Below are 454,827 nucleotides of genomic sequence, written 5' to 3' on the forward strand. Positions count from 1 at the left end.
TTGTCACAATATTTCACTCTGAATGCAACATCAACCTCCTGGTGGCACTAGAGGTAAAGTCAGGGGAACACCAACGTCAGTATGATTCATCCTCTGAGGACCACAGACATCTTTGCAAAATTTCATGGAAATCCATCCAGTGGGTGTTGAGCTATTTCAAGTCTGGACCAAAGTGGTAGATCCTTATGTCAGAGGGTTAGGGTTAATTTATTATATCAGGACAAACCCCTTGAGATGTATCATCTTGTTTTCAAGGGGGTCCCAAACAAACACTCACAAAACAAATGGAAAACAGAACATTACAAGACACAACAATAGGCTATATAACACATCAATGACAAAACAAACAACAAACTAAATAAGAAAAAGAAAAAAAGAAAAGAGTTACAACCTTAGACTAGACACAATCAAAAGAGAAATGATCAATCTATAAATAAATAAAGGAACAGTCATAGCATGACTGAAAGCAGCCAACATTTTTAAGTAAGCAAAATGATGTCAGAAACAGATACTAACTTATTGCAGTCAGACTATAAACCAATGTAAATTCAATTGACCTAAATCTGCATTTGTAGAGTATAACTGAGTATCAGTTATCAGTATAACTGACATTGTAGGCTTACAGATGTACATTGCATTGAATCTGATTGATTAGTATTTTATTTATTAAATACACAGTTTATGGATTGAATATGAGGCCTTTTAGGGGTAAATATTCCTCTTATTATTATTATTATTGTTATTATTATTGTTGTCATAACTAGGCCTATAATTATTATTATTAAAAGCATTATTACTATCATCAGTTATCATCACTATCTTTAATCTGCCATCTTATTTATTTAGTCTAACTTTTTTCCCCCAAAGTTTCTTTATTTACAACAAAAAGTTACAATAACAATTGTCATACTAAAACAGTAAAACAGTGAAAAGCAACTTTGTACAAGCCAGATGAGTCCAAAGTTCATCATTTGTGAGTCCTTTCAGAGTTCAAATAAAATGTAGGTTACCTCCTTTAAAATATGAAAGTATATGTAGTTTTTTTTGTTCTTCACATTTTCGATTAAAGTGCAATAAGTTGCTGTTCAAATTCAACCATAAACCGATGAAAGCAAGTTTGCAGCCAGACCATTTAGATTTGTGGACGCGTAATTTACCAAGAATGATCAGCAGCTGAATTATATAGTTGATATTAAAACAAAACAAATGAAATATTGTTTATCTATCTGAATTGCAAAAAAACACAGGTAGAGTTTATCTTAAGCTTAAATCTTTCCAACACTTCTTTAACAGGGTAAAGTCGATGTAAAATCTTGAAGGATATGGTTCAGTCTAAGCTGAGGCATTGGTTCGTGTGTGCAAACACTACTATGCTGAAGTATTTATGGTTGATCAACAAGCGCCACTGCGCGCGCCGTGACGACAGCGACGGATTATTTTCTCGCTATTCAAAATGGCACCCTCTCAATCAGGAAGTGGAGAAAACAACTAAGAAGAATAAGTTGGATAAAAATTCCTTATTTCTGTTTTCTTTGACGCGAGTGTTCGTTCAAAATCAGCCAGTGTGCTCGGGGTTTGGGTTGAGATCAAGTAACACAGTAACGGTAAGTCTAATTCGAGGATATTGTGGAAAAGCAAAGCGACACATCGGCAGTTGGTTTATAACAAGACGCGATCAAGGCAGACCTCTCCTAGGAGCGCATGTTATTGACGACGGGCTGTGCCGGTTCTTAAAGCGGCTGTCCCGAGTTCAGAGTTATAATAGCAGACGTTATCGGTAGACTTTTGCCGACTTGAGGTCAAGGGAAGTTTATGCAGCTGTAGAGCATAAAAAGAGACGTAATGTTATTGATAAACTCAGCATTGTTGTGCTACCGAGAAGAAAGGCCAGTGTCTGACTGAAGCTAGCCAGTTACTTAGTAATAAGCTAAGTTAGCCCTATTGCTTTCACTCATCAAAAATATATACCAATGCTACTTTTGGAGTAACATGCTCGTTTGTGTGGTAGCTACATAACATTAAGGAAACGTCATTTTAGAGTCAGAAAACCATAAGTGGATAGCGACGTTATTCCATTAACCTAAGTTACACATACAATGTACGAAAACGAACGTACCCAAACGCTATGCTAACTTAGCTAGCACATTTAGCTATTAGAAGTGCGGCTGGTATGAGCAAACTATTAAAGGATCCTCCTGTGATATTTTGCCTTCCATGATTACTGACCGTAAAATGAAAGCGGGCGAAGCAGACAAGCTGTGTAGAAACCGTCAGCTTGCTCGCCAAGTTACGCTTTTGTTAAATGTATCGTTTGTCGTCCCGGTGTCAATGCTAACAGTAGTTGTAACGTAGAGCTTTGGCTGCCTTCCTTTGTGCTGTGTGTGGACCAATGTGCCTCTCAAAATTTCCTCAGAGAAAGACACATTTCATCTTACTACGGCATTTGATTGTGTGAAAACGTTACACCAAGTCCGGTATAATATATATGTACTTTAATCGCATATACATGCGCACATAATGAAATCGTAGTATCGCATTAGCTGGTTGAATTACAGGAAAGCGAATATAAGGACTGAGTTTAATCCCGGGACACCTTGAGTTGGTTGAAAATATAGTTCTCGCAAAGCTTTGGGGAAACTCCATTTTGTGTTTCATACAATATATTTTCATTGCATTTATTTAGGAGAAAGGAAAGTCGTAAAAAAGTAGTGTAAGCATTCCTTGTAGAAATGATAAACTTTGGACAATGTTGTAATGGAAGCTAAATGTAGGCTATGCATTGTATGAAATATTTGCATGTATCTGTACCATATCTTTTCTTTAATTATACAAGGTAGTATACGCATCAGTGGTGACTGAGAATTAAGTGCTTACAAAGAAATAAGTGTCTATACTTGTGTACCCTGACCAGTGGACCACAATCTCTTAAGAATTATACAATTTGGGTTTACAGTAAATGTATCACTGGAGTTTACCTGAATTCCATAGCTTCTGTATTTTCCGATTCAAAAATAATGCATGATCTAAATGCTGAGACAAGCAAAACATATCGGGATGTTTTGGGTGATTCAAAAAACTGGAGGAATGACCAGGAGGAAATGAAAATAGCTCAGACAGAGTTGTCCCCTCTAGTTCTTTTTCTTTTCTGAAATGTTCACTCTTTAAGCTCCAGTGTTGTCTGTTGCCTGCAGCCAAGGCTAGTCGAGCTTCATGCAAGCCTTGACATAGGATGCCATGGTGTCTGGCTATTTTTCTAATTATGTAATTTCCCCCTTGTTGATGGATACCATTTGGAGACTGTGAAGCGAATAACATGCTAGGTTCCTGTCTCCGTTTTAGACGAGTGCCCTTAACCCCAGTGACGTGGTCAATGGCCTTGGTGTCATTTGCTGTCAAATCCCTCATGCAGCCACATCTGTCTCTCCTTCCACATATAGACTTTAATAGCAATAGACAGGCTGTTTAACTATAGGAGCGTCAAGCAGAAATACAAGGGAAAAACATATTCCACTGCTCTTTTCTTTTTGCCTACTTTACGTACTACAAGATCTTTAAAAGCAAACTCATGAGCAGGAAAATGGCTTCTTCAGTTTTTGTTTTTGTTTAAATACTGCAGTTTGGGTGTAAAAAAATAATTACAAATAACAATAGTACTTTCTGAAAAAGTTGATGTAATTCACTGATATAATAATGGCAAGTTTTGACAAGAAAAAACAAGTCATTTTTAAAGATATGTTTAAATTCCTGCTTCTGGTCCAGGGATGCAAGAGCAAGAATAGTAGAGGTAGTCTCTGAACAGTGCTTGTGTGTGTTTGTGTGTAAATGCACAAGAGTTAAGTTGCATGCTTGTGCTCCACAGCCCCCTTCTTCTGATTTCCTACTGTGTCAGACAATTGATGGCTGCCTGCCCTGCAGGGACTCTGAGGGTCACAGCACACCGGATCTGTTGATACTGTGTTTGTGCGTACAGGAGCAGCAAGCATGATACACAGAGAACATGGGGGTATTTCACAAAGCAGGATTAGCAAGTTAGCCAGATAATGATTGCGACATATCCTCTGCAATGTTTTCATTTTCACTAATGTCCATAAATCTAATGTTCAGGGTTTGTGTATTCAGAAGAATATCACTTGGAAATATTTTTTGTTTTGTTTCAGATATTACTTTTTGAACTTCCCTGGTGGGATGAGCTCAAACAGCCATGATCCATGGTACAACCATGGCTCATGCCCCCCTGCTCTCTATGACTTGGCCTCTATTCTCCCTCTCCAATCGGTGCCAGTGATAAATCTTATTTATGGCCTGAGGGCTGATTAGAGTGAGAGTGAAAGATGTGGAGTGGAGGAGGGGAATAGGGTCTAGGTAATACGTTTGATGCAGTTCCTGCTTTCCCAGAATCTGGCCTTTATTAGATAATAGTTCATGTATTAAACATAACATGGATGTTCGGTTAGAAAAGAGAGATAGAACAATTGACAGTTGTTGGGAATATGTGGCTGTTGTCTTTGCTTCTACATTGTGACAAGAAACAAACAGGTCTTTTATGATGGGCCGTTTGAGTATCCTATGTCCCAACTAGTATCCAGACCTGGAGGCTTTGTGGATCCCTCCCAAGCCACATAAGAGCTCTGTAAGCAGGCCCGGCTCTAGACAACAGGGGGCCCTAGGCAAGATTTTCTTTTGGGGCCCTCCTTACTTTGCCTGGAGCTGAGAACTATGAAATAAAAAAATAAACTGTACATATACAATAGTTTAACTATATATATAACTATATAAAACTATTATTTGTTTTATGAGGACAGGGGCCTGATTGGCTGTATGTCTTCCAGCCAGCAACTTACTTTATTTAAAAAAAAAAAAAAAAAAAAAAAAAGGATCTGCAGGGGCCTACACAATTGCATATTCAGCATATAGGGCGAGCCGGTGCTGTCTGCAAGAGATGACTGAAATGCAGGAGAGCATGGCACTCTTTGGCATCCCTCACTGCTTTTCCTTATGGTTTTCAGTGGAAAAAGCTTGTCAGCATCCTTCAGAGAAAAGCAAACAGTGATTTCAAAATGTGACTCATCCAAGGAAGGAAATATGAGAGAAATATTAGTGTCGACATTATGGATGACTGAGTACCTTGTGTGTCATTGTTTTGAGTTATCAGCTAGGATTTATAGCCAGCCTTATATAATAAATAGGGAAGGACAAAGAGTTGTTTTAAGGCCTCCATACACCCTGCACTGTAAAACCTTAGTGGCATGTGTATCAGACTAGCCATATATGCTGTATTTTACACCTTATTACACTGGAATAGAACATTAGATGTAAGTTTGGCTGTATGTCACCTTGTTGTTTACTCCCAGGTCTTGTTTCTCCCAATTTGACCCTTTTTAACTGGGCAACCTGTTATACATGCAGGGTTGACCCTCAAAGTCGACATAGGTCACTGGACATGGGACCTTTTTCCCCAGGTGTTGGTCCTGCACCAAATGCAAATAGTGGTATAGTTGTATATTTATATGAGAGGCTAACAAAGATATTTACAAATTAGCAAACTCACATCTTTTATTTTCTGTCTCATCACATTTGAGTGATTGACTACGAAGATTTCAGCCTTCTCGTATGACTGAAACACCTGCACCTCTCTCTTTTTCTGAGCAGCCATGATCAAAATGGAGCAAAACAAATAACCAAGGCAAGTTTTTTATTATGTTGGTGCTTCAAAACTAGTGAAAGGTGAAGCGTGCCTTCTCTGTATCTCCCAGCTTGACTGTGCATGTTAACAAAATCAGTTTACTATAAGAGCAGGTAAGTTGAAGGTGGAGGAAGTCGCAGTTAAACCCAGACCGCAGCTATATATCACTGGCCACCGTAGTCCCTGCCTGGTGTGAGGCACAGTGTCAGCAGATTCGATCACTGCACACAACATCATGGACAAGCATGCTGCGTTTTTAAAAAATTAGCTTTTGTCAAAGGCTGGCATTTTTCCTAACAGTAATATTGAATTGTTTGGAATATCTTGTTTTTGTGTCTTATAAAAAAGCAGAAAGGCAATTAAACTTTTTTTTATCGGCTGTGTCTATTAGACATTAGTGTATTTACCATTTCAAATTGACTTATCCTCGTCCTTCCACAAACATGTTACACACCCTAAGGCCTATGGTTTGGTGAAGCATATGGGGTTGTTAATATAAGTAAATATTTGCCATTCTTGTTCTCTACTGGACACTAAACTAATCCCCAGGATATTTATTTTAAACGTGTCTGTTAGTGAGTAGGAACATCTTGTTTATCATAAAAGGAATCTGTATTTGTCATTCTGTTTTGATACACAGCTGCTCCTAGCCAGTAACTGTCTTTTAAACCCAGTGAAAAACATGCTGAAATCTGATAACAGTGTTGACTGACGTCATATTTTTTTTTTTGTTTTTTTAAAAACACAAATGCAAAAGATATTTGATAAAGATAACTAAAATATTTTTGACAAAGAATTGTGACCAAGGTACAAGCTGAGTGGAACATTTTTAGAGTTTAAATTTAAATTAAACTTGTCAGTGCTCGCTGATGAACTAACATTAATGTCTCTAAACATATAATTTCTTTACTGCAATTTCTTTTTATTTATCAGCGTACAGACACCCATGCCCATATGTCGGCGATGAGCCAGTATACTGTGAAAACACACATGTACACACGAATACCATGTAGTGGAAACATACTTAGCACATTCACACACATGATGCAGCTCTTATTTTAGAGATACTTCCAGCCTCAGGGGCAAAAGCTCACCAGCAGGGGAACTCAAGAATTTTTTTTCTCTCCTATACTTGCACGTACACACACCAGCTGGAAAAAGCAAGAGAAAACGAGACACATTATGTATCTGCGATTTAAAAACTGATAACAAATTCTCCGGTGTACTGTTAATGCATGAACTCAATAGCAACAATGCACAACACTCTCTCCAGCAGTTAATGTCGTCATGACAATGATGTCAGCATGTCAGTGATAGGGAAATAAGCCACATTAAAACCATATTCATCTGGGGACAGGATTACTTTGAATGATCTCCAGCTACACTGTGTATTCAACATCAGTAACAATTTATTGATCAATAGAAAATGTATTTCAAATTAGAAAATGTTACACTTCATAACATATTGTAATCATAACATGAGGTATGGGCCGGGTCCGGATTGATTTGAGGTCCGAACTTTGAGAAGCCCTGGTCTATACAGTACTGTGTTTGTTTGTGCATTTGAAATTTAAGCCTAAGGACCACTAGAGGACATTTTGTTGGTAGACACCAGAGTTCACTGCCACAATTTCTGTCTTGGCATCTAGTATTCAAGATGTGCCCCAGACGCATCTCTGATGAGTTCAGGAGAAGGCGAGGGTAATTAAAAGGCATGTGGGCCATCCTGTCTGACTAATTTTCTGCATGGTTTACCGGCTTGCAATGGTGCAATTGTTCAAGAAAAGGATAGCAGCCTCAGTCAAACCGTCAGTCAGCCAGCCTGTAGCTCAAACCCACAGTTGAACTGAACTGAACTTAGCGTACGTAAGTGGCACAGACAGACAGACACAGACAGGCTCCCTGACGCTGTGCATGTGGTGCAATATTCTCACGCCTGCCAGAGAAGTGAGGTCAATCTCAGTGGAGTAGAGAACTGTCTGGATTTGAACAGCGTCGGTGAAGAATTCAGAAAACTGGATCGTTTTTGATGACAACTAACCTCGGAGAATTTCATCCTCCCATATATTTTTACAACATGGAACAGAATAATGAGAGAATTATTTGGTGATTTAACTTGTCATGAAATGTAGATTCTAAGATGCAGTTTTGCTCCAGTTCCCAGTCCACGATAATGCCTCCTGTTTAGATATGTAGTTTATATCAGGATGGTATAACAATACTACTTCATATGCGGTTGTATTTCTATTTGGACTTACATTTTGTAGTTGTAAGGTCACAACAGCTATGGATTCTCTTGTTAAGTATTTTTAAATCCTGGCCTAACACATCATGCAGCGCAGACTTTTGCTCCTCGTGCTATGTTGTCTGCTCCTGAAATGTGCATCTGATAGTTATGGTGTTATGACTGAGTCTCTGAATAACCATGGCTGAGAGGGGTGGGTTGGGGGTGGGGATTCATAGGCAGGGAACCAGCTGCCTCCAATCAGCAGCAGAATCCATATGGGGTCAGACTGGGTGAGAGGCAACAGCGAATGCCACTGGCTTTTTCTGGCAAGAGGGAGGGAGGAAAGAAAAATGAACATAAGGAAAATAGGCTAGTTCAAGCACAACAGGGACGTGGAGACACATAGGGGACCAGCACGTTGGAAGACAGGGATTGTGATGGAAATAAGAAAACAAGAGGCTATCACAAGAAGACAATGGATAGTGATGGAAATGGGGAACAAGGCGATATCAAAGAATATGGGGGCTGGTAATAGAGACAGTGAGAACATACAGTGGGAGTGTGATGGAAATGGAGAAAAGGATGGTCAACACATTGAGAATCAAAAGGGCAATTGTGAGTAGACTAAAGTGAAAGAGGTGGGAAGCATCTGATGTAGAGAGATAAAGTAAAATCTGTCACAAGGAAAAGAAGGAAATGGAGGAGCAGTGCAGTAGTCTGATAATATTTGTTTGTTTTTAAGACCAAAAGAAATGACCAAAATTAAATGTGATTTGAAGATCACATTACCAAAATCACATTATCAATATCACCAGCAGTTTATCACTTAAAAAACATATCAAAACTCAGAGCATTCATATCTCAAAATGACTCTGACAAACTGGTTTAAGCATTCATATCAAGCCGGTTTGACGACTGTAACGCTCTATTTGCAGGATTACCCAAACAGTCGGTAGGCAGCTCCAGCTCATTCAAAATGCAGCAGCCAGAGTCCACGTACATGGAAATTTGAAAATATTACTCCGGTGCTGAAATCACTTCATTGGCTCCCAGTACAATACAGAATCACCTTCAAAATCCTGCTAATAGTCTATAAAGCACTTATTGGTCTGACTCCTCAGTGCATTTCTGACTTGCTCACTGATTATAACCCGATCAGGCCTCTTAGGTCATTGGGCAGAGGTCTTCTAGCTGTACCCAGAATTAGATCCAAATCTGGTGAGGGTGCCTTCAGTTACTGTAGTCCTGCTCTTTGGAACAAGCTGCCTGCTGACCTGAGGTCTATCACAACTGTTTGTTTGTGTGTGTGTGTGTGTGTGTGTGTGTGTGTGTCTTGTTTCTTATACAGTTGGTTACATGTGCAGGTATGTGATACGGCAGGGGATTCTATTTGATTGTGTTGTATTGATTTTTTGGGGGGTTTTGGGTGTTGATGTTTTGTGTTGTGTTAATGTTTTTGAGTTTTTAATTGCTGTGTGGTGTGTTTAATGTCATTGGCTGTATGCTTCATGCTTATATTTTTGTATTTATATTTTTTATGTTACTTATGTTCTCATGTTTATGCCTATATTTTTATACATTTTGTTTTTCAAGTTAAGCTCATTGAGTTTACTTGTAATGAAATGTGCTATATGAATCGAGAACAGGTTCCAGTTGAGAACCGGCTCTAAATTGTCCAATCCATCAGAATCGTATGCCTCCGAGCTTATCAGTTCCTCTTATCAATGCCCAGGCATGTGATTTTTGACAGAAGGAAAAAGTTGGAACTCAACTGTGAGGGCAGTGCAGCACCCGGACTGTCTACAGTGCAGACACACTAGAGTTGTCTTCAGCTATCTTGTAATTCATCTCCAGAAAAGGCAGCGGTTGCAAGTAATTTTTGATTTAATGAGAAAATAATTACCTTTGCGAGATGAACGTGAAGTATACTGTGAACTTTCTACGCTGTCACTGTAATGTTAGCAGACTAACGTTAGCGGAGCGGAGCAGCATCAGCAGTAACAAACGAGACTGGCTGACCAACACACACTGAAGCATTAAACAACTTAAATCAACTCTGAGGTGAGAAAAAGAAAAAAAGAATATAAAATAAGAAAATAACTTGGTGCTCAGTCTGTTTCACTTCAAAAACCCTGCACCCATTCAATGTCTTGGACAGCGATGGCTTTCCCCAGAGCTAACAGTGCAGCAGAGAGGCTGCTCTCCACTGCTGGAAACATGACGTTAATAACAACACAGCGGAGCACTCCTCCTCCCCCTCATTTTGTTATTCACATACAGGCAGGAGACTGTAAGATGCTTTCAAATTAATTCATTAATTCATTAACTAATGGAGTTAACTTTTGGTTGCTGACCATTTATCTTATGTACCAGTTATGATTCATATATTCATCAGCATACAAGGTCATTGATAAACAGTGGAGATAATAAAACAGTTATGCAAACCTTAAAAATGACTCAAGAGCATAAACATTGCATAATTGTGCTTTACATGAGTTGAGACAAACACAAAGCAAAATTACACACGCTTTGCATATATAGCTGTGAGAAAAAACATCCAAAATCTACATATTACATTATGTGCAATAACAAAACTTCTTCATTAAAATACTGCTATTTCCAAATTCAGTGAGCACATTGTATACAAATTTGTTTAGGGAAAACAAGCTATCATCTTTTCACCTTACTAGTTGAACCAGAGCAATAAATGGTGAAGAGTTAGCATGTGTCATCATCCTTCTATTCTGAGGAAATTAGATGAGGAAAATGGGGCAAAGACAGCTAAGTGGATCGTTTTCTCTTTGATCTAGTCAGCCTTTGATCTATTTATGTTGGGTGGTGGTAGAAGTAGAGGGATTTGCTTAAATGAGTGTCATCAAGCCACTGTAAACCATTGTTTGCGATCTTGTTCAACGTCTCTGCTCTTTACACTTCTCTGCCACAACCATCATTGTCAAACTCTTCTCTGCCCTCACCTTTCCTCCTTGCTCCCCGGCTGTCTCCCTTCGCCTGGTCTTCTCTTTATTTACCACAACAAAGGCCTCCTCGATTAAGTTCCCCCTTAATGGCTAAATCACTTTTAATGTCTCATTCAGCTGGTGTTTGTGGGTATAATGATATTCATGATCATGGCAAAATGGTGCTGAATAGCCAATCGAGTGGGCTGATGAGGATCTAATTAAGAATAATCGTTATCCCTTTGTAAGTGGCTAAATCTTTGAACCTTGCCTTTCAGTTCGGCCAAATCATTCAAATGACTGCTCATTTATTCAGTGTGTTCTTGTGTGCTGTCTCAATCCAGAGAGCCACTCTGATAAATATTTGAACGGGCGAAATGCAATAACAACAGGCTCTTAAAACCCAATTTGTTTCCATTTCCCGGCTTTTGATAAGACAGCAGATTCGGTTACACAGTCATTCGATCATTATTCTCTATCCAGTGTCCTACCCGGTCACTGGGCCTTTATGGCAATGTCTGTAATACTGAATGGAAATTTTGTATGTTGGGAATGGAATGGGAATAGACAGATAGGTAGCTAATAACTTCATCTTTCCATGTTTCTCCTTAAGGGTATGTGTTCGTGTGTGTGTGTGTGTGTGTGTGTGTGTGTGTGTGTGTGTGTTCATGCAGTGGCAAGTAGAGGCCTTTTGTGTCGAATAAGGTGCTGATTAATAATGTAGGCTGTTTTGAATGACTGAGCCCTGTGTTTCCCTGGGAAGTAACTTGTTCCTTTTATGAATATTTAATCACAGAAGCTAATGAATCCAGCCAGTCTAGGCAATCATAACCAACTAACAGCCCCCTTGCTGCTCTGGAGTAAGGCAGCTGGGCCCTGATCATTTCTAACCCGATTACTGGTGATGCTGATGGACTCAGATTGGTGATGAGTGAGTGTTGTGTGTTGGATTGAATGATTGCCGTCAGCTGGCTTGTTAGTAGTGAAGACAGATGCAGAAAACTGCAGGAGAATGACAGATGCCAACAGACTTACTGTCACATGAGAAATGTGTGTAATGAGTGCATCTTGTTATTGTACATGCGTGTGTATTGAAAGTGCAGCTCTGTGTCAACACTGGCGTTGCAGTGACAGCAGAAGTGGACCTGTTTTTTTTTAATTTATGTATTAGATTATGTAATAAGAACCATACAGATAAATATTGTCACATACAGATAAGCAATGCAACAGTATATGCTGTAGTTCAGCTAGCAATGCTGTGCACTTGGCAGAGCTTATAGGGCACTTGACTGATACAAACATATATTAACCTGTGTATGTGAAACAGTAAATTGACTTGATGAGGTTTTGAATATTGTCTCATGCAATGTAGACAGCTGCATTGGATTGGAAGTTTTTATCAGTTTGGTCCGAAAGACAGATGACTGGAAAACATGGCTGGAATGCTTTTGCTGTAGACACACTGCGTGCCACAAGGAGCTGATTGTGCAAATGTTGTTAATTAAGATGAAACAGAGCTGCGCATTGAAGCGTTTTCTCAGTACCTTAGGAAAGATTAAAGGTTCAGTCATTTGGGGGAAAGATTGTTGATATTTGAACTTAACACAAATACACCCCCCCTTTGCTTCTTCAGAAGCTCTGTTCTCCGAATTCATGGACGTGCTTTTCCCAGGCAACGACCAACAGAGAAATAAGGTGGAATTCAGAGCAATGCGTCAGCTGCGGAGTCACTTCTGTTCCCTCTCGCATATTATCATGAGCAGCGTGAGCACATGTGAGCACAACAGTTCATCCGCACTCTCCGCCTCTCTGCGGCCTCCCCACATCTCACTCGACCTGCGTTCAGCGTCTCTGTCCACAGAAGCGTCCGTCTGTCAACCGTAGCTCCTGGGGAGCTGAGAGGACAGCGACCAGATTGACTGACACAGAAATTTACTGAACCAAAATAGCTTGCATGTCAGCAGGAAGAAGTCGACAGTGTTTGTATTTATTGATTAATTAATGTAGTTAATAAGTTCAAAGCAGACACAGAGGGATATTTGTGTGATTTGAACAGCTGCCTGCTCAGATTACGCTTCACTAAACACACTCTCTGATACATTTAATAAAATGGAAGCATATCTGTTCGGTGAGAAAACACTTTCTATGTGAACTGGACGTGGTCTCTGTCTCTCCAGTTCGCTAGCACTCCCCTACCATTCAGTGGGTGCTGGAGACGGGAGACTGTCCTCACACAGACAGCTGCTCTGATGACTGAGCATGAGCACAGCATGAGCATGCGTATGAACTCCGATTTTTTTTTTTTTTTTTTCAGCACACACACAGACAGCTAGCCAAGAGGAGATTTACACAGAATTTGACAAAAAGTGTATGAAACAATCTTTCTCCAGAATCACTGACTCTACCTTTAAGTACGATGCCCAAAGAAAAGAGATGGGATGAGAGACGGGGAGTAAAGGAATACATATGAGAGGTGAAGAGGCCACAGGTGTCAAAAGGACAGAGGGGTGAGGATAAGATGAGGATCTGCTACAGATAAGAACAGCAGACTCTTGTCTCTCACAGTTATTCATCCCTGCCACCAGCAAGAGAAATAAAATATAAAGTGAGATAACGACTATGCTCCTGTCATGACCGTGGCAAAAATTCAGCATTGCCAGCCTGTCATACACTTCCTTTTAGCAATGCACTGGCATTAAAAGAGACACACACACACGCACACATGCAAGCGTACATATGTGTTTTATAGCCAATAAAACACATGTTCACTGTTTTGTGACTTTATCACCTAAATGCTGGCATTGTAAATTCATGTTTGTACATGGCAAGATTATATGTGCATAAACAGTGTGGATGCAAAAAAAAAAAAAAAAAAAAAGTAGTTGTATGTGAAAGTATGAGTGCACATTTGTGAGCGAGATGGCACACGCGAGAGGCAGGGTGGTTGTTCTCCTCGTGAGCATTAATCGTGACTTACCAGCTTAAGGAAGTCACACTTCCCTGGATGATCCCCATGTGCTCTGGCAGCCACTGATACTCGCCAAGGCCACCAACATGCAGCCAAGCAGTCCTCCCTAGAACAGACTGCATTTACCTCTCACCTAATATGCTTGAGAGCACATGTTGGACGCTGCAACTAACAACACACATCTTGTGTTTTTGAAGTGACAGAGGCGTGCTGCTTGTTAACCTCTTTCTCGCTGAGAGACAAGCGCAGTGACTCACGCTACCAAAAGGCAGCAACTGGCCTAGAATGTTGCCACATCGCTGGAAATGCTGTTTATAACATCACTAAATCGCCATGTTTGCAGTCCTTCTTCCCAAATTAATCTAACAGTCTGTGTGTTTGGCATGTGCAGTGTATAGTGTGTGGTTTGTTTCAGTTTTTAAAGATTTTAAAAGGTCTAATCTCCCTGCAGTGAGCTTTTGCATCAGGCCACCCAGAGAGAGAGAGAGAGAGAGAGAGAGAGAGGGAGAGAGAGAGAGAGAGAGAGATGGAGGGAGAGAAACACATGGAAGGGGGCTGTACAAAAACCAGCGGTAACCTCTGAAGTAATTAACAGATTTAACAGATTACACTGCTGCTAAGAGTTTCTCTCTTTCCCTCTCTTTTAAGTAACCAAGCAGGGTTATAAAAATGACTTATGTGTGTGCTGCTTTTTGTTGAATGAGCTCCTTGTGTCCCTAGTGCAGCAGTGGGCATGTTTTTGTTCTCTACGTTTTATTTTCCCTTTTTCTATCTCCCATATCTCCAACCCTCTTCTCTCTACCGATAGCTTTCTTCATCACCTTCCCAACCCCGCCCCCACCCAGCGGTTTTTGCTGTTTTCCGGTAACAAGAGGCCTTACAGGAAGGGGATATCTGGGTCCACTCTTACAATGATCAGTATCGATTATACTCAGAGGCTTGCTGGAGGGGTGGGGGTTAGGAAAGGGACAATAAAAGACAGACATTTTTCTGTTGCTAAGAAACAGTAACTGGCATGGTGCAGGTGGGTGATGTGGTAGGGGCAACAGGGGATAGGGCGCTATGGGAAGAAAGTGCAGGACTGTTATTGCATATAATGACTTTTAATGACTAAGTAAGGAGAATATGCAGTGGTGGTGGTAGGATGGGGTTGGGTGGTGCAGGGAACACTTATATCCCTTTCAGACGTGCATTTGACTTGTGTAGGACCTCTTCATATGAGACAGCTGTCACCCTTCCTCTCACAGTCCGCAGTGTAGTCCCACACACTTCACTGAAAAGCCTCAGAATTGCATCAAAAATGAGCAGATAAAAGATAAGTTTCACCTCTCACTTGTCTGGCCATCTGCATGCTACCTCGCTCTCAATCACACATGCTCATGTGCTTTCTATTTCTCTCTCTCTTTCTTTTTTCAGGGAGTTGGATAAACGGCCTTTAAACACTGATATCATCAAATTAATTTCCATTCTTAGTAGCAACACTGGTTATGGTATGTGGTCGGGAGTGGTTGGCTGAAAGGGGTATCGGGGTGATGGAATGAAAACAAGGCTGAAAAAAATCAATTTTCCTATTCAAATCAATCTTCATTTCAATTTTATGACATCAATTTATAAAATCCGACATCAATCATTTATTTTATGCCTTTTCCTGTGGATTTTTTTGAATCTGAAATGAATCCAGACTGCCTTTGAGCTTGGCGGTGCCTTCAGTGGAGCAGCTCCTGCCATGTTCAACAAGTTCACAAAATCTCACGGCCAGATCTCGCTGTGCACGAGATCTCGCATGATATTTCGTTGTGCAAGATCTTGTGGCCAGATCTCGTTGAACATGGTGGAAGCTGCTCCACTGAGGGCACCACCAAGCCTCTTGCACAAATGCTTTTTGACACAATCACAGCAAAGTGTATATTTTCCCGAGGTACTAGTGATGTTTACATTACAATAGGTATGTTTGTAGCCACCTTATTTACACTGGCTGCCTAGTGGTTCAATTTAAAATCTTGAGTTGTTTATACACCGCACTGAAGAAAGCACTTACCTGCTCACTCAAATCTCACTGACTGTAGAGTCTGTAGAGTTGAACTATATTGTATTGACTGCTGCAGTGTGTTCATGTTAAATAAAAAGTACATTAATGTAACTGCTTTGGGGTCGATTTTTAATGTACACATTAATATTTTTAATAATGCACCAGGTAGAGGGTTCCTTGTATAATTTACAGCATTAGTTCTCTGAGAATCTCTTTCATATCAAGCAAAATTGTTATTGTAACTGAAAAGAACCCTAACCAAATCGATATCCAATCAGGAATTGAATCGAATCGAATCGGGACCTCGTGAATTGGAACGGAATCGACACCTGGCCCTAAATCAAAGAAAGCTTGTCCACTGAGGCTAGTAAGGAGAACTAGGTGTGTTTTCAGCTGTCACACTCGCTGATCAAATCATTCTTATAATTTAACACCAAACAAACCACTCTCCACCACATCCCTGCTATAAAACAGCACAGCCGGCTGCATCGATGCATTGCATTGATGGGGCCGTCTGGGTTTTTTCTTTTTCTTTTTCGTTTTCGTTTTTACATGCAGGGCCAACGTTGGTCTGAATATGAACGCGGCCTTAGGACGTCGTTTTAGACTTTGATGATAGGTTGCAGTTCATCTGCATGTAAGATTACTGGGCGATTCCGACTCTCACTTACATTAATATATTGCTGTAGTTTTGAGCTTTCACAATCACCCCTTTCATACAGAGAAACTTTTTTATGAAAGAATAATCTCTGGATGACATTATGTAGAGACTTGAGTCAGTAACTTTAGTTTCATAGACATCACTCCTGAACCACAGAAATGAATAGTATTACAGAAGATTGAATAAAGTAACAAAATTAGGTTTCAGTTTAATATTTCTCTCTTGCTCACTCTCGCTTGTGCTCGTATTCTCTTCCTCTGTGTTTTTTTTAATAGTAGTTGGTTAGTAAATTACTTAAAACATTTATAATGTTAAACAAAATTGCCATCTCTAATATCCTTTTGCTGAAGACCTCCTGCCTAGAATGTTTATTGGTTTGGTGTTTGCGTTGGGCTTCCCCTCATTTGCTTCTGCCTATCCAGACAGTATCACACCAGTAGCCTGAGGGTAAAATGGCCTCCCTTTGTGTGCATTGGCTATGTGAGAGGTGAATATGTTGGGTCTCTGTCTCTGTCTCACACACTTATATGCACACACCCAGACACACAAAGGCCCTCTTATTTAGACCCTCATGAACTCTATTAGGATTTATTACCTCAGCTTTGTCCCCAGTGACTATGTCTGGCCTATGTTCCAGATTGGGGGCAAACTGGAGGAAGGAGTGAAGTAAGGGAGAGGGGAAGGAAGGTTACAGTTTGATTAGTTTGGGGCAAGAGAGTGTTACTGATGTTACACAGGCGTGCATTGTGGAGTGCTGAGAGATTGGATTGATTCAGCTGTCAAACTGGTGTGATTTGTGGGATATTTGCTAAGCTTTCAGTCTGGAACATAGGAGTGGTCAGTTATGCTTCATGATATTTTGATCTCAAAATGCATTTAAAATCACTAGTTTACAAATTGTGTGCTATAAACCTCAGAGAGGCAGATGTCTAATGTCTAAGCACACATACCATGATAGTGAGCGAAAGGTTATTTCATACACTTTATTTTAATTTTCTAACTTTCATCAAACCTCAGAGTTATGCAGTAGAAGTAGAAGCTGCCAGCTTTTAACTCAGGGTAACTTAGTCTCTGTGTGAAACCATATCAGAACAAAGAGGTCATTGTGGTCAGTTTCCCAATTATAGCAAAGTGTGTCTAATTTGTTTGGACAGATAAAAAGAAAATTCTGTGATCCAAATGTAGACGAAAGGATAGCCCAACTATAAAAATTATGATATTTGCAAACACAAATGCAACCTACAAATATGTCCCTCTATCTATCTATCTATCTATCTATCTATCTATCTATCTATCTATCTATCTGTCTATCTGTCTGTCTGTCTGTCTGTCTGTCTGTCTGTCTGTCTAGTGTTAATTTTGTTGTTGACTTGTTATCATGTCAAATAGCACTATAAGTTTATGTTCAGTTGCTGTAATAGGCAGCTCAGGCTGTTTGCTGTTTGTGGACCTCGTGACGTGATTTTAATTAGTTCCGTAATGAATGTGAAACCTTCAGTGATGTCAGATGACAACCAGCTAATGAGGGCTGTCAGTCAATAAATACAAGCTCACCCTCTGCATTATGAATAAGGTCTGAATTCATTTTGTGGCGTTATAAAGATAGCTATAATAAGGACGGCATGTCATAGGTTAAAAATAATGGATTTAACAGTCACTGTAAAATGTTAACTATTATTTCAGTATGTATTATTCTTTTTTCTCATGATCTCTTTCAGGAGTGAATATGTCTGAATCTCAACCCCTTCTCTCCTCTCCCTGCACATCCCTCCATCCCTGCTGTCTTCCACAGGTCATGGAGAGCCATTGCCCGTGTTAGAAGAACTATCTCAGACGCAGCCAGCACGTGGGTGGCAGTTTGAGGGTGCATAGCCTAAGTCAGCTGGTGGTCATGTGCGAAGCTGTGGTCTGATGCCCATCCTCCCCTCAGCGCTGGCCATGGACGGGGAGAACTACCTGCATCCAGAAGGCCCTCAGCTGGACAGCAGCTTGTTCCCTGTGGCCTCCTCTAACATGGAGGTATGCTTTGGCATTTATTTAGATCTACATATATATTCACTTAACTTACATTGCTAATATTTTTAATTGGTGAGTTATGTCCCTGTGCCTCTACTATGCTTACAACTGTGATTTAAAAAAAATGAATTACTTGCTTCTGTGTTAGCCCAAAGAACTCAAATAAATTTATTGAAATAGTTTGGGGTAGTTTAGTTTAGTGTTTCAGTATTTTCAAGGTTACTATGGCTTGACAAGCTGTTGCTATAGGATACCATTTCAGTAATGTCTTTTGAATCATTAGAGACCATCTTAGCAATGACAGCATGACAAGTAAAGGCACTTCAGTTGTACCTGACCTTAATGATACAACACCTCCTATATTTACTGTTTGATATCTGAGAACTGGTGTATTTGAAATCTGTGTTGCAGAAACTGCGTAACAGTCCAGTCATTTAAAGATGTGTAAAGCACTGTGAAAGGAAGTGATCCTAGTTGTGGTATTCAGTTGCTTATGACTGATTTGCAATTCCTGTGAAGATGAGCCAAAAACATTAAAGTCATATCATTAAAAAAAACTTACTCATCCCTAGTTGTATCTTTGCAATAAAGGTGAATTTTGTTTGTGATTCTCATAATATTTAAAAATTACATTGAAAAAGGGTTTTAATTGGAAGCACTCTCTAACAAAGTAATAGTCCCAATGCTCTTTGAGCACTACAAACAAAATGCCATTCATCTCCATTGTAATGTGATAGCAACAGAAAGTCTGCAGAAGAATTACTCAACTTCATATCTAAGTACCACCAGGGATAAGTGGAAAAAATATTGGATGTGGCTCAGCTGAGTCATGAAGAGCTTATACAATTTCATTGAAACAACATTCACTTAGCTTTCTAACTAGCTAACTTAGCTTAGCCCATCAGTTACAAGTGGTTTGTAGTTCTCAAGACCTTGTGGAACAAAGATGTGGATTTTGTTAATTTGAAAGTCCTATATGTTCTTTTTATCAGTAGTGCATGATAAAATGCACTGATGTGAGTGATGGCAATGGTAGTATTCTCTTGCACTTAATTTAGAACATAAAACCTATAATTTGATAAAAGGTCTTTTTTACTGTAATGCCAAAACATACACCACTGACACATAGAGCCATAGATTTAAGATGTTCAATGTTGTATTTATATGTTTTTCCTCAGCATAACAGATTTTTATTTTGTGTGTTTTAGAGTTCAATATATACCTCCCCTGGTTCCTGGGGATCCTTCTCTCAGCAGGCTGGATACAGCATACACTGCCCTATGCAATCTGGAAACCAGTAAGTTAATGCACACATGTTTGACAACATATTGCATTATCATGAGCTGAGAATGGCACCATATTAGCAGAGAACATTACACGTCCAGATGCAGTGAGTTTGAAGTAACTTTGCACACTGTGCACTACATACATGGCTAAAGATGGACTCAAAGATAAAGCAGTGTGTTGGTGGTATTGAGGGTGATTAAAATATTGCACAAAATGTACCAGTATCACTGGGAGTGTCTTAACAGAGCTGAAAGTGTCACAGATACTACTTTTTGAAATCTTATGATGATTGATTATGAATTGTTAAATATTATTTGATTCCATAATTGCATTGTCTACACCTGGAGTGAGGTAATACAATACAAATACATCACTTTTACCCTGAAACTAAACACGTCAGTAATAATGGTCTCCTTTATCAGAAATCCTCCATTTCCTGCTGCGGGTAGCCTGGCGTCAGCCTTACAAGGAGGATCAATCTCAAAATCTTGCTCTGCTTTTTATGACCTCATAGCTAAAGTAGAGGTGTTTGTCTCTTTCCACCCACAGAGGGTGTATGTGTGTGTGAGTGAGACAGAGAGAGACTGTGTTATTCAAAAGTTGTGCAACACCTCATTTACACCTGCCATGTAGCATAAGTAGCATGTCAGCAGCGCACAATCAGCTTCAGTTCCCGTCAGTGTCTACGCTGAATCAGTTGAGCCACAGCACTACTGCACATGCAAATGCGGTTTAACAGTGAGCATAAGCCAATACACAATTATTGTAGTTTAAAAGTGTAGCTGAAACATCTGCATTTTCCTGCCTAGCTCTACGTCAGTTTAAGAGGGCTGAGATGCTGGTCTGACAGATTTTTTTTTTAGGGAAGGGAATTTCATTGGATGTTATTGGCACTTAAACGACATGTAAATCATTTCTGGACTAATTTCAAACAGAGGAATAGTTAGGGAGAAAGAGAAAGCAAGAGACAGAGAAGACAAGTATACATGAAAAAGAGAGATACTGAACTGAAACTATGGTCAATATGAATCGGTCATTCATATGAGTAAGTGTGTGGGAAAGGACAGCAACTAAATAATTTTGTTTTTTAGTATTTTTAATTATTGATTATATAATTATTTTGGTGCTACGATGATACACAGTTGTGAATCATGCATCACAGTTGTAATATGGGCTTTTCCCTGTATCAGAAAGCCCTACCATAGTTCTGTTTGAAAGTTGTCAATGTCATTATGGTATTGTTTATAATTATTACTCTCTACACTAATCTGCAAACACAATGTGTATGTGGGCTCAATTTGAGATTTGTGTGTATCTGTTTTTTGTATCTGTGTGGTTCAATGGACAAAGGCTTATTGTTAAGATCAAATTCAACCTTTCATGCTTTTGCTTATAGGCAAAATGACTTGATTTTAGTCATCACCAAACCTGTGTGTCATATTGAATACAACTCAGGAAGTGTTAGTTCGGGTGGTAGTGTTTTTTATTGTCATTGCTGTCTGCAGTGTTTCTTTGAAAGTTCAAGCATTAAGTGACGTGAGAGCACGGCCTGTGGTTTTCAAGTTCACTCAAAGTGGAATTTTCTGACATCAAGCTGGTTTTTCAAGACCCCTTATCTCAATCTCGGTCTTACAGTGCACTAATATTATGATCAAAATCACAAAGTGTTTGGGTTTAGAACAATGTTTAACTTCTGATTTCTTGACCAAATGAACTCTAAAGGCAGCTGCGATTTTTGGATCTCTACCTAGGTCTGTTTTATTTTCTACGTTCAGTCCTTCTGATATTCAGTCAGACTGTTTTTCACATGACCCTGTATTCGTTCCTCTTTTCTTCCAGGATCTGCAGGCAACAGAGCTGGCTGCTACTTAGTATGATAGACTTATACAGTACAGTTGGGATGTAATTGATTGAACTTGAAAGCCCTCCGTTGTCTGCTCACATGGTTATTCAGAACAATCAGAAGAGTTGACTAGATCACATGATAACAGTGAGGAGAAAATGTGAATGGACCAGTGCTGTGCTTTCACAGATTGAGGCACTGTCTGACATGCTCTTTCCCCTGCACAGCAGAAACTATTCTTATGAGTAGTGATAAAAATGTCACTGACACTGACTATGTAGTGTTAGCACAACAGGAACAGATTTATTCTACGTCATAACACTGGAGTTTTCAGGGCATTGACGCCATAACACCAACTTCATAATGCAGTTCAATACACTAGCTGAGCTGTAAATACTACCTTTCTTCTGAAAGTAATCATAAAAATGGATCATTATATTCATATTATTTCGTTTTTGTGGAAATGGTGTCAAAGAGGCTCCATCTGTGTCATTTGGGATTTAGTTATGTTTAGCGTGAAACACTGATGAATGAATGACTGAAAGACAATTTCTCAGCTTTTTTGTGGGGCCTCACATGATGTCACTTAATATTCAGATTAGATTGTGGCTTTAAAGCCCATCAACAGGCAATGGCCAAAACAACCATACAACACAGTGCAGTATAATACAGATTAATAGAAATGCATTTAGCTGTGGACAAACAAAAACACCTTACAAGATAATGCGATCCAGTACAGCAACACCACTTACAGTGTTGGACTTTACTGCTGAGTTGAATCAACACCTGTCTGGCATAGTGTTAATGTTAGATTTAAGCTTCAACATCAACTGAAGTCTACAGCTGCTAAACATCACCACATGACTAGTACTGTCTCTGGTGATTCTCCACCAGCCTTGTACTGCAGCCATCTGCATGTTTGTTTTGTGTGTTTTTTGGACATTTTGGCCTAAGTCTGGTCCTCAGCAAGTGATACACATGTTTGTTCGGATTCAAGTGACTTATTGTGATGCACCTGTAGTCAAAAACATTGCACTGTTGCTCTAAAAACATCTTGGTTATCTTGGCATTATGTTAAGCATCATTGTACTTCAACTGTGTGCTGAAGTAACACGGCCAAAACAATGAAAAGCGTGTCAGTGTTCAGCTACTTGCAGATCACACTGTACACCAAAAAAAGGTATAATGCTGTAGGTAAAAAGCTATGCACTGATCATTATATTAATGAACTACCTGAAAAATGTTGGATTTTCTTGTTGTTCTCTTATTCATTTTTACAAACAATTTAAAGAGAGAAGATTAAAAAAAGTAAACAATCTTTTCAGCAAACAGCAGTAAGAGTTTGGTAGTATGTGGTTAGGTCTCTCCCACACAGCTGAGTCTTGGTGTTTGTTTACAGCAGTAAAATCAGAAACAGACCACTGTTCCTGCTTCTATTTTTATGTTGTGTTTGTTTCTTATTGTCTGTGACAAACTCGTAAATTATTAATCTAAAGGGTCAGACAGACTGCAGTATTTAAGGTTAACACAACTCTGTAATAGGTAATATATTGCATTGCCTGTATCTAAACACTCTTTCCTTACTGTAAGCCACATTTCATTGAGATTAGTTTTTACCAGTTTCATTTTGATGCAGTAAGTCAGCTTTTTGACACTGCACAATTAAACATACTGTTTACCTTATCTGCCTTACAGTTGATATTGCCTGCAGCCAGGCTCTCTGACTCAAAGTTCACTTATTGCTGATTGTTGATAGCATGAGAGACACATTTTATGATTGTGCTGGTTTAAGGAAGAGTCCTTCCAAGGAATTGGGGGTAGTTGGGTGTAATTGTTTACTGAATAGTTGTTCAGTAAACTCTGAAGAACGCCCTTGTTTTTCTATGGAAGAAGCATTGCGCTGTTGCTTATCTTGCTGAAGGGATTATGTTTCCTTTCCTTTTTAATTAACAAACATTTTTTGCAAGTTGGACTAAAACTTAAAAATGCATAGCGTATAAAATGTATTAGCCCACTACCTTTTTAAAAAGCATTTACTTCTTAAAACTGACAGAAATGCATTGCAACATGCTGTTTGTTGCATAAAGGGGGTTCATTCTCATGTTTTTTCTAACTGGTGAATACTGTTAGTGCTCTTGCTTTTACTCTTTCAACCAGTACATTGGGTGAAATTTTGCTTCAATAGGTTGTGACTTTGTCTATACAGTCACTCAAAGGAAATCTAACCAAGTAAATCTGTGCTCTGTTCCACGTCCTAAATGTATGCATTATTCATGCTAATAACATTGCAGTGTGGCTGTTATTGTTATTGTCAAGAATGTTGCCAAGTTGCTTTTGGGGTTCAACTTGTAGAAATTACATTGGCTTGAATAGTGTTTTGAAGATCAGCACTCCCGATGAACTGTTGCAACATAAAACTTTTTTACTGAACCACATGTTGGAAAGATACAGCCGTTCTGACACTTCAAGTTCCTAATTTTAAGTCGTGAGAAAATGATGTAGACTGTCTGTCAGGAAATAGGTAATTAAAAAAACTGCAGTGTAACTGTGTAAACTCCACTGATTGGAGTCGAGTCTAACTGAATAAAAAATAACATTGTTATATGCATGTTCAGTATATTTCAGCCTCAAATAAGAGATTATAAAACAAAAACAAGGTTCAAATGATGATCTGTACACAGCTTCAGGCTTAGTATTGGAAGGCTACATGTAACGATAATATTAATAATACATTGAATTTGTACAGCACTTTTCATTCATAGTGAAACTCAAAGTTTTATTAATAACATAGAAAACACATAAAGAAAATAGTAGGTGTTGAGATGAAAAATCCTTCCTGAATAGAGAGGTTGTTAGAAAAGACACTAGGGTCTGTGCCACCCTCAGATGGTTACGAAGGCGGTTCCACAAGCGTGGTGCAGCAGAGCAGAAGGCTTGATCCCCCATGGTGCGGAACTTAGCATTTGGGCCCCAGAGGAGCAAGCTGCTGGCAGATCTGAGGGTGCGGGTGGAGGTTTGTGGTGTGCACTTTTTCAGAAGGAAGCATTGGACCCTTCCACTTTTTATAGTCCGAAAACTAACGTTAGATTAAAAAAAACAAACAAAAAAAAAAAACAGGAGATACTTCATGCACTAGGGCCAAGCGGAAACAGCTCCCACTCAAGCTCCCAGTCCCCCTTCTAATTCCCCATCCTCCCCCTCCTCTCTCCTCTCTGTTGGTGTTAGGCTAACATTGACTGAGCCAACACATGGATGTATTATAAGAGCTGGATAAAGCCCCGCCACTCAGCCTTGCAGCCAATTTTTTTCCAGTGGTCACTCGCAGTATTGCAGTGAAAAATCCCCCTGCAGCCCAAGAAGCATTTTCCCCATAGACCACCATTGTAAAAGAAATGTCTGTAAAATGTCTGTTGACTTTCTATTATGAATTTTTGACCCATTGAGGTTTTATATTCATAAAACTTTCCTGGAGCAGAGAAAAGCGATTTTTAAAAATCTGTGACATCATCACAATGTAAAGTCTATGGGCTGAGTGGGAACTTGTGGGCGGGGCCAGCAGGGGAAACACCACTGCGCATATTCAGTGGTCAGCACTGAATACGGAAGCAAACCTGGAAGCTAGAAACTTTTTTGGGCGTATACACCAGCAGAGCAATTCTTATTGGACTGAATGGGTGCCGTTTCAGGTCCAGTATCCAGCTCTTATAATACATCCATGAGCCAACATTGATACACTCTTGCTAGGTGACTTTTACTATTACTAATGTTGGCTGGTGAGCAAAGTAGTCACCAGCCTGTCACATATTTCCAAAGGGGGGGAAAAGTTATTTGACAAGCTAAATATTTAAGATGGTTGTAAAACAGTAAAAGAGTTTCTCTTGCTGCTAGTTTACTTTAGCGTTAGACTCAAACACCACGAGCTCAAGAGAGTAACTCGACTCTGCTTTTGTATCAGAGGTCAGATGAGGTGGAGGCTCCTATGGAAGACAGAGAAGGCGAGGCAGGAAGAAGCAGCACTGAGTCACAGGTAGGTTATATGTGCTGTATAAAGGGTTAGGTCATTTGGTTCATTGATAATGACAGGAAGGCGTTGCAGGTAGGTTATACGTTACTGTAGTCCCTAAATGCATGTAGAAATGCAGGAAATAGGAGGACCTACAGCCCCCCTGTTTTATTGCGTCCTCCCTACGTCTCAAACCAAAGTTACACCCTTGCCTGTAGGTACATCTACACAAACAGTAAGTCAATCAGCTGCTTTGGCTGAGAGCCTTAAACCAGCTTTGTGTTGTTGGAAAGCAGCTGATGCTGGCCTGCCAAGACTTCTACTGTAATAATATCACTGTCATATCACTGTTGGCTAAAGGGCCAGGAAGGGGATTTCCAGTGTGGGTGATTGTTACCATTCACAGAGCTATGATCTTTCTGAGAATTAAAACCGATTCTTCAGTCGTATGATCTCATGATCTTTTTTTTCTCATATTTGTTCATCACTCATGATTATAATAGCTAATCTGTTTTTTTCCAATGTGTACAGTAAGATTTCTGGTAGAATTTCATTTTAGTTGCTTGATTGTGGAAAAGGATCAATAGCAATATCACAAAAGGTCTGTGATTTTTGACCATCTGTGCATCAATGATCAGCACTTGTTTAAAAAGTAGAAAGTGCTGTTTACATTTAAAGCCTTTGGTGTTTGTGTTTATCTAAAAGAGGTATCAGGAATTTTGTAAACAGATACTCATGATATAACATTTGAACATAGACATGATTAAATATTAAATTCTGCTGCATATTAGGCAGGGATATTCAATACAAAAAAAATCACAGGAACCATCTTTCATACACTGGCCTCTACTCACTGGCTTGGGGTTGCCCTTTCATCCTCTTGGTGTGTTTTGAACTTAAATCAATCATTCTCCCTGATCTCTGGCCCGTGGTTGAGGACACAGAGCCAAATCCTGTGAATAGCTTTGGCCAAGCTCAATCCCTCTGAGCCTGAGCCCTGGCACATGATTGGATGAGAAGAACATGGGACGGCACTGTTGCAGTTCCACCTTGTCATTGTTTAGTTTTACTTTTGTTTTGAGTGTTCGTCCGACACTATTAGCATAGTGGGTTGTTACATTATGATGACTTCCACTCAACAAGAAACTGAAAATATCATAGGTTATGTCTATCGAGGTCTTCAGACTTGTGTCGGATATTAACATTTGGCAAAAGGACAATGCTTGGTATTAAGGAAAGCTGGACCGTAGATCTTCAAAGCAAGTATATATTGTTCTCCGTGACTTTCTGTAGACTCCTGCGTGTGTTTGTGTGCGTGTGTGTGTGTGTCTCTCTCTCTCTCTTTCTCTTCCTTGCCTTATTTAAACCTCAACTTCTCTCTGTCTGTCTGACCTAAGATTTGTGTTCATATTATCTTTCTTGTATCTTCAACAGTTGACACTGCTACTTATTTGACTTTGAACACCTGGATTTAGTAACAGTTATTCATTTTTATACGCCTTGATATAACATAAAGCTCTACTTCACTCACCTTTGATTCTATAAACGAAACTGAAAGTGTTTTCTCCCGTTAAGGTCATGTGCTAACTCAGTATTATGTTGTTGGGTCATATTATTTGAGTATTACAGTGTTAGATCACCATCTTCAGAAAACATCACCCTCTGTTCTGATTATAACACTTGATGACTTAAGTTTGGGACGCTTTTCAGTGCTCCAGTTGTTCCTCTAGCTGAGCTGCTTATTGCACAGTAGTGGTAATAGGCTGTGATTGTACTTGGCAGCTCTAAGGTGTGAATTTCTAAGGTATAAACTCTATGTGGGCTAAGTACATCAGTGTTTAAAAAAACAGCATGCATCAGTTTTACTTGGATAAATACTGGTTAAACAAACTTAACTTCTCTCTCTCCTTCAGGCAATACCACTTGAACAGCAGCACTACCACCACCACTCCGGATGTCCCCATGGACATGTACTCGGGATTCTCTGATGTGGACTTTTCCAGCTTCAACCTTCCTAGGAATGGCGATTTCTCCCAGGTTGGTTTCACAAGTCTTTGTGATGTGTTGGCATGGTCATATTGATAAATTATAATGTCTATAAGAGCCAGTATGAAGACATACTTACTCAAACAAAGTTAGATGCATTATAGTTTTCATTCTCAAGTCTCTCTTTCTGGTACCGCATGTCCCTTTCTCTTTTACTTGACTATTAGAGGGAAGGACCTTGCCTCCCACCTACTTCTTTCATCCTGTCTTCTGTCCGCTTAATGTACCATAGAGCAACCTGATTAAAGCCTAGTGTTGTCTAGACTGCAATACTACCTACCTCATTCCTGTCAAGGCATGTCATTAATAAGACACTGTAATTTTGCATTCCTCTACACTTCCACAAAGCATCCTCCCCTGGAAACTCTTTGTAATTCTCCATCATGCTTGGAATTGTGTCCAGAAAAGGATATGCTGCTGTGTGATTTAGAGATGTAAGAAAGTTCTGAAAAAGTATTTTCAAGCTTTTGTGACCTATTTGAGTGTTTCTGGGATTATTATCCCCACCCTGGGGATACAATAATGAGACTAGGATATTCATTTTTCAGTATGGGAAATGCTTACATGTGGAGAGTGAAGTAAACATGCAACCATCCCTTCGCTCACATATTTAACCCAACACTCCAGTTGAATATGGTTACAATCCATCATTTGCATTTTCTATTTCTTTGCGCTTTTGTGTCAGTCCTGCCAGTCTCTTTTAGTAAGCCAATTGTTCTGACACAGACCAGTGAGTTTCTAATCTGAAGCCTATTTGGGCTGAATAGATTGAGTGCCATTATGGAACCATATTAAAACACAATGTGCTAAGATGATGAGTTTTGAAGAAGGGCAATCATGGGTTACCAAGCAGACTGGCGTTATTCTCCACATGATTAGCCTGTCTGACAGTAGAAAAGGTATAGCTATCAGGATTTTTTTCTTGGTTCAACTTAAGGCCAAAGCAGTAAATGTTAATGATGTTAAGGACAGGATAAGGTGCAACAGCACTGGCAAGGAAAAAGGCATTTCTTAACTTGATTATACGTTTTTTAAAATCTTTTCACTGAATAATACAGATGCTAATGACCTGGATTTCATGTCCACACACATTCAGAATATATGATCTTGTATTTCTTGTTCAAAGAGCAAGGGTAAGTTTTAAGTATACAAACATAAAATAACTACTAAATTATTTATTATCCAAAGTAAAAGGGGCATTGTTTCTGAAAAGGCAAGTTTTAAGGTTTTTTTTTTTTAAGTGTTTGAGCACCCCCACAAAACATTCTCAGCGCAGCATCTCGGTAAGAAATTTATCAAAACCCAAGCTGATAAAACCCAAAATACTCCTATCCGCAAGGCTAGATATTTCTTTTCTTTTCAAAAAACACTTAATAGCTGAATAATGAAACCCACTGAATGGGGAGCAAGAATTTAGCCTTAAAATGTATATATTTTTAATGCAATATTATTGCATGTATCTGATGCAGCAGGACTGCAGTGTAATTTAGTTAATTGTAATGCACAAGGGAATCAAATATATGAAATAAACCACTTAAAAACAAAATACAATAAATGAGTCAATTTCAGCAGCTGTGTACAGGGACTCAGTTGAGTTTTTTTGTCTCTCTGGAAGTTAGTCTTATAGCCTAGAGGTCTGATGAAAGCTAAAGGCTATTTGATGTTAAACAAGGTTTTGAGAGTAGGACAAAAGTGTCGCACACTCTGACTCCATATGCATTTCTCTTTCATTCAGATGGCAGCCCTCAGGCCTTCTTCAAGATGAACAATCATAGTAGGACCCAGGCACTGGTATGTTATATATGCCACACCTTAGTAACACATCTAATGGTGATTAGATAATCATGTTCCACCATAAGGGTGAGAAAAAGCAATCAAGAGGCCTTAAGCGAATCAAAACTTTTAACAAACAGTGACAGGAACTGCAGCCATTAAATTTTCTTTAAATAAACGTGACAAAAACCAATATGTTTCATACCACATATAGAGATTTAAATTTTACATCCAATTTTTTTGGTTAAGTATATTCAAATATGTTACAGATACATTTATTTTGAATAGATTTCTAATAGATATACAGAAAAAGTTAAATACCAGAATACCAGAAACAACCTTATCTAAATATCCAATAAATAGAGGTACATTACAGAAAACACTAAAAAAAACAACACCCTTACAGTTATGGTGGAACATAATTATCTAATCACGATCAGATGTGTTACTAAGGTGTGGCATGTAAAACATACCAGTGCCAGGGTCCTACTATGATTGTTCATCTTGAAGAAGGGCTGAAATGTCATCTGAATAAAGGAGAAATGCCTATTGAGCCAGAGTGTGCGACACTTTTTTTTCCTACTATCAAGGCTTCTTTCAGTGATCAGCACATCACTACAACCCTTGGTGTGTGTAACTTTTCCATTATATGTTCAGCAAAGTTTTGCCAAATTAAGTTAGGTCCTTAGAGGTACACATCATTATGTAGCTGGCACAGGAACACTTGCAAGAACAAAGTAAAAGATTCTGGTTTGAATACACCGGCAGTCACTTTTAAACACATTTAAAAACGTAGGTCATTCTCAGTTAATATTAGTCCATTGTTAGCTTTTGATGTCTATTTTGAAGCTTTGTTAGACTTGTCTGTATATGCAATATTATTTGCACTACCCCTTAGTAGTGGTAATCCAAGTATTAGTCTCTATTAAGATATAGTTGACAATTATCAACATTTAAAGGGAAACACAAGTAGACAGAAAAAAACTACGTACAAGAGTTTCACTTCATGTTTGTGGCCAGGTGTGTGGATGAGTGTGATGGTTCTGTGGAATATAAGAAGACTTTTAGAAGGTATGAAAATATTTTGTGTAGCGGTTTAAGCTGGGGGGATTTCACGAACAAAGGATATGCATGAAGGCTTTTATAAAGGAGAGCGATGTATCTTCCTCATCACATGCATCACTGTACTGGCATGGATTTTGTGATTCATGTGGGGTTTCCCTACTTTTCCATTAGCCTGTGTCAGCGTGTCTGACTATCTCTTCCTTACAAGTAATTACGAGGGGTCTCACGATCACGTTGGATCTATTTGTCTTTCTACATATTTAGAACAGTATGCCTCGACGGTTGTCTTTTTTATGTGTTTTAGATTAAACTGGCTGCTTCGTCATTGGTGCACTCATGAGAAGCAGGTTTGGTTTCTCGGCATTGGAGACAGGGAATGTTATGGTGTGTTGTGTGTGTGTGTGTGTGTGTGTGTGTGTGTGTGTGTGTGTGTGTGTGTGTGTGTGTGTGTGTGTGTGTGTGTGTGAGAAAGAGAGGGCTTGTGTTGTGCTTTCTCAGCTGTTCTTCCTGGTTTTGGACACTCCCTGCCATGTGAGGCATGCAGAGAAAATGTAAGTCATGGGGTCATCATGACTAGTCCACCACTCAGCTCCCTTTTTCATCCTCCATTTTTTTTTCTTCCATCACCACAGCATACTGACCCTACCCAATTTTTCCCCTGTTCATCCACAGCCATAAAGCAAGACTTCTTCTTTTCTTTGTACTGTTGAACCGTGACAGTACACAAGAAATTTAGGCAAGTGTGACTGTGTGGAATCATTGATCGTGATTGTTTTAGCTGTCAGGTGACTGACTGCCATGTTTACCTCCAGCCAGTTTCAGTTACAACTGTAGAGTCATTAGTGAAATCTCTCTTGGTTTGCACAGTTTCCCACAGTGTGATAGTTTGTTTATGCACTTCAACAGAGCTCAGTTGGAATATCCTCATATTGTACGAAGGCACAGTGTTGCAGCATGCAGACAGGATGTCTGTGTCTAGATTGCTGGTAACTGGAAAACTAGAGTCGAATGTTTGTTTGTATTAGAATGAATAGACTCCCCTTTGAGAGTCAGTATCTTTCTTAGATTATCTGACAATTACTGTATATCACTAGCAAACAACTGAAATGGAATACATGGCAACTGTACAATGATGTGGATAAAATTGATGTCTCACATTTTTGATATGGTTTGAACATTTATTTAATGTAGGCTTTCTAAATATGGTTACCACCATTATAGTAATATGTTTACCACACACATACGGATGTTTCTAATGTACCTAATAGAGCCATTATGTTGCACTGCAATGGCTTTAAAAAATATCATAATACATTTCATAATAAACACTTCCACTGAAATCTAATGGATCATAAAGTAGTAAATAATGTTGCAAGTATTTTGTGTAGGCAATTATTCTATTCATATTTACTAACTAGTATTTTATTTGTCTTTTAAGTTATTAGATATTTATATTGAAGAGATTAAATAGATCTAGACAATGCCTTTTATGAAAGGCTTTGTACTTACAGTGATCAATCATTTGATATGTTAGCGCCAAATTACATGGTTCTTTCCAGGAAACTTCCAAAGAAACAACAGTTCCACATTAAATTCTTTCTTGGGAGTTACTGGGGAACTCTGGACTTGTAAAATAAAGTACTATCAAAACACTCAGCTTGGGCACAATAAAATTAAGATAAACTGTGGAAACTTTGACAAAACCAAACTGAGATTTTATTATATTTACTGATCTACAATAATCTCAGATCTATACAAGAATTAATGGCAGTTAGTGGCTTCTTTTATCTTAATTAAAATGAACCCTGATATCCCCAAAACTAAACTAAATAAACTAGAAAAAATGCTTTATCATCAATACCATCAAAAGACACGAGCACTGCGCTTTAAAAGACGCTGAATCTTAAAGTCATTCCCTGGGGTTTGAAGGAGAATTATACACTTTGCACCACAGTGACACGTGCACACCTGCCTAAGCTTATATTGGGTCATTGGTGAATCCAAAGTATGCAAAGTTTTATGCAGAGCATAAGAATGAAAACAAGACTTACTGGAAGACAAAAACACTAGAACTCATTCACTAACCACTCTGGCTAACCTCAAAGAGTGAACAGCACTCTTCAAGCACGCACATTAACACACATACTGTATTGTCTATATACTCATACTGTACATGTACATACACATATACATGCAATAAGGCATGTTTAGGCACATTTACGGTCTTAGTCTCTTGCCACACACTTTCTCTGTGCTGTTTCTCTCATTATTACACACATGTATTCTACTGTGCACAGTGCACTTCTAGGAAGAGTTCATTTGCATTAAATTGTTGTGTGCATCCCTTTCCAGCTTTGCTTTTTGTAAAATTGGAATCCCTTCACTTGCCCTATATGGGCCATGAGGTCCACTGATTCCACTTGTGCATGCATTTACATATGAAACTTTGCAACTCCACTGACCCTATAACTGATCCCTCATTACACTCTTAGTTTTTGCAGACAAGTATAATTCAGCAACCACTAGTCCCATGGCTTCCAAAGATACTAAATATGTCATGCTGAATTACAAGAAAATATATGCACAACACATCTAGAAATGTCCAGTTGATATAAGCTTTTAAATGACCCAAAATGTGTTATGAAGCCACTTGAAGGGGGAGAAAAAAGAGAAGGAAATTTTGATAAAGTGAAAGGTGTTTTGAGGTTGTATTTTGTTGTCATAGAAGATTATCTTGTTTTTCTTGACTTATTTCTTGTGGCTAGTCAGTCAAGATAAAAATCAAGTGGTTTTTCTCAGTTACTTCCTTATAAGAAGCTCTGCCGTCATATGGATGGCCTAGTTTGAAAGGGGAAGTTAATGGTTAATTTGAAGGGTTGTTAACAGGTGCACTATTTTCCGTGGGGAGTGTGTGCTCCACCTTATCCACTTTCGTTTTAGGTAAGCATTGGATGGTTCAGCATTGTCTATTTGCTAAAAAAAAAACCCAGTTTGTCAAAAACATTATTGAAAGTGAAGTTTAGACCGACTGCACTTCCGTTTACATTGCGAGCTACTCGTGGCATCAGTGCACATGTGTGGTGTTTACAATACGCTAGCACTCACAAAAGACATCAGTGATACAATAAGAAAGATAGTATCAGGTGTCGATGAGAACTGGGATCAATTTTCAGAATTGGACATTGAATCAGCATCACTAAAATCTAAACAATAACAGTCTCTGCTAGTATGTATACTAGTATATATCAATGAAGTCTTGTGTTGTTACTGAAATCAGGCATGGATCCTCCTTCTTTAGGCTGTGATGCAATAAGGTGTGTGTGTGTGTCAGAGCATTCAAAAGAAGCTCATCAATGATTCATCCCCCCCTGATGACCCTCCACAACCCACCAAATACACAGACGCTTACACACATATGCACATACATTATCCAGAGGATTCCCACTTATACTATGATGACACCATGGACAGGCGCCACTCCGTCTCTGAGAGTCTGACTCCCTTTCAGTCCAGCAGAGATGGACATTACAATACTTCACCATCCTGGCGTGATATTGTGTATTCCTGGAAGCTGGGGGCGCAAATGGACCCTTCTGTTTCACTAGTGAAAGAGATAGATCACGTTTTTTTTTTTAAATACCACAGTGTCCTTGCTTATGATAACCTCTTAAACAGTTAACACTGTCTCTTTATCAGAAAAACTAATATTATGACACTGTCTTTGATAAACATCATGGAGTTGTTGAAATAATCCATTTGCCATCAGATTCCCAGAACACTCTTTTTTTAACAATCGCACCCCTGATTCCAGTAAAGAGGAATGACCTTTTTATAATGAGGTATTTTTGTGTAATTGTGCACAGATAGAAGTATTGGCTGAATGCTGAAATAACTTCTGAATAATATGCACATGTGCAGCTTGCACTTGATCTGTTAATACATGTCTGACCACTTCAGCTGTCTTCTTGTTATTTTTAAGCTGTCCTCATTGTTTTTGGCATAACATCTGTTGGGGGACCATGTGAGGACTATAAATCTGGTTTGTTAATTTTTTTCCTATGCAGATAAACATAACACAGTTAAATTAATAGAGAAACATTTTGACAGGCTGACTGACAAATCAAGCCTGCTGGGATCTGCACTCTCACGAGTGACTATCCTCCCTAGTTAGGTAATTAGAAAATGTGTTTGCTTCCCTCATATTAGCGTTTCCACCTTTTGGCTATAGATCATTAGATTAAATAGAAATCATTACTTGAACAGCTGTCTTGAAATTGAGCCTGCACAGACAAATAGAAAGACAAAAGGCAAAGTATGAAGTAAGACAGGCAGCCAGGCAGGGAGTCAGTCTCTAAATATAATAATCATTAGATAGTGGCCCAGGCCCATTAAATATAGCGGTAAGCAGCAGGGTGTGAGGAGCGGCCAGGTCCAGAGCGCAATACTGTTTACACTACAAATGCGGTTGAGTTACACCATGTACAGTAAAATGGGCCCGACTGCCAGTAACTCTAGTCACTTACCAACAAAAGCATCATTTCCTGAAAGCTCCTCCCCTCCTCCCTCCCTCTTCTCCCCACCTCTCCCCTCCCCTCCCCTCCCCTGTGCTCTCACTCACTCTCAAACCACCTTTTTGAGCTCTGAGGAACTAGTCCGCAGTCACTATGACTAAGCCCTCTATGCAAATACGTGACAGCCCCTGGTGAAGCAGGAAGCATGTTTTAGAGTTGTCTGTGTCTCTGTTTGTGAGAGAAACAGAGTTTGTATGTGTGAGCTCATTGCCCAGAGCGTACCTGCGGTAGAGCGTAGATGTGTGTGTTGAACCAGGGAGAAACTGTGAAAGGGCTAGTGAGAGTCCACTGTTGGGTGGAAGTGCACCAGCTGTAAGGTGAATACCAACACATGGAAGAAGCTGTCGCATTCAGGGATTCAAGGTGAAGCAGGAGTGGATGTGTGTGTGTGTACCCCCCCCCCCTCCCCATACTGCAGCGTTTGGACCCATGTCTCTCATGCAGTTCTGGACTAAATTGTATTCACAGCTGGGACGACCACTTCCCAAGGTACTGGTACTGTTTGATTTGTTTTTTGCATATATTACACTTTGTGAAGTTTAAAAACTCAGTATAAAAGTCTCTTGTTTTAAAGGATGATTTTGTTGGAAAACTTTTTTTTTTTTTACTTGTGATGTCATGGTCAGTAACTGTCACTAACTGAAAGCTGCTTATGTGAGCAGTGCTTATTGTCCTTATCAGGAAACTATAGATAAGACTAAGCACTTTATTACTTCAGTGCGGCTGTATTTTTAACTTAAACTTCCTTGAATGAATTTTGAAAATACTTCCTTGTAAGTACAACACTGATGGAGCCTGGCTTTCATTAGAATTGATCCTTTATTACAATCTTATGTTAAAGTTATTGGACAGTAACTGACAAGTGACATGATTAAACTGTGAAAATGGATTTTAAAGCAGTTCTCAAATTAGTTTCTCATAAGTGCCTGTAAGAGCTGGCTTCCCGGACGAGAACTGAGCCACGTCTCAGACAGGACGTTTTTTAAATTGATGTCTCCATTGAACTTTAAGATCAGACTAGACTTAATCCCTGTTAGTCCAAATATTATCCAGTGTCCGTATTTTCATCTGTTTCTGACACTGGTTCATCTGCTGTTTGTTCAGAGTGGAAAATGTCAAAGAAGGTAAACCAGGCTTAGAATTTAGGCTCACAATTGAAAGTTTGCCGGTGAGCAAGTCAGGCTGTGAATTTCTTTGCTGGCAGGTCAGGGTAGTCAGTCTCCCTGTGCACCACTGAGGCTCTAATTCCCAGCCAGGAAATATGACAAATGATTGTCTGTCTCGCTCCTTGCTGTTTTCCAGTAAGTGCTAGAATCTGATATCTTGCCAGGCTAAATAGCACTCTTGTCTGTTTTCTGGATGGCCATTAAATATGTGCAATGGTGTACTGCACTGTAGATAGAATTGCGTTGTTTGGTTTTTTTTTGATTTATCAGTCATCAGACTGCACAGTGTTGATAGAACTGTAGTTCATATCAGTCCAGTGACTTCATTGGTGCAAGGCTTGCTGGGCCTATTTCTAGTGAATTTCTGACTAATTGGTTAATTTCACTCTGTCAGCATTTCATAGAATTTTAGAAATTACACAATCCATGGTCTCATGTAATCACTGTTTTAGACAACAAAGCTTTATAATACTCTATTAAATTATTAAAATACACAATTTTTTACATTGGATGGTAAAAGTTACTAACTGGTAGTGAAATTGAGTCATGCAGTTGTGTGAGCCCATTTGCTTTTGTTTTGTTTCTATCCAACAAACCACCAGTGAGCCACCTCACTGTGTTATTTCTTTCCACAGTACATGTTGCCTGTGTTAACATCAATGCAACAAAATTGCAAGTGTGTAATTCTCATGTGAAAAAAACTCATGTGTAAAAGACCTGAACTAGTTCCTGAAGGCCAGGGGCACAGCAGGACAGCCTCTTGGTGGGCACATGTTGTCAGTTTCCTGGTATTACGTTAAACCTCAAGCATGATCTAGTCGTGCAGCTTACGGGAAGTGAATAAACAATGATGGTGGTGATGAGTGAGTGCATGAGGAGGGGAAAAGAACGGGGGGTAAGAAAATAGAGGATGGGTGCCAGCAATGCAGGTTTCATATGCTGCAAAGAGAAATTTTCATCTTTATCAACATGTAACCATGCCCGCAATGATTAAACCTTTTATAAGAGTATTGCATTACATGTGTCAGACATCAGTGCCAGTTGTACTTGCAGAAGCGGAATAATTCCAGGGTGGTGATAGTGAAAATACAAACATATGGTGATATTTGAGCTAGTTATTGCTGGTCATTAAAAGTAATTTATCCTTCATGATACAAGATGCAGCAAATCTGTCAGGCCTGACAGTAGACAGGAAACAGGACAGCCGCTGCAGGAGGAAGAGACTGATTATTAATATGTCAGAGTGCAGGTGTTAGAGATCATCTAGTTTTGCTGTTAACGAGTTATTTCAGCTAGTTTCCATGAGCCATAATCCTGTAGTGATGGCAAAGCGGGAAAAGTCCACTTAGCTGTCCTGGTTAATGTCTTATTGTTAAAAAAACTTACATAAAACATACCCATCTGATTCTTTTGTGGAGTTCCAAATGTAAGTAAAACTTAAACACAACAAGAAGTAGTAGTCACATTTTTTGAATTTTAAAAATACAAAAAAATACATCATAATAATAGAGAGCATCTCAAGATTTTAGTGCCTTTCATATTAGGCTGTATATATACACACACATCAAATAGTCATCTGTTTTGCCATATCAACTTGTGAATACTTAACATCCATGTACTCAAAACAATCATTTTGTTTCCCGTTAGAAACACCTTGCAAACTACAAGGGTTGAATCAAAACCTGAGAAACTTTGTTAAAGGTAGGATTCATTGCAAGGTTGTTCTGTTACATTAGGAGTGTCATTGTGGCTCAGTAGAGAGCAGTCGTCTCATAGCGAGAAGGTCCTGTGTTCAAATCTGACAGCCGACTGGAGCCGAAGTTGCACATTCTCCCAGTATCTGCATGCGGATTTCTCCCCACAGTCCCAAGATATGCAGGTTACTCTAAAATGTGCCTGTAGAAAGCCTGTGAATGTGTTTGTCTATATGTGTTTGCCCTGTAAATAGACTAGCGACTTGTCCAGCACGTAACCTGCCTTTCTCTTGATGTTTGGGTTTATTCTAGGAACCTGACACAATCTATTCCCTATTTTTAAAAAATAAATCATGGGGCGCCCTTGAGCGGTTTGGTCAAGACACATATGTAATCACCACATCCCAAGTTTAATTTCAGCCGGGAACCTTTGTTGCATGTCAAACCCCTCTATCATCGCCCTTGTTTTACAGTCTGTATCTATATTGTAATCTAAAATAAATGGATAAATCAAGGTTCAGTAGATCACAGTTTAAGTACCTCCTTTGTCTGATCTTGAGCCAGGAAAATTCCTGTACTTTTTTTTTTTTTTTAGTTCTTTCAGTTTATTACATATCTATAGCATATTGAAGGCAGTCATAAAAGTGACCGCTCAATAACTCTCTCTTACACTCTTGGTGGGACATCATACTCATCTTTCTAACTAGTGTTATGAAAGTTGATCTGACTGATTTGATGTCAAAGCACATTCCCTTTCTCTCCTAACATGTAAAACATATTCACTAAATGCTTGTCGTAAATGCTTTTAAAATTCTTTTAACCTGAGATGATTCACAGTGAGAACGTGAAGACATTCATTCGGAGTAATCGGGTCTGTCAACTATCATGGGATGATGCCACTGTGTTTTTAAAAAAATGAGTAGACCTGTGCCCATGGTTGTAAAAGAGTAAATTCCCTGCTCAGTTTGCAGTTGATTCTTGGCTAGGAACCAAATTAGCAACTTACGGGCAACGAGCCCACCATCATGACTCACAGTATGATAGTAGTCCACTGACCACAGGTGTGTAAAAGCGTGGGTGTGTGTCATGCACAAGACGAAAGAGAGCAAGGTTGTCAGAGGTACTAAGAGAACCTGTGAATGTAACCTTAAGATGTGGTTTTATTTCCTGGAACCTTCTTGTAATCTAGTATTGTTCTCTACTCTCGCAAATAAAAATAGGATCTAGTATAACTTTGCCTAATTTCAATTTTAGCTCTAGATAATACCAATTTAAACATATATATCAGCATGAAATAATGTACTCAAAACTCAACCCCTATTAAAACGTGAGGTAACAAAGATAAAGAGACATCTACATGTTTTTGTACGCTGATGAAAATATAATCTTCTTGGCTATGCAGAACTGGAGTTCTTTTTAAATTTATGACCAATTGACACAGTCACATTATCTCATTTATTGAAATAATAACATTTTAAATGATCGTCTTGGCCACATTTCATGTGACTGTTACAAATGACAGTTTATCCCTTTTGCAAATGTTGTGTGGTATTCTGTGTTGAAATTTCTGCATAACTGAGACGTCATCTTGCGTCAACACTCACTCACACACACGCAATTAGTTTCTCACACATAAACACAAATACGCACACACGCAACACAATACTGTGTGTCTTTTTTTTTGTGTGCGTTGTGTTTTTTTATGTTTCCTCAATTTTACAAATCCTTTTCAGAAGCCCACCATGTTATTTTGGATGCATACAGTTCTTTTCTTTATTTCTTCTAACTAGTTCAAACTGTGGACTTCAACTATTGAGACATACCTTTGTGAATGCCAGCTCATCCTCATGGCACCTATCCCTGGGCCACTTCCTCTTGGCACCAAACCAAATAACAGCAGGGATCGTCTTTCTTGCTTTCTTTTCTGGCTCTTTCCTCCCTCTTTTTTTCTCAACTTGTCTGCTTTTCACTTGTTAACATCTGCTTGTTCTTTGGTGGAGAAAGACATGTGGATTTGCCAGGTAGCGTAATCTGCCCACAATATCCTGAGCAGACTAGTATTAGCATATTAGTCCGCTTTAGGATCTCCTACACATACAACTAGAGGAGCTGTTCTTTGAACCAGTCATTTGGCTGCTAGCTGGGACACTTGACATGGCATCCTTTTATTTTCCAGAACATATGAAAACACTGGAAAATTCCAGGAGGCTTGTAAGCAGCAAGCTGTCCCTGGCTTGTTTTACTCAGACTTGGCACAACTTGAAAGCCTGCCTGTCAGGAGGTTGCTGGACTGGGTATACTGCTTCGGTTGGCCTGGGATAGTTGTTCTAGACATGGTTGTCTGTGAGCTGGACAAGAAGGACATAATTATTTTCTATTGACCCCACAACTGTAAACATGTAAATACAATGACAATTGATCAGTTTATATTGTTTCTCAAACCATCCCCTCTAATTAACATTTACAAATTTAACTGTAGCACAGTTGTCAAGGAGAGGCAATCTAGTTCTTTGGAACAAACTCATTGAAATTTCAGCAGGAAGCACTGATTAAATATTATTGTCAGAGGCCTTTTTAGCATCAGCTTTGGTTTGTGGGGTCCTAAGTGGAGCTCTTTGTGGTCAGTGGAACTGCTAAAACTACTGTGAGTAGGTCTCTAGACTTGAGACTCTTTGCTCTATCAGTTTATTTCTTTGGTTGTAGGTTGTGTGACTAAAGGATCTTACAGACCAAAGCAAGATGTAAACATGTCCATGTGTACTTTTGAAAATACAGTGGCTTTTTAACAAATTGGCTTCTTGATCAAAGATCTGTGATGGGATACGTTGATTTGTCTGTTTGTCTTCTAGAGTCGTACTAAAGGCCCAAACGCACTGAAAGCGTCTGGCGCGTGTGTTTTAAAGTACAACTATTGTTTTAAATGCCTGAACACGTACCAAAAGGGTTATGAGGCGTATCAAACTGCCTTGACGCCCCTACTCCGACCTTGTTTCGATTTTGGAGCGTCAAATGAGGACCCAGCGACCAAAAACTGTATTTTCAGCAGCCAAAAAAGAGAGAGATGGCGTGAGCGAGCCGAGAACATGAGTGAGTGAGAAAGAGAGAGGGAGACAGCACAACGGTGGTCGAGGGAGGAGAGGGAGCGGCGGCAGAGTGAATGAGAGAAATGAAATGTTATTTTCTGATTGTTTCACGGCGGTTACGTTCTAGAGTACAAATAACCATCAAACACTCAACAGATGATTTACTGTGGAAACAGACGCTCTTAGTTTAATTTTCCTCCTCTGCATTTCTCCTTTTCATTCATTCATTACATCCAACTAATGCAGCAGTAAATACAAAGAACAACAGGTTAAATCTGTGTTGGTTCTGTGGTGTTGGCATTTCAAATCTGATGTCTGCAGCGCGCTATAGGACCGTCAAATGAGGCACGTCAATCGTCGCTTTCAGCGCGTTTAGAGCTTGTGCTGTCTACAAACACTCAATGTACTATTACACACCATAATAAATCAATTTAATCCTTAAATGAAAAGCGGTCTTAACTCGTACCACTCCTCTCAATAGCAGGTTAATCAGAGAGCTAGTTTACCAAAAAGGCAGTGTCTGCTTCAAGTCTGTGATAAGGTCACGGAAAGGAACAGCTTAGAGCCGTGCTATTAAAATCACAGCCCAGCAGATATGTCAGAGATGTAGGACATGCAGACAGCTTGGTATAACATAATCCAGACAGAAAGAGAGACACCAGTGGTGGCTTTTCAGTTCCTGGCCCCAGACCCACCTCTGTGAAATCACACACACACACACACACACACACACACACACACACACACACACACACACACACACAGGCCATCAGTCAAGTTCTGTTGACTGCATGGACAAGGTCAACAGCTGACACCAGAGCGGAGAGCCTGGGGTAGGGGTTGTTACAGTCAGCTGATCATTGGGGCGGGGTGAGTGAACTAATAACCCTCAGTTCCTCCACTCTAATCACATATACACAGAAAGCAGAAATTGGACAGATAAGACTGCTGCTTTCAGTGCACTTTTTCAGCTTGCACACATGCTAGGTCGAACTGTCACTGTACACTACCTACTTTACAAACAAGAGTCATGGCACTTTATTAGCATTTATAGCAATTAGATTCCCGACTGTTCATTTGACCTACACGCTCCCATCCCTACTACTGTTGTTACAGATAAGTTTTCAGGCGCAGGCAGTATGTCTGTAGCCATTAAGTGTAATAAAAGAGGATTGGAAAGGGCCCAGTGCCTAAGGTGTTGCAGTTGCTGCTCTAACAGACCACAGCCGTTAACGACCTTTTGAGAAACACTCTTAAATTTTTGTTGACCTTAGTGAGTACTATTCTACAGTGTATAGTAGTGAGTTTAGATTTATTTGTCAATTATCTACATCATTTAGTGCATAATGGTGTTTGTAATATGATGTCCTCTTTTATCACTCATATAACTATTTGATAGTGATAATATCTCCCAAAACGTAATATCAATGAAAAATAAGTGTTTGGTTAAAAATATCCTCTTCCTGCCGCAGAACTCCGTGGGAAAACAAAACTAGGATAAACACACAATGAGAGGCTGAAAGGGCAGAGAGAGGAGATGGCAGAGATAGATGGGAAACAAGGGAGGATAGGTTTAAAAGACTGGGAGAGAATAAGCAAGAGATGACAGAAACGGGTGAGATGGTGAGGTCACTTGAGACTTGTGTTTGTGTATATATACGTGGGTGTGTGAGGTAAGTGGGAGGGCAGGGTGACTTGTTTCATAGCCTTGGAAAAGCAGCCAAGCTGGCAGTGTGTAGGAGGGGAAAGCCCTGGGCCTGGCCTGCCTGCCCGGGGGCCTCAGCCTGTCCTCGCAAATCATTGGGTTATTGAGTTTAACAGGATGTGGCCTAGGACTAAATAAAGTTCTTACCTGCTTGCTTTTACGATAGCAGGGGAACTATATGGTAGTAACAAACTGTTAAAGGCATGTAAGTCATTTCTTAACATGAGCACACGAGAGGTTGGTTCAACAAATGGTCAAGCTTTGACTTGGTCATGAACTGCATCAAAGATAATTGGGGGTCTTTATGGGCGGGAAGTCATTAAGAAATCAATCGTGCCCCTGTTGTTGCACCATCGAGAATTCACAACATTTCGTCATGTCAACTGTTGTCGACATTTCCAACATGCCAAAGAAAATGCTGGGGAAAAGTAGCAGCTTTAAACACCATGTGGCTGTCAGTTCTTTCCCCAGGACAACAGTGGAGTTAGCAGTGACCAGAACTACAATACAAAGGATTCGTCAGTACCAAAAGTGATGGGTGGGGGGGGTTCTAATAACAACAAAAAAACCAACCCTATAATCTGTTCATCCCACCCTGGTGTGGACAACTGTCATTAATTTGATTTGAGAGGAAATGATTCCAACACAGTGGAGTTTATCAGGAAACACAAACCACATCCTCTGAACATATTCTTTTAAGGACATGTTCTGAAGAATTATTCCTATCTTATAAACCTTACTTATATTTCAGCCCAAATTATCTTTTGTCAGTGATATACAGCTATCGTTGATGGGATTTTGTGATCAGAAGCTGTTTTCCCTAAATAGTAACAGTTGAAGACAAGAGAGGTAGACTAGCTAATGCAAAATAACTGTTTAGAAAGCAAAGTAAAAGATAGGGCTGCTTTACTTCCTTGTATGGCAGTGCATGAGCTTATCATAAGGGCCGTGTCATCACCAGTGTCATTGTAGTCGTTATATGAGGAATGGTTGTTTCTTACCTCTACCAAGGCAACTGTTAAAGCTGCATGAGTAGCACAGATAATTTCTTTTTTCAGCATTTTCTGTGTACTAATATTAATTTTAACCTGACTGTGCGTGGCAGCGTTTACCTCATGACCATGGCAACGCTATTATTTTTTTAGGAGGGGGGTTGTATTGCATGACTTTGTTGTAGATTATTCATCACAGAGTAAATACATTAACCATAACAGATGATGAAGCCAGGTTGTTTGTGGGTGGTTTATTTTTAGAAATGTATTTTTCCATTTAGTCCTGATAACCTTCAACCACAACCATCAAGTAACTCTCTTCTGATGAGTTGGAGGGGCTTTTTGCAGCCATTTTTCATTGCCATGTGCCTCCATTAATCATCCCCAGGCAGACAACTGTCATTATCCAGACTCTCAAATGTAATTTACCGCTTCTGTGGATACATGATGTGATGTACAGTATGTGTATTCTGCTGTATTCTTCTATATGGAGTTTCTCACAGAAAGTCCATTTGAGCAAAAGATTTTTTAGATTGCACCACGCTATGCACTAGTGGTCAAAAGGAGGCTTGTATTTGGTTGTGGTTGCGATGGCAGCGTGTATATTGTGTGTGTGTGGGGGGGGGGATATTATGCTGGTTCCAGCTTTTAGAGCAGCGGAGAAACTGAAGTGGAAGAGGAACACGTGAAAGACTACTTGTTCAAAAACAGAAGGGTGGATAAATAACAGGAAAAAACCTGCACATGGGCTTTCACATGTCCTTTTGTGTACATGTACACACACCAGACACATACACACACAGATTTTTTTTTTTTTCTGGATATTCCCAGAAATAACAATAAAGATTTGAAACAGATTTCATTCCCTGAAAGCAATTTTCGAGAGAAAGAAACACTTGCACACACACAAACAAATGCACACACAGTCAGATTTTTTTTTTTTTTTTTATTGTGTGGCAGGGAAAAAAAAGAGAGTTAGAGAGAGGCAGGATTAGTAGTTATACGGCTGTGTGGCTGTGTGCTGTGGAAGGAGCCAGATTACCATCAGAGCAGTTGGAATTCAAGCCTTATCTCTGCTTGGCAGGGCCCAGTCTTAGGAACAGTAGATGAACTTGCCCTGGGTACGGGCCTGCCGGGGGGACAAACACTGCTGCCTCTGTTACGCTCTGCTTAACAACTCGATTAGCATGGTGCTGAGGTCGGCCATGTCCTGGTTAGCACTAACCTGCTGCAGTTTTCTGTGATTCTGCTGTATCAGAACTGTTGGTCGTCTGGAAAAACAACACTGCATCAGCACAGTGACACACTGTGTTACATGAGTTTATATGATGCAAACACACACAAACGTCAGATCTAAATACGTACATTTGCAGAACAAATTGATTTAGGGCTGGTTTCAGCCAGAGCTTGAATTAATCCAATGTGATGCAGCACATTGAAGTTATTAAGATTTTTAACATTTCATAGCCATAACCATTTTTACACGCAAAACTATTATGACAGCTTAAACTGTAACCCAACTTGTGATGTATTTTCAATTATTATCAAATGTGTTTTAAGTAGATTTTATCAAGTGATGGATATCTATGTTTGGATCTAAACTAATCCTTCTCTCATCAAATTGTTTGTTATTTACTCTGCAGCAAGAAAAAAAAACTATACTTTTTACCATGGTAGACTGCATGTCTCTATGTGCTTATCTGTGTGTTTCCACAATTATGCTTCTTTGGAATGATGCCTCTGGTGACATGGTGTCCCTTTTCCGAGCCTCATTGTTTACTCATCTGTCCTCAGCCAGATGATCCAAGAAAGGAGGGACGTGAGCGAGGGGTGAGACAGAATAGAGTGGGATAGGAAGACACGCAGCTGACAGCACGCACAAACAAAATGGAGAAAGGAAAGGTGGTAGAAAGAGACAGGTTATATGTTATGGAGTGGTAGTGATATTTTACAGGGGCCCTCTCTACATCTACCCTTCTGTCACCCTAGAAAAGGCAGTTGCTCCAATCAGCTGTCTGAAGGGCAGAGCAACTTTGGAGAGCCTGTTTTCAGAGCTCATGCCTGATCTTGCCCTCAGGAAGCGCACATACACATACACACACACACACACACACACACACACACACACACACACACACACACACACACACACACACACACACACACACACACACACACACACACACACAGGGAGAAAAAGAAAGAGAAACGTAGGGTGAGAGAGTTGAAGAGCGAGACGTAATCATAGAGCTACCAGCAAACTCTGATAAGCTGAGTGCTGTACCCTTGAAAAAAAGCACTCTTTCCAATACGCAAACATGCCCACGTTACGGTCAGCGAGTTGCTTTATTCCACAACATCAGAGGGCGAAAATATACACATGTTCACGTAAGCACATACAGGACTGAGCTTGTGTTTGTCTGCCTGCTGTTTACCACCCTCACTAGGCCCCATTCCCACATGATGTAGTCATGTTAGCACTAAGAGCCCTACATCTTGTCTTCTCACGCCTGTGAAACATTTTCAGATGAACTGTGAGTAATGGCTAACAGGCAGCTATGACAGAAGTCAGAGCAGCTTCTCAGCATTAATCAGTAGCAGCATATTGTTGAAACTGAGTCAGCATCACAACTAATCATTTATCTCTGTGTCTCAACAGTTTTTCCTTTACATTCTTATAACACAGTATTCTTCCACAAGTTATCTTTAGTCCTAATAGCATTTTGTGCTTCAACCCCACTCACTACCAATTTATATTTTTAGTATTTTTATCTGAAAAATTGTGTCTCTGGATGTGCTACAAGAAAACAATGTTAGCCTGGTGAAAGTTATAGAAATATGTAATGTAACAGTATGGATATTGCTGTATTGAAGTTCTTTAATACAGCGCTACACAGCACAGACAACCAGACCTTAAAGTGTGGTAAACTGAAAATTGCTGAGTTAGCAAGTTGGACCCTCTGGTTCTATTTATGGCTTCTCCATAGTCCTACTTGCATGCATAGTACAGTAATGCACATTGAAGGCTAGACACACAGACAATAAAATGACCAGAGCCATACTCATTTCCAAAAACAGTTCCTCTTCTGTTCAGCTCATTGTTGTCTACTGTGTTTTCTCTTGCCCCTCCCCATCACTCAATCCCTATCTCCCCACATCCATGTTTATAAGTCTCAGGGGGCCCAGGGGTGCCTGTGTGAGGCTAGTTAAAGAACATGGCATGCTAATGGCTTGGAAAGGATATGAATAGAGGGGCGACTGGAAGGCAGCCATGGCTGAAATGACACACACACACACGGACACAAGCACTCTCATTATGCCTGCCCCTCTCTTTCTATTTTACATGCTCACTCTCACACATCTGTGTGTGATTAGATTTTGTTTAGGCTACTCGTGTTACTCCCAATAGAGTGCAGAATTGGCTGAAACCCAGAATGAATGTGCCACCTTTATGTTTGTGGTTTACTCCCATCCATTCTCATTTCTCACCATTTGTATTTATTATCCCTGTGCTGCACGCACACTGTGCTTTGTCTGATGCAGAATATGTTGCATAATATGGATTTATGGTGCTTCTCCTTCTCTCATGAGGCGTGATAGTGAAGGGCTGAGGTTACATTTATTTGTTTTAATTTGAGAATCTACATGTTAAACTTCCTTCTTTTAAAGGAAAAAAATCTGTAGGTTCTACCATTCAACATGATTTCTTCCCTATTTCAGAGTTGTAACTTAACACATCCTCTCTTCCTCTGCCTTCAGGACCTGTCCTGCATTGATGACCTCTCCACAAACTCTCTGTTCTCCTCTCCGGCTGACTCACTGTCGGAATATGCTGATGGCCAGTCCTTCATCAGCACAGACAACCTGGACACAGTGCCCACCCTCTGGGACGTCAACACTAGTACCACCACCACACCAGCACAGAGCCAGCTAGAGGTCAGTAGCAGGCACTTTCTCTCACACACACACACACACACACACACACACACACACACACACACGTCACTAACAGAAGCATTGATTACCACACCAACAGCTCATCTTACAGCTACTATGCAATACACACTTTAAATCTACACATGCATGTCTGCGCTAGAAGACATGGGCAATAAATACCAAGCAAGGGTCAGATTGTCCCTCTGTAAACATTAGTGCTGCTGCATTAGTGCTTTACCAATTTGTATCAAGTTAGCTTAATATCTTGTTAGGAAGTAATTATTACCACCATTAATTTACTGACTTTTTGAATTGTGATATATGCTTTGTGTTGACAAATCTTTTTAATTACCAGACATGTAATGATTCAATGACACTACAACTAGCTCTGTGCTAGTTGTATCGTGCCTTACCTTATTCTTACTGCATATGTCTAACCAACTGCACGATTCTTCCAAGCATTCATTCTTGGAGAATCTGTACAATTGTGAAACCTGAAAGCACAAACAAATATCATCAAACCAACTGATAAAAATGAGTCTGTGGAATACGCCTGTAACACTGTGAAAAATATGTAGTCCATTGCCGAGCTAAGGCCATTATACAAACAGTCTTGTCCAGATTTGTTTTTATTCCTCTGCACCAGCGACAGCCGTGGCCGGAGGCATAATGTTTTCGGGTTGTCCGTCGGTCAGTCCCATTCTCTTGTGAAGCTTTGGCACAAATGTCCACTTGGACTCAAGGATGAACTGAATAGATTTTGGAGGTCAAAGGACAAGGTCCTCACAAAACACGTTTTTGGCCATAACTCAAGAATTCATACGCTAATTATGACACACGTCTAGTAGGATAAAAAGATGAAGTGATGACATTTTATATCCAAAAGGTCAAAGGTCAACTTCACTGTGACATCATAATTTTCTGCATTTTTCTGGCCATTATTCAACACCATAACTCAGGAACAGAAGGGGAGATTGTTACTATATTTCGCATTTGGTCAGATACTGAATTGATGACACTAATCCTCCCACTTTGAAACTGTGTTGATTGTAAAGATCTTTTGTGCTTCCGGGTTGAAGATGTGTGTGAAGCATCCATGTTTTAGAATTTGTAGCTTCTTTGCAGCAACATTCATATCTGAAGCTTTGTCTACTGTCATGACTACAACTTGTGTTGTATCAGAATCAGCTTTATTCGCCAAGCATGTGAACACATACAAAGAAAATACACTTAATACCTTTTTATTAAAGTGCTTCAAAGTCTTCACCACAAATATTATATGAATCTGGACAGACATGGATGTAAACAGCAACTTGACTGGTTGGTGGAGGCATACAACAGCAAGGTGGTATTTCTAGCTTAACGATCAAAGTTCTGAAATATCTGAGAATTGAAAGATTCTTATTCCAGACATAGAGACTCTTAAACTTTTGATAGTTTCTCTATGTAATTCAGAGGATACTGCTGAATTTCTGTAATTCACCTCACAAGAATAGAGCAGAAAGGATTTTACTGCCAAGTTTTTACTTGCAAATGTATTTCAGTCATCCATTATGCTCACAGTGTAAATAAAATAGATTGAATTATTGCAACCATGTGGAACGCAGCTATTTTGAACCTCAGGAACCTTTATCACACTGGCTTCCATGTGACTGACCACCTCTACAGCTGCACATTGACATTGTACAGAAAGATCCTTGAGAAAGCAGTCTCTAATCAGTTATGTGACTTTCTACATAACAATAGTTTACTTGAAGATTTTCAGTCAAGACTTAGAGTGCATCATAGCACAGAGACAGCACTGGTGAAAGTCACAAATGACCTCCTAACTGCATCGGACAAAGGATTTGTCTCCATACTTGTCCTGTTAGATCTTGTGCCGACACAATTGACCATCAAATCCTTTTGCAGAGACTGGAACATTTAATTGGCATTAAAGGAACTGCACTAAGCTGGTTTAAGTCCTATTTATCAGACCGATTTCAGTTTGTCCATGTTAATGATGAATCCTCCATGAAGGCAAAAGTTAGACACGGAGTTCCACAAGGTTCTGTACTTGGACCAATACTATTCACCTTGTATATGCTTCCTTTAGGTAATATTATTAGGAAACACTCCATAAATTTTCATTGTTATGCAGATGATACCCAATTATATTTATCAATGAAGCTAGATGAAACCAATCAGTTAAACAAACTGATAAATAAAACTGAAGTTATCGTGCTTGGCCCTAAACTCCTTAGAAACACATTATCTAATGATATAACTACTCTGGATGGCATTACCCTGGCCTCCAGCACCACCGCTTTATCAAAAAGGAAAGTTATATAAATAAAAATTGATTGATTGATTGAAATATTAAAACAGTCTTTCACTTTGACTTTCGCTTTATTTTTTCTTATACCAGGTGATAAAATAATATCTCCAAATTAGCTGCCACTATAGACTAGACACACATATGAGATTATGTAAATCAACTTTGTTTTTGATGGGATGAAACCCACTGACCTGCATTATAAGACGGTCTCCAAGTTGTGATCTGAGGAGAGCAACTTTGTTCGGATGTGTTGTTCTTTTATCCCTGCTCGCGTTGCTGTTGAGTACTCTTTGAATTAGATGGATCTGAGGATATCTTTTCGATATGAATCAGAGTACATTTATTTCTCTTGCCTTCTGAAAGCCTTTTATGTTTTCCTTTTCATTCTGCCCTCATTTCATCCATTATGTTTCCCAGACACACGGCTTTATCTGCCTTTTGTTGTTGTTGTCCCTGGCTTTTCACAGCCAGACAACAAATTGCATTTTGTTGAGTGCAGCTCCATCAAACATCCATGAAGTGCCCACACGCTCTCACGCACATGCATACAAATACAAACACATGCACACACAGAGTGATTACTCATGTTTTTTTGTTTCTATTTTCTTATGCATTTGCCTCTGTGTTTATTTGAGTTTGTATTTCTTTATTTTATGTTTTGTTGACAGCTGAATGGCACCAGCAGGTTTCATGGCTTGGCCAGTTTGGATGATATAACTGCTATTATCAGCAACCCACCTTTAGGAGGATTTCAGGTAGTTACAAGAACCTCTCCAATCTGATGTAAAAATGAAACCAAGCTCTTTAACTATATCAGCCTAATCACTGATGGTTCCCAGTAATGCAAAAATATGCTGATCATGTTATATGTCTGCTTTTGTGCAGCTGATGATTGCCCTGTGTGTTTACAGTACAAGATAAAGCATATATTGTTTTGCATAGTGACATGATATGCTACTAATCTTAAAGTGAAGGCCACATTTTGACAGTGCAGTGCATGAAGGTAGTAGAAACTGCTCATACTTGAGCCTACTTTGGCAAGTTTCCGCATTACTGCAGATGATGAAAGAATTGCTTCATATTGCATATATTGGACATTCTGCAATTGCATAGAGAGATGATCATAACATATAATGCATTGTCTCTTGACTTTTTTATGTGACAAGAAGAGAGGCTATGTAATATTTGTCACTGACCTCTCTTACAAAATGGGACCTTTTGCATTTTTTTTGCGTTTCTCAGATAACATTAATGTGACATTGCCTGAATATTCAAAGCAGTCTTTTTGTCTACTGTCGACAAACATGTTTTTAAGTTCTCCTTCATTCTGCTTCAACTGGTTTTATACACCTTTCACTTACATTTGGTGTAAGGCTGAAAAAAGAACTATAACACCAAATGTGGCTTTTAATGTGAATGACATTACTGTCGTCTCTCTGATGTTAGCAGGCTCAGAGAACCCAGTCACCACCAGTAGAGGAAGAGGATGCCGAAGAGGAGGAGACAGAGGAACTGGGACATGTAGACACATATGCTGAGTACAGACCTTCCAAATGTAGGCCGCTAGACTGAATGTCAACATCTAGTTACCCATTCATTCATCTACTTCTTGCTTTTTAATTTTAATTTTAAGTCATTATGCAGTTTTTTCTCTCCTTTAAAACTACCCTCTCTCCTCTTCAGCCACTATAGGAATTTCTCATCCTGACATAGTGGTGGAGACCAACACGCTATCCAGTGTCCCTCCTCCTGACATTACATACACTCTGTCTATCCCCGAGTCAACTATTAACAGTGGCCTGCTGTCTGCTCTGCAGCTAGAGGCCATCATCTACGCCTGCCAGGTACACACATTGGTGCATATACTCACAATATGCAATCCTCAGTTTGGAACTATGAAGATGAGTGTTTTGATTATGCGGGCATCTTTGTTCATGCATTTGCTTTTTGTCCGTCCTCAGCAACACGAGGTGATCCTTCAGAACAACCAGAGAGCAGGCTTCCTGATCGGAGATGGGGCAGGGGTCGGAAAGGGACGCACTGTGGCGGGAATCATCCTGGAGAACTACCTTAAGGGAAGGAAGAAAGCACTATGGTAAGAAAGGAGGTGTTACAGTCATCTGTGTGTACTCATTCAGGGATCATAAAAGCAGTGTAAAACCCAAAAAAAAACAACTGTAGTTTCATTGATTTATGTGATAGTGATGTATCCAGTTATGTGCCAGGATAAACTGAACATGTAGTGGCACGTTTGTAAAGAAGCTAGCTGAATTACTAATTTTCCTGTTGCTGCCCTCAGGTTCAGCATATCCAATGACCTGAAATTTGATGCAGAGAGAGATCTCAAAGACATAGATGCACCGAATATTCCTGTGCATGCCTTAAACAAGGTGAGTCCAGGTGGAGTTACTGTGACAAGCTAAGAAATGTTTACTTAAGTGCATCCGAGCAGAAAATTGAAACAAAGCAAGCCATGTTCTAACACCATTTTCCTCTTTTGAATGTCTCATTTGTTGTTGTAGATAAAGTATGGAGACACAGCTACCTCAGAAGGAGTCCTGTTTGCAACGTACTCTGCGCTGATTGGAGAGAGCCAGGCAGGAGGCCAGCGCCGGACGAGAATTAAACAGATCCTGGACTGGTGCAAGCCAGACTTTGACGGAGTTGTATCCTTTCATTTGAACAACCTCACATGCAACATCCATCTAACATAAGCCGGCATTCCATGTGTTGTCCCATTTGTTGTCCTGTGTTGTTTGCCCTTGACCTCTCCCCTTTACAGATTATTTTTGATGAATGCCACAAAGCCAAGAATGCCACATCTACAAAGATGGGCAAGGCAGTGCTTGATCTGCAAAACAAGCTGCCGCGGGCCAGAGTGGTGTATGCCAGTGCCACAGGTAGGCTGACACACAAATGCACACACACCTACATGCAATGCAATACAACAGGGGATTTTAAAAATACATATTTCTTTCATCCTTGTTCCAGGTGCCTCTGAGCCAAAGAACATGATTTATATGAGCCGCCTGGGAATCTGGGGTGAGGGCACGCCCTTCAGAACCTTTGATGACTTCCTGCATGCCATCGAAAAGAGGTTTGTAGGGTGACATGTTGCAGAAATTCCCTCCAAAGCATTTTGTCTGTTTGAAGCCTTTGAATCATGTGGGTACATATCTTCAAATCGCGGTGCTTACTGGAAAACTCCTTACAGTCAGGTTGTGGTTTTGGCTGGTTGACCCATGATTGAATTATGTCGAATAATTTATATGCTGTTTATATACAGAGGTGTTGGTGCCATGGAGATTGTTGCTATGGACATGAAAGTGAGCGGGATGTACATTGCCAGGCAGCTGAGCTTCTCAGGTGTGTCTTTCCGCATTGAAGAGATCGGATTGGACAGCGACTTCAAACTGGTCTACAACAAAGCTGCCAAACTGGTGAGCGTCATGCCTCTCACATATAAAGATAAGCTGCCTGCCTAATATTTGTGTATGCCTATCTAATTGCATGCAAGATAAAATCACTATATTTTTAACTGACCATTCACATTTGTTCTCCAGTGGGCGGAGGCGCTGCAAGTGTTCATGCGTGCAGCTGACGAGCTGGGCCTGGTCAGCAGGAAGTCTCTGTGGGGGCAGTTCTGGTCATCTCACCAGCGCTTTTTCAAATACCTCTGTATCGCTGCCAAGGTCCGCTGCCTGGTGGAGCTGGCCCAGAAAGAGCTGGAGGCCGGAAAGGTCAGCACAGTACACTCTTAAACGCTGAGTCATATAGTGTATATATAATCTAGAAGACTAGAAATTAACCAGAAAAAGATCCAAGCAGGAAATTAAATTCTATATATGTTGCATAAGTGAGGTGTGGATGTTTTTATTGTGTCATCAGGGGTCCAAGCAGCGAAGCTGGTGGAACCCTGTTGTTTTTGTTCTCTTTCTTCTTCTTTTTCTTCTTTTTTTCCACTAAAAGTGTGCAGCAAAAACTGTAAGACCTAGAAACACCAAAAATGGCAAGTGGGTTGCAAATTCCACCCACTACTCAGGCACATAAATTGACACTCATTGACCTCAAGGTGGCGCTGTAATAATCAAGTTTACATTTTCCCAATTATCTTGAAAATGGCTTGGCCTACGGTCAAAATTCTTTCACCATTTAATCTCTCAAGTCATCTGCATCTTTGCTTCACTGACCTTCTGCTCTAAAAATGTCAAATTTTGCGACTTTTCCTCAATTTTCGTCAGAAATTGCTGGGCCAATCGCACAAAACTTACTCAGGATCGTCTACAGACTTCACTGATCTTAAGTCATTAAAGAAATTTCGATACGTCAATCCATTTTGAAATTATACATTTTAAACCTGTGCCTTTTAGTTCATTTTTACATAAATGCTCGTAAATCAAAATTGTAACCAAAACCAGACACGCATGTGTTCAGATGCTAAGTCCAACCCTCGCTGTGCAGTCGTGGGATATTCTGCCACTTGGGAGCGCCAAAATCTTTAAATTTTTACATCTCAAAACTGCCTGTGATTTTCAAAAATCACCAGAAGGTTGTACAGACTTCATTCTTTTTGCAACACATCACACAATATATGAAGAAACTGCTCTATTGCAACTTATACTTAATTATGAACACCTTCACTCTATTTTTTTTCAAAATCTGCATAATGAACTCTCAAATCTTTTTAAGTATTGTTGAAATGCTACCAAAATTGAGTCACAGATTGTTTAGACTCTGGAGATGAAAAGTAAAAAGTTGTGCAGTGGCAATAAATATTTTAGTGTAATGCACTGTGGAAACAAAATGTTTTAAATTGACAGATGTTTGATCAAATTTCAGAAACTATCAGAAAAACATCTCTTTTTTGATAACAATCGTGTGATTAGTCTTTCAGTTATTTATCTGTAAATGTGTAATTTTGGTGAATATTTTAATTTCAGCTGCATTCAGTCCCATAGACCTTTGTTGTATTCAACTTTGCATGATTATGAGAAGAGCCGATAGTCCAGGTTTTACGGTGCTGACTGTGAACCACACCGTCCCAGAGGGGACCTGTGCTAGTTGTCACTCCCCCTCTCTCAACCTCTTACTCCCTCTGCTGTACACTGGGAGTTAAAGGCATAAGAGACCGCTATAATAACTCCATTTTAAAAAATCACTATGACATAGTGATCAGCAGCAAAAAAATTTCATTAGGGTAAAGTTGTTGCATGTTATTGATCATTAAATTATTCACTCTCATTGACTTCTACGCAGTACTTTACTAATTGTATGTAGAACTAAGTTAATGTTTAGTGTCAACTACTGTCAGTGACATCTGTGTTGTCCTGATGGTCTAGTGGTCTGAACACCTGCCCTCTAACTGTAAGGTCACCTGTTCAAATCCAGCCTGGCACCAAGCTGTGTGTATCCTCCTGTTTCTGCCCAACTGTTGTGAACTCTTGTGGTTTAATAGTTGTACAATACATGTACGTCAAATTATGTGCTTGGACCCTGCTTTTCACTGCTTGCTTTTTTTGTTTGTTTTTTGTTTTTGTTTTATTTTAGTTGTTACAAAATTCCACAAGGATGTTCCATCATGATACAGGAATGAGTTCACAATGAAGTTTACTTCAGGTAAAACAGTAAACCTGTTTTGGTTGTTGATGTGTGTTTGTTTCTCTCCACAACAGTGCATCGTAATTGGCCTACAGTCTACAGGAGAGTCCCGCACCAGAGAAGTCCTGGATGAGAATGACGGACATCTTGACAGATTTGTATCTGCAGCAGAGTGAGTGAAATAAAATATGTTGTCTGTCAGTTTAGTTTGTATGTGTGTGTTAAGATGTGTGTATGTTATTGAGTAATTGATTTCTGAGCTTCTTAGACTTCTGAGGTTTGCTAAAAAGAATATTTACAAAAAATGACTAAATGTCTGCACAGCTGAAAGCTTACTTTCTGTGGATTTTTCTCAGCTGAAAGTGAAGAGAAATACACACACTACTCAGTAGTTGATTATATTCTTCACAAAATAGTTTATGTCTAGTACATGGCAGCACTGCTGGTGTATTACTTACTTCACAGACAGAATATTTGCTGATTTGGAGCCAGTTTAATGTCTGTTTGCCGGAATACATACACTAGCGGTCTTTTGGTTTCTTGCATTTCATTTTCTTGCTTCATTAGAATGTCAAATATTTTACCAGGCCTGGGGAGAACACGTCCTCACCACAAACATTCTGTAAAATGATAAGTATTCAGGACATGTCGTTCAAGTCCTCTGCATTTATTCTCAATTAAACTAGGCAGTCTCTTTACTTATTAGCAGCTATTTAAACGACAAATGACTCATCCAAGGAAAACGAGGAGGAGAAGGTAAAGTTCTGAGTGTTCTGAACTTGTTTGACCTTAAACCTCTCTCAGCAGACATGCCTGAATGTCTGAGCATATTAGACCACACACAACATGTTCATCTGCCTGTTAACACCTGACAGCTATAATGCGGCCAAATCAGGAATGTACAGAGTGTGTAACTGTCCTATTTTGTCCTGATTGCTTTGCCGTCAGGTTAAAAGTTTCTTCTTTTTTTTTTCTTCTCTTCCTCTTTCCTTTAGGGGAGTATTCCAGTCTCTCGTAACAAAACATTTCCCTTCAGAGAAACAGAGAAGAGAGAAGGCACCAGGGAATAAGAGAAAACGTAAGTGAAGATGATGCATTTGTCACAAAATATTATGTAAATAGTATTAAAATAATTTCATGTCATGTTTTTCACTATTTTTGTATGTAGCCAGCGTTCGGCTGACATGTCAGACATTTGCCCTGCAGTCTAATTTAGCAGCTAACAGAGTGTTGTTTGTAAGAATGTAAAGAAGTTGTTGGTATACCATTTGACACCCTTGATTCAGAGTGAAATGCCCTTTTTCATCTTTCTAATCATCTCAGTCACTGATAATACAGAAAGTGTTGTTGAGCTGCACTTCTTGTTTCTTACTCTAATATCCTGTTGTGGCCACAAATCAGGGAAACCTCGAGGTCGCCAGACCAAGGTACCCAAGCACACAGTGGACAGCGGTGGTGTGATCAACATCAGTGATGACACCAGTAGTGACTCCGATGGCATGGACACCGACTCCAACTCCTCGCCAGACTCCCTGCTAGACAACGACGATGTCATCTTTGTGAACCAAACTAGCTGTCAGACAGGTAGGAAAACTAACGAGGTGCCTTTTTTCTTTGGTTCAGTGTTGTCATCAGGAGTGATGTCTAAGAGGATCATCCAATTAAAGATATTTTAGTCAGTAGCTGACACCGTAGTCCGCCACGCCCTGTTATTTTTATAACTTTGGCCTTCTGGAGTTACAAAGTTAATGTCCCCTCTGCTTTGTATTCACAGCCAGGATAGAGGAGATGAAGCAGGGACTCCTCAACAAAATATCCGAGCTGGGAAAAGAACTACCTCTCAATACGTTGGACGAGCTCATCGATCAGTTTGGAGGACCAGATAAAGTCTCAGAGGTATGAGCCTAATAAGCCTAAATGGTGGTGGTGGGATTCACATGTTTGTCACCCTTTAAATGATCGAATGAATGTTAAGACATCAGCACCAAAAATATGTAACACATTTACATTTTTCTAATTTTTTTTTTTCTGCAGATGACTGGTCGTAAAGGTCGTGTGGTGCGGCGTCTTGATGGCAGCGTCCGCTATGAGTCACGGGCTGAGCAGGGTCTTACCATCGACCACATCAACCTCAAGGAGAAAGACCGCTTCATGAGCGGAGAGAAGGTCAAATACACTTAAGAGATAAAGATATACTGTAGCATGCAATTCAGAATTGTTGTTTTCATTACTTGAATGGCTGGACCGAGCTATATCTAAAAGAAATTTACTGCTTTATAAACTTCAGTAATAATAATGCAGACCTTTCTTTTTCCTCCAGTTGGTGGCCATCATCTCAGAGGCAGCCAGCTCCGGGATTTCCCTTCAGGCGGACAAGCGAGTGAAAAACCAGAGGCGCAGGGTCCACATGACCCTGGAGCTGCCTTGGAGTGCAGACAGAGCCATTCAGCAGTTTGGTGAGCCAGACAAAATGCAGTTACAATGAGTCTTTCAAAGGTTCAGCAGAGTAAACGCTTGAGAAGAAATTAAACTATAGTTCACATTATATCCTATTTTCTCCCCCATTCGTAACTTTTCATTTCTCTTTTCTTTATTATGGCATCAAGACTTCACACATATGTAAAGTTCCTCTAAAAATGACTTATTGCGACTCATCACACAAGTGTTAACCAAAATTTTTAGAATGGTGTCATCACTTGTTTGTCAATGAAGTGCAAGTTTTTTACTGTGTACTTCATGTTGTAATAGGTGAAAACACAGGCTTATCTCTGCCCTCTGCAGGAGAGGGTCACTCTGAGGAGTCCTACCTAGGTTTTATGTCTCATGTTTAGGCCAAAGATGACCAAATTATGACAAAATGTTATGTTTTCTCACTGCAACACTGCTGGTAATATGAGGTGTTGATAATTTCAGTCATTTCACTCACAATATGTAAACATTTTGTTCATATATGCACCTTGTTTATTCCATTAGTTAATAGCAATTTTTTAGCTTCAAAGCACATGGATTTAGTAGGCCAAACACACACACACACAAACACACGCCATCACAGAGTAGCTGATGAATTAAATGTTTATAGTAATTAGCAAACTGCTAAAGTAATTCTGTCCATTAGTAGCTCTCCTGCTTGATGTGAAGCTCTTCATTTAAGTGTGTGTGTGTGTGTGCGCATGTCTGCATGCCTGTTGTTGTACACATTCACGCATGTATTGCAGCAATACATACACACACACACACAGGCAGTCATAGTTATTTCCTCTTAAGAGATTCTTCGGAGGTCGAGGAGACTTCCACAGAAAAACCTTGTGGAATTTTTTGTTGTTTTTTGGTGAGCGAAAAACACCCTGTTCAAACTGATCTTCTCTTAGAGTGTTAGGATCACATTTCTCAGTCATTTGATGTTGCTGATCTTATCATGTCACCAATAATATCCCCTTCTTACTTCTCTGTTTCTAATGATTTACTCATTTTACCAGTGAGGCTGAAATCAGTAACTTGTTTTTGTTAAAATATATTTTTTTGTCTGTCCAGCTGTTGATATTATTACAGCGTGTTGAAACAAGAGCCGTTACACACAAAATGACATAAACATAAGTTGGAGTGAAATTTATTTTTGTATCACACAATAAGCATCATCCTATACTACTCGTGTGTAATTGAATCACCTCAAGACATAATATTTTAAATCAACTAGATCTCATAACGATTCCCACATACTTTGATATTGAATACTAATATACTGATTGGTCACACAGATTCTCTCTTATCATCATCTTTTCTTTTTCTTTCCAGGTCGTACCCATCGGTCCAATCAGGTGACGGCCCCAGAGTACATCTTCCTCATCTCGGAGTTAGCTGGGGAGAGACGTTTCGCCTCCATAGTGGCTAAAAGACTAGAGAGCTTGGTAAATATCTCAGCCTTGTAGATGTGTGTGTGTGTGTTGCACTGGCATGTTTTGTATGTGCCACATTTATTTCTTATTTTTCCTTTAATTAAGTGAATTCTGCCTCATGAGAAAATAATACTTTTGATCTTATTGTCTTATAGAGTGTGAGAACAATCATTCTACTGTAAACAGAGAGAATCTGTGTTTTGTGTTTATTGATTTTTATGCTCTTGGTTGCCATCGACTCTTTGTCGTTTGTCTCTTCACCCTGCCGTCACCTTCTGTCCTTTTTGTTTTCTGTGGTATTCCATAATCAAGAGACTCTCCATAGAGTCTCTTTTATTGTTGGTACTTGAAGTTACATCAACTTTTCTCCACAAACCTCAAGAGATTCTGGGTCTTTCCCTTCTCCGACTCAATCATGGAAAACTGAATAAGCAGAGAAAAAAAAAAGACCATGCCTGGATAATTTATAAGTCGATGGTCATTTTCCACAATTATCAATGCATTTCAGCACCACCAGTCATTTATTTCCATAGTGACACAGCATGACAGTTCTTTTGGGGGGAAAATAGGGCAAGGAGGGCAAAAGGGGACGGCAGTTCCAGGAAGTCATTCCTGTGTTTGCCAGCTGTGTACGGTAAATCCATGTTGACAATAGGTCACATCTCTGCTCGCCAGCCTGATAAAACCTGATACAACACAAGTTCACACACTGAGTCACTCAAACTAGACCGTTGAATACCTTTGTAACCGGCTGACTCCAGATCAGCAGTGAAGTCATATTTGGCTAAGACATCCCTTTGTTTTGGTATCTCAAGGCATTTTTCTGTGTGGGCAGAGCCAGCAGCTGGCTACAAGGCTGGTCTGCTGTCGAGTCTGCTTCCTCTACATTTCCCATCACCTCCCTCGCAGTTCCTATGAAAGGTTGATAAAACGGAAAGACAACAGAATACGGCTGTGGTCAAACAAAAATGTTCTCTTAATTGATTTCTGTCTCAGTTGTCTCATGTCTCAAGTTGTCATCGTGCAAAACGTCGCCTGAGATACAAAATGTTGTCAGTAGGCCGCAAAAGAAGTTCTACCTCATACATCATGCTCATTGATTTCCTCTGACACCCTGGACAGAGACCAGGCTATATAATCACACTATCTCGTGTATGGAGTGACACTTTCACATGCTGCTGTTTGATGCAGAGAAAATGTACCTCTGTCTAAAAAATGTGACCCTTTCATATGAGATATATTGTCAAAGGTTAAATCCTTGATTATTTGACAGATGTTCATGACTGTACTGTTCTATACCGTATCACTGGTGAATTACAGAATAATATTTGCTTAGCGGATGTGTGAAATCTCAGTTCATTGAAAGTGGTAGCCGCAGTGTTAACCATTGAGATTAAACATGTGAATGAAGTTGTATAATTTTTTACACTTCCTTAATTTGGCAATGTTATAAAAAGTTAACACAGTGATTCTACAATCATGTCAAGTATCTCTCAGATTGAGAAGAGTAGAATTGATGGTTGAAACGACTGGAAGTCAATGCTATTATCTGCTCTAAGGTCATATTAATCCCGCAATAATTGTATAGTAAGTATACAGTAATCCTTTTATAAGATGTAGGAATGCTATCACACAATGACCTGAGCAGTGAAGCCAGGTTGGATAATGCACGCTGGCCCATTCCTATCAACAGCAAACACAGATTTATCCCATGTCACTGTGTCAATCTGTATTAGTGTGATGATGCTCTGAAGGCTGTAAACCTAATACTGCTAATACTAGTAATAATACTGTTGCTAATCCACTTTGCAGGGTGCATTAACCCATGGAGACAGAAGAGCCACTGAATCCAGAGACCTGAGCAAGTACAATTTCGAGAACAAGGTAGGAAAACTTAAAAGCCCCCCAAGTGTGAAAATAAGCCTCTTTTTAACTTAAACAATTTAAGGTTTTTTTTCAGTCTTAGTGGTGTACATGATCTCTTGTTGTTACATTCATTGTAAGTTGCCAAATGAGCCTTCTGAGAGAATTTATCGATTACGTTTTCCTTTTTCTTGCAGTATGGTACCAAGGCTCTGGATAAAATCACCAAAGCAATTCTTGGCCACATAGATAACAAGGTGCCCCCTCCCAAAACTTACCCTGGGGGTGAATCCATGTTCTTCAGAGGTATGTTTGAGATTTGTCAGCATCTGTGGACAGAGAACAGCTTCACCAGCACAACGTTTTCTGTGTTTGATCCTCATCAATATGTTTTTCTTTGTTTTTAGATATGAAACATGGAATGATGGACGTGGGCATCTTTTGTAGGGAGCCTCGCTTTGGGATCAATACTGAGAAAGGTAGAGTACTCAGGAGCATGCAGGCAACTTTTATGCCAGTGGTGCCAGAATGCGTCAACTCAGGCCACCTCCTGTGAAATTTAACTCAGCTGTGTTCATCTGTCTGGCATTAATTGTACTGTGTTGTGTTTTTATCCCAGACTGCAGCATCACCAAGTTCCTAAATCGCATCCTGGGCCTGGAGGTTCACAAGCAAAACCATCTCTTCCAGTACTTCACTGACAATTTTGACTACCTGATCGAGAAGGACAAGAAGGAGGGCAAATATGACATGGGAATCCTAGGTATGGAGGTCAAGTGCAACCCAGAAATTTTTAGACATGGTTTTAGGTCTCACTAAAAAGCACCAGTTATAAATCCATTATTTCAATAACCTATGTTATAATGACCTATGTTTGCTGTTCCTTTCTTCAATTATCTCTGTCAACATCCTTCATATTGGATTGTTTTAAGATGATTCTTAATCATCAAATGTGAGTAATAGTTTTAGTTAACTTGTTCTTTCGTGTCCCTGACAGACCTTGCCCCAGGTAACGATGAGATCTATGAAGAGAAGCAGGAAACTTTCTTGACAGTCGGAAACCCTCAGGACGGACAAGTTGTTCTCTATAAGGTATGTGGATATGTGGGCAGCTGTATTCTGATAGCCATGAGAGGAGAATGATGTAGCAGCTTCAAGAGGGGCAGCGGGCAGTCTGATGAGCACAGGCACATTTACAGATAAAGGCTGATCGTGGAGCATCACACATCACACAAATGATGTGACCTTTGTCTTGGTCAGAATGCACACTTCTTTGTTGTACCTGCCAAGAAAGCTAGAGTGACCCAGAAGAGATTCTTTGAATATATATGATGTCCAAAAAATGAAAACCATGTGCTTTCTCATGTGAGTTGAATCCAGGAGAACATGTAAGATCCCAAAAAACCAAAACAATGAAAAGTTGATGATCAGTGGCAGTTAGGCAATCTTCACAGATTAGATAACAAATACCACTTATGACTTGTATAAGTCTCTTAAGAATTTTTGGAGCGCCCTGGTTGCCAGATGGCTGCTGCGCATGCCTCATAATTGCAACATCCCCGGTTTGATTCCAGCCAGGGACCTTTGTTGAATGTCATACCCATCTCTATCTCCTCTCATTTCCTGTCTGCCTCTTCTCTGCCCACTATCAATTAAAGGCAATAAAAAAGCCAAAAAAAAAAAAACTTTTAAAAAGAATTTTTTGATTTTTTTTACACTGCAAACAGTTTTTGTATACAACTATATAATTCACATAACCTGCACACCGAGACGTAACTCAAGTAGCTTCGGTGTGGGATTTTATGATTGATGTCACTTTGTTAGCAGTTAGACTGTGATCATACAGGCTTAGCTTGGGGCTGAGGAGCCTAGACACTAGTGGGAGGTGAGAACAGGATAATTACTGGTGTCTTCTGCTTTTAGCTGTTGGCTGCAGGCTGCAAACGTAACCTGCGTTTGACATTTCAAAGCTGGCACCCAAACAGAATGCTGCACAGCTTGTACCAGTTTAGCAAGTATTGAGAGAGTGTTGGGAACATGCATGACTGATGGATGATTTATTTTATTGACCTATACTGTATATCTGTGTGATTGTGTGTTTTTAAATTGAAATTAGATTGGATTGGGTGTCTATGCAAGAGTCTCTCACCTACATGTCCGCAGTGTGTGTGTTTGCATGGCTGCTTGGCCCCCCTCCTGTTTCACAGGACATCTGCTTTAATCTCTTGATCTTTTTGCCCCTGTAGATCAGTGTGGACAGAGGTATGCCCTGGGATGAGGCCTACAACAGGTCACTGAAGCTCAGCGGTTCTGAAGAGGGATTCTACCTGTCTTTGAAGGTGAATCCATGTTATAATAAGCAAACTGGATGTATAGGATTTATTATGTAACCCAGACTTCACAGAATAGCAATGAATGTCCACTGAAAGGATTTTCTTAGTACCTAAGACTGTGAAACACTTAGCAAGAGAATTCACTGTCTGTACTGCTTCCCCACAGCTGCGAGGTAACCACCCATGTGTGCTGCTAGCTGAACAAGGACGAGGCAAGAACTTCATTGTCTACAAGCCCAACATCGGCAAGCAGACCCACCCTGAGAGCCTCGACAACCTGCAGCAACGTTACCGGAAGGTGACGGCTTGATTGTCATTGTATTGTTGGGTTAATAGTTGTGTCTGTGTATATTGGCATCTAGTATATATTATATCCACACAGTATATATATATAAATAAATATTTGGAGTCTGCTGCCCCCTTGTGGCCATGGAAGAGTACAGAATCTGTCAATGACTAGTACAGTGTGGCAATGTTACAGACTCATTAACAAGAACATAATCAATGAAATGAATAAGAATTAAAAGTATGGGTCAAAGTAGGTGATGGAGTTCCTTTATATTCATGTTTTTTTAAATTAAAGCTAAACTCTTTTTTTAACAACAAAATGATTAATGACCTTTCATTTCATGACCACTGAACACAAGAGTCATCTCCTCTGACACACTGAATGATTAGAAATGCGATAAAACTGATATGACCTTTAGTTGTAGTTGGAAGTTTAAAGCAGCTCATAATTATTAAAGATTCTCTGTTGTTAAATATTGAACAAATTGTGGATACAACAAGTGAGTTCTGAGCTGATTTCTGTGTTTTTTTTCCCCCTTTTCCAGGTGACTCCAGAGGACGCCAAGGACGTCTGGGAGAACCAGTTCAACTTCTCCTTCAAGAAGTGTAGCCATGCCAACTGGTAAGCAGGAATCCACAGCCTCCCTTGGGATTAATGGCTCTCTAGATCCAATCAGGCTAGTACTTAGGATCCTATGAGGGAGGTTTTAAGCTTAGATGCCATTCCCAAGGATTTGCAGATCACCTGAGGAACTAGTCATGAAGAAATAACCTCCAAGTCTCACATGTGCTCTCTAATGATTATTGAACTATCTTTAAAATGTGAGAATGGAGCTGTCTCTGATTTAGATAGAGCATGATTGCCAGTCAGTCCCTCAACCTGTCATACAGTTTTCCTGAAAGATGCATGTGCAAGAAATGTACGGCTCTTTAGGTGTATTCATAAAAGAGTTAACTTTTTCCTCTCTGTCCTCTCCCTAGGAATGGGAAGTGTAAGATAATCGAGGAAGGTCAGGTGTGTCTGCAGGGCATGCGCCTCCGTCAGTACCACATGTTGTGTGGTGCTCTGTTGCGCGTGTGGAAGCGCGTATCTGATGTGGTGTCCGACATCACCAGCTCCAGCATCCTGCAGATTGTTCGCCTTAAAACCAAGCAGCATAACAAGCAAGTCGGTTAGTACACAAGTGATCTTTTTTTCACCAATAAACATGTACAAGTTTTTAAGTTTTCAGACTTTATATGGGTAAGAATATTCTGCAAATACTAATGTTTAGCCCAGAGTTTTTCACATTAGCCCAATGTGATGCTGATAATGTGCTGACACTGATTTATGACAAATTGAGGAAATGAAAATGTCATTTCCTTTCCTTATTTGTCCCCTGTGAACTCTTGTTAGCACGACATTAACAATAAGTGACACTTGGTAGACCTGCAACACAGTTTCAATTCAGCTTGACCATGTTAACCCAACAGTAGGAGGAGGCAGATACAGTGCATGGTCTATTTTTCTTTGTGCACTGGACCATTTTCATAAACATGTAAAAGAAAAAAATACACCACTGGCATAAATATGTTAATTGTTATTCATCATTCATTATCAAGTTTAAATGAAATAGGTGAAGTAGGAAGATCTGGTTTTGAAAAGTGTTCAGTTCACAGATAATTTGGTAAAGTCTCAGTTTTGACCTCACTTACACCTGTAACATCAATGTGCTTCTCATTTGTCCCAGGTATCAAGATCCCAGAGAACTGCGTGGCCCGCGTGCGCGACGAGCTGTTGCAAATGGACGATGAGGTGAAGAGGAGGCGCAAGGAGAAGGAGAAGCAGGCCGTGGAGCAACGGCAGGCTGAGGAGCACAGGCGTAAAATGGAGCAGGAGAACAAACACCTCCTGGAAAATCTGTTCAGCCAGAAACCCATGCTCAACCAGTCCCTCATTCTCGCCCAGAGCCAGATCCTCAAACAGAAACTCAACCAAAACCCTCTGCCAAGGACGCAACCTGCGAATATATCTCAGCTACTGAGAATGCAAGCCCAGCCCACTTTACAGCAGCCCTCCCAGAATATAATGTTGTCCTTACAGAGAAATCCCAGCCAAACCCAGCAAAGGACTCATAACAGCTGGCCCAACAATTCCACCAACAACAACAACAACCAGGGCCGTCTGCCCAACACGGTCAACCCCAACCCCAATTTCACCCAGTTTTACTCCCAGTCCTTCTTACCCTCTATTCCACAACTAAAGAACCAGTCTCTTCCACTCCATCAGACCGCGCTGTCTCCCAACATGTCTTCCAAGAATCCCCTGGATGATATCTTGGATCTGACTGTGGGCTCACCGTCCTCTTCCCCAGACACCACAGAGGGCGGGCTGAATCTGGACACACATCTGACACACGCAGTGTTCGGAGATGACTTAAATCTCGAGTCTCTGATCCCTCAGAATGCACCGAATACCCAGCATGCTGCACAAATACAGCAGCCTCTTTTGCTACAACAGCAACAGCAGCAGCAGCAGCAGCAGCAGCAACATCTGCAGGCCACACAGCAGCAGAACCACAGCTTGATGGCCAATAACCACCAAGACATACTAGATTTATTGAACTTTGCCTCTGTCCCCCCAGATACCCATACAGAAAGCCCCTCATCCTCTACCTCCTCCGGCTCTTCCTCCACGTCCTCCTCCTCTTCTGTGACAAACAACCTGGTCCCTCACGCCTCCCCCAGCCTCCTGCCAGCACCTACACTCGTCCCACCATCATCGTCTTCCTCTCTCTTCTCCAGCCCGTCCCCCTCCTCTTCTCTGTTCTCCAATTCTTCCTCTCACTTCCCCTCCAACTATCTCCTCTCCCAATCAGACTCTCTTTCCTTACCCAACGGCCACTGCAGTTCCGGCGCTCTTGACGTCCGCGAGGCTCTGAACAGCATGCTACAGGCCGGACCAGACCGCAAGTCTGTCATTCACTACCGGCAACAAGACTAAGACCTTTGAACAGCAACAGCTCATCCGGACTTTTTGTTTTCCTTTAGGTATTTTTCGTTTTGTCTTTTAAAGCAGATCGTGTGTCGTTGGCTGCTGTCTATGATCGCACCCTCGGACCTACTCCCTCTCCCCTCAGGGCCTATAGTCACGTCACTGCCTGTCCTGCGCTCGGCTCACCTTTTTCTCTGTCCACCTGTAGCGTTCAACCCGCTCGAGGCTGTTAAGGTGATAGCGGGCTCGATCAATATCAGATTTCTGCACCAAAGTGTGTCCTCCACAGTGAAAGGCAGCTGTTTAAAAAAGGAAAAAAGAAAAAAAAAAAAAAAAAAAAAAAAAAAGGCAAAAAAACCCCATTATAACTGTATTTTATTCATTCGACCTGTCAAAAAAACAAAACAAAAAAAAAGCTCATTCATCGAGGAAATCCTTGTGTTAGAACAAACCTCCGGCTGCTGACTTTACGAGGTATGATTGGTGAAGTTGCTGGAAGCTCTAAATGCCTTTCACCAGTTAAAACCACATCTTTTAGACTTTTTGCTTTACCGTTACTTCGCTTCATGGCCGTCTGTCTTGAGAATTACAAGGCTGTATGCAAGGCTTGGTTTGAGTGAAACAAAAGATAGTGCTGAACTGGAAGACAAGAGAAAAAAAAATCACCTTTTTAGCTGGTTAGCCATGAAATGCCTCAGTTTTCATTTCTTCTACATGCTCCCTCTTGTTTCTCTCCCTGCTTGTATGAACACTAGTGTGAGGAAAAAGGGAGAGGAAGAGCAGTCTGCTGTTGCAAACAGTGCCTTTGGAGAAATCTATAAATGCAGTCTTTAAAAATCAATGTAGCCTAATGTATAGATTTGTACTCTTGAGCGTTGGATTTCATTTTAATTTAATATGGTATATTTGTATTTAACTTTTAGCCCCCTCAGTCAGTCAGTTGTCGTTGGTGTTACACTATGTTGGTGGTGTGTTTCAGGAAGAAGCCTCCATTAAGCCTGTATGTGCTCGTATGATTGTCTGTGGAGCCAGACTTGTCCTTTATCTGTGTCCTCCTGTCTGTCCCTGGTGAAAAGGCGATGTGCAAGGGTCAGTATGACATGGATTATTGAGCAGCATGGATAAAAAAAAAATGTCCAAAAATATATCTCACCCTCCCCCCCCCTTTTTCCTTTTTTTAGAGCTGACGATAACATTTAGTGATGTGACTCCTGGTTTGATTTGATTTTAAATTTCTCAGGAAAGTCTCGATTGCGTAGTTGTTTTTGTGTCATTTTGACCAACATGGATATAAAAATATTTGTTTTCAGTCATTAATTACAGTGGATAACAAGGTATTAAAAAATGTTCCAGTTTTTATTGTCTTGAGTCTGAAAAGCAAAATCCTGCTGTTTTTAAACTAAAATCTTGCTTTGATAATAGCAGTAACTTTTGAACGCTGGGTACAAGAAGAGTTCAGAATTGAACAAATGTCAGATTGAATGTTTTCATTTCAGGCGTCAAGGCTATAAAAACATCTGAAACGTGCAGATTTGTAATATTCACTGTGTATGATGATACATCTTTTAAAACCTGTAAGATCTGGCCATCTTTGTGTGAAAACAATGCACTGTAGTTCATTCATGACAAAACGCCGGGATAAGTTCAAGTGATCAAAAAGCAATAAAACCGTATTCTATTTGTTATGAAACACAAATGCCTAAGTACTGTTTACGCTCAACAGGCAAAGCTTTGTGGTTACCTTTGCATGGTATGAATCTTCTTATTTCTGTTGTGCTTCATAGTTTAGTTAATCAGATTCTGAAATGCATAAACCTTTGTATAGTAAGTTTTCACGAGATGAACGCGATGCGTTCTTGATGTTTTAGTCAGTTGTTATAAAAATTATTGTTATTTATATTTAAGGGATATTTAGATTTTAGATATGTTATCCTGCTTATTATTGGAATAGTTAATGAAATGTTTGGTCAGGGAAGTTTCTAGTTTTCAAGATTACTATAAGACAAATTCTATTAAAACCTGCCACCAAATAAGATTGCACTGTTCTGTACTGCTGTACAGTGTCTGGATTCATTTCTGCTCATTTCAGTTTTGCTTTCCTCAAGTAGAATTGTTTCTCCAACTTGTAGACCTTTGTTAGGCCTTGAGTTTGCAGAGAGATACCAAAGTATTCCACAGACACCCCTAAAGTTACTTGTTCTATAATATCAGATCTTTTATCAATCTCAGGAAGAAACCTACAAAAGGTGTAACGGTGGGGCGTTAGCAGAAATATATCATTTCCCCTTATAACAGTGGTGAAACTAACCAGTACATGTCCTATGTTTTTCTTAACTCTGTGCTGTGATTCTTGCTGTATTTATGTTCTAGACTTAATGTGATGGGTTTGTCGTTTTGTCCTTGTGAAAATGTCAGTGATTCTAAATGTTTATGCCTTCTTAGGGCAAAGATCAAAGTTTGTTTCTTTTTAAGGAACATTATTTTCTGTGGACAGTTTTATTTTTATTTGTGTTGCAGTTGTTGGACGTGTAATTCATGTTAAAGCTGACAGATATTTTTTGAGTCAATTCGCACCTGGATTAATACTGAAATGTGCAATTGATCTGTCCAAGCCTTCAGCCTCCCTCAGTGCAACATGTTTTGGATCAGACTGACTTGCTCACAGTATCTCTGAATTCTTGTTCTTGCATCACTTTTTATTCGTAGCATCTGATAATAGCATGTGTTCTTTGTATCCTCAATAGTTTTGCTTTTAATATTCCTCATCAGGCACATTCCCAGACATCACAGTCTACAAAAGATTTGCCTTCAATTTCTGTTTTATAGCCACGCAAATAAAGCTTTATGCATTTGAGGGATATGGACCGCATTTGTAGGAAAAAAAGCGTTTTTCTTTTAAAGAATCCTTCACTAGTATAGTTAGGCATTTTATCATTTTATTATCATTTTGCACTAAGAATGGCATAATCAAGTTACTGTTCTCTGTTGGTTATGATTGAGCGTTGCAAGCTTGTTGTGTTTCTGATGATCTATGATGGATTGCTCCGTGTATACTGTAACCATCTTTCTCGTTTCTCCACCGTTTGCATATTCTATAAATGTTATCACTCTCAAATAATTTATTGCTAACAAAAAAATGAAACAAAAAACATGCTACTGATTGTATGTATTTTTAAAACAAAGCCTATTTTTTCTGTAAAAAAAAAAGAAAAAAAAAGAAACTGTGTTCAGCACTTTTATTCTGGGTTGTGCTTTTGTTTTCTATATATTTATAATTTAGATCCAAATGTATATATTGTAAAATTTGTGCCTTTTGACTAATTCTTTAAAAAGGTTTTCTACTCATTAAAGGAAGGACTATATGAACTTGCAATCTTAACTTTGTAAACAAATAAAAACTTGAAGATTGCTGAAACTGAGTTTCATTTATTCATGTGGGTTGTCCCGTTCTACCTCGTCCAGCTCAGGAGAAGACCTTTGTCCCAACTGCTGGAGGTCTACCGGCTGGGTTTGTGTGTGAAAAGCCACCTCGTGTGACATCACTCTTCACTTATTTAAACACGACATTAAAGCTGATCGACTGAGGAGATTAAATGAAACTGCAATAAAATGCATTGCTGGAAAGCAACTAAGTACTTAAGTACAGCTTAGACACAACAGTTTATATAGAGGAGTTTAAATCAGCTCCCTTGACAGCTGCAGTGCTACAGTTAAAAGCTGCTTACATGCATCAATAATAATAATCTAATGTATAGTCATATAACACTGACAGAGGCCATTCTGCTGTATAATAAGTACTTTAAGCGTCTCAATATGTCCTCCATCACTGATAAAATGTGATGGCTGAAATGTTCAAACATCCACTCAGCAGCCAACCACAAACTTTATGTTCACACCATATATGAACATATATATGAACGTATTAGTTTCTTCCTCTGATGTGCTGCAGTGTCACATTAAAGAGTGTGGTTCCACTCCAGGTTTCTTCCCGTTAAAAGAGAGTTTTTCCTTGCCACTGCTGCCAAGTTCTTCCTCACAGGGGAATGTTGGGTCTCCGTAAATGAAAGAGTATGGCCTAGACTTGCTCTATGTGAAAAGTGCCCTGAGATCACTTCTGTTGTGATTTGGCGCTCTATAAATAAAAATTGACTTAAAATTGACTTGACTTAAACACAGGCCTCACTTGATGAATGTTGCACAGTAGATAAATTACTAAACAGGCCCACCGTGCACAGACCCTGGGGCTCTACAGCCTGTGTGAAGAGACTGTTATTAATACTTCTTACTGGGGAGTCAAAGGATTGACTCAAAAGTCATCTGAAAAAAATCTTGACTTTGAACATGTCATAGCAAACACATAGTTTTGGGGTGGGGGCTGTTAGACAGGACAAAAGGCCTTTTAGGTATGTGTGTCCAAAGGGCCCCTCATCTCAAAATCTAAGCATGCATACACTTGCAAAACATGAGCCTGAAACCAGGTCACTTAGTTACCAGACACTACACAGTAGATTGCTTTTATACAAATGTGTTCATATCTCATAAAGTTCTTATAATATAACATAAAGCACAGGGACATTATACGATTTAAGGTAGTAAACTGTTATAAAAGGAGGTTTATGTCAGTGTTACTGTATCATTTGTGAAATTTCTGCTGCCTGTTGTAAATCAACTTACCTGGGTAAGATGGGGGAAGATGCCCCCCGGGGCCGTTGATGTCTCTGTGTTCAGTAAAAGCTTCTATTTGTAAACATCCATCTTACTTTCTTCTGTTTTAGAGTTCAGCACATGAACAGATTTTCAGGTAACTTGATCTAATTTTTCCTTGTTGGATTTTAAGGATCTGTGTGTTTTAACAAGGCCAAACAGAGTTTAGTATTCTGTTACGAGATTAATGTGGGGAGTCATTCATTAATTTGGAGCAAAAAATAAGATGGATTTTTATGATAATTATAAAAATGTGGGGAAAAAATCACTTCTGAGGCAAGATGGCCCCTAATGGATTGTGGCCAAACGCCCTGGGGGCATCTTCCCCCGCCCCATATTTTTCAGTGCAGTCTTAATGCTACTAGCTTATTTGCTGTTAGCAAAACCTAAGCTAACTACAATTAGCATTCAGATAAAAAAATATATATAAGTGAAGAATATAACTACAATCTACAGTAATCTAGTCATTGACCTGTCTTCAAAATGTAGAAATGTTGACAAAATTGAAAGACTATTTGTTATTTTGCTTTGTTTAAGGCCATTTAAAGCTAAACCTCATTAAAATTGCCAATTTAAATAAACTTGGTCTTTACAAAAAGATGTTATTTTACTTAATGTATGAGAGAAATGAGTCAGTAAGCATTATGTTAATTACAGTCTGTAGATACTTAAAATCAAAATGACTCGTATGGGGCATCTTACCCCAGATAGGGGGGCTTTGTCCCGGTAGGGGGGTAAGATGCCCCTTTAGCTCATGTTTTTGTTTTTAGAGCTACATTTAATAAGCTACCAATATATTACTCAACAAACTATGTTGGTTTATGCATAATACTACTGCACACGCTAAAATCACATTCAAACACTTGGTGTCTTTTCAGTACATTAACAATGTTCTTAAGGGGGTCTTCTTCCCTCATCAATCTACAACTACTTCTCTTTTTTCTTGTTTTCAAAGCAAAACAAAGCCAGAAATTCACATATTAACTGTAAACACGCCTGAGAAGCCTTCATTCATGTTCAGTTAAATATCACTATCATAAAATATATTGTATGTCTTATCACAACCAAAACTGGGAAGAGGATTTATGAGAGGGGCAGGGTGCTTTATGCGTGTGACGTTACAGTTACGTGATGACGTTATGAAACTCACCTGTACGTTTACCCGTCAACGCCACGCCTCAGGAACCTGTCAGGAAGATTTAGGAGAAAGTTTTCTATTACAGAAATTACAGACAGCAGTCAAGACGAGCGACTGAGACTTTGAAGAGGATTTTAGAGACGAGACGTTTTGAACTTGGACGAAAACAGTTTAACCCGCAGACAGGAAGTTTACAGGTAAGATAGTTTCACTTCTGTCAGGTGTTTCTAGGTCGACATCATCAGGCTGTCGGCAGGATGGTGAATATAAATATACTCTTAACTATTGAAATATTTTACCGAAGTAATTTCAAGAAAAACTTAAAAGCATGTGTGTTAATTAGCTGTTGTGTCTCAGAGCTAGCTGCGAGTTAGCTTAAGACTGGAAGTTTAATTAACTTCAATGCTTTTTCCTTCCTCTTGGCTGTGGGCAAGTAGAGACTTATGTCTCAGCTATGGTTGTTTTCACTCACATATTTTGGCGCGTGGCTGGGTGCACTTAGTGTGTGTGTGTGTGTTGGTGACAGTCAGCTGCTAGCCCCTCTTTCTTTATCCTCACCTTACTGGTTCTGCCACACATGCAAGTTTCTACCTGCCTGGCGGAGTTTCACAATAGTTTCGACTCTACATTCCCAAACAGCTGCGTCTTCCTTTCACTATGACCCCAGTGTGTGTTTGCTGATATACGTAGTAGGTCTACATGGTTTAATTACAGATGACTCATCCTTTAATACTAGAAAGTTCCCTGTGACATTGTTGTGATGTCTGGAAATCGCCTCACAAGGTTGACACAGTTTCTATGGCTTTATAACCACATTCACGATCACATCATCATTCATAACGATCATAAAAAGTGCTTGAGACATCCAGGTATTGCACATGGTGCACTTGTGTATTACATTTCACAGTAAAAGTAAGCCAATCAATTAGTTGCTAACTATTAAATCAATAGCCAACTATTTTGATAATAGATTAATCATTTTGAGTCATTTTTTTAGGAAGAAAATTTCCAAATTATCTAATTCCAGCTTCTCAAATGTGAATATTTTCTGGTTTCTTTAGTCCTCTATGACAGTAAACTGAATATCTTTGACTTGTGGACTGTTGGTCGGGGCAAAACAACACAATTAAGGATGTCACCTTGGGCTCTGAGAATTTTATCTTTTAAGTTTTATTTGTCTTTTTTGTGTTCATTGAAGCTGAATTGTTGATCAGAGAATCAAAATGCATCTAAGAATTTTTTTGTACTTGGTTTTCACATAACTCAAGTGAAGACATCTGTATGGGAGTCCAGGTAGCTATAAAGTAGGTGTTTGCAGTACTTAAACACTGTTGACAGTACATGCCATGAGTAAGTCCACTGTGAGTGGAGCCTGTGTAATTATAGCCACTCTGTAAACCTCTGGAGTATTTGTCCTCCAAATCTCCATATTTACACAGAGAAGCTTTGCTATTCCTCATTAACCACAAACCTCTAAATGTTGATGTCTATTTAAGGCTGTATGTCTATCAGTCATCAATATTTATCAGAGTAGCTTGTTTGGATGATGCAGTGTTGACAAATTCCAGTTGTGTCTCTGTGTTCATGGTATAGCTTTAAGTTTATCTCTCAGCTGAGCTGCGGTGGAACAAGGTGCTCCGGAGTTGAGCACTTCGATAGTTTGCATGTTGGCCAACATGAGTGGCTGTAATCTAAATGGACAGAAACACATATAGTGGCCTCTGTTGGAACAGACTAAGTCCTAACACAGGAATGAGTGATTGTTTACCTACTTTAGGGAGCACACCTACGTTAAGTGTTTGTCTTAGTAACAGTAGTGGTTAATTTTATACAGATCCATAAATAATTCAGCACCGGAGCTCTGGCTGACCAGCGGCCAGCTGTTACACCCAGCTGAACCCAAGCAAAGGATCCTGCATCTGTTATGTAGCTGCCACTTATTTTCAAACAGGCCCGTTTGTATATTCAGTCTGTGGATGGTGTAGGTTTACCCTTTTGGTACAAAAATGCTCTCTTCCTCCTGAACAAGTTTGGCACAAGACACAGTAATAGTTCAAACTGTAATCTTGACAAAGCAGGCCGCTGATAATCAGTCAACAGAGAGAGATTGCAGCACGCCCATGCTTTGGGGCGTGCATAAATGTTAACCATGAAGGAGAGATACCATCTAAGCTGTGCTATTTCCTGATCCTGAAACACAGCAGGGCCTGTGTAGGAACCCAGGAAACTTTACTCAGGGCAAGCAAACCTATAGTGTAGCAAACACCCCGTCAATTATTAACAGCCCAGTGCTCTCATACCCCCGACGTAACCATAGCAGCCAGCAGACTGAAACTCAGCCAGCAGCCTGGGACCTGCTGTTGCCTTGTAGGAAAGACTGCAAGTTAACCAAGAGGCACACATACCACTGACGGTGGGAGCAAGTGGACCTATTTGACCCTGTGAACCCATCAAAACTGGAATAATTGAGGAAGCAGCATAACTCTGAGGAAAACCTGAGAATCTGTTGGAGGGAAGGAATGTCAACTTGTTGTTGTTTTTATTTTTATCTTTTAGATTTTAAGTTTAATACTTTTCAGCGTCTTACTGATGACGCATCTTCCTGTGGATTGTTTGTCTTTTGGGGACTTGCAGACGTGACCGTGTGTGACAGAGATACACACAGCAAGGTCATTTAGTGGCCTGCGCTGATCCATTTCACCTCTGGAGTTTTTTTTTTCAGTACTGTATTTGTCAGACATCAAGTGACTCAGTTGGTCAGCCGGCGTTTTTAACAGAAGAGGAACCACAACAGTATTATCAGCATGAATCTGACGCAGCGAATCAAATTAATGAAGCACTTTGGCTCTGTGCCCCCGGAGTCTCCGCCACCACTGCTGGTGGTGCCTGTAAGTGGATGTATAGTACCGTAACAACATATATTCTTGTATCCATCCTCTTACTACTAGCTACTGCTGTCTGTCTTGTTATAGATTCTGTTACCAGAAAAGTGTTTGTGCATCTTTAATTTATTTGTATTGAACTAGAGCAGTTTGCAGTTACTCTTCATAGTTCAGTAACAGAGCAGCAGTATTAACCTCAACCATTTAAATGTTGTCAACCCCACAAATCCTTTGACATCATTACAAATGTATGTTGGCTGGTCATGGTTTATTCAAGCCCAAAGAAGTTAATTTTTAATTTTAAGATCTTAAAGTTTCCACATTTCTAGTTAAAAAAATCTGACAATAACGTATCAGCCTGTGTTTAGTTTCTACATAAACAATCAACGAAATAAACAGGAGATTTAAGTGTGAAATGTGTACATTAATGCAGTCTATCTAGCATTTCTGTGCTGCAATTTCTATATCTGCTGACACATAGTATACGCTAGTAATGACCTGTGATAAGTTATCTATAGTGATACTGGCTTCCCACACTTTAGTCTGGCTTTATTAAACATGTGAGGCTATTGGCTGCTTATCAGCTGAGAAACTAAGTAATCCTAAATTAAAATTTGAAGACTTCTGTTTGTCATTATTTGACATTTTTTAGACCAAATGATTTAAAGATCAATTGATTGTTTGAAAAAAAAAAGGTCTGAAAACACAAAATAAATTTGATTTGCAGCCAAACAAATGAGGCATGTAGACATTGCAGGAACTGTGTATAAAATTTTGCATAAGACGTCGTGAGTTTTGTATAACAAAATACTGTGAAATTTCAGTGAAGCATTGCAAAAAGCAGAATATATCATTTTACATGTAAAAAAATATATTTTTAACTTAAAAACGGTTACATTTGAACTTTGTGGTTCAAGAATCAACAACAATCATCGATTTCTTTGTATATAGCCTTAAATTTCCAAAGTCTTTTTTTAACATGTGAGTCTGATGTAGGACTTCATATCTTCCTGTGATTACACAAACTGTCACATTTTTTCACTGTTTGTGAAGACAGTGCAGCTCCAGCGTAAATCCATGTTTATTGGAGGGCACCAGAGAGTGACTGTGTGAGTGGGCAAAGGCCAGGTGGGGGAGGAGCGCTCCAGGTGAGGTCCCTCCTAGATGTTTCTTTTCTTTTCTCCCCGCTGAAAAAGAAACACCACAGCTGGTCATATTACAATAATTTCAGCAGGATGATCAGGTTTCTGCTGGACAGCAGCCACCATCTACTCAGAGCTGATATGAGGAGGAACTAACTGGAGTTGGATAACTGTGGGATCTGTGGTTGTTTTGCTCTTAGTAATGCCATATGGAATATAAAGAACTGGCTGTTTGTTGAGCGCTGAGGGCCGCAGGTGTTTTGTTCAGCTTAGAAATCTCAGTGGGAAATGGAAGTAAGGTTCAAAGACCAAGCGGTAAGTGGAGAACAAGGAATACAAAGCTTTAATGGGCTTACAGTATAGCAGTGTGCAACCCGCCTGAAATAACGTAACAGTTAAATGAATAAAGGACATGATGTGTTACTGAGCTGTGGGAGCTCCCAGCTGACGGTGGCAGGTGCAGGAGTGTCAGAGAGGCTGCGGATGTAAACCAGGCATATATCAGCAAATCATTGTCAACTTTGACATCTGTGTAGTTGACCTGTCTTAGCTTTGTGCTAGTTATTATTGGATATATATCAGATTTATTCTAGATCTTGTACAGTCTGACAGACTGATTCATTGAAATGTTTGTTTTGGAAATTTTTAGGGGATACCACAGAAACAGGGTTTAGAGTACAGTAACTATTTGCATGTTATCTTTCTTTACCTTCAGCAGTAGATGAATATCAAATACACGTCAACACTCACTTTTTGCTTTTCCGTATCCATCCATCATTTAGCTTTATCATCGTGTCCTAAATCCAATGTTAAAGTTAGACATATTGTATTGTGTGCTGTGATTCAGATAAACCTTTTTGTTTACCATCCAGTTTGAGTAAACGTCCGCTTGGCAGCTACGTGTTGCAACAGCATATTGACTTTTGAGTTTCCCTCCTTCAGTTTCCTCAATAGGACAGTTATGAAGTAGTTTTATGATCATGTTTACTCTTTGCTCGTCTTTTGATTCAGTTGTTACCTCTTCTAATCCGTGTTTATTTAATTTGTCTTTACTCTTTTTGTCTGGAGGAGCTTGTGATCCAGGCTGCTGCAAACAAGATGCTACTTGGTTATTTCATCCTTCACTGACTTGTGTTGACTGCTTTTCAGGCACGGCCAGTCCATGCTCACTCACTCAGCTCATGCTGGCCTGTACACCCTGAAGCTATGATTAACTGCAATGAAACTACAATATCAAACAACTACAAGTATCAGTGGCAGGTTAAACGATAGCCTGGCATGCAGTTAGGAACTCTACAGCCAGCTTTTATTTGAGCAGTTTGATCAGTAGCTGTGTCTGGTTTTTTTTCTTCTTAGGTTTATGATTAACTTGGTCAAACAAATGGCCTACTGTTCACAGGTCACACACACTGTACACCTGTACTCGTAGATGCCTCCGTCTGCGAGTTTGAGATTTTTGTGGTGATCCATATGTGAGATTTCTACGCCTCAAATATTAGTGTTGTTTTGTTTTTTTTGCTACAGCAATACCAAACTATGATTGACTTGATATAAAAAAAGTTGTTTGCACTATCAATAAATTCATATTTTATTTTTTGATTATGTGTTTGTGTGTGACAAGACAGAGCTTAGTATGGATCGTACTCAAAAAAGTGTCTTTTTTTTTAGCTTGTAAAAGTTGTGCTGCCAACATTGATACTCGTTGTGTGACCTACATATTCCACGATAGTGTTTGAGTAAAACACTGGTTGTTTTTCATCACTTGACAACAGTGCATCTCTGTGTGTTTGACTAGAGTATCTGGCTTTACCCGTTCCTGCTGGACAAGGCGGGAATCTTCTCATTCTGTGAAATATAGTTTGTTTTGCGTGGTTTTGAAAGCAGCAAGTATGTTTAAAATGATAATCATGAGAGGCATGTTAACATCTTTGGTTTGTTAATTAGTGGTTCATGCAAAACACTGCCATTGGGGGTGAAAAAAGTACCGGTCTCTAGGATAATAAGACAGAAGGAGGAGTGAAGGCGATATCACAAGGCCACTCTGACATTTATAACAATTCACACATTAAGATTTGTGACGCTGATAAAACTCTCAAATGAAATCAAGATGTTAGTGACCCACAAACATTAAACATCTTTCTAGAGATTTTATGATGGTCTACAAAGTGTTCACACCCCAGGGCCAAGTGATTTGACTTGTGACTGTTTACACAGTGTCCAACATAGAAATGTGACATGTAGAACAGGCACAATGCGTCTGTGTCACTGGAAGAGGAAATGCTTTAGTCTCTCTTCATTGTTTTTCTTTGTGTACGCTGACTGAACAAGCCCTGGGTGTTATATGGTGGCAGCACCAAAGGGACATAACATTGTGCGCGCACACACACACACACACCCACACACATACATGTACCAGTAGCCCCTCCTCCATACCGGTCAGGCAGGATTGAGACAGGTGAGAGCACGCTGAGATCAGGTTGAGTCTACACACACACTCTTCCTGCTCGACTCAGGCTCACCTGTTCTCCTTGTAAGGGGCCGAATAATATAATAAGATTAATCAATTATGATTTAATATTGTCAAAGTTAAATATTCCTTTGATAATGTATAAAATCATTCTTATAATTTGTTGTTGTTTTTTTATTTCCAGAAACCAGGCATGGAGGAGTTAACGATATGGGAGCAACATACAATAACACTAAACAAAGTAAGTGGTTGTTTGTTTAAGAGTCAAATTATGATCTACTTTATTTGAGAAGTGAACGTGTTAGAGGTTATGATGAAGATACCGATGTGTTTTCCTCTTCCACTTGTAAAATCTACATGAAATTAAGAAGACTAAATTTGTGCAGACTGTTTGTCTTTGGTCCATTAGTGGTGCTCAGTCTGTGCTTAAAGGCTTCTCAAACTAAGAAGTCGAGCCACAATGTGTTGAACAGACGCACTTTCAGTATTGTTTCGGGGGTATTGTGAAGGACTTGCGGGGGCAGAGGTGGACTGTACTTCAGACCTCTCAGTTTCACAGCACAGACTCCAGGAGGAATTCAGAGTGACACACCCTGCTGCACCCCACCGCACCAGCCGGCTCTTCACTCTCCTGCTTCACACTGAAGGCCGCTGGAATGTGCTCTTCCTCCCACTATCGCTCTATCTCCCACTCACACTCTACCTGCCTACTTCCCTGCATTCTTTCTCTTCATTTACGTCTCACTGACCGTCATGTACTCGCTGTCTCTTTCTTTCTGTCTCATCTCCTTTTTTTTTTTTTATGTCGTTCTCTCATAATGTCAGGATCCCAAACTGGGGTTCGGTTTTGCCATATCAGGAGGCAAAGACAAACCTCATCCAGACAATGGGGATACAGCTGTGGTGGTGTCCGACGTGCTGCCAAATGGACCGGCCATGGGACGACTGTTGTAAGTGGACTACAATTGACAGTTTTCTTGCACATGATTGTTTTAGACTTGACACATGAGCACCCGACTGCATGCATATGTAAACACACAAAGTACATGAACCTGCTGACAGATGCAGAATCATGTGTGTTTGCTTGTGTCTTGCAGCACCAAAGACCAAATAGTCATGGTCAACGGAGTGTCCATGGAGAACGTCCACTCTAACTACACCATTCAGACCCTCAAGAGTTGTGGCAAGACAGCCAACGTTGTGAGTATGGAGGAAGCACCAACCAAAGCACCTAAAGACTTTGATGAGCTTTTACTACAGGTGAAAACTACTCTCTCTTAATCTCGGATCCTCTCCATGTTTTTCCAGACAGTGAAACGGCCTCGTAAGATCCAGATCCCGGCGACTGCCAGGCCATCTCGGGCCGCCTCCCACTCAAACCTGCTGGACCAGGACCCTCCCAGACGAGCACGTCGCTACTCTGATGGCAGCGACAACCGAGATTCCAACCGCTACCGTTACCGCGCGCGCAGCACCACGCCTGACCGCAACGGACATGGAAACACACTACCCTTAATGTCAACAGGGTACAAGAGGCTGCCGCAACAGGACGTTGCTGAGAAACCCATCAGAACGACTCTTGTTAAAAAGAAAATCACAGATGGTAAGACTACTCACACACATTCATTACAGAACTGATGTATGATGTATTTTTCCAGTGCTGATTTATTCATACTGTATTTTTATTGTCTCCCTCTTTCTGCAGAGTATGGATTGAAGCTCGGCAGTCAGATCTTTATAAAGCACATGACAGAATCAGGCCTAGCTGCAAAGGAAGGCACGCTGCAGGAGGGAGACCTCATTCTCAAGGTGAAGATTTGGATCAGCTGATTAATCTGAAACCAGTGTCCAGTACATCTTCTATGTTATTTCATTCAATCTGCAAAAGCCTTGAACACTTCAGAATTCATCAGTTGTATAAGGAGGAACATAATCCTCAGTCGACAACAAAGACTAAGTTTTTTATTTTTATGTTGCATTTGTTTCCTTTGATCAGATCAATGGCATGACGACAGAGAATCTTTCCCTGCTGGAGACCAAGCACCTGGTGGAGAAGAGCAGGGGCAAACTGACCATGACAGTGCTCAGGGACAACCGCAAGTTCCTGGTCAGCATTCCAGAGGTGGAGGACAGTGCCCCCAACAGTGAAGATGACCACCGCCGAGACAGCAGCTCTGAGCTGGAGGGTGAGGGATGGGGATACAGAGGGATGGAGAAAGTAAAAGGAATCATGCTGCAAATCACCTTTCACAAAATTCCTGACTTCACTAATTGTTTTCTGTGTCCCATCAGACATTTCAGACCTTGACATGCCCTCTCACAGAGCATCTCGTCAACCCACCAGAGAGAAACGGACACGCAGGTACGCACGACTACCCCATCACCTATACTTATAAACCTACAGTAGAAGTAGTAGCTGTTAATCTATACCAGTTCAGTGTTTTTTATTTTACAGCAATATAATGTCATATTTTTGGATGTAGTTTGAATCAGATTCATTCTTTCAGCTCCTAATGTAAAGCAGTAAAACTTAAATTTAATTTAATTTTTTTTTAAAAGTCTCCCTCTTCCTGTTTCAAGAATAAAAACACTGATGAATTCCTGTATCTTCTTTTTAAAAATCCAGAACGAGAGCTGAACCTCCTCCAGCTAAGTCTCGGGATTCATCACCTGTGCGCTCCACCTTGAGTCGACCTGCTCCAAGAAGCTACGCCACTCGCAGAGGTCAGTCCTGCAGAGCATTACTTTCTCCTACCAGGGATGCACAGGAGTTGTGTTGCTTATAGAAGTATTTACAGACAGAAACATTAATAATTCCTGAGTGAGATGTAACTGATACTGCGTTAGCATACATTTCCTTTGGAAAGTCACACTGAGATGTAGATATACATATACAGTGGGACAATAAAAAGATCACAATGATGTTCACTGTTGATTATTGTTTCTTCAGCTCTGTCTGACTCGGAGTCGGACCGCAGTGCCTCTCCTCCTCCCACCAGGAGAGAACGAGACAGTCCGGAGATGAAGGACCAGTCCAGCAAATACAAGTCAGTTCAATTTCTTTATTGTTAAGGTGACAAAATGTTTTACGTGTGTAGTCAAATAATTGATCATGAAATTCAAAATTGATCAAGAATTAATGATAATTTGAGAAGTTTGACCGATAAAAATGATCAGGTTTGATATGGAGTAAGATCCCAAAAAATTCTCATAAATTTTTCTGGCAATGTAACCAGAGTTATTATTTTATTTCATAACCTTGAAACCTGGCAAAAAAGCATTGTAGTTTGAACGTTTTACAATGATTTTTTGTCAGTCTCATGAGGTCTGTTTAAAACTACAAAAACATAATTTTTCACCATACTGCACATATTAATTACATTTACATGCACTACTTGATTTATTGGAACAAATCAAGTATTAAGTATATTAAGTGTTAACGTTTTACTGAGTTGAATGATCTGAAGTGCAGCAGCTTGAAGATATTTTGGACTGACAGTGAGAAAGCACTTTTTTTTTTCTTTTGTACTCTTGTTTTTGAATTTAATATTCAACTGTTCAGCTGTGAAACCACTGAGACTTCTTTATATCAGTTTCAGTTCAGTTTAGTCTGACTGGTGACACAATTATTATAGATGTGAGGGAAGAATGTACCGCTTTGAGTAAATATCCTCTCTGTGCACTACTGTCACAGTTGATACTTTCCCTTTATGAAGTCTTCGTCAGAAATAAATAAATCTTGGTTTTGCTCTTTCTGCAGAACTCTGTCTGGAGTGTCAACCCTCCCCAACCCCAGATCCTCTCCTGTAGTTCACAACTGGACCACCTCTCGAACTTCCTCCTCCGCCTCACGGCCCCGAAGGCCAGTGTCAGATTCAGACTCTGACCGCAGCGCTTCCCCGCCACCACGCAGTCATGGCCCCCGCCCAGACAGCAGATACAAGTACGGACAATGAGAAATCATTTGATGATTTTAAAAAATGCTGATTGTCAACATGAGGAATTAAATCTAATCAATAATCATGAGTAAGATAAAAAATATATATACCAGAGGTTATTACACATCTGAATACAACAAAGACATTTACAACAACCCAATCAGACAGACAGAATCTTCAGTAATCCTAACTGTCTCTTCTTCAATGTTGTCTCTTCTCCCACCAGAGTTCTTCCTGACCTGCCCCACCCAGGGCTGAGAGCTTCCCCCGTCCACGTTCGACAGGAGCCACCAAGGAGGGTCAACTCTCCTGTCAGAGCCCCGCCCCCAGGTCAGTACACACACACACACACACAACTTCCTCGTGATCCATCCTGGATTTTGTGTGTCACCTCTTTGACAATATTTGCTTAATCTTTGAATGTTTGCTGCTGAACAGGCCTCAACAGTCAAATAAAGCAAAACATGAAAGGTGCTCTATGTAGGAAAACATGGTGGAGATGGCTGAACCATCTACATGAATGTTGTTAATATTTATTAATAATAAAATACTGCATGTATCAACTTTAAAGTGGGAGTAAAGCTGCTATATGTAGGATTTAAACATTTCTTGGTATCAGATGGTATTTTAAAACACTGTGGCAGGAGGCAAACAAATGTGACATATTTTAACTTTCTCTTTCTTCTCAGACTCTGAGTCCGAGTCAGATAGCAGCTTGGGGCCTCCTCAGAGGCAGAGCACCACATACAGCCAGGACTCCAACAGCAGATACAGGTACAGATGAAGGTCCGCCCGACCCCATCCTCCAAACCCCCAACCCCCTCCCCGAAAGAGCTCACCGACCGGGACTCTGAGCAGACTATGCACACCTACTAAGTTATTAACATTAGCTAATCATGTGTTTTTAATTACTTTTAAAATTTCAGTTACCCCTTTCTGTCTTGTGATTTTCATTGATTTGCTCATTTTTTGCCTTAAGCCTCATTTTATAGCATTTACTTCTCTTTTGTTTTTGACTGTGTACAAAGTGTTTGTGTTTGTTTTGGCATTATGTTAACCAATGAAATAAAAGTGACTTTGACTGAACACGTCCATCTCCTGTATGTGGCTAAGTGTTGATTAAACAGAGGACACTTATCAATGAAGCAGCAATATTCCGATCAAACATTTGTTGAATAGTTCCCCCTATTAATCGATCAGTTCTTGAAATTCTGCATGTTTTATACGTCATGTTTAAAACTAATTATAAACATGACCAAATAAGATCAAGTGAGACCTCTAATTCCACCAATGGTTAATTTTGTAATACTACTGATGGTTAATTTTGATCAATCACAAAGCAGTTAACCATCAAAGAGAGAGCTTCCCTCACAGATACAAAGGTGAATATTCAACATTTCAGTCTCATCCTCTCATCAATAATCATCATATTAGCCACGGATCCCCCTCCTCAAACGTAACTGATGTGAGACTGTTGTCTTCCTCCTCCCTCACTCCCACTTCCCTCTCTTCTCTTCCAGAGTCCTGCCAGATGTTTCCCAGCAGCCCCAGCTGGAGCCGCCAAGATGGAGTGCCGCCAGCGTCACTGCCAGCAATCCACCACCAAAAGGTTGGTGTGTGTGTACACAATGTTTCAATCGATGTGTGTGTTTGTATTGATTCGGTGAGCATTGAGCATAGTTGTGGAAGGAGCATCCACATGTTTTTATTTGTATTTAAAGAATTTGGGGCCAAAATGAAATGTATTGTAAATCAATAATGTGTTTACCTTTATGAATTTATGGCTGAATACATCAAAAAGGATGTTCTGAAGTATGATATGTTTTTTGTGAAAGCGTTTCAAAATAACAGCCTCGATTTATTGATCTTCACAGCTCATTCAGAGTCTGAATCAGAGGCCAGTTACGCATCTGTCCCTCGCAGAGAATCTACAGACAGCGGAAACTCAGCCAAAGACAAGTAAGAGACTTACGTCAGAAGTTCACTGTTGACTCTCTACAAGATGTCAGCTGTCTTAAACACACAGCATCATACTCTTAAGTTTCACAACTCAGTACACTTAGTTTTCCTTTGTACTAATCAGAAACCTAACCCTAAACTTAACCAAGTACTTCCGAGAGTCTAAACTCAACCTCAAGTAACACTGTTGACAGTAAACTATCAGTCTATTGATGGTAACCTGAGCAGGTGTACAATCAGAATATGGGCAAATTATGTAATGTGCTTCATGTTTTGTTAAACATTTGTTGATAGTCAACTGAAGATGATTGAATAACTATCATTGTAGAGTGATTTCAGGTCTGTCAGACTCCGTTTGAGTTATCAGGTTTCACAAAGACTGATACTGGTGATCCTTGATAACTGATCTAAAAATAGCTGGTTACCAACACACTCAAATATTTACTGTAAGTCATTTAGATGTAACATCAAGACACTGAAAGTGTAAAATAAAATAAAAGTATTTGTTGTTGTGGGGGAAATTATTGCTCAAGGAAAAGCAAGTACAAGTATACTGTGACAATATTAAAAGATGAGACTGTATAGAAATATAATAAACAATTAGTCCGCAGATAAACAATTTTAACATGATTTGCTGTAGTTATTTGGTCCAGAATACACAGTGAAAAATGTGAAATGTTAGTGCACCTTTTGGGTTATTGTGTCACTTGTGTAGACGTGTAAAATGATACTGACAGGATGCCGGACTGGTTCATCTGCCTGTGTCGTCTCATTGTAAGATACTCTGTACACACTGATGCACATGACATGACTTCCTGCGAGGATTGCATCAGCATAATGTTTCAGTTCAGCTGCTGAAAACATTATGACAAGTTTCATAGTTAATATACCAACCACTGCTTGTTTTTGTCTCTTGTTATGTATCACAAAAATGATAAAGAAGATGAAATGATTTGTTTCATTTATTTTTCTTACATTCCTTGTGCTTCTATCAGAGTCCTTCGTGAGATAAAATCCCCCTCAGTCGCTGTGAGGCAGGAGCCCCCTCGGCGAGTCCCATCACTCACCAGACCTCCTCCTGACGGTCAGTTTACTCATCTGTGTCACACACTCATATCTACCCGTCCTTTAAAAATTTAGAGCAAAAAAGCTGATGTCAGTCTTCATCACAGTGTCTTTTGTTGTCTCTTTACCTCATTCAGATTCCTCAGAGTCAGACCAGCTTTCATACCTCAGGAGGTCAGGGAGCTCCGAGCGGGGCGAGACCCACCGCAGGTACGGCCAAGCATATCACACAATAATCAGTTAATTAGCTTTCATCAATACTGTCTCCTTGCTATTTAGAGTGTAGTCCCTCCTCAGGAAGTTTCTCTTGGTACTGTTGTAAGTGTAAATGTGTTATTACACAAATATCACAGATTATGTTTTTTCCACCTCGCAGTGTTCCCGCTGCAGCTAATGGATCTGGCACCTTGAGGTCTGGCATTTCAGTGAAGAGCAACCCACCTGCCTACTGTAAGGCTCAAGACTAGAACAGATGTGATAAACTTGACTGACAGCAAACAAGTTTTGAGTTTGATAATTGTTCAGTTGTTTGAGTAATTGATTCCAATTTTTATTATTAATTTATTGTTGTAGTAATTTATCAGGTAAAGATGCTCAATTCTTTGCTGGTTACAGCTTCACACATGAAACATGCTGCTCTGCTCCAAGCTTTAATATAAACTGAATACGTTTAGATTTTATTATTGTTTATATTTAGCCACCGGCTAAAAAAAATAATCGATTTTAAGACATCACTTTGAGATGGTAAATTGTATTTTGCTTTTATGATAATGATTCTATAGACTTAGATAAGTAAATGATTAATATAAATAAATAAAGATAATGAAAATCATCATCAATAGCAATAAGGAGTCTCACCATCTCTGTCTCTCTTCCAGCCAAGTCTACAGAAGAGCCCATTTACTCTTTACCTCCAGATTCTTACCCATCACCAGCCAATCCAGGGTGAGTGACCTTTACTCACAAATGTTCATTTATGTGGATATCAATCTACAAATCTTCATCTTCGAGCTGGTTTACTCACAGCAGCAGTAATCAATGTGTGGCTAAATTTGAATTCCTCTGCTTTACTGTCTTCTTCTCGCTCTCTGGCGTTCTCAGGTACAGCTCAGATGTGCACACAGTGGCATTTGTGAAGGAGGGCAGTGTGGGTCTGAGACTCGTGGGGGGCAACGATGTTGGTATCTTTGTAGGTGGAGTTCAGCCAAACAGCCCTGCCTATGACCAGGGAATGAAGGAGGGAGACCAGATCATGCAGGTGAGATAATGATACTTTACTGTGGGTTGCACACATGAAATTAGTCCTTTATTATCACTTTGCTTAACAGTAATGAACTTACCAAGCTTGTCTTGTTTTCTTAAGGTAAATAAAGTTGATTTTGGCCATTTTACTCGTGAAGACGCAGCCAACTTCCTCCTGAACATCAAGAGAGGAGAGATGGTTGAAATCTGCACTCAGAACAAGATGGACAGTAAGTGAAGCTCAAAACTGCTAATTGGATAACTTCAGTCGAGTTATGAAGTTGCTTTCAGTCAGTCACAGAACTTAATCTTTACTCGATCTGTCTTCAGTTTATAAGAAGATCATCAAGTCCAACCTGGCAGACAACTTCTACATCCGCACCCACTTCGACCACGAGGCAGACACTCCCATTGGTCTGAACTTCACCAGAGGAGAGGTGTTCAGGGTGGTGGACACGATGCACCGTGGGAAGCTGGGCAACTGGCTGGCCATCCGCATGGGGAACGACCTGCATGAGCTGGATAAAGGGACCATCCCCAACCAGGCCAAGTGAGTGAGAGATGGAAAAGATTAAGATTTCTAATTCAGTTTGACTATAAAAATGTCACTGTTATGACAGTATTAGTTTTCCTGCGTTCACCTCTGTTGATGTTACGTCATCATCTCCTGCAGGGCGGAGACGCTGGCCAGCATAGAGCAGGCACAGCGGGGGACTGGAGAGAAACAGGTGACGGGACCCAGAGCTGAGTTCTGGAAACTACGAGGGCTCAGAGGGAACAAAAAGAACGAAAAGAACGTCCGCCGGTCTCGCGACGACCTCCTGCAGCTCACCATCCAGGGCAAATTCCCGGCCTATGAGAGAGTCCTGCTCAGAGAAGGTCTTTTTCATCTTTACACACAGATTATGTTATGTGGTGTTGTGTCTGTTGATAACTAGTTGAACAAGTTTTAATACGGTTTAACTGTCTGTGTCTCCAGCTAATTTCAAACGGCCCATCGTCATTATGGGTCCCCTTAATGATATCGCTATGGATAAGCTGGCCAGAGAGATGCCCGATGAATATGAAGTGGCAGGTCGGTTTCTACTGTTTTACACTTTTTTTTTTCACTTGATGTTCAAAAAAAGAAAATTTGTTTTGTACCATCTTTTTCCCAACTTTTTGTTGATCTGCTGTTCATATTAAACATTGTTTTTCTGCCTGTTGCATTATGACAGACATGGTTCCTCGCGGTGGAGGAGACGGTGGCTCCACAGTTATTAAACTGGACACTGTGAGGAGGATAGCAGAGAAGGTGAGCAAGTCTTACATGAACCAGAAGTGGAAACAATTTGATATTTAGTGACTTTTAACAACCTAAATCCTGTTGTCTTTGTGTTTTTCTTTTGTCTCCTAGGACAAGCACCCTCTGCTGGACATCACTCCCACTGCAGTGGAGAGGCTGAACTACATCCAGTATCACCCTATGGTACTGTTCTTGGACCCTCACAGCCGCAAAGACGTCAAGACCATGAGGCAGAAGTACAACCCCAACTCAAACAAGAGCTCCAGACGCCTTTACACACAGGCCCTCAAGTTGAGGAAACACTGCAGCCACCTTTTCTCAGGTAATTACACATGAACAAAGTCTGTCCAATGTTACACTTGTGGGTGGGGTCCTTTTCTGTCCATTCACCCATGACGGATGTACTAGTACAAATTGACATGGATATATTCTTCTTGCTGGTAGTTTCACACAGTTCAATCTTCTTCTCTTGACTTTCCCTCCAGCACGTATCGACCTGCAGCCCAGCTCCAATGTTTGGTATGAGATTCTGAAGGATAAGATCCGCCACCAGCAGTCAAAACCCGTCTGGGTGTCTGAAGTCACGGTAAGACATGCAGCTCCTTCTGTCACACACACACACACGTCTCTGACTTTTTCACACTGAATCACTTTTCCTGACTATTGTATGAAAATCTTGCCTCTTCATAAAGGTCAGCTACTCAGAATTAGTAGTTGACCTTTAAGAAGAGTTATCTTTCTATTTAGATTTATGACCTTCCATTTTAAAGGTTTTTTTTAGTATGAGTAGTTGATGTAGTTGGTGATTCACCATTCTAATGAATTTAATATCTCTTCAGCCCAAAAAGGATGAGATCATGCACTTGAAATTTACAATAAACGGAGCATTTTCTGTGAAAGCAGTAAAAAAATAAATTGTTAAAGATGCTAATTTTTAATGAATTTTAACTGCAGTTTCTTTTTTTTTTTTCAAACTAAATCTATAATAATTTCATTTCAGAGTTGTCATCTGTGTTTGACTGTCTTTCAGTCTGTTAATCGTTTCAATGCTGAACCACAATGATTTCTCTCTCTGTCCAGTTGGAGAGCGGTGGAGAACAGGACCTGGATGCGCTGGACCAAACCCAGTCTGACTACCTCAGTGCTGCTAGTGACCTAGAGGACACTGATGGAGAAGCCTTCACCGATGGAGAGGCCTACACAGACAACGAGGACCTGGAGGAGGCTTACCCCGGTCAGCAGGCTGCCAGGCTCCCGCGAGGCTCCAGAGTAGCTGGAGCCGCTTTAGCCCGATCTTCCGAGCCGGCGTCGGGGCACCACAGCCCCGCCATGGACCCTGAGCCTGAGCCTGACTCATACTCGCTCAGAGAAATCCCACCTCTGATGCACGTACCTGAACCCAGGTCGCTCCACCGGGAGAATCCCAGCCCACCTCACAGCGCTGATGAGGAGGAAGACCCCTCTCATCGCAGTTTTATGGACTCAGATTTCAGCGCCCTTGATAGGGGTACACCCACCACTCCATCAGATGGACCCCCAGATTTTATAGCCCCCGACCCCTCCACTCGATACTCTGTAAACGAGCCTACATATGCTGAGGTGCAGCGTGAGAACCCACAACACGCCAGCCTGTCTACTATTGAAGATAAATTACAGGAGGTAAATAAAATGTGGCTCCTATTTAAAGAACCATAACTATGTTTTTGCATATTTAAGGCTATTTAACTTTAAAAAAAAGTATAATTTACATTACTGTAACTATTATAAATGCTGGTGGAAAACAGAAACTAATGAAAAAGTTACTGAATTCAAATGATCATGATCAATTCACATGATCCTTTTCAAAGCATCCATGTTCATTTATTGGTTATCTTCTGGGGTTGATGATCTAACAAAATAACTCCTGAGTGTTTCAGTTTGGCAGCCTGCTCTTAAGTTAGATATTTTGATTTTCCCAGCAGCTTTGGAGGACTGGTGCATTCAAAGTTGTATTATTAACATAAGCACTAAAATGAGTGAATCTTCACTGCTTCAGCAAGTTTATATGAGTTGACTGTTCTTACTGAAACCAGATGCTTGCTGGAATGTAATTTAAAAAATAATTTGTTCATATAACAATGACTGCTTTGGAAAATGGTCGCCAGTATTTTAAAGTATAAATAATTTGTAGAAAATGGACTTAAAAACCAGGAACACCAGTATAGTCTTAAGATCACCAGAGAAACTAAGATTTGTCATGCTGTTTGTGTTTGCATTATTAATTGTTAAATAAGGTCGTTTCACCATTTTTTCATTATTTATATTATATACAATGTTATACACAAGATTATCAGAAATCATAGTTTAAAATCGTTCTCGTCCTCTCTTCCAGGCTCGGTCGGCAGAGCCACAGGCACAAGCTGAGGAAAAGAAGGGCCCTCAGTTCATCGTGTAAGTGTTCCTTTGCTGTCTGAGAGTTTTCAGAGTAGAGCCAGACTCAGGCTGTGTGGTGATTCTGACCCCCCGTCTCTCTCCCGCTCTTTATAGGCTAGCACATCATCACCAAGCGGTCCAGTACAGACGCACACAGATCCGAGGAGGCAGCGACAGCTCCGAGGATGAAGAAGATGAAATGGATGACATTGAATGGGGTCCAGCGACAGAACTCTAGACAACCCCTTGTGTCGAGGATTAAAGCTACGGTCTACTGATCTGACGAGACATTGAAACAATTTCACTCCCCTGTTCCCCAGAAAGATCTACATGACAAGAAACTCTGGGGTGGGATATCGGCGACTGCAACACATAAGATTACAACTTTTAACAGATTGCTACAAGTTTTTAACACTCAAAGAAAGCTTCTCGGATGAATGTTAAGATACAGGTGCCTGATTTCTTTTTAGAGTTTTTTATTCAAATAACATCATGTAAAACAAATCAATTTGTCATCACCACTGTCTTTAAAATATAAACAAATTGTAGTTTTATTAGATATCATTCTAAATTGTACTGCCCTCACATTGAGTCTCTTTTTATGGAAATTTGCAAGGACATTTATTGAATATTTGGATGCCTTTTCAAGTTTTTCTACATTAAACTGTTTTTCTGATTTTGAAAAGTGGTTTGATCAATCATACAAAATGGCAAAAAACTATAAATATCTTTTATGCTTTGTTTAGTCTGATCAGTTTCTGATCATTGATAATTACATTCATGTAAGTTCACTGTAAAAGATTATTGGAAAAAAAAAGGTTTGGTAATACGCACCACTAAAGCACAATATAAATAGATGTGCTGAGCTGCTTCTGCATTTTTACCTACTGTAATCTTGAGGTTTGCTTTGTGCAAGGGCCTTGTGTCAAAATCTAGTTTTAATACATTTAATATATCAGTTGACATTATGCTATATGGTGCATATTCTTAAAGGGCTTTGTGTGTAATCAAATGATGTCAAACTAACAGAAAGAGAGGTTTCATTCTGTCATTTCATCACAGCAGTTCTCGTTGTCCAGTCCCCCTCTGGTGGTCAAAGCCAAAAATGTGTAAATATCATTTTGATGTGGCACTCACCATTTAAAAGCCAGTATTATAAATAATAATAATAATTTAAGATTGATTTGTGTACCATATTTTTTAATCACAAATGTGTGAGAAAGGAAAAGTATAGAAGCAAAGACAGAATGGAAAAAAAATACATTTTAGATACAACAGAATAACTTCTAATTATGAAATTTAAACACTACTGAATATTTACTGTTGGAGACTGAATACTGAAGTTAGAGTAAAAACGTAAAAAGTATTGAACTCTTTTTTAAATACATTGTTTGTTTGTTTTTAAATATTGAAATATTTTTTAGTTTCAAAACAATCTTTATGAACTGATGTGCTTTGAATACCACCCTGACATTTCTAGATGGTCATTTAAATTTTTACAATTTTAAAAAATGAGTTTTTCTTTTTTCTCGTGTCCAGAGCTTCTCATCTGCTCCTCTCTCTCCTTGATTGCTTTTTCTATTCTTGGTATCCTTTAAATTTTTCATCATGACATTTTGGTGTCTGAATTTCACCAAACCAATCTGAGCAACTTGATTTTCTTTTCTTTTCTTTTTTTTTTTTTTAACTTGACAGTTCTTTGACATTGCACAACTAATTATTAAACTAATTATTTACTAGTGATTTCAATGAGGGGAATTCAAACCTCAGAAATAAATAAAAACATTTGTAAATCCATTTTAACAAGAAGTATATATTTCACCATGATGTTTTCAGCTAGTAGAGATTCACATCTTGAGGGTATTTCTTTGCTTTCATAAATGACAGATAAAATAAACTCGAGAGACCTGCGCAAGCGCGAGGTTTGGTGTCCTGATTATCCACTGATATGACTTTGATTGATAGGTCTTTTTTTTTTCACTTGACTTATAAAATAGAAGTCAGTATAACTCAATTTCAGAGTTTTGGGCTGCATGAGCCCCTCAGGATTGTAGTTTACTGTGTGGAGCAGGTGCACAGGCAGGCGGAAGGTTACCATGAAAAGCTGGAGGTCACATCACGGAAACACACGTGTGTTAAGATGAATTGATTGCTGTCAATTTGAACAAGGCGAGTTGTTTGTGTCTGTTAGGTTTTGTCGCAGACATTTCTCATTTCAAGTCTGTTTTGTTTGAACGAGGAAGTTTGAGTTCAATAAAACAGTTTCTTCAGTCCAGTTTAAACGGATGCAATCTTCCATAAACTTTGTCAGAAAGTAGTATTGCTCCCGCGTGTCTCTCCTCCCCCCCTTGAGGAAACAAACGCGTATCCGCGCGCGCGCAGAGCGGATACAGCGCACAGTTTGCGGTGAGCTGTCTGTCTCTCTGTCAGTGAGCCTGCGCGGCTCAATGTGCGACAGCAGGAGGAAGACAGACAGACAATTATCGTGGCTTAAGGTTGGCCTGGATGGCACCGACGTCCCGCTGAGCGCGAGCTGCAGAGCACCCAAGTGGCGAGTAGGGGGGTGGGTGGGGGGGCTGTACGTGAAACTTAAAGAGGTCGGGATGGACGGAAAAGGCACCCTGAAGATGTTCAGGAAGAAACGGGAACTCATCAAGACGCCATCCATCTCGAAGAAGAGCCGAGCAGGAAGCCCTGGTCCGCAGAGCGGCGCCCAGTCTGTGAGTAGCGCATCACTTCTGGTTTGTGTGTGTGTGTAGTGTCAGATGACCTTCAGCTGGAGGGGACCGGCTGCAGACAGAGCTCAGTACCAGGAGTGACAGTGTGTGTGTGTGTGTGCGCGCGCGTGCTTGTGTGTGAGTTTGAATACTGTTAAATCAAGTTTTGTTTAAATCTGAAAGATCTGAGCTGGTGTGATGAGGGTGAGAAACTGAATAGTGTGAAACTATTTGTGCCATTATAATGCCACACAGCTAAATAATTAAAACTAACTGTGTGTGTATCTGGCTCATTTCTGGCACATAGGAAGTATCTTGTGTGGGGTTTTTTAACACCAAGAGAGGCAGGCTACAACGCGTGTGTGTGTGTGAGTGTATGCGTGTGAAAGCTCTTGCCCGATCAGTTTCAAAACTTGACTAGTAGAATGGGGACAAAGCTTTAGAGGGAAGGAGCATGCTGAAACGTGGTGGCAAAAATAGCTACAACCCTTACTCTACGAGTCAGAGAGTTAAGAAAGCCGAGTCTAAAGGCAAGGACATACTGGACATACTGCCTAACAAGCACAATGTATGGCTTAAGCAGGTACGTGTGAGCATATACAAATGAGATCTTATCTGTCTACAACTGATGGCAAATACGCAGGGATGCTTTGTTGTGAAACCTTGTTGTAGAAATGTGAAATTCTTCAACCAGTGAAAAGATATTTGCATTATTTGTCATAGTGACAAATAATCCTTTGCTTTGCCTCATATTTCAGGCCTACATGGACTATAATCTAACTTTATAAGTGTGAGATGAGTGAGATTAACCGGGCAAAGCAAACATCTTCATGAGCTTTTATGTCTGTTTTGTAGACACATGAGAAGGTCGTTTCCACTCCTGCAAATATCACTATTCATAGTCCAAACAGTAAATGACATTTCTGTGTTTCTGCGCCGTGCTCAGTTTGCCACACCCGTCAGCCGCTTGGAGTGAGGAAGTGTTGCACAACGCGGCACAGGATCTTGCGAAAGTCTTCATATGTGTGTTTACCAACAACAGCTTAGCTTGCATTTACGTTGGTCATGTTTGCGCCCTCATGCCATTCAGGTGGAGGCGGATACCTTAAATCGCGTGACCTTTTTTGCTCTTATCTTCCTGTCCTCCCCCAGCTGTCCATTCTCCAGGAGCAGCCCCGGAAAGATGCTGGTGATGCCGCCCTCTCCTCTTCGCCCTCCTCCTCTTCAATGCTTACCCCAACGTCAGACCCCTCCCCATCCTGCCCGGGCACCCCGAGCGCCCAGCAGAGTAAGATGGCAGCGATGCAAGGGGTGGGCTGTCCGTCTCCCATGTCCACCCTGAAGAGACCCACCAGCCTGAGCAGACACGCCAGCGCTGCAGGTCCGGCTCAAAAACACCAGCACCTAATGGTCACATTGTTTATATAGTGAAATATACTCAGATACAGTCTGATACCTCTCCGCTGTACACGTGCAGGCAACACGTTCACACCTGCGCCGAAACGGAAACACAAAGCCAATCTGTAGAGAGAGACATCTCAAGGTGTCAAATGTTCAAAATACCTTTTGTCTACTGGAAATTTACCAACAGGCAACTGATTTTTTTTTTTTTTAAATTCAAAAAGCCACTTGAGGATTATAAATAAAGTGTGCAAAGATTAATTTTGAAACTTCAATACAATTTAAAGAGTCAGCTATGGTAAAGTAGTGTTCCAAGGACTGTTTTTCCTATCAATAGGCAATCAAGATTAGCATTGCAACCAATTTTTTCAATTTATTGTGGAGAAAATGATGAAATGGCAGTTTACCAGAGGATAAGGCAGCAAATTCTCATATTTCAGAAGCTGAAACTAGAGAATGTTTGTTATTTTTTTCTTGATAAATAGCTTAAACAATCAAATATCAAAATCATAGTCGATGAGTTTTCTGTTTGTGGTTTCAGCGTTACACTGGACGTTAAACGCTTGAGTCATTGTGCTCCGTCGTGTCTCCTCAGGGTTCCCCCCTCTCCAGTCGTGGGTGTTCACTAAAGGCCAGGGGAAAGGAGCCTTGACCCCGACCCCTCCGTCCGATGGTCCTGAGAGCACGGCCATTGAGGTTGAGGATATCCCAGCCCTGCTGAGGGACGTGGCGCGCTTCGCTGAGGCCGTGGAGAAACTGAAGGATGTCGTGCTGACTGAAGGTAAGAACTGTGAACGATTTAAGTTTTTTTTTTTTTTTGTCCACAAACTTCCACCAGCCAGGCACAGTTCACAGAGGGGTGAGACGCAGGCACAGATATTTCTGAATGAGTCGGGCTCCTGTCTGTCTTGAGAGATGGGTCCATTTTTGCCAAATGACAAGTCAGAGAAACTTGTGAAAGGAAATGCATTGTGGGTGGATCTGGGTTTGGAACAAACGCTCTGAGAATGAGTCCTGATCCTCCTTTTGCTGCGCTGTGATCACAGAGCTGAAGACATGAATAATGCCTGTTTTCACAACATAAAACACTGTTGAGCGATGATGCCTGGTGACAGTGTGTCATTGTTTCTGATTGGTGTCATTGTTGTATGTACATGTGAACTCCTAAATTATGGGAACAAGTTATCCTGCAGACAGAACAATAGTGTTTGACTTCTCTCTTCTCCATTTTGACACAAAGAGGACAAAGAATCCACAGGAGGCTTCTGTCACTCCTACATCAGTCCTGTTCGCCCACTAGGGTTTATAGATTTTGATGGTACAAGTATAGTCTGGAGGAAAAAAATCACTTTTTCACAATTATTATGCATTAATTTATTTCACAATACTACAAATGGATGAAACCACATGAGTTTAGAGCTGAACTGCAGCATTATCAGAGGTAGTCTCAGGCTAAAAGTGAAATAAGAAAAATGTAATAAATAAACCACACCAAGATAAACTTCAACTGGACATTGCAGTAATGACTTAAATTGATTTCTAATATATAAAAAACAGTATTTTTTATTATCAGCTCAAGATGAACTTTTTTGAAGTTAGTAATATTTTCCCCTGGTGGAAAATATTACTAATGTTGGTAGTAAACTGAAGTGTTTTTATTATCAACTGTCATCCATGCCTATTTTCTAAAATTAATTTTTAATAATCTATTTTAATAATGTAATTTTAAATGAGGCTTGAAAAAAAATCCTGTTTATTATTGTTTATTTTTTTTGCAGTGTTAGTGAAAATGAAAGAAAGAAATTGAGAATATCTCTTACGCAGGTGTTATTAACCACTGAATTGCGACTAATTAGATCAGATGGTGTATTGCTGGAAGTCTATGTCAACACATGTGCGTTGCGTTTGGGGGGGGGGAGGAGGGGTTCGTGGTATAGAAGGGCGGAGCCACCCTGCACCAGCAGTTTACAAGTGGCTCTAAGCTTCCTCTCTCCAAATGAAAGGCTGCGTTTCCGCTGCGCCCACAGTGTCGACCGCACTCTTGTCTCCAGCAGGAAGCCAGCTTCTTGTTTACTGCAGCCTCTTATACACATTCTTCCTCCTGCGCAAGGCAGCAACGCTTAAAATGGAAAAACACCTAAACTTTCCTTGTGGACTAGATACCACTTGTTCAGACATAACGCCACCTGCTACACACGTTTGACCTAAAAAGAACAGGCGCTTTAGTTTTGAGTTTCAAGTCGTAAAGCTCTCGCATCAGGTTGTTTTCTCAGGTTTCTTTTTTCAAGCAGAGATACGTGGTGAAAAGAAGAGACAGAAAGAGCTGTTTACGTGTCTTTCTGCCTTCTGTTATCTGACTCTGTTCTGTCACGTTCTCCACCCAGAGTGAGCTTTCTAAACAGGAAGCCATGATGGATAGCCTCTGACAGAAAGGCCTCGTCTACACTTCCTCCTCTGATAGGCTGGCTGCATCACGGTGACGCGCCGCCACCCCTCCTCTTAATCAGCAGCACAATCAAGAGTTTTAGCCACGTCTCCTGCCCACTGCCATCCAGGGACCGTTAGGTTCCACTTAATTTCTTAAACATTTTACCTCCTAAATGTTTTTTTGTAAAATTAAGGTGATTTCCTTTCATGAGCTGCAGAAAGCAGATGTGGTAGAGTACCAGAATTAGTTTCTAATCTTGCAAAACAATAGAAAAGACCACATCCTCTCTGGCACAATGTTCAGGTCACTCTGTTCTTACTGTGCTACTGCTGCACAGACACTCTGACACACATTTTCTGACAGACAGTGGAAGGATGGAGGATCAGCTGCCCTCTGGCCTTCTCTGGGAGCGAGCTGGCTCAATTAGCAGAAGGCCATACGGAGGATTATGAGGTTGCAGAAAAAAGTTAACAAAACCAGTGTGTGTGTGTGTGTGTGTGTGTGTGTATGAGGAGGAAATGAGACTGCAGATGTGTCACCAGTTACATCAAAGCAGAGAAGCTGGCACGGCGCTCGACTCGACCTGTCTGACACTCAGACTTATTTGCTCGTTATCGCTGTCTGCACTCAGACACTGTTTCTCTGCCGCTCCTCTCCACTGCGCACCAACTTAAAGGAGCGTACTGCAGATTGTTGACCATTAACTCTCTGATTTTCACATTACTGATGAACATTTTTACAAATGTACCACGATTCTTTCGGGCTGACGTTCACACCTTCCATACCGCAGCACTGGACAAACATTGACTTGCAGAGACTTAGAGGATGGGTTCACAGTTTTTCATGCCCTAAAACGATAGTCAGGTGGCCGAATGAACATTGAAATAGGATTTTCTTGCTGTAATCATTCCTCCTGATCATACTGACCATTATGAGATCCCTTCATAATGCACCTACAATGTAAGTGATATGGGGGGGAGGGGATGAATTTAAAAGTTTATCTGAAGCTAATATGAGGCTTCAGCCACCAAATTAGTCAAATCAAGTGGATATCTTTTGAAAGTTAGTCTTTTTAGTGCCAAATTCCCTCTTTTGTTACGGTCTGTTACCACATTTCAACAGAGAAACATCGTCTGAGGAAACACAAAGAGCGAATTTTATACTAAAAAGACAGTAACTGTGGAAGATATCCACTGTATTTGACTAATTTGGTCAGCTGAAGCCTCATATTACCTTAAGATATTTTTTTTTAAATACATTTTTTCAAAAAACAAGGACTGTGGATTTTGTCCCCAATCACTTACATTATAAGTGCATTTGGAGGGATCTTCTAATAATCAGTATGAACGGGAGGAATGATTACAGTGAGCAACACCTTTTTTCAATATTCATTTGGACATCTGACTATTGTTTGAAGACAGGTGTGAAAATTGTGAACCTGTCCTTTAAAGGGGGTACTCTACTAATTTAGTACTTCACCTCAATAAAGTTGGGATGTTCAAAGACAAAGCAGCAGAGACTCTGATGCTGACTTTTAGTCTCTTTGGGGGGTCAAACTCCAGCAACCCTGGATTCTGTGTTTCCCAAAATGCAACTTGATAGATTCTTTAAGATTCTTTTAGATTCTCCTTATTAATGCTCAGTTGTTTGTATCATAGGCTTTCTGTTATAAATTTAAAGTCTCAAGCAGAAACTCAGATCTATTTTTTGGGTAAGGCTTAGAAATCTCCCTCCACAGCCACAGAAGACATTATACAACCGTTTTGACAGGCTGAGTGGTACCTCTCATGACCAGGAAACTGAACTTGCCCCTTTTAAAACGGAGATGCAAAATTCACCGCAGTGAACACTTGATGTACTTTATTTTTTGTCCAACATTACCATCCAGTTGTAATGCATTTTTTTTAGTAGGGACCATTTCAAACTCTTCCTTGTTGCACTCATGGACACTCTGGACATCTGATCAAGGATTGTATAACTCCCCTATCAGTGCTGGTCACTGGTTTACATGCAAGAGCTTTCTACATCGAACTGAGACATGTACTTTCTTTATCCTTTCTGTTGTTGTTGCACTGCTGTGGGCTGGGAGGAACAGCATTTCCACATTTTTTGGGAGGGGTGGTTTTTGGGGGGTTTTTTTGTGTATGCAAATACACAAGAAAATGACAAACTAAATCTTGAATCTTGAAATATGAGTAGGGGAAAAAGAATCTCAGATGTGAGAGCCTTGAAGGCACAACAGAAGAGCAATTTCACAATGGTCCCTGTTTGCAACTGTCTTATCATGCAATGATAACATGACACAAAAAAAATAAAGGCAACTAAATACTTGTGATTGATTGAACCAAACATCCAAAACCAGTCCTACTCAGCCTGTTCTGTCTCTTCTGGTTTCCTGCTCGTCTCACCCATCTCCCGTTCCCTCCCTCCCACTCTTCCAGGGAAGGAGAGTCAACGGCCCGTGGCCCATGAGTGTTTGGGAGAGGTGCTGCGTGTGCTGCGCCAGGTTATTAACACCTACCCTCTGCTCAACACCGTGGAGATCCTCACTGCAGCTGGCAAACTCATATCCAAAGTCAAAGGTCAGTCAGTTGTACAGAGACGCCCTCAGCCATAAACACAATGTATGGAAAACACATGCAGAGAGAAGGATGTACGAAAAGAAGAATATGTTTTTTTATTTTACTTGTTTATTCATAATTCACTTGGGGAAATGCTGATGAAATAAGATTTAATATTCTATAATTTAATAAATTCATAAAATCTAGTTTTATACATATGCTGTAAACATAATTTAACCTAATTTAAATATATTTTCTGAATATATTTCTAATTCATGGAATAGAAGTAGAAATAAAACTGATTAAGTCATGCTTTATGTTACATGGATTACAGACTATTTATTTATGACCTGAATCTTAAATACAAAGCTGACAAACAGATGCACCTGTAGATGTTGTTGTTGTTGTTGTTTGGTTGATTAATGTGTCTGAATAATCCCAAGAGGGACGGGTCTTATAAACGGCCAGACAGGAAAATAAAGCTGTTGATTCACAAACATAAATTTCATCCATCATCCTCAGTCAACATATACAGTACCAGTCAAAAATTTGGACAACTTTTCTCATTCAAGTGAACAGGATGGTGTGTTCAAACATGTGACTGGTACTGTACGTCTGGCAGTTGGTCACCACTGTTAATCAAACCACACCTGAAACCTGAACACATGCCTGGCTGTGATTTTTTTTTTTTTTCAGGTTTCCACTACGAGGCCAGTAACGAGGCAGACAAAAAGGAGTTTGAGAAGGCAATAGAAACCATTGCAGTTGCTTTTAGCAGCAAGTGAGTATCTGCTACACCTTTTTTTTTTACAATAGGTATGATCATCAAATTATAACCTTTTTAAACCTATAATAATCCACTGCTATTTGATCTTGCTTGTACCTATAGACGGTTATTGTCCTCGCTCCAATGACTGTATGAGAATGTCAGTGATGTGTCAGTTGATCCATATCAGTGTCTGAACAGGCATTACTCATTTTACAGCCAGAAGACGCAAGTATTACGCACGTTTGTATGTGTGTGTTAATGCGTACAAAGTAATCCGTTGTTGGGAATTGGAGAGAGAAGTGCAGCGATGGTGACACATTTGCATGAGGCAGAGCTGAAAACAGGAAGTGGTTTTCTTTCTACCGTATGACACAAAACCAAATCTTGAAAAAGTTGTTCACTACCTGGGTGCTAAATGAACAGATTGACAACAGGGAGAGGATAAATCATCGAGAACATTTTCTTTATTTGGACATTGAGATGCTTAAAAAAAAGCAATGGAGACCAAATAAATTATTAAATGTAACAACTATGAAATCTGTTTTTCTAAGATGAATAATTTTTAACTGAATTTATCCATCTTTAAAAAAAAATAATGACAACAAAAGTCAACATTGAGAAGACAAATTTGTCAGTATTCTTGTATATTTGCAGTATCACATGCTTGTGATACGGGCCTGTTACGGGTTTAGACATGTCAGAGCTTTAGGAGGAAGTGAGCTGGCAGAGACAGTTGAAATCTGCCTGACGAGTCTGTTTCCTCATTCTCTTCTCTGCTCTTCCTCTGCTTGACCCCTTTCTGTTAACAGAAAACACACCAAGATGGAGATTCCACTTCCACAAGTCAACCACATGAAAATGAGAGCTGGCACAAGGGTTTTAGAAAAAAATAATTAAAAAGTAATTTTGAGGACAGAGAAAAAGAGAGTTCTGATAGACACAAGTAACTCAGATCAAACTGTCATTTCCTGTCTCTGTACCTGTTGAGATTTCCTACAATGGCTTCTTCCTCTTTTTCTCTTTCGTTTTTGAAAATCTGCTCAATGCGTCCCCTGTCGGTCAATTTTCACAAACACATGCTTATCGCTGAGAAGACGTGCATTCTTCTCACCATGATCTCTCATCACAACCCATATTACATGTCCAGTATATTTGTGCTTTTGCCAAAGTTGCTGATGTCAAGCTGTGTCTATTGTGTTTCCTATCAGTGTGTCTGAACTGCTGATGGGAGAGGTGGACAGCAGCACGCTGCTCTCCCTGCTGCCCACTGAGAAGAGCAGGGTGAGTGCCACCACTGTCATCCCATTTGTACATTTCAAAAACTGTAGGATTCATACACAGTGATTAAATATCTCTTCAATTCCCATCTTTCCTCTGAGTGGAAATAAAAAACTCCCTCAATTGATGACGAGCCTAGATCTGTGCTCGTCAGTAATGAATCATCTTTGTGCTTTGTAGTCGATGGAGAACTTGTACGCTGCGACGGGCCAGGGAGGAGACGGCAGCCACTTCAGGAGCGACATGCAGGACATGGGTAGGCAGTGACTCACTCTCCCTCTTATTAACTCTTAGGTGCCATTTGTGACACCTGCTGCTTCTCACTTTTTCTCCCTTTTTACACATTTTTATAAAAACGCTACTTCTCATGATTAATCTTTGATATTTTCATATGAACATCTGTAAGTTTGTGCCCTCAGTCATCTAGATTGTAGTGACCAAACCTTTTTTATAAGATCATGAAAGCTTTTACCTTTGTTGCTTCACACACTGGATGGCAAGTCTCCCCCCACAGATGTAAATACTACTTTAACACTAATGTGTTAAACAGCAAGATTGACAGCTGATGGATTTGACAGCCATATCCTTCATAAACTGAACAGATAAATCCAACAGGAGAACCCGCGGAAAGTTTATTTCATTACAGAAAATCAAAGAAATAAGTTTATAAGTGAGCTCAAAATAAGTTGGAGACAGTCGCTTTAACTCTGAATCTTCACACCCTAGCTGCAAACTCTCGCCTCCTACAAGTCATAATCAGCCAAAAAAGTGTTTGTTGTCATAGTGATGAGTTGTGCAGTGACCCATGTTTGTTTATTTGACGCACAGCCAAAGCTGAGGAAGTGGACGTGATCCTCCAGCGCAGCGAAGGAGGGGTGGACTCTGCTCTGCTTTATGCCAAAACCATTTCCAAGTACACAAAGGACCTGATAAGCTACGTGGAAAAGCGAACCTCACTGGGTGGGAGCGCTGAGACAATTTGTGGATTATTCGATTGGTCATTTGAAAGAAAATAAATTTGTGACGATATTTATCCTGTAAAAAAGAATATTGCTCGCTAAACAGTTTTATATCATTGTAAATATGATAGGTTTGGGTTATTTAACTGTCGGTTAGAAGAAAATAACACACTTTAAGATACAGGTTTGTTTCTTTGCAGCTTGTGATTAGTATTTGTAATTATTTAGATTTTATAAATAATTAATCATGAATTGATAATGAATAGAGTGAATGATTAGCAAGTGGTTGAACTACCCGTGACATTTGATTCTGTTCTGTTTTTACCAGAGATGGAGTTCTCCAAAGGCCTCCAGAGATTATACCAGTCCTGCAAACACAGCATAACACATGTAAACCTCATTTATTTCACCTCTAAAGATACTATTACAAAATTTTTTTTTAAAAAAGCAATATGACATTTAATCCCTCTGTCATCGATTATCAATCATTATCATTTGCTCCCTCCAGCCCCATATGCCCCTCTTCTCCATCTACTCTCTGGCTCTGGAGCAGGACCAGGAGCAGAGTGTGGGTCTGCAGCAGGCCACCACCACCCTGCACAGCCAGACCTTCATCCAGGTACTGAAGTCACTCATTACCTACCGCTGCTGGTGATACTGGAGTGTTTTATTGCATCAGTATGTGGTACCTGAACCCCCATGCACCGTTTTGCTGTGCTGCTCTTACTTGAAATGCACCCACAACATTTGAACTCAACACACTTTCCATAATGTGACATCTCTTCCAATCAGGACTGCCCCTGCACCCCTCATGTCTCATATCTGTCTGTATGTTTACTTGTTCCTGCAGCCTCTAATGCAGCGTAAACAGGAGCATGAAAAGAAACGGAAGGAAATCAAGGAACACTGGATCCGAGCTAGGAGAAAACTGGTACGATCCGTTCTTCTGTGTACGTGTGCACGTTGCGCTATGTGTTTACACTGTTATGTTTGTCTGACTCTCTAGTAATAATAAGAAATGACCTAAGACCTAACTTTATTTGCTTTATTTTGTGTGTGTGTGTGTGTGTGTGCGTCTGTCTTTAGATGGAGTGTGAGGCAAACCTTCGGAAGGCCAAACAAATCTACATGACCCGCTGCGAGGAGTACGACAAGGCCAAAACAGCAGCCAGCAGAGCAGAGGAGGAGGGAGGAGGATCCACAGCCAAGTCTGTGGAGAAGAAGAAACGATTAGAGGAAGAGGCTCGCAACAAGGTTCTTATCACTACCTACGACTTGATTTTATATCCGTGACTGTTGTTTCACAGCTACATCATCTAGGAAGTATATGTAGTTCTTCAGCAGTGTATGATTATGTGAAATTGAAATGATGATTGAAACTTTTTTTTTTTTTTTTTAATCAGTGTATTAAGGTGAAAGATGTCTCCCTCTAAACAAGAAAACAAAACACACGAAGTAAACTGAAAATTAAAAAATTGCAATGTGTGTCTTTGTGTAGGCAGACGAGGCGGAGGCCACCTACAAGACCTGTATAGCAGATGCCACCACTCAGCTGCATGAGCTGGAGCACACAAAGGTCACAGTGCTGAGACAGCTGCAGGACGTCATCAAGCAGAGCGACCAGACCCTCCGCTCGGTCAGAACAAACACACACACACACACACACACCCTCATCGCTACGACAGCATATTCTTAACTTTTTACCTTCTCTCGACTTATACTCTAAAGTTTTTGAGCAGTGATGGAAGCTGGAAATTTTTTTCTTGCTCCTCCGCCAGGCGACCATCTCCTACTACCAGCTCATGCACATGCAGACAGTAGCCCTTCCCGTCCATTACCAGACTCTGTGTGAGAGCAGTAAGCTGTACGACCCGGGCCAGCAGTACGCCGCCCACGTGCGAGACCTGCAGCTACCAGAGCAACCGATGGTCCAATACACATTTGAGGCCTACTCCCCCTCCAGCACATCGTCACAGTAAGAGCAACAATTGACAGCTGTAATCCTGAATTACACGTTTTCTGAATAGGTTTCCAATTGAAATCGTAATAATTCAAATAAAGATATATTTCATCCTCCAGCCATGGCCACAGACCAAGGAACGACAGTTTCAACACAGAGCAGACGAGCAGCACAGACAGCCCCACTGTCAGTGTGGATACAGCAGCAGAGACGCACCACAAGAGTAAGAGACGTCTAACGCTACTGCAGATGTTACTACACTGTGGTTTTGTCAAAACGATTATCAGACATCCAGTCTGTTGCTGAGCTTTTCCTGTAGTTCATTTGTTCATTTCAGTGCAGATTTTAAACAGCAGTTTGAACAGCAGTGAAAACACTAAGCATGTTTGTATCTAAGGTAAAATAACTTTATATATCATGTAGAGATAAACTGAGAAAACCAGATGAAAGTGCTGATGTGGGGCTTTCACACACAGTATTTCATGTAGACCATTAAAACATTTTTTTGAGCTGAAAAAAAGATACCATGCATGAGGAGTAAGGACAGTTTAAAAAGTGCTCAACAAAGGAACATGAATGCATAGATAGTTTTACAAGTGGCAAAATGAAATAGAAAATATCAGTGAGGATTGTATTTAGCTGAGCAAACCCACTATGTTTTATACTCACTATTCCCATATACTTCTTTTGTTATCCGCAGGGAAGGGCCATAAGTCCTGGGATTCAATAGTGAGCGATGACAGTATTGGAGGAGAGGGAGGCCTGGAGTCTCCCACTGCCAGCACAAGTAAGCTACAGCTCAGTGCTGTTGTACAGATTCACAGTAACAAACACCAGAATATCTCATTTATAAATAACAATAAATGAGAATTGTGTCACCTTTTCCTCAGCTCATGTTCTTAAAAGCACACATAGTAACATATTTAAACTGTATTTATTTATTCTAGGTGACATCAGTAAAATGGCTCGGACGTCATCCACTGGAACAATGTCGTCCAATGAGGATGCAGATGAGAAAGACGGGAATGTTGCCTCATTTGAAAGTCCAAGTAAGATTTACAGATTGTCCTTAATATCATGTGTGAAAATGCATTATCAGTCTTCACATTGCAGGATGTGGGTTTTGTGTGAGTTTTCTGGAGTGTGTATGATGACGGTCATTCTCTTCAGATATGAACGGCATGGATCCTGATGGGGTGGCTTCCACCAGGCCTTTCCGTAACATCGGCTTGTCTAAAGCTGCCCAGACCCACCGGTTGAGGAAGCTACGCACCCCTGCGAAGTGCAGGGAGTGTGACAGCTACGTTTACTTCCAGGGAGCCGAGTGTGAGGAGGTGAGCTCTTCATCATGTCTCAACCTTTCGAGAGTGATTCACATCCCGGAATGTATTTAAAGATAGAAATGTGCAGCTTTTGAAGCGTCTCATTGATGATTAGATGAGGTCCATCTGGTCAACACCTTCTTCTCTGTCTTCAGTGTTTCTTGGCGTGCCACAAGCGTTGTCTGGAGACTCTGGCCATCCAGTGTGGCCACAAGAAGCTGCAGGGCCGCCTGCAGCTGTTCGGCAGAGAGTTCACTGCGGTAGCAAGCTGTGCCAGTGACGGCATCCCCTTCATCATCACCAAATGTATCTTTGAGATAGAGAGACGGGCACTCAAGATGAAGGTGAGAATTTATTTATGCTGCATGTTTGAATCTTTGCTTCAGGTACACACAGAGGCATTTTAAACCGTCTGCTTCCTGCTTGCAGGGCATCTACAGGGTGAACGGGGTGAAGACTCGTGTGGAGAAGCTCTGTCAGGCCTTTGAGAATGGCAAGGAGCTGGTCGAACTGTCCCAGTGTTCGCCACATGACATTAGCAACGTCCTCAAGCTTTACCTCAGACAGGTACACATCACCTCATCAACCAGAGACGTGCGCTAACACATTCTAAGCAGCCCATGATCACAGTTTATGAGAGAGTATAAGTAGTTGTAGTAGTAGTAGTAGTAATCTTCTACTTGTTCAAAGTTTTAGTGTAATAAAGCACATAAACATCCATATATTTATCTTGTTTTTTTAAAAATAATATTTTATTAAACCTCTAACTATCAGAAACATGGAGGACCAAAAGACTGTTGCAAATAATCATAAAGTAGCTCATTATTTTATATTTCACAATTAAGAAGGATTAATTTTAAAAAGTAAACTTGTATGTGTATGTATGTAAAATGCATAAATCAGTCCAGCAAAGGACAAATCCAATTAAAACAGACATACAGTTGAATACGTAAATCAACTTGAAAGTTTTTTTTTTTTTTATTTGCATATTATCTGAACAAGAGTTCTCACTGGCAATCGTCTGGACTTCTTACTGATTGGTTTAATTTGTTCATGAAGTCTGTTAATGTAATTAATTCAATATTAAAAAAATAAATGTTTTATAGTTACTTGCAAGTCTTGCTTCACCACACATTAAATGTTTTGTGTTCATGCTTATTTTAAACCCTCTAACATACTTTTTCCCCGTATCCTTCACCCTCAGCTGCCGGAGCCAATCATGCCATTCCGCATGTACAACAGTCTGATGGGATTGGCCAAAGAGAGTCTGCACAGTGGAGACACACAAGGAGACACACCAGAGGGAGAGGAGGCAGAATCGAGCCGTAGTATCCCAGGAGTGAGCAAGGGGCTGGTGGACCGGGGCCCTGACACAGAACCAGATGTCCTAAACCTAGTGGACAAACTGAGGCAACTTGTGAGCGAGCTGCCCAAGGCTAACGTTGCCACGCTGCGCTACATCATTCGCCACCTTCGTAGGTCAGTAATTATGCCGGTTCTATCTAATAACAGCAGAGACCAGACTGTGCTGAATTGTCATTCATCCCTGACCCTCCTCATGATATATTCCTCCTTCCTTCCAGGATTGCAGAGCTGGAGGAGGATAACAAGATGAGTCCCAGTAACTTGGGTATCGTGTTTGGACCCTCCCTGATGCGTCCGCGTCCAACCGGGGCCACAATATCCCTGTCCTCTCTGGTTGATTACCCCCACCAGGCCCGCATTGTGGAGGCCCTCATAGTCTTCTACTCATCCATCTTCCAGTCTAAAACCTCACAGTCACACAAAACCAGCCGCTCTTCTTCCACCTCCACTCAACAGGTAGCACCCTCTGTCTTCTGTGGATGGATGGTCGTCTCACTAATTATGCGTTTGTCCCAGGAAATATGTGTAACATTTTATAATGCGGGTAGTAACTTTATTAACTGCAGTATTTTTTTATACTGAAATAGACTGCTGAGCCTTTTTAAATTACCATGGGCTGAAGTTTATATGAAATATTGGAGGTAGATTACTGTTTGTAAACCCAAATGATTTGCCTACAATGACAGCTAGAGTAAGAAATGAATTTGACTATTGTTTTCCTGTAGATTACACTTCCTCATTTCTCATTTGCATTGCAGCACATTTTTCAGTTGAACTGACCCGGGCCTGTTATGTGATGGCTCCCCTTTATGTCACTCCAATAGTCAACAGGCAAAAAACAGAAGTGTTAAAATGTCAGTACATCCATTTCCCCATCCAGAGTTATGACCTATAATCTTCTCTTCTGACTTGCATGTTCAACATGCCGTTAGTTATAAAAGACCAGCATAAAAGAATACTGTGATAGATTTCATGTTGAATGACAGTCTTTCCATTTCTTTCAGGGTAGTACTGCAGACAAGACAGGGAGCTCCCCTGATGGAGAGGAGGATGGAAGCAGAGAGGAGCAGAACAAACCAGATTCTGACAAGACGGAGGAGGGATGCAGTAAGTCCTCATGAAGCCTAGATTGTATAATATTGTTATTGGGGCGGCTGTGGCTCCGGAGGTAGAGCTGATCGGCGGTTTGACCCCCAGCTCCTCCAGTCTGCATGTCAAAGTGTCCTTGAGCAAGATACTGAACCCAGAATTGCTCCTGATGTGTCATTAGTGTGTAAAAAGTGCTTTGAGTGGTCAGAAGACTAGAAAGGCGCTATACAAGTACAGTCCATTTACCATGTTGTAGATTCAAATTTACAACTTCTTAGTTCTGTGTAAATAAAAATCAGATCATGATGTCCATGTAGCTCCCATTAAGTTCATTGTATTTAAAAGTTGGCAGAATCACTTCTAAATATATAATTATTATATCAACAGGCCTGTGTTTGAAATGTATGAAATGTATCGCCATGCAGGTAGTTCTCTGGGGTCGCTGGGCTCCAGCGAGCAGCTTCCCGACTCCGACTCAGAGCTGGACGAGAGCGGCCAGCGGACCGCACACTCCCAGATTCTGATAAAGCAGGAGAGCGAGGTAAGCATGGACGACGACCAGCTGAGCTACAGGGACAGCCTGGACCTGTCCAGCCACTCTGCAACCCACACCGATCCAGAACAAGACACAGATCAGGACCAAGAAAACCCAGAAGGAGCGGAGCCGCCCGCGCTGCCAGACAGCGGGCCCCCAGATGACGAAACAGGGACAGAGCAGGATCTGAGCGCCTCACTGGCCGAGCTCAACGTGAACCAGTCAAACAACAACTACCCCTGCTCCCCTATCTTAAGCCTGTCGGGGCATCCGCTGGCACCTCTGTGTGGGAAGAAGTTGCCTCTGACAAGAAACAGGGACAGTGAGCCTGAGTTTGTCTGATATCGTTGTCAAACTCATGACTTGAGCAGCAAGAGTCAGTTTACAGTACAGCAAAATTGAAACAGGGGATTATTTTTAAATGTAGATTAAGAGCAAATTTAAGTTTTTAATCTGTTGCAGCTGTATCGAATTGTCAGAGGAACAGCTGCACGCTTACTGCTGTTTGACGCAATTACTCTGGTCGTTTGAGGTGTCATCCCAAATGATTTAAGCACTCTTGGTATTTTAAAGTGTATTTACTTGTTACTTGCTTGAGGGCTAGTGAGTAGCAAGTCACATCAGAATGCCTGCAAATTCTATTAAAGTGCTGCTGGTTTTATTTCAGGAGTAAAATTAAAAAAATAAAAAAAAAATCAGCCGTTTCTTTTAAATGTTGCCTGTATTGCCTTATGAATGTTCTGTCTATTTTAATAAAGATTCTGTATTTTAAAGTCATCGAAGTCTTGTTGGTTCATTATTGTTGTTTATGATGTTTACAGGTGACAGAAGAGAAAAGGGGAAGTAGGGTTATCAAAAGGTGAGCGGGTAAAATATAATTTAACCAAATGAGTAATTGGTAGCACTGACAAGAAAGCTATGATGTATTCACTTCCTCACAGCGGGAGGGACAACAGAACAATTCATAGCTGTGGACGGTAACTTTGATCTGTGATGTGAGGCAGAATCAGCCGGCCATTTTTAAAAGCTTCAGTCTGGCAGCTACAGCATGGCTTTCAGATGGAGAAAGAGGAAGGTAGGTTTCTAAAAAATCATTACAGCATAATGTCTGTAGATTATAAAGCAACAGATTTGTGTTGTGCTTTAAATTAAAACCTCCTGTTTGTTAAATGGTGAGACTGTGAACTGCATAGGTTAAAGAAAACAACACTCTGTTACATTTTGAATAGTTTATTTTACAAAATCAGTAATTACAAGAAAAACAATTTAAACCACATAAGCCAAAAGCAGAGAGATAATCCGTGGATGAAGGCTGTGTAACATCTTCAGTTTCCTTCACTGGTCCAAAATGTTGATCAGAACAAAATCTGGGAAATAAACACAAACAAAATACTTCCACTTATGTTGGCTGATGACTCCTGTTGTGTCAAATGTGAAGGCATGTAAAAACACGGTTTGACACCTCCAAGACTTTCCAGTTAATTTTGATAACTCGCAACAACATCATCATCATCATCACACTTCATGTATGAACACGTCTTGTTTACACATGAAGTGTGGTGACCTCGCCTAAATCCCAGAACAGACACAAATTCAACACATGCAGAGGTCTTTAAATTTCTAATGCTTTCAAGTACATGAATATAAATAATAGTAAAACAAAAATGACAAAAAGTCTAATATAACACACCAAATTTCATCTCTGATTGTCTTGACCTTAATTAAAGTGTTTGTCCAAGTAACACTTACCTAACTGTCACTGCACCAGTCTGTATGTGATGTACCTTCCAGCTGTTTCACTAGGTCTGATGATCTTTACTACCTGGAAAAGTAGAAGAAAAATAGCAGAACTTCACGTACTTTGACAGCCTCCTGTCTCACTGTTGACAATTAAATTAACATCACAACTAACGTCACAACTATACAGTTTGAACACAAGGTGCTTGTTTTTGTGGGTTGAGTAACATTCAAATGAGAGCTGCTATCTAAATCTACAGGCACGCTTGATGTGCAGATAATAGCCATAACCAGAACGTTGCTACTGCGAAGTCTGATGGGGCAAAAAAACAATGCGGCCAAAACAGTAACAAAGTGGAAATACTCTTAAAACACCTTTAAAACATCATATGACAGATCATGGAAAACAATTTAATAAATGACCGACCCAAGATAAAACACACAGCACCATGCAGCGATAAATGTTTCATGCATTATCTCAATTAGAAGAGTCTACCTGTCCTCTTTTCAAGCCGAAGTAGCGAGCCACAGGGTCCCCAGCTTGGATCCTCGGCAACTGACTTTCCTTTAATTTACTGAGGTAAAAACGTTAAGGAATGTTTCATAAAGACATTAAATACAGCGTGATGGCGGTCTTTAGCTAAATCACCAATTTAATTCTTTATGACAAATAATAAGTATTCTGAAAAAGTGAGTTTTTCATAATATAGCCCCTTTTAAGAAAAATCTTCAGTGCTTGTGACTATGTATTGGGGTCTCGGATGTGCCTATTAAAGCACAAACTGTAAAATGAGACCACCCAAGCCATTCAGATTTGATGCCCATTCTTACATCACATGGGGCAAAGCTAAGGGAAACAAATTTCAGGGCTGGAGCAGGGGACAGCCCCATGCTGACAGACAGCTGATCAGCAGAGCAGAGCTGGATAGTCCTGCGTCACTGCTGCTGCTGTCTCATATTCAAGAGGAATAAACACCTGATCCTGCTCTGATTAGGAGCAGTTTACCAGCAGGAGGAGTTTGTTTATAAAAATTTTGGGATTAAGTGGGTTCATCTTCAATTTAGCCGAACACTATAACACTAGAATCACACACCACCTCCGCTCCTGTCATCGGTAATAAACATCTTAAATGCTGGTGAGTTTGTTGTCGTTGCTGCAGTATTTGTGCCTTTAGATGACCTTATTTTGAGTGTGGATGGAGCAGCTACAATGTTAGCATAGCTCTGATCGATCTGAACTCCATTCAGAAAACAGTTAAGTAGTTCTTTCAGCATCCTTTTGATCCGTTTATTGCAATTAAATCACAGCAAAATCTACGTTTATTTACACTCAAAAAAGCAGTTCTGAACGGGGCTGTTAAGACAGGATGAGACGGCTGCTGTGGTGCTTGATCCTAGTAGTATTTTGACCAAAGCATGTCAGATACATTTAACCCCAGGGAAGTGTGTTAACTTGTGGAAAAGGGGTATTAATATGGCCTCTTTAAGTAATAGTAAGGATACTATCTTGCCAGAAGTTCAGTCACTTCTTCTTTTGTCATGACAATGTGCTCTGGAACAAGCTGAAAGACAAAACAGAAATGCATCAAAAACAAAATGTAATCACACTTCTGAAGCATAGGCTGTAGGCTCATTTAGAAATACATTATCAATGGGATTTTTATACAGTGGACTTCTGAGTATTTTGTTTACCTCATGCTCTGTGATGTTAATAAGCAGCTCCTGTTGTAGAAACTGTTCCAATATATATTTGGGTGCCATGTCTACTAAAGACTATAGAGAGCAAAATGCAAAACAGAGACAGAAATACATAAAGACAATATTGTCACAGCATAATTACAAGAGACATTCAGAAATCATAAACTTGATCCTTTTCATCATATAAAAGTATGTATTGGCATTTAATGTAAATATAAATTCTGCAAATTAGGTGTTTACCTGTTTGGCAGATGGTGTCATACCCATCTGAACAACAATGATGGCTCGTGTGATGTTCTCCTCCTGCATCCTCTGACAGTACATCTTAATCGTTTTGATTCCTACTTTTGGCTCCTCTGATAGGGGACAGAAAAAGATGACTTTATAATTTCACACAGCAGTATGGGTCATACAAATAGATATAAAGTCTGGGTTCATCAGTTTAACTCACAAGTAAATATACTATGCTGGCCTCATTAGCTACAGGACAATTTGTGTAATTAGGTATTCACCTACCAGGAAAGAAAACAAACATCTGGTCGGTGGGGTCATCATTGTGTGCCACCAGCACAGTGAGGTCTGTGCGTCTGGGGCGACCCTCGCTGGGCTTGTCTCCGAACTGACTCTTGAACTCGTCCAGTGTCTGGTCCAACTCGTCCTGTGTCACCAGGTAGCCTCTATCGTGGCAGAGCTGAGGAAGTCAAGGTGAAGCAATAAAATGAGTGAGTGTAACCGTAATGGTAACACAGCAGGCCAGAACAGGCTAGAGATTACAAACCACCATTATTATGATACTGAAGTTAGCTTCCGATTCACAGCTTCTGATTCAGGGTTAAGGGGAAAGTTAAGGGAAACAAAGATAGTGATTTTTATAGGCAGAGTCTGCATTTCTTTTTTTACCACTTACACTTATGTAAAAGTGTTAGACATCATAGAAACCCACTTTCAGATTGTGAAACCTTTATTTTGCTTATGAAAACTGAATTTCACTGCTTTTTTCCCCCATCCAGATCACATTAGACCAGGTCCAGATCAAAAACCACTACACTTAGACCTGTCCAATCTGGACTAGATTGAAAAGAGACTCCAGGGAGTCATTAAAACACAGTTTCAGATTTGTGAATCCTTTATTCTATTTGTGAAAAATATAAAGGAAAGGTGAGAGAACAACGACCATTTTGTATTTAAAAGAAAATTTACCCTATAAAGATATTGTGCGATTGTATTTCAAAAAGGTAAAAATAACTTTTCTACCTTTATTTTTAAGTGAGAAAGGGGAGCTCTACATAGCCATGAGTCGTGTTTTTTTTTCCTTCCATTTTTTACAAATAGAATAAAGGTTTCACACATCTGAAAGTGGGTTTAAACAGTGTTGATGCTTTTACTTCGATGTCTAACATGTTTACAAGTGTATGTGGGGAAAAAACTGAGAATCAGTCGCTAAATTTCATTATTAATGTTTCCCTTAACTTTCCCATTAACCCTGAATCAAAAGCTGACTTCAGCGTCGTCACTACCTGCAACTGTAGGTGTTTACCTTTCCATTTTACATGAAAGGTTGGAGTTAGGTCTATAGTTTGGGTTTATTTCTGCCATTTCTGCGGAAAGAGGTTTGTATCGTGTCGCAGCCTGAGGGTAATTTACAGCTTCCTGAAAGTGTAAATTCAAAGTCTCTTGTTCTCAAAAACAAGATTAAAAAAAGAGCTGCAATTGTACCAACATCAACCCTAAACTGAGGATAAAATCAACTACATCGCCGAAGCTAACTTACATGCTAAGCTAACTAGCGAGCTAAACTATTCATATGTAAATCACCTGCATGATGGTTTTGCGAATCTTCCATAGTCTGTATGTTTCCTCTTCGTCATCCATACTCTCTCAAATGCTTCACTTGTTCTGGATTTAATTCAAACTTCAATTTTTGGTCATCTATCAGATCAGAATATACAAAAACCCTTCCGGCCAAACATGCGACGCACGTTCTCGTTTACCGCACAGACTGATGACGTCCGCTTCTTCTTCTTCTTCTTCTTCTTCTTCTTCTTCTTCTTCTGCGGTGTTTGCCGGGATCCATGTAGTCGCATTACCGCCATCTTCTGGCGTTACTCAGCTCTTACAATGTCCTGATTATAATCTTTGCATTTCCTCCCTTTTTGACGTATACCTATTGCAGTTGGTGATGACATGTTCTACAGTTTCTGGCTCCTGACAATGCCCACAGAGACCAGTTGGTTGTTTCTCCCCCTGACCCCAATGCTGTTGCCGCTCTGTGTTGATTTTTCTCCATACAATGCTCTTTCTCTCTTGTTTGGATAGTTTGATGCAAATGTCTATTTTTTCTTTCCTAAGTCCTTGTTTAGCCAGTTTGTCCACTTTTTCATTTCCCCCTGACATCTATATGAGCTGGGACCCATAAGAATATGATCTTCACGCCTTGTTCTATTGCTCTTAGGTGAATTGTCATTATTTTGACTAATAAAACCTGATGACTATTGGACATACCCAATTTAAGACTAGATAGTCTAGATTGATCTTTATTGTTCAATCCATTCTAGAGCCATAAAAATGGCCTACAACTCAACTGTATAAACAGCTGAGAAATCCGAAGTGCATTTAAATATTTCAATCTTGTGGCTTGGTACTACAACTGCAGACCCTGTACTGTCTGTAGCTGGGTGTCTGACAGTTTCTTCTTCCTTGTTGATTTTTAAAGGCAGTTTGCATCCAAAATGTTGCATTACCGCTGTCTACTGGATTGAAAATAAACCTCAATTCTCCTATCTAATCTAAATTATTATGTAATAATTAAATAAATAAACAAACAAACAAATAAATAAAGTTCTTCCCCACCCATCATCCCAATCTATAATATTGTGTAAATTTGAAAACCCAATAAATATAAATACATTTAAAAATCCTACATAACATAAATCCCACTAATGTCTTAGTTTCACGTTTTGTTGATGTAAATGCTAACTGAAACGTTTTGTAAAAATGAAAATGAATCACTTACTCTCAATCTCTTTTTCAACAGTAACTTTGTTGCCACATTTAGGTCAGATTTTAGCTGTCATTTCCACTATAAACGTAATTTTAAACGTTCTGTTAAAGATGTTATAATATATTTTGAATGTAAAGACCCTAAAATGGATTTCACTGTTAATGTGATGATTGTAATGGGTACGTTTTTTATTCACACATGTCGTTTTTCAAAGAAATTACCATTATTTTCTATGTTCCCTAACGATTTCACATATTTTTGAACTCGTTAAAATCTCTTCAAAACCAAAAGAATATATGTAGAATCGATTATTATAATTACATCTTTGGAAAATGCCTTTATTTTATTTTAATATTTATTTTTATTTTTATTTTATTAAATTGATTGTTACGATAAATAAAGTTTCAATAAAAAAAAATTTGAAAAATGTAAAAAATGTAGGTGAAATTTTAAAAACAACTACGTTTATAATAATAATAATAATAATAATAATAATAATAATAATAATAATAATAATAATAATAATAATAATAATAATAATAATAATAATAATAATACACTTTATTTGAATTAACTTTCTGAGTGATTCTCACATCGTGTTTCATAACAGCCTGCAGGGCGGAGTCTGCAGCTACACTCAGAATGTAGCTATTGATCTGGCTAAATGTAGCCTCTGTTTTTAAAAAAAAAAAAAAAAAAAATGAAGCCGCTACATGTGATTTTGACATTTGGGGCTGTGGCGAGCAGTGGAGTACTACTGGCGATGGTACTGTACTTTGTATTTTCCACAATGGTAATGTAAAACCTCTACGGTGTTTCGGTGTAACGACTGACCGTGTTAACTGGTGACTTTCGGCAGATGCGTCGTGGTTGCTCCGAGTGACGGACGATAGCTGTTAAGAACACAGCCTTTAATTTTACTTTAATCATTTTAAATGCATGCTTATCTGTGTTTAATAACTACGCTGACTATTTAGGTTAAATTGTGCACAAGAAGAATTCACGTCTCGTTTCTTATAATGTGGGAAACAAACCGTAGCCTATAAGTTGGCAGTGCAGCTGTAGCCTATTTTGGGATTTTATACTGTTATCCTCAATCGGAAAGTGACCCATATTCAACCAATATATAATGTATATAATGTGTAACCGATGTATAATAATGATGACTCCTCATTAGACGCTAGCTGCTCTGCTAATCCATGTTTGTCCACATTAGAAGTCACTTCAAGAAATGTGAATGCTTCTTGCTTCCGTTTAATTTACACACTGTAAGACAAAAAAGAGGGCGAGACTAATATTTATCTGTATTGAACATCTAACTTCATCTCGACAGCTGACGTCACTAAGATAACGACGGACTCTGAAGGTCACCAGTTAACACGGTCACAAGTTAAACCAAAACAGCGGTACATACATGTTTGTGCTCCTGTGATTTGTAATTTGCGTAAAAGTGATGTCTGCAACTGCCTGTCTTCAACATCTGTATATTCAACAGCTGTTTTTCATTCATAAATCCTCCACGTTGTGTCTTGAATGTAGTTTCAGAGTTTCTACTGGTGCAGTTAAAGTCTGTAATTTGCATTTAACTCAAGTACAACCACCTTCATGGTTGTCCCATGCAGTTCATAAATTGGTGCAGGGTTACACTGTACGAAGAGAGGTTGAGCTACCACTGTTTAGTATTTGCACATCACTGAATTGAAGGTAACATGAGTGTTGTTTGTTTCTGCAGCAGCACTCCCTCCTCTGGCTGGTCGCCTGTATCAGCTGATGATCAGTTTATCATTCTGGGAAATACAGTGACAGGCTCAGTCATTTTAACGGTTTTGTAACACAAGGTCATATCAGCACGTTTTCTGTTAGGCTACAGCTGATATTTTATTATTCCAGCATTTCTCTCTGCAATGTAGTGGAATAGAAGTGTTAAGTAGCCTAAATTGGATATTATTTTATATTATTATATTGAAAGCTGTATTTCTGTTCTCACAGTTCTTTTCACATGAATATGAAAAGAACTTTGGCTGTGTACTCCTGCTTAGCCATATTGTGCAAAAATATGTTTGTACTGCCCATAGAAATTTCTCTTAGTTTATTTAATATATATAGTTGTTCACAAAACATATAATGTATCGTTTGTCATTTTCATTAACATATACTTGTGGCTAGTTTATTGTATGTTTTGAATCATATAGGCTATCTATAAATATTTAAGAACATATACATTGTAAATTTTTGATATTGATACTTGTTTGTAACTATTTGTCAAAGCCAAGCCATGAAGCATGACTCTCAAGCACACCTGCCAGAAAACTGAGAAATAATCTGATCTAATCAGATCAGCAATTTACCTAATCACTTGGTTAGTTATGCAATGTTTTGCTTGGCAGTTCAGCCAGTATTACCAGATTTTAATTTGTTGTTTTGTCATGGAAAAGTAACTTGGCCAGCATTCTCTAACTGTTCAAAACACTGAATCTCTTGTTGTCTCGGATTATAATTATCTGGTAGTGTGAACAAACCATTGTGACTTTTATGTCTGAGTGAGATTTGGAAGTTTGTTTTTGTGCTGCAAATTATTCTGCTGCACTGATGTAACTTTTATTTTTTCTTTGAGTCATCGAGCACATTATGTAACAAGGTTATGAGTTTCTACAGACAGCCTCCAGCCCTTTGCCCCGGCCACATGGAACTGAACCCCTCATGACCTAAATGTTTTGCTTTTATAAGGAGTCTGTAACAGTCTGTATGAGGTGATGTTGTGGACTGTGGACCGCAGTACACCTGCATTTCTGATGTGGATTCATTAGTCATCAGAGATAGACCTATTGGAGAATCACAGCCTATCTATTCAGTTAATGATCACCCGCTGCCTTTACATGAGGACACTGGAACGTTTGCTCTCTCAGTAGTGGGATTGTGGTCTGACAGTGAGGGTGAGAGGACCTTACTGAAGGGCAATCATGCGCCTGATAGGGTCCGCTGTCCTTTTCTCTGTCCTGCTGCAGGCTATGGTAAGACTGAATGAGATGAGAGCTGAAACACTGGTTTATGTTGCAGTGCTGGAATTAGCTTTTGGACAATGTCAGGTTGTGTAGCCCTCAATTTATCACTTGTAATAGGATGTGACATCTGTAAATTGGATGCATTCCTAATAGATTTCATTTTAATTTATTTTGTTACATTTTATGTATCTATTACGTAATATAGTTGCGTATTTTTTTAATGATTTGCACCCAGCAGAGACTCAACCCTCTAATTCTCAAAGATAACTTTTCATCGGACATGTGTATACTGATTTCTAATGTATTTCTTGTTATTTAATAATCACACAGCAGGATAAAAGTGTCCGATTCTGGAAGAAAGCTCCCATCGCTTAACTCTTTTTTAATTTTTTTCTGACAGTCTGCACCGACAGAGGACTGGCAGACGGCCACGTCTATTTATGACTTCTCAGCGACAGATATCGATGGCAACCTGGTTTCCCTAGAAAAATACAGGTGACTTTATGACATATCCTCTCCCTAAATGTGCAACAGCATCCTATTACAATCCACCAATCAATGAAACATTTTGTTTGTGTCTATTTATATTTCCTTTTTAGGGGGAATGTTGTCATCATCACCAATGTTGCCTCTAAATGAGGCAAAACCCCAGTAAACTACTCTCAGTTTACCCAGATGCACGCCAAGTACGCTGAGAGAGGTTTACACATCCTTGCCTTCCCTTCTAACCAGTTTGGGAACCAGGTACATTTCACATCACTCTGCAATTAACCAGTCTGCTCATAAATCACAGATGCAGAATGTAAAACAACATGGTGATATGACAAAGGTCTTGATGAGACCTCACAGTGTATCTTTAACAACCAACATGGAAGTTTGTTCATTAATGCCTTTTTAGTTATTATATCTGCAATCTGTGAAATCAAGGGAAAGACATCTTGGATTACATTATGTCAACCTTTCATCTTTTTTTAATCAGCCCAGGTTTTTTTTTTCCATTTTGGAATAGCAGCTATTTTATCTATCATTTGATATTCTTATCCTTTGCATTAAAGGAGCCTGGCAATGAAACTCAGATCAAGCAGTTTGCTCAGTCCTACAACGCTCAGTTCGACATGTTCAGTAAGATCGATGTGAACGGGGCCAACGCCCACCCTCTGTGGAAGTGGATGAAGGAGCAGCCCAACGGGAAAGGCTTCATGGGAAAGTAAGTGGCAAACAAATTATTGACTAAAAGCAGGGTGGCTTTCACCTGAATATGAAACAAAGGCATTTCATGACCAGTTATCGGTATAATGACATGAAACTGGTAAATATGTTTTTGATTGAATTACATGAAGATACTGTATATCAATTATTGACTAACTTCTAACATGATTTATTTTTTTAATTCCTGCAGTAGCATCAAGTGGAACTTCACTAAGGTAAATATTTCAGTTATTTATTATATGTTTAGACATCAACAGAGTTTATAGAGCTGACAGTTACTCAGCTGTCCTCGTATTCTTGTGCGTCAGTGATAAGCCAGTGTTATCTCCTCTGTATTATCAGTACAGCTATGAATGCAATATAGCTGGCTAAACCATATTTGAAGATATAGAATTATGTAAATGCTTTAAAGTGTATTCTTAAAAAAAACTATTGTTAAAATTTAATGTTTCCTCCTTTTCCTTTTCTTTCCAGTTTTTGATCAACAAAGAGGGGCAGGTGGTGAAGAGATACGGACCCTTGGATGATCCAAGCGTACGTACAAAACATCTCACTTTTTACACAAATGTTCTAAATTTGGCTGGTTTAAATGTTTTGATATCCTCTCTTATAATCATCACTCCCATGTGGCCGTGTCATTATTTTTCCTGGCAGAGCTACATTGTCTAAACATTGACAACAAATCTTTGCATTCGCTGTCATAAAACCAGTCCGATATAAAACTGCGGACAACTGAAAACTCTGCTGTTGTGCTGTGAATATGAGACAGGAAAAAATGAGATTAATAACTGAAATGAATCAACAAACGAGAGAGAATTGGAATTAATTATAACTTATAACTAATATTGTGTATTGTTATGTATTTCCAGGTGTTAATATGTTTCATTGCCACATGTAATAAATGTCAACTTCTGCTTTTGTTTTTCTTCCAGGTGGTGGAGAAGGATCTTCCCCAGTACTTATAATCCCCTAATGTATGACTGATCATTTACTGATACTCAGTCCAGTTTGTTAATCCATAGCCTGTTTCCCTCCTTTCTCGGCCTCTCCAAGCATCAGTGAATATATTTTTTGGGTCCACCCCAGACTAGTGACGGTCAGCTCATAAACCCGCATGGCGGACCGGGCAGACCTGATGAAAAATGGCGTGCAAACCTCCTGGGAGGATTACCAAGCTTATATTCATGTAGTTCACTGGAGAGAAAGAGAAAAGGATCCATTAAGTCTCTGATTAATGTGTAGCATTGTTTCAATAATAAACTGCACTAAGGTTTTGTTCTAATGATATTCTTGTCTACGGTGTTTATTGTCTGTCAGTAACACATTGGCAATTTTCAAGTGTAAATACTGGTGTTGGTTGTAGGATAGACGTGTGTTAATGTTTTGTCACAAGATATTGATGTGCGCAATGATTCATTCACTCATTATGTATAATGGAAATGGTTAAAAGTGACAGAAAATCCATTTCTATCTTACTGAGAAGCGTGTGTATCAGAAAATCCTTAACAAGTGAGTGGTAGAGCTCAAAATGAAACTGTGAGATTTGTCCCTCTGGGTAGAGAAACGCACGACAGTCTTATCTATTGGACACTGGATGCACAGTACAGCAACTCAATACTTATAGGGTTTTTTCCCTTAGCCCGGGTTGGCCCACTTTAGCTGTGCCGAGCCAAGCCAACCCGTGATGAAATGCGTTTCCACTACAGCCTTAGATGACAGACACATTTATGATGTGTTGCTATCTTATTACTTGTAAGGGGGTGAACAGTACACACTTCTAGATTTGTACATTCCCACACTATAGAGCTGTTGCAGAGACACTGATTAATCTATTAAACCACCCCATACAAACTATAATCTCATAGATGCAGAATAAAAACTCACAAAGTGTTGATTTTGGCAGAGGCCTAGATCAGTGGCTCTTAATCTGAGGGTCTGGACCCTACAACAGGTCAGGAGGTTAATCTATGGGGTCGCCAGATGATAATGATGGTGGGAAAAAATTAAAATTGTATTAAAACATTATTATTTTGTAGCTTTTTTCTCATCTTTGTGTTTGCCTTGTGAAATAATGTAATGGTTAAGTTTTTCAGCTTCCAAAAATTATTATAATGAAACACTGTGAAAAGGGAAAATCACTCTCTGATTGAACTGCTCACACAACTCATGGACATGCAACCTGTAAGCAGTGTTCACAAGAAGACATAACTTTGTTTTAAGGGATCACAAACAAATAAGGTTGGGCCTAGATGAGATAAAACTAATCTTTGCAAGAATCCTTATAAAGCCATACAGTTTTATATGAAAAAATCCCATCTACCTCCTCACGTTTTCCCCTGGAAAAAATACAACTGCCTGCCAATAATTCTATATTAGGCTGTGATTAAAATAAGGCAAGTTAAAGTCTAGAAACAGGCAAACTTGAGGTCTTGTTAGAGTTGTGTTTTGTGCTCTGTGTGTATGATAGATGAAGAAAACAGTTGTTTGAGATTTTAATCAAGTTGTATGCATATTAATACTCATTAATCTGGTAGTAGAAATGACAAATGATAATTATAACCTTAGTTCTGGGTCATATGGGCAGTACATAATAGTGTTATTATCACTTAGCCTTAGATTTTGGAGCCAGACAAGTTTGACATTTATGTATAATACTGTATGATTGGGATGAGGTCAAAAGGCAACAACCAGGATGATAATTTGAGAGAATAATTACACTTTAATTTTGCATCATTGGTTTGCATCTCTCTGGCTCACCTCTACTTTTCTGCTAAAGTGTTTGAAGCTGAAATTAATTAAAATACATGACAAATAGGCTACGAGTGTTGACTCACCAGAGGGGATTAAGAGTACAATACAACCACTCAGACTGACGCCCATCAGCTTTAGACTGACTTCTGCATGTGAATCAGAGCATCCAGGCGAACAAGCTGAGCTCCGGGCTGCAGCTCCCCGCAGCCTCCTGCAGAGGGAGCCGCAGTGTCCACCACAAAACCAGGCAGCAGCAGCAGCAGCAGCACAGTATCAGCAGCCAGACAGGAGCGGAGCGGAGAGGAAACACCGCACAGATGAAGGGACCATCGCGGAGAACTATCACATATCCCTCCGTGTGATTATTGTTAAATATCAAACAACACACCCATCCCTCCTTCCTCCCACCGGGGTCGCGCCGTCGCAGTGGGTCTTTCAGTCAGACGGCTTGCCTGTTTTTCCTCCGGGAGGCTGAATGGAAGCAGCAGCCGAGGGAGCGGTCGGGCTGTCGGAGGCCGGGGACGGGAGCCCGCTATCCGGGGCCGCAGCATCCGATGATGCGGACACGGTCGTTGGAGTGAGCTACGGGATGGACGCCGCAGATATGGGTACGATGTCACTCATCACATAAACACCTGTCCGTGTCTATTTTTTATTTTACATCATTATCCTTACATGCTGCTCCTGCTGTGAACCAGAAAGTCCCGACTCATCTTTGCTAGCAAGGAATTGGTAAGCTAGGCTAGCTGCTAACTTAGCTGAAATGACGAGGAAAGCAGGTAAAGTCCTACACATATGTATTAATGTAATGTTATACTGTACATGTATGCAGGTGCAGTCGGTACAGTCAGTAATACAACACACCATGGCTGGGAAATGAATAGACATTTGAATGGGTAACATGATATATAGTATAAGTTAGCTGTAAATATTTATAATTACCTGACTTGTCCTATAGAAATAGCCTAGTAGCTATAGATTTCTGATTTCTGAATATTTTCTGGGTAGAAACATGTATATTTTACATATATGACCTTCTCCCATTATAATTATCACCACCTGTCACCCACACACTGTAAAACACATGGATGTAGCATTTCAGACATCACCCATCAAAGAGACCTTTAAAGCTACATTTTGGGCTTATCAGTTTTAACCATGTTGGCAGTTGTAGCTAGAAAATTAAAAAAAATTGGGCAAAAGAGGGGGCTGACAGTTGTATATGCTCCCGAAAATTATTATAAGTCTTTATTGACTCACATCAGAAGATGTGAAATAGGCCTTTTTTTACAGCAGATATTTTGACTTGTCATAGCAAGAAAAGCAGAGGTATTACTAACAGTAACAAGGCTTTTTTTCATTCACATGTCCCAGTAAGGTGTGACAGTGTAACAATGAGCCAGCATGCACAATACCTGGACCTTGAAACTGAAGCAGCTAAATGGGATTCAGCCTTCTGTCAAAATGTATTTTTGTAAAAAAGGCCTCTTAACAATTGCTGTCATGATGTATTGTGGTTACCAAGTGTTATATCAGCCAGGATGTTATGTCGGCAGATATCATCTTATGTATTTTGGTATTGTGTATGTGTCAGCCGATAAGTAACAAGAAATAGCACTATAGAAATGCCAAAGATGTATATGTGGTAAACAGCGTCTCTATTACATTTTTTTTCCAGCAAACACTGACAAGTTTATTACTTGACCCACTCGGTACATATGTTAGCTACAGTTCTTTAATAAGGAAATTTATGGATCTTTATCAAAAATTATGTTTAAAATGATGTCTTTATGTTATAGAAATATTGTTCATTATTCATTTTTATCAGATTTTTAAAATTGTCAAATAATTGAATCTGCACAGGAACAAGTCAGACAAGTTAGTAATACAAAATTTATGTATAATAGCTGCTGAAGATACAATTTACACCTGAAGGGGCTGTTCAGTTGCACCATAGCTGTGCATTGCTGGGATCAGTGGTATGTACTCTCTGGCTGCAATGGAAATGAAACCAGTAACGTCACAACATACCTGATTAGAAGGAAGTGTGTAGTCGCCGTGTAGTTGCTTTTGTGCCCTTTGAAAGTTGTAGAAAAGAGTGAGGTGCCAATGCAGGTGGTCATGGTTAAAATTAGACAACAGTGAAAGTTGGTGAGGGCTGTGTGAAAGCAGTTGTTACTCTGAATTTTTATCAGTCTCAGCATTCATAGTTTTGTGCTTTGAGTAGAACTGTGATGACAAAGATGAGGAAGGTATGTCAAGATGTAAGGACCTTCCCCTCAGCTGTTGTGTAGGTTGTGGAACTCATCGTTGTTAAAAAAAACCCATTTTGATTAAGATGGATCGTGTCCTTAAAGAGAGAAACTACTCAGAGTCGCCAGAGGAAAAGTCTTACACAATATGTTGTAAATTATTCCAGGAAGGTGGAGCAGCAAATGTGACGGCAAACTTTCCAAGATAAGTATTTACCTTGTGCAGCTTAATCTGTAGAACAAGTTTGGAGATCTTCTTTGTGAGGAGTAACGTTGGATAAAATGATGAGGTCTATTACGAGCAGGTTTATGAGTAAATATCAGCCAGTGTTCTTCATCATGGAGTCACATTTTGATAGAGTGCAGTCAAGTGTACAGGGATAGACTGTGTGTAGATGTTTTAAAGTGGAGGTAGACACGTGCTTATAGATGAGATCACTAAAATCTTTGCATTATTAAAAAAAAATGCCTGAACAAGTCAGTACCTGCAGAACCGACGAAAACAGGCCTGGTTCCTATACCAGAGGCACAAGTTCACCTTTATACTGTCAGTCTGTACTAGCGTTAGTTATAAATGTGAGTTTATGTAAGTTGTCACCTGTAGTTACTGAGCTATTCGCTATTTCAGTGTCATCCAGTACAAGTGTCACTGAGAGTGATGATTCTCAAATGGAGATCATCAGTTCTTACTTCGGAAGTCAACATAAATTTGGTTTTGTATGCAAATTTTAGTTTAAAAACGTTATCTTGAGAGTGTTAAAAGCAGGTTGTTGTTGTTCAATAGCCAGGTTAATAGATAAAAGACAGCATCATCTACATAGAGATGGGTGCTACTATACAAATGACACAATGTTATTTTATATAGCAAAGTGATGACTTTATAATGGATGTGTGGATGTGTCTGTAATTATATGTGTGTATGCTTGTAGCTGAACGTTGAGCTCTTGTGTCTCACAGCTGTCAGTCACGTTGCATTCACTGTACTGTCATGTTCACTGTACATTCACAGAATTTAGGGGTGGGGAGGGGTGTTCAGGGTCCCTTGTGATGACAGTGCTGACTTTGACAAGCGAGCAGTACCTCCACACAGGAAAGGCTCACGAATCAAAGGGCTGTCTTTTGAGAGTTGCTAGTCGAGCTTAACTGTAGCTCAGGGGGTGAAAATGGAAGTGGGGTGCCTTTGGCTGCAGATGCTTTTTTTTTCCTGGCCTGCTTGCTGGCGCGTGTCTCATGCACCCGGGGTAATTTCACAAGTGTGTGCCTGCTCAGTGCACCTTCATATACAATGAAAAACATGAGCCTTAGTGGAAAGAGAGAGAGAGAGAGCTTGCATGTGCAGATGAACAGCATTAAACAGATGCATTATGGAGTTCACCTCTGCCAAATGTACTCAGGTTGCCTGTTTAAAGGCATCCAGTATTCACCTATCTGTACTGAGAGAGCAGCAAAATATAATGTTGATAAAAGCAACAGAGGACAAGTTTGATGAAATTTGTGGTGGGATTACATTGGATAGAGGAGAGGAGGACACCGCTGACTGTTTAAGCTTTTTGTTTTTAACATACCACCATCTGTAACCTTGTTGTTACCCAATTTAACCTCAGCTTTATTCATTTCGGAATAGGCTAATGCTGTAGGTTGAGTTGATTTGAAGAGTTATTGATACAAGGCATATTTCATTATGCCCAACACCCGTGCTTGGCTATAACATGCTATTAGAGCAGCATTTTGATAGCCAATACCTCTCAACAAACCTGATTATGTGAATATTTTCTAGTTTTTTCAGTCCGCTATGATAGAAAACTGAATATCCTTGGTTTGTGGACTGTTGGTCAGACTTTTTACACCTCGGGCTTTGGGAAGCAGTGATTGACATTTTTCACCATTTTCATTTTATAGACCAAATGTTGAATCCATTAATTGAGAAATGAATGAACAGATTATTCAATAATAAAAATACTCATTAATTATAGCCCTAATTCTATATAGCTATTGGATACACATACTATAATCTATAATCCAATTAAAATTCCAAAATTCTCCTCATCAGGTAAACACTCTGCTTGTGGTGTAGCAGAGTAAATAAATAGGCCACTACATCTGTGTGGTTTTTCTCATTAATATTGGCAACACTTGAGCGACTGCATCACCATAGTGTGTTATTCCAGCCCTGTGAATACTGATGTTCCCTTGAATATATATTCCTGACCAAGGCAACCAAGGTTGTCTGAGAAACATGTGACAGTTTGAATACAGATAAATGCAAAATATGAGAATTATGCCTGAAGGCTGGACTGGTATGTTGTAAGTTAATGGGTTGGAAACCCACCTTAAAATCTGTTCTTGTTTTCCATAATTTTTAGTGTGGAACAGAGTTTGACAAATGCTTATGGCTGACCTACAACATGTCAAGATGTCAGTCCACAGGGATGAACATGAATGACAGTGAATGTGTGAAACCATCAGCTCCAAGCTGTTGGTATTGTCAGAAACTACGCTGCACTACCACAGTTTCTATCACTGTTTGAATGAATTACACTTACAACGAGCCATGCAAGTTGTTGGATGATTTTATCTGAACATGTGCCACTACAATATTTTGGTTTTCCACAGTTGAGGTGAGCATACATTTAACTTGTAGATCTTGTTGTTGTTTCCTAATAGTGCTGCGTTAACCTCCTCTCTGATACAAAGCTTTTGTAGGTGAAGCTTTGTTGTCTGATAAGCCCTGCAACAGGGAGGGGTAGGTGTGGATCACACTATGACTCCCATGTAACATCTCTCAGTGAAGATTCTTAAAGGCACAGTCCATTACAGGCTTTTTTAGCAGAAATGTGGTTAACGTGTGGGTTTCATTTCTATGACAGTGCAGTGGTCAATGAAAATGAATGTAAATGTCAGCTGTAAAGGCTCTGCTTCATTCCCATTGCCTCCTGGAGTAGCTAGATGTCCTTGTAACACGTCAAAATGACCTGAGAGCTTGGTTAACGTCAGATCCTGCGTAAGTGTAATTGTAGGCTGCAGCGTTCAGCTCGGCTGCTCTGGACGTGTGAATACAATGTTGTGTGGGTGTCACAGCTGGCTGTTAAATATCTGTCTGAGCATTTAGTCCCATTCAGAGCTCCTCATTCTCAGGCAGCCGTAACTTCTCCCTGTAGTCTTCTACCAGCACGATAGCATTAATCTCTCTTATCTTCCCTCCACACTCGTACTTTACTCCTCTCACCTTCAACCTCTCCTCTCCTCTCCTCTTCCCTCATCTCCTCTCCTCTTACTCCAGAGTGAGCTAAAACTCATTTACCTCCTCCTCTGTGAGTGATTCCCTTGGCTTAGCCACTCATTTGTCACTATCCATCAGTCCTCGCCCCTCTCTGTTTTTCACCTCAGGCGAGGCCTGTCAGAATTGCTGACGGAGGCACAAAGGGTGGTTGCCTCCTATGGAATACACCATCCATCTGCTTTGTCCTTATTCGTTCCTTTGCTTTTACGTGGTCTCTCCATCTCTCTCTCTCTCCCTCCTTGGCTGTGCGTGCCACAGTATCACAGGAGCAGTTTGTATCCCAGTGGCCAGTTCTCAGAGCTTGTATAGGGGCTTGACCCTCTGCCAGGTTATTTGATGTCATATTATTCAACGTAGATGATGACGCAGTTCAGTTACATCTTGCATGCTGCTGATTCTCCAAGTGGGGGATGTGTGCTACAGCAGCTATTTTAAACAGGATTTACAGCGAGGCAGGAGTGTTGTGTTTGCTGCTTTCTGTTCTTGTGCTCGACCAGGGTTTTTGATTTTCTGAGTGATATCTGCTGGGAAGAGAGGAAGGATATAGAGGAGATGGAGACAGGGAAGAGAGACATATGCATTTATATTCACAATTTTAAACTGTATTTTCTTCTGTTGTGTTGACTTTGCAGCTGGAAAAGGCTTGTATGTGCCACTGGATGAGGCTCTGGCTCGGTTTTACACTTGCAGTGTCATATTGCCCCAGCTTTCCCTCAGAGGGTAAATAAGGCAATGACCTGCTGTTTTCAATTAAAGGAGTCACTGTGCCTAGCCCACTGTGCAGGCTATTATTATTTCATAATCAGTACCTGGGGCATGAATGCAGACAGACAAGAGTGTGAGGCTGTCAGACTTTTCTAAATCGCCCACCACATATAATTAATGGTGATTATTTTCAACAGAGAAAGCATTCTAGTGGTGCCTGCAGGTAGTAATGTCAGGTAGTGGTTCTTATGTGGTTAAAAGCTAGTATTTGACTTCATCCATTAAAGCATTAGGTCCCTTTTTTTCTACAAGAACCTTTGAATATCAAAGTTCTGCATATTCAGAGTTGGGATAAACACAATATCATCTAAAATGTTTTATTTCTGTGTTTTTGCCTTGATCTTAGGATGGTTGTGTATTAGAAGTCATTGAATTGAAATTGATTATTTGTTGTACATCCATCAGTCTTTTTAGAGTATGTGAATAGTTGAGTTGCTGTTTTAAAAGGTCGAGCCGAGTTAGACTTGATCCTTAAATTGTCACAGTTAGTTTACAGTCTGCTCGAAGCGAATGGCAAGCAAAGCCTTGCAGAGTGGAAGAGAGAGATGCTAGAGGGTTTATGTAAGTTTAATGCGGTCTGAGCAGTGAGAAAATGTATTCATTCATTAAACAGTGTGGGCCTAGTTGGCAAATTCGGTCTCCCCGACCCTGGTTTAAGCAATAGTCTACTTTAATCTCATGTGATGGTGAATTTGCAAGGGATCCAGAGAGCACGCTAGACTTAGATAACCAAGGCTACATTTCCAGTATCCATCAGTTTTAGTCACTGTGTGGCTGCAGCACTGATTTTATCTCAGCAAAAGTTTCTGTGTTAGATTTACCTGGTTGGTACATGTTTGTCTCTGTGGGCATGATTTGCTAAGTTTCTGTCGTACTCTGTACCTAGTGGCATGAATGTTATTTATTCTGCAGTCAAATGGAGGTAAAGCTTGCCTGTCATATGTATTGAAGAAAGGATCAGGCAATTAATGGGAGGAGTAATGGACAGTGTGAAGGAGCGTTTACCAAGCTTCACTCAACTTGCATAGAAATTTTGCACGGCCATATAAGGGAATGTTATGAAGAATATAGTTTGACTTGTACACTCTGCTTTTCTTTTACACACAATTTTCTTCTCTGTATAACTACCCTGTATATGCTGTAATAAATGTGCTTGTCAATTGTAACGTGTTGTTCTCCAATATCCCATCAGTGTGTGATTATTGCTTTCCTTGTGTTACAGGGAAAAATATTCATTCCTTTCCAGGCTCTCTCCACAGATGCCTTTCTGTTTCCTCCATGTTTGGATATTCTGTGGGCAGCCTGGAGAAGAGGCATCCTTTTCTATACAGTTCTGAGCTAGATCAGCAGCTGCAAGCTGTGTTATTAGCTGCATTGTATTTTACAAAAGGCCAAGGCTGCTGCCTGTCAGTTTTCCCTGTGGGTATTCATCTGGGCCTACAGTAGCCATGGAAAGGATTTATCTTTGAAACCACTGGCAGTGTAGCCTCACACTGTGTATGAGAGGTAGAGCACGAAGAATTATATGCATTGGGGACGGATTGTGATCCAATTGGCTGAAATACCTCCGGAGGTGGTCAGGGGCACATTGTGACCACATTGAACACAAGTGTAAATGCAATTCCGTTGTCAATCCACATACAACAACTACATGGGCGGAAACACATAATCATGTACGACTTCCAAACCAGCGAGGTAGCAACCATTAGCCAGTTAGCGAGCTAAGCTACTAGCAAGAGAGCAGCGAGAAAGCTTATGGACATTCAAAACACTCATGGATGGAGTCAAGACAAGACCAAGTGTCGGCTTCTTCCCCCATGTTGAAAAGCAAGCAAAAATCCATACAATAGTGCAGCTTCATGGGTGACTACCCTCTTTTTTTTTTTTTTTGGACCCCCGCAAACGAGGGGAGAGTGTGACATTCGGTTGTTTGAGCCGGACAGAGCGATCAGGTCTCAATCGGATCTCAATGTGGACACTGGAGACACATATTAATACCAGGTGTAAATATAATCAGGTTAAATCATATCTAGTTACAATCTGGATACGAGACACATTTTAATGCACAATTGTATTTACACTTGTATTCAATGTGGTCATTCGTCAATGTGTCCCTGACCACCTCCGGAGGTAGTACGGCTAATCGGATTACAATCCGTCCTCAATGCATTTTAGGTGCATTAACACCTGCACTGTCATGTGGTCAAGCACTATCCGATTGCAATGCGATCACCCAAAACACATTTTAATGCAAAGTGTAAAGGGGGTCAGTGATGGTGTACGTTTACCTGAGGCTGCTACTCACAACAGTGTAGCCAAATCATCTGCACTCTGTGTATACATTTAGATGGCAGCCTGTAGAGGTGGTAACTGTATGTAAAAGGCATAATGGGATAAATGCAATGGAATAGAGCATTTGATGCCCCCGTTTTGACTGAAGATGGTCTTGGTAACCACTAGTTTAGGAGCTTCATGACAATAATTTAATACAAATGTTTGACACATATAGTACTATGTAGTACGGTGCGTTCATCTCTGCACTGAAGTAAGATGAGGAATTAAATCTGCAGGTGTCTACATCGATTTTTCTGTGTAGGTATGAGATTGACGGGAGAAGCAGTGACCCACGCTGTTGTTCAACTGTACTCCTTCAGTAGTTAGAGCAGATTACCATCTACTGAGTCACCAGAAGATGCTGCTCTCAGCAGTAACACAGCAGCGCACAGGAGTCAGGCCGATCACCACCCTATTTTTGTATTATCTGCTCCACCCTCATGACTCTCTCCTCTCCTCTCCTCTCCTCTCCTCTCCTCTCCTCTCCTCTCCTCTCCTCTCTGCTTCCCTCCTCTCCTCTCCTCTCCTCTCCTCTCTGCTTCCCTCTCCTCCTCTCCTCTCCTCTCTGTCCGTAAAAGGACCTTTTTCACTTGGCTGACAGCTTTCACTGCATTTTGAGGATCAGCAAGGATCACTAAGCTCGGTCCTGATCTGGGAGCTCAGTAATGAAAAACATACTGAAATTGCGTAAGAGTTTGAGCACTTGTGTGTTTTTTGTGTGTGTGTGTGTCATTTCGCCGGTAGAACTGAGCCATTTTTAGCTTTGCCCAGAGAACAGGGTGCCACTACTCAAGACTGCCAATCTCCTCAGGAGCAGCAAGACCTCCCTGAGGGACACTTTTGACATATCAGTCCAATGGTATAAATACATTATTTCCAGGAGAAAAAAACGTTTACTGAAACTGTAAATATAGAAATATTCATTTCTGACTGGATGGAGTCATGTTTGCACTGGCTCAGTCCACATGTTGACTCACAGTGTGGGCAGGCATCACAATCCCGCAACACGCAGGTAGACGCCTTACAGTTAGGAGCTGATGTTATATTGACTTTTGGTGGTGGATGCATGTGTGTGTCTCCCTCTGTGTTATGTGTAAACACCAGCTACTATTACTATGGTGTTCATAATATTCTGTCAGGACTTGCCCCCTCCTCTCTAAAAAAGACACCTCTGTCTGTATCCAATCACTTTGAATTTCCATTTCAAAGTCCACTGAGCTTTGAGGCCTTTACAAGGTAAAATCATACTTTCATACCCACCTGTTCCATTAGTCCAATCCAGTGAAAAATGAAGATGTAACTGTCCGAGCCTCTTCTGTGCAGCGGCGAGATTAGACTTGAGTCATTAGCTGTTGTCAGCATCTCATTTCAGCCTCTTCTCATTTTCAGTTTGAATGTTAAATAAATGGATTTGGACAGTGAAGACAGGAGGTTGACACAAGGTACTGGCAGGTGGGGCGTTTTAATGATGATGATTTACATTTTTATTAGAAACTTTCTCTTGTCAACCTTTCACCAGCATAGAAATGTGACTGTACATAATTGCATACCAGAAATACAGCCATTCCTGCACTCATCACTGTCTCCAAAATGTTTTAATAAACAGATTGACTTTTATGGTCAGTTGCTTTTGTCCTAATGCTGAAGCAGAGCGGAGACAGGCAGCAACCCAGAAAAACAGACAGACGGTCTTGTGACTTCCACCTGTCCTTGCAGGGGCGCCATCTGATCCTGATAATCCAGACAGTTAGTCTAGTGGCCTGGAGAGAATGGGATTGGGATTAGCGATAGTAAAGTAATAGTGACTGGGACTTGGCTGGCTTTGTATTTCGGCCTCTGTCTGCCTGTGTGACGCTCACAAAACCTCACAAGATTCAGATTTTGTCTGGGTGAACCCCAGTTAAGCCAACTGAAGTTACGGTAGTGAATGTGTCTGTGTTTCTAGCTCTCAAATGCTGGAAAAGGCCTGAGCGGAAAATGATGGGTGTTGGTCTGTTTTGAAATGATTTGTGCTATTTTACAGCTCAGCAGTAGCTGGTCTTAAGAAAATCATTGCTACTTACTCTGTTATTATCTGCTTAAATGGCAAACATACTCTTTTGCAACCAATACTTTTTTTTTCTCCTGAAAAAAGCCATTTTTAACTTGTCTACAGGAGAAGGGAGGCATATTAACTGACTGTTCAATTGTCTGTTTTATGTGAATTGTCACAGTATTTATCTCAATCAGCTCTGTTACAAAATTAGCAAAAGTGAAGATAACAGCAGAAAAACCCTGGTTCAAATTTTTAATGATATGAAATTGAGAAAAGCAGGTCATTTTTGTTGTGTTGAAGCTGTAACAAATATAACTATACTATAGCTATAACAATGAATCAATTAAAAATAACATTTTTGTTTCCTTTTGATTGACTACGCAATTAATCAATCTGTCCCTTGACTTGTATAAAGAAGACGTTCCATATTTCTTATAAAAACTCTCCAATACATGTGCTAGGTATAGAACCAACAATTAAACAAAATATCAGAAAAGCAACAGTCCACAACCCAAAGATATTCAGTTTACTATCAACGAAGACTAAAGAAACCAGAAAATATTTACATTTGAGAAGCTAGAACCAGAGAATTTGGACTTTTTTTCTTAAAAAAATGACTCAAAACGATTAATGGATTATCTTAATAATTGGCGATTAACTTAATAGTTGGCAACTAATCGGCTAATTGTTGCAGCTCTAAAATGTGCTTACATTTGGACTCTTTGCCTGAACGCAGACTCTATTGTGCGTTGATGACCTGGCTCCAAGCTAAATGTCGCAAAGGGAGGTTTTTTTGAGCCAGCTAAAGGCAGGAAGCTTTTTATTAAGCCTGCCTGCTTGCTTGCCTGATGCTATTGATCATAATGGATGACTTGGCATGGTGAAAAGCTGTCCTCTCCAGCCACTGCCCCCTCCACACACTCACTGTATTATACAAAGTGTATGATGTGCACTGACAGCAGAGGACGGAGCGGCTTTCCCCCTCTGTGCACACCGCTTTGTTTAGTAAATCAGAGGAATGCTGAGGGGAATGTAATTTAGGGAGAAGCCTGTTGTGGATGTGTGCCGACACCAACATGCCAGTTTAAGACGTGCTAAACGTATTTAGAGCTGAGTGCAACCGTACTTCCATACAAGTAGTTGGCTGTGTGTGTTTCTCTGACCGTGTCTGTTGCTGTATTTCTGCCTCTGTGTGTGTGTTTACATGCAGAAGCAGTGAGGATAAGCTGAAAGGATATTATTCTGCCAGAGCGCCGTAATTGCAAGAAACATTTAAAGCCTCTTTGAAAAGCTTAGCATTATTGAGTTGATGACTCCTTAATTATGAGTGTTGCCACCCAAGTAGCTCTGTACTAATAATAGAGGAATGATCAATTGAGAGGAATTATTGATGCACACCCGGATGTCTTCCTCTACACATGAGTAGAAAGAATCAGTGAGTATGTTTACATGCTCTCAATACTATTATGATTGGGTTTTTGGAGTATTGTGTTTATGTGTTTTTGCATGGTAACATTATGTCCTAGTTACAGAAAGATGGAGAAGCTCTTCTGCTGGTTGGGTTGGGCTGGATTACTATTATAAACCAGTATATTGACTCAAATCACATTAGAGTTGGTCAGAAAAACAAAAAACTGATTTTAAAAATATAATGATTATTGAAATGTTGTGAAAGTCTCACTTGTTGCTTCACCATGAAAAGTGATGAGATAAGACAGTTCTTGTCCAGCAGACATTGTTGAAACGCAGCAGTGTGAAGGCCATAAAGCAAAGTGAGTTCACCTGTTAAGTGTTAGGCATTACAGAAACAACAGACACATGTGGAGACGTCAAGTGTCCAATGATACACCTGCACAGACACAGTTATCAGAAACCTGGAGATCAGTATGTGTGTGCCAAGTAAACATCATATCCTGAATATCATCAATGACAGGATGACAATCATAACACTGGTGTTCATCCAGATGTACTCAGTTCGGCTTTTTTACTGCCTCCGCTTTTCCACTCTAGGCTGCGGCCAGAGATGGAGGATCACACTGGCTGACTGCTGCGGTCATGGAAAAATACACAACCTGCTGGCTACTGAGACTGAGGGCTCAAGGGTCAAATGGCCTGATGACACTGATTTAGGATCAGTTTGCCATCCTCAGTTTAAACAGCGCTCATTATTGTTGCATAACTCTCCTAAGCAAAGCGAACTAGGCTGAGGTTAACCATAAATTAACATGTTCTAAAAAAAGGAGTCCGTCTGAACCTCTGCAGCATCGTGGACAAGAGAGTCTCCTCCTCCGTTTCATCCTCACGCTGTTGTCAGAGATAATATTACAATCCCGCAACATTGTTCGCTAAGCAAAACACTGACATAAGAGATGACTGTGTTTTACTCCACAAAACATCCCTGTCTGTTGAGTAGGCTGCCTTGTTGTTTTTTTCTCTTGTTTAAATTTGACAGAGTTATAGATTTCTGCTTTCTGTAGGTCAGGTCAGGCGCACTTTGACACAATGAGCAAATGCTGCTTTGTTGTGGCATGAAAAATTAACACCCAATCGATAGCTGGAGCTCCATCACTTAGCCTCTGCCAAGATAATAAACAATAATCTCGGAGACTGCCTCTTACTTAGCTCATCCTCAGGGAGTCTTGGTATTGATCCCCATCTGGGTTAGACATCACTGTCAGTAAAACACTTGAATTCGTCCTGTTTCTTCAGTATTTGTTTTAGATTTATTTTAATGTTGAGATTCACAAAGGCATCATGTTTCAGTTAAGCTTTTCTCAGTGAGCGGGCTGGTGGTTGTATTCTTTTTTTTTCAAATGCTTAACTATGAGTTGCATCATGTATCGCTGTGTGGCTGTGCTAATGCCCCATTTAACAGCAGCGTGAGAGGACATGTGGAAGGCAGCATCTGTCTGTTGATTCCAGGCACACGTGTGTTATAGTCATAAAAAAAACGCTGGTTGACCTCATTGGGGCACCATGGAAACAAGAGGGAGAAAGAGTGTGTGTTTGTGTGAGAGAGAGATGCTATATAAACACAGAGGACAGAACGGATATTTTTTATATATTTACTGGATTCTGCTTAAGTTCAGCACATGGAAAGTAATACAGGTTATTATAGCAACTTGGTTCTCACATTATCATGACAGATTTTAATAAAGAGTTCAGTAAATTTTAAAAAGTCACTCACATAAATGATTTAAAAAGGGGCCAAAATCAAGAAAAGCTTGACTAGTCATCTTTTTTTTTATGTAGGCCTCCTTGGATCTGCACTGTCCTGCACACCGTTAATAAGTTTTAAAGCAGTTTTAAAGCATGTTCGGCTTTTTATGGTTGTGTTTAGTGTTGCAGAGATGTCATTTCATACAATTTTGTGTGAATGAAGAGCCTGTACACTTGAGAAGAAACAGCAGGACAGGGGATAATGAGAAGCATGGAAGCTCAAGACATTGTACTTGATATCTACATGGTCAGTGGGCAGTGAGGACAGTGTTTTGTCAAAATTTTTATGGAAACACAGAATTGACATGTTATCTACCAATATTGACCCTTATTAAATAGATCAGGTATCAGCCAGGTGTCACCATACACATAAAATACAGTTTGTTAGTCACTGTTGTTAATGAAATGACCTATAACATATGTCATATGTACAATACTGGTCAAAAATTTGGACATTCATTCAAGTGAATTGGAAAGTGTGTCCAAACTGTTGATTGGTACTGTACATGTAGATAATCTAAAATAATCCAATGTTGGTGCACGAATGTCTGTACTTGTAGTTGGTAAGTGATGTGTAGTTACTGCCTTATAGACACTGAAGAGGGATACCAAACAATGATACATACAGTGATGAATCTAACTTGATTTTAAATTGAAAAAGAAAAGAAATCCATCCTGCATCCATCGTTTGGAGTCTTGGTAACACTAATGTTTAATATTTCTTATTGTATATTCACTGTGTCCAATAAGAAACAACGTGTTGTCAGTGTTGTTGTTTACTGGCTGTGTTTAGTTTAGCGTTTAGCTGTTGTGTTAACATTTTGGGTACCATTTTAATAATTAATGATGCTGTTTAGCTACTGTATAATATCTGGTGTAATTCCATGGTTTAGCAGCAGTATGCATGGATGGCGACAAACAGGGATTAATATTAGACAGCCGTCTCATATGAACGGGTCAAATATGGGTTGAACATGTGATCATATTCCTGCATCAAAAAATTATATAAATAAGCTTATGTCTGGCCTCGCCTCCCATAGCTATCACCAGCCGGTAATGGACCGCTTTCTTAAGGATTTTAAGAGCCATTAAACTAACACATAGCAGTCTGGCTAGGCAACAGTCTCAGCTAGAAGCTATTTATTTGGATGGGTCTATTTGTTGTTCCATCCCCTGAAGAACTCCACAGCGTGATGGTGTTGTATTTTTCATCATGTCCTCATTCTGCAGCTACTTAACATTGCTAAGGATAGAATCAGATGGGTACCTGTTAAAGGTAAACAGAAGGATGTTCAGAGTGATAACATATTATCACATCAAACAGCTGTGCTGCAGGGTAGAGGCATATATCAGTTTTTACAGGAATGTCAACATGAGATATGTATAGTAGCCTAAAATTAAATGAAAGGAATGTGCTAAATGGTAGTGGGTAAAATAATGTCTTTATTGATAAATTTAGGTGTTTAATATACTTCTTTTTCTAGATATTAGAGAATATTTTCCTTGTTAGGACAGTACTTAAGCATTGGGTTTAGTTATCACAGAGGAGATGATGTTTTTTCAGTAAGTTATGATGCCCCCCAGTTTCTATTCATTATCCAGAGTCTCCCTCTGTTCTTCCCTTGTTCACTGTAATATACTCTCATCATATTTATGTCTCTCCCGTTCTTGCAGTCACAATTGGTTGCTTGTAATCATAATATAATTACATCTCAGACTGTCACAAACATCAGTGAAATGGCTAAAATATCAAGGAAGTTCTGGCTCTTGCTCGAACATTCACACATCTCTTCTCCTCACAGAGCCTTCTCCCTGTTCCCAAAATTGAATTTATTCATTTTAACGGCTTTCTTGTCTGGGTTTACATTGTGCTGCCGAGGACGGTGATAATAGATGAATACATGACATGAATACACTAAATCAGATTACATTTTTGGATTAAGGTTTCAGATATCTGAGAGATTTGGGATAGTTTACAGATGTTTCAGGAATTAAAAAGCCTCATCTGTACCTCACAGTCAGGCTGCTGATTACTGCGGCGTCTGAACACTTTTAATAGATTTTACTAACTTAATAATTTAATTAATTTAATAGATTTTTATAGGTATCTCCATGGTTGTTAAATATCTTAGCACAGTAAATAACATCTTTAAAGGTCAAATGCATTGGAAATATTAGTGATAGCAACAGCATTATCATATGTTGAAGGCTAAATACTATTGTTAGTATTAGTATTAATACAATATATAGGAAGCAGAGTATATCATAGTTTTGGAGTTTTATTTCAATTGGTCTGTTGCTGGTTAAGCTGTCTTGGTGATGGTTTGCGCTGAGACAAGCAGGGAGAGATGGAGCACATGCTTGGACACACAGCCAGACTCGTACATGCTCATTCACTACACACACACACACACAGAAGGGAAAAGACGCTACTGCAGTAAGACACGTAACACACACTCACACATACGAAGAACCAGGCACGGGGAACCGACAGACGAGATGTGAAGAAACCATACTTAGCACGCTCACACTTGGACACAGACACTAATAAATAGTACGGCGTGGTCTTTAATTATCTGCATTGCAAACATTCTTTACCACAAGGTATTTTTCTTTTTTTTTCATGAATTTTACTCCCTGAATGTTCCAGCTTGCAGGGAGCATTGCCGGGATTGCACTGGCACGCTTTAGCTTGCTCATCCCGGTGCGAATCTGTGTGACCCAGGGAGAGAGAGAGAGAGAGAGAGAGAGACAGAGTAGGAGGAGGGGTGGCAAGTAGGCTATTCTGTTGCTCAGTCACATGCGCATCCACGAGAGGCAGGCAGACACAGAGACCAGAGAGGCTGGATATCAGCTCAGCTGCAAACACGGGCTCAAACTGTGAAGATGCTATCCCACTCATCATGAGTGACACTGGGTTGTGTAGGTTAGCTGTTAGTGTCTCAACTGGTGAGAGACAGACTGAAGCATGTTATACTGGTCAGAGGTTGGAGCCTTCAGAGACTGCAGCCGGAAATTCATGTTTCATCTCCAGTCAGCCTTATTTAGCCTGTTGTGACCAGTTCACAACATGTCTTAGGGGATCACTTGTAGACTATCTTTAATATCTTGCTAAAGGCACTTAGACAGAAATCAGTGGCTGTGAGGACAAAAGACATTTTTCATGCCAGATATGACATATTACAGCCAGAAAAGCACAGATTTAACATGAATATTTCATAAATAGCAGTTCCAGGGTCATGGTGTGCGTGGTTTACTGGAACACGTGAGCACATGAAGCCATCATTAATGTTATTAGATTCACCTGTGCTTTTCCTGCTCTGACAAGTCAAAATGGCTGCTGTGAAAAGGTCTATAGTGGTGGCAAATAAAATGTCTTTTTCATGGAGGACATTTTGACTCGTCACAGCAGGAAAAGCACAGGTGTAAATGATAAAATGAATGATGACTAAATTCCATTTGGCAGCTTTCAGGGTCCTGGTATTGTGCTTGCTGGCTCACTGTCATACTGTCGTGGCTTACTGGGACGTATGAATAGAATGGAGCCGTCGCTAATGGTAGTAACACCTGTACTTTTCCTATTATGACATGTCAATATGTCTTAGAGAGCTGAGGGGGGCTTACGTAGTTACAGCAGGTGTAAATCATGTGTAGTGTGTCCTCATGTTTTTGGCGAGCCGAAGACAATTTTCCTCCCTAGTAGACAATAAAGACATATTCTATTCTAATTTATTCCTAATGAAATAAATAACAGCCATCGTATGTATGGATGTGCTTCACTTTGATGGTGACTGACTGTGTATGTCACAAAAACATACACCAGAGCCAGAGTTCAGTTAGACTCATTATTACTATTCATCCATGCAGAAGCAGCAACACATTAAATTTGACAAACCGTAGCAAATCATTGAGTGCTAAAACATTTCTTACAGTTTCTGACAAAAAAACAGCCACACTTTCTGTCTCACATGTTTTGCATGACCAATCAAAACACAGGGCCCTTTTTTGCATGAAATAATACAATAATTGACTATACAGTATATTTGTTATAGATATTAAACTATGTTATGTTCAGTTTTTTAAAGATAAAATAAAATTTTAAAATTATATTTTAATGAAGAAACGTTTCAGTGGTGCCTCAGGAGAGATTGGGGCATCTATCTACTAAAAGAAGGAATCTCTGTATGTCTGTGTGTCTGTATGTCTGTATGTATGTCCTTCGCGTTACAAGTTAAGTTATTTACTTGAAATGAGAAAAGAACATTTATTTACTATTATAGTACTTATAATTTATATCATCTCTGTATAATAAAATGCTAGTTTCTTTCCTGTTGTTGGTGTATATACTCATTCACACCTCACATCAACTGTATTAATTTTTCTATACATTGAAGTAGCGGCGGGAGGCCAAACAGTCGGCCTGTTCTGAACAGGCACGTTTTGAACGGGGCTGCACTAGCTCAAGAAAAAGCTCAAGTACTCTCCTCTGCTCCCTTCCAGCAACTCCTGGATGACATAAATATGATTAATGCAACTCAAGAAACTCCACCCGACTTACGTTGGTTGGCTCACTCTGTGGCGCCACTTGCACCGAGAACAATCATTATGTCAATTTACATGACATACGGTAAATCTTTCACTCAGCCCCATTTCAAATTAATTAATGATGGCTGAATTCCATTTAGTCCTGGTGTTGTGCATGTTCACTGCCATGAGGACAGTGAACAGAGCCATTGTTACTCTTATTAGTAACACAAGTGCTTTTCCTACTATGACAAGTCAACATGTCTGCTGTGAAAAAGGCGTCTTATGTACTTTTAAGTATCATGTATGTGCAGCAGTGAGCTACAAAAGGAAATGTTATACATAATATTAGATTTGCTCTTGTAATCTTCTAATCTAGCGCACCAAAATCTAACCTACTGCCACGTAATAACAAATAATAAATCTGCTATAGCAGCATGACAGATGTTATGATGTAGTGTCGTTCTGGTAGCAGCAATTGCCATAAAGCTAATGTCCCGTCCAATTAGGAATATCTTATCTTATCACTTTTTGTATGCTCATTTATTTATTCACAAAAGCAGATTTTCCATAAATTCCACCATCTGGGCGGCTGGGTACGATACAGGCTACAGTCGGGGAATTATTCAGCCTCCCTCTTGTGCTGTCTGAAGCCCTCTCTCATCTCCTCTGTTTGAGTCTTTCATCTCTTTCATTTGTTCATTTTGTGTTCTTTCTGTCCTGCCCTCCTTACCCTTCTCTGCATTATTATGCTGAGTGTTATATGTCTATAATTATGCATCTATTTCAGGCCTTCCTGGCAAAAACAGTCCTCTGATTGCCTTTCTCTACTGCCCACATCCTGTTATTAGATGAAAAATTATCACAGCATAACAGATGTATCGTTGTGGTGTTCCTGAAATTTGTTAGATTGGCACATTTAATGTGTTCAGTTAGAATATACTAGTTTCTTGGTGTAACACATTTCAGCCTGCATAATATTAGGCTTGTAAAACCAGAGTGCTAGTATGTACTTTACTCCCACTTCAACAAACCCACAGCAGAATAATTTAAACTTAGCAGAGCTGCTCTTTTCATATTAACTCAACTAGAAAATGAAGGGCTTGTGACCAACACAATAAGAAGGTGCCTGGGCTATTTTCACTCAAGATTTATGTATATTTACATTGATTGTTACACACTAAACTAGTTTTACCTAAAATGTAACTTTGATTGGATTTTACTTTTCATCATAGGTGGGCATTGCTAATCCACCATGTTCAACATCTATAAGGTTTTTTAATCTTAAATCATGTAAAAATGCATTAAAACACACACACACACACACAGTACATTGGGGTTTAAACAAGACTTGGTGCCCTTGTAGCTGATGTTACGCTCTCCTGCAGTTCCTCTAGCTGACAGGCCCCTACTTGTGTTTGACACTGTTATTACATAATGTTGGACTGCTGTGTCCACCCTTTGGGATTCATCCTTGTCACAGAGAGCACTAATGATGCTGAGTAATGGAGCCTCTCCATCTCAGAGCGACTAACACAGCCATCTCTGTCTTTCTTCTCTCTCTGTCTCTCAGATGCTGCTGCTAGGAAAGCCTTCATTACAGAGGTGAGCTACCATCTGTCCCTGTGCACTTCTCTCTTAAGTCCCTTTTTGATTCTGTTCATCAGTATCTACTCCCTCTTTAATTTTAGCCAGATTTTTATGAAATGCTAATTGAACCCAGAGCTCGATCTGAGGATTTCGGGCAATTAATTTTTGCAGTACATAATTTTACTACCTCGTGCTATGAAGGCTCAGACTGCTACAAGGTCAGCACAGGCTACCAAAAGTATTTAAACATCAATTTAGTATCTGTGTTTTTGCTAGACAGCTCAAAATATCTTAATCCTCCCTAATTTGGTAAATCCCATCCATCTGGCACTGCAGGGACTGTACTATATGTTAAAACAAATATTTAGAAGTATTGCACAATTAGTTTAATTTGACTTTTTAAATGTCAATTTAGACCCAAAAGCTCAATGAACATTACTTCCAACAGCACCAGAAACATTTACGTCAGATGTCCAGGTTTGAGATCTGAAGTATCCACCGCACCTTCCACCTTTTAATACGTTTTCTAAACCAGATTAAATTATAAACTGTGCAGTCAGACGTCATGCTATGCACAGTGTGAGTTTAATCAAGTTCCACTAATGAAAGATCCTTAAAACAGATCAACCAAAGTTTGTATTTTGCTTCAAAATGAACAACTGGTCTGCTCAGTGAAAACCACCAGACAAGATCAAAGCATGATATCGCTCTAATGTATTCATATTGTCCCAATCTTTCCATATTTGAATAATCACTATTAATGAACAGGTGCAAACCCTCCTGTCCCCATAAACACAAGTCTCTCTCTCTCTCATCAGATGCCCTCATCCTCAGGCCTGCCTGGTCAGGGAAAGAAGATTGGCCACAGAGGGGTGGATGCATCGGGAGAAACTACTTACAAGAAGGTAGTGCGGACAGTACACGGCTGTGCTGTGATGTATTTTCTGGTTTTAAACATGTCAAGACCTATGAGTTGATTTTGCATATGGAGAAACGAAGACTGTTTTTGTTACTGAAGTCACACAGTCACTGTTTTTACTGTGGACACTAAAATTGTAACTGTAGGTGACATTACTACACCATTACAAGCTAATGATATATTTAACTCACCACATCACCCTCTGTCTCCCCCCACCTCCTCTGCAGACCACATCCTCTGCCTTGAAAGGTGCTATCCAGCTGGGCATCGGTTACACAGTGGGCAACCTGAGCTCCAAGCCTGAGAGAGATGTGTTGATGCAGGACTTCTACGTGGTGGAGAGCATCTTTTTCCCCAGGTCTCTACCCTGAAACATATGTGCAGTACACTTCTGTTGCTGGAATTGATTTTTACACTGACTACCTTTTTGATATTCACTGGAGAAGATATGAATGTGGGTATCATCTCATCGTCTTACATGCTCTGTTGTTGTTCTGTACTGTAGTGAAGGGAGCAACCTCACTCCAGCTCATCATTTCCCGGACTTCCGCTTTAAAACATACGCTCCCGTGGCCTTCCGCTACTTCAGAGAACTGTTTGGCATCAGGCCGGACGACTACCTGGTAAGATTCAGCATGTCATTTGATTATAACTGTACCAGTCTGTGTCTCCAAATTAAATGAAATAAAGTGACCAGATGATGGTTGTTTGGTCATCAGGAAATTGTCATATTGGAACTATGACACTAAGTGAATGTAAACGATATATTCAGCTGGCAAATTTAAAAGGTTAAACAAATAGAAAGATTTAAAGACTGCCCATCACATACATCCACAATGTCAATTACAAATAATGTATAAATAATGTGACTCAGTGGCCACACAGCTGATTGGTCTTTAGTACATGTTTCAGTCTGGAGAGATAATTAAAAAATAATGAATAAAGATTTGCTTGGGAAGTGTAGATAACAGCTGTGATAACAGGCACAAGAGAGGGCAGAGTGGAGGAGAAAGGATGGTTGTAGAGAGGGAAGGACGGTCTGCAGCTTGTCGCTCCCCATCAGCATGGCGGACCTTGAGGCTGCATGATTCATCGCTCTGCCCTGAGCAGTCTAGCAGCATATACTTACACTGCTTAGTCAGTATTTATATGTGTCCTATGTGCGCTTACCTTTAATGCATCAGTAGCTTAACAAGTGTTTCTCTGCTCATGCTAACATTAGAAATACACAATCACAGAGGGCTCTAATTGAATCAAATTGGTCTACTTGATCAGAGGATTCAGGTTGTGACAAGTTTTTGAGGTAGCCACCAAATCTCTTCCAGATGCTGCTCTCTAGCTGATGTTAAACCCAGAACCCTTGTGGAGGAGGAGAATTTAAAAATCATTAATACATTAGTAGAAGCAGGTTCTGGGCTTCTGGGTTATTTCCATGCCTTTCCAAAATCAATTAGTCTACCTTTTACAAAGTTTCCATTGAGGTCTTAATGAGGTGTTTGGGCTAAGCTGAGCACTGTGTTCATTTATTCATTCATGTCGAACATGTCTGGCATGCACTCTGCTCTGGGTGTAACCAGGATTTTAAGTAGGATCCAGTAGAGGCAGGCAGGTGGAAACAAAAAAACATGGGCTGCGAGATTCACAGTCTGCCGCTGGTTTCACACTATTGATTGAAAGTTGGTGGCAGTAAAGCGACATGAAACGAGGTAATGCACCAACAAAAGCAAGGAAGAAGACTGCCAGCTAGTAAACATGGATGCAAACAATTTATGATTTAAAACATAAAAAAATCAGCTATGCAAGTGTTTCATGAAGAAGGAAACACGTTCAACATGTCTGTTAGACGCAATACATTTTGATGGAGTTACAATAAATATAAACAAAACTTTCATTTGTTTAGAAAAAAAACTCCACAGGGCACCTTTAAACACACCGCACTATTTAAGTAGTCTGTTAAGCAGTCCTTTTTGTCTCAATTATAAATAGTTACTGCAGGAATTTGGTGCTAACAGAATTGTCAGTGTCAATGAATTCATCCATTAAATTTCTCAAATCAACCTGAGCACCTTTAATGTTGCTTAGTCATGGCTACATGTCCCTGCTGTTAAATGTCTGTAAAAGGCTGTTGCTACCGTTTACACGCTACCATTTCTACTCAGCCATCCCCTTTGAACATTTTCCCTCTAACCCTGTTCAGCTGTGTTTTGATGTGGAGAAAAAAAAAGGTTACGAAATTAAATGTCAGGATCTTCCGAGGGGGATGTTTGAAAAGTGAGCCATTAGCACAAAGTAGGAGGGGGCAACTTCACCTATTTCAAAAATGGTGTCTGTCATTACTTGGTTTAAAGATGTGGAGAGAAAGAGAGAGAAGATGCTAATAAGCTGAGCTAACCATTTCATTATCAGGAGCTGCAATTCAAAAGCTGTTAGCTGACATTTATATATGTGTGTGTGTGTGTGTGTGTGTGTGTGTGTGTGTGTGTGTGTCCACCTCACTACCTCCGTCGTACTACATCATGCACTGTACCTGTTCCTCTCTCTGTCTCTCACCCACCTTCTCTTACCTGTGTCATACCTTTAATAACTAGTCATAATCCTGCCAATGTGTATTTATGTTCAATCCTGTATACATACCTGAGTGCACCTCTGTGTGTTTGATGTATTTTATGGTCTGTATCATAATGTACAGTACGTGTGTGTGTCTCAACATACTGATGTTTGTGTTTGATCTCCATGGTTGATGAAAGAATCTCATCGTCAGCTCTTAATTCACATATTTTGATCCAGGCTGTAGGGAGAATGTCATACTTCATTGATTTATTGTCAACAGGGAGTTTCAGAGGAGTTGTATCATAAGATAAGAGTTACTATTTAATGTTGCAGTAGTTTTCGTCCCACCTTCTCACCTCTCACTGGCTATATTGCAAAAATCTAAAATATTGACTTTATTTAGTATAAGAATTTACTTTGATTAAACAGTTCATGTGGATTCCTTGGAGAGCTATTTGATTGGTACTCTGTTTATTTTCTACACTATAATCATGAATATGGCCTCAGCATTACATTACACTGTCATCACATTGCTATTGTGGTAAACCCTCGGTGTTATCTTCTATTCTTGCCTATTTTTTGAGCTTCTTTTTACATGAGATTCTGTTCAGAATGAACACATAGTTTTTCTGTATTTGTTCAATTGTTCCTTAAATAACAAAACAATGCAAGAGCCAGAGGTGTGTCATGTGTTTATAGGTCTCTCTGTGTTTACTTGCAGTACTCCCTATGTAATGAGCCCCTGATTGAGCTGTCCAATCCTGGAGCGAGCGGTTCAGTCTTCTATCTTACGAAGGACGATGAGTTCATCATCAAGACTGTCATGCACAAGGAGGCTGAATTCTTACAGAAACTGCTGCCTGGATACTACATGGTAAGCAAAGACTGTGTGTGTGTGTGTGTGTGTGTGTGTGTGTGTGTGTGTGTGTGTGTGTGTGTGTGTGTGTGTGTGTGTGTGTGTGTGTGTGTGTGTGTGTGCGTGCAGTTAAGGTTTATGAGTGGGGAATGTAAACAAGATGTTCTCTGACAGCATTTCTAAAACGTGAATAATTTGAAAAATTTGTACTCAACAGAGTTCGTCTTTGCTTTTGATGAAAACCTTCAATGTCTGTGCAGACTAAATAGGAAATCAAAAAGCTGTCACAGCATTTCACTTATACCGTATTGGCCTTTAACACAGTTGATTTTTCTTTTTTTTTTACTTGGCCTTTATACTTACTTTCAGGTTCAGTAATTTTTGCCCTTTTCACTGCATGGTTTGCATCACACATGCATACAAGCACAGCCACATGTGCCTGCACACAGATAGAATAATACATGGTGAATAAATACTGAACATCCAAACATGTGCTGTATGTTCATATACAAAACAACTACAGGGTTATCAAGGCACATAGTGCAGTGGACACAAAGGTTCATGCTCTCACATATATACAAAGAGGAGGACATTATGACTGCGCAGAGGAAGCCGCTGCAACACATGCATCACTCACACTTTCATTTAAACGCCAACCCTTCCTGATGTTTTCTTCAGTGTTATATTAAAACCCTGGAAATCTCCAAGGGTGGCGTCCTTTTCATATAAAGCAGACGTAACAGCTCTATCATTTCTGGCTGAGACCTCGGGCCATGCGCTCTCATAATGGCCATGTGTATTTCAGTAGCCGGATGTACTGTACTTAAGCCTAACAAAGCATGACTTGCACCAACAATACCCTCATCTCTCCCTTTCCACAGTCTGCAGGCTCTTTCTGAATGAACTCAACCAGCAACAGCTCCATGTATGACCATGCTACTGCTCCAGCCTCTCAGGTTCACGGCCCATGACCGTGTGTTTATTCGTGTGGCCGACAGCCATGGCCAAAGACCTCTGCAGGAATTCACTTAATCATTTAGGGACGTTAAAGTCTCAGCACATTTACCGTGACATTTTCCATCATTTGCTTGTGCTCCCAAGCATTTTTGCAGGTATAATTGGTCTATTCCAGTGGTTTAATGAAAGTAGGGAGATTCAGGCTCATGTGGGACGGCTGTAGCCCGAGGCCAGAGGCAGGTGGATTAAGGAAAGGAGACAGGCTCGCTGACAGAATGGCGCAGAAAGAGAAGACCAACACAGACTGAAAAGCACAGATTTATACACTCACAAAAACCAAAAAATGTGATGAAATAATAAAGTAAATACACAAACCCTGCTTGTAACTACAGCATAATGTAGTTTTCATTTCACAAGCTCGTCTATATTTGTGGCAAACACGTAGGCAGTCATTGGTGGAGCTCCACATGTCTTCTACAGCTGACTGGCTGCTGTTAGAGGGCTGGCTGAGGAGTGTGGCTCTGGGCAGCATACAGATCACAGTGATGTAACCGACTCCAAGGCTGCCACTTCTCCCTTCTGTGTATTTTCTCTTCTATTATACGCCTAGTCTTTCAATCCACCCCCACGTTTTAATGTCTCATCGCTCCCGCCGCTGCTGTGACACTCTCACTCTCAGCGTAATTTATTTTCCGTTATCTATCACTAAGGCCTCTTGTTTTAATCCAGCCTTTCTTTCATACTCGTACGCGTTCTGTCTCTCTCTCTCTCTCTCCTCTCTCTCTCACGTGTCTTTGTTGTTGGCTCATCACCGCTCTGCCCTCTTAACATTGACAGAAGGGTCGTGTGTGGCTGAGGGCAGAGGATGCTCTTTCTCTCTCTCTTCCTCTCTCTCTCTCTCTCTCTCTCTCTCTCTCTCTCTCTCTCTCTCTCTCTCTCTCTCTCTCTCTCTCTCTCTGCGATCTCACTCTATCATTATGCTGCTGTGCCTCTCTACCAGTTTCTCTCATCTGAAGGTCATTCAGCAAGTGTCTCACAGTTGCTCAGGCTTTTAGCCACACTTCCACATTCATCCTTCATCTCTCTTCAGTCTGTCTGTCTGTCTTTCTTCTGTTCTCTCTCTCTCTCTCTCTCCTCTTGTTATTGTTTCTACTCCTGATTGCAGTGTGTTTTCACTATATATGGACCAGAGTTTTGTTTCTCTCTCTGTCTTCCAGCTCTCATTTCTCTAATGGGACTGAGCTGGCCCAGGTCCCAAGGTCAAAGCAGGTTTTTAACTGAGCACCCAGCCTGACTAACCTCATTTGTTTGGATTGACTACTGAAATATTCAGCACAGATTGGTGATGGAGGGAAGAGCATTTTGTCAAATAAAGACAGAATCATGTCTTGTCACTACTGTTTGTACTTAATACCATGACATGCCACTGTTTCCGAGGTCTGTCTGAGTCTGAGACTAGCAATAATTTTAATTATTGATTATAATGCCAGTTATTCATTTGATTTACCAATTAATTATTTTGTCTAAAAAATGGCAGAAAATAATAAAAAGTGCCCGTCACACTTTCCAAGGTCCAAAATGAAATCCTCACATGTTTTGTTTTGTCCAGCTAACAATTCAAAACCTCAAAGATATTCAGTTGAAAATGATATAAAATAGAGAAAAGCAGCACATTTCAGTTTTGAGAACATGGAACAAAATGTTTTTTTACTTGAAAAATGACTCAAGCAATTAACCAGTTATCAAAATCCAAGAAAAAGTCTTGGTAGATCATCAGAGTTGCAGTTTTCACATTAATTTTAATCAGATTTTTTAGGAAATTTGAAATAGGTTATAAAGTTTGGCTCTCATACTAAGGCTGCATTCTCTTTCCTGCAGTCCTTGTTTAATTCTGGTCTCATGTTCTGTGGCTGTATTATATTGTCTTTTATGTAATGCATCCTGGTGTGATCAGATGTGTAACTGTGTGTGTAAGTGTGTATACTGAAAATCCTGTATTGTTTATCAATCAACTGTTTGCAGAACATGTACCGCCTGTCCTATTTCTCACATATTTTTCATTTCTGTAAGGTCCCATGAAATTTAAAAAAAAACAACACATTTTTTGCTCGTGTTCCTGGGTGTGTTGTTCTGCTGTCTGTCTTTGTGTGCCAGAAAAGAGCATTTTCACATTTTTTTATATCAAAATCCCAACTTTTTCTCCTCTCTTGAAGTGTGAAAATCAATTTCTGTTATACATCTTGCTCTTGGGGCATGTAGAAAAATTCTACCTTGTAAAATATGACTGTAGATTTTTCTACATTTGACCTACATCCTGTCAAACCACAGCACCAGAAACCAATCTCAAAACCAATTTATCAGACCTTTAAAGATCTTTTACTTTCTCCTTCTCTTCTCCAGAACTTGAATCAGAACCCTCGCACTTTGCTGCCCAAGTTCTTCGGCCTCTACTGTGTCCAGTCGGGCGGGAAGAACATCCGTGTGGTGGTGATGAACAACGTCCTGCCCCGAGTAGTCCGCATGCACCTCAAATACGACCTGAAGGGCTCCACCTACAAGAGGCGAGCATCCAAGAAGGAGAGAGAGAAGGCCAGGCCCACGTTCAAAGATCTCGACTTCATGCAGGACCTGCAGGACGGTCTGATGCTGGATCAGGACACTTACAACGCGCTGGTCAAGACCCTGCAGAGAGACTGCCTGGTGAGACAGAATGAGAGGGAGGGAGGAGATGGCGAGCGTAGTTTACAGATAAAAACAGATAAAGCAAGCCACGATTCACCGTCCCGAGAAAAAGAGATAAATTAATAGACATAGCGTTGAAAGTTGAGGTAGAAAATTAGGATGGAAAATGGAAAAAAGTTGGAAAAACCAGAATACTTGTGGTGGCCTGATCAATAAAAGAGGATCATGGATGGAGGGAGGTTGATGGGGGGAAGGTAGTGAGAGGAGAAAGCTATTTATGAGAGTGTTGGCATTCTCAGTATCCCTCACTATAAATTTGACCTTTGTTACAAGCAAACGATTTAACAAGCTGTCTGGTCTGGTAGCAGGCCTGCCCTTGTCTTGTAAATCACTACCTCACGTTTATATTTATAGAGCATGTTCTCGGGAGTGTACGCGCACACACACTCGCTCTTATACATTGTTCATGAGTTATTGTGCATCCCTGTGTATAGCAGAGTGTCTTGTGTATGGCGTTAACATCCCCAGTGTTAGAGCTCTGACTTCCTCTGGTGCTGACGCTGTTATGCACTCTGGATAAAAGCTTCCACCCAGATTTACAGTCTGTCATCACTGTACGTTTGCATCTGTCTGTGTGTGTCCCGTGTTCAGGTGCTGGAAAGCTTTAAGATCATGGACTACAGCCTGCTGCTCGGGGTTCACAACATGGACCAGGCAGAGAGGGAGAGGCAGATGGAGGGCTCCCAGGGCGGCAGTGATGAGAAAAGGCCCGTAGCCCAGCAGAAGGCCCTTTACTCCACAGCCATGGAGTCCATCCAGGGAGGAGCCGCCTGCGGAGGGTCCATTGACACTGACGACACGTGAGTTTAGCCGAGACGAGAGACTGTGGGCAAGAGAAGAGAAGTGTTGTCGCATGAAAGCAAGCCTGTAAAACGAACTGACGCAAGTTCGCTCCACGTTCCAGTAACCCTGACGGCAAACTTGAGATTTGCCTGTCAAACAGTCAGTAGTGTTGTGCCAGAGGACCTCCGGCTGCGTGGGTTGGTTCAGTGTGGGTTAAAAGGTTGACAGTACAATTTGAGGACAAAAACTGCTAAGCTATAAAATTAAGACTGTGGCAGAATTTTGACAGGGGGCAGGAATAAAGGAAGTTGCTTTAGTTTAAACGAGATTGACCATTTAAAAAAAACAAAAAAGATCCAAGTTCTGTGTATGCACTTAACGTGAAAGAAATAGGAATGCCTTACTGTCACAAACAGATTCTCACAACATTTTTGGTAAAAATATCTCAGTTGGGAGGAACAGATCAAATTATATCAGATTTTCTGTCACAAATTTAGAAAAATGCAGTAGAGCCGGCTATCAGCACCTTCACAGTGCAGCGAAACACAGTGATTATGGCCACATGGATTATTCGGTCGAAGGTGAGCACTTACAGTGACAGAAGGATTGGATCAAGAATTGATCTCTGCACGACCCTGTCTGTGATATTTGCTTAACAGGACTTTGAACTGTCAGAGGTGGTGAAGACAGATGAATCACTCCAGAGCAGCCATGTAACCAGGATATTCATGTCCAACAAATGCAGTAGATTAGCTGGCAGAAGGGATGAGTAAAGTGTTGGTGTATTAAATCTGTTGATACAAAATAATGGTGAAAAATTAGCAAATATTGAACACTTCCTGCTGCTGCTCCATAATAAAAACTGGGCAGGTTTTACTATGAGTCACCTGCAGGAAGTATTGATTGTGTATCAATAGCATTCAAATGTAAATTGCCTGCTGCAGTAATGTTAAATCATGACAACATACATTGAGAGAAGAGTTAATCATCAGTTATTGTAACAAATGTGTATTTTTTGACATTTCAGTTGATATATAATACTTACTGTATGAATAACATTTTGCATCTATGGTCTGAGCAAAACGTCTCACACTTTGCTGAAATAACAAGATGTGGGTCTCACTGGTTTAAAGAATTAAGCAAAAATTAAAATAATCAGTAGTCTTTAATATCACACCAAGGTGTAAAATTAAAAAGTGAACAATGGAATTTGGTTTAGATTAAAATTTTGACTCATGAAGGAACGATTCACAGAGTCTCTTATTAAATCAGATAAAACTCTCTTGTTCTCTCCTGGTCTTCCTTCTGCATGGCGGACTTTTACATTTTCTTTTTATTGGCCTTTTCCTTTCAGGATGGGCGGTATCCCAGCTGTCAACGGAAAAGGGGAGAGACTTCTTCTCTACATCGGAATCATCGACATCTTGCAATCCTACAGGTGATCATCGCGTCGCAGCACTTAGTCGCCACAGGTCATGAACTATATATCTCACAGTGTGACACAGGCTGGAGATGAAGTCTAATAGCTGTGTGTACATACAGTAACAGACACTGGAAGGAGTTAATCACTTCAGACAGCACAGTTAAGGTCCACCAGCCTGCAGGCTTTCGCTTATATGACCTGAGTGTATAAGACGTGTTTAACATCACTGTGTTAAACGTTGCCTCTCTTTGTTTCTGCAGGCTAATCAAGAAACTGGAGCACACGTGGAAAGCTCTGGTTCACGACGGGGTGAGTTTTTAATAGCTCTTGATATAGAGACACAGCCAATCAGATACAGGAACATACAGTATGCACACAAATGAGTTTATACACGGCGTACTGTATATTTCAGCAAAAGCATATTCACTCTTTTCTAAACAGGCAATAGAATAATATAAAATATTTTGCCTTAAATATGTGGATATTGTCATTTTATGTTATATTATTATACTATCCAGACATGTGATGTTGTTTTGTTCAGATATACAGTCTGGTCGTCTCACAAAGGAACAACAGTTACATTTAGCTTGTGTCAGATCTGATGAACTGTAGCCTCAAGCTTTCTTCGTTGTTGGATCTTTGAGGACTTTTATTAGCTTCAGATTTCATTGGCTTGAACTGAAGAACATCATGTCTGTCTATGTGGATTTTCATCTCTGTCAGCTCATCTCTTCCCTCATCTGTCCAACTTCCTCTTTTTCAACCTGCGTGGTTAAAACTGAATATCCTCCTGGCCCTTCTTTCATACAGATGTTGAAGAATTCACAGTGAGCCGGTCTCACATTAGACTCATTAATGTCCGCGGGTGTGTTTGTGAATTAACACTTATTAGAGGGCAGCTGGAGGCAAAGAGCTACAGATTACTCAGATGTGAATTATACACCTATCACAAGTCACAGTTGTCTTTAATTTAGCCAACATTTTAATATCGCTTTATACGTGCAGTATAAGTTCATCCTCATTGCTTTTTATATGAAGATTAACCATCACTGAGCTCATAACAATTCAGCTTTGTGAACATTTTTGATGTTGGTGTGTATAACAGAGAGAGACGTTCTCCCTTCTGTGATTGTTTTAAAAATCACAGAATAAAAAAAGAATTGAAAGCTATTTACAGTATAAGAATGATTGAATATCTCTTTGAAAGATATGTGGACATCAAAAGGCCTCATTTTACTATCAACAAATCATGACCACATTAATTTTGAGACATAAGTATACTCCCATAAACAAACAAGACCAGAGCCATGAAGATTGGCAGCTCCTACCAGCCTACACACAATATTTGTTTCATTGTGTGCTGCCAGGACTGATTTCACTGGATCTGCTACAACAATTTGCTTAAGGACACAAAGTAGGTTTGATTTACAGCACAAAACAGGAAGACAGTTTTTAGGACCACTGTCTTTCTAGCATAAATTTGGTTAAAACCTCAAAAGCCTCTCAAAATGCCCTGTGGCAGGACAAGTGAAAGGATGATGGAACATGAACATGTTCCGACAGGTTTAACCCTCTCACTACAGCAAGAGGAGAAATCCTTTTGATTTATGAAGGAAGATCCTCTTTGAGAGCAACACATGGTTTCTGGGGGAAAAAAAACACAAGACTTTTGTCTCAACTTTGATGATTTTCTCAATGAATCGATCAATCATTTAGTCTTTGAAATGCTGAAAAAAACAGTCAAAAAGTGCCTTAACCTTAAGATATTCAATTCACTGTCATATATGACAAAGCAAACCAGCAAATCATCACATCTGAGAAGCTGGAACGAAAGAATATTTGGCATTTTTGCTTGAAAAATTACTCTGATCAGACCGATTCATTTTCTTTCCATCATCTAATCTACTGTACTAATCATCAACTTCCCTTTAAATAAGAAATCACTTTATCATTTACAAATGTGACTTGCAGATATGCAGATATACAGTATGTTTGCCTGACAATATCAATACTAACAGAGGGATGTTGTTAGTGTTCTCGCCTCCAGATCCCTCAGCTCTAAAGCACCTCACATCCCTTCATCCACTCGGGAGTTTACATTGTTCATCATCGTCTCCTCGTCAGATAGAATCAGTCTCCTCTTGTCTTGACTCACTCCACTCTCCCACTCTGAAACACTCTCATATGCAAGTTACTGTATGTTTGGTAGAGCAACCACATATCTGCCTCCTGTGTGTCACTGCTGCTGCTGATATGGGTCTTCCACACTCCCTCTGCATTACATACAGTTGGCTCAGATAGGTGAATGCATCCAGAGATGTTACTCATACTGAAGTCCAGTGATGCTGATGCAGAAATCTAATAATAATCGCATAGACAAGAGCTGCTCAGTCTCCTCTATTCCTCCTTCCATCTCACAGCCTGAACCAAACACCAAGTGTCATCTGTCAGTCTGCTGGCAGCGTGATCTCAGTCTGCTGGAACATAAATAATGAAGAGACGTGTCTGTAGCCTTGTCTGACTGTGTTTCTGTCTGTCATGTGTCTTTTTGTGTGTGTGTGTGTTGTTCTGTCTAGTGGTTTGACCCAGAGAGAAGAATTACTGAAATGGGACACTAATAGACAGTTTAATCCACTATAAGCACTGGTTTGATCATTTTATTTATGCACTGTTTGTCTTATTAATCTCTCCGTCTCTCCCTCAGGACACCGTGTCCGTCCACCGGCCCGGCTTCTACGCTGATAGGTTCTTCAAGTTCATGAGCAGCACAGTTTTCAAGAAGAGTTCCTGTGAGTTCACTTTTTACGTTGAGACACTGCCTTACATAGTCAAACAGAGCCGTGTGGGCCGCAGACACAAATGTCAGATGCCGGGCTTTTGTCTCTTTTACTGCTGAGCCATGACGGGAAAGTCAGATACAGTAGTTAACTGCCTTATTAGGTGCTGAGAGAGAAACATCCATTTGATCCTCGCTCAGCTTTCTTTTGCATCACTTTCCAAGAGTTTTTACACGAGGAAAGAATTCCCAGTAATGGGACTCTTAAGTGGGAGGAAAAATGTGAGAGTTTAGAAAAAGAGGTTCATTTTTACTTCAACTCATAATCCTCATTAAACATCCAAGCAGGGTTGAATCGAGGGCAACTAGACTTGGTCTTAGATACTAAACATCACTAAATATAAAAACTGTTGAGAAATACGTTGGTATTAATTAAGAGGTCAAACACACCCCCTGATACACTGCACAGATAGATATCATCAGTCTGGTGTTATCATTTTTTAAAAATTTATTCAGTTGACTGAATCCTTTAAAAGCTTTTTTGATTTCCTTCATGATCCTCTAGAGAAGACGTCTTTGAAATAGAAGTTTAATTCAAGGTTTTTTATTTCGGCAGCAGCAACAGACTGTATCACACATCCATGTTCTCCCATGTTATTTAATGTGTTATTGTACATTATCCCTCAGCTCTGAAGTCATCTCCGTCGAAGAAGGGTCGCGTGTCGTTGACGGTGCCTAAGTGCGCCGGTCCTGGTGCAGCCTGGTCAGCCAGCCAGCTGCTCTCCGAGAGGGACGAGAATATCTACGACCTGAGAGGAGCTCGCAGCTTCCCAACGCTGGAGGATGAGGGTAAATAACACCTTTATACAGTGTTGTAGTACAGTGACAAAACCCAAGATAACCAGAGGCAGATGATAGGAACTTACCTAGGCTTGTAGCTGTTGCCATGGGAAACAAAAAAACTACACAAGCAGAACTTAAGAAGAGGTGAAATAAGAGCTAAAAACTAATAAAGAAACCGTGATATTCATGTCCGTTTAATAAACCACAGACGTGAGATAAATGATCATCTTTGTAACTCTTTCTCTCTGTACTTCCACCAGGGCGAGCAGATCTTCCATGTACTCCTCCATCATTTGAAGAGGCCACCACTGCGTCAATCGCCACCACTCTCTCTTCCACCACTTCTCTGTCCATCCCCGAGAGATCTCCCTCTGACACGGCTGAGCACCCCCGCTACAGGTGCTAATACACACACACACACAAACAAACAACACTGATAACAGTCATTTCATGCCAGTGACGCCATTAGAAGTTAATAGATTCACTCGAGTTGATGTTATTCATATTAATTTATTGTTTAGTATAAATAGCGACACACTGACAAAGAATCTCATTGGGCTGAAATAAAACACTCTTTACTTTGTCAGAGTTTACTTAATTTTTATGTGAAATCAAGAACTGTTTTGTGTTAACAGGTATTGTCTGCAGTATAATATCTCATGCTTTTGTTGGATTAATCTTTGTAAAAACCTTCGTCACAACTTACCCAGAGAAAATTCATATTATTTTCCTCACTAAACAGAGAGTACTGACACTGTTTCCTCTATCTGCAGGAGGCACACCCAGTCCCTCAGCCATGACGGGAGGTGAGTTGGTAGCATGAATGCTTCCTTCACTTCATAATCCTTTTTTAAGCAGGGTTAACTCAGCTGTTTTTACAACATCTTGAGGCTTGCTAGCGTCTTGTTTTCACAGCCTTAGACATGTCTGGGTGTGGTAGGTGGGTAGAGGAGAAATGTGAGGTCAGTGTGTATATGAGTAGGCTCATTCTTCCTGTTGCTAAGATGTGGCCGCGAGTGTTTTTCACTCGTGTTTCATTTCCTCTGAGCATGTTATTTTACGCCCGTTTGTTTGTGTTCAGGACCCAGGAGGAGCTGCGTGTGCGTGAGGAGGATCAGCAGACCATCACGGTGGAGGTGGAGTTGAAGAGACACGACAGTGAGCCCACCATCTCTGTTCCACAGCCGTCTCCTGGAACCAGGTACAGCAACAACACAAACTCCATGTGGAACCAAGTTAATTACTTTCCCAATATTGTAATAACTCACATATTCCACAGTCCATCGAAACATGTTATGCAGTCTTATAAACTAAACAATTATGACATAAGAGAGATAAATTCACTTATTGTATATCTGATACACTTTCACTCGGTAACAGAAAGTATCAGTGTGTCTTGAAATGAGACAAAGTGTCAAGGTAATGTCACTTTATCAACATTAACAGTTAACAAACAATAAAACCCACATTTTTTTTTCTATCATACTAAACATCTCCAAGTGAAGTCCCAGGACGCAGTGATAGAAGTCATCATGGTTTTATGAGGATACAGAGACATTTTATGATTCACAACTTTAAGTCCTGAATTCATTTAAAGGTCGTTTAATGAAACATCCCAAACATAAACAATGAGACGATGGAGTCGGTCACTAATTTACTGTCAGTCGGCCAACTGATAACATCATCAATTAAGCTTAGTGCTCTGTTTTCCAGCTTATTCAGTTGTTGTTGTTGGGCTTTACTGCCCAAAACTATTTGCACAGCACAATGTGCTTTATGTTTTATGGTAGATTTTCACTTTAAAATTTAATTAAAGTTGAAAGTTTTTTTAAGGCTTGATACCGGGGTCCAAAATTAACCCCCAACAAACGCCAAATGTGGGTAGATTTTCCGTTCAGTGAGTGAATCTCTACTGGCGGGTAAATGTTTCTACAGAAATAGTCATGTAATAAAATATCTGGTATGATGGCTTGGAGGAAATTACTCATGTTTGTCCCCACACAGCATAGACATGCGCACTATATGTGTTTTTTACGTGCATCTAAACAGTGCCGCAAAACTCTAGGAGTGCTTGAGACCGTCTCGAGTGCTCCTAGTGTACGCGGCACTGTTCACTACACAGGAAATCAGCTACTCGACATCGCTGCTCTCCACCAAACTGTCACTTGCTGCCAGTCTGCTGCTAGCTACCGTTAATTAAATAGCTATTAATACCTTATTATCTCAATGAAATGTACTGAAATGAATGACACAAAAAAGCAATGAAGTATTTTGGCCAGTAAAAAATATGCTTGGCCAGTGGATTTTTTTATCTACCAGTTCCCTTGGCGGGTGATTCAAAAAGTAAATTTCAGACACTGCTTCATAAAAAGTTCAATGACATAAAATGGATCATTTTTGCTGTGCAGCATGTGTGAGGGATGTACTTGCTTACTAGTGGTATAAGATCATATGACATGACGAAAAACAACTAACATTACTTACACTTTTTACAAATTAATTTAGGATTTTTAGCAAAATTGCTCCATATGTGAATTATTTGTATTGCAACATATATTTAACACATCTTGAAACGACTTTCCATAATGTTGAATGTGTATCCACATCCACCAGACAGACCTTAAATGGGGCACACAGAACTTTGTCCTTATTTCTCTGTTCTCTTTCTCTGTTAACATTGACAAAAACAGTGTGCTCTTTGCTCGTCATAAGCTCTCAGCATACAGAACATGTGACCCCAATAGAGGATAAATAAGCTGCAGAGCTGCAGTGAGAACTCCATGACCCCAATCATCAATATGACTCAGTTTGGTGCCGCACTATAAATAACCTGCTGCCTGTGTCTCACCTGGGCTCAGCCAGCTGTTAGATTAGCCCACATCCCCTGTCTCTCACACACACACACATAAACACTGAATTCAGCTTGACCCAGTTGTGTAATGGACTCTGGGGTCCCCTGTTCTGGACGGATAAATGCTGCAGGCACAGTGATGAGCAGGCATCTACAGTAATTAGGTTATGAGAGAGTGCGCACATGCATGTGAATTTAGTGTGTGAGCAGCGTGTGCTTTTTATGGGGTGACACTGTGAGGCAGACATGGGGATAAAGGAGCTCTGACATGGGGGGAACCAGCCAGTAGAAGTAGGGCAGTGGGGCAGGAAGCCTGCAGGCTGGAGGCTGCTCCCATAAAGCTGGGATGACCTGACTCTTTGCATATTTTAACCTGATTTTTAATTAAAGTTTACCAGTTTGGTAGATTTTTCAGCTTCATTTGAAAGTGAAATTGGGGTCTGGGAAACTGGGGTCAGGTTAGTAAGGATCAGGGTGTGGTTGCCAGGGGAAACCAACTGAATAATTCGGTCTGATGCTGAGAAGGCAGTGGCTAGACATATGGCCTGGGGGTCTGGAAGGAGCTGGGGTCGGGTGGAGGGAGGGGGCAGCGAGAGCAGCTGAGACAGCGACAGGAGACTGAATTAACCATCTGAATGACCCGACTCTCCCGAGCAGCGTCTAACTTACCTGCTGCTGGGGAACTGCTCGGATGAGGGGGCGGGGGGGAGAGATAGATGGAGGAAACAGGAGCGAGACACAGCGGAGAGAAGGAAATGGGGGCACTGATTGGAAGAGAAGGACAAAATGAGAATATGAGTAGCAAAAAAAGTGATGCGTGAGGAAAGACTGGGAGGGAGACAAAGAGAAAAACAGTCAATCCGAAGAAAACAAGTAAATGAGAAATACAGGCAAACGGAAATGGAGAAAGTGAAGAAGAGCTAATAAAAGATGGAGAGTCTGATTTAATGTGAGATGAAGACATCTGCATCTACTCACAAGATATAAGATACATCTTAAGGAAATGAGAGACGAGTCAAAAGACAGACTTTTTGCATGGCAACCACCATCGTATCCCACTCATTTATTCAGCCAATCAGTTCTCGCTTTGAGATGCCAACTCGGCTGTTTTGCCTCAGCAGCCAACTGCTGGGCTTTTCCTCTGGAGGAGCTAAGCTCAAACACAGAAGCTGAGAAAGCAATGTGGATGCGCCTAAATCCTTCCTAATAGTTGATGATCTGGCCAGGAACAATAAAGGATTGTGGCAGCACACAGCCAGCTGGCAAATCTTTGAGCTTAAGCAGCTAAACCACAGACACCCACACACACACACAGATGTTGAATTTTAGTCAGAGCCAGTTTTCTCTAATAGCTTGGGCCTGTTTCTCTGTCCTGTTGCAGGAAAGTGGCTTACGGCAAGTGACCCAATTAATGGCTCTTAATGTTGATAACTGCTGTGTATATGTGGGTGTGTATGAGAGGGGAATCAGGCATGATAGGAAAAAAAGTAAAATATCTATGATTGTGCAGAATAATATGAAACACCAAAAGTCTAATATTCCCATCTCTGCCTCTCCACAGTGAGGTTCAGGAAGTAGCCGGTGCCGAGGCCCCAGATGCTGCCGCAGAACCTTCCAGCTCTTTGTCGGCCCCCGAAGCCGCATCCTCTTCCTCCTTGTCTGCTCCTGGTGCTCCGTCTTCCCCTGGGGGAGCCGAGGAAGCCCCGCCTAGTCCCAAGGTGGTGGTGGAGGCGGACAGAGCCAGCCAGGTGTCCGGCTCAGGGTGCACCAGCCAGGCTTCAGTGGACGATGAAGATGACGTGCCAATCACAGATATCTACTTTGTAAGTAAATCACCTCTTCAGACACACACACACGCACACACACATATATATATATATACTTTTAGATATTATAATTGTTAAGACCAAACTAAACACATGTCAGACTAGGACGAGCTCCCATCACTTCTCATCTGTTTGAGTTTGACACTTTTATTTAGCCATTACATCATCCATTATATACATTCAGGTTCATTGTATGTATGGTTGTAAAGTCCATGTCAGCTGTATGATGCTCTCCTACAGAGGCGTTGACAGCAGGACGGCAGAAAGCGAGTGGAGACTCAGGCTGGTATGGGAATAAGAGCGTGTGCAGTTCTTGTTTGCAGTGTGTGGTGCATTCAGTTAAACACAGTGTGTTGCTGTGTGCACTCTGGTTTCGAGTGGTTGGAGAGTGATAAAAGCATGCGCACCATCACTTTGCTGTGAAGTCGTTAGGGTTCAAGGCGGCAGACACACTCGGCAGCTCATTTTGTGTGAATAATAACTGAAGCTTCAGCAATTTGCATGCGCTCATTCTACAGGATTGTCCTAATGAAAGCAGGTGGCCGCCATCAGATCGGGTTGTGTTGGCAGGTCTAAACGTGCCTGAAAGCGCAGCTATACATGAATGTATGAGTGTCAGGTGGAGGGTGGAGAGTGGAGCCAGTGATCACAGTTACAGATAGAAACGTTCCCACCTGGCTGCGCTCCTACTGGGTGTCGCCTATCAGCAATCAAACACCCTCTAATGTGGCATGAGAAATCCTAATGGCCCACAGGTTAGTCAACGAGCTCCCTCAGTTATTTAACAGCCCTCTCATCTGACCCGCTCTGGCTGATGCCCAGCTCATGCTTCAGAAGGAGTGTGAAGTGTAACTACACAGCACACGCCACAAACAGTGCAGTCACAAGTGGCTTCTAGCGAGCGGCCAAGTGAAAGTAAGTCATTTCATCAGCCGTTAACACGCTGCCAAATTTCCAAACTGTGGAATGAACGAATAACGAATGAATACCTTGTATATGCAGTATGGACAGGTACATTTAAACTGTCAGCCACTTCACCGCTTCGCTCAGTCAGCCAACCCGTCATCCCATCATCCTCCGTGCTCCACATCTGTTTTTGCCATCATTGTCATCACTTCTCCACTCTGACGTTCCACAAATCACACAAATCAGATCTCTGCATGGCTGCTCAACCTGCTTTTTCCACTGATAAATGTCTCAGGTGCTGGTAAAAAAAAGTTATGTGTGATGACACCCTGCATTACTGTAATTGTTTCTCATATCCTTCAGGAGTTAGAGTAGTTTGAGATACCAGAGGCAATTTCTGAACTAGATTAAAAACTATTTTATTGTGTATTGTGGAGCAGTTCCAATATTTTCTCAGACAAAAATCAATGGATGATGTAATTACTGCTTGTACATTAAAGTCTATAATGACTGGAGGAAAGAGCAAATAGCACCAGTACTACAAGAAACTGACTGAAGGATCATTTCAATTTGTATTTTGATTAATTGATGTCATAAGTTGACTTTCTGTACATTTTAAGTTTTCTTTGTTTTATTTTCGTTTGGTTGCTTATGTTTACACTGCACAGTTGCAAGGACACAAATCAGATTTCTGTCCATTTCTGCAAGGGTACATGTTTATCCACAACAAAATATTCTCTCCTGTTGGCCTCCGTTCAGTGTACAGACACACTTTCAGTTGGAATCATTTTTTTCAAGGTGTTACTTTATACTTACTTTGCGAGGTGGCTGGATTTCGCGAGATCATGCGAGAACCCATCTTTTCAGACTTCATGTTATGCACTTGTGTCCAAACCACCGGTGGTCAACGTCGCAAATCCAGCTGGATCGCAAGGTGAGACGCTGATAGACGGTGGTAGACAGATGGTTCATCCAGTCACCTGCCAAGTATTTTTTTTTAAAGTGCCTGCCCTTTTCCAAACTGTTGCCAAGTACGACTTCTCAGATGGTTCTGTATAACAAACCATCTGGCATGTCAGGTTAACATTATACAGTATGTATAGATTGAAGGTGAAGGGAACATGTTTGAATTTTGATAAATGAGATGACACCATGTAGCTCCTCTGGGGAAATGGAGCACATCATTTAGCTGTGAGATTGAAGTGATTGCTCAAGTTAGCTAAGACACGGAGGAAACAGGTTTGTGTGTGTGTGTGTGTGTGTGTGTGTGTGTGTGTGTGTGTGTGTGTGTGGTCACTTCACAGGTTCCTCAGAGTGGTGTGTGCCTAAATTATTCAGCCGCTATCAACAGTATCCACATTCACTTTTTATGATTCCCACTCTACTCTCCTTCACCTTGTGTTCCTCCACATCTGATTGTTTTTCTTCTTTTGTCTGCTCTCCCTCATCTTCACTTCTCCCCCTCCTTCATCCTCCTCTGCCCTGTTCACTCATTTCACCCTCACTCTTAAATAATTCTCATCTCCCCTTGTTCCATCTAGTCCTGAAATTTCTGTAATTTCACTTCCACTTCTCACTCTTTCTTTACACTCAACATGCCCTCTTACTTTCTGTTTTTTCCAGTTCTGTGATTGCTCTTGTGAGTCATAATGAAAAGTGGTGAGATGATAGTGTATTGTTGAAGAGGGGGGGTGGAAACAGATTGGCTGCCAGCAGTGGTGGGCCGTGTATTTTACACCAAGGCCTTCAGTGCTATCCTACTGTAATTAAACCGCCTTTGAAAGACCTCACCATGACACTAGGGCTATAAGCTATTGTCATTCGACGTAACTAGCCCATATTCACAGTGACAGTAGGGTTTATCGAGTAGAATAAAGTGATTTAACACAAAGCTCAAGAGACATGAATACATGGTGGATAGAAGCTCTAATTTTTATGAGCTGTACTGGAAGCAGAGCAACTGAGGGAGAGAGTAGCAGTGAAGTGACGTTAATAGACTGAAGGGAATGAACTTTGTAAAATATATGTAGCATTAATGAAAATATATATTAAATTATACAAATATAATTTTCTGATTCTGACAGTCTCTAGGCCAGCACAGAAGGCCCTGCTGGTCCTGACGGCCCGCCACTGGGTGCCAGACTTGTGAATCTTATCTGTCACTACTGACTCATCCAGTGTATCTCTGTCAGCTTACACACATTCAGAACAATCTTTTCCATTCTCACCTCAGCATGCTCCCTTTATTTTACCTTTCTTTGCTCCTCTGTCCCTTTCTACCTCATTTTCTCTTTTTGTTTGTCCATATGTCATGAACCGCTGTTGTTGTCAGTTTCCTGATGGGAGGACCTGGGTGGTTTCTCCACTCCGACAGAGGAGGAAATGCGAGTCCAGTTGGCCAGTAAGTGAGAGTTAGATGGTGCTGGTCTTGCAAGTGGAGGCTGTTGTATTAGAGTAGATTAGTCCTATGTAAATCGCTTGTTTGTTTAATGAAAGAAGATTTTCTGTGCCGCCAGTGCCACAGCTTGTCGTCATTTGTGTGATATACTCACTGCAGGTGTTTTTGTGATTGTCGTGAAACTAAAAGCAATGCCTACACCCCCCGTAGTGAAGACAATGAAATGTGGGAGGAGGGTAAACAAAAGACAGGAAGCTTCCTATTTGATAGCGTCTGTCTTTTACTCTTGTTTTCATCTTCTTTTAAAGGACCAGTGTGTAAGATTTAGGGGGATGTATTGGCAGAAATATACAGGAATATAATATTCATAAGTATGTTTTAATTAGTGTATAATCACCTGAAAATAAGAATTGTTGTGTTTTCGTTACCTTAGAATGAGCCCTTTATATTTGCATAGGGAGCAGGTCCTCTTCCACAGAGCCCACCATGTTGCACTGCCATGTTGCAGAAGCCCAGAACGGACATAGCAAACACTGGTTCTAGAGAGGGCCTTTCACCTTTTTTGCAAGTTTTGCAGCCACCGTAGGTTCCCCTACATGCTTGAAAGGGGAGGGGAGGAGAGGGGTATTCACTTGCTTGCAATCTGCAACCTCACCAATAGATGCCACTAAATCCTACACACTGGTCCTTTAAATTTCCATTTATTTCCTCACTCAGCGTGCCTCACCCCTCTTTGCAACTGTGTGGATAGCGTGTTAGCTCCAACGTGTGTGTGTGTGTGTGTGTGTGTGTGTGAGAGAGACAGAGAAAGAGAGAGAGAGAGAGAGGCATCAACCCACACCACCCCCACCTCAGTCACCATCGCCAACATACCGTGTTACAGCTGCTTCCCTCTCTTAAAGGGCTGGTACCTGAACTGAAGGAATTTACCAAAGCTTAGACTCTGGGTTCAAACACAATGTGGCTGCACATAATGCAAGAGCGCTTCTGCTTGTTGGAAGGAAAAAAAAATCCCTTTCTGGTGTTTTGCTTTGACTGAGGATGCTTTCTGTGTCCTGGCATCCTGGCTTTCCTCCCATTCCCACTGTCACTGCAACCTCCTGCTTCCCTCTCCTCATCCTGCCTGTTTGGCTGATGCAGCGACTCATCCCTCACTCTGTACACTTCACTCTGCTTGCCAGGAGCTTGTCCAAACGGGGCAAAACATTAAGACATATTATTCATACACACGTCAGTAACACCCATCATAATATTTACATGTTTAACTGCACTTCTCCTTACCAGTACAACCAGTTATTTGCCAATATTTACATTCATGTGTTCAATTCTATGCTAACTTCCAAAAGGATTAATACACATCCTTTTTTAACATTTTTACTTGTCAAATTCCCACTTTCTGATGTGTCTCAGCAACATTTCCTCCTTTATGCATCCCTAATTTTCATTTCCTGTCTTGTCTTTTCTTCTCCTGTAATCTCCTGTGTCTTTCTCCCGCCTGCCCCTGCTGCTTGTCTCTGTGCCACTGGTCTTTCCTCTGTCCCTCTGGCCCCCTCTGCTGTGGTGGGTGTGTAAAAACAGCCTCCAGAGGACAGGACCTGGGTGTACTCTCCGCTACACTATGGCTCAGAGTCTAAGGCCCTGCCAGATGGGGATTGGGAAAGAGAGACAGTAAGTGAGAAGCATCGGACTAAAATGCACAGGAAAATCCTTTAGACGAGGACTAAAATCAGTTGTCTTTAGTGGTGATTCTTTATCCGGGATAACAAGGATGGAAGAGAGCAGTTGTAACTTTACCTGTTTCAGAAGCTGCAGTTTTATGCTTTTACAGTAGAAGTCGATCTGGACCAAAAGGAAATGCTTCTCAGGTCCTTGGTCTGCGTCCAGACACCCACCCCTTCATTACAGCATTCATTCCTCATTGATAAATGGGTGGAAATGTTCACTGACGTGATCATTTAGTCCACGACCAGCCATCCTGTGTCCCTCCAACAACAAGCTGCTCAGTATCTACCATACCGCCCCTCTTCATCAGACTATGTGAAGCTGTTATGTGTTCACTAGACTCCCACAGTTCACGCTGCAAGATGTGCACACTAAAGATACACTAAACTCACAAAGGAGTCACGTTTTACACAACATGCTGATCAGATGTCATTTCCCCAATCATTTTGTTCAATTAGAGGCAATGTGGATGTGGGTTTTTTTTAATCCATTAATATATATCTTACATTATGGGCATTTTTGATCACCTGAGTTTACTTTGAGAGTTTATGAAAACAGGTTATTTTCAGTGTTAAAATTCAAATGTCAGACATTTCCCCCAAATAGAGGTATTAGGTCAATCTGACCAATTCGACAAAGTTATAAAAAACATGGCGACAAAAAGGAAAATGACATCACTTGGCTCTGATATGCGGTTTAGACAAGGTTTTATATATGAGGTTGGTCGTGTCTACATTGTTCAGTGTATCAACAGCGTTGGCCCGACCTGTATGCCATTCTCTGATGAGATGTCATCATTTCTGAACAATCATTTCTATTAATTTCTACTCACTTTTCATCCTTTTCTCAAAGACACATCCTTATACTAGGGATGTCCCAGTCATTTTTGGTGGCATTTGTGACCACCTCATGTGTGAGATAAGATGTAAAAATATCAAAAATGTCTTCTAAACATATGAGAGCACAATCAGCACATTAATGTCAGGAACAACACTTAACCTTAATCCCAGTATATAAAATGAATGTCTTATCATATCGATCATGTTGAAAGTAGTCGGCTGCTTCTTTAATTTTCCTGTTTAAAATGATTTCACTATGAAGACCTGTAAGCCACTTGTTAACTTTTTTAAGCACTGGCCTCTGTTACAATCTATAGATCTGTATACAACACCTTCATGACAGCTGGTGAAGACAGAACTAAGTGAGCTAAAATACATCAATACAATAGCTGTAGCCAATACAGTATTTTGATATTGGCTCAGGACTTAACAGCAGATCTTCATTAGATGTGGAATTAACACCAGCAAACTCGCTCAGATCAAATCTCACCAATCAGACTGCGGTAAACCGCCGTGCGTATGACGTATGCATACACTGTTTGCTTCATACATTCACTGTGTCTCTCCGTCTGTCTCCAACAGTAAACCCTGTTCTCTGGCAGAGAGGAGTGAACGTCTCAGCGGAGAGGACTCACCGGTCTGAAGCCCAGACCTCAGTGGTAGCAGCAGGATCTCTGTCCGGACCAGGATTTTAAACATGCATACAGAAACTGAACACACTAAGGGGAAAAAGTGACTTGAGTACCAGAGGGGGGGAAAATCCTGACAGTGATTACATCACTGATTTCCAACCACCCCTGCCTTTCACCCTTGACAAATAACAATTTGATCAGTTGAATAATTATGTGTATGTGTGACATAGTACATTTAAGGCTGTGTTGTCTTATATGTTAGACATGAAATACAGCAGTAACTTGTGTTCTGTTTCACACAAGCGCAGCCCTCTAACGTGCTCTGTAGGCTTGCCCACTCACTCTGCAGAGCAGCGCGTAGAGGTGTGAAGTGGAAGGAGCCGTTGCTTCCAGAAGTATTTATACCCGTTGTTTTTTTTTAAAGGATATCCTCAGTGTTACTCAACATAAAAATACAGGAGTCTCCCGGATACTGTAACAACCCTGTAGGTCTCCAGTTTTAATTATTTCAACTTTGTTCCTGAGAAATCGTGTTTTTTATCAGGTTGAAATGTCGGATGGCTCTAAATACTTTAATACCTTTGAGCCATGAGCTGCAAATTAAAGCTGTAGCAAATTCAGAACATTTTGTCATTGTAGTTGTGAACAAAACAGCACCGTAGTTACTGAATTCATCCAGAATCTGAAAGTGAATTCGTTTTAGCTGCAGCTCTGTAATTGAATGTTTCTTACAGAGAGTAGTTAACTTCTCATTTTACAGTTTTATGGTCACAGGCTTCAACTTTTTATCAAAGAAACAGATATTTTCTAATGCAGCTATTCATCTTTGTTACTGATGATTCAACCCGGAGAGTTTCATGTCTATCCAAGCAGGGAAAGTCACTTTAACTGTTAACTTCCATAACCAGCTCCTCCCACCTCACAGCTCTATTGAAATTTGCATTTACTGCTTTGGCCAAATCAAGACCACCAACCCTCCTTGGTACTGGGTTTCTCTTCATTATGGCCATCGTACTCTAACCTTGCATCCACTTTTCTGTCAGCGATTGAAAGAGCAACACCATAAATGAAACGATCTCCTCTGAAGGTTGACATGATGCTGCCTCTCCTGCACATGTCTCCATGCTGCCTGTGATGTCCACCTGACAGTAGGACATTAGGACCCCCCCCTCATATGTAGATTTCAGGGTGCTCAGTGAGGAGTGAGTGGGTAAGTCTGTGGAGTTGGAGTCACAACGTAATTTAGGCAAGTAGGACGTGTTCCTGGATCAACATTGCAATCAACCAATCACAGCCCTCTGACATCATCAGTGTGCTGCTTCTGTGCTTTTCTAAAAAATTATTTGTGGCCCCAGAGACAGTTGTGCTTCTTTTCTTCAGAGGTAAGCTAAGTTTTCCTAATTGAATTTATCAATTTATTAATTTATTAATAGTCAGAAAACTGAATAAAATCCTGAACTGCATGTCTTTAAGTCATTAATATGTAATATGGCTAGTTAAACCATACTTATTCATAAGAGAAACTCATTTTTGCTCTTTTCATAGAGGCCATGCTGACAATAACAAAAATATAAACAATAAAAAATACATCAGACTTGTCCTTTAATAGTGACGTTCACATCATAAGTTGTTTCCAGAAAAACTACAATGTTCCTGTTCATTTTATTGATGAATTATTCTGACCACAGCAAAATTGGGGCTCTTTTATTATCTTTACCCTTTATTGTTAGTGAACAATATTCTAGCTTAACTTGCTAGTAGCTCATACAGCCACAGCTCTAGGTAGGTACTGGTCTGTAAGGATAAATATTAAATATTAATGACTTAAAGACATGCAGTTAAGGATTTTGTTCAGTTGTCTGACTATTAATAAATTAATAAATTGATCAATTTTATTAGGAAAACTTAGCTTACCTCTGAAGAAAAGAAGCACAACTGTCTCTGGGGCCACAAAGAAATTTTTAGAGAAGCACAGAAGCAGCACACTGATGATGTCAGAGGGCTGTGATTGGTCGATCTCAATGTTGATCCAGGACCGAAATGTGGATGTTGATCTAGGAACACGTCCTACTTGGCTAAATCACGTCGTGTGGAGTTGGAGGGCTCTGCTTGTGCTCATAGAACTGGAGTTACAAAGATAACCATTGTTGGGCCAATCAAAACATCTAGACGTCTGTCACCCCCATATTTCCAGTAGTAAAAATGTGGAGTTTAGTTTATGGAAGAAAAAAATTAAAAACACATCATTCTTTTAGTGAATATATACAGTAGAGTGATCAGATTTGCTAAATTCATGGCATAATGATTTATAATTTATATCTTTTTTTTTTTTGCAACATTTTTTATTACAGAACTTTTCTTTCAAGCTGTTTTACTACTGTGAACTTGTATTTATTTTATCTGTTTGTATTTTCTTCTAAACGTCACTGTTACTGGTACTTTTTCGCTCTTAAATGCATTTTTTTTTCTAATTTGCATCCAAAGAACGTTTATTTTTGTTTTGATATTTCACTCCATTGTTAAGCCTTTCAGTAGATTCCCAATTTGTTTTTACATCAAGTGTTTGTAAATACAGTGTTACTACTTTTTTTTTTTTTTGACTTACACCCCTCGTGGAAACGGCCGAGGCTTTACGACTCTTGCCTTCAAAAACAGAAGGCGTCAATGACAACACTAAGGCAGCAGACATTGTCGGCCGTTATAGAAATCTCCACATCATTACAATGTCTTCCAGTGTTGCCCTATTTTTGGACAGATGCACACAAATCTTCTTTTTTTTTTGTCACAACAGAATCTCACATTTTTTCTGTTTTAGGTAGGAAAAAACTAATCAGCATATCAATGACATTTAACTAGATCTGGTCGCCCTCACCTCCTCACAGTAAGAAATCCATTGACTGGACGTTTCAAATGTTTGTAGACGTAGAGCATCAGTTGTAGTACTTGCAGTCAATATCGTACCTGTTATCTGTATATTTGAATGGACACAGTACGTTGCAGCGTTGACTTGGTGAAACACAGCAGTTTGTAAGTGGGTTGAATGTTTGCACTTATCAAGAGGACCTGAAGATGAACTAGTTATTTTCAGTTGTTTGTTTTTTTTTTTTTAGATAGGAGGTTCTGCTCACACAGGCTGATATTTAGACAACGTTTGTTTTAGGATTATCAAGTGTGTGTTGGTGAAGTCAATCACAGTCATCGTAGGGTTAGTGTTTACTGTAGTCTCTCTGTGGCTGACATCCTAGGACTCTCAACTAAGACTTAAAAGTTCAACTAACTGACGTTACTTTTTTCTATCTAACTCCAGAAATCGTTTCTTCTTCGGCTGGTTGGTATGTTTCTATGTATGTTTGTGTGTAAGGGAGGACACATCAATGTCAAACATTGTAAAATAGAAATCAGCTCATTCCCATGATGTGCAGTGGCCAGTTGTAATCAGTTTGCTGTTGTTCATCAGATGGAGACCATAGCAGCAATATTTTGTACAGTCTTATCGTTTCAGTTCATTTTAATTGCCTTATTGAAAAATTTTAAATGTAGGCCTATTGTTTATAATTTTTTTTTTCACTCGTGCTGTTGTATTTATTTTTCTTTCTCATAGTTGTGCTCCTGAGAATGTGTACATAAAATTATAAATACATATATAAAGATATACAAATATATTTTCCATTTGAATCGGAGAATATTATTTTTATTTGGTTTTATTTTTGCTGCTGGGCAAGAAATGATTGCAATCTACATAATTTACTGTATCATATTCTTCAGTGTGTTTATCGAGATGCAGCTGCTGTATATTTATGGTCTATAAACCACAGCTGTTTCTTTGTAAAATTGGAAAGATTTGTGGGTTTTACTGTACATGCAAAATCAATAGGGATTCTTCCAACTGTTTCCGCTGTGTCGTGTATGTGTTTTCAAATCGCTGTGTGTGCCCTCATCCAATAGGGAGAGTCCTTTACAGAGACCTAGCATGATTTCAAAATGAATATGCATATCAGAAATGTGTATTTATGTATATCTGTGTATATTCATCTATTTATACGTGAGGATAAATAGATGGCTGTATGTGTGTGTGTTTGGACTCAATCAGAATGAATACAAAATAAAGCAGTTCTATGAATTGTTGTCCATGCAGATAAATGTGATGTAATACTTTTATTGATTCCTTGTTGAAACCATGTTGATTGATTTATTCATCTGTAGCAATGATGAGGGATGTGGTGGGATACACTTTTTATCATTTAACTTTTATAGAAAGACTTATTAGCACTGCCGGTGTTAAATCCTGCTTTCAGTTCTGTTTTAGCTCCTGAGTTCACAAGTCATAGAGTTCATATGAGTTATTTGGTGCCCACGTCCTTATGATTGAAATTAACAAAATGGACCCTCAAACAAAAAAAACAATTTTTGGGGACGTTTTAGTTTTATTTCAGAAATTGCATACTGTAGGTACGTTTTTTTACTCCAGTTTCTGAGGGCAGATGTCATCATTTCCATTAGCAAGCGACGACAAACAGAGAGACAGCATCTTATATTGATACTGACATGGCAAAAAAAAAGACTCACATAAACATGAACATATATGAGACTATAAATGTAATTGATAGCTTATCCTCACAATAAGTAGTGGCCTGCTTCATTTATGGTTGTTATGTACCTGTGTTATGCATCTTGTAGGTTTATAAGAGGTTAACAAGTCATATTTACTGGGATTTACATGAACCCTGTGTTTACACTATCTATTGTAGATTTATCAAGAGTGATTTGATTTAAACTATAAAAGGGAAAACTTCAGCTGTCGTTACAGGGCCAAATATTTGCGTTGGAGGCTCTGATTTGGCCCACGAGCCACTATTTGCCTACCAAGGTAAAGTTACCTCCATCTAGGACAGCCAGAGAACATCAGAAAATATCCTTTGTCAGCATCAGAGATTACACTCTGCAAGAGAGAGAGAGACCACTGAACTAACCCAGCTCTCCCTTTAAATTGAAGTATACTGAATAATAGTTGACTAATCAGCAGCCTAGAAGAGGTTGGAGCACTTCCCCTCATGTAAAAATGACTTAAACCTGTCCATGTGTCATGTCATATATCATGCATGTGGCCTGGTTTGTCAGAGAAGAGGCAACAGCATAATTCAACTGAATATAAATTAAAAATAGGACCTTTCTTAAACAATAACCTATCAGTAGCATTATTAGTTGAAGACAATGAACACACATAGCATAAATCATAGGTTTATTTATATTAACATACAGTAGGTCTTGTTAGTTGTCATAAGTACCAACTTGTTTCTGAGATGGCAGATGCGATGTTGAAATAAATACAGAAGGTGTCAGTAAGCATTGTGAAACAGTCTGCACACAAGAATACAGAAATATTGGTCAATCGACAAGAAGACACACAGGGCGTCAAAGTTTGGAGAACAAAGGGTTCACAGCATCGCCGTGTTCTTGGCTGTGTACGATGATTGGCTCACACTTAAAAAAAAGAATAACTTTATTTATAGGCTATAGCACTTTTTTAAATCTAAATTTCTGTTTGTTGGGGGTTTTGGTACATGAGTAAATATACTCACATATATTATGTAAATGTATGTTGTACATTTACTAATGCACAGGAAAAAGAAAAAAACAACAAAACAAAAAAGGGATGTCAAAGATTTATCGACGTAATATCGGCTAGCACTTTTAAAGTAAGCAGCTGATTCGCCAATCTAGTTGTCAATCAATAAGAAAACGATTCTTATTGGTCGAAGCCGCCGCAAGTTCTCTTCCTTTGAAGGAGGCGTCTAGTTGCCGGTGGAGAGAATCTGTTGTTGTTTGTGGTAAAGTACTTAAAAGTACCAAAACTAGTATCCAAACATGGGAACCCGAGATGATGAATACGACTACTTGTTCAAAGGCAAGTTGTTCTTTAAAAGTGGATGAATGACAGCGTGTTCGTCAGCAGGAGGAACTGAGGAAGTGAACTAAGACAACGTCCATGCTAAAGTTAGCTCTACCGGTAGCAAAGGAGAACATGATTTGACTGTTGAGTTATCTCTCTAATCAGTTTTATAAGATAATCTGGCACCAAGATACAACAACTCCTCCAGAATAGTGTTAATAGTGTTGACTTTGACCTGGTGATGGCGTTTAACGCGAGTGAATTAGCAGGCTAACGTTAGGTAACGTTAAATAAGCTAACGTTACAGCGTTAAGTAGCTAGCTAACATGGCAGCTACTTGGCCTCGTTAAAAAACGATCACCGAAGACGACCTGACGTTAAACTACAAGCTCATCGAAGTCGTATATTCATAGTGTTTCTCTTTAAAAGTTATGGTTCACAGTTACATACACTGACAACGTCAAACTATCAGCATTACCGATGTTTGACAGTTTCCTTCCTGTTGCTCATGATTACATTAATGTTGTAATTAGAGCTGCTACTAACGATTATTTTCATCATCAGTTAATCGATTAGTTGTTCGGTCTATAAAATTTCAGAAAATGGTGAAATATGTCAATCACTGTTTCCCAAAGCCCAGGTTTACTTCAGACAAATGTCTTGTTTTCTCCACAACTCAAAAGATATTCAGTTCACTGTCACAGAGGACTGAAGAAACCAGGAAATATTCACATTTGAGAAGTTGGAATCAGAGAATTTTGACTTTAAAAAATAAGAAAACTCTAAACATTGTAATTTCTGGTGTGACATATTTAACAGAAAGCTGTTTTCAAATTAATCTGCTGAAAATGTGTGTCCAGCAGATGAAATATATTTGCATATTTCTAGAGTGTGGCATTATTATTGAGGGAGAAGGCAGAGATGTCATTTTTTGTTTTTGAGTATAACAGACATAAATTATTATCCAAAGTAGAGTATTTTAAATACATCTTAAAACATGTCTGGAGTAGATCTTTAACATTATTAAACTGGGAGTCTCCATCAATTCCATGTTTCTGGAGATGGTTCAATGAAATGCTTGCTACTGCATAGATGGAATAAATTCGTTTTAGCAAATGGAATTCATAAAACTATTTTTTTGAAGATGTGAAAGCCTTTTTGACATTGCTGGATGAGATCTATCTGTATAACTCATTAGCTCTGCTGCTATGCTGTATCTTTATTCTGTGCAAACTTTGCCTTATCCACATTACTGACTGACAGCCCCCGGTGCTCCCATGTGTGTTTTCTTTTTGCTTGTTTTTCTTGCCCTTGACCTTCCCGGTGGAAGTGTTTTGCAGATATTGCTGTTGACTGGGAGTTCTGGATATGACTCCCCTGTCTACCTTTCTGTTGTTTAGTGTAATGGTACTGGGTGTTTTATGTGTATTGTGTGTATTTGTATTTATTGTTTAAAAAAAAAAAAAGTCCAAAATAAAATAATCAAAACAAAGAGAAGACTCACATGATTAATTGATGAAAATTGTTGGCAATTATTTCAATATTTGGCAACTAATCAATTAATAAACTAATAATTGCAGCTGTAGTTGTGAGTTGTGCTCTACATCTCTAGTCTGTAAGTAAGACACGGTTTTGAAGATGTACGATTATGGTAACATACGGCTAAATATATCTTACTTTTCAGTCTGTCAGACTGGGCTGTTGGGCTGCTGTTCATGTTTTTGTGCTGTGTGTTTTGGTTGTAGTTGTACTTATCGGAGACTCTGGAGTGGGGAAGAGTAACCTGCTGTCCCGTTTCACAAGAAATGAGTTCAACCTGGAGAGCAAGAGCACCATCGGGGTGGAGTTCGCCACCCGCAGCATCCAGGTGGACGGCAAGACGATAAAGGCTCAAATCTGGGACACAGCTGGACAAGAACGCTACAGAGCAATCACCTCAGCGTGAGTGTGTGTTATTCACCAAAATTGTGATAGGATTATGTAAAGTGTACATTTGGACCATAATAAGCACCATATTGCCCGTAAGGGTGGCTGAGTAGTTCTCGCGCCTTGGATGTTGAATTCCATGCTGGAGGATCTCAGGCACATAAAGTCAAAATCCTTTTTTCAATACCACCTTAAATCTCACTTTATAATTCCTTTATGTAATGTCTACATTATCATGTGTATATATAACATAACATGGTTAACTATGTACTATAGAAAACTACAGACAAAGACAATCAAATTAAGTTACTGATCACTAAAAAGTTCATGTTTTTTCATTCACAATTTCTGTGCCATCATTTTAATGGCACCATGTTGCACCCACACCGGTGCTTTGACTTATTTTGAATGTTCTTCTCTGGAGTGTGCTTGATTTACATCTTCCTCACTTTTGCTGCACCTGTCAGGGTGCGACAAATTACTTGTATTATCATCATTGGTACATGGAGTCGGGTGACCTCACCTAATGTCCAGCATGGCTCTGCTCACCTTCAGCTTCATCAGTTGATAGAGAACATTGCAGTAATTACTGACTCAATTTTTATTCACTGCTCTGTTGCCGTTAGGTATTACCGGGGTGCGGTCGGGGCTCTCCTAGTTTACGACATCGCCAAGCACCTGACGTATGAGAATGTGGAGCGCTGGCTGAAAGAGCTGAGGGACCACGCTGACAACAACATCGTCATCATGCTGGTTGGCAACAAGAGTGACCTCCGCCACCTCAGGGCAGTGCCCACTGATGAGGCCCGAGCCTTTGCAGGTAAATCAAGTGCCATGATTGGGAGAATGCGAGCAGTCATGTTTTCAGTGCAACTGAGGATTTTAATGTATATTTCAGATGTATTCACCCTACAGACCTACAGGTGGCTGACTGATAAAATGTCATAACTGGAGATTTTTTCTAACACCTGTCCACTCTGTTGTCTTCTTCTCACACTCAGAAAAGAACACAATCTCATTTATTGAAACCTCAGCCTTGGACTCCACTAATGTAGAAGAATCCTTTAAAAACATTCTCACAGGTAAGACGAATAATCAAAGATGAAACACAAAGTGTACATACTATGAATCGTGTAAATAATATACCAACATTTTACTGCATCTGTTTTCTCTCACAGAAATCTACCGTATTGTATCTCAGAAGCAAATATCAGACAGATCCGGACATGACGATTCTCCAGGGAACAACGTAGTGGATATAAGCGTCCCCCCAACCATGGACGGGCAGAGGGGCAACAAAGTCCCCTGCTGCCAAAGCCTGTGACGCACATATTTTTCTTGTTGTGTTTTGACTTGCTATCAGTCTTTTCTCTTCACCTCTTCTTTACTGCAAGTGTCATGCTGCTGGCGTCATGGTACCCTTGTGGGTTCAGAAGTCTCTGACACCAAGACTCTTGTAGTAAACATTCCTTTTTGCTGTTTTTCTTTTTTTTTTTCTTTGCTCACGCGTCCTCTTCTGTTTTCAGAAGAGCCTGTCTCAATAACTTTATGGCCTCATAATAGCTTGCAGAGGGAGGAAGTGTTTTTGCTATTACGAGGTTGATCTTGAAGTTATAGTAAACTACAGTTTAATTAACTAGCTTTTATGGTCCTATTGACCCACTTCTGTTGAAGGAGTGGCGAGGGATCAGCAGGTCTGTGTATCAGTGCTCCAAGTGATTTCTACTCTCCTTTTCTCAGCACTGCACTGATACAGACTTTTGACATGATCTGCTACAGTGAAATCCCAATTTCATGTCTGTCTGACCTAATTCTGCCTATCATGCAATAGCCGTGTAGAAGAGGAGGAACCTTTAGAGTATTGATGTGTACTCTGTCTGGAGTTTCTGGTTTAATTTTATTTTTTTTCCCTTTTGGAGCCCTCTGTGCCCACTGTGGCATGAAATTGGCATGAGCCAGGAACCAGACTGGCTGTGACTGTCTGACTTAATATGGGCAAGTGTGAAAGAAATGAAGTGCAGGTTTTTATTTGTGTGTGTGTGTGCGTGTGTGTTATTATGTGTGCACAAAGATACCAAAGGAGACAGACACCATCATTTATCAGTTTTGAGTTTTCTCCTTTTAAGTGTGTTCAAGGCTGCTAAGATTGCAGATCATTGCTGTATTTAGCAAACCAATCCAGGCTTCTTGCAAAAATGCGTAATGTAATAACGCAAAAGTGATGTTATGAATTGTGGTGAGTGATTTTATTATTTGTAAAATGATAGTATCAGCCTCAAACAAGCCTAGTGTGTATTTCCTCTCTTGAGTTGGCTCAGGTCGAACTCTGTTTTAGCAGGTTGTCTCTAAATGAAAACCTTTGTACTTTTGCACTTGTGTCCAAGAATTTCAGTGGAACAAATCAACTTTATATTATTTATCAACATCTTGATCATGAAACATGGATCAGTAAAAGAAACAGTGGCAATTGAAAGGTAAAAACATGCACTATATGTGGTCCTTTTTGTTTTAAACAAGTTTCCTCTCATATACTTGAGCAACCTTTGCTGTCATTTCACTGTGATATCTGTCGGATAAAGATATATGTAATCTGAGAATATTTTCAATGGAAAATGAAGCCACTAAAAATGCTATTCACTCAACACTTTCACTCCAGCAACATAAATGTTTGAAATTGAAAATCAGTTTAATGGCTGAAATTCCTTTTTTCACCCATCTGATTGAAATGCTTTCATGTGTGATTGATTTGATGCATTATGTCTCTTGTGATGTTTCACAGTTCAAATATATGTAAAGCCAGCAAAAATTAAACTTGGTTTGCTACTTGAACATTACACAGTAAATACTGAATTATGAATAAACCTAATCCACATGACCATATAGCAGACATACTTATTTTCAGACACCACATTGCTCACTCAGTGTGTCCATAACCTAATGCTGTGTCCTCCGCTGTTGTTTATAGGTGACTGAGGTGTTAATGGAAACGTTTGTACGTGCATTCAAGCCCATTTCTCAGGCTGCTTCTACAAATCTACACAGATGATAGCTGGGTGCCCTTATATTAGATAAAATTGTGGTTTTACAGGATCTAACACATCTTTGGTTTCAGAAGTATTGGATATTTGGTTTCAGAATGTTTTCATTCAAACAAGTATTGCCATTGTGACTGCACTGTAGTACTACCTAATGTTAATAAAAAATGGTTTATTGTGTAACACTGAGAAAAAACGGTACATGCTTGTTCAAACTAACATGGTCGCCTTTACTAATTGGGGTTAATTGAGTGGGTCTGGCTATGGCCATTTTCTATAGGAGTATAAATGAAAAGGTCCTACAGGAGTAAACAATTGTGGAATTATAGGTCCTTTTAAGACTTAAAGCACCAGTGTGTAGGATTTACCTACAGTTACTGCAAAATGGTGCGGAAAATGCACAAAGCCCTCTCTAGAGCCTGTGTTTAGTTTGTCCCTTCTGGGCTACTGTAGAACATGGCGGCCTCTGTGCAAGGGGGCCCGCTGAGAAGTGTCTAGCTGCAGTCTTGCCGACTCACACTAACCCTACATGACAACCCCCCTCCAACCCGAACCCCAGGACAACGAAAAACTCTAACCATAGACGGTAAAAAATGTGGACGTTGTCACCGTGATGTCAACCATTAGTTTGTCAACTGCCGTTTTGAAGTCTTGAGTGTAGCGATTTGACCATCTTAGATTTGGCCGTCGCCATGTCATTTTCTCATAGACTTCTATACAATCAGACTTCTTTTTGCAGCCAGTGGAGTTGCCCCCTGATGGCCATTAGAGAGAATGCAGGTTTTTGGCACTTCCGCATTGGCTTCATTTGTCAGCCCCGGACGTTGCCGCTTGACTCTGACCTTAACCATCCTTCTCCTCATGTTTAAATTTTAACCAAGTGGGTGTGTCATGTAGAAAGTGGGCGTGTCCTGTAGGTGCTGCATGTTCATGCTGGCTGCAGCTGGATTTACTTGGACCAGCTCCCTATGTAGATATAAAGGGCTCATTCCAAGGTAACAATGACACAAGGATTCTTATCTCAGGTGATTATACACTGATTAAAACATACGTATGAATATTATATTCCATTTCTGTCAAGTCCATCCACTAGATGCTACTAAATTCTACACACTGTGCCTTTAATCATATAGGAAGATCTTATAGTATTTTTGTATTGTTAATCATATATCAACTCTTTTGGATTAAGTCCTATTGGACTTCATCCCATAGAACTGGTTCCAAAATTAGGAAGAACTAGGTAGGATTTTAATTGGAAATTCCTTTTGGGATCATATAGAAATTTTTGACCATGGATATAGTCTACACGATAATTATTAATGATGATTAAAAAAAAAAAATCCAGTCGTAAAATGTGCTTTTACAGGACTGTAAAATAAAATGTGTGGTGATTTTAGGCGGAAAATGTTCATCTGTGTAACAAAATCTAAAAAAAAGTAAACACCCTTGTAAAATGTGCTGTAACTTGTTTTCTGTTCTAAAACCACGTGATAAATTGTCTGTTCCCGGATCTGTTGTGTAGCTGTGTGCGTGTGAGCTGTTGTTTATCCACAACCACATTGTTAACTCGTCGTGGATCGAGCCGTGTGCTCCCCGCAGAGGCAGACAGCTGATGATGATGATGATGATGATGATGATGATGAGCCTGTTTTATTTAAAGCGCTGGGGAAGCGGAAGCCTGGCCTGCTGTGTGTTATCAGCTGAGAGCTAGCACCGAGCTGAGCAGCATATCTTCAGCTTCTGATGCTGGTTATTCACACCTTTAACTATAATGAAACGACAAGGAAATACGAGGCAGTCAGGGCGGTAATACTCACCACAGGAGAAAGACATCAGTAAGAAGAAAAAGAGGAGGAAAAAGAGGAAGAAGAGAGGGTAAGTAGAGCTTTTTTTGGCTACTAGCAGCTGACTGCAGCTCCTGACAGCTGTGGCGGCACGAACTGACCACGTTTATTTGCTGGACATTGAACATGAACAGTGAATAGCTATCGATAACGAAATGACAGCCAGGAAAAATCTTAAATAGTCGGTTTTCATGTGTTAAATATGTCACTGCAACACAGCCGTACACAGCTAATTCATTGATTCACGCCGCCACGCAGCTGAAGGCGTTGTTTTGACATCTGTGCTCCAGACAATAGTCTGCATCAAAGCTACAACAGCTGGATACAGCGGCGGTGTTAGCTGCGTCCAAGTGAAAAGGATTGTTTGTTATCTGAGGTGATTTTATTCGTTTCATGAGTTAATGCAGCTGCACACATTGACTGCTCAGTTCCCATCACTTTTTGTTCAAAAAATAACGTAATGTTGCATCAGTTACAGTCACTTTCAATTTCGTTTGGCCTAAAAATTACTGAATTTCTGTCTCAGTTGATCTGAGAATATTACAGCCAGTTCTCTTCATGTGTTTTCATACATCACTTGTTTTAAAAGAGGCAGAAAACAATAACTGAAATAACTTAGTTTTGGGGTTACCCATTTGTTTATCTGGATCAAGGACTTTGTTTCTTAATCCTCATTCTGTATCAGTAGTCATAAATAATAACATGAATTAGTCATACTCATAACAGATTTCTGAACAACCTCTCCTACTCCATGGGTCTATACTGTCTTTTATCATAATATATCCAGACACAACAGCCTATTTCAACCATAATACACCAAATTAAGGACAAATTAAGGCGGATACTGTCAGAATACTAGTTTTCATTGAGGCCTAAATGAGACCATGACATCCATTTGGTGTTGCTCGGTGAAAAAACAAGTTACCCATTCATCTGACCTGGCGTCTGTATCATGAAGGTAAAGTTCATGCTCTGATGCTTCATGAAACATTTGCAATCTTGAGCAACTTATCTCATAAAGCCATTTATCATATTAATCTGTTAAATGCGTGTTTGTAATAAACCAGGTGTGAGCAAACTCATGGAATATATTTGGAGTTTGTCACAAACAGCTTGAATAACATGTGTTGCGTAAGAGCAGATGTTACTTCATACAACAGACAAGATGAAACTGTTTAATGTAGGAATGTTAGATTGATTAGATTGTAGTGACAAAACGTAACATTCAGCAAAGTAAAACTCATAGAAAATAAGCTTACATCTAGATTATAAGTAGAAAAAATTAACAATCAAATTCTAAAAGTCATTATACGTATGTGTGGATATTATTATATACAGTTTAACTTTTTAAACATCCTAAAGTGTCCTGTAGTCAAATATTTCCCTCCTCTTTGATACAGTGTAAACAAAGATAGAACATTATTTCCTTCACAGTTATAGTAATCATATTAAATAATAATTGTATAGTCTGTTTTGTTGATTGAATTAGATCATCAGCTGTTTTTGACCAGCAGCTGTAATTTCCACTCCTCTTAATCACAATAACATTTTAAAATTATTGTAAATTCTTGTTGTTCATAAGGCGACAGAGAAAGTACACAAAATCCTGTGTATTAACAGTAGAGTGTCTGCACCATCTGCCCCCTGTTTAAAAACAACACAGCGTCATCACTGTTGAGCACAAAGGATTATACAAGTTCGGGTGTAATGCTATGGTTTAACTGTACAAAGCTACAGTTGCAGAGCGAGGTCTTATGCGACCAACAACGACCCAGTATTTACCCGTGACTAACACCCTGGTCAAAAATAGGTTCAATATGTGTCCACTGTCTTGTGTCCTATAAACTGTGTCATCGATTCCTTAAAAGTAAAAGAAGCTTCTTCAATACTTTCAAACATATCAGACACGCGTTTTGCTATTTCTTGTGCGTCATGTAATCCCTCTTACTGTATGTATTGTCTCATGAAAAATGAAAACATTTATTCAAGAAATATCCGTTTGTAATTGATCTGTTACTGTACAGAACAACACATATTTCCAGACGGCAAGACGAATGTAATAAAGGGCCGCAGCAAATTCCGCTGCCTGCCTCTTTATCTGTAGTGAAGGGTTATCTGAGGGGAGACAGCTGTTTATCAGTCTGCTGCACTTCACACTCACTGCCACTGACCATCACACTTGCTTTTATAATGGACTAGCAGCTGCTTTGGGCAAATTGGCCCAACAAAACTGACAGCTGTCTTATAAATGACAAAATGTCTTTGTAGATAACCTAAAGTTATTCTCACATGGCCGGAAACTAATGAGACATGAAGCAGGCTCTTCAATGAAGACTGTAATAATGTGAAGCTCATTGTACCGAGAGCCAGATAGTATTGGCAAATACATACTGTATATAACAATACTGTTTTGTTTTTTAAAGATATATCAATATATATATAATATATCTTAGTTTTAAATCTTACTAACCCAAGTTTTTCTAGTTTAATGCCATTGCCTTGATAAATATTTTGATTCTGAGGTAACACCTAAATATCATTTTCCTCAGTGTCTGAATGATTTATACCTACTATACTATTCTATTGTATTGTAAAATAATACTTTTTTACTGTAACATTACTCTGCCTATTATTGTTTGTTTGAAAAGTCTCGATTTTTTTCCCCTTTTTTCTCTGTTTGTAGAAAATAAGGGAGAGCAGAGTTTGTGCTTTCTGCTCCTTGAAGCAACCTTCGCCGCTAACCCTTTACGCCCCCGAATCTACGGCTAGCATCTGGACACTGTAACCATGACGACAGGGGGGTGTTGCCACCTGCCCGGCTCTCTGTGTGACTGTGCCAGCAGCACAGGAGCTGGGAAGAACGTCGAGGAAGCGGGTGGGGACGGGTGCCAGGCGCTCTACGTCACCCAGGTCACAGCCATAGATGGACGGTTGCTGTCGTCTGTGCTCAAACCCGTGGGCACGCAAAGGTAAGGCTCACACAAGTTATCGTGAACAGAAATAACCAGAACAAGCACGGTTAATGATGCTGACGTAACTTTATTTGTCTTTGTTTTCTTATTTTGTCTCAGCGATGGTCCCATCTGCCGTATTTGCCATGAAGGTGGCAACAGTGAGGGTCTCCTGTCCCCATGCGACTGCACGGGCACCCTGGGCACAGTACACAAGAGCTGCTTAGAGAAGTGGCTGTCGTCTTCCAACACCAGCTACTGTGAGCTCTGCCACACGGAGTTCAGCATCGAGCGCCGACCGAGGCCTCTCACAGAGGTAACAAAGGTCAATGAGCTTTGCCTTGTCTGCATCAATCTCTCTGCTCGTCTTGATTGTGCTGCTGTTTGTGAATAATTGTGTGAAATAGCTTTTTTTCCATCTCATCTTTCTGCTTGCTTGCCTTTAATCATGATGTATTCTATTCTGTTCTTGATTAACTGAAGATCTGTCTTTCTACCTCTCCCTTGTCTCTCTCACACTTCTCTTCATCGGTCCCCTACTTCTTATTCCACAGTGGCTGCGGGACCCCGGCCCTCGTAATGAGAAGAGGACACTGTTCTGTGACATGGTGTGCTTCCTGTTTATCACGCCCCTAGCAGCCATTTCGGGCTGGCTGTGCCTGAGCGGCGCTCAAGACCATCTTCAGCTGGGGAGCTGGCTGCAGGCCGTGGGTCTCATAGCCCTCACCATCGCCCTCTTCACCATCTACGTCCTCTGGACCCTGGTAAAAATCAATTCACGTACAGATCAGACTACAGCATTATTGTAACGCAGATGGTTTTAAGTGGAACCGGTTAAATTGAGCAGTTGTGACGCAGTGTATTAAATATAAAATTGCTAATTAGCCTTAAACATGACATTAAGTGAGTAATTGATGTTCTACTTCTGTCTTCTCCTACCTGGTTGTCTGTGCAGGTATCTTTCCGCTACCACTGTCAGCTGTACTCTGAGTGGAGAAGAACAAATCAGAAAGTACGTCTGCTCATTCCTGAAGCCAAGGAGTCTAACTCTTCGCAGCATTCCTTGCTCTCTACCAAACTGATGAAGAAGTCCGCCAATGAGAGTATAGTATGAGATCAAATGAAGATGACCACAATAATGGTGCCATTTACTTATGGGGGATGATACTCGGTGCATCATGACTTTCAACAAGCACTTGTGGGTGTTTTTTGTTGCGTTTTTTTCCCCCCTTTTTTTTTTCGACCTATCAATACTTAAATCTTCACTTGACATTTTTAAGAAGCGCTCCTCCTGTGAGTGCAGAAATGAGCACATTTAAATGGAGTCCGTCAGTCCTCATGCTGGGTTTTCACTAAGCTTATGCAAAGGCACTAAAGAATGGAAGAGCATATGAAGATGTGCAGAGGAAACATGGGAACAGTCTGATCATGTTGGATGTGATGTTAACATTAGCTAGCAGTGATACAAGAATAAGGAATGACCAAACTAACTTGTTTAGTGGACTTGAAATGTAATGATTGTTCTGTTGCGGTTCAATCGGTGGTCCACAGACTGCAGAGTCTGCTGCATTGATGAATGAATGAATGATGATGATGATAAACTGCTAGATACATGTCATATCAGGGCACGCACAACACCTACTTAGGCCTTGCATTCTCTGCACAACATTGCCCATCGAGGAGCTGATTCCATATTAATCTGTGAAGGAAAAATGAGAAGCTCAGAGCTTCCATTTATTTACATTTCACAATCCAGATGGCAGTTTGCTGTCTGAGATGAAACTAAAGGACCATGAAACTATTATCTTGTTGGACCTCTTTCAAGGTTTTTTTTTCTGCACCTATTGTCACATCTCATCCGAGAGCGGATGGCGGCATAACATTAGAGATTGTGCAATAAAACACTGTGGACATTGAGGTCTTCACCTCTACCGACATGCACAGTTTTGCATGCAAGCACTGTTAATATTTCTTTGGGAAAACTTTTTTTTTTGTTGTTTTGTTTTTTGTAGAATCATTTTTTAAACCACTAATGAATGAACAGATTTACTATTCCTACTGAAGTAGGGTTTAACAGTGTCCTCATGGAGGTTCTTGTATTATCAGCACTTAACAAGTGGGTCTTTATATTTATATCAATTGATAGAAAACTCCATCAAAACGGCTTTTAGAGGAACAGTTCCACGAACATTGTTTGGTGGCTGATGCAGTGTACTAAAGCATCCTTCTACTGGCCCATTGAAGTACTTTACTTTAAGAATACACATCGTTGTATGTGTGTCTGTGTAGTTTCATGATCACATCAAGAATCAGGGATTCAGAAACTTAGTAGTCAAGCATAGTTTCTCTGATCTGATGAAGAAGAAAATCTCAGAGGTGATTTTCAGTGCTGGTGTTTCTGCCAGACATGAACTACCCACCAACAATGACTCTAATGGTGGATTCATTATGCAAAGATGAAAGATCCACTAAGGCCAAATCTGACTAAAGCATTGTTTAGTCTTTTCTTTCATGGAAGCTGCAAGAAGCTCACATGTTTTTCTGAGTCCATTTGATGGATGTTGTCTTTTTTGAGCAGTCTGGCCCAGTTTGGACGGGCTGTGTTACTTGTTTTGGGGGAGAAGAGAAAATTCACTTGTACATACACTAGGTTGGTGCAGTTTATAATCAGCTCACTTATGGACTTATGTAACTATGAATCAATCAGAGCAAACCACACACAGTCTGCCTGGTTTCTAGATTTCGGGGTCACAACATGGTCCAATTTTTATTCTTTTTTTGAAATTTCTTCATTCCACCTAATTTGGGTTATAGGGAGACGGTTAATTGCCACTTTCACACGCTGAAGCCTGAAGATGAAGACTTGCAGTATTAAGAAGAACTTAATTGTTAAAACTAACATAATCCAGTCTGATGACGGCCTTAAACACAGCGGTGTCACAATATGACATCACTGTCCTGTTTGGGGTCATGCACACGCTAACCCTACAGCTCAGTATTGTTTATGAAAAAATTAGTTTCATTTATAGTTGTGAAATTAAAAATAACTTGGCTATACTGTTATACAGGTGGCATTGAAAGCAGTCAGGCAAGTTTAAAACTTGCTTGAATCTTTATTGTTATAATTTTATTATTACAAACTAAACTTTAATTCCAAGATGACAATAGTTTTATGTCTTCAGTGGAGTGACTCTTTGTCTCATTCTTATTAATAGATGATCATATTTTGATCATGACCCATGATGTACAGAGGACAAAATGTATTATTAATGCCTTTTTATTTAAAATACACCTATTTACTTTATAACAATCAGGCTTGAACAATATTATTATTTAATCATTAACTTAAACTAATGTGTGGTGTTATATGAAGGGATTCAGTTATTAGTGGACAAACCACGATTTCAGTCACTTTTTCAGAGCAGATGCTGATTATTCGCAGTCAGTAAGCATCTATATGGATGATTTTTCCCTCCTACACAGTGTTGATTGTTATGCTACTGAAACTTTAGTCTAGAAAGATTCTGTATTGGTATTAATACGCTAACTGTCACAATATTGTTCATCTATTATGACATGTGGCTGCCTGGGGCTGTTTGTGAAACTTTCAGTCATAGGAATAGTCTGACAGTGAGAAACTGATACTAGTCATATGGTTGTAAGTGTTGAGCAACCTTTCTTTTCCAGTTAGACGGCTGACACTGTGGTATTAACAGTGACCAGCAGCTGGGAAAGTTGTTTTCTTTCTGTCTTCTTGTCTACACCGACACTTTTTAGCCCCCGGTGTCCCACATACTGCCTCAGATAAGCATTTGTTTGTTTTGAACTGATCTCCGAACAAAAGATTACAGTATATCCTGCAATACTGTGATGCAGGATATACTGGGGGGGGGGGGCTCGTCTGCCTTATAAGCTTATGAGTCATTTGATCATCCATGTGTTTACTGTTTGTTATGAACGAGGCTTTAACCCCAGAAGTATTGGGATCTGTTGGAGCACTGATTTGAAGTAATGTCAAATGTAAAGCTTTGTGCAGCCATGAGCAGTATGATAGTATGTACAAAGTATGCAACACTGCTCCGTCTCTGGCTACCTGCCTTTTCATGTCAGTGTTATCAAAGCTATTTGAAACTGATCTCCAAAGAGTTTTTAAGTGTCATTACACATAATGTAAAAGTAACTTAAATAGCTCCCAAAATTCAAGTCTAGAAAGGGATTTTAAAATCGTTTTATTTGTTTATTACGCAAAGGAAGATAACATGTAGCTGTTAATGTGCTTCTGTTGTGTTATGTTAAATAACATCTTTGTAATCTTTGAACTTTACATGTCTTTTTTTTTTTTGGGTTGGTATGTTAATGTGTATCATTTGTGATTTATGTTGCAATTCTTCAGTATTCACATTTTTAAATACTACAGTGTTTATGGTGTGCTGTGGAGAAAAAAAAAGAAAGACTTCTTCACCAAAATACTGGTACCTGCAATCAGCCAAGAATAGTTTGCAAAGCAAATAAAACATGAGGATAAACTAAGAGTGAACGTTAATTCGGGTCATTTTTTGCTTTGTTTACGTATCTGTGTTAATCATCGTCTGTTGTTTGCTCTGTGTTTGATTTATTTTCATGGGAAGGCATGTCGTTGTGTTCCACATGACTTGTATGATATGGCTGTTTACAGATCATCCTCTTAGTCCAGCGAGGATGAGATGTTATTACTGTAAGTCTGTTTTTGACGACAGCTATATATGTATCCATTAATCCTGATGAAAAACAACTGCTGATGCAGCGCAGACAAGGAGAAACACATCTGGAATCAAACTTGTCGAGTTTTGCTACTGTATGGCTCTGAGGAGTCGAAGAATCTCCACATTTCATCCAAATATAAAATACGAGCAGCTTAGTTAGTTCAAAATATTCTGCTTCAGCATGTCTGTAACAACGCTGGTTTTGATTAGTGATAGAAAAATATTGTTAAAAAGCTATTTTATCTGTTTACCTGCTGACATATTTTACCCTCAGCTACAAAAGATGTACCCACCAAAAGGATTACCAGCAGGGCAAACAGGCAATTGCACTGGGACCCCAGACCCACAGGGGGTCCAGGCTCTCTTTGTGGCTTAACTGCAAATCTGTGACTGTGCATCACTGAAGCACAATATGTACCGAAATGGATGGTTGCATATTTTATTTTTGCCTTTATTTTAATTCATATTCCTAAATAGAGCACAAATCTATCAATTTACCACTAACTTGGTTCTAATTATGAATAATCACATTCACAATGCACAGAGTGGGAGAATTGGGGGCAGTCAATAGGGACATCTCATCTTTTTTGTGCCCCAGGGCCCCCCGAGAGGGTTAATCCGACCCTGACACGTCCTCATTAAGTGCTACCACAAAGACAGATGTAAATCCTTTGTTTTGTACCACAGCCCAGATGTTGGTATGCTGTTCTTGCTTCATTGTGGAAATTCTGAAAGACATTTTTAGCTCAACCACAGCCTCTCAAGCAGGATTTCTACATTAGCTTGACAACTGCACTCAGTAAAACTAGGAGACTTTTTTTTTTCTATCTTGTTCTGCAGTTATCCAGAAAACTAGTCCCAGCTTGATGAGACTCAAGTCTTAAAAACCTTACCAGAGAAAACTAATTTTCAGAAGGAAAACATAAGTTCAACACTAGTTTTGTCAAGAGTTTTATTGTAAATTTATACAGTCCTTCAATTGAAAGTAAAACAATGACAACTTAAGCCAAGTCTTCTTCAATAAATACATCATGAGGATATTTTTGGCATGATAACTTAACTGATGTAAGAAGAAAACAAGAACCACACTGTCAAACGCATAATACTGCTTCACCAGGTTGGAGCAACTGCCTCTAGTTTATTTACACAGCACCATCTAGTGGTAACCATTGAAATGTTCCACAGCCTCCCATGTACATGACAGCGTTTCAGTAGAGTTCAAACAACTTCACAGGCTTCATTAAGACAGCGGCAACTGCCTCGTTCCTGCATTGCAGGAACCTTCACATTGACTCCGTGAATAACTCGACTGACCGAGTGACATAAAGGCTTCTTAAAGTTTTCTTTCATGGCAGAAGAGAAGAGCACAAGTGGGTTCAAAGTACTAGTATATAAAACAATGAGAGAAAGAAAAATAAAAAGGGTAGAGTGAGAAGGGCTTTGGCTGTGAGCAGAGATACGGGAACAAAAAAAGTGCACAGGTGATGTGATGTCAAGATGGTTTTGGAGGAAGAGTGTTTCATGGGATTGAGTGTCACAGGCTCTGGCAGCACTGGAGTTTGTTGCCCTTCTGCCCGTCAGTGGTTGGTGGGACACTAATGTCCACTACGTTGTTGCCAGGAGATTCGTCGTGCGCAGATCTGTCCGCTATCTGCTTCTGAGACACGATACGGTAGATTTCTGCAGAGAGAAATCCAACAAAAACACTGTAATGCTCTTCTCATTTCACTGTATATGTAGTTGTGCTGTACATTCCCATTTGTAGAGAAATAAAATTGCGTAACTCCATGTCAAAATGGTAAAACATTAAGTGAACTGTACAGCTTGAATGTTTCATATAATTTTTCAGATAGATGCAAATGTTTTCACCATCTCATTCCATCTTAAATGAACCCTTGTAGTGACAGTAGTCGCTATATATAAGAATAAGGAAAAACTTATGTGATCCTTACATAAATACAGTGCATTTACATGTCAGCATGAACTGTACCATGTAAGTTAGCATAAATGCTGGCTGGAAAATTAAGGTTGCAAATTGTATCAAAGTATAACAAACATATTTTCTTAAATACTTGAAAAAAAAACACCTTAGTTACAGTAATCAGAGTAAATGTAATTTGTTACTTCCACTACCATATATTTCTTTAAAAAATGACCAACAATTAAACAGAAAACTGGCTTCAGATGCCCTGATTTTTTTTATCCCATATCATCTAATGATATTATGTTCTAAATAATAGACATGAAATATTGAGATAATCAGAGGGCTCAGAGTACATTAGGTGATGTACTCTACTGTGTCTTGCTTTTCCTACCTGTTAAAATATTCTTGAAGGCTTCTTCTACATTTGTGGAGTCCAGCGCTGAGGTCTCAATGAATGACAGAGTGTTCTTTTCTGATGTGGGAGAGAAGCAAGATACATTTTGAAAATGCACACAGTTGACATATTTTACAGATTGTTAGGTGTCAGTGTTTAGTGATTTACCTGCAAAGGCTCGGGCCTCATCAGTGGGCACTGCCCTGAGGTGGCGGAGGTCACTCTTGTTGCCAACCAGCATGATGACGATGTTGTTGTCAGCGTGGTCCCTCAGCTCCTTCAGCCAGCGCTCCACGTTCTCATACGTCAGGTGCTTGGCGATGTCATAAACTAGGAGAGCTCCAACTGCACCCCGGTAATACCTGGTGACAATATAAACCAGGTTATTGCTTTTTTTCCAGCATGATATTTGCATCAATGTTAACTACTTTAAACCCAAAGAAAATACTCACGCTGAGGTGATTGCTCTGTAGCGTTCTTGTCCAGCTGTGTCCCAGATTTGAGCCTTTATCGTCTTGCCGTCCACCTGGATGCTACGGGTGGCGAACTCCACCCCGATGGTGCTCTTGCTCTCCAGGTTGAACTCATTTCTTGTGAAACGGGACAGCAGGTTACTCTTCCCCACTCCAGAGTCTCCGATTAGTACGACTACAGCCAAGACAAAAAGTGAAACATGAGCATGTGTCAGGGCAACGGCTCTCAAGAAAATGTGACTCTCAGATTTCAAAGAATTCCTGCAGTTATTCTGTAATCAGGCATAGCTCATTTTTTTCATTTTACCCAGCTTCACCTCAAACTGCCTCATCCATTTCTACTGCAGCTACTGAATTGTTGTGACTTGAAAAAGAAAAGGCGGATTTGAAACAACAGAAATGGTGCTGACAGTTACACAAAATGTATCAAACAACTATAATCATATGACACACTTTAGTCACCTTATATAATTCAGTCATTGCCAATCTCATTGCTGCTTTCTGCCTGTACAGAGAAAACCTTATCAGACTTTGCCCTGCTGGGAGTGATGCAGGAAGAAGCGAGAAAAAACCAGCTCACTGGGAAATCTGACTCAACAGTTTCTCGGGGCCTCTGTTCCTGCGTTGTTGTTGTTACGAGTCATCAGTATCTCCAATCCATTTCTGACACTCCCAGCAGCAAATCTGGCCCTGGCCTATACTCTAATGCTTTTTTTTTATTGGATAGGAGTGATAAAAGCTGGTGTGTTTCTGCTGCGTCTCCAGTATTAGTATAAAACTCACTGCACTGACAGTTGAGGGGTGACGTACATCAGTGTCTCTCTCTCTCCCCTATAATCTAATGACTTAAGTGCATTAAAGATTGCGTGTGAATAGATATGACACATGACAATAAAAATCAGGTTTCTTGGCTCTTCATGCTGATTATTTTATCTGATCATTAGTTAGCTCTACAGGCTGAAAGGAACAGTTAGGTTTACAGGGGGGGGAAAGAGATCACTGCATGGAAATCTGCCATTGGCCATCATAAACAAACTGGTGGTGGTGAATACTGACTGTGGTCAGCTGAAGCAGATATCTGACAAGAAAACCAAAGCCAAACCAGAGTTTTTCTCCCTCAGGCTACAGGTTTGTAGTCCGCCACAAAGGAAGTCTTGTTTCCCTCTCTGTTGAATGATCTGATATCATTTAACATCAGAAAGTATAGGCCATTGTTGGTGCTGCTGTTTAGATAACTGAGTTTTATACAGCTGGAGGATAATGTCTCTTAGATGACAATAAGGTTTGCTAAACAAACTGTTAACAGCTAATCGCTCCGTCAGTTTGACTAAGCTAGCTCCTAGCATGCAGGGCTAACTCACCACACGCCCTTTACTTTCTGTCAATTTCATGTCCGCTAAGCAAAACTGGTGGTTACCCGCAAACCTTGACAGAAATAAAAGCACTGGAAGGTCGTAGGTAATAGTGAGTGAGTGAGGTTAATATGAAACGACAAGTCTGAAAAGTCACGACCAAAGCGCCGTAGCTAAGAAGAGTCCGGCTAGCTCCAGTTAGCTGGCATTAAACCGCAGCACTGACGGTAAACACGGCTAAATAACATCAAACACGGTTACCTACAAGTGTGTTCTGTCCCGCTCACCTTTGAATAAGAAGTCGTATTCATCGTCTCTGTTCCCCATTGTCTGATATGATCACCTCTCTTGAGACTGCGGGGATGACAGAAAATATCCACCCCGCCTGAACCAGGGTGCTGTTGTTCCAAGATGACAGAAGACTGTCCGCTGAGAGAGAAGGCTGCGTTAACGCTACGCGGTCACGTGACGTACCGGTGTTGCGGATCCACTGGTGACCGTGTTAACCGGCGACTTTCTGCCGAGTGCGTCGTGGTTGTTCGTAGTACCGGCAGCTGATGAAAACACTAAGAAAACACGTAGGTGTCCTCGTGAATACCTTTACTTTAATGAGATTTAAATACTCACTAATCTGTGTTTTTCTCAGTTGAAGATTTATTTAACTGAAATTGTGTGCTGAGTAAGAAATTCACCTCTTCTTATTTTTAATGTGGGAAACAAAACGTATAGATTAGCAGTGCAGCAAATTTTATAACATTATTTTCGGTTGTAAAAGACCCATATTCACATTAAAGTGAACCTGCTCTGTCACTGTGGACCCACACCGTTCAGGAACATATATTGTGTGCAAACACTGTGGTGGTTGAACTTCCAGTAGCCACCAGATTTGACCAGTCTCATCTGTAATTATCCTCTGTATGTCTGCAACATATAAAAGTCGTAAAAATACGTTGACAAATTGTGTATTAAATATATCTGATTGACCGAGGTGAATGCTTCTTGCTGGCGACACAGTTTCATTTACAAAGTAAGACAAATATAATCTCATGAATATAAACTTGTAATTAAAATACTATTAATTAGGAATTCGCGAGGACACCTGTGTGTTCTCCAGGTGTTTTCGACGGCTGGCGTCACTACGAGCAAACACGTCTCAAAGTCACCAGTTAACACGGTCACTAGTGGATCTGTAACACTGGTATGTAGTTTCAGGTACAGTAAGGTCGACAATAAAAAATATAACTGAGCACAAAGGTCCTTGTTGGAGCCATTCTTGTACTGTTTTTACTTTACTTTATTAATATGTGTTTATATGCAGTAGTATGTGTCCACCTGTGGTAATTCACTTTTTTTTACACAGTATGTGGAGTACGGGGAAGGTGCACACAGGTGAGGCAGTAATCACAGAGCAGGTGTGTTGTTTTAATTATTTAACCCACATGCTGCACAAAGGTGACGTGTCAATAGCAGCCCCTCAGTGGCTTGTAGGTTTTTCTTGTTGTTGTCACTATTGTCCCAAAATTGTCACGTGTATTATGATGCAAGACTTTAAGACTTCTAATGATGATGATTTGCTGAGGATTTGGCTATTAGAACTGAAACTAAAAATGTTTTCAGTTGCTTTAAATGATCAGACATCAAAAGCCTGCCTAAAAATGTAAGGAAACATTCTCATCTAAAGGTTGTCAGGTTCAATTGTTCTTCATGTCTGACACACAAAAAATGATCAAGTGGGCTATAAGAGTTAATTCCTGACCTTGGTAAAATTAGTAACTTGACAAAACAATCTGAACTCAAGTTTTTTTTTGGAACTTTCACACAATCTTTATCAGTGGTGTCAAAAGTCCCCACCTAAGAGTCACCTGACCACTTCCCAGGCAGAGGAGGACACATCAAATCTGGAAGGAACACGCCACTGCAATCAATTTACCCAGAAGGCTTTATGCTGCCTTCCTCCCTTTGTTCTTACTTCTTGACTCCAGCCATATGTTGCATGAATCATGTAAGTGAGATTTATTAATTATTTGACTTAATTCAATTCTCACAGAATTTTTATTCAAATTTTTGGTTCTGTTATCAATGCTTACCTTTTTTGTTTATGTCATAATACTTTTTGTTCTCTCTGCAGAGCTTAAACTACACAAACCAAGAACTGTAAAGTGCTCTGCATCCCTGGAGTCTGCCTCATCTATCTTCTATGGGTCTCTCACAGTCACTTCAGCCTACCAAAAAGCTTTAGAGCTTAACTAGTGGTATAAATTAACAGTAATAGCGGTGACTCATAACAAACTACTATTTCCAAGCTCAAGAATGAAACGTATACTTCTATCTTTCAAGCAAACATGGATGAGAAGTCCTAAAATACCTCTGATGAAATCAGAAGATGTCAACAGATCCACCTCCATGACAACTGTCTCGATCCGATAATGAAGACAGTGTGATAGGTTAAAAGCTCCAGAAAGAGCTAGTAAGTGGACCTTGAGTTGGGGTTGTTTTGTAAAACTATATTTCTATTGTTTTAGGGTTTGTTTGCCATAAAAACAAACATCTCATGGCTCAGAGTTGTATAATTTGTTTACATTCATAAGGTAAGTATTATCAAGCTCACTATATAGTCCACACTCACATTCCTCCGTCCTGTTTTTTACCCCTCTGGTTGGGTTGTTTGGTGTTGTAAGTTTGTAATGTCTTTGTTAAACTGTGGAAAATGACAACAGAAGTACCAAATTCTCAATACCAAAAAAACAAAACAAAAAAACTTTCTGTCTCACCTGTAACTGGAATCAAGGCACTGCTAGTGATGCTGACCTTTTCTACATGACTTTGTCTAAAATGTTTACTTGGCTCTGTCAGAGCCTGAAGAGCTGTATTTGGACTAATATCTGCTTTTTCAACAGAATTGGCAGTAAACTGACAGAAGAGTATATCCATGAATATTGATGGAATCACATCAACCAAAAAACAAAACAAAATACCCAAATACTTCTGATGAAAGATCTGAGAAGCTTTCTGAGAGTTCTGGCTAAGGCTATGGCTCTGTGCCAATCTTTAAAATGCCATTTGATCCACAAACAAACCCTGGGCCAGACTAGATCTCCTGTTGTCTAGACTGATTAGCAAAGATTTAGGCAGCAAAAGAAATGCAGTTCTGGATTAATTAGAAGAGCGGATTGTCCTCTCTCTCAATGTGCTATAAAATGTAGCTTCCATTTGGAAAACTAAATACAATAAAAATGTCTCAACTTCACTAGTCTCCATTTAATTAGAATAAATGGGCTGACAAAATAATCAAAAGTCATCTCAGTACTACAGCCACTTCTCTAAAACAGTTACAACAAAAACTGAACATTACAACCTTTCATGAGGGTAGGATTTATAGCAGGACTGATCCATTAAACTGCATTAGTTGTAATTAATTGGCAACTGAGTGTGTTTGATAGGTTCAAAGTTGATAAAACCCCACAAATTCCTCCACTGAGCCAGCAGATGGCGCTACCACCTTTGCCTTTTGCCACAAGCAGGTTATCAATGTTATGTTTGGACTCTTCAGAAGTGCAATACTGTACACTTCCAAATGCATTATAAGAAAATGAGCTGGAGTAGACGATCTGTATGGAAAGCAGCTGCTCTTCACACTGCATACAAGAGGTGACACACTGCAGGTCTATCACTACTAGGGCTGCAACTAGCTATTAGTTTGATTTTGAATTATAAAGTGTTTTAAAAATTGTGGAAAATGGCATTAACAATTTCTCAGAGAACACTGCGTTGTCTTCAATTTGCTTGTTTTGTCGGACCAACAGCTCAAAACCTGAAGATTTTTAATCTATTAATGTGACAGTAGATTAAACCAGAGAATATTTGGAACATATTTTTCTTAAAAAATGACAGAAACGATTATTTGATTGACAAAACAGTTGCTCCACCTGCTTAATCAACAGATTAATTTTCTGTTGATTGAATAATTAATCGACTAATCCTTGCAGCTCTAATCACAACTCTCACCCTTTGCAAATATCTTCAATCACTGGTTGACAGTCACGTGTTTGCTTATCTAGATTACAATAGCATGCAGCAACCAGGCTTCAGACCACAATGCAGTACAATAACAACCACTTGTGTTATTTGGCTTCATATCATATTTTCACAAGACAACAGACAGACTGCACTATTTGTTGATTACTCTAAAACTTTTGTTAATAGTCTTATCAAGATTAGTTCCCCTGCTACGCTGTTTGCAGTCAAAAACAACTACAGCTGCAACGATTAGTTGATTAATCAATTAGTTGCCAACTACTAAATTAATCGCCAACTTTTCCGATAATCAGTTACATTATATCATATTGAATAGTTTTTTTTAGAGGAAAATTTCAAAATTCTCTGATTCCAGCTTCCTAAATGTAAATATTTTCTGGTTTCTCTGGTCTTCTTTGGCAGTAAACTGGATATCTTTGGGTTGTTGACTGTTGGTTGGGACAAAACAAGACATTTGATGATGTCACATTGAGCTTAGGGAAACAGTGATCGACATTTTCCACTATTTTCTGACGTTTTCTAAAACACAGAAATAATCGATTAATCGAGAAAACAATCAACAGATTGATCGATAGTGAAATCCTTAGATGCAGCGCTGAAAATAGCCTCATCGTAGCTTCAAAGCTGGTTTTGCCAGTTCTTACATGAAACCGGGAAAGATGTAGACTAATAGTACATACTGCGAGAAGTCCCTGAACTCAAGCAGGTGTTTTCCATCTTTACGAAAAACTAGTTACGTCAGAAGCTGTCTCACCTGCTCACCCGCCCACCGGACTTATCAACCAATCAGCGTCGAGGACGCCGCTACCTGTCAACTCTTCGGCAGGTGACGTGCAGATACCCCCCTCGCGCCTTCCCGTCCTCCTCACATATACAAGGGAATTGCAGTCACCGCAAGCTGAGCATGAATTCTACCACATAGAACTATCTGAATATAAGTTTTGATTTATTATAAGTTTATTGTTAGTTAGCTTCTACACCTTGATGGCAAAACGAACAGGACGTCAGAGGAGCCAGCTGCCACACTGTTACTATGAAGGATTCCTGGAGAAGAGATCGTTCAAAGATAAGGTAAACCATCAGAGGACAGAGATTTGTTTCTGTGTGTGTGTGTGTGTGTGAGTGTGTGTGTGTGTGTGTGTGTGTGTGTGTGTGTGTGTGTGTGTGTGTGTGTGTGTGTGTGTGTGTGTGTGTGTGTGTGTGTGTGTGTGATCTATTTGTGACTACACTTGGTCTGCAATAGTTCAAGTTCTACTATTGTTATGATCATTTTATTCTTTTAGCTGTTGGTTATATGAAGGCTTTTAGTCTGATATTGTTATCAAAGTATGTAACAGATCAATCAAATTAGCAGCAGTTTAAAAGGAAAATGTCAAACAAATATTGGATTTGGAGCATAAAAAGTTTGTTTTGTCAGAGATTTAATGGTTTAATGATTGTTCATAGCCTGCTTTAGATAAAGCTGCTGGTGCTGGCTGCTGTGTGTGTGTGTGTGTGTGTGTGTGTGTGTGTGTGTGTGTGTGTGTGTGTGTGTGTGTGTGTGTGTGTGTGTGTGTGTGTGAGAGAGAGAGAGAGAGAGAGAGAGAGAGAGAGTCAGCATGTGAGAGAGAAATAGATATCAACCCGTCCAACAACAAGGTGAGATAGTGTTATGTAATCTAGTTTACTGTGAAGTCAGGGATTTTCCTTACACTCTTACATTTTAAATGATTTAAATGTCATTCAGCACCTGTTGGAGAAATTAATTTCTCCATATGGTGGTGTTCAGAGGAGCTGATCCTTTATTTATTTTTAATTCATTTACCTACACTAGCCTGTGTTTAATTATTGCAAACAGCAGTGCATAGATATGCTCTACTGCTTTACTGACACACTTCAAGCCAGCCTAACGTAGAACAGTCAGGTTTAGCGTTGTTGTCTTTGGGCGGAGCAGCCAGCAGTATCATTGCTCTTACGTTGTGTGGACTTTGGAGTTTTTCGTCAGGAGGGGAACAACAGCAAGGCTTACGTCTCTCCAACTGGTCTGACTGCTTTTCTTCTCATTGTGCCATAAAGATTAGAACAACTGACAGAAAAGTAAAGACGGAAACTGGCAAAGCAGGCTTAACAAATATTAAATCCAGTGTGCTTTTTCTGCCCAGCCCTCATCGATAAGAGACTGTACACGCTCAACTGAAAGCATGTAAAATCATAGGGAGGGAGACACTTAAGGAATATCCCAGACATAGGTACATTATAAGATAATGCCCCCCCTCCCCCCTACAGGGCAGATACACTGACTTGTAGCCAACAGCACAATAACTAAATACAACTGTACCTCAAAGTGAAGTTTAGACTATTCCTTCAGTTTTTCAGAGGACTTCTTGGACTCTGTTATTGACATGAATGACTAAACCCTTTGACTATGCCACAAGAAATGCAAAGTTAATTCCAGCGACTTCATGCAGAGGCTCTGGCTTAGGGGCCCCCTGGAGCCTGGCAGGCCCGTTCAGTAAACCACTCATAATCCCGGATGAAAGTAGGGTTGCTCAGTTACATTACAGATTTATTTGGGACTGCTTCCCAGTAGCCTCTTAACATCCACCCTTTTTTTTTTTTTTTTTTTTTTAAATTTTCACCTAGAAAAGTTTGTAACAGAAGAACTGTGAGACCAAAATGCATTTATTGGGTAACATTTGAAGCATTTGAAAGGTAAAATCTTCTAGTTTCAGGAAATGTGCTTGTTTAGCATGTCGCTAAAACACAACCAAAACTACATTAGTTCAAATATGGCTCCAAAAAGTGTTTTTGCTCGTCTATAATGAGTCATATTTGAAAAACAATAACTAGGTCATGCTTTAAGCCAGAACTATGCAGACATATCACCACATACCTTCTACATGTTGTCAACCACACTTAGACCTCTAGACCTAACCTTATCGGATCTAGGGAGTTCTTAGTTTGTGGTGTCACATTCTTTATTAATATTTATGTCTGCATTATTTCTGTTTTCCCTGTTTGGTTTGTATATCTTAGTTAAAATGCCTTCCTGTGTGTTTGTGCAGAAATCTCGGAAACTGTGGACCTGCCTGTGTGGAAACACACTCTTCTTCTTCAATGAGAAGAGAGACACCAGTGTAAGTTATATTATCTAGACATTTGGGTTAATAAAACAGACACAGATTTGGATAACTATAAATCAAACAGTTTCCTGTAAATGCCAACACTCTCAATGTGTGTGTGTGTGTGCCTGTGTGTGTCTGTGTGTGTCTGTGTGTTTCATCAGTACATAGAGAAACTGGATCTCAGTGATTTGATCTCAATAACAGACGACGGCAGCGTGGATCGTAACTTAGATGCAGCCAGAATGAACGTCCAGATGAAGGATGAAAATATCAAATTCACTGTGAGAGAACATATGGAAAATATTTTTAAAAATCCTCTTTATTTTCCAAGTGAATCCTCTTTTTTTCACAGTTTTTTTTGTCTCTCTATTGTCTCTACAGGCCCCAAATGCAGAGGCTCGTGAGCTGTGGAAGGGCTTTATTCACTCTGTGACTGAGGTCTGTGGTGTATAATATATAATATGTATAATGTTCATTATTATTTCATCACTTTGGTGCCTTTTTGAATCATCAAGGAACAGTTACAAAGAGAAATACATATTTTACCTTTAATAAAGTTAAAAATTGAGTTTGATATGACAACACTTTTAATATTGAATTATCAGGCTAAATGTAGATAATTGCATCTTTTCTTTGCACATTGTCTCCCTGCAGCTGTCTGTGCCCTTCTCCCTCAACCTGCTACCAGGCCAGATCCACATGCTGAAAGAGACAGTAGAAAAGGAAAAAGAAAGAAAAAAAAAGATCCCTCCACCCGCAGTCACAAGCTCCAATCCTTACATCACCGTCCAAGCAGACATGCCAGCGTGAGTATTAATGATGCTTGACAGTATCTACGATAACACACATGTGAAATACTGGTGAATACAAAGGGATGATGTCATGACTAAAACATGACTAAAATTGATATATGACATATTTAAAAACTGTCATGAGTGGTCTGACAGTATTTAATGATTATTTCGTGTGTGCTTTTGGTTTTATTCTTAATGCTGTAACTTTAATCATTGCAAAATGAAAACAATTTTAAATGTATTCACACTTTTGCATAATGTTGCTTTCCAGTGAAAATCATGTTTTCAGATAAACAGAAAAATTTTATGGGTTCAGTAGATTCTCATAGATCTCAGCCTTGAAAAGTTGGCATTGGCTGTTCAATTAATGGTTGCAATTGGACAGTAAAAACAGAAAGGTATTAGCTGTATGTGTGGTACCAGTTTTGGTATCAGAAACAAAAAAATCTGATACATATTTACATGTTGACTCTGTCTGTGAGGTCTGGATGAACCTGCTGAGCTCAGTGTTAGATGAGTGCCAGCAGAGCGTTTTTTTTTTCCCATTTGTCTCATCACTGTATTTGTCGTCCTGCAGCTGTTTCCACAGCGTGTCGCGTCTGGAGGCAGAGCTGCTGCTTGAAAGAGAGGCCAAGAGAGGAAACCTGCTGCTGAGGCCTGGAAGTAGCGGAAGTTCCTTTGCTGTCACCACCAGACAAGACCTTAACGGGTACACACACACGCACACGCACACACACACAAAGCATAAACACACACATGCTCCCAATCATATTAAGTCAGGTTAACAGTTGCTCAAATCAGTTCATTTGTATAAAATGACTGCAGGACTCTGAACAAGAGCCCATATTTACAATTTTAACACACTGAATCTGAGTCATTATGTTCACCAAACATAACAAATTGTTATGTTATGTTGTTAATTTGTATGCTAAAGTCCCCTAAACGGTCAGATGTCCCCTTATTTAAGAACTCTAAAAAAAATGTACAATTGTGATTTCCACTTTTATTCTTTTTTTTTTTGATAAAAGAATTGACGGATTTTGTTTACTTGGACAGTTTATAATTTGTTTATTTGTTCATTTGAGTGTTTTGACCACCTCCCTTTCTCTCTTCCTCCATCAGCTCCATATTCAAACACTACCGCGTGACTCGAAAACACGAAGGGGGCTTCACCATCGATGTGGACGATCCTGTGAGTGTATTTTTATTGTCCTTGGATAATACATTACACAAGAAAATAAACTGACAGTGCCTTTTTATTAATGAGCGTTGCCTGTATGCAACTTCCTAAAACCTCTAGGCAGTGACTAACAGTAAGTAAGAGACAACCAGTTACACTTAATAGCTAGAGGTTTTTTTGTTTGTTTGTTTTTATGGGGCTTTATTGTTCACGGGAGAGACGAGTTGTAATAAACCTCAGACTAACACATGACTTTCAGGAACTGAAGAGGGTGATTCCTTGTATACGCAATAAAAAAGTAACACATGATGTTTGATCAATCACCGCAGCTCAGTTTCTTCTGCACCTCTGTTCTGTTGAAGTTGTAGATAAAGATTTAATTTCGCTGCCACCGCAATGACTCACGTCTCATCTTTGTATTAAATGCACTCCGTGTGTGTGTGTGTGTGTGTGTGTGTGTATGTGAAAGTGTGCTTTCACATAGTTTACGTGAAGTTGTACATGGTTTCCTTCTCAGCATCAATGACACGTATCAGTAATTAAAATATTTCCAACAGTTAGGAGGGTTGCAAGAAATTTAAAGTAGAAATTGTGGTTATTGAGTCACGTTTTATCTTTGTGGTGCTGCAAATGTCAGATTCTAAACAAACAATCACGTTTTATTTCCTGTACGTATTTTATTGTCCTTAAGTTGTTAAAAAGAAGTTGTTCTCTGTGCAGGTCCCCTGTGCCACGCTGCATGATGTGATCAACTATTTAGTAGAAACAACTGACAGAGTGCTGATTCCCCTCATCTTAGAGGAAGCATATGAGAAGAACATCTGTACGTAAAAACACTTCACGTTCTCCTTCACTTCTTCTCTCATTTTGTTTTTGCATGCATAGTCGTTATATCATACATACACATGACTAATGTGAGCTCTGGCTTCTTTTTTTTTTTACAGCTTTCATTCGGTCTGATAATGAAAATGGAGAGAAGAGTGTTCAGGATGCCCCGTCATACCTTATCCCACCAAGTTTACCTCCCAAATTAGGTGCTGTCTCCATTAATACACACACAAACACACACACACGCACACACAGCCACTCAAGTATTTACACTGTTTGCCAGACCTGTTTGCTCTGCTCACATTAACCCACTAACACATTCGGGTATTTGGAAATTACTCTTCATACAGTTGCACGAGTTAATCTCAGACTTTTCCTTTCAGTTTATATCTTATAGCATATCATAAACCCATGGAAAAGAAAAGAAATTATGGTCAAACATTTACTACATGTTCTTCCTGGAAAAGTAATACATCTGAAGTGGTTTGTTAATTTACTTTGTATGAGTCAGTTTACATAAAAACTGCTTTTTGACTCATTGTGGTAAGACTGGAGTTAACGAGTGGAGGTAAGATTGCAGCATGAGTCCTCTTACCCACACCCACTCAATCACTCATGGTTTGCTTGATTTAGAGCCTTTGTCAACTTTGGCGGCAGCAGGTTGAAATTCCTCTGCAGGGTGTTGTTTTGCTTTGATTTATGGGCAATTAAAGTGACATTATGTCTCATATTAATACTTGTAATAATTATAATAATAATTTTATGTTTGGTCTTACTGTAGCTCTAAGATCACCGACTCCTGAACCAGCGCTAGAAGCAGTTGTGGAGGAGAGTTTGTACCTGAATGACATGCGTGAGTCCCATCTATCAATCCATCTATCATTCCTGCCGTTCACTGTGCTGTTTTCAAACATAAACAGGTGTGACTTCATTTTTTCCTACTGCTAACTAATGTCTGTGTTCAAACAGTGGAGGAGACAGAACAAGAGAAAGAAGATTCCTCAGTTGTTCTGCTGCCACGTAAGTCTCTCTGATTTTTCCATCTCAAACATTCACAGTGAGAATAATTATTCTGAATAATTATTATCTACTGGACTCATCCTTCCACACATTATGGACTACTTTTCTGTCTTGTATGGTCAAGAGTTGAATTGAATTGCATTGTTATTTAATGCCTTTTATTATATTATATTTGATTGTTGATCTTTGCATATTATTGCTAATCATCTGTCAACATTAATAATTTTCTGTACTGCTTTGGCTATATGGGTTTCTGATCTGTCAATAAAGCATATTTGATTTTGAGAATATTCCCTTTACCTGCTGCATGACTGAATCCTCTGCTTGTTTTTTTTATGACCTTGTTTTTTTACTATATGTCTTTGGTCTTCTATAGAAACTGATAAGAGAGCTCCAAAGAAAGCAATAATGCCTCCAATTCCTGTTCCTCGCAAATTAACCTCCTCCACATCAATCCCCTCCTCTGCCTCCCTTCCAAATACAAAGATGAGAGCCCACTTAGACCCTCTGGGGCAGAGTAAGTCCTACTTTTTGTGCAGATATGTTTGCAGTCTCAATCCATATTTTTCTGTTATGTGTCATTTCATTTATTTAGTTAATCCTTTATTTAAACAGGTAGTCTCATTGAGATTGGGATCTCTTTTTCAAGAGAGACCTGTGTACAAAAAATAAACACAATTTAACAATTAAGAAAAGCATTTACTTACTTTTAAAAAGTTTAAGTCAAATAAATGAATCTAAGTTCATATTTTTTGCAGCTCATTCTCTTTGTGTGCAGCATAGTATTTGAAGCACCTTTTGCCAAGTTCAGTGTGAACAAGAGATTCAGCTATTGTTAAAATGTTCTGTGACCTGACATTGTGAATACTGTATTTAAATGTAAGCAGAGAGCAGAAGTAACTAGGCAGTTTTTTGCAGTACAGCCTTATAAATAAACAACATACAGTGCTGCTCACATTTTACTTTCTTGCCATAACATCAAAGCTCACAATCTGACAATCTAATTTTGCCCGCAGCGATATCAGAGCTGAAAATGAAGCTGGAAAAACAGGCAAGGTGTTTAGAGTGACCTCTCCTGGTGATGTGTTCAAGCACGGAGCCACCTGTCTGTGCCTGCAAGAGCTGCGTTTCCACACACACCATCATAAACAGCCTCTGCATCATGGCTCTGCCCCTCCTCATCGACTGGCTGCCAGCGGTAAAGCCTCTCTGAGGATTATCGCTTTATCGATTCATCCTTCTCAGACACACATTAGCAGATTAATTGACTGTAAAGACGGGTGTACATGTCACATTATCTTCACCGTGTTTATCTTGAAGACTTTGCACATTCACCCCTGACGATGTACATTTTCCTAATCAGATTTTATGAAATTTTCCTATCAGTGTTGTTTTTGTATAATTTTTAAGTGTTGTCACCTTTTTTTTAAAAAAAAATTGTATCCTTTTTGTATATGTATATGTATTCCACACAGTGTACTACTGCCTCTCTATAAGCCAATGTGAACCCTGGATGAAAGCAAACTAATCACAGAAAGGAAATCAGGGTTGGCTTGTGGTTACTGTACCAACTGGATGTAAATATAGTTTTATATATACATATAGTATATAGTTTTTCAGTGAAGTGAAACTCTTCATTCTGTCACATCAAATCAGAAACATGTGAACAAAAAACCTCTAGTATGTGCCATGCAGCAGTTGAAAAATCAATCAGAAATGAATCAGTTTTATGATGTTTTGTATTCTTTTTACTCCTCTTGTTCCCTCTTTACTTTTTGAAAAAGACATCCATGAACATAAGCAGGTGCTCTCACTCCTTTATTACCACAATGACTGATACATTATAGTGGAAAAATTAAACTATTTACAATAAATCGTGACATTCTGTCAGCATGTGAAATAAAGTTAACATAATTCTCAGCAGGATGCGTCTTTAAAGCATTGCAGGCTACAGTTATTCAGGAGACGCAGATACAGAAGGAGCAACATGGCAAAGCAAGACTGTCACCATGTGTGACAAACGTGACAAGGAGGCAAAACAGAGGTGGGCTGTGCACAAATAAGAACTTCTAACAGTTTATCGCTTCTGCTTCTCACTCAGGCGAAACCCCAAACCTGGTAAACAAATATCATAATAATAATTTGTTAGCTGAGGCTACTGGCTAGCTATTTGTTACATTTGGACTAAAGTCAGCATCAGGCGAGCTCACTACTCATAAAGGGGATCTCTCTTTTCAGCAAATAAAGAGGTTTTGTTAGGTAGACGCACATACATACTGTACATACAAGCATTAGGCTGCAGTCAGGTGAAGAGAATGTATACAGTACAGTTATTTCCAAAATCCTAAAGGAGCAACACTGAAGAAAACTCCCCTTTAGCTTTCTGTGCAGTTTTCTGTGCAGAGTCTGTTTGTTAGATGAAACCCAACACTGAATCTAATTTAAAACTAAGAGCCTCGTCAGGAAGCTAAAGAACCCAGTTTCTCACGCGCAAAGTGTGGGCCCCGGCTACTAAGTGAACACTGATAAGTTTGCATGCGTCATTCCTTGGCAAGAAATCCAAAAACAACATCCCTAATATGTGTTGTTCATTGCTCGATTTATAATCCATTAGCTGCTGGGAAAAGTAGAGTTTAAAAAAAAATCCTGATTCAATAATGATCTAGATTCTAGTAAATAGCATTGTCTAGGAGCAGGTCGTTATTTGGGTTACATAAGTTGGTGGATTCAGTGGGTGATAATAACCACTAAGCTACGGTACAACCGAGTTATATTGATACTGACACGATACATTGTTTTAAATTGAAATAGGGAGACCATTTCTTGCAGTGGAATATTAGCATGTCGGTACGCATTACCCGATTTCACCTATCAGTTTGGAAATGAGAAGGAAGGCACAGGGAGAGAGCAGACAGGACAGGGCTTGACCCTTCACCCGCAGCTAGCTGCGTGACAGTACGGCTGACAGTTTTGGTGATGGAGAGGAAGGGCAGCGGCCAGCGCTAAATCATTGCTCTAGCAGCAGTGGGACAGTGCTAAACATTTGTGTAGAGAGAGAAGAACTAGTAAGACTACACCTAACGTGTCCCAAGCGTCAATAACAGCTGGAGTCATACATCTGAATAATTCTGTCACTGAGAGGGTAGATGACTCACTTGTCCCCCCCTCCTAAAAAAAAAACAAAAAAAAAAACACTTTTTGTTGTCATGCAACACAGACGCAGTGTTTGGAACAGGCTAACCCATCGTACTCCAGTGATTTCACTCTTCCATGATATGGCTTTGACCGCAGTCAAGAGCAGAGGTGATGATCTGCGGCGGTGACTGTGGTCAGGCAGAGCTGGGAAGGCAGGCGTCCAGCTCACTGGGTGGGTGAGTCTAGGTGAGGCTGGCGTTGGAGCTGCTGGTGCCGCTATTCTTCCTCTGGCCACTTTGCACCACGCTGGGAACCTGCAGGCCCGTCACTACTGAGAAACTGCCGTTCCAGACCTGCAGGGAGCAGCAAAATCGACAGACAGTTTAGAGACAGAGAGGTCAAAAGAGAACAGAAGAGCATGTATTTAACGTTTCTCACCATGAAAGCTGGTATTACTGGCTGCTGGAACTTGGTTCTGAAGGTGTGCATCAGTTGCTTCGTTTTGGCATTGAAGAAAGACAGTACACCTGGAGAGAATAGAGGAGGCTGATTATACGTAACAGTAACAATAATAGTGCTGCAACTATTATGTTTTTCAAAGTCAATTAAACTGTTGAAACATTGTTGGGATAACTGATTAATTGTTCAGTCTATAAAATGTTAGAAAATAGTGAAATATGTCCATCACAATTTCCAAAAAGGACCATTAACAAACAAGCAATTGTCAAATCTGTTGTCAGTTACACTGAGTGAATACTGAAAAATAAAACCCTGAGCAAAGGACAAATGCTGAATATCTGCAGTTTATTTTTCGGGAAAGAAATTCTCTAGATTTCTGCCCCACTTAAAATGTTTCACCCCTACTACTGTCTACGTGTTTATCAATCTTACCTTCTTCATAGTTGCAGTAGACTCCTATACTGTTCGGAATTGGACAGTCAAGTGTTCGAGCCTTGTTGTTGTGCTTGGCTGTGAGGCTCTGCTGTAGCCAGTTGTTCAGATGGATGCACCAGGAAGCGCTGCTTTTCCCCAGCTGGTCGAATCGGCCGAGGCTCCGCAGGGCCACGCCCACAGCGAAGGCCTTGCTCTCCTTGTCGAACCGCACCTCCCAATACTGCTGTCCAGCGTCGATCATGGTGTCAGCTGGGGAGTCGTGATACACATGTACAGCTAATGAATGTCGAGTTACAGCATCAAAGGAGGTGTTGATCTGCCATTTTGTGTTTAAGATACATGTCAGTGTTTGTGACTTCTGGTTACATAAACACGTCTTGCAGGTAAATCTACAAAAGGCAAAGTGCAATATCTGCTCTTCAATATGTTATATTTTCGTTGTTCTACTGCTTCATTTCTCGAAGATATTGGGGTTTTTAGTTTTGCAGTACCTGTGAAAATGCACTGTGTAACCAAGGCAGAGTGCAGTAACTGCACTTACTGCAGTTTGCCTTTGTTTTAGGACTAACTTTGAAAACGAGGCCGCTAACAACCGCTTCTTTATAGGCGACCTCCTGAACAAGGTGATTGTCGAAATGTGAAATCTTTGAAAGAAGGAAAAAATTCTTAAAGATGGCACTTTCCCATGACCGAAAACTAGTGGTACATGCATTGAACCGTGGGGCACACAAAAATTGTGAGTTTTAACCATAACTGATGATCATTTTGCAAAATGACATACAGTATCCTACATGAAAGCCATTTATGTTAGCTTGTAGATGTTAGCTATGCAGATGTTAGCTTGTTAACCATAACCAATATCATTTTGTTCCATTGCCAATGCAGTGACTGGTCTTGTGTCGGTTACATGTACAGAGTCCAGAGAAGAGTTGAAACAATTAAAGTACGTTGTTTGATCCAAATTAAGCCATTACCATGTAAAAATATTGACAGATTCTTGACCTAATCACAACAATGGGACATCCTTTTGTCTTTTATAAGATTTGGCTTTGTAGGGCAGTTTTGTTAATCATGTGTATTCTTACCCAGCACTGTGTAGGACTCTGCTGTAAACCTGTCTCTGCCGACCCGGGCCGTCGGTGCTCTCTTAGGCGACATCAGTGCTGCCCTGATTACAGATGAGACAGACGGTAGAGACTTTAAAGAATCCATATTTTTGAGATTTATTCTTAATCATAGTAAGTTCATGATCACATAGTTTATTAGGTTTTTAGATCACTGTCACTAGTTCAAGCCCAGAATCAAAGACACTGATACAAACCTGGCTGGAGAGTGCATTGGGGAGTTGGTTCGGTTCTTGTCTTTGCGGATTTCTTGTATTTTTCCTCCGCTGCTGTCCCACTCCACACTCAAGTCCTCTACCTTCAGGTTCTGGTGGGATGAACCAGAGTCCAGTTTGAAGGTGAAGGCTGGAAACAGAAATGGCGGCAGGATTTTGAAAAACTAGTTTATTAATCCAATATTCACATTCGTATGAACAAAGATCCCAAAGACTTTCCATATATTGTTGATAATTGTTGAAATAATAATGATCTCAACTAGTATTCTCACCGTGGGTTTCTAGTGTAACGGGCTCAGAGAACTCTCCTGCCACGGCCTTGTTACACGCCCTCACTCTGAATGTCATGTACCGGGTATCAAAGCGCAGACCTGATCACAAAGAAACACAATTATCCTTATTGACTCGGCTTCATCTGAGAGTTTAATGTCACATATCTTGTCACAGTCCTGCTCCTACCTGTGAGCGTGTGCTCCATCTCTCGTATCCCCTCCAACACCATCCAGGGATAGTCCTCTCTGATACGAGGGGGCCCCTCGTGGTTTGTGCGTCGATGTTCCAGAATATAGTGGTCAATCTTGCTGTCAGGCTCTGGCAAGGTCCAAACTACAGTCACTGTGTTGTCACACACCTGGCACTCTGATACCTGGATCTCTGGAGTGGCGGGAACTGGATGTAAGACAAGAGAGACAGTTTGTCAGTATCCAAAATCAAGTTCTTATACACATTTCTCTACAAAAAAGGTAGTGTGTGAAACTTCCAATAAAGAGACAGAATCAGGTTTAAATTTTTTGTTGAAAACTTGTTTTACACTGTCATTCAAGTTTGTAATTCATCATGGAGTGAGTTGTCACATGGAAGTAATGTTTCAGCTTCTTTGATTGATTTTTTGCTACTTGGGGGCAGAAGAACTCTAAAACAAGCTGACAGGTACACAGACTAACACACAATATTATCACCTTATGGCAGAAGTGTCTAACAACTGTCTACTAGCACATCCAGCAGATACTGGGCAACATTAACTTTCATTTGGATTCGCGTTTCTGTGCAGAAACCAATATTTCCAATATTTCCAATATTTCCTCTCCTCTTTACTGTGGTCTGGTCTCCAACAGATGAGAAGAACATCTGGCTCTATAGCTGCTAAATGTTCAACTTTCTTCACCAGCTAGCTGCTTACTTAATGTGCTGTTTAGTCCAGCTGCAACTAACAATTATTTTCATTATTGATTAATCTGTCGATCATTTTCTCAGTTTATCGATTAGTTGTTTGGTCTGTCCATGAAATGTCTGAAAATGGTAAAAAAAATGTTGATCGATGTTTCCCAGGGCCCAAGGTGACGTCTTGAAATGTCTTGTTTTGTCTACAACCCCAAAAACATTCAGTTTACTGTCATAGAAGACTAAATCAACTAATCATTGAAGCTTTAACATTTAATGCTGCGAATGTAGTGTAGAGTTGGTTTATCAAAGCTTTTTGCTAACTGCTGTTAGAAACGAGACTGAGACCTACAGTGCATATTGTACATGAGCTGTAAAAGCCACAATACTTAAAGAGGTTGAAAAACCTCATACAGCTGCAGAGTTGGGTGATTATCCTCTGTGGTCGACTCCTTTCATATAACTTGTAGTCGTTCGACTCACTGACGTACACAAAATACCGATAACTGGAGCTCTTTGAAGCCGGTGCAACAGCCATGGTTTGACATGGTTTTGCTTTCTCACAAAGTGTGAACAGTTAGAAACAAACTCAGTCAGACTGTGTAAGCCAGACATTCAAGAGTTATTATATTTGTTTCAACATTACTCATTTATCTACAAATGACAATCAAAGCAGCATTTGTTGACTTCTCTTTTTGAACTCTAGTTGCAAATATCACAAAGTAGTCCAGTAGTGGATGGAGTATACAGTAAAAGTTATAATACAACTCTGACACTCTTGCTTTAAAAATCTCACTTAAGTATTTTCAGCAGTTAGTACTGTAGATTTCATAGTGTTTCATATAGCTCAGTTATTACAGTTATTTTTTACTGTTTCAACTGGTCGAGGTGAAACTAATTTACTGCTTTATGCTGTTGGGCCGTTCATCTGTAACTTCCTTTGTATACTCTGTTTTTAAATCAAATGAACTAGTCTAAAGAGGTGACTGTGGATATAACAGGGTTGCTGCACACTTTTTGAAATCGAATTTAATGCTTTTTAAGACCTTTTTAAGACAGTATCATACAATATTTAACAATATCAGTAGGGATATTTTGCTGGATAATTTTGTATCTCCAGATGACAATCATATATAGAATCACAAAAAATAATGAAATTAATTTCGAATACATGGAACTGTCCCACTGTTACATATTACATTTGATAAAACGGTATAATGTAATGTAATATTAAAATAATTTAAAATTTAAGTTTTAGTTACAATTTGCCTGGAATAGTTAATTTTGTGAAATTTTTCTGTGAAAAAACAATAAAGCTGTTCTGGTTGTTCTCACACTCAAAGTCAGCTGTGGTTAATTCTAATTCTGTTCTTTAAGACACATATATGTTACAGTACATCTGCCTTTCATCTACTTTAACAGTCCACTAAATCTGTAAACTCCAACTCGCTCCTCTCCTTCACACTACAAACATTATTATCCAGATTCTATCAACTATCAGAAATAACAGATCAGACTTTGTGTCTTCACTGAGACATCCTGGCTGACTGTCTTCAGCTGAGCATCATCTGCACTGTGATCTGTTTTTGTACTTCTTTTATCTTGTTACCTTGGTGAGAGCAGGTAGTCTGTGGAAAAGCAACCGAAGCATTTACCAGAAAATCAAAGAGCTGCAGTGAGTTGCAACCGAAGACCAAACCATATTTAAATAGGTGAATCGTATGGAGATATTTCTCATGCAACTAGACATCACCTCAAAATTTAAGACCTAACGTAATTAAAAATAAGACTTTTTAAGACATTTTATGACCTTAAATTCTGAAAAAAAAAATCATATCTAAGACTTTTTAAGGATCTGCAAAAACCCTGTATAAATATAAAATGCACTGCTACACAAAAATGATGACAATTAAAGTTGAAAATGTAGAAAATACTTGAAACAAATTAATTTGCACTGATGACATGATGGAATATTTTTAGTGCCCGGGTGGATTTTTTTTCATGTTTTGAGAAAAAAAGGGGTTAGCACTCAATTATAAACTAAATGACTTTCTGCAGAGAACTTATCCATTATACTTTAAGGATCATGTTTTGTATGAAAAATCTCAATTAGTAAAGAAACAAATACCATGTAGTGGAGTAGAAGTGTAAAGTAGCATAAAATAGAAACACTCAGCACTTTCTTATGTTACTGTCCGTTTAAATTAAAAGTGGAGCAGACCTGGGAGAAACTTGAGGCCCTGCAAGATGTCCCTCTCCTGGCTGAAATCCACCATCAAGTGGCTCATGTTGTCACTGGCTTTAGCCTTCAGGGAGAGGCGGAAGGCTGGAGCCATTGTTACACTGCAGACAAAGAAACGCACAAGAGAGACACACAAACACACACGGGGGGTGGAAACAAGCATGATCGCATTATTCAACTGTAATTACAGGGCAAACACAGGTGATTCTAATAACTAAGAAAAGGCCGCTAACTAGACTTCTGTTACTACCACTGAGCTCATCACCCTGATCGACATTTAAAAGCGGAGCTAGAGAGGGAGCAGCATTCAACCAGGGAGGGGCTGACACAGGATGGTACAGACTTGAGAGGACAGTGGGAAACACAAAGACAAAAGGCTCTCGAGTGGAAACTTTTCCATAGTGCTTATTGTCTAAGAAATGGGTGCGGTGACTACATGTTTGAACGCATGCATGCTATATTATGAGGTGGCTCGTTGGTTATAGGAGGCTATGACAAAAGGGAAGCAATGGATGGCTGAGTACTATACCTATCCTTAATGTCTTTGGCCGCCTGGAGAGGAGAAGCAGAGAGGGAAAGGAAAAAAAGAGAAAAGAGATACGGAGCGAAGAGAAAACTGAGTTGTAGCCCATCATGTTGTCATTTAACACTGTGTTAAAATAACTGTGCTGGTAGTATGACACCACAAGAAGGACAGATTAAATCATGTATATGGACACTGGAATTCACTGTCAATCATTTTTAAAATAAAAAAAATCAGTTATGAACAGTGAGCAGGGGGAACAGTGCAGCAGCATTACAGCGGCTGTTGAGTCGGTCAGTTACCTGATTGAACCCGTCCGTCTCAGAGGAGCAGAGCGTTTGGTTAGCCAGCTCCAGCAGCTCCTCTGAACTCTCCAGGGCTTTGGAGCAGGCGCTCAGCTGACTCTGAGAAAAACAGCAACTCACAGTCAGACAGCGAGTACATCTGGAAAACTCTCACACGTTCGTCTTTAGCATAATGGGACCATTGTGTTTGCAGCAGAAGCTATGGACTTTGGCAGCATCATTTGAGAGTCATGGTTTGGTCTTGAGGCTGCAGAGAATGAAATAATCAATGAACGACTGCTTATTCCCATCACAGCTGGGCTGGAATGATCGCAATGAAAAGTACTATAAGAATAGTAAAAAAAAAAAAGATTAAAATCAGCTCTTTAGTGACAGAATGTCACCTCTAATCTACTACATATCAACAACTCTATACATTATATTGATATTGAAAATGACCTTGTTAGTAAATATTCATTCTGTTATCTAAAGAATTCATTTACAGAAACTTCTTAATTTTAGATACAAATTCAGTTATTTTGACTAATTCTCTCAGTCTTTCTCTCCCTCCATGTAACTGTTAAATTATATAAGTTGCATTCTGGCAACTTTATACAGACAAATGTGGTTTGTCTCCTTTTATTCTCTCTTCTTTTAAAGGTTTGTATGCTCATTCTAGCATTATATCAGGTGTGTTGGAAAAACTTCAAAAACAATATAAAAGACTTTAAAGAATTTGCCGGCACATTAAATAGATGTTCCCAAAACATACTTTTTGTCTTGATATTCTCTCTTATTCTTGCTGTTTTTCAAAGGTCATTTGTTTTTAAGTTTTTGGTTTTTTAATAATAATTGTGTGTAATGTAATAGTGTGTTTGGTTTGATTTTTTACTGAAGCAAAAAAAATAACGTTGCTGACATTGAAAGTTTCCTCTAGTGAAACTGGTTCTCAGTGAAAACATGTTTTTAGTTTTTAGTCAGACCCTAAAAAGGCCAGTCGGGGTTTTTTTTATGTGGTAATTTCTGAGCAAAAACAGCATCGTTCATTTTGTGATCGAGATAAGGCAGGAGCATCATGGAGCAGTCACACAATGCCGCAGAACGTGCTTGTAAGACATTACTTTGTCACATGACGGAAAACTCCCATCACAAAGGGATTAGTGAAGATTTATAAAGCAAATTAAAGAGGGTCATCATAAAACACCGCAGCTACCTGTAACTCATACGTGCGGCTGGCTCTCTCCTGTTTGATGCGTGTCACCATGTTTTCCTTCATGTCCTCCAGGACAGAGTGCAGGGAGGTGAACTCAGACTCCAGGTCCTCCTGGACTCGGGAGGAGTTCGCCTGGTGTCACAACAAAAATGAGTTGATACAGGAAAGAAGAAGAAGACTGGTTGGATGAATACACTGACAGAGACAAACAGCCTAACTGTGTGCAGCCTGGATTTAATGAAATAGGGTTTTAGTTCAGCCATGTGTGTCTTTGTACCTCTAAGTTGTCGAGGCTCTGTTTGAGACTGCAGATGAAGTTGGAAATCTCCTCATTCTTGGTGGCCAGCGTGTGGGTGATCTTACGCAGAGATTCCTAAAGCAAGATTGTGTATATTTAGCATTTTGTTGTGCTTGAAATATTTAAAACAATCTGATCCTTACAGACTAAAAAGACACTTTAATACTCATACATCTACGCCTGAATGAGTGTTTCCTTTCCAACCAAACACTTCAACTCATTTCACTGCCTCCTATGTGGGTGAAGCTGTGCTTATCAGTATAATCATTGTTTGGCTGCAGAGAAAACATGAGCTCCTTTTAGACATGATTAAACATTTGTTCTTCAGACTGGATGCTGCACTAGGAGGGAGGACACTTCACGGGCGGAAGGATGCGCAATCATAATTTAATAATGCGGCTCCACAACCATTGAACAGCAGACTTCAAAGAGGTGGACACACACAGACAAGGGCGATTATTCCACGAATCAAACCTCTGACACGTTACATGTCATCCCAAGCTGCTTCTCCCACAGCGGAAAAAAAGCCCCATTCATACTGGAGGACTACGTAATGTTTGTTGATGCGAGAGAAGCTGCGCAAAGGCCCCCCCAGCCCGTGATCCATCGATAACCAACTCATCGACAGACTGCAACATAAACCGCATCTGCAACCGGACAAACGCGTATAATCACGGAAAACACGATTGTGAAGCACGAGTGAGAGTGTGTGTGCCGCATCCACAAACTCCCCGGTTTGGCTGCTTCTCCCCCTCCTTCCTTTGTACACTGTTACGCCCTGAAACGGCTTCCCCCCATCAGAGACACCTGTTCCTCCGGCCCCGGCTCACCTTCTGGTCTCCCATCTCGCCGCTCCGATGCACCGGCGCCGCTGCAGCCGCAAACACCGCCGGGATTTCTCCTCCGTCGCCCGCTTTCGCTTTATTTGCACGCCGGAGCTGGTAGTGATGCTGCCGGAGTGCAACGCATCTTCGGACGGACACCAGCTACCAACGCCTTTGGGCCGTAGTGCGTGGGGCGCATGCGGCAGAGGAGGATTGTGGGTGTTGGTGTTCCTGTAATGGGGGTGAGTCATGATGCCTTTGAGGACTCGGAGAAAAGTAAGGCCGATACGACAAAGGGCTCATGTTGTGCTGCAAACGTGGTTTATCGAACAAAATAACAAAAAATACGTTATATAGCATCAGGATATTTTATCTTTTTTTTTTAAAGTAAAATTTGTTTACCTTAAACTAATCTCTAAATGCCTAAATAACCAGGCTGCTCAGGAGGTGCCTCTCAAGGCTTCAGTAACACGAGGTGCATCTGCAGAGAATCGTAAGGAGCCCTTCATTAAATCCTCACTTGGACAGATGGCCTTTTCTGAAACAGTTTGTAAAGAGGGATCAGTCATGTAGTCATGAGTGATCTGCTGCTTGTTGTTTTATGAAACTTTTATGGTATGTTTGTTTGTGAGTTGAGTTTTGTGCTGCTTTGCATGTACTTTGTCGTTGAGTTTTGTGTTGTAATGTGTGCATAGGCTATGTATTGTGTTTTGTGTTAAAATGTACAGTATGTATATGTATTGTTGAGTCTTGTGCAATTTTTTAATGTATTTTACTGTTGAGTTTTATGTATTTTAAAAGGGACTGGCATTGCAAACTAGTTTATGCTGTAAATGCTGTGGTCTGTGGCATAAGTTCATGCTGTATACTTGTCCTTATACAAATAAACATTAAATAAAGATAACTGAAAAGTCAGTTAATGTGTAAATTAACAAAAGTCAATTAATATGATTTTTTTTATTTAGGTAAAGTATGAAGATGGAGGCCAGTTAGAAGAGTTTGAGGTGAACAGACTTCTATGCTGCAACAACACTAAGCCAACAAAATAACAACAGCAACAATAAAACTGTGATAAATACATTGAATAAAAGAAGATAAAGAGTTGCAACAAAAGCAGATATTCTTATGAGCTTGAATATGTACATGTGCTGACAATGGGCTTTGAGAAACAAACTTTAAATAACTAGACAAAATGATTCTGCTCCTGCATCTCCTCCCAGATTACAATGAATCAAGATGGCCTCTAATTAAACCCAAGTATGATGTTGACTTTGTCTCACGTGGATTTCTTGACTTGTTAAGGTAATTCCAACATTTCATTTTGTTGGTGTATCACCTTGGTTTGGGGTATGAAAGGAGGAAACAATTTGGACACACAGCCGAACAGGCCCCCTGTTAAAAATCTACAGTACATTTGTTAAATAGGAGTCAGAGTCGTATTTCTTCAGGGATCCAGGTTATGTCCCTGTCCTGATGTCAGTATCTGCAGGACACAAATATCACCATAACATTTTCTCTGAGGTAGCATTTAGTGAGATGGCAGACTCAATGTCAGACCTGACTCTCTGCCTTTCTGAAAGTGCAGAACAGAGCATAATTGTGAGCAAAAATGTTTAAAAATGCTATTTTAATTAAACAGAATGATTTAATATAGTACATTTATTTATTTTTAATGACCCGTCTTTGTAATTAGTGCACATAAAACTTAACCAAGAGTCTACTCACATTATACTTAATTTGTAGTATATTAGAAGATGTTGTATGAATGTTGACTGACTGGAAAATAAAGAAGTTGTAAGAAAAGTTTTAATTATAAAAATATAGGCGCATAATATTTCTGACACACATTCCACTTTCATCTATGCAAACAACTGTCCCACTAAACAAATGATAAGAGGTTTTTTCACTATTTAAATACAGATTAGACCTACTTTCACTCTCTTTGTGAATATGAGGTTTCAGAAGTTAAACACCCCCTGTTCACCTGAGATATATATCTACTTGTGGCCTCTTTTTCTTCACTGTTCCATCATGAACAGATAATGCACAAACACTGATTATCATGTTTATGATAGGTTTAACATAACATATAAGAGTAAATCAGTGCTACATAGATTTCAGATTCCAAAAGCTGAACTATGTAAAGGCAACAGGCTCAGAAAGGGATGTAACTGTGTTTTTACAGCAACTCTCCTTTATGAAACTACATCAAAAAGTAATAAGTATCTTATCATCTCTCATCTCTGTTGTCTGTCCTGCACTTATTTTACAGATTGTGGTCAGAGATTGAGCCAGAAAAGTTCATCTACCTTACCATACTTAGTTGTGTCTTGTCACAGGAAGCCAAGTGCGCCTTTTCTAGTAAGACGCTGTGGGGACATGGTAAAATGCGTTTTAGCACCCTTGCACCAAAACCCACAAGGGTTTCACTAACCCCTTGCGTCATTGTGCCCTGTTTTTATTCAGCGAGTCAGCACTTGCATGCTTCTCTGACACTCACCCGCTGTCTGCCACTAACCTACAGAGGGTGCCTAAAACAGGATGTACATATTTAGTGATGTGGGTAGCAGTTAACAGGCTGCTTTTGATGTTTTTTAATTAGAAGCATTTGAAACAAAAGCGCATCAGTGTTTGTTCAAGGATCTCTTGTCTTTTTCAAAGCCTACATCTTTTCCACCCGCGGTTATTGTTTATGCAACATCCGCTGCAGTCCCCTCACTTAAGTCTCCTTATTCTCATATTGCAGTAAAAGAAAACCCCTCCTCCCACCCACACACAGGTGCTCGACTGGCTGTCAGATGTGCAGACAGGCAGCAGAGACAGGATGAGTCTGAGAAGAAGACCACCTCTCACATAATACGATGGAAATGTCGCTGAAACAATCAACTCTGGTGTTACTCACAGGTAAGACTCTGCACTTGATTTTCAACAGATCAAAACAGACTGTTACACTGAACACAAAGACATGACGATGTTAAATAGAATAATGAATGAACAGACAAACAGAAAGGAGAATAAACATGTAGAGAGGGCAGGTGTAGATTTAAACACAAGTTTGTAGTTATTGTTAACATACTGAGAAATGAATGAAATGTCTATCTATCTATCTATCTATCTATCTATCTATCTATCTATCTATCTATCTATCTATCTATCTATCTATCTATCTATCTATCTATCTATCTATCTATCTATCTATCTATCTATCAACAGTGGCAGTAGCAGTCATGGTGATATCAGCTCAAGTTACCATCAGTCTGGATGAAGAGCAGGAAATAAAGGAAGTTCCTTTTGGTTCCAATCTGACTTTGTTCTGCAATTTGAGAGTTGAAGAACAAGGGAGATTTTGGGTGTTCTTGTGTTTTAACCGCTCTGAACCCAGATTCAATAATGTCACAGAGGAACTCGCCTCCAAGGTCCTTAACAAATCCACAAATACCTCCACTGGGGCATCCATCAAAACAAAGCAGGAAGACACTGAGGAGACTTTGCTGAAATACTTTTTACCAAATGTTACACACAATAACAGCGGATGGTACTTTTGCATGATCCAAAAAGTGATTCCAAATTTAGGAGAGAAAATCGCAAGAAACGCAGTAGAAGTGGTTATTGGTAAGTATTACTTGTATCTGATCAAGCTTGTTATCGTGAAATATTATGGATTCATAATACTGTCAATTGTCTACCTTGCTATGATGACAGGAATGCAACTTAAAGTCACTTTTTTCCTCCATAACAGTGATGAACGAAATGGAACATACAACATACAAGTCACAAGGTGTGTGCGTGTGTGTGTGTGTGTGTGTGTGTGTGTGTGTGCACGTGCGTGTGTGTGTGTGTGTATGGATGCAATTCTCATGAACTATGACTCACCATACAGAACATTTTTAGGATTCAGCACAGTCTGAGCAGTCGTCTGAAACTTCTGAAACTCTGAAAGTGTTGATTTTCTGGTGAATGTTGCTCAAAAGTGTAATTTGTCCATTTATAGATGTCACAAGACGTCAGGTGGGAAACGTCCAAACTATTTTAAATTATTCCAATTTACTCCTGTGAGGTGTAAACCTCTGCCCGAAATTGTGATAATGACTTGTTTAACAAATCTATTTTATTAACCTGCATCCTACTAACATATTTAACATTTAACAAAGATTACCGACTGGGGTCTCTGGGGACTCCAAGAATAAACTACTGTAAGAAACAAAATGTTAACTTATTTCTTCTCAAAACATTATTATGTAATTAATGTCATCTGATAAAAAAACAAAACTGATTTTATTCTTTTACGAAAGTTACAGTTAATTTCCATATTCTGTAAAATGAAAATATATATCTTTCTTTAATACAAACTGCAGCTTTTATTCCAAATACAATCTTTCCACAGAACCCTCAAAATGACTGACAGAGTGCCGCTATCCCCTGATAGTGTGTGATACTTTAAATTAGGACCCATGATAAACATGAACTCAATAAATAGTTCCATCTATTAAAACTGCATAGGTGTAATTGGGTGCTTTTGACTGGGGTCCCTCAGGACCCCAATACAGTACATTTATATCTTTAAAAAGCACTAATTGAAACAGAAAACAATTATATGAAGTCATTAGGAACAAATTGATTGACAAAGTCATGAAAAATTGCAATGATAGAATAAAACACCTGAGAAATATGACAAAAAGTGAACCTCTGGGGTCTGCAGGTACCCTAGTCGGTAGGATTAAGGTTCAGGATTATGGTGTGCACACATTGGTCTACTTGTACACACACTGATAAATTGATTTAATGTGGTCACATTTCATTTTTCTCTTACAGTCACTGTGTCTCCCATCGAATCGATTGACAAATGGTGGATGTGGATTGTGTTGGGAGTATCAATTGTCGTCCTGATAGTCCTCCTCATCATATGTGTCTTAATGACAAGAAGACTACGTGGAAGAAGAGGTACTAGTTTTCTCTTTCAGTGTCAAGCTTTAGATAATCATCTAGACCGCTTAATGACAGTTCAGCAAGGAACATCAGTAGATTGTAGATAAGATCTGTATCTATATTGTAGGCGAGAGAAGCTGCAAAACTGACAAAGGCAGCTCTGAGAAAAAGAGGACAAGAAAAAAAGGCAAATAGGTTCACAGAATACATCCCATTGGGTTTAGATATGCACTGAATGAATATCGCAGACAGGGACAGACAGATTTTTTAAGCGTCTTTATGTCTGAGTGGGAGAACAAAAGACACAGGAAGCAGCGCTCATGATTACAGGTAGTTTTATCTGCCTAAATCGGGGGCCGGTGAATATGCGGTGGTTGTTGTGGTTTAACAACACAGCGTGAGACAATCTAAAGTGTAGATGTAGGACAAATAAGACTTTCAGTCTTCTCCTTTGTGGTTTAAGTAAAGATGCACAGAGACTGTCATTTGTAGAACACGTCAAGGACCACCTTCTGCTTGCAGAGCTCGCTGTCCCAACACTGACAAACTCAACCATACTGCACCACTCAGCACTGTAATACACGTACAATATACATGCATATATAGGTGAGGGCAGCTGTTACTTTCTTCCTCACGGGTGCACCCAACATTTCTAAAACTAAAAGAGTGTCAAATCAAGACACTCTCGGTTTCTTTTGCACAAATCTCAGATGGAAATCCTCATTATCATAATTTTGTGCTAAATTTTCACATCTTTCACTGATTTTGTCACAACAGTATGTACTTTTTGTGTTGCTTTCACACATAATTCACATGCAAAATATTTCAGCCACCCATAACCATCCAAACATAAATGTTTCATAATTTCAGTGATATATTATTGTCTTAATGCCTCAAATAATTATCAACATGTGACTCTTGAAATTCAGTTACTGCATAGTAACATGCTCTTCTTATTGAAATGTTAGCACAACCTATCAAATGTTGTCATATTTAGCGTACAGGTGCAACTCATCAGCTATCATTTCTCAACCATGATTACACCACATAATTATGTATGTATGTACCACATTTTATGTGGTTACAGCAGTTAAATTAAAGCATAGAGACATAAGTTTGTTGTAAGTACGCAGTGGTTTGGTCACAGGAAGGGGAGATCACAGAGGACGGAGCAGAAGCAGAAGAAGTACAAACTCTATATGGCTGACATTATATGTGTATTATAAGAGCAAATATCAGATTTACAGGATAAACAGTAGTTTTCTAATTTGTATAAATTTGTTTAATTGAGTTATTTGTTTTGCATTTTACATTGCTATTGTACGATCATACAATACACTATTACTGCCAGTACATACTGTGAATAGGGGACTTACAGGAAAGCCACACGCTGACAGTGAGAAACTGGTGTTTGTATGACACGAGCTTTGATGGCTACTTTTCCGTCGGCTCTATTTAACTTCATTATAGGATTGGAGTTTGTAATGAAATACAGAAACAGAATTACTTCAGACAGTTCCTGAGACTTCTGACTGTCTCGACTATAAAGAGAAATTTCCCTAGTTGATGAATTTATTTACTTTTGGAACAGGAGTTAAATTTTTTGAGTGAGTGGCAGCTGTTTGTAGGACAAATGAAGTGTGTGCTGCACAGTATGATTTGACGTGATGGTCACACTTAATGTTTTAGGAGTTTGAGAACAGTGTTATGTGCTTAAGCAACTGAGGAAAAACTGCAATATAGAGAGCAAATGGAGGGCTTCCAATATGATTGTAGTCAGACCAGAAACTTGAGTCATCATTCATTATTGTTTGACAGGCACAGACCAACCCTACAAATACCTGATAATTTTATCAGTTACTTGATAACACACCCAGTAACAAATCAGGCCACTCAAACATATGTGTATATATTTCCTCATAGACTTTTTACCGCAAAGGAAGCTTTGTCATCCTTAACTAACAGCATTTATTGAGTTAATAAATAGCATTTGTGAATTATTTATACTTTATAAAGAAATATTATATCTTCTCTGCCAATAAATAGTTTGTCCACATATCAGATCAACATTGCAGCTATAAGGCATATATACCAAATATAACTTTGTAATTTCTGTTTTATTTTTTATGCTCATGAGGGCAAAGTGCAACTATTTGTATTCTTCAGTATTTCAACCACTGGATGTAGCAGATAATCAATTCTAAGGTAATTGCATGACTGTTCCTAATTGTAAATAGGAAAAAAATTAGCAGGAAAATATTTCATTCAAGTTTTTATAAAATCTGATATTTTTACTAAAAGGTTTTTGCAGAAAGTAAATTCTGATTGCAAAATAGGCTATATTATGTTAATATTATACAATTGCCCTCTTATTTACACTATTATTGTCCACATCTGGATGAATAACTTACAACTTAAAAACAGAACCTGCAGGTGTTGGTAACATACTGATTGATAAATTAACTCCGGGAAGGGTCTGCGTGTTAACTACAGAAATTAATACTGTATTCGTCCTGTGTTTACTTTCTAATACAGCTTCAGAGTGTCCTGTCTATGCAAACATGCGTCCTACACCTTCCCCCAGGCCAGGGATGCCGGCGGCTAACCTGAAGACGGTTTCTTCTTCTCCAAACCTCCGGACCCCGAGTCCCAGCGGGAGATACGAGGAAAGCAAGCGGAAACGCAAACAGTGAAGAGGATGGACATCACACATATCAGCTCCTCATATTTATTCGTAGATGCTGTTAATGCAGTGAAATATAGCCAATATATGTATTTTTTTTTACTTTTCAGGCATGTTCAGTAAAATAGCTATAGTGAGCCGCTAGATGGCAGGCGATGGGTGCTGTAAATTGGTAAAATTTAAACCGTTTCATGTTTTGCCTTTTTAAAAATATGTTTCAACAGCTTTTCATATTTCATTATTTTGCTAATATACCGTCTGTGTAGAAAATAAGTGGTAAATTGTTATTTAGTGACATGGATTGTAGTGATGGGACTGAATGGATGTTTTTTTATCAACAGTGTACAGTTTGTATTAAATGTTCAGATGCTGAAAATGCGGTTTTTACTGTGTAACTTGTAATATATTGAATTTTACATTTGTATTAAGCATATACACATCAAACACATTCAAGATAAAATAAATTAATAAGAACAAAGCAGTCGAGGAAATTGATATGATTTTGCGGTCACAGCTGCTTGGATGAGGAGCGAGTGGCCTTTGAACAGAGGTACAATCAAAAGTCACATGATCAGGCAGTGCTGAGAGCTGCTGGATAATCGCTCCCTGCAGGAGTAGATGAGGAGTGAGGCGTTACAGGTGGAGCAGAGAGCGCAGAGCCGGATCCCTGACAAGACAAACAGCAGCAGTCTGAACGGTTTCTGGATGTAGACCCTGACAACTCCCGGTGAGTCTAACGTGGATATAAGCTGCTGTTGTGACTTGTTGACTTGTTTGTGTGCGGGGTTTGTTTGTCCCACAGTGCTTGTTTTTGCGCGGAGCACTGCGCTGGTTGTGGGAATTGAATTTTGCAACCTGAGGAGTTGAGAAGTGCACAGACAGCGCACAGTAAATTCTCTGTCTTATCTAAGATTATAGGATATCCTAATCTAATAATAGCAGCCGAGAGCTAGACTAAGCAGTAGTAGGATATGCGTTTAGGTGGGTGCTGCACAACCACTTAACACCGCAGATACTGTCAGTGCTGACAGTCAGGAGAAATCCTCTGAAGGCTCTCTGCTACAGGATAAGCAGTGAAGATGTGGTTCAATCCTGTGGGAAAACATGTTTGTACCACAAGCCAAACTACAACCAGTCAATGTACAAATATACCTTTTTATACACTTAAAGACAACTATGATCAACTATTGAATTTGCAGACTTTAAAAGGTGCAAAGCAGCTTGTGACAATGTAGAATGTGTTTATAGCTTTTAATTTAGTGTCCAGTTTGGGAAACATGTATATTTTCACTGCATAATCATGACTTAAACAACTAAAATCTATGAATACATCAATAATTCACCACTAGAAAGTCTCATTTGCTTGTGTTTGCATTTTGTGTACAGTATGACTGAATTAAGATGAGTGTTCAAGGAAGGGTTGACCTGATACTTAAGCGCCTGCATTTTATGGATGGTGAGAATTAAAGCACATGACGTGTCTGGCAGAGCGAGCCGGAGGATATACTAAGTGCTGTCAGTGCACTCACCCGGTGGATTGCCCAATTTTAGCCGTCACACTGCCGCAGCTCAGTGGGGTCACGGGGTGTCGAGACATGGCTGCACACAGCAACACCACGAATATGCCGGTAGTCTGCGGTTTGAACTGACAATGGTGCACATTTCCTTTATGTTTTTCTTGTTTGTTTTTACATACGCACACACACACACGACCACATGATAGATGACAGGTCGTGATCAGATGGACTCAGACTGACAGAAATGTGGCTTTTAGAAATTTGCTAACACAGTCTTTACAACCACAGCAGTTGTCTATCGCTATCACATGATAAACATGATGAGTCTGTGCATTCACAGGTTATGTAGCACAGGACCTGTCCCAGTAAACAGTCAGTTCTTAATATTTCTCCATTCATGATATTTCAAATGATTATATTAGTGTTTCAACGAGGGCCTGACTGATACTGGATTTTTGCTGATGCTGATAGCGATATTAGGGACTAAAAGAATTCTGATATTGATATATTGGCCAATAATCTTTTATATACAGAATATATACATAAACACACATTTTGTTGCAATGATCCCTCTAATTCGGTTATCAAACACTTGTGACAGCACAATGTTTTACAATTTAACAATAAACTTTATTGTATAAAATGGCATCAGTGCACTGAAACAGTAAACTTCACTGGGAATTTAATAATTATAAATTACTATAAATAAAACAAACAAAAAACCCCACATGTACATATATATTAAACCTGAATTAAGAAAAAGTATAAAATATACATAAAATGCTGCCTAAATAATTTTAAAAAAATAAAAAAATATTGGTGCATATCGGACAACATATACACTGATACTCATATATCTGTGATAGTAAGTTTTAAAATCACAAAAAAAGTCACTTGTATACTTTTTTTTTTTTTTTAAATTCTTGTTTTCGTGGGTGTTTCCATCTGTCAGTGAACTTGTCACACAGTAGAGGTAGACCAGGCAGCGATGTCAGGGTGTTCATATTTTCCTTTTATTCTCCGGCTCCTGCTGTGACTTGCCTGGTTGTGTATGTGTGTGTATGTGTGCGTTCAAGCGTACATTTCCACTTAACCAGATCTGCCCCATCAGTGACATGTAATTTGTCAGATGAGAGCAACTTGTTTATTGAACAGATTATTGAGTATACAGCATATGGCTTGTGTGGTTGTGGTTTTTATTTGCCTCAGCTGCTTTTGACTGCTAGTGGTCCATTAGCTTTGCTGTAATGATACATGTTGCAGCAGGCGTGAAAACAGAGCACGCAGCATGTTTTGAAGTATTGTTTTCAACTAATTACAACTCTCACGCACATCAAAACAAAAGGTGGCAAGCTACTGTCATTATAATAAAAAGAGAGGTTTGTTTTAGCCATCTGAGCTTGCAAAAATATAACCTGGTGCTGAACCGGGGTGTGTTTTCCAGCGACTATTTCACAACAGAGTCTGTGACACAAGGAGTGTCAAAGGTGAACACCCTCCCACAACCGGTTTCCTGTTTAGGCCCATGTGTTGGAATACTGTATCACAGCCAGCCTGCCTGCCAGTAAGCTGCACTGCTTACTTTTGACTGGCAGCCAGGGAGACAGGCAGGAAAACTGGTGCACTGACAAACAAGCAGACTACCAACGAACCAGTGATTCAACCAGAATCAAACCTGTAGACCAGTTAGTCAGCCTCTCAGCTTAATCAGTTACAGGGGGGAGGAGGCCTCGCCCATACAGCACAGTGCAGGCACACAAAGGAAGACGTACACTTGAGCCCTGACCCACACAGTCACAGTCCAGCTGTTTGACTGTTCACACGGCTTTTTGGATTTGGATTTGTTATGACTCAAGGTGATGACAACAGTGTGCTTGTCAGTGCACGTTCTAGACGCTGCTGTGTAGGGTTTTACTTTGTGCGCAGCACGTAGTTGTAGCAAGAAACCTTTGCAGAGTATTGTAGATATGGTGGAGGCTCCTGAACAGTCTATAAATACCCTCATGTTTCAAGTGGTTGGAGTGTCTGGAGAGACTGCTGCAGGGCTTCTTCAACATATTGTTCTAGTTCACGTGTAGCCTCTGAACCCACACTTGTTCACCTTCTACTTGGATAATAAAAGTCCACCAGCAGCCACAGTGCTTACTTCTTAAAGACTTTTGCTTGGTAGACTATCCTTATTAGAAGTACTTCCTAGATAGATGTGGGAAACACATATGGACACCTGCTTCACATTTACATCTGGACTTGCCGAGTTGTACATAAACAGTTTTTGTCACGCTCTTGTCGTTTGTTCTGGTTTTTGTAGCAGCTCATCTTCCTTGACGTTGACTTTGTGGTTGCTGTTGTATTTACCTACAACCAGCACTTCAAATGTCAAGACGACATTCAAGAGAAACATGAAGAAGAGTGTTTCAGTGCATTGTATGCAGATACTGTACTATTTTTTCATAAACAATGGAATTCATAAGTATTTCATTTCCTTAATGATATGCGTGTGATCAGGTGCTGTGTAGTCCTACAAGAGCAGAATATCAAGTAGTTCAGTGCAGCTGTGTGTTTAATGACTGTTCCTTGAGCAGGTTTTGCTGGCTGTACTGGAATCAGCGCTGATCCCCTATAAACAAAAGACATATCTCAATTTCACAGTAGTGTGTCTGGTCATAGCCTTTGCCTCAGTGGGGAGCACCCACTCTAATGGTGGATTAATATTATTTTGGAAAGTGAGGAGTAAAAGAAACAATGTTTGAGCCTGAAAGAGAGAACAATATACCACCATATCCTTATCAGTAAGAGGTTAAACACAACCCTTCATTATTGACTTACTAGTATTAATTAAGGGTTAGAGGGCCACTGTGTAATACGCCATCAAGTCTGCAGCTATGAATGTTAGTAAGACATTAAAACATGCATTTTGGCAAAGATGTTGACTAGACTTATTATATAAGGTGGGGGTTCAAACAGGCCATGGGAGGGTCCTTCCTGAATCCTGATTAATTAAAAAGTGACAAAGCAAGCAGCATAGGTGGAGGTGGATTTATGTCAACCAAAGAGACCCTTCACATCAGTGTGGGATCATTATCTGGCAACCCAAAAGTTCCTTTTATTCATGCATTATAATTAAATAAATTACTTATTAACTATTGATGAAGAAGTGGCGTCAAAGAGATTTTTTACTATTAAAATTCTCATACTATTTTTTTTATTCTTTGTCCAGTAAAATATAAATATGAAAAAATCAAAAAAAGATATTTGTCATTTCATTTACATTAAATAACTTGACAGACCAAACGTAAGGGTCACATGCTACAAAAAAATCAGTATATATGTATGATTGGTGACCAGTGACTTATGTAAAAACCTCAACTATGCATCTTCTCCCCCCTCATTCCTCATCCACACGTGCACATGTCAGTGTGTGAGTGTGACCCTGGATAAACAAAGGAAGAGAAAAGAGGGACAACTGCTGCGCACTCTTCTATTATTGTAGTCATACCTGCCTGTCTGCGCTGTTTGGAAGTATCTGTCAAACGCTGTGAAAAACAACCTGCAGTCATTCCGTTCAGCTGTAGCGCCTAACCTACAGCCCCCCACCTTACACACACACACACGCACACACACACATACGCAGCCTGAGGGGAAAAGTATGCAAGACATTGCTGCTCTGACAACAGATGAGCAGTCCTATACATGCAGCAGCTCGTTCTGTTGTGTCAAGTAACAACAAGGTGATAGCATGGCAGTTTGTTGCAACACGCACATTTGCTTGTTCAGAAGCAGCGGAGGAGTGAGCGCCTGGCTGTCTCTCGAGGAAATTTGGGATGCTGTCATTTTGGTTTCTGTCAATAGGCGACGACTCTGTGGCGTTTTTCAAAGGTTGCATCTCTGAAATCTGCTGTATTTTTTTTTCCTCTGCAAGCTAAAATCTAAATAATATTTGCAAAGCAGCCGTGTGTTGCAGCTCCTTTTGAGCAGTATGCACCAAAAAGATAAGAGTATAGTTTTTACCTTGTGAGTCCGCTCTTAAGTATGCTTTGTGTGTTATTTTGAGGGAATGTACCTTGATGAATTTTGAATGAGGCTGTGCCGCTCAGTTTGTCAAAATAGAGAGAAACTTGCCAACAGTGGTAAGTCTCAATTCAGCATGAATCCCAGGGTAGGGATGGAGTGCTAAAGCAGTGATTTATTGTGATCTGCATGCATGCCCAAACCTGAACTGATCCCCTCTGCTGCTTGAACCCCGCTGAGCCTAGAGGAAGCAGGTTCTTATCAGGGAGGAGGACAGGAAGAGACAGAGTGTCGAGGAGGAAGAGAGAGTGGGGGTTGGTGGGCAACACGGCAGAATTTCACTTGACATCAGTTTCCTTTGTTACAGCTATGACTTTTCTAACTATAAGAGGTATGAGACTTCTCTTATGTAACAGTGGTGTTATATTTGTCCCTGTTTTTCACGCTATTTTGACCAACACGCTTAAAAAAATCAGCAAGCAGTAAAGGTATGGCTCCATGGATGAAGATCATTTTACTTGTCACAAAGAGTACCACTCCAATTTGTGAAAACATTTCTAGAATATCCTCTATGCTTTATACAGTTTGAGAAAATAACCCTGTGAAAAAAACCTGTGTTATGAAATTGGGGAGAATTTGGGAGTTGAAAGACACAGGCATTTAACAGGCAGGGAGAGTATATTGAAAGATGCAGAAAGAAGGATATTAAGATGCATGATGGGAATTGTAGGATCCTCTGTTTCTGGATCTTGACCCATATCATGGACTAAAAGAGGATTTCTTGGTTCCTCAGATTAATGAAAATGTGATGCTAAATGAAGATAATGTCCATTTAAGAGACAGGATTTTCTCATGGTTGTAGTTCTCTGAGTGATCATCTCTAGCTGCTCTTTCTCTTATTCTTGCTTACTGTCATTTATACTGCTTAGATATTTTCTTTTTGATGATTATATAAGATTTTCTTTTTATAAACCAGAAAAAAGAGCAGCACTGTTGCCAAACTTTTATGTCGCTCTATATAACAATTATCCATGAATGATTAAACATGCAACTTAAGAAATGGAAAGTGATGAGGTGCAGGAAGCAAATCAGTCGCCATTATATCATCCATTTTGTCTATCTTTTAATGTAGACATAATGTCCGGTCTTATTCAGTTTTTCCATCCCATGGATCTATTTAATCATTACATTCATACATATTTTCATCTCTTTCCCAGAAGTGGGGCACCATGAAGATGATCACCTCCGGCATCCCACTCCAGTAGCCGGGCAGCATGGCTTGTGCTCCTCCTTCCAGAGAGGACACCAGTGGCTCATTAGCACTGTGCTGGAGGCTAACACCAACATAGATACTCACCACACAGGACACACACAGAATTCAAACTGGGCCGAAGCTAATGGGCTAATCTGCACCGCATAGGCCTGGTTAAACATCTGTGTGTACTTTTTTTTTGCAAGGATTTGTAAGGAAAGATGACCCGTGCCAGAGAGGCACATGTCCAACACTGTGACGTCCCCTCAGTGTAACAACAGCAACATCTGGACTGAGACCTTGGACCATGCTCTGTCTCTGATTGGGTGCTTTGGTGGTAGAGCTGGAGTGAGCAGCTCTTCCACACTTAGACAAACCTGGACTCTGAGCCATGTCTCTTCTCTCAGCCCTGAGCATTGTCTGTGGATTGATGCTCCATGTTTCGTTTAGTGCACTCAACACTCACTACTGTGTCCCACGAAAGACTGTCCCCTACCAGAGTAAGTCACAAATACTCAATCCCTCCCCACTTTAATCAGCCAGTACGTCATGACATATTCTGGTGTTTCTGGGAGATTTTGTTTTATAGATGCAGGGATATTGGGTCTTTTTTTGCTAATCAAATATAGGTACCAGAAATTGTAGCAGTTACAGAATGTATTTAAATATTTTAACCATGATATATGAGTAAGGACTGCAACTTTCGAGCTGGCTGGGACAAACTGATTAAATTTCAATTAATTTACATTTTGTTTTTGCTGGGGGAGCATTTTTTTTTCCAACTGTATGGAGTCACAGCAGTCAAACTGTGGAAGAGAAATAAAGCAAAACACAGTGTACTAACGTGTACATGATGCTGTTTATGTTTAGACGAGCTGAAGTTGTTCAGAGAAGAGGGGATCTTCAACTACTCCACTATGCTGATGAGAGATGACCTGGGTCTGCTGCTGCTGGGCGCCAGAGAGGCCATCTATGCTCTGGATATCGACAACATCTCTGTCAGAAAGGCTGCGGTAAGAACATGTGTAGAGATTCATCCAAATCTGATCAGCGATGTGTGTTTGAAGCTGTTGACTGATAAAAAGACACGTGCCCGCACAGCAAGAATCATGTGCTGCTGGTGTTATAACTCTATTGCTTGATGAAATTGCTATTAATTAGCTTAAACATGAAATATTTATTGAACATGTATGATATTTTACTGCAGTGGGAGGGCTTAATAATCAGTAAGCCACTCATGGCTGGACTCATTAAGCCTAATCATGTATATCAGCTGGTTCTTCTCAGCATGCAGAAATCAGTTTATGCCAACAATAATTAAATTTGTAATATTAGTATATATCTCTCTCTTTCATTATTTTGATAAGACTAGAGTCAAGTGTATTTCTGCCAAATATATGCTCACAAAAACACATTAAATTGCTCTCCTGTCAGAAGCCAGTTCAGCAGAGTTTTCTGTTTATCTGGTACACATTCACATGAGGAATTTGAAGGAACAATGGTTCTATGGAACTCTAGATAGTGGTCTGTTTATTTATAATTGCAGTTAAACAGGTAACAGTCACAACTGAAGAGGGATTGATGACCCAGCGAGCGGGTACTCCCTTCCAGAGAAAACTGACTGGTCTTGATGTTAGACAAACAATCAAATGTGTGTAAATGAGGGTAAACGGGCTACAGCACCACTGTTGTACTGTGGGTTGCGTCACTATCCCTGCATGCTTTGACATGACACTTTCCATCTGTTGATGCAGGTGTATTGGCGAGTTACCGAGGAGAAGCAAAGGGAGTGCACATACAAGGGAAAACATGCTGAGGTTTGTGTGATGTCTTTTAAAACAAGAGCTCGCTTACGGTAACTTGTGCTTTTAGGGCAAGAATACAGTGCTAAAGGGTGACTGTTGACTGGAAGCAGTTTACTCCCCTGTGCAATTTATCTCTACACATTTGTAAATCATTCCTGTGCAAGTGTTTTTTTTTCTTTTCTTTACACAGAATTCTCTTTGAAGTGCTTTGCTTACAGCTTTGCGCTCAATGTCCAAATAAAGGCATGAGAAGAAAATGCATGTATACAGCCTTGACCTTTTGGCCACCAGCACATTTCCAGGCAGCCTGTGCAGTATATGTTTCTGTACATGTTTGTATTTTGCGACTGAACTAACACTGCTCTGACCTTGGCATTCTCTCTGCTGGATCTTGTTGCAGGTGGAATGCCGTAACTACATTCGAACCCTACACAAAGTGAATGATACTACTATGTATGTGTGTGGCACAAATGCTTTCAGCCCCATCTGTGATTATATGGTAAGTATACAATATGGGGTTAGTTTAGAGGACTTCTGTTTATAAGTTAAGGTGGTGAATTAGTACTCTTTGTGTAATTTAAATCAGTCCATACCGTTGGTTTAGCATATTTAAAAGATAAGGCTGACTTTATTCTGTGTTTTTCGTATTGTCAACAAATCCCATGAAAAAATCTAAACTAAAATTTCATTGCTATTGCCTATTTGTTCCTATTGATGATACTTTAAAAATGGGTCACAAAGTTATAGTTTCATATTTTAAAAGGTGCAGTGACATCATAAAACAGCTGGGCACTGCAGCTTCTAGCAAACAGGAGTAAATAGTGCAGTTGTCGGACTATTTTAAGTTGCGGATCAATACACATTTGATGCTCTTGTGAGTATTTAGGGCAACAGGACGGTGATTCAAAATAAACTTCAGTGCCCATGTCCATTGTAATGAAGGAACATGTCACTCAGCACAACAGTGTGACTCAGTCATGTGTTTTTAATCGTTTTTCAATAACAGTGGAGGTCCATGGCACAGATGAATAAGCAATATCAGGCACAGAAAATTCTTGTTTATGAGATCATGTAATTATTGATTTCAGTCTTTTCACGGGAGTTGTTGACAATAAGAGAAAATATAGAAAATCACCAGACTTATCCCTGAAGCTAAGCATCAACAACTGTGTATGAATGTTGCAGTGAGTAGACCAAGGCCTTAAGCTGCAGTTCCTCTAATGGTCACTATGTGCTTGTTCTGAGAAAACCCCAGTTGTATTAAATTCAGAAAACTCCCATAAATGCATCACCATGGAGAGTTAAATGTTTCCTATTTGCTACTGCAGAACCACAAGAATCTAAAAACCTTTATTTATCTTTTGTATAAAGAATAAAATGGTGAGTAATGTAAATATGCAGGTTGTAGTTAATGGGCTAACACATGCAAGCCACTGGTACAGAACTTTGATTCCAGTCCTGAATCCCAACACTGTGTCTCAAAACAAAACTACACAGTTTTACTTTCTTTTATCTCTCTCAACAAGAGTTTCTTTCTGACTGTCCTCTCTCTTCCTGTGTTTCCGACAGACGTTTGCTAATGGACAGCTGAGGCTAGAGGGAAAGCAGGAGGAGGGAAAGGGGAAGTGTCCTTTTGATCCCTTCCAGAGATACTCCTCCCTCATGGTTGGTGAGTGTCTGAGTCAGGTTTATAGCCAAAGGAAAAGGGAACAAAGAACACAGAATACTGCTGAACGTTCAAAGTGCACCAACAGAAAAAATCATTGTATGATAAGTGTGCAGATTTCACTGGCCACAAGAACTGAGCACCAAATGTCACCCAATATCTTTACTGTCGCTACCTGCTCCCTCAACACACAGTAGCCACTAATCAGTCAGAAAACAGCCAGTTGGTTCAGTACATTAGTGGGCATATAAATGAGATATTGTTCCAGTTTCATATGAATAATTGCTTTTCAGGAATTTGTCCTCATTCATTGTTCCTGTCAAACAGGAAATGACCTGTACTCTGCTACATCCATCAACTTCTTGGGTTCTGAGCCTGTGATTCTGCGCAGTTCAAACTTGGCTCTCCGCACCGAGTTTAAGAGCTCCTGGCTCAGTGGTGAGTTAAAAAAATTGCCATTAAAAGTTTTATATAATGGCGTGCACATTTTAGGGAGAATTGACTGCACCATATCTGTTGATATTTGATTCTTCTACACTGGTCTCAAGTACTTTTTTCTTGTTTTGTGATTTCAGAGCCAAACTTTGTCTACATGGACTTTGTGGGTGAGAGTTTTCTCAGTCCTGATGGTGATGATGATAAAGTATACTTGTTCTTCAGTGAGAATGCAATGGAGTACGACTTCTACAGCAAGGTTGCAGTTTCACGAGTGGCCCGTGTCTGTAAGGTATGATGAATAAAAACTAATGAACACAGTCAAGATTCAGAGATCTTTGAATGACTCGCGTCTGGTTGTTGAGGATGAGGAGAATATGTGTAGAAATGCATAACACAGTGTCCTGTCTCTGTGTTTAGGGGGATATGGGTGGCCAGCGGACGCTACAGAGGAAATGGACGTCGTTCCTAAAAGCTCGTCTGGATTGTTCCCTCCCTGATCCCAGCCTGCCCCCCATTGTACAGGATGTCTTCCTGCTGAAGCATGAGGACTGGAGGAAGAGTGTCTTCTACGCTGTCTTCACTCCTCAGTCGTAAGTGCTTAACTTTTAACATTTTATGGATCAGGATAGATGTTGATGTGGAGCAATGTACAAAAGTATATATTCACACAAAATGATTAGCTATTGAGTTTGTTACAAACAATATTTATGTATCTGAACTGAGATTATATGAATATTGGACAAAAAAACAAAACAAAAACATACTGCACACATGTTTTAATTCAGAATATTTGACTGACTCATTAAGTTGAGTGTAATATAAGGTGTTTAAAAGTTAATATTTTTAAGTATTCTGCAGTCATAGAAATAAAAGACAATTTTGCTCGGTTTGTTTGACTAAATGTGTTTGATTTGGTGTTTCCAGGAGCTTGTCCCAGGTATCTGCAGTGTGTGCATACAGTGTGTCTGCCATTAGAGACAGCTTCAATGAGGGAAAGTTTAAGACACCTGTTGCCGTGGAGACATCCCATGTCAAGTGGGTGATGTACACAGGAGAGGTGCCAGTCCCCAGACCAGGAGCAGTGAGTGGGAAGACTTTTTTGAAGCCAGAAGTGATATTTGATATCCACATAAAAGCACAAATCTGAGAAACACACAATTCTAAAATAGCAGTTTTGTCTTTCAGTGCATCAACAATGTGGCTCGTAAAATGGGGATGAATCGTTCTCTGGACCTTCCTGACAAAACCCTCCAGTTCATCAGGGACCGTCCCCTCATGGACGAGGCTGTTCGTCCTCTGACAGGGGGCCCGCTGCTGGTCAAGAGGGGAGCCTTGCTGACTCGGATTGTAGTGGACAGCGTGCTGGCGCTGGACGGACAGAGATATGCCGTCATGTTCATTGGCACCGGTAAACTATGGGATATCAAAATAGTAGTTTTACCAAGATGAGAGTGGAGCTGATTCTAAGGTTATCAGAAAATAAGCCTCTAAGCTTAGTTTTCTGTATGAATGTTTTGGTTGATTAAACTTAAAGCCCCTGAAAACTTTGGAATCTTAAGTATCTCCCTATGACATAATATTTAAAAATTTAAACATTTCTAAAAATCTTTTGTTTATTAAGAGTTAACCACTCAAAAATTGAGCCAATCAGGTTCATCAGGACTGTGTGGGCTGTCATCACATTTTCATTGAAATGTGGCTAAATTCTGATTGGTGCACAGGAATGCGTGATATCCCCTTTTCCCAACTGAGCTCTGCCCACTTTAAACCAGTGAGAAAAGCACAGACAAAAACACAAATACAGAAACCTCTCATGTGAAATAACTAAAACTGTTTTGACTTGAACAGAAAATTGTATGTTCATGTTGGAGCCTGTTGCTCATATCAAGAATCTGACTGAGAGAGTATGTTTTGAGGGATTTTAACGGTAAGCTTTTAAAAGACACCACAAGATTGGTTTAATCAGCGCGTTTTTCATTTGCTGACTGATCAAGACACACATTTGATATGAGTAATGATAGGGTTTATCAAAGCCATGATCTTAGTTAATACATGTGTTTGTTTAATGTGTTTATTATGTGATTATAAGATCTCGGTGGCACTTGTTTGTCTCCCGATAGAAAACGGTTATGTTCAGAAGGCCGTTAACTATGGTGGAGATATGTTCATCATCGAGGAGATTCAACTGTACGAAAACCCTGAACCCATCAACATCCTGCGCCTCTCCTCCAGCAAGGTAATGCATAAGTTCAGATATAGCTGCAATATGGTTTGTTAGCTCATTTGAATGTTGGCACCAACACTAACTTTTGGTTTGTGTATTTTGATTTGCAACATAGGGCCAGCTGTTTGCGGGTTCAGAGTTTGGTGCTATCCAGATGCCAGTCAGTAACTGTAGCCGCTATGACACTTGTGTGGACTGTATCCTGGCCAGGGATCCTTACTGTGCATGGGACTTCTCCACTGAGCAGTGCTCCTCCGTCTACAGCTTATCCTCCTCCTCAAATACAGCAATACAGAGTCTGAAGGAGGGAGACGTCTCACACTGTCCTCAACCAGGTTTGTTCATTTACAGGCTCCCAGCAGTATTATTTATTAGTATGCAGTGAGGCCAACCCTGTGTTTGTGTGTGTTTTTAGATCCAGGAACAGCTGTTGACTTTATCCTGGTTCCAGAGAACAACATCCGCCTGCCTTGCCAGCTCCACTCCAACTTGGCACAGGTCGTGTGGAGGTTTTCTGACCAAACACTTCACTCCAACCACAAATACTACATCTATAGCGGGGGCCTCCTCATCCTGAATGCCTCTGAATCAGACACTGGTCTGTACACCTGTGACTCAGTAGAGCAGATAAATGGCAGGACATACAACCGGACTGCTGCGGTTTATCGTTTACAGCTCTACTCCGGCCCAACAGTGGGGGACAGCACTACTCCTGGCACTGAGGTGAAAAATTCCTCAGACTCTGTTCACACTCTGAATACAGCTGCACCGGGGGAGGGGCCAGATCCGGGCAGCGAGGACCCGCCGTCCCCAGAGAATCAAAGCGACACTAGCAGGTTAACTGGTTTAGAGGTGGCCGTGGCCCTGCTGTCGCTGATTTGTCTCTTGTTGATGGGGGTCGTATTTTGGATCTGGAGTCGAGGACATTCGGAATGCTTCAAGTTTAGGCAGAGCTCCAGCGAGAGCGCGGGGAAACGGCAGTCAGCCGAGTATATGCACATCCAGAACAGAACTTCAGAGATAAAGCTCCTGGGGCCTGAGTCTGGGAGACCTTGTAGTGCCAATAATAATCACTCTGCTGTTGACTTCAAAGGGAACGGGGAGCACCACTTCACACCCATGGCCAACATTTCAAGTCTGGACGGTCTGGGATACATAAATGATGAGTCAGAGATTTGACTCTGCTGAGGTATAGAAGGCCAACACCAGTGTACTAATTATCCTCCTATAGGTGTAGCTCCAACAAGACAGCGTACTGGAAAAGGTTTTCACATTATGCATTCTTTTGATTGGTGTCCTCTTTCTCTGCCAATTTCCAACACTGTCTATCATTTCCTCACTCTAACCAGGCAGCTGATACTCTGAAAAGACTCTACACAGGATTTCTGGTGAGATTTTCACTCTAGAAAATTGCTGAAAAGTCAATTTTTTGTATATGTATTTTTTGTATAATGATAACTTGTGAATATACTTTGTGTAATATATCGTGTACAGCAAAGACCTTTTTTTTCAACTATTTATTTGTTGCAATTAAGTTTTTTTTTCAGAAATTATAACACTTGTGATCTACTGTAAGACTTGTAAATACGGATGAGAACAACGAACAAGTAGCAAACTCTTTGACCTCTAACAACCAGGCACATTTCATTTTATTGGGATTCTACTGTTTATTTAAGACAACATTTATCAGTCAGAGCATTGTTCAGTCTTTGGCTGTGTTAATGATTAATCAATAGCCTGTATACTTTTATATCCAGGTGGCTATCTGGACTACCATGGACTACAGATATACCTCTGCATTCAAATGCCGCTCATACAGTATGTGATAAAAAAGAGTGGACTCTACCTCTTTTGTCCACAGCAAAAGCATTTCACTCCAGTAAATGTTATATCATCTCTGAGAGTGAACTAGTGTAACCAGGGTGTGTTTTGAATTCACAGCTATAATTCAGATTTAAAGCACATAGTTAAGTCTTACTATAAAAAAGATAAATTCATTGGGACGTAGAAGTGTGGGTGTACGTTTCTGTCAGTGAATCAACTTTGCATCAGAGACTCATCACAGATGAGACCGTTGGTTTTGAGTGTCAAACTTTTGGAAAATGCAGCAGCCCTTGTTCATAATAATAATAATAATAAAACTTTATTGGGAGTTTTTGACGTGTACGTATCTGTCAGTAATGATTACCTTCTCTCTCACACAGCCAACAAATTTATTTGAAAGTGATGCTGGAAGTTTACCTGAAGTGCTTGTTGCCATGATTTTTCAAACAAATGCTTCTGTGGTTTGTATGGCTTGATAACATTGACACAAAAACACACACAGACTACACACAGAACTCACACCTGTTTGGTTTTGTTAAAAAAAAAAAAAAAAAATCTGAGACTAAACCAAATTACAGGAATGTAGCCTGAATCTACTCTGTGTTTTTCACACTCTGTCATTAACAACAGTGCTCCGAGCCGCCTCATGATTCATCTCAAACAAGTAGTTATGAAAGGGTTGAAGTGGGTCTCTGCTTAATTATTCAGCGGTGCAGCATAACAAAGTTGTCATAAACAGAATCAAGGTCATATATTGGTCTTATCAAGTAATAAACCAATAAAATATTTCCAAAGCAGTTGCATAGATTTTTCTGTTAAAAAATTGTGTTCCAGCAATGCTTTAATATAAAAATTTCACTTTCATGTTTAGTCACAAGGGAATTAAGACAAGCTGCACAGCAACTATTGTTTTCAGTTTATTTATTCTAAAATAAAAACCCAGTGGGCTTGTTTGGTAAGTTTCAGAAATCACTCTTAGGTTTTTTTAGCTGCCCTCTCTCCTCTTCATCAGCCCTACTTTTCCTCCCAAGATTTAATGAGGTTTCTTCTCTTTTAGATTCGGCTGCTTTTGAGTTATTCTATGATGCTCACAGGCTTCTTTTTTTGTATCTCACACTCAGTTTCTTCGAACATCTCTCACTTACATTTCTGAGTAAATCCATGTCACAGCAGCATCTCTTCGCCTGGGTGAAAGACTCTACACTTTCCTCTTCTTCTTTTTTTTAACATAACAAAACCAACAGGGTTGACCAGGCTGAATGTAAGTCCAGCGGTTGACAGGAGTCCAAATATTGTTCTGTCGAGACCTGAAGCCAAAGGTTTCTAGTCTTAATTCTATCAATCCTTCAATTAATACAAAGACTAATAAAAAAAAATATAACACACACAGCATTTATATGAAAAGACAGTGTGGGAAAAATTTAAGTAACAGACTTGTTGGTTGCCATTTTTCAGATTTTCACCAAATATCCAAACCATTAAAATATTTCTTATACATTCAACTAGAACAGACATGTGTGAATAAGAATATTTATTGAAATGTTGCAATATTTCAAGGTTACTTCAACATATCCATAATTTTGTCACTTATCAAATAACAGAGAAAAATCAAAATACTAATTTTGGCAGTTGGCCATGAAGGACACTTTTGTAACAAGGAAAGAAAAATTAATTCTTGTAGAACTATGAGTCAGGCACCTTCATAAAGGCTTTTTGACTAAATCATTGAGCCAAAAAAAACATAGTTGAAATGTTGTGCAGTAAACTGCACAGAAGCCACAATCATTGGTTTTTAGTCAGTGTTTAGATGTCTGTTGGAATGACAGTAAAATGAGTTGGTACATGAAATATCAGACTGCACTTAAACAGTCTGACTACTGTATATTTACATGCAAATTTCCACTTAATTGCTGATCCTTCTGCAAATGTTTATATTTCAGTCAGTCAGTTGGGATGTGTGTCTGTTTATAGAGTTTAAATGAGGTCAGTTCATTTGAAATAAGTAAATTATATCCTATGTCAGGCTGCATGCAAGCACACTGCAGTCACTTCATACAAAAATTCAGTCTATCTGGGTGAAAGTGAAAGTGACTGGAACATTGCAACAACTGATAAGGTGCTTTCACGGCAGGGCACTGACCACTAAAAGCAAACAGTGTGGCTTTGGAACTATACAAATTGAGAAATACTGAGGCAGAGGACACAATATCTACTTTGGGTGCACCTTTTTTTTTTTTCCAGTATCAAAATAATGGAAAGAAGCATGTGTTATGGCACATCAGCGGACAGTGAGAAATCACAGAGGAGGATTATGCACCAACATCTTTTGAAATATTTCCACACATTGCTTCACTGAAGCACAAGTCAAGTTAAACACAAACATAGCATTAGTAAGGCGAAAGTCAAGCAAGACATTTTTCACATGCAAAAACTGCACGCAATAGTAAGGCGCATTTCAAGAAACTGCAGCCGAAGCAGGCGAGCATGACGATATAAAGCACAGCGAATCAAAAACAAACTGTCCTGCCAGAAAACGCATAAAACACAGATCAAAATCACGCAGTTTGCAGACTTTCCTTCGTTGCAAAAGAAAAAAAAAACCCTGTTTGTCAGCATACTACAATTTCTAGCATGCAGATCTGGCAGTACATAAAAGAAGAAGTCATAAAGGTCCATAAGGCACATGCCCTTCACGTACTGCTAACCTGAAGCTGTTCACACTTTTTTTGAGTTTCCAGTTGCATATTTGCAAGACAGTACATCTTCCTAAGCAAATTTCTTTTAAGCATAAAATTGTATTTCTGTCTCATTCACTTTAATACACTACATGTAAACAAAGTTTAAATGGAATGGCATATTTTAAAGATAAACCTCTACAACAAATGTAGGGCTTTAATGAGCTTTGCTGACAAAACTCTTCTGATAAATTATTTTATAACAATTCTGTCCTCTCACTCAAAAAAAACCCAAAACATCTATGCATTTTGCCGTAAGGGTGAATTGATATGATGTTTTCGAAACACTCTCTTGTGCACCACAGACATGGCCAGCTATCTGTCTCCATCTAGAGGCCACTCTCAGCTATCACCAGTGGCTGTTGTCAGGATAGCTTGGCACTGCTGCCGGGTACTGTGGCAAGCTTGGGCCTTGAGCAGTCTGAGCAACAGCGTTGAACCCAGCTTCCCTCACTGGTGCACTCTTCCACATCCCGGTGCTCCACTCTTCCTGAGCGCGCTCCAAACTCCCACCTCCGCCACGGTAGAGTCTGTGCACCTGCAGCATGCAAAGAAAGAGGACAAGAAGTGTTCATAATGTGTATTTGTGTCTGTTTTCAGGTGTCTGAGCAAGTTTATATGCATGTGGGGCAAAAACTAAATGCAAGAATATGTGTGTGTGTGCGCACATTTGCAGCGTACGTGTTCACTCACCTTAATGAGTACCAGTGCCATTAAAGCAGTCACCAGAGTGAAGAGCAGACTTGTGATTAGCATCACTATAGCGGAGCCCACATTTGTGCTGAAAAACATCACTGTCGCAATCCAGCCGCTTTGTGTTGGTGAGAGTGAGATGGAGTAGTATGGGTTAGTGCATCATATAGTATGCAATTAGCATAGTGGATTTAATACAAATATCCAAAGTTACCTTTGTGCCATTAAGCAGTGAGGAAACAGATGCAGTGACAAACAGCATAATGACGATCAATGTAATATTGATTTGTGACATCACAAGTGAACATTGTTATTATCACAAGCATAAGTTCAGTTATTGGACTTAAATATTACTCAGTTTTAGGAAGCTTGTGTTGAAAATTGCAGTAAAAATGACCTAAAGAGCAAATGGTCTCTCTGAGGATAAATGTAGCATTTTGACAAGTACATGAGAATGTACTCAAGGACATGAACTGTAACTCAACTCTAAATTACTTTGTTTCCATCCCTGCACTCAACACTGAACGACAATGATAAAAGTGTTCCACTAAAAAGGCTGAGAAAATAAAAATTTCAAAGAAAAACAACCCTTGTACATAACAATTAAATGTAGATATTATTCCTGCACAAAATGTAAATACACTGACTCAACAGTTTGTAAGGTGAACCGAACTACATCCATTGCAATAAAACCTTGTATTAAATGTAATTAAATCTTATCTTTATGACATTTATAATGTTGAGTTGTAGTCAGCACTATGTCAGCTCAAAGACAGGCATTAGTTCAACTCTGTGGTGAATTGTGAGACTGCAGTTTATGGTAAATATCACTAAATCTACTGTCAATCTTATACTCAAAATACAATATCTTATAACATTTCTAGTGTATTTCAAAGTTCTGGTTTGAATCATTTTAAATGTACAGCACCAGTAAAAGTTTGGGCACAGGTTCCCATACCCTTGAATGAGAAAGTGTGTCCAAATTTTAGACTGGTAGTGACCATACTGTAAATAATCTACATTTCAAATTATATACGATATTTTCATGCATTTCAACAATGAATCAATAAGCACATATAAAACCTACCAAGCCAATATACTGTAAAATTAAAATATTACTTAAACTGTGCTAAGAAAGTGAGTCTGTAAATCCAAGAATTAAAATGTGAATTAATGTTGTAAATGTGTCAGAATGAGTCCAAAGTTTGAAATATATAGTACTGTAAGGATATGATCTAAATCCTGAATATAGTATAAGTCTAAATGATATTTTGTACTAATGAGCCATAAATTCAGTTTTAGTTATGAAATAAGATGAAAAATATGAATCAAATATGAATATGAAACAAATCAACCTGAGTTAAGTAACTACTTATATTAATTTAACTGGGCAAAGAAAAATAATATAATTTAGACATCATTGCAGTTAAGCGCTTTAAAACCTCAAATCAAGTTAGTCAGAGTTTTAGTTTTTGGGGTTGATTATGTTGTTAAATATTGTACATTTAGCTTTTTTCTGCTATTACCATACCTTTATTCAAATGTTAAATAAAAAGTGTTAATGTTGTAGTTTAATCCTGTTTTCAATTAATCACCCACATAATAAAAATATTAGTTTTTATGTGCCCTAAAATGATGATAAACGGTTTTCCAATGAAGTAAAGAACATTTTCTAAGAGCGTTATCTATTAAAGTTATTTAAAATGTAACTGCGGAATAAAGAATAGTTGCTTTGTATATATGTGAAAGATTTTAGAAACATGCTCTGAAATCGCTTCAAATCAACTTTGTGAGAAACAATGTTGGCAAATGTTTCATGTGTCGAAAATGTGCTTAAAATCCAACGCAAGTGTCATGAGATAAGCCCTCATGACCCACTCCCTGATAAAAAAAAAAAAAACTGGCAGGCAACATGTGCAAAGTTTTGAGAGCTGGTTTGGTTCAACTCACCATGTTCCCCAGCCAGAGATTCCTATAGTCTGGATGAGGGCCAAAACACACTGGAGGAAGAAGATGAAGAAGAAGGCCATGAAGTTGAACGAGCTATCAGCCCTATGAACAAAAAAAAAAAAAAAAAAAGGAAGATAGCGAGAGAGAGAATACAACAGGATGACACAAATAAGCTTAGAGTTGAAGTTGAAGAGTTGAAGCTCTATATTTATTTCAATGTTGCTTCCTCCCACTGGTGTAGTTGCATGATGTACTCAACTGAACATAACGTAGAAAGGCTAGAAATGCTGGGTTCAAGTGCAAATCGTGAAGCTAGAAGCTCCTTTGCAGCAATCGTTTTTGGACTCATACATCAACAGCTCAATGTCTTTTCCTTGTGTTAAGAGTATTCATATTCTCACTTTTTACCAGACTACTCCCACCACAGAAAATGCAAAAGTTTGAATCAAAAAAGTGATTAAATATTAGGTACATAAGTTAGAAAACAAGCCTAAGTTGGTATAAAATGCTGGGTGGGGGATAAAACTTAAACAACATACATATCAAAATTCTGAAAGTAATTTAAGAAACGATTCTGCTTTGTGAGATTTATCATATGTTGACTAACCTGAAAGCTTTGTAGAGTGGTCTGAACCAGCATGTGTAACTACAGGGGCTGAAGAGGATGAGCCAGAGCAGAGAGAAGCCAAAGTTGGAGGCATATCCACCTCCAGCCCACCAAGCAATACACGAGATCACATTCATACACAGCGTGCCTGAATACACTGAAGAGGAGAGAGGACAGTGGAGATGTGAGGAGAGAAAAGGAAAGGAAGTAATCTTTTTTTAAACTGACAAGAAAGGGGAGAACTTCTGCTTCCACTCAGAAAGTAACACTTACTCATCCAAAGCATATAGACTCTGCGCACCAGCTGCTGGTGCTGAGCAGGAATTTCTTCCTCAATGTTGTGGTAAAAGCATGGTTTAATTCTCATGAACTTAGGCAGGGGAGGAAAGTTGTTCACTCGCTCTGAAACAGAAAGTTAAGTGTCACCACAACAGTACAGTCGTAGCAGTTCACATTTTACATTTAAATATTTGACAGCGTGCCTGAACACACTGCAGAGAGAGTGTAACTTCAGATAGATAGATAGACAAGGTTTTATGTGACATACCTGCCATTGTGAAGTCTGCACTCTTTCCTGGAAAATACAAATCTAGAGAAATGGAAATCAGCAGTTAGGCAGCAGTAAACACTCACATTGACACCATTCCGGTCAGGAACACCTTTTTCTTTCAAATCTTTTACTGTGCATTAGATAATTATTCATAGCTTGTTTTTAAATGGCATATGGCTAGAACGAGACTGTTAACAATTTACAAAGCTAATGCTTAACTTTCAACCAGTTGAAGTTGCGTTACTCGTGGCTTGTTTTGGCTGCACATTCTCAATTTCGATCAAACAAGTTACCTTATACAAAGATATTAAATTCATTATATGTCTTTTTAACTATACCACTTTTCGATGTCATCACATGTTAACGTTATGTGTGGTATTATACAGTAGGTAGCAGCTAAAGAGTGTTGTTAGAGAGCTGGGTCGTCCAGCAGAGATGAGCTGTAGTGTCTCTATCTACCGCTGTTGATTCATTTGACTAACTGGCTGGCAGTTGACGAGGAGCGAAAAGACTGTTTAAAGCAAACCGAGTCACCATAAAACATCATAAAGACACAGAAACATTACCGGGAGACCGTTTATCTCTTCACGTTTCCGTCGACAACCACAGGGGTCCGGGAATCATTCAGGATGCGCTTTTTCGACCCCATCAAGCATACTGCGGCTGCGCTGCACCGTTGCACTCTGTAGTTCCAAACCGTTTGTATTCAACACGCTCGGGCGCCTGAAGAACTACAAGTCCCAGGATTCATGTGAGCGGTAAACGGGAAACGCGTGACTCCAACATGACACCGTTCTTACTTCGGATCCCGGGATCCCACCCATGAATATAAACATGCTCATTCTGTAAACAGTTTAGGACAGTCCCTTATCATATTGGAGCACACAATTGCAACCCTTTTCTTTTTGTAAGAATTTATCTAGGATTTTTATTTTCAACATTTGACAACTTCATTTATCCACAAAAGCGTGGGTGGTGAGAGTTAGTAACAAAATATACTTTTGTCTCTCAAAATGTGTAAAGCAATATTTGAATTAACAATATATGAACGTCTTGGGAATGTCGTGTACTATGCCCAACTAATGATAACTGTAGTTGAGTGAAGAATCATGCACGAGGAACCGGCATCGTCAAACTTCACTCCGACTCTTTCCTTTTATTGCACTATCCCACAACATGGCAACCCTGACTCCAGAAAGTCAAACTCCGCGGCCAATCAGAAAGCCCAAAACATCAGCGAGAAGGCGTGCCCGTTGACGTACATCTGTCGTTGTTTGGTTTAGAGCACAGGGTGTTCCGGGTCGGGGTTGATAGTATTGTTTATTTAAAAAAAGAGTATATTACGCAACTGTATGAAATGAGCTCAAGAAATATCGTCTTTCTGATTAAAAAATTCAATGTCACGTAACATTTGTAATTCAACGTCCGCTAAGGATATTTCAAAGCACTTTATGACAATGAAAGGCGGTGCAAACGTGCAACGCAGTTGTACAAAACAAGCGCCTCCACCATTGATAGTAGCTTGGCTCTGACCAATCAGCGCCGGTTATTGATGGACGTGACACACTCCCGCCAATTCCGACTGAGGAGCGCGAGGCAGGCAGCGGGGTAAACCAAGGGAGTATGTGGGAGATGCGGAAAGTTAATGCGCTATGGTTTATGTGAAATAAATTGGAAATACATGTCGTTTGAACAACAAGTCTAGATTCGATTCATAATCGCGGGCATTCTCGGGTGTTTACACGATCTGCCCCGTTGTTTTGAAGTCGGTTCACCGGAGAATATTGCTAACTAGCGGGGCCCCGGGTTAGTGGTTGGGATGCTGGCGGCGGAAAACCCATCCGTGGACGGACATTTGGCAGCATCGACTCCCCGCAGAAGAGGTAATGCTAATGCCACGTCTAGCAGGCTGGCACATAGTCCTACCAACTTACCAAAGTGTTTATTATTATTATTGTTATGTAGACGGAGTATGGTATACTTATAAAGCGAACATAAAACGACGTCAAACGGAGTGACAGTAAAGTTAAATCTGACGCTAACAACCCCGGTTTCCCCTGACCACAGACCGTTAACGTTCGCTGTTGTCATCGTTACGAGCCAAATGTTAACTGATATAACCGCTAACTTAATACAAAACTCTGCCGCTAACGTTTCAAACATGGCAGCTACCAGTTGTATACAGCTAACTTGGCTACTGCCTGGGTGCAGTTGCTAATGTAATCATATTAGTATCATGTGAAAACGTAGCTAAACGTCCCATGACAAACAATATCGTCATGTTAAAGTTGGGTCTCAACCTATTAGTAACGTTAGCAGTTATTTTCACATTCAGGAGACCCTTACCATTGCGTTAAAAATCTTAAACCTAGTGGCTTGCACTACAATTGATGTGCTAGCTCATAGCTCTCCGGGGTGCTTAGCAGAGCTGCTACTATGATTAGCGTCCGTGAATTGGTTAAACATTAGCATGAAAGCTGTTCTCATAGGTGAACCTCCAGAGCTGCTCAGTTGTCTTCGCTCTCTCACACATCCGAGCCTCTTGCGGCTGTAGTATGTGCATCATTTTCCCGTAGTTTATTAAGTTTTCAGTGTTGTGGTCGGGCAGGCAACCCTCGCCTGTCAGCCCAAAGGTGCGTGCCCACTGCGGACTCGGCCGGGCCTGCTGCACCGTCTGATATACCGGTTGGCGGGAGAGCAAACCAAACACAACCATTAACGTGACGTTCATTACAATATTGCAGCGGCAGCACACCAACGTTGGAAACTAATGTGTCATTAATGCAGCATATGAAGATTGATACTGAGAACGTATTTGTCATTTGACAGAGTTTTACATTAATACTTATGCGTTTCGTATTTTAGGAAGGCCTACAGTTCAGGAGCTACACGGTCGTGTGGTTATTACAGTAGTAAACTAATGCTACGTTGCCACACTAGGGCGAAAGCCGAGTTTTTATTTCTTTAGATGTTTGTTGTTCACCTAGGTTTTATGATTTCCAACATAGTAAGTCAAATGAGTTATATACTGAAAGGTTGATTTGCAGTGGCTGTCACTTTAAGTCAGCACTGCCCTTTCATCTGCTACCAAAAGCTTCAACTGTTACCACAACAGGTGTCAGTTCCACAGTTGTCAAAACTGTCAATGATTGATTTTTCTGTGACCAATTTCTGAGCAAGTTCATTATTCCAAACTTGAATATTTTGAAGCACAGTTTTGCGTGAAGTACTACTTTCTGATGATGTTTCTGTTCTTTGCAGGTATGGCTTGTAAGTCAAACAACAATGCCAACAAGAAACTTGTACAAGGTAAATATAAACTTTTATTTTTATTTTTCAAGATTTTTTGACAATATTGAAAGATTATCTATCTGTATCTAAGAGTCGGAAATTGTCAGATAACATTGATAATCTATTTTAGAGGGTTGATCATTTTAATACTGGCCATAAGCATACCTTACATCTTCAGCACCCTTTAATGATTACTCCACCTTTACATATTCATTATGTTCACTTAATTATTACCACTATTGTGTATTTTTGATCATATCCTCAATGTGTTTGGTGTTATATTGACATAGTAGTACATGCACACGTGTGGAACAGCCAACCAGGCTAATACACATAAGAATTACACAAGTTCACATAAGCTGCCAACAAGATGGTTGTAGTTTCCCTCTATAGTTATGAGATCTGAGTGCATTAAACTTAAACTTTTGTTGTCTCTGACATTACTTTACATAAACACATTAATGAACAATTATAAATGACTTCTATTTATTTAATTTGTTGTAACCTTAGTGAATTTTTGTTGCTGTTGAATAGCATTTTTATGAACAACTTTGCAATAGCCCTATCACCTGTTGCACATGGACAGATGCAACACAATAGCCATTGATGGTGACTTAGTATTTTGTGTTCTGCATGCAGCTCGTCTCCCATTCAAGCGCCTGAACCCTGAACCTAAAGAGAACCAGCCGCCTAAACGCCCCTGTGAACATTCCTGTCCTGAACAAGGAGTCTCAGACAGGGAGAATAACGACGAGTCCTCTCCACCCCCTGTGTGCAACGGACCACCCCTGGTTAATGGTCGCGGGCCCCTTGATGGCTTCCTCAGCCGCAGGCGTCCTGCAGGCTCAGATGAGAACATGGTTATAGATCTTACTGACGAAAACACGTCATCTCCTGTAAAGTGCCTTGTTTTACCAGCTCCTGACTCTCCCTGCCGCCCAACAAAAGACAAGCATCAAAGCAAAGACAAAACCACCTCTCCTGGGAAATCCAGTAATGTCGATCACACTCCTAAAACACACACTTTAGACTGCATAGAAGTCAATAATGATGAAGGAGACGAGGATGAGGATGAGGACGAGGAAGAGGAAGAAAAGGAAAAAGATGGGAATGAGACAACATCTGTCTCTCAGCTTGACACAACGCAGGATTCTGACAGTGAGCCAGAGGAGCAGAATGAGTCAGGAAATGTTTCCAGTCTGGGAAACAGGTCCATGCTGTCAGCTTCATCAGTCAGCTCCATGTCTGAAAGCTCACCAGAGAAGTCCAACACTGATGACCCTACACCCACTACTACGCCTACAGTATGTGTAGCTCCCATTTTTTGCTTTTTGTTCAATCCTGTAATACAAAATGTCACAATATTAATTCCTAAGAAATTATATGCTAATGTATCTCAAAAATCATACAAAAATGTATTTCAATGCACAGCATGGTAATACACTGTAAGATGAAATTATTTAATCAATAAGCTGTTTGTTGTTTCACACTCAGATTTCAGAGATTTTGATTAGCATTTGCTTCCTGTTAGTGATTTAATAGACTTTTGTGACATGTTAACCCTATAGTATATTTTCCTGAGCATAAAATTCAATAATTAATTTAGTTTTTATTTTTATCACATGAGAGTTGGACAATATTGAGGACAATCAAATATCTCTATTGATAGTGTCGCAGTGTTTTGAGGATGTCTGTAATGTTTTTAGATGTATTGTAGATATTTATGCACAATAACATCAGTATTAGACTAATCAAAATTCCACTCCTAAATATAACAATTTCAATTTTACAGCGATATTTTACCCAGTTAAAATCGCACAAATGAGTGCAGAAATTAAGTAATTAAAAAAGTGATGTCAATAAATTGAAAAGACAAGGTTCATTTAAATATAAGGTAATGACTTTCTTTAGACTGGAAGACATGGTATCAAATCATTCGGTCAGTCATCAGAGTTGTTTTTTTGTTTGTTTGCTTTTTCTGTATAGGAGCCAAAGAAAACCCCCAAGATACCAGCAGATCAGAAAAAGATGAAAAGACGCTCATTAAAGGTGAGACATTTGATGTATACACTACAAGCTGGGGTTGAAGTCTGTCTCAGACTCCCTTGCCGATTCATAAATCATTCATTGCATAGCTTTAAAACATAACCTGTTTTGTCATATTTCTTACACAATTGATCATTTATTAAAACCACCATTTAAAGGGAAAACTGATGATGAATTTTGGTTATTGTAGAGTTTACAAGAACAAGAGGAGAGGCTTCGGCTGCGACAGGAGAAGGAGCGACAGAAGGAAGAGGCTAAAGCTGCAAAAGAGAAAAAGAAAGAAGAGGCTCGCAAACTAAAGGAGGATCGAGAAAGGGAAAAACGTGAGAAAAAGGAAAAAGATGAACGAGAGAGACGAGAGAAAAAAGAGAAGGAGGAGAAGGAAAAGGCAGAGAGGTTAAAAGCAAAGGAGGAGCTACGGAAATCAAAGCTAGAGTGAGTCACGCAAGATTTCTATGATTCTAAAGTCTTGACGTATCCTACTGACATGTTTTGAGTCCCACAAGTCAGTGTTGGTTAAAATGTGATAATATTTATTTTGGTGAATTTATTTTCTGAATGTTGTGCTTTAAACTCGCTTCAGGGCTAAGCTTGAAGAGAAACGGAAGAAGGAAGAGGAGAAGCGAATGAAGGAAGAGGAGAAACGGTTGAAAGAAGAGAAAGATGTGAGTTTATGTTTAAAGGTGTTGGTGGGCGCTAGATACATGCTTCAGGTTTGCAGTGGATTATTATACCAGATAACCTGTTAACCAATGTCTGTCTGTTTATAGCGCTTCAAAGCTGAGAAAGGAGAAATCACAAGGTTTTTACAGAAACCCAAGATCCAACAGGCTCCAAAGGTTGGTTGATCTCTCACTTTATAACAGAAATCATTTTGATTTAGGCAGGTGTCAAAGATCAATTACACAATGAAGTATTGAGTTAACAGTTTTATCATAACTGCAACTTCTTTGCTTTCGTTGCTGTTTCAGACACTTGCAGCTGCATGTGGGAAGTTTGCTCCATTCGAGATAAAAGAAAACATGGCTCTGGCACCACTGTGCCGGGTTCAGTGTGAGGACTCTGTTCTAGAGGAACTAGACCAGTACCTGCGGAACCCTGGTGATAACCTGAGTGGACTAAAGGAATGGATCGGACGAAAACCCCGTTGGTCAGGCCCCACTCAACCCAGACAGACAGACATGCTCAGGTGAGACTAGTAATAGTGTTTTTCCCAGTTTGCCTACCCTGCCTCCAGCGTGGTTGCCCATGTCAAGGGACCTGCATCGATGACAGACCTAATAAGGGTCAGACCTTTGAAAATCCTCCGCAAGAACAATTGGGAACAGCAATTTAAATGTTGTTCTCTAATGCATTTAATTGCCTGCCACATTATATTAACCTGTTGGAACTTAATTTTGGGTAATAACATTACCTCTCTTTAAATAAAATCTCAGTTGAATCTGTCTCTTGATGATTAAATACTGACCCCTGTAGGCATGAAGGCTGACTCTGAAAAGTTTGCATCTTGTTCCTTCATGAAGAAGACAGCTGTAGCCAGTTTGAATTCACTGCTGTAAACAATGGATTTCAATGGCAACCCAGCCAAAAAAAAATATCTAAACATCTGTAGAAACTTCTTAAACCCCTCCTGCATTATAATCCATCTCTTCACTGTTTTCATCTGTGTGTTCCAAACACTCAAACACTACTCCGACATCGCTTCCTCATAGCTTCAAAGAAGTGTATTTAGGGATTCATTGAAGGACTGCATGGTATTGAAAAGTTTTTCTAAGTATAATTATCACCTTTCTGACCGTCATAAGTGTCATAAAAGTAGAATTCACAGCATGGCAGAGCTGTTGTATTATATTGCATTAGATTGTACAGGTCTACCTAATAAAGTGACCGGTGAGTCTGTTTTACTTTTACGTTTTCAAACAAATATTATCAGCAATTGAATAATGGCAAAAAAAAAGAAGCCCTTTGTAAATGTCCCAACCAGCCTTCCATCTGGACTTAAGTGAGATAAACCACAATAAATAAAATTAGTATTTTTAGCAGTTATTTGATGATTTGTGTAGATTTTAGATTGATTTCCCTGTGGGGTTACTGTTAACCATTCTGCCTCTCCACATGTGCTTTTTTCTCAGGGAGTGTATAGCAGTGGACAGGCCCAAACCAGATGGCGTGCCAGACCGTAAACGATACGGATCCATGAAGCTGTTGCAATTTCATGAGAACTACCGTCCAGCGTACTGGGGCACCTGGAGTAAGAAGAGTTCACACATCTCACCGCGCTGCCCCCTCAGACAAGACAAGGTAAACTGATTTTATTTTATCAGTTTGTTCAGTTTGTCACCTCAGAAATACGACGTCCCAATAGTAAGAAGCATGGCATGCTTTTTTTAAAATGGATATTGAAATTGATAATACTGGCATATCTCTTTCGATAATCTTCTAGCTTTGATATTATTTGCATTTTATCCCAGACAGTTTTATTTGAGTAGCTGTGACACTAACAGCTGTGCTCTGTCACCACAGGATGTGTTGGACTACGAGGTGGACAGTGATGAGGAATGGGAGGAAGAGGAACCAGGAGAGTCCCTCTCACATAGTGAAGGGGTGAGTTTCACTGGAGGGTGAAAATATTTAATATTCCTTTATTTGTTCTCTTTTTTATGAAGTATCTACACCAGTTCCCAGTACAATAGCTTAATGTACCTGCAAAAGTACGAGTATGTTCCTACAAACTGAATGTAATTAGCATTATTGCTAACCAAAGCATACATTTTTAGATGGATTTCCCAAGTCTCGGGCAGCCACTGGTTTCCATTTCTTTCAATACACCATAACAATCAACTTGTAGAGCCTTGAAACTGGCAGAGCAGTTGCAAGTGTATGAGGTTATGTTGTCATGAAATCCAACTCAGTAAACATGGATATTTTCTTAAGTATAGTAAGAATTTTGTTGGTCCTTGCATTAAAGGTTGTTGTTTGGCTGCTGACTCCAAAATCTCTCAATTTCAAACAACACCTTCTCTGCTCACATCTACATGCAGCAAATAATGTAACTTTAAAAAAATGAATTACAATCAGAATAATCAAAACATATAAAATATTGTTAGTGTCTTTTGTGAATGTATTGAGAGCGTGACAGTAAATCAGCTTTAGTTTCTTGAACTGTAGAAAGCAACAACGTACACGGTTATGTTAATCTTGCGTCTCCAAAGCAGGAATGTAGTATGAACAAGGAGACAATAATTTTACTTTTTAAAAGACTTTGAACTGTTTATCATTTTCAGGAGGATGAGGAGGAAGGAGGTGAAGATGACAATGACGATGACGACGGCTTCTTTGTTCCTCATGGCTACCTTTCGGATGATGAAGGGGCACTGGAAGAATGGGTATGAAGGGAGCTGCAATACAAACGTTGATTTATCTCCTGCTAGACAATAGTTGTTTGGATTTTCTCTTCTTGTTTCAAAATACTCGGACAATGTTTCTGCTTCCTGTTTGCACCACTGTTAACGCACATGTAACCTCCCAGGATGGTGGCGATGCGGAGAAGCAGAAAATGCAACAGAAGCTGAAAGCAAGGGAGTGGGATGAGCTGATGTCCACCAAGAAGAAGATGAAGGTGCTGGAGCCAGTGGTGAGGGGCTGCGTCTGGGAGGGAGAAGGACCTGGCTCTGAGCTCTTCCAGCCCTACGCTGTGTGTCTGGTGGAGCCTTTGCCGAAGCCAGACACCACCCCCAGCCCAAAGGAGCTGTCACAAAGAGAAGAACAATGTAAGCGTGTGTGTGTGTGTGTGTGTGTGTGTGTGTGTCACGTGATTCACTTGTATAAATGGATGAAAGCTGGTGAACAGCCGCCCTTTGGTGATGATCTATCTGGGTCCTTGCAAACGAAGCGGGCTTCTCAGCCATTGGGCTGTGGGTGACTGACTTTGTCTGCAGTTTTCTGTTTTTTCTGGCTCTGTTGGCTTGAGTTGCCCTTATCAGCAGACAAAACCTTACAGTGCCAGTTGCAACTTTTTATCTGACATATTCTCTTTGTATTTTGACCATGTGGCAAGTTTGTTGAATCAAATTGTCAGCGGCTTGAAATGGTTGGCTAGTTTGTTTTTGTGTTATTTGTTATTGTGCATCCCTGTTCAGCCTGATGGTGCTAGCAATTGAAAGTGTTTTGTCAACATATTATGTATATTGTGTGCTAAAATTGAGTGAGGTCATGCATTTACTACCTTATTTTGGAAGCGTAAAGGTGGTGCTACACCAAAGTATGATGACCTGGTTCTATTCCCTTTATTAAGTGGAGGGAAACTCAGAAAAACTAAACTGATTAATTGTTTTGGTGGCTTTGTCATCAGCTGCTAGAAATGTCAATAGTAACTGTTAATTTCTTGTGTTTGTGTGTTTTTCCTTTTTTTCTAGGTATACTGTTAGTTATTGTTACTGTTATCATTAATGCTTGCTACCATATTAATGTTATTTTAATTGGCCCACCTTTCTATAGGTATGTCTACTTTAAGGAGTTCGATTTGATAGTAACAGGAAATTGGAAGGAAACTTTGGGGAGGGAAGTTCACTAGTATACAAAATAAAAACTTTTTTATAGTGGAATTAGATGAACTCTTAATAAATACATGTTTATTCCCTGTAAGGTATTCATTTAAGTTTCAAGTTACCATTTTAAAAGGCCTTTTTTTTTTTTTTGGGCTTATTCATGAGTTAATGACAAGTCACTTTAACAACTCTTTAATGCTCTTTTCGCTCACAGTACTCGCTCAGCTGCTGCCTCTGCTGCACGGCAATCTCAACAGCAGCAAAGTGATCATCACTGAGTTTCAGGAGTTTTGTCGTCAGCAGACCTCCTCCTCTTCATCACCTCCTGAACTGTCCAGCCCTCAGAGCCCCGCAGACAACATTCCCACCAGGTAAAACTTATTTGGTGATAACAGTTTATTTGTAAATATGTGATATAGTGCTTCACAAATAACTACTATAGTAATTATATTTACCAACTACATCACTATATTCAAATGATCGATCTGAGAGTTTCTGACTGAGTTTTATATTGTAAATAATTTGGTGTGGACACGATGAGCTCGACCTGGGTTGAATCAGTTAAAGTCTATATATGGACCCTGCTAGTCACATGTTAAATAACGTCAAAACATCTGTTTGGCCACTCGGATACATTGTACAGATGTACAGCCACTGCACATCTTATTCTTATGAATCTTTTGACTTCAATTTAAATGACTTTTTTACTCCCTCCTTTCATCAGAATACAGCTGAAGCGCCTCATCAAGAAAAACGCTGTTTATGAGAAGCGTTCGACTTACAGACGCTGCTGCTGGTACGTGCATACAGACACTCTGTCCCGTTTTGGCCTGGAGGCTCTTCCAGTGCCCTGCCAGTGGACCTACCTCACCACAGGAGCTCGAGAAGAGTCCCGTGAAGAACCCCAGGCAGCCACAGGCTCTCAGGGAAACTCTCCTACTACACCTCAGACCTCCTCCACCACATCTTCATCCTCCAACAAAAGGAAGAGCACAGGCAGCATGTCAATCACCAAGTTCATGAAGAGATGTGCTGACCCTGAGCAGGTAGAAAAACAGATTTTCACCCACTTCAGTGTGACATTTTAGTTAATTTTGTATTAAAGTTAGCATCCCTTTTTGGTCCAGATTATCATCTCATGAAAATCTGCTTTTCACAAGTAAAGTGTAGCTTATTACTGTCTCAAATGGTCCTAACATCTCTGCCTTTGCCAGACGGAAGCAATGGAGGCAGACGGTTTTCAAGCTGACACTGAGGATGACGATGAGGAAGATTGTATCATCATCTCTGCACCGAATGGTGAGTTATGAAGGAGGAATAAAAAGCTCTCAGTTTTTAATCATAACTCCCAGATTCAGACCACTTAAAGTTTTGTATCATATATGTATGTGAAAAAGATTTCAGAAATTACTGGCACTTAGACCAGTTCTGTGATGGAGTCGGATATTATGGCCCTAATAGGATGCAGAAGAGCCGACGCAAACACCTCTCAAATATCAATGCGTAGTACAGCCCTCAAGCAAGCTAATGGTTGATCTTGAAACAGAGAAGGAAAGTAACCCAGAAATGTTATACAAAACAAACAGGAACATGTCCAAAGGACCCCTGCATCTTCACCTAAAGGCATTTTCTGACTAGCAGTTCTAGCTTTGCTGTTCTGGTCTCAGAGGCACTGGCTTTTTTTTTTTTCTTTTTTTTTTTTCTTTAATTAAATTCAGTAACCACAATGAAATACAGACCAAGTAATGTGTTTCAGTTTCAGTTCAGTTTTCCTCTTATGCTCGCACCTCTCTCTCTCCTTCGCTTTCTCTCACTATTTTCTCACTTATGTTCTAATGAGGTAGTGATGCTTTTAGTTTCATCTCCTTTTTTTATCAAGTATCCACAATGTAACACAGACCAAGATAAGTTCTTCTGGTTTCAGTTCAGTTTCACCTTTATGCTCACCCCTCTCTCGGCTTCAATTATTTTTTTAATTAGGTTGTGAATCTTTTGATTGTATTTTGGGAGGGTAAATGGAGGGAGCTCATGCCTGAACCAAAACATGCTGATTTATGCACAGAGATGTGAACCCACAAACTGACTACATCTAGCAATGGGAGACTCTCTGTCTTACTACCTTTCCAGAGTACACACTGATGAATTGTGAAAGAGGCGATTTCATTAGGTGTGCTGTAGATTCTGAGGAGTCATCCACAAATGAGAGTCTGACTTAAGTGCAGCCCAGAGAAACATGTTCAGCCTTTAAATGAGAAAGATAAAAACCACTCATGTCTTTGCATTAAGGACCTAGCTGCAGCTTTAGCTCAGTATAAAGACTGGAAGTGAGAGGAAATGACTAGCCTTACTCTGTACAAAGTTTAAAAAATATCAAGTTTGCTGAATTATAATTTTCATAATTTAAATGAAACCTTCTGCAACATTTACTCTGTAGGCTCAACCAGTGAGGGAGATGGCCTGATGGAAGTCACCCCCTCTGACGAAGCTGCTCTCCCAGTGGCCAGCGCCGCTCCTACACTTGCCACTGCCTGAGGACAGGACAGGCCCTCATCCTGTCTCTGGTCATCTAGGGAACCCTGCACCTGCCTCTACCCCAACGCCCCTCTTTCCTTCATTAAATTCCTCCCTCCAGGGTCTAAACTCTACTGTGTCCAAGACAGAATCAAGCAAGATGAAGCACAGCACTCTGATACAGGCAATTCACAGCAGGTCACGCTGGTGTCTGCTCAGTATTATGAGTTCCCTGTCACCTAACTGTGAGTGTCAGGTCCCATCTTGCCTGTAAAATGTAGTCGTGCGTAAAATCAGAGTGCCTGATTTGAGTATTAAGGGCAGATTTGACCAAATGATCATTAACTATGTGTCTGATTTTTGCATCGACGTTTCAGTCAGGCATGTGTGTTGTGGGCATCTGCTTTTGCTACAGCAGATTGGGTTGAACAGAAGAAGAAAGAGCAGAACAGAAATGTCCGATTGTCATGACAAGAAGCATCCAAGACATCAAGAACAGCATTATTTACGGTTTTGGAAATGTTGACTTCATTATGTTATTGGATTTCTAAGTATCTGGTCATGTTTCTAAATGTATATAGTTTACCAGAAGTTAGGGTTGGGAAATAAGAGGCTACAAGTCCCTCTGTACATTTCCCTTTGTGCATTTATTCTGCAATTTCTAATTCTGACAACTCAATGGAGTAGTTGCTAGATCTGTACCTGTACAGTTAGGTCCGGTGTCATGTTTTATAAATATGTATTTTCTGTTTGTTTTGTTGTTTTTTTTTTTCAAGAATACTTGAACAGGATAAATTCATTAAACATGAATAAAAGTACTGCACTTTTATATACCATTCATTCCACACCCTCCATCTGGGATCCCTTGGTAGCGTGAAACTAACATCACGGTTTTAACAGTTGCTAATATTTCCTATCAATAACTGAACTGTTTTGTTTAAGAGGAGATGCTGTTGTCCTTGAGGCTGCTCAACAGTGCTTGTTGTACATTAAGATTTTTTCTATCATTTTATTCCATTTTATTGTTTCACCTCTTTGAATAACAGCAGATGTAATTGGGCTTCTTTTTTTTTTTTTTTAATTTTATTTTTTTACATCAACTAACGAAAGACTGTCAAACGATAACAAGGTCTAAATCTGCTCTGCACATCTGGGCACTGCAATTTTGGTGATGCTTTATTTGACAGGAAATTTCTGGATTATTCCCTGAGAATCTCTTATGTAATGGAATACTAATTATAGGGAAATAGGTTTTCCTTTAAGACCTGCTCAAGTAAATATTCATTTATTATTCATTTACTATTGAAAACCTTATGTTGAAATGACTAAGTACTCAATAGGTTATGCTGGCAATTAGTTGAATGTGATTATTTGGAAGTGTACCAATTTAACACCATTTACCCTATAATTAATACCAAATTACATAGTTCCTCCCACAAAACTTCTAGAAAATTATCTGGAAATTTTGGATCTGAAAAATAAAGCATTTTTCCACATACTTTGCAAAACTGCTCAAACTTGGAGGACTTGCATGGGGATCATGACTAATCAGCTTTTTTTTGGCCACTCCGGTACGTTCAGTTCCTCTACAGACTGCACCAGGATTTGAGTATTTTGTTGCAGTCATTGCATCCTCTGCTGCTCAGAGTCAGACCCACAGCATGAAGCTGCACCACCAGACTTCATGTTTCTGCTGATGTGGACAGTTACACCGTACATAATATTTAATGTCAGAAAAAACTTATTTCAGGTCTCATTGGATCATAGTAGGGAGAGGGTCATCTGTGAAGAATTTAGATCAATTTGTAGAGATTTGTTTTCATGTTGTCACTCTTTGTTGAATCACTGGTAAACAAAAGCTAAGTTACATCTTCTGTTGATCCAGGACACATGAACACATTTCATAGGCACTGCATTATTACCACTCCGGTCCATTAATTTGTATTTTATTAGCATTTGAAGTAGTGAAAAGCTGTCCACTACTTAAAACACTGCTGCTCACATTTAAGGTGTCAGACATGCACTGAGCCCTCAGTTGTGTAATTAGCAGATGCTAAGTTTGTCTTCAATAAAGCATTATTTAAATATGTCTATATGTCCAACACTAGAATTCAAAACATTTTAGTCCAAGGAAATTAATGATTGTAATCTTCTACACAGTGTGTGTCTGTAGTTAAGTAGCTTCCTTTTAGGCACATTTTGAAGTTAAAACACTGACTTGCCTCATAGTTATGTTTATTAAACAAAAGTAAAGATGCAATGCAAGCCATCTTTACTACAGGCAGGTTAAAAAGCAACAGAACATGACATTTGGACAGATTACAGCTGCTCACTAATCATTTTTATAAGGTTACAACACATTTAAACCCTTCCGTAGATACTGTGGGCAACTGGACAGCAGAGGAAATGTCGCTAATAGCTGAGAGCCTGGAAAATGCTGGGATTGTGCATTAAATTCTGCATGAAACGGATAGTTGACAACTTGTTAGCCCCCAGTTGTGTGTTGTGTTTTTGGACAACTATTACTGTCACACAACCCAGTGACTTTCAACATCTACTTTTGTTATTAGCTGTTTTTGTACTGAACTCACTTGGGATGTTTAAGAAAGAGCAGTGAGAGGTAGTTTGTTGTCATCTTAACCAACAACAAGCAGGAGAAACAAATACTATTAATTAAAATAATTATCATTCACTCTTAACTATAGAAATAAAATGCACAATTTGTCCCCTTTTTACCGATTGAACTGGTATAGATTAATGTGCAGCAAAACCACTAACTAAATAAATGTACTAACCTTCATGTTTCAGTGGAAGGGGTGAAGCTAAGAAAGATTTTTGGTCTTTCAAATTGACTCGTTGGGTTCAGTGGGCTGGTACGTTGCATGAATTGCATTCTCATATATTCCCACCATGTTTGAAATATAGACCCTTTTTGTCTTACGGAAATGTGTTTGATACAAACAAATACATTAATTAAAACCACCATTATTAATACAACAGGAGTCCATGCTGCTAGTTTTAACAACATAATTGTAAATCATGACTGCCTGCATGCTACAGCAAGTTGACAACATGAAGCTTCTGCAGTGAGCCTTGAAAATTAAATTATTCTTCACTTAAGCAGTGTGGACAAAGCTACATATGTGCCACATACTATGTCTTTCATTTTACATTTAGACACCTACTGTGTCTTATAGAGTTTTAACAGGTCCCGAAAGTGCTTAAAACTGTTACAACATATTTTTGTAGTAGATTCGCTATTAAATCGTCAGCCCAACACTTATAAAACTTAATCAGGTGGGATCTCTTCGGTGTATAAATATTTGTCTGCAAAGGTTTTCTCAATGTGAAGTCAAATTATTCTGACAACATAATTTGGGCTCATGCTCGTACACATAAAACTTATTAACTAATTTACTTTTGAGGTTTTTAATTATTGAAGCAACCAGAAAACTGTTGTACAACACCAAGGAGTGTGAGGCCACTGCAGAGCAGAGGACAAACGGGCTACAGAAGCTTACATATGTTTACAGGAACAGAGCCGGACTCGTATCAGTGCGGTTGACATTCAGTTTACAGACAAAACACTGACTCAACCTTGAGCATTACCAAACAAAACTAACAGAATTTCAAGTCTTGCGCCAAGACACTCAATAGATTCAACAATAGTATCTGGCGTTCGCTCTGTTAACCCGACTGTCGTGTGAGCCAGATGGATTGTTTACTTGGGAAAAAGTAGCGACACAATTAAACAAGGTCTGAACATGCCATGTAAAGTATACCTGAATGGTTGACTGCTGCCGGCATGTACATTCAGGATGCAACAACAAAACAACATGTGTCTCTTGCTTTCTGCTTACATCTGTTAGTGCTTCTTTCAACAGCATGTGTTGCTGAGGCAGACTGCAGGGTGACATTATCCCCCTCAGTGGCGGGAGGCGGGTATGAGGAGACTCAGCAAAACAAGCGCATTAGAGTGAATTTGCCCCTCGTCTATAACGCTGCTACTGACATACAGTAGTAAGTTAGCATTTGTAAAAAATAAAAGGTATCGCTAGTCATTTGTAAGGGGCAATTTCACCCTGGTTGTGCCAGGGAGGAAGGTAGCAGGGAGAGTTCAGGGGGAAGTCTGCTCAGCTCAGGGTCCGAATGGTTTCCAGCAGGTCTGGTTTGAGGAGGGCGGGGCTCTTTCCACCTGCGGCTGCGATATCCGCCTGCACAGCTGCATCCCAGGCAAATGAGAGCAGAGCGGCAGGGACCTACGAAAAAAACCATACAAGAATGCTCTGATATTAACTCACAGGAAGAAACTGCAAAAGATAACACCTTCATTTGTATTGGGCCTGCAATTAATTGTTTCATTATTGATTACGCTATTAAGTTATGTGTTCTATTAGTATAGATAGTAAAATAGTCTCAAGTTACCAGATCTCAAAGGTATTCAATGTACTGTAATATTGTAAAATCTGGTAATTTCTAAAGTAAAAACACCAAAGGATACGTATGGCATTATTCTATATTTTGCATATTGTCAACGAATCCCATGAAAAGACCATGCGGATTAATACACATTTAGTGCTCTTGTGAGTATTTACAGCAGCAGAGAGATGTATGTGAGGACAATTCAAAATACATAGTTCTTGGACAACAATAGAGGTAAGTGGCACAGAATATAAGAGATATCAGGCTTTAGATATAGAGGCAATACTTGCTAGTATGTTCAATTCATTGTTGGTTTTGGTCTTTTCAACGGATTTGTCAAAAATAGTGAAATAGAGAATATTGCCAGCATTGTCTTTTAGACAATTTTGTCACAAAAATTGTCATCTAATTTCCTTGATGTCTGATCTATGAATTATTTCAGCACTAGTTTGCTTTCTTTTATGTAGTTGTAGTTTCACAAACTCACCAGGTTACACTCAGCGAGAGCGACTTCTTCAGCCTCTTGTAGTTTTTGACCTCCTGGAGCGATGAGCTCAAAGGGCTGCCAGCCGTCCACCAGTGACTCCCGTACAAAGCCGAACAGCACAGGAAGTCGGTCCCACGCGTAAAATGTCCCTGAGGTCACACATCATCTTTACTGACTCTCTCCCATTTCAACAAAACTTATATTTGATGATAAAACTATTCAATACATTAAAATAGATTTTGTATTGTATGCTCTGAACTGATAAAAAAATAGACACTCTTACCTTGTAGCAGGTTCCCATCAGGCAGTCTGATCCTGAGCAGGGTGTAATTATATTTTCTTCTCTCCCTCTGCTCCTCTTTCTCCCTCATTGCCTTGGTGCGCAGCATAGCGTTCTTCTCCACCAAATCACTCCTGACAAACACACACAAGACATGCTGGTGCTTTAGTGCAGGCTCAAGGGAGGTGTGTGTGTGATGAACACTTTGGTATTTTTGTGGCTAGAGGCGCACAAAACACCCAGGGAGAACATAAAACATGGCAGGATTAGAAGGGTGCATTATTGGACATTATTGGTAGGTGTGTTTGAGCCTGTTAACAGTCATGGTCAATTACAACAGCTCTTGTATATCTCTCATTGTAACTGAGTCTATGTTTCTGGACATTAATGCTTCTACTGTCAAAATGGGGATAAAAACAGTAGTATGTTTAAGCTTTGCAAAGTTGCATAAACTCAAACATTGAAAACAGCTGCTACAACACAATGAAATTACCCAACACAGTTATGACAAGTAACGGCTGACATAAACAACAGAAGAGTTCAGAAGATCTAACTGTCTCCTCCAACACCCCCGACAATTCTTACTGCGTAAACTGTGAATCTGCGACCAGTTGGTTGACCACAAGAGCACAAACAGTCATGTGGTTGCTTTGCAACAGTCGAGTGCTGCTTGTGCAAGATTTTATCAAGCACTGTGAATCAGGGATTCATAATCACACTTTGACAATGAGTGTTACTCAGATGAGACACTGCAGATGCTGTTAACAATCATATACTGATCATTACTCTGCCTTCCTTGCATCACTACCGCATTTAGAAAAAATGTAGTTGTTTTGTTTACTTAGATGTCAACTGACTGAAAAAAAAAGCATAGTGAGAAGGAGAAATTAAATCAATAAAATCATTTATCCAGTTTAAATTGTATCTGTTTTATCAGGGGGTCAATGTATAAATGTAGTTATTATTAAATCAGACTGGACTGTCCATTAACAAGGAGTCTGTACCTCTGCTGTTGCTCCTTCTTGAGCTCCTCTGCCGTCAGGTTGTAGAATTCTGGTGGCAGCTCGAAGTGTGTGGCGTTGGGAGAGGCTCTGAACGCTTGAGCTTGTCTGTTCAGCTGAGCTCGGACTGGCTCTCCTCTCTGAAGACGATCCCTTCTCTCCTTCATCAACTCCAGGGCATCTGGATTCTGATCTGGCAACACAAGGAACTCCTCTTCCTCCTCTGATCACCAGGAAAGGCCAGTAAAAAGATGTATTAAGTGGCTGATATTACAGAAAAATCATTAACCAGTGCAGTGCACAGAAAACAACCCTCTGTTGATAAGGGCTTTGTTTGTCAGAAGCATCATGACTAATTTACCTTGACCTTCTATAGGAAGCATAATGCTGGTAAATCCCAGAGCCTGCAGAAACTCTCTACTGCCCTCCACACAACGCACTTTCTCCTGAAATAAAACAAAAACGTCCTTTGTTTCATCTCAACGGGATGCTGTAAAATCATTACAATCATGACTGGGAAATGGATTACGAAACAAAGCAGGACAAAGAATACTACGCACTCATTTAGCTGAACTTATGCAATACATTGATGCACTGATATTATGTTTACTGCGGCTCTGCAATCATTTCAACAATTACTTTATCTTATTCAGAATTCAATAAACTTGACACACAGTGCAGTTTAAGGAAGCCATGTTTCTCCTTAATAGAAAATCATGTTATGTACTTTGGTGAGGTTGTATGTGAGGTCTCAATATTCCACTAAGAACAAACTTGTTGCTCCTGAAAGATGGCCACCGAGTTCAATTTCTTTCCTCAGGGAGACAATCTTGTTTTAAGCAAATACTACTCTGTACACAAAAGATATCTGTTGTGGGAGTTCTCCACAGCTGCAGCTCAGTGATACTGGTGAAAAGCAAGATAGAGTGTATATTTTAACATAAATAGCTGCAGTTACTACCTTTAATATATTTAATAAAGCTTAGATCTGGGAACAGTTTAGTTGTGTGAGCTGACCTAAATCTTATCTTTGTTAGCGGTGCAGTATAAACCAAAGGGCACACAAACAAGGAAATAGCTGCGATTATTAATACCGAGCCAAAAAAGAAAAATGTAGCAGTTGGATGGTGATACTGACAAAATCCAGTTTTATACACACCTGAAATACTTTGTTGCTGAGTTTAATCTTCCTGTATTTCTCCTCTGTGGGATTCTTACATATATTCTCAACATACCTGTTGACAATACAATGAAGAAACAAACATAAATCAAACTATTTAAGATATTTAAACTGTGAAAATAGTTGAAAAACAGGACAAAAGCAAAATTAGAAGTCAGCATCAGTTGAAGATACATCTGTGTCTTACTTGCTTATGATGTCCACAGCAGACTTCACTTTCTCTCTGTCCCTGTTAAATGTGTGGATCATCATAACAGAAGCCTCAACTTCATCCTCCTCAAACCGCTGACAGTAAAAACAGATTTCATGTTTTGTCAACAACACTCAGAGGAATAAGATTCAGTCTCACTCAAATCACAGTTTTATGTATCTAAGAATTTCAAATAAACTCTAATTTGAGCTATAATGACAACATGTGACGATACAATTGGACGTACCATTAAAATGGCCTCTTTAATGTGTACTTCCCTCTCACTCTTAGTTAATGTGGCTCCAGTTAACGGACAGGTGAAATACACACCTGACACTGAGAGACAGGCGGGATCTTTCACTGGCACTTTGGATCCCTGGTGAGAAAATGTTGTTCAACATCATTAGACTCAATACTGATCACAATATAATCGTAAAATGGTGTCATTTGAGAAGGTTTGGTTCAATCTAACATATTATTGTAACACCTGTAACATACCTCTGCTGTTGCTGCCTTTTCTTTCTCAGCCAGTGAAGCCGCCTCAGCCTCCAGCTCTCTTTTAACTACAAGCAAAGGCAGAAAATCATTCAATTATATGTTTTTTTTATAGAAACCAGTGTCTTTAAAATGCCAACAGATAATAAGCAGTAGTAAGCTAAACTGTGATTCTTTAATCAAACTCTTACCTAGCAGTATAAAATATATAAAACTGGCTCAGCCATATGATATTGATATCTCAACTGACGTTAATTCCTACACTTTCAACTTTTTTAAAGAAATCTTACTATTGGGATAATTGAAAGTGAGGCACTTAGAAAAACCTCAGAAAACCAGGTCCAAGGATACCAATATATAGTTTTCTCCCCTACATCAGTAAATAATGATGACTCGATTAATACAAAAAAGATTAAGCTGTTCAAAAATGCTTGATTTGTTCTGATTATAAGGTTTTTCAAGAAGACATTAATCGATGTGTTGTTTGTTAATATTCCAAATGCTTTACAGTAGAAAATCATGTATATAAGCCGTCAGAAAATTGTTCAAATGTTATCCATAAAAATAATACTGGATCATCTGAAACCTTTTACAACAACTACGTAAAGTGACATTGTTTTAAATTATTACATGCAAAGGATGCATGTCCCGTCAACCCAAAAAGTAACAGTCAGCTACTCCGTTTGATGACACCACACAGACGCTCAGTGAATCATTAAGGCGTTGACTGTGTCTCACCCTGGTTCCTAATGGCGTCCTGTGAGGTGTGGACCTTCGGCCGCTGATGCTGTTCAATCCTGGCCAGAGCCGCGGCTCCAGCCATCTGGGCTCCTTCACTGGGAGCATGGCGGTGATGCTTTGCACTGGAGCTGCTCTGCACCACCTGGGGCCTGCCACTGTAAGTTAGTGTTAGAGGACAGAAAACTGAAGTGAGGAGACACGTTGGCCAAAAAAAAAATTACCAGACAGACACAATTTTTAACACGAGCAGTGTGCAAGGCTAATTCTAACAACACTATCAAAACGTCAGTGACACAGCAAGTCTACTTTCTAGTAAGTAGATATGTGTCTTAGCTATGATTTAAAGTAATTTAACGTCACTTAGGTCGCTTAATAAGCTTGTTTAGGGATTAACTGTTAGCTAACGGTACCCTGACATTAGATGCGCGCCGCCCACTGTGCAGACTGAGTTATTATATAACTAAACTAGCTGCTAACGATGGTAAAAACGCTGCCTGACACAGAGTGGAAATCACTAACTAGTCGACGTTGCTCTAGTTAGCTTTGTGACTTGCTAATAATCAATAACAACCAGCAGCTAGCACATTTTTGCAGACGTTAGACAGTTAGCTGTGCGGCTAACAGTTAGCTTTAGCGTTGTAGCAGCGGAGAAAAGTTTGCTGTTTACCCGCTCTCTTCCGTTAGTTTCTTCCCAGGACCGGCTGATTTAAACTTGATATCCTTCTTAATGTCATCGAAAAACTTCTTCATGTCTTTAAGCTGTCAGTGGGGATAAAATCTGATTGCAGAAGCACAAATTAGACGAAGAGCACGGGGCTAACTTATGATGGGAGGAGGACCAAAACAAAATATTTCAGCTGACTGAAAACTGCTTCCGGTCCGTAACTTTGGTGTCGCCACCGTGTGGTCGAGCTCAGAACTGTAAAATAAAGTGGAGTCGATCAGAAGTAGACAGGCCTGTCTGTGCAACTCATGTAGCCTAAAGCATTTCTAGCAGAGCAATATATGTGTACATAGCAAATTTAAACAAATAATTTCAGCAAAATATTTAGTTTTATTATATTTTAAAGCACAATTAGCATGCTTAGAGGTGAAAGTGCTTGTTCTGTATTTCACATTTTTCAACAATAATAATTAAAACAAAATACAAACAATAAAATAGGAGAAAAAAGAAAATAGAACAGTGATACTCAATAAAATCATACAATGAACATTAATTTAAAATAACAATGACAGCACAAAAAGACTTGCAACCCTCTGACACTCACCAAACCTCTGTGTTTGGTTTGGTTCTTTGCACATAGTATTTAAAAACAAAGTCATAATAAAAAGTATATATATATATATATATATATATATATATATATATATATATATAATGGTTTGAAAGTGTGTTAGGGTGTGAAATAAAATTAGGTCCACATGACAATAAAACAGCAACTGAGTATCAGCTATCACATTTGAGTTGAGGTGTGTGTGTGTGTGAGCCTTCTCCTGACATTGTAGGGGGATTTTCTCTGGAGTACAGCAGGATGTTGATTCAATGTTATATGACAGAGGGAGGTCAGAATTCCAGTGTACTAAAATGCATTGTTCCCCAGCTGTACTGGGAAGTAAAATGAAGTGCTTAACAGAGTTATTTATTTTCAATGGGTTCAAGTCTCCACACTTTAAGATCCTGTTGAATGTTCTTTTCTATAATTTCTGAGGTAGTTTTGGTAATATAGTCCCAAAACTCTGCAATCATTGGGCAATGCCAGATCATATGTAAAAGATCTGCATTTGTGATTTTACATTTCTGGCACATGGGTGAGATATTATTGTTAAATTTGTGCATCTTAACAGGTGTAAAGTATGTTCTGTGCAAGATATGAAATTGAATGAGTCTGTGCGTGGTGGAGATTAAAAAAGTTTGAGCTTACTCCAAAAGTTTGGAAGCATCATCATATGAGCAGTTTAGATCCAACTCCCCTTTGTGTTAGTAAAAGGAAAATATACATTTTTTAAAAACATTTTACTCAATACATAAAAGAAATCCGTATCCACACATTAGTTTTTCTGCATAATTGCAGACTGTTTCAAGGTATTTTAAAGGTCTTTATGGTTTTAATTCAAATTTCAGGGATTCCAAAGTTTCAATAGATGGAATAATTAATTTCATACAGGTGAATACTTTGCAAGCATTAAGAAAATATATGTGATATTATAAGCTAATAGGCCCACAGCAGGGATTTAAATGACAATATATTGTGGACTTGGACAGGTAGTCCTACTGATTTATAAATCTGTTCTCAAAAAAAGAGGAATACCTCAATGTTGATTGTTTAACTTTGAGCAAAATGTTCCTGAAGTGGTGGATATGAGTGGACCACAAAACCTTCAGATGGCATCAATCACCAGGACAAAAGCATCAGCTTGTGGCCTTTTTGTGTTACTACAGTTCCAACCAGAAACCCATCCATCAGTGAATTATAAGAACTATAAGGTGAGCGCCCACACAAATACAGGCATTTTTATTTAACATGTTATTTTATTTGTGGTGTTACATCCCTGGGGAGGGTTTGGTGGAGCTGTAGGTCTATATAACATATAACATATTTAAAACAACACTGTATTCGCAAGCTAGTTATATAGGATTTTTTTTTCATTGACACTGACTTTCTCTGACAAACAGTTTTCCAGATATTGGCTGAACAGTACGTGAACTGCTACAATTCTTTCTGCCATCAGTGCTTAAATTTACGAGGAGCAATTGAACGCAGCACTCGTACTTGTCCCGCACACATGCACACGAGCGCCGTTAATGCCACGTTAAGCGTGACGTAACAGGAGGTGTAGTCCGGGTGGGATGCTTCGTAGCCAGTACGAGAAACCTCTCTCAGTTACTGGCATTTACAGCCTTACAGCCGTCGGGAGTGTTTGTATGCGGTGAGAGTTTGATATTTCATTCATAAATGTTTTATGTTTTCACTGAGATAACCGTTTCTTCCACAGTTAGCCGGTTAGCTGTCAGTACTGCTGCTGCTGTAGGTGGCGGCTAACCCCAGTGATTGATAAATGTCAGGTTAGCTTAACGTACATAGTAGGAGACACGCTTATTGTGAATATTTGAGTTTATTTTCAGCTGTCTGTCTTATTATGCTTTGCTAATATCGTGCACATATGACGAGGCGAGGCATCTCTGCTGTGTGTTGGTAAGGGGAGTTAGCTTTAACTTCAAAATCATATAGAAAACTCGAAACAGCCTCCTAGAAACCTCAAGTTTTGAAGTTTTAACGAGACTTTAACCTGTTCTGCGACACTGTCCCACACTTAAGCCTATTTTCACCATCACTTGGTTGTAAAAGTTAAAAATTTACCCCTTAAATGAGAGTTATGACCGTAATCAATAGGGTAGATAAACAACAACTTTCATATATTGGGTACATTATTTTCCTGCTTGTGCACAAAAATGAGGCGTCTGGTAAGAGGTCAAGTCTGAATAATATGACGACTATTATGTCTGACATTTTTTAGTTTCAATTAAATGAATTAAATGGGCAGTATGTTGCTGTCACCCTCTGCATGTCATACAAATGCAAACAGATCCACTCCTGTAGAAGCAGTGTTATAATTTACTGGTCCAGCAAGCTGCTTTTTATGGGTGTTGGTTTAAACCAAAAGAATAATGAAACATTCCTGTAGTTCCTTCAATTAAGAGTTTACTTCCTGTACCAGTTATAGATATAAATATTCTGTTGGTAGTTGCATGAAGTTGTCACCGGTTGTGCTTGTCTTACTAGGGTTTTACAAATACTTAGTCTAATCTCCAGAATAACCCCACCACCTACGAAATTTTTGATAAGCCGTCAACTCTGTAAATTTTATCTCCTCACACTACAGCCTGGTCGCAGGAAATCTGGTGAAGAATACCGTCCTTGCATTATGATTTAATTGTTGTTTTGTGTTTAAACATATATAGACTGTTAATATTTTAATCATCCGAAAAATAATCCAGCATATGTAATGTGTGTGTGTAGTTGTAGAATGTAAACTCTGCTTGATGTAATTTCCAGAAATATTGCTGAGAATATGACTCAGTGTTTGTGTGTGTAACTATAGCACTGCTCACTAGTAACCACCCCTCCAAATTCTCATCTCTCTTTTTGTGAATTTGTGTTTCAGTGTGGCAGAGTTCATCTACAGCATCGTCGATCATGGACCCAAGAGCCAGCGTACTCACCCAGAGGTTGGCTGATGCCGGCCAGTCTCACCTCCTTCAGTTCTGGAACGAGCTGAGCCCGGAGGAGCAGGCCGACTTGACCATTGACCTGCAGGGGATGGACTTTCAGGAGATCAGTGGATTCTTCAAGAACGCCATGGAGACGTCCAGCAGCAGCAAACAGGAGAAGATGGATGCCCGCATGGGGCCAGTGCCCCGAGAGGTGCTGGGGAGTGTGACGAGGGACAGGGATAGTCTCAAAGACTGGGAGCTAGCAGGTAAGCTCCCTTTAAAACAATGTCTCTGCCCTCAAAAAGTATATTCATACAGTTACTGCCTGAGCCCTAACATTTACACCTTTATTTGTACGACATGCTATAAGGAAAAAAGAGGAATCTCTTTGAGCAGTATTTGGTTTTATTCGATTTATTACTGTGTCATACAGTAGGAGAGAACATGTTGGCAATTACCAGTTGTAAAACAAGACTTGCCTAGACCAAAACCTAGCAGTTAGTTCCTGTTGTTCACCAACTTTCAAATATGTAGTCATGGCCTACAGGTAAGGTAGAGGAAAGATTTCCTGGTATCAGATTGGGTAGCCCATGGTAACCCAGATGCAGTGATATTGACATGAGACAGTTGGGGTCCACATAATGTGTGTTATTGACGTTTTCAGATGGTTTACTTCCAGATGTAGCTCCACACAAAAGAAGCCGTTATGATAAAATCTTATGTAATAGTGAATCAAGAAGTCCTAGTTGAGCAGCATCAGGAACTCCTTGTTTCCTCGCTGTGTGGTTGTACAAACTCACAAACTACTCCCAGTCCCAGCCTCCTGTGTAGATTTTACATATGAGTAAGTCAGCTTGTGTTCATTATGCTTTGCGCAATCCCCCTTTGCAGTGGAGGTCTGACCACTTGGTGAGTCTGTTGAGTCTTTTCCTGGGGGAAGATGCCGCGGGAGGTGGGCAGCAGAGAACATCTGGTTTTGATTTGAGCCTGACGTAAATAGAGTTGCTTTTTGACCCTCATGAGGTCACTCTGATCTGTCAGGACCAAATCTGTGTGCAGTGTGTGTGTGTGTGTATGTATGTATGTGTCTGTGTGGGTGGGTTTGGGTGGGTAGTCAAAGTCTAACAGGCCCGCCCTGTCTACTTGTATAAACCATGTCTTTTGGCACTTGCAAGGAGAAAGAGTATTGCATATCAAGTCACGTAGCTGCAGTATATGTAAGATAAACCAATGAACCACAATAAAGGCAATCAAAGACTTTCAGTTTAATGCTAATTTATGATGTCACAAATATTTATGGTACCAAAGGCCTGCAGAACAAGTCGTAAAATGTAGGATGATTGCTTATTAAATGTTATTCATAAATGTTATCATCAACATTGTTTTAAGTCTGTCTTTATTTATCTAAGGTGTCGTCACAAATGCACTATGACCGTCCATAGAGATTAGATATTGTGCTGGTATATTGAAATCATATACCATCATATCAACGTACAGGCCTAGATGTGTGTCACTATCTTAAAGTTTATAGTACAAGTCGATCTAATCTTAACACTACTATCAATGGTAATTCATTCTGTTCTGCTCTGTGCCCCCTCAGGTCTGGACTGTATCTCTCAGAGTAAAGTGGCAGCCCTGCTGCTGGCCGGAGGCCAGGGTACCAGACTTGGGGTCTCTTACCCCAAAGGCATGTACGACGTTGGGCTGCCGTCTCACAAAACCCTCTTTCAGATTCAGGCCGAACGCATCTTGAAGCTGCAACAGCTGGCTGAGCAAAAGCACAAAATCAAGTGCCGTATTCCCTGGTAAGACATGTTGTGCTTTGGGGCGTCTCATTTATGAGAGAGATAACTAAGGCATTTTAGTGCCTGTCGGGTGAAGCGCTTATTTTATGTGAAAAATAAACAGATCTAAGCAACCAAATACCTTCTCTCTATTTTTAATGAGAACTACTGTATAACCATTTGTCCCAGTTGTGGTCACGTGATGATTAAATGGGTCAAATCACCGTCAGCATCAAAGGAAACTCAATCAAGGAAGTTGTGTTCCTGGAAAAGGATTAGTGTTCCCCGTGGAGCAGATCTAAGGACACTTAAAAAATTTGAAAGATGAGGAAGGAAGGCAGTGGAGTGCACAAAGTCTTAATAACCATAACACGGTAGTTAGGGTAGTTAACAGTTACTGAAGATTATGTCAGAAATGGTTTAATGGCATAATCTTCAACAGGTTTGATTCTGTAAGAAAGCTGTTACACTTTTATTGTCTGTCATTTTCTGTTAACTCTATACCTCTCAGGCTTGGTGATTTCAGCTTTGTAAGACTTCTCTTAAACATGCATACTCTGTTCTCTCACCTGTTTTACACATTTATATATTTTATATTACTGATTTTAAAAAAGGAGAGGAAAACAAGCCATATATGAATCAGCACTGAGTTCCTTCTGTGTTGCCTTCAGGTACATCATGACCAGCGGCAGGACAATGGAATCCACCAAGGACTTCTTCTCACGGCATAACCATTTTGGCTTGGACAAGAACAACATCATCTTCTTTCAGCAGGGGATGCTGCCAGCCATGGACTACAACGGCAAGATCATCCTGGAGAACAAAGGCAAACTCTCCATGGCTCCTGGTAATTTGTGTGTTTTGGCTCCCCTTGCAGTGTTATTTAGTATGTTCCTTACTTGTCAAGTGGAGTTTAAAATGAACGTGTCTGTGTTTCAGATGGGAATGGGGGTCTTTACAGAGCCTTGGGGAACCAGCACATCATGGATGACATGGAGCGGAGAGGGATTGAGTTCATCCATGTATACTGTGTAGATAACATCCTGGTCAAAGTTGCCGACCCCGCCTTTGTTGGTTTCTGTGTGCAGAAGGGAGCGGACTGTGGAGCTAAGGTCTGTCACACCACCTACTCTCTCTGTCTATTCTTGTCTTTTTTTACCTGCTTTAGGGTCTTTGCAGAACCTTTTTAAGGAAATAGAATATGTCTAAAGATAAATCATCTGAAACTGCATTATCATAGATTTAGGCCTTAATGGTTGGGTTTAGATTTTATGAAATCTATCTTAATACAATGGTCACACCCATATGCAAGTTGAAAGAGTAACTGGTTGCTGGGATCCTTCTTCCTCCTCATACTGGCCCTGAAGTGATTCTTTCATAGCATGACTACAATGGAAAAGATCAGGAACAAAATCAAGAGTCCTTGTTCTGTGCAAAAATGCATTCTGAAGTTCATTCAAAGCTAAAAAAAAAACCCAAAACATAATATCGGAAGATACCCACCTCATTTTACTTAGATTACTTTATGTTGGACTGTAGATTTTGTCCTCTATCTCCTTCATTGTAGTCACACTAGGAAGGGATCACTTCAGTGCCAGTACTGACAGGAGGAATCATTTAAGTGACAAATAACTACATACTGTATAGGCATGTAAGTATTTTATTAAGATAGACTGAAGAAATCAGAACTGATTCTTTAAATTTGCTACAAATCAGTTACAAATCATCTTAAAGCCTGACATTTGGTTGTTTTACCTGCAATTAAAAAGTCTCCTCGTCATATCAGATGCCAAATTTGAAGTACAAATAACAAAAGTTGAGACAAAATGTATTCATCCATAAGAACATAGAAATTATAGTGCTCCCGTCCTAACCAACCACTGCTGTTTACCATAATGCAGGAAATAAATACCTGCAAAGTAAACCATAGATAAAAACACCATAAAACTATATCTCATAATAAAAATGGTTAAAAAAACATCCAAACATCAATATAAAAGTAAAATAAATTAAAATCCCAGTTAACTTTCTTGCAAAGTTCTGGTTGTAGTGTTGTATCTCCTGTGGGAAAAAAAATGTTTAGTGTATGAGGCAGGTGGTCTGAACCTGTCAGTGTGTTCAATAAGACACTCCACACTGTCTGCATGTAATAGATATCCTTCATTCTCATAATCCTACAGAGCATCTTAGACAAGTGGAGTCCACTGTCGTCTCTGTTTTAGTTCCAGCCAGCTCAACTAGATACTTGATTGACATTCCCACCTCATCCCACAATATAGTCATTCCACACACTGCATATAACAGAAACAAAAAATATCATTGAGGTACCAGCAGTAACATTAAATGACTCAAGATTATCTATCACATGACATGTTACAGAAGACGACTCCCAGGCGTCAGCAGGTTAAACAGCAGGTTTAATATACACCTGTAACAAAGCTGTTTTACACAATGATCTCTGAATTTTGTACTCCTGTAACACTGATAAGTACACAGTTAGCTTTTATCAGACCAGGAAGTAATAATAAAATTGCAAGAATGAATCATATACTGTATGAAAATAATGGACGCAGCCTCCGTGATGTCAACCATTGGTTTGTGGACTCCCGTTTTAAAGCCTCGACTTTGGCATTGTTACCATTGCCATCTCGGTTTTGTGGAGCCACAAGTGATGAGAAGTGACTATATTTGGACAAGAGCGTGGAGCTCCCCAGGGTCCAACTACAGCACCTCACGCACCGCCATGGTAGCGACGTGGGAAGCACAAGGTAGCCACACCCTGAAGTATACCCTGCTTTATCGTCTATTTTACTCTAAATTGGGCCATAATTTACAAAATGACCATCATGCTGTATTAAAGAAGACTTGAAACTAGCAATTGAGACCATAAACTCATTAGGAAAGTATTTACTCGGGTAATAAATCAAGTGAGAAGTAGGGTCATTTTCTCATAGACGTCCGTACAAACAGACTTCTTTCTGCAGCCAGTGGAGTTGCCCCCTGCTGACCATTAGACAGAATGCAGGTTGAAGGCACTTTGGCATTGGCTACACTTTTCAGACCTGGAACTACCTGCATGGGATGAATGCACGCAAAAATATTCTCTTATCAAAAAGGGCAAAGGAACTGTCTTCATTACTTATTAAAATATTGATGTGTGTATCAAGTGTGTAAGAACATGAGAAGTGAACAAACTGTGCCAGTAATGAGCCATGAGGACTGAATGCGATCGAGCCCGACCATCCTGACCTTTTTAAATTCCAGGAGGTCTTAAAGGGTGACGGATGCTGATTCATATCCTTTGGTTGTGTGCCATCGCGTATTAAAAGGTGTGGCCAGTTCGTTTTCACAGTATTGCAACTGTCATTCTTTAGGCTGCTGCACCTTCTGTAACCCACCAGTGGGTGGAGATACAGGCCTCTTGGTTCCCCCTTGTAGACATTTTGAGCAATAAATTTATTACAGCTTTCTAGGAAATTCCAGGGTTTAGCCCAGAATGTCTCATGTCTTCATCATAGTCTCAGATAACATGAGTGTGATGCACAGATACCACTTTTTCATAAACAGCTTCTTTGGACAGACTGTACTTTGACTTTGAAGGGAAAAAACCTTTTCATTGTACAATGGTTGAACTGGAAACCATTTTTTTCCGTGGTCAAATACAATGCCTTCATGATACATTTGTAGATCTTTTAGTTTTTGTAATCCTCTCATAGTGTGCATCAATACAGTCAACATACATGGAATAGTTGAGATCCTCCTCACAGATCAGGTCCATCAGGTTGTGATCTTAAGGAATGAAGATCCACGTGCTGGTCTAGTCAGTTTTGTCCTTTGTTGTTGTAGTGAATTGTCTTCTCTCTTACATATTTACTGAATAAAGCAGGAGAACGCACAACAACACATGATGTCATCGTTGGCTCAACCCCAAAAGCCAAAATAGAAACAAAAAGGGAGAAAAAAAAAGATGAAACAAAGACAAATATTTGCAAATGCATTGGAACAACTGTTCTGTCTTACGACACGTGTAACAGTTTAATAGTTAAAAAAGTTAAATAGATGTGCTGTGTGCTACTGTGTAGTGTTTGTAGCCTTGGTCTCATTGGATGCTTGAAGCTGCGCTGTGGAGTTGTCTTATAAAAAAAACAAACAAAAGTTATGTTGACATTGAGTGGTACTCACCAAAACACACAGTGTGTATCTTAACGACCAGAAAAAGCATTTTCTTCTATATAAAGCATTTGCAAAGCCAGTGTTTTCAGAGTACTTTAAATCCTGTATTTACATCCATGTTTACTGGCTTAAAGTCTTCTTCTTCCCTGCCTTTGCTGACATGTTGCTGCATTTCCTGGCACATTGCACCACCTGTAGATCATTGAAATTGTGCATTCTCCCATGTGTGCACAAGACAAACAAAACAGGAACCGACTCATTAATGAACTGTATTAGCCAGTGTCAGCAAGATGGTCAGAATGGTTTATTTTCTGATGGTATTTAAGTGATCAGGGAGCCTGTGCAGCATGTTTAGGATCTGAATGTTTGTGTGTTATAACCTCACATTGAAGCTCTTAACTGTTAGGTGAAAGAAGTGGCTGGGAGGTGATATGTAACTCTCTACGTCCTGCCCAGATTCAACACTGACAAGGACCTCAGTGTGAGGAGAAATAAGAGAAAGGGGGGAGGGGTGCAGAAAAATTGTGTCAATAATGCAAAAAATAAATGCATTGGTTGAAGTTAGAAGTGACTGGTGGTTAGCTGGTACAGCATATTGCTGCTGGTGTATGGCTGTTGATATCAGTTTGGTTAGCTGTTGAAAAGGTAACAACTAACGGTAAACTAGAGAGAGAAACATGTTTTTCTCAACTGACTAATCAAATGAGTGGTTTGTGGACACCAGGAGTATATATAATTGACTTAGTAGTAGATTTGTGACTTAACATAGCTGTCAGGGTCTTCTAATTAGGTTTTAAAAAATGTTGAATGGCATGGCAATTTAATCAAATAAAGAATCTCTTGTCATCTCTGTTCACATCACAGTTTTGCTTCCCCACTTTCTTGACAATCACACATATGGTCATGTATTTGTTAGATATCTAAAAAGGCAGGTTTTTATGAGATACTTGACTTCATGTGCTCACTGAGGCCCATGTTACCAACTCAGACTGACTGGGACCACAATTTCTTTGCAATATATGCACACTGAAATAAATATCCTCATACCGTGTATATTTTGCAGCTAACACAGACTAGGGTGAAATACTTAACTGTGTGGAACTGAAGATCATCCAGACCCCACTCCTGTTTGACATTACGAGTTGTGCGGTGGAGCAGAAATGGAAGGATCAGATCAGAGCAGAGTCCCACCCTCCCAATCGTAAATTACTAAGCTCCACTACAGTTCATGTGGCTTCACCAACCCACCACCCCTCACCCCACCCCGTTCACCAACCCCCTCATCAGGACTCCACTCTATCATTAGGAACCAACAGATGGGGAGAGGGATTTTTTTTTCATTTAGTGCAGACTTTCTGCCTGTATAAAGTGGAATATATTCAAAAATCTAATCCTCATAGCCCACTTTAATTCAAAATTAAGTTTTGTACTAAATGTGTAGTAAGTTACTGCTTAGCTACTCAAACAAATCTACTGATCTCTAATGCGCTGTCTGCCAAACTAGCTTCATTCATTTGGCACATTGCTGGTGGTTCACTGGCTGCATTTTTTTATTTAATTATGTGTTTGATCATCTCTGCTGCTAATGTTGCTCTGCAAAAGACAGACACTATAATATAGGGACTATTAGGAAAACTTTATGTATCAGTTTACAGGTTTTTTTTTTTACAGTTAGTTTTTTGTCTTCTTCCAAAGTGTACCACGGCTTATGAGTCAGTACTGATGCCATTCAATGTCATATTTGTTGAAATTATAAAGAGTCTCATGTCATTGTTTCCAGGTGGTGGAGAAAACCAATCCGACAGAGGCGGTTGGTGTGGTCTGCAAGGTGGACGGCCATTATCAGGTGGTAGAGTACAGTGAGATCACCCTGGCGACCGCTGAGAAGCGCAGCGCTGATGGCCGACTGATGTTCAACGCAGGAAACGTAGCCAATCACTTCTTCAGCTTTTCCTTCCTCAAAGATGTAGTGCAGTAAGACAAAAGCTCACTCTTCTCTGTCAAAATGTATTTATTTGTTTTTCAGTGGTTGTGGTCGCCTCTAGCGAGAAGAGAACTCAGCATCATTATACAGTAAATGTAAAATGTGTGTGTGTTTTTTTTTTTTTTTCTCTGTTCATCTTTCAGGAAGTATGAGCCAAAGCTGCAGCACCACGTGGCCCAGAAGAAGATCCCATTTGTGAATACACAGGGTCAACTAATCAAACCGGACAAACCAAATGGGATTAAAATGGAAAAATTCGTCTTTGACATCTTCCAGTTTGCCAAGTGAGTTTTTTCAGCATCAGTAGATGACATCTAACCTCCAACCAAAACGTGTATGCACGTGAATTTAAGTAATAAAAATACAATGAGTATTTCATGCTCTGTTTGAGAAGTGACTGGCTTGACTGGTCCTTGATCTGTCCCTTCATGCATAAACCAATCTCTTTTTCCAGCCCCGATCCCTCTCATGCCATTGCTCCAAGGTCTGGTCCAGCAGACCGGGCCTGCCAAGCTCTCTGCAGGAGGATGGAGGTTTATGAGCTATTCCTCCATTTCACCTCCTCCAGTGTTACATGACATCAGCTCTGAGTCATGCCACTGCTAATAGAACTTTACATCTAATGAAAGGATTCCTGTAATGATTGACCAATGGAAAAACACAGCAGACATGTCCAGCTTCCTTCGAGGTTTATTCACTGTATTTCTAAGTGAAAGGGATGAGAAATACTTTTTGCCGTTGCTGAGGAGATGGATTACAGTGGTGCCCGGACTGGCAGCTCTAGCAGAATCCAGATGGGCTGACTCACTTTGCAGTCAAAGGAACCTGGACTTTCAGAAAGTCCTACTTTTTTTCTGGCTTTCTCAGTTCTGTTTGCTGCCTGGTCTGATGCTTTCGTAGTCGGTTGTGTCGGGCACATGCGCCATATATCATGTGTCCCAAATAGGCATTGCACGTTTGAGTACTGTATTAATAATGAATATTTCACTTGCATCTACTATGCAATTAATCATGTTTGACTCTTTATTTTTTAACAAAGCTCTTGACCTGCCAAGTTTGGATGTACATATAAAATAATATGACAGCCTGTGAGTGCACATTTAGATAGCGTGTTGACTTCTTCTCAATAGCCTATTACTGTAATAACTGACCACATTTTTCTGGTAAGCTGTTAAATGTGCTTTTTTTGTGCCAGCTGGAAGCTCCAACTAGTTTTTTTTAACATTTATTTGAGCAGTGTAGCTTAACTGAGAACAATGCTCTTTTTTTTTTTTTTTTTCAGAACACCCCAATTCACAGTTGCACAAATTCACACCTGGAAGCTGCCCAGTACAACCACAGTCTCATTTGTGGTAATCTCTATAAACAGATATCTGCACATGAATGCAGAATCTTCCACAGTCAAGTCAAGTCAAATTTATTTATAAAGCACATTTAAAAACAACAACAGCTGACCAAAGTGCTGTACAATCAAAATGGCAAAAGCCATAAAACAACACAATAAAAACACAAAGACCAGTTTACAGGAACATGCTTTGGTTGCGTGCAGGTAAACAGTCCGTGTCGGGAGCGAAAGAGGCGGAACGCATTGGCCGAAATGTCGTCTGGACCTAAAACACCCACAAAAAGTATTGATGTTTGTGTACTGTGTAGAGAAAGAAACAAATTGCTTTAAAAGTCGGATTACACAGTTGCCTTTGAAAAAATTACAGGAGTTGGCAATTTTCCCAGGGCTGTCTCAACTTGCTAATTGGACCGTAAATAATGACTGGCGCACAGAAGAGGAAGTCTTGGCCTGGATATCAGCCCCAAAACATTGGCTGTTGCCCCCAGAGGCTAAATCCTCGTCAGATGATAGCTGACGGGTTGCAAGATTCGATCTGTGGCCATTGAGCAGCTCTGTTGGAGGAATTGAATGCCTTTCTCGAGGGCACCTCAGATGAATCTTTTTCTGTATTAGTACTCCACAGATTTGGCTTTGCATTGCTGTAACAATGTTGGACTTATGATGGACAGTTTTTTAAAATGATCAAAATTGATGCAGCAGAACCAGAGATATCTCTTCTCATCCCATGCATTTCTCTTCCTTGTCAGAATCTGGCACCTACATTACCCACAATTCCAGAGCCAAATGTGACATCTTCAAACAGCTGGTTTTGTCTGAACAGTGTAAAAAACCAATCATTTATACTGACATAACAAAGAAAAAAAGCAAAAACTCCTCATGTTTGAGAAGCTAAAGGGGACAGGGTGCTTGATAAATGTCCTAAATCATTAATCAGTTGTCATGCATGCTGATGTGATGCTGCTCTGTGTCCAACAGGACGTTTGTAGTGTACGAGGTTCTGAGGGAAGACGAGTTCTCCCCGCTGAAGAACGCGGACAGTCAAGACGCAAAGGACACGCCCACCACAGCCAGACATGCCCTCATGTCCCTCCACCACCGCTGGGTGCTCAACGCTGGGGGCCACTTCATCGACGAGAACGGCAGACGCGTGCCTGCCATACCCAGGTGACAACAGTCAGCCTACTTAAACACAGCATCATGCATGTCATGTCACCTCACAAGACACAAACCACATTTAGCATCAACACACAAACATCCTGGATCTCTCATCATCACTCCAACCTTCCTGACACACTTTGTGTACACACTGTATGCACTGGCTTTTTTTTTGTTTAATTTGTGTTGTAGACATCACATTCTTTTAGCCTCACACTCTTACTTTGCCATTTTCTCATGCTTGGTCTTGCTCCTGTGTGTCCCGTGCAATGTTTCCAGAGACGGAGCAGCAGGCAGTGTCACAGCTGATGGCAACAGAAAGTAATTATCCCCCTGCAGTTCTGAGTGCATGGTGATGGGGTTTTTGGTTTTCTTTTTACTCTTGCTGAGAAGTGTTAACACTATTAAATTATGCCTGATCTTTTGCATCCGCTTTTCCTTCATTGACACTGAAAAGATTAATCTGTAAGGACGCATGCCAGTTGGCAGCCATTTCTCTGTCTCTTTAGTCAGTTGTGATGAAGGAAATGACGGCGAGGATCAGTTTAGACAACTGTAAATGCAGTCCTCTTAGTGTCCTGGTCAGATGATGCACAGTCATCAGTCGACCTGTTGACAGATCATTTTCTCTTCAGATGGTTGCTACTAATACATATATTGTATTGCATGCTGGGTAACGGGCACCAGTCAGACTTTCTGGCAAACAGCAACAGCTCTGCAATACATGATGAACCTGCTGATTTGTGTGTGAAATAGTTACAACAAAGCCAGCTGTTCTTCTGTAATGATCCAAAGCTTGCTAGTTTGCCTTTCAGTATAAATTCATCTGCTTGTTTTTAAAAGTGAATCAGCATGTGCTTCATTCATGGCACCCATGAATGTTATTCAGGCTATGTTGTGCTTAAAGGAGTGTGCTTCTTATTCAATCATTCAGCTTTTTCCTTCATTCTCGATTGTTTACATGATACAGTAGCTACTCAGCGAAACACCTAATGTGTGATCAGTGATTGTTGTCTGTAATGATTATCTAGAAATAAACTAGCTGAGTGATGGCAATGTGGTGGAAGATTCCTCCAGTTTGTCAAAAGGACTGGATGGAGATACAAACACATTACCTGTCATTCACCTGTTTTCTTCTAGAGGAAGTCTTTTACGGGTCAGAAGACTAATCACTGGTCGTGTTTGGGAATGTTGTCGAAGCTCTAATTCTTTGAACTCTAATCACAAGCCGCAGTAGAAGAACAGCTGTGTCAAGGATTTACAGCCGCTTCTCTCATCTACCGTCCCTCAACCTTTACATGAGACAATCACTCATTCTGTTTCATTTTTTTCTTCTTCCGATCCTCTCTGAATTTAGCCTGAAGGATGGGACAGACCTGCCGATCAAATGTGAGATCTCCCCACTTGTGTCCTATGGGGGAGAGGTAAGGAGACATACTAAATTGAAACTCCAGATGTTGTTCTCTACCTTCTCTCTATCTGTATACCCGCTAACAATGTCCTGATGGCGTCGTATTCTTCTCTAAGGGACTTGAAGAGTTGGTGAAGGGACGAGAGTTTCATCCAACGCTGATGATTGACGAGAGCGGAGTCCACGAGCTGGTGAAGAACGGAGTTTAGAGAATCGAGAGAGAAAGAGGGACAACCCAAAGAGCACAACCTTTGTCTCTCAACGTTTGCAGGGAGAAACTGTGATGTCATCGCTGTGCAATAAACAATGACGCGTGCATGTGTTTACGAGGCTGAATGAACGATCAATATGAAGTGTACAGTTTACTCTTCAAGTTTGCTTTGCTTTGTATGTTGATGTCATACTTCATATTTGTTTTGAAGAGCACTTGAACACAGCATGAAATGAAGGACGAAATCCCTGTTATATTGACTGGCAGGAGCATCTATTTATTTTGCTTATGAGACCTATTTTTTTATGTATTGATAGAAGCTCTATAGGTGGAAATTACCATCTACTCATTTTACCTACCTAGTGATTTTTATACAACATTGGACTGAGATTAAATGATCAGAAAGATGTTTCATGTAATCAAGGTACATGGTTTGGGCTGTGGGGGGTATTTATAATATCTGCTTCTTTTCTGCTTGTAATCACTGAAGATTAGATATTCAGCTTTAAGAGATGCTATGATTTCTATCATCTTTATTAAAGAAGTTTCCTACTTGGAAGACCTGCTGAAGGTGTTTTCTTTGTGTGTGTGTGTGTGTGTGTGTGTGTGTGTGATCACGTGCGTCCACCAAAAAACAATGGAAGAAGTCAAAGACAAAAAAGGGGAAGCAGCTGAATCCAGACAAATGAGAACATTTAATATGCTGAATATGTGCACAAGTAAAGGCACTTAATGGTATAAAGAACACAGACAAACTTTTGGACTGGCAGCTACTCTGGATTGCAAAATCGTTGGTCTTTAAGAATCAGTATTAGCATGTTGTCTGACAAATCAGCGTACAAAATGAGAATGTGTGATTTTCACTGGCCTGTGTCTGCAGGGTGTGCTTTTTGCATTATAGCTCCTGGTGTCTTGAATCAGAGTTTCCAGCACATGGTTTATGTTTAAGATGGGCCAGAGCATGCAACGCTGCTGCAGCCATTCAGGAAATATTCTTTGTGGCTCCTTTCTGACTCACTTTCTGTCTTACTCTCCAGCTCCATAACTGCATTACGACTGCAGTGTGGTAGCAGAAAAACACCTACTTTGACGGCGTCTTGGTCTGTATGCCGATCTTTGTACAGATTTCCCACACTTTGTAAAACTATATGAAATCTGAATATGAAGTTCTGCCACACAGATGTTCTTCACAGTATCTGGAGATGTGCAAAAGTACACAATAAAACCAGAAAAATCCTTAAATTGTAATAAATTCCCTCCCAACAACTGGAATCTGCTATGCTGCAGGACAGTATGGTTTCTTTCTTTTTTCTTCTACAGGCTGCTTTTTCACACCAAGAATTCAGAAAATTCTGAGGTTTGAATATCTTTTGAATGAAGCCCTCACATTTTAAAATAACTTTTGAATTTCTTTAGTCTGGTCAAACAGTTCAGGCTACATCAGCAGCAAAACACAGCGTATGACGTCAGTAGGAGACGACCTCTCTCTGGCACTTGACTCACACTTTTCATGGATCTGGTTTGACCATTAAGGCTGTGACAAATTGCAGAGTTAGTGCCACTGAGATTAATAAAAGAAAAAGTTACCTCTTAGGTATTTCTAACACAGTCAAAGATCAGTCTGGATCTATGATTTTATATTAAACGCATGCTTGATGTGATACATTGTAACGGTAACAAACAGTAAAAGTTTAAAGTTTGTCATGAAATGAGAGATGACAGCCTACAGATTTAGAAGACAGCAGCACAAACGTTACCTTCAATTATAGTTGCTTCAGCCTCTAGCTGTCAAAAGAAAGGCTCTTTTCAGGAGGAAGAAAGCTTTCTGATTGAGCGTTGGATTCGGCCTTAATTGAAACCTTATGTGTGGCATGTGGAATTCTGGGACTTTGGCACGCTCCCAAGAATCCACAGAATGTGAGGTTTTTTTTTCTTCCTCTCTCTCTCTCTCTCTCTCTCTCTCTCTCTCTCTCTCTCTTTCTCTCCTCTCCCTCTCTTTTTTCCTATGTGCATGGGTGTCTTACATCAGCCCAGTGAGTCCTTGTGAAGGCGACTGACGGGCAGAGAGTGAGTGAGCGAGCGAGCCAGCGAGCAAGAGAGAGAAGGGCTCGGATTGAAACATCCAGCCGTCTGACTCTCACTGGAATAATCTGAAACCATCTCTGAACAAATGGTCTGAAAGGAAAGAAACATCTTAGAAGTAAGTCATCCTTTTTTCCTTTTTATATTTTCCACTCTGACCTTTTTTGTTTTATATCATTGTTTGAGCTGTAAAAGTTAGAACTCAAAACTCTCATCAGCTTTCTTGAAGCCTGTGAGAGTACTTAAAGGTTTCCTTGAAGAATTTCATATTGCGGGGGCCTCAGTTGCACATTTGAACTCCATGTACCTTTTGTGTGAAGTAGCTGCTGTTTGCATGGCAGACTAGAAGACTGGACAGCAGAGTAGAGCGATGCAGTGCCAGATTCAAACTCTTTGCTCTGCTGCTAATCCAGCTGTTTAAGACAGAAGCTGTTACATACTGTTTTACTTTGTTGTGGTCGACTTAAAGTGTAATTAAGACTCATTCCTTCATCTAAGCACCTCATCATTTAAAGTAACATCAAGGTTGAAGAAAGGAATATAAATGATGGGAGCTTCTCCTTCTAAATATCATCAAAACTTAAGAGGGAGTTCCACTTTTAAATAATTAATTTTAATTCTAGACATACATGAAACTCTGCGTTCTCCTTTATAAACTCAAATTGTTGACGATAAAAAAAATTGAAGTGTAATTCTGGATAACTGGAGGTTGGAGTTTTTATTGCATCTCTGTTGCGCAGAATGGCACCAACTACTCTTTTTACGAGTGACAAAAGCAGTGTAACTAATGTAAAAATTGTGTGACTGTCTTGCATTAAGCTCATATTTTCACTTGCTTTCTTGTGGCTGGGTAGTTAGAAGAATGTTTTGGAAAAGTTAAACAACTGTGGAAAAGCAATTTCTGACTCATCCATGGCTGCGTGGACTCTCTCTTAAAGTTTAGTGTGGTCAGTTGAATTGGTAAATGTTTCAGCTTTTAAAAAGATTTCCGATCCCTCGAGAACATGTCCTTTCTTTTGTGTTGCGGAGGTGGTGTGTATGTTCTTCAGTGTTATGTAGGTGTTACGTAGGTGGTATGTCGGTATCCTCCTGTGGTATGTGGGTGATAGATGTCCACACAGAGGCCTCTTTTCAACCTTGTTGAAGTTATTTGGTAACTTAACACAGAAGAGTTATCTGAAGAGTTAAGGATACGTAGGAGCTCACAACTATGACATTTGAGCAGTCAACAGCAGACGCAAGAGAGGAGGCGCTGATCAATGGAGTGATTGTTACAGAGAGGTCAAGGTGATCATAAGGTCATTTTGGAAGGCTGTGTGTGTGTACGACTACAGTAAGTGAGCAGGTTTAGTATCTGTTCATGTGGATGCTCTTTGATACTGCTGAATGATTTGCCAACTAATTGATTAGTCAATTTACAGAAAATAAATCAATGAAAGTAATTGTTTTTATTATTTGCATGTCATCAAGCATGCAAACATCCTAATTTTTTGTTGTTTCCAGCTACTATATTATGTTTCCCCCAGTGTGATTATTTTCTTATTTTCTCAGTTTTATACCTCTGGGTTTTTTGACTGTTTATCCAAAATATATAAGCAGTCTGACGATATCACTTGATGCTCTGAAAACCTGTGAAGGGAAATTTGCAATGATTTAGTATATTTTTAAGACTAAACATTTAATTGATTGATGGAAAAGAAACTGTGATCTATTGATTTATTCATGATGGAAACATATCACTAGTCTTAGGCCAGCAGGCGGGATGCACAGCAGGTACTTTTAGGTGTTTCGGTAAAGGTTACTGTTTATTTTTGTGCTGAGACTTAAGCTTCAAATGTCCAGACTGCATGAAACTGCAAACCAGTCTTACTGTTATTAAAGACAAAATTTACCTTAAAATGACTTCTGGTATATTCTTATTAATCTTATTGTGAAGACAAATCACAAAACATACTGTAGATGACATGATGTCACAGTAGTATTTCCTTCATCTACAATACTGTGTTAAAAAAACCCATCAAAAACATCAAAAGTTAACATCAAATTCCAAAAATAACATTCAATATTCAAGGAGAAATCAGTTGTATAAGTGGTATAAGACTTATTTCTGCACTGACAGCAGTGTACATTAAGCCTGAATGCAGCACAGGACCAGGACATGTTGTGTTTTGAGCGAGGAATGTAATTTAGTTTTTCTTACTTTAAGAAACTCATGTTCCTGCTTGTTCTGCTGTCAATTCTCTTTTAACCATCCAAGTTCATCCAGTGTCAGATTCTGGGGAACAGTAGACAAAGCAAGCTGAGGAAAAAAAAAGTGAAATTACAAAACTTGACCTCAAATTAAGTCCGGGAATGTGCTGATCACCACAGAAGGATGATTTATGACAGTATAAGAGTATTTATGACAGTGAGTGTGTTAGCGTGGATTTTTCCTTTTAGGGCCTTTTTATTGTGTGCTAGTTAGGCTGCATGCGTAAATAGGAACCCATCTTTACCTGGGTAAATAAGTTATTTGTCAAAGCAGGATGGAGGAGTTCTTGCTTATGATGGGGAAACATATGAAATGCCTGTGGTGGATGTCAGAGGAGAGTGGATCACATACTCACATTGAGCATTTTTTTTTTATTTGTGCAGACAGTTGGAAAACAGAAAGGGAGACAACGTTCAAGGGGGATTTGATCTTAGGCCATCACTACAATATCTGGGTGTAATTTGATACTTGATTCATAATTATGTACACATACTGTATATAGGCTAAAACACACACACACACACTCAGCGGCAGTAAGAAATACAGTTGTTTGTAGAGGTTTGTAGAGGCAGCTAGTGGAGCCCATAGAGGAACCAGACTAGGCGTGTGTTATCACTGCATCTGTCTGACATGTCATTTCAATTAGCAACCCTTCCCTCCAGAGTTCGGAGACTGACTGACATCCTCACATACAGACCCGAATCACACACCACAGCAAAGGCTGTAATTTCAACCCCACATTCAAAACACAGCACTGGAGGCACCCGGTGCTTACTTAGCTTAGCTGTAACTCTACACTGAGGTTGTTTGATTGGAAGTGTTTTCAAATCAATGCCTCTGGCAGGAGAAAACCAGCTGCGTGCTCTGCTCGCTGAGGTGCATGCTGTAATTTGGTATAAATAGCGGCATTTCAGGGAACATCATCCCTAAAATACTGCGCTGTTGACTTTGCATCCCACACGTGCTTGAACTTCGACCCTGCCCAAACCAGCACTAATCACTTATCGTTTGAGGGGGATTAGGTTACATGTAGCCTCCAAGCAGCTTGCATTTGTCCCTCTTATTTTCTAACTTTGAATTATGTGCCTCTTTCTGACTTGAGTCTCCAAAACCAGAGGTGATTTAGCTCTAGTGACAGGAAATATGACAGAACTTAAATTTCTTTTGTGGTATTTTCCATTGTGGGATAATTAATGAATTAATAGAAGTGTTGCTTAGACTTCTCAAACAGGCAGATGGTCTTTTTCTGAGCACAGACAGATAACGGAAAACCAAATGATTATAGAAGATGGATGCATGTACACATTCACACACAGTAGTCAGAGCCCAAATCCTCCTCCGTGTTTGCACATGTGGCCTTGATGTCTCTCCACAGTCGTTCTTCATTCTCTCTGTGCTGTTTACAAGTGGCAGTCTCTTTTTGTTTATCTGTTTGTCTGATGTTCATCATCTCTGTCTCTCGGTTCACCGTTCCCCCAAATTACGGGCTGTCAGGGAAGATCTGAAGGTAATATTTCAGCATCAAAAGGACCTCACGACGTGCTGCAGGCTGCCACTGTGTACAAATGATAACCTGGGCAATGAATGAGTTGACATATTACCCTGTATGGACAACACTGGGCTTTTTTATAGAACTATTACAATCTTAATGTGAGATAAGAGAGTTGAATTATGTGTTATTGCTTGAGTATTGGTCTTCAGGGACAGCGTCACTTAGATTCAATCATCAGTTCCTAAAAATAATGTTATTTTTCTCTACAAAGATAAAGCTTTTTCCACTCTTTTGTTTGAAAAGTGGTCATCAACTTGTCATTTGGTGCTTTGTTTAAGAACTACTAAGAAGGTACTTTTTCTGATGAAATTAAAGAAATTACTTCTCATCATAGCTGAGTGCACAAATGCTCTTGATTGAAGCCGCATGCTTGGGATGGACCTGAGGAAGTGGAAAAAAAGAGCTTCTTGGCCCGAGCTGCTGTTTTTTCCAATCTGACAGTGTAGCTGTAAAGTTCAGGGCCTGGATATTCAATTAAAATGGCTTTCCAGTCAAAGATTTTAGGCTACTCTCCTTACATAACAAACACAACCCTTGTCATTGCATGGTAATGCACAGTTAGTGAGTCTTTGTTGAAATATTTGGTGGATTTTGCAGGTAGATAAAATACAGTGCTGAATCTTTCTGTGAGTATTTACAGGTGAGGTTAGTGGGCCTACAGCCTTTCCTGCGGTTTCTCACTTCCTTTCTCCCTTGTGGCCACTAAACATCAGCTGGTAGCCTTTATGAGCACCTGCATCCTGGTTTGAACGGTTCATGTCCTCAGGCAACTAAAGGTCCGTGATGGCACCATCAGTGAGGTGCTCCAGCAGGTGTGCTCTTGCAGCAGCATGTCAAACCAAAGACCGTAGACCTCAAATCTTAAACTAAGCTCCATTACATGGTATATGAGTAGGAGAGAGTCATTGTTGAGAGTTTATCTTTTAGGACCCTCCTTCAAAAACTCATGTCCACAAGAGTCTGTAAGACAGAATCCAGACCAGCTCCTGCATTGCGGCTCTGTAGTTTGACCTCCTTGCAAAAGAGAAATTTGTATTCAGCGAGACATGACAGAAAAGAGAGCACAGAGAGAGCAATATGTGACAAAATTCACTAGATTTAAAGTGATGAAGCCATTCATATGCACTCCAGGCCATGAAGCAGCACATGACCATAGCTTTTCAGCTTTCAGGTTTCATATTACTACAAAACTATTGCTTACGAAGCAGAGTCCTGTTTTTATCCACTCTATCATAGAGACACACTCAAGATCTGCCTTGTATATCATTACATGTGCACACGTGGAATAAGATATCCTATAATTAAGCCTGTAGACTAAAACACTTCTCCCCAGGTGTCACGTCTAACCCAGACAATAGAGGATTGTTTCCTGTGGAGAAAATGTAATTACATACTATATGTGTGTTTGCATGTGCAGAGAAAAGTAATGTAAGCCGGCGTGCGCGTGTGTGTCTCATTCTCAGATTTTACTGCTGGGTGTTTACATGACTCCACCTGGGTTTGATTGGGAAAAGTGATTCGGATTTCATGCATTCCCATAAAAATAAAATATCTGTGATGCTACAGCCTGAAGGGAGAAACAAGAGGATATAATAGAAAGCACATGTGGATGGTTATGGTGCATAACATATGGACACACTGTATAGCAATCAGGCTCGGCACCAACGGCGCACATAAACACAAACCTACTATACACTGTACGTATATGCCAGACATGATTTCTGGTTTGAGGTAGCAGATTTCATGTTATTTAACTTTCTGCTTGTTAAACCTGCATTGTTTTCAGCTGCTCATGTACTTGCATTGCCATTTTTTTTATTGTTTATTTAACAGGAACAATGCATTTTTTGAAGAAATGTTTCTTTATTGGACAGTTGATAGAGAGGCAGACAGGAAATAAGGGGGGGGGGGGGGGGGGGGGGGGGGGGTGAGACATGCAGCAACAGTTCTCGGCTAGAATTGAACAGGAGACGTGGTGGTTGTATGGTATGTGTCTTAACCACCAGGCCACTCCTCATGATACATGTATTGCACTAGATATAGCTGAAAGTTCATTTTCATCTGTGGTCCCTGCTAAGAAATGCAATCATGTGCCATACCATTATACCATTACAACAACCCACGCATTTGTTTCCCAAATGTTAGGAATTGTTAAAGGATACGTTCACAGACAGAAAAGTCTGTCTTAAAACAATAGTCAGGGGCCCAAATGAACATTGAAACTGTGTGGTTTTTTTGTTTTTTTTTTGCTGTAATTATTTCTCCTTGTTTTGTGCAAAAATGTATTTAAAAGTTTATCTAAAGCTAAAATGAGGCTTCCTTTTTGAGCTACAGTGGAAGGATAGTAACCAAAAAAAAGAGGGAATTTGATACTTAAAATTTATTTAACTAATTTGGGCAGCTGAAGCTTCATATTAGCTTCAGATAAACTTTTAAATACATTTTTGCACAGGAGGAGGGCTGTGGATTTAGTCCCCCACCACTTACATTAGCACATTATGAAATGATCTCTTAATGGTCAGTATGAACAGAGTGAATGATTACTGCAACCAAAACCTGTTTCATTGTTCATATGGCCGCCTAACTGTTGTCTTGAAAAATTGTGAACCTATGCTTTAAGTGGTCAAAATAGTCAGATGGGACACCTTTTTAATTTTAACTTGTGTGTAATATAATGTAATATATTCCTGTGGATTTGTAGCCTGGAGATGTAACAGTATTCATCTGTGATTCAATTTAGAGTTTGATGAGGCTGTTTTTTGATTTAAACTGTAGTTATGACTGCTATGATGGACTGAAGAATCTCCAGTATTTTACTTGTTACACTGCAATGATTTTAATTCACACTCATCAAGAACATGAGTTGCGGGTTGATGAAAAAGCATGAATCCAACATCAAACAGTTTAGTGTAATATGCTGTACTTCTAATTTTGTGAAAGTATTGTAATTACATTTCACATTTTACATGAAGTCATATAGTTGAACAGTGATTATGACCTACAGTACGTTTAAGTTGTGTGATTATGAAACCAGAGATGTAATTATAGAAACTGTCCTCTCGTCTCTTTGGGGCCTGATGGCTACTTGGACACTTTTTAGTGGCTGGATGGTGAAGTGTTCAGTTGATCTCCCCTCTGAGCCTCCACTGGTTATTCACTCTTCTGCACAGGCCCATGTAAAGCCCCGAGTGTTGACGCTGCTGTGTGTGCTTGTGTGGGTATGTAAGTGAGACAGAGACCAGGACAGAGCCAGGGAACAGAGCCAGGTAAACCTGTGTGTTGACTTTACAGGCTTTCCCAGGGTGCAGGACCTGGTGGTACACCAATGTTTCTCTTTGTGCTGGGCTTGTCCCTACAAAGACAATCTGATTATTTACACAAATAAGAAGGCCTGGGAAAACAAAATAAAACCACCATCCTGTTTTCAGTGTGAGAGCTGTGGAGGAGGACATGAGCTCTTACTGAATGCATGACTGTGTTTCAAGTTTCTGGGTTTGTAAGACGAGCAACCATAGAGGTGAATGTCAGTGTCTGAAGCCTTGAAACTCATTAAAGTGGTGAAAACGGTTAGAATTACCTTTGCAATGACTTGTACAAATGATCGGAAACTCGTCAATCTATCTCCAATATAGATAATTCGTCCCTTGTTTCTTGGTTGAGCTCTGTGGGCTCGTAGGGTTTCTGAGGGGAGTATCTGTCCTTCACCACTTCCTGAACTAGCTAAGAGGGAGCTGATATTTATGGGGCAAAGATTCTTTTTCCCAGAAGCAGAAATTCAAGTCAATAGTCGTCCTATTCAGGAACGTTCTGCTCTAAGTTGATACAATAAACTCTGCCTGCTGGCTATCAACATTTTGGTGTTTATAAAAAACTGTTTGAATTCAGACAAAGCTCCAGTCAGATTGATTAAACCTGTTTTTTCTGTAATATTTAATGTCTCCTCCAGTCCGACTGGTGCTGTGATTTAGCACTTTAGCCTAACGAATCTATGACTGCATCTGCAGACAGATGTTAGCCTAAGTGAGTAACTGACATGTTAGATATGGTGTGTTTAACGTAAAGTGACATGCCATAACTCCCTCTGGTACAGTAGATACAGTAATTTGCCACCACATTCAGGAACCTTTACCACATATGGTTTTGTTTTTATATTTGATCTACTGGGAGAAAGTAAGTATGTGCAAAATGGCTGTCATGCTGTAATATACTGGTCGTTATGAACAGATGTAGGAAGAAAAGTAACTCTCACTATTCATTATTGTTGCAAATATGCTAAAATATTATAAATAAAGAGTATTATTTCACCTCTAAATGAATAACTTTTCACTCCTTTTTGTCATCCCAATGTATACATGTTAAAGAAATAGTTCAACACTTTGGCAAATCGCTTTTTAAAAAAAACATAACATTGTTCACTAACTTTAGCCCCGGCTATTATTGTAGCCATGACGACGAAGGTTGCCTGACTTTAAGGAAGTAGTAACTTTAACCCACTCCACATGTTTCTCTAACTTTAACAAAGTGATCATTTTAACCCAAACCATCTTTCCTTAAACCTAACCAGACCTTAACCATAGTGTTGTCAGATGATGAAACATTATAATTTTTTAACAGTGATTTGTAACAGACAAATGATGTTGTCCTGCGGATTACTGCTGACAGAACTGACAGATTAGTTGTTTTAATTTGGTACTTGTTGATATGAAGCTACAGCCAGCAGCTGGTTAACTTAGCTTAGCATAAAACCTGAAAACAGGGAGACACAGCTAGCCTGGCTCTGTCCAAAGGTAACAAAATCCTCCCAGCAGCTCACTAATTAACAAGTTATATGTAATTTGTTTTGTTGGCTTAAAAACTGAAGTTTAAAAAGGACAAGTTGAAGCGAATTAGTGTATTTCCGGAAATGTCAAACTAAACAAAGTAGATATCATCAGGGTCTTTGGCCACTGGATGCCCGGGAGAACAAGCTCATTTTACAATGTATGAATGATCTGCTCTGACTTACTCAAATCCACCATGTATGCAAGTAAATTCATCAGCTGAGTTTAGTTGTAGCTTGCACTCTTTTAAGACTCTAATATCTTATATATTTATGTCATGCTCCAGTTAAATGTTGACTGTGTATCTTCAACTATGTGGGTAATACTAGAAGCTCTTTACTGTGATGGAGCGATTATACAGTATGCTGTGACAAAGAAGGCCTTGTTTTGTATTATGGTTCTCGGATTATGTGTTTGTAATGTTAAATGATATAATGATATTTGGTTTATATGATTTAGGTTTGGATATGAATAAAATCAGAGTGGGGGGCACACTGATGACACTGTGCTCAGGGGCTTTCTCACTGCCCTGGGGGTAAAAATGTCATATTTCACTGAAGGACAGAAAAGGAACATATGAGGTCAACCTTCCTTTAAGAGTTATTACCAAGACATTTACAACATATGGTGTGGAGTTACGGTGTGGAGTTACGGCACAGTGAAGGAGGGACCTGACGGGAACTTGACCAGTTCTGCTCTCACTGAACAACCAGTGACACTTTGATTTGTGTTCAATGCTCAGTTGGACCTTTGAAATGTGTCAAACATACAACTGTACTTTAAAAGGCCTTGTTTTGATTGCATTAGACACTTTCAGCTTGAGTTTATTTTTTCTTCCTATTCTGAAAGCTTTTAGAAGTGTCAGTGAACCTGACTTTGGTTTATTTTCATGAATGTGACCCTGGAGTGTGCTGTGTTGCGGTGCAGACTTTGCTGAACGTTAGCTGCCCCGTATGAAAGATAATAGATCAGAGTCAGTTTTTATTCTTTTACAACAGTTGGAATTTTAAAAAACAATATGTTATGTGCATATAGAGTAATGTTCAATACACATGATCTAAAATTCACTGTATATTTAATAAACACCCACGAAACACCTTTATACCGTTCATCATTGTTAATAACAGCATTTTATTGATCCTTTTTTGATACCAAGGATGCCTCATTTGACATATACCAGACCAAGTATGCCCATTTTTTGTGTTTTGCAAAATCTAATACACAAAAACAGTTTCAAGGGGAAAATCTACTATAGTCTGTGACTAGAACATTCACATATATTCTCTCATGGTGCAGAAAGACCAGTAACACAATGTTAGTCTGACTACAAGTAATCTAAGATATCTGAAGGTCTGTAGACTTCACTCTGCATGCATAAAACCCACTCCTTACACTCCTACATTCCTGTGTGATCATACTGTAGTGCAGTTTGTGAACATATATCTGTATCCAAATTGCTGCCTTTGTCCTGATTTGAAAGCCCACTAGCTAAAGTCCAGAGGTGCATCTTTACTCCCCTTTCACCCTCCACTTTGTCTCACTTCCATCTCAGTCCCCTCACACCCACCCTGCACTTCTCCCTCATCTCATCCACTCCTTTTCTCTGTCCTCACCCGAGTGACTCTCCCTGTACCTGTTTACGTTGGACTGCCTGCATTGGTTTATGAGCTTGTAACAAGCTAATGAGCTCAACGCTCCTTAAACAGTAGGTGGACCTAGTTTACCTGGGCGCCACACAGAGGAGAGCAGACTTTACATCAGATCAGTGATAGCCAAACCAAACTCTGCCTTTTACTTTCTGCTGCTCGTTAGCATACATGGAGGGAAATATTTTTCCAGAAATTCTCCTCAATTAAAAAACACTTTAAAAAAATCTTTGACACGTTACAGTCCATATTCTCTGGCTCATTGTATGTGTTTGAATACTAAGGGCCCAGAGGTCAAACCTCCATCTCTCTGTGCTCCGCTCTGCCATACAGGTGGGGACGGATGCAGTATGTGACCTAGATCTCCTGTCTATTTCCTGTTCCATCTCTCAGGAGCTATGAGAATAAATTCACCACTGAAGGGTTTGTGCAGCTGGTCTTCGTTGCAGGACTCTGTCTCCAATCCCCCTATCTCTCTTTTACTCTTTCTGCATGTGTTTTCAGGGCGGAAAAATCAATGTTACTGTGAAATGTGACTGTTTAAATGAACTGTGAGGAGCAATGTTTATTGTAACAAGAAAAGAAAAGTTGCATCTGCCGGACTTGTATGAAATGATTGCTGGTATTAAGTTCATTATGAAATGAGACAGCTAATGATCTTTGTATGGACTCATAATAAATATACGGATTTGGACACAAATTTATATACTCTAAGTTGAAATTTAAACCTTCTGATGATTTGACAGTGCTTTCAAAAGCCCTTTTCTTTATTTTTCTACAGTTTTTCCCACAAAAGTTTGTGATACGTCTTTGAAAGTGAAAAGGGAAAAAATCTTGGAATAGATACTTTTTGAAACCGAGATAGGACATGAATAAGTTTTTCCTGCTATGTTCCTGAAAGACGAGAATGGAGAGGAAGTTTCCAGAGCTGTGAACCTGTGCCTGTAGCTGCAGGGCCGCTGACTGATCTCATGTCACTACAGCAGAGGCCGGTTAGGGAATAACAGCTGTTCACCTCATACAGGTATCGAGAACACAGCTGGAACCAGAGGAGGCAACGGCAATACAACCGATACACAGAAAATCAATTTTCCACATTTTAACAGCCACTAAAAGATGACCAAATAAGTTTCCGGTGTTGAACTTGGACCAAACTTAACTTGTGCGCTAAGTATATCAACAATGGCTTGAATCTCATATTTGCAGCTTGAATGTTGGAAAGAAACTGAAGAACAGAACAATGGTCTACTGTATTGATCCCATTTAATACCAGTCACACACACTTTACATTACAGACAACCATTTTCCAAAGTCTACCATAGCCTTTAACACGTCTTTCCTACCTTTTAGGCAATTGCCAGCCTAGGCACATATCAATTACTATTAAATCAACCTCAAGAGACCTGAAATTTTGTTGGCTTCATTTAATTGATTAGTGATTGTTTTGAGACTTGGCTGCATCTTTTTTGAGGCAACAATGACTAAAGTCACATTATTGCTATTCATTTAATGGTAATCACTCCCATACTTGTAGAGATCTTTCACAATATATTTCAAGATCAACTGACTGAGTCCTATCCCTATTTATGGCATGCTTTGGGAAAACACTAATGTGAACTGTACGCTATTTGGAGTAAATGGGCTAAAACATGCAATCACACCAGTACGATCCTTTGAGAGTCTCCAAAAGTAGAACCAAAGGGCAATTCTCCTGCCCAATACAGCACAGGCAGCCTTCACATAAATGTTCTCCAGCACATGGTAAACACATTTTTGACTTCCAAATACACACAAGCCATCAGCTGTTTGTGTTTCATTAGCTTTCGAAAGGCCAAGAGGAGTTAAGCTTAGTGAAGGAGCCTCAGTGGGAAGTGGCTGTAACCTGAAGCTGCAGAAATGGAAGTAAGAAAAGCAACAAGATTATGTGTGAGGGCACAATGAAAGAAGCAAGTCAGGCTGTAATTAGTGTCACAAAATTCAGTGGGTGGACCATCAGCGCTGGTTGCACGAGATTAGTTTGAGGTTGTTTTGACTCAAGGACTGCTTTATGGGTCTTGTTTGAGCACTGGCTCGTATCAAGTTGCGTTGGATCAGTATCAGTATTTATGCACAACATCTTTGGAAGAAACGAACCGTAACTATCAGGGTTGTTATTTACAAAAAATATTTCATATTTCCAAGCACACATGTCTGATCATTGTAGCAAGGCAATGTGGAAATTGTTATTTGATCATTAAAAGTAGCCTGCTGGGCAAAAATGAAGTGAATTTGGGCATGAGCTCAAAATCAACAGGTCTGGATTTGTTTCCCAGAGCACATAAGTGAACCTGCACTTCATATATGTCAGAGGTTAATTTGGACAAAGGTTAACTGGTAAGTAGAGTTATTGCTGATGGAGACTGAATATACTATAAGCAAAGAGAAAGAAGTATAGAGATGACATTTTAGGAACAGGGCCATTATAGTAGTGTAATACTGCACAGCAGATCACACAGTGTGTGAATGAAGGCCTGTACTGTAGTGTATCCAGTCTTCTCCCATTGAGCAAAATGCTGCTGATCCTTCTGTTATTTCATTGGTGAAACGTCAGGGAGATGTTGTTCTTGGCCGGTGATGAAGACCAGGAAATGTCTGACACACACACACACTGATGTCTCTCTGTGTAAATTCCCACAGTCCTCTTGGTAGTTTTGTTTTGTGTCATTTGTCATGTGGGTTTAGATAACCCCGCTTTAGTGATGTCTTTTAGTATTTACATTTGGAACTGGAGCACAAAGCTTATCACCTTTACAACAATAAATATAAAAACTCATTAGATAGTGGCTAAAATATTCAGAAACCACTGAAAATTAAGACTTGAGCAGTAGGACTGGGTAATATATCAATATTATATTGATATTGTGATATGAGACTAGATATCATCTTAGATTTTGGATATTGTAAGATTGTGATATGGCATAAGTGTTGTCTTTTCCTGGTTTTAAAGGCTGCATTACAGTAAAGTGATGTAATTTTCTGAACTAACCAGACTGTTGTAGCTGTTCTGTTATTTGCCTTTACCCACTTAGTCATTATATCCACATTACTGATGATTATTTATGAAAAATCTCATCGTGTAAATATTTTGTAAAAGCACCAATAGCCATCGCTACAATATTGTCACAATATCAATATTGAGGTATTTGGTCAAAAATATCATGATATTTGATTTTTTTTATCCATATCACCCTATCAAGCAGCTTTTCCCCACCAACTAACATAAAAGATTAAACATGTCTCATTGCTCATTTTCTATACAATTTTGTTACATAAGATGTGATTAACATGGTGCGAACAATAAAACTAACCTCGGTTACATAACAGATTTTCAGCTGCAGTAAAAGCGCCTCGGCTCCAAGCACTTAACTTAGTCATGATTAGATAACTACAACATTTCCCCTCTTCGGTCAGTGTGGCTGAAAAGTGTTCAAGCATATGACTCAACACATCCATGTTTAAACATATAATGAGCAAAGTTGAATGTGAGGTTACCAAGTAATCCGCTTTTTCCTTGTATGTCTGTCTTTTGAAATTCTACATTTGGGCAGTCAAATCATAAATGAACTGTGGACAGAAACTAGTTGAAACTAGTTGTTTTTCTCGGCTGTTGGACTAAGCGGTCAGTTGGAGGCGGCTTGTTGGCGCTGCGTCTGTCCAGCTGAAGTCATGTCTGTGACTCAGTGTCTCAACGTCTCTTTCTCCTCTCCCACCGTCGTTTGTCCCTGCATTCATTCATCATTTGTTCCTACAATTACAGTGTATAATGTCTAATTATAAAATAAAAAGCTGCATTTTTTTTAATTGCATATGAACTGAAATCCTTTTCTGTCTTGCAGGGGTGATATTCAAATATCCCCACCACAGTTAGAGTTTAATAGAGTGATAAAGCACTAAATAAATGGAAATTCCACTGTGAGGTGCCAATTATTGTGTCTTTTATTGAGTGAAATAAAAACATGCATCCAATTAAACTTCCATTTTCCCTTATATATCCAAACAAATGTTTGGTTCCCATGCATACAGACAAGTAAATAGTAATAAAATGTGTTCATCATGTAATACAAGCTTACATACCGAGCTACTTTTCACAGTTTTCTCACAGACGTTTGTGTAACCTGCTTTTTCCATCTTGTTTTTCAGGTTGGAAGCCTGTCTGTGCATGTGTTTGTGATGAAGCACCTGTGGGACGTTCACTTCCTCCTGCTCATCCTCCTCTACCTGTTAGGAGCTGTCACATCACAGGTCAACCCAGGTCTGTGCATCTCCCGTTCTACTGAGCAAGGGTGTTGGGTGTCTGTATTCAAGTTTCAGACTGCAGTGAGATCATATTCAAGAGTTTGTGAATACTATAAAATGACTTTTGTGAGTCCTGGGTAGTGTTTTTGGGTTTGGTGCTCCAGTCCAGTCCAGACTGCGACTGATTCAGATTTTGGATAAGTGCTGCTTTGTGGTCCCTTCTCTCTGGTTTGGCCTCTTTGATCCCAGCATGCATGTGTTTCTTCAGCTCTCCCTCCACGGCACGGGTGGTTTTTGTGATGTCAATGAAATAGGACCAATAATTTTTTACGAGGAAATAGAGTAGCAACATTTGGTGGGCAGAGACAGAGTCAAATAGGAACCGAAGAGAGGTTTTTGGTTATTGTTGAAATGGTAGAAATACAGCAGATATTTGCCAGTAAAAACCGTGATCTGGCTACTGTTTATGATTTCAGTTTCAAAGCTTCTATCATCAGGCTGAGTTTTCTTTGTTGTTGAAAGGATAATGAATGACATATACTCAAACTAAATAGTAATTAATGATAGTTGGTCAGAAAAGTTCAGCTCAAAGTTTACAGGCCACACTGACCTCACTCAGCAGTGTTTAAAAAGAAAAAAAAAAAACAGCAGTGAAAAAAACGCCCCATCACTTCCACATCCTCCTGCCTCACTCCGCCCCACTTATACTTTCTAACTAAAACTTTTGACATCATATTCTACTGTGCTATAAAACTGCAAATCCTATTTCCTTTTGAGAAAGTATGAAAATAGCAAACATGAGGTCATGTAGGGGGTTTCTGCTCTCAGACGGAGCTCAGTAAACAGTTTAACCCTTGCTTTCACTTGGTTTTTAACAATAGCTGGTTTCTTGAGTCTTTACTTGTACCTTGAATCCTTTTCACCATCTTTACAGAGTGAGCTGCACACGCACAGGCACGCTACATGAAAACACACACTCTAAAACCTAGTTTACTCTGTTAGTCATTCTTTTGTTCTTTGTGCCAAACAAGAAATGAGCAGAGACTTTTGTAAGAAGCTCAAAGAAAGTGAGGAAAGAAACAGAAAGAGCCAGTGAGATAGAGATCATAGAGTGTTTATAGAGGGAGTTTTCAAGTAAAATAGTGTGTGCATGCTGTGGTTACTTTCATGCATATGTCTCCTTACATATATATCTATTTTTGCCTATTTAACCAGATGTGAATGTAACATAGGATGCTTGATACATTTCAAGGTTTCTTCAGAAGCTTAGATTTTGCACCGTTCAGCGTTCAACACCAAAAATTTTGACCATGGATATTTTATGAGACATCTTTTCAACTACACTTAATTAGGAGTTTGAATGTTTGACCCCTGTGGGATTTCTCTTCTTTCTGTGTTTTTGTGAGTGTGTATATGTGTATGTGTGTGTGTGTGTGTGTGTGTGTGTGTGTGTGTTTGTGTTCCTGCTCACATGCATATACCCGCATGCACACGCATGCTGTGGATCCAGCTATCCCACTGGAGTCTGTGGCTAATGCATACCAGACATTCTGACAGCAGGAAAGTCCATTGAAATAGGCTCTGTCTTTCTCCCCGGCACTTGTGTGTATGTGTATGTGTGTCTGTGCGAGTGTGTGTTTCCCAGTATTTGACCACTCATAAGTCATGGAAAGGACTGTTTGTGCATCTGATCATGGTCAACAAGTTCACTGTTTAAGAAAAAGATTTGTATCTATAATCCGAGGGATTCCTTCACCCAAAAAACAATTAGGTCAAAAAAATCACCTCCAGTGTCATTAAAAGCTTAAAACTCAACCTGCTCTAATATATGGAAGCAGGATATATCCACCTATAATTCTGTCTAATGCTTTAGTTCTGCTGCATTGAGAAGAGGGTCATTTTTCCACAGTCTGGAAATATTCATGGCTGAATTTAGTAGAGCTGAGATGTTGAGTGATGCCAACTTTCCCCTGTTTAAAATTCCCAAGCAATGGAGTTATACCATCCCTGTCTTTCCCATTTTACCCCTGAGTGGGCGAACTTTATTTCACTGTGGAGAAGGAGGAGGTATGCACGTGAGCAAAGGCCCAGGGCAGAACAGCCAAATATCACGCAGTGTTATTATTGTGCGGGCTTCTTCTCCTTGTGAATGTTTAGGAGTAAATCTTAAATGAATGAATGAGTGGGTGGATGAATTAGATTTTCCTCAGTGGATCATTTAAATAACGTGAAGTGAGACTATATAACTTTTGAGAGAAGAAATAACACAGTATTTCACTTGAAAATGAAACGTTTAATTCATAGGCAATAAAACGCTATCTTGCTGAGTTCAAGTACAGTCAGGAGTTTTGCCGCTACGGTCATACTTGCACTGGTATGACTAGTAGCTTATGGTGGCTAATGTTAGCAAATATTAGATAGATATTGCTGTGTAGCTGTCATTAGTGAGTCAATTTGCTGAGGCTAAAAACTTTTATATTACTGCTATGCTATGTTTTAGCATGTCACTGATTTCTTTAAGTTCATCACAAAAGACTAACACATCCTACCTCACCAGAAGTCACCAGTTGTTGCTTCCTGTTTGCAGTCCCTTTGTGCTCTTTAAAACAACTGACTGAGTGTAATTGAATGTATTTAAAGCTGCACTAAAAATATTTTTATGTTTCACTCATAATGACCCAGCTTTACAAAGTGTTTTAGCATCTTTCAGCCCATTGTTTTGGTTTTTCCTGTCCGCAGCTTAACCATTTTGATTCACTTTCATCACCAGCGTTTGCAGCCACAGCAGGCAGCTCTGATAAACCCGCTGTACACGACCTGCTCACCATCAAACAGCAAACGGACAAAGTTATCAGTTAGCTGCTGCACACCAAAGAGCATTCAGGAATTGGTGGAGAAAAAAACAGGTCTAAAAGAAGAGTGAATATTGGACAACATTTATAAGGTGGCCAGAAACTAAAAACAAAATCAAGCTTTAAAGCAGCTAACTCAAATGATCATAATTCTGTAATTCCCACTTGTGACAAAAGTGGCCACTGTTTGGCAAAAGTCACATGCTTGAAGATATAATAACCTACCAAAACTGCACTGACATATTGCGAACACGCATTATGTTGCAAATGAGCAGCAACTTGCGTGACAACACACACTTTAGTGGTGTGTGTGTGTGTGTGTGAGTGAGTGAACCAGTGAGCCAGCGGTTGAACAGCAAATACAGAACAAGTCTGCCTTTCAGTAGTCAGGGTGCGGTAAAAATCAAGAGGTGAGCGAGAGGGTTTAGTCTGTTACTCCTCTCTCTTCTCTCTCTCTCTCTGTCTCTCTCTCTATTTCTCCACCACACAAGGCTGGTATTTTTCCACCTTTTTCTGGGGTGATATTTTTAGATGCTGTGGCTGAATGTGAAGCCTGATGGGTGGTGGTGGTGTGTGTGTGTGTTTTAGGGGGCTCGATCTGTGTATGTGTGTGTTTGTGTGTGTGTGTCCAAATGAACACACTCGACTGCCCCCACTGCTCACCCCTGGGGTCACCTCTGAGTGGGTTGGGTAGATAAATAAACACAGCAAAAACCAACATTTGGAAGAGCGGTCATACATCCGGCATGGCACACTGAAACCCGTCTCTCTCTGTCTCTAGGATGTGGTTAAAGACTCTGATAATGACTCCTATTTTCACCAATTATGTCCTCGCCAATCTCTGTGTTTTTCCCCGACTGGTGATGTTGCTCTGTCTGTGCTCTGTATCTCTGTATCTTTCTGGCAAGACTTCATAAAAAAAACTTATGTTACCAACTCATACCATGTGACATACACATAATGACCCCAGCATTTCCTGTAAGTTTACAGTTGGATTGTTTTTTTTGACAATGCAGTATCCCAGTAGGGAGACAGCAGGAGAGGAGAGAGAGGAGATGCTGCACTGTGCTCATCTCTTTCTCCATCTCAACATCTGTTTACATTCTGCACCTCTGTGTGAATGAGGCTCATGTGTGCAGGAACGCCAACCACCTCAAACCCCATAACCTCTGGACCGGGCAGCAATAGCAACACTACACCGAACGCAAATACAACATTTTAGCTACTTGATACCAGTTATTATCATTCCAACTTTTCCACTTTATTTCCACTTTATTTTTCTCATCTTATCCTGTCCTGATTTGATCTGATATAATTTATTGGAGATCTCTTTTGTTGCTCTTGAAGTCGGTTCTGACAATTTGTATTCGTGCAGTTTGAACACCACACCTATCATTGAATTGTTTTGTAATTATGTAGCCACAGATACCACTAATACGTGGAGAATATGAGAAGAGTTAGATGGTTTCGGGTTGATGTGGTCTGTTCATAGCCAAGATGATCTGGGCTGAGGGGAGGGGTGTAAACAGTTGCAGGAAAAAACTGATGAGGAATGAAATGAAGAGGGCAGCATCGAAAGGTTAGAGAGGACAAGATGAAAGGACAACAGAGGAGGCGAATGCAGTCTGTGACATCTGGAAGAGTTTTTGTTTGTCACTGTGTCACTGCCAAGACGAAGCCTGCATATGTGTGTGTGTGTGTGTGTGTGTATGTGTGGTTGCATCGACGCCTGCTTATGTGAGTCTGGAGTGTGTATGCATGTGTACACACACACACATGTGAGTATAGCATATCAGGTCATCAGCCCCAAACCTTCAGGGGTTTCCACATTTTGACTTTTAAGCAAATATTTGTAGGAGATCAAGAAAGAGGAAGAGAGAATCACAGGGAGAGAAGAAGGAGGAAAAGAAAGAGCGAGAGAGGGACAGAGAGGGCCTTGAACCTCAAGCTCTGCTGTTGCTGGCGTCTTCTCAAAGGTTTTTCTGTGAGACAAGGGGCCAGGCGAACAGGGTTGGTCTCCCTGTAACTTCCGCCTCCAGCTCCACTAAAAGCCATCAGCCAATGCTATCACATCCACAGAGTATGATACACACAGGCTCTTTCATGTGCAAATGAGGCTACCTGGAGGTCATATCCTGTTAGGTGGAGTTATCAGTGTTAGACCAAAACACAACCACGACCCAACCCTGTTGATAAAGACTGATGGAAACACCCATAAATCAGTAAATTCATTCGGAGCCTTGTAAACCTTAATAGATACCATGTCTGTTGTGTCACGCTCAGTTAGCCACTAGCTCACTGAGTCATAATGAGATGAGGATTTTCTAAAATGCACTGCTGACTTTAATCACCTCTTGCCACTGAAGGGGACAGAGGAAAAGAGAAGGAGAAGGGGAGAGACCACACAGGAGGAGAGGACAGAGAGCAGACAGAAAAAAAAGGAGATGAGGGGGTGGAGGGGCATGCAGGAAACAGAGGGCATATTGCTTCTATTGACCGCACAGTGGGGGCGTGATGGGCTCAGACCAGCCAGTTTCACCACACACACACACAGTAACTAACTCCTGTACATGAGCTTGATACAAGCACTGTTTGGACTGGCAGAGACAGTTCCAGCTTATTATTTCAATAAAACAAACCTCAATTTGAGTGCAAGGAGTTGCTTAGGATGTGTATTTGTGTGTGTGTGTGTGTGTGTGTGTGTGTGTGTGTGTGTGTGTGTGTGTGTGTGTGTGCGCATATAGTCCTCTCACACCACTACCCCACCCCTTCATCCAGCACTATCCATCACCTTCTTCAGGTTTCTTGACAGAAGCTGGGAATTAAGTAGTTCTGTCCTAGAAATGTCCGAGGGCGTCTGGCGAGTGTTTGAATATGGTTTTGAATTTTCAGCGCCAACCAGCGCTGCGGTTGGTCTGAGAGGAGTGAGGGGAGCCGCACGTTTCAGAGTGTGATAATCCAAGTAAATACCAGGGCTGGAAAGAGTACTAGAACATACTGTTTAAACAGAAGTGCTGTGGTAGACTTAATCATTTTGTCAAGCAAAAACAACTTACAAGTTATTTTGTTCTATAAGATCACTGTCAAAGAGCCACTGTGGATCCTGACAGTAAACACTTCAGTGGAAATGTGCCCTACCAACCGGCAGTGGTAGAATAATTATTCATACTTTTAGCCTTCACTTAAGTCAAATTAGAAATCACAGTGTAAAAATACTCCATAGTAAAATTCCTGCATTCAAAATTTAACTTAATACTATCAGCAAAATGTACTTAAAATATAAAAGTTAAAGTACTCACTATGCAGGCAAAGGTCGGTGTTATATTAATATTATATAATAGTATTGGATTATTATAACTGATGCATTAATATATAAGCAGCATTTTAATGCTGTAGATGGCTGAGTGGTTTAATTTACTGCATCATATCTAATATTCTTATTGTAAGTTTTACAAATCTGAATCTGAAAAGTTTCAAGTCATTAAAGTTAACATATGAATGATGTAGACTAAAAAGTACAATAATTCCTTCTGAAATGTTGTGGAGTAAAAGAAACATACAATTAAAATGCACATCTCAAATACACAAAACACACCAAACTTATCGTCGTCTTTTCTTTATGACACTTTTTTTTCACAGGTTTCCTCATGAATATAAAGAGGAAACAAAAAACTGAAGAGTCAAATTTTCCTGAATGTGTCATGTTAACATAATAGGATGCTGCTCTGTAATTCTGGCATTTCCAAAACTACACAATCTTACAGTGAATTAAAGCTAAATTTTGAATGCTCTCAGATTCTACTCAAAAAAGTACCAGTAAACATTAGAGGCTACTCGTTAACAACCATGTTTGTAATTAGTCATTTCCAGGATGAGTGTTTATGCCTGAGCAAACATCAGGCACTTTGTGGATGTTTACCTAACTTCATGACAGTTTTCATATTCATCTGTTTATTTCTTGCAGCCATATAATGGAATTTGTTGTCTGTCGTGTCTCAGGTGTGTGTCGGTATCCTCTGGGGATGTCGGGAGGGCAGATACAGGACGAGGACATCTCTGCCTCCAGCCAGTGGTCCGAATCCACCGCTGCGAGATATGGCAGGTAGGTCTCTCATAGACACACACACACACAAATGTAGCCACACACACACACACACACACACACTCAGATGCACACTCTCCCACACGTGCCTCATAGTATGTTTACCCTGATAATGAGTATGTGTGTGGGTGGTTTATCCTATAAGGTGCCTGTGCCTGTTTATTTGCAGTAAACCACAAACTGGGGTATCAGTTCTACTCACAACCACATGATTAAGGAAGCATGTATGTATGTGTGTGTGCTGCAGAACTTGGGTGGCCTTCAGTAAGTATTGAGGATAATGATGTAATACACTTTCATCAACCAGCCTGGCTATGTTTTCAGTCTCGCCCAGCTCCCATTTGCCCCTGCCAGCCCTTTGCCCAAAATTAACACTTTAAGGTGAATTTACGACGCAGGCTTTCCCTGAGGTGTTTTTATAACAGGCTGCACTCACTTCTACTTTCCTCTCACCTTTCCCTTTCCATCCTGTCCTAGTTTTTCTTCTCCATTACCCTTTTCCCTTTCCTGCTTTAACATCTACCTGGCGTTATTTCATCTTTTTCCCTCTCTCTTTCCATTTGTCTCTTCTCCAGGTTGGACTTCGAGGAGGGCGATGGCGCATGGTGTCCGGAGATAACAGTCGAGCCAGACAGCCTGAAGGAGTTCCTCCAGATTGACCTGCGCTCGCTCCACTTCATCACCCTCGTGGGCACCCAGGGTCGTCATGCGGGAGGCATGGGTAATGAGTTCGCCCAGATGTACAAGATTAAATACAGTCGTGATGGAAGCCGGTGGATCTCGTGGAGAAACAGGCAGGGCAAGCAGGTTAGTCAACCTATGAGGTGTAAGCCAAGTTTTTTCTGGCTTGGATGTCACTTTATGATCTATTTGACCTTTATAACAAACCTCTGATAAAGATGCACTGTCTTAAGGTCATTTATGGCCTTTCATTGCTTTTATCTGGTATGATTTTGGTTGTGGCGATAATAGAGATAGTATACTGAACTGATTTATATTTTTTTTAATAGGATGATATAAGGAGGGTATGGATTTGTTATCATGTAGATTACAGTCTCTGTCATTAGTGAGCTTCTTCAGGAGGTCAAGGTGTGTTTGCTGTATGCGCAGGTGATTGAGGGAAATAGGAACGCCTACGACATTGTACTCAAGGACCTGGAGCCACCCATCATCGCTCGCTTTGTCCGCTTCATGCCCGTCACAGACCACTCCATGAACGTCTGCATGAGAGTGGAGCTCTACGGCTGTGAATGGCTGGGTAAGAGGAAGCTGAGGTGGCAGGAGAAAAGACTGCAGACAGAAGAAGCTGATGAGTGAGGGATCAAAGATCACAGAGGCAACCAATACTAAGATAAGATAGAGAGGATCAGCCGATTCTCTGTCACCTTTTCATAACAAGCAGGGCAGTGTTTAAACAGGGCTGATGTACATAATAATCATATCATTAACTAAATGTTGAATTAACCCTTATGTTCCCGTTTATTCTCAGTGAAAGTGCCTGAGAATAAAGGCCTATACAAATCCAATACATTTTTTCTTCTTTTTCTTATATCATTTTGACCTTTGATTTCACCAGTTTCCCGAACTCCAAGTTTAAATTTGACACACTTGTCATGATTTATGGCATTTGGTGCCACGTTTTTTTGTGCACAGAGGCTTATTGGACATACTCAGGCATATGTTGTCCTTCATAAAATTTACATACAAAAGCTAGTTAGTTTATAAAAGTTAGAAATGCTGTGTAGGTTGGGAAGGTTGTTTAAATATGAAGAATAACATTTTTTGGAAAATCCAGTATGGTAGAAAGGTTTGTCCAGCAGACTTTATGGGTTCCTTGATCAAAATTGTTTAGCATAAACTAAAGAATATGTAGATTTTTTTCAGGAGTCTGAAAAAACTTGAAGCTTGAAGAAATGAAGAAACATGAAGCTATAAAATTTCAAAATGTTTTGAATGTGAGAAGCTGGTAAAATTTGAGATCCAATCAAAGTAGAAGAAGAGAAAAAAGAAAACAAACAAGGCCATCTTGCCATCTTGAAGGCCATCTTAGCACCACATGTGCTTGGCTCTTTAAAAAGTAAAAGTGCGGTTTCATTGATTTTGTTCATCCCATGTGCTTTCACTCACTCTGCTCTTATTGGGGATATTCTGGATAACGTGCTTGAGTTAAGTGCAAAAAAAGTAAATAACAAATAAAGCAGAAGTGAACTTTTAATTCTTTAAACTCACACAATACTGTCTCCACATCCTTTGACAACTAAATCTTTGTGGGCAGACAGATTGTCAATCTGAGATGATTGCCAAGGCCCTCAAATAAATCATGTATCCCATACTGTTAACACAACATACATTATTTTCTGTATATTGTGTAGCTGCTTATTCTAACAAATCATTTAAATAATCCAATATCACACTCGCTTTTTTTTGTTTAACACAAAATGGAAAATTCAACCCTAACATCATCATCATTTTCTAAATGTTTAACTGAATTTGACATATTTGTAACACTAAACTCTGAAAATCTCAACAGCACTTTCAAACAAGCTTCTATGGTTTTGAAAAATGCTCTTTTACAACAAGGGTTTTGAATGATAGACCATGGTTTCTACCTAATGGATAATTTTTTTCACTTTACAGACGGTCTTGTGTCGTACAACGCTCCAGCAGGAGAACAGATGAACTTGCCTGCTTACTCTGTTTATCTCAATGACTCCGTCTATGATGGAGCTGTCATCTACAGGTGTGTGTGTGTTTTGTTCTTTCTTTCATCGCCACCATACCGCTTCATCATTCTTCTCATCCTTTGTCAGTACTTTTTTTTTCCCTCACCTTGTTGTTGCCTGGTCACCATGGTGAAAGCAAAGAGACAGACAGTGGTGAATGGGTCATGGTGGTTTACTGTTAGGCAATACCTCATGGGAACAACTGAGTCAACTGAGCTTGCAAAGTTTCAAAACCGGAATGAACAAATCATACTTTTGTTGACATTAGTGTTTGGATTATGGCATGGTGAATAATGTCCTCCATGACACATGCCTCATTCTCTCTGTCAAGGAAACAGTGCAGAGGGAAAAGAAAATGTCCTATTTTACAATATGACAGCCAAAAGCAGAAGTGAAGAATTGGTTTTATAATGCTGCCACCTAGTGTTGAATGTTGTGCCATGAACACCTTTTGACAGAGGTGCTGATACATTGAAAATAAAGGATGATACTAAAAATGAATGAAATGAATGCTTTCTACTTCCTCTATGTTTAACACTGTCTCTCTGTTTCTCAGTATGACAGAGGGCTTGGGCCAGCTGACTGATGGAGTGTGTGGTCGTGACGATTTTTCAGACAGTCATGTCTACAATGTGTGGCCAGGGTATGACTATGTGGGTTGGAACAATGAGAGCTTCCCCAGTGGATATGTTGAAATCATGTTTGAGTTCGACCGCACACGAAACTTTACCACCATGAAGGTGAGGCCTCTGATGCTCCAAGATAATGCTTTCCCCATCCCAAAGGTTCAATTTCTAAGCTTCCATCAGTACTAAAATCCTCCCCGTGTGCTTTTATCTGTGTCCAGGTTCACTGCAACAACATGTTCTTACGGCATGTCAAGGTCTTCCGCCAGGTATTTTGTTACTTCCGCTCTGAATCAGACTGGGAGGCCACACCGCTCTCCTTCAGCCCCGTGGTGGATGAGAAGAATCTCAGCGCCCGTTTTGTCACGGTCAACCTGGCCAACCACATGGCCAGTGCCATCAAGTGCCAGTTCTACTTTGCTGATGCCTGGATGTTGTTCAGCGAGATCACCTTCCAGTCAGGTAGTCTGAGGAACTGTGTGTACAGTCTGTAAATGGAATTACATGCTTTTCTATTCTCATATATTTCGATGTGCACTTGAAGCTTAACTAAGAAAACCTATATCTGATTTTGAGTTTTGATGAGTTCAGTGAGGTGCTGCAATTTATGTTAAATCCCAGTACTCAAAGTCTTCATTTGATGATATTAATATTACTAACTACAAGTAAGTTAACAATTTCTGAACACCTCTGTTCCATCTGGCCTTTCAGATACAGCCATGTACAACACAACACTGGCTCCACCAAAGACAGATCAACCACCTAGCAAGCCACCAGGTTAATGATCACAACACACACACATGCACAATTGTATGCTACTAATAACACAGACCTATACATAATTTAATTAAAAACTTGCAACATGCATGACAAAAATATAGTGTATTTTGTTGTCAACAACCTTGTCTGAGTTAGTACACAGACACAACAAGCAGATATTTACATGATGTCATCAAATACTGTCCATGTATCAGAATGGAAAAATCACTTTGGTTCAGTACAGTTCAGGAGCTGTATTCACAAAACATCCTGAAGCTAAAAGTAGCTCCTAACTGGCTGAGTTAGGAGAAACTCTTAAGAATAAGGGGTGTGTCGGTCCTAACTTTAGGACTTATATGGTTTTGGTCTAAGGGTAATTCACAAAACAGCAAAGACTGAGATATGTTAGAGGTAATCCAGAGGACTCCTGGGTCACGAAGATCTACTCACAATGGGGAGTAGGTCATCTGGATTTTGGAAAAATCCAACAATAATGAACTCTATAAAACATGTATTGATGCTGGTTAAGTTGATAAGGATCCAAAGTGTACCAAAATAATAAAATACTATGATAACACTGGAGATAAAGGTTTATACAACTCTACACTACTTGAAGACTGGAAAAATGCAGTTTTAGGATATAACCATCGTCTGTCAGAAGTATTCCTCAAACCAACTATGCTATTCAGGCCCATTTTGTTTGACAGTTGAAGTCTACGTTCAATAGTCAACTGCAATAAATAAATAAATTAAGCTAATTTCAAGGCCATTGTTGGAGTACTGGTAAAATAGTTATCCCATCAAAGATGAAGATTTGTGACGTCCACCAAGAGAAATTTCTTTTTGCAACAATGAAGCCTAGAAACAAACATATAAACATAAACTCAATAAAAACACAATAAGATAATTGAAGACATTAGTACTGCTGGTACTATAAACGCAGTACAGCATCCAAAAATGGCTTCATGTCATAAAAGCAAAGAAAAATTGTAACAATAACAGGAATAAGACAAATTGCTAAGCTGTGCAGGGAACTGAGAGGCAGTTCACATTGTATGAGAATAATGAGCGTTTCTTGCACATGGAATAAATGTCAAATTCCTTAAAGCTGTACACGCCCGTAGTCCACCCACCCAGGTGTTTTCACTCATGTTTTCTCATGGCTCTGTGGGTGTGTACAGACTGTGCTTGATTAACAGCTCCTATATTTGCAGCCGTTAAGGCAAGCCAACTTACACTGCTATCGCTGTTTATAGTTTTTAGAGTTTGGCTGATGTTGCACTGTATCCCTGCTGCTTTTTTCTCCACACCTACAAAAGAAAGCAAGAGATAGCAAAAAAAGGACTGAGCAAGAAATTATTTTCTGTTCAGAACAGTAATTCCATAGTAGTTACATTTAGGTGTGAGAGTAAACCACGTCACTGAACCAGCATGCATGATAGCAGGGCCCTTGTAGTGGCACACTTAATGAAATGCAACCATGATTAGTGTCATTAGTTACACCTGTTGATGATCTGCCGTGAGAAAGATGTACTCTGCCTTTGCACTACAATTCACAAAAATTACTTTTTAAAAATTGACTTTTTTTGTAAATAAAACCTTCAGTCTAGTTAATGAGGTGAAATTTGATTGAGTATCAGGACTATCCTGATTTAACTGAACATTTTGCATGCAAGTAGTACAGTCTCCATCTTCAAAAGGTGTCTCTCGCTGTTCCTTCCCTAGAAGATGACCCCACCCACAAAGTAGATGACAGCAACACCCGGATTCTGATTGGTTGTTTAGTGGCCATCATCTTCATCCTTGTGGCCATTATTGTCATTATCCTGTGGAGGCAGGTGTGGCAGAAGATGTTGGAGAAGGTGAGTTAAAATAGATTTGAGATTTTGAGTAAAATATATCATACTGACACTATCTCATGGATGTTATGTGATTTTGTGGTTTTCCTTCGGGAGGTGGTCAGATCTGTTCTTTCACCCCCGCGTGCTTTATTCTAGGCCTCTCGCCGGATGCTGGATGATGAACTAACTGCTAGTTTGTCAATACAGAGTGAGACGTTTGTGTACAACCACAACCACAACCAGTCGAGTACAACCAGTGAACAAGAGTCTAACTCTACCTACGAGCGCATCTTCCCCCTGGGTCCAGACTACCAGGAGCCCTCACGCCTTATATGCAAGCTGCCAGAGTTTGCACAGACCTCAGAGGAGGCTGGTAGGTGGACACTTCAATTTACAGACTTACAAACTACAATCATATTGAGAGTCTTAGTTACAGTGTCCCATATTGTGTTCCAGCTTCTACCAGCACAGCAGCGTCCAAATCAACCACAGCTACTGTAGTCCAAGATGGGGTCCCTCACTACGCAGAGGCAGACATTGTAAACCTGCAAGGCGTGACTGGAAGCAACACATATGCCATCCCTGCACTAACTATGGACCTGTTGTCAGGGAAGGATGTTGCAGTGGAGGAGTTCCCGCGAAAACTGCTCATATTCAAAGAGAAACTGGGAGAGGGACAGTTTGGAGAAGTGTGTGTTCTTCATCAATCTATTACAGCTTTACTTAGAGCTTTAGATAAGCTTTACTATTATTATTATTATATATCACCTCTCCTCTCCTCTCTTTTCAGGTGCACCTGTGTGAAGCAGAGGGAATGCAGGAGTTCATGAATAAAGAGTTTTTATTTGACATCCCCGAGGACCAGCCAGTTTTAGTGGCTGTGAAGATGCTCCGTTCAGATGCCAACAAAAATGCAAGGTATTGACTCTGCGTGCTACAGGGATCTTGTTGCCTGTAACTGAAACTGACAATAAATTTTTTTACGGTGTGAAGTAAGTCACTTATTTGTCTTCTTGTGTTGGTAGGAATGACTTCCTGAAAGAGATAAAGATCATGTCCCGTCTGAAGGACCCCAACATCATTCGCCTGCTTGCTGTGTGCATCTACAGCGACCCTCTCTGTATGATCACAGAGTACATGGAGAATGGAGACCTCAACCAGTTTCTGTCCCGCCACGAACCGGAGGGACAACTCGCTCTGCTCAGCAATGCACCTACAGTCAGGTGAGTGGTCATGTATAAATAATTAAATGCCTGTGTGAAATTTTTTTCTTCCTTCTCAACTCATGAGTCCCTCTCTGCATTTCTCCCATCCAGCTTCAGTAATCTGTGCTACATGGCCACTCAGATCGCATCGGGGATGAAGTACCTCTCCTCTCTAAATTTTGTTCATCGAGACTTGGCCACGAGGAATTGCCTGGTGGGCACGAAATACACAATAAAGATAGCTGACTTTGGCATGAGCAGGAACCTGTACAGTGGTGACTACTACCGCATCCAGGGCAGAGCGGTACTACCGATACGCTGGATGTCATGGGAGAGCATCCTGCTGGTGAGGACCACTGCTTGTATAATGGATAAAATTGATTCAGTGTTTTCTTGAAAAGTTGATACTCAAGTTTGTGTTTATGTGTGCATTTCCTGGAATTTAACTGACATACAGTATATAACAAAAGTGAGTACACCCCTGCGCAATATCACTAAAAATTTAAATGATTCAAAATTGTATCATCTTACAATAATTGTAGTGTTTTTAGGGTGAAGTGTAGGGTATTTGATCTTATTTATAATTAAAAACAAACAGGTTAGATAGACTACATTAAAAATACAAGCCTCAAAGTACAACCTCAATGCAACAAAAATGATTACACCTGTGACTTCCAGTTAAGACTAGTTGCCTGAGCAAGGTTATAAAAGAACCTGTGAACACCACAACTTTCTTAATTTAGGCCTGGGTTGTGTCTAATGCAACACAGCTTCACATGGTGAGAAATTACCAGAACAAGTAAGAAAGCAGATTGTGAGACTTCATAAAGATGGGAGGGGGTACAAGATCGTCAGTAGGTTACTGAACAGAAGCCAAACACAGTTGCAGCAGTGGTTAGGAGGTACAGGAGGACCCATACTACCAATAACAGAAGGTGCAGTGGCCGTTCAATGTTGCATTGGAAAACAGACGGGCAAGTGCTTCTGTCTTGGCTCAAGGATTATTTGTGGAAATTGGTGTTTCAGTGACTGCTCAGACAGTTCATGAAGTCAACCTCTACGGACGACATCCAAAAAGAAAACCATTACTCACAAAACAGCACAAAACTGCAAGATTAAACTTTGCCAAAGAACATGAAAAGAAGCCTGACGAATAAACCAAAATAACTTAGTTTGGATCTGATGGGGTCCAGCATGTTTGGCATGGACCTGGTCAGGACTACCGCAGTGACTGCATAGTGCTGACTGTGAAACATGGAGGTGGGAGTTTGCTGATATGGGGCAGCATGAGTAAAAAGGTGTAGGGGAGATGACATTTATAGATTACACTATGATTGCAAATTTGTATAACCAAATACTGAATGAAATGATTCCCAGTCTCAAAAACGTTGGCAGGAGAGGAATTTTCCAACATGACAATGATTCCAAACACACTGCAAAAATCACAAGTTTTTAAAGACACACAGGCACAAAAGTATGACCTGCCTAAGTATATCCCTTGACTTGAATCCAATAAAACACCTTTAGAGTATTTTAAAGAGGAAGGTAGAGACACAAAATCCCTCCAGCAAAGAGCAGCTGAAAAGAATTATCTGTGAAGAATGACAGAATGTCTTTTCACAGATCTGGGCAAGACTGGTACCATTCATGCCCAGGTGGACTTTCATCATTATTTAATTGGTCAAACATTATTTTTCTTCTAATGAATTGGCTTTATTCTTTTTGGGTTCTCCTAAAAACGAATTAAAAGTGTATTAAGTGGACAGGATTTATAATTACTTAACATTTTAGTGATACTGACCAGGGGTGCACACAGTTTTGTTATATACTGTATTTGCAGACAGTGCAGGAAAACATACTGATCACTATTTTCACTATTTTTGTCGTGAAGGGAAAGTTCACCACAGCCAGCGATGTGTGGGCCTTTGGGGTGACTCTGTGGGAGATACTAAACTTTTGCAAGGAGCAGCCCTACTCTCAGCTCACTGATGAGCAGGTGATAGAGAACACAGGGGAGTTTTTCAGGGACCAGAAAAGACAGGTAAGTGTCATCACAAACACGTCACCTCATACTTACAAACACCAGTGAATCATTGGCTTTATTTCTCTCTCATTATCATGCAGATCTACCTGCCTCAGCCTGTGCTGTGTCCGGACTCGCTCTACAAGATCATGCTGAGCTGCTGGAGGAGGAACACAAAGGAACGGCCGTCCTTCCAGGAAATACACCGAGCCCTCCTGGAAATACAGCCTTAAAGTCAGGGCGATGTTTAAGACAGTGCTCATCTCTGAGAGAAATGGTGCATGACAAGAGTAGACCATGGTGCAGACACAATCCAGGTTTAAGCTATCTTGTTTCAACTGAGAAACAAGGTGGGAGCCACCTGTGGGCTCTAAGCTACGATTTGGGAAACACTGTTTCATGGACTTGCACACTTCAAAGATGGACTACCAGAGACATTTGGTGTGTGTCAGTTTGAGTTTAATTAGCATGTTTGCTAATTTGTTTTATAGACATATATTCTTAGAAAGTCTATTCTGATTTATCGTACATTTCCCAAAAACACACAAGAAAAGGACATGATGTTTGGTTGCGACGTGTGTTGCAGGAGCCAAAATTAAATGTAGCAAGTAACATTCGGCACTTTTGAATATGTATTTTAAGTTCCTTTTTTTTTTTTTTTTTTTTTAAATATGAGTTTGAATTTCCCATTTTACAGTGTTTGAAGTATTGATGACAAACTTATGCAGCATTGTTGAGTAACTTTCTTGTGCTTTCTTTTGGAAGACTGCTTGAATGTAGAGGGGAAAAGTGCAGCAAACCATTACTGTCACATTTTGTTTCAAGTATTTCATCTCAGTTTCTCAGACAAACTCCACACATTTTTAATAACAAAGAAAATATTACATTAATAGAACATCTTTCTCACCTCCCTGCAGTTTTCCTATACGGTGATTTGAACATGAAGTGTATGACTGTGTATTTTCAATAGATAAGTCTCAAATATCAATATTTTGTATTAATATTTATATGTTCATATTTGTTCTGTTTCTGTTTTGTTGATATATTTGTGTATTAATATGTTCTTTGGAGTATTATATTTGATTGAATGCAGTACTTCTCCTCATATTCTGGATCTACACAACAACAACTACTACAGTAAATATTTTTTCCCCACTGCAAACTGTCAAGAATTGATCACAAACAAATATCAGCATCATGCTGCTTGATTATTGATCGTGTAAGAGGCTTATCAGGAGGCTGTCTAAGCTGTTTTGTCCATGTTGGGTCAACAGTATGTGTGCATGGAGAGATGTTGGGCGTGTTAAACATGTTAATGCATGTGTGCTTATAGTTTGTCTGTGTTGAAAGAGAAAGTAAATGGTATTTTGAATCAGGAATGTAGACGAAACAGGAATACTCAACATAAATCATGTGTTTAATTGGAACGATGGAATTTGTATGACTGCTACAGATCATCACTTTCACAGCAGATTATACTGTATTAGATCATAAAAACACAACTAATGACTCATCTACAAGCTGTAGTAATCAGCAGTTTGCTCTTTCTTTTATTCATGTATGCTGGAGTCTTCATTTTGTCTTCTTTTCTAGCATAATTCTGTGTGTAACTACCACTGTTTCAGTCAGTTCAGCTGTATTTACAGCCTTTTTATCAGAGACCTTTGTCCCATTTACAGTACCTTCCATAAAATACACTCATGCCTCCTGCCCTAATGCACGGCATTTTCATCTTTTATGTAGAGGTCATTTTTTTCTTTCCTTACTTTGTGATCTATGAAAAATATCTGCACAAGTAGATAAATAGTTGATAATTGTTTTGCAAATAAATTTGTGTATTTCAAATTCCTAATGGACATGAGGCATGTGGTGATTTTCACTGGATGAAAGAGCATTTTCATGGCATTTACAATCCTCTCAGTGATATAAATGAATTGGACGTAGATGTATAGCTGTAAAAATATTATTGCACCTGAACAAATTCATGATTTGTTTGGTTTTATTACACCTTTGTACTCAAATGTTTGTTTTTCAGTGAAAATGTTTTTTTTATATACGTGTAAACAAAAGTTGTACATTGATAGACAAAATACAAATAAAACCAAACAGGGAATTCTATCTTTGAGAGCTCTTTGCTTTATTCATATCTACTGAATATTTTACTCTGTGTGGGCTGTCTTCTAGCTGAGCTGACTGTGATCATGATCTGATTGGCTGAGTCCTGCTGCAGTATCCAATCACGATGTGGAGGAGGAGTGAACAATATGACTCCACAGGAAAGGAAAATACTTCATGGACTGGACACAGAGCTTGTTGCTTCAAAAGTGCAGTAACTTTAATGTTTTCTGTGTGTAACTTGCTGCCGGTTTGGGCTTGAAAAGATGAATAAGGTGGTTTTGGTGACGGGAGCAAATAGGTAATAACTGTATTTATTTGATAACTTGTTTTCATGATAAAGTCTGGCTTCTTTGGGTGCAAAGGTTGCATGACATAACAGAACTTCCAAGAACATTGATAAAATTAATTTAAACTCAATTGTAAGGAAAAAGCTGTTGCTGGATTATTTTAGTCCCTTTATTTGTTATATGGAGTGCTCATGTGTGGAATTAACTAGATTATTTTGGTGGATTTTGTAAATACTATTGTTTAGCAGTAGTGACAGTTATGACAATACCATGTGTGGCTGTTCCTGCAGTGGCATCGGCCTGGCGCTTTGTGAGCGTCTCCTCTCGCAGGACACAGAAGGTCTCCAATTGTGTCTGGCCTGCAGGAACATGCGCCGGGCTCAAGCTGCTCGCTCTGCCCTCCTCACCTCTCACCCCTCAGCTCAGGTGGCCCTGCTGCAGCTGGACACCAGCAGCATCTCCTCAGTCCTCAGTGCTGCACAGGAGGTCAAACTCAGGTGGGAGGACAGACTCACATCAGCATGGTGGTCACACACATTCAGACCTAGACAGTCATATGTGTTTTATATACATTAGCTATGACTTTATTTGTCAACTGTAGGTATAACCGGCTGGACTACCTCTACATGAATGCAGGCATCATGCCCAACCCACAGTTCGATGTAAAAGCCTTTTTCAAAGGCCTCTTCTCCAGGTACGTGGTTTATTTTAGATGCTCACGTGGTGCAGCATCTCTTGTCTACACTGGATGTGCATGTTAGACAACTGAAGCTCCTTTAAATCACTGAGTAGTACAGCACCTGGTGGCTTTTATATTTAAACAGCAAATAGATAGTGTGTCCACATCCCATATACCATAATTTTAGGTCAGGTGCAGGATAACAAATGACATGAAGGAATAAAGCAAAGTGTCAGCACACTGGATTGTAGCTCCTAAAATCTTTTTGTTACTGACTAAAAATGGCAAAATTTCGACCTAACTGGGTCTTCACCAGTCATCATGACAAAGAGTAAGGCATATATAGACACCAAATTAGTCATCACAAAGACAATTTCTGGCAACAATCGACACTTGATCGCAAACATCTTATTATCAAAACTTGAAGAAAGTCACAAAAAACATTTGCAGCCCCCACAACAATATATACAAATAGACGAAGGTTAAAAAGGACAAAACTGAAATACCAATTCCCAGAGGAGGAAGAAAGGGGAAGAGGAAAAAGGAAATAGGAAAATTGTGATTGTTTGTGATGACGTTAGGATGATGTAACTCATTTGGTGTCTATACTTGCCTTGCTTTTTGTCATGTTGGCCGTTTGCCTGATGAAGACCCGGTAAGGCTGAAACGTTGCCTCTTTCAGACAGTAATAACAAGACTTTGGGAGCTACAATCTAGTGTGTGAGCTTTTTATACTTTGACGTGTCTCGTTTATGTAACATTGTTTATTTCAAACATCTATTTCCCATGCTGCCTTTCTCAGAGCCCAAACCTCTATAATGCCTTTATTGCAGTAATATTATCACCATGTTTGCCACTGGCGAGGGGATTCTGACGCAGAAGGATGGCATCACTCATGATGGCTTGCAGGAAGTATTCGCGACCAACCTCTTCGGTCACTTTCTACTAGTGAGTCACTGGACTTATCTGGCATTTTGGTCCGATCCACACATACAGCATAAAGCCATGTTTCCTTCAGGTTTCTGCAGAGAGAGCAATTCTTGTTCATTGTTTAGCCTTGAGAAGTGATACTGGATCTGTGTGTCACTTAGCAACGATGTTCATTAAATATTAACAGTGCGTACTGTCCTAGCCATAAGGTCAGGGTATTCTGCTTACTGTGTGTTTGCAGACAAATTCTAAAACTTGCGTTTCCATCACAGAGGAATGTACTTATTCATCACACCATTTAGTTTACAGGGAAAGCACATTTTGTTTTTAGACAGGTGGAGTAAAATTACACTTTTCTGGTAAGGTCTTGGTTTGGTTTGCACATCCATATCAATTAGATTGTTCCTCTCATTGAATTTTCAGTGTCAAACTTTGCTGATTATTTTAAGGAATCTGAAAGAAATATTAGTATTATTTATTTGTGCTCTAAGATACATGGAAAGAGATGGCATAGCATTGTCATTGCAGGATAAAATCTACATCTTTTTCAGTCATTTTGTAGTAAAAATAGTTTTTAAGTGAAAAAAAATTCTGCAACTGAGTTACTGAGTAATTGATTATTTCCCCCTTTTTCTCATACAAATCAAACTGTGAGACATTTCTAGATGAACATTGAATTTTCTTCATACAAATCATCAGTCTGCCTCATTTTGTCTTGTTGACTGAACTGCAGAGGAAGCAAGATTTTATGAAAACGTACTATTTCAGGCTGAAACTGATCCTTAATAACTGATATATATTTTGTTGTGTTTCTCTGTGTTATGGAGAGATCAGGGAGCTGGAGCCTGTTCTGTGCCAGGCAGGCCGGACCTCACAGCTAATCTGGACCTCCTCCAGTAACGCTCACCGCTCAGCTTTTAACCTTGAAGACGTACAGCATCAGAGAGGCACGCAACCCTACAGCTCCTCCAAATATGCCTCCGACCTACTCAGCCTGGCGCTCAACACACACTACAACAAACAGGTCAGCCGGCACACACTTCACATGTATCATCCACGTCTGTGAGGTAAACTGTTCTTCCTATACACTATTGATGACTGCTGTCATTGTGCTTTTCAGGGTTTGTACTCATCTGTGATCTGTCCTGGTTTTGTGATGACCAACCTGACCTACGGCATCCTGCCCTCCTTCCCAGCATTCCTCTGGTCCCTGCTTATGCCTGTCTTTTGGCTTGTAAGTAATACTCTCAGTATATATATATATCACACCTGTTTTTTTCCAGTTTGGTTGTCTTTATGCTATCGTGGGTGTAAGAAGAATTAAAAAACAGCACTGGAGTTATTTTGTTGGATCTGAATGCATCTTTCTTTCATGAATACAGATAAGAATATTCACCAATACTTTCACCTTGACACCTTATAATGGAGCTGAAGCCCTGGTAGGTGAAGCAACATTTCAAATTTCCAATGTTCAGTTTCTCAGTTCAGTACAAACTGATTCATGAATACTGCTCTCGCTTGTAGTTCTGGCTGTTTAAGCAAAAGCCTGAATCACTGGACCCACAAGCCAAGTACCAAAGCTTAACATCCTGGCTAGGCAACAACTACACACAACCACGCAAGGTACCGTATTAAATACTATCCATCAAAATTTAGTTTAAATAGTCTTGTATAACAGTTAATGTGAGTTTTGTATCTTGTGTTCCAGATGGATATTGATTTGGAAACATCAGACACTTTGTATGACAAATTGCTGCAACTAGAAAGTGAAGTAAGGAAGAAACTGAAGGAAAAACAACAGTCCTAACATCTTCACAGTGGCCCCACAGGAGCTGGATCATCTTGATGCACATCACACAATTCTGTCATGGAGAGCATTTTATTTTTGGCTTGAAGGTCTCCTGGGAGTAACATGCACACTGGCTGTCAGATCTCTCAGTATTAACACAGCAACATGCAAGTCTGAATTTACAGCAAGGATGAGCAAGACACAGTGACTCTATGAGTATTTTAAGCTTGATTTGCTGTTTTCATTTGTATTTTCTGTTTCAGGCATGAAATAAAAATGTCAGTTAAAGGACAAACAACCAGGATTACGCGTGTTGTGATGGTTTGAGAGCGAGTTCAGAATAAAACCTTGTGTTCATCCACTTCAGTCCTCTTCTTCTCAGTCCACTCATGATCCATTTCATTATATATCGGCAATCTGGTTGTTAATCCCATGATCCTCACGACAAAATGCAGTGCAGTCCGACAACAGACTATCAGTATCATGCCAAAAGTTTACATAAGTGGTCTGCGTGAGCCCCTCTGCGGTGTATGGTGGTGCCTGCAGATGCGCACAGGCGCACCTGAAATTCCGCTCAGGTGGAGGATTTGGGGCGCAAACCCAGCAGTGGTCCCCGTGCACGGCAGCTTGTTTCTCAGTCCCGCACTCCTCCTCCTCGGCTCCGCTCAGCTTCGGGTTACAAAAAGCCCACACCATCCCGCAGAAATAGACGAAAAACGTGCCCATGACCATAACCATGAGCGCGTAGGACTCTATCATGGCTTTGGTGACTGGAGATGTCATCTTTGAATGCGCCGGAATAATATGAGGTTGAGTTCTCAAAGTGCGTTCAGGAGAGACTGTCAGTGTGTCTGGCATCATCCTGTGGGTTGGACCACTCGGTTCAGAGACAGTGACAATCAGAAAATAAAGTATTGCTTGTGTCGCCACCTCACTCTCATTATAAAACAGACATCTGACATCTGTGTGAGAAATAGCACAAAAGTCAGTCTGTTGGCACAATGAACCCACTTTGATATTATCCTGCCAATTTGGGAACATTGGACAAAAACTCCAGACACTGGTGTGACTATATATTATACATAAAGTCAATGTCTAGTTCTGGTTATGCATTTTGGTTTATGACCAAAAATGTAATGTTTTGATTAAATATCACATAATTTTCAGTAACTACCCACTTAATCATGATAATATAAACCAGGAGAGCAGCAGAAAGGTTCAGTGATAAAGCTGAGCTGACCTTTAAAATCTGTCCAAACAGGGAAAAACGTCAGCCTCATTACCCTAATTGAAAGATTGTGGACTTTAAATTGAGGCCATTCTGGACAGAATTAAAAACAAACAAACAAACAAATTCAGCTGAATGTAATTCTGTAATTAGCTGTAATTCTGCACAGCCACTAATAACAATATTAAATATCCATTCACATTTTTTGAAACGTATTTTTTTAAAGGTTAACATTTTTCTTCCTGTTTGTGTTTGATTGTCTCTAGTGAGAATACCAAGTAGGAGTGTGAATAAGAACATTTTAGAATCATTATCTTTGTATTTATGATACAAAGCAAAAATACATAGACTGTATGTGAGTGAATGTAACAGTATACAGACTGCAAGTATCCATTTGTCTCCCTGACAATCACATGTGTTCCCTAACAAGCCCATCAGCTGGCAGGGTTTGACTTTCCTTATAAGGTCAAACACCCACAACTCCCAAAATATCATCAATGATCAATGAGACATTGGAACTTGAGTTTATTGCCTCTTTCTAGAGCTTTACATCACAATATGTTAACCTTGCTGGGTTTAGGCATACTTAATTTTACATCAAAACATCTCAGGGAAACATTGGTAAGAACATTGGACACACATAGATCACAATGGTACTCTGATGTTGTCAAGTATTAAGATTAAAGCCATTTATCTGAGCGGCAAATGTTTTTATATTAAATATCTTTATTATCCAATTTAAAAAATAACAAAAACTGTATTATGTTGCTTCCGATGTAAAAACAAACTGTACTTTGTTAGATGGGCAAGAGGCATAAACAAACCACCAGAGGCCATTTATTTATTTAGGTACATATATATGTATGTATTTAAATTTTGATGAAATACCTTTCTTACATTTTAGTCTGTAACTAATGAATCTTTTCAGTTATCATCACATCAGAGGTTGTAGTTTTGAGTGAAATATCTCTCTCCGCAGCTGTACTTTGTTTTTATTGCTAATTTACAAATGTTAGCATGCTAACATGATAATCTAAGACGGTGAACTGGAAGCCTGAATATTATACCTGCTTAACATCAGCATTGTCTGTACGAGCATCATGTTACAGCTCAAAGTACAGCTTCAGACTGCAGACTCTTAGTTTTTAAAGATTGCCTCTTCTGCTACAATAATGTCCTGAATCTTAACCGTTTATGAAAGGAAGCAGTGAAGACTTATCAGGATGTCTGTCTGACTATATGATGCCTTTCCTGTTCATGATCAAAACTGTTGCGCAGATACACCCACTCAGACACTCTCCAGAGCACAAACCTCCATCAACCTTGAATTATTTTCCTTGCAAAGTTGTGACCTTTAAGAATTTATTATGTTTTTCCTGTTCGGTTGGTTTTATTGTGTGATAAAATATGAAATGCAAATGCTATAATGGAAATGCAGCTGATTTGCAATGGAGTGCAACATGATCGTTACATAAATAATCGCTTAATGTGAAGATTCCAGACTCAGTTCAACCCCTCAAAAGATCATGTCCACTGCACCAAATCTCAGCCAACTTCATTTGAAGATTTGAAAGAGGGTTTTTTTTCTGGCATTTTTGCCTTTTTTGGCAGAGACTATAAAGAGATGACAGGAAATGAAGGGGGAGAGAGGAGGGATAACATGCAGCAAAAGTCCTCAGCAGACTCAAACTGGACGTTGTGATTACATGTTCAGCATCAAACAGTCCTAAACAACTAGGATGTCCACATTAGATTTCTTAGATATATATATATTACTAATAAACAAATAGATCAATGTTTGCATAAACATACACATGGGGGTGAAAACACAACCTTCTTCCAAACTGATTAAGGTCAGACCTGAAACAAAACATACACAATCTTGAGGAAATGTATGTAACCACAAAACAAATTGCTCAGAAATGGGGAGATGCTTTCTAACCCCTATAACTGCTGACCCTTTGACCTCACGCTCTAAAGTCACCACATTTCACTGCATTTGTGCACAAAACCACATTTTTGTGCTCTGGATCAGGTTTTATAACCTCAGGATTAAAATAGTGCAAATCCCTGTATCTAAACTCAAGTGTGAACTGTTGTTTACTTCAGCAGGTTTCAAGTGAAACTCAGTGTCATGACACTAAAAACTTGTCCTGATCCTTCTCAACCTGTTTAGACTGATATGGCAATCTGTCTGTCAAGAATGGCATTTTTTGAGGGCGCTTCACTTAAAATGTGTCATTATTGATAAGGATTTTGTCCATAATCTTGCATGGCATATTAATCTGAATGTGTTTACGTGTCTGTAGTGTGTGGCAAGTGTATTTGTTTATGTTGTTTGTATTTATTGTTGTAACAGTGTTTATGCTGCCCTCTTGGCCAGGTCACTCTTGAAAGAGGAGATTTTAATCTCAGTGAGACTCTTTGTACCTGGTTAAATAAAAGACAAATGAGAAATGAAATATAAATTAGTAAATTATCTTTTTTCTTTCTTGCTTGCTTTGAAGATCCTTATCGAAAAATTACAAATACAATATTTGAAGCAATAAAGTGCAACAAATAAAATGCAACAACTTTTCCTCCTTCGCTAAATTTTTTTTAAACAAAGTTCCACATCGTGCCTTTTAACTCCATTGTACCCCACAAGCTTCACTAACTGGTGCACCTGCTGTCTTCTTTAGATGTTTGCAAGTGTTTTATGGCGGTATTAATATAACCAAAGCTACAGAGCAGGTGTTGATCTGTAGTTTGCAAACGGATCCAGTGTGGCGGACAGGAGTTTGAAGGTCTGAGGAGGTTTCTCTGAGGAGTCAAAACAAGAGTGTGTATGCGAGCGCCCATGCTTTGCGTTAGAGAGGCTAGCAACATTAGCGAGATTGGCATTGTGGGTGTTGTAGTTCTTAATCGGTCTGCCCTGTATCTAAATCCATTGCTCCTCGTGCTCAACGAACTACACGCCCCACCCGCGCCAACTTCGAGGTCCCGGATGTCTATCGCGCCGGAAGAGAAGAAGGTCCTTTTCCCAGCCATCTTGTGGCTTCATCTAGCGAAGTGTTCGCACCAAGCCTCGTAGAATCGGAGGAAAATCCTGCTGAAGGGGCGCCATCATGCCCGGACAAATGCAAGAAGGTTTTGGCTGCGCCATAACCAATCGATTCGACCAGTTATTTGACGATGAGTCGGATCCATTTGAGCAGCTAAAGCAAGCCGAAGAGAAGAAGAAGAAGGAGGCTCTCGCTCCTGGTGCCGCCAAGACTGCAGCCCAGGCTGCCAAACAGCCCAGAAAGGAGTCCCAGAAAGACAGAAAGACCCCGCTGGCCGACAAGAGGGAGGAGACCCAGGCCCCCGTCCCACTCAAGAAAGATGGTAAATATATTTTCTGCGTTTTGTGAGTTAAAACTGCAGCCAGGAGATTAAAGCTAACAGGCTAAGTGGCTTGCTTTAGTAGCTCACCAGCTTCATAAGCCGCCTGACATGAGGTCCGCATGGCTGCTTTGTGTCCCTCCGGGCTGTCAGCCGCCGAAACAATGACATTTAAACAAACATGTATTGCTGTGAGAGGCGAGCAGCTCCAGCTATTCACTGATAAACAGTTTGCAGGTCAACTTGTTTTGGCTTGTCTCCCCCTCCTCTCGGCCTGGTTGAACAGGCTGAACTCGCCTACAGAGAGAAAGCTGCCATCAGATGTTTAATGTTAGTTCAGTCCAGTCGTGACATCCAGTAAAGGTCACTTTCTTTTTTTCTTTTTACAGGAGTTTGACAGAATTAGCGCTAAGCAAGCTATCACTCTAGACTTTTAAAAACGTGTTATATAATATAAAATAACATCAAAGTGGTCTTGTGAAATCTGGCATATTATAAGCAGATATAATGTTGCCTAAGTGTGTGTGAACTGAATCGTGGTGTGCATGCTGGTGGGGGGGTTTTTGTCATCAGACGTGAGGAGCTTTGCTCTCATGGTGATGAACCTCGTGGTTGTAGTGTGGGGCGTGTAAAAGCACAGCCTCCAACTGCCACTTCCTATTGGTGCACACTACAGGCTCAGTGCATGCAGTCAACCTGCCTCAGAGCTTTTACGCTCCCATATCTGTTTTTACCAGATATTATCTAGTCTGTTAAAAAAAAAAAAAAGTTATTAAAAAAAATGGCTCAAAATGTGTATTTTGTTCTCACAATGTGTTTTGATCACTTTAAGTTTACTACATGCAGAAGTGAAGCAGTGTCAGGAGTTAACTCTTAAAGAGGGATTCCCACTCACAGGCCGTTAGCTGGCCATTATCAGCATGTCCGCCTGCCAAAGTGGGCTCATATCTATTTGCTTGAGAGAAGATGAGACAGGTGCGTCACTGTGGTGCCGCCCAGCTGCTGTAGTGTGGTGGTGGAGGGTATCTATTTTGGTAGCTGGTGATTTAAGCAATGGGTGGGACTTGTGTCACACAGGGCCACTGGCTGTCAAACCATGTGCTATGGAGGGTTAAAGACTGTTAATTCCAACCCCAGAGTGACCGAGTGGTTTAACTGATCCTCACCTCTCAGTCTGAGCAGGAAATAAAAAAGTGATCGTACTCCAAACTCGTCTGGGTGGATTATTTCCCACCTCTTTACTAAGTTACATTCACCAACTTATAAATGCTATTTCCTGTGCATTTAATAGTTTTAATTAATTTTATATTTTAACCGTTATATTATATTGCAGACAGATGTATCTGATAAACTAACCAGCTGCCATAGTTTTTTAAATTCTGCATGTTAATTAGGGTATTTGCTCCATTTAAAAAGAACAATCACCTCCTCTTCTTTCTCTTGTCTGGGGCTCAGCAGTGGGTCCTGATCTATCAATGCTATTGGTCCTCTAATCCTCCTGTTGTGGTCAACCCTAGGTGCCGGCATGAGGAGAATGGGCCGCAAGCCGGAGGGCGATGGCTTCAGACCCCAGGGCGGCCAGGGAGAGGGGCGCCCCCCCACAGACAGACGGCCTGTGGACAGGCGGCCCCCTCGCCGCTTCGAGAGGCCTGCTGGTGAAGGTGGTGAGAAGCCCGAAGGAGGCGAATTCTCAGTGGAGAAGTGAGTTCAGTTTCCAATTAGCAGACATTTTAATTGAGCAGCACCTACATGAAGGAAAAGAGGAGCATGAATCACCACTGTTAGTTTTTTTTCAGCTTTACATCTAGGCTACAGGGGCGGGGTTCGGAACAGTAACGGTTAAAGGCTTTGCTGGTGATGATAAGGCTTCGTATATTGCCCAGACAACTGTAGGCATCTCCTTGTCCCACCAGTTTACTTGTGAAAATTTCATACAACAAAATAAGATTGTAAAATATCAAAGTGCAATTGAGAACAATAAACTTTAGTCAACCTTAGCTAATTTCTTCTCACTGCAGAGTTATAATTTAAAGAATCTGTTTAATATGGATCATTAGTGCTAGTTAAACACATGAATGAACTTGATCTTTAACTATTTGTCATTCTTTGCTAGTTCTGCTGTTTATCGTTTAATTAAAACTCAATTTAAGTGATCAATTAAATACAGCCTGTAGGTGGCGCTTCCTTAGACTTGTGAATTGACGGCGTTCTTTGTCCCCCTCCTCAGGCCTGTTGGTGATAGGCCGATGAGAGGACGCGGCGGTGGCAGGGGCGGCCGTGGAGGCAGAGGACGCGGCATGGGTCGCAGCGATGGCTTTGATTCCAGAGGAAAACGTGAATTTGACAGACACAGTGGCAGCGACCGATCGTAAGTACTTTTCAGTTTTCATGTAGCCTTTTTGAAAATAATATCATAAACATCAGGTCTGATTAAGACCTGTGTGTGTTCATTTATTGCATGTGTTGAGATCCTGGCTAAAGCAAATGTTGTTTCAGTAGTCTGAAAGGCGAGGAGAAGCGTGGTGGAAGTGGATCTCACAATTGGGGCACCGTCAAGGATGAACTCAAGTAAGTTGATTTGTGTGCAGCATGACAAACTTTGCTTGGAGGGAGAGTTACAGAACACCTTTATTATTGAGAACTAAAAATACACTTGTGAAATATGAAAGGTGTTTCCTTGTATCAAAGTATTTTGTATTTTTAGAGAACACTTGGTTGTGTTTTATACGTTGCAAAGGCCACATAACTGCAATGTCCTGCCATGGTTCAAATCCTTTTGTGGACTGAAGTTGCATGTTAACGCTCCTCTTCTACAAGGGCAAAAAAAGAGATTTTCTGATTTTGCTCATCAATTCCAAATCATCATATCCTGGTGGTAAATTATTTTAGTAAGAAAAGTCAAAATATGTTCCTGTTTATTAGGAACAACTAGCTGAAGCTCAGAGTGCAGCTAAGTAATAAATTCTACCTTCATAAAGGTTACAATGCTCAGTTAGCTTTGAAGTTGCATTAGAGATGTGTTGATTTAACTTTAAAGTGATTTTTAAGGCAGTAATTTGTGGAAGTGTTGAATTGTTTTGCATTACACAGAGTTTCTAATATTGGCATTTTTATAAATGAGGTCGACAAAATATTAGAAACACCTGTGTAATTCAAAACTTTTGCAATGGCACATAAGCGCAAACTACAGCCTAGAAATGACAATGAAGTTGAAACAACACGTCTCTAAAAGAGCTTCTACACAAACTGAGTATTGTAACCTTCATGAAGCCAGAATGTATTACAGTTGTGGCTAGGTGTCTGTAATAAACTTGCAATTAATAGTATAAAAAATTAGTCATTTTCAGAATGTGCCTTTAACAGTTTCTCATAAATCAATAAGTTTTGCCTGTTATGAGTCAACCTCTTCCAGGCACCACTATTCTTGAGCACAAGTGTGAAAATAACATACCCAAAATAACAAGGTTACTTTTCAAAACCCTGGTCTCATTTGAAAAGTAACTCTAGATTTTACAACTAAAGTCGTTCAAAAGCGTCATTCAACAGGTTAAAAAGTAAAATAATGAGAGATAAAGTCGGTATCTTGCCTTGCACAAGATGGCTTTTTTTTGTACTTGTCGCAGATTCTCCGTCATCGTGACTATGAACATATATTTGCGCAGTGATGTCACTGCTTTCTTCTATAATTGAAGTCCAAGCTCTGGTCCGTCATATTGTGAACATTACACACATGTGTAAACACCAGCAGTGCAGACCACAGCATCGGCCAAAATTAACATCCAGGAATCGATGAGCACAATTTGTATTTATACGATTTTCCGGTTCTCAATGCCTCAGCTTTGTCTTGCTGAATGTTGACATTGTTGGCAATAATTGTCTTTTACTAATTGTTATTTTCTCTTCATAGCGAGCTTGACCAATCAAACGTCACTGAGGAGAACCCTGAGGGAGAGGAGCATCCACCCGCTGACTCTGAGAACAAGTAAGCTCTTGTATTGTCTTCATAAGTCTTGACTAATAAGAATAAACTGAAGAGATTTAAGACCAAGAACTTTGCAAATCCACCCGGATTTATATTTAAAATGTAAATAAACTGAAGGATGTTACTAAGACTCGTCGTGTGTCTGTTTTTACTGAAGGGAGAATGAGGTAGAGGAAGTGAAGGATGAAGGCCCCAAGGAGATGACTCTGGATGAATGGAAGGCCATGCAGGACAAGGAACGGGCCAAGGTGGAGTTCAACATCCGTAAAGCCAACGAGGGAGCTGATTGGAACAAAGGATTTGTGCTGCACAAGTCTAAGGCAGATGTAAGTCAGAACCACAGCTCTGCCTTTTCTGAACAAGTTCCTATGGACCATTTAGTTTTAGTGGTGATAAAATTTAAGAAAATTGGAATGGGTAGAAAGTTATTACTTGATCCCCTGAAGGCAGTTTGAGCATCATCAGTCACTTTGTACTGATGTAGTATTGTATCATGTTTTCAGGCTCTCTTGTCCATGTAGATCAACAACCTTTTACAAGGGTTGCATCAGTTTCCTGTGAATAACATCAGGTTACCACATACATCACTGTCTGAAAATAGCTGCAAATGAAAGCAAAAGGTCCTTGATGGCTGCACGTCCAACTCTGCAGTTCAACCACAGGACAGCAGACGAAAGTAGTGGCTACATAGCATCAGGCTGACTGATATGATATACTTAGTAAACTTCCGTGTAGTAATACTTTTGTCTCGCCATGTATTGACACAAGCTTGAAATGCAGGGATAGGATGTTTTCTTAATGATTGTCTGTTTTTCTCCAAACCCAGGATAAAAAGGGCGATCTGATTGAGCCTGAGGGTGATGAGTCCAAGGTAAAATCTCAACTGTTGTTGCACATACCCCAAAAAATATCTGAACTCAAATCATACATGTTAGTGAAATATGCCAAAACAATAATTCCTCCTCTTTTCCTGATTCAGCTGGAGGATGAGCACCACTTCCGGAAGCCAGCCAATGACATTACGTCCCAGCTGGAGATCAACTTTGGAGACCTTGGTCGTCCAGGCCGCGGACGCGGTGGACCACGTGGTGGCCGGGGCGGTCGTGGCCGCGGTGGCGCCGGCGGTGGCGGCGAAGGCCGTGGTGATGGCCGTAGCGATGCCCCTAGGCCGGTCCGTGGAGGAAGGACTGACAAGGTAGCTAATCTTGTAGGAAGTTAAACTATTCTTTAATGTTGTTATCTGGACACACCTTCCCGTTCACTTTAGTGAGAAAGTGTGTCCAAACTTGGACTGGTTCCGTATGTTGTTTCTTTTTGTCAATTTAACGCTGCCCATACATAAATGCGTAATGCTAGATTCTCAGTATTAATTTCTTAAAGTCCTTTTGAGGCTATGAGCCATGACACATCTTAAAAATGTTAAAATTTTCTAACTTAATGTTTACTTTTCTTCCCAGTCATCCGCGTCTGTGCCCAACGTGGACGACCCAGAGGCCTTCCCAGCCCTGGCTTAAGCCCCGGCTGCTGTCCCTCAGGCCTACAGGAGCCTCCTGAGCACCTCCACTACGAGGCTTGCATGTTCCTGGATCCTTCAGCAAAGTGAAATGATGGAGAAGACTGTCATTAACTATGGCACTCAATGTGAGGACTGAGTTTTACCGAATAAAAACAAAATGAAGACGGAAAAAAACAGAAATTAACAAAAAAAAAACAAAAAAAGAAAAGGACTTCTTGCTACTCTGGAGCAACTTATTGGTAGAGGTTTTGTACTTGGAAACAAAGTAGCAGGGATGTTTTCATACAGTATTTTTTTCAGAGGTTATGCATTGTCCATTGATAAATTTTTGTAATTGCTGCTTGAAAATATGCATTTCGAAATGTAAGCATAAGGAGTATCTTTAGCTTGGTGTGTGCTATTGCTTGCTCGCTTAAAAATAGGCACTGTGGAGCTCCAACCCAAGCTCATAAGCTCTGCCACACCAGGTATTTCTGATGAAGTTACAGCTTCACTCATTGAGATTTATGGATTTTTTTCTTTAGCACTGGGGTATTGTTTTATATTTTATACAGGAGGTCTATTCTTCTATGATCTTCGGCCTGTAAATCTGAACTATTTTCATAAATTCTTTCAGAGACTGTATTTCACATGGTGCAAATAGGGCACAGCTTGATCTTTGATTGAGTGATGCTGCCTACATTTGAATGCATTGATGAAATGGCGCCTAAATTTGTATTAAGGTTCTTTTGTACTGAAATGTTCTAAAGGAGGAACATTAGGTCATTTTTGGAGGAACACAAGGTGATAACGCTCCTAAATTAGCATTGATCCTGAGACTTTTGTCAAGCAGATTAATTTGAAGCTGGAAGTTATTCCATGTGTACTGATTTTCTTGTATTTAGGGTGCTATTCACAGTATTCTCTTCCTCCCTGCCCATTTCATCTTTGATTATTAGCCATGTGCAAGTCAATTAATGCCTTTGTTTTTACTTTAAAGAGTGATACGGAGAGGAAGTGTCTTTACTCGGTTGAGATTGTGGCAGTATTCCCCTGGAACGCCCTCAGACCTTCTCCGACTGTTTACACACTCCACTCCAGCATCCTTACACAGATGTTAACTTAGCCCAGCTTCAGTTTGTTTCTGCAGTCTGTTCTGTGCTGATATTTTCCTCCACTGTTGACTTGCCCTGTAGCTTCCACAGTGGCACCACTGCATAATCGCTCTGAAAGAAATACAGTCGTTCATTGTGTGGAACAACTGACGTGCTCTACAAATGTGTGAATTCTAGCCCTGCTATTAGAGACCTCTGTCGGTAAATAAAGATGGTCGATAAATCTTTTGCATTGTCACTCTTTTTATGCTGCCTGCACACAGGCAAAATGAATTTACAAATATACAGTACTTGGTTTTTGCTTATAACCACACAATCTCATGTTATGGCTGTTTAAGTTGAGCGTTCGTACAGAAGTCTTTACTGGAAAAACTTGTCAAGCAAGTTTATCAAGTGATCATCTCTGGCCTAAAGTTGTTAAACTAGGTTTACAAAATATTCTACAGCTCAGCTGTGAGGTCAGACTTCCCTGAGCCTCACTTCATGCCAACACTGATAAACCCAATCAGTTTACTCTGTTTCAGACCAGTAGTCATTTGAAAGGAAAGACAAGACATAAACACATCTGAACGGATGCAGATGTTGGTGCTTCCATGTGTAAAGATTAAAATCACTTGTTTATTTGCACATCAAAGCTGACAAATAATAGACTCTCCCATTAAGGTTGCATAATTAAATAAAGAAATCAGAAGTTTTTGTATGAGCTAAATTAATTCCCCAAGAAGGATACTGATAATCTGCCATTCTGTGGAGAGGCTGCTGCTCAAAATAGTCAAACACGATAAATGATACTCAAGTTTTCAGCCTGCTGATGAAAATGCAAAAAAAAAAAAAAAATCAATTTTAAAGATCCTTTTTTTTTTTTTTTTTTTACATCAAAATTGTTTCCAAAAATTTACTGATTGTTAAAAAGTGAGTGATTATAATCTTCAGAAAAATATTGTCAGATAATCTGTCACCATGCAGCACTTTTACGCACTCATCTAAGACAAAATTAAAACTTTTTTTTTGGTAGAGATTGAGGTAGTAGATATATTTAAAGGATATATACATGATGGAAAACAATGCAATGCTACAACAGTTTGCATTTGAGACAGGCCTTTTTCCCTAAAGACAGTTTGACACCTTGCAGTAGGTAAAGCACAGGTGTAAATGATCAAATCAATGACGGCTGAATTCCATTTAGCTGCTTCATTTTCAGCGTCCCGGTGTTGTACACACTGGATCAATGTCACACTGTCATGTCTTACTGGGACACTTGAATGTAACAGAGCCATTGTTAATGTTATTAGTAGCACCTGTGCTTTTCCCTTAGATGTCTGCTGTGAAAAAGGCTTATCAGTGCTGTCAGCATCAGGATGAGGCCACATCCAAATACCTCAGTTCAGGCAATGATCAGAAATGATAATATCTGATATACTCTGTCTTGCAGCTTGTACTGTGTTCTGGTTGTGGTATTAGTGTGTCCAGTGTTGTTCCTGAAAGAAAACAATGGTAATGCATGGAATAAAAATTTAAAAACTACATTTTCAGTCATAACACTTTGCAAGACCACAGCAAGAGAGCTGTTTTTGTTACAGTCCTGACCTCAATGTGCAAGGAAGTAGTTGATGCACATCCCAGCGAGGTGCTTGATCTAAAAACTTAAAGCCCAGCAGAAAAAAATAGGAGAAAATATCTCAGTGCATAAGCTAGTTACTCAGGAATGTTTGCACATCCAGTTCCCACCTCCAGTCATGCAGTTGTCCACTGTTCTTTTGTTCTGAAGTGTTCTTCCTCTAAAAAAAAGTTTTTCCTCAAACCTCATCTCACCAAAGAGTTCTGGTTTCAGGTTAACACTAACTGTTCTGAAAGAAGTTGCCGCAGTCGATTTTGACCGCATCAAGAGTCAACTTCCCTCCTAACACCAGCGGCTCCATGAAAACATTGTGACTGGGGAAGAAACCAAGCACTTCAGCAAACTCTTCCTCTGCCGCCTCCTCCACTTCCTCCTGATTGTCCTCTTCCATATTTCCATGTGACGAGATGTAGCCGACCGTTGTGTTTGTGTCCAGAGAGGTCTGTGTGTGGTTGGAGCTGTCCGAGTCATGGGAGAAACTCTTGATGTAGGTGGTCAGAGGGTACAGCAGTGTGGCCGGCTCGGTCTCGGAGCTCTGGCTGGTCTGAGGAAGGAGCTGCGAGGAGACATTCGTAGGTGCGGAGATGTCACTGCTCTGCTGTGGCAGCTCCTCGACATCCACGAGGATGGGCTCGTCCTCCTCGGTGACACTCGAGTTCCTTAGCTGGGGCGGGAGGTTCATCCTGCCCTGTTTGGGAAGGATAAACACGCTCAAAACGAGGAACAATGAGCTGCAATATACAGTCCTTAGTATTTATCTACTTTTTTTTAAATACCTTCTCTTGGGTACACTCTTTTGCCCATTTGCTGTTTGCAGGATCTGGCACAACATCAAGCATGAGGCACTGGAAAAACACCCAGAACCTGAGGGGAAATGGGGAGAACTGCTAAATAACATGGCATGCAAACCTTTTGGAAAATTTATTTTTATTGCTGCATCATTTCACTGACTATGTTGTGTGTTTTCTGCAGAACTGAAGGTGAACAAAATAATGAAACGTGTGAGCTTGTTAGTTGCCTTCACTCACGAATCCACATTTTTGTTCACATACTGTACCTCTGCTTTACTGCCGAACTCTGGCACAGACACAGCAGAACCACCACGATGAGGAAGAGGACTGCACACACCAGTATGAGGAGCAGTTGGGTGTGTTCTGCAGCAGCAACAATAAAACAGGGAGAAGATGTGAGACATATGCAGTAATAATATCATCATCAGACAGTAGCAGCAGCTGTTGTGGTGAAATCTTTTGTTATGTGTTTGACGAAAAAAAGTTGGCATTTGTGATGAGCAAACTCAATCTGCTGAGGAAAAGCATGTGGTTGAAACTCTAGAAAAAGCTAGTAAGTGGACCTTGAGTTAAAACTTTTTTTTAGTCAACCTACTATATCCAAGGTGAAGAATGAACTTTCACATGCATGTTTTTGTTGAAGAAAAGGAGGTAGCAAGTTTTAAAGACAAATGTTCAGGCCAATTAAAATATGCATCCTTTCCAATAAAATTGGAACCGTTCTTATTAAAAGTGTTTTGTATTTTAGGTGATAAATAAGACATTACAACTATGCAGTCTATTCTCCTGAAGTAAATGTATGTCCTTGCTATTATACACTCAATCAATTCTATCATAGCTGAGAGTTCATGTGAAACAAAAGTAACCAGCAGAGCTAGTTTCATCCAAATAAACATGAACAAATAAAGCTGCTTACGCTGGATGACGAACTTGATTTTTTGACCCTTAGGGCTCTCTCCTTGAGCAGTCGAAGCAGTCATACACAGGCTGTAGACAGCTGGAGACAGGCCTTTGAAGGTATGTGTCCTTTCTGACGCTTGTACAGAGTCTGGAATAGAAATTTATATAAACACAGCAGAGGAGTCACATTCAGCTACAGTTACTCATGTACACAAGCCTAGTGGGTATGAATGATAGCAGACTGCAAGAAAATCCTCATGTGGGGCATACAGCAGACACTTGGAGTTCATGCACGCTTTATTTTAAAAAGTAGGGTACCAGGAAGCATTTTGAAGGAAAAAGTTAATATTGGTTCGATTAAAGATTTTGTTTTTCATCTGTTTAAAAAAACGAGAGAAAGAAACGAGATTTGGAATAAGCCAAAACTTGGAACATATGATATAATAAAAAAAAGTTTAGTACTGAAAAGTATGTGAAATTTAATCTGCCTAAAAGGAAAAGATCCCTGTGTGCCCAACTGAGATGTGGTATCTTACATCTGGAAACAGGACATTATGCTTGTGTTGCAGAACAGTTCAGTTATGTTGGTTAAATGAAGCAGAAAATGTAATTCATTTTGTTTTGTATTGCGCTTTGTATTATTATTCAGATTACGATTACTTTCTTATGGAAGAGGATGAAATTATGAAAACTTAAAGAAATTGAGCTGTTTGAATATTTGGACAAAATGTTTCGTATAGGTAGCTTTTACATACTGTTTTTTCTTTTGTGTTTTTCACAAACTAAATACAGTATGTGGTTTGCAGCAGTGATTACGTTTTCTTTGCAACATGAACGTCAGTCGCTGAAAATTTATATGTTGTATTATTGTGTGTCATGTGGGATGGACCATTCCCATAAAAAATCATTCATTCATACATAATCATAACTGTTCTTACAAGACTGCTGGTGTCCGCTGCTGTTTTCTAAATAGATGGTATACTTGGTGATACAACCCCGGCGCTGACCCCTGGGAAGCTCCGTCCAGTTCACTTTTACTGCGTCTCCCTCAACCTTCTCCTCTACTGATGGACCAGCTGTTGGGACTGCAAACCACAAGCAAAACAGCGAAAAAGTAAACAATTAAATACTCCTGTTACTAACCCTGTTGCTTTAATATGTTTTGTAAATCAATGATAAAATTATAAATCAAATGATTAGATCTTACTTGACTCCATAGTGTAGACACCTGTAAAGCTGGTCCTAGTCATTGAGTTGTCATCATACAAAACATACACAGCTCCCTCGTAGCACTTAAATGGTTGAACACCTGCATAATGACACACAGTGATATACAACAATTATTCATTTTGAGAGGTCGAAGATTATGGAAAGGGGAAGAGAGAGATGTGGTTGTCAACAAATAACTTAAAAAAAGGGATATCAGAAAGTCACCAACATGACTAATCCAAAGTGAACAGCTGTTCATCACTGGATTTTCTTTTTTCTTTTTTTTTTTGGTCTTATTTCACATGTATTTACTGTAACTCCACATGTCCTACCTGTAATGACAGCATGGTTGTCATTCCCGCCCAGTCTGACCCATCTGAGCTCTTCCAGCTTGTGGCCGTCTGGGTACCACTCCACCACGTACGCAGCAGGCAGCGGTGTAGTTTCAGGCTTGCTCCAGGAGATGGTGACATTAGGGTTGTGTTTCGTTACTCGCACATCCTGAGGGGGCTCGGCTAAAAAAAAGAGGAGTATGTACAGTATGAACTGCTTATCTTTTACAAGACAGAATCATATACAAATTCAAAGATACGTTTTTTTTTGTTTTTTTTTACCTTTTGTGAAGCAGGTTGTAATTCTTGCAGGAGGCGACAGTCCTTTAGAGTTGCGCGCGTACACTGTCACTTCACAATTGTCATAGAATGGGACTGAATAATTTCTGGCTTGTGCACTAATGTTGTAGTTCAATCCTGAATTGGTAACTCTGACTATGTAGTCTATGATCTTCCCTCTAGCGATGGAAATGTCGATGTCCTGCAATCAGAGAAATGTTTAAAAGTAAATCATTGAGTTCACACTGTATAACTTCTTTAGTTTGTCACTGAAGGATGCAGAGAAAAGGGAAAAGAAATAACAGATTTGAGTGGCGTGGAGTTTTTACATGAGCCTTGGATTTTTCTGTCCTTAATGGATACTCAAAATCAACACACTGCCAGAACAGCGTGTGTAAGACACATCATTTCTGTTCAGCTCCCCTTTTCTTGTAAACTGAAACTGTGGTGTCTGCCGTCAGGTTTCACTTATCTCTTACTGTTGAAATGTGATGTTAAATGACTGAAGGTGTGTGTGTTTATGTGGTCCAGGGTGTGGATGTGTGATTGTGTATGTGATTGTGTGTCTGTCTGTGTGTGTAAAAGCGTGTTACACCTCAGAGGTGGTCAAGTTTTGACCTTTAGTTTGTGCAGCACAGAAGAATAGAGGCAGGAAGATTAGAAAGTGTTACTATGGCTACGACACCGCACGCCCACACAGACACAGAGCGAGAAAGGGGAGAGGGAACCCATGGAGAACACGAAGCTAAAGCTGATGAAACAGTGCAGCAACATTATGTGAGTTACTCTTGACCATCATTCAGAATTTATACTGAGAAAAAAAGACTTTTTGAGAACATTTAAAACTTACCTTCCAATAAACTGTCAGGGATTTAGAGTCAGAGTCAGATTTAGCGAACCACACATCCAACTCTTTGGCAGGAGCTGGAAAACAACAGAAATCTATCACTGGACTGGAGAACAGTGAAACAGTGTGCGAAATGGTTGATGTTTACAGTTTTTTACTTTACAGATTATAATTTTTTTTATGAAGGAGTAAATGAAAGTGTTTATACTGACATTTCTTCTTCTATTCATAATGACTTGTACTAGACTTTGATGTAATGTCATTTGACAAACATCCACTCTGTAACGCTCCAGTCTGACAGCAATGAGTAGCAATTCCAAGAAACCTCAAACTCTCTGAAATGATGTATAAATCCACATCTGATTCAAAATATATATAATCTTTCCTTTAAATGAGCAAAATCCAGTAAAGACACGTACCCTGCTGCCACTAGTATACTGTAAATTCAATAAAATACAGCACTATACCGTGTTTTAGTACATAGTATTATAACAGTTGTAAACTGTAATCTAAGTTTACAGTAAGCAAACAGTAGAAAAAACGGTAATGTACTGGCAACTCTGCTGGTAACCTACATGACAATTGTTTACAGTGCACAATAATGTTATTCATTGAAATAAATGAAAGAAAGTTTCCCCCCAGCTTCTGTGCATGATGAGTATCTGTTGCATAAAGAGGCAAGGAGGGTAACACTGATGCAGCGTGGGTGCCGGTAGTGTATGTAAGACGTGATAACACCGGAGGGACAGAAAAGTTGCCCCACCCAAGCAGTTCTGAGATGTGTGCAATGCTGCATTGATCGGCCTGTACAATGATGAGCTGAGTGATGAAATGTAAAGGAGGTAAACATAAATGAGGTTAAAAAAAACACACTGGGGGTTTTGTGATTGCATAGTTGGGATATTTACATTAATGCAAACCATTTACCAAAGCACACTGCAATCTTTTAGATTGATCTCTTACCTTTTAGTCATGAGTTTAATCTCAATAAAGTATGGACGTGAAATTAGACATACTTGAAGGCTGCTTGAGATAACATCCATAACAATTAACATCAAGTTGCCTTTTTATTGTCAAAGTTACTTTAAAGTCTCATAGTAATACATGCAGAGACTGTCAGGAAAACACTCACCCTATTGGTGAGTTCAAGTGCTGTTGGGAAACTGAGACTTCAGGGTCAGCTGCTTAACTGCAAGCTTTTTAACGCAAGAAACAAATACAATATCCACACGATTATTTTCCTGTTGCTTATGTATCATTATTGTTTGTCTTTTGGATTTTATGTTATGTTTTACAACCAACCCAGAAATACTATTATATTCCCAAAAGGGCAAACAATTGTTTACTGAACATGTGAAAGCTGCAGAACAGCTACAACTGTAAGAGGACCTACTGTGCGAGTTGGTGAGATTTTGTCAACTGGTGTGTCCATGATCAAGAGTGAACTTACAACATAGAACATAGAAGTCCTTAAAGCATTCAGAAGAATTGGAACATCTATAATAACACTGAGAACTGGTTAAACTCCATCTGCTGAGGAAGATATGATATGATGACGTGTGATATGATTGTAAAGCTAATTATTTATAGTGATAGATTTCCTTCCCCAAGCATGTTTCAAACCACTGTGAGTTGATTTTCAGATTGTCCTAGCAAAGTATGTCATGGTAAACTCATGATCTGTCATTGCTGCACATTCATAACTTACATATTTGTAGAGAGATGTGCATATCTTCACACCATCAGTATAACAAGGGTATAATGATGTTGTACAAAGCTTTCCTATGAAGCATTAGGTACCTCACTCTGGCTCAATGTTGCATTGATATGCAATATATTGCACCTCAGTCTTATGATAATTTATTCAGTGCAGATACAGTGCAAGCCACTATCCATACTATATCTTATCAGATTGGTTTTGAACTAAACACACAACCCTATAAGGCCTTTTTCCGTGGCTTGTAGTATGCAGCAATCAGTCAGTGGTGAGCTGATAACTGACCCAAGAAACGCAAAGGAAAGGAAACATTACTGATTTATCTGATAGCTTGCGCAGATAGTGTGCCACAGAGATACTGTAAACACTCAGATAGATCATTCAGATCTATCTGTCTGCAGACAGAGTCAGTAGTGCTTTCATTCAGGAAGTACAAAAATACATCAAGGTAGAGCTCTGAACACTCTTCAGGAGCAGCAGATTGAAATGCATGTTTGCTCACCTTCCTCTTGAGTCCAGCTTGAAATGTTTGTGCTCCACTGACTCCAAAGGCCGGTGCTGAATTTGGATCTGGCTCTGAAATGATACAACCTGTAGGGCTCTAGAGAGGAGACGGGCTGGACCTGCACCAAACTCATTTTGACTCCCTGTAAGTCAAAAAAAACATCTGTTTTTCATCATATTTTATTAATCTAAACACTCACTCAACAAATAAGTTTGCCTGCAGTAATTTGGCATTTGTGGTCACATTGTAAGAATGCCTGGTAAAAGACCAAAGGTCAAATTTCAGCTTGTGTTTGAGACTCGTGCTACATCCTGCTACTCATATCTGCATTTGGCTTTGAATCAGCAGAGGATCAGTTGGGTCTGATCATGCAGTACTTTATGTGTTCAAAGGTTTTAAGTAACTAAGTCTGCAAGACCACATTGAAAGTCCCCAAACTTTAAATATCAGGACCAATCTGAACAGTTAAGATGTCTTACTGAGTCTGGATTTGTTGTCCACATCTGTTTCTCTGTTCTGTATTGGATCTCCAGGTGTTGCGTCCCCACAGGCTGCTCCACTTTGATGACGCACTCCCTGGAAGAGCACTCAGGTAGCCAGAGAACAGGAGTAAGTGGCATCGCTGCACAGATAAACACAGTCAACAGCTTGATTAGATAAATTAAAAAACAAAGGTCATGTGTGTTGTAAGATGCAAGACAGTCAATTGAAAGGATAGGATCCCACTGTATCATTGCTAGACGTCATCACACATTAGTGGGAAGGAGGATGGAGGGAGATCAAGCATCATGAACTTCATGATTTGAGCCTTACAAAGAACTTAAAACTGACTTAACACATGAAACATGCAACTCACAAACTGAGGTCCTTGGAGCTGGACAATTCATACAGTCTTACCGATGTCACTGAGTGTGTAGTTGATGGTGTCAGACACAACAGTATCCAGTAGATTGCTGGTTTGGACCCACACAGAGATGGACTGGACTGAGCTGGACACAGTGAAATTAGCTGACGCTGAATCAGTTTCCTTACTGGAGACATTGTAGGACTGCGGTGTACCTATGTGGCTTCCAGATACAGTTCTCACCCTGAAATACACAAAGTAAGGTTTCATTTGACAAGCAATGTAACATTAAACTAAACAGATGACATCCTTGTTGCTTGCTGAGGAGAATATTATGTAAATGGTGAGTTTTGGTGGCGTCTGAAGTTTTGTTTGTCTTTCAAACTCACCACAGCACTGCAGTATTCCTAAGATAAGTTTTCCGTCCTCTGTTCCAAGTGCAAACCACAACTCCACTTTCATTATTTAGGACTTTGTAGATGCATGAAAGATTTTTAGCGCGATCTGGTGGATCTGAAGGACAAAGAAGAATGGAATTAAACCTGTATATTGATAAGAAAACATAAAACTAAATACTAAATAAATCAACCTAAAGGAGGAGTTTTCACTAATGCTATAATTGCACTAATTCATAACTTGCACAGGAAGTCTCATTCCAACACATTAAGAATATCAGTTAGGGAGTAATACTTATTCATGTGGATGTTTGTATTCTAAAAAACTCCCAAATATTCTGTAAGTAAAGGTGAGTAATCGCGATCCATAAAATGCACAATGTGTTATTCTTTGCATGAATAGATTTCATCTTCTGCAAATGCTGAATGTGTCATTTTATATTGTTTGTAAAGATAATATTGTGTGCATGTTTCACGTTATGGGGCTGGCACATGGTATGTGGTACTCCTAAATTAGCCACAGCTCCATGGTCACAACAAGTAACTTATCACAGTTAGCTTTGACACCCTCTGCACTCTGACTGCGTCTACATGTGAACAGTCTGCGCGCCAAGCGTAGAAGAGAAAGCAGAACTAGCTGTGTCTCTTTTTATGGCTCTTGCAGTCTGAAGAATTACAGTCAAATCTTAAGATATGAAATCCTCACCCTGAAACATCACACACTGTAAAACATTCTGCAGAACTTTTCAAGCAACTAAACATTTTAGATTAGTTGCTTTCTCTTGCTCTTCACATGAGATTAAACAAAATTGAATTTGGTTATGGCTCATGTTGTCATGAATGATCACTCTTGCATTGAAGGTCTGAACTGTCTTTTTAAATTGAGAGAAAAAAAGTTTGAAATCTACCTCAGTGGTGCATAAACAACCTTGTTACTGAAGGTTTCAGAAAGGGACAGACTGCTCCTTTATGTCGTACTCACATCCAGCTGAGATGTCCAGTCCACAGGGGTCCAGTATAGGAGGATGAGAACATTTACATTCACAGCTGAAGGTTCTGTTTTTTGTTATGTTCACCACATTAAAATGTATAGTCGTAGAATTAAATTGTATGTGCTTCTGTGGTGTGGGTGGGTGGTCACTGTACATGGATCTCTTGCATTCGCAGTTGAAGGTGCAGTACACATTGAAACTGGAACCTCGTTGCACCACAGGTCCATTGCTCGACCAGATGACGCATGATTTCTCACCTAAAAGCAGAAATGATGACTTATATATTCTGCAACACAACACTATACTGTCTTTTTCTCGAATCAGTTAGTTATGTATGTGAATGTAAGAAAGATACTAATCATGAATCTGTTTGATTTGGAGCAGATGAGGAAATGTGAACCTGCACGCCTGCCTTATACAATAAAACGTTATCCATATGAAGATGCAATCACTACATTTTTGGAAGAATTTCATGCAAACTGTTAATACAACATAACATATAACTAACATATAACATACATTCTATAACAATATCAGGTTAGATTGACAGATTATAAGAAATACAGTGGTCACAAATAAGAAGACATCTCCAGAGAGGCATCCTCCATCTAACTTTGAACTCCCAGATAATATAAAGAAAAATAATGCACAGTCCTACAGGAATATGTAGAGGTATGAAAAGTATAAACTTACCTATGCACAGCTGCACAGCCAGCACAGTAACGACAGTGAGGATAGACCATGTTTGGGACATTGTCGCCATGAGTCATCAGTAACTGTCTTCTTATATGTCTCTCATATCGCCACAGGAACTAGTATTTGAATCTTAACAGAAGCACAAGTACACAAAAACCGTTGGATCAGTTATGTTTTTGGAATAAAGCGACTTTGAAGATAGTTTTAAACGAATAATGATCGTCATGATGATCAAAAGTTTATCTCTGGGAATCGGTTCAGTGCGGCATCTTTAATTTAATGTTAACTCTATCAATAATCGATTCATATTAAATCATATATTCATTTCATTTCAGTGAGAGCAGTGCGCTATCAATAATGGCGATCATGAAAACAGAGAAAACAGTATACTGTAGACTACTCACCAAGACATCCCAGCCATAAATCATATTAATTTTTCTTGCCATCTGCATTTTTTTGAAGCTCTAGCCGTCATCGTAACTGGTCCTAAACATCTTTGGTGAGCGACAGTATGTCCACACAGTGTTAAGTGAAGGAGGAGGCTCCGTGTTGGGTGACTGACTGCCGCCCCTGGTGTGATGTAACAGATAAGCAGGCACAAATGAAGTCACAGTTCACCAGTGAAGCCAGAGGTTTCACAGAGGGTGTGCAGATCCTCATTAGGTATTTGCTTATATAGCCTGACTAACACTGCATAAAACACGGAATATTTTCCCCCACATTATTCAAAATTATCTAGAAAAAAAGATGCATAATCATATTTATCCTAAAAGTAGCCCGTGATTTTCTAATGTTCTTAGAGGTGGTTCAGTTTTTGCATATCTCTTGTATTTGAGATGTACAAGAGATTGTAGATGCAGGTTTGATCCCATCTTTGATTGAAACTATATTCTAATGACGAGGAAAGACAGCTGTGAACAGGAGGAGTTGCGACAGCACGGCAACCCCACAGATACATTTATATCATCACAGTTTCCAGACAACCTGAAGCCTCTTACTCCCTCCAACATATCCCCATGTGGTGCAGTGAGGGACTTCCCCTTTAGCTGCACCACATTTCACTTTGAGATGTACAAACACAATATACTGGGCTCAGGGTTAATAAAATAACTGCGTGGAGCGTCAGTATATTTTTAAAGACAGTGAGGCGCTTGGGGATGTTTTACAACTGCAGCCTCTGAATGGAAACCATCCTGAAATTTAGATGTCAAGGAGGAAGTGAGACAACTCTCAGGAAGTCCTACAACTGCAGGTGGTGCATGTATGACGTGAAGGTAGATTCAGGAGCAGATTACTCTACTGCTATCTGTAACAAGGAAACCCCCAACTCACTTTGGTTTGGTTGTGTATTGGAATAATTTCACTCACAGCTTCATTTCACATGCTCACAAAACAGGATGGCTGACTTTAGAAACATACAGAGGTCACACCCTAGTATTTAAAAAGCAGAGGCACATCTCAGTTGTTAATACAGAACCTATATTTTGACCCAAAACTGGCATGTAAATTATGAGATGTACTTTTTCACTTTGAATGTACATTCACTTCAGATGGTTCAACATACAGTAAAGGTACCATTTTCTATTCATAAGACATACTTAATAAGTATAAGGTGTATAAGTTGTAGCTGGCTTTATCAATGGTTAATAAATAATGAATTAATGACCTATCAGTAATAAGCCAGTTATGAGTTTTGGTTGGTAAAGAGCTGCAACGATTAGTTGATTAATCGATAAGTCAGTGAACAGAAAATTTATTCCCAACAATCTAGAGAATCAATTTATTATTTTAAGTCATTTTTTTAAGAAAAACTGTCCAAATTATCTGATTCCAGCTTCTATTCTATGATAATAAACTGAATATCTTTGGTTTGAGGGCTGTTGATCGGGACCAAAGACAACGTCTGAGGACATCATCTTGGCCTTTGGGAAACAAAGCAAAGTTTTTCACAATTTTCTGACAACAAATCGATAAAATAATCAACAGATCAATCAATAATAAAAACAGTTGTTAGTTGCAGGCCTAGTTGGCATATCTTGACACAAGCTTAGTCTGTTTTTTTAGCTCTTGGATTAATCAGGAAGACCCCCCCCCCAATAGATGGTTTGACCACTTACCCTATATAAAAATCCATGTATCAACAATCTAAATTAACAGTTATATCTGCAGACTTGATGAATTATTGTGGTGGAAAAACATAAGTAATGAATTATTAACATTTGTAACCACAAACCTGATGGCTTATTACAAAGTAAGAAACTGGTACTTTATTAAAGGATAGCTTCATGTTATTTCAAGTCTGTCTTAGAACAATAGTCAGGTGCTTATATGAACATTGAAACAGGTCTTTTCCAGAAGTGTATCCATTGTGGTGGTCTTCTTGGTGTATTAAAGAGCTCAATAGAAAAACAAAGAAAGTTCAGCTGCAGGAGGATACAGTATAGACCAGCCAAAGGGATTTTTCACAACACAGCAACCCAAATGCCGTCCTCATGAATGACTTATTACTGATCTTTAAAGCATCAATAAATGATTAATTAAACACTGACAAAACCATTAGTTAATTAAGTCTTAATAGAGTGGTGTCACAACAAAGTTATTATAGTAAGGAATTTCTACATGCTTAAATCAAACTCATTACATTTTTTAATTCATTTAATAACTTGTTTTTTAACAGTGCTGATTGCAGTTACAGATCACCTGAAGTAGGATTTTCTCTGATCACACACACAAAGACGTCATCACTTGAGGTGAAGTGATGTTGAGATAATGCTTTCTTAAAAGTCAAGTTAGTAGTGCAGATTGTCCTGTTTGTGTCCCCACTACCTCTGTGTGTCGCAGGTTGTATCGATTCTGACAGCAGAAACCTGAGGGAAGTAATCACCAGTCAGTGCTGTCTCAATTGTATACTGAGATGAACAAGTGTCCACCTGGTCAGGAGTCATTCTTTCAGCCTGTTGTAAATCCACAGAGGGGGAATCCACTTCCACATTACTCTCAGCCCCCCTCCTCCCAAGTAAGAAGCCTTTATTCAGAACATTTGCTGTTTCAGGAGGTTTAGGCCACAAAAGATGATTAACAGAGCCGAGAGTCAGCCCACGAGGTGAATCAGAAAAATCCACCTCCACACTGGACAGCAAGCCTCCAAATAGTTCTCTGAATACATTTAAACACCTGTCTTCCTCCCTGTATGCTGGCATGTCCCTCTGCTCCTCTTCGGCCTCCTTCACCTCCTCTTCTTGTGGAGCAGATGCAGCAGTCTGCGGTTTGTAGCAGACATGTTCCAGCTGGCTGTCAGCAGACTTGGGATTGGTCTCCAGTAAAGGCGTCTCTACTGTAGGTCGTTGGGTTGCTGATCCAACCTGGGATGCTTCGACTTGGACAATGGGGTACACATCCTCCCTGTCCTCCTGGGAGACCAGACTGATGGGGGACAGCGGAGGGTCAATTTGGGTGGATGAGAATGATGGTTCACTTCCGCCCTGCTGGAGACCAAACAAAAATATTTTTAATATTCACTAACAGGAGCTCACAGTTGCTCACAGTTGTTGACATCAAAACAAAGTAGCTGCATGCTGCAAAGTGAAAGCAGGAAGTAACAACTGACCCCACTTCCTACTGTAGTCCAGACCAGTAAAACCTCTAGAGACTATGTACAATTTTTATCATATTTCAAAATTTTATTGTAGTAGTATTGAGAGCAGTGAAGGAAACTGGTTTCTCTCTTTTTTATGACTTTGCTAGCACGTTTCGTGGTATGGAGATTCTGGTCTTATTGCTGGTGTTCATGGAGTTGTTGCAGTTGCTGTTTTGGAGCTTGTGATAATAGTAGCTCATAGAAAAAAGAAGGAAGTATGACTGTCAACACAGCCAGCTTCATTAGCTTGCTTTAATTACCTCCAGCAGTCTGATGGCATTACTGTGTCCCGGCTTTGGCAAGTTTTCAACAAGCCAGGAAGGTCCCCAAGATATGCATCTCTGTTTAATCCTGAGATCAAACGACAATTAGGTGTTGAAAGTGTTTTCCAGTATTGATAATAATAGTTTATTATCAGATTTACTCATTTAGTAAATTTCTGCTTTATTCTGCCACTGACTCATTTGATGTGTGTATTACTAATGCTGACAATGTAAAAATGCATGATGCACAAAATCAGCATCTCCACAGCCAAAACCACTGATCACATTGATGTGCTTTGTCCAAAACTAATACAGCTTTGGCTACAGGGTTTAGGTTTCTGTTCACGTTAATCGTGCGGTTTTAGGTTCATACGCTTATATTGTGGTTTGACATTTCATGAAATCAGCCACAGAGGTATCCATCCTCATTACTAGTAAAACAAAACCTAATGCATACTCAAAATCAGTCACGAGAGACTGAAGAAATGAAAATTATGGTTATCGTCAGAATATAATATATAATAGATGATGTCTGTTTTGATGAAACAATCACATTTAAGCACAAATATTGTTCAATAATACCTTTCTCTCACACAGCTCCAGCACATCAGGTTGACTATGATCGCTATGAAGAAGGCAATGATGAAAACAATCACAATCACTGTGCCAACTAAAGGAGACGAGGAAGGAGAGACACAACAGTTGAGTAGCTGTCAGAAAATTTTGAAAATAGTTTTATGGGTTTAACAGGTTTAATAAGTGGGCCAATAGCATGGCAGCAGGTGACTGACCTGCAGGGGCTGCAGGCTGAGAGAAGATCAAATTCCCCCGCGGTCCTTCTCCTGCTGAGGTGGATGCAGTCAGCTGGAGACCCAGAGCTCCTTCAGAACAGTTGAGCCATAACTGTCTGGGGCCGAGGGCAGAAACTGTCTCTGGAGAGAAAGGAGCAAATGACCATCAGGGTTGTCTTTATGAAAGTAGCACAATATGCAAATATTGGCAAGAATAACTACTGAAATTGAGCAGCTGCAGTGATCATGATACTATGTAGAATTTTAGTGACATGAATCAGTTTTGACCATGGAAACAACACAAACAATCTCAATCTCTAAATGGACCTTGTGATATGAGTGTTTTGTGAACAATCATTACCAAGGTCCAGAATGAACTTTCAATCTCAACTTTTAAGCCAACATGGGCATGAAGTCCCTAAAGTGCTCAGAAAAATGGAAATCTGAACATCTGCAATTCCATGACAACTGAGCAAACTCGTGGTACGTTTGAAAGCTCCAGAACAACTTCTAAATGGACCTTGATGTGAGATTGTTTTGTCAGATATGGAAAATGTTTAGTTCTACGCCCTATCATCTAATTTTCCACCCTGAGTTTGTCTTTAGAAATTGAACTTGCTGGAGAGCCTAAGAACATGAATATTCATGTCTTTCATGATTTTATTAGTGTGCTGCAGCCATAACTGCTATCACCAGACAGACTAGACTATCACCACATGCTGACAATGAATTATGTTTTCAGATATACTGCAAGTAACTGCAAAAGTAGCATGAGAATAAGATATCTTGTTCAAGTAATTCTGAGTAAAAGGTCAGATGAAATTACTTAAAGGAAGAGCAGTGGCGATCAGTACGTACATACATGTCACACCAGAAAGAGGAAAAGGTAAATTCTCAGGTATCTTCACTATGGAGTTCCAGAAATAATGTATGACTGTGGCTGGTTAGCAACTGCCTTACGACTGCATGTGTGTATGTAGCCACATGGCATCCTGTTTGTGGTTAAAGCTAGTTCTAGAAAACTCTATGATTCACCGAAGACACGGTGAAAATGATGACAACCAGTGTTTGAAACATCAACGTGCTAACTACTGAACATCTACGTTCTTCAGTCATTGTCTAAAACTTTGTCAGGCTTTTTAAGACTACAAAAATGAGTATTACTTCCCAAAACTTTAATGTATGGTGATGATTTTTTTAAATCAATGCTGTAATATATGTAATGCTCCAATGGCTGGATTGTCTTTCTTGTTGTAGTCTGTCCCCTTATATTGTCACTGTTGTGCCTATTGTATTTGGCTGTTGTGTGGAAATTACAATCAATAATTGATCACAAAAAAAATAAAACAAGCATCAGCAGTATAACCCTTGATTTTCACCATGTTACTGGAAGTGAGAGCTAAAAAACCCTGCTGATGCACTGAAGCTTTGTGGGAGGGGAGCATCAATGGAATGCTGGTTGCACACTTTCCATTATGTAACAGTTAGGTGTGCTCAGACACAACATATGCATAATGCGGCATATACAGTATAATTTCCCACACATGTGGATACACATGGGCGTGCTAGACAGCCTTGGTCTGACCAAGGTAAAGTACACACGCAAACATATGGTTCAATGAACCCCAAAGCAGTCTTCTTGATGTTCAAGAACAGGAAACGACTCACAGCAAAGTTGTATTTCCTCCAAACATGCAGTAAATTTATTTTACCAGAGCATGTTAAGCACCAAAGATTATAAATGTAATGTATTTGGATCCAAATAACAAGAATACATATTTTTTCACTTATCTCTATTAGTATGTAGCCAGGTATGGGGCTGACTGCAGGATAATTCAGGTTATAAAATTACTGTCTGAGATTTTGCTGCCACCCCATGGAGGACAGAGGGATTTTGTTTATGGTGCTCATAGAATAAGAAATCTGACTTGATGCAGAAATATTTAATTTTATGGATATAAAACAGCCTACATACAAGGACAGATCTGCTCACCTCTGAGTTCTGTGTTGCTGAAGTGTAGCGTCTTGATATAGATGGTGTAGTTTGTGATGAAGCCTCTCCGCTGATCTACAGCCAGCTCATCCCACTGGATCAGGATCCGCCCGTTCTCGTGGACCAGCACTGACATGTGGGGACCAGACACTGGCTCTGCAACACATACAGTGAAGGAGATGGAGAGAGGGTAGTGAGAGAGTTTATCACATGTTAAACTCAGATGTTGACTATACATTTTACACAAATTCTTGGGATAAACTGTTCTGGGGGCATCTTGAATATATGAATCTTACTCTGTTCTTTGGAGTAGACGAGGCTGGATGATGGAGCACTAACACCTCTGCTGGTCACAGCATATAGAGAGATATTGTACCGCACACCCGCAGTCAGACCTGAAACAATACAAGAAAACTAAACCCTTTCAGCATGACCTCGATTATATTTCACAAATATTCAACTTTGCTTATGAATTTTGGCTTCAGCTGTGTTGAGAATATCAAGTTCATGGTGTAATACACCATCTGCCCACAAGAGGCCAATGCTGGGTCTTAGTTGAAGCCCTTCTGTCTTTTATACTCATAAATCTAGTTATGGGAAGAATATTCAGGGGCTTTTCTGATACAACACGTACTGTTTTATTTAACTTTATGTATATGTGTTTTTGTGTGAACATGTGCCTGAATCTTAAATGTTCTGTACCTGTGATAGAGGTGCTTTTTTGATCTTTGTCCAGTTTTTGCCACTGCAGCTCTGCCACAGGTACACTCGTCCATTCTATCACATAGTACAACAGCTCTCCTCCAGATGTTGACCAGTGTTCAGTCTTCGACCAGGAGACAAGCACAGCACTGCCGTTAGCTGCAGGAGCCAGCTCTCTTAGAGCAGGTCCAAGCACACCTAAACAGTGAGACACCAACATGGATTTCACTTTATTGAGCAACCTTGTTTAACTAAGTTTTGTCTTCTAGGTGTAATATATCTGTACCTGAGTGTCTGAATGGCACATCAGCTGGTGGAGAGGCTCCATACAAGGTGACAACACTGACACTCAGTGCTTGAACCTCTGATGGCACCCTAACTGAGTACCGGCTCAGAGAAGCAGAGCAGGGCTCTTCCTGTTTCTGACCCAGGAAGATCTTGTACTGTTGCACCTTGCCGCTGTAATCCTCCGGGGGTGGAGGCTGGGGGAAGAAGTCCATCCATCACTAAAGGTTTATTTCTCTACAACATCCAACGAGTACGTTTCATTGGTGAGTAATCAGAGTTTCTGTGTATAACTAAATCAACTTATAAAGATGGTATTTGTTGTACCTTTGTGTTACAAAATCAGCAGAAGCAATATAAAAGCCAGAGCCAGTGCATAGTTATGACACATTACCTTCCACAAAACAGTCAACATTTGTGCATTTGTCGTCTGATTGCCTAATATCCTCCACACATGCAGCTGCTGAGATGGGCCTAAAGATAAATTTGACCACAAGTTGTGTATGAGTGACGAAAAACTCAAAAATTATCACATTCACATCACTTCTGTTACATGATAAGCACGAATTTTGAGGTTAATGTTGTGAGCTTGCCTCTTCCGGGACTTCTCATGCTCTCAGATGGGCTCCATTTGCTGCAGAGTGACCTTCTGCTGGAGGTCGACCTGGATGTGCTGGTATGTGTCAGTACTGATGTTGACTTACATGTTCTCATCTGGAACTCATATTCTGTCAGAGGCTCCAGGCCATCCACTTGTATCAAACCCTCACTGAGCTCTGTTCCCTCCCTCACTTCCTGCAAAACATCAAAACATCACCTGCACACTGCCTGATAAAGGCTGATGCAAAAAAACAAACAAACAAAAAACATCACGGTTGCTTAGTAGAGACTGTTGTTTGAAAAAACATGTCATAACATCACTTTACCCAGGAGCCGTTATCTTTGCGGAGCCTGACGCAGGACTTGAGATGCTGGAAGGACTCAGTTTTCCACTGCAACATAGCTGCTATGGAATTATTCCCAAACTGTATCTGCATAATATGAGGGGTCTCTGGTATAACTACAAAAGAGAAGAATATATATATAGTGTAAGAATACTGTACAGAAGTTACAGTGAGTGTGTGTAGTGCACTGCAGCCAAATCATTCAAAATCAATGAATAAATCTGTGATGAGTCAACAGGTGAGGGCTGTTGTGACAGACGTCAAAACTTCACTGAAATAGCCACAAAGGTGAGCTGAGGCAGGAGTGAAACGATTCACTTCAAAGAAATATATGAAAAATAGAGAGATAGTTTCCTGATTGCCAGGTAAAATTAGTCAAAATGATGTTGGAACAATTGAGTGTTCACAGGATGATTAATCCCTCAAGAGAATACCAGATAATTCAGATAAAGAAAATCTAATAGAAAGCATGCTTATGTACATAGATATTCACTCATTCATAAAGATATGTGTTTATGGGTTACAGAAGTGAGAACTTACCTATATCCTTTATGCAGAGAGTAAATGGATCAGACTGTGATGCTCCCAAGAGGTTGTAAGCAGTGATGATCAACTGGTATTTAGTGTTTTCAGCTAACATTGCTCGTGGTATGGAGATTTCTTTAGCATCCTGGATACGATCTAAATGAATGTGGGTCCCATTTTCTCTGATAATAAGACATGCATTAAAAATTAGGTTTGCTGAGGTCAAAAGCATATATATGAATATATATATATGTACCTGTTGTACCTGTTGAGTGAAACGTTGTAGGTAGTAGAGAGATGTGTTTCCTGTCCTCTCTCCCACATGCAGTTTACTAAGTCAGACTTCTTTGCTGTTTCACATATAATATTTTCGGGTTTATCTGGAGGGACTTTCAAAGGCAGTGTGTGGGGGAAAAAATAGAAAAATAATCAAAAGAAATTTGTCATGGCTATTTTCATGTGACTGCTGAGAAATGCAAAGTAATACTATCTTTCACCTGTGGTTTTTTTACACACTACTGTTCCCACATACACACACAGTAGCCTATAAATGGAAACATGTGGCTCATTGACAAATAGTGCGCTATGACTTTCTCCTAGTGAGAATAATATGAGCTAATTGGGAAACATGTAAATCCTTTAAGGGTTCTATAGCGTCTTCAAAATCTAAGATGTAAATGTCATTCAAACTTTAAATTTACCACCAAACTTTTGAGAAATCAAGTTTTATGCTTTTTCTGGCTTTTTGATACTTTTGAACACATATTAATGTTATTGCTGTGCTATGTCAGGTGTCCATCCATATATAGGCGGTACCAGTACGAGTTTGAACTTGAATTGTTTGAACATTGCTGCTTCTGTTCTCTCTTTCAGAACAAACGGGTTTGAACAGCTGTGACTGGTGTTGGCCAGGTGTGAGTCACCAGTTAATCTCATACACAGGCGTGGATCTCCTCAGACTGATGTGTGACTACAGAAAACTAGCAGAAATGAAGTACACCCTGATCACCAAGCAGAATCACCGTAGCAACCACCCCAAATGCCCTGACAACCACCTAAACACAACCTAAAAAAACAGATTAGCAACCACCCAGAACACCCTAGCAACATTTAAATCACCATGATGACTATTAAGTACTTTACAAAGACTAATTATGTGTAAATTTGTATTGTCTGATTGTATGTAATTTTGTATTTGCATGTAAACTCTCCTCAAATATTCTCTTTTCTTTTTAAATAGAGAGAACCAACTCTACATACGCCCACTACGTAGGTCCAGTCCATTGACGATCTGATGATTCTGCTTGCACAGCACAGCAGATAGCGGCATCTTGACACTGGACAGGTTGAATATCATTGTAGTGCAATTTACTCTCTTCCCAGGATCCACAGTCTCACCATTCACCTCCAGGGATATTCTGGTCCTGGAAGACAGTAACACAACTGCATGAACAAAACTTTTTAGTTATTCTCATGAGGAATGTGGGAGTACATAAAACATATGTTTAACATAACATGTTAATCTGTGAATGATCTTTTAAAATAAGCATAGAGACAGAACACATTATGGTATTATATCATTATATTGTTATATTACTAACATTCCTACCCCTCTTTACATTCACTGATGTGGCAGTACACTGTTAGGTTTGAACCCATGAGGATGGGTGGGGCTGGCTTGACTGTCAGGTAGCCATGGGCGATGAAGTGATGGCAGCCAGCCAGGAGCAGAGGGCACCCTGTCCAGAAAAGTAAGATACACAGGTTTTCATAGCACTTGAGCCCAAGATTGAGAAAGAGACATCAAAAAATGTTTGGTTTTATAAGTAGATTAAATTATTAAAATTGACATATGAATAACTGCTGCATTGTGAAATACAGTTTTGTGCAATAATCCTGTCAGGAATGCAATTCTTTGACTCAGGACCTGCATCAAAAACTGTCCCATCTCCTCCCATTTTTCTTCCTGCCAATCTCTACTGCTAGCTTTGAAGTAGAGCATTTACAAAGAGAGGGTCAAGGAAAAATGTGTTTCTTTCCTTGAGTACTTGATTTTTCAAGAAACTGAAACACTTTTTTTTTTAACTTATCACTGTGGTCAGACCTGCAAAAACAGGGTTTATAACTCAAAACCACCACAGCTACCAAACTGTAATACAGTTTTCACATTGCATCAGGGACTGAACTGCACCAGAGAGAAACAGTCTAATAGTAAAATGAATGTGGACAGATAGACAGATACTGTAATACTCACACTTGATGGAAAAAAGTAGGAGAAGTGTAATAATGCATTTCCAAATGGTTGAGGAGAGATTCATCTCAGCTCATCTTTGTTAATCTCAGAGAACCCACTCAGCCGCTATAAACAAAAGTTATTCCTATTAGAAATCAGCACATTTCTTTTTGACAGAATTACTTAATGGGAATTTCCTAACTCGGAACTCACCTCAGCCATCGGTGTACAGGAGATGTTCTGGCTAACACGAGGAGGAGGTACAGTGCTCTGTTGAACTTCTCATCTTTTCAAATGCAAGTTTTTGTCTGATAACATTTACATAAGTACAAGCAGCTCCAGTCAGAGTAGCTCTGTGACACATGCACCATGGCTGATAAGAGAGATGACATTTATGTCACTGCATTAACCTGCTGACACAACTGACATTAACATGCAGTGTGTCAAAACTGCACATTTGGTTTATTACACAGCATGATAAGAGATTTAGAATCCATTGCACGTCTGTCTCCTCTATCAATGCAATTGTGTTACTGTCCTCTATCAAAGACACAACAAACATTACAAACGAAGTTACGTTGGTAGATATGTTAAGATAAAGCTCACCAGAATTTCATGCGGTCTGTGTTCCTTTATTTAGCCTTCAGGCAGAGATACCATCGAAGTTACATCTTCCTCAGATGACTTACCGTATGCAATGCATTCGACTAAAGTGATCTTTGCTGTGTGAAGTGAAACATCTTAAAGAGGCCAATGACCTAGTTTGGTGGTATTTTGGTAAATGCAGACACTTTGAACAGTTTGTGTACTTTGGTGTCCTACTTCAGTAACCTGTTTCTCCTCACCACAAGGATTCAGTTGACCTTAAACATCAGTATGGTGAACACCTGCTCTTATTAAACATGCTGCTGTTAGCAGATAACCAAGTGATCAACCCATTACATAGCATACAGTGTGACATCAATTTCTACTTTGAAAAAGATGCTGACCGTGACTTCACAGCAGCCTGATTGATTATTTTATTAAAGTAATTCTAAATGTGTTGATGGAGCGGAGAAACAGTGGATTGCAGTAAAAGACTATCAACACATACACATTTTCACACCACATCACAAATGTACAACATATATAGAATTCACTGTTGCGGAACTGACAAGAAATATATATGGTCTACCTTTTAAAGTGTCATCTTGAGGTCCCTTCACATTTAAAAAAAAAAATAAAATCCACCAATATAACAAATATAACATTTCTCATTGAGCTGGTTGCTTATGTTCATAGTCCCTCAGAGTGCCAGAGTGTTGACTGTGTTTGATGAAATATTAGCAGAGGTTGAGACTCTCTCAAACTACAAGATTTTTTGTGCTTTACTTTCACTGGTTATTTTCCATCTCCAACTTTAAAAGCTTCAACAGGGAAACCCCAGAAGTCAGAGGGGGTGCACATTCATGTAAAAATGAAAGAAACCTCAAGGCTGAGGTTTGCTAATTTTCAGTATTGCTGTCCTCATTTTTATTTATTTATTTAATTTAGGAAAAAAGATAAAAGTGCTACTTTTCTATATGTGACGTGGCAGTGAGTTCGGTGCTTGATGCATGAAGTATATAGCTTAAATTACTGAAATACTGAAATATTTAGTTTAGAGCTAACTCAATTCGTAATGACAGCAGGTGTTATACACAGTCAATAAACATCACATTAGCTACTTTGAATGTTTTTCTCACAAAACCTCAGACTGAAACCAGTGTGAACACGTAGCGGTTATAATTTAAAAAAAAAAAAAAAATCATGAACCAAATCTCAGTCGTAGTAGTTTATCGATACAAACATCAAGTTTTATCAAGTTTGACAAATCCAAGTAGCAGTTGAAAGGAGAGGAGAGAGCAATTTAGTTCCCAGTGATCATTTGTAAAAACTGAACTGTTTTAGGGTTACATTACATATTTGGTTATAGTTGGTTACTTTAATAATATAAAAGCATTAATTGGAGAAGCCTATTGATTAAGAACAAAATATTTCCAAATTATTATTACCTACAATATAGTGTAGGAAGAAAATACTACAGCAGATGTTCTTGGTGTATAAATGTCAAGACACGTATGGTCAATTTTTTATGTTCTGCTCCCTGGTTCACTCACAGACTCCTCAAGACTGGACTACTGCAATGCACCTTCACAGGCATCCCTGGCAGGAGCATCCAGGAACTCCAGTACATTCAGAACGGCGCTGCCAGGATCCTAATGAGAGAGCAAAAACACCAACACATAACACCAATTCTGTTTTCATTGCACTGGCTCCCCGTCTCCTTAAGGGTTGACAACAAATTCCTGCTACTCACATCCAAACGCATCAACAGACGTGCGCCTCCCTACCTACAGGAACTGATCACACCACAAACCTCCACTCCCACACCTTCAGATCTGCTAGCAGCTTCCTCCTCCGGGCTCCTAGTACTAAGCTCCGCAACATTGGGGGAGGGAGGGAGTCGAGCCTTCTGCTCTGCTGCACCACACTTGTAGAACAGCCTTCCTAACCATCTGAGTGCAGCACAGACCCTAAAAACAGGCCTAAAAACCTTTCTATTCAGGAAGGCTTTATCATCTTAATGTATTTTCTTTATGTTGTGTATGTATGTTTTTAATGCTGTAGCACTTTGAGATTCACTGCAAATGAAAAGTGCAGTACAAATTAAATGTATTATTTATTAGTCTTTATTTATTAATTATATAACACAATAAATGCAGTGGAACACAGTGATTAATTGTGTTGTGAAACCCACATGGTTCAGTTTGGGATAGTTGGTGGTTTTATCACAGTGTAGCACAAAGGCGGTAAGGTTTGGGACAGGGAGTGGCCCAATGCTAACACATGGTAATTACTTTTTGTTTCATTTTATCTCTTTAACACTCTTGATCAACAGCGCATGACTGAGTTTTAAAGGTTTGTAACCCCTGACTAACCTCTTTGAAAGGGATGAAGGAGTGTGGAGTTTCCCACATTGACTCAACAGATAGAACTGAGTGCAGTGTGGGTAGCATCATCGTGCTCTGCGGAAAAACAATTCATGAAAGAGTAAATCAGACAGATCTCTTTTTGTTCTTTGATGTCTGTTTTAGTTAGTTTGCCATAAAAAAAAGAAACAGGTGAAATTTACAAGGTGAAAAGATGCCTGGTGTTATGAGAACGACCGACAGTCAGATGTCTTGCGTGTCTAGGGAAAGTTCATTCTCTAACATAAAGTGTGGTGTCATAGACACATTTTATGTTACAGTAGACAGTTCTTGTTCAAGTTTTTTTGTAGTTGATCCCAAAACGACAAAACAAAGCTGGAGGTAGATGGCTTGCAGGTTTCACGGCTAAAAACAAAAGTTAAGACGGTGTTGAGTCTCTCACTCTCACGGTAAAAATCACTTCCTGATGCTGTTTCCCAGAAGCCTTATCACACCTTGGCCACCGAGTGAATTGATAAGCCCCGCCCACTACCAGCCAGCCAAAAAGAAAGAGGGAACTACTAATGATTAAAGAGCATACTGCTCAACCTAACACTAGTAACTGAGAACCAGCAGCACCAAAGTGCAACTTAAAGGACCATACCTCTGCAATTAACTAAAAATGCTAAAAACAAAAAACAAATGCTGACTATTTGCCAGTATATAGGTTATTTTTTAAAACAGGTTTTTAACATTTGTGTCAATACAGTATAAAAATCTTTTTCGTTGTTGTTGTTATCTTCATGCAGTAATGCAATTCAAAAGAACTGGTTTGTAAACCATTGTAAGTTCAATCAAGTGTTTTTGGGAATAGCATGACATATGAGTCGCTGGCCAAAAAGCTATGCTGCTAGAATATGAAACCTGGTAAACAATATACAAATTCACACATAAAGCAGGTCTTTCTCATGTTTCTTTGGGATTGTGTACTTTTCCAGCATGGTGTCCTTGTTTGCCATGTGGACCAAACCGAGCGGGATGTTGTCCTTTCTCTGGATCTCATGGATGACTGCATCAGTACAGGGCTGTTTTGTCTGTCTGTCTGAGAGGGCTGTATGGATGAACTGACTACAGTATCACTTTCAGCCTGTACCATCTCTGCACACAGTGAAAACAGGAAATAATATGAATTTTGTATACTGCGTCAACGGCTGAGGGGAAAATTTTGTGTCACACATACCACAAGCTTTCACTCTTAGTACAGGGCTGACCTGTGAGAGATATTATCATATCAAGAAACTCTTAAAAGATGCAGGAGTGGGGTGTGACCGACATTACTCATATGCAAACAGTGTGCATGTGAGGGTAGTAGATCATATATAACAGTGCCTAGTGTAAAGTAGTGATGGTCTCAGTTCCAGCACCAAACAGGTCCAGGGTGCAAATACACAAATTGTCGAGACCAGAACAAGAACCAAAACCAGAATCTCTGTCCCCCTTTCAATTGATGACACAAAAGACAGTTTATGTCTTACATTTATTTCATCAGAAAATGATGAAAACAAAAACATAAACATTCACCTTTTCCATTTCTATGAGGAAGCAGTCGATTCAGTCTCTCGGTGACAAGGGGTTGAGGTTTGGCCATTAATCTTGTTTTCCATGGAGTCAGTTATCTTCTGTGTCAGAGTGGATGTCTTCTGATTATGAATGATTAACAGGTTGGTATAACAAATGCAGAATGCCAGCCGCTGCCAAAATGAAGCAAAAGTTGTGGTCCCTTAGATAACAAAGTAGAGCAATAGAGAGTCAAATGCACATGGTCTATGGTACATGGTCCAATGCATGCTTCTGTGTTGCGTACTGCCCTGTAACTAGTTAAGAAACATTGGTTGATTAGAAGTGTTTAAAAAGAAGATTTCAGTGCCTTGGTGAAAGTCAAAGGCCTTAGTGAGATAGTTGCACTCCTGCTGGATTGTTGGTTCCATCTCTTCTGCTGCTTCCTCTGATAGCCGCTTGAAGAGGCCACAAGCAACAAGCATTGGACTGGAAGTAACTGGAACTGACTGTACTAATCACCAACTAAATGCTACTATGCCGAATGTACTACCCCGACTGAACACTAATTAACAACAATCAAAATGCAACACACGTTACCCTTATTCCCAATCAGTTCAGAAAACAGCGGTATGGTGGGGCGATCTACAAAGTCCTCTCTGCCTTGGACCAGAGCTTCTTTCACAAACTTGTAGCCATTAATTACCACAATCCTCCCACCAAAGAGGGGGAGGATGAAAACATTTACATATTTCTCTGCAAATTGAGTAAAGACGGCAGAAGTGTGTTGGGCTTAATCACTGAATTGACTACTTTCTAGCTTTAGAGGGATACAGCACAAATATGCAGCTGTTTATGTCTCTGGATTTGGCAGCTTCCTTTGACATTTCTGACTTCTGTGGCCTCTTTAAAATTGGTATTATTGACACATCTGTAAATTTTATTTCTTCTTCCATCCTATACTCCCTTATGGTGACAACACTGCCTCCAAAACAGTAAATGTCCCATGAAAATCCTCTGATACCTCTGGTCAAATTCAGAGTTGACTCAGCAGCCTTTTGGACAATGTTAATGCTGTGGCTGTAAACCAAGCTGCAACCACATGACTGAATGTTAAAGGCAATGCTGGAGGAGTGATGTGCACTTCCTATTAAAGCTACAAGAGGCTAGTTCCAGAAAACTCTTGACTATTGCAACCCCCCCCAAAAAACAATGTATTTTCCTCCAGAATAAGTCATGCTCTCAATAAACTGGTTCACTTCCTCTGATGTAAGTCTGGTGGAATTTCTTTGTTCATTTAGGAAGATATTAAGGATAATAAATGGCCATTTTTGAGGAAAGATCTGCAGCTGCCACAACATTGAGCTGTGAGGAATAATTCTGACACATTTGCTAAAGCCTATAATAAGTGGCATGACTATCCTGCCAAATGCTTTTATTGAAGAGGAGGCACTGCTATGGATAAAACCTTGGTCATTTGGGTTGTGGGCAAGAGGTCTGTTATAAAATTGGCTGTATCCTCTAAAGAATTTTCTGTAACACACAAAGATGTTGCTGATGCAGATATGTAAACAGGATTGTTGGCAAATTCCAACATTTATATTTGCAAGAAGACCTGCATCAGACCACATTTTATTATGCTGAATAGCACCATTACAACTAAAAATTGTAAACAAGTGATTTCTTTAATAGCCTCAGTTACATTTCATGTATGATACTGTTTGAATACTGTATGGACTTGACAAATCTCTGTTAACTGCAGGTGAAGTCTGGTGGGTTTGATGTGATGAAGGTCACAAATGGGAGGAAGAGAAGTTCGCTTTTATCACTGATTTATGATAATGATTAACGAATTACATTACTTTATTGCTGCACCCGCACAAAGTCAAATGTAGCTATCAGCTAAATTCATGTATTTTGAGATAGTGACACAACTATCTACTAAACATGGTTGTTATACAGTATACACCCGCATAAAAACACATCTATTGTAAAATGTATTTGAACATGCCTTTACATATCCTACTTTGTTTGACAACTGAATTGTTGATCTAGGCTGTACTGACAAATAATTCTCCTTAAAATTATTATTTCATGTATTCTAATTTTCCAGGAAGGCCTCCCTGTGTCCTCAACATGCACCACATGTGCATACAGTCAACAACCAGCTGAAACAGTTCATGCTGCAATCTTGTTTTTCACTCACAGGACATGAGAGGTCAGTATTACATAACATCCCCTTGTTGGGACCTTTTTCCAGTTTCTCACCCAGATAAAGTTAGACCCACCACGATTCTGTCTGCAGTATCTAACTGCTTTCACAGAGGTCTTTTGGCAAATCTTCACCATGATTTTTCAAGCACTTTTTGGATGTATGGACTTTACTGGTTGGCTGCTGTTCAGTTTTGTAGTGTTATTATTAACTGATGTGGTCAGAAACTGGAGGCCTCACAGCTTTCCACCGGGACCCTGGGCTGTGCCTTTTCTAGGAAATGTCTTCACAGGAGTTGATTTCAAGACAATGGAGAAGGTCAGGACAAAATTTTCATGGATTTTACTGAAACCAATATTATATGTCATGCTCCTCTATATTAGGGGTAGGGCCTTACAAAACAGACTTTGAATTGATTTGATTGATTGAATGTCGGTTAGTTACTAAATAAAGACTTGAATAGAGCATGGTGAGTTCATGTTTTTTTCATTTCATTCAGTAAATGTAGACATGCAAGCAAGATAATACAACAAAACACAACCAAGAAATACTGATCATAATCATTTTTTGATGCACGCGGAGCAATAGTAAGCAATAAAACATTAGTAAAACATGATAATTACAATGTTAATCTTGATATAATGTTAAAAAGATGCAGTTACAAGTTAGTAAAGAGGTAATATCATGCACCTAAGACACAATAATAGCAGCATGTTAGCCAGTAATAACAGAAATAATAATAATGTAATTAACAATGCACTTTCTAGATTAAGAGTGTTCACTGACTTTTTAGACCCCAGGTCTTAAGACTTTGTGTGAAGGATTTTCTACACTTTGTAAGCATTTCAACTGACAAAAAACAGTTTTCTGCTCCATTTACAGTATGATTAATATATTGAAAGACTACAAAAGTCGGTCAAATGCATACAAAGTATGTATATTTTTTATTTTATTTGATATGCAGCTTGCTAAGGAATACGGCCCAGTGTTCAGCTTGAGGAGAGGCAGTGAGAGGATGGTGTTTATTTCAGGATATAAGATGGTCAAAGAGGCTCTCGTCAGCCAGCTGGACAGCTTTGTTGATCGACCTATTGTCCCCCTCTTCCATGTTGTTTTCAAGGGCCTTGGTGAGTAAGTGAATGAATGGTACCACAAGTGTCTTTTATTAAATCTCTTTTCTCCCAATAGAAGGATGAATCTAAATATTCATTCAGTGAACTCGCATAGAACAAAGTATGATGTGAAAGCAGAATATATATACAGTGAATTTGATATTTTAGCATCTATGATCTAATGCCAAACTCAGCACAGCAGAGGTTAGGGACTGACAATAACTGAAGCTGATTGCCAGTTTAAAAAAGGCAATCTCATCATAGCTTGTATAAATCATTGTCTTCATTTCTTAATTATTGTTAATTAATTGTTGTATTACTGTTCAACCTGTAAAGGCAGAGAATTAATAAACAAGCACAGTACATATATTTATGAAAGTACATGCAGCAATCTGTGTGCAGTGCTTAATTGCTTTGTTAATAATTTGATATAACATCAAATCACAGGCATAGTTATGAGCAATGGTTACCTGTGGAAGAAGCAGAGGAAGTTTACCAACACTCACCTGCGTTACTTTGGAGAGGGCCAGAAATCACTGGAAAAATATACTGAAGAGGAATGCCATTTCCTTTGTGAAGCTTTCAAAGAGGAACAAGGCAAGTAGACTCACTTTGAACAAATACTTTTTGTCTGTTATGAATATGTAATATTCATCATAACTTGAATTGAATTCAATATATTCCCAGGAAGACCATTCAACCCCCAGTACACTATATCTAATGCAGTGAGTAACATCATCTGCTCTGTGGTCTTTGGACATCGCTTTGAATACAGTGATCAAAGCTTTTGCAAGATTCTGGAGTTGGACAGTGAGGCTGTTTTGCTCGCTGGCTCAGCTCAGACTCAGGTAATTACTGATCTGTCACCTGAGTTCAACTATTGAGCTGTACTCACAGAACAAACTGCAGTGCTGGTCTTTTACTGAGCTGAAAGTTTGTTCCATCAACAGCTGTATGATGCCTTTCCTGGTTTGATGAAGTACCTGCCTGGACCTCACCAGACTGTCCACGCTAACTACAAGGAGATTGAAGTGTTCCTGCGAAAGGAAATAGAGAGGCACCAGGAGGAGTGGAACCCTGATGACCCTCGTGATTATATTGATGTATACCTGGCAGAGATGGAGAAGGTAAGCTGTTACCATATTTTCAGTAAAGCTTCCTTGAACTCATTTAAAATGTATACAGTCAAATGTAATGGAAACTGTATTGTCCCATAATGGAAATGGCTTGATAGAGTGCAATAACAAACAAACAAAAAAGGCCTATTCATCTGTGCAAAATACAAACCTCTTGTGCACAGAGAAAAGATTAAATGCTTCTTCACATAATAGCAAACTATTGTAACTGAAGGGTGGTAAATATATTTTTTCACTATTGAATTTAGACATGATATAGTATAGCACCCCCTCAAACTCTCTGTTGCTTTATAGGGATGATTAGGCAAATGGAAAATATCCTTAGTATGGCTCCACACATGCCTCTCAAGAGTTTTGCTTGGAAAACTTACTGATTATTTGTTTCATGGTTCATATAAAGTAGAATATGAGAGCAGAGCACTGTGTTTAATGTCGTACAATAACAGTGTTTTCTGTTGTCGCATTGCCAGAAGAAGAAGGATCCCCAGGCTGGCTTCAACATCGAGACCCTGCTCGTTTGCACCATCGACCTGCTTGAGGCTGGGACAGAATCAGTTGCTACCACTTTACGCTGGGCTCTCCTATACATGATGCACTACCCAGAGATACAGAGTAAGTCAGTTCATCCTCCTCATTAGCCATATGAAGCACTTGAATATTCCCATGGAGTTTATGGATGTTTTTTATGCTATTTGAACCATAGTTCTGACTCTGCTTCCTCACCCAGAGAAAGTCCAGGCAGAGATAGACAGAGTGGTTGGACAGTCTCGTCAGCCTACACTGGCCGACAGACCCAACATGCCCTACGCTGATGCCGTCATCCATGAGATTCAAAGGATGGGGAATATTGTTCCTCTGGGATTCCCCAAAATGGCCAGTAAAGACACTACACTGGGAGGATACTTCATACCCAAGGTGAAGAACTATTTACCAGACTTACTTGGTGGTGAATGTCCAGCTATAAAATTTATAAATGATTATTTACTGATATTAGATAATATCTCATGACTGTTTTTCCAGGGAACAGCTATTACTGCAATCCTTTCATCAGTGCTTTTTGATAAGGATGAGTGGGCGACTCCAGATATCTTCAATCCTGAACATTTCTTGGATTCAGAGGGCAACTTCCGCAGAAGAGACGCATTCCTACCATTTTCAGCAGGTTTTTTTCCTCCGCTTTCTATAACACTATTTGGCTTACAAGAATTGCAGCTAACATAGTTTCTAAGGGAAAACTAGGAATCTACCAACCTTAAACTGCTGTCAACTGTTTCTTCACAGGTAAACGTGTGTGTTTGGGGGAGCACCTGGCCAGAATGGAGTTGTTTCTTTTCTTTACATGCCTACTGCAACGCTTCACCTTCTCTGCTGTTCCTGGAGAAATGCCCAGCTTGGAAGGAGTGCTTGGCTTCACCTATTCCCCCGAGAGCTTCAGGATATTAGCCATGCCTCGCTAATGCTCTCCATTGTTTCAGCTGTTCTCATCCCAGTCAAACACAAAGCCTCAATAACAAGGATCTCCATGTTCGCCATATCACAAGTTGGATCTGACTTGCAGCTGAAAACTAGTTGGCATAATATATGAATATTATCCCCCACAAAATGAATAAAAATGAAATAAAATGATCAGTCATGTAGATCAGAAGATATTGACAAGTATTAAAAGGGTACTCCACCAAAAAAGGGTCAAAATCAATGCAGCATAACCAAAATCATCTTTTAATTCCACACATTGTTCCTCCTTGTCAGAACCTGGTTCCTACATTACCCACAATGCAACGTGACTGCTGACATTTTAATCAGAGATTCAGGTGTGTTATGCTAGTAGCAGCTAACGTAGCCTGGAGCTGCTTGCTTACTTGAAGCAAGCAGGAGTGTGCAAAAAGAAATCTGGTAATTGCACTCCTTTCTAACCTCCACACCCAGATATTAGTTTTATTTCAAACTTGTAGTCTTCAGACCCAACCGACACTGACTCAAGTGACATCACTTTAGGCAATTCAGCAGACTTGGCGCAGGCCACACCTGGAGCCAAAATGGGCTTTATAAAACTTTTTTTCACATATTTTTTAGTACTCCTCAAGACCTGTAAACATACTTTGATGTGTAAAATTGAGTTGAGATTTGGTGCATAAATGATTAAGGCACATGCATAGTCATGGTCCACCGAAAGAGGTGTTTTTAGTTATTTTGTCAAAGCATACCTCCTCTTAAAAATGTGTGTATGAGTACAATCAAAATTGACTAACATTTCCCCAACTTTCCTGTTAGTTTTGTTGCACCTACAGTAAGTGGGAAACCTGCCTCAGACCTTTAACATTAACAAAGACCAGAATGAATGTACAGGGATTTTAAGATCATCAATAATAGCTCACTATACTAATACTAATATTTAATTTACAATCTTCAAGGATTAGTCCAGAATGAAGGCGTTTAAAGAGGTACTCCAGCTCACAAGAGATATTTGAAGAAAGGGTGGACAAAATCTAAGCAACAGACGCTGAGAGATACTGATTTTTTGTCCCTAGTAAGGGCGAAGCTCTGAAAACGCTGGATCCTCACATTTCCCATAATGCAACACCAAGCATCTTTTCAATAGACCCTTGCTGCCTAAATGCCCACATCTTTTATACTCCTCACCCTCAGTCTGTAATGCAGAGTTTCTGTTGAAAATGAGCAGTCTCTAAGCCTGAACTCAGAAAATAAACTTATCTAGTAAACTGATCTTTAGTGTGAAGTCAGTGGAGTGTGTTGAGGTGATGAGATGATCAGATGATTGGTTTATCATTTTAATGTACAGAATTGTGGGAGTAAGATCATTGTTCCTTTGCTTTGTACATGTGCATGCAGATGTATATCTTGTGGCTGTGTGCCATTGACCACTCACAGATCATTTCTCTGTTCCTTCAGACACTATAATAGATTAGGTTTGCTCTTTGGTTGTTGAGACAAGTTGATGCAAATCTTTGTGTGTTCTGTATCCTTATTGTATAATTATAATTTTTAAACTTCAACCCAGCAGTGTTTTGTGTATTATTTCATGTGTGTGTGTTTAGTCTTTTCAGTCTTTCCATGAAAGTACACCTTTGAACAATCAATATGTGAAACCTAGATTCAAAACATCTACTATGCTATAATGTACTTACAGTAATATCTATCTATCTTTCTGACACTAGAAGACCAAATCCTTTAGAACAAGTTTATCTGTTGCTGTTGTAGAGGCTGATCTATTCAGTGCTCTGACAAGCTTTTGGGTCTAAGATTGGAAAACACTACTGTATCTGAACTGGTTAACTGGGAACTGACTGGCTCGCTGCAGGGTGTCCAGTAAGAACTCAGCCAGAGATGTTGATTTAATGATTTGTTCATTAATGTGTGACATTCATAAACTGTTGATCCATTGAGTGTTACATAATTTCATGAGCTAATATTGACTCGATAATTTATTATTATATATTATGCATGAATACATCCATTAGATCACAATGTCTTGTGATTTGTGTTACTTAAAAGTTTTACATTTTTTTTCTTTTAGGACGATATGGTATTTTGCACTCTGACACACAGACAGTCTTGTGAACTTTGCATCTATAAATGACACCATATGATGGATATCCAGGCTGCTAAGCTTTAGCTGACTAATACAATAACAACGGTGTGTGTGTTCTTTAGCTCTCAACTAATGTTTGTCAAATTACTCCACCTGCATTTTGTATCGTTGATTTTACTCTGTTTTACGCTATGAACATCCAATCTCTGTCTAAGTTCACTGAAAGACAGTGGAGGTTTTGCATGTATGTTATCATATTGCTGCGTGCTGTGGCTCATGAGTGTTACCCATTACCTTAAGTGCCATCTTGCTATGGCAGGACAGAGGTCTTGTTTGTCAGGGGAAAGTTAGTGTGGTCTGTGACTGGTTATGTAAGTACATTGCTATAAGCACCTTTGTACAGCCTAATACATGCATCATGGCCTTACAGTTCTTCTGTTATAAGCTTTTCCATTTGGGTGTGCCAAATAGGCGAAAATTCTATAAAAAGGGTGGATGTTAAGGCAGGGCCGACTCTAGCCATTTTGGTGCCCTAGGCGAGATAGGCGAGATAAGGATTTGTTGCCCCTACCCCACCAACATACCTGCAAATATAGTTATTAATCCTTTAGTAAGAACACACAATGATTCATAAATTACAACATATCAGGCAATAAACACATCTGAAGCATAAATTATAGAAAACGGTTGACCAGTACTGTTCAATTACATGAGTGAAAAAGGTTCATAACTGATTGTGAATATTTGATAGAATTAGAGTAAAATGTGTCTGGATTTGTCCATATTGACGTTAGTTACATAACTGCAGCTGTAACATACAATGAACAGAACTCACCTGCTGCAGGTTGTGTTTCACTGAGGGTAGCTGGAGTGTTTGATATGATGTTAGATGTTGCTTCACTTGCAGCTGTATTCAAACATACAAAACATCCAGACTGTTACACCATTGCATTAAGTCCTTTGTGTCATTCTACTGCATATAAAGTAGCACTCTACGAATACACTTTATTTAATTTGACTAAGACCTACATTTAATTATTAACAATGTGTAATTGTAACATTCAACAACAACAATAGTAATAATAATGACAACAAAGCAGTGTATTATCAATTACACAGAGACAACAAATATCTGGCTGAACTGACCTGCTTCAGAGAGTGGTGTAGATGGGAGATCAGATGTAACTTCTCCAGCAGCTGGAGGCTTCTGCAGATATTTCCACAGTGCATCTGGACACTTATAAAGTAGATATTAACCTTTTACAAGCAAACACATGACTTGACAAATCTCTGTTAACTGCAGGTGAAGTCTGGTGGGTTTGATGTGATGAAGGTCATAAATGGGATGAAGAGAAGTTCACGTTAATCACTGATTTATGATAATGATTAAAGACTTACATTATTTTATTGCTGCACCTGCACAGGGTCAAATGTAGCTATCAGCTAAATTCATGTATTTTGAGATAGTGACACAACTATCTACTAAACATGGTTGTTATACAGTATACACCCACATAAAAACACATCTATTGTAAAATGTATTTGAACATGCCTTTACATATCCTACTTTGTTTGACAACTGAATTGTTGATCTAGGCTGTACTGACAAATAATTCTCCTTAAAATTATTATTTCATGTATTCTAACTTTCCAGGAAGGCCTCCCTGTGTCCTCAACATGCACCACATGTGCATACAGTCAACAACCAGCTGAAACAGTTCAAGCTGCAATCTTGTTTTTCACTCACAGGACATGAGAGGCCAGTATTACATAACATCCCCTTGTTGGGACCTTTTTCCAGTTTCTCACCCAGATAAAGTTAGACCCACCACGATTCTGTCTACAGTATCTAACTGCTTTCACAGAGGTCCTTTGGCAAATCTTCACCATGATTTTTCAAGCACTTTTTGGGTGTATGGACTTTACTGGTTGGCTGCTGTTCAGTTTTGTAGTGTTATTATTAACTGATGTGGTCAGAAACTGGAGGCCTCACAGCTTTCCACCGGGACCCTGGGCTGTGCCTTTTCTAGGAAATGTCTTCACAGGAGTTGATTTCAAGACAATGGAGAAGGTCAGGACAAAATTTTCATGGATTTTACTGAAACCAATATTATATGTCATGCTCCTCTATATTAGGGGTAGGGCCTTACAAAACAGACTTTGAATTGATTTGATTGATTGAATGTCAGTTAGTTACTAAATAAAGACTTGAATAGAGCATGGTGAGTTCATGTTTTTTTCATTTCATTCAGTAAATGTAGACATGCAAGCAAGATAATACAACAAAACACAACCAAGAAATACTGATCATAATCATTTTTTGATGCACGCGGAGCAATAGTAAGCAATAAAACATTAGTAAAACATGATAATTACAATGTTAATCTTGATATAATGTTAAAAAGATGCAGTTACAAGTTAGTAAAGAGGTAATATCATGCACCTAAGACACAATAATAGCAGCATGTTAGCCAGTAATAACAGAAATAATAATAATGTAATTAACAATGCACTTTCTAGATTAAGAGTGTTCACTGACTTTTTAGACCCCAGGTCTTAAGACTTTGTGTGAAGGATTTTCTACACTTTGTAAGCATTTCAACTGACAAAAAACAGTTTTCTGCTCCATTTACAGTATGATTAATATATTGAAAGACTACAAAAGTCGGTCAAATGCATACAAAGTATGTATATTTTTTATTTTATTTGATATGCAGCTTGCTAAGGAATACGGCCCAGTGTTCAGCTTGAGGAGAGGCAGTGAGAGGATGGTGTTTATTTCAGGATATAAGATGGTCAAAGAGGCTCTCGTCAGCCAGCTGGACAGCTTTGTTGATCGACCTATTGTCCCCCTCTTCCATGTTGTTTTCAAGGGCATTGGTGAGTAAGTGAATGAATGGTACCACAAGTGTCTTTTATTAAATCTCTTTTCTCCCAATAGAAGGATGAATCTAAATATTCAGTCAGTGAACTCGCATAGAACAAAGTATGATGTGAAAGCAGAATATATATACAGTGAATTTGATATTTTAGCATCTATGATCTAATGCCAAACTCAGCACAGCAGAGGTTAGGGACTGACAATAACTGAAGCTGATTGCCAGTTTAAAAAAGGCAATCTCATCATAGCTTGTATAAATCATTGTCTTCATTTCTTAATTATTGTTAATTAATTGTTGTATTACTGTTCAACCTGTAAAGGCAGAGAATTAATAAACAAGCACAGTACATATATTTATGAAAGTACATGCAGCAATCTGTGTGCAGTGCTTAATTGCTTTGTTAATAATTTGATATAACATCAAATCACAGGCATAGTTATGAGCAATGGTTACCTGTGGAAGAAGCAGAGGAAGTTTACCAACACTCACCTGCGTTACTTTGGAGAGGGCCAGAAATCACTGGAAAAATATACTGAAGAGGAATGCCATTTCCTTTGTGAAGCTTTCAAAGAGGAACAAGGCAAGTAGACTCACTTTGAACAAATACTTTTTGTCTGTTATGAATATGTAATATTCATCATAACTTGAATTGAATTCAATATATTCCCAGGAAGACCATTCAACCCCCAGTACACTATATCTAATGCAGTGAGTAACATCATCTGCTCTGTGGTCTTTGGACATCGCTTTGAATACAGTGATCAAAGCTTTTGCAAGATTCTGGAGTTGGACAGTGAGGCTGTTTTGCTCGCTGGCTCAGCTCAGACTCAGGTAATTACTGATCTGTCACCTGAGTTCAACTATTGAGCTGTACTCACAGAACAAACTGCAGTGCTGGTCTTTTACTGAGCTGAAAGTTTGTTCCATCAACAGCTGTATGATGCCTTTCCTGGTTTGATGAAGTACCTGCCTGGACCTCACCAGACTGTCCACGCTAACTACAAGGAGATTGAAGTGTTCCTGCGAAAGGAAATAGAGAGGCACCAGGAGGAGTGGAACCCTGATGACCCTCGTGATTATATTGATGTATACCTGGCAGAGATGGAGAAGGTAAGCTGTTACCATATTTTCAGTAAAGCTTCCTTGAACTCATTTAAAATGTATACAGTCAAATGTAATGGAAACTGTATTGTCCCATAATGGAAATGGCTTGATAGAGTGCAATAACAAACAAACAAAAAAGGCCTATTCATCTGTGCAAAATACAAACCTCTTGTGCACAGAGAAAAGATTAAATGCTTCTTCACATAATAGCAAACTATTGTAACTGAAGGGTGGTAAATATATTTTTTCACTATTGAATTTAGACATGATATAGTATAGCACCCCCTCAAACTCTCTGTTGCTTTATAGGGATGATTAGGCAAATGGAAAATATCCTTAGTATGGCTCCACACATGCCTCTCAAGAGTTTTGCTTGGAAAACTTACTGATTATTTGTTTCATGGTTCATATAAAGTAGAATATGAGAGCAGAGCACTGTGTTTAATGTCGTACAATAACAGTGTTTTCTGTTGTCGCATTGCCAGAAGAAGAAGGATCCCCAGGCTGGCTTCAACATCGAGACCCTGCTCGTTTGCACCATCGACCTGCTTGAGGCTGGGACAGAATCAGTTGCTACCACTTTACGCTGGGCTCTCCTATACATGATGCACTACCCAGAGATACAGAGTAAGTCAGTTCATCCTCCTCATTAGCCATATGAAGCACTTGAATATTCCCATGGAGTTTATGGATGTTTTTTATGCTATTTGAACCATAGTTCTGACTCTGCTTCCTCACCCAGAGAAAGTCCAGGCAGAGATAGACAGAGTGGTTGGACAGTCTCGTCAGCCTACACTGGCCGACAGACCCAACATGCCCTACGCTGATGCCGTCATCCATGAGATTCAAAGGATGGGGAATATTGTTCCTCTGGGATTCCCCAAAATGGCCAGTAAAGACACTACACTGGGAGGATACTTCATACCCAAGGTGAAGAACTATTTACCAGACTTACTTGGTGGTGAATGTCCAGCTATAAAATTTATAAATGATTATTTACTGATATTAGATAATATCTCATGACTGTTTTTCCAGGGAACAGCTATTACTGCAATCCTTTCATCAGTGCTTTTTGATAAGGATGAGTGGGCGACTCCAGATATCTTCAATCCTGAACATTTCTTGGATTCAGAGGGCAACTTCCGCAGAAGAGACGCATTCCTACCATTTTCAGCAGGTTTTTTTCCTCCGCTTTCTATAACACTATTTGGCTTACAAGAATTGCAGCTAACATAGTTTCTAAGGGAAAACTAGGAATCTACCAACCTTAAACTGCTGTCAACTGTTTCTTCACAGGTAAACGTGTGTGTTTGGGGGAGCACCTGGCCAGAATGGAGTTGTTTCTTTTCTTTACATGCCTACTGCAACGCTTCACCTTCTCTGCTGTTCCTGGAGAAATGCCCAGCTTGGAAGGAGTGCTTGGCTTCACCTATTCCCCCGAGAGCTTCAGGATATTAGCCATGCCTCGCTAATGCTCTCCATTGTTTCAGCTGTTCTCATCCCAGTCAAACACAAAGCCTCAATAACAAGGATCTCCATGTTCGCCATATCACAAATTGGATCTGACTTGCAGCTGAAAACTAGTTGGCATAATATATGAATATTATCCCCCACAAAATGAATAAAAATGAAATAAAATGATCAGTCATGTAGATCAGAAGATATTGACAAGTATTAAAAGGGTACTCCACCAAAAAAGGGTCAAAATCAATGCAGCATAACCAAAATCATCTTTTAATTCCACACATTGTTCCTCCTTGTCAGAACCTGGTTCCTACATTACCCACAATGCAACGTGACTGCTGACATTTTAATCAGAGATTCAGGTGTGTTATGCTAGTAGCAGCTAACGTAGCCTGGAGCTGCTTGCTTACTTGAAGCAAGCAGGAGTGTGCAAAAAGAAATCTGGTAATTGCACTCCTTTCTAACCTCCACACCCAGATATTAGTTTTATTTCAAACTTGTAGTCTTCAGACCCAACCGACACTGACTCAAGTGACATCACTTTAGGCAATTCAGCAGACTTGGCGCAGGCCACACCTGGAGCCAAAATGGGCTTTATAAAACTTTTTTTCACATATTTTTTAGTACTCCTCAAGACCTGTAAACATACTTTGATGTGTAAAATTGAGTTGAGATTTGGTGCATAAATGATTAAGGCACATGCATAGTCATGGTCCACCGAAAGAGGTGTTTTTAGTTATTTTGTCAAAGTATACCTCCTCTTAAAAATGTGTGTATGAGTACAATCAAAATTGACTAACATTTCCCCAACTTTCCTGTTAGTTTTGTTGCACCTACAGTAAGTGGGAAACCTGCCTCAGACCTTTAACATTAACAAAGACCAGAATGAATGTACAGGGATTTTAAGATCATCAATAATAGCTCACTATACTAATACTAATATTTAATTTACAATCTTCAAGGATTAGTCCAGAATGAAGGCGTTTAAAGAGGTACTCCAGCTCACAAGAGATATTTGAAGAAAGGGTGGACAAAATCTAAGCAACAGACGCTGAGAGATACTGATTTTTTGTCCCTAGTAAGGGCGAAGCTCTGAAAACGCTGGATCCTCACATTTCCCATAATGCAACACCAAGCATCTTTTCATTAGACCCTTGCTGCCTAAATGCCCACATCTTTTATACTCCTCACCCTCAGTCTGTAATGCAGAGTTTCTGTTGAAAATGAGCAGTCTCTAAGCCTGAACTCAGAAAATAAACTTATCTAGTAAACTGATCTTTAGTGTGAAGTCAGTGGAGTGTGTTGAGGTGATGAGATGATCAGATGATTGGTTTATCATTTTAATGTACAGAATTGTGGGAGTAAGATCATTGTTCCTTTGCTTTGTACATGTGCATGCAGATGTATATCTTGTGGCTGTGTGCCATTGACCACTCACAGATCATTTCTCTGTTCCTTCAAACACTATAATAGATTAGGTTTGCTCTTTGGTTGTTGAGACAAGTTGATGCAAATCTTTGTGTGTTCTGTATCCTTATTGTATAATTATAATTTTTAAACTTCAACCCAGCAGTGTTTTGTGTATTATTTCATGTGTGTGTGTTTAGTCTTTTCAGTCTTTCCATGAAAGTACACCTTTGAACAATCAATATGTGAAACCTAGATTCAAAAAATCTACTATCCTATAATGTACTTACAGTAATATCTATCTATCTTTCTGACACTAGAAGACCAAATCCTTTAGAACAATTTAATTTGTTGCTGTTGTAGAGGCTGATCCATTCACTGCTCTGACAAGCTTTTGGGTCTAAGATTGGAAAACACTACTGTATCTGAACTGGTTAACTGGGAACTGACTGGCTCGCTGCAGGGTGTCCAGTAAGAACTCAGCCAGAGATGTTGATTTAATGATTTGTTCATTAATGTGTGACATTCATAAACTGTTGATCCATTGAGTGTTACATAATTTCATGAGCTAATATTGACTCGATAATTTATTATTATATATTATGCATGAATACATCCATTAGATCACAATGTCTTGTGATTTGTGTTACTTAAAAGTTTTACATTTTTTTTCTTTTAGGACGATATGGTATTTTGCACTCTGACACACAGACAGTCTTGTGAACTTTGCATCTATAAATGACACCATATGATGGATATCCAGGCTGCTAAGCTTTAGCTGACTAATACAATAACAACGGTGTGTGTGTTCTTTAGCTCTCAACTAATGTTTGTCAAATTACTCCACCTGCATTTTGTATTGTTGATTTTACTCTGTTTTACACTATGAACATCCAATCTCTGTCTAAGTTCACTGAAAGACAGTGGAGGTTTTGCATGTATGTTATCATATTGCTGCGTGCTGTGGCTCATGAGTGTTACCCATTACCTTAAGTGCCATCTTGCTATGGCAGGACAGAGGTCTTGTTTGTCGGGGAAAAGTAGGTGTGGTCTGTGACTGGTTATGTAAGTACATTGCTTAAGCACCTTTGTACAGCCTAATACATGCATCATGGCCTTACAGTTCTTCTGTTATAAAGTTCTTCTGTTATAAGCTTTTCCATTTGGGTGTGCCAAATGGCCATTTTGGTGCCCTAGGCGAGATAGGCGAGATAAGGATTTGTTGCCCCTACCCCCACCACATTACCCCACCAACATACCTGCAAATATAGTTATTAATCCTTTAGTAAGAACACACAATGATTCATAAATTACAACATATCAGGCAATAAACACATCTGAAGCATAAATTATAGAAAACGGTTGACCAGTACTGTTCAATTACATGAGTGAAAAAGGTTCATAACTGATTGTGAATATTTGATAGAATTAGAGTAAAATGTGTCTGGATTTGTCCATATTGACATTAGTTACATAACTGCAGCTGTAACATACAATGAACAGAACTCACCTGCTGCAGGTTGTGTTTCACTGAGGGTAGCTGGAGTGTTTGATATGATGTTAGATGTTGCTTCACTTGCAGCTGTATTCAAACATACAAAACATCCAGACTGTTACACCATTGCATTAAGTCCTTTGTGTCATTCTACTGCATATAAAGTAGCACTCTACGAATACACTATATTTAATTTGACTAAGACCTACATTTAATTATTAACAATGTGTAATTGTAACATTCAACAACAACAATAGTAATAATAATGACAACAAAGCAGTGTATTATCAATTACACAGAGACAACGAATATCTGGCTGAACTGACCTGCTTCAGAGAGTGGTGTAGATGGGAGATCAGATGTAACTTCTCCAGCAGCTGGAGGCTTCTGCAGATATTTCCACAGTGCATCTGGACACTTATAAAGTAAATATTAGCCTTTTACAAGCAAACACATGTAGCTGCAGAGTAGAACAAATAGGCTAACTGCTGCAGCCTGTTGCACCAGCTGTGTGTAAATTCAAACTCAGTTATAACGTAAATTATTACTAAGTTGTGACTTATGCATTAATAAATGTAAATCATAACATGTCACATAACTCACTGGTGGTAAAGCAGCAGTTTTTCTGTCACATATCATCATTTTCTCATTAATTGCTCCCATTTCACAACACAGTAATCCAGTAGAGACCTAATTTATTGATATGATATTTAAATATCAATCTAGCTTACTAACAATGTGCTACGATGCCAAGTGGCTCTTGTCAACTTACACATTGCTGGTGCAACTCAATGCAGAAATCTGTTTATGGACATAGCGTTAGCCATTATCACTGATATTGGTCAGTGAAATTTCAGCACAATGCCTTATGTTGTAGGAAGGAGCAGTTACCTAGATAGCTAGATACTGATTGCCATTCAGATTCATATCCTTCAATCTGTAACATTATCTGAGTCTAGCAGCTATTGTAACATCATTATCTAGCATTAGCTTTATTGCTACTTAGCTAGCTAGCTGCTACAGATGAAACGTTACACACCAAACAGCTTTTTAATTTTAACATAAGACAACATACCTTTACATTGGGCTTTCTTTTCCCCCTCCTCTTTTGTCTGTTTTCTTCCTTGTGCACCTGAAGGTCTGGACCTTTTCATAATGAAATAAAATCAGAATATCTGCCTCTTGACATCTCGTCACAGACTTTGTTTGTGATGCATCATCCCTCTGTTTCAGTGCGCATAGTACAGGTGCAGAGCAGATGGAAAATTGTGAGGAACAGTGGTGCAATGTGTATTTCTATCTTTCTTTGTGATATTTGTAATTTCATATTTTATCCCAAGGCAGAAAATAGGGAGGGGCGCCCAGTGGCGAATTTTTATTTGTCTATTTTTAATTTATTTAATTTATTTTTTCCTTTGAGGGCGACCAGCGCCCATCAGACAAGGTGGCACCCTAGGCGACTGCCTATATGGCCTATGCCTTGAGTCAGCCCTGTGTTAAGGGGTTAAAGAAAGAGTGGACAAAATCTTTTAACTCCACACTGTCAGTCTGTATCAAGTGGGTAGCTCCTGGTCCGAGAAGTGAAGCTAATGTGAAAGTGCCTTAAACCTGCATTCTTTCTAATGGCCATCAGGGGGCAACTCCATTGGCTGCAAAAAGAGGTCCGATTCTATGGAAGTCTATGAGAAAACGACCATACTTCTCACTTGATTCATTACCTCAGTAAACATTTTCCTAATGAGGTTATAGTCTCAATCACCAGTTTCAAGTCTTCATCAATACATCATGATTGTGATTGACAAGTTGCTACCACGGTGACAACATTGATTACGTAACGTAACCATGGTGTATAGGCGTAGCTGCTGCTATTTCACAGTGTGTTTTCAGTTCATGAAAGTTAATTGTAACATTTTGGTTGCCTAAAAAAGTCTTGTTCAGTGTTTGGTTGTGATAAAAGACCCTCTAATGCGTTAAATGTTCAGTTTTTCCGGTGAGTACATTTTGTTTGAATGTTTTTAGGCCTGTTTTTGCTAGCCAAAATTAGCATTAGCATTAGTATTATCAATGATAACCATAGACTGTAAATACACCGTCTCATTCAAATATGGTCACTTCTGGCTCCAAAAATCAAACATGGCGACAGTCAAATCCAAGATGGCGATGGTCAAATCACGACACTCAAGGCTTTAAAATGGCAGCTCACAAACCAATGGGTGACGTCACAGTGACTACGTCCATTTTTTTTTTACAGTCTGTGGTCTGTAATGCAGACTTTCTGTTGCAAATTAGCAGTTTCTGAGCCTGAGCTGAGAAAGAAGAACTCAGCCAGAGATGTTGAGTCAATGATTTGTTCATTAATGTGTGACATTCATAAACTGTTGATCCATTGAGTGTTACATAATGTCATGAACTAATATTGACTTGATCATTTATTAATATGGAGTCATAGGAGTTCATGAGATATGTTGGGCCTTGGCTACAAGTTTGGCAATCAGCAATAAGTAATGATTATCATGATAATCATTAATTATTAAAATCAATAAAATTATTAATAAGAATTAATAATAACAGGGCACCACCCTGGAGTCAGGGAAAAGATAGCTAATTCAGTCTCAAAGTGTACTAATCTATCAATTTGGAACTTTTCTTAACAATTAACTTAATAACTATAAACAAAATTACCATATCAATAATAACTGGTTAAGGTTGAAGGATTTTGGAGTTCCTTGCAGAGCAGAGGTTAGCAATTCAATTCAATTCACATTCTTGTGCAACATTAAAACAGACTACAGGTATATCCAAAAGCATTTATTTAACAAAAGGTAAAAGAGCAAAACACACAATTTTAATCTAGCTAAGTGTACCTAAATACAATTGTATGTATGAGTGTGTATGTGTGTGTGAGTGTGTGTGGGAAAGACAATGGCAAGATGGCTGTAGTCACCTGGTGACTGAGCACATGGCATGCAGACAATAGGGCTGACAAAGAGAACCAGAGAAACAAAGGCCAGACCATGTGGTGTCTTGAACCAAAGTTTGCAAAAGTTTGCCCAGTTGTTGCCAGTCCATGAAGAGAGAGATGCTTTGTGGTGCGCTGCTTCTTAGCTGGTGAATCCGTGGAAGAGACAGGCTGAGAAGGGTTTGGCTCCAAAGCTGAAAGATGTAGGGTAGACGGCACTCCGGCCGTGCAGGTCAGAGGGCCCAGGTTACTCTTTTGTGTAGCGTTAGCGGCAAGTTAACTCTGTTTTGTGACTCCTGTACTTGTTAAACCAGCCAGCAGACTTGTGTGGTAGCTGCTGGCATTAGGAAACTTAGTTTCTGAGCCTTAGGCAGGCTCTCGTGTCTTCTGCCGTAAAGAAAAAGAGTTCTGTGTGTGTCTGCTGTGAGCAAGCCACACAAGACAGCAGAGAGCTGCTCCAGCATCGAGCTGTGAGGAGAAAGGGGAGCTGAGAGCTGCTCCTTCAGCTGCTGGAGGTGAAAAAGAGGCAGATAAGAGGGGAATCTCTAGTTTTGATAACCTGGATCCATGAGTGGAGTTTCTTGAGGACTCCTGCTGTTTCTTGGAGTCTTGCAACATGCGGTTCGCTAGTGAGACCCAACAGATATTATGCATTAATACATCCATTAGATCACAATGTCTAGTGATTTGTGTTAATTAAAAGTTTTAAATTTTTTTCTTTTAGGATGCTATAGTATTTTGCACTCTGACACACAGACAGTCTTGTGAACTTTGCATCTATTAACGACACCTTATGATGGATATCCAGGCTGCTAAACTTTAGTTTAAATGTTTGTCAAATTACTCCACCTGTCTCAACATCAATAATAAATTCCCTAAAAATTCTGTTGTCTAAGATTTCTTGGTTATATTAAAGACACCTGATAAGATAAGATCTGCACTCAATGCATTTCTAAGAGACTACATACTTTTTCTCTGATTTGCTACTTATATATACTTATAGAGACCAGTTTTAATTGTGTACAGGACCCATTTCCCTTTATTTACATGCAACTGTATACAATGGACCAGTTAGATGCTTTTTATTCCCATTGCACTTTGTATTGTTGATTTTACTCTGTTTACACTCTGAACATCCAATCTCTGTCTAAGGTTACTGAAAGACAGAGGAAGTTTTGCATGTATGTTATCATATTGCTGCATGTTGTTGCTCATGAGTGATTCCCATTACCTTAAGGGCCATCTTGCTATGGCAGGACAGAGGTCTTGTTTGTCAGGGAAAAGTAGGTGTGGTCTGTGACTGGTTATGTACCTTCGTACAGACTTGGCATCACAGATTTTTTTCTTCCTTTTTTCTTTCTGTTGTGTAATGTTAGCGGTACAACCCACAAAAGGATTAAATCCAGTATGAAGAGGCATTATAAAAGCACCGGTGTGCAGATGAAGAAAATCCTGAGGCACAAACCTTTCCACTCTGACTTTCCTCTTCCTGTTGCTGCTGCTGCTGGTGGTTTGACTGGTTCACCATGTGGCTTTACAACTTTTTACTGGGATTTGACCTCAAAGGGATATTGCTCGTTTTTTTTCTCTTCCTACTGATAGCACACTTCCTCAGAAACAGGAATCCTCCAAATTATCCCCCAGGACCGCGGGGTCTCCCATTGGTGGGGAATTTCTTCAATTTGGACAAAGATCTACACATTTATTTTACCAAGGTAAATGTTTAATAAAAGGAAGTCTTCTCCTTACATTCAATTCAAATCAAATCAAATTTAAGTTTGATTTTAAATGTATCAGAATGTCTCAACAAAGGTCACAAAAGATAGGATAAACGTCCCTATTAAGCCCACCAAATCCCCTCTTCAGATTTTTTCAATTTTAATATATAATGCTCCAATTTAAGTGAGAACATTTTCATTAAAATGAAAGTCTAATCTCTCAATTGAACTGTCAATAAATCATTTATACCAATTTCTAATGATTTTTTTGTTTAATTTGTCAAAATATGTCAAGAGTCTGGCATGAGCTTAATGGGTACCTAACGTACCCTTTAAGCCCATGGGTGTTTCAAATAAGCCCACTTCATGATTTGTTGATAAATAAATATATATATTAAAAAATCTTAAGAATACAAACTTGTTCTGTTCAAATCTGCAATCCCTTAGCTCTCAATAGCTACTTTCATTTTGTCTCCACTTCAATCCTATGGCCTGTAAATGGTATTTGAAATAGGCGTGACCAGCCATTTTGCTGCGTTGTCAATGCAGAAAAAGCTAAACTTACAATATGTCTTCTTTGGAATGTATCCAAAAAAATATTTAGGAACAAAATCAAAACTATAGTGGAAATCATTCTCAAATACTTCATCTTTCAATATATGTTGTCGTTTCATCTGTATCTCTATCCCATGGTGTGCTGTTGGCATTTGAAATTGGCCAAAATTTCTGGTCCAGCCAGCTGGTTGAAAGTACGAAGATGTTTTTATGAAGATTTCTGAACACCAACTGACTGAAAGAAAATAATTCAATACTAATGTTCTAGGGATGGTAAATGAGTCAATTTCAGTATTTACAACTAAACAATAAATTTAACTGATTTTCAAATCACATTTAGGCTAGTAGTTTGAAAACATTGTAAGAACGCTTTTTAAAACCATTCAGTTCATTGTAGATATACATTAAAACATACAGTTCATTGTGAGGAGACATAAGTCATAACATCTTGAAGCTTATTATCTCATCTTAAACTAAAGCTTATCTGAAAAGTAAAGATCAGAAAAATATTGCTTATGTTAGGATAGAATATAGGGCTGTCTAGAATGAATTGACCTATTTAATATCAATGATATTTAAATATGGGTATTAATTATCTGATTTATTGAGCTGATTCATGACCTGAGGTTAAAATTAGGGAGGAAAATGGTTCAAAAGTCAAAAGGGACAAAATCCCCATTAAAACACAGTCAAGCAGGCTTAATGGGAGCAGGTGGGCTTAAAGGGAACATCAGTGAATTTATGGTTAAAAGACAGAATATTTTATTCTATGCACATGACATTAAAAAAACAACTATATGAAATAAATCCATACATGGTGGGCTAACATAACATAAAGAATATTAATTGATCATGCAGAAAAATAATTAGTTATACTCATTTATATCCACCCCAAACAGTGGGATTTTTTTGGTAGCGTCCCCTTTAAGCCCACCAGATAAAAATGTTAATTAAAAAATAAATAACGATAAAAATACACATTCACTATCTATTTAACAGTATAATAATGTAAACTGCATACAAAAATGTAAACTATAAATACTTATCATGCTATATGTCATTGCAATGAATCATACTATGCAGCTACTGTATTGATGCAGCATGTGGTCTGTTTGCTTGCTTGCTAAAACTCATATTTTGATTTCAAAAGAAACAATATTTCTGATTCAAGTAATATTCTAACATATGTCTTATTCAAAACACTAATCTCTTACATTTTGATAACAATTGAGTATTTACCAAAAGTAGGAGTAGAAATATGCAAAAAATGTTATCTTCTGAGGATACCAAAATCACCAAAGTTTTTTTGCAACTTCTTTTGGGATCAGAAGGCACATGTCATACATATGCTTCGATAACTCAATATTGACAAATCTGATTGACTTACAATAAAAAAGTGTCATTCATGTAACAAGCAGCTTTATTAGAAGAAACATCAAACAGCAACGAATTATGATGTGTTTTTTTAAAAATTTGACTCAGAAGTTGCAAGTGAACTTTTATGGTATGTGGGCTTAATAGGGACGTTTACCCTAATTCACAAACACTATTGCACAATTGCTATCAGGATAATGGAATTACATGGACAATAACAAAATGTATAACTTTTCCAAAGAACTAAAAAGTTGAAGCCATTTCAGCTATTTTTATTTATTCACCTGGAGAATGCAATTTTAAATTGTTCAAACACGAGGAAATGTGCATTTGTGCTTGAATTTTTCATTTTAACATAGAAACTAATGGCAGATACTGACACCTGGTGGTCAAATAATAAAACATCAGAATAATTAAACTTCAAAGCACACTTCCACTTAAATGTTCCACAGAGACATTGGTAGGTTTTGTTTTGTTTTGTTTTTGAACAACTCATAAAGTGTGATGCAGAAGTGCTCTGTGGTTCACCTCTGATTTTATTATTATTGTCCTCAGCTGGCTGATGTCTATGGGAACGTGTTCGGCATCAACCTTGGCAATGACAAGTTGGTGGTTGTGTCTGGGTGCAAGATGGTAAAGGAAGCCGTGGTGACACAGGCCGAGAACTTTGTGGATCGACCATACAGTGCAGTTGCTGACAGGTTTTACTTAGGAACCTCAGGTGTGAAAATCTCCCTTTCTCTGCCTTGTGCTGTGAATGCAGTAATGAGTTCCCCATAAGCCATTAACTCTTATTTCCTCTGCATGCTTGTGCATAGGTGGTCTGTTCATGAGCAATGGTGACTCATGGAAGAGACAGCGGCGATTCGCCTTGTCTACCTTACGAAACTTTGGCCTGGGCAAAAGTATCATGGAGCAGAGCATCTGCGAGGAGATCCGGTACCTGCAAGAGGAGATAGAGAAGGAGAAAGGTGGTGTACAATCACCAAAGCATAAGCTCATAATCAGCAGCAATAAAACAGTATCCCCTGAACAGTGCATTCTTCTTCTCCAGGTGAACCTTTCAACCCAGCAGGTCTCTTCAACAACGCTGTATCCAACATCATTTGCCAGATGGTGATGGGGAAACGGTTTGACTACAGCGACCACAACTTCCAGATCATGCTGAAGTATTTGTCTGAAGTTATCATGCTGGAGGGCTCAATATGGGGTCAAGTAAGTCAATAACATCCACTTAGTTCAGTCATTGACAGAGAGATGGCACTCTGGTGGGATTGTGGGAGTAACAACTGGGAGGCCTGTGTGTGTGTGTGGTTGACTTTGTCACAAAAGGTGAATGAAATTGTCTCTCATCTACTGTTTTCTTTCGAGTAGCTCTATGAGGCCTTGCCTGGTGTGATGAAGCACTTGCCTGGCCCTCACAACAAAATGTTCAGCCACTTCAACGACATCCTTGACTTCATCAGTCAGGAGGTACAGAGGCATAAGCAGGACCTGGACCACAGCAATCCCCGGGACTACATTGACAGTTTCCTCATCGAAATGGAGAATGTATGTGAACAACATGCGTTGCACATAGAGTGCTGCACCGCACAGCTGTACAGTCATTCATTACTGTGTCTTCTCTGCATTCTTGAACAGCGCAAAGAGTCTGATCTGGGCTTCAATGAGATCAATCTGACTATGTGTTCTGTGGATCTGTTCCTGGCTGGAACAGAGACACCCTCCACCACTTTGCAATGGGCTTTGGTTTACCTCATCAAAAACCCTGACATCCAGGGTAGGTGACTATACTCACTTTTTCTCACCAAATTGTTCCAAGCATAAATACTTAAATTTCTTGTATTTCTAGAGAAAGTCCAGGCAGAAATAGATAGAGTGATTGGAGAAACCCGCCTGCCCACTATGGCGGACAGACCCAACCTGCCCTACACTGATGCTGTCATCCATGAGATCCAGAGGATGGGAAACATTGTTCCTCTCAACGTTTACAGAGTGGCCGCCAAAGACACGACACTTGGCGGTTACTTCATACCCAAGGTGCATCCACACAGTTGTTCAAAAAGTCTTAACAGGCTTATTTCTTGGAAACATATGGGAATGAAAAATGTGAGCATTGCTTGGTGTTACCCTGTGGATCTTTGTTCATAGGGTACCTCATTGTTGCCCATGCTGACCTCTGTGCTGTTCGACAAGACAGAATGGGAGACTCCAGACACTTTCAACCCAGGACACTTTCTAGACGCTAATGGAAAGTTTGTAAAGAGAGACGCATTCCTGCCTTTCTCTGCAGGTAAACCACACTCAACTCAATGTTACACATGATCTGACCCAGAACATCGATTGTTATCTTTTAAACCAACGTGTGTGTGTTTGTGAACTCCTCAGGGAAACGCGTGTGTCTCGGAGAAGGGCTGGCCAAGATGGAGCTGTTCCTGTTTTTGGTGGGCTTACTTCAGAAGTTCTCTTTCTCTGTTCCTGATGGAGTCGTGTTAAGTACAAAAGGAGTTACTGGAACCACACGTGTACCGCACCCCTTCAAGGTTTATGCTAAGGCTCGCTGAATTATGCAACATCTCATTTTTATCTAACCAGCGACCATACTAACCAAAACATTTTAGGAGAGTAAGCTTTGTCACAACCTTTGTCTGTTGTATGATTTTCTCATGTCATGAGGACCTGGTTATTTTCTGCTCTGTACATTAAATTCTGTGTGATACAGTTACTATACATAAAAAGATTATTGTGGTGATTCCACACTTTGTCCATGTAGTTGTTAATGGCAAGATGTATACATTTTCTTATACTATTCTTTATAGTAATGATGCCTTTTAGGGTAATTTATAAGCCATTAGTTAATATTAAACTAATCATTGACAAATCATTTGAATATATTTGTAAATGAATAATAAATAATTTGATGATATGTGTCACAACCCTGGTTTAAGTCATTGGTAAAAACACAACGCAATATATATTCATGGCTACAACATGGGAGTTGAGGGACAGGTTCACAATTTTTCCAGTCTGTCCTAAAACAACAGTGTAGGAATTTGTACACTCAAATAGTTTTATGATTTTATGGGGGAATTATAAGTTATTTTTGTGCACAACTCTAACATGAAATTATTCATCCAGGACATAACTCGTATTAGAGAAGGTAAAATAATAGGGAAATAGTTCTCCTTGTTGGCCACACAAGAGAGGTCAATTAGAATGATGATTGTTATTAATCTTAATTATGATTTTTCAAGTGTATATGGTCTTTTAAGATTAAATGACCGAGATGCAAGCATAAGAAAACACAAACAAGTACACTTTAGTTACATACACAGCTACAAGTACTAAACACTTTTTACAAACAAGACACAAGAGGGAAAGGGGAAACTGGTACGCAAGGCTATGGCCAGTGAATGATTCGAATGCATGATGCAGAGTTATCTATTGTGTAGTTCAAATCAATCAAGTCAAATCAACAGTACAACAGCTTAGTTCTGAATTGCTGATTAAAGTTACAAATTATGAAAGCACCAGGGTTTAAACAAGTTGATGAAGGTTATATACGACTACTTGCTTGCTCCCTGGGGTGGCTTCTTGTGGAGAATGGAGTCCAACGTGCTGGGGTGAGAAGTTGGAGTCTGAATCTTGTAATGATTGATGAGTGAGTCAGCCGGTCTGGACTCGGAAAGTTCCCATTAGAAGAGAGCTCCTGGTTCAGGGTCTCATGCTCTCCTAGGCTTGATCCTCAACTCATGACTCTAGATTCTGAGGTTTCACCTCTGATTGTTTTGAGTCACATCTTCAGACTATCAAAATGCAAGCTTTCCACTGGCATGGCAGAAAGCAAGTAGACAAAGAAGCAACCAGCAGCCAGCCTGGAAAACCAGCCTGGAAAATCAGCAAAAAGCAGCCTAGAGTCTCAGATAAGACACTGTTTTAAAGTGTTGGTCCGCCCACCCAGAAGGTGCATCCTAGCCAATCCCAGGGGTTGCAGAGTTCTGGGGGAGGAGAGTCTGTCCTCTCCTGTTCATGGACAGTCGGGTTCAACTCCTGAATATGTTAACTCCATTAATCAAAGTATTTACAATCTAGCAATTGCATGATTCTTGATTTTGAATTTTTGATCATAGCTTTAGTGTTCTGAAAGTGAAACAAGCAGAATGGTATTACACATGACAGTGTTATCATGGATGATGGGATTATGTCAGTGGTACATTTCTGGGCTTAAAGGCAGTGGAATAAAAGTCTAACTAAAGTACATAACAACACATATTGTGATATATACAGACATACTAACATACAGTATTAATTGTCCTTACAGAAAAATCTAAAACTACATTTGTAAATCCATGGGTTTTACACTCCTCTCTTCTGCTCAATCTGCAAACGGCAGGGGTCCATACCATTTGAGGGTGTGTGTGTGTGTGTGCATGTCTGTGTTCTGGTAAATGTCACTGGAGTATGGCATATTGTGCAGCATGTCTTGTGCCTTATGCTGATTTGCCCAGTGATCAGTCTTTGGGTTGGTCATTCAAGTCCTGACGATTAGATTCCGCAGTGGGATTAAAGTTGGTGCCAGCTCAACTCTGTGTGTGACTGGCTCTTAGAGGTGAGTTATGATAGCTAATGGTAGGGGTTGTTTATCCAAATTATACTATCAGTTCACACTGGGATGTGAATTGGTCTTCCCATATTGCTGGCTCTTGTGGCTTGAAGGATCAAATGGTTGAATTGGTCTTCCCATCTCGCTGGCTCTTCTAGCTTGAAGGATCAAATGGTTTGGGTCAGTGGTTACCTTTACCCTACATGTGCATGGTAGTGATTGGTTGGAAGTTAACTACATTATTAGTTGATAATTTAGCCTTAAAATACAAAGCACTTTCTAATATTCATAGCTGAAAGCTTTGTGTGTACTGCTCCTTTTTATGTTCGGGTACATTTTCAGTCAATTCTTAGTCTATATTTCTCATTTGTTTAGTGAAGAGATATCCCAACTTCCTGTCACAAACACATAGATCATTATGTCGACTTAAGCAGTGAATCAGCAGAGCACCAGCCCATCGCTAACTAGGAATAGATGATGAGGGAAATGAGGGGCCAAACACTCATCAGTCTTCTCCTCTGCTTCACAATGTGGAGTCTTGACATCAGGGGAGTGCTGCTTTTTATTTTTGCCATTCTCCTCATAGCGTATTTTCTGAACAAAAAGGATCCACCCAACTTGGTAGACTATGGTAGGAAACGATGCTAAAAACCTGTTGATAGTGTAACAGAAAATTTACTTATCAGGGTCACATGCCAGACAACAGGCCGCTTATTCTCTGCTCCTGCATCCACAGGTCGCCGGTGTTTATGGGAATGTGTTCTGCATGTGTCTGGGAAGAGACAAAACAGTGTTTGTAACTGGGTGGAAGATGGTGAAGGAAGCTATAGTGACACAAGTTGACTTGACTAACTTTGTGGACTGGCCTTACATCCCAATGGTGACGAGAATTTATTCAGGAAACTCAGGTGATTCACACAAATCTATAGCACACATATGCAGCATGAGATAATTTAAGTATCAGCCTGCTGTCTGAGCAAAATTGTTTGGTTTCTTTGTGTCTCGGTGGGTCTTTTCTTCAGTAATGGGAAAGTGTGGAGGAGACAGTGGCATTTTGCCATGGCCACATTACGTACCTTTGGTTTGGCCAAGTGCTCCATTGAGCAGAGCATCTGTGAAGAGAGTCCGCCACTCAGCCTGCCACACCAACCTCATTCTGCCATTGCCCTCATCTTCTCCCCACCAGCCACTGGACATTCCTCCCTGCTATTCATTCTCATCCCCTTCCCCTTCCCCTTTTTGCAATACACTGTCATCTTTTCAGCCACTATCATTGTTCGTGTCCTGTGTTTGGGTTCCTACCAGTGTTCAAAACAATGATATAGTATAACGCCCCCTCAAACTCTCCTTTGCTTTATAGGGATGATTAGGCAAATTGAAAATATTCTCAATAGTGCTCCACACATGCCTCTCAGAGTTTTCCGTGAGCTGGCTCAGAAAACTTACTGATTATTTCAGACTCCATTTAGTGTCCTGATTCCAAACTTATTTTCCTGATCAAGATGCAATTAAAAAGTAAAATTCAATTTAAAAAAAATAATAAAAAATTACTTTTTTTTTTTTTTTTTAAAGGTTTCACATCTTTTTCTTGTTGGATTGTTTTACTGTCCAAAACAATCAATTTTTTCTCTCAAACTTGACAAAATGTCTCCATACATATTGGCCATTGCAGTCATGATGTGCCAATAGTTTAAATTAACAATGCTGAGAGAGTACCATTTATGTATACACTTGTTATATTTTCTTTGTAAAAAAAAACAAACATTTGATTTGTCTGACAAAAAGTCCGCTATCTGGTATATTATTACTGTAAAATGTCATTTTCGAACCATGGTTAATATAAAGTAGAATATGAGAGCAGAGCACTGTGTTTAATGTCGTACAGTAACAGTGTTTTCTGTTGTCGCATTGCCAGAAGAAGAAGGATCCCCATGCTGGCTTCAACATCGAGACCCTGCTCGTTTGTACCATTGACCTGCTTGAGGCTGGGACAGAAACATCTGCTACCACTTTCTCCTCATTAGCCATATGAAGCACCTGAATATTCCCATGGAGTTTATGGATGGTTTTTTATGCTATTTGAACCATAGTTCTGACTCTGCTTCCTCACCCAGAGAAAGTCCAGGCAGAGATAGACAGAGTGGTTGGACAGTCTCGTCAGCCTACACTGGCCGACAGACCCAACATGCCCTACGCTGATGCCGTCATCCATGAGATTCAAAGGATGGGGAATATTATTCCTCTGGGATTCCCCAAAATGGCCAGTAAAGACACTACACTGGGAGGATACTTCATACCCAAGGTGAAGAACTATTTACCAGACTTACTTGGTGGTGAATGTCCAACTATAAAATTTATAAATGATTATTTACTGATATTAGATAATATCTCATGACTGTTTTTCCAGGGAACAGCTATTACTACAATCCTTTCATCAGTGCTTTTTGATAAGGATGAGTGGGCGACTCCAGATATCTTCAATCCTGAACATTTCTTGGATTCAGAGGGCAACTTCCGCAGAAGAGACGCATTCCTACCATTTTCAGCAGGTTTTTTTCCTCCGCTTTCTATAACACTATTTGGCTTACAAGAATTGCAGATAACATAGTTTCTAAGGGAAAACTAGGAATCTACTAACCTTAAACTGCTGTCAACTGTTTCTTCACAGGTAAACGTGTGTGTTTGGGGGAGCACCTGGCCAGAATGGAGTTGTTTCTTTTCTTTACATGCCTACTGCCCATGCCCAGGTATAAAATTTGCAAATGTAACACCGAACATCTTTTCATTTGACTCTTGCTGCCTAAATGCCCACATCTTTTATACTCCTCACCCTCAGTCTGTAATGCAAAGTTTCTGTTGAAAATTAGCAGTCTCTAAGCCTGAGCTGAAAAAATAAACTGACAGTTAGTGTGAAGTTGGTGGAGTGCCCCTTTAGACAATTAATATGTGATACCTAAATTTCAAAATATCTACTATCCTACAATGTACATACAGTAATATCTATCTATCCCTCTGACACTAGAAGACCAAATCCTTTAGAACAAGTTTATCTGTTGCTTTTGTAGAGGCTGATCCATTCACTGCTCTGACAAGTCCAGTCCAGTAAGAACTCAGACAAAGATGTTGATTTGATGATTTGTTCGTTAATTCATAAACTGTTGATCCATTGAGTGTTACATAATGTCATGAGCTAATATCGACTCGATAATTTATTATTATATATTATGCATTTATACATCCATTAGATCACAATGTCTTGTGATTTGTGTTACTTAAAAGTTTTACATTTTTTTTCTTTTAGGACGATATGGTATTTTGCACTCTGACACACAGACAGTCTTGTGAACTTTGCATCTATAAATGACACCATATGATGGATATCCAGGCTGCTAAGCTTTAGCTGACTAACACAATAACAGTGTTGTGTGTGTTTTTTAGCTCTCAACTAATGTTTGTCAAATTACTCCACCTGTCTCAACATCAATAATAAATTCCCTAAAAATATTTGTTTTCTAAGATTTCTTGGATATATAAAAGACATCTGATAACATAAGATCTGCACTGTCAATGCATTTCTCAGAGACTACATACTTTTTCTCTGATTTTCTACTTTGTTGTAGAGACCAGTTTTAATTGTGTACAGGACCCATTTCCCTTTATTTTCATGCAACTGTATACAATGGACCAGTTAGATGCTTTTTATTCCCATTGCACTTTGTATTGTTGATTTTACTCTGTTTACACTCTGAACATCCAATCTCTGTCTAAGGTTACTGAAAGACAGAGGAGGTTTTGCATGTATGTTATCATATTGCTGCATGTTGTTGCTCATGCGTGATTCCCATTACCTTAAGTGTCATGTTGCCATGACAGAGGTCTTGTTTGTCAGGGGAAAGTAGGTGTGGTCTGTGACTGGTTATGTAAGTACATTGTCATAAGCACCTTTGTACTGACTTTGCATTACAGATTTTTTTCTTCCTTTTTTCTTTCTGTTGAGTAATGTTAGCGGTACAACCCACAAAAGGATTAACTCCAATGTGAAGAGGCATTATAAAAGCACAGGTGTGCAGAAGAAGAAAATCCTGAGGCACAAACCTTTCCACTTGGACATTCCTCTTCCTGCTGCTGCTGCTGGTTTGACTCGTTCACCATGTGGCTTTACAACTTTTTACTGGGATTTGACCTCAAAGGAATATTGCTGTTTTTTTTTCTCTTCTTACTGATAGTACACTACCTCAGAAACAGGAATCCTCCAAATTATCCCCCAGGACCATGGGGTCTCCCATTGGTGGGGAATTTCTTCAGTCTGGACAAAGATCTACACATTTATTTTACCAAGGTAAATGTTTAATTAAAGGAAGTCTTCTCCTTACATTCAATTCAAATCAAATCAAATTTAAGTTTGATTTTAAATGTATCAGAATGTCTCAACAAAGGTCACACAAGATAATTCACAAACACTATTGCACAATTGCTATCAGGATAATGGAATTACATGGACAATAACAAAATGTATAACTTTTCCAAAGAACTAAAAAGATGAAGCCATTTCAGCTATTTTTTATTTATTCACCTGGAGAATGCAATTTTAAATTGTTCACACACTAGGAAATTTGCATTTGTGCTTAAAATATTCATTTTAATATATAAACTAATGGCAGATACTGACACCTGGTGGTCAAATAATGAATTAAACTTCAAAGCACACTTCCACTTAAATGTTCCACAGAGACATTGGTAGGTTTTGTTTTGTTTTGTTTTTTGAACAACTCATAAAGTGTGATGCAGAAGTGCTCTGTGGTTCACCTCTGATTTTATTATTATTGTCCTCAGCTAGCTGATGTCTATGGGAATGTGTTCAGCATCAACTTCGGCAATGACAAGTTGGTGGTTGTGTCTGGGTGCAAGATGGTAAAGGAAGCCGTGGTGACACAGGCCGAGAACTTTGTGGATCGACCATACAGCCCAGTCAATGACAGGTTTTACTTAGGAACCTCAGGTGTGAAAATCTCCCTTTCTCTGCCTCGTGCTGTGAATGCAGTAATGAGTTCCCCATAAGCCATTAACTCTTATTTCCTCTGCATGCTTGTGCATAGGTGGTCTGTTCATGAGCAATGGTGACTCATGGAAGAGACAGCGGCGATTCGCCTTGTCTACCTTACGAAACTTTGGCCTGGGCAAAAGTATCATGGAGCAGAGCATCTGCGAGGAGATCCGGTACCTGCAAGAGGAGATAGAGAAGGAGAAAGGTGGTGTACAATCACCAAAGCATAAGCTCATAATCAGCAGCAATAAAACAGTATCCCCTGAACAGTGCATTCTTCTTCTCCAGGTGAACCTTTCAACCCAGCAGGTCTCTTCAACAACGCTGTATCCAACATCATTTGCCAGATGGTGATGGGGAAACGGTTTGACTACAGCGACCACAATTTCCAGATCATGCTGAAGTATTTGTCTGAAGTTATCATGCTGGAGGGCTCAATATGGGGTCTAGTAAGTCAATAACATCCACTTAGTTCAGTCATTGACAGAGAGATGGCACTCTGGTGGGATTGTGGGAGTAACAACTGGGAGGCCTGTGTGTGTGTGTGGTTGACTTGGTGGTGGTCACAAAAGGTGAATGAAATTGTCTCTTATCTACTGTTTTCTTTCGAGTAGCTCTATGAGGCCTTGCCTGGTGTGATGAAGCACTTGCCAGGCCCTCACAACAAAATGTTCAGCCACTTCAACGACATCCTTGACTTCATCAGTCAGGAGGTACAGAGGCATAAGCAGGACCTGGACCACAGCAATCCCCGGGACTACATTGACAGTTTCCTCATCGAAATGGAGAATGTATGTGAACAACATGCGTTGCACATAGAGTGCTGCACCGCACAGCTGTACAGTCATTCATTACTGTGTCTTCTCTGCATTCTTGAACAGCACAAAGAGTCTGATCTGGGCTTCAATGAGATCAATCTGACTATGTGTTCTGTGGATCTGTTCCTGGCTGGAACAGAGACAACCTCCACCACTTTGCAATGGGCTTTGGTTTACCTCATCAAAAACCCTGACATCCAGGGTAGGTGACTATACTCACTTTTTCTCACCAAATTGTTCCAAGCATAAATACTTAAATTTCTTGTATTTCTAGAGAAAGTCCAGGCAGAAATAGATAGAGTGATTGGAGAAACCCGCCTGCCCACTATGGCGGACAGACCCAACCTGCCCTACACTGACGCTGTCATCCATGAGATCCAGAGGATGGGAAACATTGTTCCTCTCAACGGATTCAGAATGGCCGCCAAAGACACGACACTTGGCGGTTACTTCATACCCAAGGTGCATCCATACAGTTGTTCAAAAAGTCTTAACAGGCTTATTTCTTGGAAACATATGGGAATGAAAAATGTGAGCATTGCTTGGTGTTACCCTGTGGATCTTTGTTCATAGGGTACCTCATTGGTGCCCATGCTGACCTCTGTGCTGTTCGACAAGACAGAATGGGAGACTCCAGACACTTTCAACCCAGGACACTTTCTAGACGCTAATGGAAAGTTTATAAAGAGAGAAGCATTCCTGCCTTTCTCTGCAGGTAAACCACACTCAACTCAATGTTACACATGATCTGACCCAGAACATCAGTTTTTATCTTGAGCTTTTAAACCCACGTGTGTGTGTTTGTGAACTCCTCAGGGAAACGTGTGTGTCTCGGAGAAGGGCTGGCCAAGATGGAGCTGTTCCTGTTTTTGGTGGGTTTATTTCAGAAGTTCTCTTTCTCTGTTCCTGATGGAGTCGTGTTAAGTACAGAAGGAGTTACTGGAACCACACGTGTACCGCGCCCCTTCAAGGTTTATGCTAAGGCTCGCTGAATTATGCAACATCTCATTTTTATCTAATCAGCATTATGTGACATGGACTGCAATCATACTAACCAAAACATTTTAGCAGAGTAAGCTTTGTCTCAACCTTTGTCTGTTGTATGATTTTCTCATGTCATGAGGACCTGGTCATTTTCTGCTCTGTACATTAAATTCTGTGTGATACAGTTATTATACATAAAAAGATTATTGTGGTGATTCCACACTTTGTCCTTGTAATTGTTAATGGCAAGATGTATACATTTTCTTATACTATTCTTTATAGTAATGATGCCTTTTAGGGTAATTTATAAGCCATTAGTTAATATGAAACCAATCATTGACAAATCATTTGAATATATTTGTAAATTAATAATAAATGATTTGATGATATGTGTCACAACCCTGGTTTAAGTCATTGGTAAAAACACCACGCAATATATATTCATGGCTACAACATGGGAGTTGAGGGACAGGTTCACAATTTTTCCAGTCTGTCCTAAAACAACAGTGTAGGAATTTGTGCACTCAAATAGTTTTATGATTTTATGGGGGAATTATAAGTTATTTTTGTGCACAACTCTAACATGAAATTATTCATCCAGGATATAACTCGTATTAGAGAAGGTAAAATAATAGGGAAATAGTTCTCCTTGTTGGCCACACAAGAGAGGGTTGAGGGACAGGTTCACAATGTTTCCAGTCTGTCCTAAAACAACAATCAGGTGCCCAAATGAGCACTGATATATTTTTCTTGCTGTAATCAATTCCTCAATCATAATCATAATTCATTTTCAATGTAAGTGATGGAGGACAAAAAGTCTAGTCTTTTTAGTGCCAGATTCCCTCTTTTTGTTATGATTCTTCCACCGCAGCTGAACAGGAAAACACTGTCTGTTGAGACACAACGAGGAAAACTGTGGAAGATATCCACTTTATTTGACAAATTCTAGATGGCTGAAACTTCATATTATCTTCAGATAAACTTTTAAATAGATTTTGGTTCAAAACAAGGACTGTCAATTTTGTCCTCCATCACTGACATTGTAAGCAGTTTTGTGGGAGAGGATTTAAAATGTCTTACTTTGGCACCATCTGGTGGTAGTATCATGAATAATCAAGTAATACTACACTGACTCTAATCTGACCCCAGCACACAGACTACAACAATTTTCATCAAAATTGTCACATTTTCCACAAGCAAACTCATGCCATCAGGAAAATCTGGAGAAAATTGTAATCACTTTAAAATTATATAAATACCAGCCTTAAGAATACATAAAAAAGGCTCAAATATACTATGATCTGTAAAGTTTGTTAGTAGTCATAGTAAAATATTGAATGTTAAGGCATAAGTCTACTGAGTAGCATTGTGCTGCTTATGGCTTGTAAAGTTCCATCTCCTTTTATAACTTAACAACGCGTGAAACACCTGCCTCCTGAACACAAGTACCAGAAAACAAAAACATTATATCCATATCATAAATGACAGAAATGTCCACAGTTTCAGGATTATCACCTTTTTTTTTGTAATACTTTGCATAACTTTTTGTGATCTACTCCATGCATAAAAGTGAGGAATAATAGAGGTGGACAGAAATGTGCATGGCAGTGATTGGTTGGAAGTTAACTACATCATTCATTGATAATTTAGCCTTACAATACAAAGCACTTTCTGTTGTTTGTTTACTGCTCTCTGTTTCATTTCTGTGTTCAGGTACATTTTCAGTCAATTCTTAGCCTACATTTCTCATTTGTTTAGTGAAGAGATATCCCAACGTCCTGTCACAAACACATAGATCATTATGTCGACTTAAGCGGTGAGTCAGCAGAGCACCAGCCCATCGCTAACTAGGAATAGATGATGAGGGAAATGAGGGGCCAAACACTGATCCTCATCAGTCTTCTCCTCTGCTTCACAATGTGGATATGTGGTTTGTTGCTGCAGCTTGACATCAGGGGAGTGCTGCTTTTTATTTTTGCCATTCTCCTCATAGCGTATTTTCTGAACAAAAAGGATCCACCCAACTTTCCTCCAGGGCCACCGACTCTCCCTCTCTTAGGAAATGTCTTCAGCATTGATCCTAAACAGCCTCACATTTATCTAACCAAGGTAAGATGGCAGCATCAAGACATTTGCATGTTAGGCATTAGTGTTTTTTTCTATCTGATACTGAACAATTTCAGTATGTTCAAAAGGATAAAATTGCTAATTAGTAATAACTTTTCTACTTCAGTATACAGTTACTGCCTTCATATGGGTTTAACAGGTCTATGAGACTATGGTAAGAAACAATGCTAAAAACCTGTTGACAGAAAGTCACAGTGTCACAGAAAATATTGTCCTGAAAAATGCATCTTATCAGGGTCACATGCCAGACAACAGGCCGCTTATTCTCTGCTCCTGCATCCACAGCTAGCTGATGTTTATGGGAATGTGTTCTGCATGCGTCTGGGAAGAGACAAAACAGTGTTCATAACTGGGTGGAAGATGGTGAAGGAAGCTATAGTGACACAAGCTGACAACTTTGTGGACCGGCCTTACATCCCAATGGTGACCAGAATTTATTCAGGAAACTCAGGTGATTCACACAAATCTATAGCACACACACAGACGGCTGACAAATCAAAGGAAAAACTGGTACAGGCCTGAATGCTTGACCCCTACAGTGAGGGGATCAGGTGGCTCTGTTAGGCTTTGGGGGGCATTTTGCTGGCATGGTTTGGGTCCACTTGTCTCCTTAGAGGGAAGGGTCACTCCAAATCAATGGGAGTGGTCTCTTCCAGGATGACAATGCCCCCATCCAGAGGGCACAAGGGGTCACTGAATGGTTTGATGAATATGAAAATTATGTGCCGCAGTGACCCTTCCCTCTAACGGGACAAGTGAACCCAAACCATGCCAGCAAAATGCCCCCCACAGCATAACATTGCCACCGGATCCCCTCACTGTAGGGGTCAAGCATTCAGACCTGTACCAGTATTTCTTTTAGTTGGTCACCTGTCTTTATGCAGTATTACAGAATTTATGCATCAGCCTGGTACTTGGCCACTGTCTGACCAACATTATTTGGTTTCTTTGTTGCTCAGCGGGTCTTTTCTTCAGTAATGGGAAAGTGTGGAGGACACAGCGGCGTTTTGCCATGGCCACATTACGTACCTTTGGTTTGGCCAAGAGCACCATTGAGCAGAGCATCTGTGAAGAGAGTCGCCATCTGCAGGAGGCCATGGAGAAGGAGAAAGGTTGGCAAACACAATGCAACAGAAAAGAGAGCAAAATATAACTCAATAAATCAAAACACAGTATATGTAGTGCAGCGTGACATGAGACTTTTCTTTTGTTCAGGTGAGCCATTTGACCCCGTGCCCCTCTTAAACAATGCAGTGGCCAACATCATCTGCCAGATAATGTTTGGGAGACGGTTTGACTACAGTGACAACAACTTCCAGAGCATGCTGAAGAATCTGACAGAGATGGCCTATCTGGAAGGCTCCATATGGGCTCTAGTAAGATGCAAAAGCAGCTCAGACACACTGAACAACCTCACATGGCGACATCCATTCATAACATGGATCAAAACCAACATGTTAACAAGCAAGTTCTTAATACATGTCAATAGGAAAGTGTAATTGAGAAGAAATATATCATGTTAAACATGTAGTCTACAGTATATTACACTGTGGCTGCTCTTTTTAAATTTACTGTGGACAAAATTATTTATTTCATGCAGCTCAAAGAATGCAGATTTGTGCATATCTGCAGTTACTGATTTCACTCGTACAGCATGAATTTAAAACTTATTTCAACAGAAAAAGTTGAAAGCCACTTTGATATCTTTTTACTTGTCAAAGGATTTAAAATAGCACCACTGAATAAGTCCCTTATTTTCTCTCCAAACAGCTCTACAATGCTTTCCCAGCACTGATGAAACATCTGCCTGGGCCTCACAATGACATCTTCAGCAACTCCAAATCTTTGGAGGCATCCATCAGGTCTGAGATAGAGAGGCACAAGTTGGATCTGGACCCCAGCAACCCACGAGATTACATCGACACCTTCCTCATAGAAGAGAAAGTAGGTGCTCACAACTGTTGAAATGAGAAACACAAACTATCTCTTTTCCAAGCTGACCGTATGTTTGTCCCTCCATTCTGCCTGACAGCGCAACAGAAACAGTGAACTGGGCTTTGATGAAAGAAACCTGGTTCTGTGTTGTCTGGATCTGTTCCTTGCTGGCAGTGAAACCACTTCAAAGACCCTGCAGTGGGGCCTCATCTACCTCATCAAGAACCCTCATATCCAGGGTGGTTGCTCAGATAAAACTTCAACAACAGCAGCAGCAGCAAAAAGAGCAGATAAATAAACAGCATGAAGAACACAATGACGATCAAAGATGTTATACTTCCAGCTCCTGCTGATATAGAGCTACTCTTTTGTATTACAGATGAAAACTGCTATTTATTATATATGAGGGTGGCACAGGGAACTATGTCTGTTCTTTAATTAGACTTGAAGTCTCTTAAGTAAGACAGTAAATGTTTGCTACTGTAATTCAGAGGAGCTAGTGGCTGTTTTTTCCACAAGGATACCAGTTATTTGAGAGATAGCCAGAGATATCACTCCAACATTAATCTATTTTATAGATTATTATTATGAGAACATCCACATCAGCCAAAAAGACTCATGTATAATGTGATATTAACTGAAATATTTCAAGTAGAGAGAAGTCACTATACCTGATCAATTAAAAATCTTTTATTTCACCTCCTAGACAAAGTCCTGGCAGAGATAGACAGAGTGATCGGACAGACCCGGCAGCCAACTATGGCAGATAAACCCAACCTGCCCTACACCGACGCTGTCATCCATGAGATCCAGAGGATGGGAAACATCGTTCCTCTAAACGGACTCAGAATGGCCGCCAGGGATATGACACTGGGCGGTTACTTTATTCCCAAGGTGCATCATCTTCTCATTGAACAACTACACAAAACTGGCCCATTATGTGTTTATCAGAAAACCAACATGTCATTTTGTGTGCAGTTTGTGATGTTTGAAAAATGATAATGTGGGGAAAGTCAGTTAATGTTGCTGCAATTAACATGATCTCTCTTAATTTCACCTGGATCTTTATACTTGAAAAGCTAAAAAGGCACATAATGCTAAAAATACTTTTAGTGTACTTTTTATTACTAATAATCACTGAATTAAAGAATACTGAAATCATATACATGTAGCTCCTCACAGCCTTATGGAATTTCTGTCTTTTACGCTGGGACTTCATGTTTGTGAAGAAGATTATACTAATATTTAAAATTCTGCTGAAATAGATGACACAGGAACATTTGACAAGACAATTGAGTGATAATTGATTGAATGCTACTGTACACACCCGCATAAGCTAAAACACCTTTCAGTAGACAACCCTGATTGAGCTGTGTTTTTTGTTAACACCTTGCTGATATGACCCCTGACCTCTAGAAAACTGTCAACAAGGTGCGCCTGTACTGAAAACAATTTTCCTATCTTATCTGTTTGTATATAAAGTATGAAATTTTCTTTTAAGCTTATGAAAAGTGTAAACTTTCCATGTTCAATTATATTTATGCTTACAAACCTTGTGCTGTAGATATCAACCAGTTGATTTTTTTTTACTCATCTTGTTTGCAGGGAACATCTGTGATGACAAACTTGACCTCAGTGCTGTTTGACAAAAATGAATGGGAGACTCCAGACACCTTTAACCCTGGACACTTCCTAGATGCTGAGGGCAAGTTTGTGAGGAGGGATGCCTTTTTACCTTTCTCTGCAGGTAACTTTCATAATTAACTAATACTTAACTGATTAGGTAATGAAACATTTTTAGAAAATTGAACCACAAGGAGTCAAGTGATATAGGCTGGAGAAAATGTGTGCCTGTAAGTAGATAGTGAGACTCATGCTTTGTTTTTCACAGGGAAGCGTGCATGTCTGGGCAAAGGCCTGGCTCGAACAGAGCTGTTCTTGTTTCTCGTCAGTTTGTTGCAGAAGTTTTATTTTTCCACTCTGGATGGAGTTGAGCTGAGTACAGAAGGGATCATTGGAGCCACACGCACACCACAACCTTTTAAGATCTATGCCAAGGCCCGTTGAACATCGCAGTCTGTCTCTTGTAGACTATATGATACAGTAAGGCCACAAAATGTTATAGACAACATCTGCTGCAACTGTGGCCAGTACCATTCATGTTCTTTACCACTCCTGTAGAGAGAGCATTCAACAATGTGTCCTGTCTACAGCTCCTGACTGGAGCTGACAATGGTGACATAGGATGTTTCCTATAATAGCTAATGAAGGGGAACTAAAGCATGCCGTCTGTTACACATGCAGTGATCACATAATACAGCATGTGACTTTTTCCAAAGCTTACATTATTTTGTCCAGAAAGCAGCAGCAAAACTCTTCATCTTTTCCAAGTTCAACTGTACAAAAAAACACTTTTGTAAAATAATTTTTCCTCCTTTTCTCTCTTGTGGGGGAACATTTATATGGTTTCATCTGTTCTGATGTGGTTGATTTGTACGGTAAATTGCTTCTTAATTGTTCCATGAGGATGCTCTCATGACATGGACTCATCTGTACATGCAAACCTGTGTATCATCTGATTTCTGAATGGTGCTGAGAGCAGTAGGTGCTTAAACATCCACCTGTCGATGATGAAATAAACTAATTTTAGCTCTGATTTTTCAAGAATGCAGCCCTCCTGCGTTTTTCATTTTTGGACCGAGGTTGATGCTACTGAACGTAAAACACACTCTTAGAAAATAAGAATTTATTTATTTATTCACAAGAAAACCAAAGGCTTTAAAATTTAACTCCTTAAATTCCTGAAAATCCATGATGCCTTCCTCACTGTTCTTCATTTATACACAAACATTTACTACACTTGTAGTTTCTGTGCTGTGCTACTTGATCATACTTCTTTTTTATATATAAATGACAGCTTTTAAATCAGCAATCTACAAGAATCATTCACTGCAAAGGAAAATAAAAGCGCTTTGACATACAGTACATCTACAGATCACAAATGGCAAAACCATCATAACAGAATGCCTCTCTAGTGTTATTGCAGACATACAGAGTGACAAGGCAATCAACAGCCATTTCATGTTCTGAAGCTAGTGCAGTTTAACTTAAGACTCCATTAAGTTGGAGAGCCAATAACCCACAATATAAAAAAGAAACAAAACAAAACACCTGCTTCTTTACATGGCTCTTCACTTTGAACTTCCACCGCCACTAAAAAGCCTGAAAACATGACTAAATACAATATCCACCACAGTAGTTAAAACTCTGAAGTTACAATTTGCAGGTACAATATGAATGCTTAACCTGGATCTGACATTTGGATCAAAAGCTGGTGTTAAAATCATGTTTTACATTACAGAATAACAAGTTGGTAGATAATAGTCTTGATTACTAACTACTAAATAGGATTCAATATACTCAATGAATATAAAGGCCTGACAGTTTTCATTTAGAGCATGCTGCCAGTACAGAAGTCAAATCACACTCAGGAGTATAGAAAATACATAAAATACACTAGTCCTGGATTCCTTGTGTAGGATTTGTTTTTGCAGTATTTCAAAGGCTGATCACTTCATAGGATTTTCACAGCTTAACATGATGGGCTTGTTCCATTTTAGTAAAATTTTTGTGACTTAAGTTGATGCTTAACATCAGTTGGTGGCCAGCACCAAATATAGCAATCATTTTCTCAAAGATGACTTTGGAAAGAAAGACAACCAGAGCACATTTGTCTCTGCAGCAGTCTGCTGGATGACCACATTACTGCCCCCTCGACTGCATAGTATTATGGTACAGTTCTACATACATCAACAATCATCTTAAGTTACATTTAGTAGGCATTAGCATTCAAGTTAGCCTTTATAAAAAAAAAAAAAAATCACATTCATATATATATATATATATATATATATATATATATATATTTTTTTTTTTATATTTATAATGGGCTCTAATTCTGAATAAAATTGTGAAGCATTCATTTACATTTCTCTCATTCCTGACCAAGTAGACAGCATGACAGGATATAAGAGCAAATGCTAATTGATTACAGCAAGAATTCAGTTGAGTCTGCAGTTGGCAAAGCAAACATAAAGGGCAGAGGGGAAATATGCTCTATGTCAGTGGTAGGGAGAGTGCGCGCTACTTTAGCTAGTGAGGTGAAAACAGGTTGTGGGTTAATGTTCTATGCAAGGTCAACTAATAGCCAGTGAACTTCAGGATTGTATTCTATAACCTCAACTGGGTGACCTTTAGGATTGGGTTGTGCTCGATAAGTAAATGCTCATTGATCCCAATCAGCTCATCCTTGACCCCTCCCCCAAGCACTGAGAGCAGATGTGTTTAAGGTCACTTGAGTGCTCACTTGTGGGAGGGAGTGAAGGTGGAGTTTTCCCATAACTGAATAAGGTCAGACGTTTGGCTCTGTGTGTGTGACAAGGTCTACTTGGAGGTAGTGGCAGGCACACTGATGGAGAGCGCCCGACGCGGGGCGTTTGAGACTTGCCGCTGCTGGGACAAGAAGGACTGGCCAGGGGACAGCATGGAGGAGGTGCGGCCGAGGCGTGACTCAATGGCCAACTTCTGAAAGTTCAGACTCTGAGGAGAAAGACAATGTTTAGTGTTTAGTCATGAAGGGCAGGGTATAAATCAGAAATCATCTTGGATCTTACCTTGTTATACCACGCTGTGACAATCAGCTTCTCCTCATACTCTCTCAGTCTGGCCTGTTCACACTGACGCTGAGAGGCAAAATGAAATCAGTTAGGTTTAAAAAAAAAAAAAAAAAAAAACACTCCTGAAGAAATACTTTCATATTAAAAACATTTAACTGCGAACAACACAAAATGCTGATTTACTTCCAGGTTGAGAATCTGCTTGTCCCGGTCTGCCAGCTGGTTCCTCAGAGCCTGGATCTCAGCGGTGGCTGGATTCAGTTTCGGGTCCAGTGCTCGGATCACCTACAAGCAGGAAAGAATGGACACTTCTGAACACGGGTCGGATAAAACGACAACAACCACGAGAATAAAATACAAACATTAAAAGAGAAATGATACTCTTATCACTCACATTGCGAGCTTTTTCCAGGTACATTTTGTACCTTTCTTCCATGGCCCTCATGTCATCATCCTTCTTCTTCAGAGCAGCCATCAGCTCATCCAGCTTCAGGGCTTAGAAATGAAAAGTTATGAGTCGTGATTTCACTCATACTGTACAGTGTTGCAGACAAGTTTGCATTTTCCACTCCAGATGTTGCAGAGGTGGTGTAATAATGGCAAACTTAGACTAGTGATTGAAGATATGATACTTACAGTTTTGAGTGTTGTCAGGCTGAAGGTCCTCCAGCAGCTCTTTCTTCTTCATGATTTCGTCCTGGGCCTCGTTCAGCTGGACCCTGAGGAGACAAATGCTGTTTCTTTACCTCCATCTAGTGGAGAAAACTGAAATTCAATATATATATCTCTCAACTTATGTATATCACTGACCAATAAATGTATACTTACATGTGTGCATCGAGTTTCCGCTTCAGGTTTGACTGAAAAAAAAGAAAAAAGAAAATTAAGCAGATTTTAATACAAATACAAAGGTTATGTTTGGTCAAAGTAATTAATTCTTTATTGCAAAATAAACAAATAAAATGCAATTTGTGGACTTTTACCTCTAAAATCAGTTTAAAATGTTGACTAAAAATATAAACGAATGTGATTTATTTCCACAATGCCATGTCAGCACAAAGTCTAACAGCCTAATAAGATTAACTCTGTGGGACATTTTCTCTGTATTCGTGCCAGTGCGTGACGGCACACTCACATCATCAGGTTTGGCCGCCTGACTCTGCAGAGCCTTCTGGAGGTCCTCGACCTGCTGCTGCAGCTCACTGACCTGCTCTCGACACAATCTGCAGATTGATCACCATGCAGAGGAAGGAAACGGAAACATGCAGGAAGAATTAATTTATAAATTAACAGAATACATCAGGACACACAACATAACAAAGTTAAAAATGATGAACAGCAAAGCAACCATCTATATCTGGCTGACTTACAAAGACACAGAAACTCTGTTAACCTGTTCTCAGTGTCCAGTTCACTGCGTGTCTTATGTGCTTCCTGAAGCTGGGCCTGTAGAGCAGCGATCTTCTCCCTCTCACATTCCTCTTGCTGCACTCTCAGCATTTTGTTCTCATGCTGCAGCCTGATGAACTTTTCTCTAAAACAACCAGACACATAAAGTCAGCAATCACAGACAGAGAATAGAGAAAATTTGTTGTCAGAAACTGTCTATTACCTGTACTCAATGGGTATTAATTCAGCTGCCAGGTTATCATGGCTTGGGCTGCTGGAAGGAAGCATTCCTACATGGAAAGAGAGTTTGTGCATTTTAGCACATCAAAGAGGCAAGTGGTAAAGTAGCATCATTGTCAGATGTGACTATCCCATGAGATACCTGCTTGGGAGAGCTGGTGCTGTTGAGCCTGAGTGCAGCGCAGCTCCTCATTGATCTCCTTCAGAGAATCTCTCTCGATGATGATCCTCTGGTGGTGAGTAAGACAAAAGTACAAATGTTAGTAAAAAGTGTGACCAACACATCCTCCTGCCGATTCTTCCAACGTTTCAAAAGCTGTCACACCTCTTTCTCTTTCAGCACAGTTTCATGCTTCTCCTCCAACTTCTTCATCTCAAAGGCCAGGTTGTCTGCTCGCCTCGATTCCTCAGACAACTTCCTGTGTAGCTCCTGGACCTGACAGAAATCATGTGAAACCACATATTAACAGACAAAACAGAGTATGACACTAAACTCAGCTGTTCAGCTTAAAGAAACTTTCAAATTCACATATTAAACCAAATAAATTTATACTGTGACATGAATTTTATTTTAGGTTGGATTTCCCTTTAATTTTTCAATTGTTGGAAATAATTTACCTGTCTCTTATATGTCTCGAGCTGTGCGCGTGCAGCGTTGGCCTTGCGCAGCTCTTCCTCCAAACTAACAGTGTTGTGCATGTAGGTCATGTTATTCTCCTCCAACAGCTTCATCTGCCTCTTCAGATCACCAAGATTCTCCAGTTTACGCTTGTACGTTTCCACTGAGGCCTCCAGCATCACCACACGATCTGAGCAGTTCCTATAGTAGATGAATACAAAATAAATACACAGATATCAATCAACAAGCTTCTAAGTCATCAAGTGTACATGTACGATGTGAAGGAAAAAGAGCAGAAAGGAAGCCTAATTGCAGCACTCAGGTTGATTACTGCTGTTGCACAGAGCTAGCATTATTTAAATGAGGGAGAGTGCATATGCCAATGTCAAACAGGACTTTTATACACTGTATTTATTGAGAGTTCCTGTTGGAATATTACATAGTGTATTGATGCTATTTCCCTACTTTTTCTTGTTTGTGCTCATACAAGAAGTCAGCCTTCTCTGTCAAGGCCAGTGGAGAGCCATGTGTATGCAGATTTTTGTTCCAGCCAAACACAAAATCAGCTAATTTCACTGATTAGCTCATCTTGTCTGATTAAGGGGTGTGCTAATCAGTGAAATTGTAAGCTCTTCCTCTCAAACTAACTGGCCCAGGTGTCTGCTAATCTCTAATTAGCAGGCAACATAAGATGTATTTTTGTGTGCTGCTCCTTAAGAACCAAGGAACCAAAATAGCGGACACATTCATTTACTCTGTGTCCAGTCTTGTATTTAATATCATTTTTACATTTTTGTGTGCTTCACTGATGAAAGAGAGAAGACCTGATCAAACAATAGCAGTGTACTTCCTCACACAGACACAAACCTCAGAACGTCCAGCTCATCTTTGAGCGCTCGAGATTCTTCTGCCAGGCTGGTGAGCTCATCATTACGGTGCTGAACCTCAATCAGCTGCTTCTCCAGCTCTTCACAGTGGATCCGGTAGTCATCCTTTGCAGCCTCCAGCCTAAAAGATGTAAGAATGAGTACTTGCTCAGTTTCCAACAAGCATAATGTGATCACTATAGTATAGTACAGTACATTTATCCACAAATGAGACAAACCTGAAGTTCTCTTCCTGTAGTGCCTCTAGCTGCTGCTGTAACTGGCTGTGTTTTCTCCCTGAGGGTGTGCTTGGGTCGTCAAATGTGTCCAGCTGATTGGCTCGGTCAGTTAGGACGTCATTCTCGGCCAATAAGCTGTTCCGTTCCTCTTGAAGAACGGCCACCTGTCCGGGTAAATTAAGGGGTTAGACCCGTTCTCACAAAGAGGTGAATTAAATATACAGTTAAAAATGTTCATCGAGTCAGCAGGAAGATATTGTGAGGTTAAATCTCTCCTTGGTCAATTATTTCATGCAAAGCAGCAAAGTATCTGAGCATCAAAAGACAGACCCCTTCCACTACAGATAACTCTCTTCCTCTCCCAGCTGTTTAAGCAAACATTTCAGTTAATCCATGCTGGAAGCAGAGCACAGACAGAGTGCACTTTTAAGCAAACATGTTAATACACGGTTAGTTAGTTTTACTTCTCACCCATCATTTCCCTGATGTGTACTTTTTAAACACCAGACACTGGATTATTCATCTGAGATTAACTTGTCATTATTTTACGTCCTGCGTACAAATGTCTTACTGAGTAGACAAAACCAACTTCTATGAACACTGTATTTTCAAAAAACATTAGAAATTAAACCTTTAACTTCCATTCTTTCCGTTGTCCTATTCTATGAAATATACACCCAAGTCTCTAGTTTCTTAGGTACACCTAGCTAAAGTCAATGCAGTCTAATACAACATCCCTGCAATCGACTGTCCTTCATGAAGGTTGTAATGTTCCATTTATGAAGAAAAAAAAAAAAAAAAAGATGTTGATTCAACTTTATAGTCAGTGTAACACAACTCAACAGCACCTCCAAAATGACCATAAAATTAAATTAACACCTCTACAACAGTTTAAACAACAACTGAACATTATAACCTTCATGTAAGTAGAGACGTATTAGTTTTAGCGAGGTGTACTTAATCAACTGGCAAATAAGTGTAAGTGTTACATAGACAAAGATGCATTTTGATAATAGGTTATTGTCACACAGACAGATTAATTCCCTGAATGAATTACTGGAATTATACAAATGACCACTAAATATTTAAATACACACTGCACACTGTGCCGCAAACAGAATCCCCATTGAACCATCTGTTAGCTGAGTTAGAGTAAACAGTTGAGCAGCTGGTTTAGATGGGTTTAGTTTTGCTGAACGGTCAGCCATATTGGACTTACCTTTCAGCGACGAGAGATGAGCAAGACTGGGGACAGAACAAATCAATCTGTCAAGAGTCCAGTTGGATGTGTAATCAGTACCTATGCTAGATTTTGTTTGTCTGTACAGTGCTGAAGCCTTGTAGTAGTGGCAGAGCATGGGGCTGGATGCCACAGTGGGAGCCAGTAAAAAGCCCAGACTGTAAGCCCACAGTCTTTCTGCCACAGCAGCTCCAGACAATAGAACCAAGCATTACAGCGAATTACACAACTCCTGTTTATACTGTACCAGAGGCACACATGTGTGTGTTTGCACAGAGCGTGTGTATGAGCTCTGGATTCACCTGTATATCCAGCTCTTGACAGCGTTGGGCTAATGCTTCCTTCTCTGCTAAAAGTTCACTGAGGTCCTCCAGAGCTTTTTTTAGCTGGACACATGAAGGAAAAGCAGAGAGATTTACATTACTCACACCAGAAAAAAAAAGCACACACAGACTGTTTTTACTGCAATAATTAATGACAAAGACAAAGTCCCCATTTTTACTCTGTTTCCCAGTGCCCAAGGTGACATCCTCAAATGTCTTGTTTTGTCAAAACAAATATATTCAGTTTACTATCATAGAATACTAAAGAAACCACAAATATTCACATTTGAGAAGCTGGAATAAGAGAATCTGCACATTTTTTTCTTAATCAATCGTTCGTTCTACAGCTGATGTCCAGAGCGCTGCACTGTGCTGTAAAGTCAATATTTGAGCTTTGAGATTCTCTGCACAGTAGTCAGGCTCTTCATCAAAGGTTAAGATGTAGGAATTTATTTTGTATGAATGAATTTATTAGGTACTACCTCTCAAAGGAAAAAGGCTTACATGCTTTTCTCTATTTCATATCACTGTAAATCAATCACCTTGGCTTTCTGACTGTTAATCAGACTAAATAAGCAACTTTAAGACTTTAAACATTTTAAACATTTTTCAGATTTATAGAGAAAATACTAAACAAAAAAAGAGACATTAGTTGCAAATGAAAATAATACTTACATTAATGTTACAATGCTACAGTTTGCACATTTGAAGGATTTTTATTTTGTTCCCCTTGCAGTTAAAGTTGCAATCACAATTAATATATTGTTGATTTTTTTTGTTTTACATATCCCACAAATTGGGCATTAAGAAAGAATCTCCAAATTCACATGGTAAAATGATTTCACAGAAGAAAGTACCAATTACACCAATGAAAAGTTTCTGTGTGGTTATAACACTGACCTGCTGTTCCAAGTCTCCTGACAGCTCTGCTCCAAATGGGGCCATGGTCTCTTTACTCATGAGCTGAGGAGGGAAAAAATGTCATTGGGTTCATTACATAGACTCATTAAACGAGCTGCAAATCCTCAACCTATTTTACCCAAATATGAGCGTACAATCTATTCTCTCAACAATTACTGCTGGTGAAGTCCCTGCTGACAGGGCCAGAATTCAAAAGCTATAATTTAACTGCTCAGCAAAGCTTTCCTGATATTTTTAATATCTCTAATCTGACTGAGGTAGAAACTTGGCATTACGATGGACTGACCTCCTGGATAGCCGTCATGACGACATGCTGCACAGACTCCTCCAAGGTCATGATGATCTGAATGTATTCTGGCAAAGGAGAGAAAAAAAAATTAAACACATACACATTGAATACATCACTTTGTTATTTCTCAGTTTATGTGTCCCACTTTCAAATTTAACACTGCTGCTATTGATTTGCCAGCCAGGCTGTCCGATGGGCTCTGCTTTTGTCAGTGACTTGGCAGGGCAATAATCAAACATTGTTCAGCTGACCACCCTAACCTAACTAGATTTTCATTAAACAATTCCCCTTTTTATCTACACTGCACAGCACATGTTTAACTGTAGATATACGAATATCTGTTTGGGTCCGATTTGTGTACACAAATGCGTAAGATACAGGAAGCCACATACCTTGTTTGCGCTCACATTTGACAGCACAGCCCAGTATCAGCTGCAGCAGCCTCCCCAGCTCCACAGGGTCTGAATGCTCTGCCACCTGGACCAGATCTGGCATGGGGAAGTCAGTGATCTCCTGTGCTAAGACCTAATAGGTACAGAGACAGAGATAATGCACTCAACAAGTAAGCGTTCACACTTACACAATCACAGTGAGTGAAACGAAGTTACACCTGCCAACAACAAAAATACCATCAATTTGCTGGCTTCAGCTTCAAAAATGTGACTATTTAATGCTTCAGTTTCAGTTTACTGTCACATTAGACAGTAAATTGAATATCTTTGGGTTTTGGACTATTGATCAGACAGAACAAGACATTTCAAAATGTAAACTTTGAATCTGGGAAATGGTAATTTTTCACTATTTTCTGACATTTTGTGGACAAAATGATTAAGCAATAAAATAATCCGCAGATGAATCAATAATGAAAATAATGAACACTGGTGCAAACTGGTGAATCCACAAATAAGAGACTGAACTATTCTTTAACTTTGAGTGTGTGATTCCAAACTGTGATATTTACTGTTGATGATTTATAGCTTTTTAGCTGAAAAAATGTTGTGCCATTACATAAAATGGAGGCAGAAATGCATCACCAAGTAGTTTTTCTGTGTTTTAACATGGATTCAGTGTTTCTATAGCTAAGAGGATTGCTGAACAAAATATTTCAACCATGAGTTGACTTAGCAAAACATGTATAAACATTTCTGGGCTGGAGTACTACCAGCTGTTGTAGATGTGATATTGTGTATAAGGCTTGAGCTGCTTGGTACTTGTTTTGATCTCAACTGCACACTGTATTTTCCTTATAGAGGGCTCTTGGGTGCTGTGCTACCAAAACAGTTCATACGACAACTCCCAGAAGAACTGGATAAACACATCAGCTAACAACTGTGCAAAGACACGGGGGATATTGTGCACATGGCCACTACCTACCTCATTATAATAGTCAACAATCATCTGAAGAATCTTCTTTAGGTTGCTCATCTGAGGACAAGATTATGAAGTTGTAAACTTGGTTTATAAAAAAAGGGACAAAATCACAACAGAGATTCTCTTCCAATACAATATATGTTCACGCAATAAGAAAATGAAGACTTTCACACAAGTGTACACAAGTGAAAAGATAATTGGGGAGGAAGAAGCAGGGAGAACATTGTCACAGCCGCACAGTGTTTGAGGAGGAGAAAGAAAGAGGAAACACAGGGAATGGCATGCTTTTTTTTCTGTCACCCTATCACCTCATTAAACACTGTAAATCAGAATTTCTCTCAGGTATTACATATAGTGGACAGATTTGGGCACACATACATGTACACATTTCACCAGAGGAGTCAGAGCGCAGGCTAAACCAGGAGGAGCGGCACCCCTGGAGCCAGTAGGAGGTCAGTGTCAAGGACAAGTTTGGCAGGAATGAAGCATACAGAGGATTTAGCACACAGGGGGTTCAGCAAAACACGAAGAAAAGGTCAGAGAGGACAGGTGGAGGATGGATGCAGGAGATGGCACTGCTCTCTACCTTCAGTCTCCAGTTGTCGTCAACATCTGTTTTGATACGACCGAGCCATCCATCGGAGAACCACGCTGGGTCTCTGCACCACGCGCGCGCGCGCACACACACACACACACACACACACACACACACACACACACACACACACACACACACACACACACACACACAGGAACAACATTTATACTACACAACTTCTCATTTAATAGTGTGCAATAGAGTCCCATTCAAGGCCAAATTCCAAATTTTTACTTTAGCTAGTTAGTTCCTACATTTCTGAGAATCTACTTAAAAAATGGGATACTAAAAGCAACTCAGGGGGATTTTTTCCACAGAGAGACATAATTCTCACCACTACTCAAAACACAACATGCCTTTCTAGGTTTGGTGCATTTCTAACTCTCAAGGCTGCTGGCTTTGGAGAAACTGGCAAATTCTTCCTCTACAATGGATTTCTCCCTCTATGAATAAACACTGACTGGTGTAGAGCTGCAACGATTATTTGAACAACAAAAAAAATAATCAGCAACTATTTTGATAATCAAATAATTATTTAAGTTTTTTTTTAATTATAAAAATACCACCAATTTGTTGGGTTCAACTTCTAAAATGTGATGATTTAATGCTCTTCTTTGTCATATATGACAGTCAACTGAATATCTTTGTGTTTTAGACTGTTGATCAGACGAACAAGACATTTGAAGATGTAACCTTTGACTCTGGGAGCTTGTAATGGTCAATTTTCACTATCTGTCAATTTATATTTATGATAATGAAAATCATTGTTAGTTGCAGCCCTACACTGGTGAAAACTGGTGAAGCCACTAATAAGCAACTGTTCTTCACATTGTGATGTTTACTGTTGATGATTTATAAGCTGAAAAAAATGTTGTGCCACTACAAAAATGTGTCATCCAGAAGCTTTTGTGTGTAAGTGTTTTAACCCTCCTGTTGTCCACGGGTCAATTTTGACCCGGGAGAACAACAGGTGTCATTATGTGTTGTCATCAAAAAAATTTAAATGGTTTTAAAACAGTATCCTGACTAAACTTTTACATATACCAGTCTGCCATAATCCATCAACATATTTTCCTCTGATCTCAACTATAGTTAAAATAATTCCTAATTTCTTAGTCAGGATACTGTTTTGAAACCATTTCAATTTTTTTGATGACAGTACATAATGACACCTGTTGACCTCCCAGGTCAAAATTGACCTGAGGACAACAGAAGGGTTAATGTGGAAATGAAGACTGTAAAATGTATTAGAACAATTATTTGCAGCTGAGTGACAGTATGTGCAGAATTACTTTATGCACACTACAGTTTGTCTAACAAACAGTTTCCACTGTGCTTCTCTGACACAACTAAAGCAACAGACTGTTTAGTGTGATGTGAATTATTCAAGCCAAACAAGACTGACTGTAGATAAAGCATTTATCTGCAGACTAGCCAGATATCATGATTAACGAGGAGGATACAGACAGTCAGTATGTGCGCCTGTGTGTGTGTGTGTGTGTGTGTGTATTTTCTCACATTTGATGCAGTGCCTGTGATATTGCCGCTCCAGTGGTCAGCTCCTCCACTGTTCTGCAGGGTGCAGAAGTGTTGAAGGTCTGCAGCTGAGAGGCAGAAAAAATAACACCATCGTGAGGATGGGTAGCAATCCAAGAAGAGTACAGGGAATTATGCAGTAGCACACTGAAGGGTTTCTCCACAGCACTGCAGATGTGCTGCAACTAATCCTCTATGAGGGTAAGATAAATAAAGGAGAGAGGAGGGGATAGAGGACAGGGATACACTGATGGATAGATCAGTGGAAATTTACTAACCAAATTACCTATACAGCATATTGTTAGACTATGTATCATGCTTATTAAACACCTGTGTAACTGAATTAATTCATTTAATCACCAATTGTATGATCTATGACCTTTTTATACTGTAATCACATTGTTTTGTCTTGAGTAGATGTCTCACCAGATCATGTGCTTTGTCTAGTGTAAGCAAAATTAGTGTCCCCTCAGTTATGAAAGGGAAAATGAAAAAAGCTCATTTTGAAGTACATGATACACATGATGACCCCGGATCTAAGAAGTGATTGTTATGGAAGGGGAAGAGACTGCCAAAGAGTGAAACTGGTGTCACACAGGAGTCACAGAAAGGTCACACAAATATAGTATATAGGTAACTGTCACACATATGTTCTTCGAAGCTTGCACTGATGGACTGCTTCTTTATGTAATAAAGAAGTTTTGAACTCAGAAGCCTGGATTGAGACTTTTGTTTAACTGAGCCATAAAGGCCTCTCTGCTGAAATGAAGATGTAAATGATTCAAGGAGCAGCCATGTAAGGTGTAAGGTAAATTGTCCTGGGCTGATATATTTTCCCTCAAATAAAACATCTCTTAACTGTCTCCAGCAACATCCTGCTGTGCTCAGTGATTACTAAACATAAACCTGGACTCACATCAGTGAATAGGTTCCGTGCAAAATAAAGCAGCAACAATTAGACAATCATTCGATTAATCGATCAGCAGAAAATTAATCCCCAAATATTTAGATTATTGAATAATCATTTTTTCATTTTTTTCAGCAAAAATGCCAATGTGTCATTGTTTCAGCTTCTCAGATGTGAGGATTTGATTCTTTTCTGTGTCATATATGATAGTAAGCTGAATATCTTTTGGACAGTTGATCAGGCAAAACTACACATTTTAAGAAGTTAGTATAATGAGCAGTAAGAAATTTCAACAGGCATTTTTCACTATTTTCTGACATTTTATAGACAAAATAATTCATTGTGAAAATAATCGGCAGATTAATCGATAATGAAAATGATCATCATCTCTTTAATATTTGGGTAGCTAGCTATTAAAATGAAGTCCATTGTTTGTAGGCGACTTTTGAAGTTTAGCATCATCTTAGCTTTACTTCTGCTTATGTTTTGAAAATCATTTGTAAATTATTACACATTTTGACGAAGTTCATGGGAACTTTTTCCCCCAAAACGGACACAAATGTTTGTTTGTTTTTATAACTTTCACCTTTTATTTACCTTACTTACTTGTTGTTCAACAAACAGATAGTAATTGATGTGACTTAGATATAGCTGCATGGTAATTTACAAACCGCTCTGTCCATTACAGTAACACACAGGACAACCAATTAAAAACACTGATACACACCTACAGGAACAGGTGCAGTAAATAAATAACTGTGCTGTTAGCTACATTCAGTTAAATAATGTTAACAAAAGAGCCACAATCCGCAAATAACTCCCGGTTAACGGGATTAGTAGTCTAAATCCAGCGAGGATCAACTAAACTGGAGGATATTGTTGTCTTTGTGCCTCCTAGTAGGTGGTAACATTACATCTATCCGACCTGAGGCTCGTCACCTTTAACGTGAACGTTAGCTGACGGTTGGACTGACTGTTGCTACAGAGGCTCTGTCTGTGAAATGAACAACTGAAGCTAATCTCAGTAATAACAAAGAACAACGGTTGATATTTAACTAGCTAACAACCAACCATTAGCCCCACTTAATATTCTCCCCATTTTACTCTAAGCTGCTGAAGTGTTCTCGCTTACACCCCCCAGCGCCTACAAACAGGTGAATAAAAATCACATTCACATAAGCTAAGCGTTTAAAAAACTCACCCATATTATCAGGCTCTCGACCAACGCCGTTTTTTCCTCGTCCATTTGTTCCCTTTCAGCTAAAAGCTAAAATATTTTCTCCACCTGTCCGCAAAGCTCTTCCGCTCCTCCTTTCCTCTGCATTTGACCTCACCTGCTGCCAAGAGGTAAATCTCCAACGATAAATACGTAGCATGAAAGGCCTTTACGGTCGTTCCGCCAAGAAAATAACGTAAGATGTACGCGACTGGCGCAGCTTCTTCGGTTCGTTGACGTTTACTTGCGTGTGGGCTCCGGTAGAGGTAAAGTAGGGGATAGAAGCTGGATCCAATCAGCATTGAGATATGAGAAGATTGACGGCTGGTCAACCTCGCTGTAGCCAATCAGAGAACGTGGTTAACAATTTAATTACGCCCCTATTATCTGGACAAAATCAAAACATTTCCGATTGGTGTAATTTATTGAGGGCTTCCGTCATTATTATGGATACGTGTTGTGGTAGAATTATACAAGCGGATGGCCAAATATAGTGAAAGAAAGACATCAGATGTGTTAAACAAGTTAATCTACTTATCATCTCGTTATAATCAAAGAAAACGACTTGCGAGAAGAAATCTCAAGCTCATAATTATGAGAAATGTATCTTTTATGAGATCAGTGTGCGTTTTCTGTTATTCTGAGATCCTGGTCTCATATTTATGGGATTTTATTTTAGTATTTATCACAACTTTCTTGTAATTTATGAGATGGCAAGTAATTTATGTGATACAGAAGTCATAATTATGAGATAGGGTATTTTTTTCCTTTTACTTGCTCAGTACAATTCTGTATCACTGCAGTGTAGAAAGTTATAATTAATAGGCCTAGTGTATTAAGATCAAATATCTGCACAGCTGTGGATAGAACTGTGATAACCTCAGGGAAAGAAAGGTATGTATGGAGTCAGTAATGAAGTTATTGCAAAGAAAGTTAAATGATTGCAATCGAATTTAATGATTTATTTTTTTTAAAAAAATGTTCCAACCAAAAAATACAAATGAGTTCTGCAAAAACTATGTTGCAACTATGATAAATGCCACAAAGAAATACATTTATTGCAAACATCAAATTAATTATTTCAAGTGTATTTGTTGTGCTCATAGTACTTCACTCCTTTAGAAAGCAAATATTTTTTCACTATAACACATCACATTATTTTATTATTTATCATTTATTATTGTTACAATTTTGTCTGGCATAATCCTGTCTGCCAGCAGCAAAAGTGCAAGCAGTTGCTCAGACCAACAATAAATCTTAATTGCAGTGTGTTTCATGACTACGTGACTTACTGTCAGAGCCTGCCTCACCCTATAGTCAACAGAGATTATCTTGCATAGCCAGTTTTTTCAGGTATTGCTTGGAGTTGGAAACTTACAATGAATTGGAATGTTAATCCTTTTTAGCCCTATTTTTTAAGCTACAATAACAGATATTAATTTCTGTAATCAGCCCTGTTCTCAGACAGCCACTAAAAGCCTGGCAGCATGCCAACCATTCTCTGATAGTGAATCATTTCTCATGAACCACCTCACGTTATCCATTTATATATCTCACGTGAGTGTGTGTGTAATTGGAATTCAGAGGCCACAGTGTGCTCCACATAGTGACTCTTGTTAGTCACTCTGAGATAAGCAGTGTCACATGTGTCACTCTGCTCTTTTGAGACACAATATGGAAAATTCCAAACAAATCTTATACAAGCTGAGAGCTCAAACAAATGTAAGGTAACATGCAGATAAGCATGTTAATTTGAATTTGCAAAGCATTCTTACATTACTCCAAATAACTAAGTGATCACTGACCCCAGTTGATATGTCACACACTAAAATCGGTGTGTGTATGACCTGAGACTGGACTTCACCCATCAGGCCTGCAGTTGCACTGTATTTAACTGTCAACTGTTTTATCTCGAGATCCCTGCCTCTTTGGAGACCCTGACCCTCACTGACTGATGGCTTCTATTTTTAGATGACCTGAACTAAACGGACCCCCTCTCTTCAGCTTCCATCTCAGGTGAGGCAGAGGGCCTGTGTAAATATTTGCCAGGATATTTCTGCAATGGCTGCCACAGTGAGGATCATCACATCTCTGCCAACTGTCAGATAAGAGAGGGATTTTTAAATCACTGATATTTACATTTGCTAAAATAAAGCAAAGTTATTTGTATTTAGTACTCAGTTGATGCAGTTAGAGTCATTTGGCCAATACTTTTACTTTCTATTAACCATAAAATAATGGTAGAGAATGAGAATAATAGATGATAAATTGTCGATTTAAGAAATGGACCTTGATATCATTTTGATACTCTGATCTAGGAGAGGCCAGCTTTTTGTTGTCAGGTTGATTATCTACAGTTCAACAGCCCTCAGTGTAGTACAGTGTTAATGTCAGTGATGTCCATGCATTTCACAACCAATAGTTTATGGTAAGAGTAGAATTATGTGAAGCAGGGCTGTTGGCAGAGTAAACTTTGGGTAAATGATTGGCAGGGTTAGTTATAACCTATTTAGACACAGTGTGGGAGGGACCTTTCCTGGCTTTGATCTGGTGGACATGTCATGTGACCAAAATTGTTTGCCTCAATCCAGACTGGGGGTGGGTATGTCGGCTTTTCTGATGTAGTAATTTAAATACATTTACATACTAAGTTGATCACGTTTACTGAAATATTTTGTAAGTTTTACATGTTCTTTTGGAGTAGTACGGCTGTATACAAAACACTGCATTATTGATCTGACTGCACTACTGCTCTCTTAAAGCAGCAACACTCAGAGACCAGCTGATATTGGAGGGTGTAGTTGATCATTAACAGGCAGCACCAATTTATTTTGTACAGTGATGCTGTTTGGCAGCACTTCACTTCCTTCTAGGAGACAGTATCTACCTGTCAGCTGCCACTTCTAGCTTAGCTATGCACCCCTGCCACAGCTCTCAGTCCAGGTGAGTCTCATTTTTCAATGTATTGATGGCTTTTTGTCAGAACCGGGGTTGTACACTATACTTATACTTAAGATAATTCAGGTTTGGGCTTTAGAGGGAATTTAAGACAGGAGATTTCTTGGGGATAAAGTGAAATTAGTGTGTTTTGATCTCATGACACTCAGGGTCACTCCACCTAAGAAAGCTGTGAGAAACTAAATTTTTGCCTAAGAGTGTTGTGTAATCCACTAGATGACAATTGGACATGAGTGTATACATGTCCAATTGTTTTTGATCACAAAATATTAAGTTTAGCAACAGTTTTATACAAGAGAAAACCATAAAAATTAAAATGATTTTGATTATATGAATATGTGTGACATTATTATTTTCTCAAGTATTAATGATGTGTTTATCTGTTTCAATAACTGAAAGTATTATTTTCACACGCTGATGGAAAGCCAAATTGTGAATGAATGAAATAGAATTCCAGCCCGATTTTATTTGACTATATATTTGAACTATACATTCATAGTTTTAATGTTCCTTCTAAAAATTAAATCTTACAAATGAATGGAGGGTAAGCTTTAAAATTATTTAGGTAACCAGCAGTCCTGTATGGATGCAAACTGTCCAACAGCTGTAGTCAGAGCATCTGTTCATGTAATCCACAAACAGAAAAGAGCTGAGTACAATCAACCTTATCTCACAAATCGTTAGTTTTGTGTCAGTATCTCCTCACTGACAGATACGCAGTGTTGAAGGTGTGTTTATTATTGTCACTAATTCGTGTCACGTTGCAGACTGGACCATCTCCCTCCTGAAGGTCTAGCGGGGCAGGGTCACCCAGGGTCATCCAGATCTTTGGTTTGTCCACCGGAGCAGTCAGCCTCAACATACATGAGCTGCCACAAGGTGAGAGCTTCACTCACACATACAGATTCTACTTGTTTTGCAGATTCTACAGTCCTGAATTGTTATTATTACTTGATATGAGTGCGCTCACACTTCTGTTTGTCAGTGTGAAAACCACCTTACTCCCATTTGGATGATGATTTCTTTGGATTGCATAGGTTTGGAAAATTCTGCAACACCTTGGGATTATAAAACCCATTTAAAAAATCCTGTTATTCCTAACTAACAGCTGAGAATCTCAACAAACAGTGATGACAGGGCAAACAACCATGTTGTAAACAATATTGTTACTGGAATAATATTAATCATCACACAGGAACTCATGTGGTTTTATTAGTGCTTTTATGGGGGTCACAGTCTGGTGGAGAGATTTGCTTTCAAATAAATGATAATAATCTCACTGTTTACATCTATGATTTTAGTTTATTCAAAAGTCTATCAAGGTATTGTCTGATAGGAGGGATCATCAAGAAAGTTTCTGTAATATATACAGTAATTTGGTCATACACTTTTTTACATGTCAGCTCTTTCTCTGCTTCATATTTTTTTCTTCCTTCTTCCTCCTACTTTTTTCTGTTTCCTCCTTCCTGTTTTTCATCTCTTATCTGCACAGTTATGTCCATCCACAAGCCAACAGGACTGGCACTGTCCTGTGTGTCTGCAGACGGCCAGCTTCCCAGTCCAGACGAACTGTGGCCATTTGTTCTGTGGTACGAGATTGAACATACATACACACACACACAAACTAACCACATGCCTGGATCAGACAGACTAGATTTGTTGTTTCATTCATACACCTGTTCATTCCATCACCTGTGAGCTTGGATTCATTCAATTTTATTCATTCTCACACTTGCTCACCTGTTACAGCATGCCTTTATATCTGTTGATTTCATTCATTGGCGGATCAGCGTATCATCAGTGTGATGGAGCCGCATGTCTCAGGCCTTCAGGCCTGTCTGTTCGGCTTTCAAAGAATTAATTGTTGCCATGGTTTCCCAACTCTGCCTCTCACCCGACAGCTTACAAAAATGATTCTTCTCAAAGGTGGGCGGTTAAATAAGACGCAGTGTAGCTAGTCATTAAAACCCAATACAATCAATTAGATGTTCACTTTACTTTCAAACTCACAGAAATACATCTGCTCCTGCTGTATAGTCAATAATAATTATTGTATTTCCAAAGTTTCAAAAGGGTAAAACTTTTTTGGACAGTCGATGTTGCTGTTAAACTATATGAAACTCACACAAACTAAGCTAAGATTAAATCATTTTTACCTGAATGAAATAGAAAAAAGACAAGTTTGTAAAAGCATGCCTCGAAGCTGTTAAAGTAACCAGCAACTCAACAACTTAAGTTAGCTTCACCAGATTTATAATTGACAATATACAGCAAGAAAGACCTGAGAAGCCTGGGTGGCTCATGGCTTTTAAATAGATCTAAAATATATTGTGGAATGATGGTATTCAGTGCTTATAGACAAGCAAGAAAACCTTAATGTCAGTTCTAGTGGGGAGTGGAAGCCAGTTCAGCAATCTGAGTCTGTCAAAATTTTGATTCTGAATGAACTGAAACCAGAGAGAGGGTCTTTTGAGAAGAAAACTCTTTTTTTTTTGTTGCAGTATTTGGACAGCCATGTCTCTAACATACAGGTTACATGTTAATGGCACAGATGCACATCTGTTTAACCTTGGTATTATCTGTCACAGATTACAAAACTATGTCTACTCCAGTATACACTTTCCTTCACCTTTAGGTTAACTTAAGTCACCTAACACAGTTCCCACTGCACCTGCTCCACTTACCTGTGTCTTACCCTTGCCTTTCCAACTCAGAGCCTCTTCAACCCTTGACCAGCCAATAACCTCTGTCTCTGTCATTAACAATGATGTAATACTGTATCTTTATTGCATGCTGAGTGTTATTGCAATTTTTCTATAATGTAAATATTTTATGGCAACATAAGTATTATATAATGCTTGTAGAAAAGGTGTTAATTCATGTGTTTGGTTCTGCAGCTCCCTGTTTGATCACCTACTGGAGACACGGGTCATGGTTGGACGCTATCAGCTGCCCTCTCTGTAGACAGAAGGTAGAGAATGAATGATGATTTTTTTTTTTTTTTAATAAACTGAATGTAAACAGAGCGAGACAGACACAAACCTGTGTGTACATGGAATAAAATGCTTGGGTCTTTTCAGGTCAGTGTTCTGTGCCATCTGTTTAATGAGAGTCGAACAGACCGACAGTCAAAGGAGGTTCTTGGGGAAATCACAGACTACAACAAACGTTATTCTGGAGCCCCTCGACGGGTCAGTGCTCTTACTTTCAGACAAAACACCAGTGCACCAAAACAGCAAACACATCCTTCAAACAAACATTTCTCAGTCTTAAATGAAAGTATTTTCTAACGAGAAACTTTTCTTCAGGGCTTTCAACAGTTAATTTTCCTTGTTCGCCACCTTTTACCTGTGTCTTGTTGTGTAAAGGTATCGGGGGATACAATTTCTTTTACAGCCCTGAATATAACACCAGATTAGATCATGGGAAAGATGAGAATTCCTCCACTATTCCTTCTCATAATAGCTTTAGTAACAAGAATACCTCTTATATAACCTCAAGGATTTATTGTTCCATACAACTGCCAACAGAGGTGTCTGGTTAACACACCCAGCTGGCACACATAGTTGCTCTACCTTAGATGCCTCAGATGAGCATTTCTTAGCCTTTGAAATACAAAAATGTGTCCTTGAATTACCTCAAATCCTTTAAATAGTTTTATAGTTGAGTTTTAGAGACTGACACAAATATAAAACACTATTTCCATATCTTTAAGTTGTGTATAAAAGAGTTTGGCATGTTTTCACTCTCTGACCTGTCCTCTCCTCTATATACTGACCCCTCCAGATAACAGACTACCTGTGTGATGCGCCCCTTCTCCTGCAGTTACTGGCACGTGGCCTGGGCACGATGGGAGGGCTTGTGTGGCTGTTTTTCTTCAGGGTGGCGCTGTGCTGCGTGGGGACTGTGGTGTCCATCTCTTCCCCTTCTCTGGACCCCGTCTCCTCATCATCAAGTCCCATAGAAACAGATCCCTCCCTCTGCGGACTGCTGGGGGTCTTGGATGACTTGGTGGTGGTCATTCTGCTCCTTATCTGTGTTATCAATATCAACCAGCAAATGGCGCCAGAGAGAGGACACTCTGCAAATGCTGCAACCTCACAAGGAGTAATGGGGGATTCACTGTAGATAGCTACTGCTGGAAAGTGTCAGTACGAGCTGTTTGACATCGACTTTTATTGGATTTCTTCCTTCTGGCTTTAGCTAGTTGGATTAGTGGATGCAAGAATATTGACAACAGCACAGCATGTAACAGTGGATATGTTAGTGTCTGAGCCTCTCAGACTGTGGACTCCAGGCCTGTGTGTCGAGTGTTTACAGAGCCCATGTAAGAGGGATATCTAAAATACGATGTTGTGCAGTCTACTGGTACAACTGTGGTTATAGATGCTCATTCCTTTGGTTGAGTTCTGAAGCGTTAAGCTGGTAGCTTTTTAATCCATATTAAATAGGCAATATCTTCAGTGCACATTGATATGGAGGAAACTATACCAATTTAAAAATCTTGTCATCCCTTCCATCACAATTTTTATGAAATTTCTTTAGTGTCACTTCTACTCTGGGCAGCAACTCTGCAACTGAGTCATGTCAGTACTGTAATATTACCATCTATGTAAATACTTGATATTGTATGAATTAATGTTTTTATGTGTAAAATAAATATTTATTAGCTTTAATATGTGGCTTTTCTTCATCCTGAAACACACTACACATGCCTCTTAAATCTTGTATTATTTCATTTATTAGCAAGTTCAGTTTCCAAAGTTTCAGCAGGACTCAAACAAATCATTCAACAAGTGATACATAGAGAACAAATCAGGATTTGCTATTTTTAAGGCAATACTGATGTCAGCACATCTGATTGGTGCACAATAGTTCTGTAAAATAAACCGTGATTGCCAGATTGAAACCAATGGAATGTATATAAAGTTAATTCACAAAGTCTCAAAGATATAAAGTATCGCAGGCATCAGTAACAATGCAAACTGACCAAGTACAAGTACCACAGTAAGTAAAAAGGTGTATTAGAGGATTATGTAACGTTCTGACTAACACACAACAACAAATACAGCGATACTTGTTTGACAGCACCAGAAACATGTAAACAGTATTATCAGTTTGTGTTGCTGCACCAGGCAGCTGCATTCTTGAACATGTGGAGCCAGGGTGAGGGAGTGAGAGAAGGTCTGAAGTCCCTCGGGGCCCAGGGCCACTGCCAGCCCAGGGTGCAGCGCTCCGGGTGGGGCATCATGGCCAGGTGTCTGCCATCCTTGGAGCAGAGCCCCGCTATGCCCTGCGGGGAACCATTAGGGTTGAGAGGGTACTCTTCAGTGGGATGACCCTGATCGTCAAGGTAACGGAGGGGGGCGAGCCCACCAGAAATCATCTGGTCCTGGGCCTGCGAGCTACGGAACTGCATCAGACCTGAAGGAAAGCAGTTAAGGGAAAAATCAATATGAAACACAGCTGTCGATTACAGAACATACTGATCTGTGACATAAGAATCAGCAGGATGAGTCGTGGTTGTGCAAGTTTCACATAGAGTTACTTTTTTGTGCTCAATTATTATTCAAAGCATTAATTTACAGCCACTCAGGTTATTGTTCAAATCTGATGGTTATCAGCAGTACTGGCGCCAAACAACTACAGACACCAGTTAGTCTAACATTTGTTACACTATAACATGATCGACTCTACAACAGTTTTGCCTTGATTTTGACTGTACCTTCGCCATGTGCAACCCAGACTCCAAGAGCTGAGCCCTCCATGCCTTGGAGCCAGACGGATGGGGACGCTTGGATCCCAACGCTGACAAATCGTGACTCAAACCTGCCAGACTTATTGTGGGTCAGCACCACTTCAGATGCTGGGAGAAAAATAGGGAAAAAATAACAGCAAAATTATGACGGATTTTAAAATCACTAATCACTGCAAAAGGTCCTGTCTGTGATCATTTACATATTTATTTTCCCTTTTATTCTTATTATTAATAGTAGTAGTAGTAGTAGAAGTATTATAAGCACTTTTCTCTTTCGTCTTCTCTGCTTCTCCTCTTACCTCCTCCGTCCTGGCCCTCTCCCACCCAGCCCAGCAGGGCGAGCAGCTGGCAGCCATTGCACACACCCAGACTCAGTGTGTTGTCCCGCTGCCGGAAGCGATCAAATTCAGCCTTGGCCTTGGGGTTATAAGCAACAGTAGCAGCCCAACCTTTTATGAAAGACAAATGGTGTTACACAAGAAGAATATGTATCTCCAAGTGGACTTTGAGTTTGTATGTGTGTATGTGTGTGTTTATATGCCTTTAGCTGATCCCAGCACGTCTGCGTAGCTGAATCCTCCGACAAACACAACTGCTTTGAAAGGCTCCAGGGTTAAAGAACCAGAGCACAGGTCCTGCATGGTGACATCCCACACCTACAAACAGATATAGACTGGAATCATGCACATCAACAACATAGCTTAGGTCAACATATATCCAGTTAATAAAGCTCTGATTATATACCTCAAAGCCCGCCATAAACAGAGACACAGACATCTCTCGGTCTCCGTTACTGCCCTCCTCTCTGACCACAGCTACACGAGGCTGCCCTGCAGCTGGAAGAAAAACACAAATAACAGATTTGCAACTAACTGAAAATAATTCAAGGGCAATTTTGATAACTGATAAACATTTAATACATTCATCAAATTAACGTTTCAAGTACTTGTATACTGAATTGTAAACTTAACATTTAAAGTAATTAATCAAAACATGACTGACTAACTTGCAGCTCTAGAATCCACTTAAGTCTTAGAGTACGTTTAGTCTTACTGAGCTGCCTGATGCTGGGCATGTCAGAGGGGTCAAAGGTCAGTTTGAAGTAGGGCTGTGTCCTCCTGGCTAACCCTTCCTCCTCCTGTTTAACACAGAGCTCATTGGCCTGCAGGCGCTCCAGCTGGAAACTGGTGTCCTCCCATAATGCTCTGAGTTTAGGCAGCGGTTCTCTTAGTACTTCCTGTCCGTCCACTTGAACACTGACCTTAAAGAAAAGTGAGCGAAATGGAAAACAATGATATCACAGATGAAATTAAAACTCTTAAGATACAGTTCACATTGAAATTGATGTCTCACTGTAGCCTCTGGTCCGAAGCCGCACGTTCTGCCGATACGATGGCACAGCACGCCTGCATCGCTGTATTTCTGACACACTGTTTCTACATCAGACTCGGATACCTCCAGAACCAAACCCAGCTCCTCGCTGAACAACAGCTCCATGACTGCGTAGACAACAGAGGCAGCAAAAACACTGCGTAAGTTTGTACTCCTAAGCTACACAGTTTATGGCTTTTACGTGTCAATTACAAGTAAATCAAACCAAGTGATGTGTCAGCTCACTAACCTCCAGCTCCTTGAGATGACAACTTCACATCAATCCCACGGTTTCCAGCAAACGCCATCTCTAGCAGGCAGGAAATGAGACCTCCATCGCTGATGTCATGTCCTGCACTCAGCAGATGATCTGAGAAAACAGAAAAAAATATCCTAATGCCACTCTCCTCTCTTTCCACACACATCAAGCACAATTTCTTTATAATCTACTTTAAATTCTGATATCCAATTTGAACTGATTCACCAACTTTAAGTATAACAATTCTTTAAAAAAAAAAAAAAAGGTACTATTTGAAGTTATTTTTGTTACTCAGCAAACGCAAAAAATATATTCACAACAAAACCACTAGGTGGCTGTGTCATCACAGTAAGAAGCTGTGTTTACAATGAGAGGATTACAAACGAATGGATGATCGATATAAAGTTAAAAAGAAAAGTTTGCATGCAGACTGAATCACAGTAAACAATCCTAAACTTTTTTTTCCTTCTGTGGCAGGAAGTACTTTGCCTTCAAGTGTAATCTGACCGTGTATGAGTGTCTGTGTGGCGTTGAAGCAGGCAGTCAATAGTTGAGGCTGGTCCAGGTCAGGAGAGCAGTCTCCCAGCTGACTGTAGCACTGAGCCAGGGCTGAGCCTCCGAGACGATGATGGCCTGGACTCAGAGGAACCCACAACAACACGCCTGCAGACAGAGGACAAAGGGTCAGAAGCAGTCCGTCTGTTGCTGTATGTGTGTGTGTTAGAGAAAGAAAGTGTGTGTAGTCTGTGTGAGAGGTGGATTTAAAAAAACGCAGTGGACCATGACGATATTTCAAATTCTCTGGTGGTGTATTTCTGCCATTATTAATTATTCAAAACTATGAATCACAGACAATCAGACACATGTTCTTTATTGATTATATGTGTGTGTGTGTGTGTGTGTGTGTGTGTGTGTGTGTGTGTGTAATACCTTTGCCATCTGGATCTTCGAGGTCAGGCGTCACGGTGGCAGTGATGTCAGGACAAACAACATATGCAGAGATAACCAGAGCCCCTAAAACAGAAGCAGAGTTAAAGCTTAAGTGCACACACGCACACACACACACACACGCACACACACACACACACACACACAGTGAGAGTACCTGGAGCTTTGACCGTCTCTTTCCCCACTCTAGCGGCCATACTTAGAGAGTCCTTGCCCCCATCGATGGCCACTCCCAGCTGACCCATGACCTTACACATGGCTTTGCAGGCCTCCCACAGACATGCTCCCTCACCCGGCAGCTTGGCAGCCCACATCCAGTTACCACTACACTTCACATCCTGAAACACACAGCCAGGACTGTTAGCAATAGCCTGGATATTTATTTTAAAGGGTAAAACAAATCATCTGAAATGTTTACTATTTCTAAGATTATTTGGACAAACAAGTGCAGTATCAATAGAAAAGGACCATCATCATCCATTTTGATTTTGTGCCATCAATTATTTTGTGGGAGTTACTCCCCCCCCCCTTCATCCTCCTTCATCATCCGCTCACCTTCAGAGCTGTGACTCTGGCAAATACCAGATTGGTCAGAGCTTCTCCCACAGCCATGCGAGCCCCCGCTGCAGGACAGACCAGGCCTTTAATTGGCTGCTCTCCGATGGCCGTCGCTGCTCCCTCTAGGCTGAACGGTGACAGAGCAACAACAGCCACGTCCGCCAATGGGGTGTGAAGAGGGCCGACGCACTGTTGCTGGGCTACCAACCCAGTCACAGACCGGTCCACCTGATGGGAGTGAGGGAGCGAAGGCATGGAGAGTCACAAAGTGTCTGCACAATCGCTTCTAAATACAGAGATGGTGTACAACAAAGATGTACATGCAAAGATAAAACACGGACCTTGTTGGTCAGGTAGCGTTTAGACGCCACAGCAGGCAAACGTAAAACTCTGTCCAGGGCCTCTTTGACTGTCAGCGCAGCAGGAAGAGCCAGTGGCTGATGGGTCGGGGTCAGCCGCTCCATCTTAAACTCCTTCTGCGGCATCTTCCCCAGAACCCACTCTAGCTGCAGGTCTACAGGACAGCGTCCCCTGCTGGCCTGATCACCGCTGTCTCCCTCATCATCCACCAGCACAATCTGTGGGAGAGATGAGATTAAAGTAAACTCAATGACACTAATCTGGAATCTATTTGTTGTACAGCCTTATGACCCATGACTTCATTACAGCAGATTGATTAGGACAGTGGATGTGCATTTATTGACTTGATCCCAGCTGAAAACGCACCTTGCCGTCTCCTGTGATGTTTCCCACAAAGTCAACGGGACACTTCTCCCTTTGACACACTCTCTCCAGGAAAGACCTGTCTGATGGGCGGAGCAGCAGGGCGTTACTCTCCTGGTACTCTGCCCCCCACAGCTCCAGCACGCTCAACGTGGGGTCACCTTTCTACAAGACGCAGGAAAGAGTGAAATAAAATGAGAAATAGCAGAATCAAAGGGGTGTTATTCTTATACACATGAAACCGGATGAAATGGTTTTCAGGCAGAAAACGTTACTTGTGTCTTTGTAAGTGTAGCTGTACTCATGTGCTGATCACCTTGAATCTGCTGCAGTAGATTACGGCACCTGCTGGCTCACTGAGCTCCTTAAGGACATTACCTGCAGAAGAAAACATGATTCAATGCTTTTGTCTCATCATCTAAGCTTTACATGTAGTAACTCCTGAAATAAAGCTTATGTTTCGTACCGTTTCCTCCAGCTCCCTGATCATGTATACTGCAGATTGGGTTCCCGCCACTTCTTTCCAGGCACGCCCTCAGAGCACGATTCATCTTCTGCTCCATCTCAGCATCTCCTCTCTGCACTGCACCCAGATCCCTGTCGCTGGAGTTGTCCCCCTGGACCTGCAAGCCAAAATGTTTTCAAACACTCTGACATTTCTGCACATATTGGGGTCACTGCTATTCTCAGTGTGATTTAACGGCCGTACTTGTACAGAGGAGGCTGCTCCTCCTCCTACGCCAATTCTGTACACCGGCCCTCCGATCTTCACCACTTCCATTCCTGATTGACAAGTGCAGCAGAGGAGCAGAGGGACGTTGTGAGTCATCGATCGATATGTGTAAATATATCTTCCGTGTTGATTAAACTCATTTCAAACAGTAAGTTAAAACATTACCGGTCTCTGGCTGGTCTTTCTTTATATGTGTATCTTCAATAGACCCGAGACCGCCGCTGAACATGATCGGCTTAATCCACTCTCGCCGCTCACCGTTAGCCAGCCGCATGCCGAAGGAACGAGCAAAACCTAGAGGAGGGAATTAGTACAAATGTTAGGGCAGTGCTGAAACAATTATCAATCAATGAACCTATTGACTGATAGGAAATCTATTATAACAAATGATTGTTACTGATTGTTGTTTTAGTTATTAACAAGTAGAAAACCAAACATTTCCTGTTTAGTTTCACAAATGCTTTCTGTTTTATGTTCTCTGACTTTGTCTTTTTGCAACTAATCAGACTATGGAAACATCTTAACATCACACATCAGCTCTGGTTATTTCAGAAAAAAATGTAACATTATTCTTATCATAAATTATCGTAAATTATGATCTATCCATAATTCAAATAATAAATCAATTGATTAATCAATAATGTAGACAATCTTTTAGTTGCATCCCTTTCTTACAGTTTCTAGGTACACTTCACTAGATCTACTGTAGGCTTCCCTACCTGACAGAACAGGTTCTCCAAACTTGTTGCCGTAGTCTGAGGCACCATCACTGGCCTCGATGGCCACCTGCAGTGGAGGAGCGAAGCTGGAAGGATACTCCCAGCCTTCTCCTTCAGACTCCCAGGGGAGATCGTAACCTGGAGAAAAGACATGTTGATGCCAAAAACTATTTCCATGAAGGGCGTTTGAAATTGAAGAAAACATACCGTTTTACAGACCTGGTACGTGCAGGTTGCCAAAGCAGTATCCTGCAGTGCCAGCAATGACGTGGCCTCCCTGTCCAGCACTCTGCACATCCCTGATGCGACCTCCTGTCCCTGTGGTGGCGCCACTGAACGGAGCTACGCCTGGAGGTCAGGTTGGATGTGATGGGAGATTATTTTTTGGAAAACAAAACATGAAGAAAAAGGACAGTTATGTTGCACATGAGAATTGTTTTATGTGTTCTGACCAGTTGGAAAGTTGTGTGTCTCTGCGGTGAAGATGACGTGTCGTTGTGAGTGCCGCGTCTCATATGGACTGGCCTGGGATGCATCTCTTGGGTAAACACACTCCAGCTCCATTCCTTTGATACCACTGGACACACAAACACACATCACACCGAGTCAGTGTGAAACATTCAGACACACACAGCTTGTGTGGTTGCCGTTTCCACTCCACTACCTGCTGTTGTCGCAGAACTTGATGACGTTGTTCTGGTTGCTTTGCCGCTGGGTGTCCATTATGAGGCTGAAAAGTGTCTCCTCCTGCTCCTGCCCGTCGATCACCATTCGCCCCCGGAAGAACCAGTGACGACTGTGCTCACTGGGACACCGGAGTAAAAAGGAAAGCATTGGAGAATTAAAAGAAAAAAACAACCAGGCATGACAACTACATAAAAACTGTTCTGCTAATCTGCTCACGGCAGACAAACCCACCTGTTGGACTGGGCCAGGTCAAAACACTCCACACTGGTGGGGTTCCTTTTAATCCTCTGAAACATTGATGTGTAGTAGTCCAGATCCCAGGAGTCAAAGGCCAGACCTGCGTCGATCACAACATACACATGAGCGCTTGAATACCATAAAAACAACCACAACGCAGGAAGGAAACATACTGCATCACACACGTACATTTTTTGTATAATCTGTTCTTTTAAAAAGCACCGTAGACAACGCACACAAAGATCATGCATGCTTCAAGAGAACAGAAATTCAAAAACTACTTTACACCTTATTGGTTTATCTACGGATACATAATAAAGGATTAAAGTGCTGCTTTAATATGATGTCATGTCACCTATAATAATTTGTCTCCCTTCTATTAACCACCATGTTTCACTCAACCGAGGAAGCAAAAATAGTGAAAAATAAATCAATCTCTAGGGGAGGAAACTGAGCAGCTATGGCATCAGGAAACTTCAGATAGGCCCGTTTTAATTATATGCCCAATTCAGCAGTTGAGTATGGGAGCGCCTGCAAAGTATGTGCTGAAATTATTTTCATCTACTTGAGCAGCTTGTGAATATTAATAAGGCTAGGCAGAAGTGAACAAGCAGACCATGAACATAAACACGCACAGCACACCACATTCTGTCGCAGTGAACAGTTTAAAACCTGTTTGTATAAAGAGAGGGACAGTCCATGAATAACCACAGCTGCTGAATAGCCATCACACATGCATACAAATGAAATGGACTGTAGTTTTGGTGCATTAGGGTGGTAGAAAGTGAAAAGTTTAACTAAGTAATTCTTAATTAAGCAGCAAATTCTGCTTTTTTTCTAGTTGTCTGTGTTTTAAGAAAAAAAAAGGCACAAGCAGACACATGCACGTGCAAGATAATCAGCAGCATCATTGCCGTCCTGTGACTTTAACCAGCTAAGTAATAATGTCATGTGTCATGTGACATTATTACCTCCACCAGCAGACATAATGTACTCACAGATAGCAGCAAGACTGAAAAGAGGTATAAAGAAAAGAGAGAAAGGTTACAGTACATGAAAGACTGAGTCTCTTATTGTACAAGTGACAAAAGTCAGAGTAAAGATTGAGAGAGGCAGGGGCCGAAATGTGCAAAGAGAATCTCTATTAATCTAAAAAGGGTAAAGGGAGTCTTACCCAGATCATCATTTGCAGTCTCCAAGGCCTTGCGACCCTTCCCCAAGATGTCCACCTCAAACACCGGCTGCGGTTTGGTCTCCACAGTGAAGGAGGTGATGGGATGTTGGTAGATGCACTCAGTCATACTGTCATACAGACACTCAATCAGCTTCTTTGAATCTCCGTTGAGCTTGTTCCCGCTCCCTTCGTTCTTGGGCTGGAGGACAGAGGGACAGATCATATCAGAAGCGGGACATAAAGTGAAAAACAATCATGAGTCAGTGCGCTACAAAATTATTTCTCTATGTGCAAACCTTGATTAGAAACCTGCGAGACAGCTCGACTCGGGTGACATTAGTGAGGCCGGCGCTCTGGCAGATGGACACAGCATTAGTGGACCAAGCAGTGGAGAAGTTCAACCTGAAGGGTAGAACAGTGACAACATAAATTAAACCTATTACTTGAAATTATTAATTATATAAAATGATACCATAGTTATTTTTTTACTGATGGAATTCATAAGAATGCAGATTATTTCTGCCCACAGTCATCGTCATAAAATGTCGCCATATTATCTTCTAGAGTGAACAGTGAACATCATTGTGGGAGCTGCAATACGCAGCCATAGATAATTGTAAATGCCCTGCACAGCATGCAGACATGCCAATACTGACAGTATGGGAAGTATTGATATATCTGGATAGATGGACCATTACTTGAATGCCAGTTTGACTATTCTTCAGACTGGATTTTGTATATCTGTAAATCCTCATTTTTGGCTCTATTTGCAGCTAATTAATATCTGATATGCAGACGACAAACCCTCTTTGGTCACTTAATGAACTTTCTCCAAGCACCAACATCATGTCAAACTTTACATTTTTATTCCTACTAATGATAAGGCTCTATGTGTGCAAAAGTCATTAAAATAATGCTGAAACTTGCTTCTTTTGGTCAGTAATGGACACTGTAGCTTCTAGGGGCTGCTAGTGAAGATTCAGACTCTTTTGTTGTTAATCTTGCAGCTATAAGGATCTGTGCATCTCCTCTATAAATATAACTACTGCACCTTTACCACCGTTACAATATTGCTGGTTCATTTCCCACATTTCAGAAATCAAGCACATTTTGTTCCAGTGTTTAGTTAATGACAAACAACCCATTTCAAATTTTCAACACATGCTGAATCTGATTATAACTCTCGCTCAGTTTGATCAATTTTAAAATATCTTCAGTATAATAAAGAGCATTAAGCCCTTTATGGGACAGAAGCAGATCCGCAGGATGTGTTGCAGGTCATTTATCAGACTGCAAGGGTGCAGTCGTACCTGGGTCCGATCTCCACCAGTTTCTCCCCGCTACCCTCTGTGAGGTTTGGCTTCTCGGACAGCTGCTCTGCCTGCAGTGGTGGACGAAACAACCAGAGGAGAACCTCCTTCTGTTCAGTACTCAGACTTTCACAGCCTGCAGCAGAGAGCAGGAAGAAAGGACAGAGGGAACGGAATGAATTGGAATAAAGAAAACTCTGAAGGCTTCATAACGTATATGTCAGGCATTTGAACATTTACTTTGCTGTCCACAGCATTGGCATCTTCCTTCATTGAAGCTGTTACACGCTCACCTGTCAGCTCCACATTGTAGCACAGCTCAGTTGTGATTGACAGCTCAGGGTAGAGCTTGGCTGCCCGCTGTAAGCCCCGCCCCTTCACGCCTTCATTACTGTAGAACCTCACCACAGCCATGACTGATGGAGAGACAGAAAAATTGATTCAGGTCAAAAACTGAGGGACCTCCATTAATAAAATCAATCACAGAATGTCACAGATGATGAATGGTGGGCATCAGTTATCAATGAAATTGATTTACTCTGTATTACTAATTGCATATTCTGATGTAACAGATCACTAAATCAGAGGCCAAAGGTCAATACTTATGATCAATGATAAGTAAGGACTCACATACACTCACATCTCACTGAGGCTGAACTTTGCCTCCAGGTCAGTCCAGGTCAATAATAGATAGCAGGCCTCTCATGACACAAGACCTTTCTAAAGGTCTAAGGTGTTCAGACTATAACATTAAATCAAGGAAATGTTTTGAAGCATGTGCATATGGTGCGGTTGTCTCATGGTAAATCAACCTGATTTCTGTTGATAGATTTTTTATTCAAAATACATAAAATTTCTCATATCAAAACAGAAACCCACATATTATCACTGCTTCTGTCATGTAACATCATTCTCAAAGCAAACTGTTCATATGTTGATCAAACACCTTCACAGCAGACTGTCAGTAAACAACTTGTGCTGCAGAGGATTCATATTCTAAACAGTGCTGATGTTACAGCTCATTTAAAGATAAATGTAAGTCTGAGATGAACTCATTCAAACACTAAACACACACACACACATATCAGATCATGGTCACTTTTGGGGACATTACATAGACTTACATTAATTTCCTTGAGACTTACCTTAACCATAACAACTGACCCAAAAATGACCTTTTTCCAATTGGGGACTTGGCTTTTGTCCCCAATTGGACAAGCTGTCCCAATTAACTGGTCCTAAGTCTGAAATTTGTCCCCAAAAGTAGCCTTTGACACACACACACACACACAGCCTCCCGACAACTGGGACACTGATTGTGTGCATGTTGCAGGTCACACACTGCACGGTCAGGAGCTTTCTGTTAGTCCTTAACCACATGAAGCAGACTCCATCACACACACACGCACAGGCGCGTGCACACACCTTTTAACTAGCATTGTTTATAACGTGACTATGTCAAGCTGCTTGTCTAGAGTATAAAAACAACATGGAGGATACAAGTTGTTAATATGTTGTTTAAAAAGTGACACCAGGTAACATAAGACGATAGCGAAACAATGCTCGGGGTTTTTATCTTTGTTTGCTCACAGTTGGGACAGTTTTCATGTTTTGTGTCATCTAATTGTTGCGTGGACGCTAAAGCGGCTAAAAGGTGTAAGAGTTAGCAGGTAGCTAGCTAGTAAAGTTTGCTTCAGCAGTTCAGACTCTTTGTATATGATGAAAAAGTTGAGATGCCGCTCACCTCTGACGTCCTGATAAACTTCTTCTCCTCTTGAATGGACTGAAGGTAGTTTAAGGTCTGCAGACTGACAGGCAGGATGGACGCATAGACCTCCGATACCCACGTGTGAGCCGCTCGATTGTTTGCGCATGCGCGGCTGGCTGCTATCTTCCCTTTGAATTTTGTGAGAATTGTAGTTTGCAGGAAATCATGACTTTTAAAAATAGGTTTACCAAAACCTTAAGATCATAAAGTGAAACTGTCTGACTGCAAATGAGAAATGCATATCTTTCTCATCGATATTTATTGTAACGTGATTTTTAGTACTTCTAAGAGGAAAAAGATGTAATATCCTCATACGATAAAACTCAGACTAGCAAGTAAAAAGCTAAGTAGGTATTTAGTTGTTTTATTGAATTAAAGGATTGGGTATTGGTCCACCAGATTTTTTTTCAGACAGCAAGGAAAGGGTTTTGGAATAAAAAGCATTTAGACCTTCATTATGAAAAATAAAATGGTGACAACTCAAATACAGATGTATATAATTTACTTATTTGCAGGGACATTTCCTTGAGAAAACTGTGTAATCTTTAAAAAAAAAACGTGAAGAAAATATAATCTAACAGATTATATGGTTATAAAAAATATATAACTATTATATAAAATATATATTATTGTTATATCTCATCTATTCTGTTTTTATTTATTCTTTTCATTTTAATATATTGTTATATTTGAGTTAATTTAGATATTGTATATATTTTAGCCTTAAAGTGTATTTGTTTCTTTTACCTACCTACTTTCTTTTTTTTGGTTCCTTAAGGTGGGGCAGGGTGACTTGGACTTATGACCTTAAGTCCTGGCTACCACCTGAAAATACTGACAGAGAAATTTCACATTCTTTAAACATTGACTTTACTTTACCGACTTTAGAAATGTTCTCAATAAGCTGACTGGATATGGATAAAAACCTAAAAACAAAATAGAAGCTATAAAAGGTAATGGAAAATATTAGTCTTACATGTTTCTCACTGAGCTTTGACCTACACGGGTGTTTGTTGTGTTATTGTTTCAGAGATCTGAAAAAAATATCTGTTGGACGTGCAGACTGTGAGCCTCTGATGGAAGAAAAGAACAAAACCACTCCCACACAAAGAAGAGTCAGGATCTGCAGTCTTAGATATATTTAATAAATTAAAGCCAAGGTACAAAAAAACAATGTACATTTCATACCCCCCTCCCATCATCCGCCTACTACTCTTTCTTTAAACTGTGACAAACATTATTTTAGTTTTACCCCCTCAGAACAAGACCACAATACAGATCGAGGATCAGTGTTAAACGTCCAGTCATTCACAGTTCAAATCAGACTCAAGAGGCCGGACAGCTCACTCCAGAGACGATTCTCGGCCTAAATAATGTCTTTCTGCAGTATCTCACGCATTGAATATGTTTGTCCCCTGAAACCCTGAAAACCCCCCACAAAACACATACATGCTACATGTCTGCAGGCACCTCGGATAAGACAGAAGGATTAGACTGAGATAAAGTTTTAGCAGAGACCACAGAATACATTTCGACGCTGAGTGTTATTAGATGTCAACTGGTCCTGCTGATTCACTAGACAGTGTATTTTACAGCCGTCACATCACTTCACCAATAATGTCTCTAGCATAATGGATGAGCACAGAACGTAAGTGCTTGTTCTTGTTCCAATAACTTTCTCAGAGATCTTACATTTTGTTACTGAGCTCTCTAATCCTTCTTGGTCCTCTCCAAGGCAGTGACCCAGATGGATGAAAAGGATTTGGGTGGCTTGTTCACAAGCGTTTTGTTAAGAGCAATAGGCTAGTCGGTGTGCATTGTGAGAGATCGATAACAGATAAGTAGATGAGTCTGGTCAATGATTATCACTGACCGGTCATTCCAGATGATGAGGAGGTTTAATAGATGAGTGTGATTGCCGGTGAGCAGCAGTACTGGACGTGCCTGGTCAGTCTTTAAGCAAAGAGTAGTCTGAATGAGTGTGGTATGAAGAAATGAAAGGGCTCTTTGTGTAAAAGATAGGAGGAAGTTATGCATGTGTACTGTAGGTCCAATATAAGTGCACTGAACAAGTGGAAAAAAGATACATCTGTGCACACACAACCTCTCATACATACAGGTATGAACACGCGCACGCACTCAAATACACAGAAGTGTTCAGCAATAACTGTTAATATGCACAACTTGATTAATATTTTTGCACGATTACAGTGACTAAGCAGTCCAACGTCGGGATTATTAATCCCTCCAAATACTCAGTTCCCTTCTCAGTTTCCATCCTGTGCCCCTTTCTCACTGCCAGCTACTTTAATTCCCTTTCCCCTCCAGCCATCGCTCTGGGCAGTCCTGCTTCAACCTTAGGGACCACTGTATTCAACACTCTCTACAACCTGAGGAGACTGCAGTATGACTGGGTGGGACTGTATGTACATGAGGTACAGCCCTATACAAAGAGGGCTGGGCAAGAGAGCAGACTGTTTTTAGTCAGGTTATGTGGTGTTTGGCTTTCCTTCTCCACTCATACCCCCCCAAAAAGGCATATATAACAAAAAAAAAAAAAAAAAAAAAAAAGAGGACAAATTCACAAAACATTTCATGATAATTTGGCAAATGCAGAGATCAAAGGGGGCATGAGGTGGAGTAAAGATTATTGAATTAATGTCATTTTCCTGCAGAATCCTCCCCCTGACATTGGTCCTTCTCTCTTCCCGTTAGCAGCAGCAGGACTGACAACCTCCATATTTCTATATGTGTATACATATACATATATATAATTTGATTTATTCTGAAAAATAATGTCAAGTAGCTACGTACGATACCACTACCATTTCATATGGATGCTAATCACCAGGAAACAACCTAGGAGCCACAGGAAGATCTAGAAAGGCAGAACAAGACAGAGATAGAAGGACGCATAACGCAGCATGCTGGGAGTGCTGCTCAAAGCTTTTCCTTTAAGACCTTTAAATAAGAGGAGAGAGAAGAGGAGGGAGAGAGAAACAATCAATCTTAGAACAGAAAAAAAAAAAAAAAAAAATGGAAGCAGAGAGGATAGCCTCTCTGAAGCCACTGGGGATTTAATGTTTGTCCATTAATCCGATGGCAGGTCTGTGCTGGAATGGTTCCATGTCTTGTCCTGCAGCGGGGCGGGTTATCATTACAATCATTTCATGATATCTTCTCTGATGGGGTTTGTGAGAACTGTGTTGTTGTGGCGTCCATCTGTTTTGCACTGAGGGCAGAGGTCACGGTTAGGTGAGAGTTCAAGGGTAGAGTTTCAGTATTCAGCGGCGTACTCTGTACCATGGAGCCCTCTGCACAGTAGTGTAAACTCCTTCACTATGTCCTTCACCCTCCTCTTGTTCACTCGTTCTCTACATGAGATAGGAAGCAGTGGAGATGAGAGGGACATGAAACAATTATCAAGCATATGAAACAAATCATGTGGTTGAGTCATTTGCAATTAAACCTGCAAACAAATATACGGAAATTGTGCACTTCTATGCAGAAAAAATGAAATCACAGTAATATCCAAACATTTTCCAGTGGTGTTACCTAAGTATCTGCTGGGAGAAGTTGTCTTTCTGTTCAGTTGTGACCCGTGTTGATGGGAACCCTGGAGGCTGCAGCGCCTCCTTCAACCACACAGCCAGCAGAGAAAAGCAGTGCTTGTTCAGACAGAAAAGCACCTCTGCAAACTGGTCCATCAGGCTCCGAGATGCCCCGCCCCCGATGCCCTAGAGAGAGATTTTACAGAAAGGCCTTAATTACAATAAAGGTGGGTAAAAAAACTGCACCAATAGTGAAATGATGGTTTTTTTTCTGTGGAGTGACATGCAACATGGTGCTTCTCACCTCCAGTACGGCCTGGATCAACAGTTTGCCATCCTCCTGCACCACCCTGGCTAATGGAGGCACATCCGAGCAGTGGGGTAACAATTCAGTCTAAGGCAGAAACACAGACAATCAGCAACACGGAAGCCAAGTAACCCATTTATAAACATGCATATTCTTGCAAAGTTTCAAGTCATGTGTGTGTATGTATGTGCTCACAAAGAACAAGCATGTTGACTTGACTGTCGGAGCCTCAGGAAATTTGAGTGACAGAACTCCTAGAAGTGGGAGAGAAAGACAGAAACATAAATAAACTACTGAAGGATGGTGTCAAACATTTACAGTTTGTACTTTGTACTGACAGGCACATATATTTCGCAGGCACTGTACTGCAGCAAAACTCCCAGTGCAGTGTGTAGGGGTGTGTGAACGATGTGCAAACTTACCACAGTGGAACACTGCTTTCACGTCAAGACTCTCAGACAAGAACAAATCGGGCTTCCGTTTGAGGGCCTAAGAGGCAGATAAAGGCATTACACTGAGTATGTTTCTGTCGGCCCGACCCAATCGGTACTGCTTCACCACATTCCACTGCATAAGCTCCTTCAAAATACTGCTATCAACAATACCCGCTCAGCCTGGTAGCCGGATCTGACAGCAATACAGGACTGAGAACAGATCTGCCTACCAGGCTATAGTGCTGTCTCCGTCTGTTTAAGAAAAACTATCCAAACTCATACAGAGATCCTCCAATGCAGAACTCAGCAGGTATAACAAACAAATTGCAAAAAATCAAACTTTGAAATCATTGGAAACTTAAGTCAAACTAAAGGCAATGATGGTTTTTGGCTTTGTCTCTTGAAATCAATTGTATTTGAAACATTACTTTTCCTTGTTTTTGGTTGACTGGATTGAATATGCAACAGAAGTGTGTAATTAACATGTGCAGATAAAGAGAAATACAACTCATCTCATAATAATGAACTCATTCAGGATGGAGGAGAGGAGAGAGGGAGAGAGGGAGAGAGATGAAGGTCAGATCTATCCAAAGATAGAAAACAAAGGAAGAAGAATGAAGACAGAAGACAAAAATATAAAACAGAAGAGCCATCAGCCAATTTGTCTGAGCTGATTAATATTAGTTGAATATTAATTCATTTGGGCTTTGATTGGCTCTGGGCTGGAATGACATCAGAGGAGGACTGGGCTCAGAGACTAACCAGTCACCTGGGAGCACATCACTGATACTGACGCCGTTACATCGTCTTCCAAGGAGCTCCGCATCAACTAAAATATTTAATCTACGACTCAACTGAACGCATTGAATGTTTTGCCAGGGAGCAAATATGCCCTGATGTTGACTTTACGGAAAAAAAGGAACTGTAAGCGCAAAAAATAGTAGATTGTCATGCATTAATTTATTGAAGGATTACATGGCCTTCTGTGAGTTATGAGAATTTCTTGTTATTCGGGGTTTAGCAAATGTTTCAAAAACATATTAAATGTAAAAATGCACTGTCATCTAGCTAAAAATAAGACTTTTTGCTTTGTTTTTGGTCTTTCTTGGCTACTGAGAAGATTTTGGAAAAACAAGGTTTTCACCAGACTGTGACAGCGCAGACTATTGATAAATATTGATAGAAATAATAATTGTGACACCGTATATACATCATACTAGCAGCATTTTAGAGGCTGTTCAGGATCTCTACCGGTCTATAGTCTAATCAGTTAATTGAATCAAAACAGTGTAAGTATTACAGGTAATAACGGTAAACATACAAGATAGGGACTGTTGTGTTATCAGCGTTTTGCATACTTTTAAGAGCATATCAGAAACGGATTACGGTGGTGTCAGCGGGTAAAATGAGAACCTTACTGTTCGTGAGGTGACTGTTAGAATCAAGAGCGTTTGAGGAGAGACGGGGGTGTCTTTCTCAAACATTCCCCTCATGTTTCATTCCACTGCCTCGCCTATGTGATGCCGTAAGGTTCGGTAACAAAGAACAGAAAGAGGTAGGGAGGGAGAAGAGGACAGAGAGGGAGAAATCAGAAAAAGAGAGAAAGAGAGAGAGAGAAACCCAAAGTGAATGAAATAAGAAACCAAAAACACACCTGAGCTTGGAGTTGCATAAATGAATCAACAATATCAGGATGATCCCTGGGTCCTAAAATATAATAAAGATGAAACTTAAGAAATCATAAGAGAATAAGAATAATATACAAACAGCAACTGAATAGATTCAACAGTCATGTGGAAATAAAAGAGAACTCAAAAATATTTCATTGAAATAATTCACACGTGAGTAAGGAACGAAGGGGAGAAGGGGGGGCATATGAAGCTTTGGCAGAGTCTTGGAGGAACAGACCAACCAAAAACAAAAAACAGGCAGAAGACAAAGACATGGGTCTGTTTGGAGAGAAAAAAAAGAAAGAAGTAACGAGAGAAAAAGAACAAACCTAAAAAAAACAAAAGTGGGTTTGGAGTGGGAACCCAGGAGGCACCTCTGTTACTGTTACAGTTTGGAGGAAAAGGGGCACCAAACCTGAATGAACCCCCTTTTACCTCCTTCCCTGAAACACCAGTGACATCATCATGATGATCAAATAACAAGCAACACTCAGATTTTAACAAGTGCCTCAGGGGAGGAGGTTACTGTCAAGGGTCCGTTCAGAGCTGGTCAGTAAGATCCCCTTTGCTTCAAAGGTGAACCCATAGCCATCAGTATGAAATCACACTCAAAAAATCAAGATAGGTTTTGATATCACTACCTCCCTTATGCTGGACACAGACTACAAGACTTTTTTAAAAATATAACAGGTTGCAAATGATGCACAATTAAACACACAATTCCTGTAGAAGCTTCTGAGTTGAAGAATCTGCTTCAAGATTCCTGACTTTCAAACATGCTTTTCTCCGATGGGTCAAGATTGATGTTGGAAGGACTCCAACAGCAAACTTGTAATGAAACAGAAGAAAATGTCTGTAGTGAGCGCCCAGCTTTAGCTGTTCCCAGACTCCAAACAAGTTTCCTGCTCAATACCCCCCTCCAGCCCTCATCCACACACATACACAACCCGTCGAGAGAATACAGGGCTTATTCAGAGGGCTGTGATGGAGAGCCCAACTCTAATCCTAGCACAGCAGTGGCTGCAGCCGCATTGAGCTGGCCCGCCCTGCTATGTTATATGTCAGCCAACTGAATAAGCTAGTGGTCTCTGTGTTGTGACTGTATCCTGTACTGATACTGTCTACTGAAGGGCACCTGCTCAGAAAAAAAAGAGTTTAGAGGCAGGAGGAGAGGCAGCCATTACGTAACCAGTCAAAGCGGGAAAGGAGGAGAAGGAAAAAAAGGACAACACAAAGGGAAGGGGAGAGGCAGACAGAGCTGGCACAAGTACCCAAAGCCAAGTGTAGGTAATGAAATTATTCCATCTCATTGATGACCGTTTTATGTGGAGAAAATCAGAAGTCTGGCTCAGGTGCCACACACACATGAGAAAACGTCTTTGAACAGTTCAGAATAGAAAAGGCATTTCCATGCTGCCCAAACACTAAAACAGTATATTCACCTACAACGTCATAAAAGTATAATAAATAATTAAAAAACAGAGTAAGCAAAGACCTGGCAGATCAATATAGGAAACATTGCATTGTTGATCAGTTTAAAGCAAACCATAAAGCTCTGAAAATGATTTAATCAATGATCAGTGCAGTGCCAACAGGAGTCTGCACTGATAAAATGATCAACACGTCGAACAGAGAGGCCACTCTGTAGTTCCAATTACATTAATGTGTAATGCAAACGTTTAAAGGTTGACTGTGACAACAGAGTGCAACAACCTCTGACTTTTTGTCATTTTCCTATTTGTGGCCCCCGTGCTGAGTTTCATTGTCTAAGAATGCAGCATCATATCAGTATTTCCAAGCAATTCAAGTAAGAAATGGGTGTATATGTCACCATAACATGCATAAAATATGAAACCAATTTGCTTTCTTTTATTGTTACAAATTTGTTCACTTTCGCTCTTCCTCCCTCTCTCTCTACACCAAGCAACAGTATTGAACCCTGTGAAATCAAATATGATCAGACACATGTACCACTGACTTGAACAGACACATTTCACAGTATTCACAATCCCTCCCCTGCTATACCCCCTACCTTGTTGGAAGATGGACAATGTTACCGAGGTAACCAGCTCAAACAGAGCCTTGATGGGTGGGAAGTGGTCTGTCTCGCTGGCAAAGATATGCACCATCTGAAACAGTAAGACGTCACGTCAGACACTCGCTGTGTTTACTTGCACACAAGAAACCAGGTTATTGGGAGAGAAACCACAGAATGTCTTTAAATGCTCTGCAGTAACCCGATTACTGTAAAACCTGTATTTACATACAGCTGGTTAGTAATCGGGTTTCTCCCCAACCCAACATTATTTTGAACCAAGGCTGGAATGTTTTGAGTGTATCAGTGATATATGACTCTGAGTTGTTTTTCTCTCTTAGTCAGAATATGTGCACTGATGGAGCAGTGAGAAAAAAAGCTCTGTAGTGACAGCACAGTTTTTATTACTGTGCAAATGTCAAATTTTACAAATAATGGATTAATCTAGATACAAAGACCTAACAATATGAGTAATGCTCTTTCATCCCTACACACTTCTGCCACAGCAATACTTTTCATGTAAAACTACACATCAGAAATCAGCCGAGAAATCCAGTTTTTTTAAAAAAAAAACAAAAAAACAAGTTGTTGCAGAAGGATAAAAATAATCAGACTACTAGGGTTCATGTAAACACACTTGATGTGATTATCACTAAATTATCAGTGAGTGCTTATAACCCCCATAAATTGCTATTTATTGTTTAGTTATTTTTGACTTTGAAAGTAAATTTAAATTGAAGTTGTAAAGACTGATTATCTTTTAAATGGGTTTTAGTCTTTATCATGCTTGAGAGTGTAGTCATGAATACAGACTAACTGTGGATGAAGTTTTACAAACTTACACTGCATCCTCATTAACCTTGGACTCACTGGTGCATGCCTTATTAGCTCATACACAGCCCTTTTATCTCTTAGCATGTAACCATAAAGTATTAAAGGAAGGATACTAATGTGTGTTTGTGTGTGCGTTCACATGTATGAGTGTGTACCTGTCGTGTGAGGTCAAGGGCCGAGGCCTGAGGAATTGTACTGTACATCTGCCCGAGCATCTCACTTAGCTGAGACACCATGGGAGCAAAGTCATGGAGCAGAGTCTTCACAGACTTCTCAAAGATGGCGCACACCGCCTGAGGAACAACATGAAATCAGTTCCACTGAAATGTCACATCTGATTAAGTGGACCAATATCTGAGAAACGCAGAGGTCTGACAGTATGTGGCCGCACATACTGACGACTCACCTCTACAACCTGCGAGTCGTTGAGCCACTTGCTGAGTACTGTCTGTATAAGAGCAAACACTTGTTGCAAAACCACAACAACCTGAAACACACAAACAAACAGCATTAAAGTATAGAATGAATAGAAAGTCATAAACAAGCAGTAGCATTAGAAGTTAGCATTTACACATGAGTGCATGCCTATCAGCAGAATTACTATGGTTGAGTGACGGGGCAAAATTTTTTCCTGTTGGCCACCCTCACCCCTTCAACCAGCTATATGTATTCAGTGGTGGGAGTGGAACTCATATGGCTGCAAGCGCTATGTGCCTCATGTGCCTTTTACATCTACTAATCTGCAATGTACTGGATTATAAAGCCTACTGCATGTTTGTATTGGCCAATATGTACAGTGTCATCCATAGATTCAGACTTTCACTGATCATTCTGTATTAGTCCAGTCACTCAACCATATTAACGTCAGTGATGATGATGTGTGCTGACTGACTGGGTTTGGTCCAGGTGGAGGTGGTGCTGTTTTGACAGGTGGTGCTGAGCCGTCCGCTGACTCATCATCCTGCTTGCTGATGTCCAGTGTAGTGAACAGGTTGGACAGCAGCCCCAAGATGTGGATGATTGCTAACTTGTTGGAGGGATTAGGCTGGAGGAATAAAAAAAAGAAAGAGAAAAAAAGAAGATAAGAAAAGCTGCTTAAATATTATTATATTAAAAATTTGCTAGTATACCACCCCCTGCCCATCAGGTTCATTTAGCAACGTAAAGCTAGACATGCTACCAATATTTTACCCCTGAACAGTAAAAGCAGCAGTTCAAAAATCCAGAAGTTCCAAAAAACTTGTTAAATACTTTGGTTTACCACTAAATACTTGCAAAATTATTGAAAATCCCCTCGGCTTTGTGTTTTGTCCTAATTAGCAAAAGTTAGCATGCTAAAACAAACATAGTTAACATTATACCTGCTTCATATCAGCATGTTAGCATCATCATGTTTGCATGTTAGCATGCAGACATTAGCACCGCTGTCCTGACATATTCACAGAGCTGCTAGCTTAGCTGTAGACTGTTGCTGTCTGCTGGTTAGAATACATAAGCAATTTCAGACATACTTTGAGGCATTTGTCATCATTTGTCATCATTCTATGAGTAAATATACTACTTAATAACTTAACTGTCAATCAAAAATAATTGGTAGATACAGATCATTTTAATTATTTTAATTTCAGTCCTAGTTAAGAAAAAACACAAGTCAATCACAGGAGGAGCAGGTGTGTCAGTGATGCGACAGATGGAAAGTAAAGGCTCTCTCTCAGTGAGACACACACACACACACCTTCCCCAGATAAATCACTAATTAGGGTTTCACTAGCACTGTCTCCATGGTGATGTGACAGAGCCAAAAGACTACGAAGAGGACGAGGATGCCTGCCACACCCTTTAACAGCCACATCTCTCATCTCTCTGTCAACATCAACCTCCCTCACAATGTTGATGCTTTTACTGCACAACACTTCATCCTACAACAATATGTGTGCACATCCCGCTCCACACAATCAAGAGTGGCTCCATCAGTTTTTGCAGTCAGCCCCATGAGACATCACGGTCATTCACCCCTGATGTAATGTAGACCTGAAAGTCTGCCCACTAGGTGCCACTATTTGGCTCCAGACACAGCACCTGATTTCCTAGTCTGATGTAATGCCGATACATCAGAAGGTAGACAGAAAACAATAAGAGAGGGAGGAAGTCAGAGGGAAAGGATGAGATAGTGCGTGACTCTGTGTGTGTGTGTGTGTGTTGTGTGGAAGGTGAGACGGGGACAGACACACAGAGAAATGAAACGCTTCATCTGAGCTGACGTCCCTGCTCACCCCACCCGAGGTCTTTTCTGATGGTGGAACAAGGAATCGGGAGAGATTCTAAAAAGCAAAGTGTGTAGTTTTAGATTAACGTCAGCTCCATATTTGTACCATTTGTACTATCGGGTCTGAAAATACATTCTCTGTTAGACCTGACATTTAAACTAGGTACAGAATTGTCTTCTGCATGACTGTGCGCACACACGTGTGAAAGCATGACCAGTGAGTAAGTGTTTGTCGGCACTTTTTAATTTGCTGAACTCAGTTTTTTTCTTCTTCTCTTGCTGTGATTAGTGTTTGCATGAGAAAGTGGTGTCTTAGCTACTTCCATATGAGTCACTAGCCCACGGTGCAGGGTCAAATCCAATCTGGTCCCGTGGAGAAATGTTCCACTGCAGTGACACCACACAGACACGAGGTCTGTTCCTAATGGCCAGAGTCCAACTGTGCCTGCCCTGTGTACGTGCGTGTGTGTGTACTGTTACATGTTGGTCTGTGTACGCACCGTCTCATCAGCTAGTTTCTCGAGTTGCTGGATGTAGGGGGTGATAAGAGAGTGAAGGTTTCTCAAGATGTCTTCCACAGGGAGAGCTGAGAGCAGGAAGCCCAGAGCCTGCATCAGCCACATACACTGACTCGTCTGCGAGAAGAGACGATGCAGGTTTAGTTGCAGTTCAAGTACGCAGTAAGTAGTTCTATTACAGATATAACAGATTTTTTAAACACATACAGTAACACGTCATCCTTAGACTACAGGCTGCGAAACATGTTACGTAATTCTTTCCACAGTATTCCTTATTTAAATGTCACTTCTGAACTGAGTCAAGACACAGAAAGAGAGAAAAATGGGAGAGGACACAAACTGACCTTGTGGATCTGCTTTATAAGCACCTCCTTGAGAGAGAGAGAAAAAAAGAGAAGAGTCATTGTGATTCTTCTATTTTGACAGCACAACAAAACCTACCCAATTTAGCAATGAAGAGTAACACCAAAATAATACAACTGAAGTGATTTCAAAGAGTAAATGTTATTTCTGGAATGTACAACATTCAGCTGTTAAAAGTAACAAAAAAAGACTGTTATGATTGGCTCTTAACTGGGAGGAAAAAGCAGTAGCGTGTAAAAAAAAAAAAAAAGAAGTTGTGCAGTTATGTGTGCACATACCTGAGAGACAGCTACTATGTTGGTTGCGTAGGGTGGCAGGTCGTATTTGCACTCCCTACAGATCTTCTTGAGTGTAGAGACAGAGGAAACAGAAAGGTCTGGGTTCCCTAAAGCCTGCAGCACCAAGGGCAGGACACTGCTGAGCATCACTGGGTGGTCTGCCAACCATTCAGCCAGAGCGCCTGGTAGGAGAATAACAGTTCAGACACTGAATGAGAAACATTTTTTGTGGGTTTCTGGACCGAGACATCTTCTTTTTTTCGCATCATGTTATCCTTAACTTCCACTGCACTGCACTGATAACTGCATTTGTCTCACCTATAGTGAACATCACTGTGTCTGCCAGCTGGACGTTGTTGATGCTGATGCGTGGGATGAGTCCTATTAGGCCAGGGATGACGTCAGAGTAATTCACATCTATCGTCTCTGCTATGGACTGGAAGCCGTACAGCAAAGCTTCTGTGTGCTGGAGGAGGAGGAGGACGCAGTCAGTGTACTTGTAAGCATGAGTTGACAATAAAAAGGTGTTGCAGCAATTACAAAGTTTTCTAAATTATTTTAAAATTACTCTAGGACGTTAAAATAACGAAAATCAATATAAAAATGCTTCAAATTTTTTATAAGGTTTAAAAGGTTTATCATTAGGTTTATTTTGATTTGAAATTTGAAGTATAATGATAATAATGAAAAACAGAAAACAAAATACTGGTTTATGAAATCTGGTATGACACATTTTCAGTTCTGGTCTTTGTGCAACACTCAAAAAAAAAACAACCAAAAAACAGAAAACAGTTCCCATTTTTTCTTTGCTCATCTGTGTGCATGTCTCACCCACCTGCCATGACGTGGGCTGCTCCGCATTAGTCAACAGTCTTCCTAGTTTATCATACAGGTTACTCAGCAGCTCTGCTCCCAGCATCTCATACACATACATGAGTGTGTCAGATATATCCACCCTGAAGGACAGACATGCACAGACAGACATTTTAGGGGCACGCAATCCTGGAACCTCATCTGTTAATCTATGTGCCAGACAGGTTTTGCCTTTTCAGCTGGCAGTCCAGTGAGAGTCTATTTGAGAAAAACACACTCATTTGCTGACCAATCATCCTGTCAGCGAGTCATTTCTGAAAACACTTAGACGGTCACTGAAACATTGTGCGTAGCAGAAATTAGGGTTGGGCAGATGGACAATGCCATTGTCCATCGCCCATGGCCGACAGTCATTGACCACTGAGCTGTCTATCATCATAACATCGTGATTTAAAAGCCGCCGCGCCTGTCATCTGTCCATCTCTTACACGGATTTATTAGCTTTTTAATCGCAAAGCTTTTATTGCACTTACAGTGTAGTTGTCGTCAACTCGAGTAAAACATTATCTTCACTTAACCTGATTCACTGTCTCCACGTCGCCTGTCCATTCCCACGAAGTGAAGATGGACAGACGACAACCCCTCCCCCAACTGCAGACATTGTCATATGCCAATTTAGCAGACATCGCCCAACCCTTGCAGAAATAGGCATGTACAATAAACAGAAACAGGTTTAAGGCATACAAACATACACACACACATACACACTTACCTGTAGATTCGAAACTGTTCTTTCTCATCTGAAGACCAGGATGCGTACTCCTGGTCGGAGGGGAACTGGGCTTTGTGCAGCAGAACATCCACCAGCTGGAAATACACGGGCCTGTAGACCTGCAGGTAGACTGTCTGCTTGTCAGACTCAAACGACATGATTTCATCCTGATGATCAAGCAAGAAGGAGAAAAAACAGTATTAGGTCTGAAACATAAAATTATTTATGCACCTTATAGACTAAAGGCAACCGTTCTGGCTTGCACGGTATTTACACACAAAGGGCATACACAGTAAATTTCATTTATCACACTGAGAAAACACTACAAGTATTATAATAAGTAACTCACAAACCAAGAAATGGATTATGGGCAATAATGTAGAAGACAGAAAGCAAATGACAAGCTGTAATGTTTTATTATTTGAGAACTGTGATAAAAACCAGTGAGAATGCAAACAATCAGCACATTTCATGTTGATGTTTCATACAGAGTCTTTGAAATATGCAAGTTTCCAGCAAGTGACTATCCAGCCTTTCCAGACCACAATGAGCAAAGCTAATTATTTGGGTTTGTTTAACAAGCCTAGAAAAGATGAGGCTAGAGGAAAATGTAAAAAATAATCTCAATTGGAAAATATTCACTGACTGTTTATCTGTAAAACTCTCACTTTCACATCACATTACAGTACATAGACTCAGAATCTAACATCTCTTACTTGTAATGTATACCAGAAGGTGAGTGTAAGGGAGCTGGTGGTCTCGTTGACTGGGTAGTGGCCGGGGATGCCCGTACAAAACATTATCATGTTGACTAAAGCCAGGAAGCTCTGCCAGTGATCCACTTGCTCCAACAGAGTCCTGGAGAGAGAGAGAGAGAGAGAGAGAGAGAGAGAGAGAGAGAGAGAGAGAGAGGGGTGGGGTGGGTGGGTGTGGGGCAGAGAAACATGTGATTTGTCAGCTGTCCAGTGAAGTTGATACACAGGTAAACTTGTACTTTTTGTTATTGCAACTTAAATAAAAAGTGATTTCAAAACCTCTGAATTACGGAATGTTTCAATTCCAATCCAAGGCTAAATATTTATTGAATCGCCTATGGCCATAATTATAGCCAAGATATATGTACTGTAAGATTTTTATGTTGATAGAGGTCTACAGGTAACAAACACACACACACACCTGGAGTGGTTCTCTCCCAGTGTGACAGCGATGCGGCAGATACCGTGGCAGGTCTCCATGTCTCCATTCTGAACAGCCTCTCTGAGCTGCTCCTGGAGAGCCAGCACTTGAGGAACCAGTTTCAGCAAAGTGTTCACATATCTATACCCCATGGACACACAAACAGACAAAGAAACACCAGAACAGACAGTTAGGAGTCCGGTTCATTTGAAGAAGATGAGTTAAAACCAGACACAGCGCCGTATGAGGGAGAAGAACCTTCTGTAGCATGTACAGCGAGGTACAGTAGCCTCCACGGGTGAATGTAAAACTGACTCACATCGCTCACAGCTAGGTTGATGTATTTATCGCTCCCTCTCAAGACAAGTGTTTATTTCAAAACAAATCTCAGTCTAAGTCAGTCCAACCTCTGATCCAACACACCCACCCCCTAAAAAACCCACACATCTACCAGCAACCAGAAAATCTATTCAAGGCTCCTGCTCCGAGCTGCGCCGCTGTCAGTTATTATTCTGTCTTCTCCCTGCTGTCTCAGCCATCTATAATTCCCTCGCTCCGGCTAAAACACACACATGTGCTGCTGACACACACACACACAAACACACAAACTTACATAGACACATTGGTGCACATGCTTACACGCACACTCCTTTACTCAGGCTCAGATCTGCTCATGTGACAACATCAGACAACATCCTCCTGTCATACTTAATGACGGCAAGAGAAGAGGTGACATTTGGAGATGAAGGGCGTGCGTGCGTGTGTGTATCTGAATGTCACTGAGGAGATTATGTGCATGTGTGAATGCTATAAATGTAAACCATAATACGTGTGTGTCAGTCCCTGGGGGGGTTTTGTGGTATGCAGGCGGTGCTTCATCTTTCAGGAGAATGTCAGTAAGGACATGGCTTCAGGTCGATGAATATTCATCAATGACACGGCAAGGCTGTGTGACTTTACCGACATTTAGGAAAAAAACAAAAACCAAAACAAAAAACCCCATAAAAACCTAAAAAACTAGGTTAGCTACTAACAAATATTTTAATTATTGATTTATCTGTCAATTATTTTTGCAAACAAACTAAAAAAATTTGATCTATAAAATGTCAAAAAATTATGAAAAATATGAAAATAGGTCCATCTCAGGTTCCCAGAAACCACATGTTGGTCAACCAACAGTCCAAACCCCAAAGCTATTCAATTCACAATGAATGAGAGAAGCAGCCTCACATCTGAGAAGCTGGAACCACAGAATATTTGGCATTTTTTTGCTTTCTAAATTATTCAAACGATCATTATTATCAAAACTGTAGTCAATTAATTTTCTGTCTGTTGAAATAATAATCAACTTATTGTTTCAGCACTTATGTAATCCCTTATAGAGCGACATTATCAAAACAAAAAATTATGCTAATGTGCATTCTCTGCTCTGCAGGTTAAATCCTAGGAAGCATTTATTATTCTAATTTCCCTCAGGCCCTCTGGTCCTACATTATGAAGCCAAGTCCCCCACTCAGCAGCCCACGCTGATTCAGCCTTCTCTGGAGAGAGCTCCACCCTTCTGTGATGTGTTGTGTATGAATCTGGCCTCCATCTAATAAGGCGCTACCTGTGTGTGTGTGTGTGTGTGTGTGTGTATTGGCCTACATCCTCTGTGTTCGGATTTCTGAGTAGCTCTGTAAGAGCAGCGCATGGACAGACTGCACTTAACTCTGAGTGAGTGACTGTGTGTGTGTGTGTGTGTGTGTGTGTGTACATATGAGTGGCAGTGTGCACTCATACACTCAGAGGATCATTCATTTTTAACAAGGCGCTTTGCAGATGCAGGTCATGGACTCTTGGAAAAAGAGAAAAGAAGACTTGGTGTTTATGTGATGAAATTAAATGGACAGAACGGTTTCATGTGTGTCTCTCATTTCCCCTCATAAGATGATGAGATGACATTCAGGAGATTCCTCTGAGACTGTCTGCTGCAGTCTCCACTCCTCTTCTCTAAATCATAGTTGTCCTTCCACTGCTCTCTCACTGCCTGCCCCGCCGTTACACACTTTCTGCCTCCTTCCTGACTCCTCCTTTATGCTCTCCCTCCAACTCCCCCTCCCCACCCCCCACCCCCCAATCCCTCTCCCCACCTCTGATCCCCTCTGCAATTACTGAAACACTCTGAGACAGGGGAAATGGGTTGCCTGGCAACAGGATGCAGCTGGACCAATAGCATCCCCCCAAATGAGTTGACTGTAATGTGTTTAAACAGAGGGAGAGAACAAGAGACGGAGGAGGGCTTAGTAGTGATGGTGAGAGAAGAGAACGGGGAAAAGGAAAAGCACAAAGAAACATAGGCAGAGTGGGAGAAAGGATAAAATAGATAGAATAAACAAGAAAAAAAATAAAAAAAGAATTAAAGAGAGTAGAATCTACAGATGGGAAAAAGGTGGGCTATGACTCTAGAGAGGGTGGGTAAAAAAAAACATAAACCAGGTCTTCCAACAGATTCTTCTCTTTTCCTTCTCCCACATAAACACAGACACAACAAACACAATACAGCTGCTAAATGTAACCCCATAAATCACACAGTGTGCTGACAAAAACTGAGGCTACATGTGTCTCAAGAGACACAACTAATGAGACTGTCAAGACTTTTGGGCGGACCTGACAAACACACACACACACACAACATGGGGCTGTGATCAGTACAGAATAACACAAAAAAAGAGACAATCTTAGTGAAAATTATCCCAAAAAACAAAATCCCATCCTAATTCTCACAAACGTACTCTGTCCTTTGGGAGCCCGGCAACACTTGCTGAGACCGAGGATGTTCTACCTGTAACTCTACTGCCATTAATCGTCTTCCGACCATCTGCTCGGCACAACATCGGTGCGTTTAAACCGACTTGTCAGCAGCAACTTCACAGATCCTACCCCCCTCCCCTGTCTGTGAAGCGGTGCAGAGGTATGGAGGATGAAGTCTTTTATTCTAGAACACTTTCACACCTTCCCCTGTCCTCCTCTTTCTCTTAGCACCCTTTCTTCTCTTTGCATCGTCCCATCACCCCCGCCCTCTATCTCTCTCTCTCTCTCTCTCTCTCGCTTGCTCTCTCTCTCTCTAGGGGAGGGGTAATGGGTGCCTGCCATGTCTGAATCAACCAGGGCATGATGACATCTCTCCCCAGCTCTGTAACCATAGCAACACCAGCCAACCGAGAAATGCTGCTCTCCTCCCCCTGGCTGTCAACTTGCCCTGTATCAGTCCCTCCCTGATGCCCTTCCAGTGCCCACCCTGTCTGTTCCCTTCCCTTGGCTAATGCATCGCTTTCTTTTTTTTCTTCCCTCTCTTCTCCCTCTACCTTCCATTTTTGCTCCAGTGTAATTTCTCCACTCATTACCATGGCAAGCTTTCATGCCATAGTATCATTATTTCTTTCCTCAGCATCCTTTTGGTTCGGTGTGCCGGTGTGTACAAGCTGGCAAAACATATGCACACACACACAAACACACACCTTTGGGAATCAGGCTGTGAGATGGCGTTGACGATTGCCTCCACCGCTGTGTCGAAGAGCTCTGGGTCAGGCAGGGCGCTGAAGCAGTCGTGCACCAGGCCTTCGCTCTCGCTGAGGGGCACATCCAGCAGCACCCAGGATGACAGGCAGCGCAGCACGCGAGCTTTCACCGCCCCGGGGCTGTCCGTCCTTCGCAGCAGTTGCTGCAGTAAGGGACACACTGAGCCCCACTCCCGGCCCAGGGCACCCCGAACCTAGAGAGAGGAGAAGAACTAGGGTTAGATTTCTGGTGTATCACTCATCTGCAGCATGTCCCTCTGCTTAATGAGTATCAAGAATATCTGTTTTTTTGGCACAGGTACCAATATGATGCTTTTTTTATACCATGATTTATATGATGCTCAGTTTAAAGCGTATAAACACTTCATCACCTGCAGAAGTGGGACAAAGTGATACCTGCAGACATACCTGTCCCTTTCGGTATTGCGGCAGGCGGCTGGTCTGGAACTCCTCAGGCAGGACGGTAAGTAGTTCCAGCAATGCCAGGCAGCGTGCCCTCCCATCTACCCCTCCCCCCTCTTCCTGGAACACCCGCACCATCTCTGCCACGGCGCCAGGCCAGGCCTCAGGCATGGTGTTGAGAGCCAGTGAGGCCAGGGCCACACACAGCCGGGTAAGCACCATCTTGGAGCCGGAGGAGAAGCAGGCAATCTGGGAGAACAGCTGGCTCTTCAGAGACTCGTACTGGTCTGTGGGGATGTCTGACCAGTAGCGAGAGATCTTGGTATGAAGTGCACTTGCGCCGAAATACTGGATCTCTGGCACCTATGAAAGATGATAAGATGGATGTAAATGATGTTAAATGTTTTTTTTGGTGTGTGTGTGTGTGTCCATGTGAGTGCTTCTGTGCACACTGTACCTTGTCTGGGCTCAGCAGGGCCCAGCAAAACTGCCAGGCCTGAGGGGAGACCTGGGCCTGCATTAGCCATTTCTGGGCCAGATTCTTGTTTTCTATATTGGGATCGTAGTACAACTGGTGGAGGGCCTGGAAATAAAGAAGAAAAAAAGTGAAAATAATCCATACAATCTTTGGATGTTTGAACCATGAGGGGGTTGAACAGTTTTGTACTTAACAAAGTCCATGTGAGAAACGTTTGCAACTACATGCCACACATTCACAATAGTGGGTGTCAGATATAACAGACCAGCTGAGAGAAGACAAATGCAGTCCTTTAAGCCCTTGTTTGGTGGAAAGAGCTGGTTACCTTGAGAAAAGACCAACTTTTCTTGCTCACAAACAGGCAACACACACACACACACACGGAACAGTTTACCTCGAAAACCCGAACAATAGAGAAAGCAATGACCTGAAAACAGCACTTTCTGAAGTACAGCTCTGAGTAATTTGAGTACTTGAGTGCAAGGAGAACACGAGGGAGCAAGCCAGAGAGAGAAGAGATAAAGGATAAGTGTGGGAGAGGGAAATAAAAGGAAGGGAAAACGGGAGCATTAATTAAACAGACACCTCTAATCCTGGTAGTGCCAGAAGAGACGTCCAGGCACAACTCTGGAAAAAAAAAAAAAAAAACCTATTTTTTTCTCTCTCTGTCTCACACACATGCTCACTGAACTAAAACCACTGGCAGTCAGGCACTAAGTGTCTGACAAGCAACACAGGAAAAAAAAAAACATATATTCAGTGAGCTTCTGATCCTTGTCTTTACCCCTGAAGCCTGCTCACATCAATTCCTCCACCACCAGCCATTCTCTTTACTTTCTTCCCTCTCATTTCTGTCTCTCTATTCGCCTCCCTCCAGCCTAAACTGTCCGTCCACTTTCATTCCATCCCTCAGCTCTCAGGCTTTGTGTCAGTCTTCTCTTAAAATCCACATTTCTCCCCATTCCCTCATTAGAGGAAGTTTAAACTGTCTGACAAGGGAGGATGAATAATACTGTAAAGACACCAGCAGCTGTAGAGAAAAAAAAAACATCAATATAGAGTCAATGCCTACTGGAAGCAGAGAGTCTCAGGTGGTGTTCTCTCCCTGTCTGCCATAGTGCAACGCAATTATCTGTCTCCACTTACTGTGCGAGACTCTGAACACGGCTGGCTGGGTGTTAATGAGCTGTTTGTTCGCAGAGTCAGGCGGCATTTGTACATATATGTGTGTGAGAGAGAGAGCTATGAGTGCAGGTACAGTATGCGCAGCAGGTCTTTCTTTAACTTTTTCTTAACTGTTAGGTCATCTACTTTACCTCTTCTTTTCTTTATAAATGAACAGATTAATACAGTATGTACACTACAGAGCTGCATGACAAAACTGATGAAATATCAGTGTTTTACTGTGTTACAATTTGGCATGATCTTTCTATAGATCGTTATCCAGCCTTCATTCTAAAAAGCAAACACATTAAGAAGGGTTTTTGTTAGTCGGCTGACACTGCACTCCACCCTTTCTGTAAATGAGGCTGTGATATCGGAGTTCAAAGCAACAGCGGATCATTACTGCAGTCTGCTGTGTGATCGCAGACCTCTCCTCATCCAATCCCAAACAGCGCCTCGTCTGCGTCCGAACATGTCTGTCCTTCTTGGGTCTATTATCAAAGCGCGAGACACAAAACAGTCTGTGCATTTTGCTGCTTTAATCTTCTCACAAAGAACCACTGGATGTCTCCTCCTAGAAATCACGCCACATGTGCAGCTGTGATTGTCCGTTATTAATTGGTTCTTACGCGCACCCCTCGAAACGGCGGTGTTTATTTGCAGCTGAAGCAAATAATTGTTTCTATCTACAGATGGTGGCAACCTGCCTGAACCACCTGGCTTCACCTGAGGATGGCGTTCTCTTGGCAGACACTGTCAAAGGTCATTAGCCTCCACCGCACTCTTTTTCCAATGGGAGGAGGGAGGGAAGAGGGGTGCGAGTGAAAAAATATGGATCAGTTAGACAGATTCACCATCTGCTCCCACACATAACCACGGATTTACTGTAGCTGGTATTTACTTGTACTGTACTGTACTGAGCCCAGGAGAATAACTATAATGCAGGTCCTGAGCTGTGTAACAAAGAATATAACAGTACAATAGCTATACGAAAGACAATTACGGAACACTTATTAAAATTAACAGCAAGTACGAGGCAGGAGATTTAAATAAAGTATTTGGGGTTGAGAAAGGGCAGCCTCTTAATGCTCCAAGGATGTCCCTAATATTCTGTAAACATCACAGAAATTTCCCCATATGCTTAATAAGTGCGCGCACACACACACACACACACACACACACACACTTTGGACACGTCTTTGCACACTGTGTTCACACACAGCAGGTGATGGCATCTCTCTGCCAAAGGTTCTCTGTGTTTTCGAGCCATCTGTCCACTAGAGTGTCACCCTCAAAGTCATCACAGTGACAGGAGAGGGCCGGGTTATTGCCGTGCTGCAGAAGGCATCATCATCACGCCACTGACCCATCGTGTCACTGCGATCTAACTATGAGAATCAAAGACACGCAGAGGAATGATGATTAATGAGGGAAGAGAGAAGAATAGTTTGTGCGAGAGTGTGCGCGGGTGGTTGTTGACAGCACACGGCCAAGACAGAAATTAAGAATACCATGTTGCCAATAGTGATAACATCCAGGCACACATGAACAGAAAATCAAGCCCTTGCATCAACTGTTTTAACTTGCAAACCGTGGTTATTTAT

General features: G+C 39.9%; 30 protein-coding genes, 2 long non-coding RNA genes and 1 pseudogene across 58 annotated transcripts in view; 21 read left to right on the plus strand and 12 right to left on the minus strand.

Moving 5' to 3' along the window:
* The first annotated feature begins 1,416 nt into the window (after nucleotides 1-1,416).
* Nucleotides 1,417-70,386, plus strand: si:ch73-63e15.2 (protein strawberry notch homolog 2). 6 transcript variants are annotated; one of them, XM_044361476.1, is made up of 33 exons: nucleotides 1,417-1,604; nucleotides 18,318-18,544; nucleotides 19,750-19,838; nucleotides 25,627-25,698; nucleotides 27,588-27,711; nucleotides 47,529-47,705; nucleotides 50,691-50,777; nucleotides 51,469-51,577; nucleotides 51,706-51,866; nucleotides 51,984-52,117; nucleotides 52,322-52,412; nucleotides 52,545-52,688; nucleotides 52,805-52,922; nucleotides 53,014-53,119; nucleotides 53,309-53,462; nucleotides 53,586-53,762; nucleotides 55,695-55,792; nucleotides 56,616-56,698; nucleotides 57,022-57,204; nucleotides 57,395-57,516; nucleotides 57,655-57,786; nucleotides 57,941-58,076; nucleotides 59,413-59,525; nucleotides 61,326-61,397; nucleotides 61,574-61,682; nucleotides 61,784-61,855; nucleotides 61,996-62,139; nucleotides 62,374-62,468; nucleotides 63,623-63,715; nucleotides 63,876-64,007; nucleotides 64,543-64,619; nucleotides 64,979-65,169; nucleotides 65,728-70,386. In XM_044361476.1, exons 2-33 carry the CDS (start codon nucleotides 18,437-18,439, stop codon nucleotides 66,978-66,980), a joined length of 4,956 nt encoding a protein of 1,651 aa, XP_044217411.1. In that variant the 5' UTR covers nucleotides 1,417-1,604; nucleotides 18,318-18,436; the 3' UTR covers nucleotides 66,981-70,386. The 6 variants fall into 6 exon arrangements, with proteins under 6 accessions (XP_044217411.1, XP_044217412.1, XP_044217415.1 ...); XM_044361477.1 differs by having other exon boundaries at nucleotides 51,472-51,577; XM_044361480.1 differs by lacking the exon at nucleotides 50,691-50,777.
* A 2,424-nt stretch (nucleotides 70,387-72,810) lies between these two features.
* On the plus strand, nucleotides 72,811-91,890 carry tjp3 (tight junction protein 3). Of its 3 annotated transcripts, none has more exons than XM_044361484.1 (30): nucleotides 72,811-73,010; nucleotides 79,489-79,545; nucleotides 80,130-80,254; nucleotides 80,402-80,504; nucleotides 80,613-80,907; nucleotides 81,010-81,113; nucleotides 81,301-81,490; nucleotides 81,597-81,666; nucleotides 81,931-82,028; nucleotides 82,255-82,351; nucleotides 83,065-83,247; nucleotides 83,469-83,572; nucleotides 83,932-84,016; nucleotides 84,763-84,851; nucleotides 85,117-85,201; nucleotides 86,197-86,285; nucleotides 86,404-86,476; nucleotides 86,643-86,716; nucleotides 87,145-87,211; nucleotides 87,368-87,524; nucleotides 87,630-87,738; nucleotides 87,839-88,058; nucleotides 88,182-88,387; nucleotides 88,488-88,583; nucleotides 88,726-88,802; nucleotides 88,905-89,115; nucleotides 89,279-89,379; nucleotides 89,874-90,452; nucleotides 91,165-91,223; nucleotides 91,320-91,890. In XM_044361484.1, exons 2-30 carry the CDS (start codon nucleotides 79,498-79,500, stop codon nucleotides 91,441-91,443), a joined length of 3,918 nt encoding a protein of 1,305 aa, XP_044217419.1. In that variant the 5' UTR covers nucleotides 72,811-73,010; nucleotides 79,489-79,497; the 3' UTR covers nucleotides 91,444-91,890. The 3 variants fall into 3 exon arrangements, with proteins under 3 accessions (XP_044217419.1, XP_044217417.1, XP_044217418.1); XM_044361482.1 differs by lacking the exon at nucleotides 72,811-73,010 and adding an exon at nucleotides 75,147-75,701; XM_044361483.1 differs by lacking the exon at nucleotides 72,811-73,010 and adding an exon at nucleotides 76,858-77,152.
* A 1,389-nt stretch (nucleotides 91,891-93,279) lies between these two features.
* On the plus strand, nucleotides 93,280-110,366 carry arhgap45b (Rho GTPase activating protein 45b). Its single transcript, XM_044361485.1, has 24 exons — nucleotides 93,280-93,925; nucleotides 95,075-95,303; nucleotides 95,919-96,104; nucleotides 100,193-100,333; nucleotides 101,009-101,093; nucleotides 102,290-102,362; nucleotides 102,540-102,615; nucleotides 103,188-103,319; nucleotides 103,647-103,708; nucleotides 103,827-103,937; nucleotides 104,169-104,249; nucleotides 104,405-104,572; nucleotides 104,817-104,954; nucleotides 105,097-105,293; nucleotides 105,398-105,501; nucleotides 105,979-106,065; nucleotides 106,226-106,327; nucleotides 106,449-106,612; nucleotides 106,756-106,944; nucleotides 107,030-107,167; nucleotides 107,805-108,079; nucleotides 108,184-108,421; nucleotides 108,970-109,072; nucleotides 109,480-110,366. Exons 1-24 carry the CDS (start codon nucleotides 93,653-93,655, stop codon nucleotides 109,929-109,931), a joined length of 3,804 nt encoding a protein of 1,267 aa, XP_044217420.1. The 5' UTR covers nucleotides 93,280-93,652; the 3' UTR covers nucleotides 109,932-110,366.
* A 440-nt stretch (nucleotides 110,367-110,806) lies between these two features.
* polr2eb (RNA polymerase II, I and III subunit E, b) lies at nucleotides 110,807-115,045 on the minus strand. Its single transcript, XM_044362644.1, has 8 exons — nucleotides 114,840-115,045; nucleotides 113,541-113,715; nucleotides 113,265-113,380; nucleotides 113,019-113,099; nucleotides 112,830-112,888; nucleotides 111,823-111,901; nucleotides 111,339-111,411; nucleotides 110,807-110,956 (listed from the first exon to the last, which is right to left on the minus strand). Exons 1-7 carry the CDS (start codon nucleotides 114,894-114,896, stop codon nucleotides 111,346-111,348), a joined length of 633 nt encoding a protein of 210 aa, XP_044218579.1. The 5' UTR covers nucleotides 114,897-115,045; the 3' UTR covers nucleotides 110,807-110,956; nucleotides 111,339-111,345.
* A 1,591-nt stretch (nucleotides 115,046-116,636) lies between these two features.
* On the plus strand, nucleotides 116,637-121,523 carry gpx4a (glutathione peroxidase 4a). 3 transcript variants are annotated; one of them, XM_044362495.1, is made up of 7 exons: nucleotides 116,637-116,791; nucleotides 119,428-119,522; nucleotides 119,627-119,771; nucleotides 120,083-120,234; nucleotides 120,427-120,451; nucleotides 120,711-120,770; nucleotides 121,169-121,523. In XM_044362495.1, exons 1-7 carry the CDS (start codon nucleotides 116,726-116,728, stop codon nucleotides 121,199-121,201), a joined length of 576 nt encoding a protein of 191 aa, XP_044218430.1. In that variant the 5' UTR covers nucleotides 116,637-116,725; the 3' UTR covers nucleotides 121,202-121,523. The 3 variants fall into 3 exon arrangements, with proteins under 3 accessions (XP_044218430.1, XP_044218429.1, XP_044218431.1); XM_044362494.1 differs by having other exon boundaries at nucleotides 116,641-116,818; XM_044362496.1 differs by lacking the exon at nucleotides 116,637-116,791 and adding an exon at nucleotides 118,742-119,036.
* A 1,604-nt stretch (nucleotides 121,524-123,127) lies between these two features.
* On the plus strand, nucleotides 123,128-172,129 carry pip5k1ca (phosphatidylinositol-4-phosphate 5-kinase, type I, gamma a). 3 transcript variants are annotated; one of them, XM_044360821.1, is made up of 18 exons: nucleotides 123,128-123,595; nucleotides 142,970-143,001; nucleotides 143,805-143,891; nucleotides 144,133-144,263; nucleotides 144,411-144,528; nucleotides 147,177-147,329; nucleotides 150,669-150,968; nucleotides 151,602-151,810; nucleotides 153,148-153,231; nucleotides 153,477-153,525; nucleotides 155,921-156,005; nucleotides 156,680-156,841; nucleotides 157,096-157,234; nucleotides 157,609-157,641; nucleotides 157,917-158,036; nucleotides 161,248-161,509; nucleotides 166,395-166,484; nucleotides 167,960-172,129. In XM_044360821.1, the coding sequence occupies exons 1-18, from the start codon at nucleotides 123,463-123,465 to the stop codon at nucleotides 167,960-167,962; spliced, it is 2,190 nt and encodes a 729-aa protein (XP_044216756.1). In that variant the 5' UTR covers nucleotides 123,128-123,462; the 3' UTR covers nucleotides 167,963-172,129. The 3 variants fall into 3 exon arrangements, with proteins under 3 accessions (XP_044216756.1, XP_044216757.1, XP_044216758.1); XM_044360822.1 differs by lacking the exon at nucleotides 166,395-166,484 and adding an exon at nucleotides 161,753-161,798 and having other exon boundaries at nucleotides 123,130-123,595; XM_044360823.1 differs by lacking the exon at nucleotides 166,395-166,484 and having other exon boundaries at nucleotides 123,132-123,595.
* Nucleotides 172,130-173,767: 1,638 nt separating this feature from the next.
* LOC122988487 (ras-related protein Rab-11B-like) lies at nucleotides 173,768-179,043 on the plus strand. Its single transcript, XM_044360824.1, has 5 exons — nucleotides 173,768-173,914; nucleotides 175,645-175,840; nucleotides 176,452-176,645; nucleotides 176,827-176,907; nucleotides 177,004-179,043. The coding sequence occupies exons 1-5, from the start codon at nucleotides 173,875-173,877 to the stop codon at nucleotides 177,147-177,149; spliced, it is 657 nt and encodes a 218-aa protein (XP_044216759.1). The 5' UTR covers nucleotides 173,768-173,874; the 3' UTR covers nucleotides 177,150-179,043.
* A 1,198-nt stretch (nucleotides 179,044-180,241) lies between these two features.
* march2 (membrane-associated ring finger (C3HC4) 2) lies at nucleotides 180,242-188,187 on the plus strand. Of its 2 annotated transcripts, none has more exons than XM_044361980.1 (5): nucleotides 180,242-180,735; nucleotides 183,388-183,673; nucleotides 183,776-183,980; nucleotides 184,210-184,419; nucleotides 184,611-188,187. In XM_044361980.1, the coding sequence occupies exons 2-5, from the start codon at nucleotides 183,492-183,494 to the stop codon at nucleotides 184,767-184,769; spliced, it is 756 nt and encodes a 251-aa protein (XP_044217915.1). In that variant the 5' UTR covers nucleotides 180,242-180,735; nucleotides 183,388-183,491; the 3' UTR covers nucleotides 184,770-188,187. The 2 variants fall into 2 exon arrangements, with proteins under 2 accessions (XP_044217915.1, XP_044217916.1); XM_044361981.1 differs by having other exon boundaries at nucleotides 180,291-180,735; nucleotides 183,776-183,971.
* A 1,145-nt stretch (nucleotides 188,188-189,332) lies between these two features.
* LOC122989250 (ras-related protein Rab-11B-like) lies at nucleotides 189,333-193,015 on the minus strand. The gene is made up of 5 exons (XM_044362005.1): nucleotides 192,828-193,015; nucleotides 191,168-191,363; nucleotides 190,884-191,077; nucleotides 190,713-190,793; nucleotides 189,333-190,077 (listed from the first exon to the last, which is right to left on the minus strand). The coding sequence occupies exons 1-5, from the start codon at nucleotides 192,865-192,867 to the stop codon at nucleotides 189,932-189,934; spliced, it is 657 nt and encodes a 218-aa protein (XP_044217940.1). The 5' UTR covers nucleotides 192,868-193,015; the 3' UTR covers nucleotides 189,333-189,931.
* A 114-nt stretch (nucleotides 193,016-193,129) lies between these two features.
* On the plus strand, nucleotides 193,130-195,094 carry LOC122989251. Of its 5 annotated transcripts, none has more exons than XR_006404996.1 (3): nucleotides 193,130-193,738; nucleotides 194,373-194,542; nucleotides 194,669-195,094. It is a non-coding gene; the product is annotated as an uncharacterized LOC122989251 (long non-coding RNA). The 5 variants fall into 5 exon arrangements; XR_006404997.1 differs by lacking the exon at nucleotides 193,130-193,738 and adding an exon at nucleotides 193,873-193,929; XR_006404994.1 differs by lacking the exon at nucleotides 193,130-193,738 and adding an exon at nucleotides 193,898-193,952.
* Nucleotides 195,095-197,322: 2,228 nt separating this feature from the next.
* On the plus strand, nucleotides 197,323-205,381 carry LOC122988622 (signal-transducing adaptor protein 1-like). The gene is made up of 13 exons (XM_044361073.1): nucleotides 197,323-197,646; nucleotides 199,620-199,691; nucleotides 199,841-199,960; nucleotides 200,061-200,117; nucleotides 200,334-200,485; nucleotides 201,051-201,182; nucleotides 201,596-201,665; nucleotides 202,374-202,476; nucleotides 202,598-202,687; nucleotides 203,263-203,334; nucleotides 203,451-203,501; nucleotides 203,878-204,018; nucleotides 204,518-205,381. Exons 1-13 carry the CDS (start codon nucleotides 197,560-197,562, stop codon nucleotides 204,568-204,570), a joined length of 1,200 nt encoding a protein of 399 aa, XP_044217008.1. The 5' UTR covers nucleotides 197,323-197,559; the 3' UTR covers nucleotides 204,571-205,381.
* On the minus strand, nucleotides 204,936-216,282 carry fsd1 (fibronectin type III and SPRY domain containing 1). The gene is made up of 13 exons (XM_044361070.1): nucleotides 215,421-216,282; nucleotides 214,570-214,665; nucleotides 214,293-214,424; nucleotides 213,098-213,199; nucleotides 212,802-212,824; nucleotides 212,252-212,373; nucleotides 209,329-209,538; nucleotides 209,142-209,240; nucleotides 208,852-208,999; nucleotides 208,616-208,698; nucleotides 207,528-207,779; nucleotides 207,075-207,163; nucleotides 204,936-206,989 (listed from the first exon to the last, which is right to left on the minus strand). Exons 1-13 carry the CDS (start codon nucleotides 215,433-215,435, stop codon nucleotides 206,879-206,881), a joined length of 1,482 nt encoding a protein of 493 aa, XP_044217005.1. The 5' UTR covers nucleotides 215,436-216,282; the 3' UTR covers nucleotides 204,936-206,878.
* Nucleotides 216,283-223,605: 7,323 nt separating this feature from the next.
* si:ch211-129c21.1 (uncharacterized protein LOC563087 homolog) lies at nucleotides 223,606-238,099 on the plus strand. 2 transcript variants are annotated; one of them, XM_044361066.1, is made up of 14 exons: nucleotides 223,606-223,750; nucleotides 229,766-230,300; nucleotides 230,671-230,813; nucleotides 231,555-231,617; nucleotides 232,006-232,104; nucleotides 233,175-233,274; nucleotides 233,599-233,709; nucleotides 233,847-233,998; nucleotides 234,127-234,299; nucleotides 234,634-234,790; nucleotides 234,895-235,117; nucleotides 235,830-235,945; nucleotides 236,049-236,268; nucleotides 236,349-238,099. In XM_044361066.1, the coding sequence occupies exons 2-14, from the start codon at nucleotides 230,192-230,194 to the stop codon at nucleotides 237,110-237,112; spliced, it is 2,430 nt and encodes an 809-aa protein (XP_044217001.1). In that variant the 5' UTR covers nucleotides 223,606-223,750; nucleotides 229,766-230,191; the 3' UTR covers nucleotides 237,113-238,099. The 2 variants fall into 2 exon arrangements, with proteins under 2 accessions (XP_044217001.1, XP_044217002.1); XM_044361067.1 differs by having other exon boundaries at nucleotides 229,769-230,300.
* Nucleotides 238,100-239,273: 1,174 nt separating this feature from the next.
* Nucleotides 239,274-246,756, minus strand: scamp4 (secretory carrier membrane protein 4). 2 transcript variants are annotated; one of them, XM_044361075.1, is made up of 7 exons: nucleotides 246,639-246,756; nucleotides 244,290-244,331; nucleotides 244,016-244,144; nucleotides 243,743-243,899; nucleotides 243,136-243,237; nucleotides 241,186-241,303; nucleotides 239,274-241,030 (listed from the first exon to the last, which is right to left on the minus strand). In XM_044361075.1, exons 2-7 carry the CDS (start codon nucleotides 244,294-244,296, stop codon nucleotides 240,842-240,844), a joined length of 702 nt encoding a protein of 233 aa, XP_044217010.1. In that variant the 5' UTR covers nucleotides 244,297-244,331; nucleotides 246,639-246,756; the 3' UTR covers nucleotides 239,274-240,841. The 2 variants fall into 2 exon arrangements, with proteins under 2 accessions (XP_044217010.1, XP_044217009.1); XM_044361074.1 differs by lacking the exon at nucleotides 246,639-246,756 and adding an exon at nucleotides 244,859-245,024.
* On the plus strand, nucleotides 245,848-257,505 carry chaf1a (chromatin assembly factor 1, subunit A (p150)). Its single transcript, XM_044361065.1, has 16 exons — nucleotides 245,848-246,175; nucleotides 247,554-247,601; nucleotides 248,223-248,887; nucleotides 249,570-249,632; nucleotides 249,820-250,064; nucleotides 250,213-250,294; nucleotides 250,400-250,468; nucleotides 250,601-250,818; nucleotides 251,762-251,930; nucleotides 252,153-252,233; nucleotides 252,914-253,015; nucleotides 253,159-253,399; nucleotides 254,391-254,547; nucleotides 254,901-255,222; nucleotides 255,391-255,475; nucleotides 256,611-257,505. The coding sequence occupies exons 1-16, from the start codon at nucleotides 246,112-246,114 to the stop codon at nucleotides 256,706-256,708; spliced, it is 2,709 nt and encodes a 902-aa protein (XP_044217000.1). The 5' UTR covers nucleotides 245,848-246,111; the 3' UTR covers nucleotides 256,709-257,505.
* Nucleotides 257,506-260,100: 2,595 nt separating this feature from the next.
* Nucleotides 260,101-266,355, minus strand: ubxn6 (UBX domain protein 6). The gene is made up of 11 exons (XM_044361071.1): nucleotides 266,151-266,355; nucleotides 265,481-265,638; nucleotides 264,746-264,810; nucleotides 264,495-264,623; nucleotides 264,245-264,342; nucleotides 264,037-264,112; nucleotides 263,239-263,323; nucleotides 262,881-263,100; nucleotides 261,880-262,010; nucleotides 261,597-261,745; nucleotides 260,101-260,946 (listed from the first exon to the last, which is right to left on the minus strand). The coding sequence occupies exons 1-11, from the start codon at nucleotides 266,231-266,233 to the stop codon at nucleotides 260,821-260,823; spliced, it is 1,320 nt and encodes a 439-aa protein (XP_044217006.1). The 5' UTR covers nucleotides 266,234-266,355; the 3' UTR covers nucleotides 260,101-260,820.
* Nucleotides 266,356-268,287: 1,932 nt separating this feature from the next.
* Nucleotides 268,288-282,321, plus strand: uap1 (UDP-N-acetylglucosamine pyrophosphorylase 1). 2 transcript variants are annotated; one of them, XM_044361068.1, is made up of 11 exons: nucleotides 268,294-268,411; nucleotides 269,648-269,962; nucleotides 271,297-271,501; nucleotides 272,152-272,327; nucleotides 272,420-272,592; nucleotides 277,434-277,627; nucleotides 277,781-277,921; nucleotides 279,961-280,149; nucleotides 280,420-280,461; nucleotides 281,498-281,564; nucleotides 281,668-282,321. In XM_044361068.1, the coding sequence occupies exons 2-11, from the start codon at nucleotides 269,680-269,682 to the stop codon at nucleotides 281,758-281,760; spliced, it is 1,563 nt and encodes a 520-aa protein (XP_044217003.1). In that variant the 5' UTR covers nucleotides 268,294-268,411; nucleotides 269,648-269,679; the 3' UTR covers nucleotides 281,761-282,321. The 2 variants fall into 2 exon arrangements, with proteins under 2 accessions (XP_044217004.1, XP_044217003.1); XM_044361069.1 differs by lacking the exon at nucleotides 280,420-280,461 and having other exon boundaries at nucleotides 268,288-268,411.
* Nucleotides 282,322-283,750: 1,429 nt separating this feature from the next.
* Nucleotides 283,751-316,637, plus strand: ddr2a (discoidin domain receptor tyrosine kinase 2a). Of its 2 annotated transcripts, none has more exons than XM_044362048.1 (17): nucleotides 283,751-283,962; nucleotides 298,293-298,404; nucleotides 305,240-305,342; nucleotides 305,918-306,149; nucleotides 306,453-306,600; nucleotides 307,980-308,082; nucleotides 308,622-308,805; nucleotides 308,913-309,153; nucleotides 309,403-309,468; nucleotides 311,176-311,312; nucleotides 311,448-311,664; nucleotides 311,748-311,980; nucleotides 312,082-312,209; nucleotides 312,317-312,514; nucleotides 312,608-312,842; nucleotides 314,388-314,537; nucleotides 314,621-316,637. In XM_044362048.1, the coding sequence occupies exons 2-17, from the start codon at nucleotides 298,323-298,325 to the stop codon at nucleotides 314,750-314,752; spliced, it is 2,589 nt and encodes an 862-aa protein (XP_044217983.1). In that variant the 5' UTR covers nucleotides 283,751-283,962; nucleotides 298,293-298,322; the 3' UTR covers nucleotides 314,753-316,637. The 2 variants fall into 2 exon arrangements, with proteins under 2 accessions (XP_044217983.1, XP_044217985.1); XM_044362050.1 differs by having other exon boundaries at nucleotides 311,499-311,664.
* Nucleotides 316,638-316,773: 136 nt separating this feature from the next.
* Nucleotides 316,774-320,617, plus strand: hsd17b7 (hydroxysteroid (17-beta) dehydrogenase 7). 2 transcript variants are annotated; one of them, XM_044362051.1, is made up of 9 exons: nucleotides 316,781-316,935; nucleotides 317,215-317,421; nucleotides 317,526-317,618; nucleotides 318,437-318,551; nucleotides 319,363-319,557; nucleotides 319,654-319,767; nucleotides 319,916-319,972; nucleotides 320,058-320,156; nucleotides 320,242-320,617. In XM_044362051.1, exons 1-9 carry the CDS (start codon nucleotides 316,901-316,903, stop codon nucleotides 320,338-320,340), a joined length of 1,014 nt encoding a protein of 337 aa, XP_044217986.1. In that variant the 5' UTR covers nucleotides 316,781-316,900; the 3' UTR covers nucleotides 320,341-320,617. The 2 variants fall into 2 exon arrangements, with proteins under 2 accessions (XP_044217987.1, XP_044217986.1); XM_044362052.1 differs by lacking the exons at nucleotides 319,654-319,767; nucleotides 319,916-319,972; nucleotides 320,058-320,156; nucleotides 320,242-320,617 and having other exon boundaries at nucleotides 316,774-316,935; nucleotides 319,368-319,532.
* Nucleotides 320,618-324,542: 3,925 nt separating this feature from the next.
* Nucleotides 324,543-331,733, plus strand: serbp1a (SERPINE1 mRNA binding protein 1a). 2 transcript variants are annotated; one of them, XM_044361061.1, is made up of 9 exons: nucleotides 324,543-324,916; nucleotides 326,431-326,614; nucleotides 327,141-327,281; nucleotides 327,413-327,481; nucleotides 328,821-328,895; nucleotides 329,053-329,221; nucleotides 329,722-329,766; nucleotides 329,875-330,090; nucleotides 330,353-331,733. In XM_044361061.1, exons 1-9 carry the CDS (start codon nucleotides 324,658-324,660, stop codon nucleotides 330,407-330,409), a joined length of 1,215 nt encoding a protein of 404 aa, XP_044216996.1. In that variant the 5' UTR covers nucleotides 324,543-324,657; the 3' UTR covers nucleotides 330,410-331,733. The 2 variants fall into 2 exon arrangements, with proteins under 2 accessions (XP_044216996.1, XP_044216995.1); XM_044361060.1 differs by having other exon boundaries at nucleotides 324,544-324,916; nucleotides 327,410-327,481.
* il12rb2 (interleukin 12 receptor, beta 2a) lies at nucleotides 330,720-343,429 on the minus strand. Its single transcript, XM_044361058.1, has 16 exons — nucleotides 343,035-343,429; nucleotides 342,628-342,759; nucleotides 341,925-342,191; nucleotides 340,937-341,060; nucleotides 340,601-340,791; nucleotides 340,183-340,325; nucleotides 339,701-339,845; nucleotides 337,485-337,558; nucleotides 336,638-336,836; nucleotides 336,356-336,538; nucleotides 336,022-336,123; nucleotides 335,753-335,899; nucleotides 334,831-334,962; nucleotides 334,181-334,277; nucleotides 333,900-333,987; nucleotides 330,720-333,811 (listed from the first exon to the last, which is right to left on the minus strand). The coding sequence occupies exons 2-16, from the start codon at nucleotides 342,695-342,697 to the stop codon at nucleotides 333,344-333,346; spliced, it is 2,430 nt and encodes an 809-aa protein (XP_044216993.1). The 5' UTR covers nucleotides 342,698-342,759; nucleotides 343,035-343,429; the 3' UTR covers nucleotides 330,720-333,343.
* Nucleotides 343,430-345,104: 1,675 nt separating this feature from the next.
* il23r (interleukin 23 receptor) lies at nucleotides 345,105-354,308 on the minus strand. 2 transcript variants are annotated; one of them, XM_044361642.1, is made up of 17 exons: nucleotides 354,217-354,308; nucleotides 354,025-354,129; nucleotides 353,380-353,509; nucleotides 353,031-353,194; nucleotides 352,036-352,159; nucleotides 351,786-351,952; nucleotides 351,228-351,361; nucleotides 350,895-351,096; nucleotides 350,696-350,775; nucleotides 350,303-350,498; nucleotides 350,017-350,214; nucleotides 349,611-349,709; nucleotides 349,315-349,470; nucleotides 347,322-347,462; nucleotides 347,113-347,200; nucleotides 346,528-346,618; nucleotides 345,105-346,115 (listed from the first exon to the last, which is right to left on the minus strand). In XM_044361642.1, exons 2-17 carry the CDS (start codon nucleotides 354,086-354,088, stop codon nucleotides 345,453-345,455), a joined length of 2,697 nt encoding a protein of 898 aa, XP_044217577.1. In that variant the 5' UTR covers nucleotides 354,089-354,129; nucleotides 354,217-354,308; the 3' UTR covers nucleotides 345,105-345,452. The 2 variants fall into 2 exon arrangements, with proteins under 2 accessions (XP_044217577.1, XP_044217578.1); XM_044361643.1 differs by lacking the exons at nucleotides 354,025-354,129; nucleotides 354,217-354,308 and having other exon boundaries at nucleotides 353,372-353,456.
* Nucleotides 354,309-356,159: 1,851 nt separating this feature from the next.
* LOC122989113 lies at nucleotides 356,160-360,839 on the minus strand (annotated as a pseudogene).
* On the plus strand, nucleotides 360,722-365,964 carry LOC122988965 (cytochrome P450 2J2-like). Its single transcript, XM_044361644.1, has 9 exons — nucleotides 360,722-361,020; nucleotides 361,667-361,829; nucleotides 362,262-362,411; nucleotides 362,502-362,662; nucleotides 362,765-362,941; nucleotides 363,421-363,562; nucleotides 363,678-363,865; nucleotides 363,971-364,112; nucleotides 364,232-365,964. Exons 1-9 carry the CDS (start codon nucleotides 360,838-360,840, stop codon nucleotides 364,405-364,407), a joined length of 1,482 nt encoding a protein of 493 aa, XP_044217579.1. The 5' UTR covers nucleotides 360,722-360,837; the 3' UTR covers nucleotides 364,408-365,964.
* A 2,237-nt stretch (nucleotides 365,965-368,201) lies between these two features.
* On the plus strand, nucleotides 368,202-373,515 carry LOC122988534 (cytochrome P450 2J2-like). Its single transcript, XM_044360893.1, has 9 exons — nucleotides 368,202-368,571; nucleotides 369,218-369,380; nucleotides 369,813-369,962; nucleotides 370,053-370,213; nucleotides 370,316-370,492; nucleotides 370,972-371,113; nucleotides 371,229-371,416; nucleotides 371,522-371,663; nucleotides 371,783-373,515. The coding sequence occupies exons 1-9, from the start codon at nucleotides 368,389-368,391 to the stop codon at nucleotides 371,956-371,958; spliced, it is 1,482 nt and encodes a 493-aa protein (XP_044216828.1). The 5' UTR covers nucleotides 368,202-368,388; the 3' UTR covers nucleotides 371,959-373,515.
* Nucleotides 373,027-375,627, minus strand: LOC122988536. Its single transcript, XR_006404830.1, has 2 exons — nucleotides 375,179-375,627; nucleotides 373,027-374,939 (listed from the first exon to the last, which is right to left on the minus strand). It is a non-coding gene; the product is annotated as an uncharacterized LOC122988536 (long non-coding RNA).
* A 1,180-nt stretch (nucleotides 375,628-376,807) lies between these two features.
* Nucleotides 376,808-393,125, plus strand: LOC122988532 (cytochrome P450 2J6-like). 4 transcript variants are annotated; one of them, XM_044360892.1, is made up of 10 exons: nucleotides 376,808-376,842; nucleotides 379,414-379,526; nucleotides 390,895-391,060; nucleotides 391,158-391,310; nucleotides 391,394-391,554; nucleotides 391,720-391,896; nucleotides 391,987-392,125; nucleotides 392,198-392,385; nucleotides 392,497-392,638; nucleotides 392,740-393,125. In XM_044360892.1, exons 1-10 carry the CDS (start codon nucleotides 376,827-376,829, stop codon nucleotides 392,913-392,915), a joined length of 1,431 nt encoding a protein of 476 aa, XP_044216827.1. In that variant the 5' UTR covers nucleotides 376,808-376,826; the 3' UTR covers nucleotides 392,916-393,125. The 4 variants fall into 4 exon arrangements, with proteins under 4 accessions (XP_044216827.1, XP_044216825.1, XP_044216826.1 ...); XM_044360890.1 differs by lacking the exons at nucleotides 376,808-376,842; nucleotides 390,895-391,060; nucleotides 391,158-391,310; ... (4 more) ...; nucleotides 392,497-392,638; nucleotides 392,740-393,125 and adding exons at nucleotides 382,014-382,179; nucleotides 382,277-382,429; nucleotides 382,513-382,673; ... (3 more) ...; nucleotides 383,610-383,751; nucleotides 383,847-384,339 and having other exon boundaries at nucleotides 379,153-379,526; XM_044360891.1 differs by lacking the exon at nucleotides 376,808-376,842 and having other exon boundaries at nucleotides 379,169-379,526.
* On the plus strand, nucleotides 388,084-388,876 carry LOC122988535 (cytochrome P450 2K1-like). Its single transcript, XM_044360895.1, has 3 exons — nucleotides 388,084-388,363; nucleotides 388,469-388,610; nucleotides 388,730-388,876. Exons 1-3 carry the CDS (start codon nucleotides 388,247-388,249, stop codon nucleotides 388,849-388,851), a joined length of 381 nt encoding a protein of 126 aa, XP_044216830.1. The 5' UTR covers nucleotides 388,084-388,246; the 3' UTR covers nucleotides 388,852-388,876.
* Nucleotides 393,126-394,824: 1,699 nt separating the features above from the next.
* On the plus strand, nucleotides 394,825-399,590 carry LOC122988934 (cytochrome P450 2J2-like). Its single transcript, XM_044361612.1, has 9 exons — nucleotides 394,825-395,016; nucleotides 395,320-395,485; nucleotides 395,994-396,146; nucleotides 396,250-396,410; nucleotides 396,805-396,978; nucleotides 397,067-397,208; nucleotides 397,676-397,863; nucleotides 398,575-398,716; nucleotides 398,861-399,590. The coding sequence occupies exons 1-9, from the start codon at nucleotides 394,825-394,827 to the stop codon at nucleotides 399,034-399,036; spliced, it is 1,494 nt and encodes a 497-aa protein (XP_044217547.1). The 3' UTR covers nucleotides 399,037-399,590.
* A 110-nt stretch (nucleotides 399,591-399,700) lies between these two features.
* Nucleotides 399,701-413,642, minus strand: hook1 (hook microtubule-tethering protein 1). Its single transcript, XM_044361611.1, has 22 exons — nucleotides 413,385-413,642; nucleotides 411,259-411,344; nucleotides 409,729-409,801; nucleotides 409,146-409,196; nucleotides 408,164-408,296; nucleotides 407,769-407,836; nucleotides 407,462-407,524; nucleotides 406,541-406,624; nucleotides 404,999-405,162; nucleotides 404,761-404,901; nucleotides 403,893-404,094; nucleotides 403,600-403,710; nucleotides 403,417-403,504; nucleotides 403,258-403,324; nucleotides 403,039-403,179; nucleotides 402,781-402,868; nucleotides 402,474-402,505; nucleotides 402,282-402,364; nucleotides 402,040-402,140; nucleotides 401,829-401,930; nucleotides 401,643-401,711; nucleotides 399,701-401,568 (listed from the first exon to the last, which is right to left on the minus strand). The coding sequence occupies exons 1-22, from the start codon at nucleotides 413,427-413,429 to the stop codon at nucleotides 401,413-401,415; spliced, it is 2,148 nt and encodes a 715-aa protein (XP_044217546.1). The 5' UTR covers nucleotides 413,430-413,642; the 3' UTR covers nucleotides 399,701-401,412.
* A 1,861-nt stretch (nucleotides 413,643-415,503) lies between these two features.
* Nucleotides 415,504-420,988, plus strand: si:dkey-183n20.15 (RING-HC_RNF170 domain-containing protein). The gene is made up of 6 exons (XM_044361613.1): nucleotides 415,504-416,342; nucleotides 417,125-417,236; nucleotides 417,850-417,946; nucleotides 419,255-419,328; nucleotides 419,438-419,548; nucleotides 420,144-420,988. Exons 1-6 carry the CDS (start codon nucleotides 416,314-416,316, stop codon nucleotides 420,483-420,485), a joined length of 765 nt encoding a protein of 254 aa, XP_044217548.1. The 5' UTR covers nucleotides 415,504-416,313; the 3' UTR covers nucleotides 420,486-420,988.
* An 87-nt stretch (nucleotides 420,989-421,075) lies between these two features.
* pfas (phosphoribosylformylglycinamidine synthase) lies at nucleotides 421,076-432,723 on the minus strand. The gene is made up of 28 exons (XM_044362149.1): nucleotides 432,579-432,723; nucleotides 431,128-431,250; nucleotides 430,835-430,970; nucleotides 429,821-429,926; nucleotides 429,525-429,723; nucleotides 428,345-428,450; nucleotides 428,091-428,231; nucleotides 427,879-428,003; nucleotides 427,646-427,774; nucleotides 427,427-427,564; nucleotides 426,873-427,001; nucleotides 426,684-426,757; nucleotides 426,441-426,597; nucleotides 426,291-426,352; nucleotides 425,978-426,139; nucleotides 425,593-425,829; nucleotides 425,249-425,479; nucleotides 424,851-425,031; nucleotides 424,676-424,759; nucleotides 424,253-424,408; nucleotides 423,737-423,856; nucleotides 423,469-423,614; nucleotides 423,169-423,376; nucleotides 422,860-422,951; nucleotides 422,657-422,771; nucleotides 422,415-422,564; nucleotides 422,083-422,223; nucleotides 421,076-421,781 (listed from the first exon to the last, which is right to left on the minus strand). Exons 1-28 carry the CDS (start codon nucleotides 432,706-432,708, stop codon nucleotides 421,471-421,473), a joined length of 4,089 nt encoding a protein of 1,362 aa, XP_044218084.1. The 5' UTR covers nucleotides 432,709-432,723; the 3' UTR covers nucleotides 421,076-421,470.
* Nucleotides 432,724-433,726: 1,003 nt separating this feature from the next.
* The window catches only part of LOC122988999 (importin-13-like), a 25,118-nt gene continuing 4,017 nt past the window's right edge, over nucleotides 433,727-454,827 (minus strand). Inside the window, exons 3-23 of the mRNA XM_044361680.1 lie at nucleotides 452,039-452,164; nucleotides 451,588-451,944; nucleotides 451,120-451,373; nucleotides 447,620-447,760; nucleotides 447,160-447,301; nucleotides 446,444-446,610; nucleotides 445,694-445,814; nucleotides 445,177-445,324; nucleotides 444,859-445,040; nucleotides 444,562-444,588; nucleotides 444,200-444,334; nucleotides 442,326-442,478; nucleotides 441,840-441,920; nucleotides 441,589-441,726; nucleotides 440,597-440,693; nucleotides 438,549-438,601; nucleotides 436,883-436,949; nucleotides 436,656-436,714; nucleotides 436,458-436,547; nucleotides 436,158-436,339; nucleotides 433,727-435,976 (exon numbers count right to left, since the gene is read on the minus strand). Of these exons, the coding sequence (XP_044217615.1) occupies nucleotides 435,880-435,976; nucleotides 436,158-436,339; nucleotides 436,458-436,547; nucleotides 436,656-436,714; nucleotides 436,883-436,949; nucleotides 438,549-438,601; nucleotides 440,597-440,693; nucleotides 441,589-441,726; nucleotides 441,840-441,920; nucleotides 442,326-442,478; nucleotides 444,200-444,334; nucleotides 444,562-444,588; nucleotides 444,859-445,040; nucleotides 445,177-445,324; nucleotides 445,694-445,814; nucleotides 446,444-446,610; nucleotides 447,160-447,301; nucleotides 447,620-447,760; nucleotides 451,120-451,373; nucleotides 451,588-451,944; nucleotides 452,039-452,164 (2,817 nt within the window). The 3' untranslated portion in view covers nucleotides 433,727-435,879. The remainder of the gene's footprint in view (nucleotides 435,977-436,157; nucleotides 436,340-436,457; nucleotides 436,548-436,655; nucleotides 436,715-436,882; nucleotides 436,950-438,548; nucleotides 438,602-440,596; nucleotides 440,694-441,588; nucleotides 441,727-441,839; nucleotides 441,921-442,325; nucleotides 442,479-444,199; nucleotides 444,335-444,561; nucleotides 444,589-444,858; nucleotides 445,041-445,176; nucleotides 445,325-445,693; nucleotides 445,815-446,443; nucleotides 446,611-447,159; nucleotides 447,302-447,619; nucleotides 447,761-451,119; nucleotides 451,374-451,587; nucleotides 451,945-452,038; nucleotides 452,165-454,827) is intronic.

Source organism: Thunnus albacares, chromosome 9 (genome assembly GCF_914725855.1).
Source record: "Thunnus albacares chromosome 9, fThuAlb1.1, whole genome shotgun sequence".
Classification (NCBI taxonomy): Eukaryota; Metazoa; Chordata; class Actinopteri; order Scombriformes; family Scombridae; genus Thunnus; species Thunnus albacares.

Excerpts from the sequence above, each read along its gene's own strand:
- si:ch73-63e15.2 (XM_044361476.1), top strand. The coding sequence starts at position 18,437 with ATGCCCATCCTCCCCTCAGCGCTGGCCATGGACGGGGAGAACTACCTG. Across the intron at positions 59,526-61,325 it reads CTAAAAGACTAGAGAGCTTG|GGTGCATTAACCCATGGAGA; the intron begins GTAAATATCTCA and ends TCCACTTTGCAG. Across the intron at positions 65,170-65,727 it reads GCAGCATAACAAGCAAGTCG|GTATCAAGATCCCAGAGAAC; the intron begins GTTAGTACACAA and ends CATTTGTCCCAG.
- tjp3 (XM_044361482.1), top strand. The coding sequence starts at position 75,618 with ATGAATCTGACGCAGCGAATCAAATTAATGAAGCACTTTGGCTCTGTG. Across the intron at positions 81,667-81,930 it reads AGAGAGAAACGGACACGCAG|AACGAGAGCTGAACCTCCTC; the intron begins GTACGCACGACT and ends TTAAAAATCCAG. Across the intron at positions 86,717-87,144 it reads GAGCAACCCACCTGCCTACT|CCAAGTCTACAGAAGAGCCC; the intron begins GTAAGGCTCAAG and ends TCTCTCTTCCAG.
- arhgap45b (XM_044361485.1), top strand. The coding sequence starts at position 93,653 with ATGTGCGACAGCAGGAGGAAGACAGACAGACAATTATCGTGGCTTAAG. Across the intron at positions 105,294-105,397 it reads CCCTCCAGCACATCGTCACA|CCATGGCCACAGACCAAGGA; the intron begins GTAAGAGCAACA and ends TTCATCCTCCAG. Across the intron at positions 106,945-107,029 it reads GACGGGCACTCAAGATGAAG|GGCATCTACAGGGTGAACGG; the intron begins GTGAGAATTTAT and ends TCCTGCTTGCAG.
- polr2eb (XM_044362644.1), bottom strand. The coding sequence starts at position 114,896 with ATGGATGACGAAGAGGAAACATACAGACTATGGAAGATTCGCAAAACC. Across the intron at positions 113,100-113,264 it reads TGACACCATCTGCCAAACAG|TCTTTAGTAGACATGGCACC; the intron begins GTAAACACCTAA and ends TGCTCTCTATAG. Across the intron at positions 112,889-113,018 it reads TTAACATCACAGAGCATGAG|CTTGTTCCAGAGCACATTGT; the intron begins GTAAACAAAATA and ends TTTGTCTTTCAG.
- pip5k1ca (XM_044360821.1), top strand. The coding sequence starts at position 123,463 with ATGGAAGCAGCAGCCGAGGGAGCGGTCGGGCTGTCGGAGGCCGGGGAC. Across the intron at positions 144,529-147,176 it reads TCAGGCCGGACGACTACCTG|TACTCCCTATGTAATGAGCC; the intron begins GTAAGATTCAGC and ends GTTTACTTGCAG. Across the intron at positions 153,232-153,476 it reads GACATCTTGCAATCCTACAG|GCTAATCAAGAAACTGGAGC; the intron begins GTGATCATCGCG and ends TTGTTTCTGCAG.
- LOC122988487 (XM_044360824.1), top strand. The coding sequence starts at position 173,875 with ATGGGAACCCGAGATGATGAATACGACTACTTGTTCAAAG. Across the intron at positions 173,915-175,644 it reads ATACGACTACTTGTTCAAAG|TTGTACTTATCGGAGACTCT; the intron begins GCAAGTTGTTCT and ends TTTTGGTTGTAG. Across the intron at positions 176,908-177,003 it reads CTTTAAAAACATTCTCACAG|AAATCTACCGTATTGTATCT; the intron begins GTAAGACGAATA and ends TTTCTCTCACAG.
- march2 (XM_044361980.1), top strand. The coding sequence starts at position 183,492 with ATGACGACAGGGGGGTGTTGCCACCTGCCCGGCTCTCTGTGTGACTGT. Across the intron at positions 183,981-184,209 it reads CTCTCACAGAGGTAACAAAG|TGGCTGCGGGACCCCGGCCC; the intron begins GTCAATGAGCTT and ends CTTATTCCACAG. Across the intron at positions 184,420-184,610 it reads TCTACGTCCTCTGGACCCTG|GTATCTTTCCGCTACCACTG; the intron begins GTAAAAATCAAT and ends TTGTCTGTGCAG.
- LOC122989250 (XM_044362005.1), bottom strand. The coding sequence starts at position 192,867 with ATGGGGAACAGAGACGATGAATACGACTTCTTATTCAAAG. Across the intron at positions 191,364-192,827 it reads ATACGACTTCTTATTCAAAG|TCGTACTAATCGGAGACTCT; the intron begins GTGAGCGGGACA and ends TCTTGGCTGTAG. Across the intron at positions 190,078-190,712 it reads CTTCAAGAATATTTTAACAG|AAATCTACCGTATCGTGTCT; the intron begins GTAGGAAAAGCA and ends TTCTCTCTGCAG.
- LOC122988622 (XM_044361073.1), top strand. The coding sequence starts at position 197,560 with ATGGCAAAACGAACAGGACGTCAGAGGAGCCAGCTGCCACACTGTTAC. Across the intron at positions 200,486-201,050 it reads GTCCAAGCAGACATGCCAGC|CTGTTTCCACAGCGTGTCGC; the intron begins GTGAGTATTAAT and ends GTCGTCCTGCAG. Across the intron at positions 202,688-203,262 it reads AAGTTTACCTCCCAAATTAG|CTCTAAGATCACCGACTCCT; the intron begins GTGCTGTCTCCA and ends GTCTTACTGTAG.
- fsd1 (XM_044361070.1), bottom strand. Across the intron at positions 214,425-214,569 it reads AGAGCCTCGACAACTTAGAG|GCGAACTCCTCCCGAGTCCA; the intron begins GTACAAAGACAC and ends TTGTGACACCAG. Across the intron at positions 208,699-208,851 it reads CCAATGCACTCTCCAGCCAG|GGCAGCACTGATGTCGCCTA; the intron begins GTTTGTATCAGT and ends ATCTGTAATCAG.
- si:ch211-129c21.1 (XM_044361066.1), top strand. The coding sequence starts at position 230,192 with ATGTCTCTTCTCTCAGCCCTGAGCATTGTCTGTGGATTGATGCTCCAT. Across the intron at positions 230,814-231,554 it reads TCTCTGTCAGAAAGGCTGCG|GTGTATTGGCGAGTTACCGA; the intron begins GTAAGAACATGT and ends CTGTTGATGCAG. Across the intron at positions 233,710-233,846 it reads TAAGAGCTCCTGGCTCAGTG|AGCCAAACTTTGTCTACATG; the intron begins GTGAGTTAAAAA and ends TTGTGATTTCAG.
- scamp4 (XM_044361075.1), bottom strand. Across the intron at positions 243,900-244,015 it reads AGTCTATATGCTTTGGATGA|TGTATTCAGGCACGCTGTGT; the intron begins GTAAGTGTTACT and ends TCTCCTCTTCAG. Across the intron at positions 243,238-243,742 it reads CCACTCTACAAAGCTTTCAG|GGCTGATAGCTCGTTCAACT; the intron begins GTTAGTCAACAT and ends TTTTGTTCATAG.
- chaf1a (XM_044361065.1), top strand. The coding sequence starts at position 246,112 with ATGCTGGCGGCGGAAAACCCATCCGTGGACGGACATTTGGCAGCATCG. Across the intron at positions 248,888-249,569 it reads CACCCACTACTACGCCTACA|GAGCCAAAGAAAACCCCCAA; the intron begins GTATGTGTAGCT and ends TTTTCTGTATAG. Across the intron at positions 250,065-250,212 it reads CTACGGAAATCAAAGCTAGA|GGCTAAGCTTGAAGAGAAAC; the intron begins GTGAGTCACGCA and ends AACTCGCTTCAG.
- ubxn6 (XM_044361071.1), bottom strand. The coding sequence starts at position 266,233 with ATGAAGAAGTTTTTCGATGACATTAAGAAGGATATCAAGTTTAAATCA. Across the intron at positions 265,639-266,150 it reads AAACTAACGGAAGAGAGCGG|TGGCAGGCCCCAGGTGGTGC; the intron begins GTAAACAGCAAA and ends ACTAACTTACAG. Across the intron at positions 261,746-261,879 it reads TGATGGGAACCTGCTACAAG|GGACATTTTACGCGTGGGAC; the intron begins GTAAGAGTGTCT and ends GTGTGACCTCAG.
- uap1 (XM_044361068.1), top strand. The coding sequence starts at position 269,680 with ATGGACCCAAGAGCCAGCGTACTCACCCAGAGGTTGGCTGATGCCGGC. Across the intron at positions 277,628-277,780 it reads TTCCTCAAAGATGTAGTGCA|GAAGTATGAGCCAAAGCTGC; the intron begins GTAAGACAAAAG and ends TTCATCTTTCAG. Across the intron at positions 280,462-281,497 it reads ACAGCTGATGGCAACAGAAA|CCTGAAGGATGGGACAGACC; the intron begins GTAATTATCCCC and ends CTCTGAATTTAG.
- ddr2a (XM_044362048.1), top strand. The coding sequence starts at position 298,323 with ATGAAGCACCTGTGGGACGTTCACTTCCTCCTGCTCATCCTCCTCTAC. Across the intron at positions 306,601-307,979 it reads CTACGGCTGTGAATGGCTGG|ACGGTCTTGTGTCGTACAAC; the intron begins GTAAGAGGAAGC and ends TTCACTTTACAG. Across the intron at positions 308,083-308,621 it reads GATGGAGCTGTCATCTACAG|TATGACAGAGGGCTTGGGCC; the intron begins GTGTGTGTGTGT and ends TCTGTTTCTCAG.
- hsd17b7 (XM_044362051.1), top strand. The coding sequence starts at position 316,901 with ATGAATAAGGTGGTTTTGGTGACGGGAGCAAATAG. Across the intron at positions 316,936-317,214 it reads TTGGTGACGGGAGCAAATAG|TGGCATCGGCCTGGCGCTTT; the intron begins GTAATAACTGTA and ends CTGTTCCTGCAG. Across the intron at positions 319,768-319,915 it reads TTATGCCTGTCTTTTGGCTT|ATAAGAATATTCACCAATAC; the intron begins GTAAGTAATACT and ends TCATGAATACAG.
- serbp1a (XM_044361060.1), top strand. The coding sequence starts at position 324,658 with ATGCCCGGACAAATGCAAGAAGGTTTTGGCTGCGCCATAACCAATCGA. Across the intron at positions 324,917-326,430 it reads CGTCCCACTCAAGAAAGATG|GTGCCGGCATGAGGAGAATG; the intron begins GTAAATATATTT and ends GGTCAACCCTAG. Across the intron at positions 326,615-327,140 it reads GGCGAATTCTCAGTGGAGAA|GCCTGTTGGTGATAGGCCGA; the intron begins GTGAGTTCAGTT and ends CCCCCTCCTCAG.
- il12rb2 (XM_044361058.1), bottom strand. The coding sequence starts at position 342,697 with ATGGCGACAATGTCCCAAACATGGTCTATCCTCACTGTCGTTACTGTG. Across the intron at positions 340,792-340,936 it reads AGGAATACTGCAGTGCTGTG|GGTGAGAACTGTATCTGGAA; the intron begins GTGAGTTTGAAA and ends TGTGTATTTCAG. Across the intron at positions 336,539-336,637 it reads TACAACCTGCTTCACAAAAG|CCGAGCCCCCTCAGGATGTG; the intron begins GTAAAAAAAAAC and ends TCTTTTTTTTAG.
- il23r (XM_044361642.1), bottom strand. The coding sequence starts at position 354,088 with ATGAATCTCTCCTCAACCATTTGGAAATGCATTATTACACTTCTCCTA. Across the intron at positions 352,160-353,030 it reads ACTGGACCTACGTAGTGGGC|TCCCTCCAGATAAACCCGAA; the intron begins GTATGTAGAGTT and ends TGCCTTTGAAAG. Across the intron at positions 350,215-350,302 it reads TGTGCCATTCAGACACTCAG|GTGTGCTTGGACCTGCTCTA; the intron begins GTACAGATATAT and ends CTCACTGTTTAG.
- LOC122988965 (XM_044361644.1), top strand. The coding sequence starts at position 360,838 with ATGATTTTTCAAGCACTTTTTGGATGTATGGACTTTACTGGTTGGCTG. Across the intron at positions 361,830-362,261 it reads TGTTGTTTTCAAGGGCCTTG|GCATAGTTATGAGCAATGGT; the intron begins GTGAGTAAGTGA and ends ATCAAATCACAG. Across the intron at positions 362,942-363,420 it reads ACCTGGCAGAGATGGAGAAG|AAGAAGAAGGATCCCCAGGC; the intron begins GTAAGCTGTTAC and ends TCGCATTGCCAG.
- LOC122988534 (XM_044360893.1), top strand. The coding sequence starts at position 368,389 with ATGATTTTTCAAGCACTTTTTGGGTGTATGGACTTTACTGGTTGGCTG. Across the intron at positions 368,572-369,217 it reads ATTTCAAGACAATGGAGAAG|CTTGCTAAGGAATACGGCCC; the intron begins GTCAGGACAAAA and ends TTTGATATGCAG. Across the intron at positions 370,493-370,971 it reads ACCTGGCAGAGATGGAGAAG|AAGAAGAAGGATCCCCAGGC; the intron begins GTAAGCTGTTAC and ends TCGCATTGCCAG.
- LOC122988532 (XM_044360890.1), top strand. The coding sequence starts at position 379,338 with ATGTGGCTTTACAACTTTTTACTGGGATTTGACCTCAAAGGGATATTG. Across the intron at positions 382,674-382,832 it reads AGGGCTCAATATGGGGTCAA|CTCTATGAGGCCTTGCCTGG; the intron begins GTAAGTCAATAA and ends TCTTTCGAGTAG. Across the intron at positions 383,010-383,099 it reads TCCTCATCGAAATGGAGAAT|CGCAAAGAGTCTGATCTGGG; the intron begins GTATGTGAACAA and ends ATTCTTGAACAG.
- LOC122988535 (XM_044360895.1), top strand. The coding sequence starts at position 388,247 with ATGCCCTACGCTGATGCCGTCATCCATGAGATTCAAAGGATGGGGAAT. Across the intron at positions 388,364-388,468 it reads GAGGATACTTCATACCCAAG|GGAACAGCTATTACTACAAT; the intron begins GTGAAGAACTAT and ends CTGTTTTTCCAG. Across the intron at positions 388,611-388,729 it reads ATTCCTACCATTTTCAGCAG|GTAAACGTGTGTGTTTGGGG; the intron begins GTTTTTTTCCTC and ends GTTTCTTCACAG.
- LOC122988934 (XM_044361612.1), top strand. The coding sequence starts at position 394,825 with ATGTGGATATGTGGTTTGTTGCTGCAGCTTGACATCAGGGGAGTGCTG. Across the intron at positions 396,411-396,804 it reads AAGGCTCCATATGGGCTCTA|CTCTACAATGCTTTCCCAGC; the intron begins GTAAGATGCAAA and ends CTCTCCAAACAG. Across the intron at positions 396,979-397,066 it reads CCTTCCTCATAGAAGAGAAA|CGCAACAGAAACAGTGAACT; the intron begins GTAGGTGCTCAC and ends TCTGCCTGACAG.
- hook1 (XM_044361611.1), bottom strand. The coding sequence starts at position 413,429 with ATGGACGAGGAAAAAACGGCGTTGGTCGAGAGCCTGATAATATGG. Across the intron at positions 402,365-402,473 it reads CGGAAACTCGATGCACACAT|GGTCCAGCTGAACGAGGCCC; the intron begins GTAAGTATACAT and ends TTGTCTCCTCAG. Across the intron at positions 401,712-401,828 it reads AGCAGATTCTCAACCTGGAA|CGTCAGTGTGAACAGGCCAG; the intron begins GTAAATCAGCAT and ends TTTGCCTCTCAG.
- si:dkey-183n20.15 (XM_044361613.1), top strand. The coding sequence starts at position 416,314 with ATGCACCCCTGCCACAGCTCTCAGTCCAG. Across the intron at positions 416,343-417,124 it reads TGCCACAGCTCTCAGTCCAG|ACTGGACCATCTCCCTCCTG; the intron begins GTGAGTCTCATT and ends GTCACGTTGCAG. Across the intron at positions 419,329-419,437 it reads GCCCTCTCTGTAGACAGAAG|GTCAGTGTTCTGTGCCATCT; the intron begins GTAGAGAATGAA and ends GGGTCTTTTCAG.
- pfas (XM_044362149.1), bottom strand. The coding sequence starts at position 432,708 with ATGCGCAAACAATCGAGCGGCTCACACGTGGGTATCGGAGGTCTATGC. Across the intron at positions 427,565-427,645 it reads TGGCAACCTGCACGTACCAG|GTTACGATCTCCCCTGGGAG; the intron begins GTCTGTAAAACG and ends TCTTTTCTCCAG. Across the intron at positions 423,377-423,468 it reads GCTTCGGACCAGAGGCTACA|GTCAGTGTTCAAGTGGACGG; the intron begins GTGAGACATCAA and ends CTTTTCTTTAAG.